The sequence below is a fragment of the Ochlerotatus camptorhynchus genome, unplaced genomic scaffold (assembly GCF_037179485.1).
Source record: "Ochlerotatus camptorhynchus isolate MF236.1 unplaced genomic scaffold, CSIRO-AGI_Acam_v1.1 ptg000158l, whole genome shotgun sequence".
Taxonomy (NCBI): Eukaryota; Metazoa; Arthropoda; class Insecta; order Diptera; family Culicidae; genus Ochlerotatus; species Ochlerotatus camptorhynchus.
Window position 1 is genome coordinate 14,150 of NW_027040648.1, and position 576,716 is coordinate 590,865.

Consider the following 576,716-nt stretch of genomic DNA (forward strand, 5'->3'; position numbering starts at 1 on the left):
TTCACTATTTCTAAAACAAATACTTAATCCTATCGACGTTATATCAACTCTGTAATTATACAATTATTACAGAAACAAATCTACAAAAAAATACACACACACATACAAAACACAAACTAAACAAAAGGTTAATCAAACTTACAATCTATGGTTAATATTCTTCAAGAAAACATATATGATTTGCATAAACTCCAGATCGCGTCTAGCCAAAATATCCCGAACTGGAACATTAGGTTGTCTACCTCGAGCCCGAAAGGAATCGTACAACTCGGATCTGACTCCACGGTGCTCAGCACATGACCAAATAATGTGATCTGCGTCCTGGTAACCTTGTCCACATTCACAGAGATTACTGTCCCCCAGCTCAACACGGAACAAGTGAGCGTTTAACGAGTAGTGATTGGACATGAGGCGAGACATCATACGAATGAAGTCTCGACCCACATCCAACCCCTTGAACCAAGGACACTTCGACACCTTGGGGATGATTGAATATAACCATCGTCCCAAACTCCCTTCACTCCATTTATTTTGCCAGCTGGCGAGTGACTGTTGACGATAAATGAAGAAAAATTCGTCGTAGGCGATTTGTCGATCGTAAATATCGCCTTCCATAGCGCCCACCTTTGCAAGTGAGTCAGCCATCTCATTGCCCGGAATCGAGCAATGAGATGGGACCCATGCAAAGGTGATGACAAAAGATCTTAAAGATAAAGCACTTAAAAGCTCTCGTATTTTCATGAGAAAATACGAGGAGTGCTTTACCGGCCTCATAGAGCGAATAGCCTCGACAGAACTGAGACTATCCGTAAAAATAAAATAATGATCTGGTGCAAGTGAGGCGATCGTTTCTAGCGTATAATGTATTGCCGCCAGTTCCGCAACATATACGGAACAAGGAGCATGAAGCATTCGAGAGGCGCTATGAAATTCGTTATAAATACCAAAACCTGCGGACGCCTCTATTAGTGATCCATCTGTGAAGAACGATCTTGCGGAATCAACTTGGCCAAACTTTGCAGCGAAAATTGACGGAGCAATCATGGAACGATGATGCTGTGGGATTCCGCAAATCTCTTGCGTCATGGATAAATCAAAATGAACAGAATTGTCGAAGTCGGAGAAGCAAACACGATAGGGATTATGCTGCGAAGGGCTGACATCCTGTGTTATGTACACGTAGTACAATGACATAAAACGAGTTTGAGGGTTTAGCTCAAGAAGCTTCTCAAAGTTTTCGATTACCAGTGGGTTCATAATTTCACAACGGGTGAGGAGCCTGAGGGATAATTCCGAAAACCGATCAGAGAGTGGCAACATGCCCGCTAACACTTCGAGACTCATCGTATGAGTCGAGTGCATGCATCCTAACGCGATACGAAGACAGCGATACTGGATCCGTTCCAGTTTGATGATGTGCGTTTTAGCCGCCGACTGGAAGCAAAAATTACCGTACTCTAAAACCGATAAAATCGTTGTCCAGTACAACGTTAGAAGATCTTGCGGATGGGCTCCCCACCACGTTCCGGTAATTGTTCGGAGAAAATTGATCCTTTTTTGGCATTTCCGCTTCAGATACTCAATGTGGGATCTCCAGGTGCATTTGGAATCGAACCAGACCCCAAGATATTTGAAAGACATGGAATGAGTGATCGGCTTACCCAAAAGTTGAAGCTTCGGTTGTGCTGGGCTATGATTCCTAGAAAAAACGACCAACTCAGTTTTCTCCGTGGAGAATTCGATACCTAGCTGGATAGCCCAAGTAGACAAATTGTCCAAGGTATCCTGTAAGGGTCCTTGCAGGTCGGCCTCTCTGGGTCCTGTCATAGACACTACTCCGTCATCTGCAAGTTGTCTCAACGTGCAGTTGTCCCTTAGACAATTGTCAATTTCTCTGACGTAGAAATTATACAGAAGGGGGCTTAAACATGAGCCCTGGGAGAGGCCCATGTAGCTAAATCGTGAAGCTGTAGAGTTTCCATGAGAAAAGCTCATATGTTTCTCTGACAGCAAATTGTACAAAAAGTTATTAATTAATGGAGAAAGGCCACAAGCGTGGAGTTTGTCTGAAAGGACTTCAACCGATACTGAATCAAAAGCCCCCTTAATATCCAAGAAGACAGAAGCAATTTGCTCTTTATTAGCAAAAGCCAACTGAATTTCAGTGGAAAGCAACGCGAGACAGTCGTTCGTTCCCTTGCCCCTACGGAAACCAAATTGAGTATCTGAGAGTAGGTGGCTAAACTCAACCCATTTGTCCAGGCGAAAAAGGATCATTTTCTCCAACAATTTTCGAATACACGATAACATCGCAATGGGACGATACGAGTTGTGATCTGACGCGGGTTTTCCAGGCTTTTTAATGGCTATAACTCTCACCCGCCTCCAATCATCCGGAACAATATTAAGCTCCAAGAACTGACCAAACAAGTTCAACATGCGCCTCTTAGCGACGTCTGGGAGGTTCTTCAACAAGTTGAACTTGATTCTATCAGCCCCCGGAGCCGAATTGCCACACGAAAGGAGCGCGAGTGAGAGCTCCAGCATTGAAAAAGGCTGGCTGATCTCGTCTACCGAATTCGTCGATTCGCGAGTAATCATCTGTGCAGGCACAGAATCAGGACATACTTTTCGCGCGAACTTGAGGATCCAACTATCGGAGTACTCCTCGCTCTCGTTGTTTGAAGACCGGTTACGCATCCTTCACGCCGCATTCCAAAGCGTATTCATCGACGTTTCGCGCGATAATCCGTCCACGAATTGCCGCCAGTATCCGCGTTTCTTGGCTTTGATGAGGCTCTTGAGTTCGCGTTCAAGAGCCGAGTACGCTTCGAAATGTACGGGTGTTCCACGTTTCCGGAAAAGCTTAAACGCGTCGGACTTTTTACGATAAACCTCAGTGCATTGCTGGTCCCACCAAGGGGAAGACGTTCCTAGAACCAACCGAGTTTGAGCTTGAAGCGCGCTGTCCAAGATCAGATTGGAGAGGAAGTTATATTCCTCCAACGGTGGAAGCCCTTCTACCGACGTTAGGGCATCTTCTATCACATTCTTGAACTTTGTCCAATCGATATTACGGGTAAGATCGTACGCGACGTTAACGGGTTCCGACGGATTGAACCCACTGGCAACTGAAACTTTGATCGGCAAGTGATCACTACCGTGGGGATCTTGGATCACATTCCACGTGCAATCCAACGATAATGAGTTAGAGCAAAGTGTGAGGTCTAATCTACTTCCATTCGAGGATGGGCCAGCCAAACGTGTTACTTCTCCATTGTTAAGAATTGTCATATTAAAGCTGTCGCAGAGGTCATATATCAAAGTAGAACGGTTGTCATCATACAGTTCCCCCCAGCCTGTACCGTGGGAATTAAAATCTCCCATAATCAACCGTGGAGCAGGAAGTACCGAACAGATATCTGAAAGTTGTTTTCGATTAACAATGGCTCTAGGAGGAATATAAACAGAAGCAATACAAAGGCTCTTACCTTTAATAATAGCCTGACATGCGACAACTTCAATACCTGGAAATTGTGGAAGATTCACTCTATAGAAGGAATGGCACTTTTTGATCCCCAAAAGTACCCCTCCTCCACGCGAATCCTCGCGATCCAGTCGAATAATGTTAAAATCATAAAAAGGAAGATCGATATCTGAAGAGAGCCAAGTTTCACACAGAGCAAATGCATCACAATCATTATTGTGAACCAAAAACTTAAACGATTCTATCTTAGGAATAAGACTTCGACAATTCCACTGTAGAATAGTGATCAAATCCCCGACCTCGTTTGGAAAATTATCCATCGAAGGAAATGATTGCTGAGGGGCCACTTTAATGTCAATTGCTTCAAGAGGGTCTTCACAGAAGGAAGCATTGCCAGAACAATGCTTTTGAGAGGATCAGAAATATTGAGGTACTTGAGAATATCGTCCACAATTTTATCAAATGAGAACAACCCGGATGAAGAAGGGGCTTCTGTTCTTAAAAATGGGCCATCAGGGGTTTTTGATGTCCCCGGGAGAGATGGAAAATTCTGGTTATAGTCAGTTCTGCGGAAACCAGGAGGAGTTGAAACTTCCTTTTTCCATCACTCCTTGATTTGGGCAAGCTGATTTGGGGTTCCTTATCTGCAACTTTCCGCGAACGGATGCGTTTTCGTTTCCGTGCAGAACCTTCCGGAAAACTGAAAGAAACTCCCTCCTCAGCCAAGTCAGAGTCAGACTCGTCATCAGACAAAACAGCAAAGGGATTTTTGTCGTTGGTTGATGGTGTGGCTGTTTTTAGCATTGCTGCAAAAGACTGCCTGGAACGCTCCTTAAGAGAGCGTTCTAGTTTCTCCCCGCGTTGTTTGTACGCCGGGCACGACGAGAGACCATGAGGAGTTCCCTTACAGTAGACGCATTTTGGTGCAGTGACTATGCAGGCGCCATCCTCGTGCTTCTCCCCGCATTTGGAACAGCGTGCCTTGCTGCCACAGTGAGAGGCCGTATGTCCCAACTGTTTGCAGTTTTGACAGTTCATGACCCGAGGAACAAACAAACGCACAGGTAGCCGAAGTTTTCCCAACTCGATGTAGTGAGGAAGGGCTGAACCAGAAAAGGTCACCCGAAACGAGTCTGTGGGGGTAAAGCTCTTTTTACCCTCGCTGAAAGATACTGAGTTCAGCTTCTGGACTTCCAGTATCTCAACCGTGGGAAGCAAGGGGTTCTTGAAACGGCCAACCGCTTGCTTCGCCAAGATCTCGGGGGTCAGACTCGCTTCGGTGACCACACCTTCGATCTCCACATTACGAGCTGGGATGTACACTCTATACTCGAGTGTAAAGAGCTGGGAGGCAGCAATCTCGTTAGCTTGTTTCAGGTTAGAGACGACAACGCGAAGTTTATTGTACCTCACCTTCGAGATTTCGGTCACGGCCGAGAACCGCTTCGTCAGATCATTAGTAATTTGCATTACATTCAAAGGTTTCTTTTTGGGCTGAAAGTAAACAACCCATGGGCCAGTCGAGTCTTCTGGGTAGGCTCGCGATCGGGGGCTTATCTGTCCCTGTCCATTACCAGACTGAGATGACGAAGCAGGGATGGCATCATCTGATTTCTGGGATGACAGACGTTTTCGACCCTTTTTGCTATCGCGTGGCAAAGTGGTGTCGTCTTCCGACAAAACGTCCATTTCGTCTTCCGACAAAATGTCCATTTTGCCGTACTAGTGGGAGCGAAAAACGCTCTACCACTGCAACGATAATGAAAATTACTCGGACACAATACACGAAGAAAAAAAAAATACTAACACAGAAACACAAACTTAAAATTCAATAGATGGGAGAAAAAAAGAAACAAGAACAAAAACTTATCTGATAATCCTATACTACTATCACCGAGCGTTTACACAGCAGCAGCGGAGCGACGCGCAGCTTTGATGATCTTCGATCCGCGTGTGCGGGCGGTCTTCGTTTATGTGTGCTTGTATGAAGCTCGGCACTCAGCTGCACACACGATGAAGGATGAGCGGTTTGAATGTGGAGGCAGATGCTGACACTCGATGACGATGATCCGTGTGCACAGGTATGCGTGACCACGCACCGATGGTGCGCAAAATGATTGGCGAATTGCCAATCGCAAAAACAATTTTCGATGATGCCGAAAACACACTTTCTTCTCAGAAAAAAACTCACTTTTTGATAAATTTATCGGGAATTATGCCAGGAATCACTAAGCGAGAAAAACTGATTATTTACGTCAGATAATAGCGAGAAAACTTCCAAATTAACGGAGCGCGTAACAAGTCGACCGTACTTCTTGCTAGGACGCAGTGGTGTCAGATTGATCAGTTGCAAACGACTTTCGTAGCTAGGCAATCGGAAGGGATCCGTCCACGGCAGTTTACCTAGCGCATATCTCAGGAACCGTCGCTGAACAGACTCAACTCTTACGACACCGTTGTTGTAGTGAGGAGTTCAGACAACCGAGCAGTATTCTAATATGGAGCGATACCAGTAGCAGTACAACAATTTAAGGCTTAGTATCCCTTGATATATCAAAGGCATTCAACAGGACGATGAGGCCTGGCGTCATCAGGCAGCTCATCGGCTGGGGCCTGAAAGGCCATATCACGCACTTTGTACGGAATTTCCTCCTAGATCATACCTTCCAGGTGACTGTCGGGAACACTCGATCGGATCCGTTCCCCGAGGAATCTGGAGTGCCCCAGGGATCCGTCATAGCGGTTACGCTATTCCTGCTGGCAATGAACGGGGTGTTCAGCCGACTGCCCAAGAACGTGCACGTAATCGTCTATGCCGATGACATACTCATCGTCGTAACGGGACGAACGACTAAACGGACCAGGAATATTGCCCAAGCAGCTGTCTCCGCCGTCAGCAGGTGGGCGCTTTCTGTTGGTTTCCAGCTCTCCGCTCCAAAGAGTGTACGGTGCCATATCTGCCACTCGGGCCATCTGATTCGGGAACCACCGATCACCATCCAGGACCATCCAATTCCGCTTAAGAAAACAGTACGTGTTCTGGGGGTAGTTCTGGATCGGACTCTAAGTTTCGACCAGCACTTCAGATCGGTGAAAGAAAACTGTCGTAGCCGCATCAACATCGTCAGGACAATCTCCCGCCCGCACCGCTCCAGTAACCGCGAGATCCGCCTTCGTGTCGCCCGGGCTGTTATCGACAGTCGACTTTTCTACGGCATTGAAATTACCTGCTTAGCCACCGAGAAGCTGAACCGCATCCTCGCTCCGGTATACAATACCTACGTACGCATCGTATCCGGCCTTCTACCTTCCACGCCTGCAGACGCTGCTTGTGCGGGAATCGGAGTCCTCCCTTTCCGCTATCGATCTGCTGCAGCTACTGCTACGAAAGCCGCTGCCCTCGCTGCTAAGACATCCGGGAATGATAGGGTCTTTCTCCTCAACGAGGGGAACAGAGCCCTCCGCACTGCAGCCAACCTTGACCTCCCCCCGGTGGCCAGGGTCCACTGGCATGGAGAGAAAAGTTGGCGATCTAACGTTATCAAAATAGATAAGCGGATTAAGAGAGGATTCCAAGCCGGAGATAACTCTGTAGCGTTGAGGCGTTCAGTTGCAGAACTTCTTGGGTCGGTCTATCCGGGGCACGTTCCTCGCTTTACGGACGGATCGCGATCACGGGCTGGAGTGGGACTCGGAGTGGCAGGACCAAACTCCGCAACAAGTCAAAGTCTACCGGAGGAGTGTTCCGTTTTTTTCCGCAGAAGCCGCTGCTATTCTTGATGCAGCCATCACTCCTGCAGATCAACCGATCCTTGTGCTAACGGACTCACACAGCGTCATCCAGGCGCTGGAAGCCGAAGCCCCGAGCCACCCCTGGATACAAGCCATTACACGATATGCCCCACCCTCAACCGTTTTTACGTGGATTCCCGGGCACTGCGGTGTTCCTGGAAATGAGGCCGCGTACAGGCTGGCGGGATCTTGTCCATCTGGTCCCCGCTTCACCAGGAACGTATCTCTCCTAGACGTCAAGCGTTGGTTCGCGAATATTATAATGGAAGCCTGGCAGGAGGAATGGTTTCAGTCGCGGACCACTTTCCTGAGAAAGATCAAAGAAACCGTACGACCCTGGCTAGACAGCCACAAGTACAAGGACCAACGGATCATTTCAAGACTCCGGACCGGCCATGCGAAGATTTCCCACAATTTTGGTGGGACACCCTTCCACAAGGTTTGTCCAATCTGCAGCATCCCTGCCTCGGTGGAACACGTGCTGTGTGTCTGCCCAGAGTTTCAAAGGCTACGCGAACAACACCGACTCCCCGAGAACATCAGGGAGCTACTTGGCAACGATGGAGGCGAACCAGCCCAAGGCTGAAAGTTAAATAATAATAATACTTGGCAACGACCCCTCGACGCTGGCTGCGCTGATTGCTTTCTTGAAGGACGCCCACCTGTACAACCAAATCTAGCACTCTCGTCGTTGGCTGCGCTGTCCGTGTTCTTCCACCTTCCTATTTTCCTGCCGTCGGGGTATCTCTGCCGGACTGGGGCACTGTCTCTTACGGTGGAGCTCTACCTTGTTCGCGCATCCATTCCTCACCACAGTCCCGATGTAACTCCCATTTTACATTAAGTTTTTATTTTCTAAATGTTGTTTCAGAGCCAGTTTTACGTTACGTTAATGTTAGACTGAAACGTTTCCTTAGAGTCAGGCCCTAAGCCTGACCTTCTACTATCAAATGTGATGAACTAGCCTACGGCTAAAAATCACAAAAATAAAAAAAAAATAAAAAAAAATATTTAAGGCAGTAGATATCCGTGAAGTCATTGGTAATCCTGAAGATAAACCCTAGACGGCATACGAGATGTGCTTGAGTTGTGTATCCAGAATCACACCTAGGTCCTTAATTTGGTTGACGCGCTCAATTTCAGTGCCTAACAAAACATATTTGAACATAATAGTCTCTTTCTTACGCAAAAAAGGTAACAAGGAGCATTTGGATGGGTTAATCTCCATACGATTTCAGAATACACCAATCAGCAAAACCATTCAGCTGAACTTGAAGGAAGCAACAATCTTCAATTCAGTGAATTCGAAGGAAGAGTTTAAGGTCATCTGCGTAAGTTAATCAAGGTGCCTCAATTACCAGATTCACGTCGTTGAAGTAAATCAGGAAAATTGGCGGTCCCAGTTGACTACCCAGTATTGATCTTCTTATGTTCTAACTAAAACCGCAAAATGGTGTCGAAGGGCATTCAGCCCTAAAACGTTGTCCTCCTTGACCCGAAGCCAGAGGAACGATAGTCCCTTACGTTAGGGTTAAGGTAACTAAAACAACACCTGAACCGTAGCGTGCAATGCCGCCAACCAGATAGCGATTTGATTGAAAGAAAAGGCCATGAATAGGCGGAATTGGTGATTTAAAATTCACTAGTTTTTAGATAATTGGATCATTTTTAGAAAACGTCAAATATCTTCACACGCGACTTTTTTTTATAAACAATCATCTTTTTACCTCTGTTGTTGGTTCTTTTGAACTAAAAAATCAAAACTGATGAATACAATTAAACACCTGAAACCTCTCAAAAACTGTCGACGATGCCATTTTCCCTAACCATCTCAGGTTAAGGCGAAGGAGGCGTTGGACATAGTCCGGGAAACCGTATTGATCGTGGGCCTTCGCAGCTATCTCTATCATGGAAAATTTTAACCATCTTTACTTTTGTTCAATTTCCCATTCCTTCTAAAGTGGCAAATATGGCACGATCATTAGGTGAATATGTTATTCGATTCACAGCTTTCAGTGCAAATGTAGCATCTGGGTTCTGCACGTAGATTATCTCATCGGTTCTTCTGTTTCACACCCAATCATAAGCGTTACGCCCCGTAGTCATGCAGCTCCGTTTAACCAGCAGCCAGCACCAATCTATTGCGAGATAAGATATCCATACTATGCTCCGGGGTAATTACTCGCACATAGATTTGTAGAAGCCGGCGCAAATGGCACAGTAGTTACTACAACGATTAGGTGTGGTACGCTTTTCTGTGATTGTCGGAGCAGCCAGCGCGGGAAACTATTCAATTCCGCACTCACGCACCCGGTCAAACAGAGCTCAACAGAAGAATCGAATTGGTGCCATGTGCGTGGGTAAATGGAGAATCATTGGGCAATTGTCGGGGGTGGATGGCAGTGCTGTGCGCCTCGATCAATTACCCATTAGCGCAATGCGATAATGATTCGCAAAAAAAAAAACGCTTGACCCCTCTCCCACGTTTCAAGAGCTGCATACCACGATCTTTCACCGCCACCGCCTAGCTCGAAACAATGGCAACAAATAGATTACGCGGTAGACGTCACGGCGTGCAGTTTTGTGGTAGTTGCAAATTTATGGGTGCGATTATTCGTTTCCCAGCTCTGCGCCCTGGCGTTATTTTTTCTTCAGCTGGTATCTTTCTCAAAGCGATTAAATTTTATTGAGTTTTCCGCGAATTTATCCGATAACAAGGTGAAAAATGTTACTGCTGGTAATCGTTTACGTTCGGTACGGGTTTAAATGTTTTGATATTTAAGACCCCGGCTGTAAAAGTGGCACTTGTTGGGCGGTGTTATTAAAGCGGTTAACAGTGATCTTGATGTGGTCTTTCAAGAAAGGAGGAGAATAGCAACAGTTAATCTCAGTGAAAATGCGAGAAAATGGCAATCACAAAGCGATTTTTGCCAATATCGTACACCAAATTTTCAATGTCAATGCACTCCTAAAATCATGATTTGAGCTTCATTTTCGAAGATAAACGCGTTCAAGGTTTTCAATCCTATGAAAAACCTCTCCATTCACAGTGTGCCAAAAACAGATTTGGGCACACCTGGGCACATTCATTCGCACTAGAATTGATATGATTTGAAAAGAAACTGGCAACACTGCATTATTTCTGCACCTGCTTCAAAATGTGATAGTTGTTCACACAGTTCAACTTTTGAAAACCTTTAATTTTTGCTAAGTCCCGCGATGGATTCTCCAAAAACCGAGTTAGATTTTCCGAAACACAGTCAGCGTACATTCTAACGCTAGTCCAAAGCAGAACATCATTCCACACGAGACAGATTTCGACCACCGAGTATACCGGAACCAGGGTAATCGCAGCTGCGCTGAAAATCAGTAGCATCGCATGCATAACAATCACAATCCCACTCTTGAAACAAAACCGTTGTTTATATGTAAACATTCCTCCTCTAAGAAAGATGATTGCACTAACCATCGGCACATATTCCACCGGATCGAATAATCCATCCACAGTTCCTCTAGTCTAGACTGTATCGATTGTTTCCCTGCAGAGAATAGCTGACTATGGACTAATGTGAGGGGGCGACTCTAAAAACGATGCAGAAAAAAAAATGTTTTGCTGTGGTAAGATGCGTGCACGATGAGTAGATAGAAAGAAGATAGATGACGATTCCGAAGATTTCCTGCAAAAAGATGCAAGTAGATGCGAAACATGAAAAAAGATTATTCGTAGATTGATTCGCTAGTGTGAGATTTTTTGAGCATCTAGAATTGAGGTTTAGATGTGTCTCTCCGTGAGACTAATGTCAAGTACCTACCAGAATTGCCATCCGACCGGAGCTTCTAGTCGTGATACTTAGCTGTTATTTTTCGCTCCACGACGGTTGCTGCTTCTAAGGCCCTGTCAATTCAGAATCGGTACGCTTCTTTTGACGTAGGACTACGTCTTTGATTTCTATATGGGGGTACACTTTGTGAAAACCGTAAATGGAACATGTAACAAATTAAGAAAGATTTTGAACGTTGATAACTCAGCTGCCCCTGGTCCAATTTCAATAATTTTATCACTAATCGATCAGAAATATGGCTACGCATCGATAACAATGCTTCAGAATGTTGATTTTTAACAAGAAACTAATAATCGCAACGTTCGTTGTTCGAGTCAGTCGGCAACCTTTTTCCTATTTTTTTTCGACGTAATTAATTTACCTCACTAATACACCCTACATTTTTCGGTCTCCAATTTTCTTGCATTGGACCGCAGCTAGGTATATCGCATCCTCGGTTCATGCGGCCTCCACTTACATCCTCTGATGATGAATCCCACATAATTGTAAGCGAATCTTACATCCACCGGTTGGGTGTACTAAATCACTTCAGATAGTACAGACATAATTGAGCATGAGAATGATTAACCGCTCGCGGTTGCTACTTCGTTTTTACCAGATTACCTCACAGAGAAGCAACAAACGGTGCGTTGGACTAGCATGCATCTGCAATGTGTAAAAACTGGTGATCTCATATTTTACGATAGGCAATAACAGCGCTGGCCACTTCGAAATGTAGGTCAATTAGACCGTCAACAACCGAGAGATCCTCCTCACTTCCACGAATTTTTCAATAGTTTTTCCACAGGATTCACTTAAGGGAGTATTGATTCTTATCGCAGAGCCACTCAATTGTGACACATCGAAAAAGGTCTCGATTTTGCCAACATAGATGAAGCACAGTCAACTCTCCACAACTCGATGTCCACTAACTCGATATCGAGTTATATAACCATAATAAAAATGAGTGTCCATGGCAACTGCGATAACGAATTTGTATGGGATTGTTATTCCATAACTCGATAATTCTATAACTCGAGTTGTAGAGAGTGCACTGTAGTTACGTTTCCAAAAACGAGATCTGTCTATACTGAAATTACATTACATTAGGAAAGTTTGGAATCACTTTGGAAAAGTTCAGAATCACTTCAGAAAGAACTGAATAACTTGAGAAAGCTTAGGATCACTTAGGAAAGTACTGGACCATTTCAGAAAAAAAAAATAGCACGCACAGAATAACTTCGAACAGTACTGAACTTAACAAAAGTTTTAAATCACTTCGGAAAAATCGAAATCACTGGATCCGTGTATTCTGCTCATAAACTATTTAATAAATTCAGAAAAGCTTGAGTTCAGTTGTGAAAATGTTGAATCACTCAAAGATAGACTCACGAAAGTGTTAAATTTTCTGGACTAATTTAACACTTTCGGCAGTGATGTAACGAGATCTAGAAAGCGTCTAAAACAAGGACCTGATATAAACGTAAAAACCTGGCACTGAAACAGTAAACGTATTGCCTATTAAGGTTTCCAAAGGAAATATCAATTGTTACAGCTCAAACATCTCTTGTTCTTATTTCAAAGATTTGCGTAGCGACGATTGTGTTATTGACACGCACACATGCTTGAGGAGTTTGGTATTCCACTTTTGCTAAAAGTAATTGGGGAAAAGGTTGGATTCACGAGCTTTCCTAGATAAAAGTTTCCTTTACGAAAGTCAGGTTTCTTGTACGAGGGCCAAATGGGATGTGTCATTTTGCATTATTCGACATATATGTTTATGGTTCCTGTTCTTTTATGCTGGAGATTGATTTATGCTATCTTAACATCAGTCATATCCACCACCTCTAGCATAAATTGAACAGCAACGTAGAAACCAAATTGGTAATTTCTATTTCTATCTAATTAACTATTTGAAACAACGTCATCAATGTCGGGGGTGGACCCATCGTTATTTAAGAAAGATTTATATTTTAAGGGCGCTGGTCAATATTAGGTGCGACTACTTATCTCAAAGTTTAGGAACACAGCACTGGGTTAAGCGGAAGGCACGGCAGTTCGGATTTGGCAAACCAAAAGAATAAACGAACATTGTTTCCTTTAAATAAATGAATTGAACTACCAAAATAAAAATCAGAAATTTTTGTGATATGAATTTTGACTGAAAGAAACGATTTTTTTGTCGACCAATTTTTGCGCGTTCCTGTCTTTAGAACGCTGGCGACGCATTTTTGACTGAGTCGATGGCTTTCGGGAGAAACTCCTCCCGGAAGCGTTCATCAGAATCTGAAACTCGCTTCGTCTACTTACCATCGTCACCTGTGGTTCATCTGAGTCCTCATCATCCTCCAATCCAGTAGAAGTTATTGTCCTGTCAGAAATTGGAAGTGCCTCCCCCCGGAGAACGTTCTCGCTCGAAGCTTCGATTCGGTGGCCGAGGTCGTTGCTCATTGGGTTCAGTGCAGTCCTTTTCGGAGAGAATCTGAGAGCAACGAACCGAGAGTCACGACAGTTAGGATCTGGCATAGGATTCCACTGCTTGTTGTTTTGTTTCTTCAAAAAAAAAAACATGTGAACTCTCGCGCAACACGAGAAAAGGGCCTATCATTGATGATCGATTTGTGGGCGGACCGAAGCGGACAGAGTTCTCACGGGGCGCAAGCGGGGACACACGTATTGGCATCGGAAGGATCGAAAATAAATACGCACGGCACTTCACGGAAGAACAGACTTAACTTTTACTATTGTTGTTGTCATGTACACATTAAACATATAGTATTGCCAGAAGGGCCGTCATGCACATATAAGTGCCATAAAAGTTTATGTATGGTGAGAGGTAACACAATGTAAATACCTTCACGATTCTCTTCATCGATTTTCTCTATCGCGAATAACCCGACTGCAAATGAATTTCTCAATGAGTGTGTTGTTTCAGGCGCAAGCTAACATCATCTTCTGTCGAACTGCCCTAATAAACAAATACCATAAACGAACTGTATCCCGGATGGGTAAACAATCCCCCAAATGGTTTGGATGATACCCCGCTTTAGCTCACTTTTATGGTTATTTTTATCAGGGTGTGCTGCGAGCTTAGCGAGAAATTCGTTTATGTTGCCGTGGTAAAACAAAGAGAAAGTCGATGAAAATAATCGATCAACGAGGATAGATCCTTTTCAAATGTTACGCGAGAACTGTCAAGTTAACCAGGTTGCCAAACATACCATTATACAAACAAAAAAATCAGTCTGGTGAAACTCTCGGCACACGTGAGGCACACTGAGAGAAAAGTTGGCGCAGAATAAGTGTGTAGAGTGACCACCCCTTGATTGCTTGGGAAGTAATTATTGTTATCGAAACTTGAGGAAACTTTCACAACACAGGTGAAGTCATCCAAAGTGTATACAAAAACAAACGTTGCAAAAATAAAAAAAAATGCCCATTGATCAACATCAGTGTTGCAAGCTTCATTTTGCGTAACTCTTGTAACGTGCCAGTGCTGTGCTACTCCCAGCACTGATGAGACCCCCGTCTCCATGCCTCAGGGTCGGCACACGCTCGTGACAATTCCGCGAATCAAGAAAACACTTAAAGTTCACTCAAGACAAACTCCTACTTTAATCGCTTTTATTAACAATCACTTCCTTCTCACTTCACGGACGGGCTAAATTCTGACGTCTCCCACTTCCTTAATCGATTACTCCTACCTTGTGCTAGCACTACTCTTCGTTTTTTTCTTCGGGGCCCCTTCACCTGCCACTGCCGTCGTCGTCGTTCCTCTCCTTCCTCTGGAACCGCGTTACATTCTTGGGCCAGGGGTTGACGCCTCTACCTGTCCCGTACGCCCCTCGAGTATATGGTGACGGACTCGAGGCTTCAACGAACTACAAGGGTAAGTTGGCTTGCCTGGATTGGTGGCGCACACTATAGCTGTGGGATCAGGTTAACGATCTACGATTTGGACACACTACCGGCGATTGGTGGGGTCGACTCCGGAAAAATACGTTAAACAAGTAAACGTTACGGTAAAACCGCGAAGTCTTGTGGGCGCGATGGAGAATTTGAAATGGCGGTTATCAATTCACATGATCTCACTAGACAACGGTTTGATCTGGTTCGGGGGTTTTTTGTGTGATGCTAATTACCTGGCTGTCCAATTGTCCGTGGCAACTTCATCTACAACTACTTTAAACTTTAAATTTAGCTCACTTTAGTTTTCACAATCAAATTATAGTTTTTAGCTCTGACTTTCGTTGTCCGTAGTCTTTAAAGATCACCAGGCTTATGACTGTGCCTCTTGGTGAACGATGACCCCGAACCGTGACCGTTGAACCGTCGTACGTGCTACGAATTCCCCACGCAATGGCCCCCATTACGCCACCCCCATGGACGTCCATTCATGACTGCACACAGCGTGCTCTGGTGGTGGCTAGTGGCATTGTTCTACAATTTATAGGGAAGTGTCTCCTACTGGCTGCGCTTTTTCTTGGAATTTAGTAACTAAATATACGAAAACTACACGCGATAAATCTCACCACTCTTGGACGCATCACTTACACTTGTTACACTCTTCTATTATCAACTCTGCTCAGCACTACCGGCACAACTGCGGCACATGAAAGGCACACTGAGAAAAAAGGTTGCGCAAAATAAGTGTGTGGTTACATCTCAAAATCAAACGCATCATTTTATTCTGCAAGCGCTGTAATCTCGATATTTGTGTTGCATTCACCAAACATAAAATGGAAGGACAAAAGTCCAGATGAGGAAAGATGATTGATTTGTATAGCTGTATTTTACTGGCAATAGTTAAATCGTTTTTCAATCGACATAGAATTCCCTACTTCTTGGCAATTTTTTTGATGACACTGTCAATGCGAGAGTTGACCATAAGTTTGTCATCAATAGTCACGCTAAGATATTCAATCTGCCGAACGCGATCAATAGCCTCATCATCAATTTCAACGGAGACGTACTCATTTACCCGATTCCGTGAAATTACTATGAATTTAGCTTTACTTATATTCAATCTCAATTGCAGATACTTAGATAATGTAAAACGGTATCATCTAAATAACACAGTATTATCTGCAGAAAGATTAATGTCGGGAAATCGTAAAACACGTCGCAAGTCATTAATATACATAATAAATAAAAAAAAGGACCCTAATACACTTCCCTGGGGCACTTCAAGGTTATTCCACACGGGACTGGAAATATAATCATTAAAAACAGTCCTTTGATTTCTGTCAGACAAATAGCTTTCAAACCATTTATAGGCAGTATTCGTTATTCCAAAGCGCTTGATTGATCTTAACAATAAGGGCCTAGAAATTGTTTCAAATGCACGTTTTAGATCCAAAACGAACTGCAACTATCGTATTTTTACGCTCCAAGTTATCTTTCCACTTTGCTAATACCAAATTCAACGCAGTTTCACAAGAATGACCTTCCCGATATCCTGATTGTTCTAGTATCAACAAATAGTTGCTATTCAAATACTCCCAAATACCGCAATGCTATACTATAGTTGATGAACTTGTTGGAGTACACATTATTTAACAATAGCCTATTTTAGAGCCATTCGAGTTCCTTGTGACGAGTGTCTAATTTCAACTGTAAACAAATCCGAAATAACACAATTACGAGTATTTGCTTCGCAATTTGCCCCATCCTATACCATGCACCATCGTTGGTGGAAGATTTCATCCCAAACCAGCAAGCGATCATGAAAAGCGAAAGTGACCTTTTTGCACTTTCGATGCAACACACACACACCCAACCGATCGATCCAACCTGCTGGTTAAAGTCACGAGCCGCAGCAAGACCAGTTGATGAGCCTCAAAATTTCGGTAAAGTACACATGCGTCGATGTCATGTGATGAAATTTTTCTTTTCGAAAAAAGATGAGAAAACACATAAAAGAAAAACAAGCGTGCGAGGAACGTCCGCGTAATAAAGGTGGAATGTGAAAACATCTTCGCCAAAAATATGTGAAAGAAATTGGAAAACGAACAAAACGAAGAGAAAAACGATGGTCATCATCACAAAGATGGAACCCTGCAGCATGCTCTCTTCTTCCGAACCTCGTTCACAGACTCACGTAACCGCCATTCGTGGTCATCGTTGAGTCGACACGTGACACTTGGATTCATTCACTCATTCCTTAATATGTAGCTGAGATGGAGCATTTTTTTTTTAAAGCTCTCAATGTAAAAAGGCACAAATTGTCGGAAAGCTAAGCCGAAATCAGACACCGTGGAGCAGAGAAAAGAAAGAGCCTGAACGAAAATCATTGAGATTAGAGGAGGGGCACGGAAGGAGGCGACGACAAATGTTTTTCTTCGATTCCACCAAAAGGTGTAAATTAAGCTGATGATCAGTCTGAGTAATTTAATTATTACGAGGCGGCGCTCGACGAATTAGATAGAATGGCCAGGCCAGTAGACAGTGCACTGGTTTCATTTTTTTTCGCGGCTACTTTGATTTCGATTTTTTGACAAAGTACGCACTTCATGTCCTCTCCTCGCTGACTCTCAGTAGGCTGCCATGGGCTGCGTGGTTGCGTTGGGTGACGACATCAAATTGACGATCGGTGGGGCCTTCGATCGTTATGGCCCCGGGCCAGACCCGGTCGTGAGAAACCAGAGGCAAAGCTGTCCACGGCTTCCAGTGCTGCTTTTCACAACTTTCCAATTGATAATAATTGCAATTTCTATTTACCGCAAACTAACTGAAACTTTCGGCGCATCCAATGATGTGAATTATGTGACTGTTGAACCATTGTCTAGGATAATTTTAAGTTGTCTTCCGTTAAAAAAAAAACTACGTAAGTTTTCCGTTTTTCTCTAAAAGAACTTTCTGAAACACCACTCAATCGGATCGATCGCTTGCAATGCCTTTTGCCCAACTGATGCAAATTCGCTTCATCGAGCCCACAAATGGTCGCAGAAATGGTCCCATCCAATGCTGAGTACTGTTGCCTTGAAGCAACTGGAAATCCAAAACGAAAACATCATCAATCAAAAGAATGCCGCGTAATTGATGGTAAATTGGAAAAACTTACCCGTTTGATGCACCTGATCAAATCGCGTCATCTCGTCACTTCGTATAGTGACGAGACTGCCCAAGCAATATGGAAAAATCAAAGTGCAGTTGCGCTCGTGCCAGTCGACCAGTCAGCCGGCGAGCAATGAATGTGGTGTACAATTCATGAACGGGCTTGACGCAGATTTCGATCGTTATTCAACGCGATTTGCAACTCTGCTGCTGTGATGCAAAGTTTCGGATCAGTTGCAGAAAAGAGTTTCGAGGTTCGCAGCATTGAAAATAGCGAATCGGTTGAAGAAATTAGAAAAAAAAAGATCCGAGAAGAGCCCAAATAATGGTGCTCTCGATATAAGTTTCGATGGTTGGTTTGTACAACCCAGTATATATTTGGGTGAATCAATCAAAGTAAAAAGTTAACGGTCAGCAAATCGGTGTCTATAGGACAAAAGTATTTATTTACGTTGTTTGATGCACGCAAGCTACCGACAAATTGTGGATAGGATCGAAGTTTAGACATATAGGACGATTATGCGATGATGTGTAATTTTTGCCGTCTCAGTGGCTTGGATTTGGGCTGTTTTTAGTGCGATTCAAATTTGAATTTTGGTGTTATGCTATAAGCAGCAATTTTAGTAAAAAGTGATCGGTGACCATCACCATAACACAGTCCTTTCATTGATATTTATTCTGTAACTCGTTAGCTCAGGGACAGAGATCTACAGGGTCGTGACCGGAAAAAAAATAACAAATAGAGTCATATCGAGTAGGAACAAATGAAAATGAATAACGTGCTCACAGGTGGCGTAGGATTCGTGGCAGGTGTATCATTCAGACGAACAACAAAGAGTACTCAAAAGATAAGTCGGAGCAACTTCCAATTAATCGTAAACCAACGAGGCTTGATGGTTCCGTGGTGAACCCGGAAAACATCGTAAGAACAAAAGCGGTGGAATTATTATAACCTTGGGCTGCAGTCTCTAAATAATTGGCGAACACTGAGACTAATACATTCTAACTACAATTTATTGGTGACATCACATTTAGGTTATGGGTACTTGCATGCATTTCCTTATCTTCGGATCCGGATCCTGGGTGTTGTGGTGATGGTGATGGTATCGTGACTGGTAGTGACGATACGGTTGTTGCTGATGGCGGTACCGTGGTAGGCAATGACGGTACCGATTCTGGTGTGACGGTGGTGCTATTGGTAACGGTTGGCAGTTGGGGTGCAGGTCGGTAGTCGGGGATGACGCAGCAGATGTGCTTGACAACTGTCAAGATGGCGATCGATGATGATTCGACGCCAGTGCTTGACCACGTAGCGATAGCGGACAATTCTGGTCACAGAATTGCAGTCGAATCTCCCTTTGATATCCATCCACGGTCTGGTTTCGTCGCGCACGTCCCGTATTCTTCCGGGAATGGAGCTTACAAACACCGTAGAGAAAGTTTTGTAAAGGAAAACAGAAAAAAAGCCAATTTCACGGACCTTTTTCTTGTGTTTTAACTTGTTTGTGTTTGTCTACTTGTACTACTTTTTTCGACGAGTTAATGTGGAAAGAAGCTTCCTACCGTATGCGTGATAATGTTTGCACCATTGAGAAATGTCAAAATTAAAAAAATTCTCAAAAATTTCGTTTTCGAGTTTTTTTTTTAATTTATTCAAAGGGGGGATGTTTCTCAGAGTCTTAAACTATGTTAATCATTGATCGAGTTTCCACTTGCTGCAATTGCGGCCTCCACACGCTTCCGGAATGCACGGCAGATTCTAATAATGTAGTCTGGATCCATTTCTCTCCAGGTACGGGTCAATGTTTGTCTGAGGCTTGCTGTACTCGGGTGGCGTTCAGAACAGGCCTTGGCCTTCATGGCGCGCCATATTGAGTAATCTAGCGGATTAGGATCGGGGCTGGATGGCGGCCACATATCCTTCGCCCAGAACGGAAGATGTTCCTGCAACCACTTCTGAGTGCGGTTCGAGGTGTGGCACGGAGCCCCATCTGGTTGAAATACAACATTCGGCTTCAGACCGTACAGTTCTTTGATCCACGGAAGAACATACTTACTTAAAATCCCGATGTAGACCTCCGTGTTGACCTTGTCGCCTTCTGGAATGAACACTGGGTCCATTTTTTTTTTCCATCGGAAGCCACCGTAAACATTCCGTATCAAATTCCAGAACCGATCGGTATATTAGTTCTCTTCCCGTAAAAGACGTGGCCGACGAGCACAAGAACGTATATCTGACCAAGCATCCTGCTAGCGTTATGGTGTTTGGATTAAACACCATAACGCTAGCAGGATGCTTGGTCAGATACACGTTCTTGTGCTCGTCGGCCACGTCTTTTACCGGAAGAGAAATAATATACCGATTGGTTCTGGAATTTGATACGGGATCGACGGTAAACATACTCTCGTCGGTGAACAGGATTTTTTCGCTTAAGGAAGTTCAAGATTTTCTTGCATCGTTCGACGCGTAGCTCCCGGATGCGGTTGGTAATCATGTGAGTCTTTTTTCCGTGTCCTCGGAGTCACTGAACTCGTGTTCCTTTGCCATTTTCCTTATTGAACGCACTGGATTCACCCGAATCTTTCTTTTGATAGCAGGGATAACCCTCGGAACCCGAGCTGACCTAGGACGATCTGTGGCCACCTTCGCGAATAGTTGTCCTTTCTTTTCTCGGTCTAAAACCCTTTTGACGGTCCACCGGGACACTCTCACGGCGATTGAAATGTCTTTTTGTGACATTTGCGCGTGGGACAAATCACGAATACGCTGCCACTTCGTCATGGTGCAACTGCCAAACTAAGTAAATCATTTTCTTTTATACACAGCCTACTACCATAGAGGTAACTAAAACAGCTAAAATAATGTTTTTTTTTAATTATGAAATCATACCATCTTTTGGTTTTATTATTCCGAAAAACATTATTTTAGCTGAAATGATTATTTGCAACCTTGGGTTGCTCATTTCAAGCAGTTTGAGCACCGTTGACAAAACAATCCCCGCCCTGATGTTGGAATCGTCACTCTTAGATGGAGTACCCGTATATTCACCATTGAAGACGAAACAAAAAAAAGCCTTTTTAATAGAAACTAAGCGATCGCTTCAACCTCTGGTGGTGAATAAAAGAACATCAAAAAGAGTGTTGTGAACAGAATTTTCACCGTGAGACATTGGAAGCGGAACACTTTTTTTTTTCTTTTCCTAATAAATTGATTCATCTGAGATGCTCGAAAACCTGATCTATAGTTGAAATTTTTTATTCTGTATCATTTTTGCAAGGATTCTGCTAGTGTTCAGGAATATTTTTGTTGAGACAAATGGAAAATTCCAATAGTACCTTTCGGATTTCTTGTGTGTGAATAGTTTAGGTGCAAATCAGTTCAGATGTGTGGATAATCGTAAAATAAGACAATTACTGATGGAAAGTGGCAAGATGTTCAATGAAAAATGCTTTAATTGGGTTGTGAAAAATCCTTCTTCTGATGTAAACAAACGGTTTGGTTGACGTTTCCTCTCGAACTCGCGTGGTGCTCTCTACGTTGGTGGTGCTTTAAAAAGGCCTATTGTGAAGTGGAACAGGCTCACAAACACGCAAGCCAACATGTGAGTGCCAGCTGTTCCAATGTTATTAGTATTAACTGTAGAAAAGGACGTATTAAAAGGTATTAAAGGAAGGTTTCTAGAATTTGTGGAGGAGCCAACCAGTATAAACTTGGAACCAACGGTTACAATTCGGTTCCTTATGACGGACTGTGGAGAGAGCGGACGACCAAGCAAAGGACCACCAGCAGAAGGGATAGCGGCACTAGCGGACCAACAGATGGAGCAGCAGATTCGTGGAACCGTGACTGAGGCTGGAACCCTTGGTCCGGTTACTACATCGGACCACCAGCTGAGCGGCAGATTCGTCGAACCGTGACCGAGGCTGGAAACCTCGGGCCAGTCACGACAATTCTTCCCCTCTCCTACTCTCCTTAATTGAGGATCGAGGGCAATTTATCAACCCTCTCGGGCATTGTATCAACCCTTTCGGAGGAATTTCTTCTACCTTCTCGGAGGAATTTCTTCTACCTTCTCGGAGGAATTTCTCCTACCTTCTCCGGAGAATTTCTTCTACCTTCTCAGGGGAATTTCTTCTACCCTCTCGGGGAAATCTCTTCTACCTTTTCGGGGAAATTTCTTCTACCTTCTCGGAGGAATTTCTCCTACCTTCTCAGGGGAATTTCTTCTACCCTTTCGGGGAAATCTCTTCTACATTTTCGGGGAAATTTCTTTTACCTTCTCGGAGAAATTTCTTCTACCTTCTCAGGGGAATTTCTTCTACCTTCTCGGAGGAATTTCTTCTACCTTATCCAAGGAATTTCTTCTACCCTTTCGGGGGAATTTCATCTACCCTTTCGGGGGAATTTCTTCTACCCTCTCAGGGAAATTTCAACTGCCCTCTCAGGGAGTGCCAGTAGCATCCTCGCAAGAAAGAGGATGGTGTGACTATGGCATGACCAGACACTCCCGGGTAACTAGCTCAGTAGCATGAGACCCCTGAACTTTTTTTTTTTTTTTTTTTTTTTTTTTTTTTTTTTTTTATTATAGTCACTTTAACACTCTTGGGTCATTCGTGACTTACCGCTGAACTGTGTCGCAGGGCCGGCATGTTACGGGGTATTCGGAGAAGCTCCGCGGACAAAGTATGAAACACAGGAATATTCACATTTTATAACACATTTATTTGCCCTATTCTGTGGCGTGTGGGTGTGGGTTTTCACATATATGTGGCGTGTATGCGAGGGTTTTAAAATTTGCACTGTACTCACTGCTGCAGCGAGATCTCCTACGGCGTCGCGACGCTGGCGTTGGCCCACACGGTTGCTCCTACACTACCGTGTGGCCGGAAACTTGCGGCGCTGGCTGCAAACAGTGTTGTTGCAGCTTTGGGAGAATGGCGGATCTGGTGGCGTTCATCAGCCACATACGGCTCAGCGGGCGTTGCTGGCTCGTTTGGCTGGCAGGCGTCTTCCGTCGTTGACAAAATCGGCTGACCGTGGCATGGCCACCTTGGTCGAGCCGAGACGGGACCCTCCTTGGCAATTAAGGCCACCGGCCTGAGGGAATCGTCCCTGACGGACGATCGAGGATCATTTACTATTAGGCTCGGAAGCCATCTTGACTTCCGAGCCGAGCCGTGTAAAACCGTTTTGTTTACGGTACGAGGTGTACAAAATGTACAAAAGCACAAGAAGTCCTGAACGGAGGTAGGCTTTCCAGCCCAAACCCCCACAAGGGGGGGGGGGTTGTATTATATATGCACTACACTTCACGATACCGGTCTACACGGACGCCTGATTACTTCTGCCAATTAGAAGGTTATTTCTTTTAGAACATGGCCACTCGCATGCCTTTTGCCGATCATTCTCCATTTTTAGCTTAAGACTACGATTGTCCTTCCTTTAGTATCGTTCGAGTGTTTTTGCAGCGGTACTAACCCTCTCGCTGCTGTGTGTTGCCTTCTGTCGTTGATATTAAAATACGTGAATGTTCCAAACAACAACAACTCATACAAACGAAAATCCACGGATTGTAACCAACTGGTTACAATGGTTCTCACTTACCGAGTTGCGCCATTGTCGTAACTGGACCGAGATTCCCAGCCTTTTTCACGGTTCCTCGAATCTGCTGCTCCCTCTGTTGATCCGCTAGTGGCACTTTCCCTTCTGCTGGTCGTCCGCTCTCTCCACAGTCAAAATCTGTATGAAAATTCCCGAACCAATCAGAACCCGTTTACATATGGTCTATCACGCTTCACGCTGATTCGATTCTACTTATTTCTATTCCACACTAACTCTATCTACTACAACTCACATTTGCGTAATGAATTTGTTATCTTCACTTAACCCGTAAAAGCCCGGGACGAACTTTTTTATTTTCAATAGTTTGTATCTCAGATATGCCATGGTCGAATAAATTTATTTTTTTTAACATAAATCCGGTGAGTGGTTCTTACATCTGTTGGGTGGTACTCTACCTCAGGCCCGTCCCTCTTTGTTATATATTCAAGGATGTGATGGTAAGGGGTTGTTTTTTGAGTCTTTATCATATATATATTATTAATTTTTCCGACAACATATTGATTTTTTTCTTGTATGTCGAGAAAATAATAAAGAACAACTACCTTGAAATCTATTCCGCATGTCCCGGATTACGGTTCCATATGGTCAAATTTATTATCTCTTATAACCATATCATGCGACATATCAAATCACATCTACTCGATGGCACTCAAAACAACAATCATAGAGCCATTGGACCACCGTAGAACGGGTTCTGGATATTACGGATTATGGTTCAACAGACAAACAGACGAGTTTCTCTCGGAAAACAAGCTTGCTCGCTAATTCGCAAAAAATATTGCATAAAACTTCTATAGAATGTATAGAAACGTCAAAGTGATCCGATTTCAGCGCTGCGGCGAGTAGTTCGAGGAACTGATAATATTTAAATCAACCGTTAAATGCGTGAACGAAGATACACAATGAAGTGTTACGTCTGTTTGTCTGTGATATTATCATTGGTGGTTCCCTGAAAGCCGTGAAGATAATCAAATCCTGTTTTGCTCGTGAGTTCGAGATGACGCATATCGGGGACATACGAAGTTTCTTGGGAATGCGGATTAATTACAACATGAGCGGTGAAGTTTTTCGGATTGGGCAACAGCGATATACTTCAAGGACGTTCTGAAGCGTTTCCAAACGACCGATTGTAAGCCTATTTCAATTCCATTAGAGAATCGGCTGGAGCTTTCGAAGGGTGTTGAGCAGGATAGAACAACGAAACCTTGATAGAACAACGATACTTCGATGACGACCAGGCCAGATTTGGGAGCAGCAGTGAACTTTCAGCAGTTGATGAATATTACATCCAAACAGCTGCATGGTCATTCCACTTGTTCTTATAATTATTAAAAATACTATTTTGATGACGTTTTATTTGTTGATAATTATTATAGCAACCTTGTAACAACGGAGATGAACTAGCCGTGGCTAAAAATCTCCTAAATATAGTATTAAAAAAAAACCTCTTGTAACATGTTATAACACTGAAGCCTAAATAAGACATTACCAGAGTCGATGTTATAATAAGAGTCCCGCCAAGAGAAAATGTTGCGAACAAGCAGCACTGTTTATGATTTATTTTTCGTTAGAGTAAACGGCAACCAGATTTTTTGCGTTAGCATCGGATGACTTTCATTCAGAAGTGAAACATTGCATGTCGATAAGAGAGCTTCTGGGAGACAAAAACAATTATAGAACCTGAAAAAAGTTCCTCGATTGAATGTTGCTCTAGCTCTGTGATGGCATGAACATTTTTCACGGATGCCAGTAAGATCACTTATTTTTCATTGTTGCCAAAACAACTTTTTGTGCCTCCGCTTATCTATGTAATCTATAGTATCTGTACTATGGATCCGTATTTCTGCAAAATTCAATCAATTCAATAGAACAACGTAAAACTTGGTAGAACCGACATCACTGACATGCAGGGTTGCTTTCACTCTCTTGCTATAAAAATTGTTTTTCGGAATTATGAAATCATTCGATGATATAATGATATGTTGCACCTGAAATTAGCAAGAAAAGGGTGTAACGTGTGTGTTTGACTTATAAAACCTGTCAATTTTGTTTTCACAGCGTCACAATCAGCGATCTTATGATTCGTGAGCGTTCACTCAGAGTGAGCGCTCACGAATCGTAATATCGCTGATTGTGATGCACTGAAAGCAATATTGGCCGATTGTATATGTCATACACATACCTCACGACTTCTTCTTGTAACTTCCAAGTACAGATTACCATTATGAGATCTAATGATTTCATAATTACGAAAAACAATATTGTATAGCAAGTGAGTGGAAGCAACCCTGCTGACTTGCATCTGTTTTGTTTTTGTTCAACACAGCCAACACAACAGCTGATGTTTTGACAGATCGAGGGAATAGCAACTGGTGAGAAAATTGCATGAACGAGGGATGCTCCGGTGGCTCAGCAATGCTTGGGAATTTGGATGATAGAGGGTGCTAGTGTGCATGCAAAATATTTTTTTTTCCTTTTGGTTTGTTTTTTCCGTCGATCTTGTTTTCCGTGCTGAGCATCAATGCTTCCGACGTGCCAGGAAGGCAGCTCCCACACCTGGACCCTACCTATCGACCCATCAACTCATGAACTGGGGACCAACGGCTTTACTTCCCATCCGAAGGAAGGCGTGATCAGAGATGTTATGCCTCAGAAAATCCCGGCGGCGCCGACTGGGATTGAACCCAGGCCTGCTGGGGTGAGAGGTAATCACGCTTACCACTACACCACCGGCGCCGTTACATGCAAAATATGCTTGACGATATTTTTTGAAGAAAATCTTTTAAGGGTTATGTCTGTTTGTCTGTGGTAGAGGGTTAAGCTCCCATACTCGTGGGAAGGAGGAAGTTCATTTAAGTATGGTCTTAACGATTAATGTCCGGATCCGGAATCTCACCAACACTTCCACACCTCTTTCCAGAAACCGGAATTCCATTCGTCGTCTCTGACACAGATTTTATCCGCACGCACAACTCGATAGGATTTGTAAGGTTTGAGTTGAGCAGGTTTTTACGACTTGGTGCGTTTTCTTCAAAATTGTATTACACCATGCCTATTTTGCGTATTTCTGTCGTTATAATATTTACATTATCATCGATTCGTGTCTGGTTGGACTGGCGGTAGAAAGTGACAGTGTGCAATGGTGAAGATGATTTCTGTTTACACTCCGGTTGATGATGCTGGTGTCTGGTCGGATGCCTGACGGTGGACATCATTTACACAATATTAGTCAAGTGAATCTTCAGCAGCAGCAGCGTAAAAAGTTGTCGGGATTTCACTTTTTCTCTTTGGCGGCAACTTGAGCTTTCTCACGGCTGCCCTTCCATAGTTGTCGCTGGAGTAGAATTAAGATGAAGGGGAAGGGGGGATTTCCAGCTGGATCACGGATGGTGTGGTGACAGACGAGCGAATCGAAGAAGAAATGATAATACCAACTCGAGACACAACTGCAAACGCAGTTGGCTGTAAAAGTTTGTCCGGCTGTCCCTGCTGCGCAAAGGCTGAACTTTGTCTGAGCCGTCCATGGGACGGGAAATGACCTCCGGCGGAGGTCTTTCGCCAAACATGCAGACGACCTACAGAGATTTGTTACGGTTCACGCCCAGGCAGGATGTCCATCATCATTTTCTCCGAATGCTGGAGCTACAGAAGACGAAGGTTCGGTCAATTGAAATCTCATTAGAGACCGTCGTAAACGGAAGCCACAACCTTACGTCACGGAAGATTACGCTCACACACACTTGGTACTACTGCTGCTAGTTGTTGTTCATGTCCAAACCCACCATGTGCTTCGCGATTGATGAAATGTTGCAGCACTGACAAAGGGAAAAAGATCAAATACCATCCGCGCGAGTGACTTGATGATTGCAACCAAATGGGCCTCAATTTTGGGATGATGATCAGAAGCTGCTTTGGAATCGTTTGAAGCCCCCAACGACATCCACTGCATACAGTAGAATGTTTCTCACATGTTGTAGAAATTACCGGATGATGTTATTTATCAAGATTAGAAGCGACATCATAGGCTAATGAAACACAAGACAATAATTTATTACCGCGCTAAAGAATCCGAGCTCAAAGGGCCCAAACAGGTTCTCCCGCAGTGCTTCTGAATGCAATCAAACGCCCTGTTTTTCGAGACTTGTGAGTCATTCATTAGCATACCTACAGATCGGAGATCGACAAGAGAAGTGGATTAGAAGATTGGATTTGGTCCATAATGAAACAAACCGAGCTGGACACCCTCCACCCGCATCCCCTCCTGAGTACCGTTAAATTTAAATTAAACACTTTGAAAGTCTATTGACTTTCGAGGAACGTGACTAGGACCGCTCGGCCAATTGGCGGTCGTCGTCGTCGTCGGTGGCGGCGAGAGAACTGAAATGCGATTAACGGGTGCATCTACTGTGGGATGATTAATGGCTCCGCTCGGCTACCTCGGCGGAGTTCATGGGATTATAAAACTGAAACAGGTGAGACGCTTCAGAGAGCAATAAATTCCTGCCGTTGGGATCGTGAGTCCCACACACTTAGATTTTTTCGCCGAGATGGGCACCACCGAGCAGCTCGGCATTTTCTTTTGCTGGATCTCAGTGAAAAAATTGCCGAGATTCAGCTAACAAACGGGAATTTTGCCGAGATCTCAGCTAACAAACATATTTTTTGCTGAATTTCCAGCAAAATAAAATGCCGAGCTGCTCGGTGGTGCCCATCTCGGCAAAAAAATCTAAGTGTGCAGCCTCCGATGATGGTCCGATGGAAAGGAGAGTTGAACCGCGTTTGCGCAATCTGAGTCAATAAAATGTTCCGACTGTCCATTGTCCATCATGGGCGGTTTGGCGGCTGTACGTTAATGTGCAATAAATATGTTCATTCCGTGTCACCGAACCGATTTACAATGATTCGTTGGACAGAAGAATTAAGGCAATGGGAAACTATTCTGTGAAACGCTTGAAATAGATGGTTATCGTTCATTGCTTCGGAACGATCATTAATCATATGAGCATGGCGGGGCTAACTGAACGCATTCTAGACACGCAGGTCGGCTAAGTACTTGCTGTGTTATCTAAGCTAGTCACGGAATTTTATCCATTCGAGCTGTGTTATAGACTTAGCATATATTTGAAGACATTTTTGACTTCGTATAAAAGCTATATGTAATACATGGCCGGTTACAACCTGTTACAACTTCTGAACACAAACACTCAAATTAATGCGTGTTCCCTGGGCCCATACATAAATTCAGCAATCGACTAAATTTTCAATAGCGACCAAAAATATCCATTAGTACCGTCCCAATGACGCGTTCATCTAGATAAAATTGATAAATAGCAGATTTTTAGCGATGGGCCCAAACTTAAAGCCATTTCCCCTATAAAGAATGCATGGGACATTCAGTAATTTCTATAGAAATGGGTAAAGTTTACTCAGTTGACAAATGTCATCATCTGAGTAACCGTTACCCAGATTCCCCTATAGATACCATAGATTCCATAGATAAGCGGAGGAAAAGTAGAATGTAGCCAAACGAGCATGACGTTATCATGGTGTTTTTTTTCGGGAGAAGTATTGTAATATTAAGAGCACAAAACGCTTTCCACACTTCACACTCTGATTTATTTCACGTAAAATGGATAAAAGGAATATAACGCAAACCACTCCTCGATTCATTGTTGCAAAGATTTGCTTTGCACTTAATTTTAAACTTTTGCGCCCGAAATAAAACAAACCTGCACAACGAAGGGCTCTGTGATGGCATGAACATTTTTCATGGATGCCAGTAAAATAATTTATTTTTCATAGTTCCCAAAACAACTTTTTGTGCCTCCACTTGTCTATGGAATCTATAGTATCTATAGTTTCCCCCATAGCCACGTTTATTCAAATTTGAGTAAAAGCTTGTTTACTCATTTTTGGGTAACTTCCACACCCTTGTGGCCGTGGTCACTTAGCCTCTTGTCCAGTTACTCCTATCCCTACATCCCCGCGGTGCCGGCTGGGGTACGAATAACCATAGGAAAGATCGGATAACCAACCCCGGTGGGACCTTGATCGTATGCTGACTGAAGGGGGGACTCCTCTCTCGGGAGAGTGCAGTCTTCAAGCGGCTGTTCACCATCTAGGTTCGGCTCAAAACGGCGTCTGTTCTCCATGTTAGGACTGGCTGATCAACGTCCTGGTGCCAGCGTGTGACTCTAAACAGTGCAGACTATAAACAGTATCGTGAAAAAACTTCACACTTTGTCCTCTTGTATACGTTTTTCAGCCATTTTTATTGATGTTTTCACTCACTCACGTCAAGCTCTGCCGAAATGATTGGAGACACAATAACGCATTTGCGCTGCCATCGTTCTCGGAAGTGAGTGTATAACCCGCATAAAAATTAACCATAATATGACCTTATCAAAAATGGTTTATCTTCCACGCCCTTAACGTTACCTGTAATAATTATGCAACTTTACACGAACGTTTGTGGGATAAAGTTTTAACTTTACTTTTTATGGTTTTTTAGAAATGGATGATAAAAACAATGGGTTGTTAAGAACCATTACCATTCAAAATTCTTGATTTTTTCATATAGTTTCAGAATGAAAACTACAATAAAACCTTATTATCTGTGGTTCAAATCTAAATGTTATTAGTTATAGTTTATGAATAATTTAATAAAGTTTTTTTTATTATTATATGTTGTAGAGTTTGAAAATGATTATAATTTAAACAAATAACCTTATTGGCTATCATTTGGATAAAGTTTTGATGCATAAATTCAACAATTATTTGTATGATTCATTAAAATTATGACCACAGAAAAAATGTTTCGAATTCGATAAATAAAAGATTTGTTTTAAACCAGAATTTTATTTTTATTCAGATTTATCAAAAATTGACCTGAAAAAAAAAATTAAAATTACTTTCTACTTTGAATTCATTCAAAATATATAAAACCACGTTTCACCGACTTTAAATTCTCGGGTTCTGTGAAGCACGTTTGACAGCAGCCTTGTTAAGATTGCTGATTTTAACTGCCAGCGCCTTACGTACACGTTTCTCATCAGCGAAGTACGTAATTTGGTTTACCTTCGACGGGCCAAGATGGATGGCAACACGTTCTGAGAGTTTTTCTGTAATAAGGACAAACAATGAGCTAAATTGACATTATATAAAAGCAGACGATCTTACCACATATGAATTTGTAGATCGACGGGTCAATTTTTTCACGGGCTGGATAAAACAAAGAGCCATCATCTTTAAGCACCCTTTTGAAACAGGGCGTTGGTTTCCCCGTAACGCTCATGTTCCTGAGACGGTCCGTTCCGAAAAAATGGATCGCCAAGTTGGCCACAAACATGCTATCGGATGTTGATTGACCATCGATTGCCTTTAGTTCTTCGAGCGTGATATCGATAGCACTATCATCCGTGAAGGAAACCTATAAAAAGAATATAAGAAAATAACATCCCTTATAGATATAACCTTGAATAAATTGTTAAGCACTTATGCCTTGCTCGCACTACAACCATTGTAAAATTTTATGATAATTATCATCAAGAAAAATGTCATAAAAATAGCCTTGCAATAGTAATAACATGTTATAAGACTATGTATGATGTGTTTTTTCGTATTAACAGTTATTATAAAATTCTGTAGCTCTGCAGTCTGAACATTACCCAACTTGCATCGAATATACGTTGCATCCATGGGATATATTTGTAATTAATTAGGTAATGCTATATTTATGCTACGGAGTATTGCTATGTTTAGACTACTGAGTTTAACATTGTTATAATGCTATCTTGATGACATTTTACTTGTTGATTATTTTTATAACATGCAATAACTCTATAGTCTGAACATAGTTTAAAACGTATTATAATTATGGACAAGAAAAATGTCTTCAAGATAGTCTTATGATATATTATAACTGCTCAATCTGAACGACACGGAACACAGTAGGAATTTATAATCTATCTATCTTCTATATATCTTCTATTTATATATATAAAAATGAATTTCTGTCTGTCTGTCTGTCTGACCCTTATAGACTCGGAAACTACTGAACAGATTGGCGTGAAAATTTGTATACAGGGGTTTTTGGGGCCGTTGAAGGTTCTTATGATGGTTCGAGACCCCTCCCCCTTCTGTAAGGGGGGGCTCCCATACAAATGAAACAGAAATTTCTGCATAACTCGAGAACTAATCAAGCAAATGGATCCAAATTGTGGGGGTGAGTGTGGGGGTATAAGGAGATAATCATAGGGGGTAGCCCCTTAGATAATAGGAGGGGGGGGGGGTGGCTACGTACAATATAGCATGCTTTTTTTAAATCGGCGCATAAACTCAAGCTAATATTGAATCCCGAGCAAGACCGGGCACACTCAGCTAGTATGTTATAAAGCTATCTAAATATTTTTTGTCTACAAAATTATTATAATAAATTAAAGCTGTTGTGCGAACACGGCATTATTATGGTTATTTTCCTATCTCACTAGAACAAACATTTAAAATCTATTATTCTGGATTTTCAATATTTCAGTTCTCACACTTTCTTCAAAATGGACTTTTTATGATATTAAAAAAAAAAATCGCTAATCTTACCGATGGTATTTTCCGGTTTTCCTTCAGATCTTGAAGTTCTCGGGACAGCCACGAAGTGTGATCGTCACGAGCCACCTTTTCTCTGTTAATATCTGCAATCACTTTTCGCAACCGTCTTATTTCCGCGTTTCGTCGTGCCAGTTCTCTCTTGAAAAACGTACACTTGTCACAATCCTCCTTAATGCTCTCTCTGATTCCTCTAGCGGCTTCTTTCGAGTGTTCACCAACTACATGTTGATCGTCACGTTGGTCAACAGTAACAGCTTCTTCAGGCTGGCTCATACTCGTGCTCGCAGCAGAACATTCATCCGAGCTTTCTTCTGCAGTAGAGGCGTCTGTATCCTCACGAATATCAAGAGGAGCTGCAGCTCTCTTGGGTGTTGGTTCGTTGATTTTTCACTCGAGCTTTCATCGGAGCTTGAATATTGGATTTGTTCTCCAAGAGGATCTTGAGAACATTGAGTCAAGTTCTCACTTGCAACTTGACTCATCGAAACGTAAGCAACACCAGATTGCGACAGCTGATATCCATGTTGCGTCAGTTGTGCTTGTAGCTGAAAAGATAGATAAGTTGACACTATAAAATGAGTTTCATTCATAAACGATATCAGCAAGGGTTCAATAGAGTGCTTAGATGTTTACAAATATGCTGATAGTACCTTCAGACTACAGAGTTATAAGTGTTACGGAGCCTGATAAGATCTTTGGTTGGGCTGTCAAGGTTCAGAGTATGACTCACCTGTCTGGATGCTGGTACGTGTTGCTCCCTGGCACGGGATATCGCCTCTTCGATGGTTTGCAGACACTGATCGACTTCTTCGAACGACTCCGGCAGGACGTCGTAATCGATTGCTGTGTCCACACAGCGCTGCTACTGCTGCCAGTTGACACGATGGTAATTTCGCCGGGAAACTTGAAACCTATTGACCGACGAAATTTTTGCCGCCGTCGTGTTAGCTTGATGGTGTCTCTTCGGAGGTCTGCGGCCGAGCCGTCCCTAATGTTGGTTTGCTTGGGGCAGTAGATCGCGATTATGGTGATTGGACCAAGCGATGTGCTCACCTCAACCAACAATCAATACGAAACTAACGATTTTAAATTGGCTCACTACTTGACTAGCCTATTGGTCCCAAGCAAACGATTAACGTACCCCATTCTAGTCGAAATTCTAGTACTACGAAATGTTTGTTTTGATTCGCTATGAAAGTTTGACAGATAAAATGAGGGGTAATGATTTTCTTCGGGACCCAGTGGTCTTAGAGTTACCTCTATGGTTATAACATGTTATAGTGCTATTTTATATTCCATTATAAACAAAATATCGATTTGTTTATTTTTGCGGATTACGTCCTTTTGAAAAGTTATGCTTGAATTGATTAATAAGATTGTCCATGGTTTCCAGGATTTCCCAGCATTAAAAAAATCACTTTTAAGTATTGGAAGATTGCCGCAAAAGCTCAACGCAGATGTCGCCACTGCATGATGATGATAATGTTGACAGACTGCATATAAAATTCGTGAAAATTAGCATTAAATCATAATTTTCATCAAGCCTGCGTAAAATCCTTCCAATGTAACATTCGAATTCAAGAAGAAAACGTTTTTACGATCAGACTGATGTGCATCTTTGACTTTTCCAGGTGAACTTTCATAAGATATTTTCATTTCATTTCACGGCTCCATCAATGCTGCATCGTAAATATGATGGTAAACAGAAGTAAATTGTTCAATTACTCAAAATAAAGTTGATTTGTCATCTTGTTATCACTTTGAAGACCATCTAGCACCATTTTATAGTATGGTGCGTGTTGAGTAAATCAAGTTCCGGTGCGTTTTCCGTCGAAAATTGTGAGTATCATTATGTTTGCTTAAAAAAGGCCAAAATGAACATTTATTGAATATTGGCGTCCTATACAACCAATTCTCTATTACCACCTGCATGATACAACCTTTCCTAAGTAAATTCACTTAATTTCCACTTTCATCTTAGTGAAAATCGTACATATTTACCATTTTCTGAATAGTAACAAATAAATAATAACAAATAGTTTTCAAACACGTTTTCTTACACGATTCAAGCAAAAGTTTCCACGAGAAATTATTAGTTTTTCTTTATGGACCGATTTGCCCCAAAAAGCGTCTGTTTTACTTGGAAAATTTGGAAACTATCCTCCTTCTAGTAGTTCTCACTTCGAAATGTAGGTGGCGAAAGCTTGGAAAAGTTTCACTGCAAGACGCCAATAGATTCTGATCAACAAACATGTAAAAAATGTATGTAAGGTAAAATCACAGACAATCAGACATAACACATTGAATTTTTCTCACAGCAAAACATCGTCGCTAAAACAATACCGCCATCTGTTGAGTACACTGTGGTGGGTAGTACGCTGTACAGATGGCGGTAGTGTGTAAACGTCAAACGCAAGGGAATTGACTATGCGCGCCACAGGTGGCAGTACTACCAACTAAAATACTTTTAAATTGACCATTAAATGCTTGTTCGATGAACAAATTGTGAGTGTTATGTCTGTTTGTCTGTGGTAAAATTCTCTGAAGTGTAACCATATCCCATAAGGTACGGATAATAACCCGAATGGGTTGCTATGCATTTATGCTTACATGGATATTTTCTATGTGGGAATGATGTAGAACCAAGCAATGTACTTACTGCTTCGTGAATACGTGCAGAATTTGCACTGGCAGCTGCTTCCGAGGCTGCTTCCACAACGGCGATATCGGTGGCGGAATGGGCTTGCGTTGAGGATGAAGTTTTTTTTGCGCCTGCTTGGATTACGGAAAAGTTAATTTATCATCTTACGTTTTATATACGTTTTATATATATACAATATTTAAATACGTACCTTTTTTAGCTTTTCCCGCAGCAGGAGCAGCAACACACTTCCTTTTACGAGGCATTTACTCGGAAACTTGGCCGAAAATCGTGAAAATCGCATTAAAAAAGGCCATCATGGCCGTCCGTTCAAGCGTCTGTTCGAGATCTTTCGAGATAGCTAGATCAACATTTGAAATAGGCGAAACAGGCAAACGTAAAGAATGGCCTTAAACGAAAATTTTTCGATAATCAAAACACATCCAGCAATCTAACACCAGCATCTCATAGAGCAAACTTACTTTATCGAATGACATTGTTAGTTTGCGTAGGTGTGTTTTAATTATCGAGAAATTATCAATTAAAGCCATTATTTACGTTTGGTTGTTCCACATATTTCAATTGTTGGTCTTATGGTAGCGCTATAACATGTTATAACTCTGTAGTCTGAACGTATTATTAGCCATTATTATCTATCATTATCGGAAGTTTGTCCCAAACCGAAAAACTTTTTAATTTTCATGTCGATATCAAAAAAACTATTACCACTTTCGGTTCGGATGGTAAACCGAATAGGTTATTTAGCATATATTTCTTAATTCTTATGGCGAAGTAACAAACATGGACGATATCACGTATTGTGTAACCACATCAGATAAGAGTCGGATGATAACCAGAACAGATTGTCAAATATTTCTTATGGTTATTTTGTATGCTCGTTCTCAGATGCTTGAGCAGTATTCTTATAAATTTAATGTATCCAGCTGTCACTAAAAACAGGTCTATAGCATAAATAAATCATAACTGAACTTACTCGAACGCTTTTTTTTTAACCATTATTTTTTACATTCAATTATATTGGGACCATTAAACAAAAACCATTTATGAATTATTATTGATGTAGTTATCATAATGAGTAAGGTTTGAATGTCGTTTGAACCATTTTCGTAACCATTATTTTTTTATTAGGGAAAGAGACAAGCAGTGAACTTTTAATTCTCTCACTCTCTCGTGCTGTGTCTAACAATCTCTTCAGTGGTGCCAGGAAAAATCTCCGAGGAGCAGAGATGCCGGATCTACGGAAATCTCCGTAGATCTACGGATTTTACAAATTTTTGCGGAAATACGGATCCGTAGACAAAATCTACGGAATTCGATACAGTTTCTACGGATTTTTTTCTTCAGTGTACGTCTCCCTTCAGAATCAAATTTTACAATCTAGAGTATAATCTGATTCTGAAGGGACAGAAGCAATATACCCCTGCAACTTGTCAACCGTTTTCTTGCTCACTTATCCGCTTTTTGATAGAATAATTTGGCGTTGACGGCGATGTTGTAGCTCTTCCCTCCTATGAAATATCCCGTAAGTAAACGTCATCCTGTACGTGAAACATGGCATCTCTTCACTCCGCCGAAAGTTCCCATAATATACTGTCAATCTTTGCTTGAAGAGAAATGTTTTCGACGGTGCCGTGTGAAGGCGAATAAAAGTCGTGTCGAGACCAGTCTTGTAAGCGGTCACCGCAGTTGACACATTTTCTATGATAATCGACTGCCTTTGCTTCCGACACTTGCAAAACAAGCTTTCAAATTACAGTACAAAACTAAAATGTCATACGACAGGCTCTGTGATACGACATTGTCGCCGAAGGCCGTCACGAATGTATATATTTTAGTTTTTCTCATAATAAGAGCTGCTAATGTTATGCTTGTGTGAATTCTGAAAATAGCAAGCAACGATGTCTTAGTTATTATGGTCAGATCAGAAATGGTTTAATTTACACCAAATTGAGGAATTAGAACGAAATCACATATGTCATATGATAGTTATTTGATAATTTTCTTTTTGCTCGAATGTTGTTCAACCGTTTGCGTTATGTAAGAGAGACGACGCTCTCTTCCCCGTCAACTCGATGATGATCAGGCCTTCAACGTGTTCATCAAAAAGCACGTAATCCATAAGTCTTCGTACTTGTCCAGCTTTATAAAGGAAACTACGGTTAAAGCGTGGCTTTCTTAATAGATTACGACACCACTGTACCACCGCCACGGGATCACAATTGATCAGATCGCCAAAGATGGAGGCAAGCAGAGATTCATCCCAGAGAATGATATCTCTCGCACCCGGGTGATTCTCCCCAGAGAACTTTCAACCCTGCTGCTAACATCTGCTTCGAAGAACAAGCTCAAAAGCTACTTAACTGATCGCCATCACACCAACGTAAAAAGCATTACCAGCAGATCATCCACACCGACCGTACCTGACACCGCTTCGGTTTACCTCGTACGCCTCCATCGTCACTGTCGAGTGCTGAATTCTAATGCATCGCACGTTACCCTTGCCCCCACCCATGATCTCACCTATTGAACCTACAAGCAGCAGCACCGGAACTACACCCGACAGCCAGCGGACGTCAGTGCACCATGCAGTAGTAGTAGTAGTAAAATTATGTTTATTTCTGTTGATTATGGTAGTACATTGATTTATCATTTTAATTGATTAGCCTAGTTGGCTCTTCATCTTTGTTTAATTTGATATTCTAATTTAATATTTGCGTTTTTCAACTAGTTTAAAGAATATCCCTTTGGGGATGTGTTTTATTTACATTGAAAAAAGTGATAACCTACTTAACTACGAGTATAACTTAACCTAACGTGCTAGATCACGTATGATCTGATGATTTGATCTCAGACAGGTGTCTCTGAACCTTTCCAGGATGAATACTCTCCGTTCTTCTAATGTTTGAATTCCAGCCAGGAAGTGGATCTCAGAATTTCTAGTCCGGGGGGACTGTTTAGGACCATCCTAAGGATCTTGTTCTGGATCCTTTGGAGTTTAAGGTGATGGCATTTTGCGCAACTCTCCCAGATTGGACCGTACTCGATTACAGGAAGGATGATTTGTTTGTAGACAGCAAGCTTAGTTTTCAGGGACAGGGTTGACTTCCTGTTGATAAGTGGATACAACGATCTTATCAAGATGTTACACTTGGTTTTTGTTTTGTCAACGTGCTTCCTGAAAAGAAGCTTGCTGTCTAGTGTTAGTCCGAGGTACACGACCTCTTTGGACCATTCCACCACTGTGCCGTTCAGGCAGATCTTGTTATTTTCCGACGGAACAAGTCTAGGAGATTTAGAGTGTGGAAAGATAATGACCTGGGTCTTTGCCGCGTTGATACGGATCTTCCAGCTGTTGAAATATTCAGACAGAACGTCCAGGCCTCTCTGAAGTTTGGCAGTCAGAGCTCCGATGACCCTACCCTTGTAGACGATGGATGTGTCATCTGCGAACAGAGACAACGATCCACCATCAGGGAGAGCCGGCATATCGGAGGTGAACAGGTTGAATAGGATGGGGCCAAGAATGCTTCCTTGTGGAACCCCGGCACCGAAGTTGAAAGCATCCGATGAGATGCCATTCAGAGAGACTCGGAACGTCCTGTCTGATAGATAGTTGTTTATGATCTTCACTAGGAAGATTGGAAGACCGTACTGCTGCAATTTGAACACTAGGCCATCATGCCAGACATTGTCGAATGCTTTTTCAACGTCCAACGTCCAACGTTCTGTTTTCGAAACAGACTTGTTCCGTCTGAGAATGTTTGTTACTCGAGTCAGCTGGTGGACGGTCGAACGACCTTTCCGAAAGCCAAACTGTTCCTCGAGTAACAAGTTGTTTTCCTCGGCAGATGTTAGGAGCCGGTGGTACAGTGCTCTTTCGAACAGTTTTGATAACCCTGAGAGAAGGCTGATTGGTCGATAACTTGAAGGAGAGGACGGATCCTTCCCAGGTTTCCGGATGGGTATGACTTTAGCTGACTTCCAACACGAGGGGAAGTAGCCAAGTCTGAGGCACTGATTAAAAATCACTGCCAGATGGTTGAAGAATCTGGAACTCAAGTGTTTGAGGCCTTCATGTTTTTAGATGATTTGATATAGGGCAACAGTTCGTCAGCCGTAATCTCGGATTCCTCTGGAAAAATGTTAGGAATCTGAAGAAGATTGGTTGCATTTTCAGCAACCTCAGATTCATGAGGGCTGACGATGTTTTGTCCGAGATTATGGGAGCTGACGAAGTGTTGACCTATCGCGGTAGCCTTATCTTCAGGAGTTATCAGATGAACCACTGGGTCGCCGGGACGATCCAGTGGGGTCAGTGGGGGAATGGGCCTAGGCTTGTTTTTAAGAATTTTTGTAAGTTTCCAGAAGGGCTTAGCACAATCTGGGAGAGAGTGGATCTTACTAGCAAAATCGTTATTTCTGAGATCCACCATCCTGGCCTGAATGATCTTTGTTAATCGATTACAATTGATCTTCAAGTTAGGCAGGCCAGTACGCTGGTACTGCCTACGAATGGTGTTACGGAGTCTAATGAGATCTTTGGTAGGGCTGTCAAGGTTCAGAGTGTTACTCACCTGTCTGGATACTGGCACGTGTTGTTCCCTGGCCCGGGAAATCGCCTCCTCGATGGTTTATAGACACCGGTCAACATCTTCCGACGTCCCCGGTTGAACATCCTAGTCGATGATTGTGTCGACGCAGTGTTGATATTGCGCCCAGTTAACTCGATGGTAGTTGCGCCGGGAAGCTTCGAATCGGTTTACCGAGGATCCAACTTCGGCCACCACAGGTTGCGAGACGTTGTGTCCCATGTTGCTTACGAAGATGTCGATGGTCGAATGGACCCCAGACCGACTCAACCGGGTGGGAGAGTCCGGGGCCAAGATGGTATAGTGGCCCTCTTGCAGGTCTTCATTGAGGATGATGCCGTTTCTATGGCTCCGACCGTTGCTCCAAGCTTGATGTTTTGCGTTCAGATCGCCAGCGATGATAAAGTTCCCGCTCCTCCGGGTGAGTTTGATGATGTCTTTGCGGAGGGCCACTGACGACCCGTCCCTGATGTTGGTTTGCTTGGGGCAGTAGGCCGCGATGATGGTGATTGGGCCAAGTGATGTGCTCACCTCCACTCCGATGGCTTCAATTGTTTTCAGCTGGAAGTTTGGTAGCAGTCGGCAACTGATGTTCCGTCTTGCAGCGATGGCCACTCCTCTACCTCCAGAGCAGGTGCGATCAAGTCTGACGAGCCGGAAGTCGGGAAGGAATACGTTCAGTTCGGGCTTCAGATGCGTCTCGGTGATGATAGCAATGTCGACCTCCTTGGTGTTGAGGAAATCGAGTAGCTCTCTATGCTTGTTCGTCAGTGAGCAAGCGTTCCAATTTGCAATTTTTATAGCTTCACGGTCCATACTTGGTGACGAGTGACAAGGCAGCATGAAGCTGTTCAGATCGAGTCTTGCAGGTACGCATGATGATGATGACCTCGGCCACGAGCGTCACAAGTTCCTCCGAGGTGAACGGAGAATCGTCGACAGATTCACCTGAGACAGCACCAGTGTATGATAAACCAGGGGCGGTGGATGAACCTGGAATTGGCTGGGCCGCAGCAACAGCGAGACGATGCTGAACTGTCCGACTGTTGGGAACCATTTGGATACTCGCAGGATTGGCTTGTTGGTTGTTGAGCGGAAGCGGGTTCGGAACATGTCGACGGGGCTGGAGAGCTGGGTACTGGACTTCCGTTAGTACAGGAGGCGAACGATGATTACGAAGGCGACCGAGCTGGTTGTTGATTGTGGCCTTCCGATGGATATTAATGAACTTGGGACATCCGCGATTGGAGGCTTGGTGGTTTCCACCGCAGTTGACACACGTTGGCTCGATGTCATCGACTTGCTCACAGGACGCAGTTGAGTGAGTTCCAGCACACTTGCCGCAGTTTGTCTTCTTGTGGCAGTTTTTGGTGCCATGGCCATATGAGAGGCAGTTCATACACTGCGCTACATCACGATGTTGGGGTTTGTAATGCTCCCAACTGATGATGACCTGAAACAGGTCCCGGATTTTGGATCCCAGAGCCGCAAGACTGGTGGATCCCTTCGTGGAATGCACCAGGAACAACTGATCACGGAAGCTGGTGTTTTGGTTGGGACGCCAGTTCATCTGGAACACGGCCGCAGGTTGGACCCCAAGCCGCTCCAGCTCGGACTTCACCGCAGCAGCCACGAACGACGGTAATCCACGCAAAACCACCTTCAGTGGCTTGCTCGATGGTAGATCATGCGTGAAGAAGTCCATGTTGTTGTTCTTCAGGAAGCTTCCTATTTGTTTGTAGTCCTCCAGGCTGAAGCACATGATTTTGGTACCGATGCTGCAAAGCTTGAAGCGAGGCAGCAGCTTGTGTTTTGCCAGTTCGGCACCCAGCTTGGCAACATCCTTCACCGGCGTGAAAAGCGGGGGAATCCTCTCTCGTCTTGCAATGGGAACAGCGTTACCATCGCCATTTTCTTCCGGGAGTACTGCATACTGGTTGGCTTGCAGTACTCGTTTTCCGGCGTCATCCTGCAACGCGCTGGGCTTGATTAGCACCTTCTTTGAAGGGCCCGCTGCTGGCTCATTGGCACGTTTACGCACCATATGTTTCGTGTTTGCAAGTTCAATTAAACTTGCCAGAACGTGAGAAGGTGGCGACACTTCCACGGCGCAACGCGACAGCACAAAACGAAACAAAATCGAATCGAGAACTCGAGCGAAAATACGGACTGAACAGCTCGACAGTCGAGCAAAGAATGACCGATGAGTGCACCATGCAGGCGGAATATTCGTATTTATACAATCGTGTGGATTGTCGATGATACCAGGAGGCAACCGATCCACTCACAAAAGGACTATGTTTCAGATAATATAGGTTAATATATTATGAGAGTCTATGAATTTCATTGATCAGTGGTGTTACGACCAACGATCGTGTACTTTGTAGCCGAGGCAGCTATGCACTGGACTTGCATCTTGCATCACAGTCCTACAGTACAGGCTACATCACAGTCCTACAGCAGCAGTAATGCCATTTATATTATATTTTGTGTCATACTTGTCATCGTGTGCCATGACGCGCCGATCAGTGTGCCACGATGTGTTTCGGCACAATGTGCAGAGTTGATTACCCCTTGATTCTACCCAAAGTTAAGTTTAATTCACGTAAATTTGAAAATGTGCAATTTACTCAAAAGTTAAGCCCAAGTACTGAACTTTATCGTTAGGTCGAATCTCTCGTTCCTTTTAACGAGTGCAAGTGAGATTTTTTCTCCGTGATATAGGAAAAACGTCACGAAAGGAAGGAGGCCCCCCCCTCCGGTTAATGTTTCCTCAATTTAGCGAGACATAATAAATGGATTGCCCCTAACAATCAATGTCGGTGTACCTCGGATGAACTTTATTTTTATTTTCTCAAAATGTCTTGACTTCTGTTCGCATCTGCAAATGCAAAAATTCCCAGGCTAAGCCTTCAATGTAACATACTAAGGCGCGGAAAATTTTTGATTCATAAATGTCACCGTACTTTGGCAACCAAATGTGCTGGTAGTTAGTCACAAATGCCACACAGGCTCTTACGCGTGTTCCATGTGACGTAATGCAACAGCCCACTAAAAGATGTCCCATCAAAACGCCTTAAATCTTTGATATGGGCTTCCTGTTGCGTCCCATGCCACACCACATGTATAGACATTGGGTAGGTTTTCATAAGTACCAGAGAAGCTCATCAAAGTGCGCCTTGAAATGCGCATCATAAGCACATACTAATCTTCATGGCCTACTCGCAAAGGGCATTTGACCTGTGAACCTCCCTCAACTGTCGTTGGTTGCGTCTCTGTGGTACCCGAGAGATGCGAGATCTTTAAAGCTGATGATGCGTTCATATGTGACGCGAGGACCGCCATCGCCTTGTGTGTAAATGGTGTTTTTGTTGCACCATGCGCCCATTTGCTGGGGCTGCGGTCGAATCATGAAATTAACCAGGCGCATAAATGTCACCTAGATGTTTGTACAGTCTTTCGTGAAGGATCATTACTTAAGGTTTGAGCAACTCAACGATATATTTGCGATTGAGGAGACAGATAATGGTTGTTTGGAGTGCCAAAATTTACACCCAATTAGCGAAGAGAACACTCAGTTCAACCATTAGGCTTATCAGCTCGTTGATCTTGATTGATGCTTCGTCGTCAATCGTAAATTGACCTCAAATCGAAGTGATTGGCCATCAATACTGCCATTCACACGTCCAAACCTGATGGTAACTTAAACCGTCATTATTATTCCCATTTCAATGCTTCTAATTGCGGAACACCCATCAAAAAAGTAGGCTTGACTGCATTTGCATGGTTGGTTGTTTACATCAGAGCCAAACAATCACACACACACACCTTCATCTTCTTCTTCTTTTTCTTCTTCATTTGCATGACCCCAACGTCACACCGTAGATCGACCTATGTCATTCATCGGAACTTGTATCGTAACCTTTTTCGCAGAAGGCACTTTAAGGTGTGGAGCTGCTTTCCCATTACGTAAGTAAACCCACATTTTAAATGCGTTTTACAACACTCATCTTCGCTGACTGCAATCCAATCGCAAATGAGGATCTAATGTCATCCGTTGTTGACGGCGTTGTGGTCATCGCGCTACACCCGACCCGGACCCGATCAGTGCAAATAATAATAACTTCATTAGACATCTTTTAATTTCCTTCTCTCGTAGGCATGTTGGTACTCCGGTTGCATAATGTGTGTTCACATTTTTTCGCTACACGATCCCGCATCACGGATCGGACAATAACAACAACAAAGTTATGCGCACGACGAAGAAGCGCGGCCCTAACTATGATCGGTTGCAGGAACATCATTGACCATCATCATCGTGAATGTTTAAAGAGCAGAAGAAGCAAAAACAAGCATAGGCATAATTTCCAACGCATTCCAAAAAAACATAACCAAAATCACGCGTCATCTTCGAAAATTTAAACTCCCATACGAAAGAGGTTAGAGAACTAAACCATACTAGGCTTGACAGTATCGTAGCAGACACGTTTTCTCGATGGTGGATGAATGGAATGACGGACGAAGATGGCCCTGCGATCGTCCACCCACTGATGCTACACACACATGTCTTGGCAACCAGTCAGGGATGAAACTAAACGTGAGTTCCGGTGAATTATTGAAGCTTTGTGCGTTTTGTTAGATTTCCAGCGAATAATGCAAAAGCTCGACAAATAACAACGAACTTCGCCAACATATGGGAAATGGCTCTAATGTTGGCCTTTGGATTATATCCATCGCTCAAAATCTGCTGTTTATCAATTTTATCTAGATGAACGCGTCATTTGGACGGTACTGTTGGATATTTTTGGTCGCTAGACCAGTTCGAACATCGCTAGATCTGCTACGTCCACCAACACAGTTCCACAAGATCAAGAATTCGAATCAAGAAGCACAATTCAAACGTAAGCATGGCACGAAATCGAGAATCTACATTCCTCAGGATCTCGTCTGGACCAAGGTGTTCCGAAATAACAAGTGGAGCTGGGATGCAGGAACAGTAGTGGAACGCCTAGGGAAAGTAATGTACAACATTTGGCTACCGACAAAGCAAATGCTCATAAGATCGCATTGCAACCAGATGAGAACTCGCTATCAATCCGATGAGCAACAACTGAAAACACAAACACCAGCAGAATCCCAACTTCCTCTGAGCGTCCTGTTGGACAGTTGCGGTCTATCTACGACATCGTCTCCGGAAGCAGAAAACCTTCCGGATTCGCCGGAACAACCTCAGCGGCCAACTCAACGTTGCAACCAACGCCGTCCCGTAAGCAACCAACAGCAACAACCGATTCCTACACGCCAGTCTACGAGGCTTTGTAGACCGCCCGTGAGGTATGAACCTTACCAACTCTTCTAAAAGGGGGGCGTTTTGTAATTGTTCTTTTACTACAATAAAGTTATTTTTAATTTGTTCGTGAATCTCGCGCGTACACTCAATACAAACCTATATTGCAACAATAAATATGAAACTTTGAATGAGTATATAATCAGAAATATCATTAGAAATAATTAGTAGACGTTGAATTTGTGATGGCTACACAGTTCGAAAAAGTAGTGTAAATTTCTGTTCAATATATATTGGAAATACATTCAATAAGTAATTGTTTGAGTGGCTCTTTAATCAGGCGAAAAACAAGAAAATTGTATTTTATTTCAGATATTTGGAAAATGTGTAAAACATAGTATATAACTCTAAACGATATCCAAGGTAATAGCCTAAGTGAAATAGTGCAGAGAGTAAATTTAATCACCAAAGTTACCCCGTCTTACGGTACATAATTTGATCGGACTATTAGAGCTCGTCCTTTTCAACTGATTCTTATGTCAAATGGGACGCTTGCATGTGTCGGTTTCATTTCCTGTTATACCAAGTGGTAGATTTTGGCTTCTTTTAAGAACGTTACTAGTGCTGCCGAGGCCGGAGTAACGAGCAGATCGCTGATGCTGGAAGTTAGGCAGAGTGACTCCGGAAGATTTTGGAACTCCGGGCAGTTGCACAGGATGTGTTCGACGGTGTAGGGTACCCCACAGATGATGCAGCTTCTGCGGAACGGCAGGCCACCATAGTTATAGTAGAGGTCGGTCCGAAGCCGCGAAATCACGCGTTGATCCTTCAGGTTGTCCAGTTTGCTCCATGGTTCAGTTGACCCTTTGACTTTGCGGATGAAGGCAGTTCTGTTGCGGAACCACTCGGCCTCCCATGCCGCTCAAATGGTCCGCATGATCCACCGTCTGACGTCCTGTAGGGGTACCTTGTTGGTGAATCTAAGACCCGATGTCCCGGCTCCGGCAAGGTGATCAGCAGACTCGTTACCTGGCACTCCGCAGTGTCCGGGAATCCATGTGTACACGGTGTTCGGTTGGGCGTACTTGATAATCGCCTGGATCCATGGGTGTTTTGGTGCTTCCGAGGTGTTCGCTTGAACGACGATGTATGAGTGGGTTAAGATAAGTATCGGTTTGCTGACTGGCGTCGTAGCGGCATGGAAGATCGCTGCAGCCTCGGCCGAGAAAACCGAGCACTGCGGAGGAAGACTGCTGCTTTCAGCAATACCGTCTCCGAAAATCCCGATACCTACTCCGTTTATCGATCGGGAGCCGTCGGTTCTTCGGCGACCGATCTGCGCAAAATCACGGATGCATCCCCTGCTTTGAAGCGGTTCTTGATCCAATTGTCCAATTGGAAATGTGAAGAGTGCCAACTTTTCTCTCCATGCCAATGGGCTTTGGCCACTTGGGGGAGGCAGGCTTGATGGAACCTCGCTCGCGAGTTTGAGATAAGCCGAGCGTAGCATTTTTCTGAGGAGTAGAATGCCCTACTGCCAAATCATTCCACTGAGCTTCAGAGCTTGTGAGCGAAGGGGGATAAAATGAGAGTGAGGTTTGCTGCCATTCATGTTCATGTTTTCTAACACACGCTCTTACTCTCACTCTGGATGAACTCTGAGCTTCTTGCGTCGTACAAAAAAGTCATCCGGAGTCTCGAAAAGCGCGTTAACTTCTTCCATATTCCTGCCGCCACTCACTCGAGTTGAGGTCTGGCGCAAAATAAGTGTGTACAGTGACCACCCCTTGTACTTGATGAATGCTGCAAAACATGCGTGAATCTCAAACTATTTAGTTCACTAAATATGAAACTTTTAATGAGTATATAATCAGAAATATCATAAGAAATAATGAGACAACGTTGAAGTTGTGATGGCTACATTGGAAATACATTTAATGAGTGATTGTTTGAGTGGCTCTTTAGTCAGGCGAAAAACAAGAAAATTGTATTTTATTTCTAATATTTGAAAAATATGTAAAACATGTGTTAAACAGGTGTGTTTTCATCGGCAACTCTGGGTTCAATCCCAGCCGAGGTCGGTGGGATTTTTCTGAGGCATAACAATCTCTGGTCACGTCTTCCTCAATGGATGGCAATCGATGTCCGTCAGTGATTGGCACTAGATTGCGAAACAGAGACCGACGTTAAATAAAGGAATGAAGAAGAAGAAGAAGAAGAAGTAGTGCGTGTGTTTCATTTCAAGAAAACCCAGCTAGATTGCTTTTTCTCAGTGGTATAAATATAATCAAATTGAAGCTGAAAGCTTAAAGAATCGTTTGAATGCATTCAGCGAAGTGTTTTCATAAGAAAATCCAGTGAAATTAACGTTTCAATTTGCGTTGCCGAAAATAGTCTGTCATGCCGAAGCCGTATTTCCCCTAGTTAACTTATAACCACCGACAAACCGACATGAAACATAAACTTAACTCTTGATCGAGAATCTATAACGGCCGATTCAAATGTGCAGCGATCCCATCTGTCAAAACCATAGATATGTTTTATCTTGATAAAAATAATTTGTCCGAAATAGATTAGACACGAACCAACTCATAAATTTTGTACGCGTGTTCGTGGCTAGGATAAATGTTTACCGCGAACACGGCGGCAAATGTCAGTTTTGTGCTTTGATCAGAAATTTCTTTGTAATTTGTGGGTTTGTCTATACGATATCCAAGGTAATACCACAGAGAACAGACATCCAAGTCAAATTCCTAAAGTGTGTAAGAAATTTAGACATTTGAAACTAGCAATATCGTGGTGGCGCTAGTGTCGCTGCCCATCGACGTCGATAACCGGCAGACGTCATCTTAACATGATGTCAAAATTGTTGTGAGCAAATCGTTGTTTGTTAAAAACCGACCAAAACATGGGCCACAAGTGCGAGTTTTATTGGTGCGCAAATAGACAAGGTGTTACAGGGTGTTACCAAGCGAAAATCTTTTCACAATTTTCATAAATTGCCCGAACTACAGGAGATTTTCTTCTTACGTGGACTCCAAGTGCTTGCAACGAGAAGGTTATGTTCCGACCATTTCCCCCCGGAGGCTTTTCGAATTCCTGGAATAACGGATGCAGGGCGAGCAGTGTTCAAATCTTACCACATTTTTCTGAATTTAAATGAGGGCTAATTGGAGTTCACACCTTCACTGAATCATTTGAAGATACGCCGCCAGTGAACTCAAGAAAAGTCAGTTTTGCTCCTGACTACTATGCCCAGTTAAAATTCGAACGAAAAACGGTTGTAGATCCACAGGAACTTAGCATAGGAAAGAGCTTGGTTCCGCAGAAACTCGATTTATTTCCGTTGTTTTGTCTTGTTTGTTTTGAACTGATTTGACAGTTCATTTCGATACACGGTCAATAAGATCAACCCAAATTTTAGTTCAGTTTACTCATTAATCACAAAAAGTGATAACTCGAGTCGCAACATTCCGTATGGCGGCGCTAGTTTTCTTTCCTTTATTTAACGTCGGATCTGTTCCGCAATCTAGTGCCAATCTCCGACGGACATCGATTGCCATCCATTGACGGCAATCGAATGTGCAGGAAGGCAGCTTCCACACCTGCGTAGGATATTGCACCCATTCAAACACACATGGGCCGGGACCAACGGCTATACTTCCCTTCCGAAGGAAGACGTGACCAGAGATTTTTATGCCTCAGAAAAATCCCACCGACCTCGGCTGGGATTGAACCCAGGCCCATTGGGGTGTTAGAAAGCAGTCACGCTTACCACTACACCACCGGCGCCGGCTCTTTGGCGGCGCTAGTGTTTCTAACGTATTTGAATTTGAATTCTTACACATAATTTTTCGAACAATTTGTTTAAGCTTGGATGTCTGTTCTCTGTGTACCCAAAGCAAAATAGTGCAAAGAGTAAATTTAATGATTATATTCTACTATCAAAGTTACCCCGTGTTATGGTACATAATTTGATCGGTGTATTAGAGCTTTTCTGTAGATCAGATAAACTATTCTTGAATGTAGGACAATCTGCAGTATCTGTAACCTGTAAGGATGGATTGATCTCCACAGATCGAGGCTTTTCTGTATGTTCCAGTATCGAAGCACCCCCCGACTTTGCGAGCGCCGTATTTTTACCTTCGGGTTGAACCAATTTTCTATTTTCCGAAAAAAAAGAATCTGAAATGTCAAGTGAGTTTTGTTTCATTCGTCCAGAATAATAAACGTGTTTTGAAATCGTAGTAAAAAAAATAAGTATACTTTCGATTTCCGAAAGGCAGTCCAAGCTTTAAATCCGCAAAAGTACAGTTCGCTAATACCCAAACATTGGTCCTTCTAACCGGATAATGTCGGACCTGCAAAAGCTGATTAGCCGGAGGAACGCCCTCATGGCTCAAATCAATGTAGAGCTTTCAGTCGCGGACAACATCAAAGAGCGGAATCCGTCCCAAAGTGAGGTTAGGGACCGACTGAATCAGCTAAACGAGCTTGCTGCTAGTTTTCGGGAAACGCAGAGCTCCATCGAGGAGAAACAGGAGGACCCAGTAGCCACCGCATCGGTGCATTCGGTCAGGGAGGAGTTTTTCGGAATGTTCTACAGAGTGAAGGATATTTTCGAAAGTCATCTGGATGAGGTTGGATCTTCCGTGAGTCAGCAAACTGTTGCCAATCCAGCTTTCCATGCTCGGTAATGGCGGCCTGTTTGTATGAATAAATGTATCCTTCACTGTGTTTTTTGACACTAACTGGAGGGCGTATGTTGTTCCATTTTCTACTGTTCCTGGGAGAGGGAAAAAGAAGGGGTTGAAATTCGAACATCCAGATAGTGTCAAAAAGCACAGTGAAGGATACATTTATTCATACAAACAGGCCGCCATTACCGAGCATGGAAAGCTGGATACGGCCGATTGGAAGGAGGCACTTCATCTGCTCATCGAGACGCAGAGGAAGCTATTGTTGGATCAAGCGATGACAGCAAAAACCGTCGAAAATCTGTCGAAGTTTCCGATTGCTGCAATCAAACTTCCCGACGGAGAACAGGTGTCGAATGGTACACCCCAGTTGAATGTTCGGTTGCCTGCCATCCAGATTCAGCCATTCAATGGTGAACGTAAACAGTGGATGACGTTTAAGGACCTCTACGTGTCAACAATCCACAATCGGGCTGACATTACAGATGCGCTGAAAATGCAATACCTCTTTTCCTATCTGGATGGAGACGCCAAACGCTTAGTCAACAAGTTCCCTATCTCGGGTGTGAATTACGATAAAGCGTGGGAGACACTGGTCAACCACTACGATAAAAAGCGTTTCACAGTGTTCTCGTTGGTTCACGAATTCATGGCCCAACCGGCCGTAACTCCAGCATCGCCGCAGTCGTTGAGCAGACTAGTTACAACATCGGACGAGATTGTGCAACAGCTGGATGCTTTGGGGCAGGAGTTCAAAAGCCGAGATCCGTGGCTAATCCATCTCATCCTGGAGAAGCTGGACAAGGACACACGAGCCAGTTGGTCTCAAGAAGTAGTGGAGATTGAGAACCCAACGTTCGAGGAACTGCTGGAGTTTCTCAAAAAGCGCTGTGAGGTGATCGAAACTTGTTCTGCGTTCGTGAAGAAACCAGTGAATGAACCGAAGAAGGAAGTACAAAGATCGGTGCCAATCTCGACGAAGCTGAAGACGCTGTATACGTCAACAACGGACAAAAAGTGCGCGAAGTGCTCCAGTGAGCACAATACGTATCAGTGTGAAGAATTCAAAAATATGAGTGTGAAAGACAGACGTGAACTAGTGCAAAAGGCCAAACTGTGTTTCAATTGCTTACGGCCATTCCATTCGGTGAAGTCGTGTACGTCGAAGTCTGTGTGCCACAACACTGACTGCAAGCAACGGCACCATACGCTGCTGTGTCCTGTGGTGAAGAAGGCTGAACAACCGGAAGCAGAACAACAAGAAGATTCGGCGGAGGCCCCTGCAAAGGAAGAAAGTGCCATTGTCTCACTGGCGGCGGAAGTTCCGGAGAACAAGCAAAAATCTATCCCGTTGCTGCCAACGGCTGTTGTCAAGGTGCAAAAGGTGGATGGCGATTTTATGACAGCGAGAGTTCTCATCGATTCCGGTTCTCAAGCGTCGTTGGTGACAGAATCCTGTGTCCGGAAATTGCAACTACCACGACGGAACGGCAAGCTAGTAGTCAACGGTCTGGGTCAACAAGAGGTCGGAACGACACGCGGTGTGGTGACATTGCGCCTTGCATCTCGGTCTTGAACATTGAGGCCTACGTTCTTGGCAAACTGACTACCACAATACCGTCTCAGCCGTTCGATGTGGATAACATGAAGCTTCTAAATCAACTGGACGGGTTGGCGGATCCGGAATTCAATCAACCAGGCGTCATAGACATCATTCTGGGAGCAGACGTTTTTCTTGCACTCTTGGAGGGAGATCAAGTCAAAAACGAGAGCGGCCAAACAGTGGCCCAACGGACGATTTTCGGATGGATCGTAGCAGGCCGCTACGACGCTGCAGCTGTCATTCAATGCAACCACGCAATTCTCAGTCTGCACGTCGAAATGGATTTGAACCGCACCTTGCAGCAATTTTGGGAACAGGAGGAAATGTTCAAGCCACCATCGCTTACTCCTTCTGAGCAACTGGTTACTGATTATTTCAGTTCAACCCTGACACGAGATGATACTGGACGCTTCATTGTCAGACTACCCTTTGATAATTCGAAGCCAGCGCTTGGCGATTCTCTCGCTGTGGCCACGAAACGACTCACATGTATCGAAAGACGATTTCATCTGGATGCGGAGTTCAAGAATCAATACACTAACTTCATGCGTGAATATTTGGAGCTCGGACATATGGAGGAGGTTCCGGTAGCCGAAGTTCAGAAGGTTAGCGGTGAGTGCTACTATTTGCCGCACTACGCCGTAATCAAGGAAGACAGCTCAACAACAAAACTGCGCGTTGTTTTTGACGCGTCTTGTGTGTCATCATCTGGAGTTTCGCTCAATGACAGATTGTTGGCCGGACCAAACAATAACGCTGATATCTTCACAGTTTCGTTGCGGTTCCGTTCACATCGTGTGGCTTTCCGTGCGGATGTTGCCAAATTTTACCGTCAAGTACTGGTACATCCAGCGGACCGTGACTATCTTCGTATCGTCTTCCGTGAAGAACCCGATCAGCCGTTGAAGCACTATCGCCTTTGTACAGTGACGTACGGAACGAAAACAGCCCCGTATTTGGCAATCGAGGCCATGAGAGAATCAGCTAAGCCGTACGAAACCGTTTATCCGGAAGCAGTGAAGCGGATCAAGCTTGACTTTTACGTCGACGACTTCCTATCCGGAGCAGACGACGAGGAACAAGCAATCCGCCTGAAGCAGCAGGTGGTCGAAATCTTATCTTCAGCCGGGTTTGAACTAAGGAAGTGGTCGTCTAATTGTGAGAATCTTTTATCCAACCACTCTTCGGACGAAGCACAACCCGTACATATGAAGCTTTCGGATTACAACGAGGCAGTGAAGGCACTGGGCATCCTGTGGTATCCGTCTCGAGATGAATATGGATTCAAGGTTAGTTTTTCCCCGCACAGTGTCAACACTAAGCGCCAGATGATATCAGATTCGTCCAGATTATTCGACCCGTTCGGATGGTTGGCTCCTGTAATAGTCAAAATCAAAATTCTCTATCAACACCTCTGGCTTTTTGACATCGCCTGGGACGACCCGTTGCCGTCAGCCGTCGAACAAGAATGGCAAGCAGTGAAGCAAAATCTTCATCTACTCGAGTCCATCCGAATTCCACGGTGTATTTTTCCAAGCCGGGACCGTGTGCAGTTTCATGGTTTTTCGGACGCCTCCGAACAGGCATACGCTGCGGTGGTGTACGCGAGAACAGTCGATGATCAAGGCAACGTTTCGGTGGTACTCATTGCGGCTAAATCTCGAGTGGCGCCAATCAAGCAAGTGTCACTACCTCGTCTAGAGTTGAACGGAGCGCTGCTACTCACGGAGTTGATGCGTCGGATTACTGAAGCCTGCCACACCAGCAGATCGAACACTGGGCATGGACAGATTCGAGCATCGTTCTGCAATGGCTGTCTTCGCATCCCCGAAGGTGGAAGACATTTGTAGGAAACCGGACATCTGCAATTTTGGATTACCTGCCACGAAGCTGCTGGAATCACGTTTCTAGCAAGGATAACCCTGCAGACGTTGCATCGCGTGGACTATCACCAGATGAACTTGTCAACAATCAGCTATGGTTTCAAGGAGCACCGTGGCTGAAAGAAGATGAATCGGGTTGGAAGCGAAGCCCAGCACCACAGGTTGTCGACGAAGATTCGTTGGAGGTCAAACCGATCAAATCGTTGTGTACACTGACGACGAAAATAATCAACTATGAGGTTGAAAAGCAGCTAATCGTTAATTGTTCCAGCTTTTCACTTTTGGTTCGTTCCTTGGCATGCGTGTACCGTGTGATCTACAACTTCAAATCCGTCGTACTCAAGCAAGGCACCAGCGAGCGACACATTGGAGAGCTGACTTTGGACGAGCTATATCAAGCTAAGATACATCTGTTGCAAGCTGTGCAGCACGAGGTATACGGCCAAGAGTTAGATTTGCTGCGGAAGGGTAAGTGTCTCCAACCTAAGCATATCCTTTCGGCATTGCATCCCTTTTTTGGTTCAGAGGGAACCTTGCGTGTGGGCGGCCGTCTACATAATTCGGCCCAGCCATACGAAGTAAAACATCCAATCATCCTTCCACAAAATCATCGAGTTACGGAGCTACTAGTGCACGATCTGCATTTGCGCAACCTTCACGCAGGATCGTCTCTTCTGACCGCAATTGCCCGTCAACAGTATTGGATAGTTGGTTGCCAGACGGTAGTTCGGAAAGTAGTGCAGGGATGTATGCGATGTGTGCGACTCAAAGGCAAGACTGCTGGTCAACTCATGGGAACCCTTCCACCGGCAAGAGTGCTAGCCACAAGAGCCTTTTCACATGTGGGCATAGACTATGCCGGTCCTTTGAAACTGAAGGCAACATGCATACGAGGAATTAATATCACCAAGGGGTACATTGTGGTGTTTGTGTGCCTCTCAACTCGAGCAGTTCATCTCGAGGTAGCCAACGATCTCTCGTCGAACACGTTCCTTGGGTCTCTGAAGAGATTCATATCTCGGCGTGGTTGCCCTATCGAAATTCGATCGGACAATGGCACCAATTTCATTGGCGCCGATCGTATACTGCAGCAATTCATCGAACAGATTATGTCAAACAGTAAGGATGCCAGCCGTTATCTTTCTAATTTGGGAATCAAGTGGGTCTTTAACCCCCCATCGGCGCCGCACATGGGCGGTATTTGGGAGGCTGCGGTACGCAGTGTCAAGAAGCATCTGGTGGCAGAGTTGGGAGAAGGAGCAATTACGTTTGAGGATGTGTCTACAGTGCTGTGCCAGATTGAATCATGCCTCAACTCGCGGCCTTTGTGCCCCTTGCCCAGTGACCCTGACTGCGCCGAGGCACTGACACCTCGTCATTTTTTGATCGGGCAGCCTATGAACCTGGTTCCAGAACCCAACATGAAGCATCCGTCTAACCGCCTAGATCGGTGGCAAGAAATGCAGAGGCATACCGTGAATATTTGGAACAGATGGAAGGACGAATACTTAGCAAGCTTGCAACTGCGTAGTAAGTGGCGTACTTCTCAACCAAATATCAACGTGGGTGAATTAGTGCTAGTCAAAAACGATAACGCACCACCAGCACAGTGGGAATTAGCCAGAGTGGAAATGATTCATCCAGACGCATCAGGAGTGGTTCGGGTGGTGACCTTGCGCCGTGGCTCAACTGTGTACCAACGACCGATGCATAAGTTATGTGTGCTGCCGTCTGATTGAAGCCACTTGTGGCTTCAAGGCGGGGAGGATGTTCCAGTATCGAAGCACCCCCCGACTTTGCGAGCGCCGTATTTTTACCTTCGGGTTGAACCAATTTTCTATTTTCCGGAAAAAAGAATTTGAAATGTCAAGTGAGTTTTGTTTCATTCGTCCAGAATAATAAACGTGTTTTGAAATCGTAGTAAAAAAAATAAGTATACTTTCGATTTCCGGAAGGCAGTTCAAGCTTTAAATCCGCAAAAGTACAGTTCGCTAATACCCAAACACTGTACCCCCCTCTGTGCTGTCTGACTACACAGAAAAAAAGTTGTTGAATATTACATCCAAACTGCTGCAACCAGGTCAATCCAACGGTTGTGTAATATAACGTTGTACGATGTACATCGATTTTGCGAACAAAATTACATCCATTGATGTTATATTGTATCTGCTTTTTGCTATTACATCATTATTTCATACATCAGCTTGAATTACATTGATCGATATTACATTTGTTTTGCTGTGTACGCAGAAAGTTAACTCCACTGTAGGAGTTGGCACGGAAACCAAGAAAGCAATAACATTTCTTTCCTGAAATTGACCGGGAATCGAACTCGTCGTCTCTAGCATGACGTGCTACTGCAGAAATTCACATGCATAGCTATCGAAATAACCCTGGAAAATCCATACAATATTATTGAAAATCACACATAGGTATTCATCATTTCTCCATTTGGTATTTGAATACATACCACGACTCAATCAACCGTTGATGCTAGGGATTCCAATTAATATCTCATATTCACTTATCACCTCCAATGATCGGTATTATGCGATAAATTAATGACTGTTTTATTTTATTTTTTGCATCACGCCCTGTCACCTTTTGCCGACAACCATTTGCCGCACTCTTCCAAGCTATGCGGATCTTGAAACGAACCCTCGAGGGCTCTTTTGCAGACACATCATCTTCTTTCTTCTGCGCGTCGGCACCTTATACCTACTAGCTGCACCAGCCGCCGTCGTCATCGTCGTCGTCGTCGTCGTCGTCGTCGCATGAAGGGGAACCATCCGTAATCAAGACGTGTGATTTCACGAATGCGCCATTGTCGGCAAATCATTTTTTTGTGTGTTGCTTACTTCTTAACTAATTTCACCGCATGCCTATCATTTTTACCTCGTACGACTTGGGTCATACCGGTCTGGCAAATCATCGAATTACGTGCCACGCTCTGAGTCTCTGGTATGTTACACAGCAAAAAAAATGTAATATCGGTCGACGTAATACAAGCTGATGTATTCTCGTCAATCTAAGCAGTGTCCTCGCTTCTATTGGGATTTTCTCAGCGCCACGCACACATATGACAGGTGTGATTGTTTTCATTCGATTACTGCTTGCTGCTTCATGCATTTCAATTGACTGAATTGTCCAAAACTATTTTAATACGTTTTTACAACGCTCCAAGTTTGACTGAGGCTGTGTTCCATTTGGAAATTTTTCACTTAAATTTGACACTTCAAAAATAAATTATGATGTTCGAAAATCCCTCTGTTGTTGAACGGTCGATTTTCGAGAAAGCATCTGTCAAAGTTGATTCCTTGTCTGTCAGAAATAAGTCTGGTGGAATAGAAAGTTTATTTGAAAATTTTCCATCTGTCAAATTTAAGTGAATAACGGCGCCGGTGGTGTAGTGGTAAGCGTGATTACCTCTCACCCCAGCAGGCCTGGGTTCAATTCCAGTCGGCGCCGCCGGGATGTTCTGAGGCATAACATCTCTGATCACGCCTTCCTTCGGATGGGAAGTAAAGCCGTTGGTCCCCGGTTCATGAGTTGATGGGTCGATAGGTAGGGTCCAGGTGTGGGAGCTGCCTTCCTGGCACGTCGGTAGCATTGGTGCTCAGCACGGAAAACAAGATCGACGGAAACAACAAACCAAAAGGAAAAAAAAAAAAAAAATTTAAGTGAAAATTCACCAAATGGAAAACAGCCTGAGTTTGACTATTTTCGGCAACCTGTTCATTTGAACTGCGTGTTAGTATAAGGCAGACTTGGACTGGCTGGTTTTGAGCCAAACGAACTGTCAAAGCCATTTCATTGGCAGTGTTGCTAGAAATCACCTAGGCATAGGTTGCCAAGGCACTTTGGTTTGAATCCGCTCCTCTCTTATACTTCACCCTCTCTAGTGTTAACCAGCCGTTCTATTATCGGCAACTCGAAATCAGCCACATTCTGTAGTGCGCATGTTTCATTTATAGAAAAACCTGGCGAAATGCGTTTGCTCAATCGTAAAAATTGAATCAGATTGAAGTCGAAAGACTACACGAAACGGAAATTAATTATTTTATTCATGTTTTTATCAAAGCATCAGCCTTATACATTCCATAAGACAAACCCCATAGGTTCTATAAGAATGCATAAACGGTATGTGTGACCAATTATACATTTCATTTGACACATGATCTTCAATAACTTTTCGCAAGGTGTCTGCTTATTAGTTGACTTATACATTTTATGAATAATCAGCAATAGAAGTTTAAATACATTCAGCGAAGTATTTTGGTGAGAAAATGCAGTCAAATTAACTAGGAAAATAACGTTTAAATTTTGGATGCCGCATACAGTCAATGGGTGTAAATTTGGTCGCAAAACCTTTGTACATCTGTGCAGCAGTTTCGATGTAATATTCAGCAACATTTTTTTGCTGTGTACGTGCATCCCTCTGTTTCTCTGTCTATCCCCAAAGTGGCAGCCGATATGCAATTATAAGTGGCCGCAAGGGAGTTGCGAAAAAAAGGACCCACTCTGCACGACGTCCACTCTTAACTGCCGCGATGTAATTGTTAATCGACCTCCGAATCAGACGACAAGCCACATTGGCCAATTGTTGCCCGAACAGCTGGAAGTGGCGTAATAGCTCCGCGGTGCGGCGTGGCTTTCAACCTAGTCACAGAGTGTTTTTCACATGTAGCGTGTTACGCAATGTTCCATCATCGGTGGCTTCTTACCTTAATCTCCGAAAAACCGGACGAAACCGTAGATTTGTCTAAATTTGAATCGCCTTGGAAGTTCGATCCGATCGTTTCACACCTGGCGATCTGACGGGTGTCCACTTGAGCGCCTACGATTCACTCCTCATCAAGTTCGATTCCTTGTGGTGCGGCTTTCTTCTGTCAGATCTACGACAGTAAGTTTTCCTTTCAATCACAGCGTGCGCATGGTTTCAAATCGGAATCTGCAAACAAATCGTTGATGATACTCGCGACGACTCGTTGCCGGTACCAAACATGGATGATGCAGCAAGTATTGGCTGATTGGTCGTTTTTTTTTCTTCTCTTGTTGCTGCTGTTTTTGCAGCCCTGCCTCTTTCGCACGTTTTCACGCATTACAGCATCTCTTGAACACGAACGAAGCCCCTAATGATGGAATGCCTGGAGGCTACTTGGCGGAACTTGCTTCGATGGAGGCTCCACTCTGCACATGAAGATAGGGACCAGTCGGCACATTCCATCGAAAGCGAAAATGCCACTTGAGCGCTTTTAATCAATCAATTTTACACCTTTTTGCCGTTAATTGCTAAATTGAAGGAGCCGTTCCGGTGTAGATAACATGCGGTTGTTAGGGTTTGAATAATCTTAGCTTTTCGATGGTCTACTGTAAAAACTGGTGCTGATTTCCATTTCGCGATTACTTTTTCGAAGGGACGTATCGGCTTTTGTAAACAATGCATTTGATCGTCGATTTAGCGTAACTGGTAACTCGCACACGCATACTGTGTCCCAATTGGTAAGTTAAATATTCAACTCGTGGTTAAAAGTGACAGATGGAAAGTTATCGAATAGCCCTGATATCCGAGCGTGGTTACAGTATAGAAGATAAATTTTGACAACCGTGGCTGAGTTCTGTTTGGAAATCGATCGATCGATAACACCGGGATTTTAGACCATTGAAAATAACTTTCGAAATGTCACTTTTAATCACGAGATAAAAAATTCCCCTATCTGATGGTAGTGTTAGCATGCTTGCCGGCGCCGGTGGTGTAGTAGTAAGCGTGAATGCGTTCTCACCCTAATGGGTCTGGGTTCAATCCCAGCCGAGGTCGGAGGGATTTTTCTGAGGCATAAAAATCTCTGGTTACGTCTTCCTTCGGAAGGGATGTAAAGCCGTTGGTCCCGGCCCATGTGTGTTTGAATGGGTGCGATATCCTACGCAGGTGTGGAAGCTGCCTTCCCGCACATTCGATTGCCGTCAATTGATGGTTAGTTGGTTGGTTGTCTTTATTAAGGAGACTTTCAACCAGACGCTGGTTCATCTCCGGAGGATGGCAATCGATGTCCGTCGGTGATTGGCACTAGATTGCGAAACAGAGATCGACGTTAAATAAAGGAATGAAGAAGAAAAAGTGTTAGCATGCGTGGGCGAGCTACCTGTTACGCCAAATTAGCGATCAAATGCATTGTTTACAAAAGCTGATACGTCCCTTCGAAAAAGTAATCGAGATTTGGGCTGTGTTCCATTTGGTGAATTTTCACTTAAATTTGACAGATGGAACATTTTTCAATAAACCTGTTATTGTACCAGACTTCAAGCTGAACATTTCATTAGGTCCTAAGTAACATTGACAGATTCTCTTCGTCGACTTTCTCTTTGCATCCCCACGGCCATGTAAAGACATTCCCAGGTATTTTCAGCACACAGATCGATGAAAGAAGCTTTTATCTAGCATCTAATACGACAAACATAGCAAGAAACAGTTCTGGGATCAAGTTTTTACCGAAAGAGGAAGTCGACAAGGAGAATCGATCAATGTTACTTAGGACCTAATGCAATGTTCAGCTTGACTTATCTCTACCCAGGTAGAACCTAATGCAATGTTCAGCTTGAACTGATTCCTGCACGCTTTTTCAAAACTACCCAAATTTGGGTAGAATCCACCCAGATCTGTCAAAACTGAACCTACTCAAAAATGGGTAAACTACACACTTATTCTAGCTCGGTAAAATCTCCAACAGCCGATTACCTCGGCATTTACTTTTGCTGATATCTCTGCAAAATATCTGTTTGTTAGCAGATATCTCAGTGCCGGCGCCGGTGGTGTAATGGTAAGCGTGACTGCTTTCTAACACCCCGATGGGTCTGGGTTCAGTCCCAGCCGAGGTCGGTGGGATTTTTCTGAGCCATAAAAATCTCTGGTCACGTCTTCCTTCGGAAGGGAAGTAAAGCCGTTGGTCCCGGCCCATGTGTGTTGAATGGGTGCGATATCCTACGCAGGTGTGGAAGCTGCCTTCCTGCACATTCGAATGCCGTCAATGGATGGCAATCGATGTCCGTCGGTGATTGGCACTAGATTGCAGAATAGAGACCGACGTTAAATAAAAGAATGAAGGAGAAGAACAATAAGAAGAAGACCGTTATAATTTATTTTTGAAATGTCAAATTTAAGTGAAACTTCACCAAATGGAACACAGCCTTGGAGAATTTTCACTTAAATTTGACAATTCAAAAATAAATTAAGAAGTTCGAGTCTGTTGTTGATCGGTCGATTTTTTAAAAGGCGTCTGTCAACATTTTATTCCTTGTCTGGTAGCATAGCAGGTTTATTCTAAAAAAAATCATCTGTAAAATTTGAATGAAAATTCATCAAATGCAACACAGCCTGAATCATCCTCATTTGACTATCCAGCTTTCCATGTTCTCGGTAATGGCGGCCTGTTTGTATGAACAAATCTAGATCTTCTAAATCTAGACTTCAATCGATGATTTCTAGAAACTCAAGGCTCGCCCACGCAAACCAACCAACTCATCGGGTAGGGAAAGACTTTCTCTATCCGATGGTTATGTTGGTATGCATGGGCGTGCCTTTAATTCCTAGAAATCATCGATAGAAGTCATTGTTTACAAAAGCTGTTACACCCTAATTCCAGCTTTATCTAGAAATGTATCCTTCACTGTGCTATTTAAAATGCTTTCAATATTGTTTTCAGCGTATGAATTACACAAGGGGTTGCTCACTCCGCACAGTGTGCCAAAAATACATTTGGGCACACCTGGGCTCTTTCATTGGCACTTTTTGGAACCCATGCTTAGATTGTTTATGATTTTTAAAGTAACTGGCAACACAGCATTATCTCTCGGCGCCTGTGCAGTGCGCATGTGTCAAAATGTGTTTGTTGTTAACACCTACGTCTGACGAAGACGTGATGATTTTTTAACCAATTTGAACTGTCAAAATCGTACCAGTTTTGACTGTTATTTTAAGAACGAAACAGATATGAGGTATTGAAATCTGAGTGAAAAGTCAACCTTTGTTTTTTTCTCAGAAATAGCTTCATGATTGTGAAAAAAAATACGTATTCCATTTTATTATTATTTCGTTCTTATGAATTATCTAATCAAAATAAGCTAAATTATCAACAATCTTACATCATCATAGATGTGCTATTGAATCGTCTTTTCTTAATTCAAGCTAAACATTGCAATAGGTCCTTTGATCGATTCTCTGCATCGACTTTCTCTTTCGTTTATAACTTGGGTATAGAACCATTTCTTGTCATGTTTGTCATATTAGAAGATAGATAATAGCTTCTTTCATCGTTTTTTTTTTTTTTTTGACTTTATTAGAGAGATTTTTAGCCGTTGGCTAGTTAATCTCTATAAAATATGAGGCTCCAGAGGGGGTTTCTGTCTGCAAATTTTGTTACGGAGTTGGCTTACAATTCACATGTACTTAAATAGAAGCAATTAAAACAGATTCCAGTAAAAAGACTAACAATACAGGCAACGAAAAAAAAGCAATCTGGTACATCAGAGTTATGTAGGCTTCATTCATCGATCTGTGAGCTGAAAATAGCTGGGAATTACTTAATATGGCCGTGAAGATGCAAAGAGAATGTTGACGAAGAGAATCTGTCAATGCCACTTAGTTTTGGCGGCCAGCGAACAGAGGAACAAACGTCGGGAATCGGATAAAAACGCGAAGAGAAAATCGTACCGGAGAAAATACTCGTTACAACGTGTTCGTTTTATATTGTTATTTATTTGGATGAACAAACGTGAATACAAAAGGAAAACTTATAACTATCACTCGCATGTTAATGATGTTGACAATGATGATGACGATCAACATACCAAAAGGGTGTATTCGCGCATAAAACACCGAACATAGCAGGGCTGCCAACACTCCTCCTCGTGAATTCAGCCTTTACCTTCTTCATCCAGTTTACCAACCAGACCCAGCTCCGTAGCGAATTTCTTGACCTTTGCAGCACCTAGTGATTTTGCCAAGATGTCCGCCACCATCATCTCCGACGGACAGTACCTTAACTCCATAGTTCCAGATGACAAAAGCTCACGAGTGTAGTGGTACCGCGTATCGATGTGTTTCGTTCTCTTCTTGTGTTAATCAAGAGCCACAAAGTCGAGGCAGCTCTTGTTGTCTTCAAACACTACGGTAGGTTTGACCTGTTCCTCGTGCAAATTCTTCAACAAATTCCGAAGCCTCACGACCTCATGCGCAGCCTCGGAGAGCGCGACGTACTCCGCCTCCATTGTGGACAGAGTCACGCAACCCTGCTTTCTACTGACCCAGTCCGGTCGACTGTTCGTTGCGAGATATAACAGTGAACCGATGAGACTATGGTACTCTTCATTGTCTTTAAGGTTCTTCTCGTCCTTGCTCAACTTGAAATAGCCCTGGTCCATCGGGTACTTGGACCCCTTTGCTTATTCCTTTCCGAAATACTTGAGTAGTTTCTTGATGAAACACTCCTGGCTGAGACTGTAGAAGCCGCTCTCGTCCTTCTGCACTCGAATCCCCAGAAAGCAAGTTATTTCACCAAGCTTCGTGATCTGAATCTTCTCCTGCAGCGCTCGTTCGATGCTTGCAATCTCCTCCTCCTGCGCACAAACCACCAAAATATCGTCTACGTATAACAGCAGATAGATCCATCCTCCACTGGCTAGACGCTTCCGGTACAGGCACGAGTCGCTCTCACACTGACTGAATCCAAGTTTCATCAGGATTTGGGTTATCGTTTGATGCCAAACCCTGGCCGCTTGCTTAAGGCCATATATACTCTTCCGCAATCTGCAGACTTGGTGCGTCTTCTTCTGAACTACAAAACCCGGCGGTTGTCGCATGTAGATTTCCTCACTTAACGATCCGTAAAGGTAGGCCGACTTGACATCCAAGTGCTTGACTGTCATTTTCTGCCTTCTGCCAACAACACACGAAGGGTCGACTGCATGGCAACCGGAGCGAAAATCTCCTTATAATCGGTACCGAAACACTGGGTAAACGCCTGCGCTACGAGTCGCGCTTAGAATCTTCAACTTCCCCTTCGGCATTCAGCTTCTTCCGGTATACCCACTTGCTGCCAATTATGTTGCGATTGGCCGGTAGGTCTACCAACTCCCACGTACCACTCGAGATCAAAGACTGGTATTCTTCTTTCATGGCTTTCAGCCACTCCTCCTTTTCGGGTCCACCAATGGCTTCCTTAAAGGTTGCGGGCTCGTTCTGCTCCATCGCTACGAGACCCAACTCGTAGTCCCTGAATCGAACAGGTAGCACATTTCGTGTTGACCTTGGATGCTCTTCCGGTCGCACACCTCTCTGTTCTTCACTACCGTGCACTAGTTCTTCTTCTTCTTCAGAATACTGTTCTTCGGCACTTTCATACTCGAGCATATCGTTTTCTTGAACAGGCGCTTCGTCGATCCTCACTAACGGTACTAGTTCCACAGTTGATTCAACTGGCTCAACGTTTTCGAAATTCTTCCACAAATTTCACATCACGACTTATTGTGATACGATCACTACCCGTATCAAGAAAACGATACGTATGCTGGTTTGAGTAACCAACAAACATCATTTTCTTCGACTTCACTTCCATCTTCTTTCTTCTCTCGGCTGGAATCTGTACCCATGCTTTGCAGCCGAAGATCCTGAAGTGCTCCAACGACGGCTTCTTGCTGTACCAGCGCTCGAACGGACTCATGCCGATGGACTTGGATGGCAAGCGGTTCTGGATGTAGGTCGCCGTTAAAACTGCTTCACCCCAGAATCACTGATCTAAACCTGCCTCCAGCAGCATACACATCGTCATCTCCTTCAGGTAGCGGTTTTTTCCTTTCCGCCACCCCGTTTTGTTGGGAGGAATACGGAGCCGTGACCTGACTCACGATTCCCTCGCCCTGGAGGAAAGACTGTAGCTCCTTCCCGGTGTATTCACCGCCCCCATCGGACTGCAAAATTCGCGCAAAAACTGCTTAATCTTCTCCGCGGCTTCGGATTTGCACCGCAGCAGATAGACGAATGTCATACGAGTGTGGTCACCGATCAATGAGAGAAAATACTTATTTCCGCTGGGCGTACTAGTCATCGGCCCACTCAGATCGGTATGCACTAGATCAAGCTTGTCTGTAGTGCCGCGATCAGCCTGCTTTGGGAACGGAACACGGGACATTTTTCCCTTCAAACAGCATTGGCAAACCGACTTATCACCACAATCAACCAACTTCATCCCCTTCGCATGAACGTTTGTCGGAATCGCCCGGACTACATCGAGATCCCGATGGCCTAGTCGGCGATGCCAGGTATGCTGGCAGTTCAGAGTGTGGGGTGATTGGACACTTAGCAAAGCTTGCTCTGGAGTGCACAATCTGTACAGCCTACCGTGGCGCAATGCCACCGACGTAACCCTTCCTTGCTGGTCTTGAACCTCGCAGCGATCACCATAAAATACCACCTTGAAACCCTTACTTGTAAGTGTACTTACCGAAATCAATCCGCTTGCCAATTTCGGAACGCAAAGCACATCATGCAGCACAATATCAACAGGTTCGTCATCGTTGTTCACACCAACGATCCTTCCTTGGCCGATTCCGGATGACACGGTCCATTCTCCATCTACCAACATCACGCTTATGCCCTTGGTTTCACTGAATGTCTGGAAGAACTTCCTGTCACCAGTCATGTGACGGGATGCTCCGCTGTCGACGAACCACCACGACGGCTCTCCGTGGCCGACCATCCAGGCAAGGGGTCCATCCGCAACACTCGCTTTCTTTGATTTTGCTTCATCGCCTTGCTTCGGCTGGCTCGATTAATCCTGCTTCTTGCCGGAATTCCCAGCAACCTCCTTCTTCCAAGCGTGACAGTTCCGCTTCAAGTGGCCACTCTTCCGTTACTTGCACCACCGCGCTGCTTTCGGAAATCCGTTCGTAAAGCCTTTTCACCACCTCCGCCACCAGCAGCAGATCCGCTTCTCTCTCGCCGCTTTTCAGCCTCGGCGAGCAGCTTTGACTTTACCAAGTCAAGAGTCAATTCGTCGGCTGGCCACTGCTCCAGCACCGTTGCCAGCGGGTCATAAGAGTCAGGAAGCGAACAAAGAAGCATCGCCACCTGCCATTTCTTCGGGATCTCTTCTCCGACATCCGCGATACGTTGGAGCAAATCCGTGAATTGCTGCAGATGTTGCTCCATATCGCCTTCTTCTCCGAGCTCCAATCGTGTGAGCTTCATCAGAAGGTAAACCTCCGAACCTTTATCGTGGTAGTCCTTTAGTGCCCGCCATACTTCCTTGGCACTGGCGCAGTTCCGGACGATGCTGGTTTGACTATCCTCGATGGACAAACAAATCGTGACTCGGGCTTTCATGTCGGCTTTGGTCCATTCCAACTGTCACGGGTTCCGGCTTTTCGTCCGTAATAATGTGCCATAGATCATCTCTAATGAGCATCATCTCGATCTTGAACTTCCAAGACTGATAGTTCTGGTTTTTCAGTCGAGGAAGCGAGAAACGTTGGTGCTCCACCATCTTGCGAAAAAAAAAACTCCTTCGCTCACGGGATCACACCGATCACGCACTTAAAATAAAAACGTAATTAACATTCCGGCACAACGAAAACTTTAAAACTTGTATCGCGGTTATCACTCTGGGCCCATAACCTTTTGGCGGCCAGCGGACAGAGGAACAAACGTCGGGAATCGGATAAAAACCGCGAAGAGAAAATCGTACCGGAGAAAATACTCGTTACAACGTGTTCGTTTTATTGATGAATCTACGCGAAACTGCACCAGTGCATGCGACACCTAGGTTTGAAATCCAAAACCACAAAAGTGACGATGTACTAAAAAATATTCCATACGATTTGACAGCTAGCAAAACGTCATTATCATTTTCACATCATTTCCATCTGCTGGCCGACCGTAACGTAAATTCATCAATAACTGTCACTCGCATGTTAATGATGTTGCCAATGATGATGACGACCAGCATACCAAAAGGGTGTATTCGCGCATAAAACACAAAACATAGCAGTGCTGCCAACACTTAGGACCTAATGCAATGTTCAACTTGAGTTATCAGCTTTTTCATGTTTTTCAAATGATATGAAATGAATGAATTGATCAGCTTAGATGAAATATCATGGCATTCAGACAAATCGATTGGAACTTCCAGTTTATAAAATTTTGTTTCACTTTCTGGCAGAACTGTAGCATAAATGTGGATCATTGCCCATAACAAACAATAATATAAAGTTTCATGTGAAGCGGAGAAAATTGCATCAGATCGATTCGTCAGTTGGCGTGGAACCACCGACAAACCGACATGAATGACCATAACAAAAACAATAAAATTTCGTTTGCGTTTGACGTTTACACACTACCGCCATCTGTTCTGCGTATTACCACAGACAAACAGACGTAACACTTCATTGTGTATCTTCGTTCATGCATTTAACGGTTGATTTGAATATTATCAAACTACTCGCCGCAGCGCTGGCATCGGATCACGTTGACGTTTCTATACATTCTATAGAACTTTTATGCAATATTGTTTGCGAGCTAGCGAGCAAGCTTGTTTTCCGCGAGAAGTCCGCGAGATGTCGTTACTGAGGTCATATGTTTTGAGATACTATGTTTTCAAGAAAAACTTTTTCAAAGAGTTACGTCTGTTTGTCTGTGGTATTACCCACCACAGTATACTCAACAGATGGCGGTAATGTTTTAGCGACGATGTTTTACAGTGAGAAATATTCAATGTGTTATGTCTGTTTGTCTGTGCCTAAACTGTACACCATCCAATTGAAGAATTGGATTTGGACCGCAAAATACCCAATAATGAATACAAAGTAAACATGTTGGAGGGAAACTGGGACTACCCATTAAATGAGTAAAATTTTACCCATATATGAGTAATTACAACTACAAAAACAAGTAGTAAGTATTCATTTTTGAATAAGAACACAGAGAACAGACATGGAGGCTCGAACAAAATTTCTCTGAAAACTTGTGGAAAGGTTCCTATTTGACTTAAGCACCACTAACGGCGACTTCCCCACTTAAAAACCCTCTTTGACAACATGATGGCGCTGGCGTTGCACAAATTACACTAGACACTAAGTGCTAGTAGCGCCAAGTGGCAATTTTCAACAGAAAATGTATCGATACTAGCGCCAAATTGGTCGAAAGTGGAAAATTTAGAGAGAAAATCAGGAGATGCTAACACCACGTAACGGCGACGTTCCCACTTATTTTACACAAGTTTCTGGCCGAGCTTCAACGTCTGTTCTCTGTGGAAATACTCATAAATGGGTAATATTTTTACTCATTTAATGGGTAGTCCCAGTCTCCTTCGAAAATGCTTACTTTGTAGTCATTATTGGGTATTTTGCGGTTACCGTGTACGCGAAACTGCACCAGTGCATGCGACACCTAGGTTTGAAATTCAAACCCACAAAAGTGATGATGTACTAAAAAATATTCCATACAATTTGACAGATAGCAAAAAGTCATTATCATTTTTACATCTTTTCCATCTGCTGGTCGACCGTCACGTAAATTCATCAATAGAGCACACGAAAATAGAGCTAATTGAATTTACATTCTCTCCGCTCATCTCTTCCTCTGAGGATTTCTAATGTATACCTGCCTTGAAGGAACAGTTGCTTTCAACTTTTCACACAAGCTTGTGTACAAACTTGTGCAGAAGTACACAGCCGTTGAAAACTACCCATTGGTGGTTGAAATTTAATATTTTCTGAATTTCAAACATTTAATTTATTGCATTGTTTTTCAAACAAGAGGCGGATTAAAAAGCAGTTTTTTTTTAATAATGAAAAACTTGTACCCCCAATAATAATTTATAACGACAAACTTTGCTTTTCGAAAATGGTAAAATTTCTACCATTAATGACAATTTTCATCAGTCGCGAAACGGCTTTGTACTAAAACTAAATCTGCCACAAGGTTCGTGTACGTGATAAATTAAACATTTCGTAAATACGCGCGCCAAATACGTTGCAAACCACGTGATTAAGGTAAACCGCTATCAAAGCTCAGCTAAAATCCAACCATCAGGTGAATGTTGTTTCAATCGTTTAAATGGTCTCTTTTAGTTGACGAGTACGGGACTATAAAGGCTTGCACGGTTGACATAACCTCACAAAATTTGACATCCGCTGCGGGCAATGTTTACGTTTCAGTGTTTGTTAAAATTGGCTTCCAGAGTGCAGTAAAAATTTGAATCGGACTACTCTTCATGATAAAATTTCTTTAAATTCACCATCAAAATGTAAGTAATCTAAGATACCAATAAAATAAAACAAGAATTAATCATTTCTTCACTCAGATGCTACGATTATCTGACCTCAAGCCGGTATCCAAGCTCTCGGAATACGCCAAGAATCTTCCTCGAAGGTACCCAGACGTTTTCCAACGCTACCTGGACAAAATTAAAGTGATCGGATTCCAAGATCCGTATACGATAAAATTTCGAACCAGCAAACTTCCAACAACTGTGCGGACGGGTAGCGTAATTGACTACCTGATTAATTTCCGATCACCTTACACAGGTGAATACATGAAAAACAGCCGCAATCTTGAAGGTTTTAAAAAATTTGAAGGAGGATTCATCCACTCGGTATGCGGGTTGGTTGTTGGAAATTTCCACGTCGTAGTGGGAAAGGTTATGATTGTGAAAGCTGTTTCACTGCAAACCATAATAACGTTTAATTTTTCAGGTATTCCATTCAATGCGACTCAACGATGCTATGTTAAGTCCTTGGGTCATCGTGGACAAAGACGGTAATGTTGTATCGGCGCACTGCACCTGCATCGCTGGGAATAGCGAAACTTGTTCCCATGTATGCGCACTGCTTTACTATTTAGCAAATCATCACGCGTTATCGAACAATCGCAAGGTATCTTGGTAGTAGTTTAGCAGTAATAGTAACATCGTTTAATTTTAAACTCAAAAACAGATTGACGATTAAGACTTTAAATACAGATGTAGAAGCATTAGCAGATGTTAATAAATATGCATTCACATTTATTTCTTTTCTAGATAACCGTTACAGATGAACCCGCTTACTGGAAACAGCCTCCTAAGAAAGTTCGCGAAGATTTGCTTAAATCAGTAAAAGAAACGGACTACGGAACATCAATCACTAGATTTTATGATATGCCCACCATAAGCAAAGCGAAGTTTCATGATTTTTTGGTAGAACTGAAAGAGGCAAATACTGAATCTGTAGTTTTGAACCGCATATGTGATGGTGTTAATATCACATGTAAACGTTGTGAGGAGAACGAAATTCCTCACCTTTTTTTCACCAACTCTTCTATTTTTCTACAAACCAACTTTGATGTACGCCATGAAAGAAGGACACTTGACGAACTACGACAAATTGGAAGGCAAATAGTTTTAAAACTATCGGAAAATGTTGTTAAGGACATAGAAATGCGCACTCGTCACCAGAGGGAGTCGGATCTACGGCGCTGGTTAAGAATTGGGAGAATTACTGCCTCAGTTCTGAAGGAAGCAGTCAATACTTCCAACGTTGCACCTCCCCCTAAAAAAACGTTGATCAAAAAGATATGTCACCCGTACCTATCAATGATTGACTCACCTGCTTTGGCTTATGGTCGACGCAATGAAGTGCATGCGAGGCGCAAGCTGGAAAAGTTACTGAAGGATCACCAAGGCCTTGTCATATCGGATTCAGGATTGTTTATTTCGTCTACAAAACCTTTCCTGGCAGCCTCACCAGATGTAAAAGGATCATGCAAATGCTGTGGAAAGTTTGTCGTGGAATTGAAGTGTCCATACCGATTGGACTCAAGAAGCCTTCTTGATGAACAGCTTTGCATAAAAGATCTGTGTAACAAACCAAACAGTTTCGTCAAGATCAATTCAGATGATTCAATTAGTATGGCTACGACACACCAGTACTATTATCAGCTTCAGGCACAGATTTTCTTTTCAAATTCAGATTTTGGATTGTTCATGATCTGGAGTAAGAAAGAAAGTGTTCTCATCAGGGTTGAAAGAGATTTGGAATTGTGGAAACATTGCGTAGATCGGAGTCAATTATTCTTCTACAATATTATTCTGCCTGAGTTGCTTCGAAATTATTTCGTAAAAGAGGAGCTGTTGGCAAAATTAACTGATACTAATGCCATACAAAAACGGAATACATGAATGATTCTTGGGAATATAATTAAAGCGTTACTCTACGATTAAGGTGAGATGATTATCGATTTGACTACAATAAATTTCGCAATATTTTTTATTTCAGTTTCAATCACTTACAATCGACTTGTTGAAAGATAATAAAATACACGCAAGGCGTGTAATCAGATCAACAGTGTTACCGTTATTTTCCGAACGTCTCAGAGAATTTACTTGAATTGTCCCATTTAGAAAAGTGTACTTTTCTTTGATTCGTCCAATCATTCTTTCCACGTGAACTCTTAATGATGTGATCTGTCTATCACGTTCAATGTTTAATGGGTTCATTTGAACGTTTTTCCGTAGAAAAGTGGGTATATTCAGCGTTGCTCCTCTTGATTCTATAAGATCGGCGATATCGAAACCTTTATCAGCTAATATAACATCATCCGGCTCGATAAGTTCTAAGAATCCTGACGATACAGTAATAAATCTGTCCGAGCAACGTCCCACGTATGCGTTGGAGACAAAAGCCACGCTACCATCTGCTGCCATTACTATCAAAAACTTTGTTGTAGACGACATCTTATACGCGCTATGGTGCGCGTTTGCTGCTTTTGGGATACCAGGTCGCTCGGTGCGAACTTCGAAGCAATCCATCACCAACACCCTCCTGTTCCCATAGTAACGCTTGAAGGCCTGCGGAGTATGCCGTATGATTATTTCCTTTGGCGGAGGTTCAAGAACGTATTGTAAACAATCATGCATAACTTTTACAGTTCGATGAAAATATTTAGATGCTGTGTTCACACATATAGCGTAATCATCAGCCAGATCAATGAATGGTGTGTTTCTCCGTAGCTTTCTTAATGTCATCACGAATATTTCTTCTTTAGTCAATTCGCAAGAGGCTTGGAATAAATAAGGCTTCACAAAGCCATATATTTTTTTCAGTACGGCATAGGAGCTTATTCCTGTATATCGGTTATATTTTTCGTCATCTTTCAGCCAGGCCAACCCTTTCTGGTACTTATTCAATTCCGCAGAGAGGTAATTGATGCGTTCATACTGTCGTTGGAGTTCTTGGCGGTAGTGCGGTATTAGCATACAATTTCCGCAGGCTTGCTTCTCGGGCACGATTGTGTTGGGATCTTGGTTTTCACCAGTTGCTGTAATACGAACAATTCACTGCAATTAAATATTTCAATTAATTTACAAATGACTGCTTACCATTTGAAGCTGTTATTTTTTCGTCGCTAATCCTCCTTTGTTTAGGGGAACTATGCACCGCTCTAATTTGATGCCCACACTCCATGAGATCTTCAGCAAACTCGTAATACTTCACAATATCGTCATCACCTAACGATGTTTGTGTAGATGACCAATTCGAAGATCATTCTATTTTTTTCTAGCAGCAGCATAAGGCCGTCACTATTAACATATACTGTTTAGGAGTATACAACAAAAGAAATTACAATTACAATAAATAAGGGAAAGGATTTACCATCTGCATGCGGTCGTTTAATGCCTCTTATATTGGAAACCTGACCGTTACGTCGATTCTCTTGGACAGGATGAACCATAGGACAATCAACAACGCTTGACACTGAGCCTACACGGCTACTGCCTTCTCCCGAACTCACTTTTGCAGCGCAATGCTTTTCTGATATCGTAGATGGACCAGATGGATCATCTGTATTGTAGAGTATCTCTTCCTTAACTCTTATTTTTGGGTCCTCCACTATGTCAACACTGTTGTTGGTGCTAGAGGCAGAAATCGCATCTAACCTAGTTCTGGAAGTAGAACTTTCTGATAAGATGGCCGCATCACAAACACTGGACTCTGAGGTGCTTTTATCCTTGGTCTGTTGAGTGGAGTTGTTGATGGCTTGTAAATTATGCAGAGGCAGGTTCAATGATGGTACCCAGTCCACATTGGAACTATCGGTGAGGTTTGCAGCAGCACCTAAGTTGAATCAAGGAATGATTAAAATTTCAGCGGCTGTTGTATTTTCTTCATTTATAGCATACCTGACACAAAATGCAAATTACAAATATATTTGTCTTTAGGGTTGAATAATTGTCGAAATTCCAGAACAGAAATCCAGCACCTCAAACGTTCTTCGATCAGAGCTTTTGGTAATCGGGGTTTCAAGCATGGAAATCGAAAAAAAACGCGAGTTCACAGTCCGCATCGTGCTCTCTTGCCGTGCGGATCTATTTGCTTTTTGCTTAAGGAAGTGTTACTACTACCTAAAGCTACAACAAATTTAAACAGCACTTTTCAGTGCTCAACCTGTAAAAATTTTCTACCTTGTTCAACTCCTCTTATTCCTCTTCGATCCTTGTTTGGACCCTACCCGAGGTAATCCTTCTTGGATATCGATTTGGAAAATTCCTCTTCGATCCTTCAGATTCTTATAGTAATCTGCTTGGAAGTCGATTTGGATAAAAAATTTGCTGCCGCCATGGCGCCTCAACGCAAAAGAAAGGGGCAAACTCTTGACCCCCCTTCTGAAGAAATTAATTTGAGTTATCAATTTGATTTGCTCACGGGTGATGAGAATGATCCATCATCCAAGAAAAATTCTAGTAAACTTTCCCGGCTTAATGCCAAGAAGGAAAAGATTCCCCATATTGTGCTAACTACTACCGATTTCCATGCTCTTCGCATGGAACTTTTGAATTTCGTGAAAGTTAAGTTTTCACTGCAAATTGGACGTCGGGGTGAATGCCGTGTATTGGCTGAAACCTTGGACGGATTTAAATGTCTTCTCAAGTATCTTACTGAGAAGAAGCACAAATTTTTTTACTTACGACACCAAAACTGAACGTGTGTTCAAGGTTGTCATGAAAGGACTGCCCAGTGGTGAATCCCTGGATCAGATCAAAGATGAACTGGCAAAATTACTTGGAATTACTTGAAAATGAAATCCCGTCCTGGCGATTCGCGCAACGGCATTTCTAATGATTTTTATTTAGTTCACTTCAAGTCTAGTGAACTAAACAACCTTAAGGCCTTAGAAAAAGCTAGCCTTATGCTCCATGTCCGAGTGAAGTGGGAACACTTCAGGAAGACTGGAGGAAATTTCCAAAACCTCACTCAGTGCCGTAAGTGCCAGGGATGGGGTCACGGAACTAAAAATTGCTACATGCCAGCTAAATGCATGAATTGTGGTGATTCCTCTCACGCAAAGGACGACTGTCCTGTGAAGGAAGATCCTAAGAAATTTAAATGTTCAAATTGTGGTGAAAACCACAAATCCAATTTTTGGGAATGTAAGACTCGCAAAGCGATCCTACAATCTCGTTCTAACCGACAGGTAGGAAACGCTCCACGTTTCCGACCAGGTACAAATTCCTCTGCTGTTAACAACGGTCAGCGAGGAACAAATTCTACATTCGTACCCGTAGGTACAAATATCACCCCTGCTTCAAATGTTTCATCTGTACCTACTCCCCTCGCTGCTAACAATGTTCAGCGAGTTAATGGAGCTACCTATTCTGCTATTGCAGCGGGTAGAAATCAAAATACTAACCAACGTTCTAACGGAAATTTTGACAATTTTGACTTAGGAAGCATTACTGCTCCTAAAATGGAATTTTTACAGAATTCATTAATTGACATGATTTCTGATATGCTTAAATCTAACTCCATGTTTGATGCTATTCAAACTGGAGTAAAATTTGCTAATAATATTGTCATGACTTTAAAATTCAGTAATGGATTTTAAAGCATTAAATATTGTAAATTGGAATGCTCGATCTCTTAAAGATAATGAAGATGAGCTATTTAACTTTTTGCGAGTTCATAACGTGCATATTGCCGTTATAACTGAAACGTTCCTTAAACCTGACCATAAGGTTAAGAAGGACGCAAATTACTTGATTTATAGAAATGATCGTCTTGATGGACCCTGTGGTGGCGTTGCCATCATTATTCATAGACGAATCAAGCATAAAATTCTATCTTCATTTGAAACCAAAGTTTTTGAAACTTTGGGAGTTTCTGTTGAAACAAAATTTGGACAACTTACGTTTATAGCTGCCTATTTGCCATTCCAATGCGTAGGCCAGAAAAAGAATTTTCTCAAGGGTGACCTCCAGAAACTTACCCGTCATAGGTCTAAATTCTTCATTATTGGTGATTTTAATGCAAAACACCGCTCATGGAATAATGCTCAAAGCAATTCCAATGGTAATATTCTGTTTGATGATTGTTCTGCAGGTTATTACACTATTCAATATCCAAACAGCCCAACATGCTTTTCTTCTGCAAGAAATCCCTCAACTATTGATTTGGTCTTAACTGATTCATGTCATCTTTGTAGCCAATTGGTTACCCATGCTGACTTCGGTTCTGATCACCTTCCAGTAACTTTTGAAATATCCCAAGAAATAATTTCTAATCCCAACAGCTTTACTTTCAATTACCATAGAGCTGATTGGGAGCTATATCGAACATTTATGGAATATAACTTCGATCCAAACATTCCTTTGCAAACCAAAGATGAAATTAATTATGCTCTTGAATCTCTGACTACTTCTATAGTTGAAGCAAGAGCTGCCTCAGTACCAAAATGCGAGGTTAAATTCGATTCAATTATAATAGACGATGATCTTCAGCTCTTGATCCGTCTTAAAAATGTCCGTAGGAGACAATTTCAAAGAACACGCGATCCTGCCATGAAAGTTATCTGGCGGGATTTGCAAAAACAAATTAAAAAGCGATTCTCTGCCCTGAGGAACAAAACTTTTGAAAATAATGTTTCTAAATTAGACCCGAGTTTCAAACCCTTTTGGAAACTCACAAAAATTTTGAAAAAGCCTCAAAAGCCTATTCCAGCGCTTAAAGAAGGTGGTAAAATTTTGATCACAAATTTGGAAAAAAGCTCAGAAACTTGCTAAGCAATTCGAGAGTTCCCATAATTTCAGTTTGGGTCTTACTAGTCCTATTGAGAATCAGGTTGCTCGGGATTTTCGGAATATTTTCTCTCGGGAAAATATTTTTGATGATTCCTGGGGGACTGATTTGGACGAAGTAAGGTCTATAACTAAAAAGTTTCAAAATATGAAAGCTCCAGGTGATGATGGAATTTTCTATATCCTCATCAAAAAACTCCCAGAGAGTACCTTGTCTTTCCTGGTAAAATTATTTAACAGATGTTTCCATTTGGCATACTTTCCTGATAAATGGAAAAATGCAAAAGTTGTTCCAATTTTGAAGCCGGATAAAAATCCAGCTGAAGCTTCTAGCTACCGTCCAATAAGTTTGCTTTCTTCAATAAGTAAACTTTTTGAAAAAATAATTTTGAATAGAATGATGCTTCACATCAATACGAACTCAATTTTTGCAGATGAGCAGTTTGGATTTCGCCATGGGCATTCAACTACTCATCAACTCTTGAGAGTTACCAATTTAATTCGTTCAAACAAATCTGAAGGCCACTCAACTGGAGTTGCTCTTCTAGACATAGAAAAAGCATTCGACAGTGTTTGGCATGAAGGTTTGATTGCTAAATTGAAAAAGTTTAATTTTCCACTTTACATTATGAAATTAGTTCAAAATTATTTAACTGACAGAACTCTGCAGGTAAATTATCAAAATTCCAAATCTAATCGACTACCTGTTAGAGCAGGAGTTCCTCAGGGTAGCATTCTTGGGCCTATATTGTATAACATTTTCACTTCGGAGCTCCCTGATGTGCCTGAGGGTTGCCACAAATCTTTGTTCGCTGATGACACAGGCATTTCCGCTAAAGGAAGAAGTCTTCGTGTTATTTGCAGCAGACTTCAGAAAAGTTTAGATATTTTCTCTTCTTATTTACAAAAATGGAAGATTTCTCCCAACGCTTCCAAAACTCAACTTATAATATTTCCACATAAGCCCAGGGCTTCCTTTTTGAAACCTAGTAGTAGTCACATAGTCACTATGAACGGAGTTCCAATTTCCTGGTCAAACCAAGTGAAATATCTTGGATTAGTTCTTGACCAAAAATTAACTTTTAAAGATCACATTGAGGGCATTCAAGCCAAATGTAACAAATATATAAAATGTTTGTATCCTCTTATAAACAGGAAATCCAAACTTTGCCTGACGAATAAACTTCTAATATTTAAACAAGTTTTTAGACCGGCCATGCTTTACGCTGTGCCAATATGGTCTAGTTGTTGCACTACCAGGAAAAAAGCACTTCAAAGGATTCAGAACAAAATTCTGAAGATGATTTTGAAGTTGCCTCCCTGGTACAGTACTACCGAAGTACATAGAATTTCGAATGTTGAGACTTTAGCACAAATGTCCAACAAAATAATTAATAATTTCCGGCAAAAATCGTTACAATCCTCAATTGCAACGATTAATTCCCTTTATACTTAGATAAGATTTAGTTTTAGTTTTTAGTTTTAAGATATCAATTGTTATACTGACATGCAGGTTTAAAAAACCTGTTTAAAATACTGAATTGCCAAGACAGGAACAATGTAAAAACACTTAGATATATATCATAACAATTAAGGCTGGTAAGTTACTGTAGTAACTGTAAGTTACTGTAGTAACTGGAGCACCTAGGTTAAAAATGAAATGTAGTTTATTTTGAACTTGGAACAAATAAAGAGTTAAAAAAAAAAAAAAAAAAAAAAAAAAAAAAAAAAAAAAAAAAAACGCGAGTTTATGGTTAAATGCGTGGATTTACAACCCGGCACTACGCACTTCTTTGTCATTTTTCTCGAAATACTTCGCAAAATCACTGGACAAATTAAAATCGACCGTACTTGTTTAGCCGGAGGCAAAGCGGTGAAAAAAATTTTGACATTCGCTGCGGTCAATGTTTGTAAACATTGCCCGCAAGTTTTTTTTATTTCTTCACGCGGTGACGTCACCGTGCAAGCCTTAATAGTCGCTATATTCATAGTCTGGCGGATAGAATTTCGATTTATCATAAAGCGGAACCAATTTAATATATTTTAGACCAACAATTGAAAAGGTACTATGAACGTTGATTATTCTTTCCACGCCAATCGAACGCAAATTACCGGCATCATCGGTTAGGGGAAACTTTCCTCAACCCAACGATGGTGTCAGTTTGCGTACACGGCGAATGAGAACGACTCATATTTGAGTTTAGTTTACTCATAATCGCCAAAAGTGCAGGAACTCAGCGATGAGTTAATTTGCCTCATGTTTTCCCAGGTTTGTCCAGGCTTTTCCTGGGAAAAATTCCCGAATTTGAGAAAAGTAAAGATTGGATTCACTCAGTCTATTGGTACTACTCCGTGGCTGAATAAAATTTTCGTCAATTTCCTCATTTTCCGGCTGATTTTTTAGGTTTTCCACAGGAAACCATGAGACAAATTTCACTCATCGCTGAGTTCCTGCACTTTTGGCGATTATGAGTGAACTAAACTCAAATTTGAGTCGTTCTCATTCGCCGTGTAGGCGAGCCTTGAGTAACGAGAAAAGGGTTGCCGAAGTTTTGTTCGCAATAGCTGATGTGCTCTTTTCTGTTGTTGGCCGTGATTTGCTCGATTGGTTCGGCTATTTGACAGCTCAATTGGTTCCCGAGATTGTGTATCCGCCAGACTATGAATATAGCGACTGTAGTACGGGACAGCCCAGTTGTGGTCCAGAAGGCTGTGATATGAAACACTTAACTCCTGTACAGTTTTACTATGTGTCCCCGTTTTTATTTAATGTACGATTTTGTATCTTTTCTCTTAAATACGTTATAATACGTAATACAATTCTTATTTACCTGCTCTACATTTAACCTTTTAACGATACACTAAACAAGCTCTACGTTTGCAACATTTGCTACGCGCATTTTCAATGTGTTCATGTCAATCGAGTAAACCCTTAACTTCTTAAGTATGGTTCTGGTTTAGGTATAAGGAAGCGTCGTTTAATGTAGAATTTCATACTCAATATGCCGATAGAATTATGATGGATTAATTTGAAACATGTTTTAGAGCTACGTTTCTAACGATGTTAACTTAACGTGGTTAAAATTTATTCAACATTTCCGTTCAACGTCTAACTTTTACCCTAATGGAGATTCTTAACAATACAAGAAAACACAAGCAAGTTGGAAGCGAACTATGGTAATTGCTCGAGCGATTCTTAGTCCTAACTGTCTAACGATTGATAATAAACTTTGCCCTTTTGGCATGGGCCTTCAATAACGGCATCAAACTTTTCAAAGCTAGTTGATCGAACTTTGCTATCGCTTGCCCCGGCGGCAAGCGGACAAACTCGATTCAATGCGTGCGTTTTGCTGGTAGGTAGGTACTTACAAGCGATTGCTGGCTGGCACGAATGCTGCTTTACCGTGGCGACGAGTAAAGCAGATTGTCCAGGTTAAGCTTGTTCTTGTTGGGCAAGGGTGCACCGTGGCCCGGCCGGCCCCAGAATGAGGTCCACGTGTCAAAGTGCTGTTGGCTGGTTTCGAATTCCGCCATTCGGCTGGTTTCCATCTGCCGTTGCTTCTGGTTCATCTGATGGCACAGGTCGTGCAAGTATTGATCACCCAAGTGTCGTGCAGCTGCGCTGAAAACAGTGGAAGAGATGGTCGCGCAGTTAGTTCCGAACAGTGTTCCCTTAACCGCTAAAACTTATGGCAGTACTAGATTGGGATTTGCTGATTTTTTTTTTACTAGATTGTATGTGTGTTGTGCCGTAGCTGACCGTGGTAGGGATGATAGTTTACCCATTGGAGCTGTACTTATCGATTTTGGTTACGTCGGTCGTCCCGAGGCTGATCGGTCTCGGTTGCGAACGGCGTTTGGCCAGCAAGGGAACCAACTCGACACCGCCCGTGATCATACAGTTCCGGGTCGGCGCAATTCTGCTACCACGTTTGACAACCGGGGCCCGCCCCGGAGTGGTTTGCTGATTCTGCTGGCACATCCGTGGTACACGGCGGTCGGTAATCTTGTCGGTGCTCGGATTCGGCTCGTACCGCATCTGTTGGCTGGGTGCCGTGGCTGGCGGCGATAGGAGCGCTTTCGGAGGGCTTACGATTGGACGGGACGCCGCTTGGGCACTTCCCGTGGAGACCGGTTCCAAACTGTTGCTGACGCACTGGCACACGCACCGGGAGCAACAGTTGGAGAACTTCTTCAGATATTTGTTCTCCTCTTCGAGCTGCCGTTGCATCCTGGTGACGATGTCGATGTCCAAATCCTGGAGCGTTTCCTTATTGGTCCAACCCTGTGGGAACATGGGAGGGGGAACCGAATTAGGAAAATTCTCATGAAATTTGCGTTTAAAGGCATTGTTTACGTTTGGTTGTTTCGCCTATTTCAATTGTTGATAGATTTAGAAAGTGAGGATAATTTTTGGCTGGAGCAACAGTGAGGACAACAAACTTCGAACTTTAAAATAGGATTACTCAACGTCCGATAGATCAATAAAACAATATTTATTTAAAATTAACAACTCACCATCGACTTCATGAAGTTGTACCCGACATTCTTCGGTGGTCGCCATGGCTTTCCTCCCGGTCCCGCTTTACCCCAAGGACCTCCATTCTAAAAACCAAAAATATTTATCATTTTCAAACGAAAATCAACATGTCCACCTCTCCAGCTCACCTTGGCCTCCGACTCGGAACTCCTGGTCTTCCGCAGTCGGTTTTCCTTCTCGGCCACAATCCGGTCCAGCTCCGCTTTGTACTGTTGCTTCTGCGCTGCCGACGTCTTGTAGCGCAGATCGTTGTCCACGTGGTACCGGTTGGCATCGTTGAAGCTGATAATCGGATCGTCCGTCAGACCTGTCACAATCTGCCCGGAGGCATTCCGCAGCGGTGCTCCTCCACCGCCGGCACTAACCCCCTTGGCCGCCGCCCTCGGCATCGTTGCCATCGGTTGGCGAAAGTCCTGCTGACAGGGTCGTGATGGTCGTGACCGTCGAACAGCAGGAGCAGTTACAGCAGCGTGCGAAACAGGAACAACGGTGGGAAGCTATAGATTTTAGCAAATCGATCGATTCACTTGAAAAAGGGGGTACATTTGGTGTGGGTTCCCTCGACTAGGGGGGCACTAAATACACTAACATTTAAAATGGCATCTAAGCTAGTAGATTGAACCTACATTTTTCGACTCCGGGTAGATTCCCTGCAGTTGGATGTTCCGTATGCGGACCGTGTCGTTTGGGGCGCCGCCCCCCTTCCGGCCCCACGGCGAGTAGCGCTCCATCACTTCTCGGTACTGGAAAAGGGGAAACTGGCATAAGACTGTCGGGTCAATTAAAGGCGGGCTGTCTTCCGTGACGATGCGCGATTCAATCGTGAGATAGTGCAGTGAGATGTACTGTGTATAGGATTCTAAATGCGATTTAATTCAATTGTCAGTAGGTGTTAATGGGTGGGCTAGGGGGCTAGGAAGATGGTGTGAATGATATGATCAAAACAAATCAATTTCTTCGGAAGGCTGGAAAAAAGGGCATTCCACGGCATACCTATACCTAGGTAGCTCATTTGAGAATAATCATCAACCGAAGTAGACCGATTTTTGACGTGACAGACGGTATTTGAATTCATCCGGGTTTTGGCACGTGGTGGCAAAACCGGAACTCAAGCAGCTCTAAAAATTGCATTTGATGTTGTAGATGATCCTGATAGCTTCGTATCCCGGCAGTAGTTCTCTGATTTCCCTGACAACGAACATCCAACACAAGCTTGAGCATCGGAGCCGGTTCCTTAGGGGCGTTTTCTTAAGGTTCCCGATGAGATCCTATAGGAGGTGAGAACAGCGGTGCCACCGATGCCACATTCGTGAGCAAGAGGCAACAGTCTGTAAGCTTTTTAAACCGGCAGATTTCATTGTTGTTGCATTTTCCATTGCATTTTATTTGGTTATCATGAACTGTATCTAATTTTTAGACCACAGATGTTAATTTTCATTAGAAAAGTTTGAAAATTAATGTATATTGACAAGACACAAAATTACAGGAACGGAGTAGCATTCCATGACTCTGTGTATCGAGCATTTTTAGGCAGAGAATAGACCATTTTAATGCACCACCCACGTAGAAGGCACCACGCGAGTTCGAGAGGAAACGTCAACCAAACCGTTTGTTTGCATCAGAAGAAGGATTTTTCACAACGTAAGTTAAAGCATTTTTCATTGAACATCTTGCCAATTTCCATCAGTAATTGATACAGAATTAAAATTTCCAACTATAGATCAAATTTTCGAGCATCTCAGATGAATCAAATTATCAGGAAAAGTGAGAAAGTGTTCCGCTTCCAATGTCTCACGAGAAATTTCTGTGACTCCTCAGATAAGGACCTAAGAGCTAAGGCTTCAGGGAACGGTAGTCCTACGGATTCCATCAGTCAGTAGTTAAATAGATCTCCCTCTTGAATTGTTACAATCTGCTCGTCTCATTCCTTCTCATTGCCAACCAATTGGCGTTGACGGCACCGTCGAAAAATTTGCACTTCCAGCAAATTTAGACAGTTTCTTAGTGGGAATTTTCGGTGGAGTGAAAGGATAGTACAAAGTCCGCCATGTTTCACGCACAGTCTGACGTTTGCTTATGGATTTTTCCATAGGAGTAAAGAGCTACAGAGTCGCCGTCAACGCCAATTCAAAAGGTGGTTTACCAGGGTTTCTCTAGCCGAATAACGGAAGGCAAGAATAGTGAGTCGTTCATAGATGGTTGTGCAAACGGCAAGGAGTGGTCACTTTACACACTTATTTAGCACCAATTTTTTTCTCACTGTGCTTCAGTGTGCCGCAACTGTGTCGGCAGTGCCGAAAAGTAATTGAACTGACTTTTGTTTGCTTGTGAATAATGCTGTGTTTGGCAACCCGGTATTTTTACAGCTCTTGTTGTTTGTCGAAGGAATAATTCAACAGTTCCAGCTGTCCAGATGTTGGATGTCACTCAAGACTCAAGAGAGTACAGTAGTTGATTGATGTAGGTATGGGTTACATTCGAGGAATTACCTGCCATTGAAATGGGTTTTCACATTTTCAGCTACAGAACATTAACGAGTTCTACAAACAACTGCACCAAACGGAGACGGCCTTTTCTGGGGCCTCCCGTCGAACGGTCGTGATCGCCATCAAGGACGGTCACTTTGAGTTTGAAACACAAAGCATCCGCAAGGAGCTGGGCATCGCCCAGGAGGGCATTGTTGATTTCCGATTTCTCAATTTGAACCTTCAAATACGGTAAGTAGACCATTTATGTCTGGGAAGATTGGATAATTTCACATGCACTTGGTGGCATTTTCGATCATCTATTCCGGATTGATGAACACCTCCGGTGGTATCCATTGGCTGTATTGGGAACAATTATGTCTTTTCAGCACCAATCTTTAGTGGACTGACAGACATCTCGACGTATCTGTTGACCAAACATTTGTGGTCAACCGGTGTCGGTCTGTTTGTCGCTAGCTTTATTTTCATCGTTTCCGAATAAAGACTGGACTCGGAAAAAAATGAGAGACACAAAAATGATCACCAAAAATTCATTTTAAATCGGATACTTCTCAAATTTTCAGGGATTAAATAACTATATATTAGCTATGTTTTGGCATAATTTATTTATTGCATTTCCTCCCCCAAGCTGAATGCTCGTACATTTCTCTTAACACTGCTCATGAGATCTTGGGCGAGGCTTTGCCCATCTTCCTTACACAATTTCTCCCAGTTTTTCTTCAAAGCTTCATCGGTTTTGAATGTTTTTCCGCTTTTCTTCAACTTCTTCTTCATTATCGCCCAAAACTTTTCGATCGGACGAAGTTCTGGTGTATTTGGCGGGTTCGCCTCCTTCGGGACCACATTAACGCCCTTCGCTTCGTACCAATCCATTACAGGCTTGGCGTAATGGCACGAAGCGAGATCCGGCCAGAACAGCGTGCGACCACGGTGAGAGCGGAGGAAGGGCAGCAAGCGCTTCTGCAAGCATTCCTCTCGATAAATCTGCCCGTTTATGGTGCCAGTTGTAACGAACGGCTTGCTGTACAGTCCGCACTCGCAGATCGCCCGCAACAACAGGTACTTCTTCGCGAATTTGTCCATCTTTCTATTCCGGAACTTTTCCGGAACCTCCATGCGGGACGTACCGACAAAAAACTCGGGGATTTGTTTGGTGTCCGCCTTGATGTATGTCTCATCGTCCATGACGAGACAGCCTGGCTTGACCAGCCACTCACGCTACAGCTTCCGCGCACGCAATTTGGCCACCGTGTTTTGCTTGTCAGTCCGGTTTGGCGCCTTCCTGACCTTAAAAACACGTAGCCCAGCCCGTTTCATGGTCTGCTGAACGAACCACTGCGACGAATTGAACTTTTTGGCCACGTCTCGGGTGGAAAGGTTCGGGTTATTCTTAAAGTACTGCCTTATCTTCCGCGCCTTCTCTGGGTATTCCGTTTTCGGGTTTCGGCCGCTTCCAGCGCACCGCTCGATGGTCTTCGTCTCCTGAAACATCTTCACAACGTGGGACATGGTGGAATGGTTGATTCCAAGCCTTTTGCCGATCCATCTGTGTGACTGACCAGGATTATCGATCACCGCGCCCAAGATTTACTGGCGTAGCTCTTCTTGTTTCGAATGCATCTTGAAAACTACTTGGCAGATCGCGATAAAATTTTGCACACATATACATAACACTCTAAACTAGTACTACCCAAAATTTCATTAATTTTTACCCACGTGATAAAAAGTTACACCCAAGTGTCGCATTTTTTCAGACCCATTGGGGTAAGAAAGCAGTCACGCTTACCACTACACCACCGGTTCCGGCAATCTCGTGTTTCAATTTCAGATACCGCTGGAAATGTGGTGGAAGGTGAATCTGTTTTCGTTCTGAAATGTTGACGCATGTACACTGCGCAAGCACAGAAAAAGTTCAGTGTTGCCAGTAACTTTAAAGATCAGAAAAATTATGACCATGGGTGCCAAACAGTGCCAATGACTGTGCCCAGGTGTGCCCAAGCTAGTTTTTGGCACACTGTGCGGAGTGACCAACCCCCTGGCACAGACAAACAGACATAACACATTGAATATTTCTCATTGTAAAACATCGTCGCTAAAACATTACCGCCATCTGTTGAGTACACTGTGGTGGGTAGTACGCTGAACAGATGCCGCTAGTGTGTAAACGTCAAACGCAAGGGAATTTACTATGCGCGCATCAGGTGGCAGTACTACCAACTGAGATAGTTTCAAATTGACCGTTAAATGCTTGTTCAATGAACAAATTATAAGGAATTATGTCAGTTTGTCGGTGCCCCTGGTAAACGATGCGTTACAGTTACGGGAGTTCCACGACTGTAAATTAATTCTATGCAATTTGGCTATTCGAGTTCGTTTCATTTAGCTAGTTTTTCGTATCAGCTCATTTGGTTTTGTTGTTTTACTAAATTCAAATTAATTTAATGTATAGGAGCAATTGTAGGAAAATTGGAACATCAAACAAATATTTAACAAAAACAAAAAGGGCTACTGTTACTGTTTTATGTCGATTAAAACGCGGTACGAACAGTTTACTTGACCTTTATTCAGGATAGATCCGAACACCTTCTCTTACTACTCAGTAATCAATAATGACAAAATGGTGGAGCCAAGAGGATTAAAAACTAGGGGTGTGCAAATACTATAACATCCTCCTCACTTTAAATTAGTTAATTAAATTCAACTTGGTAATCCTTCAAATTAGTTGGTAAGCGTGTTGCTCTTCTTGGTCGGGATCCACTCACGGTTGGCTTCAGAATCTGTTTCGGTGACTCACAAATAGGTGGCGCCACATCTGGTACTTGTGACACCTGCGACTGCACCAACCTTCTTGGCGGCGACTGATCAATTTCCGCATCAACAATTGGCGTCTTGCAGTGAAACTTTTCCAAGCTTTCGCCACCTACATTTCGAAGTGAGAACTACTAGAAGGAGGATAGTTTCCAAATGTTCCAAGTAAAACAGACGCTTTTTGGGGTAAATCGGTCCACTCAGTGCTAACATTTGAAAACGGCGCAAAAGCCATTTGTAAACAAATGGTTTGTGGGCCCTTTACTCGCTACCCGAAGAACGCCCACGCAAACCAACAGCATCGTCAGGAAGGGGAAAATTTCCCCTACCCGATGTTGCTGTTGTGTCGCGTGGGTGTACTTCAAGTAGTGAGTAAAGGGCCCACAAACCATTTGTTTACAAATGGCTTTTGTGCCGTTTTCAAATGTTAGCACTGCACTGATAATTTCCCGCTTGAATCGTGTAAGGCTGTGAACCATTTGCCGAGTTAAATTTAACTCGTGGTTAAAAGTGACATTTCGAAAGTTATTTTCTATGTTCGAAAATCCCCGTGCTGTCGATCGACCGGTTTTCGAGCCACGGTTGTCAAAATTTAACTTCTTGTCTGTCAGAAATAACCATGCTCGGATAGCAGGGTTAATCGATAACTTTTCATCTGTCAAATTTTAACCAAAAGTTAAAATAATCCACCAAATGGTTCAGAGCCTAAGAAAACGTGTTTGAAAACTATTTGTTATTATTTCGGTATGGATCGGAGATGCTTTCATGGCAAATTATGCATAACAAGTTTGCACCCACAGGGAGAGGTTACCTCCTGCGCAGCTGCATTTGTCAGAAAATGGTAAATATGTGCGATTTTCACTAAGATGAAAGTGGAAATTAAGTTAATTTACTAAGGAAAGGTTGTATCATGCTGGTGGTAATAGAGAATTGGTTGTATAGGACGCCAATATTCAATAAATGTTCATTTTGGCCGCTGCAAACATATTGATACTCACAATTTTCGACGGAAAACGCACCGGAACTTGATTTACTCAACACACACCATACTATAACATGGTGCTAGATGGTCTTCAAAGTGATAACAAAATGACAAATCATCTTTATTTTGAGTAATTGAGCAATTTACTTCTGTTTACCATCATATTTACGATGCAGCATTGATGGAGCCGTCAAATGAAATGAATATATCACAGACAAACAGACATAACACATTGTATATTTCTCACTGTAAAACATCGTCGTTAAAACATTACCGCCATCTGTTGAGTACACTGTGGTGGGTAGTACGCTGAACAGATGGCGGTAGTGTGTAAGCGTCAAACTCAAGGGAAATGACTTTGCGCGCCATAGGTGGTGGTACTACCAACTACGACACTTTTAAATTGACCGTTAAATGCTTGTTCGATGAACAACTTGCGAGTGTTATGTCTGTTTGTCTGTGAATATATCTTATGAAAGTTCACCTGGAAAAGTCAAAGATGCACATCAGCCTGATCGAAAAAAACGTTTTCTTCTTCAATTCGAATGTTATATTGGAAGGATTTCACGCAGGCTTGATGAAAATTAAGATTTAATGCTAATTTTCACGAATTTTATATGCAGTCTGTCAACATTATCATCATCATGCTGTGGCGACATCTACGTTGAGCTTTTGCGGCAATCTTCCAATCGAAGGAGGCAACGGTTCAACAATTTTATCCTGCTTACGAGTTTGAAAATCTACTTGCAATTTCGATCCGGTATTCGGAACTTCAGCTTCATGGTTGCGATTATCTTCCTTTTGCTGCAACGATTGCAACGGCTTCGGCGTAGAACGGTCAGGCGACGTAGAGGGTTCCTTACGCGGCTTCAGGTGTACCAAACTTCGAAGAATGTTCGACCTATTTGCATTAACCATGTAGGAGCGTTCGTTACCGGTGAACCAACTTGGAGAGCAGGTAAGTGTCGTGCCTTCTTATGATACTGCCATTTGATGTTCCTTCTATTTTCTTCTATTGCCTCAGGAACATTTTCCACCACTTTTGGGACCAGTTTTGCACCAGATGATGGAACACCGCACCGGGTAGCACGGGAAAACAAACGAGCTGGAACTGGAACCGATCTTGTTCGGGATGTTTCTCCAGTGGAGCAGCGCGTACCAAAAATCTGCATCTGTTTCCTCAGCCTTCTTCAGCAAACGTTTAGCGATTTTAACCGCGGCCTCGGATTTTCCGTTCGCCTGCTGGTGATGCGGTGCTGAAGTAGTATGTGCGATGTCCCAGTCGGAAGTAAATTTAGCCATCTTCTTGCTCACGAAATTGGTGCCATTGTCTGTGAGGATCAACTGCGGTTTCCCATGACGAGCAAAATTCCTGCTGCAAGCGGCGATAACTGATTCCGGGGTCAAGTCCTTCAGAATGTCTACCTCGAAGAAATCCGAGTAATGATCGACGGTTACTAAGAACTTCCTATCCCGGCCACGATATTTTCCGAAAAAGACGTCCATCGAAACCAGTTGAAACGGATAAACCGGAATACGATGACTCAACATAGGAGGATTTATTTGAGAAGAAGCGAAGTTTGCACACACGTCGCACTGCTTTACCACATCCTTAATTTGGCTGCTCATTCCTGGCCAGAACAAATTCGCTCTAGCTAGCTTTAGAGTTGCTTCGATTCCGTTATGACTGGTGTGACACTTGTCAATAAGCTGGCGTCGAATCTTGTGTGGGACCAAAATTCGGTCATCCCGGAACACGATACCGTCACCGTTCTGCATGGACAGTTAGCTGCTATAATTGAAATAGACTTTCACGCCATCAGACAGCTGATTCGAAGATTTTGGCCAACCATACTGAATGTAATCCATGATCAACTGTAGCGTAGAATCACGTTCGGTTTCCTCCATTATTTCGTCCAAACAGCTATCTGAAATGTGGAGATAACTGGATAGTTTCAGCTCCTCGATGTCATGGAAAACCTTGTATATATTTAGCTTCCTATATTCAGTCTTCAGTCCTTTATCATCAAACGGTGTTCGAGACAGTGCGTCGGCCACGACGTTATCCTTCCCGGTGACGAACTCGATGCACAGACTGTATCGTTGCAAATTTAGCAGCATGTGCTGCAACCGTCTAGGCGCAGACAACAAAGGTTTGCGGAATACGTTGATTAAAGGCTTGTGGTCCGTTTTAATCGTTACTTTCCGATTGCCTACCATCAGCTGGTCAAACCGAACGCACGCAAATAATATCGCCAGCAATTCCTTTTCAATTTGCGCGTAGTTGCGCTCCGTAGCAGTAAGCGTCCTAGAAGCATATCCAATCACCCCTTCATCCTGATACACAACAGCTCCAAGCCCAAAGCAGCTAGCATCGCATCGTCGATCGTCAGAGGATTCTTGGGATTGTAATATCGTAGTGTCCGAACATCAGCAACCAATAGCTTGACACGTTTGAACTCGTTGTCCTCCGCTTTCGTCCATCTCCAAGGAACCGACTTCGATATCAACTTCCGAAGGTTTGTCAAGTTGGCACTCAAGTTCGGTATGAATCTGCTCAGGTAATTGACCATTCCGATGAAGCGATGAATTTCTTTGCGGTTGACTGGAACGGGGAAGTTTCGAATTGTTGAGATCTTTGTTTCATCCGGTTGCAAACCTTCGTTTGTATGCACGTGTCCATAGAACTTTACGGATGTTTCACACAGTCTAAGTTTGGATTTGTTCAGCTTCACGTTGTGTTCGTTGAGTCGACGAAAGAGGTTCAACAAGCACCTGTTGTGATTGACGAGTGCTTCATCGAGGGTACCACCGACTCCAAATACAAGCAAGTCATCTGCCAAGCATTCGACTCCTTCAAGGCCCTGGATTACTTCCTGAAGTTTCATTTGAAAAATCTCGGGGGCCGATGAAATACCGAACGGCAAACGGGTCCATCGGTACCTTCCAAACGGTGTCCAAAACGTTGTGAGCTTGCTGCTAGGTTCATCCAACTCAACATGCCAAAATCCCTTTTTGGCATCAACTGTGGAAAAGATTCTAGCCTTTCCTAGTTCCGGGAGGATTTCATCTAGTGTGTTGAATTGGAGGTGAGGTCTTTTCAACGCTTTGTTGAGAGGTATTGGGTCGAGACAAATTCGAATGCTTCCAGATTCCGGGTCACCACGCTGAACAACGACAATGTTGCTTACCCATTCCGTATGCAGAACTTCTTTTACTATCAATCCATCCTTTTCCAGCGATTTTAGCTCCTTCTTCAGCTTCTCCCTCATGGCAATCGGCACGCGACGTGGTGGCTGAATCGAAGGTTAAATTGTTTCATTGACTTCCAACGATACTGCACCAGCAAATTTTCCGTATCCATGAAAGAGTTCACCATGTTCATCCACTATCTTCTGCGCTTTGATCCTGTACACTTTCAGTAGATCCTGTTCAGATTTGATTGATTCCGGCTTGCCGAATGTTACTGACTTGCAAAACTTTACGAATCCCAACTCACGTGACGCCTTCGCCGACAAGAGCGGACAATGGTTAACATCCACCACCTGCATAACCAGTCGGAATCGACGTCCTCTTCGACGACAAGGAATCTTCACTTGGCCTAGCACCCTGATTGGGTTTCCTCCAAAGCTTTGAAGTCGAAGTGTTGTTGGTAATATCTCCAGACCCTGGGTTTCACTTAGCTTGTTCAACCATTCACGACCAATCAAGCTCGTATTGGCTCCGGTATCCAATTAACATTCGACAGTCATCCACCTATCGCCGAACTTTAGATCCAGCTCCGCCAACACGCTGAGTTGAGAAAAGAGTTGTCTGGTGTTCCAGGAACTGCTTAAACTGATCCGGATCCATTTTAATGAGGTCTTCCGAACTCAGATTCTTCACTCACTCTCGGTCGAAAACAAAATGGCCGCCGGCTTTGCGCGACTCGCAAACGTACCGCCCGAAACGAACTTGCACTTGGAAATTCCGTGTTTTCACGAGGTTTTTCGCGGTATTCCGATCAATATCGCCGAAAACAACTTTTAAACGCACACGCGAACTTCTGACACCATGTTTTATGTCGATTAAAACGCGGTACGAACAGTTTACTTGACCTTTATTCAGGATAGATCCGAACACCTTCTCTTACTACTCAGTAATCAATAATGACAAAATGGTGGAGCCAAGAGAAGTGAAAACTAGGGGTGTGCAAATACTATAACAGTTACAATGTTACGAAACACAAGAGGAAGAATAAAGGTTGTGACAGGAAAGTGGATTTGAGTGGTAAAGTGCTTGTGGAGCTTTTTGTGGGTGTCACGTTGCAATCATTCCCTGCCCCACGTAATTGCAATCGGTAAGCGTGCCCATCCTGAGGCCATTGGAGTCAGGGAGTCTCAGAAGTGCTCCTAACTGAGGTGGTTGAGTCTTACAGGGGATACACCGAGCAATCGGTTTATTGAATAAATGTTCGTCGATGAATTTAGTCGGCTGACTTTGTCTGCTGTTGAATCGGCAGAGGACTTCAAAACTTAACATGTTTTTTGGGATTTACCAGTCTTGAAGTAGATTTTATTTAGGAACAATGCATAACATCATATTGTTATGCATTTTGTACCTGATTCATCCATTCTTACAAGAGATTTGCATGAAATTTAACAATTTTGCAAACAATCAATGCAGTTTTCAAGGGCTGTCACATGCTTATCACCGTCGGTTAATGCTTATTCCTGCCACAAGGAGAGCAGGAGTTTAAGTTGGATGTCTTAATAGAGAAAGAAGTGGAGCAGGAGATGCGTTGTTGAGAAGTATCATGTTTCATTTACTCACTCATTAAACAATTTCTCACTAACTCGTTCACATCTCATTCGATCACTTCTAACTCGTAGAAATTAGACCTCGATTTCAGCAAAGAATGTCATGTCATTTGTTATCAGTGACAGTGACATTGCAGTCAGTGACGTTCATGTGTGTTTTCATTTTGTGGGTTTGCAATTTCAGAGAAAAAAAAAATTCAACGCAACTGACAATCGCAGCATGGCAGCATGCTATTAAAGCCATTAATCTGATGTCAAATGTTGAGATTTGGACAGAAGTTAAATTAAGTTTTTTTTTTATCAAGCAGGCTTTCAGCCTGAGGCTGGTTCGCATTCATGGGTTTTGACAGAACTATGCTGTGGCGACCACAGTATTTAACATTTGATCATCCATATACCGTAGCACCAAAAGTATGCTGTGGTGGGTTCAAAACTTGACCATCTAAATTGATCAATTGGCAATAACATATATTCTAAAGGGGTGTCCCACATCAAATTGCTTCACGGAAAAAAAACGCTGAAGACAATTTCCTAGTTGTCCGATCCTTTTCAAACTTCCAGACAATAAAATATAACCCATTAGTAAGCTTTTGGCATATTTATTCCATTCAACTTCAATACCATAGCCGTACGCTTTAGTCCACTCATTAGGTTATGAACAACATCTGGCTGCAGCTTCTTCTGTACGTATGTCTTCATCAGATTTGACCTCCTTGGGATGCTTCCGGGGGGCCTCATAGCCTGGTCAGTAAAGGCACGGTATTACCAAGCCGGAGGCGGCCGGTTCGATTCCCAGTCCGGTTGAGGGAATCTTTCGGGTTGGAAATTTTCTCGACTTCCCTGGGCATAGAGTATCATTGTGCTTGCCACACAATATACAAATGCATGCATTGGTATTGGCATCGAAAGCTCTCAATTAATAACTGTGGAAGTGCATTTAAAACACTAAGTTGAAAGCACGCAATAAGCTTATATGCGCTAAGCAATAAGCTTGAAATGCGAATAAGAAGAAGAAGAAGAAGAAGTAGGGATGCTTCCGTAGAGCCTGCTTCATAAATAGCCCAGTATTTTTCGATAGGCCTTAGTTCCGGTGCGTTGGGGGGTTCATGTCCTTGGGTACGAAAGTGACCCCGTTGACTTCGTACCACTCCAGGACAACATTTGAATAGTGGAACGAAGCTAGATCCGTTAAGGAAGCAACCTCTATCAGTAAGCAGTCCTATTTTTATTTCACGCAGTGTGCTTGAGGTGTTCACTTTATTATTACCGTTACTATCATTAGTGTATAAAACTAACTCCTAATACAAAACACGTTGTTCTTTTGCTCTCTTTAAATAATTATTGTTTCGTGAGTTTTTGTGTCCATCCGAAAACCATTTCAGGTTTTGGACCCAGAACGTTTTCAGCATCATCGGAAAATATCGGTCGAAGTGGTTTGCGCGATGATGAAGCGTCGGGAGAAGATTCAGAGGACAAATTCAGCAGTCTAATCGAAGAAGGTGAAGAAGAGTTAGAAGCTGATGTTAATCCGTGTGATGACTTCCAGGACGATAAAAGGCCACAACGTGAGCGGAACGCTCCTCGGTGGCACAAAGACTACGATGTCGAATATGCTGCGTATGCTCTGAATGCTACAGAGTACGTCGACAACGTTCCGAACTCCTTGGCGGAGGCACGGAAGCGGCATGATTGGCCAAAGTGGGAAGAAGCTGTGATGAAGGAAATGGCTTCGTTGAATAAAAATGAAACTTGAACTTTAACGAAGTTGCCTGGAAACCAAATGCCCATCACCAGCAAGTGGGTATTTCGGATCAATCGTGGTTTTGACGGACAGCCCGAAAGGTATAAGACTCGCTTGGTAGCACGAGGTTTTAGCCAACGGCGGGACTTCGACTACAGTGAGACCTATTCACCTGTCGCTAAGTTGGATACCCTGCGTACCGTGTTGGCGATAGCCAATCGAGAAAATATGATCGTTCACCAGATGGACGTGAAGACGGCCTTCTTGAATGGAGAGCTTTCTGAGGAGATCTTCATGGTGCAGCCGGAAGGCTTCGAAACTGGAGATAACCTGGTATGCCGTCTGAAAAAGTGTTTGTATGGGTTGAAGCAGGCGTCGCGTGCGTGGAACGAGCGGTTCCATAGTTTTGTGAAGAACAGACTAAAGTTTGTGCGAAGCTTAAACGATCAGTGCTTATACATGTGGAAGTCCGATAAGGGAACAGTGATTATGGTGATTTACGTGGACGATATTGTAATCGCCGGTACGTCACTGTTACTGGTGAAGACGGTGAAAGATTGCCTGGCTCAAGGATTTGAAATGACTGACTGTGGGGAGATTAAGTGTTTCCTTGGAATGCGTATTGATCGCGACATGAAAAAAGGTGAAATACGAATTAGTCAGAGACAGTACCTCGAGGATATGTTGCGGCGGTTCAACATGGAAGACTGTAAGGCAGTTTCAACACCAATGGAAAATCGCTTGAAGCTTCCTCGTGGTGAAGACATGGATCGAACGACTCAACCTTTCAGAGAATTGATTGGGTGTTTGACCTATGCTACGTTGACAACCAGGCCGGACTTGGCAGCATCCGTTAACTTTTTCAGCCAATATCAGAGCTGCCCAACCAATGTCCACTGGGGGTATTTGAAACGAATTTTGCGCTACGTAAAGGGGTAACTGAATATAGGTCTAGTGTACAGGAGGAGTATTGAGGCAGCCACTATGGTAGTGTTTTCGGACGCAGACTGGGCCAATGACGTTTCGGATAGGCGTTCTGTTAGTGGTGCTGTATTCAAAGTGTTTGGTTGCACCGTATGCTGGATTACGCGGAAACAGCAAACTGTGTCTCTTTCTTCGACGGAGGCGGAACTGGCTGTGCTTTGCGTGGCAGCTTGCCATGAACAGTGGTTGGTACGGTTGTTACGAGATTTGGGGTACGATCCTGAAGAACCAATCGTATTCTACGAGGATAACCAATCTACGATGCGTATTGCGGAAGATTCGAAGGATTTCGGACGTATCAAACATGTAGATGTCAAGTTTCACTATGTACGAGACCTTGTGCGACAGATGAGAATCAAACTTCAGTACGTTCCTTCAGCAGATCAACAAGCCGACATAATGACCAAGAGTCTTCCCGTGGCGGCTTTTCGGAAGCATTGCGCTGGCATTGGGCTAGCTAATTCCAATGGTTGAGCAGGGGTGTTAAGGAAGCAACCTCTATCAGTAAGCAGCCCTATTTTTATTTCACGCAGTGTGCTTGAGGTGTTCACTTTATTATTACCGTTACTATCATTAGTGTATAAAACTAACTCCAAATACAAAACACGTTGTTCTTTTGCTCTCTTTAAATAATTATTGTTTCGTGAGTTTCTTGTGTCCATCCGAAAACCATTTCAGGCCCTCGTGTTGCTTCAACAGAGGAAGCAGACGCTTCTGTAGACACTCCTTGAGGTAGATCTCCCTGTTTACAGTCCCGGTAGTGACGAACGGCGCACTCCGTTTGCCACATGAGCAGATCACTTGCCAAATCATGTATTTCTTGGGAAACTTGGCAAGTTTCTGCTTCCTTACTTCATCCGGAACATCAAACTTGTGCTGGGCGGTGAAGAACAGTAGCCCAGGAAGCTGCCGGAAGTCCGCCTTGACGTAAGTCTCATCATCCATGATGAGACAATGAGGCATCGTCAGCATCTGGGTGTACAGTCTCCGGGCCCGTGACTTTCCCACCGTATTATGCCGTTCATCACGATTTGGAGCCTTCTGCACTTTGTACGTATGTAGTCCCTCCCGGTCCTTGGCTTTCTGAACGAAAGACTTGGACAGATCCTAATTGAATATCCATTCTGACCGCATTTCTCCTTCCGTTCGATGATCACAGTTTCATACAGCGAATTCGTTTATTATTCAGTTCCAACCTGGATCGGGTATCAAAATTGGGTCTGCTTGTTTTCTGACAAACGTCAGTTTGCTCGTTTGTTTTTAAAACCTAGCTCAGGTTGAGGTTCACACTGACAAAAAGTTCGGTTTCGCTTTGGGTTGGAACTGGTGTTAACCCCGATAATAAACGAATTCGCTAATAGTAACGTTTAATTACACGACTCACCGTTGACTGCACGATTCGGAGTTGTTTCCCGATGTCCCGATGAGAGAGTTGATGATTTTCCAGGTGCTTGCACAAAATCAATTCGCGACGTTGCTTTTCGGGTGAAAAAACTGACAGCGATAAAAATACAGTGTAAACAATACATTCTAAACTACTTCTACCCAAACTTTCAAGAGAAAATACCCAATGGGTAGTTTTCTACAGCATTTTTTCCGTGAAGCAATTCGATGTGGGACACCCTTTAATTGAACGGAACGAATTTAGCAAAAAAAAAACATGGAATCGCCAATAAGTTCACCAGGTTCATAACTATTTAAATAACGTTAATTTGAATAGGGGTGCATGGAACATCTAGTTTTATTTCAAGGTAAGCCCTTATGCTTCTGTCAATATTGCGTGAATCCTTTCAATTACCGTGACAGATTTCAACACTGGACTTCATTCTTACAAGATCCCTAAATCTCAGTCAAATGATCCTTACAAAAGGAAATCATTTGCAGTGGAATTCAATTGCCCATATGTTCAGTGATGCACTTATTGCAATCGTAAATCCCCCTCCTCGCTACAAATCCAACCTAACAACTCCCTGGCGAATCCCAACACCGAGTCAAGTAGATGCGGCCGGTCGCGTGTTTGAAGCCTGTTTATCCTTTCTTTGACCCTTTCACGGTAGCAGCACGGTGATGCCCTTTGGCTGCACTTGGTGGCACCCTTATCGTGCCTCATACGTGTTTACATGCGTGAACATACGTTTCCGTTTCCGGATAAGCCGCACCGTTAAGACGTCCGACTCGTTCTTAACCGAACATCGCTCAATTTAACTGCCTATACGTATAGAAGTAAAATTATTGCCTCACTGATTTATGAATAAACACGAATCCGTGTCAAGGAAGCGCACCCGAATCGAATCTATTTTCTATCGTAAAAGTTCGTTTTTATCAGCAGGAGCAGCAGCAGCGCTTCGGTATCGATCACGCCTCCATCTATCGTGATGGGTGTTTTATTTTTGTTGCCATCGATAGACCACGACAACGACCTTGAATTTCAACCTGATAGCTTCTGGCTGCGGCAACCAACCACGTGCTGCTAACCGATTGGGGGGAAAACTGATGCGATGGGAATTATTATATGATTTAAGATTGCCTGCCTGCCTATCCCAACAACTGTGGAATTAGGTTAGCAGTAAACAAACGCAAATCAAGCTCGGTGACATCCTTCCATTTGCCCGTCGTAAAACCTGAGCAAAATGTTGCATGTTAACGTGAACGAAACAACTTCGATAAAATAATGCCCCAGCAAGAACTGAGAATACCAGAACCACCTCCTGAAGGAAAGGAAGGACGGTCGACGGAATGAGGCCTTTGATTGCCATGGTTGTCCTCACGTAATAACGACTTTAGTACCTATGGCATGCGGTGTTCGGAAAGGATAGGATATAATATATAGAACGGCAATGTGTATTATAATAATAAATGTTTTATCATGTCAAACAAACATTTTCTTGCGTTTCGCGGGGCAGTAGCGAGAAAATTGCAAATCTAAACAACATGTCACATGTTCCCATCATTCCATGTTTCACCAGCGTATGATAATTCTGAGGTGAATCCTCGGGTGAATCTTTACAGAAACCTTTTTCTTATGGTTATAGTTTGGGAGTTTTACTAATTCAAGGCAGTGAATTTGCACATTTGATCGTAGATGAAACAAAATATACTAAATTCTGGTCCACTTAGAATCCGAACACATAAAACCAGCTGTTTCTCAGGATTGATTTGACGTAAGAAAAATGTAATTTAAGCGAAATGAAGGTATTTTATTGTACTTTCACAAACAAAAAATGCAAAATTACTCCGGTGGCGTTCGGATGAACTCGCGGATTTTCTTTTGAATTGGGTTCTTTAATTTTAAAAAATATATTGGTTCTTACATATCATCTGAAAGAGCTTTATTTTCTGAGCACGACGATATTTTTTTCGAACCTACACACTTTTATCTCGATTTTTAAATCAAGATTTAAAGCAAAATAATAACTTCACTGTTTGACCTCTCTGCGATTTCCAAGTACGAGGCGACCTTTCAACGGCTAGCAAACCCATCGACTTCGTCCGTAAGCAGTTTTCGAGTTTCTCCGGACACGAACAACCTGATGATCAACCACGATTTCACCTGGCAGGTGCTTCAGTTCGCGCTTAGTAGCAGCAACGGGAAATCAGCCGGCCCAGACGAGATCGGCTACCTGCTGCTCAAGAACCTGCCTATCCCGGGTAAAGTAAAAATGCTGGAACTTTTCAACCAGCTTTGGCAGACAGACTCGTATCCAGAGCATTGGAGGGAGAGCTTGGTTGTCCCCATCCCCAAGGCAAACGAGCCGACACGAGATGTGGCGAAGTTCCGACCCATTGCGCTCACCTGCTGCATGGCAAAGGTTTTCGAGCGGATGGTCAACCGACGACTGAAGCAGTTTCTCGAGTCTGGCGGCTTTCTAGACCATCGCCAGCACGCATTCCGGCAAGGCCACGGTACATCTACGTATTTTGCGACGCTAGGAGAGCTCCTCAAGGATGTCAAGGTTAATGGTCTCCATACGGAGTTGGTTTCCCTGGACATTGAGAAAGCCTTCAACCGTACATGGACGCCCGCGGTACTGAAGCAACTCGTCAGCTGGGGCCTTAGCGGCCATATCATCCATTTCGTCCTAAATTTCCTGACTGGCAGATCCTTCCGAGTCTCGGTAGATAATACCAAATCCCGCACTTTCTGCGAGGAATCCGGCGTTCGCCAAGGTTCTGTGATCGCTGTCACTTTGTTCCTGGTAGCCATGAACAGTGTCTTCGAGCGGTTATCAGCGAACATCTACATTTTCGTGTACGCAGACGACGTGCGAATCGTAGCCACAGGTCAAACTCCGGGACGAACGAGGATGGGCCGCTTCGAAAGGTTTTCAGCTGTCTGCTGGAAAGAGCGCTAGGTGCCACGTTTGCCAGTATCGACATCGGGTCTGCGGACCTCCCATAAATATCGGTAATCAAGCTATCCCATTGAAGAAAACGGTGAAACTGCTGGGGGTTGTCATTGACCGGTTGCTGAGTTTTGAGCAGCACCTTCAAGGAGTCAAGGCCAGCTGTCGCAGCAGGATCAACCTCATCCGCACAATCTCCCGTTCCCACCGGTCCAACAACAGAGAAGTACGTTTCCGTATTGCCCGGGCCATCGTAGACAGCCGGCTGATGTATGAACTGGAGTTGACCTGCATCGCTACCGAAAAGGCAATACAAATACTCGCTCCGGTGTACAATAGCTACACACGCATCATCTCCGGTCTCCTACCCTCGACGCCAGCCGATGCCAGCTGTGTCGAAGCTGGCACTCTCCCTTTCCGGTACCGCATCTACGCAGCCAACAAAGCCGCTGCATTTTCAGCAAATACCGCCGGAAACGACAGAATCTGCCTCCTCAGCGAGGGGGACAGAGTTCTCCGTACAATCGCCAACGCAGAGCTCCCCCCCAGTGGCCAAGATTCACTGGTACGGAGATAAGAGTTGGCAATCTCCCGCACCAAACATCGACAGCCGGATAAAGGAGAAGTTCAGAGCCCGGGACAATTCCGTAGCCCTTAGGAGTACGTAGCAGAGCTGACCGGATTGTACCCAAACTACATGCATCGTTACACGGACGAGATCTAGAGCTGGAGTTAGAATGGGAATCGCTGGTGACATTTCCCCAACGAGTAGAAGTCTGCCAAAACAATGTTTGGTGTTCTCGGCAGAAGCAGCGGCTATTCTTCATGCCGTCACGGTTCCTGCGGATCGCCCAATCCTGATCCTGTCGGACTCCCACAGTGTTATCCAGACCCTTTCGTCGGAGGTCCCGGTCCACCCCTGGATCCAGGGCATTTTGAAGGTTGCACCACCAAACACTACATACGCATGGATTCCCGGACACTGCGGGATCCCAGGGAACATCGAGGCGGACAACCTAGCCGGGTCAGGCCCATCGGGTCCTCGGTACTCGCACAAGGTACCGTTGCAGGACGTGAAGAGATGGATCACTTGCACAGTGCGGACAGCGTGGGCAACGGAATGGTCCAGTGCCACACTTCCGTTTATTAGAAAAAATAAAGGTGACATCGGAAAGTGGACGGACCTTGCAAACCTGCGAGATCAGAGGATTTTTTCCAGACTCCTGACAGGATACTCCCTAATCTCACAAGATTTTAGCGGAGGTCCCTTCAGGAAGACCTGTGAGTTCTGCCATATTCCTTCGACGGTGGAGCACGTGTTATGCGTTTGTCCACAATTCGAGCACCTTCGTTGCCTCCACGGTCTGTCTGCCAGCGTACGGGACACGCTAGCAGACGTGCCTTCAACTCAAGCAGCTGTACTGCGCTTTTTGAAGGCGGCTGTTTACTGTGTTATTGTACTAGCTGTTTAAATTTTTTAGCTAAGAAGATTATCAAAGGTTAAAGTAGCATGATACTCAAGCAATGTGGCTGGGGGACCTCTTTCTAAGGCTTCCCACCCTTTACGGAGATGAACTAGCCTACGGCTAAAAATCTCCTAAATAAAGGATGAAAAAAAAATGTTTGACACTGAACTAACAAATTGACAGCTCGCTCCCATATAGGTGATTTTTGCAAATGTAATCGTTCTTATTTAAAATAGTTCCAGTGTACCAAAATTGATGAAATTTTGGGTTTGGGTTCCATTTTTAATGCAGATTACGAATATGCATTTACCTCCATACCCTTAAAGAACCCAATTCCCACCTTTCCAATTTTTTTTTAAACTTCCGCTTGATAATTGCTCAATACTTTTCGATTGGGCGGAATTGCGGGCTGACGAAATCCACCTTATTGTCGCGGTACCATTGTAGCACTTCCCGACTGAAGTGACAGCTTGCCAAATCTGGCCAGAACTTCACTGGATTTTGTGAGAAGGGTTGCCACACATACAGATTATTCTGTATTTTACTGATTTTTGCATAACTTCATACAGTGGTTTAGCTAAAATACAGATTATACAGATTTTACTGGAATCAAAATAACGTTCAACCTTTCTGATTTCGGTAAGATTTACCGAACACGAAAACAAAATCTTAGTGTGTGTGTGTTGCAGTCAAATACTAACAATCGTAGCCTACACGGTAAGAAAAAAGTAGTACGGCCAGTTCACTTTTATCTACTTTTGACTAGTTTGTCTCCTTTTCTCCTTCTAATGCTGTCAAAAATGGAGGAGCAAAACCACCCAACAGGGGTAGTAAAGTGTGGGAACCCAACGTTGAGTATAATCATATTGACCTACCGTTGGGTACAACTAACTTACTTTTGGATTGGAAGCTAGTGGAAAATTCCATACGAATTGCACACAAGTAAATAGGAATTAACCACTTCATTCGAGCAGTTAAAATGACGTTCACTACCACTCGAACTTTGAAATAAAACATTATTTTGAGACTTTTTCTTCTAGAACCACGAGAAAAATAGCCAACATTTGTGCGTTTCTAAAAGAAATTAGTTGGTCCAGTTTTGTGTAATCGCTGGTAAAAAGTCGCGCCAAAACTGCATGACAAAGTGGTCAATTACTTTGACCCACTTTACCTACTTTTGGGTTCCTTCACTATAGTACCAATATGAGTGAAAAGAACATACTTTTGGGTATATTTTTCTAACCGTATACCCAGCCTACCACGTATCCAGCTTTTCATGCTCGGTAATGGCGGCCTGTTTGTATGAATAAATGTATCCTTCACTGTGCTTTTTGACACTAACTGGAGGGCGTATGTTGTTCCATTTTCTTCTGTTCCTGGGAGAGGGAAAGGGAAGGGGTTGAAATTCGAACATCCAGATAGTGTCAAAAAGCACAGTGAAGGATACATTTATTCATACAAACAGGCCGCCATTACCGAGTATGGAAAGCTGCATAGACCTTTTTGACGTTTTATCATTTTTCTCCTTAAGTTAGGCTGTGAACCATTTGGCGAGTTAAATTTAACTCGTGGTTAAAAGTGACATTTCGAAAGTTATTTTCTATGTTCGAAAATCCCCGTGCTGTCGATCGACCGGTTTTCGAGCCACGGTTGTCAAAATTTAACTTCTTGTCTGTCAGAAATAACCATGCTCGGATAGCAGGGTTCATCGATAACTTTCCTTCTGTCAAATTTGAACCAAAAGTTAAAATAATCCACCAAATGTTTCAGAGCCTTATGCTGGGTTTAGACTAGGCAAGTCAAATGATCAATTCAGTTGAATTCAATTGGCTCGAAAAGTTGAGCCTGGTTCACCTTTTTTCAATTCAAGTGAGTTGATAAAGTCAGTTGAATGGCATAGTTTACACGTTCAATTCGCGTTCAAGTCAGTTGAATTCAACTGACTTGATCAATTGACTTGCCCTATCTAAACCCAGCTTTAGTGTGAATACGTTAAAGTTAGCGTGAATACGAAACCTACATGGTTTGTTTAGGGCATCTTTAGCGGCGATACAATTGGTTGGTTTGGCCTAAAATTTAGGAACAGACCCAGACCGAACCCTTGCACTGGTGGTCTATATTTGGTTTTAGATTAGTTCCATAATGTAATTTTTTTAAACCAGTATAATTCTCGATCTATTTTGAACTGAATTTGGATCAAGGCAAGCACTGTTCCAAACTAGTTTGACAGCTGTCGCACTCGAGATTTTGATATGTTTTTTTTCGTTGTTGGGGTTTTTTCTGCAAAACAAACCGATTTAGTTCCTCGATTTTCTAAGAAACGTGGGCGGAACAATCGACTGCTGTTGACATTGGTGTAGTTCCAGCTCTATCGCACTATCGGTGCTGCTGTTGCTGCCGGCCCTGTCGTTGCAGCTGCGAAAGGATCACAAGGGAAACATCCGGACGCTTCTGTTCTGCAGGATTTTCCGGGCTTGTTCTGGAAACTCCCAGGGAAGTGGCCAGTTTCTGACTTGGTCCAAAACTCATCATGTGACACATCAAATCACATAAAATTTCAAAAGCAATATCAATTGTAGTCATATATAGTGCACAGAATCATGTTGACCCCTATCGGATATGTTCTGGGCACCTCCAAGGAAATGGCCAGTTTCTGATTTAATCCAAAACCCATCAAGCGTCACATAGCAAATCACATTAGATTTCAAAACCAAGATCAATGGAAGTCAAATAATGTGCCCAGGACCACCTTTCTTACTTCCAGGCATCTTTCAGGAACCCCTAGGGAAGTGAGTAGTTTTTGATATGGTTCAAACCCTGTGATTTGACAATACAATTTCACAGAAATTGATAAACGAGATCAGTTTAAGTCAAATATAGTGTCCAGATCCACATTGGCCACATTCTGGTATGTTCCGGGTACCCCCCAGGAAATTTTCCAGTTTCTGACTTGGGCAACACGCAACTTCTTCTACTTCTTCTTTTCCTTTATTTAACGTCGGTCTCTGTCCCGCAATCTAGTGCCAATCACCGACGGACATCGATTGCCATTCATTGACGGCAACCGAATGTGCAGGAAGGCAGCTTCCACACCTGCGTAGAATATCGCACCCATTCACAACACACACATGGGCTGGGACCAACGGCTTTACTTCCCTTCCGAAGGAAGACGTGACCAGAGATTTTTATGCCTCAGAAAAATCCCACCGACCTCGGCTGGGATTGAACCCAGACCCATTGGGGTGTTAGAAAGCAGTCCCGCTTACCACTACACCATCGGCGCCGGCTAATACACGCAACAACATGCCAGACAACTTTCAATAAATACAGGTTTTTATTATTATTTCAATGGGAACCACTACGAGCAGGATAACGAGCAGTTCAAGGCTTTTTGCACATCAATCCCGGAGACAGCCATCGCGAGGTATGATGCATCGGAGGTAAATTTCACGGTAATTTCCGGATAAAAAATGGCTGACCACGAAATCAGGGTGTGAGTTGGTGTTGACTCGGGTTTTGACGTTTGAAATAGAACGGCCAAAAATAGATCAACCGGTGCATACGCACACAGTTTGATCTATTTTGGCTTGATTTTTTTAATTTTAGCTGTTTCAAATGTGACATAAATTTGGATCTAGATCAGACCACCGCTTAAGATGCCCTTACGTTTGGAACCAGTTTCATATATTGAACGAAAACATCCGCAATTGGCAAATCAAAGTTGGCACGCGTGGAGAATAGAAGAACTATGAAAGTGATGATGGTTTCAAAATTTTCCACGGGGAAGTATACGAGTGCAATCTTAAAATGCTTTTATTTTGTGAATGGAGCATTTTATTTAAATCTGGTTAGTGCTACGTTAGTAGAAAACTTCAGGACTACTCAATAGACATATAAGACAGAAAACATAATTTCTTTTCAGATTTTTAGGTGTAAACATAGACTTCCGCTTTTCTACCACTGTAGCAGTAACCAGATTTAAATAAAATGCTCCATTTTCAAAATAAAAGCATTTTAAGATTGCACTCGTATACTTCCCCGTGGAAAATTTTGAAACCATCATCACTTTCATAGTTCTTCCATTCTCCACGAGTGCCAACTTTGATTTGCCAATACTTCGAATGATTATTGCATTGCTACAGTCCTTTAACAATATGCTTTCGAATTTCGGATAATTGCTTTACGGTTGAATTCGTCATCAGCTGATGAGCGTATAGGATGATATTTATTTGCAAATTGGCTGTAAAATATACAGCGCTTGGATGACAACAATTTAAGAATATTGGTATAGTTGGTTTCAAACCTAAGATTTTTATTTTTATGATTTGTTGTTGTGTCGGAAAATTCACGTTTTTTAAGAATAAAGTCAGTAGGCTAGGCACACACAGCAGCGAGAGGGTTAGAACCGCTACCAAAACACTCAAACTATACTGAAACGAGAAGTAATCAGGCGTCCGTGTGACCAAGACCAGGAGACCAATACAGGAACTTTGATGGACGGGACAAAAGGTATGAAAAAGCGGGCATCGAGCGGCTACTTTCTACCAGAGCTGTGGCGCCACCAACGAGCTGGGTACCGGCTTTGTAGTGCTGGGTAAGATGCGCCAACGCGTGATTGGTTGGCAGCCGATCAACGCGAGGATGTGCAAGTTGAGGATTAAGTGCCATTTCTTCAACTACAGCATCATCAACGTCAGTGTTCACTCGGCTGTCGACAAAAGCAGGCCACTCACGATGTGTGTTACGCGATCGTCTGTTTTCTCGGCAGCAACCATTGTGTCATTGTGTGGTCCTCCTCATTGTTCTTCATCAGCAGTTCTTTTGGTCGATGCGTCGTCGACTTTGGAAAGCAACCGTTTCGTGATGAGTGTGTGAGTGCTGACCACGTTTTGCGTCCATTGCTGCAATGGACGCGCTCTGACCCTCGTTGGCGTACAACAATTTGCCATACAATGAAACTATTGGAAGCGGCTCCAGTTCTGATGGAGGAGGCTTTTTGGATAGCGGAAGATAAAGTGTTTATTGTGTTGTACCTTTTGACTATAGCTTTAAGATGTATTGTATAGTGACCAAGAATCCTCGGCTCTGTAAAGTTAATTCGGTTGAGCCTTATCAAATAAATTAATAAACAACAAGAAAAAGCAATCTAGCAGGGTTTTCTTGAAATGAAACACACGCACTAAACAATGGTAGCTAATTTCGAGTTGCCGATAATAGAACAGCAGATTTACATGCAGTTCAAATGGAACGGTTGCCGAAGAAAAACTGGTTGCCGACAATACTCGCTCTCACTAGAGAAGATTGGAGCTTTGTAAAAGCGTTTCAAAACAGTTTTTGACAATTCTTTCGACTGAAATTTTTAGAGCAGCTGGCAGCAAAATATTGTAAACAAACCAATACTGCATATGTGTGCGTTCCATAGAGAAAAAGGCTATAGAAAGAAGGTCGCTGCTTAGGTTGCCGAGAATACGTAAATTACCCCATTTGAATTAAAGTTTCAGTCAGAGCTTCAGGTGAAAAATTAAACTTTAACTGTGTTAACACAAAAAACTTACGTTGGATAGTTCTGGAAGGCAGACGTGGAGGACTTTCTTTTGAGATTGTACGCTGGGACACTGGAGCGAAGTAAACACTTAGATTCGTATGCTCTTTGGTAACAGATTGTAGATAACTCCGCTCTTTATTACAATTGGTAGCCTATTTATAATGGTACATTTGTATGTATTTGAGTTGACTTAAAGCACTTTTAGATGAACAGGGGTTGTATAAAGCTTCAAAAGTGTGATGATACAATTATTAACCTCTATTCTTCTAATTTTGGTTCTGAGGTTGTTCACTAGAGATGTCTTGTTCACAAAAGTACAAAATATAATCGATATGATTCAAATTAGGGGAATTTGGCGTGAACATTTGATTGATTCTCTTCATAACAAAAAGATTTCGTGCTATTTTTGCCGCATAGGTTGATAAAGACGCTTTTTATCTAGGTGCCAAACAGGGATGCCAGATGATTTTTTCGAAAGTCTGTATGAGTGTCAAAAAACAGGTCTGTATTTGTCTGTATTCTAGAAAAATCACCGCATCGCAGATTTCGTATTTCCCACATGTATTTTGGCTATACAATTTTTCACCACACACTAAACTAAATAAATAAGCATTTTTGTATTTAACAAAAGTGCGTTTTTGTGTTTTTGAAATTCTTAGTGCAAAAAATACGATGTTAAACTTAAAAAGCCTTTTGCTGTTTAAAATCACGAGATTAAAAAATAAATAAAAATCCCGTTCAAGGTCCATGTACCAAACCATCGGAATTAAGTGACAACGTAAAAAAGGAACAAAGGCATGTGGGTTAGGCTAGAAAAAGGGAAAATCTATTATTTCAAATAAAAATAAATGAGAAATTATCAGAACTTACCGAACAGATGTTATTATTAAGTCTTATCATACATGTTGGTTGCAAATAGTCGAAAAGCTGTTTTATGATTTCAGTGATTCCTTTTTCATTTTGATGGCTTTTTCATATTCCTTGGACGCTAGGATTCCCTGCATCATAGCTGCATCCATCCTGTTACGCTGGTTAATTTTGTTAGGGTGAACGACGAAAAATCCTTTCAACTGCCACTGAGGAGTGTGGCAATGCAAGTAGGGTTGGCACAATTCATCTGAGATAGGAAAAGCGATTTCGCCATTCACCCATTTGGTGGCCACCAAAGTACCACTCCCCAAAATTCAACACCATCATCAAAATTAGTATCAATTGGCAAATCCATGTTTCTCACCTCGCGGAATTCGTCGTATACCATTTGCATTTCGAATTCGTTGATGACATTTGGGAACATCCGCAAAACTGGGTATGAGAGTATGAGGGGTTCGTTTTATTTTGAGATTTTTTGGGTCAATTATTGCCAGGTTTACGAGAATCATATCATCCATATTGATACGTTTCCCGATTTGATTTACAAACGTTATGTTGAAGTTCTTCGCCATTGTTCTGAAGTGATGAACATCCTCAAACTTGATGATATTGGATGACAAAACATCATCTAAATGTTTTTGTACGCCAGTACCCATATAAAACTTTTCCAACTGACAGTAGTTTCTGGGTTGCAAAATTATCGAACCCAGGTTTTCAAGCTTCGCAATGTAGTCTGGTCTCATGAAATTATCGAGGATTTCCTTGAGCAAACGAACTAGCTCAGAATTGAGTCGGAATATTTGAGGCGCTTCCGATTGCAACAAGCGCTTTAGCTTGTTAACTTATGGTAGAACAAATTCCAAAAACTTCAAGCAAAGCTCCGTCATGGGGTTCTCCAAGATACCGCTGATTTTTTTCATCTTCTCGGCATGCTTGATATCCACATTCGAATTAGTATAATTGAAGTATACTCGAAGAGCTGGAAGTCTTTCTAGCATTCGTTTCACCACCTCCTCCCACCAGCGTGTGGAGCATTTTCAATGGTTTCAAGTCCATAATTGCTTGAAGCTGTTCAAATTTCAAAAATATTTTTGTTTATTTTATGTTAAATTTCAGGAAACAATTGGTAAACATCTGTACAAAATCTGTATTAAGTTTCAAATATCTGTATAATGTCTGTAGTCTGTATTGGGTCTGTACGAAACTTCAAATATGTATCTGTATAAATACAGACATATCTGTATATCTGGCACCGCATACACAACAGGAAATGTGTTCGCAGCTGGGAGAAATTTGATGAAGAGAATCGATAGGACCTTTTGAAATGTTCATCTAAAACCATGGGTATGCATATTTTTTCAGATATTATATTCATCGTTTATGTGGTTCAGCATATGGTTGACCGTATTTCATTAAACGAATTATTGCTTCGAAAACATTCAACAATTCCAAAACGATAAAGCCTTTTAATATTTTAATTTTTTTTGTCAACGGAAGACGAAGAACGTGATCATAAAAGATGGCTGCAGTTCATATTTGAGGAGTTAGAAGGAAAGGGGTGTAAGTGACTTTGATCGATTCTCTTCATCGACTTTCGCTTTCGTTAATAATTCAGCTGCAAACACATTCCTTGATTCGTGAGCCATTTTGGATGCTAGATGATCAAACTATGTGCCAGAAATAGCGCGAAATCTGTTTATAGAGCTGTGGCTATCAAAAGAGAAATCCGATGAAGAGAATCGATCATAGTCACTTACACCCCCTCATTTAAAATAAAAGGTTTGAGATTTGTGAAGGTATGACAAAAGGATTTCAAGCAGTACGAGAAATTGAATGTGTTAAAACGAGGTATTCAAAATAATCATGAACTGCTGATAATATAAAAAAAAGAATTGCAATAGATACCTATATAAAAAAAAAAATATAAAATTGAAATCGACAGTGAGCATGCATAAGGGCCTATACGCGATGATCGATTCTCTTCGTCGATTTTCGCTTTTGTTAATAACTCGCTAGATTTAACGTTTCTCGGTGCGTTTGCTGTTGCTTTTGATAGCCAATACAACCTGTTACTACTCTACATTAAACAAATTCTAGAAAATGGTTTCGCTTAGCTGTAGCAATGCAAAGAGAAAATCGATTAAGAGAATCGATCATCGCGTATTCGCCCTTATGCATGCTCACTGTCGAAATGCTCATTAACACTAGTTTACAGCATATTTGAACTTTGTACGCTGGTGGTCATTTACAATTTAAAGTCGTGTGCTAAATCCAAAATTCTCAGTAGGACAGTTTTCTAGATGAAGCTAAAAAAATGAAATTTCTCTCAAAAAAAGTTTGTTTTCTAAAATACAAAGATCTCCGGCTGTAATGAAGTTATATCAATTATTTTAACGCCGGTAAGAACGGTAAGAAAATTTGCTTTCGATCAACTGAACATCATTTTTCAGTTAGATTAGTGATATTGTTGGGACAACCACTACAAAAAAATATTTACCTTGCTTAAAAACTTTTCTGAAATCCAATTGTTCTTGGAAATATGCAAAAAAAAAACAAAAAAAAAAATAAACTATTAATTTACAACAATACCACTAATCAAAGTGAAAAATGAGGTTTAATTGATCGTTAGAAAATTTTCTCACCTTTAATTTGGAGTTAAAATAATTGATATAGCTTTATTACAGCCGGAGATATTTGTATTTTAGAAAACAAACTTTTTTTTAAAGTGAAATATCGTTTTTAAGCTGCATTTTGAAAACTATCCTATTGAGAATTTTTTGACTACATTTTAGGATTCAGCACACGATTTTACATAAAGGATCATAGGTCAAACATTGAAGTTCGTTTTTGTTATTTTTATTTTTAAACTAGTGTAATCGTTGTGCTTTAGTGAATTCAGTTGATGGCTTCCGTCTGTCAAAGAACTGCTCATGTTTTAAAGAAAGAATCATCGCCACGAGAGAGAAATAGATTGTTCAATAGCATGTTTTTTTTAAAGAACGGCCACGTCGTAGTTACTACTACTTTACGGATTAGAACCAGTGAAATTGCTCAGAAAACCATATAGATGGAGCTAGGGATAAGATTTCCATCTTCAAAGTAAAAGGCGAATGAGAACGATCCAAATTTGAGTTTAGTTCACTCATAATCGCCAAAAGTGCAGGAACTCAGCGATGAGTAGATTTGCTTCATGTTTTCCTGTGGAAAACCTCAAAAATCTGCCGGAAAATGAGGAAAATTGACGAAAATTTTACTCAGTCTAGGAGTAATACCAATAGACTGGGTGAATCCAATTTTTAATTTTCTCATATTCGGGAAGTTTTTTTTCTGGACAAACATGGAAAAACATGAGGCACATTTACTCATCGCTGAGTTCCTGCACTTTATTTGATTTCTGAGTTAGCTAAACTCAAATTTGGGTCATTCTTATTCGACGTGTACAAGTTCACTGATTCATTCTACATATCGATCAGTATTTTGTTCAGAAATGTTTCGAAAAGTACTAAAACTAAATTGTCACATACATAGAAGGCCATATTAAAAAGATTTTTTTCTCAGCATGTTGTTTGAACGAATGGGACCAGCCAACATCTAAGCAGATATGTGGTAGACATTCCTAACGGAACCCGAAAACAAAGACAAAAATCCTAACAAAATAGCAAAATTCAAAATGAGATGATCTTACTTTCTCGGGATGGGCTATGAATCTTTACACAATGAATCCCCGCCGGATGTGCGATGCAATGAGTCCCCTTCTATCGGCAGCCGTTCGTTGAATCACGCTGCCAGAGGACCTGCGTTGCGTGTGAGTCTGTCGATGTGTCGATTTCGAATACGATTTCAATTTCCGCGGCGAGATTTAAATAACTCCGCACTGGATTTGGTCCCCTCCTTCGTTTAGGGGATGATGCTTACATGTGCTTGCTCTTTGGAACGTGCTTGTCGTTCGATCTGCCTCCGGAGCTGCCAATCTCGGTAACTGGCATCAGCAATCCGTTTCTCCTGGGCACGCTTCAGCTGCTGGCACCATAGCACCGGATGATCCGCGGGGTCGTTCGAGAAACCCATCTACCACCGGCCGTACGGGCAACAGCAGCTGTTACAGTCGTCAACCCGGTACCAGTCCGAGCTGGCCGCGGCGGTGATGAGTTCCAGTTGACCGATCTGCAGCAACAACGGATCCATTCCCAATTGACAAAAACACTATATCTGAATCGATTTTTTTATTTTTTCCACTGACGAGTATCACTTTTTAACCTAGATCCATCACCCTCGTTTCACGCCTGCAGGGAACAAAATAACGAAACACTTTCCCTTCCCGTCCGTGGCAGGCAGGAACAGGGGAATCCTTCACAGTTTGAGTTTTAATTTTCCCAAAAACAAAAACCAGTTCTTCACACAGACACTCTCTTGAACAGTGCGGGGTTGGCGCGAGCCAGAACACCTGCGGCGGCTTCAACGGTCCTGAGAAAACTGCCGTTCCTCGCTCGCCTGGGGGCCTGGGCCTAGCTGGGCACGGGAATCACAACCGAGCAATGATAGTTTTATGCTTTATGTATATATGGGGGAGGGTGAATGCAGAAAAGGGATACTTCGATCCAACAACAGTCGCGCATTCGATTCACGGAGTTGGTCGGATTTTTTCGCAAATGAACCTTGCAGGGCAAAAAGTTTTCCCGCGCGCGCTTTTGTTTTTTTTTTTGCCATTTGAGCATTGGGTGGCGCGGCGGAAGTATTCCACATTGACACGCGATTCTCACGGTCGACCTCGTCCTTCCCGCTACCGCTTGTCGCAATATACCTTTTGAGGAATGGTGTGGTTAGGGCACAGACAGGGAAGTGTTTTCCATGAAAAGTCCTGAAAAAGAGATTTCCAGAACATTAAATAACATCTCAAATACAATTGCTTTCCGTTGGCAGCGGTGCTAAGTCAAGAAATACATAATTTGAATTTGTATTGATACAATCAAATAAAGATGGACCACTTTTTCCGTGTACACATTTTTGGAGATCTGGCATTACATGTTCTTGTGTTGATAACCACGTCGCTAAGAAGTGAATGCACAAAAGTGTAAGACCTCTCAAGGTGAAAGGGGACGTTATTTATTTTCAAAAATTCAAAAATGTGTTCATTGATCTCACCCCAAAAGGACTGGATTCAATCCCAGTTGGCGCCGCTGGGATTTTCTGAAACATAACATCTTTGATCACGCCTTCTTTCGGAAGGGAAGTAAAGCCGTTGGTCCCCGGTCTATGTGTTGATGGGTCGATCGGTAGGGTTCAGGTGTGGGAGCTGACTCCCTGGCGTCGGTAGCATTGGTACTCAGTACGGAAAATAAGATCGACGGAAAACAAATCAATAGAAAAAAATGTGTTCGTTGCATTTTACTTGCCTACCAGAAAACTGTGAACCAGGGAGTAAGTTACTCTGCCACTTTGTGCCTGTACTGATTGTGTTTCTTGTGTGTTTTTGGGTGCCGGAAGGTGTTTCTGGGTGTCAAAACTGGCTGTCAAAACGGCAAACGAAAAATTATGCTAGCTGGCAACCATAACGTCCATCCATCCGCTAAAAATTACAGATTCTCTTCGCTCTTCGCTACAAATAAACAACAAACGCAACCGGCAGGATTATTATTCGGTACCTTTTCTACTGTGATCTGCGGCGTGCTCGGCGGGATCATCAACATCCAGTCCGGGTTTAAAGGTGAGTGTCGTGCAGACATCGAAGATCGAGATTTAAAACGCAAGTTATTTATTTTTATGCTTTCAGCGTTAAGTCAACCGCAGCAACAAACCCCCTTCAAGTACAAGAAGATAGGTGAGATCAAGCTCAAGGAGCTCAAGATTTGCTCCCAAATTGGGTGAAGAACGTATGGGAGTAAAAGCCAGCAAAAGATGGTCAGCACAACGGATACAGTTTTCGGGTAGCATACACTTCCGTTGTTCGAATCACAGATCTAACAGGTGATCGAGGACACCGGAACGAAGTACATCAGAGCGTTCAAATTAGAGAAAACCATTTCCTTCAAATGAATCTTTGACTATTTAAACCAAATTCAAAGACAATGACTCATATTATGGTTTTCTTTCGAAACATACAAACAAGCCAATCGTTCTCAATCTTTTCAAATTTTGACAGGTTGGATTGTTTACATAACGAGAGGTTCAGAACAATAAAATACATCACACTGTCAAATATGAATGATGAAATCAGATCATGGATTGGTCTATTATAAACAACAAATTACTTAACTCTCGCTCCGAAAACACAAAGGTTCGATAAATCCGGTGTCCTTCCCGTAAACTTCTCGATTGATTAGGTAGACCGCTGTCGACGCTGCCACTGCCCAAAAACACTTGCCAAGCCTGCCGTCGAACATCAGACATCTAGCTCGCAATTGCATCGTTAAATTCATGCGTTCAGCCAGTCCGTTTTGCTCCGGATTGTAAGACACGGTTGTCTAGTGACGAATGTCGTACGCCTCGAAATGCTTTCCAATATACGGCACTCCAACCTCTTTCCAGTCTAGGTTTCGGAATAGGCATTAAACTCCTTGGACGCACCAAACGCATGCGTCTTGGACTTCAGGAACATCATAAAGGGTGGAACGGTCAAAAATTGGTCGACTCAAATTGGAAATGTTGGAAATGAGAAACAGTTCTAAGCAAATTGACGTTCAGCATCAAATAATACCCCGTTCACATTACAGCCTATATCACGTAATATAGGCTGTCTTGCAATGAGCACTCATACATAGGATTTTCAGTGAAAACTAGATGTATGAGTGCTCATTGCAAGACAGCGTATATCACGTGATATACGCTGTAATGTGAACGGGGTATAAGGTTGATACAACCGTGGTACAAAATGGGATGGAAAGTGTGAAACGTAAAGCCCGACATTTGGAAAATCGGAAGCCTAACCAAATAATTTTCCTGTCTTTTGTAGTAATTGAACATCAAAAAGAAATAAACTTTGATCATTTATACAATAACATAATCAGGGTTATTCTGCGATGCGTATGAGGTGAGACGACAATTGTCACCTCGCAGTCACATGACTCTTCTCACTCTATTCCGAAAGTCGACTCGGGTGACCGGAAACCTATGTCTGACGCCTTTTTCAAATTCTATATGGCTTCCGGTTGGAGAAAAACTCGGAATTTTTGTAAAATATCCCACAATATTGGTATTTTTGGAGTCTTGATGACGTGTAGGAACCGGAAATCGATATACGAGGCCGTTTTGAAATTCAAGATGGCGGCTTCCGGCTAGAGAAAAACTTGAAAATTTTGTCAAATACCTCACAATATTGGTAGATTATTGGTTAGAGTCGGGGTGACGTGTAAGGACCGGACATCGATGTCTGAGGCCATTTTAAAATTCAATATGGCGGCTTCCGGTTAGAGAAAAACTTGGAAATTCTGTCAAATTCCTCTCAATATGGGTATTTTTGGAATCGTGGTAACGTGTAGGGACTTGAAACCCATGTCTGACACCATTTTGAAATTCAATATGCCAGCCTTCGGTTAAAGACAAACTTGGAAATACTGCAAAATTACCCACAAAATTGGTATTTTTGGAATCGGGGTGACGTGTAGGGACCGGATGTCGATGTCTGACGCCTTTTTAAAAATCAATATGGCGACTTCCGGTTAGAGAAAAACTGGGAAAAACTGCCAAATTACCCACAATATGGGTATTTTGGAATCTTGGTGACGTGTAAGAACCGGAAATAGATGTCTGAAGTCTTTTTGAAATTCAATATGGTGGCTTCCGGTTGGAGAAAAGCTTGGAAATTTTGTCAAATATACCACAATATTGGTACTTTTTAGTCGGGGTGACGTGTAAGGGCCGGAAATCGATGTCTGCGGCCATTTTTAAATTCAAGATGGTGGCTTCCGGTTGGAGAAAAACTAAAAAAATATGTCGAATACCTCTCAATATGGGTATTTTCGGAATCTTGGTAGTGAAGTGAAGTGACTGGAAACCCATGTATGACACCATTTTAAATTCAATATACCAGCTTTCGGTTAGAGAAAAGCTGGGAAGTACTGCCAAATTACTCACAATATGGGTATTTTTGAAGTCTTGATGACGTGTAGGGACTGGTAATATAATGACTTCAATATGGCGGCTTCCACAATATGGGTATTTTTGGAATCAAGGTGACGTGTAGGGACCGGAAACCCATGTCTGACGCCATATTAATTACATATGGCGGCTTGCGGTTAGAGAAAAACTTTGAAATTCTGCCAAATTCCCCTCAATATGGGTATTTTTGGAATCGTGGTGACGTGTAGCTCAAACTGTGCGGCAGTAATTCCCAATTTTACTACAACCAGAAGCAGCCACATTGAAGTCAAAATAGCGCCAGACATCGATTTCCAGTCCCTACACGTCACCCCAATTCTAAAAATACTCATATTGAGAGGTATTTGACAGAATTTTCAAGTTTTTCTCCAACCGGCTGCCACCATCTTGAATTTCAAATTGACCTCAGACATCAATTTCCGGTCCCTACACGTCACCCCGACTCCAAAAATACCAATATTGTGGGATATTTTACAAAAAATCCGAGTTTTCTCCAACCGGAAGCAGCCATATTGAAGTCAAAATAGCGTCAGACATCGATTTCCGGTCCCTTCACGTCACCCCAATTCTAAAAATACCCACATTGAGGGATATTTGACAGAATTTTCAAGTTTTTCTCCAACCGGAAGCCACCATCTTGAAATTCCGAATGGCCTCAATATCGATTTCTTGTCCCTACACGTCACCCCGACTCCAAAAATAAAGGGTGTCCACGATGAAATTGCCACACACAAAATTGATTCGCAAAATTCGAGTTTTCATCCGATTGCCATCAAATTTTCAGGGATTGAGAAATAACTATTAAACTTCATTTTACCATTTTACTCGTATTTTATTTACAGTCCATACGCAAATATCCGCACCTTGGACTTAACCCCGGCCATAAGATTCTGCACAACCTGTGAATCAACCGTTTTTTGCATGTAAACCCATACTTTCTTCAGTTCCTCGACTGTCTTCACTACCTTAGGTCGTTTAAGAAGGTGCTGCTTCATAATCGCCCAGTACTTCTCGATGGGGCGGAGCTCCGGAGTGTTGGGAGGGTTGAACATTTTCGGCACGAAATTGACCTTATTGTCCGCATACCACTTCAGCACGTCCTTGGAGTAGTGGCATGAGGCCAAATCCGGCCAGAAGATTGTTGGGACGTTGTGGGCCTTCAGGAGAGGAAGCAGCCGCTTCTGGAGGCACTCTTTTATGTACACCTGTCCGTTCATCGTGTCCTGGGTCACGAAAGGTGCACTCCGCTTCCCGCACGTGCAGATGGCTTGCCAAACCAGGAATTTCTTCGCAAATTTGGACATCTTCTGAGTGCGGACATGCTCCGCAACGCTGAACTTATCCTTGGCCGTGAAAAACAGGTTGCCGGGGATCTGTTTGAAGTCGGCCTTCACATATGTTTCGTCGTCCATGATGCAGCATTCAACTTTCGTCAGCATGTTGAGGTACAACTACCTGGCACGGGTTTTGGCGGACTTGTTCTGCTTCTCGTCGCGATTAGGGGCCTTTTGTACCTTGAACTTTCGAAGCCCAGCCTTAGTTTTGGCCTTCTGGACAAAACTTCGGCTTAGGTGCAGCTTCTTAGCCACATCCCTAACGGAGGCGTTCGGATTTCGGTTGAAGGCCCCAACTACGCGGTTGTGATTTTTGGAGGGCTATTCTGCGCGGCGTGTGAGGTGAAGTGACAGTGAAGTGATGGTGAAGTGACAATTGTCACCTCGGGTGAGGTGACTCTCCATTTGATTTGCACGGAGAGTCACCTCACCCGAGGTGACAATTGTCACTTCACAAGTGAGAGCGTGTCACCTCACCTCACACGCCGCGCAGAATAGGCCTGTTGGTGTTGTACGGAATACTTTTTCCTTCACTTCTGGGCTTCCGATCGGTGATCAACCGTTCCTCGAACCGCTTAATCACTCGCGACACCGTGGAATTCGCGATTCCCAACGTTTTAGCGATGGAACGATGCGAGAGATCCTTGTTCTCGTGATGAATGCGCAAGATTTTATCACGCACGAGCTGTTCTTTCGACTCCATTTCCGCGAGTTTTGATCACAGGACTTTAAAACTTGCAGGATGTAAATAATGCACTATGAACTAAATCCACCCAAATTTTCATTCAATTCTACCCAACGGTTAAAAAGTTAGAGCAATTTCATAGTGTGGCAATTTCATCGTGGACACCCTTTACCAGTTTTACGGGGTATTTGGCAAAATTTCTAAGTTTTTCACTAGCCGGAAGCCACCATCTTGAATTCAAAATAGCGTCAGACATGGGTTTCCGGTCACTACACGTCACCCCAATTCAAAAAACTACCCATATTGAGGGATATTTGACAGAATTTTCATGTTTTTCTCCAACCGGAAGCCACCATCTTGAATTTCAAAATGGCCTCAGACATTGATTTCTGAACCCTACACGTCACCAAGATTCCAAAAATACTCATACTGTGGGTAATTTGGCAATAATTTCCAGTTTTTCTCCCACCGGAAGCCGCCATCTTGAATTCAAAATGGCGTCAGACATCTATTTCCGGACCCTATACGTCACCCCAATTCTAAAAATACCCATATTGAGGGATATTTGACAAAATTTTCAAGTTTTTCTCCAACCGGAAGCCACCATCTTGAATTTCAAAACGGCCTCAGACATCGATTTCTGGACCCTACACGTTACCAAGACTCCAAAAAAACCATTATTATGGGTAATTTCACAGCATTTCCCAGTTTTTCTCTAACCGGAAGCCGCCATATTGAATTTCAGAGAGACGTCAGACAGGGGTTTTCGGTTCGTACACGTCAACACGACTCCAAAAATACCCATATTGAGGGATATTTGACAGGATTTCAAAGTTTTTCTTTAATCGGAAGCCGCCATCTTGAATTTTAAAAACGCTTCAGACATCGGTTTCCGATACAACACGTCGCCTTGATTCCAAAAATACTAATATTGTGGGTAATTTGGCAGTATTTTCCAGTTTTTCTCTAGCCAGAAGCCACCATATTGAATTTAAAATGGTGTCATACATGGGTTTCAGGGCCCTACATGTCATCCCGATTTTAAAAATACCCATATTGAGGGCTTTTTGGCAGAATTTCAAATTTTTCCTCTAACCCAAGGCAGCCATATTGAATTCAAAATGGCGTCAGACATGGTTTTCCGGTCCCTACGCGTCACCCCAATTCTAAAAATACCCGTATTGAGGGGTATTTGACAGAATTTTCAAGTTTTTCTCCAACCGGAAGCCACCCAGGCCTATTCTGCGCGGCGTGTGAGGTGAGGTGACACGCTCTCACTTGTGAAGTGACAATTGTCACCTCGGGTGAGGTGACTCTCCGTGCAAATCAAATGAAGAGTCTCCTCACCCTTGGTGACAATTGTCACTTCACCATCACTTCACTGTCACTTCACCTCACACGCCGCGCAGAATAGCCCTGACCATCTTGAATTTCAAATTGACCTCAGACATCGATCTCCGGTCCCTACACGTCATCCCAACTCCAAAAAATACCAGTTTTGTGGGGTATTTGGCAGAATTTTTCTCCAACCGGAAGCCGCCATGTTGAATTTCAAAATAGTCTCAGACATGGGTTTCCGATCCCTACACGTCACTCCGATTCCAAAAATACCCATATTGAGAAAGCCTAAGAAATTATCGTCACTTCAGTACGACTTTTGTCACCGAAAAACGACTGTGAGAATAAGGTGAGAGTTCATCGGGTTCATCCCAAGTGACTTTTCTCACCTCACTCGCCAGCTGGAATCGGGTGACACGAGTGACTCGAGTCACCTCACCTCATTCGCCACGCAGAATAACCCTGATTGGCTTCGTTACCTCCGATTTGGTTACCTTTACAATCGTGTTAGCAGCATCCTTCTTAATGTTGCTAATACGCTAATAAATCCACCAGCCTCCAGAGTCAATCGAATCTCCGAAATCGTTCAGTCCATAGAATTGGTGGATCATCAATCGTAGAGAGTGGTTCTCCGGGAGAAACTGCTACGGTAGCAGATGCATCTGCAGAATGGCAGCATCGTTCTGAGCCGGGTTCTTGTTGACAATTGGAACTGGATTATGCAAATCTCCTTACCTTTACAATTTGCTTTCGTTTCCGGATCGTATGGCCATCTGGGGATAATACGTAAGCAGGTCTATTCTGCGCGGCATGGTGACTCTGACTAATTTGTTTGTGTTTATCCCAAACAAGGGGTTGGTCACTCTACACAGTGTGCCAAAATCAAACAGGGGCACATCGGGGTGCAGTCATTGACGGTGTTTGGCACCCATGGTTACAATTTTTATGATCTTCAAAGTTACTGGCAACACTGAACTTTTTCTGCGCCTGCGCAGTGTGCATGTGTCAAAATTTGTTATTGACGTTGCCACTCCTAGTCAAATTATTTTCAAAACAACCGTGAATCTCCACCAAGTCTCGCCATGGATTCTCAAAATCGTTACACCCGTGACGGCAGTCGCATTCACATTCCCCCCTATTCTGCGAGTCACGTGATTTCGTGTGAGGTGACTCTCCATTTGATTTGCATGGAGAGTCACCTCACACGAGGTGACAATTGTCACCTCACCGGTGAGAGAGAGTCACGTGACTCGCAGAATAAGGGGGATTTCCTCCCAGACGAAGAACAGCTAACAGCGGTATCTTGACCTGACCGAGATTTCCGGCCATGGCTATATGAACTAGCGATGCAGCTCCCACGGCTGCAGCTGCTTCCAATGCTGCTGCTGGTTCGTCTTTTTTTATGAATTTTAGAGGAGACGGAACAGCAGCAACAGCATTGGAAGCAGCCGCAACAGTGGGAGCTGCATCGCTAATTCGTGTAGACGTGGCCGACGTTGGAAATCTTGGGCCGGTCACGACAAGCGGTGCTTGAGTTTTGATCGGAAAGTCAACAACCAAACAAAAACTATACCATTCGAACTGCTCGAATACATCCATGGCGGTGGCTGCTTCACCAACCATTCCATCGTCCTGCATATAATGTTGGAGGACCGTCTTGGCAAAATCTCAAAAAGTTCAACCAATTATTTTTACTCTCCTGCCTTTTTGCACTTCCAACTAACAGCTTCATAATGAACGGGAGTTTTGTGCATTTGTGATCGATCGCGCTGTGGTTGCACTTCATGATTCACCGCCAGGGCTACGCTCGGGAACTCGACCAATCCGGAGGAGGAACTTTCCGATTTCAACGTGAACATTCGCACTTGCGACGGGTGGCAGTCCTTGGTGGTGAATGCAGACAGCAGCAGATTCTCGGACGGCATACGGGTGAGGTATTGAAGTGCTGGTCTGGGAAGCGATTGTTCTTGGAGGCGCTGATCGAATTGTCTGGCAGGTTGTACGGGTTGGTGGACTCTGACAAGTAGTTCTGCTTGGAAAATTGGCTGGTCCGTTTCGGGTCAGCGGTGCGTCCTTCATCAGTCCGACGTGTGTTCCGGCCGGTGTTGGTTTCCAGTTTTCCGACGGATGATACTCGGGCGGTGAAAAATTAGGTGCAAATCCGTTTCCTCCGCCGGCTCCCAGAAGAGTTGGTTGACTAATGATTGACGTTCGTTGTGCGAAGTCGGCCTACCGCCGAAGATGGAAGGATCGTGTAGCAACGGAGCTCGTCCGTAAAATGTTTCGATCCATAGATGTCATCACTGCCTTGATTTTAGCTTTTAGCGACTTAAGTGTGGTGTGAGGGGTTCTATTGGTATCCCGTTGGACGACGCCCTATACAAAACAATCCAACGGATTGATATCGGGACTGCTTGGGGGCCAAATTTCTTCCTCCCAAATTTACGAAATATTTTCCGTAAGCTATTTCTGTGCTTTATTAGCAGTATAAGCAGGTGGTCTTATCACTTTCCCAAGCCTTCTTTAATATTATACACTGTTCTTTCAGACACATTTACCGACCGAATTATTTCTTTCATGCATACTCCGGCGCGCAACAAAGCGACAACGGCTGACAGATTGCTCTATTGTTTCGACATCTTTACGTTTACTCAACATTTTTTGTTAAAATCTTACACCTAACAGTATAAGCTATCCAGTGCTGCCAAATATATCTAAATCATGATGCACAAGCATGAGAAATTACTATTTGAAATTTACTGCAAAAATTCGTCACGCACCCTGTAGTAAACCTTAGCAACGCTTGGCAAAATTCCAACGCAAAGCAGTGATGCCGTTTTATATCATATTCTGTGTCATACTTGTCATCGTGTCAATTAGTGTGCTACGATGTGTTTCGTTTCGGCACAGTGTGCAGAGTTCATTACCCCTTGGTCTGACCAGGTTAAGGTACTAGCAACGAATGATATATTATTATACATATGTACAGCACTTAATATGCTGACAGTTTCATGTACCATCTACATTTCTCAACGGTAATGGATTAAAACAAAGTCCCCCTCCCCCTGCTGCTGATGGAAATTCGTGGTTGTTGTTGATGGTTGCGTTTAGAGGTCGTGACGCGAAAATTGCTTCTCATAAGAACTACTTAATTTCCTTTATACGCGGAACGGAAAAAGAACAAGTTTGTCACTTTTCAAAGCAAATCTTGTTGAATTTGTAACTTTGCAAAAAGTCGAAATGAATTGACAATTTCCCCGATTGCCTGATATTGACATATTAATGAATTTGTTAGAAGGTTCACGTATGAGATACTGCGCCGCAGGAAAATGGATCAAGCGATTGCTTGCGTTACAAAACAAAGCAATAAATTTCCCATTGTGGTGGTAGCAACAGCGGATGGAATTTTCGAAGCATTCAACCCCCTTCGTCCCGGACTGCTGATAGATGATTAGTCTCATTTATTTCTTTTCATTTTTACTCATTACATATCAAAAACATCCTTGTGTTGTAAAGATTGTGTAAAATATAGCAACGATAATATACATCTGTGTTTTGCCGTCGCCTTCCGCGTGCCCGGATTGGAAGCTTGTAGTTCCCGCCGCTTCAAAATACGCATCCCAGTACCCGGGGTCCAGAAGGCCGACGACATTTAACTATTTGCTCTTTTGCTTTCCTTTCGATAGAATTCTTCACCCCCATCGCTCACAATCAGTTTTTGCTTGGGCGTTTCTATTGTTTTGATTTTTTTTCTGAGTTTTTTAAACCTACAACCCCTGTTGAACACAAATTTCCTAACGCTGCCATTTTACTTATTTTTTCTTCTTCTGGTTCGAAATCATCTCAGCCATGCTTCCAAGCTTCGGTTTCTTGTCGCGTATTGTTCGTGTAATTTATTTTCCCACTTTAAAAAGCAGTCGAGTCTCATCTCTACTGGTTCGTCGCTGTACAGTGTGCTGGTGGCGGCGGTAGTGGTGGTGGTGCTGATGGTGTGGTCCTTGGTAACTTGGTAAGGTGACCAATTTTCATACTTTAAAACTCGATTTTTGGCGCTTTGCTCGACAGCTGCTTTTTTAGATTGTTAATTTATTGTTTTTTAGATACTTTGAAAACAAAACACAAAATAAGACGGGAATGGAGTAAAATTAGGAAATTAGGGTAAGGATAGCGAAGAACTCCAGCCACACAGGTTTGATTTGTCTTGCTTTTAGATGAGGTTAAGTTACCATTTCGTTTTTTTAAAAAGGAGAGATTAAAAAAAGAACAAAGATAAATGATAGAATAATCGCAAAAATAACAAGTGCATACAAGTGTGTGTGTGTGTGTTTGTGTAAAATAGTGTTTTAGTTATGCTAGACGTCCCTTCCACGACGTTCTCTTAAAAGTTAAATTAGACCTAACTATGTACAGAGTGGGGTGTGTTGCGTGTTACTTTCGTTTCTTTGATTTTATCAAATTAACTGACGTGGTTTAGTATCAAATAATAATAATTAAAAAAAAAAGAATTGGATCTGGTACTTGCGTTGTTTTAAACAATAATTGAGCAGCTAGTGGTCACTTATTGGCCTACTACAGTTGACACTTACGAGCTAACACACGCTAAACACATACACATTCGCATTATCTGCTGTTTTTTTTTTTTCGTTAACTTATCTACGCTTTTTCATTATTTATTTACATTTTCTTTTCATGTCTTGTAATCTACTAAGGCTCCTGTTGTAAATATAACAATTGTATTGTGTTGTTTCCCATCCATCTCACGCTATCTCTCTCTCTCGCTCGTCACGCAAACAATCAAAATAAATTTTTTTACCATCGAATAAAAAGAACTTTTGAAACACCGGATCTCGCACGCGCGCCCAAATTCCACGATCATTTTTTTCCCTATCTAAACATAGTTTAAAAAAAAAATGGCAGTGCTTACTACGATGACGATACCATGCATGTCTTTTCTGCGCAAATTTTCTCAACCATTCCGGCCACTCGAAGCGAAACAAAAACACCTGAAATCAGAGCTAGCTACGATTTGTGCTAACATTTGACGGCGCTGTCAATTGCTTACAAATCAACGTGGGATGACGGACACTAATGCTTGGTTTGTGTGTATGTTCTACACTGGAAATCTACGGTCACTATGTAAAAAATACGATGCTTAGGGAAATGGAAAACTGTAACTTTAGGAACCGGATGACAGAAATTGACTATATGGTTCACTGCAAACGACGCTGAAATCTTCTAACCCCCGGTACGGTATCACTCATTCACACAAACACAGCAAAAATCAAAAAAAAAAACTAAAAAAATAACTACATATATTATAGTACAGACATGAATCAAAAGGGTTTATCATTGCACTTCGTACACTTCCAGCTCAGCCAACCCGATAAAAGACTACAGATGGAGAGGATAGATTGTTACTCGTCACCCTGGAGCGGAACGAAGCTTGCCATGCCTTTCAACTGTCCCGAAATGGCCCCAATGTAAAGCTTCGTTCCAGCTTGGGTGAGCTTAAACTGAACATAACCTACAATCTACTAACTTTGATTAATAAACGGATTACTTCTCTTCTGCTAAATAAACTTAACTGACTTCCTACTACATATCTCGAGCTTTTTTTTTTTACAGAAAAAAAGTTTATAATTAGATTTCTAAAAAAACCCGCACTGGTTCCACGCGCGCATACGCTTGTTTTATTTTTTTTTTCCTTTCTTGTAACTAATATAGAATATTCCATTGTTCCCAAGCATTCGCAAAAACTAAAAATCGCACGCACCCAAAACACCCGATAGAAATCGAAAACAATTCAAATCAACTGTGTGTACTGCTTGAAAAATAGTTTTACTTTCTATTGGAAGTAAAGGTCGCTGCAAAGCGCGCTCACGCACACAATCCAATACATTCACACACACATTCGGACAAACGAAAACGCAAACATGTCCCCAAACTCTTTCTCTCTCTCTCTATCTGTCTGTCTCTCGTACTCTTGAACCCCCTTCCCCCGCGACCTAGAATAACGCCTACGCCTACTATTACACACTGTTCTTACGCTACTACTACAACTACTACTACTACTGCTGCACGCCTGCTATGCCGCGTTACTACTACTATTTCATTCGGTTCAGCACGAAGTCACCGACCACTATCAAACCCTTTTGATACGGCGATTCGCTGATTTGGGACGCTAGCCGGAGCGCCTCGATGCAGTGCTTGCGTGCGAGGAAGCGCGTTTGCTCCAGTCCCTGTGACTGATGAACCAGCTCGTATGCCCGCTCGACGTCGCCGGGCTCCCGGAAGCGGCGCAGGATCATCGGGTTCAGCTCGGGGAACTGCAGGTGGGAGAAAAGGGAGTACCAATTTTAGTAAATCGATGATCTTGGTATATAAGTATTACTATCATATAGGAGACATTTCTGTCTTGCAGAAATTCCGTTGAACATTTTGGTTCAGGAAGTACTAGATTAGTGGACCTAAGAAAGTTGATAGACATACAAAGCAGTACCAACCGGTGCAAACTAACGATTTCAAAATGGCTCACTACTTGACAAGCCTATTGGTCCCAAGCAAATCCATTAACGTACCCCATTCTAGTCGAAATTCTAGTACTACACTATGTTTGTTTAGATTCGCTATGAAAGTTTGACAGATAAAATTAGGAGTTCATCGATTTTCCTATGTTTCGAGGGGTGCATCGATCAGCTTGGGACCGAAGATAGTACCAGAGCTGAGCCAAAAAGTTGAGCACGTTTCTTCGAAATCTTCTGGTCTTAGAATTACCTCTATGATTGTACTCTTTAATCTAGTACCTCAAAAAGTACATTATTTTTCTACTAGCTTAAAGCAATACAATCAACAATCATTGCGAAACTAACGATTTTAAATTGACTCTTTACTCGACTAGCCCATTGGTCCCGAGTACATCTATAAGCGTATCCCATTCTAGTACTAAACTTTGTGTTTGTTTTGATTCGCCCTATAAATTTGGAGTTTAATGACGGGTTCGTGGATTTTCCTACGTTTCGAGTGATGCTTCAAACAGCTTGGGACCGAAGATCTGGTACTTCCTGAGTCAAAATATTGAGGCTGTTTCTTCGTGGCCCCCTGGCCTTAGTGTTAGCATAGAGGTAACTCTAGGACTAGTAGGTCCCGAAGAAACGGGCTCAACTTTTTGGCTCAGCTCTGGTACTATCTTCGGTCCCAAGCTGATCGATGCACCCCTCGAAACATAGGAAAATCCACTAACCCCTCATTTTATCTGTCAAACTTTCATAGCGAATCAAAACAAACATTGTTTAGTACTAGAATTTTGACTAGAATGGGGTACGAATCGATTTGCTTGGGACCAATAGGCTAGTCAAGTAATGAGCCAATTTAAAATCGTTAGTTTCCACCGGTTGGTGTTAGTCTATGATACAACGGTAGTTCCAACCGGTGGATACTAACGATTTTTAATTGGCTCACTACTTGACTAGCCTATTGGTTCCAATCGATCAACGTCCATTCTAGTCGAAATTCTAGTACTACACAATGTTTCTTTTGATTCGCTATGAAAGTTTGACAGATAAAATGAGGGGTTCATGGATTTTCCTAGGTTTCGAGGGGTGCATCGATTAGCTTGGAACCGAAGAGAGTACCAGAGCTGAGCCAAAAAGTTGAGCACGCTTCTTCGGGACCTTCTGGTCTTACGGCCAGTCAACAAGATGGATGAAATGTCATCACCTCCCAAGCAAGTTGATTGGGACCTAAAATAGTGATATAGAAGTTGGCTCAACCGATTTGTGGCAAGTGTGCTGCTAGGGCTGTAGTCACAATTAGTTTTCTAATTTTCTATCGGGGAAAGGGCAGGATTCTGCTCAATATTTTTTGATAATACTGAATTACACAACCGAAGAGACGTTACGGGAACGTCATCAGGGAACTTCATAGAAATTCGGAGAACTTCGTAACAGGTTAGAGAACGTTGAGAAACTTCAAGAAACATCGTAGATCTCCAAGAAACGTCGTAGATCTTTAAGAAACCTCATAAAAGTTCAGGAAATTTTCAAGAAGTTAAACCAGTTTTGAAGAAGTTCATCTAACTTTGTAAAAGCTTAACAAAAATCGTTGAACTTCAGCGAATTTTGTTAAAGACCAGTGCTGTAAATTCTCAAAATAAATTGAACATTTTTGATGGAAATGAGAAAAGTAGCTATCCGCTATCAAAGGGGACCTCCTTCGAAGGGGTGATATCAGTTGCTTAGTCATTTGACGAAGGCATGGATCATTCTCATTTAAGAAACGCTTGATATCATTCACTTGAGTGTAACCTACACATAAACGGAGCTCTGGTCGACATTCCGGCGAAAAAGCTAAGCCAACCCGACACCAACCTGACTTCTACCAAACCCCAACCCGACCCGACATAAACCCACAATTGAACCGACAACAACACGACATTGGGTCGACATCGACCTTAAATTTTCCTAACATTGATCCGACATCGGGTCGACATGTCTGTTCGGGACCATTTTGCTGGGTTTTTTTTCCATACTCCACTGTCGTATATCAAATGATAGTGAGTGACTCGATTGACAGTGATGATGCGGTTCGGATGAGAAGGGGCTCTTCAAATTGATTCAATGGTTGTATTGGTTCATCTTCAATCGAATGATATCAAAATTAACAGCACTGGTAAAGACTGACGAATTTTGATAAACTTCATCGAAGTTTAGCGATCTTCAGACAAGTTTGAAATTTGGCGATCTTTAGAGAAGTTTGGATAATTTTGTAGAAATTCAGAGAATTTCGATGTAGTTCAGAGATTTATCTCGTACTTTAGGGAACTTCGTAGAAATTCAGAAAGCTTTGTAGAAAATTAGGAATCTCCGTAGAAATTCTGAGAGCTTAGTAGACCTTCAGAATGTTTCGTAGAAATTCAGGTAACATTGAAAAAAATCAGAAGGCTGGGGTTTTTTTTTTTGTATTATAGAAAACCGATCGAGGACCTTCTCGTAATATCAGGGCACTTCTTACAAAAATGATGGATTTGAAATAGTTTAAGGGATTCCGTAAAAGTTCACGGAACTTTGTAAAAATTCAAAGAAAATCAACTGAAAAAAAACTTCATATAAATGAAGTTATTTTTGTAAAAATTTAATGCCATATAATCTTGGAAAACTTTGAAGAAGCCAAACAAAAAATCAAAGTTCAGAAACGTCCTGGTTCTGACGCGCGAGCATAAGCATGAGCATTGACGACTGGGGCTTGGCATTAGCAATCCATTCTCAATGTGCAAAATCCGGTGAATCCTTATTGTTGAGGTCAATAACGGCGTCGGCCACGTCCTTACGGTCATCGGGGAAGGAAAGGATTATTATATCGACACCCGTTGTTACTAGAAGGGTGAATTAGATCTGGATTGACATTGGAAAGTGATGCGATCATTTAAAGCCTGGTAAGCAAATGACGCGACCCTATCAACTAAGTAATGTAAAGGGGCTAGGGTTCTAACCCACGATCTTCTGCTCAGTAATCAAAAACGGTCGCTCTAAGGCCACCGTGGCCCATTACATCACAACAAATTAACAAAAGGCTATTGTGACGTCTCCGGCAGCAGTTAACAATGTTTTTCAAACTGGATCAAGCATACACACTTTCCGAAATTCCAAACTCAATATACGCACCTTATCGCAACAACCAAACTACACACTACGCGTAAAAATCATGATCAGTGATAACAAATTTATAAGCATGTCACCAAATCCAGCCATAATCGATGTCCAATGGGGGGCTTCATACATTTTTAATTGAAACTGCACAACCTCTGCACTCACTTGGTTCATAAATGACTGCAAACGACCCGGATCTCGTCCAGTTCGACGACGAAAAGATGCTACCACTTTTTCACCTGGAACATACGCCCCTTTCACACGTTGCGCTAGATTTGTAAACGTTCCAAAGTATTTACCCATTCACACAGTACTACCAAACAATCAATACGAAACTGACGATTTATGCTGAGAAGGGGAACAAAAGGTCGAATGGACAAAAGGTCGAATGATGGGAAGCGGTACAAAAGGTCGAATGATGAAAAGGGGAACAATAGGTCAAAAGGAAAAATCTAGATAGAGCTGGAATTTGGGCGTAACAGCTTTTGTAAACAATGACTTATTTCGATTATTTCTAAAAATTCATGGCTCGCCAACGCAAATCAACATCACTATCGGGTAGGAGAAGACTTCCCCTACCCGAAGATTATATTGGTCTAGAGAAGTCATTGTTTACAAAAGCTGTTACGGCCTAACTTCAGCTCTAGAAATGGCTAGATCTATGGCTAATGGCTAGCTCTATCTAGAAATGGTCAAAAGATTCAAAGAGGGACAAAATAAAAAGGTCGAATCGACGAAACGTCGAACGAAAAAAGGCCTAAGGTACGAAAGGTCGAATGGACAAAAAGTCAAACGATTCAAAGAGGAACAAAAGGTCGAATGGCAGTACTTTTAGTTGGGAAGTGGAAAGAACACTTGACAGACTTGAGACATCGTTACGTTAAATATTACATAACAATCATCAAAATCGATACATCTCTTGGTTATATGAAAGACCGATCAGTGATGAAAAGAAGGAAAAATATTATTAATGCAATCCTAGCTTTCACTGTCAGTGTAACTAGAACACTTCTATTTTCTTAAGATATCTGTGTGTATTATTATATTGCTTTCCCTCTTTGTACCCTTCGACTGTCCCTCTTTGGACCATTCGAATTTTGGTCCACCCTTCTAATTATTTGACCTTTTGTCCATTCGACCTTTTGTTAATTCGACCTTTTGTCACCATTTATCAATTAGTCTATTTGACTTTCTGCTCCTCTTCGCATCATTCGACCTTTTGTCCATTTCGACCATTTCTAGATAGAGCTGGAATTAGGGCGTAACAGCTTTTGTAACCAATAACTTCTTTCGAAGAATTCTAGAAAACCAAGGCTCGCCCACACAAATCAAGATCACCATCGGATAGGGGAAGGCTTCCTCTATCTAATGGTTACGTTGGTTTGCATGGGCGTACCTTGAATTCCTAGAAATCGTCGAGAGAAGTCATTGTTTACAAAAGCTGTTACTCCCTAATTCCAGCTCTATCTAGATTTGTCCAATTTTGCAACAAAAAAAAAACAATTGAAGTTTCAGAATTTATGTTGTTACCGAAGATAAATCCACTCCAAAATCATAATGTTCAAAGAGTAAAAGTGAATAACAAGGAAGATAAAATTGGTTGTACTTTAAAATCTTTGAAACTCTTTTTAGGTATTTCCAGCTTTTTCGCGGTGGTAGACACCCTGCATATGCACTTACTTTTTCGCACGCAAACAGCACCGGCGCGGTGGCCAGTCCCAGCTTCAGATCGGCTGCCGCCGGTTTACCCATGGCCTCTGAGCTGGACACGAAATCGAGCAGATCGTCCACGAACTGGAAGGCCAGACCCAGATTCCGACCGTACTGGAAGCTCAGCTCGACCATCTGTTCGTCCGCACCGGACAGGACTGCCACCTAAAACACCCAAGAAGAAGAAAATTAGCAAACATTCGAAGTTCAAGGTCAACACAAAAAAAATACCAACCGCTTTTAAACTATTCGCTATCAGGGACGCCGTTTTCCTGTACGTCTTGGTGAAGTAGTGAGCGAATCGTTCGTTTTCGGTTTCCTTGGAGCCTAGCTGCATGAATTCTCCCTGCACTAAATCTGTCAGTACCTGTGGTTCGGTGGGAAGAAAAGAAATCTCGTTTAGTACACATAACCTCTTCAGATCCTAGAACTAATAGAATTGAGCAGCGAGTCGAGTGCTGTGTGATCTCAATGTCAACAATCATAAGAGACCAGATACACGAGACTCTTGACGGACACTTGCGAGTCGATTAACATGTCATGGGGCTCGGTTTCATGCCTCCGGGGTCCCACTTGACATCCAGCATCACTGTCAAGTGGGCGGCACTCTAGTACTGCCGTAACAAGCACCTTTATCGAAAGTCAAGATTGCAAAATACGATTACACCTACCACTACTGTTTAGACAAACACACGCGGTAAGAATGTTTAAAAATAAACCATCGCAAAATCCAGCAATGCACCACACCCGGCCGCCATCTGCTGGTATGTGCGCACTTGTCATTTTTGCCGCGGCACCCGGCGATGATCGGCTCGTTCGATTGTAGATTACATATTTTTGCAAACGAAGATGACACAATCCTTTGGCCGCACCGGCTGGTGTGGCACGCTGCAGCAGCGATCGGAATGCGAAAGGAGCTTCTCTTTTGTTTGGCGAAGTAGGCGTGGAGCTAATAACCGCGGCAATTACCGCCGACTGCGCTTTCCGCGTGTTTGACATGACACTACAGAGACGGCAGTACTAGATTGGCAGCGGCTGTGTCATCGATCATTGGCGCGTCTACTCCAAATTATGATTTTGTTTGTGGACTCTCTCATTCGCCGGTGCCATTGCACTAATGCACGCTAATTGCAACGTTCGTGCAGCCTACGAAAATTACCAAGCTCAAAAAGCAATTGGCAGCTAATGTAAATAAATTAACCCAATGAAAGGAATAGCACTCTTCTGTCGAGAGCGCACCTACTACACTGCCACCAAGTGCCAATCAACAGCGGCAGCAACAACAACGAAATTTGTTGAAATATGCCCATTGAAGCGAATTGTTTCGAAAACAAATAGTTGGTTGGTGGAAAAACGGTATCAAAACAGGGGCACTTCTCGAACAGAAAAGTCTTCATTTAAGTCTGTTCCAATCGAACTGTCAAAATATACTGTTCTGCTCGATTGGAACAACGTTTCTCAGTTTTCTGGTTTCAGTTGTCCATGCGATCCCGAATTTCGATCCCGGATCGAAGCAGGCCCATTTAAAAATTTCGATCACCGTCACCAAGCAGCATTCTAGCCGCTCTCACGGGTCCAAGACCGCAGCACCTTGAAGTGCTTATTATTTATCACTTAATCCCATCACCGATCCATAACGAACGATTATTGCATTTGCGGAGTTTGCACCCTTGAATTTCCACTCGCTCGGTTTTCTGAAGCCGCCGCCGCCGCCGCAACGCTTGCTGCTGCTGGATGGGAAAGTCTCGTGCTGTAGGACTGTGTGTCAAAATCCATTCAGCGTCCCCCATCGGGTGTAACAGCAAAAACAACAACAACAGCAGCAGCAGCAAAAAGTCCCACGCGCCTTTGTGGAACAAGAACCTGTCGTCGGCAACCGAAGAGCGTCTTAGAAAATTGTTACATTCAAATGTTAAGTAACTCATCACGCGCGAGCGCCTCTCCACCAGAGTGCATATGACGGTGGTGACAGAAGGGGACTTGAGCGCAGCAAGCGACGAACCGATCGATGTGCACGCTCTTCCGAATCTACCCAGTGGCTGGGTAGATGGCACCCATTCTTGGTATCCAGTAAGGAGTTGTCAACATCTGGGTAAACTAGTTTTGTTCTGATGAGTAGAATCTACCCAGAATGGAAGGGAGATTTTTGCGCTGCCAGTGACAGTTTTCATGCTCAACAAATACAATTCTGATGCTAAACACTTTACAGCTACGGAACTGTTAGGATGACGAATGGTACCAGCAGCTGTAGTTAGTAAGCATACTGTTAGTCTCTGAATTTAGGCCGGCGCCTGTGGTGTAGTAAGCGTGACTGCTTTCTCATCCCCAATGGGTCTGGGTTCAATCCCAGCCGAGGTCGGTGGGATTTTTCTGAAGCATAAAAATCTCTGGTCACGTCTTCCTTCGGAAGGGAAGTAACGCCGTTGGTCCCGGCGTTGGTGTGGAAGCTGCCTTCCTGCACATTCGATTACCGTCGATTGTTCCCAATTTATAGAACTCATTTGAAATCAAATCTCAATAAATGACTAGCATTTGTGTTGATATCCTTTTTTGGGGATTGCAATGTCCCATTCCATAGTAATTCATATTCCGAATAATTACCTCATCAACAAGTTAGAGGTGCTAGTCGGGTGAGGTTATATTTGATAGAGCTACTGCAGCGGTCATATAAGCTAATTTCTATTAAAATGGGTACATTTTACCCAGTTATCAAATGTCAACATCTGAGTAACCACTGCTGAGATTTGCCATTGTCACTGACAGACTTTCGCGCAATATTGACAAAATTGTTTTTCACATAGTCACTGACAGACTTGATCCTCAAAAAAAAACCTTCATCAAAATCTCATTCATTTTTTCGTCAATGACAAAGATTCATTCTGTGTTAAATTATTGCTAACCAAGCAGTTCATTTTAACGGTTCCATGTAGTTGTTTTGCTCAGCTCATTAAATTTCGTTACAAATTTAGTTAATAAAACAAATCTACGTAACATGTCCGTCAGTGACAGCATTGTCACTGACAGCATTGTTACTTACAGCATTATTACTTACAGCATTGTTACTTGCAGCATTGTCACTTACAGCATTTTCACTGACAGTATTGTCACTAACAATTGACATGGTTTGCCTTGACGATGACTGTTAGCGCAAATGAGTGTTGATCAGTAGAATTGTGTATATCACAGTGTATTGACGAGGTTTTGCAGCACTGTGAGTAACCGTTATCCAATTTTTATCGCAAGCACGTTTACCCATTTTTGAGTAGGTTCAATTTTGACAGAACTGGGCAGACGCTACCCATTTCTGGGTAGTTTTCAAGACGCGTGCATGGCTGTGTGACGTGATGGATTGCAGGGTCGCTCCCACTTTGTTTACGGTTATTGAGAACCATCGGTGGTTTTATGTTGCTTCCCGGTGTGACATTTGCACACACTTTAAGCTAAATGTTTCGCTAGTAAGTCGGACAAGGTGGTGGTGCTCGGATGTGGTAATTAAGTAGATGCAAAGCAAAACGGTGTTTCATCATACAATCAAATTAATAATTTAAATGTTGCCAATGTTAGATGAAATTTGGATTGCTAGAATTTCATGGCCACGCATTCACACACCACGAATGACAAAACAGGTTCTATCACTCTCAAATGAAACTTCGATTCAGGGTTGCTGGTATCATTTGTCAATGACAGAGCACTCACGACATTGATTCTCTTGATTTTTTAAATCAAAATTTCGTCATTTCATCCGATGATAGAGCAACAGAGTCGTCCTAGTGCTTTTGATTGATGTTTTAGATGTTTGATATCTTAGGTATAGTAATTTTGCTCAAAAAGTCCCTTCCGTTGTAAAATTAGGGAGGTAATCTAATTTATTTACATTTAAAAACTAGAATTTTTATACAGTATCCCCCCGCTAATCCGAAAAATTTGTGGTCGGATCAGCGGGGTTGAGCCCATAATCCGACAGTACGAAGTCGGATTATCGAGTCGTCGGATTAATGAGAGCCGGATTAGCGGGGGATACTGTATTTGAAAATACAGTATGGGCCCGATTTTCGCTTGGTCTGATTTTATCACAGTCAGATTTTGGCATGTACACTTGACGGAATTCATCTTTGATGTAAAGGATGAGACGTAAACAAACATGTTATGTTTCGTCAGAGCTGTTATTAGGTGATTGGCAAGCTATCCCGATGATTCTGATTGGAGGCTGTATTTTGATGAGAAATCAAATGTCTAGCATGCTATTGTCAAAGGTTGGGAACGAGTGGGTATGGCTAAGTTCCAACATAGATTTGCCAATTGATTCGTTCGGCAAGAGAGTTGTCCTAGCCTGTTTTTCTGGTTTTAGACGCTTGATGTTTTGTACTTGAAAGTTCATGTGCTCATGATTTGCCTGAAGAATTTTTGAACTAGTTTGGAAATAACCCGGAAAAGTCTTGGAAACACCTTTGGTTCAACAGTAGTGCAGCAGAACAGTAAGTGTACAAAATTATAAAAACTGGCTGAGATCTTCCCTTTATTTTCATTTAGGGTAGAGAACTACTTCGGCCAAATCGCCCATTTCGGGCCTATCGAGCAGAGAACTTCAAATAAATCCATGATTTCAGAGTTAACATGTCAATTATGCGTTTGGTACGATACTTTAGTTAATAAGTCAATGAGAACGCGTGATATGAAGTTTTGCACCCATAATTCCCAAAAACAAAAGAAGCGCTCCGACCGAATCAATATTTATCTTTATCCGATAGGCCGAAGTGAATTCATTGGTGTTTCAATGGCGTTTCAATGCGTTAGACCGAGTTTAGAATCCGTAGGCCGAGTTTGGCGTCAAGAAGTAGTGTTAGACTTTTGACAATATCTCAACGATTGGTTTCTTTTTATCAAATCTTACGCTACGTACGGAAAGGTAAATAAATTTGGAAGCCATCAGTAATAATAACATTTCGTTTGGTGCTAAACTGCGCTAGATTAAGAAAGACTAAGTGTGGGTTGTGATTAATAGGCCGGAAATGGGGTAGTTAACCCTATATGTTCTTATATTTTTTAATATATTTTTATTCTGTTACCTTCTGCTGAAATCTAGTTCTCACCTGTTCGTGTTCAGCGTTGGAAAATGTTGCGAGGTTTTATGAAGCACACAAAAGGAAAAGTTGGCGAGTCATTGGCCTTTATTAACGATGTCACTTCGCGGTGAAGTGACAATTTGTCACTCACGATGAAGTGATTCGCATTTGATTTACACGGCAATCACTTCACTTCGTTTTCACCGTGAAATGACACCCGTAATAAGGGCCATTGTGAGTTTTAGCGATTTATCCTGTAGATTAATTAGAGAACCGCTTTTTCTCAAGGGAAGATAGAACTAGGATTTCTTCCTCCACTTCCTTTCTCCTACGGTATTTTATTCCATTTTTCTCTTTTCAAGTCCCAACCAGTCGAGGAAAATTGAGCATCACTTAACTTGTTTAGATTAGATGCTCCCAACAACCAATCATTTATAAATAACAATACAGCGAAACGTACGGTACGAGATGTCCACATTTCATATATTTATTGGATTCTGAAGCATCCCCAACAAACATTGCAAGCAACATTAGAGCTTATTCAGGCAAAAATATGCTTCTTCAGCTAAAAAATTGCTTATTCAGCGTTTAATCAGCACAAATTGTTTGTTGGGTCGTGTTTCAATCTTTGATTTTAAAAGGCCCGATGTATCTGAATCAGGGGACTGGCAACCCCATATCAATCTTATACGTTTGACAGTAGGCAAGATCACGGGCCTTATTTAAATACGGCCCGCCTAACGTATACATGAAGAAAAGGGACGCAAAATCGTGTTGTAAGCAGAAAGACAAGAGCACATGAAAGCATCAAAAACATGGCCGCCAGCCAGGCCCCTGTTCTGAATCATCTTGCCCCTTAAATGCTGCACAGTAGGCCTGGCCGTTTTGATATATTTTGTACATCTCTGATGTTCAAAATATACCGAATAGACAAGAAAAAGGATGGAGATATATCTATCATTTTCCAGGATGCTTTCATAAACTGGCTGTGTTGGTGTTAGATTAGATTAGATTAGATTAGATTAGATTAGATTAGATTAGAGACGTAACCGTGACCGGTGTACCAATTTCATTGGCGCACAGTGGCACGAATATGAATAAAGACGGTCAAAAATATTTTCTACCCTTTTTCGACGTTTTAGAGACTGGGTGTCTTGGGAGAAGTTGCTCAAAATTATAACTCGCATCTTTTGAAATACACACCTGAATAATCTTTAAGCTAGTATTACACATCCAAATTCTAACTTTATCCAGTTACGAGATAATGGTTCCATGTCTTGGACAAAGTTGCAGAGCAGTTGATTTCATGAACATTTGCTAAAGACACCAAATTTCTACATCATAAGTCTGTAGAGCTATAATAGATTTTCTTTTAAGACTACCTTAATATTCGTTTTTTAAGTTAATTAGTGCTTTTTTCAAATTTGATCAATTTATCATGTTCTAAGAAATTGTTGGCATCATTAAAATATACAACTTTGCTGAATACACCAATGCTCTTCATTGACATCAATGTGATATACAGCCCATCAAGCGTTTTTGTGACGTCATATTCAACGGCTCGAAAAGAGGGTGGGCGGGCCCTGGCGGGGTCTAAAACTGGTTGTATTTTGAAGATTACCTTATAAAATAGTACTTCTGAAAATTTCAGCGTTGGGTACTGAGGGGTACCTAGCCAAATCTCGATTCGAAAATGTCAATATTATATACAGCCCATCGGACGGTTTTGTGACGCCATATTGAACGGCCCGAAAATATGGGAGGCGGCCCCTGGCAGGGTTTAAAACCGATTGAATTTCGAAGATTACATTATAAAATAGTACTCCTGAAAAGTTCAGTGCTGGGTTTCCAGGGTCATCTAGTCAAATCTCGAGTCGAAATAGTCAATGTTATATGTACCCCATCATGCGTTTTTGTGACGTCATATTCAATGGCTCGAAAATAGGGTTGGCGGGCCCTGATGTAGTCGAAAACTGATTTTATTTGGAAGATCACCTTATAAAATAGTACTCCTGAAAATTTGAGCGTTGGGTACCGAGGGGTACCTAGTCAAATCTCGTTTATATATATTTAGTACAAGTTATAAACCAATGTGTGCTACGAGTGTGCTACTTACTCATGATAAAATTTACAACTATATAAAAAATGCATTATCTTGAAATATAATCAATGGGTTTGTTCATCAACTGTATATTCTGAACTTTGATATTTTGAGTATGCCAATATTGAAAAAAATATGTTTTAATTACTCCTTACCTGACTATCTTCGATAATATTTCCGTGAATCTTCTCCGCCCACACTTTGAACAATTCCATCCGACAAAGATTGAATGAATTAATTTTGAACCACAACTTCAATACAAGTTGTTCGTGAAAAAAATCACACCTAGATAATTAAATAAACCCTATCGCTCTTTGCTATCGCCAAAACGTCAAGCACAAAATAGTCATCTGCAGCAGCGTTCAGCGATGTGCACGCGGGAATTTCAAACATCTGTTGTGAAGTCACGTTCTATGTTCTGAAAAGAGGGTGGGGTGGGTAGGTCCAAAGTTGGAACCGTAGTCAGAATTTTATCATTTAATCTAGTTTTATTGAAAGTTATACCGATAGGTATTGCGAATATTTTAGTCCATATTGTATATAATAAAGGGCAAGGAATATACCAATATTATTAGCTTGCATTATAATATTTGCAACTATCAACATATGAGTATCAATATTGCAATGAATGTACATATCAATGTAGGTACACTGAATAACAAACAAATTAAGAACAAACCCATTAAATACATCTCCAGATTAAGCTTAATAATTTAAATAATTTGCAAGTTCAAACACGTGTAGGTTAAAATCATTGATTCATAACTCAATACCCAACGCTGAACTTTTCAGGAGCACTATTTTATAATGTTATCTTCGATATTCAATCGGTTTTAATCCCTGCCAGGGGCCGCCTCCCATCTTTTCGGGCCGTTCAATATGGCGTCACAAAACCGTCCGATGTGCTGTATATAATATTGACATTTTCGAATCGAAATTTGACTAGGTACCCCTCAGTACCCAACGCTGAAATTTTCAGAAGTACTATTTTATAAGGTAATCTTCAAAATACAACCAGTTTTAGACCCCGCCAGGGCCCGCCCACCCTCTTTTCGAGCCGTTGAATATGACGTCACAAAAACGCTTGATGGGCTGTATATCACATAGATGTCAATGAAAAGCATTGGTGTATTCAGCAAAGTTGTATATTTTAATGATGCCAACAATTTTTTAGAACACGATAAATTGATCAAATTTGAAAAAAGCACTAATTAACTCAAAAAACCAATATTAAGGTAGTCTTAAAAGAAAATCTATTATAGCTCTACAGACTTATGATGTAGAAATTTGGTGTCTTTAGCAAATGTTCATGAAATCAACTGCTCTGCAACTTTGTCCAAGACATGGAACCATTATCTCGTAACTGGAAAAAGTTAGAATTTGGATGTGTAATACTAGCTTAAAGATTATTCAGGTGTGTATTTCAAAAGATGCGAGATATAATTTTGAGCAACTTCTCCCAAGACAGCCAGTCTCTAAAACGTCGAAAAAGGGTAGAAAATATTTTTGACCGTCTTTATTCATATTCGTGCCACTGTGTGGCGCCAGCCGTGAACTCAAGAACCTGCAAGAAGCAGTCGACTACGAACAGGTTATGAAGGAATTCGTAACCACGGAGACGAGCTGGACCTTCAACCCACCTCTGGCTCCCCATATGGGTAGCAGTTGGGAGCGGCTAGTCCGGAGCCTGAAGAAAAATCTGATGGCCATCTGCTCTTCAAGGAAGCCATCCGAAGAAGTGCTGATGAGACCAATCACGCAAGTTGAGAGCACGCTGAACTCCCGACCACTCACTCACGTGCCTATCGATGACGAGTCGTCACACCGAACCACTTTCTTCTGGGGTCGTCCGATGGCTCGAAACCGTTTACCTCGCTGGATGACAGTGGCGCCCTTCTCAGACAAAACTGGCGTACGTCACAAGCGCTGGTCAATCAGTTTTGGAAGCGCTGGCTATCGGACTTTGTCCCGGACATTACAAGATGGACGAAATGGTTCGTCGACTCGAAGCCGATTGACCGAGGCGACGTGGTGATCATCGTGGACTCCAACCTGCCCCGGAATTCTTGGCCGAAAGGTAGAGTCATCGCAACGCAACCAGGCAAAAATGGTCGAATCAGGTCAGCTACAGTAAGGACATCGACTGGCATATACGATCGCCCTGTGACCAAACTGGCGGTCCTGGATGTTCGACGCGGAGAAGAGCAACCCGACCAGACGTCAGGCTTACCTGGGGGGAGTGTTGGCCATCCCTAGTTGGCTGCGCATCTCCACAATCCAGCAGGCCCCTCGTTTGATCGAGCGAAGGCAACCCTGAAATGCGATCGCATGTGACGGATAACTGACAATGAGATCGGGGTAAGTGTCAGATAACTAAAAACAAAGGCCATATAGCCAAGTAAATCTAAAAGGCCGTGCGTTATACGATTTGTGCTAAATACTAAATTATGTACAGTTTTCCATAAAAGGGATTAATATTAAATAATAGTTTACACTTACATTACTACCTAATCTAGTGAGTATAATTAAATTAAATTGAACCTATACTATCCTAAACCTGAATTAATAGCTTCTAGGGTACTACTGCTAAATAGAACTACTATCTAACTTAAAAACTAGGCTACAGTCCTACAGAATTGGAATCGCGGTAAGAAAATAAATAAAAGAGAATTTCTTCTATATCTAAACAATACAAACATTACAGCTTGTCGCATCCTACTCTCAAAAACAGCTAAAATCAAACAACTACAGAAAGGGTACTTAACGAGTGTAAAGTGAAACACTTATTACAACCCAAATTTATAGCTATAGCTTACACCGATAACGATCGCATACATGCAAATAAAATTATTATAGAAACACACTTATAGATATATACAAAACACATTAGAACTTAAAGTATGTAACCTATTTACAGGAAAATTATAATATCTCTACGAATTCCTATATTCCGTGCGACACAGCTCACTCGGGGCGATAGAACGAGCAAATTGTTGGCAAGCTGCTTCACGAAGTTAAGCCAAAGGTGATACACGTGTGTTAGTGAAATATTTTTTGTTATATCTTTTCTCGATTTAGATCAAGCTACATATGTCCTCATCCGTGAATATTGCAACAAAGCAGGCAAGCAATGTATCATTATCCTTTTACCACTCTGATCGAGCTATGTGACAGAGCGAGTTTGTCATTGTAGTCGTAGTAACCGTTTTGTCTGTATCGTTGGTTACTTTATGTGTTTGGATTTCTGGTTTTCTATGTAATTATAGCTGATATGGCAATAACGGAATTGCATCCTCGGGCGGTCAATAATTCTTAAGGGCCACCCACAATAGTCCGTCACCGTCACCGTCACCGTCACCGTCAGCGTCAACTGACAGCTTGGTTTGAGCCAACGCTATTCAGTTTAGCAACCCGCAAAGATGCGTTGCGCTCACTGCGCGCCAGTACTAAAACGCTGACGCTGTGCTAACTTTGAAAAATTTCAAAATTGACGCAGCGTCATGTTGCTGTTTTGTCACATCAGCGTAATCAGAAGCGTATTTTGGGCCGTGTTGCTTTGAACACATCATGGAAAACATTTTTTTTTTTTTGTTTATTAATTTATTTGATAAGGCTCAACCGAATTAACTTAACAGAGCCGAGGATTCTTGGTCACTATACAATACATCTTAAAGCTATAGTCAAAAGGTACAACACAATAAACACTTTATCTTCCGCTATCCAAAGAGCCTGCTCCATCAGAACTGGAGCCGCTTCCAGTAGTTTCATTGTATGGCAAATTGTTGTACGCCAACGAGGGTCAGAGCGCGTCCATTGCAGCAATGGACGCAAAATGTGGTCAGCACTCACACACTCATCACGAAACGGTTGCTTTCCAAAGTCGACGACGCATCGACCGAAAGAACTGCTGATGAAGAACAATGAGGAGGACCACACAATGGTTGCTGCCGAGTAAACAGACGATCGCGTTGCACACATCGAGAGTGGCCTGCTTTTGTCGACAGCCGAGTGAACACTGATCATGGAAAACATTGTTAGTAGGAATTTGCATTTGTAAGAAGGGCCAACCCCAATTTCCAAACAAATGTCAGTGATTTTTTTTTTTCAATAAAGGGTGTCCACGATGAAATTGCCACACACAAAATTGATTCGCAAAATTCGAGTTTTCATCCGATTGCCATCAAATTTTCAGGGATTGAGAAATAACTATTAAACTTCATTTTACCATTTTACTCGTATTTTATTTACAGTCCATACGCAAATGCCCGCACCTTGGCCTTAACCCCGGCCATAAGATTCTGCACAACCTGTGAATCAACCGTTTTTTGCATGTAAACCCATACTTTCTTCAGTTCCTCGACTGTCTTCACTACCTTAGGTCGTTTAAGAAGGTGCTGCTTCATAATCGCCCAGTACTTCTAGATGGGGCGGAGCTCCGGAGTGTTGGGAGGGTTGAACATTTTCGGCACGAAATTGACCTTATTGTCCGCATACCACTTCAGCACGTCCTTGGAGTAGTGGCATGAGGCCAAATCCGGCCAGAAGATTGTTGGGACGTTGTGGGCCTTCAGGAGAGGAAGCAGCCGCTTCTGGAGGCACTCTTTTATGTACACCTGTCCGTTCATCGTGTCCTGGGTCACGAAAGGTGCACTCCGCTTCCCGCACGTGCAGATGGCTTGCCAAACCAGGAATTTCTTCGCAAATTTTGACATCTTCTGAGTGCGGACATGCTCCGGAACGCTGAACTTATCCTTGGCCGTGAAAAACAGGTTGCCGGGGATCTGTTTGAAGTCGGCCTTCACATATGTTTCGTCGTCCATGATGCAGCATTCAACTTTCGTCAGCATGTTGAGGTACAACTTCCTGGCACGGGTTTTGGCGGACTTGTTCTGCTTCTCGTCGCGATTAGGGGCCTTTTGTACCTTGAACTTTCGAAGCCCAGCCTTAGTTTTGGCCTTCTGGACAAAACTTCGGCTTAGGTACAGCTTCTTAGCCACATCCCTAACGGAGGCGTTCGGATTTCGGTTGAAGGCCCCAACTACGCGGTTGTGATTTTTGGTGTTGTACGGAATACTTTTTCCTTCACTTCTGGGCTTCCGATCGGTGGTCAACCGTTCCTCGAACCGCTTAATCACTCGCGACACCGTGGAATTCGCGATTCCCAACGTTTTAGCGATGGAACGATGCGAGAGATCCTTGTTCTCGTGATGAATGCGCAAGATTTTATCACGCACGAGCTGTTCTTTCGACTCCATTTCCGCGAGTTTTGATCACAGGACTTTAAAACTCGCAGGATGTAAATAATGCACTATGAACTAAATCCACCCAAATTTTCATTAAATTCTACCCAACGGTTAAAAAGTTAGAGCAATTTCATAGTGTGGCAATTTCATCGTGGACACCCTTTAAAATACAACTAGTGAAATAGCTTTGTAGACAATTTAAACTATTGCAATGTTTTTTTTAATATTCTTTAACAATATTGTGTGAATACATGTTTGGTCAACACATTTCGGTTAACGTATGCAGATCGTGTCGCATTGTTGCCTCTCTGAAGGGCCGCATAGTTAATACATCTCAGAGGATCAACTAATGTACGCCATTCACCATGTTCACTGACGTTCCCATCACCATCCCTCCTGACTCTGGACAGCCGTTGATATAAGTTGTCTTGAATTGGAGGTAGGTCAACATCTGGATATGGCCGGAGCAAGTTATTCTTAAAAGGAAATGCAGCCCCCCCAACAATGAAATACGGCATCACTTCATTTGAGCCTGGCAACTTGCCCGGTGCTTGCAAATCCAACTCGCCATTCACCAATCGCCTCTTAAATTCAGAATGTTCGGACTTATTTTTTAAATATGAAATCTTCTACCAAAACAAATGATTAAAACGAGATTATGCTGCTGTCAAAACGCAATGCGTGACGCATGATTGTGCGCAAGCACTGCGTCAATGCGTCCGCCAGCCTTTTTAGTACATGACGGATGCGTTGACGCTAACGGTGACGGTAACGGTGACGGACTATTGTGGGTGGCCCTTTATGCTCATGCTAAAAATAAACAACTTTTCTGAAGATGTTAAAATTTCACAGTAGAGTTTCGAGTTTTCTGGAAACTGTAGTTGGAGATGATTAGCGTCAAATATCAGGCTTAAAGTGGTCATTTTCTACGATAGATAAGGAAATAAAGGTATAGAGCTGATAGTTCCGTTTACTATGTAAATCGTTCACTTCACGCATGGAGTAATACAAACATTGTTAGTTAAAGTACATAACTCTAGATGGGAGCTTACCATCAATCATACTGTCATTGGTCGAAAGGTACAGTAGCAGCACCTCCCCTACCCGTGTCTCCTCGAAATCATTACGTCGAGGATGGCAGAAGCACATACAACGGTAGAGCCGCAATTTCCAAACCTATCGACTGAATGCTTACGTCAGATGGCGACTTAAGTGTGAAACAATCGATAGAACTGTTTCCGCCCATCGAAGGTACTTGAGCAAAGCGGGGATCATCTTCATTGCCAGTGGTGGCGGGGGGAGATACCCCTCGCCATCCCTGCCCAACAGGGGAGTTTGGTAAAGGAGATGATCAACCCGATTCGTGCCTTTCTCAAAATTGACCTTTCTACATACAATTTTCACACTGCCGTGCTCTAACGGAACTAGGGTATATCTCCCTAACCTCGGTCTAATATGAAGGCTTCAATTAAATGGTATGCCATATGTAATAATTGAGCTGCAGTCGACATTTAACTGTCAACATGTAAGCTTAGATATTCTTATTATTTGTATATTGATTAGGCACGACTGAAAATTGATTAATCTCACCATTTTAACGTGAAAACATTCCATGTACGTGGATGTAATGTCGGTCTACTGTACTAAAATTGGGTCCATAAATTGATGCAACTTCGTCCCATCGAAGATGAACCTCGATCTACAAAGAATCGGCATGTGATATCGCGGTTCATTTTCACTCCTTCTCATTCAACCGTCACCACATTCTTGATGTCACTCTTCTCGCGTAAGAACCGATGAGGATGAAAGAGACAGAGTTTTCTTTCTGGTTGATCTGGTTGCTTAATCACGATGCTTTTCCAATAAAAATAAAAGCCAAATAGATCATCTCACGACCACACGTATAACGAACTGTCAAGTCAAGTAATAGCAGGCCGAAGAATGCATTAGATCCTAAGTAACATTGACAAATTCCAGGGAGGCAAGTGAATTTCCATTTTGTAATTCCTGGTTTTTTCCTAGTTTTCCTGGTCAATGATTTAAAAATTTCCAGGTTTTAAAAACCATGTATTTAAAAAACAATTTTTAATAAAAAAAATAAAGTGAATCCTTGTACCATCATTCTTCGCGCAAATGCGGAATTTTACAAACCAAAATAGGTATTAAGGTTCTTGTGAATGCCGGTGAATCTTTATCTGATTGTTTGCTGTAAAGAAGGCGCCTATTTCCGTTCTATGTGCTAAAACTATAATAGCAAATCGTTTTCACTCATGTTTTTGCAAAAACATCTTTGCTTACAAGATTAATTGCGATTGACACTGAAACATTTGCGATAACCCGTAAAATGAGCGATTTTGGGGGTGTATGATGAAGAAAAGCTGAGATACGACGGACCTGCGCGGAGCCCGTATCTAATGTCTGAAATTAAGAGATATATAAGCCAGTAAATCTTAAGATTTCTGTTTTTGAAACTTCGATTTTTTTTTAACTTTATTATTGAGATTTTTAGCCAACGGATTAGTTTATCTCAATGTGAAATTGCGAAGTGTGATATGAATGAGGACTCTTTAAACAAACCTTTGCTTCTAACAATTTTACGGATTTCCTGTTTTTTTAAGTTTTCAGCAAATTTTCAACGATTAAGGATCTTATTTAGCGGAATTGTGATTAGAACTTGATTTCAAAATCATATGATTAAAATATTTCATAAACAACGCTGGTTTAATAACTCTTATTATTAAAAAGACTGACTGCTGAAGTCCATAGAAACTCCCTAGAGTTCGTAGAACTTCCCTGAAGCATTAAGGTCTTTCCTGAAGGGTTCATTAAAGTTTGTATTGCCTGAATTTCATGGGACTTCCCAGAAGTTCGAAGGACTTTTTTTAAGATCTTAGGACTTCCCTGAAGTTCGGAGTTTTTTGAAATTCATAGGAACTTATTTAATATCGTAGAAGTACCACGAAGTTCGTAGAAATTCTCAGAAGTTCATAAGACTTCCTTCAAGTTCGAAGAACTTTCTCGAAGATCTGAGGACTTCCCTGAAGTTTGAATTGAAGGACTTAACTGAATATATGAGGACCCTAAATTTAGAAGAGCTTCCCTGAAGTTCATAAGGTTTTAAATATCGAAGCGTTTTGCAAAAGTTTGTGGGTCTTTCCTTAATTTCTTGGAAATTTCCTGAAGTTTGGAGAGCTCCCATGAATTCCGTAGGACTACCTGTAGTTCAATCGACTTCTCGGAAGTTCTAGGAACTTTTTTGAGTTTGGAGAACTATGTTAAGTTCAGAGGACTTCCCAAGAGTATTGAAGACTTCTCTGAAGCATGAGCATGAGCATGAGCATGAGCATGATTGACCGCCCACGGTTGCTACTCTGTTATTGCCAGACCAGCTGTAATTACACAGAGAACCAATAGACGATGCTTGGGACTAGCAATCATCCTCAATGTGTAAAAACTGGTGATCTCAAACTAGACAATACCAGCGCCGGCCGCGCCCAAACACAGGTCAAGAAGGGAAGAGGTAGGAATGTGTTGACATGACACTCGCTTTTATAGAAGCCGAGAACACCTCTGCACTTCCACGAGGAATCACTGGGATATTGGGTAATAGGGTTGGGTTTGCAGCAGGGTTCGTTTTGGTAAACGATAAGCTGAATTGATGTCCTAACGATCGTATAACGCGAAGGAGCTTGGGATTGAACCCACGGTCTTCTGCTCAGTAAGCAAAAACGTTTGCTACTAGGCAAACGAGCTCCTTTTTTATCATCGAGTTGCTGTTATTACCATGTAGTCATATTAACAAATAAAGCGATTGACGAATCTTGAATGTGGATGGGCTTGAGATTAGACTCAGGATGTTCTGCTCAGTAAGCAAAAACGGTTGCTCTAAGGCCACCGAGCCCCTCATATCACATCATATATTGAAGACTTCTATGAAGCTCGGAAAAAGTCCATAAGTGTCATAGCATTATTTTTAAGTTTTAAGCAATGCCTAAATGTCGTAGAAGTTACATTAAATCTGTAGAAAATTCTGTAAAATTCGTAGTTATTCCCCAAGATTAAAGGACTTCCCTGAAGTTCGTAAGACTTCTCTGAAATTTGTAGAACTTATCTGAAGGTTCGGAGAGATTTCCTGACCGTCGTAGGTCATCACAGTAGTTCACAGGATTTTCCTGAAACTTGTAAGGGGCTGTTCATAAACTACGTACACAGCTTAGGGGGGGGGGGGTAGGCAATTATCCAAGGCCCGTACAAATTTATTTATTTTTGTATGGACAATTGTCTACGCAGGGGGAGGGGGGGAGGTCAAGAATAAAAAAAAAACTGTCTACGTAGTTAATGAACAGCCCCTAAGACTTTCCCAAATTTTGTAGAACTTGCATGAAGTTCGAAGGCCTTATCTGAAGTTTTTAAAAATAGAACATTTTTATTGAACATGTTGAACAGGTATTTCAAAGTAGTTACGCGTCGGCACTGCTTAAGTCTGCTATCAATTAAGCACAAATCATACATGCAATTGATTCGAGAAAAAAAATTAAAAATAAATACAAAATATATTTACTAAATTCTCAGGGTAAATTTTGTTCATCAATGTTTAGTTGTGTGAAAGATTTAGCTTGAAAAAAATGGTTAGTTTTGACCTGATTATAAAAAGAAACTTTGATATAAATAAAATTTAAAACCTATTTAAATTATACAAACAAGATTATTTTCCTGGTGGACTTATGAAATTAAATGAAAATAAATTCCCGACTTTTTCCCGGTTTTCCTGGTTTTCCTGGTTCACTTGTCACCCTGAAATTCTCTTAGTAGATTTTCTCTTTGCATCCCCACGGCCATGCATAGACACTTTCAGCTATTTTCAACACATAGTTCGATCAAATCAGCTATTATCTAGCATCTAATACGGTAAACACGGCAAGAAATTCGCAAAATCGTAAGTCGCTCATAGAATGAGTAAATGTTTAATGAAATATGATTAAATGTCACTCAACAATTAGTGAGAGTTAATCATATTTGATAAAAAATTACTCATTCTAAATGTGATCTACGCTTTTGCAAATTTGAGTGAAAGGTAATCAAATATGAGTAAGTCTCATTTGCCGTGAAGTTTGTTTTGATGGAAGGATTGACTGCAGGCTATTTCTAAACAACTCAAATTTGGGCAGGATCTACTCATATCAGTCAAAAGTAGGGTTACCGAAAATTGATCAAACAAAGTTGCAACGTTCTGATTCAGGTCGATGTTTTCCATTCGTCATCTTGTTAGTCAAAACTTTGGTTACTCAATTTGGTGTACCCTAATTTGACGAGTAGATCCTTCTCAAATTTGGGATGTTTAGAAACAGCGTGTGTACCGTGTCGGCCCCTCCTTTCACAAAGATCAATATTTTGCCTACGGGATTTTTCAGTGGAGTGGATCCGCTATGTTTCACGAAATTGAAAATTTGCTTGTGGGGTTTTCCTATAGAAGTGAACAGTTACAAAGCCGTTGTTGTGGTTGGTTTCACCAATAACAAAACAAAGTTATCAAATAAAGTTCGTAGGTCATAATTAGGAACAAGCATCAAAATTACGTCCCTAATGTTCGGTCCATACTTATAAAGCGCTAAAAGCGTTAAATCTTTTAAATTTGAAGAAAGAGTGAAAAGTGTGATATTGATTTATTAGGCTAGCATGTTACAAAAAGGTAAGTCCTTTCAATTCATGAAATTATCAAATTTGATGACCACAGTACTGTAGATTTTCGTTAGTACAATAATACGGTAAGATCATGGCACCTGGAATTCGAAAATTAAGTAAATTTCATTAAACTTTTACTTTGAAAAAGAGCAATAAATGTTCAAGATTTGTCCCAAAAATAGGCAATTAATTTACGGATTACAATTTTACAGCAGATTTGGTTTTAGTTTTTTATTGCTATTGTGTATTATTGCTGAATACATCAGTTATTTGCTTGATAGCCCGAAGTGAGGGGCTAGGCTGAAATTCAATTTTGTTTTTGCTGCCTGGAAATGCTCCATAATTTGAAAACGATAAAAGTTATTAAACAACACCAATACCTTTTCCTAGCATCGCATGCAAAGATACCCATAAGAACGCCGTCATTCGCAGTCAGGTGACAAATGGAACAAACGAACGTAGAGTTCAAACAATCGAAGATGATTGTTTTCACCAGCAATCCATCCAGTCATGAGAGCGGGGATTTCCCACGCGTTCACAGCAATCCCGGATATAATGAACACTGGATTTTTCCGTTCTACTGTGGCTTCAATTTTAAATATTTAGCTCCGGATCTGGGGTCGACTAATTGGCTGTGGCATTTTTCACTATTCCGAAGGTACGACATTACAATGATTCCGAAACAATCATCGCGTTCCGGAAGGGTATCCATCCGCGCGCGATGGATGTTAAACGAGTAAATTTCAATTATCAACTCCTTCTTGGTCCATTCATGGCTCCTTCGGCCATTGATCGGATCAGCACACGGCATCAGAACGATGCACAATAATTGAAACCAACAAACAAAAACCCTCCTCCAGAATTTTTTGCTACTTCTCATCGCGCGGCTCGTGTGCGCAGAAATAATCAAGAATCGCAAGGTCCGCCATTCGAATCATCGGTTCACCAATTTCGTGGTTCTCAATTTCGAATCACCACCGTGTTGGGAAATTCCCTCAAGTGACGCGACCTTCCCGCGGCTGAACAACGAGTTCTCGGCTAGTGGAAGGCACTCCATTATTCGGTTGTTGATTCCAAAAGCTGGAGGCAGCAAAAATTGTCATAATTTGCGGCAGTGGTTTGCATTCTACAACAACAGCAGTGGATCTAGACCTTCAGCTGATTTGCGGATGGCAGCCATCCATCAAGCGCTGCAGCACGTGGAGTGAATCTAAAGACCTGCAATTTATTTCGGTACTACGGTTCTCGCCACGCGGCCGTCCGCAAAATGCATTCTCGGTATCCGGTCACGATGTTTTGTTGTAGCAGAAACCCTCGCAATTAATTGCCATTTTAAGGGATGGGGGGGGGGAGGGGGTTATAAAGTGAATGCCCACCCCGCGAATTAAAGCGCAGCAAGGTTAATTCAGGTAGCATCTGCTGCTGTTTCAATCCAATCCAATCCAATCTAATTGTCCAAGCCGGCGAAGTTGTTGTAACCAACCATCGGGCCAGAGTATTGTGTTACATACGCTCATATACGTTTATGGGCTGTTGTTGGTATTGTTGCAAAATGGCGCAAAAAATAACAGGCACGAGTTGTAATCGGTTCTGACTTGTCGCTTTTCGTTTTTGCTTTTATTTAAACTCATCATCACAATGAACCGGTGTTGTGGTGATGACTAACGAAGGACGGGGATCGCGGTTGGGGCAAGGTTCGGGCCGAGCTTTTTGTTCACGACACCTGTTTGCTGTGTGCCTTTTGGGCTACGAGGTCTGCTGAGCATCAACCTGAAAAGGCGGCGAAACTCGAGAACCTCTTGTTCCCAGTCCTTCTTGTGCAGCGGTTGATCCACAATGACGAGTCACTTTCGCTTTCATCTGGCAGCACTACGAGTACCGTTGCTGTTGTTCTACACGGTCGTGCAATCTTACCCAATGGTTGAGTACATTTGTAATTTTTTTCTCACGGAAATATTACTCAGTTTTCTTAAATCAGGGGTCAGCCGAAAGCTGGTTTGTTTCCGAAAATCTGGGGTTACTTAGAGCTATGAGTAACCCCAGTTTTTATGAAAATTGAGTAATATTTCTTTGAGAAAAAAAAATGAGAAAGCAAAACAAATTTACTCAGTCGCTGGGTAAGATTGAACGGCTGTGCGTAGAGTGAACAGAGGTGTGAGGACGATATTGATGGTTGACCCGTGTGGGCGTGTATTGCTGTGGATAACTGACTGCGGGTGTGGGTTACTGGAACAGGTGTTCTTTAGGTGAATGAAATCTAGTTAGTTGTTGGGTATTAGGTCTAATGTCAGTAGATCAAAACCGAGTAGTGATCATTAGGGTGCTTCATGGTAGAAAAATGTTTGGAAACATGGCAGTCACCCTTGTTTGCCAGAGAACTCAGCATCCAGGAAACATCAGAAGAACTAGTGACGGCCATCCTATAGAAGGCATTCGGCTCCGTAATGTTTTATTAATACAGTTCAACTTTTCCAAATAAACAAATTCTCGATGAACATTTCAAATGGTCCTATCTACTTTGATCGATTCTCTTCATCGACTTTCTCTTTTGATAACCACGCCTACGCAAATGCATTTGGTGCTATTTTGCCACACAGTTTGATAGCAGAAGTTCCTATCTTGTGCTTAGAACGTTGAATACAGCAGGGAATGCTTTTAAAGTTGAGTTATTAATGGAAGAGAAAGTCGATGAAGAGAATCGTTCATTGAAATGTTTATCTAAAATTGTTGTACATAACCCCAAAATTTGATCATGTTCAAAGCATGGTAAAGATGGTATGAATGAAAATTTTACATCCGAGTCATTTGCTATCCAGTTCGTTTATTTGGAAGGCTCAATCGCGTTACCTTTACGGTGCCGATAATTCATTGTTTCGTTATAAAATTTACTTAATTCTAGGTCTAGTAGGAGTTGACCTCCCGGTCCGGTCCAGGAATTTTTCGGTTTGGCAAATTTCTCGACTTCCCTAGGCATAGAGTATGATTGTACTTGCCACACAATTATACCAATGCAAAAATGGTACAGTCATCGGATGCTCTCAATTAATAACTGTGGAAGTGCATCTAGAACACTAAGTTGAGAGCACGCAATAAGCTAATATGCCATACGCAATAAGCTTGAAATGCGAGGAAGAAGAAGAAGAAGAACAAGGAGTTGAGCCGAATACTCGCAGCTTACCCGAGTTTAGAGGGGTACATTGTCGAAGGATAAGATCATTGGAGGAGTTTGGGGTGGGGTTTCGTCGTCTCATCAGAGCATTGTCGCCAGTATGAACGGTTGTGTGTGTGTGCGGTTCGAGATTCGTCTGGAGTTCGAGTTCCGGGTCATTTGACCGAATACTGATTAATTTCAACGGAACCTTTCATGAGTAAAACAATGGAAAATCAGCAATAAGATGTGATTAAAGCGGTGCCAAAACAAATCGAGATTAGTTAAACTCCAACGTAATGCTCATGTTCAAAAGAAGGAAAAATCTCCTATGAGAATTAAATTTTGAATTCTCACCAGATTTTTGAATCTCTATTCTAAAATATTTTCTAGCTCCATTCGCAACGTCAAAAAAACGTGGCTGATTCTGGGGAAGTTCTCGGAATATTTTAAAAGTTCACGGAATTTCCTAGATTCTGGGTGGTTCCAGAAACTTCTGGGAATAATTTCTGGAATGGTATATGAATTATTGTAAAGTTCTTTGGACTTCTTGGGATTTCTAGAAAAAAATGCAGATCTTCTGCGAAGTTGCCAAAAATCCTGGAAAGTTCTCTGAACTTCTGAGAATTTCATGAAATTTCTGTGAAATTAGCCGATCTTCTGGAAAGTTCTAGGAATGTTTGAAATTTTTTCAAAATTATGGGCTATTCAAGGATTCTTCACTGAGAAAAAGCCATTGATTATTTCCATAATCTAATTCTTCTTCTTCTTCGTATTTCAAGCTTATTGCTTATCGCATATGAATTTATTGCGTTCTCTCAACTTTGTGTTCAAGATGCACTTCAACAATTATTAATTGAGAGCTTTCGATGCCTGTACCATTTTTGCATTAGTATAATTGTGTGCACTTGCCACTCAATCATACTGTATGCCCAGGGAAGTCGACAAATTTTCCAGCCCATATAGTTTCTATAGGCCGGCCTCATAATTCTCATGCGCACATTTCACCTCTACATGCTATCGCACATACTGTTCAAATGACACATAATCTTTATGTGTTTTATTGCGTGGTTTCTACTTATGTGTTGCCAAATTATATAGTAATTTTCTATTAGATATGTGTGATATTTGCACTAGTGCAGTTCTTGGACAGAACTTCTGGGAAGCTCACCGACATTGTGGGAAGTTCTTGAATTTCTACGAAGTGCACGCATCTTGTAAGAAGCTGTCGGAAATTCTGGGAAGCCGTCCAAAATTCTGGTCTGTTGTTGAAATTTTTGGAAGTTCTCAGAATTTCTAATAAGTTCTCGAATCTTTGAGAAATTCAAAAAATATTCTGAGAGTTTCTCGGCATTTCTGGCAATCAATCGAAAATTCAAACAAGCTGTCGAAACTGATGGTAAGCTTCCGGAATTTTCGGGAAGTTCTCGCATCTTCTGGAGAAGTTCTCGGAAACTCTGCGAAGTGCTTGAATCTTCTGGAAAGCTTTTGGTTTTTTTTTTTTTGGACGTTTCCAGAATTTTTCGTTAATGCACGGACTTTATTTTGGGAAGCTCTCAGATCTTCTGAGAAATTCTCGGAACTTATGGGAAGCTCTCGAAAATTCCGGATAGCTCTCAGATTTTTTGGGAAGTACTCGGATCTTCCAGCAAGTTTTTGGGATTTCTGAGAAATTCTCAAATCTTCTGGGAAACTCTCAGACTTTTTGGAAAGTTTTAGGAATTGCTGGGAAGTTCTCGCATTTGCTAGTATCTTCTGGGAAACTTTTAGAACTTCTGAGACGTTCCGAGATACAGAAGTACTCGGAAATTGTGAGAAGTACACAGAACTTCTGGGAAGTTGTTGGAACTTCTGTGAAGTTCTAGAAATTTATGGGAAGTCTCCGGAACTTCTGTCAGCTCCAATATTTATGAATTTTTTCAGAAGTTAAAATTTCGGACCTTCTGGGAAGTTCTAGGATTTTTAAAGAAGTTCTCGCTAATTCTGGGACGTTTTCGGAAATTCTGGGAATTTCTCGGATTTTTCGGGAAATTTTCGGAATTTTCTGAAAGTTCTATGATCTTCCAGATAGTTCTCGGAATCTGTGAAAAATTCTCAGATTTTCAAAAACGATCTCGATATTTTTAGAAAATATCTCGGAATTTCGGAACTTCTAGAACATTCTGCGAAGCCCTCTTAATCCTGGGAATTACTTCCGAGAATTATTTAACTGTTCCTAGATTTTGAAGGAAGTTATTTTTTAATCCTTGATTTGATTTCTGACGATCTTGTTTACCGTGCTGAGTACCAATGCTACCGACGCCATGGAGGGAGCTCCAAAATTTGGATCCTACCTATCGATCCATGGACCGGGGTCCAACGGCTTTACTTTTGAGAGGTTCTTGGCATTTCTGGCAATCAATCGAAAATTCAAAAAAGCTGTCGGAACTGACGGTAAGTTTTCGGAATTTTCGGGAAGTTCTCGCATCTTCTGGAGAAGTTCTCGGAAACTCTGCGAAGTGCTTGGATCTTCTGAAAAGCTTTTGGTTTTTTTGGGACATTTCCAGAATTTTTTGTTAATGCACGGACTTTATTTTGGGAAGCTCTCAGATCTTCTGAGAAATTCTCGGAACTTATGGGACGCTCTCGAAAATTCCGGATAGCTCTCAGATTTTTTGGGAAGTACTCGGATCATCTAGCAAGTTTTTGGAATTTCTGAGAAATTCTTAAATCTTCTAGGAAATTCTCAGACTTTTTGGAAAGTTCTATGAATTTCTGGGAAGTTCTCGCATCTGCTGAGAAATTCGAGGGTCTTCTGGGAAACTTTCGGAACTTCTTGGACGTTCCGAGATAAAGAAGATCTAGATCAAGTAGTATTTGGAAATTGTGAGAAGTACACAAAACTTCTGGGAAGTTGTTGGAACTTCTGTGAAGTTCTAGGAATTTATGGGAAGTCTCCGGAACTTCTGTGCAGTTCGCAGAACTTCTATAATATTTATGAATTTTTTCAGAAGTTAAAATTTTGGACCTTCTGGGATTTTTAAAGAAGTTCTCGCTAATTCTGGGAATTTCCCGGATTTTTCGGGAAATTTTCAGAATTTTCTGAAAGTTCTATGATCTTCAAGATAGTTCACGGAATCTGTGAAAAAATCTCAGGTTTTCAAAAAACGATCTCGATATTTTTTTATAAAATATCTCGGAATTTCGAAACTTCTAGAACATTCTGCGAAGCCCTCTTAATCCTGGGAATTACTTCCGAGAATTATCTAACTGTTCCTAGATTTTTAGGGAAGTTATTGTTTAATCCTTGATTTGATTTCCGACGATCTTGTTTTCCGTACTGAGTACCAATGCTACCGACGCCATGGAGGGAGCTCCAAAATTTGGATCCTACCTATCGACCCATGGACCGGGGACCAACGGCTTTACTTCTGAGAGTTTCTCGGCATTTCTGGCAATCAATCGAAAATTCAAAAAAGCTGTCGGAACTGATGGTAAGCTCTCGGAATTTTCGGGAAGTTCTCGCATCTTCTGGAGAAGTTCTCGGAAACTCTGCGAAGTGCTTGAATCTTCTGGAAAGCTTTTGGTTTGTTTTGGACATTTCCAGAATTTTTTGTTAATGCACGGACTTTATTTTGGGAAGCTCTCAGATCGTCTGAGAAATTCTCGGGACTTATGGGAAGCTCTCGAAAATTCCGGATAGCTCTCAGATTTTTTGGGAAGTACTCGGATCATCTAGCAAATTTTTGGAATTTCTGAGAAATTCTGAGATCTTCTAGAAAATTCTCAGATTTTTTGGAAAGTTCTATGAATTTCTGGGAAGTTCTCGCATCTGCTGAGAAATTCGAGGGTCTTCTGGGAAACTTTCGGAACTTCTTGGACGTTCCGAGATAAAGAAGATCTAGATCCAGTAGTACTCGGAAATTGTGATAAGTACACAAAACTTCTGGGAAGTTGTTGGAACTTCTGTGAAGTTCTAGGAATTTAGGGGAAGTCTCCGGAACTTCTGTGCAGTTCGCAGAACTTCTATAATATTTATGATTTTTTTCAGAAGTTAAAATTTCGGACCTTTTGGGAAGTTCTAGGATTTTTAAAGAAGTTCTCGCTAATTCTGGGACGTTTTCGGAAATTCTGGGAATTTCTCGGAATTTTCGGGAATTTTTCGGAATTTTCTGGAAGTTCTATGATCTTCCAGATAGTTCTCGAAATCTGTGAAAAAATCTCAGATTTTCAAAAACGATCTCGATATTTTAAGAAAATATCTCGGAATTTCGAAACTTCTAGAACATTCTGCGAAGACCTCTTAATCCTGGGAATTACTTCCGAGAATTATTTAACTGTTGCTAGATTTTTAGAGAAGTTATTTTTTAATCCTTGATTTGATTTCCGACGATCTTGTTTTCCGTACTGAGTACCAATGCTACCGACGCCATGGAGGGAGCTCCAAAATTTGGATCCTACCTATCGACCCATGGACCGGGGACCAACGGCTTTACTTCCCCTCCTGAAGGAAGGCGTGATCAGAGAAATCTCTATACCTCAGATAATCTAGACGGCGCCGACTGGGATTGAACCCAGGCCCATTGTAATGAGTTTCAGGGAAGTTCCAAGAACTCCTAGGCTATTCTTCGATAACTCCTTTTTATTGCTAGAACTTTAGGAAAGAGTCGACAAAATTAGAAAAGTTCCGTGAGCTTCCGGGAAGTTCCGTATATTTGAAGAAAGTTATGGAAACTTGCGGTAAGTTACGGAGACTTCAGTGCAAATTTCCGACAACTTCAGGGGCGTTCAAGGTACCCTTAAAGTGTTCAAATGTGACCAAGATTTCAAAGAACTTAAAAGGAGTTTTTTACAGAGCTTCGAATACTTCTGCAGCTTAGGGAAGTTCCGAGAACTTTAAGTCAGTTCATAGAAGGAAATTGTATTTGGTAAAATGGTAACATGCAGTTTCGAATTTTTACTAAAGTTTTTTAAACTCCCCTAGAGCCTCGCCTTAAGCTCCCTGGAATTCTAGAACCTTTAAGTATTCTAAATTTCGATTAAGTTTTTGGAAATTCTTTGAAATTCTTTCAACTTCCCTATAGTTCTCAAGACTTCTCCGAAAATTTCAGAACAATCCAGGAGTTCTCGGGACTTCATTGAAGTTCTCGCTTTCCTGAAGTTCTCGGAGCTTCCCTGAATTTATGTAAGCATCTCTGGATATTTCGTATCGGAAAATTTTGCTAGAACCGGAAGTCCCAATATTGGATTTCAACATGGAGTCGTACAACAGATTCCGACCTGTACACGCTATCCTAGTTCCGAAAATACCCATATTGTAGGGTACTTAACAGTTTTTAGAGCAGGAAGTTGCCATTTTGGATTTTAAAATGGCGTCAAACATCGATTTTCGGCCTTTACTCGTCATTCGCGTTCCAATAATATTCATATTGTTGGGCTTACATAAAATCCATAATGTCACTTTTAAAAAAAAAACTGGAAGTCGCCAGCTTGGACTTCAAAAAACCGGAAGTCGCCATTTTGAAATAATACAAAATCATCTAACATAGATTATCATCCTTTGCACGTGTTGCCAATATTTATGGCCAAGTTAGCAGTTTGTTTACAACCGAAAGTCGTCATCTTGAATTTTTGAAAACTGGAAGTCACCATTTTGGATTCCAGATTGGCGCCAAACATCGATTTCTGGCCTGTATACTTCGTCCTTGTTCCAAAAACACCCATATTGTTGGGTGTTTGAGAGTTTTTCACAGTTCTTCAAGTTCTCGGCACCTCATTGAAGTTCGCGCTTTTCTGAAGTTCTCGGAGCTTCCGTGAATCTCCGTAAAATTTTCATTTCGTATTTGGAAGTTTTGCCAGGACCGGAAGTCGCCTTATTGGATTTCAAACTGGAGTTTTCCAACGATTTCCGACCGACAGCAACACATATGTTCTATAGCAGTTGTTATAACCTTTATATGACTGGTTTTGGTTGTAAACCACTTTATTCATCATAATTTTATGAATTTGTGCTACTTGGACGTGATCCTAGTTCCGAAAATACCCATATTGTAGGGTAGTTAACAGTTTTTTAGAACAGCAAGTTGCCTTTTTGGATTTCAAAATGGTTGCAAACGTCGATTTTCGGCCTTTAATCGTCGTTCCCGTTCCAATACTACCTATATTGGAGAATATTTGACAGTTTTACACAAACCGGAGGTCGCCATCTTGGATTGAGAATGGTTTCGAATTACAATTTCCGGCCTCTAAACGTCATCTCCGTTTCGAAAATACAAAAAAAAAGTGTACTAAAATTAAATATTCTACAATTTAGGCCAATTTAAAAGTCTCCATTGTATTCATTTAAAAAAAAGCATCTATCAAATAAGCAAAAGTTTAAATATCTTAGAAATTTACTACAATTTCTTATTGAAGTTTTTAACAGTTTTTTAAATTGTTGATAATTTGTGATTTTTTATCAGTGCGTATTTTTTTTTTCTAAAAGGCAATTCAGTTTCCTACAACTTTGATTCAGACGAATTTCGATTAGATGAACCGTTTTCGTGCTATGATTTATTGAAAAAAAAAACATCAAATACGCCATTTTGAAACATTAGGCGTGAGTCAAAAGGGGCGAATTTTAGCACAAACTTGTTTTATTGCCCTTAGTGAACAGATAGACGAAGTTTCATGGAATTCTGAGTGGTAAAATCTAAAATTGGTTTATTTCTTAGCTATTTGGTCTGGAACTGCTCAGTTTTCTAAAAAAAAAGAACGAGAATATGTGTACTAAAAAAATCGATTATCGTCACATGCATTTAATGTAAGGGGTTGAGCTCGAACCATATTTTCATTTTTTTTTTAAATGTCGAAGATTTCAGAAGGTTTCACGATGATTTTCTATTTTTTAGTACAAGCAAAATAACCATTTTTTTTTCAACAATTCTCTAACCAGCGAGTGCTAGCTTTAAAGTCAATTAACTAACTAGCAAGCTCAAATCAACATATCGTCAAATGCTTGAACTAAACACTGTTTCCCCTTCAGTTCCTTAAACATTGATCAGTTAGGCATGAAATTTAGATGGCAAATGATGCCTTTGAATATTGATTTTCCATACAAATAGGTACATCCTCAAAAGCATTCATCAAACGAAATTGGTTGTACTAAAACGATATTTTTTGATTTCATCAAGGTTAATGGCTCAAGCAAATATTTAAAAAAAATATATAAAATGCAACAATTTTTAGTACAGTAATTGTATACTACCAAAGCATTCGTATTCATACAAACTAAGATTTTGTTTTTGTTTTCAGTAAATTTTACCGAAACCAGAACAGCTGAACGTTCGGTAAAACTTTGACCTTCATTTTAAAGCCCATTGAACTGAAAAATATTTTTTTTTTAAATATGTTCAACCTTGTTTAAATGATCAAATCTTGTCATTTTAGTGAAGATTTTATTTCAAAGTAACTGAAAAGCAATTGATGTGAAATGCATAAATTTAACCGAACAGTTCAGCTGTTCATATTTCGGTAAAATAACCGAAGTCGGCGATAATTTCTAAGTGTGCATGAATGAATGAAATCCAGCTCGCCTAATTTGAAAAGATAACTTCCTGATTCATGGAATTCTGAGAGGTAAAATCTAAAATTGGTTTATTTTTTCTGGTTATTTGGTCTGGAACTGCTCAACTTTCTAAACAAAAAAGAACGAGAAGATGTGTACTAAAAAAATCGATTATCGTTACATGCATTTAATGTGTGGGTTTGAGCTCGAACCATATTCTCAATTCTTTTTTTTTATTTTAAGATGTCACAAGGTTTTACGATGTTTTTTTTAGTACAACCCCAATGCTGTTTCAGTTTCAACAATTCTTAAACCAGCAAGCGCTAACTTGAAAGTCAATTAACTAACTCGCAAGCTCAAATCAACATATCGTCAAATGCTGTTATCCCTTCGGATCCTTAAACATTGATCAGTTATGCATGAAATTTAGATGGCAAATGATGCCTTTGAATATTGATTTTCCATACAAATAGGTACATCCTCAAAAGCATTCATCAAACGAAATTGGTTGTACTAAAATGTTTTTTTTTTCCATCATGGTTCATGGCTCAGCAAATTTTTAGTACAATAATTGTATACTACCAAAGCATACACATTCACAACAACGAATGAAACCCAGCTCGCCTAATTTGAAAAGATAACTTCCTGATGTATTCTGAAAAGTTATTAACAAGATAGATGATCACCTTTTGGGAAAATTTTGCATCCGGAAATTCACAAGTCTGGTCCTCCGGAAGACCCGGAACATCCGTAAAAGTGGTCTATTCATGAAACTGATCCTAGAGCTCCGTGTTTTTTTTATTCGAAACCACTCTAGGCGTCTTATTACAATTAATTCGGAGTTATGACCGGAATTTGTACTCTGGGGACCACAGTATGGTCCACCGGAAGATCCGGAACATCGGTAAAAGTGGTCAATTTAGAAACTGATCCTAGAGCTCCGTGGATTTTTCGAAACCGTTTCATAGAAGTCTTATTAGAATCAATTCGGAGTTGTGAACGGAATATGAGCCAGAGGACCCCGTAACGGTCCTCCGGAAGATCCGGAACATCTGTAAAAGTGGTCAATTCACGATACTGATCCTAGAGCTCCGTGTTTTTTTTTCGAAACCACTCATAGACGTCTATGATTCTCGTCTTATGAGAATTAATATGGAGTTATGACCGGAACATGGATACTGGGAACCACAGGGTTGTCTACCGGAAGATCCGGAACATTGGTAAAAGTGGTCAATTAATGTAACTGATCCTAGACCTCTGTGGTTTTTTCGAAACCTCTCAAAGACGTCTTATCAGAATTAATATGGAGTTATGACCGGAACATGGATACTGGGAACATCAGGGTCGTCTACCGGAAGATCCGGAACATCGGTAAAAGTGTTCAATTCATGAAACTGATCCTAGAGCTCCGTGTTTTTTTTTCGAAACCACTCATAGACGTCTATGATTCTCGTCTTATGAGAATTAATATGGAGTTATGACCGGAACATGGATACTGGGAACCACAGGGTTGTCTACCGGAAGATCCGGAACATTGGTAAAAGTGGTCAATTAATGTAACTGATCCTAGACCTCTGTGGTTTTTTCGAAACCTCTCAAAGACGTCTTATCAGAATTAATATGGAGTTATGATCGGAACATGGATACTGGGAACAACGGGGTTGTCCACCGGAAAATCCGGAACATCGGTAAAAGTGGTCAATTTTGAAACTGATCCTAGAGCTCCGTGGATTTTTCGAAACCATTTCATAGAAGTCTTATTAGAATTAATTCGAAATTGTGAACGAAATATGAGCCAGAGGACCCCGTAACGGTCCTCCGGAAGATCCGGAACATCTGTAAAAGTGGTCAATTCACGAAACTGACCCTAGAGCTCCGTGTTTTTTTTTCGAAACCACTCATAGACGTCTATAATTATCGTCTTATGAGAATTAATATGGAGTTATGACCGGAACATGGATACTGGGAACCACAGGTTTGTGTACCGGAAGATCCGGAACATCGGTAAAAGTGGTCAATTAATGAAACTGATCCTAGAGCTCCTTCTTTTTTTTTGAAACCACTCATAGGCGTCTATGATTCTCGTCTTATGAGAATTAATATGGAGTTATGACCGGAACATGGATACTGGGAAAATCAGGGTTGTCAACCGGAAGATCCGGAACATCGGTAAAAGTGGTCAATTAATGAAACTGATCCTAGAGCTCCTTCTTTTTTTTTGAAACCACTCATAGGCGTCTATGATTCTCGTCTTATGAGAATTAATATGGAGTTATGACCGGAACATGGATACTGGGAAAATCAGGGTTGTCAACCGGAAGGTCCGGAACATCGGTAAAAGTGGTCAATTCATGAAACTGATCCTAGAGCTCCGTCTTTTTTTCGAAACCACTCATAGACGTCTATGATTCTCGTCTTATGAGAATTAATATGGAGTTATGACCGGAACATTGACTCTGGGGACCACAGGATGGTCCACCGGAACATCCAGAAAAGTGGTCAATTCATGAAACTGATCCAAGACCTCTGTGTTTTTTCGAAACCTTTCAAAGACGTCTTATCAGAATTAATATGGAGTTATGGCCGGAACATGGATACTGGGAAACACGGGGTTGTCCACCGGAAGATCCGGAACATCGGTAAAAGTGGTCAATTGATGAAACTGATTCTAGAGCTCCATGTTTTTTTCGAAACCACTCATAGACGTCTTATCAAAATGAATTCTAAGTCATGATCGAAATATGGGTCCTGGAGACCACGGAATGGTCCACCGGACGATCCGGATCATTTCAAAGATTTTTAGTATAGTAATTGTAGACCAGCAAAGCATACGTAACTGTAGATGGATCAATTGTCTTTCCTTTTTTATGAATGAATGAAACCCAGCTCGCTTCAACATTCAAGGGTGTGCGACGAAGACAACGACGACGACGACGAAGACGACTTAAATTATTGAGGTACATAGCCAAAATTACGGAAGCAATTTACTTTTGCCCCGACCGACCGGTGGTAAACAAAATCGAAATTAACGAGCTTAATTTGGGCTTGCATTGTGGCTGCAATTTCGGCAACGATTGATCCTTTTATCCGGATCGACTGTACATCTACTCTGCATCACCTTGTACCTTGTTTGCCTAAAGTGTGAACGTCCGCCGTGCAAATGTCACCATGGTCGATGGGAAGCACATCATAAAAGCTATGATTCTCAATAACCGATGTATTAAGAGGCAGCAACGCGAGCTGCTAGTCGCTGGTTTCGGTGGTCAAAGTGATCTATTGAGACCTAGATCGAAAGAAGATCTTTTATCGGTTTCAAGCGCCAAAATCAAACACCACAAGCAGCGACTTTCTCACCCCAGCTCTAGGAGCAATCAGGGACTGTAGACAGACAATATCCAATCAACGCCAGGGGTGCATCTTGTTAATTTTGAACTCCGATTAAATAAGATACAAATCAATTTACCAACCGACCGACCGACCGGATCGGGGCAAACAAAGGTTTCGCAAGACTCCGGGGCCATTTAACGATCTGCGCCGCTGGTTCGTTTTACGATTTGCCAAAACATGTGTAAATGTTCGATCCGAGTGCGATTTTTCGGAGCATGGTGCAATGTTTACGTGAGCCGGTGAGTGTGTCAGAGTGAGTACCGTTACCTTCGCTCCACCGTGGAACAGGTTTTTAGGACTTTCAGTCAATCTTTGCCGATGATGAAGTTCATGCACTCTTTACGTTTCGTTGCTAAAAAAAACACAAATTTTCACCGACGCGAGAGGTAGCTAGTTAGCTACCCGTAGTGATTAATTACGGAGAAATTTGCAACTAAACGTTTGCACGCGTGCAGATTTAGGAAGGACTCGACTCGCAGATGTTTTGGAAAGCTAGCAGGAAATCGATCGAGAGCGTTGACACCTACCTGACTGAGGATGTGTGTGACTTCGTCGTGTTTAAGGCGGGCCAATAGCATCGATGCAACAGCAAGAACATAGTCGCCAGCTTGCGTCACCTGAAAGTAAACGGATGATAAAGAAACGTTAAGAAGACAATTTCAAAAAAACAATTTCGTAACAATCATTAGGGGCCGCATTACGCGCCGCGTAGCACCGATAAGCCATCATTCGCTACCTAATTATCGCCGATCGAATCGATTCGCCTCGAACCGACAGTTTTCCTCTCTAATTGAAACATCAAGTTCCCCGTTTTCGGATGATCCAATTTCCGAAGTGCCAAAAATAGACCGACCGACTAATTTGTTGGCCATTTACATGCGCTGCCACACCTTGCGTCTACAGCAGTTTGCATTCGTTAAAAAAAAAGTGCGTTAGCCGCAATGCCTCGTCTGAATAGCCGCACGCACACTGATGGAGCACAAAAGGCATGCTTTGATCGCCACGGCGCTATATAGCAACGCACAACACAACGACGATTGGTACTAAAATGGTCACACAGAAGAAAGTGCAATTTTATGACCCATTCATTGAAGAGTCTGCCAGAAAACCCGGTTTAAATTGCAAGTGACAGGCGGCAGGGAGGCAAGGCTGGCCGACGGCTTCTGTGTTGTTTACCGACATTTCTGTTGTGCGCTGTGCGGAGGAGGATAATACGAACAATGTACCGTTTCGTCAGGTTTGTCATAAAAGTACACCTTCACACACCGCAGGAGAGTAAGAGTGTGACTTTCGGGCGGGGGAATTCCACACTACTCGAAAACAGGTCAAGGGCAACGGCTTAAGAAGTGTTCAAAACAACCGAAACAGGAGATTGGATTGGGTGAATGTTTTTTTTTGGAACGACAGAAGGGCTTCAACGGGTTAGGACCTGCTTAAAAAAAACAATGCAAAATGCACACAGTGTGCCGAATGTGCCGAAAACTTCAGGGAAGTCCAGACGTTCGGGGAAGTTCAAATCGTAAGTTTTGAAAACTTTAGCGTAGTTCGATAAACTTCAGCAAAATCTCTACGGAGAGCAGGCTCCAGGGCAGTTCCATTAACTTCATGACAATTGCACGAATTTTACAGATGTTTCAAGAACTTCATGGAAATTCAAAAAGCTTCAGGTATGTTTGAGCTTCCAACGGTGTTTTAAAAAAGCTACGTTAAAGGTGGATCGGGTTATATTAATCCGAATTTGACCCAACGATTTCGGAGGCATTTTCTATCCAAATTAAGAATTTATTTGCACCTAAACTAATCTTTAGGGCTTGAATGCTAAGCCTCTGGCCACAAATCTAAAATTGGCCCGAATTGACCACTCAGAATCAGTGTCGCAAAATGCATCTGCATTGCATATCAAAAGGCTGAATGTGTTGTAACTTTAAATCATGTACTGTCCAGCGAAACATAGGCTAACCGGTGACCACGGAACAGGGTCCGGTGGACCGGAAACAAGTTCCGGAAACCGGCGAGATTATAATTCCTTATTTTCGGATCCTTATTGCCGGGCTATCCGCGAATAAGGATACCCACAGCTTATGCGATTTTCACTAATGGGGCTGTGGTCGATTATCTCGTTTGTTTCAATACATAAAGCTATACTGTCTTCGGCAAAGTTGTTGTACTGCGGCAATTCGATTCAGGTTTAATTAGGAAATACGGCCCTAGAGGCGCTTCACTTTCAAATTACTTATGATGGGCGCTATATTATTTGGAATTTGGGTCCAAAATAGAATATCTCTTGGTCCTGGCCATGTAGAAAGTTGTTGTCTTCAGCAAAGATGTTCAGGTGACCACGGTTTTCTGGATGGTGTTCATATTAGTTCAGAACTCTCTCACTACTTATCGCATTTTAGCTTATTGCGTGCTCTCAACTTAGCGTTCTAGATGCACTTCCACAGTTATGAATTGAGATCTTTCGATGCCTGTACCATTTTGGTATTCGTATAATTGTGTGGCAAGTACAATCATACTCTATGCCCATGGAAGTTGAGAAATTTGCCAACCCGAAAAATTCCTAGACTGAACCGGGAATCGAACCCAGTCACCTCCAGCATGGTCTTGCTTTGTAGCTGCGCCTTTTCCGACTGAACTAAGGGAGGCTCCGATAGTGTTCATGTGGAATTCCTGAATATGCTATGTCTCGAAAGCCTGCCTATATAGGATGTTGCTGTGCATGGTGAGTATTTCCGAAACATGGAGCCGTGGATATCGATGCAAGACGCCATTTTGAAATCCAAGATGGCTGCCATCTGTTTTAGAAATACTGTCGAATTCTCTACAATAGGGTATTTTCAGAATGGGTACGACGAGTAGTGGTCAAAAATTCACGTTTGACGCCATTTTGGAATCGCCTTCTTCATCATCTTCTTATTTTTCGCATATCAAGCTTATTGCTTATCGCATATTAGCTTATTGTCTGCTCTCAACTTAGTGTTCTAAATGCACAGTTGGAGGCGAACCAGCCTCAGGCTGAAAGCCTCCTAAATAAAGATAAATCAATCAATCAATCTAAATGCACTTCCACAGTTATTAATTGAGAGCTTTCGATGCCAATACCAATTCAGGAATTTGTATATTGCGTGGCAAGCACAATAATACTCTATGCCCAGGGAAGTCGAGAAAATTTCCAACCCGAAAGATTCCCTCGACCGGACCAGGAATCGAACCCGCCACCTCCGGCTTGGTAATGCCGTGCCTTTATTGTCATTATTTTCCGAATGGGTACGACGAGTATTGGTCAAAAATTGACGTTTGACGCCATTTTGGAATCCAAGATGGCGACCATCGGTTTTACAAATTCTGTCAAATACCCAACAATATTGGGTATTTTCGGAACGAGAACAACGTGTAGATGTCAAAATTCGATGTCCGCCGGCATTTCGAAATCCAAGATGGCGGCCATCGCGTTTCTAAAAAAATAATACTCAACAATCTGGGTATATGGCAAATACTCCACAATATGGGTATTTTCGGAACGAAGACGACTTGTAGATATCAAAATTCGATGTCCACTGCCATTTTGGAATCTAAACCGATGTTGGACACAATTTTGAAATCTAAGATGGCTGCCTGCAGTTTTAAAAAACCGCCAAATACCCAACAATATGGGTATTATTGGAACGACGACGACATGTAGATGTCAAAATTAAATGTCCAAGAAAACGGACATCGGTTTTAAAAACAACGGTCAAATACGCTACAATATGGGTATTTCCCAAACGGGGACGACGTGTTGAGGTCGATAATCGATGTTGGACACCATTTTTGAAACCAAGATGGCGGCCATTAGTTTTAAAAATTCTGTCAAATACCCACCAATATGGGTATTTTCGGATTTTGTAATCCAATATGGCGGCCATCGGCATTTTGTAATCCAAGATGGCGGCCATCGGTTTTTGAAAAACAAGCTGTCAAATACGCTACAATATGGACATTGCCAAAACAAGTACGACGTGTACAGGTTGAAAATCGATGTTGGACACCACCGTCAAAAATTGACGTTTGACGCCATTTTGGAATTCAAGATGGCCACCATCGGTTTTAGAAATTCTGTCAAATACAATATTGGGTATTTTCGGAGCGAGAACGACATGTAGATGTCAAAATTCGATGTCCGCCGGCATTTCGAAATCCAAGATGGCGGCCATCGCGTTTCTATAAAACTGTAAAATACCCTACAATAAGGTATTTCCGGATCGGGGACGACGTGTAGAGGTCGAAAGTTGATGTCGGATGCCATTTTTAAATCCAAGATGGCAGCCATTGGTTTTAGAAAAACTGGCAAATACTCAACAATATGGGTATTTTCGGAACGAGGACGACTTGTAGATATCAAAATTCGATGTCCACTGCCATTTTGGAATCCAAGATGACGGCCATCGGTTTTTGAAAAAAAAACTGTCAAATACGCACAATATGGGTATTTTCCGAAACGGAGACTACGTATAGAGGTCGAAAATCGATGTTAGACACCATTTTGGAATCCAAGATGGCAGCCATTGGTTTTAAAAAATCTGTCAAATACCCAACAATATGGGTATTTTTAAAACGATGACGGCGTGTAGATGTCAAAATTCAATATCCAAGATGACGACCATCGGTTTAAAAAAACGGTCAATTGCGCTACAATATGGGTATTTCCCTAACGGGGACGACGTGTTGAGGTCAAAAATCGACGTTGGACACCATTTTTGAATCCAAGATGGTGGCCATTGGTTTTAAAAATTCTGCCAAATACCCACCAATATGGGTATTTTCGGAATGAGGACGACTTGTCGATATCAAAATTTGAAGTCCGCTGGCATTTTGAAATCCAAGATGGCACCCATCGGTTTTTTATTAAACTGTCAAATTCTCTACAATATGGGTATTTTCCAAACGGGAACGACGTGTAGAGGTCTAAAATCGATGTTGGACGTCATTTTTTAATCAAAGCTGACAGCCGTGGATTTTAAACACTCTGTCAAATACCCTACAATAAGGGTATGTCCAGAACAAGAACGACGTGTACATGTCCAAATTCGATGCCCGTCGTCATTTTTGAATCCAAGATGGCGGCGATCGGGTTTCTAAAAAAACTGTCAAATACACACAATATCGGTATTTCCGGAACGGAGACGACATGTAAGGATCGAAAACCGATGTTGGACGCTATTTTGAAATCCAAGATGGCGGCAGTCACCTTTAGAAAAATTGTCAAACACCCAACAATATGGGTAGTTTTGGAACGAGGACGACGTGTAGATGTTAAAACTCGTTGTTCGCCGCCATTTTTTGAATCCAAGATTGAGACTTCTCAACATGGCATTATGAGTAAATCTATATATATCTATATATATATAAATTAATTTCTGTCTGTCTGTCTGGCTGACCGATCAGCGTGAAAATTTGTATGCAGGGGTTTTTGGGGCAGGGAAAGATTCTTATAATGGTTCGAGAGCCCTCCCCCTATGTAAAGGGGGGCTCCCATACAAATTAAACAGAAATTTCTGCATAACTCTAGAACTAATCAAGCAAATGGAACCCGAATTTGGCATGTGGAGGTCATAGGGGGTAGCCCCTTAGATAAGAGGGGGGGGACTACGTACAATATAGCATGTTTTTTTTTAATTGGCGCATATACTCAAGCTAATATTGAATCCCGAGCAAGGTCGGGCACATTCAGCTAGTATCCAATAAATGTTATTCGAAATGACTGGAGATCTACAGAAAAATACCTTATTAGTCTGCAATAATTTCTTATTGCTAGGGATTATACAAAATATCTACAAGATGATATTTGGATTCCTTCATAATCCGAACTTCATAAAAAAAAACCTGGTGATCCTATCGAGCAGAAAAATTCAAATAAATCCATGATTTCAGGGTTAAGAAGCCAATTATGCGTTTGGTACGATACTATAGTTAATAAGCTACGGAACGATGTCCATGAGAACGCGTGATATGAAGGTTTGCACCCATTATTCTTAAAAACAAAAGAAGCGCTCCGACCGAATCAATTTTTATCTTCATCCGATAGGCCGAAGTGAATTCATTGGCGTTTCAATGGCGTTCCAATGCGTTAGGCCGAGTTTAGAATCCGTAGGCCGAGTTCAGAATCCGTAGACCGAGTTTAGAATCCATAGGCCGAGTTTGGCGTCAATAAGCAGTGTTAGACTTTTGACAATAACTCAACGATTGGTTTCTCTTTATGAAATCTTACGGTACGTACGGAAAGGTAAATAATTTTAGAAGCCATCAGTAATAATAACATTCCGTTTGGTACTAAACTGCGCTAGATTAAGAAAGACTAAGTGCGGATTTAGCTTAATAGGCCGGAAATGGGGTAGTTAACCCTATTCAGTTCCTAATTCGATATTGAAGGGATCGTTGAGTTAGGGAGGATATCGAGATAGGGAGATAAATTTGGAAAATTTGTATGAGGAGAATGGTCCAAGTAGCCTGGACTTCCATCGAATTAGAGGGAAATCGAGTAAAGGAGAGTGGTTTTTTACTGACTTGTGACTTTACTGATTTGGACAATTTATGATCTCCAGAAAAAAACCTGATATACCAGAAATCTTCAAAATATATAAAACTACAAGAGACAGCCCTATTGGGTTATACGCAATGGTGGCGTAGGACTACGTGGTCTTATATAATAAATTTTATTTGTTAACTGCAGCAGGAGCTTTTGTTTTGTGTAGGAATAGGAATTTGAGCAGGGTTCTCTCTGTTTATACTCTATAGTATGACGCACTTGACATAGATGACCCACAGCGACTCACGAAGAACTACTGATTCCGATCAATAGCGGTGTGGCTTCTTCCGCCTTCTATGGATGCTCATGTGGGCTGCAGCTCGCTGCTTGCAGGCATCCTTTCGTTGTGTACTGGAGAACAATATCAAACGCTCCGCGCCGAAAGCACTGCTGATCCCGACGACCAGACACCCCCACACACGGTGATTGAACTGAATCCGATCAGCGGTTGAGGGCAGCCTTGATTGCTAGCTGCTTGCGGGGAGTCTTTCGTTGTGTACTGGAGAACACCACCACTCACCACGCGGTGAGACCGGATGGAGTTTAACTTTGAAATCTGCGTTAGGGAAATCGCTTTTTGCAGGCAATCGGTGATAATTTTAACTATCATAACAACAGTTGCACATTCGTGCAATTTTCAATAGTGACATTTCGAAAAATGATAAAGTCTTAAATTAAACAGATGCGTAGGAATATTTCTGATCGATTGGTGATAAAATTATTGAAATTTGTCCAGGGGCAGCTGAGTTATTGACGTACAAAATCTTTCATAATTTTGTTACATGTTCCAATTTTGGTTTTCACAAAGTGTACCCCCATATAGAAATCACAGACGTAGTCCTACGTCAAAATAAATCCAGCGGGCATTACGAAGATTATTGATTACGTAGAAAATTTTTCTTCGCGGTGCTTCCGAATCACTGCGTGAATCACGAAGCTTTTTTTTATTATCTCACTTGGCACAGCACGCAGCAGCCATCAATCGCCTAGCTAGCTGGCGGCACACGCGTTCGCTGTTAAGGTGCAAATCAGCATTCGCCCTTGGAACATTATGCGCTAATTTTTATGCTCTCGTAACATCAGCATCATCATCATCATCATCATCATCATCATCATCATCATCATCATCGGCTCATTCGCTCGCTCGCGAGCTACCCGTTTTGCTGGTGCGCTGCAGTTGTTTGTTATGATATTGTTGATCAATCCCCATTGATTCGCCTCTAAATCGAAGAAGCTTCTTTCTGTCAAAGTTCAGTTCATAACAACCGAAGACGACGACGACCGGATTGCAATCCAGTTGGCCTTGAAACCATATTGGCGCATCGCGGAGTTGCCATTGAAGACTCTCGACTTGTGCAAAGATGGCTCAAATTGAATTAGTACATCAGCGAATTGAGAACTTTGCGACCGGAGGAAAAGGTCCACATGAGTCAGACACGAGCCAGACGCTAACCAGGATCTTCTACGTGCATTCCGTCGGTGACCCAAATGTTGCAACCTGTCGAATTAATCGCCTCCGGACGGTTTCTTGTTTTTTATTTTTTTGCTTTAAAATTGATCGGAAATTTTTAACCTTTGAATCATCGCGCGCGGTGTTGACTGACGGTGACGGTGACGGTGACGGTGGATCGATGCCGTTACGATGGTTATCAATGAAATTGCACACTCTCTTGAGTATTTACCTTTTCCAAAGCGATACGATCGGAGAGGGAAAGCGGAATGTATCGTTCAAGGGGTTGTGTCTCTCGAAGCATACATTATGATGAAGGTCATAACCTGAATTCGCTCGCAATATTGTTTGTTAAGACGCAGGCGATTCATAGAAGTTGAATCATTAAACTACCGAAAACGCATTGGCTTACCCCTCGGTTGTCAAAAGCGCCAGCTTCGCGGCGCATTTTTCAGCAGTCTCGGCATTCAACTACTTTCTCTTCGGGCTTTACGTGCGCGCCTTTTTCAACACTATCAAGAGGAATCCACAGCCCCCCTCCCACTCATCTCCTTCTTCTTGCCTTGACCCCTCTCCCCTCGTCCAGTTCCCCGTTGTGTGCAGTGTTTACGAACCATGCAAAGTGCCGTTTAACCATCATCACACTGACTGGTACTGAGTTCGTAGTAATGGTTGCGGAGTGGTAACAAACTATCGTTTCTTGATCTCTCACACTATCCGCCCGTCCGCCAATCCAGATCCCCCCCCCCCCCCTCCAGGCAACGTCAAGTAGTCGAGTTTGATTACGCATACTCAGTGGCTTATTACACCGATCGGCTTTCGCTTTCGATGGCGGTGAGGAACCTTCACGGAGGTAAATCAATACAACTCATTAACCCATATCGCGAATATTTGGGTGGAATTTTCCGGAGAACCTTGAAGTCACGTCCAAAAATCGGCTGATCTCCGGCGAGATCGATTTCTGATGTTCTCATCCCCAGGCTGGTGGTGACCACTGTTTGCTTGTCCGTCTGCTACGACAACTCGAACATACCACAGTCACGCGCATACTTTGCGCATACAAAGTGTCCCTTAATGAGCCTCTCCCCCCCCCCCCATTGGACGGACGATGGAGGAGGGAACATAGTCACGATCACGATTGTCTTTTTGTTTTCGCTTTCGCTCTCATCCTCATACCTGTGCCACTGCTACTTGTTTGCCAATTTTGATCACGCCACACGGTCCACCAGATCCGTGTGCGTTGAACAGTATCGAACCGATCCTCTCCTCAAAACTATTCAGCGACGATCAATGTGGAGGCGAACGGCACAGGGGGCGGAGGCTAGTGGGTGACAGACAACAGCTCGTTAGTTGGTCATTTGTATGTTTGGCGAAGATTTTCCTCATTCCTTGGGAGATTCTCGCCCGTTGATGGCATCGATTTTGCCGCATATGATCGGCCCCGGTAGCCTCGATCGCGCTCGTTCGTTTGCAGAAATGGCAATTTGGTCCGCAGTTCTTCTTCGGGGCACCGGTTAAGGTCTTTGATTTGGTATCCGCATTGTAGAGTGGAATGAATGTTGACCAAACTTGCCATGGAAGTAGTTAAAACTTCTAGCATATTTTCAAAGTTGCCTTAACTCCCTGAGATCCAGTCCGTTGATCAAACTTGCTTTTTCTATTGTTTCATTATTAAGGCTCAAATGTCTCAAAACTCTACGGAGCCAAGAAAAATCGAATGATTTTATTTATAAAAACTACAAGGAACAACCCTATGAGGTTAATTTTTTTTAACTGTAGCAGGAGCTTGCGTTTTGTGTAGGAATAGGAATTTGAGCGGGGTTGTCTCTGTTTATACTCTTTAGTATGACTATGATTGCCCTGAAAAGAACCTTTTGATATGAATTTTAGTTGGGACACGTTCAGAAATTGAACTCTTTTGGTAAATGGAGCAGCAAATCGGACAGGACAATCCCATATTCTTCGGTTCAATGATTGGGCACTCGCAAGAGTCTCGGCCCGTCTGCTGCTTGACAGGGGTTGAACTGGTGTCTGTGACAGGTTGGAAGGCCGCAGAATATTAGTGTCCACCCAACTAAAGCTCCCCCTTTTTTAATTTTCAACGTTAAACTCCTTCTCTCAACAAGTTGGTAAATCTTAACCTTTAGCAGAAAGACGCTTAACATTTTTTTCGGTGAATTTATGATCCTGTTTCACGTCATGGTTCTTCTCTATGTCCGTTCAGATAAATTAGCACTTTTATTTATTTTCTCTACTGCGCTAAATCAAACGAGTAGAAATAAGAAGGGACGTCGGTTACGCGCTCGAATAATTAAAAATTCGATAAATATTTAAATCGAATAGCTGGAAAAATCTTTAAGATTATTCGTTAATTGAATAATTGGACTTTTAGGTGGTGGACCTTGTCGAAAATGTCGAACAGCAGAATTGCAACCAACAAGTGTAAACCAAGAACCAAAAGCGGTGCAATGCTAGTTTTCATTGCTATGACAACGACTGAATTAAGGGGCTTAGAAGCAGAGAGGAGAAAGTCAATTCTCTTCATCGATTTTCTCTTCTGATGACCATGGCTTCACTAACCTATTTCGCACTATTTCTGCTATGCTCTTCTATCATCCAGAACAACAAACGCATCAATGAATGTGTTTTCCATCGAGTTATTATCGAAACAGATAGTCGATGAACAGAATCGATCAAAATCACTTGCACCCCTGCTTCCAAGTTTGGTTACAAGATTACAACTCTGTGTGAGCATCTTGTGTGGTCATTGGGGACGTGTGGTTCTGAATATGGGGATGAGTGTGCAAAATGTTTTGCAATTACATCCTCTCTATTCACACACGCTCGAAGATCGGAGGCGAATGCGACTTCGACTTGTTTCGTCTACTAACGACTCTTTGATGACTGTGTTGGGGAAGCAGCAATGCTACATCGACATGTTTCGTCTAGAAACGATTATCTGATGACAGTGTTGGGGAAGCAGCATTTGCATTAGTGGGTATGTTAGATATTCTAAGCTTTTGGACAATGCTTGACATTTACAACTTTTTCAATATTTTTTTTGTTAAAAATCAAAATTTGGAAGCATTGCTATCGATGCGTGGAAATATTTCTGATCGATTGGAGATAAAATGATTGAAATTGGTCCAGGGGCAGCTGAGTTATTAACGTTCAAAATCTTTCATAATTTCGTTACATGTTCCATTTTCGGTTTCCACAAAAAGTACCGCTATCCACTTTGCCTCCTCTTCGTCATTTACTATTTCATATAGTAAAACCTACCATTTTGGTACTCAAACATGCTTTTGCTTGCCCTCTTTAGAGTTCGCTCTCTGGTCAGGCCACCTCTTTCTCACACACTTAAAAATATTATTGAGATGAATTTTTAAGCCGAGCTTTGGGCAAGTTTAGCTGAATTGGTAAAATTCGGACATTTAAATTTATTAGTCATGAAACTACAAAACAACAAAGAGTCCACTACAATGGACAAAATTCGATTGTTTGAAAAAAGAAAAAAGAAATAGGTGAAATGGCTCTAATGTTGGCCTATGCATAGAAGATTGGGCCCATCGCTAAAAATCTGCTGTTTATCAATTTTATCTAGATGAACGCGTCATTGGGACGGTACTAATGGATATTTTTGGTCGATATTGAAAATTTAGTCGATTGCTGAATTTATGTATGGGCCCAAATTAGGGGCACTTAGGCCGACATTACAGCCATTTCCCTAGCTAAATTTGAAATGAAATTAAATGACTTGAGCAAAACCATTACCTGGAGCCGTTAGCATCTACGTTCTGAACTGCTTGGATAACAATAATTTGACTCAGAATGCACGAAATTACACTTTTTGTTACCAAGTGAATCTCCGTCATTGACGAAAAAATGAATGAGATTTTTTCTTGAGGCTCAAGTCTATCAGTGACTACGTGATGAACAATTTTGTCAATATCGCACGAAAATCTGTCAATGGCAATGACAAATCTCCGGACGACATAAATACAAAATTTCCTGCGTGACTGAAAACTAAGCTCAAGACACTGCGGAGTTGGGTGTCGACATGTACACAGATGTGCGAGGTGTTGAAATGGGTGTTAAAAAGGAGATTTCCTCCTCTCTCAATTTCCTCAATCGAAAGAGGAATATATTTTATGACAGGAACAAAAATAGAGCGGAAGTCGAGGATGCAGCCAGTACAACAACAACAACAAGCAGGAGGACATAAATGGGATCAACAAAAACAACAACTAGCAACTCTGATAGCAGTTCGTATAGCTAAACAATTTAGAAATTTAACGATCATCATAGGAATATTTCACAGACTAATCAGAAGAGCGGACGGATGGGATGAATCTATACTCTCTCGCACGGACATCACTTTCCAGCTCGTGCACAAATTTGCTAGCGCTTTCTGGCAAAAAAGTCGATCTGATCGGAGATCGCAGATCGGTAAAAACTAACTACGCAAGTATAGTGGAAGAGGAAGAGCAGCCGAAATTTTCGTCCACAAAAGGGTCTTCCAAGTCGCTTGCTGCCAGATAGTCGAGCTGGTCTGAGCTAGAAAATAACGTCAGAGTAGAGGGAAAGAAGGAGCAGTGGAAAAGGAATTGCGTTGGTAAGAAAGAGGCAACTATAGCTAGTTTACTCTTTCATACAAACGCAAATACCGTCCGACCCGGACACTGCACGGTGTAGTGAGAACAGCTCTTTGTCGTTACAACATCCTTCTGCCATATCGCATCTAGCAAGTCGGAGCTCGATGATAACAATCAACAGAGGGGAAGGAAGAGTAACGGAAATCTTCATCCATACACCACGTCTGTCAAATCGCTTCCACTTGTTCAGCCAGATAGTCGAGCTGGTCGAAGCTATGTGGCATCAGTCAGGGTGACCAGTGAATCGGGAATTCAAAGTCACCTATGAATATCGATGACAAATTGGGAAAGAATGTGCTTGGTCCTTTCCTCAATATAAATAAGATTTTTGTTCTTGAAAAAAATTCAATACCTTTGGTCTGGACTAGATTTTTCTGAAGTTCAAAGTAGATTTTAATGAAAACTCATAGGAATTTCTGAGGAGTAGGACTACTGTGAACTTCAGAAGGAAATTCCAAGGGCATTTTCATGGAGGATAAGTTCATGAAGTTTGTGGGAAAAAGCAAATCCGGAGCATAAGTCCATGGATTTTTTTGGAGAATTACAATTTAATCTCCAGGAAATCTTAAAAAGGATTTGGGAAAGAATTTCAGGAGAGTTTGCCAAACAAATTATGAGGAGAAATGCAAATGAATTCTTAGGAGACTTTCAAGGTGAGTAGAATGCCAAGGGCTGGAGTGAGATTAAATCGGAAATCTGAAATTAATTGAATTAAAATTCTGGAAATCTTTCCAAAGGGTTTTACTGAGAATAATTTCAAGAATTCCGAGAGAAATAAAAGAAAATTGAATTCGAAGGATAGTTTCAACGAAATGTTGAGGAATATTTCAATGAAATTGCGAGCAGTATTCAAAGTATATTTTGGTGACATTTTTTGAAGAATTCAGAAAAGCGTTCCAAGTGAATTTCTAGAACAATTCCATGACACCATCGAGAGAATACTCCAGGAGAACTCCAAGTGAATTTTCATGGGAAATCTCCGTTGAATATGGATTGGACTATTCTGAGGTCTTCAGAACTACTTTCATGTTCCCAAAACTATTCTGAAGTTAATGGAACTGCCATGAAGATCTTTTGTAGTTTGATAAACAATCTCGTAATACTTCTCATCATTTTTTTAAAACTTTCCCGAACTTTTTCAGACTTCCTAAAGTTTCCTCAATTTCCTTAATGAACATGGATCTTCTCTAGAGTTTTGAAAACTTGCTGAAGTTCTCGAAACGTCATTGACATTTATGTAATTTCTCTAATGTTAGCAGAACAGCTCTGAGGTTCTCTGTTCTTTGCTGAAGTTTTCAGGAAAAAATTCTGAATCCGAAAAAAAGGTCTATCAGTAGTTTCTTATAACTTGTCGCTGATATTTCGTCAGCAGCTTTATAAATGGTCATTGGTTTCTTATATGACGCGATGTTTTTCTAGTTATTAATAAACATGGAAGATTTTCTTAACAAAATATTACTTAAGTTCATCCGGGGCAATATGAGCACCACAAATATTTCAATAAAATTCTTCAATTTTGCATTATTACTTTCATAAATATGACTGTATCATATGAAATCACGTTTTGAAGCAGCTGCTTTGGTAAAAAATCAGTCATTCACAAGACTGAACAAATAGAAATAGGCAGTACTTCTTAAATTTAATTTATTCCACAGAAAATAATTAGGACTTCTTTTAAATCTTTTTTATGCTAAAACTGTTCATTGTTGACCATCCATAAAGCCTCAAGAGAGCAGAATATTCTTACCCGTTGTATACAAGGTCGCTCATACCACCCGGGCAGGGTGTTCATTTTACCCCAACGGTTTAATTTCGGTAATCTTCTGAGCATGAGTAGCAGCATGAGCATGATTGACCACCCACGGTTGCTACTCTGTCTTTGCCAGGTCAGCTGTAATTACACAGAGAACCAATAGACGATGCTTTTGTCTAGCAATCATCCTCAATGTGTAAAAATTGGTGATCTCAAACCAGGCTATGCCAGCGCCGGCCGCGCCCGAACACAGGTCAAGAAAGGAAAGGATAGGAATGTGTTGACGTGACACTCGCTTTGATGGAAACCGAGAACACCTCTGCACTTCCACGAGGAATCACTGGGATATTATGTAAGAGGGTTGTGATTGCAGCAGGGTTCATTTTGGTAAACGATAAGCTGAATTGATGTCCTAACGATCATATAACGCGAAGGAGCTTGGGATTGAACCCACGATCTTCTGTTCAGTAAGCAAAAAAGTTTGCCTCTAGGCAAACAAGCTCCTTTTCAATCATTGAGTTGCTGTTATTATCATGTAGCCATATTAACAAATAAAGCGATTGACAAATTTTGAATGTGGATGGGACTGAGATTAGACTCATGATGTTCTACTCAGCAAGCAAAAACGATCGCTCTAAGGCCACCGAGCCCTTCATATCACATCATATCTTTACTCGAGTTGTTGTAACCATTCAAACCCGGCACCGACGACGACAAGTTTCGCAAAATACACGATATCCAAGTGATTGGACCATCAATTACTTTAATATGAAAGAACCTGGGACCTCGTTTTCCTGCTCAGTAAGCAAACCACTGCAACCAACGATCTTTCAACTCTGAAAACTAAAAGCTTTGAATGTTTCGATTTGCTCTTTACGCAGAAAAAGCTTTGACCGATGTAACGATTGTTAAGGCCCAGATTAAAAAAGTTTTAAAAATGAGATTACGTTCTCGAGAGCAGTCAATAATGTATCCTAAAGTGGATCAAGTGTGCACTCTATTTTTCTAAATATTCCGAAGCGTTCCGCCCAAGATCTAACAGGTACAATTTTCTACAATAGTGGCCTGGTATAAATCGTAATGTATTTTCCCTACAAGACTCAACTATGTTCCTGCACTCGGATGCATATCTTACCGACAGAATCGCTTTTCTTATGTTCTATCTAAAATCGCAAAATAGATCACGTACGATCGAGGTCATCCCGCTAGGAAACGAACGAATTGTTTTTAATTGGAACAAGCTAATCACCATGGCAGCACCAACACAACCTTAAACAAATTTTGGAAAATTTTGAATTTTTTTAAATCTTCTTGCGTTAAATTCCAAAGTTTACTTTTAATATTCAATTTGCATTCATGATGTAAATAGGGCTTGAAACTATCCATTTGGATAAACATCATTCGATTCTTCCACTGAATTTTGTATGATTAGTCATGATTTTTTAAGGTGGCCAAACTGCCCCACTTTCCCCTTACTCTCAGTATCTTCTAACTTTCTCACTTCTGTAAACTTTTCGCAGCTGTCAAGAAGCTTGTTGTACTGCCCTGAATTTAATTGAACTGTCCTAAAAATCGGTAAGCTTATGTGAAGACCTAAGTAATTTTCATAATATCTCTGAAGTTCTCTGAAAATCTAGAAACTGATTTCCTGAAACTAATGGAGCTGAAATTTACCCTGGCTTCCAGCCTACTAAATGTATTTGAAATGTTCCCGAGTTTTTTTAATTTTTAAAATTATTATTTTTTAAATAGCTCATGAGAAAACTATGACACTGGAAAATTGACATAAATCGTAGAACAAGAACTTTTGCTCATTTTTTTTAACTTTTTGTTAGTACGGAAACAGGAATACAGGAAGCAGGAACCTATATTTGAACCATTTTCAACCGTTTCCTGTGAAAAAAAAAACAAAACTGCGAAAATTTTAAAAAATATATCCAAAAGTTCATGTTCTACTATTGTTTTCAATTTTCATGTGTTTAAAAGTTTGAATTTCACATGAGCTTTATTTAAAAAAAAACAACGCCATTATGATAAGAAGTGTTGTTTTCGTGCTACAATCTATTACAACATTTCAACGACGCCATTTTGAAAAAATTACAAGATCCAAAATGGCCGAATTTTAGCACAAATGTGAATGATTGCCCATAATAAACAATTATGCAAATCGGAGAAGATCGAGACGAAATTTTGTAGTTGTAACTATTTGGCCTGGAACTTCTCAAAGATGGATAAATTCATTTTAATAAATATTAATTAAAAATTAAAAACGGTTCCAGAAACCATAAGAATTGTTCAGTACAGGGCAGCAATTCAATTCGGCAGTCATATGCATGATGATAGTGCTCTACCACCCATAGTAGCACGGAAACTAAGTCCGATAGCAGTGGGCTCTCGTCTCTGTTTGTCTTGATCAAGCTTAATAACCTCTGATTATCCTCAACATGTCGCTGTATGAAGGGCCAAAAACGGATTGGGTAGGTCGATAGGCAAAGTCGCCTAAACGCATCGACCACAAACAGGAAGATGCCTCGACGAGCGGGGAGAAGAGCTCGCCCTTTATCCACAAAATGTTACCTTCAGGGAGTTGGCATTCCCACTCACCCCGTCCAAATCGCTTCAATCGGGTGCCAATGGATGGTTCCTCCCAATGCAATTCAATTCGGCAGTCATAGCACGAAAACAGCTCATCTTATTGAAATGACGTCTGATACAAAGTTTTAGGAAACTGGTTGTTTTTTTTTCATGAAAACAAATACACACTGGAAACAAAAGAATCACAAATTTTCGACAAATATTAAAAAAAAACTTGTTTAAAACTTCAATAACATAAAAACCTTGTTAAAAATTTTAACTTATCCAGTTTCATACAAGTTTGTCTCAGACGTCATTCCGATAAGATGATCCGTTTTCAAACTATGATTTATTTTTATTTATTTATTATTTATTTATGATTTATGCCCCCAGCCAAGGGGTAAGTCACTCAGCATATTGCGCCGAAAATAGATTCGGCGCAGCTTGGGCACATCCATCGGCACAATCTCGTAGGCATTGGATTGTTGTAAATAAAATGTGACCACTGCTAGACAACTGTCATTGAACTTGTTCACAACATTACGTGCTGTTTGACTGGAACAGAGTTAGAGAAACATCCTCTAATTGAATAATATATCAGAGGTACTCAGACCAGCGGTTCACTGCACGATTCACTCATAGATCTTAATACGAAATGTAGGTTCTAGAGTGTGCTCAAGAGAAAGAGGCAGTTATTCAGATCCCATTAGTACTCTTAATTAAAATAATGCTACAACTCACACAAAACAAACTACAGAAGTCATATTCATCATCCTCTATAGCCGCTGATAGACCGTGGCTTTTCACATCACGAAAGACTAGGTTTCTGGTCTGCCTTTGCGGGCATTATAAAATCCTAAAACACAGCACTTTTATTATCCTACGAACACAAAACACCGATATTTCTCACACCCGCCACTTCTCGCGTCATCCTCAATTCGATGAATCCTTGCGATTTCAAACCATAACATTGTAAGTGTTAGAAATACCGGGTTGCCAAACAATCGCAGCTTGCTCTATGACCGGCACAATCGGCAAAGATGACCCAAGATTGGTGTGTGGAGTGACCTACCCCTTGGCCCCAGCGAACAATAATGCAAAATTTCATGGAATTCTGAGTGGTAAAATAAGACATTTCGCTATTTGGCCTGGAACTGCTCAGTAGTTCAAAGAACTTTGAAGAAGTTTAGCGAATTAAGTACTTCGTAAACTTTTATTGAAGTGCAAGGAACTATGTGAAGTTTCAGGGAACTTCTTAGAAAAATCTCGTTGAAGTTTCAGGGAATTTTTAAGAAGCTACGGGAATATCTTAGAAGTTCAGTAAACTTCTTATTATTTAAGGGATCTTCGTATCTCATAAACAGGTTGTGAACTTCCCGGATGTTTTGGGAAGTTCGCTTAATTTCAGGCAACTGCCCATATGTTCAGAAATATTCAAAGAAAAGGTTCAGAATGTAATCAGAAGTTCATAGATGTTCTGAGATCTTGATAGAATTGAACCAATTCAGGGAACTTGGTAGAAATTCAGTGAACTTCCTAGAAGTTTTGGAAAGCTTGTATAAGCTATGGAAAAATCGAGAAATTCAGGGAACTTCTTAGAAGCTGACATTTAACTTAATATGGAAACGGTAACATTAATTTACATCATAAACCATCAAAATTGCTCAGTTTCAGGGCAATAATTCAATTCCGCAGTCGGTCAAATGATTTGATACCGTCCGGAAAAAAACAGTGAACCACTTAATATGAAAGAAAATTATGTTCATTACAAAGCTGGTAGCCATCACTGCTGTCAAAAATAGTGATTTTAGTGACCATGTTGAAGAAATAAGTCACTAAATAGTGACTGATAGTTGTAAAAATAGTGACTAAAAAGTGACCCTGAATTGAATTAAAAATAAATTTTATTGAAAACTCTTAGGAATTTCTGAGGAGCACAACTCCTGTGAACTTAAAAGGAAAATTCCAAGGGCATTCTGAGAATAATTTCATAAAGTGTGTGGGAGAAAACAAATTCGGAGCATAAGTCCTTGGATTTTTTTTTTTTGAAAATACTAAAAGAAGGATTACAATTAAATCTGAGAATAACTCCAGGACATCTTCAAAAGAATTCGGAAAATAAATTCAGGAGAGTTTTCCAAACAAATTATGAGAAGAAATCTAAGGAAATTGTGAGTAGAAATACCAATGAATTCTTAGGAGACTTTCAATGTGAGTAGAATTCCAAGGGAAGGAGTGAGATTCAAAAGGAAATCTAAAATGAATTCAATGAATATTCTGATAATCTTTCCAAAGGGTGTCTTATTGTGGAGAATTTCAAGGTAATTCCAATAAAAATTAAAAGAAAATTGAATTCGGAGGATAGCTTCATCGAAATTTCCGTTGCATATGAAATGGACTATTCTGAGAACTTCCCAAATTTTTCATATGAAGTTCTCGAAATGTTTCTGAATACCACTGTCCTTCTGTGAAGATTTCGAAGTTTTTCTAAATTTCTGGAACTTTTGTGCTCCCGCAATTTTCATGGAATTAGAATGAAATAATTAGTATAGTTTTATGATTTTTACTTAAGTTCTCATGATTTTTCTGAAGTTCATGAAACTTCCATTAAATTATCGACACTAATTTAAAACTTCTTCAATAGTCTAGACTTTCCGGGTGTTATTAAAACTGCCTAAACGAATTTCTTTAAAGTTCTCTAGGCTGCCCTGAATTCATCAGTATTTTTCAACAACCCGCAATTTTACTAAAATTAATTGATTTGCCTTGAAGTTTGGACAATTTTCCTTAAGTATTCTAACCATTAAAAACGCTCACTTATTTTCCCTGAACTATGATTACCTGAAGTTCTCTAAATTTGTTTGTCCGGCAAATTTTCTGATACATATTATATATTTAAAATTCCCAGACGTTTTTAGATCAATCATAGAATTCTTAGAATACCCCATAATTCCACGGAATTTTTGCTTAAGTTAATGGGATTATTCTGAAGCTATTTGATCGTCCTCGAAGTACTTGGAACTTCACTGAATATGATGAAACTATCTTAATTCTAAGTTCTCTGGAATTTCTTGAAGATATTTATCGCTGCTTGCTGAAAGTTCTCGCATTTTTTGTTTAACGAATGGAACTTCGTTGATTTTCTCTAATCAACTTGGCTGAACATTCGTATTTTTTAAAGTTCTTGATATTTCCACCCTTAAAATACTCTCACGTTTTCCGGATGTTCATATAATTTTTATCACGTTCCAGAAGTTCTATTGGAGCTTTGTTGAAGTTTCCGGAACTTCATTAAGGTTTCTACAATTTTCTTTAAATTATTTGAACTGCCCTTTGATTCTCTTATCTGTCTTGATGTTCTCGAAGCTTCCCCAAATCTCTCAAAATCTATTGAAGATAAATTTCCCTGAAATTCTTTGGACTTCTGTGAAGTTCCTGAAATAGTTATGAAGTTTTCATAAATTATCTGATGGTCTCTGTACTTCCCTGAAATTCTCGGAACATCTTAAGGGTTTTCCTAAATTTACGATTATAGATATTTAAACTGCTCTAAAAAGTCTGAACTAAAGTCATGGGAACTGCTCTTAAGATCTGAAATTCCCCAAAGATCTCTAGATCTAGCTTTTCTGAGGAGCTTAGATTTTTTTTTAATTTGCACAATACCCCTCAAGGTTTCTATAGTTCTCAAGTTTGCTTAACACCTGTGATGTGCTCTGAAATTCTAAGAACTTCATAATAGTTTCTGAAAATTTTGGAATGTTAAAAGAACCGATTTGAGGATCTTAAAGCTTCCAGTAAGTTCACCATAATTTCAGTTGTTGTTTGTTTGTTTGTTTATTAAGGACATTTTACATCTCCGCGATGCATTCATGTCCGTTCGATTTGATGTTTGGTGTATTGTGTATGGTGTGCAAGTGTGTTTGTTAGTGTAAGTGCTACAATGCAGTTGCTTCTCTCTTCTTTTCTTCTTTGCTTCAAAACAATTACTTTTCTCCTTCGCTTCACTTCATACTACTCTCCTACTTAGCTTTTCTTCACGAATTTCTTCATCTTTCTACCATCTTTACCTGTGTAATTTGTTATTCTACAGTTCTTTTAATTTGTTATTCTAGTCTTCTACTTCGTGTTGCTTAATATTTCTGTTACCTGTGCAATTTGTTATTCTAAAGATCTTGTAATTTGTTATTCTAGAGTTTTTTGTACAAATCCGTTTCATGTAGGAAATTAAGCATTCGTGTTGTTCTTTCTTCCGTGTTGTCCAGAGCTTCACGTAGACTGGTGCTGATGTCATTTTTCCTTCTCTCTTCGTCGTATTTCCTGCACTCAAGAATGATGTGCTTTACATCCAACACCGTGCCACAACATTCACACAACGGTGGGGCTTCCTTCTTCAGAAGAAACGTGTGGGTTAGTCGCGTATGGCCGATTCTCAGACGTGTAAGCATACGCTGGTCGGCTGAACTTCCTCGTTCTGTCCATCTGTGCGTGTCGAATTTCACCTCCCTCAGCTTCGATTCTGTTGTGCTAAACCACTGCCTATTCCACTGACCACGTATCGCATGTTTCACCGCTTTTATCGCATCCTCGCTTGGAATCGGTACGTCGATGGCTGGTTGTCTTCTAGCCTCATTGGCTAGTCGGTCTTCTTCAGAGTTTCCCCTGATGCCGGCGTGTCCAGGGATCCAGCAGAAACGGATGATTTTGCTTTACACGATTCTCTCTACTTCCTGCACCCAAGGGTGCCGGGAAGTTCCAGCCTCCAAAGCCAGTAGGAAGCTTGCAAAGTCCGTGAGAATAACCAACTCATTTTGAACATTAGGGATGGTGGCGGCCATTTTAATAGCGTAGGCCTCCGCAGAGAAAACACTACATTCGTTCGGAAGACTGTAGGTCCTAGATAGCCCTTCGTAGAAGAATGCAGCTCCTACCGTGTCTTCACACTTGGAGCCGTCCGTGTAGACGATGGTTGAACTATGGAAGCGAGTCTCCAGTAATTGTCGAAGAACTGGACGAACTTTCTCCGGTGGGTCTCCAGCGCGTATGCTTCTTTTCACATCCCACACTATCGTCGGTTTTTGTGCGTGCCACAAGCGATTGCTCTGCCTCACGAGTGAACCGACAGCAGGAAGCGTTGAACCGGTTAATTCTTGGAGGCGATTTGAAGCGCGTGTAATCAGAGGTAGGGTGCTGCTGTTTGGATTCTTTGTGAGCATTCGGATGGCAATGTGTACTGTGGTCTGTGCTGCTAGCAGTTCGAAGGGTAGAGTCCCAGCTTCGGCCATCACCGAGTTAATTTGTTATTAACTCATTTGATGTAGAGCAGCTTCGCAGTAACTATGGCTGACCCAACTTGCAGCAGAGAGGTCCGATTACCACGTGGAAGTTTTGCACCGATCATCTGTAAAATCCGTAACCGAGATTCGCATGCTTTCTTAACCATATTGCAGTGAGGTTTGAAGGATAACGTTCGGTCCATGGTTACACCTAAAATCCTCAGCCGGTTGGTCTTTGGCACGGGAGTTCCCTCGATAGAGATATCTCGCACGGGATCCCGTCGTGCGTTCGGACTGCAGTAGAAGACATGTGACTTTGTTGCCGACACAGTGAAACCAACGCTTTTCGTCCATTTGTTGATGGCTTTGACGGCAGCCTGTAATTTTCGGTGTAAGCCTTCAGTTTTAGCACCTCGCACTGCTAAGAGGATATCGTCCGCGTACAAAAGAATGAAGACTCCGTTGGGCACTACTCGGAAGATGGGCTGCATCGCGATGAGGAACAGCGTCACTGACAGGACAGAGCCCTGCGGAACTCCGTTTTCCAACGGATACTGGCGAGACATATGCCGCCCAACGGATACCTGGATCGTTCGCTCCGAGAGGAAACTTTTCATCATGTTCAGCATCCGACCGCGTAATCTCCATGACCTCAGAGTGCGGATTATGCCGCGCCGCCAGGTGGTGTCGTAAGCCTTCGACAGGTCCAGGGATGCTATCAGACAGTGCTCGTCTGTGCTTGGAAGCGTTCGCTCGAGCTCGGAAAAGTACGTGTCGGTGCCTCGCCCGGCACGGAAAGCGTGCTGTCGTTTGTCGAGTCGCCCGCTCGACTCTAGCTCGGTGATCAGTCGTCGATTTATGATGCGTTCAAGCAGCTTCGCCATGCAGCTGGTGAGCGAGATTGGACGGAACGCAGCGGGTCCGGTATCGAGGCAGTTTGGCTTCGGAATGGGCACCACGATTGCATTTCGCCAGCTGGTGGGAAACTCTCCATTACGCCAGATCCGGTTGAGCAGCTCTAGCAGTGTCATCTTCACGGACAAAGGTAGACGTCGAAGCATTGGGTACCCTATCAAGTCGGGTCCTGTCGAGGCAGCTCGCCCTTTCTCGAGAGCCCACAGAAGTTCGCTTAGGGTAATGTCGCTGTTGTACACGTCGTCCGTGTTTGGCGAAACATCTATGGACTCTCTTTCAGCTGCTGCCTTAGTCTTCTGAAAAGAAGTAGGGTAACTGGAGGTCGCAGATCTATCGTTGTAAAAACTGGCTAGCGCTTCCGCAGTTTCTTCGGGGTCATCGGTGAAGCCATCCGATCGCTTGAGTGCAGTTTGTTTATGGAGCTTTAATGAAATTCTAGAATTTCCTTTCATTCCTCAGAACTTCTTCAAAGTTCCTACAATTGCTGTGAAGTTAATGGGACTGCAATGAAGATCTCTAATATTTCATAAAGTTAATTACGAACTTGAAATAAATCATTTCATGTTTTCTTTAATTCAGGCACTTTGAATATTTTCAATATCATGAACTTGCACATGGAATACGAAGCTACAAGACATTGAATGGATTTAGATTTTGGACTTACTCAAATTAAGTACGTTTTTTTAAACTGTGAACAGTGAAAAATTAAGTTCAGCATTCATTGGATTTGATTAAAAACTTGTTTCTTTAAAAATTGGGTTAATTACTGTTGATCTTCCAGAAAAAGCATATTTTGAACGCATTTAAAACAAAAAGCTTTCTTATTATAAGCCTTGAATTTATTCGTTAAAGTTCTGGGAAAACCTGGAAAACTCAGGAAATTTTATTTAGAAAAATGAGTAGACAGCCTGTAGATAGAGAAAGACGATTAAACGTCACAAAGCAAATAATGATCAATATTGCAATAAATTCACGCAGAAAAAGTTGAAAATAGTGACTGATTACAAGAAAAAGTGACTTTAGTGACTTGACCTTAAAAAAGGAGACTTTTTAGTGACTGGCTTGAAAAAAAATACCAAGTCACTAAAAAGTGACTCACTACCAGCCCTGTGTCATTACATCAGAGAAATGTGACCGGAATGAACATAATGGCTACTCCGTATTTTTCGAAGTAGGGAGCCAGGTGTTCAATTTTCAATTCGAAAAAACGTGATCATGTGACTCATCAAATAACCGTAGCATGATATTATCAGGCCATTAAACAGACGTTTTAGAGTGATTTTTAGATCAGAATCAGTATCATGGGACATGTAGGAAAAATTGACTAATTTTTGAACTTCATTAAAAATATTAGTCTTGTAAATTTAACTAGGGTCTCTGAAAATATGGCTTTTACTGAGATCGCATAATTCGATAAAATTATCCAAGTTCAGAACGACGAAACACGGACACGTTGAAAGCGTTTACTTCAGGGAGCTTCACGATTTTTCAGCATTTCAGGACCAGTTATGGCATAATCATTAGCAAATTGATATTTTTTCGCTTCTCATACGCTCTCAATATCACGCTTGATATTGGAGCAAAATATCATGCTTGATATTGATTTTACAAGCTCATTTGATATTGCGAGACTATTCACAACGTGTGAAGTTGAAGCTGAGAGTTAAATCGACGCAAAAATGATTCCGTTGCACCAGAAAACTTACTTAGGAGGAGGAGAAGGTCTCTATTTTTTCTCTTCACCGATGGCAGACACGAAGCGACTGCTGCCAGCCGTGAATGGAAGTTTCGGTTGCGCTCGGGTGTAAAGACGAAATCATGAAACTCAATCTCACCACAGCTTGGTGAGATTTGCAGCTGGTGAGTTTTGTTAGCTTGATATTCTGAGCTGCGATATCACAGCTTGCAATATCAACTGCTGTTGTTTGCTTGTTGATTTTTGTCTACGAAAATCAAGCGTGATCTTGTTCTTTGGTGAGATTTGATTTTTTGATATTTTCCCAACACTGTTCAGGACAGCGATTCGGCAAAATGGCATTCGACCAAACCTTTCGGGAAACAAGTGGTCAATTTCATGTAAACGATGTCCAGAACGTTGAACAGAACATTGAAAATATCCAAAAGGATACTTGTATGGAAGCAGGTAGCACACCTTTACTCTATTTTCCAGAAGCTGGTGTCAGGTGACCAATTTCCATGCCGATTCAATTTTAACAGCAAATCGCACCACCTCAGCTGTAGAAAGCCGTCTCAAAGCAATTGCCAAGACCTCCGAAAAATTGCTCACATGATCCGAACCATTCAACAATCACAGTATGCACTTGCGGCTCGCAGCCGCACCAATCTGACCCCGAACCTTCATCATCGCCCCGCCGCTGACCACTTCTGCCCGGTAAGACACGAACAACAGCCGCCAAGCCGCACACAAGCTAGCTAATCTGGCTGTGTATAAAATAAGACATTGACTTTTGCCAAAGTGCATCTCATTAGAGCGGTCAGCGCGCGCGCTCGTGATGTTTTCTGCGGCTTGGACGGACAGCCATAAACGCCAGTTTAAGGCGAATTTTCCAAGCACTTTGCAGGTTTTGAAAGTAAATCTCGCGTCGAATCATCAGCGGTGAGCAGACGTCAAACGACCAATTAGGGAATCACTAAATTACCGCGTCTGTCGTCGATCCGAGGGGGTCAACACATTCAGGAAATCCCCGTCTGCGATGATGATGGATGAATTCAATGTTGCTGCCAAGCCGTTTAGCACACCCTCTCAATCAACTGACCTTGATTTTATCTGCGCCATGCAGATTTAGAGGTGGAAAAAATTTGCAACTCCCAGCGTCTACTTACGATTACATCAATCCCCGCTGCTCAAGTCAAGCACACACGTGTTGCCTCACGTACTCAACCGTCAAGAGCTCAGTTAAAACAAAGCATCTCCTTTACACTGCAACCTGCGACTTTGCCGCACGCACACGTAGGCATTGGAAAAAGAAATGCCAAACACTACCAACGGCAAACAGGGCTAGGATCGAAAATTGCGCCGCGATGAAATAAGAAGTTGTGTAACAAACCAGATTTTTTTTTGTTTTCGGAAAAAATGCGACAAAATCAGAGTGCTGCTTTCCTCGTCCCACTGCGGGGACAGTGGCAGAGAGAGAGACAGATACATACACACACACACACGGTATGACCCGAAAACCCTCCACGGCGCGGAGAGGACTTGACCGAAAGAAGTTTCATCCGAGAGCGTCGTCGTCGCAAATACCTGCATCAACTTTTCACCTGACAGTGAGTACGACTTGGTATGTAGCGGGCGTGACTAACATTTCTACACTTGGACTTTTGCTTTTGTCGCCACCCCACCAACCGACCGACGACGACACAAATGTGACACACGTACCTACTCCACTCCGAGAAACCGGATCTTCGATCAGGCTCTCACCACTCCTTCCCTGGTGGCCGTCGTAGTCGTCGTCGTCGTCATCGGTCGCTGGAATGCGATCGAAGAAACGTTCGTAGACCTTGACCAAAGTCCGGCGGTTACGAAAGCATCGAGGGCTGTGTGTTTAGTGAACTCTGGGCAGGTGGATCTATAGCGCGATCTAGAGCAGCACTTACCTTTTTATGATTCCATATGACGTTTACACTAGGTTTACCCCGTCGCGCAAAGGACTGATCGATGACATCGTCGTGGACCAGACTGGCGGTGTGAATCATCTCCGAAATCATGGCGATCTGTCGCTGTGCGTGCACTACATTGCTGTTTATTTTTTTTGAGAAAGAGGAAGAGAGAAGGAAAAAGGACATTTTTTAGAATGCATCGATACTGCTGTGGCTGTGGAACGTGATTCCGGATTACATTTAGACGATGTGTAGTTCAATCGAGTAGTGGTTCTCAAACGATTGATTGCGACCCTCATTAGGAAATCGCATGAACTCGCGACTCACCCAAATTGACGTCAAATATTGTCAGGCTAAAACTAGTCTTAACCCACATTCGCCCAGCGTCCTAAAACTAGGACAGTACTTCTACTGCTAATATTCCGCAATCAAATTGAAAAAAGTTAGAGTGAATTGGTAATTGGTTTCGTTATCCAAAAATATTATCCCCGTATGATTTTATTTCGCCGTTAGGGTGGCCCTTTCCGTGTTAGGGCTATCCAAGAAATCATCATTTTTCTTTAAAAAAATTAAATCATAACTTTTGAACCACTGGACCGATTTTTGGATCAATAGGTCAAATGAAATACTATTATTGAAGTCTGTATTTCTCGATAACCGGATCTGTTTTATGTTATAATTAGTTTATTGAACGTCTGGTAACCCGCATAAACGCGAACCATATCTTGACCTTACCGAAAATGGTTAAAAATTGTTTATAATCCCTGCTAAACTTTAACTGCAATGGTTATGGATCTTTACATGAACGTTTGTGTGAATCTTTTAACCTTATTTAACCTTTTGGAAAGAAAACTATATTAGAACCTTTTACTTATGGTTTCAGAATTTTAATGGTAATGGTTATGGTAATCAGTAAGGTCCATTGATGGTTTTGTATTGTCGGTCAACTTTACATTAATTTACAGGCAACCTATTCGCGATCTATTCCACATAAAGTTGATCGATGTTACAAAACCATCCATTGATCTTACTGACTACCATAACCATTACCATTAAAGTTCTCAAAACATAAATAAAAAGGTTTTAATTTAATTCCTTTTCTGAACATATATGGACAAAATAAGAATTTGGAATGGTAACAACCCATTATTTGTAAGGTTCAATTCCAAAAAACCCTAATACATAAGGTCAAAGCTTTATCACACAAACGTTCATGTAAAGTTCCATAACCATTTCAGTTAAAGTTTAGCAGGGATTATAAACAATTTTTTACCATTTTCGGTAAGGTCAAGTTATGGTTCGCGTTTATGCGGGAAGAATGGATGTTGAGTTAAGAATAACACAAAAATTAATATCTCCAGTACATTAGAAAAACTTTGGTTGCTGTGATGAACGGTCCTCGTTAAGCACCGATGACTTGATCGCTAATACCCCCTCTCAATCGGTGACTCCAACCTTGCTTCTGATGTATTGGAACCGTGAAACATCCAAAGTAGAGATTGGTTTTAATTTGAGGGTCCCAGCAGCCACATGATCCCTGATGTCGATTCAGCATTCTTGGCTAGTCCTATGCAGCCTCGGTTATCTTCGTACAGTGTGACAGGATCCGTTGATGTCTTGGCGTTGAGGTCTTCTAGAACTCCAGCTAACCAAACTGCTTCTGAAACAGCAGTATTCTGCTTCGCTTGAAGACGTAGAAAAAGTTGACTGTTTGCGGCTGGCCCAAGACACCGTTGTTCCATACACCTTAAACAGGAAACCCGTTACTAACTTGCGGTCTTCTATATCAGTTGCCCAGTCCACATCTACGAATCCGACAAGTGGTCTGCTATCTTCATTCCTCTTGAAGCGTAGACTCATGGTGCTTGTTCCCTTCAGGTATCTGCATATTCAGTGTTTGCCAGTGATTCTCCATTGGTGTTTACTGAAACCGTCCCGTATAGCTGACTCGGTAGCACGAGTCTGGTCGAACAACATAGCATTTGATACATCAAACTACCCAGTACCTCCCCATATGGCTTGGTTGTATGGTCTCCCTCACGGCTCAGCTGAAGTCCTTCCTCCATTGGGCTTTTGGTGGAATTGCAGTCCAACATTCCGAGCTTCTTCAGAATCTTGATGGCAATAACTTCTTGGGACAGCATCAGTACACCTTTCTCCGCCGTCGTAGTTGAGTCGAAAAACTTTGCTTCACCGCAATCGGTCATGCTGAACTCATCGGAAAGGCGGTGCTTCAGTGCTTCAATTGTTCTAAGGTTTCTTCCAACTATTAATAGATCATCCACGTAAAGCACCAGCTAGATTACATCATCTGAGAGGTAGAAGCTGTACTATGACGAGCACCTCAACGGTGAAGCAGCAGAAACAGACCTTGGAGCACGCGCAGAAGACGACAGGCTACCGGCCCCTGATCTTCAAGAAGTTGAGGAGGAGATCCGTCGGTTGAAGAACAACAAGGCAACTGGTGTAGATCAACTACCAAGTGAGCTATTAAAATACGGTGGTGAAGCACTGGCTAGAGCGCTGCACTGGGTAATTGCCAAGATTTGGGAGGAGGAGATATTACCGGAGGAGTGGATGGAAGGTGTCGTATGCCCAATCTACAAAAAGGGCGACAAGCTGGATTGCTGCAACTACCGCGCGATCACACTGCTGAGCGCCGCCTACAAGGTACTCTCCCAAATTCTATGCCGCCGTCTGTCACCATATGCAAGAGAGTTCGTGGGGTAATACCAGGCGGGATTCATGGGTGCCACGGACCAAATTTTCGCGATTCGGCAGGTTCTGCAGAAATGCCGCGAATACAACGTGCCCACACATCATTTGTTCATCGATTTCAAATCAGGATAAACTGATGCGATAGGTCAAGGCGACGATGGATCGAGTGATGTGCGTTGTTCGAGTATCGGGGACACTCTGGAGTCCCTTTGTATCTCCAAGGGGGTTACGGCAAGGTGATGGACTTTCGTGTCTGCTGTTCAACATCGCGTTAGAAGGTGTTATCAGAAGAGCTGGGATAGATACGAGTGGCACAATATTCAGGAAGTCCATCCAGCTCCTTGGCTTCGCCGATGACATTGACATTATGGCACGGAACTTTGGCGGAAACGTGCATCAGACTGAAGGCTGAAGCTAGGCGGATTGGACTTGCCATCAACGCATCAAAGATAAAATACATGAAAGAAAGAGAGAGGCTATAGGGAAGACAATGTTAGCCTCCCACCCTGAGTTCAGATTGAGGGTGACGAAATCGAGGTGGTCGATGAGTTCGTGTATTTGGGCTCACTGGTGACCGCCGAAAATGATACCAGCAGAGAAATTCAAAGACGCATTATGGCAGAGAGTCGTGCCTACTTTGGACCAAGGTTGCAAAGACTCATTTCAGCTAAAATAATGTTTTTCGGAATAATAAAACCAAAAGATTGTATGATGGCATGTTTTACTTGTAACTTATAAGAAGAGGTTACAAAGTATGCGTTGGAAACATAAAACCTGTAAATTTTGCTTTCTATGAGTTACAATCAGCGATTTGCTGATCGCTGAGTGAGTGAGTGAGTGAGTGAGTGAGTTTGTGAAAAATCGCTGATTGTGACTCTCATGAAGTGAAATAAACAGGTTTAATATGTCAAACACATTCTTTGCAACCTCTTCTTGTATCCTACCAATTCAAAATTTGATCATGGCATCTAATTATTTCATAATTTAGAAAAACATTGTTTTAGCTGAAATGAGTCTTTGCAACCTTGCTTTGGACTCCGGAGGACGCTCCGATCGAAAAAAAATTCGCCACCACTCGAAGTTGACTGTCTACAAGACGCTGATTAGACCGGTGGTCCTTTACGGCCACAAGACCTGGACTATGCTCGTGGAGGACTTGGTGTTTTCGAACGGAAGGTGTTGCGTACCATCTACGGTGGAGTGCAGATGGATGACGGTACGTGGAGGAGGCGAATGAACCACGAATTGCACCAGCTGCTGGGAGAACCAGCCATCGTCCACATTGCAAAAATTGGGCGACTACGATGGGCTGGGCACGTCGTAAGAATGCCGCACGACTACCCAGTGAAAATGGTTCTAGAAGGCGACCCAACAGGAACAAGAAGAGGCGCGCAGCGGGCAAGGTGGATCGACCAAGTAGAAGGTGACCTGCAGACTACGAGGCTGGCGAACTGTGGCCATGGATCGAATAGAGTGGAGACGACTTCTTTGGACAGCAGAGGACAACAAGGCCTTAGCCTGATTGGTAAGGTAAGGTAAGATTTCATCATCTTTACGTGAAGAGACATGTCTGAATCGATGAAAGCCCAGTTGAGTTGAAACGTTCGTTCCAGCACCGTGGGGCTTGTTTCAAACCGTACAGTGACCTTTGTAGTTTACATACGCTGCCAGATTTCGCTTTCACGCCTTCTGGTACCTTCATATCTGGATCTTCTTTTAGTTCTCCGTGTAGGAAAGCTGTCTTGATGTTCATGGACACGAAAACCACGATGGACAGCAACAGCGAGCACCACGCGAACTGTAGATAGTCTTGCCACTGATGCGAATGTATCTTCAAAGTCGATTCTAGTGCGTTGAAGGAAGCCCCAGTCGCACCTTGTATCAAACTTGTCGTCCAGTCTCGTCCTCCATGAGCCGGAACACCCCCTTCATTCATAGTGGCTTCACATACAGGGCACGTCATCAGCTTCCATACATTGTTAGTTGTCATGGACTTGAGCTCTTCGTTAACCGCCTGGTACCACAGGTCGCGGTCGTCACGAATGGCATTTTCAGAGTACGTTTGGGAACATCCGGAAATTTGCGCTCCCTCTCGCTATGCCTCTTGAACGGTTCGACAGGTAGGCCGGAATTTTAAAATTCAAACTAAAAAGTTATGGTAAAAAAGGTTTTTAAGGGGGTACTAGCGTTAGTACTCCATTTTCACCCTATAATTTCATCCGTCCACTTGAGAGATAGAAAATGGACGTCTTCGAAAAAGTTCCTTAAAATTACTTCATCTACAATGTTTCCATAGATGCTCATCAATTTCAACAAGACATAAAAAAAGTTATTTTTTTTCTTAGTGCATACCCCCCTTAATCAAAAATGTTCACTTCTCAATTAAAGTAATCAAAAAATGAAGTAACATTCTAAAAGACATCAAAATGCTACACTCAATAGTTTCGTCGCAAATAGCCATGTTCCACTATTTTTGATTTCGTCACAATGTGCGGCGCCGACTGGGATTGCCTTTTAGGGTGAGAGGCAATTACGCTTACCACTCAGACATTTTTGACGTTTGAAGAATTTCTCTGAAGATCATAAAACAACTCTGAAGTGCGCTGAAATTCTTTATAGTTTCCAATACTTCCTTGAAGATCGCAGAACTACTCCGAAGGAGCTTTGAAGAGTTCCTATGTAGTTTATGAATGATCTGATAACTTCAAGGGAAGTTCTCTGATCTTAAAAGAAGGTTCTCTGAACTTCAGGCAAAAGTCTCTGAATTTCAGGCGAAATTATTTGATCTTAAAGGGAAGTTCACAGAACATCCAACGAACAGTTCCCAGAACGCCTAATTTCCGAACAAATGCTTCCCACGAAAAGTTTACAGAACTGCCCTGACGTTCAGAGTTCTTAAAAAGCCCTAAGGTTCAACGAACTTCCCTGAAGTTCACAGCACTTCATCTAAGTTGCCTGAAGTTCGACGAAAAGTTCAGAGAACTTCCGACGAGCGGTTCAGAGAACTTCTGATGAGAAATTCAGAAATCTTCCGCTGAGAAGTTCAGGGAACTTCCGACGAGAAGTTCAGAGATTTTCTGAAGAGAAGCTCCAAGAAGCTCACAGAACTTTTTTTAAGTTCTCTGAAATTTCAATGCGAGGTTCTGGTGTTCAGAAGATGTTCATAGTACGTCCGACGAGAACAGGTTCAGAGAACTTCCGAGGAGAAGATCACAAAACTTCAGAGGGAAAGTTCACAGAACTTCCGACAAGAAGTCCAGAGGACATCAGAGGAGAAGTTCAGTGAGCTGTCAAGGGGAGGTTCAGAGAAATTCCGAGTAGTAGCTCAGAGTACCTCCGGCGAGAAGTTCAAAGGTCTTCCGAGGAGAAGTTCAAGGCTTCCGGAAAGAAATTCAGCGAACATACGCAGAGAAGCTCCAAGGAGAAGTTCTGAGAACATCTGAGGAACTTCGCAAAATCTCCGACGAACAATTCAGAGAGCATCAGATGAGAACTTCACAAAATTTCCGACGACAAATCCAGAGAGCTTCCGAGGAGAAGCACAGAGAACAACGAGGTCGTTCAGAACGACAAAAGTTCAACAATGGATAAACTGGTCAGGATAAAATTTCCATCTTTAAATCATGAGCTGTTTGAAAAATTATGATGACAAATAGTTACTGTGCATGTCACGGCAATTTAAGAGAGAAATAACTGTCTATCTCTAAAATATATTCTATCTTTAAATTATGGGCAGTTCTTGGGGAGAATTTTTAAAGAAATTAGTTAACCCACTCTAAAAACTCCCCATGAAGCATTTCGTCAAGAGGTGTGATTTATTACTTGGAGTTTCCCGAACTTGCAGAACCATCAAGCTTCCGGACATTTCAAGCCCGTGGACTTATAATTATGTTTTATTTAGGACCAATTTAGGTCTTCAAAAACTATTCCAAACAAAATAAATTTTCCTAATCAGATAGATCAACATCTGGATATGTTCGAAGAACTTATCTGATCTTTTAAACAGTAGTGTCGAGATCATCCGGACTTGCTACCAAGATGAGCTAGTTTCCCTTTGAAGTTCTGTAGCTTCCTAAGTCTTCTGGATTGATTCTTTTCAGTTGAGTGCTCTGGAAGTGCTTTCAAGGTCTAATGAATTTTTAATTTTCTACTGGGTTAACAGGGATTTGCAAAGAGTCCCAGAGATTGTCAACCTCTAGACTTGCTCTTTGAGCATTCCTTGGAGGCTTCCTCTGACTCTTCTGGATCCTTTTCCAACGGCTTGAAAGCCCCGAGGAGGCTTCAGAATTTAAGAACATTTCGAAGTCCACAGAACTTGCTTTTGGAGTCCTGTGGACAGTTCTCCGGAATAGTCAGTTGGTTCAGTGCTCTAGATCCGTTCTCTAGGTCATCGGGATTGTTGATTAGGAGATCATTCGGCTTGTCATGATTCCCTGAGATTGTCTATGAAGTTGACTGTTTTTCGACTTGAAATTCCTCTGGAGTTTCCAAGAAACTCATTTTTTTTAGATATACCAAAATGTCCTTTGAACCCTTATCCAACGACATGAAAGTTCCCATCATGAAACTTTAGAATTTCAAGTCTTGGATTGATCCTAATAGCCACTTGACTACGTTAGATTTATCGGTTCTTCTGGATCAACTGGATTTTTTCTACGGAATCCACAGCCGTAGGTCTCTAGACCTGCCTTCGACGAATTCATTGAGATTCCTCCAAAATAGCGATTTTCGTGGAACTTCCCCCCAAGTTCTACTGGATAAGCCTTAGAAGATTTTTTGAAATTTTCCTGGAGATTCTTTGGACTTTGGAAATTATCAGCTTATCACATACCTCTTTGCAAAGGCTTGAAGTTCCCGAGGAGACTTCCGAAATCAACATCATATCGACATCCGCAGACTTTTTAAGTCTTCTGGATTTATTTTCGATTATATAATTGAATAACTAGTCACAGGACTAGTTATGGGTTTAATAATCCGCTAAGTTCCTGCCTTAGAGCTTTTAATGCTGTTTGTGACGACTTCGATTTTAATATTACTAGGCCCTGTTTCAAAAATAGGTTGTGCGAAATCATCGAAGACTCAATAAATAAATAAATTACCTCGAGTCTGAGTTACGTAGTTTTCAAGACTTGTCTTCCAGCCATTCTTTGATGGTCCTTCGGAATATACAATGATTTTCATGAGTGACTTGTCTTGAAGGATTTTTTCGCTTGTTTCACAAACAAATCCTCCTACTTCTGGGTCGTTAAAAACCCTTTTATTTATCTAGTTCGTTTATTTGAAAAGTTCAATCGCGCTAGCTTTACGGAGCCATTAATTAATTGTTGCAACAAAATTCACTAAATTCTATGCCTAGTAGGAGTTGGGTCGAATACTAGTTACAAACCCCTATCAAACGAATCGAAAGTTTCTAGGTCGCTTCAGAATTCAAGAACTTTTCAACATCAGTAGAATTTACCTGCGTAAGATTCCGATCAATCCCAAGTAACAATTTTGGTTTTATGAGGGTTCTGTAGACCATGTTTTCGACTTGTAGAATGCTATAAAACCTCTATAAAGTTTGCAATGTTACTTGCGATGTCTGTTATTGATTCCGTTTAAACCGTCAGTAGCCTGTTAACTGGTCATCGGGATTTGCTGACCCACGCGTTCCACGAGTGACTACAACTGATTTGCATGTTGATCACAGTCACTCCTTTCTAATGCAAATCCCACTAATTCAAACCGTAAACAAAGAATGCGGAAAACAACAAGCATCCAGCGCAAGGTCATGTAGCGCAGACATTTAGTTTATATTTCCTCAAAACAAATTTTCAAAATCCAACCTACACGACTGACGCAACCCCAACTCGTCCACGTTTGACGTCAGTCGTATTAATCACAGCATCTCGAAAATGTCAAAAGCCATCTGCTAAATTTCCAATAATACCAACGAGTAAATCGTTTGCCCGAAACGTGTTCTTAAATCTTCTTAAACACTTCCTCTAATCGCAGTTCCCGAAATCGAACCCAGACGCAAATCAAGCAACCGGTTCGAACTGGCTTCGGTTGCCTTGGCATTGACGTCAACCCTCCATTTCCCGGCTTCCCGCCCTGCGAAGCAGGCCACTTTCCCGTCCCAAGCACAAAAGATGGCAAGCCCCTCTCCGTGCTCTCGGGTGTTGTGATCAGATGCACAGAAAAGAACAATCCTCCAGCTGACGTCAACGATCCTCGGTGTCCTTCAACCGGTACCAACGCAGGTGATCAGATGCGCAAGAAGCTCGGGTCACTCACTCGCATAATTGCAAACGACAGCCGATACAAGGAAAATTCCAACTAGTTTCAGAACTAGTTTCGAACCATGCAACTAGCGGACGGAACGCACGTCGGGTGGGAAATTCCCAGCATCATCAAGGGTTCAAGGTGAAATCACAATAGCCCCGTCCTTACAGGTAGTTTTCTTTGTCCTCATCCAGGGGATCGTCCCGTCCCGTGTGGGGTCGTAATCACCGTGATCAGAAAAGTGTTGATAACCGGTAATAAATTGTAGCTGCACAGTGACGTACACAGGAAAGGTACCGACATTTCGATTGCCTACCCACCGGGCGCAAATCACTTTAAAATCATAATCAATAAATCCTCAGAAGTCTAAATGATCGGACAAAAGTGCGTTTTTATCCTCAGAAAATAATCTACGCACACCTACGTTCCGTATAATTCTAGAGAAACAAAGGAATCGCACTTCACACACTGAAAAAAAAGAGAAAGGAAAATCCAAAACCAACCTGGTCTCGTTGTGCATGTGATAGTTTAGGGCCTTGGCCATCAGCATGGCTACCATCGGTCGGATCGCTTTTCCTTGCCCGTCGAAGTAGTATACGGCGATCTTTTTCAGCTCTTGGTGGTTGGTGGCACGGTTGATTTCCTGCAGAAAAAAATAGAACAAGACAGCATAATGTTAATCTCGGTTGCTGCGGTGGAGAACATTTATTGCTCAAACGAAACACATCTTCTTGACTTTTCGAACGCGGACGTGGATGACATTCTGGGAGACATTCAAATCGGACTAAACCGGTTTCGCTTGGAACACCTGGGATGGCTCTTCCGCGTGGTAAGTTGTGAATTTGTCACCAAATAGCATTCAATTTCGATGACGACACAAACAGGCATTGCTGGTGGTCGTCGTCAGCGCGTCGAATCGGATAGAGTGGTCAAATATTTACGTTTCCCTAACGTCGCTCAATTGCTGCTAAATCTGTGTGAATTGGATTTCCCTTTTCGATGGATTTGTTCTGACGCTTCTAGGCACACAAAAGCTGCCGCTTATAGAGTTTCTCAGGAAATCTGTAATTTGCGATAAATTTTACAACTTACTGTGTTGGCACTGCAGTGGGTACACTGGAATTAACACCTATTTGTGACACTAGTACGGGTTCAAGGTTAGGCGAAAAGATGAACTTCTTAAACAAACGACATAATGTCACAAAACGGAATTCGCTGACGGAACTAGTCGAATGTTAGGCATCCTCAAGTGGTCATAGATGGAAAGGACTTGCAAAGGAGAGGTTTTGCATACAGGCTTATCATGGTGGTTACTCGTGATTACTCCATGAGTAACCAGCTACGAAACTTGATTTTTTTAAAAATAAAATCTGCATAAGAGAATTTTCTAACGCTCTTCCATTACCATTGCATTGTAAACAAATAAATTCTATCTTCTTCCAGATCCAATGAGTGCTCTTAAGGTGAAATTTAAATACAGTCAACTCTCCATAGCTCGATATTGAAGGGACCATCGAGTTATAGAATTATCGACTTATAGAATAAACAAAATATTTTTTTTCTATGACCGTCTGTTATTTCAAGAATAATCCCGAAATCCTCCATTTACCGGAATATTTGGCCTTATTTATTCATATGAATTTGAAAAATGGTTCAAGGATCCATTTATGAACTTTATGAGTAGTTAATTTAAGCCAATATACACCAAACACGCAATAGGGCTGCCAGTTTATGAAATTTACTTCTTTCCTTTATTACGTCGGTCTCTGTTCAACAATCTAGTGCCAATCACCGACGGACATCGATTGCCATCCATGGACGAAAATCGAATGTGCAGGAAGGCAGCTTCCACACCTGCGTAGGATATCGCACCCATTCAAACACACATGGGCCGGGACCAACGGCTTTACTTCCCTTCCGAAGGAAGACGTGACCAAAGATTTTTATGCCTCAGAAAAATCCCACCGACCTCGGCTGGGATTGAACCCAGACCAATTGGGGTGAGAAATCAGTCACGCTTACCACTACACCACCGGCGCCAACTGTTCATGAAATTTAATTTATCAAGATATCAAAGGTTCTGTTCATTTCTGGATGTATCACTATGGCCCTGACGGTGTCCGAATACTTTAGCTGAGTCTTGAAGACTTTTCTTAATCCAGGACCATAAAATTCGCTAAACAAGAAATCTCAAAATTTGTTTTTAAACTCTGGATCTTAATTCTTTTTGTTTGTCCAATATCTTGAAAAAAAAAATTTATGTTGGAATCATCCTGATACCCTTGAAAATCTCTACAGGATTTCTTGTGTAAATGAATTTGCTTGAATCATCGCAGAATACCGTCAGAGTTCATCTTAGACCTCTTTCTAGAATTTTCTTATAATTTGCTCCATAATACTCTTGAAAATAATCTGCAGAATTCTTTGAATTCAATCTGCAATGCTCTTCAAATTATTAACAATGTATGCAGTATTGAATATGATTTTCCGGGAAATTTCTCCGGAAAATTCCCTTGGAGTTATCCACGGAATTCACTTTGTATTTTCCACAATTTCCTATAGAATTTTTCAAGAAATCTACTTGGAACTCTCCTTTGAATTATCTAAAAACTATATCACCGGAACATGATTGCAATTCGGGGCCTCCCTTAGCTCAGTCAGTAAAGGCGCAGCTACAAAGCAAGACCATGCTGGAGGTGGCTGGGTTCGATTCCCGGTCCGGTCTAGGAATTTTTCGGTTTGGAAAATTTCTCGACTTCCCTGGGCATAGAAGTATGATTGTACTTGCCACACAATTATACTAATGCAAAAATAGTGCAGGCATTGAAAGCTCTCAATTAATAACTGTGGAAGTGCATCTAGAACACTAAGTTGAGAGCACGCAATAAGCTAATATGCGACAAGCAATAAGCTTTAAATGCGAAGAAGAAGAAAGAAGTTGGTTGAAATTCGCTCGAATCATCCTCGCGATTCAATTTCCACGCAATTCTTCTCGAAATAACCTTGAAACGCTCCTCAGTAAGAAATTCTTTGGAATTTTTCTCAGAATTTTCAATGAATTCATTTAAGAATACTCTTTGAATTTTATTCCTTCCCTTGGAATTGCTCACTTTGAAAGTTTCCTAAGAATTCGCTTGCAGTGAAGTAACAAATTGCATAAATTTCTCATTTAATATTATATGGCATTCAAGTCAGAGCTCTCATGGAATTCATCTCAGAATCTCGACCAAAAATTGATCTATTTGGGGCACATTCTCCCGCCGAAAATTGTCTTCAAATTTTGCTCAGAATGATCTTGGTGTTCCCTCTAAATTCTTCGGGAAATTGCATGGATTTCCCATTGAAATCCTCTAGAAATTCCATTCAAAATGCGCTTGGAATTATGCTCGGAATTTCCCTTCGCAGAATTGTTTAGCAATTGTACCCTCAACATTCGCTTCCCTTGGTTTTTTTCACGAATACAGGAATCCTCTTCACTCTTGGGAGTTCCAGTAAAAACGCTCTTAGATATTTTCCTAAAGCTCCCCAGAACATATTCTCTGAAAAACCTTGGTGTTATCGCTAGAATTCATTCTAAAATATGCTCAAATTTGTTTTGGATCCAAGGTTCTTGCAATCTTATTGTATTTGAAGAGAGAACGAGGTATAGTTTTCCAGATTTTTTCCGGGTTTTTCCAGCATTTTTTCCGGTTCCCTGCATTTCACATATGAAACACTTGTTTTTAATCCCATCATATTTTTTTTTGCCTTGATTCATTTTCATTTTTCATTTTGCAACGCAGGGTGGGGCAGTAAGAGCGCAAGTCAATCCAAGGCCGACAGTAAAGGAGCGGTAATGGCTGACTCGCCACATGCAGGCTACATGATCGCCATGGGAAGGGATAATGATGAGAGTGAAGTGGGTGGTTGGAATTTTTTTGGATTGAGTTGACTACGATGCTAGAAAATTATATGGAATGTGTAAGCTGGAAATAATTTGAAATTTGAATGAGTTGTTTAATTATATATGAATTCATTATTGAAAGTTCTGCTCTGCTTTGAATCAAATTTTAGAATTATATAATGATGCTTTCATATCGTTAGCGTTGTTACGGTATGTTTCGTAGATTAGATTTAGTGTTGGTGCATTTCAAAGTTTATGGTATATTGAGAGGTAAGAAATAGTTCCAATGTGATAACGATTTAAACATTTCAACTTTTGGTTATTACGGCACTTTATGATCACGAAACCCAGCGATGGTGGTTTATTCTGTTGTGAGAGAGCTTGGGATTAAACCCATGATTTTCTGCTCAGTAAGCAAAAACTATTCCTCTGGGGTCATCGAGCATCTCAACACTCCACGACAAAATATGATCAAGTTTTTGTTTGGTATGTAATGAACAACAGAGATACGCGATAATTCATATAGTTTCTGCTGTTGATGGTTAATAAGCTAATACCAGTGAGAAGTTACAATATCCCCCTACCAGATACAGCCAATTGCATAAATATCCTTACTCCCACAGGGCTGGTAGCAATCACTGCTGTCAAAAATAGTGATTTTAGTGACCATGTTGAAGAAATAAGTGACCAAATAGTGACTTATAATTGTAAAAATAGTGACTAACAAGTGACCTAAGAGAAGAAAAGTAGTCGTAATTTTAATTTTTATTTAGAAAGTTTATGGTCAAACCCACGGTATTAGTCCGGGTGTCTACTATTACTGCAAAAACCTGGAAAATCGAGTATCCTTAGGAAATTTTATTTTTTTTTCTAAAAAATACCTGAAAGTCTCAGAGAATTGAACAATTTTCTTGTTAAGGATATTTAAAAAAAAAATAATGAATTTTAAAATACTAGCATTTAAATTTTCTCGATATTTTTATTAACACTTTGAACTTTGTAGACCTTGTATTAATCTTCAGTAACAATTAAATTTAAAAAAAAATCAGAGGCTTGCAATGTTACTTTTTTTTTTGGTTTTGGAACATGCATATTTTCTACAAATTTCAAATTAGAACTAGTTTTGGTCTTAAAAGCTATAATACTTCAAGAAATGTTCAAGAGTCTGGAGTCAAATTCCATGCACAGTTTTAGAGGCTCGTGGAATTTTGTTATAATTTCTAAGGACCTCATTCCAAGGGAGTTCTGGGAAAAATTCTTTCAGAAAAACATCAAATGCTATCTGCTTTCAAGGTAGTTCTGATGAATTTTCGATTTCCTGTGAAGCCTGATAGTTTTGAGTAGCATTTCAAGAAACTCTAAATTTAATTAAAAGTAAATTTTTATGAAAACCCTTAAGAATGTCTGAGGAGCACAACTCCTGTGAACTTCAGATGAAAATTCCAAGGGGATCCTGAAGATAATTTCATAAAGTTTGTTGGAGAAAACGAATCCGGAGCATAAGTACATGGATTTTTTTGAAAATGCTAAAACAAGGATTACAATTCAATCTAATAATAACAAAAAAAAAACATCCTCATAGGAATTTGGAAAATAAATTCAGGAGAGTTTGCAAATAAATTATGAGTAGAAATCTAAGGAATTTGTGATAAAAAATGCCAATGAATTCATAGGAGACTTTCAATGTGAGTAGAATTCCAAGGAAAGGAGTGAGATTCAAAAGGAAATCTGAAATTAATTCAAAGAATATTCGAAGAATCTTTCCAAAGGGTTTCGTATTGTGGAGAATTTCTAGGTAATTCCGAGGAAACCACAAGAAAATTTAATTCGGAGGATAGTTTCAATGAAAATCTCCGTTGAGTATGGAATGGACTATTCTGAGGTCTTCAGACTTGGTCTACTTAAAAGTTCCCAAATTTTTCCTGAATTTAATGAAACTGCCTGGAAATTCTTTTGTAGTTTGAGAAACTGACCTGGTGCTTACAATACTTCTCATCAAATGTTTTAAACTTCCCTGAACTTTATAGGGCTTCCTAAATTTTCCTGAATTTTTCTAACGACCATGGATCTCCTCTCAAGGTTTAACAATACGCTGAAGTTTTCGAAACTTCTTTAAAATTTATGTGACTTCTCTAATGTTAACGGAACTGCTCTGAGGTTTTCTTTTCTGAAATTCTCAAAACTTTCCTTAAGTTTTTTTTTTTTGCTGTTCTCATGGAGCTTGTTGAACTGTCCTGAAAATGTTTAAGCTTCCGTTAAATTCTGAAGTTATGCGAAGACTTCAATTAACTTTTTAACGTCTCTGAAGTTCGCTTGACACCTGTGAAGTTCTCTGTAATTCATAAAAGTTGCTGAAAATTTTCGGATGCTAAAAGATTCGATTTGAGGTTTTTAAAAATTCAAGTATGTTCCCCATATTTTCAGCGTTTTAACTTACCTTATGTACCTGCAGTTTGTAGGACGGAAGCATGGGAACTTAATTCTGGCACTTTGAAAATGGCAATATCTTGAACTTGTACATGGAATACGAAACTTCAAGATATTGAATATTTTTTAGATGTTGGACTTACTCAAAGTTTTTTTTTTTTACTGTATTAAAGTGAGAAATTATGTAAGTTTTAAACTTCAACATTCAATGGGTTTCATTGTTAAGCTGTTTCTTTAAAACTGATTGCAATGTCTTAAAAACGTTTGGGTTAATTGCTGTTGTTTTTAATCTACCAAAAAAGGCATATTTTTAAAGCATTTAAAAAATTGCTTTCTTATTATAAGCCTGGAATTTATCCGTTAAAGTTCTGGGAAAACCTGAAACACTCAGATAATTTTATTTATAAAAATAAGTAGACACCCTGTAGCAAAGACGATTAAACGTCACAAAACTTCTTCGAATTGTTCGAAAATTAGAACAAAATGTAGACATCGATTGGACTATCAGATCCTACACAGTGCAGTTCAAGAAGAATGATCAATCTTGAAATAAATTCAAGCTAAAAAAGTTGAAAATAGTGACTGATTACAAGAAAAAGTGACTTTAGTGATTTGATCTTAAAAAAAGAGACTTTTTAGTGACTGGCTTGAAAAAAGTGACCAAGTCACTGAAAAGTGACTCGCTACCAGCCCTGCTCCCACTATAAACAATCAACAAGTTCCTGGCCAGCCTCATCCTATCATTACTTATTGAATTATCTTTCTTCCCAAAAATTCACTTGTTAGCAAACATACGATCGAAGATTTGATTACTATTTGCATTGGTTGATAAATAAACAATATGGGAGATTTATTCTACATATTTAAGGCCTAGTTACCCCCCGCATCCTATTATTCCCACGAGATCAGCCTAAAAGTAATATTTCTCTCCATCTCCTTATTATGCTACCTTTCTCCATTGATCCAGGTTTACAAGGTTTACAATGAAGACCTAGAATTCTCAACAAAGTCACTCTAGGCTGTTAAGGCAATGCTTGTCTACGTATATATGAACCATTATTAAATCATAAAAGTGCTACTCCAAGCCATCAAAAAAATTTGTGAGGTTGTGTACAAGACACGACCGCATGGTTGACGTAGACTACGTTATGCTGTGTAGTGAAATTATCGTGCATTTTACTAGATATTGAATTAAAATACAGTAGAAGTAACCTATGATTTTGGTCCTATGTACATATTTTGGATTTCCTACTTAGTAAAACTTGTTTAAATTCAGGACCTCATAAAAATGCGAATACATAGTCTATTACATTTGGTTCCTAAATTACAATCAGATATGAGCATGGCTTTCATGATGGCTGATATTCCCTATCACTTCAAGATTTCTAGAACACAAATTTTGGACGGTTGTGACATCACTCATGAAATTGAAACTCCTTGTGTTCTGCACTGCAGCAAACGTGCAGTTCCAGTTTCTTTGTTATAAGTTTAGTGAGAGCTGATATTTGTGCTCTTGAAATTATTATGTGGTAATGAGATTGATCAGAAATAAGGTTTTCATAGCGATTCAACTTCAGTACACACACAAAAAAACGGAGTGCAGAATTTTGCACCAATGTTATGCAACATTTCGTAGTTGATCGGGAATATCTCGATTAGTTCCAATAAGTTCTCGGTGAGGTTCTCGGCACATCTTTTTTAAAGATTTTGTTTGCGTGTTGTAGACGCACATGCATCATTTGGCATAAGAACGCGGGGCGTTTCTGTGAAGGGGGAAAAAGTGATTTCCATATCTATCACAGATTACAAATTCAACAGTGAGCATGTATAAGGGCGTAACCACGATGATCGATTCTCTCTTTTGTTAATAACTCACTTGGATTAACATATCTCGGTGCGTTTGCTGTTAATTTTCATACCCAATACAACCTGTTACAGCACTACATTGAACAAATGTCAGATAATATTCAAACTGAACATTGCATTAGGTCCTAAGTATAACATTAATCGATTATCTTCGTCGACTTTCTCTTTCGTTGATAACTTGAGCTTCTTTTATCGAACTGTGTGCTGAAAATACGTGCGAATGTCTTTACATGGCCGAGGGGATACAAGGAGAAAGTCGATGCAGAGAATCGATCATTGCAAGTAGGCCTTTGGGCTACAAAATGGTAAGTTGACAACCTGAAAGGAGCGGAATACCTAGCCCTGGTCCTCACAAGTTCCTACTTCACGCCTTCCCGAGTCATATGATAACAAAAGACTACCAGCTGAAACATGGACGCAGCTGGGTGGCCATAGCCTGGGCAATGGTGCCAGTCCGGCAATAGCAAAATGAAGAGGTGCGACGCGAACACTGGTGCGGTAACCATAGTACGGTGATAGAGGAAATGCTTCACCAAACCTGGGGACAGCCGAGCACTCAGTCAGTAGCTCAGTCAACACGTTTATTCTGCCGTGATAGTACCCAATATTTGTTTTGAATGACTGAGTGTACATTTTCTATTGAAAAATGACTCAATAACATGTTGTGTGAGCGAAGGCAAGCGGTGTGCGTCGCCTGCTCGTGAGTGACTGAATGTTTTTGTTGGCTCTTTCATTGCCTCGTCCTTTACCGTTTGGTACAAACGGTCTGCACAGAGCAATGGATTGAATAGTGCAGTGCTTTCACACGCAGCCTACTGTGTTACCTGACTTATAACGAATATACGTTGTATACGAGTACCCCGAATACAACGTATGACTCGTCTAATTTTGCATAGCATTTACAATGTAAAATTAGACGAACTATACGTTGTATTCGGGGTACTCGTATACAACGTACATTCGTTATAAGTCAGGTAAAACAGTAGGCAGTCAATAATTTTACACTCTGATCGGAACAATCGGCACAGACCTACGCGACGAAATAAGGGCTACGATTGGAAACTCGGAACATGGAACTGCAAATTGTCGGTTTCCCGGGCTGCGATAGGTTAATCTATGGCGCACTTCAACCACGCAACTACATAGATTCGGACCACTACCTAGTTGCAGTATGCATGCGCTGAAAACTCTCGACGGTGCATAACACCCGTCGAAGTCGAACGCCGCGACCCAACATTGAGCAACTAAGAGACGCCGGAGTTGCCCAGAACTACGCCCACGAAAGAGCAGCTTGGCGCAGCTTCTCTTGAAGATGGCTGGAAGGACATCCGTTCCGCCATAGGTAGTACTGCTGCAGCGGCACTAGGTACTACCATCCCGGACCGAAGAAATGACTGGTTTGACGGCGAATGCAAACTGTTAGTAGAGGAGAAGAATGCAGCACGAGCGAGAATGCTGCAACACCGCACGAGATTGAATGTCGAGCGATACAGACAAGCGCGGAACAGACAAAACTCGGTTTTCCGAAGGAAGAAGCGTCAGCAGGAAGACCGAGATCGCGAGGCGATGGAAAATCTGTACCGCGTAAACGACACACGGAAGTTCTACGAGAAGCTAAATAGTTCGCGCAAAGGCTACGTGCCGCAAGCCGATATGTGCAAGGACTTGGACGGTAACCTTCTCACGAACGAGTGTGAGGTGGAAGCAGTACTATGACGAGCACCTCAACGTAGAAGTAGTAGAAAACGAAGGTGGCACGGGAACATACCTTGGAGCTCGCGCAGAAGACGACAGATTACCGGCCCCTGATCTTCAAGAAATTTTGAAATTGAGGAACAACAAAGCAACTGGTGTAGATCAACTACCAAGTGAGCGGTGGTGAAGCACTGGCTAGAGCGCTGCACTGGGTAATTGGCAGGAGGAGATATTACCGGAGGAGTGGATGGAAGGTGTCGTATGCCCAATCTACAAAAAGGGCGACAAGTTGGATTGCTGCAATTACCGCGCGAGCATACTGCTGAGCGCCGCCTACAAGGTACTCTCCCAAATTCTATGCCGCCCTCTGTCACCATTTGCAATAGAGTTGGTGGGGCAATACCAGGCGGGATTCATGGGATTCAGCCAAAGAATTATCTCTCGATTACTTTTTCAAATGGACGTATTAGCTTTTGTAAACAACGCATTTGATCGTCGATTTGGCGTAACTGGTAGCTCACCCACGCATGCTAACACTACCACAAGATAGGGGAAATTTTTCCCTACTTGATATACTGATGTAAGTATGCGTGGACGAGCTATCAGTTACGCCAAACCGACGATAAAATGCGTTGTTTACAAAAGCTGATATGTCCTTTCGAAAAAGTAATCGAGATTTTTAGGACGCGGGATTGTTATCACTCAGGCAAGGAGGTTGATCAACTTAGAAGCCAGCAGCCACAGTGATCTCGACAGGAACGATGCGCAAGGTTCGAGGTGCAAAAATCGAACGCAGCACGCTTCATACTGCTGCTGCTGCTGCCACCTGCTCAACCGCCGACCAAAGCGAAAATGAGTTGAGGCACAAAAGCAGCGCTGTTTTACAACTTTTCAGATTCAAGCAGCACGATGTGCAACCAAATGGTACTCGATTATGACGACTGGGTTTGAGGAGAACGTTTATTTCATGAAAACAGCGATAAAATTATCACTTTTAATTTGTACATTTTTCAACATTTTTTTAAGGAAAGTTGTAAAAGCATTTACTGTAGCAGATTTTGGGAGTTATTTCCTATCGATTGGTGTATTTGGATTTTAATTTCATCTATAAATGACAAAGTAATAAGCGTTCAAAACCTTACACCTTTTCGTGACGGTTGCAATTTGTCGATTTACCCCTAGTACCTTCCCGTAAGACGTATTCAACGTCAAAAATCAAGCAATTCGAGGAACATAAGCCAAGGGTAAAGTAAAAAAGCTAGCAGTCGCCTAGGATGGAAGTCTTTCACGTTGGTGAAGGTGCCCAGCATAATTAATTAAGTCAAAGTATCGAATTTGATAGTGAAAATTGTTGATCCAAAAACTGGTTTACATTTTAAAGGCATTTAATTCTGCAGTATTCTCGATACGCTCAGGGCTGGTAGCGATCAATGCTGTCAAAAATAGTGATTTTAGTGACCATGTTGAAGAAATAAGTGACCTAATAGTGACTTATAGTTGTAAAAAAGTGACTAAAAAGTGACATAAGGGAAGAAAATTAGTCGTTCTTTTGGCATAACAAATATATGTTTGATGTTTTAGACTTATTCAATTAGATTCTCATAAACGCTTATACATGTACGATAGGAACCTTTAAGAAAGATTTAATAGAAAGTTTATGATCAAACCTCCAAGCTTCTACTACCTGAAAAAACATGAAAAACCGGGATTTGGCAAGGACCTTTAATTTTTCCTACTTCTGGTACTTCTGAGGAATTTTAGACTTCATGTGAAGCCTAAGCTTAATATAGTAAACTCCATGCGAATTTTGATGAGAAATCTCCGTTGAATATGGAATGGACTAATCTGAGGTCTTCATAACTACTTGAAAGTTCCCAAAATATTCCTGAATTTTATTAAACTGCCTTGAAGTTCTTTTGTAGTTTGAGAAACTAACCTGATGCTCGAAATACTTCTCATCATTTCTTTTAACTTCTCTAAACTTTTTCGGACTTCCTAAAGTTTCCACTATTTTCCTAACGATCATGAATCTTCTCTTAAGTGTTAACAAATCACTGAATTCCTCGAAACTTTTTTTTTTTAATTTGTTATTTCCCTGCTCTGGAATATCTCTGCTCTGAGGATATCCGTTCTTTCTTGAAGTTTTTTAGAGTTAAAGTTCTCTGAAAATCTGGGAACTTCACGAAATTTTCCGCTTATTTAGTGAAACTAAGTGAACTGAACTCCCCTGAAATTCCCTTTGTTTTTGGAGCTTTACTAAACTTATTTGAGATGCTCCCGAAATGTCCATAAAAGTTCATGAAGTTCTCGGGTCTTCCCTTAAGTTCCATAGACTTTTATGAAATGGTTCTGAAGGTCTCTGTACTTCTGTGAAATTTTCGAAGTTATTCTGAAGTTTCGGAAAGTTTTTCAGGCTTCCACTCTGCAGCGAAATAATTATTAGAGTTCTCTGATTTTCACTGAAGTTATCAAGATTTGTCTGAAGTTTGAATTATCGATATTAATTCATAACTTCTTCAATATTCTAGAGTTTCCTGATGTTTTTAAAACTGCCCAAAAATATTTCTCAATTGCCTTAAAATTCTCTAGACTGCATTGCCTTAGTACTTTTTTAGAATCCACCATTTTACTGGAATTGATTTAATTGCCTTTAAGTTCTACAATTTTCCTTAAGTTTTATAAAGTTTGTAAACGCTCACGGAACTTTGCCTTTAATCACTTATTTTCCTCGTAAGAAGTTTTCTATGCTTACCTTAATTTCTCTAAATTGATAAAATGTTCCGGTAAATTTTCTGATATATATTTATAATTCCCTGAAGCTTCTACAGTTTTCGGAACAATCATAGAATTTTAGGAATATCCCATAATTCCCACAACTCCTTGTAAGTCGCTACAAATTTCCTTAAGTTGATGGGATTTTTCTGATGTTATCTAATCGTCCTCGAAGCAGTCGGAACTACACTGAATATAATGCAACAATCAAAAATATCTAAATTTCTTAGAACTTATCTGAAATTTCTTGAAAATATCGGTGCTTGCTAAAAGTTCTCGTCTTTTTTTTAATTAATGGAACTTCGTTGATGTTCTCTAATCAACTGAGCTAAATTTTCGAATGTTCTCTAGATCTTGAATTTCCATGATATAACACCCTTGAAATAATCTCACATTCTCTGGATGTTCATATAATTTTTATTGCGTTCCAGAAATTTTCTCTGAGCAAACAGAAGTTTCGGGAAATTCCGGTTTCTGCAATTTCCTTGAAATTTTTTGAACTGCCCTTTAATTCTCTGATCTGTCTTCATGTTCTCGGAGCTTCCCTAAAACTCTCAACTCTAATGAAGATCTCAGTTCTGATTTAAAATAAATGGAATTCTCGCAAACACCTTTAAACTTCCCTGGAATTCTGTGGATTTCTGTGAAGTTCCTGAAATATTTCTGAAGTTTTCATAAATTTTCTGAAGGTCTCTTTACTGAATCTCTCGGAACACCTTAAGGGTTCTCGATTTTATTTCAGCACTTCATGGACCTATCCTGAATTTATCTAAGCTCACGCTTATAGATTTTAAACCAATTCAATAAGTTGGACTAAAGTTTCGGGGACCTCCTCTTAAGACCTCTGGAATTTCCAAAGATCTCTCTTTTCTGAGATCAATAGAACTTCATTAAAGTTTCCACATTTTTGATAGTACGAAACGACAAGACATTAGAAATGTTGTGATCTTAGACCTACTAAAATAAAGTAAGTGTGGGGGAGGGACGTGGGGCTTTAGGTAGTGATGAAACGTCGCTAGACCTATTCCACAGCCGCAGTCAGTTATGAGCAGAAGGAGGACGCACATCTTTTGCCTGTAGACTTGAAGACATACTTCAAATCTCCGCGTACATCGTACGGGTTAGGCAAAAGATGTGCGTCTGACTTCAAAAACTGTCGCATTAATGGCCCTTCGCTCATTTTCAACTTCTATTCAATTTTCATACTGCCGTACCCTAACGGAACTATCCACCTACCCTCTTCTAAAGATCATTCTCTAGCTAATAAATTATCACACTAAAGCTTCATGTTTGCATTTCCAACCAACTCTGAAGACACTAACTTCGCGTATGAAGTAAAATAAAAACACTTTGAATAAAAAGTAAGTGTTCAACTTCAACATTTAATGGATTTGAGCTAAATCTGTGTCTTTAAAACTGATTGTCATGTCTTAAATACGTTTTCATATTTTTAACGCATTTCATAAATAGCATTCTTGTTATAAACCTGGACATTATCCGCCAAAGTTATGGAAAAACCTGGAAAACTCTTGGGAACTTTATTTAGCCAAATGAGTGGACACCCTGTAGATAGAGAAGTACGATTAAACGTAAAAAAAAAGCTCTATACCAGGGTCGTCAACACAAGGCCTATCCAGAAGAATGATCAATCTTGAAATAAATTCACGTTTAAAAAAGTTTGAAATAGTGACTTATTACAAGAAAACGTGACTTTAGTGAATTGGCCTTAATAAAAGAGACTTTTTAGTGACTGGCTTGAAAAAAGTTACCAAGTCACTAAAAAGTGACTCGCCACAAGCCTTGGTGTTACACTGTCTTCGATTTGGTAGCAAATCATTTGAAGTACAATATCCATGTATAACATCAAAAACACACCAGAACGGTAATGTGACATGTTTACGACATTAAACTGACCATAACATGATGGTTCCGAACTCATAAATCAACCCCTCTCAACGTCAAGCCTATGGTCCCATCTGCGATCAAGATATTTAATTACCATACACGCGTTAAATGCCCCCTACTCTACGGAGTTAGAAGTCAGAAAGATTACGATCCCGCTCGTAGGATGATCGTAAAGTTGGAAGGCAAAACAAATGCCAGGCCGGGTGCGTCCGAGCCGTTAAAAACCCGACACGCTTAAATCTAACCATTCTACTTACTTGTCTGATATCTTCGAAGATGTATTTGAGCTCGTCGTCCAGCAGGATGTACGGATCGATGTTGTACTCCCGAATCGGACCGGCCGGCTGCTGTGTGTGGACGGAGCTGTAGCCTCGCATGCAGGGGTGTGTAACTGCGGAAGGCGGAAGGAGCTGTGAACTGCATGGCTGTGAAATCGAAAGGAGAGACAAAGAAGAAGCGAGATTAGGTCGATTGTTATGTAAAAAGACAATACCGGCGATGTTTGATGATGATGATGATGATGATGTTGACACATTCTAACGGAGGCAAACACCAAATGGCTGTGTGCGCCGACACACACGCCAGAAGATAGGTGGCGTGGCAGTTAAATATTTATGATACACATAAAATGCAGACCCAGCGCGCTCGGTAGGTGTGAAGGAAAGTTGAATCCAATCAGCATGCAAATAATGCAGTTACAAATAGCACCGAAGGAAATCGAGTTTGAATTGTGCGGGCAGAGTTTCCCACGTTTGTGGGTTTAGTGCAGGTCGCGAGCTTCCTGAAACATTCAACCAGCACTGTCACAGCGCGGCATCGACACTGCGAAAACCAGCAGCAAAAGCGCAACCAATAGGCTAATGAAAAATCTCACGAACCGGTTCGGCACTAATTTGATTGATCTAGTCCAAATCGTTTATCTTGCCCCATTGGAGGACAACCGAGAGCAGCACGGTGCAAAATTGGTATCAAGTGCACATCGTAACTGTGTCATGCACCCCTCCGCCCCGTGTCGATCGGTCGGAGCAGTAGTTTCTCGTGAACTCGTGAGAGATTGACATATTCCACTGTGGTAGCCGGTACGACGACGACGACGACGACGGAGAGGTTGCATGCCGCTTAGAACACAACCTTCAAGTGCGTGCGAGTTGGAAGTTCATGGAAGCTGCGCGGCCCATCGGCAGGCACACCACTCGGTGCCGCTCAGTGGGTGATTGTGCAAATCAAACATAACCACCAGTGAAAATATGACGCTCGTTTCTTGTCGCGCTGGATGAAATCCATCAACGCCAATCGGTTAATCACCTCATCAACGGTAAACATTCGCTGGCAGTTGGAAACGGGCAGAGAAAAACAGGCACCCTAACCTATGCCGGCACCGTCAGTCATACTCTCAACGATGCACACCGAAGACTCACCGAAAGCAACGGAAAAACTGTCCTCCATCTCTCCTCCTACAACGACAACAGGTGGCTGGTCTACACGAGAGAAGCGGAGAAGGTTCGTTCACTTTCGCTGATTGAAGTCTATTTCATCCCGTTGTTGTTGTTGTTGTTGTTGTTGTTGTTGCAAGTGTTTAGATGACGCTTCCAAAAGACTTGAACGCCTGGTCAGGTGACGAACTCCCGAACGATTAGCTCATCAGGCGAGCTTTTTCGATTAGGTACTGCCCATCGCCGCTGCCTTTGTGGACTGGATTTCATTGGTCTGCTGCTGCTAATCACACGGTCCGCTTGTCTCAGATTGAGCAATGGAAGTTCTTGCAAGACTACGACTGTTGAACATAATATGACAGGTCATTTCATAATCGAGAGAAGCTGCTGGTGCTGCTACTGTTGTGATCGTTTTAATTGAACCAAGCCGTTAGTTTAGCGAGACATGTTTGTGAGCAGGCAGAAGAAGCAATCAATTACGGTTATGTTTCAATTTGTTATTAAACCTCAAAGCTCCGCCAACGGGGGCCAGTTGATGCAATTTATTACGAACTGATTGAAGCTAAACAAACAAGAATGGGTAGAAAAAGTGCTGGCTGGTGGGAATGACATAGCAGTTAAATATCGACAACCGTCGAGCATTGCTTGATTTGAAATAAATATGTGTTTGCTACTGCAGATAAGGCTAAATCGCTCCCTCGAAGCTTGATAGGGAATTTCTTCTGACGCAAGAGGGAAAGTGATTAGAACCTGGCGCCTATTTACATATGAAGCACTTGTTTTTAAAGCCGTCATAAAAGATGATTTCTTGTCGATTTAGGAAATTTCCAGTTGGAAAAAGGCAAACCAAATTCCACTTATGGTAATGAGCTCACCTGATGCAGTTCTCGAAAAGTGATTCATTGTGCACGTCTTTCCTTATTATATCGGCAAAAACCCACCTGCACTGTACTTCTGTAAACCTGTTTTTTGAATCGAATGATCAAGGTCTTTTTTCGTGGTAAATTTTGCTCGATTTCAGCCCTCATAGTGGACGAAGCTTAATCATGCAATCATGTACGGCGATATAAATTGGAGCCAGTAATATTGAACCTAGGTGCATTCTCCTATTGCTAAAAATTGAGATGAAGGTCTCATCCAGTGCAGATCTCTATAGAGCAGTTCCAGGCAAAATAGCGAAAAAATTTAAATCGAACTTCACCGATTTGTGTGGAACTTTTCGAAATTGTTTGTTATGGGAAATGACTCTCATTTTTGCTAGAATTCAGTGTCAAGATTCAAAAGGAAATCTGAATTCAATTAATATTCTGATAATCTTTCCAAAGGGTGTCTTATTGTGGAGAATTTCAAGGTAATTCCGAGGAAAACTAAAAGAAAATTGAATTCGGTGGACAGCTTCATCGAAATTTCATTTGAATATGGAATGGACTATTCTGAGAATTTCACAAATTATTCCTGAAGTTAATGAATCTGCCTTGAAGTTCTTTTGTAGTTTGAGAAACTAGTCTGACGCTTACAATACCACTCATCAAATTCTTAAACTTCCCTGAACCTTATAGGACTTCCTAAAGTTTCCGTAATTTTACTAACAATCATGAATTTTGGTTTAACAATTCGCTGAAATTCTCTAAACTTCTTTAAACTTTATGTGACTTCTCAAATGTTAACGGAACTGGGTTCTCTGTTCTTTTCTGAAATTCTCAAAACTTCTCTAAAGTTTTTGCAGTTCTCATGAAGCTTGTTGTACTGTGCTGAATTTAATTGCACCACCCTTAAAATGTTTAAGCTTCAGTGAACTTCTGAACTTATACGAAGAATTTTTAACGCCTCTGAAGTTATCTGAAAATCTAGGAACTGCTTTAAATTTCCCACTAATTTTATGAAACTGACGAGACTGACCTCTCCCTGAAATTTCTCCAATTTTCGGAGCTAACTAAACTTCTTTCAAATGCTCCCGCATTTTGCTAATGTTCATTAAAATTCCTGAAGTTCGCGGATCTCCCCTGAAACTCCATAGATTTCTATGAAGTTCTCGAAATGTTTCCAAAGACCACTGTACTTCTGTGAAGTTTTCGAAGTTTTTCTAAATTTCTGGAACTTTTGTGCTCCCGCAATTTTCATGGAATTAGAGCGAAATAATTATTATAGTTTTATGATTTTCACTGAAGTTCTCATGATTTTTCTGAAGTTCATGAAACTTCCATTAAATTATCGACACTAATTTAAAACTTCTGCAATCGTCTAGACTTTCCTGGTGTTATTAAAACTACCTAAACGATTATTGAATTTATTTAAAGTCCTCTAGACAGCCCTGAATTGATCAGCATATTTTAAGAACCCGCAATTTTATTGAAATTAATTGATTTACATTGAAGATTCCACAATCCCTTAACTATTAGAACCATTAAAAACGCTCACTTATTTTCCCTGAGCTTATCTTTGCTTACCTGAAGTTCTCTAAATTTGTTTAATAATCCGGCAAATTTTCTGATAAAGATATATTCAACATTCTCTCACGTTTTTGGATTAATCATAGAATTTTTCTAATCGTCCTCTAAGTACTCGGAACCTCACTGAATATCATGAAACTATCTTAATTATAAGTTCTCTGGAATTTTTTTAAGATATTTATCGCTGCTTACTAAAAGTTCTCGCATATTGTTTTTTTTTTAAATTAATCGAACTTCGTTGTTATTCTCTAATCAATTTAGCTGAATTTTCACAATTTTTAAGGTTCTTGAAATCTCCATGATACAACACCCTTAAAATATTCGCACGTTTCCCGGATGTTCAAATAATTTTTATCACGTTCCAGAAGTTCTATCGGAGCTTTTCTGAAGTTTCCGAAACTTCTTTAAGGTTTCTACAATTTTCTTGAAATTATTTGAACTGCCCTTTGATTCTCTGATCTGTCTTGATGTTCTCGAAGCTTCCCTAAAGCTCTCAATTCTATTGCAGATAAATTTCCCTGAAATTCTTTGGACTTCTGTGAAGTTCCTGAAATATTTCCAAAGTTTTCATAGATTCTTTGTACTTCCCTGAAATTCTCGGAACATCTTAAGGGTTCTCAGTTTTTCTAAATTTACGATTATAGATATTTAAACTGCTCCAAAAAGTCTGAACTAAAGTCATCGGAACCAGTGATGCAAAATATCATGACACTCACGTGACACTCGTCTTCGCATCAACCGACTATCGCTGACAGATCGTTTTGTCACGCAGTGAGAGTTAGAGCCATGGCAAACAACAATCACCAGGTCGCTGCTCACAAGCAAAACTTTACACTCGCTGCTGATGATAAAAAGCACAACGAAAACAGCGAAGACTTCTGCAGTACGATCATGAAAAAAAGCGAAACGACAGAAGAAAATGAAAACAATGCCTGCGCATTCCAAGTTCGTCTCGGCAGGCGCGACTGTGTGAGTTACAAACAAAGCAGGCAACATGAAACGGAAACTGTTGGGCTCACTCACCAACACACTCACATAAGCAAGCAAAGCAGCAACTGCTTCAAAACGAGCACAGATGAGTGTCGCGATTGTCGGGAATGACCAGATCGGTGATGGATCACAACAGAAGACGACATTCACCAGTTGCTTTTTACTTCTTCCGTCAACTTGATAGATGGTCATGGAGTGAGCTTCGACGAGCTCATTGATAAGAATGTACAAAGCCTTACTACCATCAGCTGTTTGGCGATCGTGATTGTGATAGGTCGCAACTCTGATCGGAACTGCTCTTAAGCTCTGGAATTCCCCAAAGATCTCTAGATCTAGCTTTTATGAGAGGTGCTTAGAACTTTTTGAAAAACTTGCACAATACCCTTCAAGGTTTCTTTTATAAAAGTTCCTGAAAATTTTCGGATGTTAAAAGAACCGATTCGAGGATCTTAAACCTTCCAGTAAGTTCCCCATAATTTCAGTATGTTAACTTCCCTTATGTTCCCGCAGTTTGTTTATGGAGCTTCACTGAAATTCTTAGCATTTCGTTTCATTCCTCAGAACTTCTTCAAAGTTCCTACAATTGTTGTAAAGTTAATGGGACTGCAATGAAGATCTCTTGATATAAAACATTCAATTTTTCCTTAATTCAAAACCAAACAGTCCGTACCAAAACCACTAACGGTAATGTTTTTCAAACCCGAAAAATCGTGACAGCTCCTTAAAATACAAACCGACCGCGGGCAGAGCCTACTCCCTACCCAAGTAACCATTTGGGTTTTATTAAAGTCTTGCAGACCATTGTTTAGACTAGAAGAACGCTTTAAAACTACGGTAAAACCTGCAATGATACTTAGGTAGTCTCAACCATTTCAAACTAGCGAACAACGAATAGAAGATTACGAATCACATAGAAGAGTAACCCTTTTTCCATGTTTCAAGATCATCTCCGATGGAAAATAAGCCGAGTCTTGTCCCGTAAAATTTATTAGGAAGGCCTCGCCATGTTTCGGCAATCATTCATACAAATTAAAAAAAAGAGGTTGTATCCAAGACACGACCGTTGATTTGACGTAGGATTACTGCTCGGTATCAATATTCGGCGACTGTGTTAGGGAAACCACTTTTTTTCCCATCACGGAAACGCCTCGTTTTCTGATGACAAAATTACGCATTTTCGTGAACAAAACACACGGAATGTTTGGTTTATTCAGTACATAATAATAAAAAAAAACCAAAAATTGATTGAAGGAATTACTTGCTAAAATTTACCAATCGCGAGATATTCGCGATCAATCATATGAATTCGACATTTTTTTCTTTTTTCTAGCGTCCTGGAGAAAACCTTACCTTAATTCGAAGGGTTTCTGGTTTATTGATAAAGGTCATGTTGTATCCGGTCATTGCAAGAATTTACTGTTACGCATTTGACCGCAAACGTTTGATTGCTGAGTACATTATTAAAGAGCTTTAGGGGTAATGTGGCTGGCAGCAAGGCGAGCGAACGTTCAATGAAAATTAACTCTTAAACAACAATAATTTATGGTGGTCCTGAAAAGAACCGTTTTGTCGTGATGGTTGAGTAGTGCTGAGTTATTGGGGTGTTCAACACAGATGAGGCTAGCGAGCTATATGTTGTTTGGAACGAGGATGACGCGATGGCCCACAGCTATTCACGAAAGGCTACTGAATCCGATCAGTAGCGGTGCGGCTTCTTCCTCCTTCTTCGGTGAATCGAGGGCTCTTGCGGACAGTTTTAATAGCTAGCTGCTTGCAGATTGCCTTTCGTTGTGTACTGGAGAAAAATGTACAACGCCACACGCCAAAAGCACTGTTGCTGTTGCTGCTGACGACGACCAGACACCACACGCAAAATTCGATTTTGGAATCTGTGTTAGGGAAAGCGCTTTTCACAGGCAATCGGTGATAGTTATACTCATCGTGCAATTTTCAATAGTGACCGTTTGAAAAATGATAAAGTCTTAATTTTGACAGATTCGTAGAAAAATGATCTATTCATTGGCCTATTAAGAATTAAAATCCATTATCTCCCACCACTTCCATGCCGCGACCGACTTTGGTTTTTGAAATTGCACCCCCCAAATGTTGCCTTAAAAATACATGGTTTGTTTGATTTAACTTATGAGAACTGACATCCGATTGATGAACTTGACTGATATCCAGAAAATAGAAAATAGAAATTGTCGTGATGGTTGAGTAATGCTGAGCTATTAGCAACCGGTGGAAACTAACGATTTTAAATTGGCTCACTACTTGACTAGCCTATTGGTCCCAAGCACATCGATTTACATTACCCCATTCAAGTCGAAATTCTAGTACTACACTATGTTTTTTTTTATTCGCTATGAAAGTTTGACAGATCAAATGAGGGGTTCGTGGATTTTTCCATGTTTCGAGGGATGCATCGATTAGCTTGGGACCGAAGAGAGTACCAGAGCTGAGCCGAAAAGTTGAGCACGTTTCTTCGGGACCTTCTCGTCTTAGAGTTACCCCTATGCTATTAGGGTGTTCAACACATATGAGACTAGCGAGCTTTACGGTGTTTGGAACGAGGATGACGCGCTTGGCATAGATGGCCCACAGCGACTCACGAAAAGCTACTGAATCTGATCAGTAGCGGTGAGGCTGCTTCCTCCTTCTTCGGTGAATTGACGCTCAATTGGGCAGGAGCTCGCCACGCGCCGAAAGCACTGCTGCTGCTGCTGGTAATGACAACCGACCCGACACCACCACACACGTTGATGGAATAAGCACCGTTCGGCGAGACCGGATGGAATTGGATTTTGAAATCTGTGTTAGGGAAAGCGCTTTTTGCAGACAATCGGTGATAATTTTGATCACCATTGCAACAGTTGGACATTTGTGTAATTTTCAATAGTGACCTATTGAAAATTGATAAAGTGTTCATTTTACCAGATTTGTAGAGAAATGTTCAATCGATTGGCTTGTTTAGAATTAAAATCCATCCGCTATTGACAGAGTTGTAAGTGGTCAAAGCCTGACCATTTTTCGTAACGCGGTCGATTTTCGTTTTTTCAAATTGCACCTCCAATATTTTACCGTCAAAATTAAGAAACGTTGACACTTTCTGTCGTCTTGATTTGGATCTAGAGATACGTTAATAAGAGGCCAAATGCATTACGAGCGTCACCAGAGTTTAACGGTGGTATCAGTCAAGGTCTCCTACTGGTTTGTAATGATTTGAGTGGTTCGGTGGCCTAATGGCGCATCCATTTGCATAGTTTCATGTCACCGGGCTGGAAAGTATTCGAAGAGATTTGCTGTGATGTAAGGTGCTCGGTGACCTAGTGACAACCGTTTTTGCTCTCACTCTTGCTTCTTTAGTTACTTTATTTTTGTTGGTCCAAAGCGTCCTTTAAAATTTGGCCTGATGTACAACTAACTCGGTTTCTTGACCGTCCTACTCTTCCACGATCTTGCTCCATTTGGTCTAACTACATATTCAATTTTTGTGGAATTAATCATTTTGTTCGACCATTTTCCACAGAGATGGCGCTGTTCCGCTGGTAGGAAGTGATAAAAATCCCCATATATAAATTGAGAGAAGTGAGAATAATTCGCTTTCGGTGTAAATTCAGGTCAAAAAAAGTGAACCACAACCTAAAGAAATAAGTCAGGCGCTTTGTCGTTCAGTTTTTTCCCGGAAATTAATGCTAAACCAGCTACAATTAAATAAAAATGATTTTTCCCCATACAATTTTACCTGCTTTACTGCCAGTCCCCAGCGAGCCAAAAAAAATTCAAATTTGAGAGAGAAATTCTCTCTCACGAGCTCAATCTCTCAACATGCCATGTATTTTGTTGACACTCGATTTGTGATTTCCCTTTCACAGATTACAAAATAGAGTACCTGACACTTCAAAACATGTCTGGTACCTCCATATATGCATTTGCTTTAACATTTGAAGTCCCTCCTTTTTTACATATTCTGCGCAAATGATACTTTATGCCCCGCCCCATACAAAAAATTCGGCGGGAGATTCTGTGAGGGGTGAGTTATTTTGTGTGCAGAATGTGTAAAAAAGGAGGGACTTCGAATAATAATCTAAATGCATATATAGAGGTACCAGACATGTTTTGCAATGCAGTGTCCTCTGTGAACAATTATAGGAAAACAGATTGTGTCTAGTTTCCGATAGATTTCACCGCAAACAACAGCTGTGACATCTGATGGAACATGAATGCAGAAGCTTGACAAAATGATCAATTGGTGTCCGGCATTGTTACAACGTATCCCTTCCACCTATAGCGATTTTCTAGGTACAAGATTCACCATAGAGTTGCGCCAGCTCGTGGTTCATTCTTCTCCTGCAAGCACTGTTTTCATCTACTTCGCAAAGATGGTCCGTCGTTCGAAGATAAAACCGTCAATTTTTGAGTAACTAGGATTTCTAGAAAGATCCAGAGACCTTTGAAAATCCTAGAAACTTTCGGAACCTATGGAGCCTTCAAGGCTAACAAAGCATTAAGATCAAAGATCAGGGTACTTTTGGAACACTCTGAAAGATTTCGGAAATTATTGTAGTTTTTAATGTCTGAAATTCTTGGAATCCCGACAGTTTCAGAAGTTGTGGCTATGGTAGACTGAGTGTAGGAAATCCTAGCTCAACTCTGTCTGCCACAGTGAGGTTTCTGGAGCTCTGGTGCAAAATTCTTTGGTTATTTTACACGCTATGAATAGCCCCAAGAGTGGCGAATATCCTAAAGTTTCTCGGGTGGAAAAACCGGGATTTTTCAAAGTTTTTGGAGCATTCGAAAAGTAAGATGGATGAATATTCACCTTTAACTATTCATGGAACTTAAAGTCCCATGATTTTTTCCTACAACCAATTCTCATTCAGTCATTCCATAGCAAAACGATATAGTGGTTCTCAGAATTTCGTAAAATTTTGTAGTTTTGTTCCTTATTGCAAGATATAAGCCCCGTATTTTTTTTAATGTTGTCATTAGAGTGACCATTTCCATGTTAGGGTGGTCCAAAACATCGATTTTTTTTCAAAAATGACTTTTTTTTTATAACTTTTAAAGCACTGGCCGATTTTAAAGATCGAAATATCCAATAAAAGTTAATTCAAAAAACTTTTTAGAAAAAATATTATTATATTAAAAAATTGGATTTTGTATTGTAAAACATTGATTGTGTTTTTTATGGTTTTCATGGTTTGGGGCTCTTCATAAACTACGTAGACAGTTTTTTGGGATTCTTGACCCTCCCTCTATCCCCCTGCGTAGACAATTGTCCATACAAAAATTTTAAAATTTGTATGAGCCGTGTCAACCCCCCACCCCCCCCCCCTAAACTGTCTACGTAGTTTATGAACAGCCCCTTTAAAGACAGAGAGCGCAATATGCTTTAATATTTTTCCAGGAAAATTTAGGCTTTTTTACACAATATATAAAAAAAAATGCGGTCTATATCTACAAACCATGAAAACCATAAAAACAATACAATGACTTCAATACATTATCCTAATTTTTAATGTTATTATACTTTTCCTAAAACGTATTTTTAATTACCTTTCATTTGACATTTAGATCTTTGCTTCAAATGTTAATTTATTTTTGAAAAAAGTCCTTTTTGAAAACCATAAAAAAAAACACTTTTTGGACCACCCTAATAGGAAATGGTCACCATAATAAAAAAAAACCCGGGTCAAATATTTTACTATAAGGAACCAAACTACAAATTTCTACCAAATTCTGAGAACCACCTTTTGCTATGGAATGACTGTATTTTAAAAATTTCAAGATCCGGATCTTAGAAAACTGTTCTAGATTATGCTAGATTCAAAATTCTGAGAGAAATATTTTAGATTGGACTTTGGATTTTGAATTAGTAAAAATATATGTCAAATTTCCAATCAAATTCCCGGTTGATTCCCGGTTCTTCCGGTTTTGCGATTTTGCCGGTTCAGTGGTCACCCTGTGAATAGTATGGTTTGTTAAATTACTCAATTTATTACCGCAGCGACCACGAATTTAGTTCGAAACACGGTAAAAACCTGAGCTAACCCACCTATGGGGAGAACTGACCCTTCTTATCAATAGAAATTCCGGCATATGATGTGTGGTAATAGGTAAATTGTCATTTGATTTGAGGTATCGCATGATGGATTTTGAGCCTATTCAAAAATTGATCACACCTCCGGAGGTTTCCGGAACATGACCGGATGTGGCAAATGTCGTCCTGGGCACCCAAAATAACTACCATTGAACTGGTTTTTACTTTCTCATGTCACTTTATGTGTCACATTATGGGTTTTATTAGTTTCAGGTTGGATGATAGTCTCTTGGCCCATACAAACCGGAACATGTTCCAGCCATATCGCCGGAACCAGTTGACCGATTCAAAAAAAAAAACAATCAAAAGCGTTCTATGAAGCCGTGGTACCTTTCATTTGCTGGTTATTGCGTCCAGTTCACTTCAGTGGTTGCCAAGAAACACGCCTTTAGAAAAAGCTTCTTTGTAAGAAGAGTCAAAATTATGAAACGGTAATATGAATCGGTAAACGGCTTAAAGCGATGATATGAATTTAATTACCGATTAGATCACTATAGATATTTCATAATCATGTAGAACAGAAAATGCATAAAGTAAATTAATCGGAAAAAATACGAACCGGTTCGCTAGACACTTCCAACCGGTAATGATGCATATGTATTTTTAAATAAGCTTCCAAACAGTACTGAATTCTAATTTTTATCACCACCCCCTATATTAAATATTGAACCGGTTCTAGGCAAAATTAGCCGACGAATCTCGAAGTGTCCGAAAACTGCCAGCCGCCACTGTCCATACAGACATGCTACTAGGCCAATAGGCCAGCGGTGGCGGCGCGCTTCGTCGTCGTCGTCGTCGTCGTTGTTGTCTAGAACACCGAAAAGCGCACACCAACAACGGTTATACGGCGAAGGCGGTGGTGTATTGCGCGGCACGGCGAACCAGTTTCGCCGCTAGGGGTATTTCTTTCGCGCATTTACTTTGTATATTCCCCGTTCGTCGGCACCGATAATTGGCCCACCCGAGGCAGGCAACTACTTTTTTCTGCTTCTCGTAAATATGTGTACGCACAGCGTATCTGCGCTTGTCTGTTTCACTCACTCGTTCGCCTTTATTAGATAAAGTTAGGTAAATCTATCGATGATTGATCAAATCTGGCTCCCTGACAGCTTCCACCCCAATAATGCAGCGTTTGATTGATCGTTTCTCTTTGTTTTTTTTTTATTTAGCTATTCGTTTGTTACTAGCCACAAGGTAGCTCCACCGGATCCCGAAGAAAAATGGTCTTGAATTTGCTGTAGCAATTTTCTATCGCGATCAGTCAAGCCGAACAATGGATTTGGTCCTAAGTATCTAATTTCGCTTTTATTATTAATTAGGCTTCAAAAACGTTTCTTGTCGTATTAGATGCTAGATTATGGCACAGATAAACAGAAGTAACTCTTTCTCCTCAATCGTCGTACACGCATTAAACGGTCATTTTAAAGCTTATTCCAATAATGAAAATAACTGGAAATGTCACTACATGGCTGCGGGGATAGACTTTGGACCTAATCCATGTTTCGGCTAAATATAGAATTTAAAGCTCAAAATTCCGACTAGATGCCAAACGAAGCTAATTGTAGATTTGTTTTATTCGGCTCACCACCTGCTGCAAGGCAATTCGCTTGCTAAACAAAGTGCAAAATTTGTTTATGCGAAACTGGATTCCACCGATTTGATTTAACACTTCCGCATGTGTGCCGACGATGATGTTGAAACAATGGAATCTGTCATTCTGCGACGATCATTAGTCATTATGTGAACGTGCCCCTCACACACACACACACGCACTCGACCAAGGTTTACACCATATACTTTCACGAATCCCTTTGACCCAATTCGGCGGAGCCGATCGCGGACGGACCAGATGTTGTAACTCGAGAGAAGCGAGAAACCAACGACCGCAACCAAGACACGAAGACGTGACATTCATTTTTACATCATAAAATTCGAGTTGCGCTAATTACTGCGCTGAACTGGACACGTTTGCGGTGGTCTCTGTCTGCGCAACAACAACAATAACAACAACCAAATCAACAATGGAATGGAATCCGTGGAAAATGAGAGCGAGAGTGAGTGCGCCGCTACGGCTGCTGCTCAAATCCAATTATCCGTGGTGGCCGTCCATTAATTAGCGCGGCGAGGTGTGGCCGGGGGTGGGTGGACGCTTCAGGCAGGCCTGGGAAAGATTCGTTCCGATCATCGATAAGTGCCCGACGGCCACACAAAGCCCTATTGTTGTCCGGTGGCAATGACAAACCATCCGTCAAGCGCGGCACCTTCAGAGCGGACAGGTGGCGGATTCGGTTTGATCGGTTCGGACCGATTTGCTGGATTCGCTGACCGCATAATCAGGGCAGCAGTGATTTGAATATGAATGGATGGAGTGTTCGGCACGTTCGCATGTGGTCTGCAGAGCAGGTTGTAGGAATGCTGGGAGAAGGCTGAGATTGAGGGTTATAAAAATCTCTCCTTGTTAAATTTATGGCAAAGCCGATTGGCGGCGGTGGTTGAACTCGTTGATTGGCTGAAACCGGTCGGAACGGGGGATTGGATTGGGAGATATTGTTCCGGGCAAAACAAACCCTCGTGGATGGGAGGATGCTCCATTAAAGGGGGAGAGCAATCCACCCTTAATCCACGAAATATTTGCAACAGGAAGCTGGACAAGCTCGAAGCAATGTAGTTTTTCTGACATGGAGAAACATGAGAAGCAAAAATCAACAAGCAAGCAACTGCGGATGATATTACAAGCTGTGATATCGTAGCTACGAATATCAAGCTAACAAAACTCACTAGCTACAATTCCAACCAAACCGTGTTGAGTTTGAGTTTCATGATTTTGGATTTACACACGAATGCGACCTGAAACTATCGTTACTGCCCGCAGCAGTAGCTTCGTGTTTGCCATCGGTGAAGAGTAAAGAGCGATAGCAAACTATATTTTCTCTTTCTAAGAAAACGATGTGCAACGGAATCATTTTTGTGTCGAGTCAACTCTCGGCTTCATTTTTACATGTTTTGAATAATCTCGCAATATCAAACGAGCTTGTAAATTCAATATGAAGCATGATATTTTGTTTCAATGGAACTTAATAAAAATATCATTTGATTGACGATTTTGCCAACACTGCTTCACGCATTCATTTTTGATTAACTTGTTCCCCATAGCAAGGTGCCGCCATGCCGTCAGTAGTTGCAACATCAAAACGGACAGACTTACGGTAATCCTTTGAAAAATTACCGACTTCTCAATAATGCAATATACTTTCAGACTAATGTTTCCCATCTTCTATGAGTCTTCTTCATTGCCCTCCCAAATTTCCTACAGCCACCCGCTCACCAAACAGCCATATTTGTTTACAATCAAAATTTGCACGTCAAGATTGCGAGCCACTTTGTCTTCCAGCAGTGATTCCAAGATGCAACGATAGCCATTAGACACAATTTGCCTCTTCTCGTGTAACCAACTCCAAACAAACAGCACTTTAGTGAGAGCGATTCGCCTAATCTCGGAAAAAGCGAACCTTTTGTCTGTCAAGCGGCGGTTAAATCGAGTGCAACATTGAGCCCCGACCGTGACGTTTCCCACTAAAATCTTTTTGGGTGTGATGACGCTTGTGTAACATATCGCCCAAACTCCCACGACGACGCCGGTGGCGAATGCGTCTGAGCAGCCACCATCACCCCATTAGCAAGCACTTGGCTTCGTCTCATTTCACTTTTTCTTCTTCATCTTCTTCTTCTGTTTTTTTTTTTTTTTGGTTATGTAAAGCGTGTCTCGGTGTCGTTTGTTTACGATTTCAAGTATCATCCTAACACAGATGACACACCACGAACAATGGCTGTTATTGTGCTTGCTTGTCTCCTTCTGTCTATGGGGTTGATAGGTGAGATTGGTGCTGCTACTACCGGGGTGAATGATTTCGAATTTATATGGTCGTTTTTTTTTCGCACGGTTTTGTTTGATGAACCGTTAATATTTCAGCCTGCATCGCAGGAGGATTCTAGTTTTTTTCTTTTGCGAATGACATATGACAGATTTATTGATCGTGGGATGTGGTTTTCATGGAGATTTATGCATATTTAAACGATCGTTGACCCTTAGGGGTCGAATGGAAGGTACTCTTGAAGTCTAGTAGGCAATTATTCAAATTGGACGCCTGGGCGTATTTGGCTATGTTTAAGGAGTCGAGTGGCATTCTCAATGTATTTTGAGGATAAGGAAATCTATCGGTGGATTTGAATGAAGTGGAAAACAATCAAATTCAGATAATTATTTGTTGGAATATAAATCGTAGGAACGAAACTTTGAAAACCAGTTCTGGGGACAAAACCGTTTTGCAAAGAAGACCTATCTGTCTACTAGGGTTAATTCATTCAAATTTGGCACAGTTGTTGAGGACCTCAATGCAGATCGGAAGAACCATTCGAACTTGACCTGCATTTGTTTAAATAAAATATATTGTTTGATTCAAATCTCAGTATCTTAAATATAGCTCATTATACCTATAAGATATTTTGAGGAATTAAAGTCTATTCGATGTAAATTTTTGAATAATCGATGGCATATGTGATTTTATTTTTTTAAATACATCCAGAAAATACGTTTTTTTCAAATTTAATTTGATACATATTTTTCGGTACTCTAAAAATAATAGCATTGATCTGGAAAAAATGGATTGATCAGTAAAGTTGTTTCTACAACTTTTACGAAGTCAGCCAACCTCAATCTTCTGAAATAAAAAAGTTTGTATCGCTGCGCCATCTTTGCGGCTAAAACTTAAACTAAATAAAAGTTTTAAATAATCCAAGAAACTTTACTGAAGACGTCATTTAAATAGCAGAGCGTAATTTTTATTTTCCTGCTAGATTTAACCTAGCCCACTGTTCATTGGAAAAGATTTTCTGGACTAAAACTTATGTTTTCTGCGTGAAAAATTATAAAAATAAATAGTGGAAAAAACTTCAAAATTTATACTAAAAGTTGATGTGCTACGATTTTGTTCAATTTTGAGGCCTCTGCTGTATACAATTCAGAAGAGTTAGCATGCTTAAACATCATTATAATTTCAAAAAATGTTCTTTTTTGTATTGAAATTTTTAACAGTTTGGCGAGAATATATTTCTTTCAGAAAAGGTAATCCATTTTCCTACAACTTTGTCTCAAACGTCATTTTGATTGGAAGTGACATTTTCGAGTTATAATTTGTAGAAAAATCTCGAATACACCATTTTGAAGTTTTTCGCGAGATTCAAAATGGCCGAATTCCAGCACAAACTTGGTTCATTGCCTTTAGCTAACAATCATGCAAAGTTTCATGGAATTCTGAGAGGTAAAATCTAAAATTTGTTTATTTTGTATTGACCAGAAATTAAGCTGGGTTTTCCAGATTTTCAAAATCATCCTCCAAAACCGGTTTCGGATGTTCCAAAATTGGTCAATGTTTTCCTAAAACGCAATAAATTGAGCTTGAGGCTCAAAGTATTTTTAAATCATAATAAATCCTCCAGAATGGGATCCGGATGTCAAAAAAGCGACCAGTATTGCCCAAAAACGCAAAAAATAAGTTGTCCTCGGTTTTATAAATCCGGATGAAAACTGAGTGAAATACTAATCTGACTACAATCTTCCAACATCGGTTCCGGATGTCCAGAATGTGGGCAATATTGCCCAGAAAAGCAAGAAACTAAGCAAGGTTATAGAAATCAGGATGAAAACGGAATGAAATAATGAATCTGACCCTATTTAGGGTCCTCCAACATCGGTTCCGGATGTCCAGAAAGTAGGCAATATTTCCCAGAAGAGCAAGAAACTAAGCTGAGCGTCCTAGATTTTCAAAATCATCCTCCAAAACCGATTTCAGATGTTCCAAAAAGGCCAATATTGTCCAAAAACGCGACAAATTGAGCTGGAAATTTCTTAAAATTATGATAAATCCTCCAGAATAGGATTCGGATGTTAAAAAAAATTACCAATAGAGAGCAAGGCATCCTAGGTTTTAGAAATAAGGATGAAAACTGAGTGAAACACAAATCTGTCTACAATCTTCCAACATCGGTTCCGGATGTCCAGGATGTGGGCAATTTTGCCCAGAAAAGCAAGAAACGTCCTAGGTTTTCAAAATCATCCTCCCAAACCAGTTTTGGCTGTTCCAAAAAAGGCCAATATTGTCCAAAAACGCGATAAATTGAGCTGGAAATTTCTTAAAATCATGATAAATCCTCCAGAATGGGAATTGGATGTCAGTAAAGTGACCAATATCGCTAAAAACTGCAATAAAATATTAGCAAGGCGTCCTAGGTTATAGAAATCAGGATGAAAACGGAATCAAATAATGATTCTGACCTTTTTGAGGGTCCTCCAACATCGGTTCCGGATGTCCAGAATGTGGGCAATATTGCCCAGAAAAGCAAGAAACTAAGCTGGGCGTCCTGGATTTAGAAATCATCCTCCAAAACCGGTTTCAGATATTCCAAAATTGGCCAATATTGTCCAAAAACGCGAAAATTGAGCTGGAAGTTTCTTAAAATTATGATAAATCCTTCAGAATGAGATTCGGATGTGTAAAAAAAAACACCAATAGCGCCCAAAAACGCAATAAAAAAAAGGACAAGGCATCCTAGGTTTTAGAAATCTGGATGAAAACTGAGTGAAATACAAATCTGACTACATTCTTCCAACATCGGTTCCGGATGTCCAGAATGTGGGCAATATTGCCCAGAAAAGGAAGAAACTAAGTTGGGAGTCCTAGATTTTCAAAATCATCCTCCAAAACCGGTTTCGGCTGCTCCAAAAAAAGGCCAATATTGTCCAAAAACGCGATAAATTGTGCTGTAAATTTCTTAAAATTATGATAAATCCTCCAGAATGGGAATTGGATGTCAGAAATGTGGCCAATATCGCCAAAAACGCAATAAAAAATAGAAAAGGCGTCCTACGCTATAGAAATCAGGATGAAAACGGAATGAAATAATGAATCTGACCCTATTCAGGGTCCTCCAACAACGGTTCCGGATGTCCAGAATGTGGGCAATATAGTCCAGAAAAGATAGAAACTAAGCTGAGCGTCCTAGATTTTCAAAATCATCCTCCAAAACCGGTTTCGGCTGCTCCAAAATTGGTCAATATTGTCCAAAAACGCGATAAATTGAGCTGGAAGTTTCTTAAAATTATGATAAATCCTCCAGAATGAGATTCAGATGTTAAAAACTTACTAATAGCGCCCAAAAACGCAATAAAAAAAGGACAAGGCATCCTAGGTTTTAGAAATCAGGATGAAAACTGAATGAAATACAAATCTGACTACATTCTTCCAACATCGGTTCCGGATGTCCAGAATGTGGGCAATAATGCCCAGAAAAGCAAGAAACTAAGTTGGGCGCCCTAGGTTTTCAAAATCATCCTCCAAAACCGGTTTCGGCTGTTCCAAAAAAGGCCAATATTGTCCAAAAACGCGATAAATTGAGCTGGAAATTTCTTAAAATCATGATAAATCCTCCAGAATGGGAATTGGATGTCAGAAAAGTGACCAATATCGCCCAAAAACGCAATAAAATATCAGCAAGGCGTCCTGGGTTATAGAAATCACGATGAAAATGGAATGAAATAATGAATCTGACCCAATTCAGGGTCCTCCAACATTGGTTCCGGATGTCCAGAAAAGCAAGAAACTAAGCTGAGTGTCCTAGATTTTCAAAATCATCTCCAAAACCAGTTTCAAATGTTCCAAAATTGGCCAATATTGCCCAAAAACGAGAAAATTTGGCTGGAAGTTTCTTAAGATCCTCCAAAATGAAATCCGGATGTAAACAAAATTTACAACTAGCGCCCAAAAACGCAATAAAAATAAGCAAGGCATCCTAGGTTCCAGAAATCAGGATGAAAACTGTTATATCCGTAACCAAGGCCAACAAGTAAACCTAGTTGTTGTTAGGAGCTACTGTTTATTGCATCTAACTTGGTTGTTGGTTGGAATACTAATGACAATCTGTCTGCTATCATTCAGACAGGGTCTTCTACATCTCCCCCTTAAGAATATATCATAGCAAGAGAGCCATCTTGGAATTCTTGATTCACGTACGCAGTGTTGGCAAAATCAGAAATCAATTGACATTTTTCCGCTCTCATGCGCTCGCAATATCACGCGTGATACTGGAACAAAATATCATGCTTGATATTGATTTCCCAAGCTCCTTTGATATTGCGAGACTATTCACAACGTGCAAAAATCAAGCTGAGAGTTGACTCGACACAAACATGATTCCGTTGCACATCGTTTTTTTTAAGAAAGAGAACGCATAGTTTGCTATCTCTTTTTACTCTTCACCGAAGGCAGACGTGAAGGGACTGCTGCAAGCCGTTATGGAAGTTTCGGTTGCATTCGGGTGTAAAGCAAAAATCATCAAACTCAATCTCACCACAGTTTGGTGAGATTTGCAGTTGGTGAGTTTTGTTAGCTTGATACTCCGAGCTGCGATATCACAGCTTGCAAAATCAACCGCAGTAAGTTGCTTGTTGATGTTTGTCTACGAAAATCAAGCGTGATCTTGAGCGTTGGTGAGATTTGATTTTTTGATATTTTACCAACACTGCACGTACGGAACGTCGTAGGAATTCTCCAACTGGTGCAGATAGCACGGGTATTTGTGCGGACTGCACATCTGCATTTTGAGCAGCAGCTTCATGAATGACCACCGGATTCGTGCCGGATGTACAGGATCATCAGCTTCGAGTGACATGGAACCAACAAGAATAGCGACATCGGGGTTGACAGGCACTAATCAAGCAGGATTTCCCATGGTGACTGCTGCGTCGATTGCTCTGGGACATCAAAATTGTGACGAGGCCGCATTTGGTTGACATGCAACCTCACCAGCTTCGGTCTTCCGTTTATCTCCAGGGAAACGATACAGTTGACAGAACCTTTCCATTCGACGACTCGACCAGGAATCCAGGACGGCGTTTCTGTGATGCTGCTCAACATAGACCAGGTCATCTTCTTCGAAGTCGCGCTTGACTGCTCCATGCTGACGATTGAACTGCTCGTTCTGCTCGTTCTTGGCACCTTGAGTAACAGGAACAGGTTTCTTCAACAGGTCCAGCGTGGGCGAGCCTTCCCCCTTGGTTAGCTTCTTGAGGCCACGCTTGAGTGAATCAACGAAACGCTCCGCTTGGCCATTGGACTGCGGGTGGTAGGGAGCAGTGCGGAGATGGATAATGCGCATGCAGTGCATTGATGGACAAACTGCGCCACATCGTCGCCAACATTAGGCCAGTAGATGTAACTGCAGGCCAAAGACTTCATCCGGTCCATTCCTGGGTGTCCACGATGCAACTGACGAACGATCCGCTTGCGAAACTATGTTGGTACGACGATTCGATCGCCGAACATAACACAGTTGTCGACGACTTGAGGTCCATCTCGTCTGGCGAAAAACTTCTTGACATCAGGATCAGAAATCTGCTTCGCATATGCTGGCCAACCTTTGTTCAGGAAATTCACCACTTGCTGAAGAACTGGATACTTTCACGTCCACAATCATCCGGTGCGTGACTGGAAGGTTGCTGACGGTGTCGTTGAGAATTACTTTGCTCCTCGTCGGGCCTATGATGCGATGACATTAGATGGATGTCGAAATCGTACAGCAGGAGTATCAAGGTCTATACAGCAAGAGTGTCTATAGGGTTTAGCCTTATCCAACTTCTCGATCACACAGACCTCTTCTCTCTCTCCCATCTAATCAGCCCTCTATAACCAAGGATCCGTATTAGCATGTATAGCGAGTTCAAGACTCTCACAAGATTAATGTATAAGGTGTGCTAGTTTAAAATGAATGTATTTCACCAAGAACCCTACACCCTACCCTTTATTTAAATATAATCGCATAAAATATCCTTATCAATAAGTTACATAGTCTTTTAAGAGCTTCGATTCTGTTCTAGCTCTCTTAGCTCTTGTAGGTCCTGCCGTTTCATCAGTACTTACATCTTCACAATGGGTTTCTTTCTCCTTAATAGGTACAGCTTCTTCAATCGATGGGACTGAATCTTCATCTGCATCAGAATGTAAAACAAGATAACTTGGAATGACTTTAAGATGCGCTGCGCTTCTTCTGATTTGTTTTCCAGTACTGAGTTTGTTTTCATGTCTAGCCTGCTTCACTAAAACCTGATCACCAACTTGAATTTCACTTGGTTTTGCTTTCCCTTCTCTTTCTCGACTCTGTCCCGATCCCTTATCACTCCATCTTCAATTTCCACCGATGGTACACTAGGAAGCTTGTTCGTAGGCGACGCCCAAACATCAACTCGGATGGTGGCTTCACGGTAGTCGTGTGGTTAGCGGCATGATACATAAGCAGGTACTGACGTAATTCTTTGCGCTATCTTCAGTCGTTTCAATATTGACCGGTTTTGTCGTTCAACTTCCCCGTTTATCTGAGGCCAATACGGGATTGTGTTCCAGCTGGATTGGTTGCTTTGGTTGAAATATCTGTCATCTCGACGACCTCCACGTATCTGCTGTAGTTGTCTACACAAACTGACCTTCCGGGAGACCGTGGCCGTGATGGAAGCTCCTTTCTAATCATTGGTTCTGGTGGATTCGGAGCCGCTACCAACGAGCACCCGTGAAAATGTCGTACAAATTTCTCCACATGGTGGTCGATCTTAGCCCACCATACGCATGATCTCAAATGTCCTTTCATTATCCTTACTCCTGGATGTCCTTCATGTGCGAATTCAAGAGATTTTGAGGCACAATAATGCGGTTAATTATCAAAAGAACATTATTCACCTGGCAGAGCTCATTGTGAATCATTCGGAATGATAACGGAGGTTCGTCAACTATTCCAGACTCCAGAAAGTCTGGATCCAGCCTACTAGCCTAGGATCCGTATTAGCAGGTATAGCGAGTTCAAGACTCTATTTCACCAAGAAAACAGAAAACCTTGAGCAACGGTTGATGATCGGTTTGCAGGAGGAAGTACCGTCCATACAGCATCTTGTGGAAACGGGTGACAGCGAATATCAGGGCCAATGCTATCTTCTCCACTTGTCCGTAGTTCATCTCTGCTGGGGTCAGTGAGCGAGAGGCATGAGCGATTGTCTTCACTTCACTTCGAAGGCGCCGGTTTGATGCTGGAACAGTACCCTTACTTGTGTCCTTTTTGCTTGCATGTTGGACAGGCGTGCGAAGCGAACGGACATTCACGAACATAGTCCTGCTTGAGATTGGTAACGCGATGGCATTCTTCCACGAAGCTCTCCAGGGTTACCTTGCTGGCGGCTTCTCAAAATTCGTTGACTGCGGTTTTGTCTAAAGCCCTACAGTAAAAGTATGGACGTCTGTCAAAATTTGTTCCAATTGAACCGTCAAAATGCACCGCTTTGCTCGATTGGAACAGCTTTTTTCAGTTTTGTGGTGACAGTCGTCCATACTTTAACTAGAGGGCTTTAGTTTTGTCGACTTCCAGCTTCGAAATCAATCTGGCTGGTATGTCCACATTCCGTGGCGATTGGAGTCCACGCAGCTTTGAATTGGTCCAGTTTGAGCTTGGACAGCTAAAACGCTTCACAGTGTTTGTTTCTTCAGTATTGCGACGGTCTCGTCCAGGGTGTGGTCCGGGGGGTACTTGGAAAGAATGGTATTGACATACTTCTCGAGTAAAGACGTGCTTAGCTTGCGAAAAAGCAATCTCACCAGCCATCAAAGAAAACTCCTCCATACGGATCGTACTGGAAATCCTGGATCCCGCTTGCCAAGGATTCAATAATCTTCTCACTGGCAGCAATCGGATTTCCCCGATTTTCCAGGTTTTAAATTTGCTGCTGCTGCCTCGTGATGAGATTCGTTAGCTGCAGGATGGCGTTCCGGAACTCCACGGCGGACATCTTTTTGCTTGAGGATTCGAGATCAAGTAGCATATCACGACCAACAACCGAAAAGAGCACATCAGCTTTTGCAAACACAACTTCAGAAACCCTTTTTCTCATGACTCAAGGCTTGCCCACGCAAACTAGAGATGGGCGATCCGCTCCCGAGCTGTTCTATAGACCAGATTCTCTAAAGTGAGCTGATGACCCGTGGTTCATTTTTTAGCTCACTGATATCACAAGTCTAAACCTTTCAATCCATCACTCAAATAGCATATCACGACCAACAACCGAAAAGAGCACATCAGCTTTTGCAAACACAACTTCAGAAACCCTTACAAGTCTAAACATTTCAATCCATCACTCAAATAGCATATCACGACCAACAACCGAAAAGAGCACATCAGCTTTTGCAAACACAACTTCAGAAACCCTTTTTCTCATGACTCAAGGCTTACCCACGCAAACTAGAGATGGGCGATCCGCTCCCGAGCTGTTCTATAGACCCGATTCTCTAAAGTGAGCTGATGACCCGTGGTTCATTTTTTAGCTCACTGATATCACAAGTGTAAACCTTTCAATCCATCACTCATAGCGGAAGTTTTCAAAAAAGGACTCATTACTCCACATTGAATAGTCACCGCGTAAACCGAGACGGGCGTGTAATAAATCATGTGCCCTCGAATCTCTGGGAGCTGTTTAGGATGATAACTCTCGGACCCGCGTCCAGCTATTCGGACCTTTTTTTTCTCTCTCGATTCTTCATGATTCAGCTCCGGATCCGGATCTGAGCTGATGAGCTGGAGCTGAAGTCGAGAATAATGAGAGAAATTCTGGTGGAGAATTAAAATCTGAATGTAGACTGGATTGCATAGCTTGTGAAAAGGCGTAACATCATTCTATAATTTCAATGTGAGCTGAAGAGCTGTTCAAAAGATTCGACTCCCTTCAGTGAGCTGGATGGGTTTGATCCACTCAGCCTGATGAGCTGTTTTGCCCACCTCACCAGGTTTGCGTCGCAAACCAGCACCACATAGGGTTGAGGAATGTTTTCCCTATCCGATATGGGAAGGTCCATTAACTATGTCACGCAAATTTGGCCTATTTTCAACCCCCCACGTGTCACATTTTTTGTATGGACCTTAATTTGTTTTGTATGGCTATGCTATTAATTGGCGTTCGGTTGGCGAGGGAAGAACTTTCAAAATTTGGTTTTTTTAAAGTTGATAGTACCTTTTCAATTGTTGGTCTACAATATTATTGAATTAGTTCCGCTTTTTGATGGATCAAAATTCTATCCACCAGACTATATATATAGCGACTATAGTCTAACTTGGTTGGTGGTTGGAATACTAATGACAATCTTTCTGCTATCATTCAGGCAGGGCTTATTACAAAAACGGAGTGTTATAATAAATCTGACCCCTTTCAGGGTCCTCCAAAATTGGTTCAGAGTGTCCAAAAGGTGGCCCATATTACCCTTAAATGCCCCAATTCAGCTAGGCGTCCTAGGTTTTTTAAAAATCATGAAGCTTTATGTTACCTGATGGAATTTAAGCAATGAATGCAAAATCTGACCGTGTTAAGATCACTCCATCAATTTTCAGTTAAATGACTCAACTAGCACCTTCAGGGACCGTATCCATCGAGCTAAACGTCCGTTCAGTCTAGTGAAGTTATTTCAGACTACTAATCCTGATCACAGTTGTCACCTACCAGAATAACCTTAGGATACACCTTGAACTCATTGAAACCGAATAAATGCACATTGATCGCAAGCCCGTGATTCAGACTTTCTTGTTTTGAAGTCCAACATTCGAACACTTCAACAGGAAATTAACCATGATTATTAATCACAACACCAAACAAACTCAATCCAATCGAACAAAAACAATGCATCCTTGATAACGCTGATCCAACACAGGGCGATTAGCACCCCGAAAAAAGTAATCCAACCGGGTCCGATCAAACATCAACCCCATGGATATCAATGACTAATTCATCAAATCACGCAGCAGATCAAGATCCGCGCTACAGGCAAAGAGACCTTCATGATCCGACCGAGTGCGAGTTGCTTCCCATGAATGATCAGATCAACCGAAAAAAAATACACAACCAACCAACTTTAAAGCGCTCAATCCGAAGAAACAAGTTCCGATGGTCCCTTGCCGCTGCTGCTGCTGCGAATTGAGATTTGATTTGAAAGCGGCTGTGGACTTCCTACACAGTTGCAGTCAGCAGCAACTTTGTATCCATCCACCACTCTATGTCGATTGAATGTGCGCGATGATGATGGCTTTTCGAGGTCAATGTCTATGACTTGTCGTTTTCAGTTTCTGCACTCGACCCTAGGTCCGAACGGCAGCAGCACCAGCAGCCAGCAATGGGTTTGTTAGGGTTTGCTAATTTTCCACGTGACCTTTTCGACTGAGGAATGCGTTGGGCCTGGTCAGGGAAAAAGGTCAACCAAGAAGTGATGTAAAGTTTTCACGACAATTTAGCAGCTTTTCGGTGAGCAGAGAGACACTGTCGAGCGCGAAAGGTCACCATCAAAGAAGGGGCCAGGCCACGGCCCGCAGAGGCCCTTTGCATAAATTATAGAAATTATGAACTGGAAATTGGCCATCAATCAATCAAAAGTCAAAAGACGACGACGACGACCGACGACCCGATGGTGAGGGAAATCAATTGGATTCCATTTTGACAGCCAGCTGCCCGTCAGGTGAATGAGAACGATGTTGTTCAAAGTGCCCGAAGGGCATACAGGTCGATCGCGTTTGGAAATGGCCCGAAGCATAAGTTGATTTTATTGGCTGTAATAAATTGGATTTATAATGATTAGAGGAAGGTTTGCTGATTGGGAAGCAATCGTCTTAGGAATTCTATGAGAGATATTTTTTGACTTGGGCTTCATTCTGGAATTCTTCTTTGAATCCTTCAAGAACAAATCACCATACCATTTGAATGGCTTTCTGTTGGGCTTGACCGATCGTCAATCACAGTGGTTTGTTGTTATGCAAGGGGCTCGGTGGCCTAAAGCGACCCTTTTTGCATTCATGGAACTTTGCATAGGGGAAATGACTCTAATGTTGGCCTATGGATTTAAGATTGGGCCCATCGCTAAAAATCTGCTATTTATCAATTTTATCTAGATGAACGCGTCATTGGGACGGTACTAATGGATATTTTTGGTCGCTATTGAAAATTTAGTCGGTTACTGAACTTATGTATGGGCCCAAAATAGGGGAATTCAGGCCGACATTACATCCATTTCCCCAATATTTTTTTGTTATGGGAAATAATTCACATTTTTGATAAAACTCGGCCATTTTGGATCTTGTAAAATTTTCAATTTCGCATACTATTAAAAAGTTTAAAAATTTCTCCGACTTTGGCCGTTTTAAAGTGAATGGTTTTGATTATCTCAAAAGATGGCATATGTATTAATTTTTTGCCAAGTTTTTTGACGTTGAACTACGTCTTTGTGGACTATACTGGGGTGCAAATAAAAAAAAACAAAAAGAGTGGCGAAATAGTGTTAGGTTTCTAGCGCTTGTAACTTTGTCAGTTATAGATGAAATTAAAATCCAAGTACATCAGGCGATCGGAAATAACTCTACGAATTTGCTGCAATAAATATTTCTCCAATTTCCAGGATGTCAGTCAAATTAAACATGAAAATGCCGAAATGGCCTCCAATCTAACCTAAAAATTCCAAATTAATTTGAAGCCGTCAGAATGATTTCAAAAATGGCCGTAAAAACGACAAACGGCCAAAATGACCTAGAATTACGTTAAAACGCCAAATGGTACTCAAATCACCAAAATGGAGCTCCAGAACACCAAGATAATACATCTTTTAATGAGCTTACTAAGCTTGTAAACACCAAAACGACCTGAAAACCTCCAAATCAATCTTGAAAACACCACTAAAATGAATTTGAAGACGTCCGAAAGCTCAGAAAAAATATTTTTTTTACGCCACAATGGCCCACAATTCCTGTATTGGTTTTAAACAGTCCAAATAAGCTTGTAAACGCAAAAATCATCTGAAAACCTTCTATTTTACATAGAAAACTCCATAATAAACTTAAAGCCGTTAGAATGGCCCTAAAAATGGTCTTGGAAACGTGAAAATGGTCCAGAAATCGCCAAAATGATCTAGAATATTTTGTCGGAGTTGAGCAGTTTTTCTCTACAAAATTAACGGCCTTACTTGTCAGGGCGATTTTAGGGATTACAACACTAATTTTTTTCGTTCAGAAATGACCAATCGACTTGCTTCTTTTCACGGCTTGGAAAATTTGTCGGAGTTAGAAGGCTTCTTTGTCAGCTAGCTTGATTACAAAGTCTCGCACTAAAATCATTGAATACCAAACAAGGTACAATGGGCACAACATTTCGACAAATAATTTTAAGATTCTCCAGGAAGAAGATTGACAAACTTCGAAAAAACATATTTAGAATAGCCAATCTTGAATACGCCAAAATGAAATTAAAACGCTAAAATGGCCTTCAAAGTGGCATTATAACGCTTAAATGGCCAGAGTTACCAGGATTTCTTTTAAGCTTGATTTTAGATCCTCAAACTCAATGGGTGCAATGGGCCTCAACGTTTCCACAAGGGATTACAGGAATCTTCCGGAAGAAGTTTTTTTTAACTCTGACAATTCAAATTAAGCTTGAAATTTAAGGCCTCAGAGCCATAAGAGTAGCCCTGAAAATCACCTTAAAAACTTAAGAATTTCGACAACGGTTTAGAAAACGGCAAAATGGCATTCAAATCGCCAAAATGGACACAGAACGCCGTGCTAAACTTAAATAAAACACAAGAAATACGCCGCATAAATGCCAAAACAGTTTCCATTCGCCAAAACAAAACTCTCAAATTCAGCGACGTTTTTGGAGCCGGATGATTCTCAAGTCTTCGGGACTAGATTTCTCGATCAGAAATGAGAATCGGGGTCTTAATATGCCTACACAATACTACTACAATTAGCTATCCCAAAGCGTTTGGGAGCTCCGACAAGTACCTTTGAAACTGTCAAGTTTGTACCGGAATACAGAGGATAGATTTCTGGATTTGCAAAGATCGTGAAAAAAATATCCAAGAAGATATGTCCGATCTCTTACTCCAGGAATTTTGTCGGAGTTGGTAGGCTTCTTTGTCAGTTAGCTTGATTACAAAGTCTCGAACTAAGATCATTTAATACCAAATGGAGTACAATGGGCACTACATTTCGACAATGAATTTTTAGATTCTCCCGGTAGAAGTTTGACAAACTCCGACAAACGTGTTTGAAATGGTGTAACGAATGTTGAATATGCCAAATTGACATTAAGAATCGTTAAAATGGCCATAAGCAACCTTCTAAGCGAAAATATAGTTTTAAATTGCCAAAATGGGCTGAATACTCCTCAAATAATCGACGTTATTAAAGTCGAAATTGGCGGCCTTAATCAGGACAAATTTTCCAGATTTGAAATGATAATTGGGGTATCAAAATTTTAGCATAAGGATTCAAGAAACTGTTCTAAAACATTTGGAAACTCCGACAAAAAAAAAATCAAGTTTGTCCCGGAATACAGACAATTGAGACAATTGGGTCTCGACTTGTAAATTCATAAGAAGTTTATTCAAACAGAATTTTTCAATCTCTTACTCCAATCTCAATCGGAGTTGACAGGCTTCATTGTTGCAAAATAACGATAAAGGGTTTTAAGCATCTTCCGGAAGAGTTAAATTAATTTCGAAAACACCATAATGACCGGAAAATGGTCAGAACGGCTATGAAAATGATTTCAAAATTTAATCATTTTCAGCACAACAAGTTGCTTTCCCGACAAATCTATTCAAGTTTCTGAATCCATCAGGAAAAATTCCGATCAATACATCGTTCTGGAGTAACTGGAATAACTCCGGAACCGTGTATTGATCCAAATTTTTCCAGACACATTCAAAAATTTTAATAGATTCCCGACAAAATTCAACTTGTTGTGCCGAAAAATATTGCGAAATGCTGCATTTAGAGCTAATTGAATTTTCACATCTATGCTGATTTAGGCGTTAATCACTCCAAGGTTAAAAACAACAAATTGGCATTCAAGTTGAAAAATTTACCACAGAACGACAAAATAATGCTCATTTTAAATCGATATCGAAATCGACAAATCCCCAAATTAATGTTTAAAACGAATGGAAAATTCCTAAAATAATCGAAGTTTTTCTAGGTAATTTTGGCGTTTGCCAACGTTAACATGTTGTAGGAGTTGGACGATTCATTTTTGGCGAAGTTATCCGGATGGTAAAAGAGCTTAGATTACTAATTAACTCGATAAACAATGATAATTGGGGTCTCAAAATTTTGACACTACATTCCACAGCGTTTGGGAACTCCGACAAGCAACTTTGAAACAGTAATGTTTTTTTTCCCGGAATACAGACTATAGATTTCTGGACTTTGAAATCATGAGAAAATTATCCAAAAACATATTTGAATTACCGTAATTGCTTGCCTTTTTACGAATATTCCAGCAGATGTGGGGAAACTCCGACAAACATTTTTATTTTTTTTTATTAATTTTGAAAACGTCAAAAAGGCATTCAAATCACCAAAATGGCTTTCAAATTGCCAAAATTAACTCGGAACGCCAAAAAAGTGCCAAAATTAAACGAAAACACACGCAAAGACGCCTAAATGACCCCAACAACGGCCTAAACAACGCCCAACGCATCTCAAACTCTTATCTTTCTATAGAGAATTGGTACAATGGGTCTCAACATTTCAACATAATGTTTTTCGAATCTTCCGGAAGAAGATTTGAAACTCCGACAAAAACACCAAAATGGCATTCAAATCGCCAAAATGCGCTCAGAACGCCAAAAAAAGCGCCTTGTTGATCAGTAACAGACAATGACCCTGAAAACGACAAAAATGGCATAACGAAAACGTCAAAAAACGCCAAACGCGTCTCAAACTCAAATCTTTCCTTTGATAATTGGTACAATTAGTCTCAACACTTCAATATAGGGGTTTACGAATCTTCCGAAAGAAGATTGGTAACTCCGACAAACATGTTTAAAACAGTGTAAATAATTAGGAAAATACCAAATTTCTGAAATGATTTCAGAACGCCAAAATGGTGTAAATGAAAACACAAGGACAAAGACGTCTAAGTGACCTTGAAAGCGACAAAAATGACATCAAAACGCCAAGCGCAACACGCGTATCAAACTCCAATCTTTCTGCAGAGAATCGGTACCATGGGTCTCAAAATGTCAACAGAGAGTTTTAAGAATCTTCCGGAAGTAGTTTAGAAACTCCGACAAACATATTTAGAATACTGTAGATAACCTTGAAAACACCAAAACGGCTTTCAAATCACCAAAATGGCTTTCAATTCGCCAAAATGATCTCAGAACGCCACAATAGCGCCAAATTTAAAATAAAACACAAACAATGGCGTCTACATGACCCGTAAAACAACGGAAAAATTGGTCTAAAAAACCCTGAAAATCGCCTAAAAATAAGCCAAAAAGCGCCAAAAAGCGCCAAACGCATCTCAAACTCAAATCTTTCTATAGAGAAATGGTACAATGGGTCTAAAAATTACGTCATATGGTTTTATGAATCTTCCGGAATAACATTGGGAACTCCGACAAACATGTTTAAAGCAGTGTAAATAATCTTGAAAATACAAAAATGGCATACACATTACCAAAATGGCTTTCAATTCGCAAGAATGCTCTCAGAACGCGAAAATAGCACCCTCTAAATGATCTTTGAAACGATAAAAATGGTCTAAAAAAACAGAAAAAAAACGCCAAACGCGCCTTAAACTCAAATCCTTTTCTTGAGAATTGGAACAACATTTCGACGTATGGTTTTAAGAATCTTCCGGAAAAAGAATGGGAACTCCGACAAACGTGTTTAAAACACTGTGTTAAGCTTGAAAACATCAAAATGGCATTTAGTGGCAATCGTTGAAATGTTCTCAGAACGCCACAATAGAGCCAAGTTTAAATTAAACACAAACAAAAACGTCTAAATTACCATTAAAACGGCAAAAAATGGTCTAAACAACGCCAGAAAACGTCAAACGTGTCTCATACTTTAATATTTCCATAGAGAATTGGTTCAATGGGTCTCACAGTTTCGAAAAAGGGTTTTAAGAATCTTGCGAAAGAAGTTTGAGAACTCCGACAAACATCATTAAAACAGTGTAAATAATCTTGAAAACACCACAATGGCCTCCAAATCGCCAACATGATCTCGAACGCCGAAGTTGCACTCATGTTCAATGAAAACACGGTCACAGGACCAAAATGACCTAAAACCGCCAAAAAGTTTCGACAACATATTTAAGGAATCTTCCAGAAGAAGTTTGGGAACTCCGACAAACATGTTTAAAACAGTATAATTAATCTTGAAAACACTAACATGGTTTACAAATCGCCAAAATGGCTTCCATGTCGCCAAAATGATTTCAGAGTACCGAAATAGCGCCAAATTTAAATGTAAACACACAAAGACGTCTAAATGACCCTGAAAATCGACCAAAAAGGCCACAAAAAAAACGCCAAACGCGTCTCAAACTCCAATCTGCTATAGAGAATTGCCACAATGGGTCTCACAAATTCTCAACGAGGTTTTAAGAATCTTCCGGAAAAAAAATTGGCAACTCCGACAAACATTTTTAAAACAGTGTAATTAATCTTGAAACATCAAAATGTCATTAAAATCGCCAAAGTAATGAATCCTAAAAACGACAAAAATAGCCTAAAAAGCTCATCTCAAGCTCAAATCATTCAGTGAAGAACTGGTATAATGGGTGTAAAAGATTCAGCAAAATATTTTAAAAACCTTCCGGATGAAGTTTGGGAACTCCGACAAACACGTTTAAAACAGTCTAATTAATCTTGAAAAGACCAACATGGACAATGGCCTCAGTAGGAGTTTGTATGGGAACGATCAGTCTATTTGTTAGTTTTGTGTTCAACAGTGAAGTTTAAATCAAGCTGAACATTTAATTAGGTCCTAAGTAACATTAACAGATTATCTTCATCGACTTTCTCTTTGTATCCCCACGGCCACGATAAGACATTCCCAGGTATTTTGAGCACACAAATCGATAAAAGAAGCTTTTATCTTGCATCTAATACGACAAACACAACAATAAACGGTTATGTGCTCAAGTTATTAACGAAAGAGAAAGTCGACGAAGAGAATCGATCAATGTTACTTAGGACCTAATGCAATGTTGAAGTCTATGGGATCGAAAAAAAAATATCGTTGTGCTCAGGAAACGAAGCCTGCTCAGATGATGTATAGTAACCGATATATTTTACATAATTAAAGAACCCAATTGCCAAAATGACTTTAAAATACCAAGGTGGATATTAAAAAGGCCAAAATAGGCCAGAAACGCTAGTGCCCAAATTAAATGATAAACAGACAAAACAATGGCATTAAGATTCCTATTTATGGTGAGCTCCTTTATGATGCCATTCAAATCCAATCACATCTTAAAACGGATGACAAAGTTGTCTAAATTCCAGCTACTTATCTAATGACAGCTGGCGATCTGTAGATTGATAATCACAGCGGATTAGAGGAAATAGAAAACATGATTATGGTTTCGACTGATTTCGGCTTCACTCTTGAAATTTTCTTAGTAAGGATTGAAAGTCTTATTTAACTAGTTTCGAATATGGGATTCCTAACTTTCCTAACTAACGATAGGATTCTATGGTGGATTGAAGAATTATCGATTCCTATGCAAACTCCGACACGATTGACATTCACCATTTGTGATGCGATATTACCGAATATTTTTTAAACGCCGTTCTCTTCATCTTCCAGAAACTTTCAGCTCTACAACTGCACACGGCAATATTCCGATTTCTGCCCGTTCTAAGCTAATTAAGAACAAGAAGAACCCGACCTGAGTGGGGACACCCCACCTAAAAATTAAAATTCATTCCACCATTTCACAGCCAAACACACACACACACATCTCCGGGTATCTCACTGTTTGCAAATAATCTCGTCTCATAATTCACCGATTTTAATGCAGCAAACAGCGCCGCCACTTTCCACTTGGCAACAAGCGCAATTTTTTGTGTTTTTCGGTTCCCGGAACGCTTGTCCCATTTTTTGGACACAATTTGCAAATCCAGCTCCGCGTCGGAACCGGTCGAACGGGTTGCTTTCTTCTTCTTCTTCTTCGATGACAACTTCGGCAACGCTTGAAGAAAGTTAGAATTGGCCACTTCTACATCGGCCGCTGTTGGGATGAGGGCCCTCGATTCGCCACCAGGTGCGGTCAAGTCAAACCGGTTTTCCGCGGCTCGAGACAGATCCTCTTCAGCATCCAGCCTCCTAGGTGTCGTCTCTGGTGGAGATTTGGCAAAATTTGGAAAATGTTCTTCTTCTTAGTTTTCCGCTTGATTGGAGACTTCGGTTAGCTTATGCTAATGAGGAACACCTGGCTGCTGGAGATCAACCCCCACTTTTGAAACCATTCAAGAGCAATAAATTTTAATTATCGATGTAGGCTTTTTCCGAAATTATGCCGATTGCTGATAACGCATCCCGAGGGTTTCAGTTCATGAGAATGGTCGTTAAAAGTTTCAGAAAAGGATCGATGATTAAACGACAGTTACCTGCAAATAGAAAAAATAGAGAAGGAACATTTATTAGAACAACGAATTCTCTTCTAGGCGTACAAAATAAACAAACAAACAACAACAGCGAATGACATTTGGAGGGGTTCGCTGAACGCGCCCTCCATTAGTCGATCAAAGTACGCAGCGGTAATTGCCGAAATAGCCGCCTACTTCACCTCTCAGATCAGAGAGACCCCGGAGACCCCTCGCTGTCGTGTTGCCAGGCAGCAAAAAATTACCACAAACTTCCTGATTTTCGAGGTCATCAGGTCAGAATGTGCTTGCTGATGCGAATTCAAACAAAACAACAACCAAATCCTCATGTCACTGTCGGACTGTGATCACATCGAAAAACCAAGCGCAAGTAGACACAAAGGTAAACAAAATTTGAACCGACCCCCGCGCACCGCACTTCAACAGATATAGTGTGTAAACAACAATCAAAATCCGATCCGATGCAGAAAACGTCACAACAGCACAACAATTCTTCTTCGTCGCGCTGCAGGTACACAAAACAACAACCGCACACAAAGTGTTCATTCCTTTATTTATAGACTTTCTCTTTTCAACATTTTTGCAGCACCGTGTTCGTTCGTTGGTTCCTCAATTTCTGACAATTGAGCAATGAGATAGGGGTATGTATATTTGTTAGCAAGGTGCGACAAGCGCCGAGGAGGAGCCGCCATTGTGCCAAACTTGTGTAAAAGTTTGCGAAAAAATGTCAATGAAGGGGGGCCTGCCTCTCTTTCCACTCACGCTCGTCGAACCTGCGGAACCTTGAAGCCTGACGGTGGTGGTGCATTTTGATTGACGTCGATCGGAATCCGGAAAGTGTGATATGAGGGATTTGAAGAAAACAATAAACTGCTTCGAGGTTATGTCTTATGGTTGCCAGTCAGTCAAGCAGATAGGGCGTTATGGTATCCAAGGAAGGCCCCGGCAGCGATGCGTAACTAGTGAGTTGATCGATTGGGTGAAGAGGAACAGTTTGCTTTGAGTGCAGCCTGAATCTAGCTTTGGTCACATATACAATAGTGATTTCATGCTGGTCAAAAGCACTATGTGATAATATCAGTGCTAACATTTGAAAACGGCACAAAAGCCATTTGTAAACAAATGGTTTGTGGGCCCTTTACTCACTACTTGAAGTACACCCACGCGACACAACAGCAACATCGGGTAGGGGAAATTTTCCCCTTCCTGACGATGCTGTTGGTTTGCGTGGGCGTTCTTCGGGTAGCGAGTAAAGGGCCCACAAACCATTTGTTTACAAATGGCTTTTGTGCCGTTTTCAAATGTTAGCACTGATATAGAGAAGAGCGAAGCATCTCACTACCACAAAAACAAATATTAACCATCAAAATGCTAACTAGCCCTTAACGTAGCGTTATATTCGACCTAATTGCCAGGGTTGCCAGTTATCCTGATAAAATGGTGAAGGCCTTTAATTTTTTCGTTTGATTTAAATACTTTCCTCACAACCGCCTGAGCCCTGAACACCATCCTGATTAATCCTGATTTTATTTTCGTAAGCGTCCTGATATTTGAAGAAAATATCTGGCAACTCTGCTTATGGCTAACATTAAGGTCCTGTATGCAATAACAATGTATATACTTGCGGTGCTAATACAAGGCTGATATAGTACTGACGATAATAGGTTAAGGTATTGCCGAAGCCAACATTTCCCCTATATATATTTACAGTGGTAGAAATAACAATATTTAGCTGCAATTTCCAAACCTACGACTAGACTATGATTAACTGCAATTTCCAAACCTACGACTAGATTGGCATCTTCAACTATACTTCTTCTTCCTCCTCGCATTTCAAGCTTATTACTTATCGTATATTAGCTTATTGCGTGCTCTCAACTTAGTGTTCTAGATGCACTTCCACAGTTATTAATTGAGAGCTTTCGATGCCTTTAACCATTTTTGCATTAGTATAATTGTGTGGCAAGTACAATGATACTCTATGCCCAGGGAATTAAAGAAATTTTCCAATCCGGAAAATTCCTCGACCAGACGGGGGATCGAACCCAGCCACCTCCAGTATGGTCTTGCTTAGTAGCTGTGCCTTTAACGACTAAGCTAAAGGACACCCCAATTAGTATCGACGATTTCATTGAATAGAGCTGTTCCAAGAAAAATAGCGACAAAAATTGAATTTTTGAATCGACCTTTTCCGATTTTCATGAAATTTTGCGAATTTTTTGCGTGATTTTCGCTACAATTCGGTCATAAAATGGCGTTCTTGAAATATAAAAAAAAAATTTGACACGGGAACGACATTTCTGATCAAAATGACGCCTTGGCCAAAGTTGTAGAAATGAATAATGCCTTCTGGGGAAAATAAACAAATATTTTTTTACTATTTATTTTAAGTTAAAATTTAAAATAAATTATTCAAAATCCATGTTTCTCAAAATGTCCTTGCCCGATTTTTGAAAATTAATTTTAAAAAATCATCCAGAAAATGAAACTTTTTAAATTTTCAAGAATCTGGAGTCAAATTCCTTGCACAGTTTTAAGGCTCATGGAACTCATTTCACGGGAGTTCTGGGGAAAAAAATTATGAGAAAAACATCAACTGAATCTGCTTTCATGGTACTTCTGAGGAATTTTAGACTTCATGTGGAGCCTAAGCTTATGATATTAAACTCCATGCGAATTTTCATGAGAAATCTCCGTTGAATATGGATTGGACAAATCTGAGCTCTTAATAACTACTTGAAAGTTTCCAAAATATTCCTGAATTTAATTAAACTGCCTTGAAGTTCTTTTGTAAGGCTTGTACTCGAAAAAATGCACCATTTTTATCAGTGTGTAACTATTTTATCCGTGGGTAAAAATTGATGAAAATCTGGGTATAACTAGTTTGGAGTGAATTGTTTACATGTGCAAAATGTCATAACAATCGGTTCAGTGGTTATTGAGATGTCATCGAAACAAGCAGAAAGTCGCCGGAGAATTTTGCGCGCCGTCATAGAAAATCCGACTGCGACCATGAGATGGATCGGAGGACAACTGGGAATCACCCATACAACTATGTCTCGGGTGGTAAAATCGTTTAAGGAGTCCCAGACGACCAAGCGGCGGGCTGGAAGTGGAAGAAAATCGAAGACAGCTGACCCTGTGAATCGTAATCCGAACCTTTCGATTCGCGACGCGGCTCTGAAGGCAAAGTGTTCCGCCTGGTTCGTTCAGCAAACCATGAAACGAGCTGGGCTTCGTGTATTCAAGGTCCGGAAGGCACCGAACCGGCGTGATCAACAAAACACGGCGGCCAAATCCCTCGCAAGGAAGCTGTATCGAGAGTGGTTAACGAAACCGATGTGTGTGGTCATGGATGACGAAACCTACATCAAAGCAGACGCAAAGCAGATACCGGGGCTGGAGTTCTACGTTGCCAAATCACGGTTTGATGTTCCGGAAGACATAAGGAAGAAGAAAGTGGACAAGTTCGCCAAAAAATACTTGCTCTGGCAGGCCATATGCCAATGCGATAAACTTAGTAAACCGTACATCACAATGGGTACCATCAACAGCGAAATTTACCGCAACGAGTGCCTCCAGAAGCGGTCCCACGGAGACGAGACATTATTTTGGCCGGACCTTGTATCATGCCATTACGCGCGATCGACTTTGGATTGGTACAGAGACAATAACGTTGTTTTTGTACCAAAAATCGCCAACCCCCCAAATTCACCAGAGATTCGGCCGGTGGAAAGATTTTGGGCCATAATGAAGGCCAAAGTTCGAAAATCGTCCAAGGTGTTTAAGAACGAGCTGGAGTTGAAGAAAGAATGGATGAAAGTGACCAAAAAGATCGGCTCCACCATTGACTTAATGTAATGACTTAAGGGGAAGGTGTGGGCCTTCAGCGATGGAAAGGAAATTGAATAAAGTAATTATTCCGCAACATAATCCATATGTATTGGTTCATTCCCTGAAAGTTTCAAGAAAATCCGACTTAAAATAAATTTTTGGTGAACACTTTTGTCTGGTGCATTTTTTTTTCGAGTACAGGCCTTAGTTTGAGAAACTAACCTGATGCTCGCAATATTTCTCATCATTTCTTTTAACTTCTCTAAACTTGTTCGGACTTCCTAAAGTTTCCGCAATTTTCCTAACGATCATGAATCTTTTCTCAAGTGTTAACAATTCACTATATTTCTCGAAACTTTTTTAAAATTTATGAAATTTCCCTGCTCTGGAATATCTCTACTCTGAGGATATCCGTTCTTTCTTGAAGTTTTTTGTTTGTTTAGAGCTTTATTAGCGAGATCCTTATAATTCTCGAAGTTCTCGAAACTTCTCTAAAGTGTTTGCAGTCCTCGAGAAGCTTGTTGTACTACCATGAATTTAATTGAACTGTTCTAAAAATGTTTAAGCTTGCGTAAACTTGTGAATTTACGTGAAAACCTCAATAATTTTCTTAACATCTCTAAAGTTCTCTGAAAATCTGGGAACTTCTTGAAATTTCCCGCTTATTAAGTGAAACTAATTGAATCCTTTTGTTTTAGGAGCTTTACTAAACTTATTTGAGATGCTCTCGAAATGTCCTTAAAAGTTCCTGAAGTTCTCGGAGCTTCCCTTAAGTTCCATAAACTTTTGAATGAAGTTTTCGAAATGTTTCTGAAGATATCTGTACTGCCGGTAATCGCAAGTCAGTCCCATCTGCATTTTAATGAATTTTGATTTAGCATCATTATTCAATTTATCTTTCTATGTTTTTTTAGATGTGCTATTGAAAAAAGGTGGTTTGTTCAAGAAAAATGAAAAACAATACCAAGTCAAATTGTCCCACACCGAAAAGTAACTGCAAGTCAGTCCCATTAGAAAAAAATATGTTAGAAATGTTAGACAACACATCGCATCATGAGATTTGTCTCAAGACAGATTTGTCCACTTCCCCTAGGGTATCTGGAACATGTCCTGATGTGGCCAATATAGTTCTTACGATACTCAGTTTGACCACCAATGGATGGCTTTGAATTCTCATTTGATTTGATGTATCGCTTAATGGATTTTGATTTAAAAAGGATTTACCACTTCCCCGGGGATACCCGGAACATGTACAGGTTTGGCCAACATGGTGCTGGTCACTGATCATGACTCTTATCGATCTTATTTTTGAATGCTCATGTGAATTATGTGAATAATCAATTGACGTTTCTGAAAAGCTGTGGTCTGATGAAGACCCAAACTCACCGGAATACGTTCCGGCCATAGCTCCGGAACCAGCCAAACAAATCCAGAAACATTCAATAACGTTCTATGGGGCCATGGTATCTTTCTACTGTTCAATACTGTGGTAAACTAATGCAGCATCGTCATGGAATTGTGACTGACTTGCGGTTATTTTTCTCATTGACATTTAAATGAAATCGCAAGTCAGTCCCATTCAGATGTTGGCCATAAAATAAAAATTACACGATATTTTTTTCAATATTTTATCGTAAACATAGATGCATTCTATCACATTGTACGTTTATTTTTAAATTTATCCCTCCAAAATAAGTGTCAAATCATAAAACTTGTAAAATCTTTGAACGCCGTTTTCTCATTTCCAGTTTTTTTACAGATGGGACTGACTTGCGATTATGGGCAGTGTACTGCTGTGAAATTTTCGAAGTTATTCTGAAATTTCAGAAACTTCTTTAGGCTTCCGCTCCGCAGCGAAATAATTAATATTGTTCTATGATTTTCACTGAAGTTCTCAAGATTTGTCTGAATCTTGAAAGTTATCGAAACTAATTCATAACTTCTTCAATAGTCTAGAGTTTCCTGATGTTTTTAAAACTGCCCAAAATATTTCTCAATTTCCTTAAAATTCTGTAGAGTGCCCTAACTTAGTGCTTTTTTTTAAGAAGAACCCACCATTTTACTGGAATTGATTTAATTGCCTTAAAGTTCTACAATGTTTCTTAAGTTTTATAACGTTTGCCTTAAATCACTAATTTTCCCCGCAAGAAGTTTTCTATGCTTAAATTAATTTCTCTAAATTGATAAAATGTTCCGGTAAATTTTCTGATATATACATATATTTCTAATTCCCTGAAGCTTTTCGAATCAATCATAGAATTCTCGAAATATCCTATAATTCCAAGGAACTCCTTGTAAGTCGCTGCAAATTTTTCTTGAGTTAATGGGATTTTTCTGATGTTATCTAATCGTCCTCGAAGCACTCGGAACTTCACTGAATATAATGAAAATTGAAAATATCGGTGTTTGCTAAAATTTATCGTCTTTTTTTTAATTAATGGTACTTCGTTGATGTTCTCTAATCAACTTAGCTAAATTTTCGAATTTTCTATAGATCTTGAAATTCCCATGATAACAACCTTGAAATACTCTCACATTTTCCGAATGTTCATATAATTTTTATTGCGTTCCAGGAATTTTCTCTGAGCAAACCGAAGTTTCCGGAAATTCCGGTTTCTGCCATTTCCTTGAAATTTCTTTAACTGCCCCTTAATGTTCTCGGAGCTTCCCTAAAACTCTCAACTCCAATGAAGATCTCAGTTCTGCTTTAAAATAAATGGAATTCTCGTCAATAATTTCCTTGGAATTCTCCGGATTTCTGTGATGTTTCGTGAAGTTTTCATAAATTTTTGTAAGGTCTCTATACTGAATCTCTCGGAACATCTTAAGGGGGGAGTACACTTTGATTTTTCAAAAAAAAAATACATTTTTTTTGGCTTAACATGTTACTTGGGATGTATACTTTAATTTAGAAAAGACTCCAAGTCCACCAGAATATTCCTTACCGCTTTACGAAACGATTTCCTAAAACATGTACCGGCACGCTGAGAGAGCATTTTATCTTTAAACGCGTTTATCTCGAAACGGGGTTTTTCAAACTGGCGTGGGAAATAACTCTAACCAGTTATCATCAAATTTGGATATCGCCTAGGTTTTCTTGTTCAGAATTAAATTCTGCTTAGAAATACGTATCCACATTTTCGATTTTGTCAAAAATGGATTTTTAATCCACGATTTTGTAATCATTTTTAGGGTGAAAAAATGGACTTTTTTTTCCTAAGGCCACAACTTTTGAAAAAATTAATTTAAAAAAAAATCGGAATACGTATTTCTAACCCAAATTTCATTACTAATCAGGAGTTTTGTTTGATTTATGTTCCAGGATCACATGGAAAGGAGTATTTTCCCACGCCGTTTTCCGACTTCCGCGCGAGGACGCCAGCGCGACCTGGTACACCAGCCACGAGGAGACGCTAATCGAGTTCAAAAAATACAAATTGTAGTTCGAAGGTTGACTGATAAATGGGTTATAACATATTTGCCCTCCCTGAGTGTTTTATTGCTTAAAAAATAAACGAAAATGCCTTACTTTTTGGACGTTCAAAGTGTACTACCCCCTTAAGGGTTCTCGATTTTATTTCAGCATCTCATGGAACAATCCTGAATTTGTCTAAACTCACGCTTATAGATGTTTAAACCAATTCAATAGTCTGGTCTTAAGTTTCGGGGACTTCCTCTTAAGACCTCTGATCTCTAGATCTAACTTTTCTGAGATCAATAGAGCTTCATTAAAGTTTCCACATTTTTCATAGTACGAAACGTCAAGACATTAAAAATGTTGTGATCTTAGACTTACTAAAAATGTCAAATACGCCATTTAGAAAAAAAAATCCGTTGTTAACATTTGATGGATAGAGCACCTAATCTGATCATCCCCCCTCACCCGCTTTCTTTTCAAGAACTCAATTCTTCTTACTGATCGGACGTTACTCTGCCGATGGATGCAAAAGGTCGTTAAAGCCTTCGAAGAAGTAGGATCAACGATCCTCGGGAGATCCCCAACGTGCAATGCCCTCACGGCTCGTCGCTCAGCCAACCCCCAACCACACGTGCGCGCCATTAACCGATCATTACCCCCCATTTTTTATCGCCCAACTTGCAACATCAAACAGCGACCGATCCGGAAAATTGCACACAAATGTGTAGAAACCGAAATTTGCAAGCACCAAGCACGTGCCTTGTGCAGAAAGACAAAAAATAAAACTTTTCGCGCACCATTTCTTCGAAGTGGCAAAATTTCCACCACGTGTTTTTCCCCATCAACGCTGACGACCGCTCAATTAGCGCACCAATTTCGCTTGATTAGACGCAATTGGTTGTTTGTGGTTTTTTGCGTTAAATGAATCGGGTGCAATTACCCCGTTTTCAGTTGAAAATAAAATAAAACAAACTCGGTGGTGTGACGAGCTGATTTCGCGCAAGAACCAAACAACGGTTTGGACAATGGAAATTACGTACAAACACACCAAAAAGCGACATGTCAACCATATGGGAGCGATCAAAGAGAGAAACTCGTTTCTACCGATAAATCTCAATGCAAAGCACGTATCGAAGCTAGTAACCGAAAGCAGAGCAGGCTGTGGAAATCAGTGTTGCCAGTGGCGTGCGGAAAATCTCCCAATTTTGGTTCTGCGGAAAGGGTAGACATCCTGTTCCTCTGAGGGAAGCGGATCGATCCCGGATGGAGGCAGCAGATTTTTTTTGTATCGCCAGAACGCACTTTTGAGCGGAAAAAAATCATGTCAATCGGCTCGTAGTTCCAGATGGGTAGTTGACTTTGTCGAACAATGCGTAAAACAAACCGTAAAACACCGACAAAAAGATGATTTCGTGACCGAGAGATGTTGTAACAGCGTGTGCATATGCGAGCAAACGTGTGTGTGTGCTTTGCTTGAAAATCGATTCGTGCTGATCGTTTGTCTCCGCTTCTTTCGCTTTTCTCCGTCAACGTTCGGTCGAGCGCTCATTATCATCGTCAATCCGGAGACAGGCTGGCGACTGCTAAGCAGGAGAAGCGGAGGGTGGTGCCACGGCGGGTGGTACAAAGAAGATATGGCACTTGATTTTTGCTGTGGTGGTATCGATATGGCCGAATGCAGCAATAGCTCCGAAGAGATTTTCAAACCTGTTTGGACAGCGCTGTGTAGGCAGACACTTTGCGTTTTGCGGTTGCACTGGTTTACTGGGTGTGCTGATATTTACTGATTGTCGCTTTCCTCTGCCAATAGAGGTTCTTTGCTAAACGAATCGAAATGGGTTATTTAAAAATAAAAATCAACTGAACACGATGAGATTTGTGAGTAAATAGTTACTCCAAACGGGTTTTAATTATATTTGAATGATCCTTGAGAGTAGTTCTTTCCAAAGCAAGGAATTGCATTAAAATTCTACAGGTTTGAAGGAAAGTCATACAAGTTTGGAGTTAATTCCTTTCGATTGGAATTAAAGTTAAATGTGGGAATTTAATCTTGATTTTATATCGAACTCCGCGATATTGAATAACCCTGCACTTTGGTCAGAGAGCGTATAGGGCGTCGTTGTGCCAATTTGTGAGAGTGATTGCAGTTAGATCAAAAGTGCCTGAGAAAAATTTCAAGTACTTTCGTGGATTATTCGAAGTTGCGATAGTGAAGATGTGATCACAAGCAGACACAACACTCTCAAAATTTTCATCGAAATCGCTTTTAACGGCACTTTTATAATCGATTCCCTTGTGTTTGACGTTTACAGACTACATAAATTGTTAAGTGTATTGCCCATCACAGTGTATACGACAGATGGCGGTAGTGTTTACAATTAGAAATGTTCAACGTGTTGTGTCTGTTTGCCTGTGTTATGATATTGAGGTAACGTTAGGATAAAATCAAAACATTGCGAAATATAACGCATCACTTTCAGAAATTCTTCACTTAGCAACCGATGAACCATTCTGACGGCCATATGAGTACCCAAGTAACCATATAGTCATAATGTAGCTTGTATATACTTGCTTGAGTATGGTTAGTTGGAGAATCCGATGAAACTGTCACTTTTTGAAACTAACCCCTTCCATATTTCTTTCATAGTGGCGTCACGTGAGAAAATTCACTAGTTGTGCACCTATTTTATTTATATTTTGTCTGTAACAGTAGAAGCCAATTTTGATGCATAATAAAAAAAAATGGGATACAAATCTTTCGATGGTGGTACCTGTATAAAAAATAAACGAAATTATGATGGGAAACAGTTCTGATACCAGTTTTGCTAACTCTTGCATAGAAACATTGATTTTCTTTTTAAGTCTCATGTTTATGATATTTGTCATCGTTACTCACCTTCTGGCAAACGGTCTTTTCAGGAGCTCATCAACAATATCCTGTTCCATGATTCCTATTTAATTTTGCACTATGCTATGAACAATATTCCATCAATGCTCTGAGGCTACTGAATGAAATGCAGACATGGTAGTGAGAAAATTTAAAAATTTAAAAATTGGATGTGTGCGTGTAGGTAGGCATACAACGAATGACGGCTCTCCAAGATTCAATCAATTCAGAGAGATCTCTAAGCGCAATCTCACGAACACTAAAATCCACCATCCATATATAAAAATGAATAAGAAGAAGATACAAAAAGGTATCGCGATATCACAACTACTTAAAAAGGTAGCGCGCGATCTCACGCACACTTTTGTGCATCTGGAGAACTCTATACGAGCCAATTTATTCTCTTCTCTTTAAACTGTGCAAAGATAGAAGTGCACAAAATAAACACTAACACAGCGGCAATTATGCTTACGGGACTTCAATACATATACAACTGATCTGGTTGTAAATACGAGCGTTTCTGGTGCACAAGCATAAGTGCTCAGACTGGGAGAACTTAGCATGTGGTGGCTTTGGTAGAACGAAGGCATAATTTTCATGCTTGTTTTGTGTCGCTCATTCGCCATAGAAGCCCAAAAAGAGTGTTGTCTGCACGTGGTAAAATCCCAGCGTGCCCGTACGTGAAAACAAGATCGCTATGCCTCGCTTCTGTTTTACGTACATTTATTTCAGTGGTGGGTAAAACGGAGGTTGAGCAGCGATGTGGTAAACAATTCAGCTACTATCCAGTGATGTGGTGGATAATTCAGTTACTATCCATATGAAACCAATAAATAGGGCGGACAAAAATGGTTTTAATTGAGTATTAAATTTTTGTCTCTTAATTTTTATGAAATATAAATTTTACTCTTTGAAAATTTGAGACTGTGCAGTGCACGAGGTGCACATATGGACGAGACGCCACATACTCTTTTCGCACTTTGCATATAACATCATCTCGTACTAATCCAATTCAATGATTGGAGTGTGTGTTGTGATTTTTTGTCGTGGAGTGTTGTGATTTTGAGATGATCGATTACCCTGGAGGGATCGCTTGAGTAGCAATGCGCAGAAACATATGGGTAGTATTATATTCTTATATTATACATATTTTCATATAAATATATAAATTCATTGCGTAGCGATTTTGATGGGGAGAGTGGAATTGCCAACTCCCTGCTGTTAACATTTCGTGAATTGAAGGTGGGCTCTTCTCCCCTCTCATTGAGACATTCCCTCGTATGATGGCTTGTTTTGAGAAAGGATGAAAATAAATCTCGATTACCCGAAGGGACGCATCCGCATCCGCAAACAATGCATCCGATTCCCGATCCGGCGCAACTGGTATTTAATCTGGTTTTGAAAGTTGGTGCACAGGTAAAAAGCGACGCAACTGGCACAAAAGCAATGCACATTGCTAAAACCTAACAATAGATCAGTGCGGTCGAGTCACACCGGCAACAAAGGGAAGCGAGAGCACACCAAGCACCTAAGTATTAGGAGTGGGGGGGGGGGGGATTAACATCAGCACAAACCTTTCCAGATAAAATTATCTTGCCCGAGACACAAAACTAATCAAGTGCTAGCACCGAAAAACTCCACGCCAGTACAAAGACAGTCCGAACTCATAAAGATGAATTCCATTCTGAGCGATATTTCACGCGCGGGCGAAATTTTGCGTTGGTACGAGAGAGAGAAAAGTACTAGTTCCCTCTCTCATGCCAACGCAAATTTTACTCCGCTAATGCAAACTCAGATCTGAATATACCATACCGCAGCGGAGCAAAAACACAACTTTTTTTCGAACGATTCTCAAAGCGAACTCCGCTAATATCACGCCTTATTCGTACAATACACGAACTAAATTTCGTACGGATCAGCAAACGCTGCTCTTTTTGCTGTTCCTGTTGCTGATGGCGGTGATGTGCTGATTTTTGTGCGTTGAAAAGCTGTTGCTGCTGCTGTCATGCTGCTCATATTTTTTGCGAGTGATGCTGATGTGAATGCTGGTGTCCATGAAGGTGGAATCGCCAAGTTGATGTTGGAGATGGGATTAAGGGACGGACTTTAACCTGGTGCGTTGGGGAATCCGATGTTTCTTTCTTCACAAAAGAAAATGGAGGCTGGTTGCCTCTTAAGTGAGCGATCGTACGAAATGCCTTCAACCAAGAAGACATTTATTTTTTTTAACTAAATATGAAATATTGGGAAATCAGCTAATTACAGATCATTCTAGTGAGATCCTTTCCAGACATTTGTTTAAATTTAATTCAATATTTACCAAATAATGTCCCAAAAACAAAATAATTGAGAAGCTTGACTGCTTTATGGCTGTCATTTTATGTTTAAGACGTGTTGATCGGAAATCCATATCAAATCCTTTTCAAGAGCACTCGTTGTCATCGTCTGTGCGGTCGTCGCTGATATAAGGAGCTCGGTGGCCTAGTGGTGATATCAAGATCTACACAGGTGACTTCAATGCGAAGATCGGCTCCGACAACTCGGACTATGAGCGCATTATGGGACGGCATGGTCTCGGAGATATGAGCGAGAACGGCGTTTTATGGCAACAACGACATCGTGATCGGGGGATCGCTATCGCCCAGTACATAAAGTCAAATGGGTCTCCCGTGATGGATATACAGAGAATCAAATCGACCACATCTGCATCAGCCGAAAATGGAGACGGAGCCTTCTTGATGTTCGGAATAAACGCAGCGCTGACATCGCGTCTGACCATCATCTCCTGGTCGTTGGGATCCACCTACGCATTGCGCGGGTTCAACGGCGGGACGGCGATTCAACACACGCTGACTGGAAGACCCAGCAGTGAAGAGATCGTTCGTCGAAGAACTCGAGGCTCGCGCAGCTAATATTCCGGAAGGTGGCAGCGTAGAAGAACAGTGGACGAGCATCAAGAATGCCATTATTGAAACAAGCGAGAACAACCTGGGTGAGCTGTGCACTCAGAGGAAGGAGTGGATCACCGATGAAACCTGGAGGAAGATCGAGGAGCGGAGAGAAGCAAGCGCTCCTGTATACTCCCTGGCTGATGAAGGGGAGAAAGCCGCAGCAACTGGCGATATCCGCCTCCTCTATGATGTTTCACGACGCCTGAGCGGGGCAAGGATGAACCCAAGGATGCCTGTGAAAGACGCGGCTGGACAGTTGCTCACCGACCCCACTGACCAGTTGAAACGTTGGTTTGAGCACTTTGAACAACTTCTCGAAGTTTCAACGGTCAACCAACCATCAACATCTCGGCATGATCCGCCAAGGGTGAGGCGCGTTACTCGCGTCAACACTGAAGCTCCATCATTGCAGGAGATACAAGAAGCAGCCATCCGAAGTATGAAGTCCAACAAAGCCCCGGGGGTCGATCGCATATCAGCAGAGATGCTCAAAGCTGACCCCATGCTATCCTCACAAATGTTGCATCAACTATCCGTCAATATCTGGGACACCGCGACTCTTCCAGCCGACTGGAAGCAGGGCGTCTTGGTAAATGCATCATTTTACTGTGTATTGTTCTCAAAGTTCTGTGTAAAGTTATCCTCAATCGGATACAGGAGAAGATCGACGCGACTCTCCGATGGCAGCAGGCAGGATTCCGTGCTGGAAGATCCTGTGTGGACCATATTGTCACGCTCCGCATCATCTTGGAGCAGGTCAATGAGTTCCAAGAGTCCCTGTACTTGGTATTCATTGACTACGAAAAAGCTTTCGACCGACTAAACCACGAAAACTTGAGGGGCGCTCTGAGACGCAAGGGAGTCCCTGATAAGATCGTCATCCTCATCGAAGCACAGTACGAGGCTTTCTCATGCAAAGTGTTGCACTACGGAGCTTTGTCTGACCCGATTCGGGTAATTGCGGGTGTGAGGCAAGGATGTATATTATCACCGCTACTGTTCCTCATCGTAATCGACGAGATCATGGTTGGAGCCGTTGACCGTGTACCGAACCGTGGGTTGCGTTGTCAACGACTTCGATTTGGCTGATGATGTAGCACAACGGCGCTCTGACATGCAGAGTAAGCTCGACGACCTTGTGGAACGCTCCTCTGAAGCAAGTCTAACCATCAACGTCAACAAGACCAAATCGTTGGATGTCAACACGGAGAACCGTTCCAATTTCACGGTAGCTGGGCAGGCAGTGGAGAAAGTCGAAAGCTTCCAATATCTTGGCAGCCAGATAGCGTCGGACGGCGACACCAAGAGCGACATAGGTGCACGGATTAAGAAGGCGAGGGCTGCTTTTGCCAGTTTGCAAAATCTATGGAGAGCGAATCAGATCAGTCGACGCACCAAAATCCGAATTTTTAACTCGAACGTGAAGTCTGTGCTGTTATACGCCAGTGAAAAATGGTGTGTATCAGTGGAGAACACTCAGAAGCTGCAGGTGTTTATCAACCGATGCCTGCGGTACATAATTCGTGCCTGGTGGCCCCACAATTGGATCTCAAATTCCGAGCTGGATCGTTTGTGCCATCAGAAGCCGATAGAGACAGAAATTCGTGAACGGAAGTGGAGGTGGGTCGGCCACACACTACGACGGAGCGGAAATTAAATCTGCAAACAAGCACTGGACTGGAATCCAGCAGGACATCGCAGCAGAAGCAGACCCAGAGGCTCGTGGCGGCGGAGCCTAAACAGTGAAATTAAGAACGTTGACCGAAATTTGACTTGGGCACAGGTCAAGGCCAAAGCTAGTAATCGCCCAGGATGGAAATCTTTCACAAAGGCCCTTTGCATCCCTGGAGGTGCGCAGGATCGTTAAGTAAGTAAGTAAGTAAGTAAGGTGGCCTAGTGGCGACCGATTTTGCTTACTTAGCGTTAGCGTTGTTATGATATACTTCGTAGATTGGATACTAACGACACCTAGTGGCCTAGTGGCAACCGATTTTGCTTACTGAGCAGAAAATCACGGGTTAAATCCCATGCTCCTTCACATTACAGAGTTATACTTTAAATCGGCTCTCTTTCATAATATGATGTAAAGCGGTAAGAAATTCGGTTGAAGGACCGGGTACGTAAAAGAAGTAATATTTGAGTTTTAGGAAAGACGTGTAGTTTGGAAATACAAATCAAACACTTCTCAATAGCAGTTGTTATCATGGTCGGTGAGGTCACCGCCGGGATAACAACAAGTTGAACGGAAGCTTGGTCGTAATTGTTGTGTGAAATAAGGAGCTCGGTGGCCTTGTGGTGACCGATTATGCTTACTGAGCAGAAAGCCGTGGGTTCAATCGCGCTTTTGAATTGTTAGGCCATCAATTCAACATATCGTTTACCAAAACGCATCCTACTGCAATCCCAACCCTTTTATCCAACATCCCATTGATATCTCGTGGAAGAGCAGAGGTGTTCTTGACTTTCATTAAAGCGAGTATTTCGTCAACATATTCCTACCCATTCCTTTCTTGTCCAGCATTCGGACGTGCCCAGCTCTAGTATTTCCTAGTTTTAGATCACCAGTATTTACACATTGAGGATGATTGCTAGTGGCAAGCATTGGTTCTCTGTGTAATTACAGCTGATCTGCTGAAATGTATCCAAAAGGAAAATAAAAAAAAAATAGCCTTGGCGCCTTTTGATTTTGAGAGTTTCTATTTAACCGTAGTTTAACAAAACGAAAAAATGACACATGGCCCCCTGCAGTCAAATTTTCTAGCTACGCCAATGTTTATTTGCCTTATAGATTCACTGATTCCCACTGTATCCTTGATCTAACCCCCAAGAACTAAGTTCCCCTGGAATCCCCTCGAGGTTTACTGCCCATGAAATATTATGTATTTACTTATGACATCTCCTATTCTTGTATTCACCAAGAGAAACCCCAATTCCAAACAAGCCTTCTTGTGTCTCCGCTTCGGGGAGACACTTTCCGACCTTCTGACCTGCAGCAACACGACACGTCTACGACCTGCGACAATACATGCCATGTTTTCGCTCGGCGTCGTATCAATGCTCCAATGCGCACACTAATGTCAATGACGGCGACGGTTGCCGGTCATCATTTTTAGAACATCAGATTTGATATGACATGACGGAAAGCAAAAGTCCGGATTCACGGCCCTAATCAGCGACAAAACGATCAACAGCAGTTTGACGGTCACCGTGCTCCAAATGGCCTCCATTCATAATCTCTCGGCGCACTCGACTGCCGTCGCCCCCATGGATGGAGAGCCACCGAGCGGGTTTGCATTATTTATTTTTACGAGTGCTACTTTACGGGAGTTGCGGCGGCGGTGGCTCGCAATCTTGGATCAAGGCAAGGAAGCAGCACAAAAACCGATTAACAAAACGATCGACGACCGGGCTCTGAAATTGGTTCCGTTTTTGTGCTATTCGAGACAGCAGCAGCAGCAGACCTGGGAGGGCGAGGGGACATTTGATACGGTCATTAGCGCCATAATTCAATTGTGTACCTGATGGGTTACGTAATTCTGCGCGGTTCAAAAAGCAACGATCCACGGCGATGAGTGTCAGCCGCGAATCGGACAATTAGTCCAACACAATTAACGGTTTTGATCGAAATCGGATCGATGGGGGTGTGTTTCTCGAATGATTAATTAGGTTTTGTGGACATGTGTGTCTGCTGGCTAAGTGACAATTACCGGGTGTTTTATGATCCATCACCGTTCGTTTCACGCTTGGCCTTGTCGCAGGATCGGCGGCGTTCTCCACAAGTACTGACCTAACTCTCGATTGCTATTGATCTAGTTTCGCTGCGCACTTGTCGCCTTCGAGATCCCGTTTCCAAGCGGCAACTTTCCACCGACTACTGGGAACCGGTTTCGATCGAGAAGACAGATCAGGATTAATTCCTCCCTCTCCGTGAGACGGTGCCGATCGATCGTGACTGCATACGTGGTGAGCGGTGTATGGCGCCGAATGACCTTCGCGGGAACGGTAAATTACAAATTGCATAACGGAGAGCATACCTGCGCGCACTGCACTTTACCCTCTCTGCTGCCATCGATGATTATGATGATGACGACGACCTGCCGTGTATTGAGGTCTCATTCAAAGTCCAAATGATTCAAGTTCGTCGCTTATTCACAGCCGTAGAGTTGCGGTCACTCTGCGTTATTGCTACAGCAAATGTGCTAATTTAATCCGCAATCTCCGCTCAACCACGAGCCGGTTCTTCAATTTATGAGAAAAACTTAAAACTTCCTAGGAATTTCACGTAAAAGATCGATCGGTCGTTGTCAGGGTGGTCATTGATCCTGCAGGTGTTCAAAACCCCCAATCCGGGTGGGTCATAAATTCCGCTGCTAGACAAGTGCGAACGCTTTCGCGAGATTGCCGTGCTCGTCCCGGGTATTTTTTCTTCGCACATATTTTGTGATGAATTTTAATGTTTTCTCCGCATTTGCAAGGAGCATGCCATAAACCGAGAGAAAGAGAGGAGGGCTTGATCAGACAAACAAGTCACACACGCGCTTCTGTGCTCAGCTCTTGATCTTGATGGTCCCGTTGGAATTCATAATGATTCAACAAATGAAAGGAATTATGGACATTGATAAACCCAGCGACTTGGCAGTGGAGACACGATCGCGGAAATCTGAAACGTCATCTCGGCGACAAACAAATCTTTTGCGGGGTTCCTAATAACGTCACCTAGCGGTAGGTTTTCGGTGAATCAGGGTGAATCCCAAGGTGAGAATGGCAGTGAGATCATATGGACCATTTTTTTTACACCGATCTTAATACTTCCTACTGACTCATGCTCGGTTATTTTCCTCTCACTGCTCAAAAACGCAATTGTTTTCTTCTATCCGTAAACCTATCCAGCGGGACAAACTTCGCGAATTTCGAAGTTGATACGTGTTTTAGGATGTACAAGGATTTTCCACGTACCTCGTTTCCCGGAAAACCCGTGTCCCGCTGATGATTTGATCAGCTTTTCTCCAACAAACCTTTGATTTAATTTAATTATTCTAAATAAAAACCAACATTTTCTCATAGAATTAATATTCCGAAACTGTTTTTGCTCGTTAAAGTTGCTAGAATGCACTTAACTATTATGTTCTTTTTATTAAATCGGGCTAAAATGTTCCGAGGAATCCAAATCCGACGTCAGATTTCACATATAAAGTTATTAAAAAAGTTTAGTATAAGAATTTTTGTGAAAATGAGGGGTTTGTTAAAACGTAAGCATAAATTCACTAAGTACGCATTTGTTACATTACATTTTCGTTTTAACACAAGCACAGCCTGCTCTCTACCATTCAGCGGGACACGGGTTTTCCAGGAAACTTTGAAGACTGATATTTGACGTTAAGCATTTCCAACTATATAAAAACATGTTCTTCTTCTTTTTCTTTTTTTTTTAATAAATGTATCCCTAATCTCGAGTAAGCCGCGAGTAATCAGCCCCTGTTCTACTAACATAAGTTGTAAGAAAATGATATTCACACACAATCATGTAAAAAATATTCGGCTCCGCAAAGCTAACGCACGACAAATAAATGGATTATAAAAAAAATGTTCTTCTTTTTCTTATTCTTCTTCCATTATTGAGGAGACTTTCAACCCCGAAAACCAAAAAAGCAAAGAGAGCATAGTAGGCGCTCAGAGTGCGTCAGAAGGACTCTGGAAACTTTACAGCAGTTCAGGGAATTTCAGAATAGTTCAAGCAACTTCAGATGAGCTCACAAGTCTTTATTGGAGTTCAGAGAGCTTCAGATCAGTTCAGAGAACTTCAGAGGTGTTCAGCGAATGCCGCAGGATTTGACGGAATTTTAAAGTAATTAAAGGAGTTCAGGGCACTTCAGACGATGGAACTCCTTAAAAGTTCGGGAACCTTCAAATGACTCAGGGAGCACCAGAAAGCTTCAGGATACGTCACATGAGTTCAAGAAATTCCCATTTCATTCAGATTACATCTGAAAATTTTTAAATAGCGGTGTTCAGGAAACTTCCCAGGGGTTCAGGGAATTTCAGAATAATTCATAGAAGCTTTAAAGAAGTTCACGGATCTTCGATGGAGTTCAGGGAATATTCGAAAGAAGAGTTCTTAAAAATTGAAGAGTAATTCAAGGAACTTAGGAGGAGTTCAGGAAAATGCAAAGAAGTTCATGGAGTTCTGGAAACTAAAAAAGCAGGTAGCAAATTCCACTTGACTTGAAGGAATTTTAAAGCAATTAAAGGAGCTCAGGGCACTTCGGACGAGGATGCAACTTCAAAAAAGTTCGGAGAGCTTCACAGGACTTCAGAGAGCCTCAGAAGAGTTCAACGAATTTTCATTTCATCCAGAATACATTTGAGATCTTTAAAATAGATTAGAATGTTCAAATGACTTCAGGCAACAGCAGACAACCTCAGAGAATTTCAAAGAAGCTTGAAGAATATTCAGCATGAATATTTAAGAGGAGTTCAGGGAGCTTCAATTGAGTTCAAGGCACTTCAACGAAGGTTCAGAAAATTTAAAGGGAGTCACAGAGAATTTCAGAGGAGTTCAGAAGCTTCAAAAAGGTTCAGGAAGCTTCATAGGAATTCAGGGAGATTCAGAGGTGTTCTGGAAACTTTAAAGAAGTAAAAAGTACTCCAGATGAGTTCAGTGAACTTACAGAAGTTAAGAAAAATTCAGAGAAGTTCAACAAATTTCGCAGGAGTCCAGGAAATTTTTAAGCAATTAAATAAACTTCAGGGACCATGGATCATCAGACGAGTTCAGTAAACTTTATAGAAATTCATGGTCATGACACTAAAGACAAGCTCATAGAATATCGGAGAATTTCATGGTACTTCCCTGAAGTTCAAGAAACATCCCACGACTTAACTTCAGGGAACATCAAAAAGTTCATGGAGCTTCAGAAAGAGTCCAAGGACCTTCAAACGAGTTAGAGAAACTTCCGAATAGTTAATATAAGTTCACAGATCTTCAAAGAAGTTCAGGAAACTTCAGAGGAGCTCATAGAACCTCGGACAATTTTCGAAGGAGTTCAAAGGACTGCAGAGGAGTTCATTTTAAAAACAAAAAAGGAATTCAAGAAAGTTATGAGGAGTTCAGGAAAATTTAAAGAAGTTCATGGAAGTTCAGATGAGTTCTGGAAACTAAAATAAAAATAGGTAGCTTCCTAAGAGTTTAGGGACGGTCAGAAGTATTCAACAAACTTCAAAGAAGTTTAAAGAACTTCAGATGAATTCAGGGAACTATACATAACCTCAGAAAACATCAGAGAAGTTCAACAAATTCCACAGGAGTTCAGGGAATTTTAAAACAATTAAAGAAACTTCAGAGCCCATGGAACATCAGAAGAGTTTAGGAAGCTTTAGTTCAAGTAACATTACAGGACTCAACTTCAGGGAGCTTCAGAAAAGTTCAGGAAACTCTAGTGGAGTTCATAAAGAGTCCAGGGACCTTCATTTTGAGTTATAAAAAACTTCACAGGAGTTCAGGAAACTTCACAGGAGTTCAGATAATTTCCAAACAGTTCATAGAAGCTTTAGAGAAGTTCACGGATCTTCAAAGGAGTTCAGGAAACTTCAGATGATCTCATGGAACTTCAGAGGCACTAATAGAACTTCAGAGAATTTTTGAACGAGTTAAGGGAACTGCAGAGAGGTTCAGCTTAAACATTGAAGAGCAAGTCAAGAAATTTAGGAGGAATTCAGGAAAATTCAAAGATGTGCATGGAAGTTCAAAGGAGTTCTGGAAACTTTAAAACAATCAGGTAGCTTAATAACATGTCAGAGAGTTCCAGGAGTGTTAAGCAAACTTAAAAGAAGTAAAACAGACTCCGGATGAGTTCAGTGAACTGTATCGAAGTTCAGAGAACTTCATACAAATTCAACAAATTCCGCAGGAGCTCAGGGAATTTTAAAACAATTAAAGAAACTTCAGAGACCAAGGAACATCAGAAAAGTTCAGGAAGCTTTATAGAAATTCATGACACTTGTGACAAGCTCCTAGAATATCAGAAAATTTCATGGAACTTCCCTGAAGTTCAAGAAACAACCCAGGACTCAACTTCAGGGAGCTTCAGTGGAGTTCAGAAAGAGTCCAAAGACCTTCACATGAGTTACGGTAACTTCAGCGGAGCTCAGGAAACTTTCCGGTAGTTTAGGGAATTTCAGAATAGTTCATAGAAGCTTTAGAGAAGTTCACGGATCTTCGTCGGAGTTCAGGAATCGTTAGAGGAGCTCATAGAACTTCAAAGAATATTCGAAGGAGGAGTTCAGCTTTAAAGTGGAAGAGTAATTCAAAGAACTTAGGAGGAGTTCAGGAACATAACATCTCTGAATCACGGAAGTAAAGCCGTTGGTCCCCGGTTCATGAATTGATGGGTCGATAGGTAGGGTCCAGGTGTGAGAGCTGCCTTCCTGGCGTCGGTAGCATTGGTGCTCAGCACGGAAAACAAGATCGACGGAAAACAAACCAAAGAAAAAAAAAAAAAGACAAGCTCATAGTATATCGAAGAATTTCATGAAACTTTCCTGAAGTTCAAGAAACATCACAGGACTTAACTTCAGGGAGTTTCAGTGGAGTTCAGAAAGAGTCCAAGGATCTTCACATGAGTTAGGGAAACTTCAGCGGAGTTCAGAGAATTTCAGAATAGTTCATATAAGCTTTAGAGAAGTTGACCGATCTTCGAAGCAGTTCAGGAATCGTCAGAGGAGCTCATAGAACTTCAGAGAATATTCGAAGGAGGAGTTCAGATTAAAAATTGAAGAGTAATTCAAGGAATTTAGGAGGAGTTCAGGAAAATGCAAAGAAGTTCATGGAAGTTCAGAGGAGTTCTGGAAACTAAAAAAAATCAGGTAGCTTCATAAAAGTTCAGGGAGATTTAGAAGTGTTCAGCAAACTTCAAAGAAGTTAAAAGAACTTCAGATTAGTTCAGGGAACTATACAGAAGATCAGAAGTTCAACAAATTCGACAGGACTTCAGGGAATTTTAAAACAATTAAAGAAACTTCAGAGACCAAGGAACATCAGAAGAGTTCAGGAAGCTTTATAAAAATTCATGACACTTGTGACAAGCTCATAGAATATCAGAGAATTTCATGGAACTTCCCTGAAGTTCAAGAAACAACCCAGGACTCAACTTCAGGGAGCTTCAGTGGAGTTCAGAAAGAGTCCAAGGACCTTCACATGAGTTACGGTAACTTCAGCGGGAGTTTAGGAAGCTTCCCAGAAGTTTAGGGAATTTCAGAATAGTTCATAGAGATAGTTCAGGAATCGTCAGAGGAGCTCATAGAACTTCAGAGGATATTCGAAAGAGGAGTTCAGCTTAAAAATTGAAGAGTAATTCAACGAACTTAGGAGGAGTTCAGGAAAATGTAAAGAAGTTCTGGAAACTAAAAAAGATAACTTCATAAGAGTTCAGGGAGATTCAGAAGTGTTCAGCAAACTTCAAAGAAGTTAAAAGAACTTCAGATGAGTTCAGGGAACTATACAGAAGATCAAAAGTTCAACAAATTCGACAGGACTTCAGGGAATTTTAAAACAATTAAAGAAACTTCTGAGACCATGGAACGTCAGAAGAGTTTAGGAAGCTTTGTATAAATTCATGACCCTTAAGACAAGTTCAAAGAATATCGGAGAATTTCATGGAGCTTTCAAGTAGTTCAAGAAACATCACAGGAATCAACTTCAGGGAGCTTCAGAAAAGTTCAGGAAACTCTAGTGGAGTTCAGAAAGAGTCCAAGGACCTTTACATCAGTTATAAAAACTTCACAGGAGTTCAGGAAACTTCACAGAAGTTCAGAGAATTTCAAAATAGTTCATTGAAGTTCACGAATCTTCCAAGGAGTTCAGGAAACTTTAGATGAGCTCATGGAAATTCAGAGAAAATTGAAGAGGAATTCAAGAAATTTAGGAGGAGTTCAGGAAAATTCAAAGATGTTCATGAAAGTTCAAAGGAGCTCTGGATACTTTAAATGAAATCAGGTAGATTCATAAAAGTTCAGGGAGTTCTAGAAGTGTTCAGCAAACTTCCAAGAAGTAAAAAGGACTTCAGATGAATTCAGGAAACTTTATTGAAGTTTTGAAAACTTTAGAGAAGTTCAATAAATTCCACAGGAGTTCAAGGAATTTTAAAACAATTAAATAAACTTCAGAAACCATGGAACATAAGAAGAGTTCATGACAATTAAGACAAGCTCATAGAATATTGAATATTTTCAAGAAACTTCCCTGGAGTTCAATAAAAATCACAGGGCTCAACTTCAGGGAACTTCAGAAAGAGTAGAAAGAGTTCAAAGACCTTCACAAACTTCACCGAAGTTCAGGAAACTTCACAGGAATTCAAGAAATTTCAGAATAGTTCATAGAAGCTTCAGAGAAATTCAAGGATCTTCAAAGGAGTTCAGGAAACTTCAGAGAAGTTCATCAAATTTCGGAGAATTTTCGAAGGAGTTCAAATAACTGCAGATGAGTTCAGCTTAAAAATTGAAGAGACATTCATGGAACTTAGGAGGAGTTGAAACACTGGAGTTCTGAAATATTCAAATAAGTTCATGGGAGTTCAGAGGAGATCTGGGAACTTTAAAAAAATCGAGTCGCTTTACAAGACCTCAAGGAGTTCCAGAAGTCTTTAGGAAAATTCAGAGAATTAAACAGAACTCCAGAGGAGCTCAGAGATCGTAATAGAAGTTCAGGAATCTTAAGAGCAATTCAAACTTTCATTGAAGTAGGGTAAAAATCACAGGTTAGGGAGTTTTCACAGAACAGATTCATGGGATGATATAAATGGGATCACAAAGGTGGGTTTTGAATACTGTTGAACTGGTTTGAGCCTTAAGGGCTTCGAGACTTCTTCGGTTCCGCCATGTTAGTCGTCTACACTTTCTGTGATCCTATGCATTTAAATTTTGGCCTACAAGAGTTTTTCCCAAAGTGTACTAGACTACTACGCTAATTTTAAGGGCCCCAGTCCCAGGGGTTCTCTGGATCAGTTCAGAATGTGAACTGGAGTTGTCATCAAATTTCAATGAATATTTTGATTACTTGAGGGTCCTTCGACATGACCATTGCTGTCTTAACGTCATAATTGATAATAAAGTTCGTTTGGACTTGCATCAAAGACAATATGGTGCAAAGATCATAGTATTTGTGAGAAAGATTCCAAGGACCTACACATGTGTTATAGAAACTTCAGAGGAGTTCAGGGAAGTTCACAGGAGGTCAAGAAATTTCATAATAGTTCATAGAAGCTTCCCAGACTTTAACGGCTTACTCTGCCTTGCCCGACTTGACCCTCAAGGTCTTGGATCAAAAATCAATTATCCCGATATTCGAAGGTGTTCCAGAGGAATATTTGATAACATTTAGAGACTGAGATGTTCCAAAATAAGGACATGTCTGGTTCATTTCAGAAATTCCCCGGTAAACTTCAAATGTAGCTTCACAAGGCAGATTAAAGAGCAGTTTAGGGAAAAATGACGGATTGCAAAGCAAGTTTCATAATTTTCATTATATTTTAGTGTGTACAGCTTCTAGGAGAATTCCGGTATACACTTGGAGGACTTCCCGGTGAGCTTGACAGTGGGCTGCGATGACTATAGAGTGAAAGCCTTCCAGAACAAGTCCATAGAAATATAACTTCAAACTTGAAGGTCTGATCAGATGGATTATGGATTGTCAGCAACAGATTAAAGGACTCCTTATAAAGGACTTGAGGAAATCAGCAATAAGTTCCGAAGGTATGTTCAAGGAACTTGAAAAGAAGTTTGAGGGACTTAAAATTGCTTTGGGATTTAATTTACAGGACTTCTTGGAGAAATTGAGTGAAGTTATAAGGAGAACTCCGAAATAATGCCTGGATGACTACGAAGCTCACTTTTAGAGAAACCACCGTGGACTTAATTCGGGGAATTCAAAATCCCTGGTAGGATAGGTTACCTGAATATACAAAGGATGTAAAGATTTAATCAGAAGATGATTAAAATCCTTCTAGATAAATCATACAGGTATTCCAGAGGCAACTCTTAGGAGTTTCGAGAGAAGTTAGAAGGCCAGAGTTCACAGGACCTACAAACAAAGTTTGAAAGACCTTTCCAGACGAGTTCAGAAGACATCTAGTGTTTTTTGAAGAACTTTATGGAAAACTACAATGGTGCAAACATCCAGAAACAAACTTAAGGGGAAGCTGACTTCCCGAAAAAAAATACACTTTTTGATGTTGCTAAAAACAAATTTAAAAAATATACCAAAAATCTAAGAAAATCAGTTTATTCCTTAGGTTCATTAAAAACATTTTGCCTATCTCATTATGAAAAAAAGTTGGACTCTTTACAAAACCGAAAGGTCAAGCTGTTGAGTCCAACTCTTTGCCATGATGACATAGAAAAAATGTTTCCAATATTTTCAGAAAAATCAAACCGTACCAAGGAATTCCAAGAAGAAGTTTGAAAGGCTTTCTTAAAGATTTTCAGGTTTGTTAAAATTCGTACAATTCAAACATGGAGAAATCGGAAGGTTGTGAATTAAAATGTCATCTCTCATCAAGACCACTTAGTCACCTTGTTATTGAAACAAAAATCAAAACAAAAACAAACTAATCGGGAATATATGTAAATCTAGGGAAATAACGAAACAAGAACTGATAACACGGAATTTCCTGAAAATTTGAATCCCATTCATTAGGCATGAGCCACCTACCGTATAGTTCGGGAATTTCCGCAGCATCTCTGACAAAAACATATTTTACATACCGAATCGATCATCTGAATGCATCGTCATCGTCATCGTCATCGAGCAGAGGCGAGGAAAAACCTCCTTGAATTAATGGAAATCAACGCGATAAACTATTCAAACTTCCACATTTTGAACTGCTTTCAATTCCCCAACCATATCGCGTCAGTTGAGATCCGATCTGATCGGGTGAAAACCACATCGTGTCTTCATTCCACCTTTCAAAGCACGGTCAACATCTGTATGAATTTTTGATTATCGATAAAAATTCAAGGCCAACCACCAGGCTTTAGACAAAACTTGGGCCTTTGTTGCGAACGCGTCTCCTCTCGCACTCGTGCCTTCTATCTCGCTCGTAGCTGTTCAACCTCCAAACGAAAAATAATATCGTCCAAGCAAACAAACTCGTCCTCACGACCGCCTGTTGCCAACGCCACAACCAAAAAAACGGCGACCGTGCGAAATTTGCCGCGTCGCATTCAGGTGCGATGCGCGTCCGCTTGTCTGTGATGGGGTTGCGAGTTGCGTAAATACATACCAACAACCCCACCGCCACCCCCTCTGCACAGGGACCGAGATAAAGCGATCAAGAGAGAAAAGTGAAAAACTGGTTGCCGCCAATTGTGGTGCAAAGGCATGTGCGTGTGGTGCGGTCTCTCTCTCTCTCTCTCTCTTTCTCACTCTCCTTCTCTGTGTCTCGCTAATGCCGCCACATGGAAGCACTTTTGCTTTTCTTTATGGCCCAACGGGGTTGTTGTTGTTGTTGTTGTTGGTTTGGTTGTATGCAAATGGATATCATCGGTATCACTTTCCCGAAGGTTGATCCAGTCTCAGGTGAATTCAATCTTGCACAAGAGCTCGACGTGTCCAATGGCGCCGTGTGTTATGGATTTTACTGCTAGCAAAATCAGAATCAATCGACATCGGATTGATGCGTCGGAAACGAGATGTCCAATTTGTGATATTCTACGCCTTGAAAATGAAGTTAAAAGTCGTGTTTCTTAAATTATGGCAACACTGGAAATTGCGCTGGTCAATCTTAAATAAACAAGAAGTTGATATTTTGAATTCCCTAACCATTGGGACCACCCTAATTCAATAAAAAAATATAAAAACTTTCCTGAAGACAACGGTTAAACTGACGGTTTAAGCACAAACGTTTTTGAATTCCGATATACGGCTTTGGGATGACCATTTGGGACAAGCACTGAAGCTTTCAAAGGGCAGCAATTCAAAGGTAAGTATAGAAGTTTCCAAAAGCCCTTGGATATCAAGGCCTAGACCAAGTCTTGCATGCAGAAGTTTCCATAGGCAAGACCAACTCATTCCAGAAAACAGTCGCCCGGTGAACTTCTACGGCAAGTCCTAAGCCCTTCAAGGGACAGTCCGGAGAAGCTCAAGGGTAAGTCTAGAGATCTTCGAAGCAAGTCCCCAGAATCCCATGAGTATCAGGAACTAGACAAGAGGACTTTAACATCACGTTCAACCAGACAAATTCAGTCGGATCAGTTCATTGGCATCTAGAGGACTTCGACAGAGAACAGTTCGCGAACAGATAGATTTCTCTGTTACAAGGACAAGTTAAAACACCAGTCCAACTGACCTCTAATGGCTCGTCTTTGAAAGCTAGGGCTAGTCAAGAAGCCTTCAAAAGCACTGCAACAGTCTTCAGTATTCCTGAAGGATTCATGGGTTTAGGCTCAGAAGATTTGGGATGACCATTGTGCATTGGACCACGCGCAGAAGCTTTCAATGGGCAGCCCTGAACAATTCAAAGGTAAGTCTCCAAATGCCCTTGGATATCAAGGCCTAAACCAGAGGTCCTTCAGTATCTTCAAGCACAAGTACGATGTTTTTCAAACCGCAGAATCCAAGCAAGTCCTAAGCCCTTCATGGGACAGTCTAGAGGTCTTCGAAGCAAGTCCCCAGAATCTCATAAGTATCAAGAACTAGACAAGAGGACAACCAGACAAATTCAGTCGAATCAGTTCAATTGTATCTAGAGGACTTCGGCAGGGATCAGTTCGCGGACAGATAGCTTTCACAGTTACAAGTACAATATAAAACACCATTCCAACTAGCAAGTGTGGAGACCTTTGAAGGCGAGTCCACAGTGAACTGCTAGGACTAATCAAGAGTCCTTCAAAACACAGCTAGAGGAGTTTATAGGTCACTTCAGACGAACTCTATGACTAGTCCAAAGCACTGCTTGAGTCTTCACTAGTCCTGAGGGATTCAAGGGATTAGGTTCAGAAGATTTGAAAGACAACTTAAGTGATCCTCAAGGGCAGAGGTCTTTAAAAAAGCACCTAAGACAGGCTTTGTAGAAATCATCAATGGCCATACCAACTCATTCCAAAGAACAGTCGCCCGGAGAACTTCTATGGGAAGTCCTAATCCCTTCAAGGGACAGTTCGGAGAAGCTCAAGGGTAAGTCTGAAGCAAGTCACCAGAATCCCATGAATATCAAGAACTAGACAAGAGGACTTCAAAATCAAGTTCGACCAGATAAATTCAGTTGAATTAGTTCAATGGCATCTAAAGGACTTCGACAGAGAACAATTCGCGAAAGCTAGGGCTAGTCAAGAAGCCTTCAAAAGACCACTTCAGACGAACCCTATGACCAGTTGAAAGCACTGCAGCAGTCTTCAATAGTCCTGGAAGGATTCAATGGTTTGGGTTCAGAAGATTTGGAAGAGGCAGAGGTCTTTAAAAAAAGCACCTAAGACAGGCTTTTCAGAAGCCTTCATAGGCAAGACCAACTCATTCCAGAAAACAGTCGCTCGGAAAACTGCTATAGAAAGTTATAAGCCCTTCAAGAGACAGTCCAGAGAAGCTCAAGGGTAAGTCTAGACGTCTTCGAAAGAAAGTCCCTAGCATCCCATGAATATCAAGAACTAGACAAGAGGACTTCAACAAAAAGTCTAGAGGTCTTCGAAGCAAGTCCCCAGAATCCTATAAATATCAAGAACTAGACAAGAGGACAACCAGACAAATTCAATCGAATCAGTTCAATTGCATCTGGAGGACTTCGACAGAGAGCAGTTCGCGGACAGATAGCTTTCACAGTTACAAGTACAAGTTAAAACACCATTCCAGCTGGTAAGTGTAGAGGTCTTTGAAGGCGAGTCCACAGTGAACTGCTAGGACTAATCAAGAATCCTTCAAAAGACAGCTAGAGGAGTTTATATACCACTTCAGACGAACTCTATGACAAGTCCAAAGCACTGCTTAAGTCTTCAATAGTCCTCAGAGATTCAAGGGATTAGGTTCAGAAGATTTGAAAGACAACTTTAGTGACCCTCAAGGGCAGAGGTCTTTAAAAAAGCACCTAAGACAGACTTTGCAGAAATCTTCAATGGCAATACCAACTCATTCCAAAGAACAGTCGTCCAGAGAACTTCTATGGCAAGTTCTAATCCCTTCAAAGGATAGTTCGGAGAAGCTCAAGGGTAAGTCTAGAGGTCGTTGAAGCAAGTTCCCAGAATTATATGAATATCAAGAACTAGACAAGAGGACTTCAACATCACGTTTGACCTGAAAATTCAGTCGAATCAGTTCAATTGCATCTAGAGGACTTCGACAGAGAACAGTTCGCGGACAGATACTTATCACTACTACAAGGACAAGGTAAAACACCAGTCCAACTGACTTCTAATGGCTCGTCTTTGAAAGCTAGGACTAGTCAAGAAGCCTTCAAAATACCACTTTAGACGAACCCTTTGACCAGTCGAAAGCACTGCAGCAGTCTTCAATAGTCCTGAAAGGATTCAATGGTTTAGGTTCGTAAGATTTGGAAGACAACTTTGGAGGTCTTCAAGGGCAGAGGTCTTTAAAAAAAAAGCACCTAAGACAGGCTTTGCAGAAGTCTTCATAGGCCATACCAACTCATTCCAGAGAACAGTCGCTCGGAAAACTTCTATAGCAAGTTATAAGCACTTCAAGAGACAGTCCAGAGAAGCTCAAGGGTAAGTCTAGACGTCAAGAGGACTTCGAAATCTCGAGAAATTCAGTCGAATAAGTGCAATTTAATCCAGAGGACTTCGACGGAGAAAAATTCGTATAGAGATTTTTCAGAATTGCAAGGACAAGTTCAGAAACCTATCCAACTGACTTCTAAGTGTAGAGGTCTTTGAAAGTGAGTCTACAGTAAACTGCTACTACAACTTCAAAAGACAGATAGAAGAATTCTTAGACTAATTCAGGCGATTTCAACTATGTCAAGTCTAAATCACTGCAAAAGTCATCAAGGGTTTACTGCCGTTATACGCATAAGAGTCCCACGGTGCATAAGGATTGCATAGAACATGGGACAGTTATGCGTATAACGACAGTTTAGATTTGAAAGACAACTTTAGAGGTCTTTAATCTAGCCATTAATTATATTCAGAAGGATTTATGTGCACACCCAAAGGTTAACTGCTGGACCTTTTAGCACTAATCCACTAATGAACATGTCATGAGATATTCAAGATCAGATCAGAGCAAGTTCAAGTCACCTTCCAAGATGTTTAAATGTCGTTTTCAAGAGCATTTCTTGTATAGGCTTGTCAATTAAGGTACATTAATTCCAATCCGGAGGTGGCGCGATCGATTCCATGTCCGGTATAGGAAAATTTTCGGGTTGTTTCCAAGCCATAGGACCCCCCATAGAACTAGTTCAGAGTACTTAAAAGGAATGTGTATCTTCAAGAGCCTGATAAAAGCCCTGCAAAAGGACTGCAGAGAGACGCCAACAGCGATCCGTTCTGGCAGAGAATTTTCCGAGCTTTTCAAGAGTACAGTTCTAAGGGCGAGTTCAGAAGCCACTCCAAGAGTCATCTAGGGTGAATATTCAGATCTTGGAAGTCCAGGGAACTTCGAAGAGTTAAGAAGCTTTCAAAGGATAGTTTGGAGGAGTTCGTTGACCAGGAGAGATGATTTTTCGGTCCAGTCCAAAGAACTTAAAAAGTCTTCCCGGTACGTCCTGACAATGAGGCTATGTCCCCAACAAACAATTTGATCTGATTAAAAGCTGAATAAGCTATTGTTTACCTGAAGAAGCATATTTTTTCCTGAATAAGCTCTTATTCAGCTTTCAATGTTTGTTGGGCCTCCACTTGAGCTCACAGACAAATCAAAAGAACGTCCACATACTTCAAGAAACCCCAAGCGATAATTGTTGCTCTTGGGGACCATGATTTGGACTTGAAGAAGGCTTCAAACCCTTGATAAAGCTTGTATTGTTCAGAGTTGGTTGGAAATGCTATCTAACATGAAGCTTTAGTGCGGTAATTTATTAGCTAGAGAATGGTCTTGGAAGAGGGTAGGTAGATAGTTCCGTTAGAGTACGGCAGTATGAAATTGAATAGAAGTTGAAAATGAGCGAAGGGTCATTAATGCGATAGTGCAAGCTGTTTGGGACTTCTAGATCAGTTCTAAAAGGTTTACCAGGAAAGAGCACCTCTAGAGCTAGTATACTTTAAGGATCAACCCAAACACCTTTTGGACGGCCATTATAAAGATCCACTTGCCCTAATGAACAAATCATTAGAATATCAAGACAAAAGCAGACGAGTTCATCGATAATTTCAAAAGTCTGATACCCAAAAATCGCGCTAATTTACCTTTCGATTGTTTAGACCTGATAAATGGCTGATATAGCGCTTATAGAGTGGCCAAATGGCACAAAGAGTGGGCTTGGGAAGGTCAAGGATCTGACCAAGGAGGTTTCTATGAAGGGTAAGAGGTTTTGAAAGGCAATCCCAGGATGAAATTTCAAGACCCAGTGCAGAAGACTTCAAGATCCAATGCTCTTCCAAACCTCGTAGATATCAATAAGTAGATCAAATGGCTAAAGAACAAGCTCAAATATCTTAACTCTTGTCAACGATTTGTAGGGTCGAACCAGAAGACTTCTAGAATAGGTACCATGGATGTAATTGACTACTTGAGTTACAATAGCTTCGAAGGCAAGACCAAGGAGAGGGCCAGCCGCTTAGATTTTAAAAACTAAACCAGAGAATCGCGGGCAAATTCAAATCTAAAGAGTCCTGAATATTCTAAAGATCACGTCAGAAGACTTTCGGACAAGAAGAGATCAGAAGAAATTTTCCCAGTCATAGGACCTCATGGATATTAAGTTAAGCGACCTTGAAAGAAACATTCAGATGTTTATAAAATAGCTTCTTAGACAAACGGAGACTAGCTCAGTGAGAGAGTCACTTTTACTCAGTTGTTTTGGTTTTCTACAAAATACTCATGCAACTGAGTAAAAGTGACTCTCTCACTGGGTTGGTCACAGTGGTCATGCAGGTGTTGTTGAAATTTTCAATATACCCGGGAATGTTTGGCACCAGTTCAGAGACCTTTAAGGGAAAGTCCAGAGGAAATTAAAGGTTAGATCAATAGTCGTTAAAAGGATGTCCGCAGAACCAATTTTCCCTCAAGAACTTGACCAGAAACTTCACGGAGAGGTTTAAAGTTATTAGGATAGTCTAATGCTAACAGGCCAAACAAAATCTGTCCTTTGGAAAAAAAAAAGAAACAAGGTCTTCTGCAAAAACGGTCACAACTGGGCCTCCGAGCCCCTTACATCACAACAAACCATTGGAAATGACAATCAGTGACATGCAGCTATTCAAATGGAATGATGTTCCCTGCAGGATTCAACTATGATTTCGAACCCGGATAAGTCATACGTTTGACACCAATATCCTCTCACACAGTTTCGAATGATTTCTATCAGTAGCGATGTTCTACGTTCTCGTCTACAAAAATAAAATCTATTATAGAAAAGGAGTCTAGGATTTAACCCACGATCTTCACCTCAATAAGCAAAACGGTCACCACTAGGCCACCGAGGCTCTCATATCACTACAATCAAACCACTACGGTAGCGGCCGTCACTTGATCGTGAGTTCATATAATTATTTGAATCCGTTGACGACCCAATGGCACCCAATTTCGCCCAATCAAAAAATATTAGGCAATTATCAAGCGGAAGTTGAAAAAGGCTGACCAGGTGACTCAGGATGCTGCAGAGATGACTAGAAGTTGGAACAAACCGGCCGCAGGGGATAACCAGCAGTGTTGCAACCGAAGTGGAAATTTCAAAGAAAGTTTCCGATTTTATCAGAATTTTTAAGATGATGAAGAATCCTTGATATGGCTAAACAATGACTTCAAAAACGTTAAATTTGCGAAGAATACCCGAAATGCCCTAAAATATGTTTAAAGTTAAAGTTCAAAGCAGAAAAATAGTTCTAGCATGGTCAAATTAAGAGATAGAAAAATGATGACTTGAAATAATTTTTCTACAACGTTGCTGAAGAATGTAACCACCAATAAATTAACACAAAATAGTTAGAATCCTGATTTAAGTAAAATGAGGGCCACCCAAATCATAATTTTTATGAAAAAGAAGGCAAATTTATTTATAAATTACTTCTACGAAGACACTAACCCCCTCAAATTAATAGAAACGGAGTAAATAATTTAATCCTGCTAAATTGCTGTTTCGGACACAGTGCATTGGGAAATCAAGAGGATTTTCGAGACCACTCAGCTGTAGCAATCCCAGGTAACAATGTGATGCTTAAGAAGTGTTGTTTAATCCATTTTAAATCAGCCTTAGATTGAATAATTGCTGTAGATGAACCACGTTAACCATTGTTCAGCTTTTAAACATCTAAATCTGGTGATTTTAATCAGCCAAAAGCTTACCAGTAATATACATTATAAGCTTTTTAAGGCATTAAATAACAGTCTTTTCCAACCCGTGTTCAGCCTTCTAGTTTTATTTCAAAAATAATAATGGAAGACCGCTTCATATCTTATGCATTTATGTGGAACTGCTTTTATCTTGTTGCTACAATATTGTTAATATTTGTCTAGAAATTACCTTAACCGGCATAAATTACCGAACCGGCAGTCGCAAGTGCAGTTAATACAATGTGGACACAACTGCGTGATTTATTTCGATGGTCATTTGGATGCTATTTTAGTGCCATAATTGAGTAATAATTTTGGAATCCGGTCTGAATCTTCAGTGCACGATAACAGGCAAAACACAGGAATACAAATGTTAATTCTTCCGACGCCATCGCAGCCCACATCTACCTGGACCTATTCCTAAAAATATCCTCTTCCTAGTCTCTACTGCTGCCACTGCTTGTAATTAGAAAGGTAGGCAGTGAATTTAGAAGAACTAAAATGCCGAAAAAGGTCATTGTCCGAGCCGTTATCACTTGAAGCTGATTGGAAAACTTCACGATGATGTATGTCGCTTATGTGGCAAAGAAAAGGAAGACTCGGAACATTTGCTATGCCACTGTCCGGCAATTTTCAATAAAAGGCGTTCTTCGACAAGGGGCTGATAGAACCCTTTGACATTTGGAGAACAACTCCCACTACGGCAGTGCACTTTATTCGAAGTTTAATGCCGTGTTGGGATAATGCTATTAGTCAAACGATGGCGATCACTCCTAATAATAGTGATACGACATCTTGATATAGTTAAAGAAAAAAAAAATGGGAATATATTACAATAGATCAGAAGAATGGTCGCAGTGATAAAAATAAACGACAAGGAAAAAAATGCATCGAGTGACACAGATACTGACGACATTTAACAAATCAAGCTATCAAAATATGTGTAACGCATTGCTGATTTGTAGAGCTGTGTTAAGCTTAAAGAAGGCTTGTTCAATCTTTAGATCAGCTTACTTATTGAGGTTGGATTATGGGGATACAATTCGCTTCATACACTACTAATCAACTATTTATTCAGCCTAATGTTAATCAGCTTTGTACACCTTAAATCAACCAATAATCAGCTTCTGTTCTTACTGTGCAGCTTGAATTGTTACTTGGGAAGTTCTCCAGATTTACCGACCGGAATTCTGCGGAGCTAAACAAAGGGATTCTATGAGGACAATTAGAATTCCAGATTCTCTTTAGTGTAGTTAACTTAAATCTCTAGGCATCTCTGCGAGTGGGCTCGATGAAGTTCTGAAAACCGAATTGAAGGGGTTCAGAAGATGAAATCTTAATGACTTACAAAAAAAATTGTTCAGAGAACACTCGTCAGTCCTGTAATGCTACTGAAAGCTTTAAAACTACACACGGGAAACCTTCCAAGAAACAATTTTGGTTTGGTGAGGGTTCTGTAGACCATGATTTGGACTTGTGGAATGCTATATAACCCTTGATAAAGCCTCTATAATGCTTACAATGTTACTTGGAATCGATAATCTAACGAGGTTCTGCAGTTCTAGGAAAGATTTCTCGGATGTAGAATTCCATCAGAGAGATTCCCTTAAAACAAAATATTAGATTTGTTGAGCAGGAGAAAATAATTTATGAATACCAAATGAATACCAAAATGACCGTTAAATGTTAGAGTGGTTCAAAAAATCGTTTTTTTTTTAATGAATGACTTTTTTCAAAAATTCATAACTTTTGAACCACTAAGTCAATTTCAAGGATCAAAATGTCAAATAAGAAGTGATTAAAAATACTTTTTAGGATTTTCGGATACTAAAAAATTGGGATTTTGTATTGCTTGACCTGATTTTGATAATGATAGGTTATTTTCTCCTGCTCGGGCTTCGAGATTTTCTGCCGTTTTACAAGCAGCTTCGTCCATGGCACCCTTAATTATGTTGCCAGATCCGAGTTATCCGCATCCCTCATGGCCCGAGGAAAACTCTCGATCTCGATTATTGCAATTAAATTTATGTGTTTTTAAATCGGATAGATCTGAGGATTTAGTAGTTGGTGTCATCTTGTGTTCTCCCAAGTTGTTAGCTTTCCATCGGTGTACTCCCATGTCTGTCTTTTTCATCAGTATGTCGCTTAGTTTGAGATCAAGAACACATTGCGCTTCAAACCTTGTGTTCTCAATCCCTACCCTGCCATCGATTTGTTACAATTTGTTACCCCTAATCTCGAGATAGCCACGAGTAATCGGCCCCGCTTTACTAACGTTAGTTCTAAGTAATTTTGTAATCTAAACAATGAATATCGGCTCCGCAAAGCTACGGAAAATGAGCCTGGAAAAATAAACGCATTATAAAAAAAAGCAACTTTGTGCAAGTTCAGCACTGTCAGAAGTACTTCAATGAAGATCCAGCTAGAAAATCCATCAAGGCCTCAACACATCAAGACATTCTACGCATTTCTCATCAAAGGTTCAGGGACCCTGGAAGCCGCCGAGATGATTGCCGGCAGGTGCCACACAATGTCAAATTGAGCTCATCAATCATTACACGAATCAAACAAAGCCCGACATCGTAGCGCCCATCATTCATCCTTTCATTACAGTTTCCAGAAAACAAAAACATCGAAACTACTGCTCAAACAACCGCAATAAACACACGACCAGCCACGCACAGCTCCACTACCACGCCACACCTGTGCTAATTGAAAGTGAACATGCATATTTATTACGGCTCCAATCGACAAAATAAAACAGTTTGTAGGAAGGGTGTAAAGCAAGTAGCCAACCTGCCAAACAACCAGTCAGCAGCGGTGGATTTCACAACTAGGAAGACGGAAGGTGAGCAAGATATCCAACTCAGCCGAACTCGGGCGCGATCGACGCAACGACGACGACGGCGACGACGTCAAAATTCGTGCCACGACTTTTAAACACCGTCCAAGCCTATGTTGTTTGATTGATTTTCGACTGTTGCATATTGGTACCAAAGGGGAGGCGGGCGGGGGCCGTAGAAACGTGAGCCAAATTCCATCGGATCCATGAATCGAAAGTTTTCAAGAAACATGCGGAACTCACTCCTGAACCGTGCTGCTGGTGACCTTGAGGGTCCCTTGGATCTGCGTCAGAACGTACCTGAAAGTAGAGAAGAGAATACCAATCATTATAGGCTGTTGTTAGGCTTGATTGCGGGAGGAATACAGATTGAGCTACGAAAACGAGGTAGGTAAACAAACATTCGGACATTTCCACGGCCTAGGTACGGTTGGATGCCTTCGGACGGAAGCGAAGCGTCATATTTGCTGCGTCGGTGTTGGTGTGGATTTCGGTGTTGATTCAACCAATTATTCACCTCGATTGTACTGGAAAGAGCTTCACTAGGCTCCACTTGGAATACACGTTCGTACATCGCAGCAACAACTTTCTTGTTGTCTGGCTGTAAATTCGATGCATGTTTCGAAGACCATGTTGAGGTCTTCCCAGAATCATTGCGTCAAATTTAGTTTTAAGGGTACTTGGAGTAATGTAACATCGTAATTTTCCCACCTTCTAATCCCCTTGTTTCACGCTTCACGGTCTCCTTCCAAACACTCAACGGCAAACGACACTTTTTTGCCCCTCAAGGCCATTTCGAATCGGCATAAAATCGAAAGTAAATCACATTATGTGGCCTGCGTTGTTCCCCAAAGCTTCTCACAAAATCAATTTTCACCGGCTCAAATTAGGTCACCGAAAATCTAAAACACTTAAATGCTAATACGTGAAACTATGCACGGGCTCATTAACTCGGAACTAATTGTCTCCCAAAAATGGATGAGCTGCACTCTCAGTCGGTCGTCGTCGTCGTCATCGTCGTCGTCGTTACCGGGTCAAGCCAAGCTGTGTGACCGCCAACGGCTTACGCCACCACCCCAGCTCACTCACACACGCCATTATATGATTGTATGCTCCGAGGGGGTGGGCATGGAGCGATTGGCCCTGAACACGAACTTCTCCACCATCACAGCGATCGACCGCACACGCATCCATCACGTGAAATCATGCTAATTTTTCGGATCATTTATGAATGAACACAGCAACTCTCTTGATTGTCGGTGCTGCTCTCCGTACTCGTCGCCGACCTTTGGGTCACTTCGTTGGAGGGCACATTTTGAGATTACCCGTTTGACGGCATTGAGATTACCCGCTTGCTCCCCTCGTATTTTTTGTAGCTTCAAAATCCGAAGGAGATCTACCACTTTATCAAGCGGTGCGTATCGCAATGCGGGCTCCAGAAACGTGCCGCCTCGTCGCATTAGTAATCAATCCAATGTCTGGTTCGGCTCGATCGAGTTTCCGAACCTGATACAGTCACCAACCACTCGCGATCGACCGAGCTAGGGCCGGGGGCATTTGTATTTTGTGTGTAAACCGAATGTCCCGATCGTACCAACACTTGCAAATGTCAAGTCGACCTCCACATGGCCCTCCACCATCCATCCATCTTTCGACAAACTAAATTATCAACTTTCACTGGCCGTTCGATCGGATCGGATCAGTCGGTCGGAGACGAACGTTCGACGCCATGCCATCTGTCATCGACGCGATCGACACCGCGGTAGCGGTGATGAGGTGTGGCGATTTACATTGTATGTAATGGGACTTGCCACAGGTCACTTTCAATCGAAAATCGTCAAACGACGACGAAGCTGTCAACCATCACTTTCAATTGAAAGTCATTCTGTCTTCTCTTCGAGCAGATCCCCTTCAACATCAACGGAACCACTTTCGATCAGTTCGTGTCAGTGGATGTCAAATTTATCATTCTCGGGTGGTTTGTTTTGGCCTCCATTCGTTTCCATCTATTGCCGTCACTTTTACTCCGGTGTGAAAAGAAAAGGACAGAAGGAGAACAAAACGTGAAGTTCGGGACTTCAAAATTAAAACAACATCACGCGTGTCACATTCCGATTTCAGAAAAAGTGGGAAATACTGACGCCGACCCATCAATATGTGTATTTTTGGAATCGGGATGACGTCTAGAGATCGAAAATTGATATTCGACGTCATTTTGAAATCCAAGCTGGCGGCTTCCGGTTTAAGGAAAAGTTGGAAGTACTGTCAAAGACACATCAATACTGGTATTTTTGGTATTCGACGCCATTTTAAAATCTAAGATGGCGGCTTCCAGTTTAAGAAAAAGTGGGAAATACTGTCAAATACCCATTCATATAGATATGTTTGGAATCGGGATGCCGTCTAGAGCCTAGAAATTGATGTCCGAAGCCATTTTCAAATCCAAGATAGCGGCTTTCGGTTTAAGAAAAAGTGGGAAATGCTGTAAAATACCCAGAAATAGGGTATTTCTTTAATCCGGGTGACGTCTAGAAACCCAAGATGGCGGCTTCTGATTTAAGAAAAATTGGGAAATACTGTCCAATACCTATCAATGTAGTTATTTTTGGAATCATGATGACGTCTAGAGTCCGGGAATCGATGTCCAAGGCCATTTTGAAACCCAAGATGGCGGCTTCCGACATCATAAAAATAGTGGAAATACTGATGCCGACCCATCAATATGTGTATTTTCGCAATCAGGATGACGTCTAGACATCGAAAATTGACATGCGACGCTATTTTTAAATCCAAGATACTGTCAAATGTTTAGAGAATGAAAATCAATATCCGGCGCCATTTTTAAATCCAAGATGGCGGTTTCCAATTTTAGAAACAGTGGGAAATACTGTCAAATACTCATCAATACGGGTATTTTTGAAATCGGGGTGACGTCTAGAGATTGGAAATAGATATGCGACGCCAGTCTAGAGATTGGAAATAGATATGCGACGCCATCTTAAAATCCAGTATGGTGGCTTCAGGTTTAAGAAAAAGTGGGAAACTGTACAATACCCAGCAATAGGATATTTTTAGAATCAGGGTGACGTCTAGAAATCCAAGATGGTGGCTTCCAATTTCAGAAAAAAGGGAATATACTGTCAAATGCACATCAATATTGAAATTTTTGGAATAGGGATGACGTCCGAAAATTGATGACCGACTTCATTTTGAAATCCAAGATGGCAACTTCCGATTTCAGAAAAAGTTGGTGAAATACCCATCAATATAGGTATTTTTAATTACGACTAGAGGCCGGAAATCTATATTCGAATCCATTTTAAATTCAAGACGGCGGCTTCCGGTTTGAGAAAAAAATGGGAAATACTGTCAAACACCCATCAATATGGGTATTTTTGGAATCGGGATGACGTCTAGAGAATGAAAATCGATATCCGATGCCACTTTCAAACCCAAGATGGCGGGTTCCAGTTTATTTAATAAGAAGTGGTAAATGCTGTCAATACGTTTTTTTATAGCCGGAAATCGATATCCGACGCCATTTTAAAATCCAAGGCGGCGGGTACCGATTTCAGAAAAAAAGAGTGAAATACCCTAAAATGTGAGTTTTTTTCGGAACGAGGATGGCACGTAGCTGCCGAAAATCAATGTCAGACGCCATCTTGAAAGACATACATTTGGTTTCAGAAAAAGTGGTAAATACTGTCAAATACCCATCATTATGGGAATTTTAGAAATCCCAGTACCGTCTATGGGCCAGAAACCGATGTCCGACGCCATTTTAAAATCGAAGATAGTGGTTTTGATTCGAAGAAAAGTGTGAAGTACATTCAAATACCGCTCAATGTGGGTATTTTTTGGAATCGAGGTGACATCTGGAGGTCGGAAATCGATGCCCGATTCCAACTTCAATTTCGATTTTCGGCATTCCCGTTCCGAAAATATCAACTTTTTTGTCACCCGGTTATTTTTAAAGCGGATTCGAACCGGTTTATTTTAACTCGATTATTATTCGTTTTAAAATTATTTAGAAAGGGATAGGGATAATATCCAATGATAGATTGGACATAATGGATAGAGATGCCTGGATAATGGATAGAGATGCCTGACGACGCGATACGTGACGCGTAAAGTGAAAGTGGAAAAGCCGAAGGAAGCAGTTTTCGAGTCATTCATTACGTCAATAGGAACAATTGAAATGAACCGATGAACTTGACGAATCAAGCAAGCGATAGCCAAGTCATGTTTGACAGGAGGAATGTTCATCGTGACTCGATAACAAGAAACACAATGACTGATACAAAAATTATATTGCTCGCAATGAAGCGATTCTGCGAATGCGGTCAAAAAGACAGTTCAACAAGAATTCACCATTTGTATTACATTTGGGGTCGCTAACCATAGCTGTTTCATCACATGAGGCTACTAAAATTATCGTTGATCAACTTCGATGCCTTCACGTAATCACACTAACGAGTCTATTATGTGAAGGAGCTTGGGATTAAACCCACTATATTCAGCTCAGTGAGCAAAAACGGCGCCCAGTAGGTCACCGAGCTCCTCCTATTACAAAATGCCACATATGATTGAGTTGAACATTCAAAGTGTTTTTTATGTTACTTCATACGCGAAGTTAACGATTTTCAGAGTTGGTTGGAAATGCTAACATGAAGCTTTAGTGTGATGATTTATTAGCTAGAGAATGATCTTTAGAAGAGGGTAGGTGAATAGTTCCGTTAGAGTACGGCAGTATGAAAATTGAATAGAAGTTGAAAATGAGCGAAGGGCCATTAAAGCGACAGTTTTTCAAGATAGACGCACATTTTTGCCTAGCCCGTACGATGTACGCGGGGACTTGAAGTATGTCTCCAAGTCCACAGGCAAAAATGTGCGTCCCTCTTGTTGCTCATAAACTGACTGCGGCTGTGGAATAGTTCTAGCGACGTTTTCATCACTACCTAAAGCCCCACGTTGCGAGAGCATTTCCAGTCGATGGTGTGTTATAGAAAAATGTGCGTCTATCTTGAAAAACTGTCGCTTTAATGGCCCTTCGCTCATTTTCAACTTCTATTCAATTTTCATACTGCCGTACTCTAACGGAACTATCCACCTACCCTCTTCTAAAGATCATTCTCTAGCTAATAAATCATCACACTAAAGCTTCATGTTAGCATTTCCAACCAACTCTGATTGAGTTGAAGTTAATACCATTCAAACCCGGCAACGGCAAATGTCAGCCAAAATACGACGAGCAAACGATGTTTCTCTGTTCACTTTTCCCATACTGATTTTCACATAAACTTCAAAGGACCAGTGCACTATTAGATCGCATAGCAACCCAATGAGCTCAAATTTTGGTAAAATTGTCAGGACTTGATTTAGAATCGATTGAGCTTGGTGGAGTAAAATTGATATTTTGAACCACCCTAATGCACATATTGTAACACCGTATGATCTTAAAATCTCAAAAATTGGTTTGAAATGCAAAAACTTCTTCAAACTACACGATTTAAACCTAAAAACAGAATGACTTTGACACTGCTTAAAAATGCCAAAATACTTACTAAATAGATAAACATTAATCAAAACGTTGAAATGGCAAAAATCGACTGAATTTTGAACGTCAAAATGGTCCAACAAACGTAAACAAATGGTCCAAAAATGTCAAAATGAACTAAACTTTCCAAATTGGCACAAAAACATTTCAAAATTATCTGAAAACGCCAAAAATAACCGAAAAATCAAGACAAAAATCGTCCAAAAATGTCAAAATGCCTTTAGGGAAAAAAAGGTGCACAAAAATGTCATAATGGTCACGCCACAAACTGTCCGAAACTGCCAAAATGGCGTAAACTTTGCAAATTTTTTTATCATCCATAAATGTACCAAAAGACGCCAAAAATTATGTAAGAAGCTCAAAACCATCCCAAAACAAGAATAATGGCGCGCCAAAAAAAATTTATGGTCCAAAACACGCTAAAAATATCAAAGTGGCCTACTGTTTCCAGACTAGCGTAAAAATTTGAAACCAAAACAAAATGGAAATAAGACCCAAAAACGGGAAATTGGAGCCAAAATGTCAAGATGACCTAGACTGTTCAAATTGGCTTTAATTTCTAAATGAATAGAACACGCTAAAAAAAAACGGAAAGAGTGAAAAATGTCAATTATGCCTTAAAAATGTCAAAATGACCCAAAAATGTAAAAGCGGTGTAGACTTTTCAAATTTACTTTAATTCCCATATGGCCAAAAGACGCCAAAAATGAAGCAAAAATGTCAAAATCAACAAGAAAAATGGCGTCCCTAAAAAATTATATGGCTTTTTCGCCAAAAATTTTAAAATTGCAAGCTTTAAAATTCCAAAATTACCTGAACACGCCAAAAATAACCCAAAAAAACTAACGGAAAACATTGTCCAGAAATGTCAATAAGACCCTTAGAACGATAAAATTGTGCCAAAAATAACAAAATGGCCCAAAACACGCCAAAAAATGGTACAACAATGTCAAAATGGCCTAGACTTTTCAAATTGGTTTTAATTGGAACACGCTAAAAAAAAACCAAAAAAAAACGGAAATAGTGAAAAATGTCAATTATGTAAACGAGAAAATCATGCTAAAAATGTCAAAATGTATGTGTATGTATGTAAACGATACCACTCATTGTTGCAAGGCACAGCCATTAGACAGTGGATCATCCTCCAGGTATGACTTGATCAAATACGATACCTGGTTGTATTCAATTTACCATTGTAAGAAGGGCAAAAAACGGAGGGGCGGACCCGTAAGCAGATACACTTACGCGCAATCCGCGGGATCAGGAGAATCGCCTTCCAATGATAAAATCCTACAACCCGATGTAGAACAAGCCATCATACGAGGGAACGTCCCAATGAGTGAGGAGAAGAGCCCGCCGTCAATTCACGAAATGTTAATGATAGGGAGTTGGCAATTCCACTCTCCCCATGCAAATCGCTTCAATCCGTTGCCCTGGTGGTCCCATCCCTCCCCTTTGCATTTAATGTGTGTATATATATATATAATTATATCGGCATTACCCGTTAGATTTTGTCAACACAATTTTGACTTCTTAGGTTTTCAAAATCTTTAATAAATGCAAATCATCTGACCTATTCCGCCTGTCGTGCGAATCTCCACCACCAATGAGTCAACAAAAGTCACGCACTAGTGGGGTGACTCTCCGTGCAATCAAATGAAGAGTCACCTCACACGAGGCGACCACCGTCACCCTATTAGCGACAGAGAGCCATACTACTCGCAGAACAGGCCTGCAGGTGACGTTTAAAGATCCACAATTTTACTGAAACTCTAAGAAAATTATTAAACAGAATTTAATAATATAAGTGCAGAGCACAAGCAGTTTAAATATACTGAGGACGTGTTGCCAAAATCGAACGGATACTTTATATGTTTATGCTCAAAATGTCAAAATGGCCCAAAACACACCAAAAATGTCTAAATGGCGTAAACTTTTCAAAATTACTTTGATTCTATATGGCCAGAATACACAAAAAAAAATTGCCAAAAGACGCCAAAAATGGAGCAAAAATGTCAAAACTCACCTTCAAAACAAGAAAAATGGCGCTCCAAAAAAATTATATGGCTAAAAAAACACTAAAAAATTTAAAATTGCCTACACATTCCAGGCAAGCATGAAAATTCCAAAATTACCTGATCACGCCAAAAATAACCCAAAAAATAACGGAAATCATTGTCCATTCATGTCAATAAGACCCTTAAAATGAGAAAATGGTGCCAAAAAAACAAAATGACCCAAAAACATGAACAAAATGACAAAACACCAAAAATATACAAAAAGACGCCAAAAATTGTGTAAAACTGTCAAAAACACCACAAAACAAGAAAAGATATAAGTCTAAAACTGTCTAAATGGCCTATATTTTCCAGACTAGCTTAAAAATCCCAAAACGCACCAAAAATGTCAAAATGGCGTAGACTTTTCAGCTTTTCTTTATTTCCGATATGGCCAGAAAACACAAAAAATGTGCCAAAAGACGCCAAAAATGAAGCAACATGCACAAAATTTTGAAATTGCTAGCTTAAAAATTCCAAAATTACCTGAACACGCCAAAAATAACCCAAAAAAAAACTAACGGAAAACATTGTCCAAAAATGTCAATAAGACCCTCAAAACGATAAAATGGTGCCAAAAATAACAAAACAAAACACGCCAAAACTGGTACAAAAATGTCAAAATGGCCTATATTTTCCAGACTAGCTAAAAAATTCCAAAAATTTCTGAACACGCTTAAAATACCCCACAAAAAACGGATTATTTAAATTCCCTGAAACGAGAAAATGGGACCAAAAATGTCAAATTGTCCTAAAACACGCCAAAAATTGTCTTAATGGCCTAGACTTTCAAAACTGTCTTTAGTTCAAAAATGACCAGAAAACACCAACAATGTTCTAGAAGACGCCAAAAATGGTGATATAATGTCAAAAGAACCAACCCAGGGCTGAAAGTCTCCTTAATAAAGATATAAAAAAATCACATCTAAACCAAAAAAAAATACCAGAAACACGCCAAAAATGTCTAAACGGCCTAGACTTTCCAAACTGTTTTTAGTTCAAAAATTACCAGAAAACATCAACAATGTACCAAAAGACGCCAAAAATGATGACGAATGATGAATCTATTGTAATGACGAGTAATAAGTTATGCAATTCATACCCGTTAATATCTGTATGAACCTAGAGCCAAATACAATTAATCTAGGATATTCCAAGGGGTACAACCTGTAAGCTAAATAGTGGATAAATCACGTTCGTGTTATACTCATTAACTAGACTGTGAATTCGAAATTAATCACTAGCGAACTAGAATTTACCGGACTTCAACTAGTAATTCAAATTATTTAATATTAAAAAAATATAGCAAGTGGAACTCACTTAACCCATTCCGGAGCTGTTGCAGTCGTTCGATGCCAACCTGGCGGTCGCTGTGGCAGTGTGGCATCACCCATTAATAATGGCATTGAACACCTTCAATGATTTGAAATGTCAATGCTTCTATCAATTTGGATAAAGATTTGTTTAAATTTTTGCATATATTTAATAATATGAAATTCAAACAGCTTTAGCTCTAGCAAAACAAAACAAATCATTAGTTTGTTATTGCAAATCAATAATCGCAACGTTATGAATTCAGCTAAATTTTGCACGAAATTTTAATAACATAAGTTTTCTGAATTTCTGCGACCCACCGAAGCAAAATGGCACCTAAAAAGTTATTATGTCCCGAGTTACGCCAAAAATTGTCCAAAAATATCGAAATGTTCTGCCTGAAAACGCCAAATCATCTTCTGTCGAACTATGCTGCGAGCTTAACGAGAAATCGAACAACGAGGATAGGCCCTTTGCAAATGTTACGCGAGAATTATCCCAATATAAAAATAAATCAAGATAAATTTTACAAGAAATTTTTAAAAATATTACCAATTTCTGAATTTCTGCGACTCAGGAGGAGAGCAGCCTGCAATCAACCGGTGGGTCACGACCCTTAGATTGAAAAACGCTGCTAATTCTTCCGGCTATAATAAAACCCACTATGTATAATATAACCAAAAATGTAACTTGAGTGATATCTTTCTTTTGAATTTATATTGGAGGCGAACCAGCCCAAGGCTGAAAGCCTCCCTAATAAAGTTAAATAATAATAATAATCTTTTGAATTTAGCCTAAACATTGCGACATTCTTGCAAACATATCCAACAAACCAAGGCTTTTGAAAATACCTACCACGAGTTCGATACCGGTATGCCTTATGCCTTACCGGAAACCCTTTGGCCTAGGCTTACTCAAATTTAATCCACCAACATAAAACGAACCATTTTCAGCTACTTCAAGCCAATAATCGTCGAATTGAACCTGAGGTCACCATCGTCGGCAGCATCAGCACGGCAAAAATCATTTGGTAAGCCTCCAAAACAGCTGTAGCTGTGAAGGTTCCGCTACTTCTACTTTGCTTCACCTGAGAAGACCCATCGAAAATCTTCCAACCAGATGCTCGGCTCGCAGACATCCGAGCAAAAAAAAAAAAAAACCAGCGTCCATCTTCCATCCGCAATCACTCGCGCACACTTCTATAGACTCCGCACCTAGCCTCCGGTTGACCTTGTTTCGTGTTTTGTTTCTCAAATATTGGAAAATAAGCAGCCACCACGGTAAAAAAGGCAAGAGTAGCAGAAGAAGACGCATCTCGAACGGAATCGATCGATCGGCGGAGGCCGTGATCGTCGTCGTCGTCGTCGTCGTCGTCGCTTGTTGCAGATAAAGTAGGACGAATTGACCGTCAGCTGGCCCTAATCATGCCTTGTAGCAGCGGCACACATTCACGAAATTGACGACTCATTGACTCGGTCGGTCGGACCGAAACGGGTTTTCAACGCCACCGTACGGGTCATCGTCGTCGTCGTTTGTGACTGCTGATCGACTAGTGGGCTCTGTTTCTAGACCAATATCGTTCTAACTCTAGGGTCTTGAAATGCACATTGAATTCAGATAATCCATCCGAGAGAAAAGCTCGCTGTTCGACGCACAGAGCAGCGAGCTTTTGCCACGGTAGGGCAACGTTGTTTAAGCCACGTACCGCAAATGTAGTGTTTTGATTACAAAACTGACCAAGACACGGCAACGTCACCAGATAAACAACCTGCTCGTCGATATGTATTATATTACCCATTAGTGGCACTTTTATTAACGAAAGCAGCAGTGCATTTGTACTGAAGGTGCAATTTTTGGCTTGCCCAGATGCCGCACTGCTGCTGCAACTGGTTCTGTTTACATTTTTTCCACCGACCGCCTCGCCGACGACGACGCTCACTAGGTTAGGGGTGCCTAGGCATGTAAGTCAAGCGCAGTGCAATCCGATGCCTCTGCTAGGTTAGCTCCACGGCATTAGGTATCTATTTATCAATCATCATCGTCTTTTAGGTAAGGCATCATCCACCCGCCCGCACCGTAGCAACCGACCAACGTAAGTGTGCTAAACGGCCGACAAATATCTCGTTTCGACGTTGTTCGTTTGTTTGTTCGTATGTTGCAGCAGGTTGCATACCGATCGGGTGTGTGTGATACCCGTTCTGTTGCTGGTGCTGCTAATTTTTATGCAATCGCTTTCAATGTTTAGGTAATACAGAAGCACCCCGGTATCTACCCTTTAGTTGCCTGCGTTGGCGCTTGTCGGCTTCGGATTTTATGTTTGAATTTGGCTGCTTTTGATTTGTTATCAAACATCAACATCAAACACGTGCAGTTGTGGTATTTTACAATTACGAAGGGGATTTTCGCCAGCCCTAATTCGAGTGTCACATTCCCAAATGGAATTATTGCCGTTCCCAAAGGGGATTGGCACGTTTTTAATCGGGATTGTTGTAAGGAATAAGATGTCAATAATCGTATTTGAAAGTTCATTGGCTCCGTTTAGCTCCAAGAGACATTGAGCCTACCAAAAAAAATTATGGAAGAAAAACGGATTTTCGCAATCCTAAACGAGATCTAAATTATCAAAATCCTAATAAGGATTGTGTCACATATCCTAGCGAGATTATTCCAAACAAAAACGGGATTGTCGCATTCTAAAAACAGGATTGTCACAATCCTAAATGAGATTGTAATCTTTACAACTGGTTTCTCTTGCCTCCTAAATCCATCTACTCGCATCTCTCTCCTCATTTTTGCAGGAAATCTTCAAAATCTTCATCAATCTGCTTTCTATCTACGAAGCGTACGAGCATCTCACAACAGCAAAGCAAAAATTTCCCAAACAAGATTTCTACAAAGTCAGATGGGATTGTTGTATTCCCGAACAAGATTAATGCATTCCCAAACGGGATTCATAGCAGGATTGTAAATAGGATTACCACAATCTCATATAAGATTTACCTCAAATGCAGGGCTGTTACAAGATTTTCAAAACTGATTACAATGCGGATCATGCATGACCATTTTCCAAGTATTCCAGATGATTTAGGATCTTCCAAATCGTCCAGGAGATCAGTTGATTTGTTCTACTAGATCAACCAAGACTTGAATAATGTTTGTAGTATCGAAATACTTCCAAACAGATTCACCGTATCTATTTGGATCATGCATGACCTATTTACATGTGTACCAGATGTTCTAGGTTCTCCAAATCGTCCTGAAGTTCAGTTGATATGTTCTACTAGTTCAATAAAAACTGGGATAATATTTGAAGCATCAAAGTAAATCAAAACAGATTCACAGTTTCTATGTGGATCATGCACGACCTATTTCGAAATATTCCAGATGTTCTAGGTTTTCCAAATCGTCCTGAAGTTCAGATAATTTGATCTACTAGATCAACCAAGACTGGGACAATGTCTGTAGAATCGAAATACTTCCAAACAGATTCACAGTGTCTATGTGGATCATGCATCCATGTAAACCAGATCTTCTAGGTTCTCCAAATCGTCATGGAGCTCAGTTGATATGTGCTACTAGATCAATAAAGACTGGGACAATATTTGTAGTAGCAAAGTATATCAAAACAGATTCACAATCTTATGTAGATCATGCACGACCTTTTTCCAAGTACTTCAGTTGTTCTAGGCTCTCCAAATTGTCCTGGAGTTCAGTTGATATGTTTTACTAGATCAATAAAGACGGGGATAATATCTGTAGCATCGAAATACTTCCAAACAGATTCACAGTGACTATGCTGATCATGCATGACCTATTTCCATGTATATCAGATGTTCTAGGTTCTCCAAATCGTCCAGGAGTTCAGATAAATAGATCTACTAGATCAACCAAGACTGGGACAATGTCTGTAGAATCGAAATACTTCCAAACAGATTCACAGTGACTATGTCGATCATGCATGACCTATTTCATCATGTACGACCTATATCCAAATATTTCAGATGTTCTAGGTTTTCCAAATCGTCCTGGAGTTCAGATAATTTGATCTACTAGATCAACCAAGACTGGGTCAATGTCTGTAGAATCGAAATACTTCCAAACAGATTCACAGTGACTATGCTGATCATGCATGACCTATTTCCATGTAAACCAGATGTTCTCGGTTCTCCAAATCGTCCTGGAGTTCAGTTGATATGTTCTACTAGATCAATAAAGACTGGGACAATATTTGTAGTATCAAAGTATACCAAAACAGATTCACAATGTGTAGATCATGTATGACCTATTTCCAAGTATTTCAGATGTTCTAGGTTCTCCAAATCATCCTGGAGATAAGATATTTTGATCTACTAGATCAACCAAGACTGGGACAATGTCTGTAGAATCGAAGTAATACCAAACAGATTCATAGTGATGAACTATGTGGATCATACATGACCTAGTGCCATGTATACCAGACGATCTAGGTTCTCCAAATCATCCTGGAGTTCAGTTGATTTGTTCTACTAGATCAACCTACATTGGGACCATGTTTGTAGTATCAAAGTATATCAAAAGTGATTCACAGTGTCTATGTGGATCATGTTGGTTCGACATGACCAACAAGTGTGACTCATGAAATTCTGATATTTTTTCGCAGGGTGTTTGGTTTGAATCGGCAAACAAAATTGATAAACCTAAAGCCCAATGAACAACAAAAAATATGACAGCAAAATAATCCGGGGCGCAAAGGTTAAAATTAGCACATCACCATCGCCATCAATTCGTTTTGTGAGCAATAGATATCTAAGAGGAAGCCAATTACTGTTGACCCAGACCCTCACCTTGATAAGCCAAACATCTAATCACTGATCCCATGCTTGCTTCTCTGTGTTCGTTCACAAATAAGCATTGAGAACCGATAATTAAGCCTCAGAAGCGTAAAAAGCTTAGGAGAAGAAGAAGAAGAAACGGTGATAACGAAACCGTTCGCAGCAGTACAGAGGATTAGGCAGTAGACGTCTTTAATTCAAGCGAGAATATTAATCTCCAACAGACACCAGTAGGGACAGCGTAACTTCCCAAGTAACAATTTTGGTTCCATACGGGTTCTAAAGACCGTGATTTAGGCTTGTACAATGCTTCAAAGGGGCCTCCCTTAGCTCAGTCGGTAAAGGCGCAGCTACAAAGCAAGACCATGCTTGGAGAGGTTGCTGGGGTCGATTCCCGGAGCGGACTAGGAATTTTTCTGGTTGGAACATTTCTCAACTTTCCTGGGCATAGAAGTATGATTGAACGCTCTCAATTGATAACTGTGGAAGTGCATCTAGAACACTAAGTTGAGAGCACGCAATAAGCTAATATGCGATAAGCAATAAGCTTCAAAAAAGAAGAATAATAAGAAATAGAAAAAGAAGAACACTTTAAAACCTCGATAAAACTTGCAATGTTACTTAGATTGAATTGTGACTGTTTTTGCTACAGTCAGATTTTAAAAGAAAGGCAAGGGCACTTTCTGCGATTTTCCAGTTATTCATAGACCAGCCCTGAATATCCCGGAATTTTCTAAACTTTCGTGAATTTCTCTGAACTTCCTCGAAGTTCTCTGTACTTCCCTGAAATTCTCTTCTCATAGTTTTCTCAATTCTCTGAAGCCCCCGAAATGTTTCTGGGATTCTTGGATGTTCCTGAAGCTTTAACAATTTCCCGGAATTTCTCGTAACTGCTCTAATGATCCAGATATTTATAAAACTTCCATTAAGTCCCTATAATTTTCCTAAAGCTTTCAGATCATTCCTGAAATTCTTGAAATATCTTGTTTTTCCTCGGAATTTGAAAATTCCCTAAATTTTTCTGAAGTTAATGGGACTGCACTTAAGTTCTCTGAACATCCATCGAATTACTCAAAAATTACCTGAATATAATGAAAATACCTTTAAATCTCTAATATTTATTAAAAGTTCTCTAAACTTTACGGAACTACCCTTAAAATGTTCTCACATTATCATGATGTCCACAGCACTTCCCAAAAGTTTCCGACATTTTTCTGAAACGCTCAAACTATGTGGAAGTTTTCTGAAATTCTGGAACTCATTCAAAGTTGCAGCAATTTCCTTGAAATTAATTGAACTGCCCTCAGGTTCTCTGATCAGCCCTGATGTCTTCGCTGAAGTTTTTCGTACGGTCCTGTAATAAAAGGAACGGTCCTGAAAACCTTTAAATTTCCCTAAAGTTCTCTGGAATTCTGTAAAGATTCCAAAATATTTCTGATGTTTTCTTAAGTTCACTGGAGTATTCTGGACATTCCTGAAATTCCCGGAACATTAAAAGGGTTTTCAAAAATGTTCCTGAAATTAATGGAATCTGTCTTGAATTAATTGGAGCTTACCCTTACTGATGTGAACTTTCATTAAGTATTTGGGACTTGTCTGAACTCATTGGAACCACCCTTAAGATCCCAGAAAATCCATAAAGAACTCTAAACCTAGGTTATCTGAACTAAAGGGTGTCCACGATGAAATTGCCACACACAAAATTGATTCGCAAAATTCGAGTTTTCATCCGATTGCCATCAAATTTTCAGGGATTGAGAAATAACTATTAAACTTCATTTTACCATTTTACTCGTATTTTATTTACAGTCCATACGCAAATGCCCGCACCTTGGCCTTAACCCCGGCCATAAGATTCTGCACAACCTGTGAATCAACCGTTTTTTGCATGTAAACCCATACTTTCTTCAGTTCCTCGACTGTCTTCACTACCTTAGGTCGTTTAAGAAGGTGCTGCTTCATAATCTCCCAGTACTTCTCGATGGGGCGGAGCTCCGGAGTGTTGGGAGGGTTGAACATTTTCGGCACGAAATTGACCTTATTGTCCGCATACCACTTCAGCACGCCCTTGGAGTAGTGGCATGAGGCCAAATCCGGCCAGAAGATTGTTGGGTCGTTGTGGGCCTTCAGGAGAGGAAGCAGCCGCTTCTGGAGGCACTCTTTTATGTACACTTGTCCGTTCATCGTGTCCTGGGTCACGAAAGGTGCACTCCGCTTCCCGCACGTGCAGATGGCTTGCCAAACCAGGAATTTCTTCGCAAATTTGGACATCTTTTGAGTGCGGACATGCTCCGGAACGCTGAACTTATCCTTGGCCGTGAAAAACAGGTTACCGGGGATCTGTTTGAAGTCGGCCTTCACATATGTTTCGTCGTCCATGATGCAGCATTCAACTTTCGTCAGCATGTTGAGGTACAACTTCCTGGCACGGGTTTTGGCGGACTTGTTCTGCTTCTCGTCGCGATTAGGGGCCTTTTGTACCTTGAACGTTCGAAACCCAGCCTTAGTTTTGGCCTTCTGGACAAAACTTCGGCTTAGGTGCAGCTTCTTAGCCACATCCCTAACGGAGGCGTTCGGATTTCGGTTGAAGGCCCCAACTACGCGGTTGTGATTTTTGGTGTTGTACGGAATACTTTTTCCTTCACTTCTGGGCTTCCGATCGGTGGTCAACCGTTCCTCGAACCGCTTAATCACTCGCGACACCGTGGAATTCGCGATTCTCAACGTTTTAGCGATGGAACGATGCGAGAGATCCTTGTTCTCGTGATGAATGCGCAAGATTTTATCACGCACAAGCTGTTCTTTCGACTCCATATCCGCGAGTTTTGATCACAGGACTTTAAAACTTGCAGGATGTAAATAATGCACTATGAACTAAATCCACCCAAATTTTCATTAAATTCTACCCAACGGTTAAAAAGTTAGAGCAATTTCATAGTGTGGCAATTTCATCGTGGACACCCTTTACTTGGAACTCCTTTAAAGATTCAACAATTTTCCTTAAGTTATCTATACTTCTTTGAAGTTCTCTTGACTTTCATAAAATACTGTGAATATCCCTGAAGTTCTTAAAACTCCATTAAAGTTCTTACAATTTTTGTGCAGTTAAAGGAATTACCCTAAGGATTTCTTATCATTTCTGATATTCACGAAACTTCTCTAAACTTTCCTGAAGTTCTCTGGACGTCCGAGAATTTCTTGGATCTTCAATGAAGTTTCCGATTTTTTTCTTAAGTCTACTAAACTTTCCTGGAGTTGTTTGGAAAATCCTTAAATTTTTTGAACTTTTTGAAGGTTTTCGCTATTTTCCTGAAATTAATTGAACTGTCCTAGAGATTTTTTTTCTTTCTATTTGTTTCCCGTCTATCTTGTTTTTCGTACTGAGTACCAATGCTACCGATGCCAGGGAGGCAGCTCCCACACCTGAATCCTACTTACCGACCCATCAACTCATGAACCGGGGACCAACGACCGAAGGAAGGCGTGAATAGTGATTTTATGCCTCAGAACAACCCAGGCTTGCAAGGTTGAGAGGCAATCACGTTTACCACTATACCACCGGCGCCACTAGCCCTAGAGATCTCTAAACTTTCCTGAAGTTCTCTGGATGTCCGAGAATTTCTTGGATCTTCTATGAAGAATCCGAATTTTATCTTAAGGTTACTAAACTTTTCTGAAGTTATTCCAAACAAATCCTCAAATTTTGGAACTGTTTGAAGGTTTTCGCTATTTTCCTGAAATTAATTGAACTGCCCTAGAGATCTCTAAACTTTCCTGAAGTTCTCTCTTCCGTGAGTTTCTTGTACCATCTATGAAGTTTCCGACATTTTTCTTAAGTTTCCTAAACTGTCCTGAAGTTTTTTGGAATATCCTAAATTTTTTGGAACTTTTTGGGAGGTTTTCGATATTTTCCTAAAATTACTGGAACTACCCTAGAGATCTCTAAACTTTCCTGAAATTCTCTGGACGTCCGAGAATTTCTTCGATCTTCTATGAAGAATCCGATTTTTTTTCTTAAGTTTACTATACTTTTCTGAAGTTGTTTGGAATATCTTTAAATTTTGGAATTGTTTGAAGGTTTTCACTATTTACCTGAAATTAATGGAACTGCCGTAGAGATCTCTAAATTTTCCTGAAGTTCTCTCTTCCGTGAGTTTCTTTGACTTCTATGAAGTTTCCGACATTTTTCTTAAGTTTCCTAAACTGTCCTGAAGTTTTTTGGAATATCCTAAATTTTTTTGAATTTTTTGGAGGTTTTCGATATTTTCCAAAATTTACCGGAACTACCCTAGAGATCTCTAAACTTTCCTGAAGTTCTCTGGACGTCCGAGAATTTCTTGGATCTTCTACGAAGAATTCGATTTTTTTTTCTTAAGTTTACTATACTTTTCTGAAGTTGTTTGGAATATCCTTAAATTTTGGAACTGTTGGAAGGTTTTCGCTATTTTCCTGAATTTAATGGAACTGCCGAAGAGATCTCTAAACTTTCCTGAAGTGCTCTGAACTTCCGTGAGTTTCTTGGACCTTCTATGAAGTTTCCGAAATTTTTCTTAAGTTTCCTAAACTTTTCTGAGGTTTTTTGGAATATCCTTAAATTTTTGGAGGTTTTCGATATTTTTCTAAAATTACCGGAACTGCCCTAGAGATCTCTAAACTTTCCTAAAGTTCTCTGGACGTTCGAGAATTTCTTGGATCTTCTATGAAGAATCCGAATTTTTTCTTAAGTTTACTGTATTTTTCTGAAGTTGTATGGAATATCCTTAAATTTTGGAACTGTTCGAAGGTTTTCGCTATTTTCCTGAAATTAATGGAAAGTTCACGAAATTTAACTTAAGTTCTTGGAACTTCCCTGAAGTTCCCCTCAATTTTCCTAATATTCATAGAACTGCCCGGAGGTTGTCAGAGCTGCCCCAAGATCTACTGAACAGTTTTTTCAGCTGTCCTGAAGTTAATGGAACTGCCCTGAAGCTCGGTGGTGTTCACTGAATTGAATTTTCCCGAAACCTATTATGCACATAAGGCGGCCCAAATAAAACCAAACTATTTAAGGCACATTTGTAAGCAGTTTTTTTTCAGAGGTTGGTTTTTAAGTTTGAAATATTTTCATTCCACATTTAAAGGTGCTAATCAAATCTGGATGAAGACAGAACATTCCTCAAGCTGTATGAGCACATGGTAACTTAGAAGGGCATCCAAACATTTCCTTATACATTTTGGTGCGTAGCTTTTATAAGAGGATCGCATGTAATAATAATCGATTTTCGGAGCTGGTTACTCTTGAAGCAACCATGAGTAATCACCAAGGTCACAATCCTAAACAGGATTGTAGCATTCCCAAACGAGATTTTCACAATCTCAGATGTGAATGTTCTAATGAGATTGTCAGAAACACAAACGGGATTATCGCATTCTCAAAACTAGATTATCACAATGCGCCAAACGGCATTGTAGCATTCCCAAATTGGATTGTTACAATCCTAAACGAGATTGTTGCAATTCTAAGCAGGATTTCCACAATATCCAAGGGAAGTCACACAATCTCAGGTAAGATTATGACAATCGCGATTGAAGTTGTGATTGTTGCATTCCCAATAAGGATTTCCTTAGCGAGATTGTTTCAATCCTAAGCCACAATGTCCAACGGAATTGATAGAATCTCAGATAGGATGATCACAACCTCAAACGGGATTGTCGCATTTGCATTGATTATTCGAAAATTGAAAAAGGATTGTCTCAATATCCAACGGGATTCACACAATCTCAAATACGATTGTCACTGCTTCAAATAGGATTATCACACTCCCAAACCAGATTTCCCCAATCTCAGATGGAATTGTTGCAATGCCAAACAAGATTGTTGTAATCTTAAAAACAGGATTGTTCCATTCCCGAACGGGATTGTCACAATCTCTATCAGGATTGTGACAATTTCAAACGAGATCACCGCAATCCAAACAAGATCAACGCAATCTAAAAGCAGGATTATTCAAAAAAATGAAGTAGGATTGTCTCAATATCCAACGAGATTCACACAATCTCAAATACGATTGTCACTACTTCGAATAGGATTATCGCCATCCTAAACAAGATTTCAACAATCTCAGATGGAATTGTTGCAATGCCAAACAAGATTGTTGTAATCTTAAAAACAGGATTGTTCCATTCCCAAACGGGATTGTCACAATCTCAATCAGGATTGTGACAATTTCAAACGAGATCGCCTCAAACTCAAACTAGATTGTCGCAATCTAAAAGCAGGATTATTCGAAAATTTAAGTAGGGTTGTCTCAATATCCAACGGGATTCACACAATCTCAAATACGATTGTCACTACTTCAAATAGGATTATCACAATCCTAAACTAAATATCCACAATCTGAGATGGGATTGTTGCAATGCCAAACAAGATTGTCGTAATCTTAAAAACAGGATTGTTGCCTTCCGGAACGGGATTGTCACAATCTCAATCAGGATTGTGACAATTTCAAACGGTATCGTCTCAAACTCAAACAAGATTAACGCAATCTAAAAGTGGGATTTTTAGGATGCAAAATGGCGTTGTAGCAATCCAAAATGGGATTGCTACAATCCTAAAAAAGATTGTTGCAATCCTACTCAGGATTGCCACAATGCCCAACGAGATTGATACAATCTTAAACGAGTTTATAGCTATCTAAAGCGGGATTAATCAGGGATGCCAGATTTGAATATATGACTTCATTATGAAATTCTTCAAAGACATTTTTCCTGCAGACATTTTGAAGACATTTCATGGTTTGTGAAGATTTTCGAAGACTTGTTGAAATTGAAAACGACTTCCGAAGGCTTTTTGAATTTCTAGATCTTGAATAATCTGCAGGTTTTTGGAATACTTCCCGATCTACCTACAATATTGTAAGAATATCTGAAAGACATAATGTGTAGTTGGCGATCTTCAGAATAATACTTGACCAATCTGAAGTCTTGAGACAAATATCCAGAGAACTCAACTGAAATCTTCTCCCGCTTTTTGATCATATTCAAGCCGAAAATTAAACACAATCACTTGCATTGAACATGACCGTTTGTGACAAACTCGCATGGCAGCAGCAGAGTCTCCGTTTCGGTATGAATGGCACGGGACTGGCTGGCTGCCAAACCGGGAGGAGATAATGACTCCATTGTCGCCTTTATTCGAGAATAGATAGATCTTGTCACCAATCGCCGTCGTAGTAGCAGGTGACATAACAACTCTGCTTCTTCGCTGTCCACCAATATGGTGGTCCGCAGCGTTCCGAAATGCATCGTATTCACCACCGCATTCATTACATGCAAATTGTCGGAAGTCGGCAACAAGGCGAGTAGTGGCGCGACGGGGCGGCGAGGCGAGAGTGACAATTGCGGTTTTCACTTTCCATCGCGTACACACACCGAAACCGGGTCCTATCATAAAAAAATAGTTTTGCGATAAATCGCTGCCTGCGAACAGTTGTGTGTATTGGCATTGTGATGAAAATTGGAAAATTATTAATCGACGCGCATACTCGGAAAGAGGAATGGAAGAAGGAGACCCGATCCATTGGGTGGATCTCCCCTTGCACCCTATGAGCTACGAAGGAGGAAGCAGCGAGAAATGCACGAACGTCAATGCGGAAGTGTGAGGCAGTGCCGAACAAGGGGAACAACCGCGGCGCACGCGCACTCAGCTGGCATATTGCACACTCACACTCACACTCACACACACACACACACACCGAGGGGTGAGTTGAAGTTATGGAAATGCAAAAACTTCGACTGGCTACCTTACATATGTTCGTAGACAGGGTACGCGATTTTAAAATTCCTTTTGTGCCGGTTCGGGCCGGACTGCGTGAGTTTGGGGCGTGTTCGGGGCGATCATCATTGCGGTCATAAACCGCAATACAATGTACGGGCGGTGCATATCGCATATGTCCATCGGACACCACCAGCCCAAAAATTGCGGATGTGACACGATGATGACACGGTGGCGACAACCGCAACCAAAGCGTGCCGGATTTGCGGGCTTCGAACATCTGGTCGCCCTGCTGTTTTTGGGAAGGTGCGGGGACGGATCCTTGAACGCAACAACAATTAAACAGCTTGTTTACAAACATATAAGCGTGAGTACAAACATCTCAACCTCCGAAAAAAAAAGTGCAGCTCGCTCAAGATTGAGCCGTCATCGACTTCGTTTGGAGGCCGATCGGTGGTGGTCGTAAATACCCTAAAGGGGTTAATTGACTATTGGGCAGCGGGCGTTCTGATGCCCGCCGGGCGTACGCCCTTTTGACCTATCGACTGTCGACGGACGCTTTCAATGTCACGCATTCAAACTGACAATCGACGATTCTTCTTCTCGAGAAGAAGACTCATTTATCTTCATTCGACGAGTTGATTCTCATTCAAATTAGTACGGGCGGCCAGAAGGGGAAAAACGCCCCTAAAATTAATGTCAGACGTCGGTGTTGTCGTGCAAATTTCTAAAAAAAAAACTCTAACCGAAGATTAGTGGAAACAGGTCGATCTGGCACACACACACACACACACACGGTTGCCATGCCGCGGCCAAAGAAGATGAAACCGATCTTCTTTGACTGGAGCCTGGGACCGGATTGAATAATGCATGAGGTTTTAATTTCATATTCGGCGGCTGCGTGGGGACATTTGAGAACATCTTCTGTCTAAATCCTCTAAGTTTAAAACGATTTATTTTCTATATTTATTCGAATGCGAGACGATACTTCCAGTTATGCAAATAATAAAGGGATCAGTTGATATAAGAATTTTTCTTTTGATTTCGTACAATTTGCTGGGTTATTATTACTCAACTGCTACAGTACGAAAATGCCAGAATGGTCTACAGCAAGACTTTCCAAACTGATTTTAAAATTCCAAAATGGTCCAAACATGTCAGAATGGCCTAGAATTTTCAAGCTGACGTCAAAATTAAAAATACCCAATGTCAAAATGGCCTAGCCCAAGACTTTGCAAGCTGACTTTAAAATTCATACCAAAAATTGTCCAAAAATGTCAAAATTGCCAAGACCTTGACTTTCCAAGCTGACTTGAGCATTCCAAAATGATCCAAAACACGCCAAAAATTGTCCAAAACACGCCAAAAATAGTCCAAAAATGTCAAAATGGCCTAACCCAAGACTTCTCAAGCTGACTTGAGAATTCCAAAATGGTCCAAAATACGCCTAAAATGGTCCAAAACACGCCAAAAATAGTCCAAAAATGTCAAAATGGCATAGCCCAAGACTTTTCAAGCTGACTTGAGAATTCCAAAATGGTCCAACACACGCCAAAACTGATCCAACACACGCCAAAAATAGTCCAAAAATTTCAAAATGGCCTAGCCTAAAACTTCTCAAGCTGACTTGAGAATTCCAAAAAAGTCCAAAACTCGCCAAAACTGATCCAACACACGCCAAAAATAGTCCAAAAATGGCAAAATGGCCTAGCCCAAGACTTTTCAAGCTGACTTGAGAATTCCAAAATGGTTCAAAACACGCCAAAAATAATCCAAAAATGTCAAAATGGCCTAGCCCAAGACTTCTCAAGCTAACTTGAGAATTCCAAAATGGTCCAAAACACGCCTAAAATAGTCCAAAAATGTCAAAATGACCAAGCCCAAGACTTCTCAAGCTGACTTGAGAATTTCAAAATGGTTCAAAACACGCAAAAAATGGTCCAAAACACACCTTAAAAAGTCCAAAAATGTCAAAATGACCTAGCCCAAGACTTCTCAAGCTGACTTGAGAATTCCAAAATGGTCCAAAATACACTTAAAAAAGGTCCAAAACACGCCAAAAATAGTCAAAAAATGTCAAAATGGCCTAGCCCAAAACTTCTCAAGCTGACTTGAGAATTCCAAAATAGTTCAAAACACGCCAAAAATAGTCCAAAAATGTCAAAATGGCCTAGCCCAAGACTTGAGAAATCCAAAATAGTTCAAAAAACGCCAAAAATAGTCCAAAAATGTCAAAATGGCCTAGCCCATGACTTCTCAAGCTGACTTGAGAATTCCAAAATAGTTCAAAACACGCCTAAAATAGTCCAAAAATGTCAAAATGGCCTAGCCCAAGACTTCTCAAGCTGACTTGAGAATTCCAAAATAGTTCAAAACACGCCTAAAATGGTCCAAAACACGCCAAAAATAGTCCAAAAATGTCAAAATGGCCTAGCCCAAAACTTCCCAAGCTGACTTAAGAATTTCAAAATGGTCCAAAACACACCTAAAATGGTCCAAAACACGCCAAAAATAGTCCAAAAATGTCACAATAGCCTAGCCCAAGCCTTCTCAAGCTGACTTGAGATTTCCAAAATGGTCTAAACACGCCAAGAATAGTCCAAAAATGTCAAAATGGTCTAACCCAAGACTTCTCAAGCTGACTTGAGAATTCCAAAATGGTCCAAAATACGCCTAAAATGGTCCAAAACACGCCAAAAATAGTCCAAAAATTTCAAAATGGCTTAGCCCAAAACTTCTCAAGCTGACTTGAGGATTCCAAAATGGTCCAAAACACGCCAAAAATAGTCCAAAATGTCAAAATGGCCTAGCCCAAAACTTCTCAAGCTGACTTGAGAATTCCAAAATGGTCCAAAACACGCCAAAAATAGTCCAAAAATGTCAAAGTGGCATAGCCCAAGACTTTTCAAGCTGACTTGAGAATTCTAAAATGGTTCAAAACACGCTAAAAATGGTCCAACGCACGCCAAAAAAAGACCAAAAATTTCAAAATGGCCTAGTCTAAAACTTCTCAAGCTGACTTGAGAATTTCAAAATAGTCCAAAAACGCCTAAAATGGTCCAAAAATGTCAAAATGGCCTAGCCCAAGGCTTCTCAAGCTGACTTGAGGATTCCAAAATGGTACAAAACACGCCCAAAATGGTCCAAAACACGCCAAAAATAGTCCAAAAATGTCAAAATGACCTATCCCAAGATTTCTCAAGCTGACTTGAGAATTCCAAAATGGTCCAAAACACGCCAAAAATAGTCCAAAAATGACAAAATGGCCTAGCCCAAGACTTCTCAAGCTGACTTGAGGAATCCAAAATAGTTCAAAACACGCCTAAAATGGTCCAAAACACGCCAAAAATAGTCCAATAATGTAAAAATGACTTAGCCCAAGACTTCTCAAACTGACTTGAGAATTCCAAAATGGTCCAAAACACGCCAAAAAAGTCCAAAAATATCAAAATGGCCTAGCCCAAGACTTCTCAAGCTGACCTGAGAATTCCAAAATGGTCCAAAACACGCCAACAATTATCCAAAACACGCAAAAAAAAGTCAAACATGTCAAAATGGCCTAGCTCAAAACTTCTCAAGCTGACTTTAAAATTCCAAAATGACCCAAAACACGCCAAAGAAGGTCCAAAAAATACCAAAATGGCCAAAAGACTTTCGAAGCTGACTTTCGATCAGAAGTGACGTTTTTTTATTAAAAAATTACAAAGAAACCATTTTGGAAAAAAATACAACATCCAAAATGGCCGAATTTTTGTAAAAATGTGAATGAATGAAATCGGAGAAGGTCGAGTTTTGTCATTTGGCGTGGAACTGCTCAGTTATGATTTGTTAAAAAATATCGAACGCACCATTTAGAAAGTTTGTGCAAAATTCAAAATGGCCGAATTTTAGCTCTAATGTGAATGATTGACCACAGCAAACAATTGTGCAAACTTTCATTCAAATTGGAGAAGGTCACTTTAGATCTATTCGTCATTTGGGGTGGAACTGCACCAATCGATTGTTCATGTTCATCGATTTTCAGTCTTAAAGTGAGTTTCCGTGCTGCACTCATCAATTCTGCTTTACCGGCAGTACACTGTAGTAAATAATCACTTGAATGTGCTACCTAAGGACCCACAAACAAAAAAAAAACATCCCAGACGAGTTCTCTAAATCCCTGAGCCACAGGTGGCGAATATCAAATTCGAAACCGAGCACCAAACTGCAATTAACGACCGATGTCATTCGCCCACACGGATCGATTCCTGTTTCAGCCCCGATGATAACCGATGGAGCATCGCATCCTGGTTCGAAACCAGTTTCTGCCACCTATAGCTGGAAAATTTAAATAATACGATTAGAAACACCCCGAATGGTGCTATTGTGCACTTCTCCAGAGCAAAATCGTGACCATCAGGCTAATGACCCGATTGGTTCCTGGATCAAAATCGTTCTACTACTAGTTCTATCTCAACACACCTTCTTTATACTCTCGAGTTTCGTTGCTAAACAGTCCTAGAGATCTTGACGCGCACCGATAAGCTACACTGCTGTTTATCGACGGACAATATTTGCTTTCGACTTTTTGGGGCTCGTTCATGGTCAAAAGTTGGCTTGGCTTGGCTCATGGTACATAACCCCCAAAACTAGCACCGCGCCTCGACATTTCTGCCAACTGGGATGAGAGATCCGGGCTCACGTGACATCATCCGTCCGTTCGGACGGTTGGAGTTGTTTGAATTCCCACCCATCGCCGTCGTCGTCGTGGCAAGTGGATCGTGCTAAAAATTTGTCAACGTATTCACCGTCGTCGTCGTCGTCGATTTCCCGTTTTCGATGGTGATGACGGAAGAACGGTCAATCGTGTATATTGGTTAGAATGTTTGGACGGCGAATTAGCATATTCCACGCAGCGATGCGTGGTGGTTGAGGAGATTTCACTTAATTCATGAATGATTGGAAGTTTGGCTGGATGTTGGAAAGCTTTGTGTTGAGTGATTTGCCGTGATAAATTGGATAATTTGCAAGTCAAAACTTTTGGCGAAACTACTTGGGAAAATCTTCGGCCAAGTCATTTAACCGATGTCGCAAACGCAACCTTGGTTGACATTTGAATCACGCCGGATGACGGCCGCAGACAAATCGACGGCAGGTGATTCATACGCATGCAAAGTTTTTAATTTGATCTTGCCAAATGTTCTCCGAAGATTTTTGGAAGAGTGAACTTTGCACGAACGGACAAACAAATGGAACTGTTTGTTAGTCGGCGAGGGGTTTGACCCACTCGTCTGCGATGCTGCAACGGCAATAAACCTGCGTCTGTTTGTAGTTTTAATTAGGCATGAAAAGCTTGCTTTATTTGTGCGAGGGTCTCGCTGGTTTTGAATTAGTCACAGACTTGGCTCCAAGTGGTGCAATTTGAATTAAAAACCTTGAACCGACCATGAAAACGAGAAAGCGAGATCTTTGACCGGACTTGCAGAGTTTTCAACCGGACTAAGCAGAATTCTAAGCTTGTTTCTAGGATCCCTATTTCAAACAAACGGTTCAGTGACTGAACTTTCCTTGCTCTTAACCGAAAGCTAAGAATTCCTGGCCGGACTGTCAAAAAGCAATTTTCTTAAACTTAGTTAGGGTTAGGGTACTTTGTAGTTTCCAAACTCGCTGGTTTTGGATTAGTCACAGACTTGGCGGAACTCACTGCAAGAGAGAGGGCTACAATGAGTGCAATTTGAATTAAACATCTTGTACCAACCATGAAAACTAGCAATCGAGATCTTGGACCGGACTCGCAGTGTTTTCAACCGGACTAAGCATAATTCTAAGTTTGTTTCTAGGATTCCTATTTCAAACAAATGGTTCAGTAACTGAAATTTTCTTGCTTTCAGCCGAAAGCTATGAATTCCTAACCGGGCTCTCAAAATCCTGTCAACACGCAATTTGATTAAACTTAGTCGGGATCAGGGAACTCTGTAGCTTCCGAGCTATCTAAATTGTTAGATTAGAGGCTTGTTTCTTTACAGGCTAGTTTCATAACACAGCGCTTGGAAGGACAATCAGAATCACAAGGACCTTAAAGTTCCAAGAGATTTCAACTTTGGTAATTTATCAACCGGACTCTCTGGATCGGATCAACATCATCAATCAGACTGTGACGATTCCTAGCATATTATTGTCTGATTTCAGATATAATTACTCACAGCCGGTTTCATTTGTCTGTTTCCTCCATTTACAGTTCAAAGTCCAACCGGACTCTCACGATGGTATAAAGAAGATTTTCGTTAACTTAGACACGGTATCCTGAATTTCCCAAACTTCTACAAAATTTAAATTTTGTTGCAGATGTCCTCAAGATTTTCATTTAGAGTCTCGAAATTGCTTCAAATTCTGATTCTGGTTCTTCGCAATGCTCAACCGGACTCTTCGAATCGAAGTTATCAACCGGACTACAGGAACTGTAAATTCTTATCATCCGAATTGGTATATCTACTCCATATAACTTCTAGCGATTCTGCACGATTTACAGGTCCTCCATTTACAGTTTAAAGTTCAACCGGACTCTCACGATGTTATAAAGATTTTCGTTAACTTAGACACGGTATCCTGAATTTTCCTAACTTCTAAAAAAAATTAAATTTTTATGCAGATGTCCTCAAGATTTTCATTTAGAGTCTCAAAATTGCTTCAAATTCCGAATTCTAAAATAGTCCAAAACACGCCAAAAATAGTCCAAAAATGTCAAAATGGCCTAGCCCAAGACTTTTCAAGCTGACTTTAGAATTCCAAAATGGTTCAAAACACGCAAAAAATGGTCCAAAACACGCCAAAAACAGTCCAAAAATGTCAAATTCCAAAAATGGCCTAGCCCAAGGCTTCTCAAGCTGACTTGAGAATTCCAAAATGGTCCAAAACACACCAAAATAGTCCAAAAATGTCAAAATGACCTAGCTCAAACTTCTTCTTCTAAAGATTTTCATTTAGAGTCTCAAAATTGCTTCAAATTCCGATTCTGGTTCTTCGCAATGCTCAACCGGACTCTTCGAGTTTACAGGAACTGTAAATTCTAATCATTCGAATCGGTATATCTACTCCATAGAACTTCTAGCGATTCTGCCGTATTTACAGGTCTACTCTACTAATTATAGATTCTACTACACAAGAATTGAATGTCAACTCGTCAAGGTTGAGGTTATTCTTTAGGACTAATTGGTTCACTATACCAAACTGACAGCACTTACGAGGTCACTCCGTTTAATGTGAAGATTTACTCGACTAGATTCTACTCCGTGATAGATGGTATGGTTTACAAACAATCAATTGATTTAGTTAAATTTTAAATCAAGATGAATTGTAGATCAAAGCAAATTTCTGATTGAAGCAGCTATTAAGTCTCAAACCCCGAACGCCAAAAAACTGTTCAGAAATGACGGAGTTATGGCAGTTTCAGCATTTTTCAGCAAACTGTTGATCAACGCAGCTATTTAATCATAGAGAATAGTTGGTTAAGGTGTTGATTAAAGCAAACTTATGATCATGGCAAATTGTTGATCATGGAACATTGTTGTTAAAGACAGATTGTTCATCGAGGTAACTTTTAAATAATTGTTGCCAAATTGTTGATCATACAACATGTTCGATAATGGCAGACCATTGCTAAAAGTAGACTGTTGCTCAAACCTAATTTTCATCATAGAAAAATTAGATCATGGAAAACTGTTGATCAAGACAGATTTTTGATCATAGAAAATAGTTGATTAAAGTAAATTTGTGATCATGGCAAATTGTTGATCATGACAGATTGTTGATCGAGGTAACTATTAATTAAGCCAAATTGTTGATCATAGAACATTTTTGTTCATGGCAGACCATTGCTAAAAGTAGACTGTTGCTCAAACCTAATTTTCATAATAGAAAAATTATATCATGGCAAACTGTTGATCAAGACAACGTTTTGATCATAGAAAATGGTTGTTTAAGGTGTTGATTAAAGTAAATTTATGATCATGGCAAATTGTTGATCATGGCAGATTGTTGATCGAGGTAACTTTTAATTAAGCCAAATTGTTGATCATAGAACATTTTTGTTCATGGCAGACCATTGCTAAAAGTAGACTATTGCTCAAACCTTATTTTCATCATAGAAAAATTAGGTCATGGAAAACTGTTGATCAAGACAGCTTTTTGATCATAGAAAATAGTTGATTAAAGTAAATTTGTGATCATGGCAAATTGTTGATCATGACAGATTGTTGATCGAGGTAACTATTAATTAAGCCAAATTGTTGATCATAGAACATTTTTGTTCATGGCAGACCATTGCTAAAAGTAGACTGTTGCTCAAACCTAATTTTCATAATAGAAAAATTATATCATGGCAAACTGTTGATCAAGACAACGTTTTGATCATAGAAATTGGTTGTTTAAGGTGTTGATTAAAGTAAATTTATGATCATGGCAAATTGTTGATCATGACAGATTGTTGATCGAGGTAACTTTTAATTAAGCCAAATTGTTGATCATAGAACATTTTTGTTCATGGCAGACCATTGCTAAAAGTAGACTATTGCTCAAACCTTATTTTCATCATAGAAAAATTATATCATGGAAAACTGTTGATCAATACCGCTTTTTGATCATAGAAAATGGTTGGTTAAGGTGTTGATTCAAGCTAATTTATGATCATGGCAAATTGTTGATCATGACAGATTTTTGATCGAGGTAACTATTAATTAAGCCAAATTGTTGTCAAACCTAATTTTCATCATAGAAAAATTAGATCATGGCAAACTGTTGATAAAGACAGCTTTTTGATCATAGAAAATTGTTGGTTAAGGTGTTGATTAAAGCAAATTTATGATCATGGCAAATTGTTGATCATGACAGATTGGTGATCGAGATAACTATTAATTAATCCAAATTGTTGATCATAGAACATTTTTGTTCATGGCAAATCATTGCTAAAAGTAGACTGTAGATCCAGCTTGAATGTCATCAAAGACAATTTAGATCTCATGGCAAACTGTCGATCAAGGCAGCTTTTTGATCATAGAAAATTGTTGGTTCAGCGGAATTGATGATGAAAGCAAATATATGATCATGGATGATTGTTGATCATAGAACATTATTGGTCAAGGCAGTTTTAGATCATAGCAAAATGGTTGATGAAAGTAAATATTTGATCGAGGTAGCTATTAAGCAAGGCAAATTGTTGATTATAGATCATTTTCATTAAGGAAAATTCAAATGAAAAGGCTTAATCAGCTTTTGTGAACAAAGCTTTTTCTCGTGAATCGGAACAGTTGATTTTGAACTGGTCCTAAAGGTGGACTGTAGATCAAACTAAATCTATACTATAAAAAAATCGATCATTTCAAACTGTTGATCGTGGCAGATTTTAATCATAGAAAATTAAAAATTGTTGGTAAAGTTGAAATTTATGATCAAGGAACATTTTTGATCAAGGCAAACTATCAACATTTTTGGTCAATGCAGATCTATCAGAGCAAAATTGTTACTGAAAGTAAATTGTTGATCGAGGTAAGTCTTAAAGAAGGCACACTTTTGATCTTATTTATTTTTTCGGTAGGTAAATTATTGATCATAAAACCTTTCTATACTGTAGATCAAGTTTAATTTTGATCATATTCGTTGATCAAAGCAGCCAACGTTAATTTATTATCAGGATGAATTGTTTATTGTAGAACATTTTTGATCATGGCAGAGCTAAAATATCAACCTTAATTTTCACCATAGAAAATTTACATCATGGAAAACTCTTGATCAAGGCAGCTTTTTGATCATAGAAAATTGTTGGTTAAGAGGAATCGATGATTAAAGCGAACTTATTATCATGGAAGATTTTCGAACATCGAGCATTGTTGGTTTGTTGATCAAAGCAAAATGGTTGATCACAGACCGTTTTCATTACGGTAAATTCAACGTCAATCATTGAAAAAACCTCATCAGCTTTTGTAAACAAAACTTCATGCAACCTTTTCTCGCGAATCAGATCAGTTGATATTAAACTGATACCAAAAGTAAACTGTAGATCAAGCTAATTTTATACTATTAAAATTTAACTCATTATAAACTTTTCATCATGACAGCTTATAGAAAATTAAAAGTTGTTGGTTAAGTTGAAATTTATGAACAAGACAGGTTGTTGATCATTGAACATTTTTGGTCAATGCAGATCGATCAGAGCAAAATTGTTGCAGAAAGTAAATTGTTGCTCGAGGTAATTATTAAAAGAAGCCACATTTTTGATCATATTTTTTTTCAGATCAATGCAAATTGTTGATCATAAAACATGTTTGATCATGGCAGATTGTTACTAAGACTATTTTCAAACCTTGGGCCTAGCCCAAGACTTTTCAAGCTGACTTTAGAATTCCAAAATGGTTCAAAACACGCAAAAAATGGTCCAAAACACGCCAAAAACAGTCCAAAAATGTCAAATTCCAAAAATGGCCTAGCCCAAGGCTTCTCAAGCTGACTTGAGAATTCCAAAATGGTCCAAAACACACCAAAATAGTCCAAAAATGTCAAAATGACCTAGCTCAAACTTCTTCTTCTAAAGATTTTCATTTAGAGTCTCAAAATTGCTTCAAATTCCGATTCTGGTTCTTCGCAATGCTCAACCGGACTCTTCGAGTTTACAGGAACTGTAAATTCTAATCATTCGAATCGGTATATCTACTCCATAGAACTTCTAGCGATTCTGCCGTATTTACAGGTCTACTCTACTAATTATAGATTCTACTACACAAGAATTGAATGTCAACTCGTCAAGGTTGAGGTTATTCTTTAGGACTAATTGGTTCACTATACCAAACTGACAGCACTTACGAGGTCACTCCGTTTAATGTGAAGATTTACTCGACTAGATTCTACTCCGTGATAGATGGTATGGTTTACAAACAATCAATTGATTTAGTTAAATTTTAAATCAAGATGAATTGTAGATCAAAGCAAATTTCTGATTGAAGCAGCTATTAAGTCTCAAACCCCGAACGCCAAAAAACTGTTCAGAAATGACGGAGTTATGGCAGTTTCAGCATTTTTCAGCAAACTGTTGATCAACGCAGCTATTTAATCATAGAGAATAGTTGGTTAAGGTGTTGATTAAAGCAAACTTATGATCATGGCAAATTGTTGATCATGGAACATTGTTGTTAAAGACAGATTGTTCATCGAGGTAACTTTTAAATAATTGTTGCCAAATTGTTGATCATACAACATGTTCGATAATGGCAGACCATTGCTAAAAGTAGACTGTTGCTCAAACCTAATTTTCATCATAGAAAAATTAGATCATGGAAAACTGTTGATCAAGACAGATTTTTGATCATAGAAAATAGTTGATTAAAGTAAATTTGTGATCATGGCAAATTGTTGATCATGACAGATTGTTGATCGAGGTAACTATTAATTAAGCCAAATTGTTGATCATAGAACATTTTTGTTCATGGCAGACCATTGCTAAAAGTAGACTGTTGCTCAAACCTAATTTTCATAATAGAAAAATTATATCATGGCAAACTGTTGATCAAGACAACGTTTTGATCATAGAAAATGGTTGTTTAAGGTGTTGATTAAAGTAAATTTATGATCATGGCAAATTGTTGATCATGGCAGATTGTTGATCGAGGTAACTTTTAATTAAGCCAAATTGTTGATCATAGAACATTTTTGTTCATGGCAGACCATTGCTAAAAGTAGACTATTGCTCAAACCTTATTTTCATCATAGAAAAATTAGGTCATGGAAAACTGTTGATCAAGACAGCTTTTTGATCATAGAAAATAGTTGATTAAAGTAAATTTGTGATCATGGCAAATTGTTGATCATGACAGATTGTTGATCGAGGTAACTATTAATTAAGCCAAATTGTTGATCATAGAACATTTTTGTTCATGGCAGACCATTGCTAAAAGTAGACTGTTGCTCAAACCTAATTTTCATAATAGAAAAATTATATCATGGCAAACTGTTGATCAAGACAACGTTTTGATCATAGAAATTGGTTGTTTAAGGTGTTGATTAAAGTAAATTTATGATCATGGCAAATTGTTGATCATGACAGATTGTTGATCGAGGTAACTTTTAATTAAGCCAAATTGTTGATCATAGAACATTTTTGTTCATGGCAGACCATTGCTAAAAGTAGACTATTGCTCAAACCTTATTTTCATCATAGAAAAATTATATCATGGAAAACTGTTGATCAATACCGCTTTTTGATCATAGAAAATGGTTGGTTAAGGTGTTGATTCAAGCTAATTTATGATCATGGCAAATTGTTGATCATGACAGATTTTTGATCGAGGTAACTATTAATTAAGCCAAATTGTTGTCAAACCTAATTTTCATCATAGAAAAATTAGATCATGGCAAACTGTTGATAAAGACAGCTTTTTGATCATAGAAAATTGTTGGTTAAGGTGTTGATTAAAGCAAATTTATGATCATGGCAAATTGTTGATCATGACAGATTGGTGATCGAGATAACTATTAATTAATCCAAATTGTTGATCATAGAACATTTTTGTTCATGGCAAATCATTGCTAAAAGTAGACTGTAGATCCAGCTTGAATGTCATCAAAGACAATTTAGATCTCATGGCAAACTGTCGATCAAGGCAGCTTTTTGATCATAGAAAATTGTTGGTTCAGCGGAATTGATGATGAAAGCAAATATATGATCATGGATGATTGTTGATCATAGAACATTATTGGTCAAGGCAGTTTTAGATCATAGCAAAATGGTTGATGAAAGTAAATATTTGATCGAGGTAGCTATTAAGCAAGGCAAATTGTTGATTATAGATCATTTTCATTAAGGAAAATTCAAATGAAAAGGCTTAATCAGCTTTTGTGAACAAAGCTTTTTCTCGTGAATCGGAACAGTTGATTTTGAACTGGTCCTAAAGGTGGACTGTAGATCAAACTAAATCTATACTATAAAAAAATCGATCATTTCAAACTGTTGATCGTGGCAGATTTTAATCATAGAAAATTAAAAATTGTTGGTAAAGTTGAAATTTATGATCAAGGAACATTTTTGATCAAGGCAAACTATCAACATTTTTGGTCAATGCAGATCTATCAGAGCAAAATTGTTACTGAAAGTAAATTGTTGATCGAGGTAAGTCTTAAAGAAGGCACACTTTTGATCTTATTTATTTTTTCGGTAGGTAAATTATTGATCATAAAACCTTTCTATACTGTAGATCAAGTTTAATTTTGATCATATTCGTTGATCAAAGCAGCCAACGTTAATTTATTATCAGGATGAATTGTTTATTGTAGAACATTTTTGATCATGGCAGAGCTAAAATATCAACCTTAATTTTCACCATAGAAAATTTACATCATGGAAAACTCTTGATCAAGGCAGCTTTTTGATCATAGAAAATTGTTGGTTAAGAGGAATCGATGATTAAAGCGAACTTATTATCATGGAAGATTTTCGAACATCGAGCATTGTTGGTTTGTTGATCAAAGCAAAATGGTTGATCACAGACCGTTTTCATTACGGTAAATTCAACGTCAATCATTGAAAAAACCTCATCAGCTTTTGTAAACAAAACTTCATGCAACCTTTTCTCGCGAATCAGATCAGTTGATATTAAACTGATACCAAAAGTAAACTGTAGATCAAGCTAATTTTATACTATTAAAATTTAACTCATTATAAACTTTTCATCATGACAGCTTATAGAAAATTAAAAGTTGTTGGTTAAGTTGAAATTTATGAACAAGACAGGTTGTTGATCATTGAACATTTTTGGTCAATGCAGATCGATCAGAGCAAAATTGTTGCAGAAAGTAAATTGTTGCTCGAGGTAATTATTAAAAGAAGCCACATTTTTGATCATATTTTTTTTCAGATCAATGCAAATTGTTGATCATAAAACATGTTTGATCATGGCAGATTGTTACTAAGAGTAAACTGTAGATCAAGCTTAATTTTGATGATTGAAAATTTTTATCACGGTAAAATATTGATCAAATCAGGTTTTTGATCATGGAATATTGTTGGTTAAGGTAATTTGTTGATCAAGGTAGTCAACTTAACTTTATGATCATGGCACTTTGATGATCATAGAAAAATTTTGATCACAGCAAAATGTTGACCATAGAACATTTTTGATCATTACAGATTGTTGCAAAAAGAAAACAGTGGATCAAGTTTAATTTTATCATAGAAAATTTTGATCATGGCAAACTGTTCATTAAGGCAGTTTTTTAATCATAGAAAATTGTTGGTTTAGGTGAATTGTTGATTAAGGTAGCCAACCTAAATTTATGATCAAGGCACTTTGATGATCATAGAAAAATTTTGACACAACTAAATGTTGACCATAGAACATTTTTGATCATGACAGATTGTTGCGGAAAGAAAACAGTAGATTAAGTTTAATTTTATCATAGAAATTGTTGATCAAGGTAGCCAACTTAAATTTATGATCAAAACACTTTGATGATCATAGAAAAAATAAATATCACAGCAAAATGTTGACTATAGAACATTTTTGATCATGACAGATTGTTGCGGAAAGAAAACAGTAGATCAAGTTTAATTTTATCATAGAAAATTTTGATCATGGCAAACTGTTAATTAAGGCAGTTTTTTGATCATAGGTTGATTTAGGTGAATTGTTGACCAAGGTAGCCAACTTAAATTTATGATCAAGGCCTTTTGATGATCATAGAAAAATTTTGATCACAACAAAATGTTGACCATAGAACATTTTTGATCATGACACATTGTTGCAAAAAGAAAACAGTAGATCTAGTTTAATTTTATCATAGAAATTGTTGATCAAGGTAGCCAACATATATTTATGATCAAAGCACTTTGATGATCATAGAAAAAATAAATAACACAGCAAAATGTTGACAATAGAACATTATTGATCATGACAGATTGTTGCAGTAGATCAAGCTTAATTTTATCATAAAAAATTTTGATCATGGCAAACTGTTCATTAAGGCAGTTTTTAGATCTTAGAAAATTGTTGGTTTAGTCGAATTGTTAATAAAGGTAGCCCACTTCAATTTATGATCAATGCACTTTGATGATCGTAGAAAAAGTTTGATCACAACAAAATGTTGACCATAGAACATTTTGATCATGACAGATTGTTGCGGAAAGAAAACAGTAAATCAAGTTTAATTTAATCATAGATAATTTTGATCATGGCAAACTGTTATTAAGGCAGTTTTTTGATTATAGAAAATGGTTGATTTAGGTGAATTGTTGATCAAGGTAGTCAACTTAAATTTATAATCAAGGCACTTTGATGATCATAGAATTTTTTTTAACACCACAAAATGTTGATCATAGAACATTTTTATCATGACAGATTGTAGCTAAAGTAGACTCAATAGATCAAGCTATATTTTGATCAAACAAATATTCAATCATGACATCATACCGATCTAGTTGCAAAATTGCATTCACTGTACACTCCCCTCATCGTACAGCAGAAACGAATTTCACATGCAAAGACCACATAATAGTATACCATCCCATGCAATCACTTTCGATCTTACAACTGAGAGTGTAACAATCACTAAACATTCAGGTTCAGTTTACTAGTGGAACGAAACCCGTTGTGCAGTACACAATATCTAAGTGTTGAATACCAGCGGTTAAAGCAACGAAGCGAAGTTTTATGTTCTCCATCGGACCGAAGCTATCCAATCAGCCTTTATAAAGGTTACAGAGTTACTTTGACTATCTTAAATCGACCAGTGACCGAACCGGATAGTTCTGCTCCAAGCGTGGGAGATTCGAAGAGAATTCCGTGGTTATGTTCATCAAGACGGATTTTTGATCATACGACAATTTTGGTTATGATGAATTGTTGATTGAAGCAAATTAATGATCAAGGAATATTGTTGATCATAGCAAATGTTTCATCAGGACCATTTGTAATTCAAGGCAGATTGTTGATGGAAGTAAATTGTTCATCAACGACGGACATTTTTTGATAATAGAATGTTTTTGATCCAGGTAAATTGTTGATCGAGGGCACATTTTTGATCATAGAATGTTAATTTTCTTTTCTTTTTTAATTCGATGAATGTTCCTTGAACAGGTATGAAGCCTCACGTTGGGCAGCGCTGCTGTAGATCAGGTTAAATTTGGATCATTAACAATTACGAACGTAGCTAGCTGTTGATCAAGGCAGCAGCTTTTCATCATTTAAAATGATTGCAGAAAAGTGCACATTTGAATCACCCCTTATTGATCAAGGCAGACTTTCGACAAAAGTAGACTGTAGATCAAGCTAAATTATTGATCATAATAAAAATCGTTCATGAAAAATTGTTGATCATAGCGAATTACTGATCGAGGTATCTATTGATCAACGTAAATTGTTGATCGTAGGCAGTTTTTGATCAAGGCAGATTGTTGACGAAAGCTCATTGATGAGCATAGAAAATTGCTGATCAAGGAAGATTGTTGGTCAAGATGCAAATTGTTGATCGAAGTAACATTTAATTACGGCAAAGCGTTGATCATAGAACATTTTTTTTTATCAAGGCAGATTGTTTCTCATAGTAGATTGTAGATAAAGCTTAATATTGATCATAGAAAAGTTTGATCAAGGCAGCTTTTTGATGCTAAAAAACTGCTGGTTAAGAAGCAAATTGGTCATCGAGGTAGCCAACTTAAATGTATGATCAATATAAATTGTTGATCATTGAACATGTTCTGGCCAAGCCAGTTTTTAGATCAACGCAAAATGTAGATAATATAACATTATCCATCAAGTTTGATGAAAGCAAATTTGTGATCGAGGTATTGTGAATATGCTGAATTTTTTATGAACGAAAATTTTAATGCAAGGATGGTTTATCATTTAGGGCTAATTTGTAGATCAAAGCCAATAATTGATCAATACATTTTTTTGATAAAAGCAGACTGTATATCATACTAAATTGCTGACAGTAGAATTATTTTTTTTGATCATGACAAATTGTTGACCAAGGCAGCCTATTGATCATAGAATGATAATTTACTGTCAAGGCAAATTGTTGATCTAGGTGAATTGCAAATCTAAACAAATTACGGATCGAGGTAGCTATTGATCAATGCAAATTGTTGACCGTAGTTGGTTTTCGATTAAGCTAGATTGTTGGTCAAGATAAAAATTAGATCAAAGCAAATTGTTGATCGAGATAAATGTTAATCAAGATAAATTGTGGATTTTTTAGAGTTGTGATCAAAGTAGTGATTGTAGATCAATGCAAATTGTTGATCCAACCAAATTGTCTACCAAGGTAACCACTCGAACCATGTCAAATAAAATTTTCAATCAGGGCAATAGTTGAGGTCCCGAGAACAAGAGTGAAGTTATCTGTCATTCATTTTCATACTTCATACTTTCATACTTTCATCCGATCTCAAACTCCCTCCGTATGCGCTGTACGCTCAATATCTCGAATTATCCCAATCGTTCCAAAGCATACTTCACGCCAATCAACCATTTGGTCAAGCTTCAGCATTCATTTTCAGATGTCACTACTGTTGTTTGCGGTGACATCTATAGGAAATTACGCATAATCTGTTTTACGTTAGTTGTTTACAGAGGACAGGGGATTTCTTAACGCAGGATTACGTCTTTCGACAACATATTGGGGGTGCACTTTAAAAAAAAAACCAAAATCGACCGCGTTACGAAAAGTGGTCAGGTTTTGACCAGTTATAACTCTATCAATAGCGGATGGATTTTAATTCTAAACAAGCCAATCGATTGGAAATTTTTCTACGAATCTGCTTAAATGAACACTTTATCAATTTTCAATAGCTCACTGTTGAAAATTACACAAATGTCCAACTGTTGCAATGGTGATCAAAATTATCACCGGTTGCCTGCAAAAAAAAGTGGATTCCCTAACACAGTCGCCGAATGTTGATACCGAGCACGTAATCCCACGTCAAATCTACGGTCGTGTCTTGGATACAACCTCTTACTTTTTATTATCGGACAGGTTTGGACCGAAGGGTCTCAGAATGCTATGAAATTTTGCCCACAGGTGGGTTATTTGGGTCCTACTCAACTCACACGGTATGAGTATTTGTTGAACTCTCATGCATTTCAGGACGTTCATCATGTCTGCAACTAGTTCAGCTATTTTTGGCTTACCTCACTCAGCTCACGACAAAGACAAGCATCGAAAGTAAGCTCGACGATCAACAGTTAAAATAGCACGATGAGAATCCGTTTCCTACAATATGGGTTACCGAATGCAATGTTGTTACCTCCCAAAATTCAGCTCTTGCAAATTGTAGAGTAGGTTTTGAGTTGGGAATATCGGTCCATACCTGTAAGAGAGAAAAATAAGATGTCGTTAGTATGATTGTTTCACAGTTGAGAATAGCTTCATATTAACTATGGATGATTGGCTACAAGCACACGCACACACACAAGGCTCCGTGAGTGACCGATGAAGGATCTTCTAGTCTTCTTATCTTAGGGGTTCTTCATCAATCACTTGAAGGCAGTCTTAAATTTTGATTTTTTTATTCTATTTGACCTGGAACTCTTGAAATAATTGAAACAAGATTACCAGGAAGGATTATTGAAATTCGGCCAAATGACCCATCACCTTTCGATACCATTCTAGTAAGTTTCCTTAAAAACTATTGCGAACATTCCAAATAAATCCTGGTAAGAGTTCAAGAGATTCAATTCTGAGCCTATCTCTGACCCGACGCAAAGTCCAGGGCATTCATCTCCCAGAATCAACTGTAGCATTGACCTGCATAGCTGCGGCAGTCAGTGTAGCCAGATTTGTGTATTCTGAAATGTTCCATCCATCCGGTCCGTGTCTCTTTTCTTCTCTCCCATCATCACCGGTTCGTCCGTCGGTCGGCCACGAATCCTCATCCATCCAGCTCCTTTCACTTTTTCGCCGTTTTCGTGATTGAAAACAAATTATAACAGCGTTCGAACGCAGTGCCCGTCCGCACGCATGTTTGGGAACGGCCGCCGATTTTCGGCACTTCGATCGAACTCGCGCGGATCGGATCGAACGATCGACCCGTCGCGATGAACCTTTTTTTTTCTTCGGGGGTGCTCCAAAGCTTCAACCTTCCTTCGGTTATTACATTCCGGCAATCTTGCAGTTGCAGGAGCTAGAGTATTTAATAAGATCGCCGCAAGCGATCGTAAAAATTCCGTACGATCGTCGTCGTCGTCATCGTGCGTAATAATGATCGCGCATCCCGCTCTCTTTCTCTGTCTTTCACCGCCGCGACGTTAAAAAGCATTCACTTCTGCTGGAGCTTCTCACGGTTCGGCACAGCGACCGACCACGAATGGAAACTCTCACTTTCGTGTCCACTCGCTCGTCGTTCGCTCGCTCGCTGGGACCCCCTCGGGCCAAATCCGATCTGCACGATTGTGTTGTGGGGCGAGGGAAAGCCGAGAAAAACAGCCGTTGTTATGAAATATGATGAAAATTCCGAATGATTATCAGACTGTATCGATTTATTTACGTTTATTGTTTGGGCGTAAGACTGATCGCACATTACGATCGTGCCCGAAGGCGGTGGGTGTGTATATTTGAACGTCATCGTTGAACTTTTGCAGAATGGTTACGCTTTTCGGTGCGGCAATCTCTAATTGCCGAAAATATGCGCGCCTCCTTGATCGAGTCCGCAATCACTTCAAATCGTAGATAACGTGCAATTATCGGGCCGAGCTCGACACAGTCATTATACGCATTACAAAACGCTGAAGTGCTCCTTGAAAAAAGAACCCACCATTTGTCGAATATTTGCGTGTCCATCTGGGCATTTCCTCGCCGACTCGTGTAGCTTCCGATTAGCCGAAACAATTTCCGCAATTTGGCCCTCTAGGAGAACCACGAACCAGCGAGCAACGCACACAAAACAAAACAATCACATCAAGTACCCGGTTGATGACTCCGCAATTACGCGCTTTTGGGTCTTTTCCTAACCTAACAAACAACGGTGCCGAAGAAGAATAAGAAGGCGACTGCATTCAGCCGCGGCGCACGCACTGGATTACCTTGATTGATGGCTTCTCATAATCCTCCATCATCATCATCTGCTTTATCGACTCCGACGGGCGACTGGCCTGCGCTTTGATGGGCTTAATTAGATTTAAACTTGAAAATTTGACGATCACTGCTTGAGCGAACCTCGCGCGACCTGTTTACCTTTTTTTTTTGCGACCAAATGATCAGCACTCATTGTCACGCGGTATATGATGAGTACCCGCGACCGGCGCAACTGATGGGCGCAATTGAGAGCTGCTTTGTTGTTGTTGCCAATTGTCATTCATGTGGATCGAAATTATTGGCTGTGGCTCGACTCGCAACGAGGAAGGGAAGCGCTCACAAAAACTTTAAACGCTGTCATTCGGACAAGGTCTTCCGTGCACCCAGAAGAAAAATTGCTTCATTTCGGTACACATGTTGTACTCTTCCGGTGGGGAAACAATTTCCATGGCGACGAAGAAATGCATCCGTTTTGTAATAGACAAATCACATTTTGGGTGTGCGCAATACAGACACACGCGCACACACGCACACTCGAACCCGTCCGAAATGGTCGCAATATGTTCGTCTATTTCGCGTGACCGAGAGGAACCCGTTCGCTCGCGATTAGTTACCACCTGACAACGGTTTTTGAAGATGACCACCTTGAGAGCAGCTAATAGATAGCTCGGAATCGAACCAAGAGGAAGAAGATGACAACGAACACTATGAAAGCTGCATGGGTTCCCACTTTGATTTGAATCGAGATTTCGCTTAGTTTTTCAAGTGCGTGCCGCGCTGCTGATCTGATGTCGCAGGAATGTTTATGTAAATGAAAGCGCCTTACCCTTGTGGACGAGAGCTGATTAAAACTTGTTATATCGACGGGAAACGGGATCAAGAGGCGAAACAGAAAAAAAACCGATACTCAAATGCAAATTAGGTGAGTTTTTCGAGAAATTTGGCACTTTGCATAGCGCAGCTGCAAAGCCTAAAACCGAAACCACAATGCGTATTCTATTTTGGGCTCAGCCGGGGCATAAACTGACAGTGGTTTCTATTTTGCGTGTCGTTATTGAATAATCAACGGCAAGTTTCAAATTTTAGCATGTGTCCTTAAGAATTTTCTTAAAATTGATTATTTAAAAGCAAAAAAGGTGTGGTCTATTTTCGTCAATGAAATTCTATTTTCATTGCATGTCTTCGTCGGCTCATTCAATATTCCTAACTGGCATCCAATGTGAAGCAGCCAGTCAGATTACTGAATTTCCGATGGTTTCTAATGGTTGAAATATTATCCGATTTGGCATACAAAAATTACAAACAAACAGCCAGCAAAACGATATAGTGGTTCTCAGAATTTCCTTAAAAATTGCTAGTTTTGTTCCTTATCGCTAAATATTACAACCGTCTTTTTTTTTGTCATTAGGGTGACCATTTCCATGTTAGGGTGGTACAAAAATCGATTTTTTTCAAAAATGACTTTTTCCCAAAAATCATAACTTTTGAACCACTGGGCCGATTTCAAAGATTAAAATATCAAATGAAAGGCAATCAACCCAAAACTTGATTACTTGAAAATAATATAACTCAAAAACAAATACAAAACACATCGCTAATTTTTTTAAATGTTGTACAAAAACATATTGCGCTCTCTGTCTACAAACCATAAAAAACCATAAAAAACAAATACAATCAATGATATTTTTAAAGATTATTTTTAATTACCTTTCATTCGATATTTTGTTCTTTGAAATCGGCCCAGTGGTTCAAATGTTATGAGTTTTTGAAAAAAGTCATTTTTGAAAAGAATCAATTTTTTTGACCACCCTGACATGGGAATGGTCACCTTAATAAAAAAATACCGGTCTAATTTTTTACGAAATTCTGAGAATCACTACATCGTTTTTCTATGGAATGACTGCAAAAGTATCTTATTTAGGTAGAATTTGTATCACAACATGATTTTATTATCAGATATATTTTTTTAAGATTTTAAAAACAACGCTCGTCTATTAAACTTGACAAACAACTACAAAATATTAAGCCCTTTAAAAAATTTGATGAATATGTTTAAATGAATTTATCCAAATTGCTGAGTAAGTTTTTAATAGTTCCTTAAATTCTAGTTCGGTTAAGCCAAAATACAAGTTTTAAAATACATATAAATTGAATTTGATAGAATGAGAAGGTTTACGACTTTCACGTTTACTTTAAATTTATATTTCTACTGTTGACAAATGACAAAACGGGAAAAACTCAAACTTCTCCGATTTGCATAACACTTTGCATAATTGTGTGTTATGGGCAATGATTTACATTTAAACAAAAAATCGGCCATTTTGGATGTTGTATTTTTTTTTCAAAATGGCGTCTTGTCATTTCTCAATAAATTGTAGCATGAAAACGTCTCTTCTGATCGAAATGACGGCTGAGGCAAGCTTGTTGAGAAAAGTAAAGTCATTCTGGTAAAAATGAAAACGGTATTTTTTTTTGTAATTTTGAGTAAAAATTCAAAAGTGTTAAATTTTAAATATCACAAACATCAATATCTTCAATTTTTATTTTTTTTAAATTAAAGAATCCCGCTCTGGGTGAAAATAGACCAATTTTTTGATCATATGAATACCTTCTGGTAATCAGTCTGTTTACTGTAGTTACTGTAACAAAAATAAAATATCAGTACACCTATAAAAAGCTGCATTAGAATACCTTCAAAATGGCGTACCATGATCAAAAGTAGGTTGCTTGTTTGTGGAGTATCCGAATAAACAATAACCATAAGAAGCACCTAACCACCAATTCGGAATATCATCCCAAATTCATGTGGTATGGTCGTACCATCTATGATATCGTTAGTGAATGGTACCCGTTTATTAGGGTAATCTCTTCTAAAAGATAAAATTTCAAGAGCAAATTTTCATTATGTCGTAAGTAACATTCGCACCAATCCGAGAAAAATAAAGTTTTGTTTTGATGACCGAAAAGTTATTCCTATTTCCAAGTAAACACATATAATCTCATAGTGATAGCAATGTTTAACATATTTAGCAGGGTTTTAATCATACAAATGCAAATCGTTAGCTTTCATGCTAAAAATACTGGTTTTTGAGTCAAAAGTTATTATACGTCGTTTGGTGGCCCCTATTGTTACTTAAGTCAAAGTGTATTTACCAGGATATTCGGGAGAATTATCAATTACGTCTCCTTACGTGCAGCCTATTCATCATTTTAGGACCACCGAACAAACAGTTCGATTTATTCACTTTAATAATGCGAAAGCGAAACGACGAACGTACACTTTTCACGGGTTTCTACGCGCTGTTACTTTTAAGTCAAACGGCATCTCCATAGAAATTGGGTGACTTAAGTAACATCGAAAACTATTTTGATCGGAAGGTGATTACGTCAAAAAGCAATTTGACTGGTAAATAAATTTAACAATGGGATTTGATCCTATATTCGGACAGTATATAGTGTAATAGCAGGAGAATCGATTGACACTGATAGCTCGACTTTGTTTACCTTTGTTACTTTCGACGTAATGAAAATTTGCTCTTGATTTCTACAAATCTCGAAAATCCAGGATTGTAGGCCAGACAGAGCAAAACCCAAAAAAGTCGTTTGTTCAGAATGCCAAAATAAGCGTTTTGGCAAAATTTGTTTCAAATCGGTGACATCGACCACAGGTGGTGTATACACTTGAGCTGGAATGGCACACATGTATACTAGCGCAGCATGGTGAGACAATTCTGAACTACTATCTACCAGCAAAAAAGTCATAATCCCCTGAACAAGTTTGCCGTTGACTTTCTAGCTGATCTAGATAGATCTAGAGATATATCACATGCGTGAATTTCACTTGTATACTAGCACCGCGTAGTGTGAAAAATCTGAACTGCTATCCACCAGCCAAAAAGTCTTGACCTCCTGAACAACTTTGTCGAAGACTGTAACTTTCTATCTAGTCAGAATCTCGAGATATTTTATATGTGGGAATTTCTCGTGTATACTAGCACCGCGTGGTGAGAAAATTCTGAACTAATGTGCACCAAGTAATAGGCTTTGACCTCTTGAAAAACTTTGTCGGAGACAGTAACTTTCTATCTAGTCTGGATCACGAGATATATCACATGCGAGAATTTCACATGAATGCTAGCGCTACGTAGTTAAAAAAATTCAAAACTACTCTCCACCAGCGAAAAGGTTATGATCTGTTGAACAACTTTGCCCAAGACAGTAACTTTCTATCTGGTCAGGGTCTTGATAGGGGAATTTACGTATTCTCGTCAATCTAAGCAGCGTCCGCACTTCTATTAGCATTTTCACAGCGTCACGCACATATATGACGTGTCTGTTTGTTTCAATTCATCTGCTGCTTGCTTCTCTATCCATTCCAATCGACAGAATTCTTCAAAACTGTTTGAAAGCGTTTTTACAACGCTCTAAACTTCTCAGGTGAGTGTGACTATTGTCGGCAGCCTCTTTTTCTTCGGCAACCTTCCCATTATAACTGCGTGTTAACCAGCTGTTCTATTATCGGCAACTCGAAATCAGCCCCATTTTGTAGTGCGTATACTTCATTTGAAGAAAAATCTGGCATAATAGGATTGCTCGGTCGTACAAATATAATCAGATTGAAGCTGAAAGACTAAAGAATCGTTTGAATACATTCAGGGAAGTGTGTTGATGGGAAAACATAGTGAAATTATCGTTTAAATTTTGGTTGCCGAAAACAGTCAATGGGTGCCGAAGCCGACATTTACCCTATATTCTATGTTATAACCAATCAAGTCAAAGTCAAATTTTTTGCAAAGTTTTTTGAGGAATACACGTTGATTTCAGATCGATTAGTAACTCAGGGCAAGGCAAGGGAAAACTCATATTCAAGAGCCACATATGAAAACGGTGTACAAGCTTTTTGTCAACAAACCTTTGTAGGTTCTTTTCTCGCCATCCAAGGGTCACCTGCGCAAACCAACCACATCATCGGGAAGGGGAAAGTCTCTCCTACCCGGTGATGTAGATGGTTTGCGTTGGTGTCATATGGGTGGCGAGAAAAGGGCATAAGAAGGTTTGTTTACACAAAGCTTGATGCCCTTTTCACATGTTGTTCTTATACACAGGAAACAATATTACTATATTCGGAATTCTTTCACTAGGTGGCACTAGTGTTCTTATAAACTTCGTGTACATTCAAGGTCGACATCTCGAGGTCCCTACTAGATACAAAGTTGCTGTTTTCTGCACTGTTGTTCAGGAGGCTAAGACCTTTTAAATTGAGGACAGCTCAGCTCGGAGTTCTCTCACTAGGTGGCACTAGTGTTCTTATAAACATCGTGTACATTCAGGGTCAACATCTCGAGATCCCTGCTAGATACAAAGTTGCTGTTTTCTGCATTGTTGTTCAGTAGACTAAGACCTTTTAAATTAAGAGACAACTCAGCTCGAAATTCTCTCACTAGGTGGCACTAGTGTTCTTATAACCTTCGTGTACATTCAGGGTCAACATCTCGAAGTCCCTGCTAGATACAAAGTTGCTGTTTTCTGCGTTGTTGTTCAGGAGACTGAGACCTTTTAAATTGAGGGCAGCTCAGTTCGGAGTTCTCTCACTAGGTGACACTAGTGTTCTTATAAACTTCGTGTACATTCAGGGTCAACATCTCGAGATCCCTGCTAGATACAAAGTTGCTATTTTCTGAACTGTTGTTCAGGAAGCTAAGACCTTTTAAATTGAGGACAGCTCAGCTCGGAGTTCTCCCACTAGGTGGCCCTAGTGTTCTTATAAGCTTCATGTACATTCAGAGTAAACATCTCGAGATCCCTGCTAGATACAAAGTTGCTGTTTTCAGAACTGTTATTCATGAGGCTAAGACCTTTTAAATTGAGGACAGTTCAGCTCGGAGTTCTCTCACTAGGTGGCACTAGTGTTCTTATAAACTTCATGTAAATTCAGGGTCAACCTCTCGAGATCCCTGCTAGATACAAAGTTGCTGTTTTCTGCACTGTTGTTCAGGAGGCTAAGACCTTTTAAATTGAGGACAGCTCAGCTCGGAGTTCTCTCATTAGATGGCACTAGTGTCCTTATAAATTTCGTGTACATTCAGGGTCAACATCTCGAGATCCCTGCTAGATACAAAGTTGATGTTTTCTGCACTGTTGTTCAGGAGGCTAAGACCTTTTGAATTGAGGACAGCTCAGCTCGGAGTTCTCTCACTAGGTGGCGCTAGGGTTCTTATGAATTTCGTCTAAATGCCTAAGGAATGAAAATGTCTAAGGAATTGATTAAGGTTAATTTTTAGAAAATTCAAAGGAGAGTTCCAAGGAATTTATGAGGAGCATTTCAAAGAAGTAATGGGAATTTTGAGCAGAAATAAAAAGGAATTCTAATGGTAATTCAACGGGAATTTCAGGAGAGTACTGAGTGCATACTGAGGAGAACTCCAAGTGTTTTTTTTTATGACCGGTTTGAATGTGTGAGTTTAAATTAGAAGAACATTTGTGATGTATGGGTGCCTAAAGCGTGCATTTCTCGCTGTGCACTTGGATATTTGATTGCAGGCAAAGAGAGTAATGGAGAAAGAGAGCACAAAAGCTCGCTGTTATTCTCTTGTCAGTTGTGAATCTCTCAATTACCGATAGTTGCACGGGTACGCCTGTAAAACTTACTAGCTTCCCTTGTTTCATTCTGATAGTGTTATTCTGATGAATAAAGAGTTGATTAATTCAAGTTTGCTACTCAGGGGACTTCATGAAATTTCTCTAGATTTTGACACTGTTTTGTATCAAAAAACGTTTTCGGAAGTGTTTGCGGGATATTCTTCATTACACTTCAGTCGAAAGAGTTGACCTTGTGATAAAAACGAGAATTAGTTAAGTTTTGCAATTCTTCCTATTTCGGCCCTTCAAATGTTACGTTACGTAATGATTAATATAATAATTGAGAATAGGTCCCTCGAATTCATGGAGCAATGAAAAATAAAACAAAAACTAATATGTGGTGGTAAGCTATAACGAACCAAGTTTGGTGCCCAGGTAAACAAATGAGGCACGCGACGCCTCTGGTTAAAAAAAAATTCAAATTGATTTTATACGAGTTTAAAAAATAACATGACTCTATTTTTTTTCATATTATTGTGAATAATATACTTCCTTTCAAATGCCGTAAAAAAACTTTTTTTTTGTGTTGGCCCCAACCAGAGATATTAACATTTGAAAAGGGCATATTTTGAGTATAAAACGTCAATAACTCTTGATCGGCAAAAGATATAGATGACAAGCTCTGTGCAGCAAAACTTTGCGCCTTTAAAAGATCTAAAAGTTATTTGAAGACATCTTTGCTGAGAAATTTGAAATAAGAAAACTAGACCAAAACAACTGTTTTTTTTTAGAGACACCCTAACTCAATTCAATAAAATAGCTCTAAATCGGTCAATTTAAGATATACATAAAAGTTTTTTTTTCTACAAAGTTGCTTGAAATTAGCTCAACTACAACTTTGACCAAGAATGTATACATTAATTTCTTCAAACAAAAAAGTTAGATTTTTTATTTCAATTATAATGAGAACCACCCTAGAATTCATTGTCATAAAAATGGGGCTTAACTATAAGGAAAAACTTGGTAGAATACACTTATCGTCCACAATTTCAATTTCAGGCTCATAACTTATCCTTCCACCTAAATCTGCATCTGCATTAGTAGTAAAAAAGTTACTTTAGTGACTAATTTTTAAATAATAGGTGACTCTATCTAAGATGCAGGAAATTTTTTGCTTTGCTGTTGTGAGATGCACTCGCGCTTAATAGATAGAAAGACGATTGATTATGATTTTGAAGATTTCCTGCAGAAAGGTGGAGAGCGATGCGAGTAGATAGGTTTAGATGCAAGAGATGAAAAAAGATTTTTCGTAGATTGATAAAAAATAGAGATTTAGATGTGTCGCACCCCTCGGAAAAAAGTGACTTTTTAGTTACTAACTCGAAAATATTGACCTGCTACCAGCCCTGTAAAGTTGTTGTGCGATTACAGCTTGCTTGTAAACATGGAAATCATCCGAAAAAGTTCTCGAAAAACTTTTTTTAACAAAATGAGTAGACACCCTGTATAATAATCAGCTAAACTGTTACTTCAATTTCATTAAATACATTCACAAGAGAAAATGACGAAGCCCCGATAATTTTAAATTATATTGGTACATAAACAACTGAGACACACTGAGGAAGATTCATAAGAAAACTTCAAGGGAATTGCGAAAAAAAAAATACCAATTGAGGTTGACTACAAAGAACTTTTTTAAATTCTGATGAATTTTTCAAGAAAATTCAGAAAAGATTTCCAAGGGACATCTAAGAAGAACTATGAACGATTTCGGGGAAACATTTCTAAAACTGATTCCAAAGAAATTCTTATTTAGGAAAGATTCAAGGAAATTCCAAGGAGAATTCCAAGCTAATTACGGTGAGAGTTTCCTGGTAAGTTTAAGAAACATTTCATAGTTATTCTCAGCAGAAATCAAAGGTAATTCTAGAATTAATACCTGGAGAATTCTGATAAAAATAAACTACAAGGGACAACCCTATGGGGTTGTACGCAATGGTGACGTAGGACAACTTGGTCTTATATGATAAATCTTATTTGTTAAGTGCAGCAGGAGCTTGTGTTTTGTGTAGGAATAGGAATTTGAGCGGTGCTTTCTCTGTTTATACTCTTAAGTATGACGCGCTTGACATAGATGGCCCACAGCGACTCACGAAGAGCTACTGATTCCGATCAATAGCGGTGCGGCTTCTTCCTCCTTCTATGGTTGCTCATGTGCGCTGCAGCTCGCTGCTTGCAGGCAGCCTTTCGTTGTGTACCGGAGAATACCACCACTCACCACGCGGTGATTGAATAAACACCGTTTGGTGAGACCGGATGGAATTCAACTTTGAAATCTGTGTTAGGGAAATCGCTTTTCGCAGGCAATCGGTGATAATTTTAATTATCATAGCAACAATTGCACATTCGTGCGATTTTCAAATGCGTAGAAATATTTCTGATCGATTGGTGATAAAAAATATTGAAATTGGTCCACGGAAAGCTGAGTTATTAACATTCAAAATCTTTCATAATTTTGTTACATGTTCCATTTTCGGTTTTCACAAAGTGTACATATAGGAATCACAGACGTAGTCCTACGTCAAAAATCATGGTAATTTAGATTTCAAACCTTAAAAGATTCCCATAGTATTTTTAATTATGTTTAAATATGCAGCAAAAAGAAGACTTGCTCGCTCTGTTTCACAAGCTGATTCAGAAAATCTGCCGTAAAAAATCACTGTATGCTAAGTTTAGTTGATTTTCCCGGGGATCACCCGGCTGATACGCAAGCCTAAATCAATAACCTCTGCTCACCGCTCTGGCGAGGTGAGCATGTTAAAAGACGAAGAGAAATCTCGGGCGGGTGACCTTGGGCTAGAACCCAAAATAGTCTCCCCCATCAAGTCAATTCCATTCCGGAACCGATCGATTCCCATTAGCATTGATTAGTTCAGTTCTTGGCGAAAAGCTGACGAGAAACGAGCGATTAGAGTTTTATCGCCCATTTTCAGCCAAGAACCTTGGAGCCCTCTCTTACGTCGATTTGGGACAAACTTAGTTTCTAAATTTCTCGTTTCCAATCTAGGCGCGAAATTGAATATTCATCGAACAGTTCGGCCGCCACGATAAGATCATTGAAGAACATCCACCTGCCTGCCATCGGTATTGTGTGTGCGTGTGTCCCTCGACCAAAAAAACCAAACTAGTCAAGAAAAAAGATCATCATTTTTTAGCACTCAAATTCGAACCAATGTCACACACATGGTCCGGGCACTCGTCGTGGTGACAAGCCAATGTTTATTTAATACGTTAGATTAAAAATTCGAGTTTTTTTTTTCGTTAGTTGCGGCGAGAGACGACGGATGGAAGTGAGCTGTCCTTGAGCATAATCGATGGACGAAAATCTGTGAGCCGAACTGAGGAGGCCGCGCAAACCCAACCTGGCCTGCCTCGGTCACTTTGTTGGAAAAGAAAAAAAAAAACTTATCGGGGAGGAGGTGCCAGATTCGACAGCCGAAAGAAATATTTCCATGGATACGGCGCACACACAGACGCGGGCAAGACTTGGTGCTTTTCATAACTAGGTTGCGGTCATCCGCCGAAAAAGAGCGCACCAATATCCCCCATTCAACAATATCTCCATCGGTCGGTCGGACCCGGGGAGAGCCGAAAGAGAAACTGGTTCCGTCCGTCCGTCCGTTTCTTTTTTCAGATGTTGGTTGTTGTTGTTGTTGTTGCTATTGATATTGATGTTGTGTTTGTCCGTATTTCTGCCATGTCCGCGACGTGTGTACTATGTACCTATATATTTCCCCCTGGGTTGTTGTATCTAGGCGCAATTCACAGATAAAGCAGCCGCTAGGGAGAGACAGACTCACTTTTTGGGGTTGGTCAAGCGCGAAATAGCGGATCGGATGCGGGATATGGCTGAGCTGAGAGGTGAGAAATCATTGGTCTTGGCGTACGTCGAGCACGAACCAGTGTGTGGCGGGAGGGGGGGTTTGGGGAGGCAGGGTTGGATGAAAAATCAAACTCCAAAAACTAGGTGGTATGACCTCAATAAGCAACTTTTTTTCCTGCTTCACACGGCGCGAAGAAACGCACTGAGGACTGACACACGATCATCGTCGGTGTGCGGAGTGCGGTGAATAACAACAAACTGCCTGCCAACAGGCTCTCAAGCGACTGACTGATGGACGGCCCGACGGAGACGGTGGCTATTTCTGGTTGTTCCTCCATGGTATGCGTGCGGTGTGTGGCCCACCTTTCGGGGGTCTTACTGCTCTCTGCCATGGCTGCCTTTATCTGGTTTTCTCCGTCGATGGGATGGGTGGGGAAAAGTGGGGAAGGCTTCGGGCCAATTGAGCTGATTGCCGATTTTGGTCGGTGTTTTTCATGCAGCAATCGACTCGGACAGGGCTGCCAGATCGTTCCGATTTTCCTGACAGGGTGGTCAGATATTTTTTCTTAAATAGCTTTGATAACAACATTTTGGCACTTGTGTTTTCCGGTAATTTTGAATTTGATGAGACATTTCCAAAGAAGCTGCTTTATGAATTCATTTTTACTCAAAAATTTAAAAAAATAAAAAAATACTACGTAGGGGAAATGGATGTAATGTCGGCCTAAGTGCCCCTAATTTGGGCCCATACATAAATTCAGCAATCGACTAAATTTTCAATAGCAACCAAAAATATCCATTAGTACCGTCCCAATGACGCGTTCATCTAGATAAAATTGATAAATAGCTGATTTTTAGAGATGGGCACAATCTTAGATCCATAGGCCAACATTAGAGCCACTTCCCCTGTATTCTTCCCAGAAAGACTTTACATTTTGAAAAAAAATACAATATTCAAAATGGCAAAAATGTGAATGTTTGCACATAACAAACAATTATGCATAGCATAATGCAAATCGGAGCAGGTGGAGTCGAACATTCAATTTTTGTTATGATACTCCTGGAATTACTCCTCAGTATTTACTAAGTATTCTTCTAAAATTCCAATGGGATTATCTTCGGAATCCCCTCTAAATTCCTCTCTTATCTCGCTTCTCAGAATTCTCTAGGAACTCTTCTTCGAGTTCTCTAAAAATTATAACAGAAATAGCCATCAAACTATTCCTTTGTAATTAACCTCTAAACTTCGTTGCAAATTTCCTTAGAATTCCGTTGGAATATTCCTTAGAATTTCAATTAAATTCGCTTCAGAACTCTGTTTGGATTCTCCTTATTCTCTAGGCTTTCTACTAACAAGTACTTGGAATTCATCTTATAAATTTCTTAGAATTCTCAGAAAATTGCCTGGAATTTTCTTTGGAATTACCTTGGAATTCTCCGAAGAATTCTGTTGGAAATTTCCTCAGAAGTCCTCTAGGATTCAACTCAGACATTGCCATCGAATTCTCCTTACGTTTCAACTGGAATCTGGAGTTCAACAGAACTAACTTGAAAGGAATCCACAGCTCAAGTTTTCCGAACAAATCTTCCGTTGGGATTTTTCTCAGAAGTTCAAGTTTTGCAGGGTCCTATTTTGACGTAGGACAACGTCTTCGATTTCTATTTGTGGGTACTAGCTGTGGCGTGGGTAGCTGCCCCTGGACCAATTTCAGTAATTTTATCACCAATCGATCAGACATATTTCTACGAATCTCTTAAGTTTAAGACTTTATCATTTTTCAAAATGTCACTGTTGATAATTGCACGAATGTTCAACTGTTGCTATGATAATTAAAATTATCACCGATTGCCTGCGAAAAGCGATTTGCCTAACACAGATTTCAAAGTTGAATTCCAACCGGTCTCAACAAACGGTGTTTATTCAATTACCGCGTGGTGAGTGGTGGTGTTCTCCAGTACACAACGAAATGCTGCCTTTAAGCAGCGAGCTGCAGCCCACATGAGCAACCATAGAAGAAGAAAAAAGCCGCACCGCTATTGATCGGAATCAGTAGCTCTTCGTGAGTCGCTTTAGGCCATCTATGTCAAGCGCGTCATACTAAAGAGTATCAACAGAGAGAACCCTGCTCAAATTCCTATTCCTACACAAAACACAAGCTCCTGCTGCAGTTAACAAATAAGATTTATTATATAAGACCACGAAGTCCTACGTCACCATTGCGTACAACCCCTTAGGGCTGTCCCTTGTAGTTTTTTTTTATAATCTGGGTTCTTGGAAAATATTCATTGTACAGCGTCTTTAATATTTATTTTCATTCCAGATTCTTGAAAATTTTTAATAGGTTTCAAACAAATTTAGAAGTTTAAAACCATGTTTCAGAATCCTAAAAACCAATTCAAGTTACAGAATGTATGTTGTTACTGATGATAAATCCACTCCAAATTTATTATGTTCAATGACTAAGTGAATGACGAGGAAGAAGTTGGTTGTATTATAAAATATTTTGAAAATCGTGATAAAGTTCCTCAACTTATTTGAATATGTCAGCCATTCCATACCCGAACAATATAATGGTTCTCAGAATTTCGTAAAAAATTGTAGTTTTGTTCCTTACCGCAAAATCTAGACCCGTATTTTTTTGTTTAATGTTGTCATAATGGTAACCATTTCCATGTTAGGGTGGCCCAAAAAATCTTTTTTTTTTTCAAAAATTTATAACTTTTGAACCACTGGACCGATTTTAAAGATCAAAACATCAAATGAAAGGCAAATAAAAATAATTTTACACATCGTTTAGTTGTTGATTTGTTGTGTAAAAAGTTTCAATTATCAATGAAAAATAAAAAAAAATATTGCGCTCTCTGTCCATGAAAACCATAAAAAAAAACAAATACAAACAATGGTTTTCAATACAAAATCCGAATTTTTATATCATTATATTTTTTCTAAGAAGTATTTTTAATTGCCTTTCATTTGATATTTTGATCTTTGAAGTCTACCTAGTGGTTCAAAAGTTTAAGTTTTTGCAAATAGGCATTTTTTTTTTTTTTTTATTAATTTATTTGATAAGGCTCAAACGAATTAACTTTACAGAGCCGAGGATTCTTGGTCAGTATACAATACACCTTAAAACTATAGTCAAAATGTACAACACAATAAACACTTTATCTTCCGCTATCCAAAAAGCCTCCTCCATCAGAACTGGAGCCGCTTCCAGTAGTGTCATTGTATGGCAGTTACGCCAACGAGGGTCAGAGCGCGTCCATTGCAGCAATGGACGCAACACGTGGTCAGCACTCACACACTCATCACGAAACGGTTGCTTTCCAAAGTCGACGAGGCATCGACCGAAAGAACTGCGGATGAAGAACAATGAGGAGGACAACACAATGGTTGCTGCCGAGAAAACAGACGATCGCGTGGCACACATCGAGAGTGGCCTGCTTTTGTCGACAGCCGAGTGAACACTGAAAATAGGCATTTTTGAAGAAACAAATTGTTCTTTTTGATGTAAATGGTCACCCTAATGACAACATAAAAAAAGTTCGTGTCTAATATTTTGCGATAAGGAACAAAACTGCCATTTTTTACGAAATTCTGAGAACCACTATATCGTTTTGCTATGGAATGGTTGTATATACAGCCTAAAACGATATAGTGGTTCTCAGAATTTCGTAAAAATTAGTAGTTTTGTTACTCATCGCAAAATTTTAGAACCGTATTTTATTTATTTTGTCATTAGGGTGACCATTTCCATGTTAAGTCCAAAAAATCGATTTTTTTCAAAAATAATTTTTTTTTCAAAAACATACTTTTTGAACCACTGGGCCGATTTCAAAGAAAAAAAATGGTAATTCAAAATAACTTTTAGAAAAAATATAGTGTAATTAAAAAAAAAAATTGATTTTGTATTGAAAAACATTGATTGTATTTTTTTTATGGTTTTCATGGTTTGTAGACAGAGGCGCTCTTGATATTTGTAGAGTGATAACGCAGGGTTTAACGAAGATAACAAGTATATTCCACTAGCTTGATGGAGAGTTTGAAGTGGAGTGAAAATTTAACATAGTTTGTTTATTTAGGAAAACTTCGGATGCTACGTTGGTCAGTCGCTTACTGGGATACCGATTATTCAAACATCCCCCCCCCCGAATCGGTTAGTCCTAGGAGGGTCTTTAATTCTCGGAGGCATAGTCTCTCAAAAAATGGTGTTTGACGTCGATGTGCTTCACACGTTTGTTTTCGGTATTGGTGGCCATCGCTATACAGCTACGATTGTCTTCAAATATCTTGAAGGCTTCATGAGGTTGGATTTGTTTCAGGTCATCGAGGATTCCTTTTAGCCATAAACCTTCGGAAGCAACCAAGCTTAAAGCAGCATACTCAGCCTCACACGATGAACGGTTTGTTGCTTTCGGCTCGCCCAGGACACGGTATTACCAAAAACCTTGAACACGAAGCCACTCACGGATTTTCGATCCTCAGCATCCGATGCCCAGTCGGCGTCAGCGTATCGGGTCGACCGCATTTTAATCATTTACGCTTGTAGTGAAGCTTCAGATTCTTCATACCCTTCAAATACCTGACTACTATCTTCAGTGATTGCCACTGAATTTCGCCAGGTTGACTTTGGAAACGCCCTAAGATCCAACAGCATAGCATGTATCAGGTCGAACAAACAGCATTGTGTACATAAGGCTTCCCAGCAATTCACGGTACGGACGGATAACAACACTCACAGCCATTTTCCATCGGTGTCTTGACGTGGTTGCAGTCCTGCATTCCGATCTTTTCCAAAACACGACTCACGGGAACTTCTTGATTGAGTGACATACTACCAGCGTTTTGATCACAGCATATCTTGACTCCTAGGAGGTGATTTACAGTACCGCAATTTCTTGGATAGAGAAAGTTTGATTTGCTGCACTAGTCCCAGCCGATCGCCAACGATGAGCAAGTCATCAACATAGATCGTCAATACTAGCGTACAGACAGTAGTCATGGCGTGAACGAGTGAAGCTGTAATTCAGGAGAAGATAATTCAGTTTGTTATTCCAACAACGGGAGGACGGGAGCTTTGCTTGAGTCCATATAGCGATTGCTTCAGCTTGCAAACACAATTTGATGATGCGATTACTACTTCAGGTATGGCCAAGGAAATGTCTTCGTCTAATTCACCATAGAGGAATGCGGTCTTCACATCTAGTTGGTGTACAAACATCTGTGGATGGACTGCTAGAGCTAGAACTGTCCGTATGGTTGCCAGCTTCGCAACCGGGGAATAGGTTTCACCGAACTCGACTCTGGCCTTCTGCAGGAAACCCTTGTCAACGAAACGAGCCTTGTATCGCACTGGTTTTCCATTTTCATCTTGCTTGATTCGGAACACTCATTTCGACTTTATAGGAACCACACTTACCAGTCGCCATACACGGTTGTCTGCTAGTGACTTCAGTACTTCTTCGATTGCCGGCTTCCAAAGGTCTTCATCAGTACGTCCAGCTATGTCCTTGCACGCTTCGGGAACATCAAAGATCAAACGCTCTTCCTCATCGCGTATCATCGGACCAGCGGAATTCGTAGAGCAATCATTATTTTTAACAGGTATCTGTAGATTTGGATCGCTGCGCCTCGGGGTTACTATTTCGAGGTTTGAACCACGGTCTATTTGCGAAGGGAGCGCTTCGGACTCAACAAACTCGTCGTTTTCATCATCGGTTATAATATCGTCTGCTTGCTCATGCATTGCTTCGTTCAGAGACAATTGTTCGGAAGTTCTCACTTCTCCATCTTCGTATTGAGCTTAGAAATCAAACGGAGTAACAAACGGAGGAGATTCGTCGCAAGCCATCTTTCTCTGTTCCTCCAACAATAAGCGTTCGGTGCATATCCAACCAAACACATGTAGTTTGCTCAAATCTGGTTTGTGACCACTCCTCATCTCGGCAGGTGTTTTACGGCAGGGTAAAGCATTGGTTGGACTTCTATTAGTCAAGTAAACCGCAGTTAGAACTGCTTCGTTCCAAAGAGTCTTCGGAGCTTGAAATTCGATAAGCATCGTTCGAACCTGCTCGACAATAAATTGTCCGATTGAACCGTTAGGACACCCCGTTTTGCTGTGGTGTGTACGCTGCAGTTGGCTCGATCTGGATTCCCTTGGAAACGTAGAATGCTCGCTGGTCTTTGGAGCAGTACTCCCGTGCATGGTCAACGGTCAACAGATGCCATCGCTCCGTATTCTCGAAATTTTTGTAATACCTCGGACTTCTTCTTGAGAGGATATCCCAAGCTACCGGTGTGATGGGACCACACACATCGAAGTGAATTCGGGACATCGGAATCGTGCAGTCAACGGCGAGTAGTGTGATTAAACGTTACTACGAACTCTGAGCATCGAACGGAAGTAGAAATGCGGTTAGAATGGATGTTCTATTAGTGATCAGGATCACAAGCGTGTCGTGAAAGCGTTTAAGCGGAATCCCAATGCTTCAGTCAGGGATGTGGCCAAAAAGTTGAATCCGTCCAAGTCGTTCAGAGAGCCTAGGACTGGGAGGGACAGAAGACTCCAAATCGTACGGCAACACCCAGATGCTGACGAAGCCTCATTGGTCTTTCTTACGGGTTTCACTTCACCCGTAATAAGGGCCAACATCTCCCCGGTGGGACAACAACCGATTAACACCCAATTCCTCATTGGCCCTTATTACGGGTGTCACTTCACGGTGAAAACGCAGTGAAGTGATAAGTTGTCATTCACGGTGAAGTCGTTCCCAATCAAATGGGAACCACTTCACCGTGAGTGAAAAGTTGTCATTTCACTTCGTATTCACCGTGAAGTGACACCCGTAATAAAGGCCGTTTTCTAAATCGGAAACTGCAGCGGCGGATTTTATTCGAGGGGCCACGGTTGGAATTTTGCTCAACACGCTATGTTTGATAAGCTGTGATGGAATCTTCATGCTGTAGCTAACTTGCATGGTGCTAACGAGAAGGGGATCGGAGTTAGTTATCACCATTTTCAATAGGACTGCTGTTACGACTACTGATGCTGATGGGATCGTTGCATTATAGGTGAAATTCTAGATGTTTGGAAGAATAGCTGTTTGGAGAGCTTGTTTGATCAGCGATGATCCTTTTGAAGTGACAACTGGGACTGGATGCTGAGGAGGAAGAACAACTGCTGAAGGCTTGCTGGAACTGTAAGGCACCGGCACAGGTTCTTCCATAATATTCAAGTTATTCGAAAGTCTCGGGATACACTTGGGCTTACTTTGTTTAAAAACAAAACTGACGTCTAATATGAGAAGCATATTTTTAAAGGGAGTAAACGGAGTAAGCAGAGAAGAAAATCGATGAACGTCGATTAAATATTGAGGTACATTGAGTTACTCGCGAGTTACTCGCTGCAAAAAAGCAACTGAGAGTAAATCTGTCTCACCCCTTGGGTAAGAACTGGTACTGCAAAACAGTCATGAAATCTTAAATCATTTAAGTTTCTGTTTATATATTTTTTCTTAGGCGAGAGGGTGAATCAATAGCAGATATTTTGAAAACAAGATGTCGGTTAATGCTGGGTAATGCGCAATACAGATCACTAGCCTCTTTCCAGCAACTCCTATCCCTACCTCCCCGTGGTACCGGCCGGGAACCTTAGGGAAGATCGGGTCACCAACCCCGGTGGGAACTTTGTTCATAGGCTGACAGCGAAGGGGGGGGGTTTGCTTTGGCAAGCCTGAGCGTCTGTTCTCCAGGAGGAGCTGCTCACAACAGCGTCTGTTCCCCGTGTTAGGGGCGGCTAATCTACGTCCGAGTGCCAGTGAAGGAATCTAAGCACAACTGTGCACCCTGGTCCTCCAGAAAGTTAGGGGGTTGGTGTCAGGCCCTGCGAACCAGCCGTAAAAAAGCATTGCAACGGGAAATCAGCAACAGAAGAATACGGACCGAGACCAACGGCAACGACCCCAGCGACGAAATAGGACTTGCGATTGGAAACTCGGCACGTGGAACTGTCGATCTCTCAATTTCATCGGGAGCACCCGAATACTCGCCAATCTTCACCGCGGATTCGGCATCGTAGCACTGCAGGAGGTGTGTTGGACAGGATCCATGGTGCGAACGTTTAGAGGTAATCATACCATCTACCAGAGTTGCGGCAACACACGCCAGCTGGGCACAGCTTTCATCGTGATGGGCGAAATGCAGAAGCGCGTGATCGGTTGGTGGCCGATCGACGAAAGAATGTGCAGGTTGCAGATCACGGGCCGATTCTTCAACTTTAGCATAATCAACGTGCACAGCCCTCACTCCGGAAGCACTGATGATGACAAGGACGCATTTTACGCGCAGCTCGACCGCGAGTGCGATCGCTGCCCAAGCCACGACGTCAACATCATCATAGGAGACCTAAACGTTCAGGTAGGCCAGGAGGAGGAATTCAGACCAACGATTGGAAAGTTCAGCGCCCACCAGCTGACGAACGGGAACGGCCTACGACTCATCGATTTCGCCGCCATACGTAGCACCTTCTGTCAACACAGCCTCCCCTACACCTGGAGATCACCACAGCAGACGGAATCGCAAATCCACCACGTTCTGATTGATGGACGGCACTTCTCCGACATTATCGAAGTCAGGACCTATCGTGGCGCTAAAATCGACTCTGACCACTACCTGGTGATGGTCAAACTGCGCCCAAAACGTTCCGTCATCAACAATGTACGGTACCGACGCCCGCCACGGTACAACCTAGAGCGACTGAAGCAACCGGATGTCGCCTTAGCATACGCACAAAATCTCGAGGCAGCGTTGCCAGAGGAGGGCGATGTGCCCCCTCTAGAAGACTGCTGGAGTACAGTAAAAGCAGCCATCACCGACGCAGCCGAGAGCACCATCGGGCGGTAATGCTGCAGCATGGAACCCGACAGAACGTGGAACGGTATAAACAGAAGCGGAAACAGCAGACCCGCATTTTCGGGAGAAAAAACGCCGCCTGGAAGAAGCGGAGTGCGAGGAAATGGAACTGCTGTGCCGTTCCCAAGAAATACGGAAGTTCTACCTCTTGACGGACGGACGTGAGGTGATTGAAAGGTGGAAGCAGCACTTCGATGCGCACCTGAATGGCGGGGAGAACGTAGGCACGGGAGATCAGCGCAATGGAGGAAACGACTACGTCAGTGCAGCACAGGACTGAACTGACCCACCTCCCACGCTGAGGGACGTTAAGGATGCCATTCAGCAGCTCAAAAACAACAAAGCAGCTGGTAAGGATGGTATAGCAGCCGAACTCATCAAGATGGGCCCAGAAAAGTTGGCCACCTGCCTGCACCGGATGATAGTCAGGATGTGGGAAACAGAACAGCTACCGGAGGAGTGGAAGGAGGGGGTAATCTGCCCCATTCACAAGAAAGGCGACCATTTGGAATGTGAGAACTTCAGATCGATCACCATTTTGAATGCCGCCTACAAAGTGCTATGCCAGATCAGCTTCCGTCGTCTATCACCTAAAATGACCGAGTTCGTGGGAAGTTATCAAGCCAGCTTCGTTGACGTGCCGTGAATACCAGGTCCCAACGCATCATTTGTTCATCGACTTTAAGGCGGCATACGACAGAGCTATGGAAAATCATGGACGAGAACGGCTTTCCTGAAAAGCTGACCAGACTGATCAAAGCAACGATGGACGGTGTGCAAAACTGCGGAAGGGTTTCGGGTGAACTATCCAGTTCATTCGAATCTCGCCGGGGACTGCGACAAGGTGACGGACTCTCATGCCTACTCTTCAACATCGCTCTAGAAGGTGTAATGCGACGAGCCGGGCTCAACAACCGGGGTACGATTTTCACGAAATCCGGTAAATTTGTGCTTTGCGGACGACATGGACATTATCGCAAGAACATTTGGAACGGTGACAGAACTATACACCCCCCTGAAACACGAAGCAGCAAAGGTCGGACTGGTGGTGAGTGCGTCAAAAACAAAGTACCTGCTAGTAGGCGGAACCGAACATGACAGGATTCGTCTAGGAAGTAATGTCACGATAGACGGGGATAATTTCGAGGTAGTGAAGGAATTCGTTTACCTTGGATCCTTAATGACGGCTGACAACAATGTGAGTCGTGAAATACGAAGGCGCATCATCAGTGGAAGTCGTGCCTACTACGGGCTCCAGAAGAAACTACGGTCAAAAAAGATTCACCTCCGCACCAAATGTACCATGTATAGAACGCTGATAAGACCGGTGGTCCTCTATGGACACGAGACATGGACTATGCTCGAGGAGGACCTGCAAGCACTCGGAGTTTTCGAGCGACGTGTGCTAAGGACGATCTTCGGCGGTGTGCAGGAGAACGGTGAGTGGCGGCGAAGAATAAACCACGAGCTCACTGCACTCTACGGCGAACCCAGCATCCAGAAGGTGGCCAAAGCCGGAAGGATGCGGTGGGCAGGGCATGTTGCAAGAATGCCGGACAACAACCCTGCAAAGTTGGTGTTCGCTACTGATCCGGTTGGCACAAGAAGGCGTGGAGCGCAGAGAGCACGATGGGCGGACCAGGTAGAGCGTGATCTAACGAACATTGGGCATGAACGAGGATGGAGAGCGGCAGCCGCAAACCGAGTATTGTGGCGTACTACTGTTGATTATGTCTTATCTTAAATGTGATGTTGTACAGTATGTATGTATGTTTGAAAAATCTTGGAATATCTGGAACATATTTAAAAAATCTGGAAATTGACGTGGTACTCTGCCTGTGTATATGACAAGATGACATAAAATCTGAAAAATCCAAATAAATCTTGAATACGCAACGTTCACAAACATTACACTTGATATTGACTCTTAAGATACATAATAGTTTAGTGATTAACAAATGAGTTTTCCTCCTGGTCATGTGAAATCTTACAACATAGGAAATTATTTAAATATTCATGCTATAGAAATTGCTTTCTTAACATAAACTTCTGGGAACAAGAATAGCACTTCTATAGAACGACTGTAAGTATGACCAAAGCACTGATAAATGTTGATTCCAAACATTTCACTAAGCACAACTTCAATGTAACAACTGCAAAAAAAAACTTGAATAGACTAGTCTAATTCTGAGCTGTTTTGTCTAACTGGTATTCGTGTCTAATTGGTTGCCAGATTAATCTGTGTTTCCACAGATTATTCAGAGTATTTAAAACCAACAATCTGTATTCACAGATCACAGATTTTTAGGTTTTAAAAAGATCAAATAGGTTTTTAAATTATGATCAAACACCGCAAACTTAAGTTATTTAAAAACCACAACAACCTACTCTAATTTCTACATATTTTTTATATAAAAAAAGTAGAATGAGAACTGTTAAAAGTATTCATTTTTGGCTACGTCAAAGGTAATTTATTATACATTCATTTGTATCACTGTTATGTCTCTTTCAGAAAAATCGCCTAATCACTTTGAAGAACATTTTTAATGGATTTAATTCATAAACTATCAACACTGATATCATCGCACATTTTCAGGACATAAAATAGGATGACAAGATTTTCCGGAACAAAAACACAGACCCTGTTCGTCTAAGATTGTACCGATGAATAACTACTAAAGCATAACTAGATCATCAAAATCTGATAGCGTTTGATTTGTTTTTGATTCAATTCCAACCTAAATCGGTTATCAACATAGGGTGTGTTTGTTGTGTAACAAACGTCAGTTGTTTTTGTTTTTTGTAACCTGGGTCGGGTTGAGGTTCGCATTGACAAAAAGATCGAATAGTAAACAAATTCACATCAATATTATCTGCACCAGCTGCGGAAGCAAAATTCTTCAAGCGCAACAAATTAACTATGCCTATCAATGAAAACATTCGTTTCTTAACCTTCCAGCAGTCGCATTTTTATCAAAAATTTCCTTGGATCCTCGAAAGCGGAAGAGTTGACCGTGAGTTACAATTAAAATTACGAATCAATAAGAGTGAAGTTTTGTTGTTTATTCGCTTGCAAAAATACCGCTCATTCTTCGGTGGTTTGACGCGACTACTTTTGGGTTAACCCCTATTCGCTTGCAATTCGATTTGAAACTCGATACACATTCCAATCCACGCGTCGCAGTTCTTTCTGAGAGCATTTTAATGATCCAATTTAGTCGACCTAACTGGCAACTTAACAGAACGTACCACCGCTCACAGACCACCAGAAGCTATGATTCGCGTACACCGAGATTAATTAGGATAATGAATACCAATCAAAGCCCCTTGGGAGCATAACTGCGTAGGTACATGGGCTTGCATATTCGCGGCATCTTCTTGCGATCACCATCGAATTTCAGCTGGTTGTTCCTTTGTTTTCAACGCAATTCCAACCATGCTCCAGCCCAGAACAAAGCGTGCTAATCCCTTGTCATTCTGGAATTCTTCTTCTACACCTCTCTCCTCTCAGCATCAGCACGTGGTGTTTGCACAGGACGGCAGCTTCAAAGAGCGTGAGGTCTCAAATTTTTTTTTGCAGTACCCAAGGAAACTGACAGCATAACAAACGTCTCGCAATTCTCCCACCCAGCTCCCTTCATTGGAACCCAGGGAGCGGGAGCGTACCGCGTGTGCATTTGGGAAATCCGGGAGAACGTTCTCACGAGAATAATGTTGTTGATTCCGCCGCTGTCAGGAACAACAAAAGGTAGCGGCATTCAAGTGAAAGGCACTCACGTGAGATTTGACAGTGTACTTCCCTCACGCGCTCTCTCTCAACAAATCAGCTGTTTGTCAAATTCAGCTGTTTACCCTGTTATGCCATCACCTCGGCCCATCAAGAACGCGGCGACGTTCTTCCAATCGTTGCAGTTTTTTTTTTTTGTTTTGCCAAGAAAACACGCATTCTGCTACATAGGCATTTATCCGAGCAGACTTTTGCGTAATGACACACATTATCACACACGGCGGACCATTGGGGTACGGTGGAAGGGGTCTGTCAAAAAAAAAATGTCTTCCACACAAGCAGGCTCTCGGGCGATCAACTCTCGCTTTTTTGGCCAACCGAAAACCTGACACCAGACGGGGGTCCACAGTCCGCAGTCCGGTTCGGTCCAGTGGCACCACACACGATCAGGTTGTTGTTGGGGCGCGCACAACTACACTCTCAACCCCTGGTCGGTAAGGTGCTCTCTTACACTACTCCGCGGGGTCCGGGGGGGCCTCCTAGCCAGGCCAAAAGGGGCGCGCGCACACACGAATGCATGTTTTCTGTTTTCTCGTTTGCCCATTTATTAATTTTCAATGAAAGTTGATTAAACAAGTTATTCGCTGCTGCTGCTGGTGCTGCAGAGCTGCAGAGCTGCTGAGCTGTGCTGTTGTGTCTTTCGTTTTCTTCGAGCTGCTTTTTCGCTGTGGCTCTTTTCGTTTCGCTCGTTTCTCTTTTTTCGAAGCAAATCACATATACACTTTTATTACGTCTCGACTTTCTAAGTTAGTTTTTTTACTACTTTTTTTTTCAGTTTTCGTAATGATTTTTCAATCATTCCCCGCGCGCACAACGGTATGCAGGCCATGCCAGGCGCGTGCGATTCACCTCTGCCGCGTTTTCTTCCCCGCATTGTTCGACCCCTCGTCGATGATCGAAAATGGGTTAACGGGACACAATTCCCAGTCGAAAAATCGACCAAAAAAAAAAAAACAAGCAGAGCTGCCAGAAAAATCCTTCCGTTTGCTTTGAGCTGGATTTCTCTTTCGAAAGGTCACACGCCAGCAATGCCCTCAGAGTTAACACCGACCACATCCTCGGGTTTGCTTTTGGTAAATCCTCATTCGCCAGCAATGTCATTCACTCTCTCCTCGCGACGTCGTCGTCGTCGTCGTCGTCGCTGATGTGCATCAGTAGGCAGTTACTGGCGGTCGTTGCGCGGTTTACTATCAGTTTCAGCAGAGGTAATTGCGCGAAAATGACGAATACAAAAAATACCTCAAAGTGAGAGCCAACCGAAATTATGTAATCTCTGCGCTCGAAAGTGAGCTTCACTATCTTTGGAAAATTTCTCTTTTACTGTTGCTTTTATGCTGCCTGCCTTCACACACATAGGCCACCACTCTCGCACACGCATTGCACATCAGTAGTCCTGGACATCTAAGTAGTGTTTTCTAGGGGTTGTCCCGCCCTCTAGGGGGATCGATCGCACTTACCTGATTCTTCTTGAAGAGATTGCGTACCAAAGACGAGCTGTAGAAATTGCGCACACCACCACCGTTGATCGAACCACCGAACATTCCAACACTTGGTCCATATTTCAGAGCTTCCACACTACCACCGAACGCCGAACTACCGGATTTCAACGTCGTAAACAACGGACCGCCACCACCACCACCGGACGAGAAAACGGTTCTCTTGGCATGATTCCCGACCGCGGCACTTCCAACAGCAGCAGCAGCAGTGACCTGGCCTGCACCACCAGAACTACCGGATCCAGTTCCGGTTCCGCCACCTGCAGCAGAGGCCACCACTAGATGTTGTTGCTGCTGTTGTTGCTGATGATGATAATTTTTGCCAACAACAAACTGACACAGTTTTTCCTGCACAACGCGGGCGCAGACCCGATTCGACGAACTTAAACACGCCATAGTCAAAAGAATTGTGAGCCGATCGGTCGGCAGCATTACGCTAGAAACCCCCCTTCGAGAGTCAGGCTTGAGCTCAGCAGCTCAGGTCTCAGTCGTCGCGGATCGGATCGGAGGAAAGCGCGTACGTATGGAGGATCTTGGAAGATTCGGAGTCGGAGACCTTAACCACCACCGCCGCGATTATCACACCGAAGACCGCGACCGCTCACAGCACACTTGATGCGGGAGAGAGAAAGAGAGAAAGAGAGCAAGGCTTCGCTCACAGTCTCAGGCAATTTTTTTTTTATCTACGGAGCGTGAGATACGACGAAGGCGCGAGAATGAGTGGCGATGCGCGCTGTGGGCGAGAAAGCACACCTGTGGGAATGAGAGAAGAAGAAAAAAGAGTTGATGTTAGTTGATAGGCTGTCTCTTTCCATATGCTGTTGAGTTCTTATCGCTATCGGGTAGTGCACTGGAACAAAACGTGTGAGGCTGTTGGGGATGTATTATTTTTAACCCTATGAAATTGATTTTCGATTTAGATCTTCAATTTAATTTGCTTGCTTGTTTTAAATCTTCAAATTTACAATGTGTTTTGGATGTTACTTTAGTTCCGTATCAATGTTGAATTCTAGCAAAACATCAAACTAATTGTAATATCAAGAATAATAGTTATTAATCAGTCGTGATTTAGTTGATATATTCAACGATCTAAGCTTCTGAATGATTTGGAGATCCTTTATGAGTTCATTCATACATATCTAGATAAACATTTCAAAAGGTCCTATCTGCATTGATCGAATCTCTTCATCGTCTTTCTCTTTCGTCAATAACTCAGCTGCAAAACCTTTCCCTGTTGTATTTGACGTTTTGGACGCTAGATAAGAACCTCCTTTATCAAGCTATGTGGTAGAAATAGCGCGAAATCTGTTTGCATAGCAGTGGTTATGAAAAGAGAAAGTCAATTAAGAGAATCGATCAAAGCATTTGAAATGTTCATCGAATATATTATATTCATTAAATTGTTATTGCATAGGCACCAAAATTCTGCTTGCATATGGTTCGGTGCTATGGACTTTATCTCAGCCGTGGTTAAATTAGTAGATCATATATTCTGAAGACGATGTTTGGAGGAGTTCCTAGAACATATTTTTTTTCCATTAATCCATAATCATCCATGAAATTTGATCTTAATCAATGTGCATAGTGACAGGATTGTACAGAAGCAATGAGTGAGGAACTCTTACCGAAGTACAACCTCACCATACTCCAGAACGGTGAACACACGAGGTTCGATGATTCTTCTGGTAAAACATCAGCAATTGATCTGACGCAATATCCAACGCGAAATCGTCTATGGGGAGTAAGCGAGGCTACATGCGGGAGCAATCATTTCCCTATCGGTCTGACTACCCTAACCCTTAAATGCGCACGATATTTAAAAAAAACATATTACAATAATTATCCTTCTACAACACGTTTTCTTCTCTAAAACTAACCAGTATGCATAAATAATAGAGAAAATGAGCGTTTTAATCTGAAGATATAGGTATGTTGTTTTAAAACAACATTGCGTCCTTATCGGATAATAAGCAGTAAGAGATTCAAATGTGTATTTTTAAAACAAATCACTTTTTATTGTCAGATTTGATCTTCATATACTTACAAATCGTGATGATATTTGCAGGGCTGTTACAATATTTTCTAAATTTGATCCGCGAAATCCGCGATTTCTCAAAAGAAATCCGCGACTTCAAATACTAATCCGCGACAAAAAAAAATGTTTTCATTACCTAAAAATACCATTTGTATACTACTACATGGCATTTCAAGCTTATTGCATATAGCATATTAGATTTTGCCTGCTCTGAACTTAGTGTTCTTTGAAGTACCTTCACATTGATTTGAGAGCTTTCTATGCCTGTACCATTCTATGCCCAAGGAAGTAGAGAAATTTGTCAAACCGAAAAATTAATAGACCGAACGGGAATCGAACTCAGTCGCCTCCAGCATGGCCTCGCTTTGTAGCTGCGCCTTTACCGCCTGAGCTAAAGGAGTATTGTTTGTATCCTTTGGAAAAAGAATTCAGTTGTTTATGAAGGTTTTTTTTTTAATTATTATGGTCACTTTAACACTCTTGAGTCATTCGTGACTTGTCCGGGGGTGAGATTTGAACTCGTGACTTTGGCGTGAGAGGTATGGATGTTAACCACTACGCCGGGGTCGCCCCCTAGTTTATGAATGTTTCTATTCAATAATACAGACCTAGACTTGATGAAGCATTATTTAAAAAAATGCATTTTCATTTGAAATGCAAATTTTCTTGAAAGTTAACCTTTGCGTCTCTGACGTATTTTGCTGTCCTAAATGTTGTAGTTAATTTGGCACTAGTTTTCTCAATTTTTGACCGATTCAAACCAAACACCCTGCACATAATCGAGAAATTACCAGAGTTTCATAAGTCACACTTGTTGGTCACGTCGCGGTTCTGTATTTACACAGATATTCCTTGGGGTCTGTCCAATGGTGAGACATTGTATTTTCGTTGGCAAATCATAACCGAATCATATATATGTGACTTTGTGGACCATGCACGACTTATTACTATGTGTACTGGAAATTATAGGTTTTACAAATATGATTTTTTCTACAAGATCAACCAAAACTGCAATAATGTCTGTAGTATCGAAAAATGTCCAAAATGTTTCAAAGTGTCTATGTGGATCATGCATGATCTATTTCCGAGTAATCCACATGTAAATTCTTCAAATCGTCCTGGAGTTCAGATAATTTGATCTACTAGATCAACCGAGATTGGGACAATGTCTTTAATATCGAAATATTTCCAGACAGATGCACAGTGTCTATGTGAATCATGCATAAACTATTGCCATGTATACCAGCTGTTTTGAGTTCTCCAAATCGTTCTGGAGTTCAGATGATTTATTCTACTAGATCAACCATGACTGGGATACAGTCTGTAGTATCGAATTATGTCCAAACAGATTCGTAGTGGCTATATGGATAATGTTTATTTATTTCCACGTATACCAGATGATCTATGATCTGTAGTATCGAAATATCGATATGGAAATCCTTAGGAAATATTTCTCATACACGAATATAGGTTGGCATGATCCACATAAACACTGCAAATTTATTTGGACATATTTTGATACTACAGATATTGAATTAGGCTTGGGTGATTTAGTAGAAACATAATCTGATCTTCAGAATGATTTCAGAACCTATAACACCTTGTATACGTAGCAATAGGTCGGGCACAATCCACATAGACACTTTGAATCTGTTTGGACATATTTCGATACTACAGACATTATTGCAGTCTTGGTTGATATAGTTGATCAAATCAACTAAACGACGATTTGGAGAACCTATAATATCCGGTATACATGGTAATTACCCGCATATATACGATTCGTTTATGATTTGACATCGAAAAATGCTGTGTTCATATTGGAAATAAATAAAAACATGAAAATGTCTCTCATTGGACAGACCTCACGGAATTTCCGTGTAAATCCGGTGTGACTTATGGAATTGAGATTATTTCTCGATTATTTGCAGGGTTTTTGGTTTGAACCGGTAAAAAATTGAGAGCCAAATGAACAACAAAATTGATGACAGCAAAATAATCTGGGACGGAAAGGTTACAATGAATTCCACAATTTTTGTGACAGCACATCAGTCCCTTCGCGATTTTCGCGACATCATTTAATGTTTCCGCGATTTTCGCGACTGAAAGTTCAAATCCGCGACAAATCCGCGAAAATCGCGAAATCCGCGAAATTTGCGAAATCCGCGCCTGTTGTAACAGCCCTGTATTTGTAGAAACAATTGCTATTTCTGGTATTGCACAAAGAAACTCCACACTTTTGACAGAAGTTATAGGTAAAACCTTTACAATTTGGATATTTGCATCGGCTCTGCTTATCTGACCACATCGTCTGACCACATCGATCCAGTCGAACATCTTTAGTTGGTACTGGCTGCGCAGGACCGTTGTGCTTCTTCTGCTGAAGTTTCTGTTCAATCCCTGAGCTATTCGGTCTACCACGTTTTGTAGATGGCAAACCAAGGTTGCAGAGAGTGTCTGCCAACTGTAGCCTGAATTTCCGGAGAGCCAAAATATCTGAATTATTTTCAAGTGAAACCTTCTTGTAGATTATCCACGCATTCACGATAGCCATATCTAGCAGGTGATAGAACAGACGAATGGTCCACTTGCGACTTTTTGCTGTTATTCGGTAACGACCAATGAAGCTATCCATAAGGTCCACTCCACCCATGTGCGCATTGTATTCCCTTACCGCTTTCGAACATTGTATGGATGTTCGTTGATATTGTGCTGACTGGTTCCGCTCCAACATATGTGGACAGTAAATTGACAGGTTTGTTGTCCTTCCAAACTATCGCACTAACTTGGACACCATCAACAGTTGTAATACATTCCTTGTAAAAACCTCTAGGATTATTCTTCTTCATAATTTCCTTCTTATCCGGCAGTTTCACATTTTTCAATCAGTTTACCCTTACTGTACCGAGGGAATGGATGCCTTATTTGGTAAGATGTGTTACCAGAGGAGGGGAGGTGTAGAAATTGTCAAAGTACAAAATATGGTTTACGTTGCGCGAAATGGATCGTATCAATCTTGTAACTAAATTTCCGGTTTCACACAAATTTGGCTCACCTGGTAACAGATTCATATGCTTGCTGCTACCAGAATAAACTTCGAAGTCATGAGCAAAGCCATTTATGCTACAAAGAAGAAACAACTTGAAGCGTCATTTGTGTGGTTTATTAGGTAAATACTGCTTCATATAGTGAGCCATTTTCGTAGCAAACATTTGCTCATCGACAGATAACTTCTGTATCATGGGTACTTTGCCGAAACTTGCTCTAAAGGATTCTATAACTGGTCGTATTTTATAGAGTCTATCGTGTTGAGGGTCTTCCTTAGGCAATATTCTTTCGTTATTGTTGAAATGAAGAATAGATTTTGAGGAATGAAGACTGAGACATAGTTGACCGAATAGGATCATAACCATATTGGCTACACCAATATGACTTCATATTCGGTAGCTTAGCTACCGAGCTGTATATCAATATACCCAGATATTTATTCATACCGGATTGGAGATATTCGTTTGAGCTGCATAAATATTGCTTTCGTCGACGATTTTGTCCCTCAGGTCCGTTGTGAAGAAATACGAGAAAAAACCGCATGGCGTATCGCATTCCAACAACTCATCGGGTAACCTGGCATCACCCTGGAAAATTATCTTATCTTGATCGAAGTCCATGTTTCCGTTCTGCCAGACAGGCTTAGCAATAGTCCTTTTCAAAGGTTTGCCAGAGGGTCCAGCTTGTTCATTCGATCTGAATTTCGCATCTGAAAGTTCTTCCGGGACAGGCTGTGCGTCGTCATCGTCAAATTCTGCGTCGGAGTCATCGAGATCTTGTATAAGTTTGTGTACCGATGTATAGTGCTCATGCTCATCCTCAAAATCTGAATCTAACTGGTTAAAACCATCCTCCGAATCATCGAGATTCTCCAAATATCGTCGAATCTGTTCATCAATAGAACATGCCATTTTTACCTAGAAGGAATTAAAAGATGCTGTAAAGGCGCAATGTTGTCTTAAAACAACATACAATGTTTGGACAAAAAAAAACGCATGTTTCATTGCTTATTCCGCAAAACTGTTATCACTCGCTTTAGATAACATAATTTACTATAGATTAGTAAATTTTTTAAACACTTACCTGTATTTATCGCACGAAATATTTGAGCTAAAATAACGTATGTCTAACTTATCGTGGGTATTCGCTTTCTCATGTTTTGACAGTAAAATCTGAACAACAAACTTTAACACAGTGCTTCCAGTTTACTTATTGTCTCATTTGAAGATTTAGGAACTACTAAAATGCAACTACACTTTTTGGCTCATCTCTGGTACTATCTTCAGTCCCAAACTAATCGATGCACCCCTCGAAACATTGGAAAATCCACGAACCCCTCATTTTATGTGTCAAACTTTCATAGCGAATCAAAACAAACATAGTGTAGTACTATAATTTCGACTAGAATGGGATACGTTAATCGATTTGCTTGGGAGTTTCGAATTGATTGTTGATAATAGCCGAAGGATAACCAAGTGGACGCCTCACTTCGTATGCAAGGATATTGATATATAGGTACGTGAGGAGTGGTATCGAACTAATGACATGTGCTATTTTTCAGTACTTAACTTACTTATGACAAGTAAGAAGAGTACGTTTCCATGTGTGTCCCATGTGGCTCTGAAACTTCTGTCAAATATTACAACCTCGGTCCCTTGGGAGCGTTTGTATTCGAAAACACGGCGAATTTCGAGGCGAACTGGGAGGCATTCAAGAAGATTATTACGGAAGCCATGTGGTGGAATAAAGATGTAGAAGTCGTCATCAAAACCCGTAGAAAATAATTACGAGCGTTGAAGCGCATTTCGGGAGATTATCCCAAGAAAATTGAAGCTGCAAAAGCATTTAGGTAAGCAAAATACACTCCCGTAAAAAAATTCAATGATTTTCATTGCAACCATGATATTCACTCTAAAAGCATTGGACATTTTTGTCGATTACCATTAAATCACAACGAAATTCATGGTTTACAACAATGCAAATCATGGTATTTGAGAAATTTACGTTAAAAAGCATCTTAACAATAAAAAAGCTGGTTTCTCGAACAAATTTGATCTCATAAAATGAATTTTCATTGTATCATTGTATCATTAAAAATCGAAATTTATTTTCTATCCAATAAAATATAATGTACTCGAAATTCAGCAGTCAAAATCATTGTAAGCTCTTGTCTAGAAAGCAAAAAACAAATCTTGGGCAAAAATTACTATCTAGCTTCAACTCTGATGTTCCCGTCTCATCTTTATGACGGAAAGTTAACTCCATTCGGGAACAACTGGATTAAAGCCACAAGACACGACAAACGAACGGAAAAACTGTGATCCTGAAGAAATGGTCGATTTTTTTGCTGAACGAGAATTCAACTACCGAAAACAACAGCCTTGCGTTCAGTTATAGCTGAAGTCGTCGTTGAGCAGGACGACGACGGTGTTATCAATAATTAGTTCCAAATTGACGAATTGATGTGGGCGGTTGGCAAAGGAATCGGAAAATCAGTTGGAGCGGATGGTATTGGCTATACCTCTTTTTAATAGAAACTAAGCGATCGATTGTGGTAAATTAGAGAACTTAAAAAAGAGTGTAGTGAGCACAATTTTTTTGCCTTGAGACATAGGAAGCTGAACAATTTTTCACGTTTCCTGATAAATTGATTCATCTGAGATGCTCAAAAACTTGATCTACAGTTGAAAAAAAATAATTTTATATAGTTTTTGCTGGTGTTCAGGAATATTTTTGTTGAGAAAAATGGAAATTTGAAAAGTTCCTTGGTGGTTATGATCTTCCAGATTTCTTGTGTGTGCATAGGAGTTGAAGTGCAAATCAGTTCAGATCTGTAGAAAGTCGTAAAATAAGACAATTACCGATGGAAATTGACAAGATGTTCAATGAAAAATAAACAAACGGTTTGGTTGACGATTCCTCTCGAACTCGCATGGCGCACTACATATTGGTGGTGTATTGAAAAAGCCTATCCTATACTAAAGCGGTTGCCTTTCTCTGCAAAATGCACTCTCCTCAAGGTGATTAACCAAATTTGGAAAGAAAGTACAAACCGTTTACGTCGAAACATAAAAAGAGGCGAATGATGCCCAACAAAAACTTCACGACTTGACATAACTTAGCAGTGTAGTCCGTCAACAGTGGACTTGTCACTAAAGGGTGAACGGAAGAAGAAGGTGAAGTATCCAGATCGGTGGAAGCTGGAGGGAGGAATTTGCTTACCAAAATATATAAAAATCAAAAAAAAAAGTCAGCAGCTACAGGCTAATATGTCTCCTTAGCTGTGTCTGAAAGCTAGTGTAACGTATAGTAAACCGGAGGCTTACCATAAGACTAAAAGCAGACCACCGTTTGGATCGACGTCAGTACGCTTTCAGATGCGGAAAAGGGATCTCGTCTCTGCAGTTGTTGGTTTTTCAAGACATACGACTCAACGCCCATTATCGCAAGGCTGGCTCCTGGGAATACAAGGTCGTACCATAGAGGTAACTCTTAAGACTAGTAGGTCCCGAAGAAACGTGCTCAACTTTTTGGCTCAGCTCTAGTACTATCTTTGGTCCCAAGTTAATCGATGCACCCCTCGAAACATAGGAAGAACCCCTCATTTTGTGCCAAAATTTCATAGCGAATCAAAACAAACATAGTGCAGTACTAGAACTTCGACTACAATGGGGTAAGTTAATCGATTTGCTTGGGACCAATAGGCTAGTCATGTAGTGAGCCAATTTAAAATCGTTAGTTTCCACCGGTTGGTCGTACCATGAAGTTCATTCAGAGATTTCTGTCGTACAGAAAGTTTAAAGTGGCGGTTGGCGGAGTTACTTCAGAGAGCTGAATTCAAGAAAACGGCGTTCCACAATGTTCCGTTTTATCCGTTGTTTCTTGTGAGGATCCAATAAGTTTTCGGTTATGTTTCAATATACTGCTTTTTGTCTAGCTGTTTCAGAAGTAGAAAATTGGTCGAGTAAAACTGGATTTACACTCTCGGCTGAAAAATCGGAGATGTAGCACATCTGCTAACAATCGAAACACCCAAAGCTACTCAGTGTTGAGATTAAAAGACAACCAATTGAAGCAGTATAATCCGAAGATTGTCTTTCAAGCAGCACGCTGAGGAGCTTCGGACAAGGAAGGCATCAATACAAGTGGTTCCAGAAGTACACAAATGCTTGTCCGTACCAAAAATAACACCCGGAATAGGAATGCTTAGCAGAGGAGGGGATAAAATTGTCAAGATACTAGAGCTTGCATACAGCACTGTCATCAGAAGCATCTCTGGAGCGTTCCGATCGAGTCCCATCGATTCCAAGATGGTATAATGTGGAGAATTGCCTTTCTGCTACCTATGGCGTAAAATCTTAGCAATCAAAACAAATTTGTGGCTGGAGAAAAATCAGGTATATTCAAGGGACATTCAAGAAGGTATTTATTTTCAGAAAAAGAGACAAACGCCGAAGTCTCTCAAAAATAATATAAAAACTTCAGAACTAACAATAAATAGTCCATTTTACGACATGGAATGATGCTATGTATTAATTTTACTTCTAACAGTGGTTAGGATACAGCCTCCTTTCAAATTTAATTTTGGAATTGAAAAATCAGTTGATCGGAAACGTCTTGATAAATGCTTCATCTCCTTCAGGCACATTTGAATCACAATACAAACACAATCTTCACTAACACGATTACATTAAACTACAACAGAACACAACAGATTGACGGATAAATTATTGAAATGACTTGTAGGCACAGTTATCGAACCTTAAAATCATCAATTTTGCCACATAGTTTTGTCCCAGTGCAATCTCTCTCTACCCATCTCTTTCTCACCTGCTGCGACTATACCCTCACATAGCTCGCGGTCCTCGCGGATCTCAGCGCTGCTCACGCCAAACAGTGAGAGTGAGATCCCTGTTTTTGATTACGCCGATGACAGATGATTTTCTCGCGGTCAGCAGAAAACCCAGAGTCTTCGGTTCAGGTTTTCTTCCACCCCACACTTCACGATGGTTATGCCGTCGAGCAAACGCAACGGAATGGTCAATCGGGGTTTTCGCGCTCGGAAACGCGAGAAATTCCACTGCACACACGATCACTGACAACTTTGCTCGCTCCCGACGGTAATTTTGTCCAGAAAACTCGACCGCAACTCCACCAAACACTCGCACGGACCCCGGACTCGAAAAATCACACACCGACCGACCGATTGCGAAACACTTCTCTCACTTTGACTTGGGCGGCCGACTGACGGAGATAGATGATTACGATTGATCTAGGGACGCGGTCTCTTTCCCGCTACCGTACCGCGGGGTTTGGCGGAGTTCCCGTTACGATGATTCTCTGGTGGTTCAATTGATATTTTGGAGCCCTTTCAGTAGCTCACGCTTGACACGCGCCGTCCGAAGTAAAAATAATAACAACGATGATGATGGCTCCCTCTCTTTCTCTCGCTTTGCCGTGCGCACGTGCACGTGATACTTTTTTGACGTTTCTTGGTGACCAAAACACGAAAACATCACCGCAAAAACGTCTGTAAAGTTAGGTTGGAAAGTTGTAACGATCTCTAAGAAGGTATGACCGACCATATGACGAAATTGATTGAACGACTTGTTGATGGATGAAATTTCGTTAGGGTGATAACCACAGACAAACAGCCACTAGAATGTTTTTCATCGAACACGCATTTAACGGTCAATTTAAATTTTTCTTCGCTGTTAGTACTGTAGAGGTGTAGTAGTGCTCCAAAAGAATCAGAAGAAATTGTCAAGGAAATACTAAGGACAGTTTCAAGACAATTTCTAACAGATTAAGGACATTTTGAAAAGAATTCTGAGGTGAAATCCAAGGAAATTGAGAATAACTAACAATGCGATGGTAAATTAAGCGTAAATTTCAAGTTTTCTGGAGGGAATTCATAGACTGTTATGGAGAATCATAAGACTAATGAAAAGCTGATAGCCTGGTCAACGACCAAATACAATCTTACCGCTTTGTGTGCTATGGCTTAGCAACTGACATTTCACCGGGCATTTCGAGAGAAGGAAAAGCCTCGGGAAAAGCAAACGTCTGAAAGGGCATTTCGGTTTTTTGTGATCGGAGGATCGACCGCAAAAGTGCATTTTGTTTTTGCTGAAGGATGTTGGTTGCTGCTTTCAATGCTATTGTTCGGTCAGACCGGCTATCGATGAAGCACAAAGAGTTCATCGACCTTTACGAGCTGATGACTTGCCAGTGGATGGATCAATGAAAATGCTGAGGTTTTGACAGAACTATGCTGTGGCTACTACAGTATTTTACATTTACATTTACAGAGGATTAGTCCAAGGAAGAGGCCTCGGCAAAAAAAAACCTTCTGTAAAGGTGCCGCCACACGGAGGCTATTTCTAGTATATAGCGAGCTATGTGATAGAAAACTATATTATAGCCCATAGGAACACCTAAACTATGACTTGATAGCTCATAGTTATGACTTGCAAGTTGTAGTTTAGAGCTATGACTTAGAGCGAAATTCATTGTCGTGTGTACACTCTAGCGATAGTTTCTATAATCATTATCTATTATCATAGTTGCAAGCTATAATCTATTCCATCAAGCCGGAATAGTTCATAGTTTATTGGTCATAGTTTTTTGACAGCAGTCTGTGCGCGGCGCTTTTGTTTTTGTTTTTTCGCGAGTTTGGATAGAGATTTGTATTTTGTGTGTGTATAAATGGACCGTGAAAAGAAATTTCGGCTCATCGAGTTGTGGGAGCAGCATCCGGTGCTGTGGGACCCCACAAATCCAGACCGGTTAAGGAAAGGAGCGCAGAAAAAAGCCCGTGAAGCTATAGCTGCCGTCGTCGGTCTGGACGAAGAGACCGTGAAGAAAACAATAAACGGGCTTAAAGCTCAGTTTATTGGTTCTCCTAAACCTTTGCCCTCCCATACGTCAGGCTTTTTTAAGCGGTTGAAGGAGGATTTGGCTTCCGACACCGATAACGAGGAATCAACTTGCATGATGATTGCTGCATAAGCCGGTGCCGGTGGTGTAGTGGTAAGCGTGACTGCTTTCTCACCCCAATGGGTCTGGGTTCAATCCCAGCCGAGGTCGGTGGGATTTTTCTGAGGCATAAAAATCTCTGGTCACGTATTCCTTTGGAAAGGAAGTTAAGCCGTTGGTCCCGACCCATGTGTGTTCGAATGGGTGCGATATCCTACGCAGGTGTGGAAGCTGTCTTCCTGCACATTCGATTGCCGTAAATGGATGGCAATCGATGTCCGTCGGTGATTGGCACTAGATTGCGGAACAGAGACCGACGTTAAATAAAGGAAAGGTGATTGCTGCAAGACGAAGAGGAGCACAGCGAGCAAGGTGGTTAGACCAAGTGGAGCAGGATCTTGGAAGTGTGGGACGGTCAAGAAATTGGAGACAAGCAGCTACGGCGTAACATTGTGATGCAACGAGCCGTGCTACATGGAAGCGTTGATTCAGTAAAGACGTACTACCAACCAGCTGCGACCGATCAGCAGCACAAAGTCCTTGTCTCCCTACAGTACGATCAGGTAAAGTTCTCCTTCGATTCCATTAAGCCGTACCGAGACCCGTACTTTCCCCAAAATGCTAAGTATTTTATCATAAATCACATACAGCTTCTTACTACTGTCCAGGTGGAGGTCCACTGAGGTCCACCGGGACAGTAGTAAGAAGCTGTATGTGATTGATGATAAAAGACTTAGCATTTTGGGGAAAGTACGGGTCTCAGTACGGCTTGATGGAATCGAAGGAGAACTTTATCTGGTCGTCCTGTAGGGAGACAAGGACTTTGTGCTGCTGATCGGTCGCAGCTGGTTGGATATTTTCTACAGCGGATGGAGAGACACCTTTTCCCGACCAATGGTGCCAGATCAACGTGTGAATGCCATGACAGATGATGACGCGAGAGAAGAAGCTGTTGGAGAAATAAAAAAAATCACTTAGCTCGTGGTTAAAAGTGACATTTCGAAAGTTATTCTGTATGTTCGAAAATCCCTGTGCTGTCGATCGACCGGTTTTCGAGAAGAACTCAGCCACGGTTGTCAAAATTTAACTTCTTGTCTGTCAGAAATAACCATGCTCGAATAGCAGGGTTCATCGATAACTTTCTATATGTCAAATCTTAACCAAAAGTTAAAAAAAATTCGCCAAATGGTTCAGAGCCTAAAGGTTTTTGCTCTCGTTATTATTGTCGTTTTGTTTTACATGGAGAGAGTTCGACACTGCATACAACAGAGCCAAGCACCAGTACTGGTTTTTCGCAACAAACGAAAAAGAGGCGAGGAAGACATGACATGTTTAGTACTAGGATTTCGACTAGAATGGGGTACGTTAATCAATTTGCTTGGGACCAATAGGCTAGTCAAGTAGTGAGCCAATTTTGAATCGTTAGTTTCCACCGGTTGGTTAGACCCTACCTGCTGGAAGGGTTCTCAAAGTGGAACTGAACCTGAACTTGAGTGGAGTAGGGCATGATTGTAAACTGAACAAATCGTGTTAATTAATCTCTGTGAAACAAAGTAGCCAAGGATACGCCGAAGCCAGGTCCGTTTGTTAGAAGGTTACCGCGGCAACGGATAAACAACCTAGGTAAATAACAAAAGGATACCATGACAGCAAATGTATAACTAAGGACTCCATAGTAACCAATAAACAACTATGAATTTTCACCTAATATTAGTAAATTCTAATCCAATCGTCGTACGAGCAAGAGAGGGAAGCTGCTGAGCCCGAAGACGAACCTGCCGATGAAGAATCAGATTTGAACAACGATGGACAACATCTCGAAGATCTAGACGACAACATATCAGATGAAACAACAGCCGCTGCGCTCCCTTCGCAAATAAATAGTGAGGAAACTCATGGAGAATCGTCAAGGCGTAGCGAACGGGAGCGCAAGTTTCCGGATGTTCCTGAAACCTACAAGCATGTGCTAGTTCGGGAAGACCGAGACAAGTGGCTGCAAGCCATTCAGGACGAGTTGCAGTCAATGGAGAAAAATCAGATGTGGAAGATGGTACCATGCCCCACTAACGTGAAGCCATTAAAAACCAAGTGGGTTTTCCGGATTAAGGAGGACGAGGCCGGACGGATAATACGATACAAGGCCAGACTTGTCGCGAAGGGTTTTCTGCAGAAACCAGGACTGGTGGCCAACCTTGCGTCGATTAGAATTATCCTTGCGATTGGTGTTCACGAAGGCTTCTTCTTTCGCCGGATGGATGTAAGGACGGCCTTTTTTCACGGCGAGCTAAAGTAATCAATCTTCATATCAATCCTCCAGATGGTACGAAGTCAGCACCAGGGATGGCGTGCAAGCTGCAAAAGTCGCTTTATGGACTTAAGCAATCACCACGGTGTTGGAATCACAAGTTCATCAGAAGCCAGATCGAGAAACTGGGCTTTGTACGATCAAAAAGAGACTACTGCTTGTACGTCAGGTACCAGGAGAGGGGCGAGCTTTATATCATCCTGTACGTCAATGATCTTCTGAACAAGCTAAAAAAGAAGCTCTCCACTGTTTTTGAGATGACCGACTGCGGAGAATTGTGACACTTTCTTGGTATACGGATCAATTACAACCGTAATGGTGTATCTTTGAGACTGTCACAGGAAACCAACGTTACGAAGGTATTGGATCGTTTTGGAAAGGGCGAATGCAATTTCAACTATCTCGGGCGGTTCCAGCAGGATTCATCAACCGTACATTGGAATGCATTGAAGCGAGTGGTTCGGTATCTTAGCGGGACAAAAAACCTGAATACCAGAGGAACAGCGAATCAGTACCGCTCATAGGCTATGCCGATGCCGATTGGGCGGCCGACTTCTATGACCGAAAATCCGGGAGCGGCTTAATTTTCATGGTCTATGGATGCACCGTATCCTGGAGTAGCAAGAAACAATCCGCCGCATCATTGTCGTCAAGCGAAGCTGAGTATGTTGCTCTTAGTGCAGCAGCAGCAGCAGAGGCCGTGTGGATCAGCGGCATTTTGAACGACCTGCGAGTGGCTGTGACACCATGACGAACGTCAGCGACATCGGTGAATTCGGCGTTACCGTCGAGCATGAAAATGTTGCCGTCCCGAGTGCGGCAAAAGCCAAGCTTCCTCCACTGGTGGTGATGAAAGTGCCACTCAACACGCTTATTGGCGATCTCACATCGCTGGGCGTTGCAGCTGAATTCAAGCTGAGCAGAATCGGCACCAAGGTGATGCTGCGTATCAAAGCGGAGTACGAAGCAACCGTGAAGTACCTGAAGGATTCCAGGGCGGAATACTTCACACATGACATCCCCGGTGAGAAGCCCTTCAAGGTAATCATCAGGGGCTTACCGAACTTCGACCCCAAGTCGATCGAAGAAGAACTTAAGGACCGTTACAAGCTAGCTCCAATCGCAGTCTTCCAGATGACAAGGAGAGACGAAAATGTGAAAACGTACCCGGATTGCCTTTTCCTGGTTCATTTCCAGAAGGGAACGGTGACGCTCAATGCGTTGAAGGCCATCCACTCCATCAACTTCATCATTGTTCAATGGGAGCCATACCGTGGCGGCGGTCACGACGTCACCCAGTGTCAGCGTTGCCTGAATTTCGGGCATGGCACCCGAAACTGCTACATCAATCCGCGCTGTGGCAAATGCACCCAAAATCATGTCTCCTCCGAGTGCGTTGTCGACGAGTCGGAAACGCGCAAATGCGCCAACTGTGGTGGAGCTCATCAAGGGTCCGACAAACAGTGTCCCAACGCGAGGATTTCAAGCGGATCCGAAAGCAAGCGTCCACAAGAAGCCAACCAGGACGGAAGAAGGAAAACACTCCGGCATTCAGGGTGGAGGACTTCCCGTTTCTTCGTGTTACGCAACACGGTCAAGCAAATCCACGGGTGCAATCCGGCCCCCGTCAAGAAACGTCTGGTGCCTCAGCTGGACAAAGCTCTCCATCCCCCCTGGATTCTGGAAACAGCCACCAGCACAAAACGCCAATCCCGATCTCTTCTCTGCGGATGAGCTGATGAAGATTTTCGTCGACTTGACCAGCGTTGTTCGTCAGTGCCGCAACAAGCCCGAACAGATCCAAGTGCTCGGTATGTTTATCATTCAGTATGGCGTCTAAACCGTTAACTATAGTCAAGTGGAACGCTTGCTCTGTACGAGCCAAAAAGCTGTAGCTTGCTGACTTCCTCCGCAAGCATAGTATCGACGTAGGCCTCCGTCGACAGCTTCTGGTTACCGGACCACAACATCATTCGGCTTGATCGTACCAGCTCCAGGGGGCGGGTGGTGTTGCGGTCGTCGTCAAGAAAGTAATAAAATACCACACTCTGTCCCATATCCGCACCTCTATCATCGAGACCCTTGGAGTGGAGGTGGAGTCGTCGACTGGATACGTCCAGTTCATCGCCGTCTACTGCCCTCGACAGTGTGCCGCCAACAGTGGGCTAGCGGCTAAATTCAAGAAGGACCTGTCCACCATCACCCGTAACGGTTCCCGCTTCGTAGTAGGATGAGATCTAAACACTCGCCATGAGGCCTGGCGGAACTACCAACCGAACCAGAACGGTCGTCTGCTGTTCGACCACTCACAGCATGGGCTGTACTCCGTTTGGTTTTCGGATGAGCCAACATTTATCTAACCGGCGGGCAACCCATCGACGCTAGACCTGTTCGTGACAAATATCGGCTTGTCCAAGCCGGTAGCCTTGAACGAATCTTAGCTCCGACCACCAACCGGTGGTGGCTGAACTGGGCTGCAACGTGGCTCCTGCTTCAAGCCTGCGCAAGGACTACCATCGCGAAAACTGGGCCCAGTTTGGACGCGTGGTAGACAGGCACATCATCGACAACCCACCGCTTGACTCCGTGGAGGACATCGACCGAGCGTTGGAAGTACTCCACCAAGCCATAACCGTGGCTGACGAGGAGTGCGTCCGACGAGTTCCTGTGAGGGGTAAGTTTATTGCCATTGATTCCCACACCCAACTATTGATTCGACTAAGAAATGTTCGTAGACGCCAGTTCCAAAGAACCTCAGATCTAGCGTGGAAACGTGAAATGGCCGATCTGAACAAGGAGATTACTTCCAGAATGGTCTCACTCCGGAACGAAAGTTTCGAGCGGCTCATCCAGAATCTGGACGACCGCTCCAGATCATTCTGGAAGGTTGCCAAGGTCCTAAAGACGCACCCTAAACCCATTCCTCCACTCAAAGATGAAAATGATGACGATCGGCTCATAATCACCCCTCAGGAGAAAGCAAATGCGATTGGTGAGCATATTGCCAAATCGCACTTGCTTGGCTTCAACATCCAAAGTCCGCTCGAAGTTCAGGTTGTGCCATCCCTCCGGAGGATAGAATCACAGTGGAACAGATTTGCTCAGCGCTGAAATGCACCAAAAACATGAAGGCCCCCGGGTTTGACGGAATATTCAACCTAGTGTTGAAAAATCTCAGCATAAAGGTTCACTCTCTGCTGGCTGCTGTCTTCAACAGATGCTTGGAACTGCACTACTTTCCAAGTATCTGGAAGACAGCGAAAATCATACCTATCCGCAAACCCGGGAAGGACCCAATGCTAGCTTCAAGCTACAGACCGATCAGCCTCCTTTCAGCGCTGAGCAAATTGTTCGAGAAACTTGTTCTCAATCGTTGCTAAAGTTTGTCGAGGAGCACAACATTCTCCTACCGGAACACTTCGGGTTCAGGAAGGGGCACTCCACAAATCATCAGCTAGTACGGGTGATGAATAACATCCGAAGTAACAACGCTGTATCCAAGTCTACAGCCATGGCATTGTTAGACGTTGAGAAAGCGTTTGATAATGTATGGCACAATGGGCTTGTATACAAGCTTTGTAACTTCAACTTTCCTTTGCATCTTGTTAAAATCGTTGAATGGTTGCAATTCAAGCACATTTTCCATCCCAGCAGGTGTTTCGCAAGGAAGTCTGTTGGGCCCTTTGCTATACAGCATCTACACTTCCGACATTCCTCCCTTGGGTAATGGTTGCGTGTTGTTTCTGTTCGCAGATGATACCGCTATAACCGTCAAGGGAAGGATGCCTCGTGAAATAACAAACAAGCTTCAACGATGCCTTGACGCCTTTGCAGATTATGCCACCACGTGGAAAATCAAAATCAATGCTTCCAAAACCCAAACAATAATGTTCCTCCATCGGCAATCTCCCAAACTAAAACCAGCTCCCTCTTGTACTGTAATCATGGATGGCACAAGGGTTGAGTGGTCCGCCGAAGTAACCAATCTCGGGATGTTGTTCGATGAAAAGCTCCTCTTCCGTTCGCATGTAGAGAAAACTGTAATCAAGTGTTCCGCCTTGGTTAGGTGTCTGTATCCGCTGATTTGCCGTAGATCCCGCCTCTCAAGGGTGAACAAACTGGCTGTCTACAAACAAATTATAGCACCTGCGATCTTCTACGCAGCTCCGGTGAGGGAATCATGTGCTCAGACTCACAGGAACAAAATCCAGGTTGCTCAGAACAGAGTGCTTAGGATGATCCTTGATCGTCCCTTTGACACAAGAATTTCAGACCTCCACCAAGAGGCGAACATTCCAAAATTAGATTACAAAATTGATGACATTAAGACTAGGTTTATACAGAAATACAATACATCAGAACATGCTTTGATAAGCAATTTGTATATAGTAGGTTAGGTGTATATAGTAGTTACAGGTTAATTGTAGTTGTAAATAGTAGTTATAAGTAGTATCCTTTTTAAAATTCAAAACAAACCAAGCCCACCAAGGTGGTCATACTCTAATAACAGGCCTGATAGGACTAGGAACTGTAAATAATAATTAAAATTTCAAATGTACTAACGTTGTAAAGACGCATCTGTGTCACTTGATAATCCATACATGTAAACCAAACAAATACAAGAAATAAAGATCATTTAAAGTCAAGTAATATTAGTTAGTTCCAATCCAACCGTCAAGCTGTGTTTACAATAATAAACTTAACCGTTTAAATCAATCCTGTCTTTCTCTGCTACGAGCAATACCTACAAGAATCTCTAATGAAATTATCTTTAAAACTATTCCCAACAAACATAAATTTTGATGTATGTCGGCAAGTTTTTCACTGAGCGAAAAATGTAGGTGTGGACACGTCCAAATGTTGAAAAAAATTAAATTGTTGTTGCTATGGCAATGATTAATAAGTATTTTGTTGTTACGATCAGTTTAAAGCATATCAAGAAATATATAAATGCGAACAAATGACTAAGGCTGTGAACCATTTGCCGAATTAAATTTAACTCATATTCATTTTCATTTTCATTTTCAAGCACAGAAGGGGGTCATAGGGCCAAGTCACCAGCGAAAAATCGCTGTCCATACTGCACCAGGGTAGAGGTATAGATTTGGCATCACAGAATAATAACCACAGGGGTCAAATGAATCCTGTTTACGATACCGGATAGTAAGGAAAGCTGTTGAACATAGGGGATAGTCAGAGTAACAGCAATAATAGTGAAAGTTAGGAAAATAAGCAGGTAGAGATGGTTGATTTGCAATGGCTATCGACTCTGTTATATGGCCTACCGTATCAGATTCAAATTTAATGTCGTTTAATATTGCGCTTATTACTTTTATCTTTATTCTAAGCAATCTCCTTTCATACTTGTTTGTTTTAAAGTAAACTGGATGAAATGATTGTTTTATCAAAATTATGTTAAAGTTAACTATGCTTTCAATTGTCAACAGTTTAGTTTCAACTGAATTAGTTGGCGACTCAATTTGATGTTATTTTCCATTTTTAATTAGTTGGAAGTATATTTACTTACGTAATCGATTCGTTGAGTGGTTGATGATTTACTTACATTTTATACGAATTATGTAGTTTTACGTTGTTCATTTCTAACTTAGACATTAACTTGTATTCTATGCAGTTTTTAACTATTCATCGATGACATTTTCAAATATCTAGTTATTTTCAAATCCGTGAAAAGACTCTTCTTCGTTGTCCGAGAACCCTTCGAAGTCTGATAGTCGTAGATCATTTTCAGTGTATTCTGAGCTTATGGCGTCCGCTGAATCCTCATATTCTGATTCGATCAATTCACTGAACAATCTCTTTGTTGCTGCTTTGTATTCGTGTCGGTTGTTGGCAATTTCCATCCAATACTCCACAGTGCTGTTGCTTCTCTCGATGTCCTGTTTGATGCTGGTTTTCCAGGTGAAGCAAGGTCGTCCATGTTTCTTTTTACCTGATACACGATAATTGAGAGCTTTCCCTAGTATTCCTTGTGATGTGTTTCTTACAGCATGTCCAAAGTAGTTCAGCCGTGCCACTCTTATTTTGTTGTTGATGGTGTAATTCCCTAGTTCCCTAACTGCAATATGCTGTGACTGCTGAGGTGACTGCATTCTTTCATTATGATCGTCAATTTGTGACACTGCTTCTGGGCTGCCAATGTATGGTACATCATTATTGCCAGGAACATCGTTATGCTGTTTTGCTTCGTAGCTTAGAACCTTAAGCGCTGTTAGCATGGTGGTTTCCATTCTGCGGAGCGAATTTCTATTGCTTTTGAGGACAGTCGCTACTTCCATCGAGTACGTTACTATTGGAGTGATTAGCGTATGGTACAGTTTTTTTTATTGTTGCCCATCGGATGCTGTGGTCTCTTAGGAACGAAGTCAGACTATAGAAAGCACTGTATGCTTTTCTTATTCTCTCTCTAGTAGTTTCTTTCCTAGTTAAACTGCTTATAATCACCCCTATTCTGTATTTCGTTTCGAACGAAATTCTCATACAAAAAAATATTTTTTTGTATGAGAATTTCGTTCGAAACGAAATACAGAATAGGGGTGAATGTAGGCTCCTAGATACCTTATTTTCGTCACTACCGGTAGTTTGTACTTACCAAACGTTTGTATTTCTTCAGGAGCAACATTTTTAGTGTTGAAGGGGTCTCTGAATAATACTTTAGATTTGTCAGTGTTGATTTCTAATCCTATAGACGCCAACAATGGTTCCAGGGTAGAAATGATGCGTTCCACATCCTCGCATTCTTGTGCACAAAAAAAGTAGGTCATCTGCATATGCTAGTACTAGGGGAAGGGCTATGCTAGCGAGTTGTTCGATGTTCAGTTCCGGAAGAAATTCGCGTAACGTAGTTAGTACACTATGCAGCATAATTATAAAGATGATAGGACTTAATGGACACCCTTGTTTTATGCCCTTTGTTTTGCGGATTGATTGCGTCCTTTGCCCAAACCATTGTACTGATGTTTCCCCCGTTAGACAAGCCTTGATTATCCTGTTTATTAATGCCTTCGAGACACCCATAGTCATCAGAATTGCAGCGGTCTTCGTAGTGTTGATTCTATCGAAAGCTTGCTTCAAGTCCAGCGATACAATTATTGTTGGGGCACCTTTCCGCCATCTTTCATCCAATACTCTTCGCAGTACAAAAATTTGATCTGCTGCACTCCTTTTTGCTTGGAATGCCATTTGATACGCTGGTAACGGCGGTAATTGTCTCTCCAATCTATCCAATAGTATTCTGGCGTATATTTTGTAGGCTGTTGAGCAAAGCGTTATTCTCCGGTAATCATTCGTTGACTGTGGACCTCTGGTTTTCGGAATCGGTATTTGGATGGTTGACAGCCATGATGAGGGTATTTCGTTGGTGTTGAACACTTCAACAATTAAGTCGGTTACAGCGTCGATTGCATCTTCGGTCCCATATTTTAGAAGCTCTGTGGCGATTCCGTCCAGTCCGGGCGCAGAGTTGTTCTTCATTGATCTGATTATCGTCTCTATTTCCAGTCTAGTTGGCGTGTCACCTAGGCTCAAACCATCATCTTCCGGAATCATTTGTAAAGTTTCTGTGGATGTTTGCTCTCGTAGGGCCTTTTCCCAATCCCTGATATGTATGAATTTTCCACGAATTTTCTCGTTCTTCCTATTCTTGATAAATCTAAAGGTTTTTACCATGGCATCCAAGGAGCCTGCTTTATCGGTCTCTTCTAGGAGCTTGGTCACCTTCTCTTCGAAATGTTGGTCAAAAGCCTCCTGTTTTTGCTTCCTAGCCGTATTGCTTGCCTTCTTCAATTCCGCGTTCGTCCGATCTTTCAACAGTTCCTGGTGTGCTTCTGTATATCTTTTACAAGCATTCTCTCTCCTCGGTGTCATTGGCGATGTCGGTGCTTGGAGTGTGATGACAGCAGCCTCATTAATTGCTTTGGTAAGGGAGGACCATTTCTGCTCAATTGATTGTAAACTCCTGTGCGGATGAGATGTGAGTTTCCGATCAAGTGTGGCTTGATATCTGTCCCGTATATCCTCGTCATTTTTTAATCCGTCTAAATCTAGTTTAATTCGTTTCGTCGGGTGGGGAGCTGTTGGGATTCTTGCATTTTGGTTTCCACCTTTTACTTTCATCTCACCTATCACCATTTTATGGGCACTGATATTATCCGGATGAAAGAATCCTTTAATGTGTGGAAATTGTAAGAATGTCATTACACTCATCAGTACTTGGTCGATCTGAGATTCGCTTCGCCTATTAAACCATGTTACTTTCACTGATGGAGACTTTGAGTATGTGAGGTAGTTTTTCAAGCGTAGACCGTGTATCATGTTCTTCAGTTCAAGGCCGTTAAGATTTGATTGATGGTGTAAGAGATTTGATCCAATATATTGTTTATCTTCTTCCGTCATGTCCTGGATGCCGATGTGTGTGTTGAAGTCTCCTAACATAACCTATAATTATTTAAATCTTAATTAAGCCGATTCGTATGATATACGTAGAAAATAATAATTATAATGATTAACCAATATTGATAGCAATTATAATGATTAACACTTAAAAACAATAATAAGATAAAAATATACGTTACAATTCTATTTTGTAAACTGTTTGGAAGTCCTGAGACGTAACGCGTTAGAATGCCAAATTCTCCATTGTCAGCTGATTGTACTGGTCTTACATAAGTTGCGATGAACATAACAGATTCGCCCAGATGATTACTGAGATATGAACAGGAATTTGCGCTGATCTTTTTAAATTTGTTGTCAACATGTATTGCTTTTGCTATTACTATCGCTGTGCCTCCTCCTTCTCGTGGTCTTGTCGTATTGTCGTCGTTTACATTATACCAGTAGAAGTTTTCCGTTTTTCCGGGAGACGTGATTCTTGAATTGCAGCTATTAAAATTCCTTGTTGAACCAACACTTCGTCTATCTTATTTCGTTTTATTTCAGATGCACATCCCCTTACATTCCAGCTTGCGAATTTCAACTGTTTTTTCTCTGTGATTTCAATTCCTTCAATATTTCCTGTATTTTCCGATCGATTGCTTATTTGAGATGCCATTATCCTTGGATTTCTGTGCCATGCTCTGATCTGTTCATTTGGTACTCCGTACTCTCGTTGATTTACATCAGTTTGATTAACTGTCTGCTCTCGTCGATTTGTTTGGAGAACTTGCACTACGCTGTCGTAATGATTCCGGTTTGCGTAATTTCTGGTCTGCGCAGATCCCACATTAAGTTGTAATGTTCTTCAGATTGGCGTTCGTGCCATAGAGTTGACTAACGATTGCTGAGAAGAGGCAATGTCCGTCCCTTTCCATTAGTCTTACTAATATTGCTCCATCATTATATCTCATCACTTCCATTTTGAATAATTTAGAGTCCTGATCTATTTACCTAATGATTTCTAAAGAAAATAATTTTAAAATGTTATACATTTCTTTGTTTATCTTCAGCGTTTTTGGGTTAGTTATTCGAATATTTAAAATATAATAAATAAATTTCTAGAATTTAGATGAATAGAGTATAAACATAGATAGACTAAAGATTGAGAGCGTTTGCGACAGCAATAGCATCAAAGTAGGAGTGAGATGTGTATGTATAGGAGGAGATAGAAGAAATCGGAAACTGGAAACTGCTGGACGTTAGCTTCAGGTTCTGTGTTAGTATTAGTATTGTTAGTGCAGAACCTTAGTGGACCCTCCCGGCGCCTCCAATCAGAGTTGGTGTTAGTATTTCAACTCTTTTTAGAGGTACGCTTTAATGACTGATATAGATTGCCTACTAAGGGACAAACCATGCAAAATTGACGCAGCACATTTTTGACTAGATTTAATCCCCCTCCCTTCTTTGTCCGTCACAAATTCTAAAAACTCCACCTCCCTTTCTTTAGAATGCTACGTCATTCATGCATGGTACCTAACTAGAAAATGGTTATTGATTATGTAATAGAAATGGTTAAATATGTAAGCTTGTAAATGTTCGTTATTATATGAAATCAATCAAAACATATTACCTTATTTTAATTATAATTAACTTATCCAAATAGAGATACCACTGATATATAACAAAACAAAGCAAAAAACAGGTAATAAATGAATAGCTAAATTAATAACTTAAGTGATTAAATCTTATTTATAAATTAGCAAGTAACATATTGGTTTACAAAGCAATAGTTAAAAGGCATCAATCATATCATTTAAGCGTCGTTGATCCCTCCAGCAAAGGGGAGGGCATTTGCCGAATTAAATTTAACTCGTGGTTAAAAGTGACGTTTCGAAAATTATTTTCTATGTTCGAAAATCCCCGTGCTGTTGATCGACCGGTTTTCAACACACGGTTGTCAAAATTTAAATTCTTGTTTGTCAGAAATAACCATGCTCGGATAGCAGGGTTCATCGATAACTTTCCATCTGTCAAATTTTAACCAAAAGCTAAAATAATCCACCAAATGGTTCAGAACCTAAATAGGGTAGATTGACAGATGAATATGTGCAAGGCAAAAACACCAATTTCTTCACAACAACAGGCTTGTTCATCGTTTGGACAACTAAAACCAAAGTTCGAGCAATGAAGTGAAAATCAATAATTTCTCATACTAATTTACCTCGTAACTCACCGAAATCTTCCTACAAACTTTAAATCATTTGCGCGTCTTCTAAACCTTCATCAATCTTTAACATTTTTTTTGCACAGGCTCATATTTTGGGGTTATGAATCGAACTGGAATGTGGCCTATTGATGAATTTACGTTACGGTCGACCAGCAGATGGATATGATGTGAAAATGATAACAACGTTTAGCTACCTGTCAAATCGGATGGAATTTTTTTTTGTACATCATCAGTTTTGTAATTTCAAATCTGAAAATTAGGTGTCGCATGGCCAGTTTTACCTTTGCGTAAATTCATCAATCAGAAATTCATACCTTCAAAATGAAGCACCCTGGAGTACACTCAACAAACATTGGAATAAACCCAATTGATGAATCTACGTTACGGTCGGCCAGCAGATGGAAATGATGTGAAAATAATAATGACGTTTTGCTACCTGTCAAATCGTATGGAATATTTTTTAGTACATCATCACTTTTGTGGGTTTGGATTTCAAACCTAGGTGCAGTTTCACGTAAATTCATCAATTCATCGGAGATTTGCACGCTTTGCTATCATTGGTTAGCCTTGTAATCCTTCCTGATTATGACGAAGTCTCTAAAGCGCCATCTGCATTGTTGATCTCGTCCGATACATCGAACCGAATTATGCTTCGACTAGCTTTCTTAAAAATGTTTAACAGAATTGTTTCTGTAGTTCGAGCTGTTAATCTGCGTCGCCATCTAAATACTAGTCTTATGATAACGATCACATTTGTCTTATATCTGCTTTCACGTAGAAGGTTGAGCTCCCTTTGACCCTTTGCTAGTACCTCTGCTGTAATGTTCCTAGTTGCGTGATGATCTAATGATCACTTTCATTAGAAAGCCGTTCCAAAAACGGGTTAATGCTGGATGCGTTTGGAAATTTCACCTATTTACCATTTTGCGGGTTTCGATAGAGACCCCAATCCATCTACAAATATATACACAAGTCAATCGAACGGATGCAAATTTTCATCCAACTGCAATTTCGAAATTGGCTTCCCAATGCGGAACCATCAACAGAATTGGTTTTATTGCCGTTAATTAACCCACCGCAATTCTCAAACCACGTACGCAGCTTCAAGAATGCCACCAGATCCTATTAACTAATTCCACAAACCGGACAACCGTCAGCCATTAGCATATGTATTTCGCAATTTAGATCTTCTCCAATAAGGAAGCAGAAGAACAACTCCACAATGGGAGAAATTCGCAACCTGTATAGCGTCTCAAGTCACATGAGAGGGCAGCTGCTATTCGCCACATTTTCATTAAATTTGCATGATAATGATGATGCCGCAGAGCGAGAGAAGACTGGCTCCGCGAGCCCACGGTAGAATGATGTGAAAACGGGTCTTTATCGGTTTGTTCACGGACGTCATCACTGGCCAAAAATTCGAAATCTTCCTTCGGAACCTTCTGCTTCTTTTTGACCATTTTATTCGCAGTGTGAAATGCTTATTATTTTTCTGATGATTTTTTTTTTTGGCATAATTCTCTTTTCTCGATCTCTTTCGCTCCAATACAACTATGCTCCGTCTTTCGAACGTTCTGCACAAGGCCACTTTGAGAAGTGTGAGTGTTATGTGCCATGTTCAAACTACAGAGTTGTAACGTGTTACAAGGGTGGTAACATGTTATAACTCCGCAGTGCGAACATAGCATTAAGTGTGATTAGTATGGTATAGGATTTTTTTGGTTTCAGATTAACGTAGCGTTATGGTACAATAGGGTAAAATTCTTCTTGTCAAGTTTCAAGAGACTAAGAGTGTGGGTGTGATTCCGATCGACAAAAATATCTCTAGTCTAGGTTCGACCGGAACGGGATCATCCGACGGGTGCGATTAAAAAACATTCAACAACGATATACTCTCTATTATACATATATGTGTGTAGGTGTGTGTGTGTGTATTTTAGTGATATAGAGTGTGTTTGTGTTCATTTCGAAACATCTATCAAGTGTGTGCCAAACGTTCCCAAATTTCGTTAATTTATTCTAAATTTGCCACATTTATGATTATTTTCTGTCACATTTCTACGGTTCGTTAGTGGGCGGTGAACAGCTTCATTCCGGTTTCATAAAGCTTTTCCAACATTATTTTTTAGTAACAAAGAACGAACTAGAATACTGAATCTGATGAATGTCGTAGAGTATAAAGTAACTCGATAAATAAGCACCTATTAATTTAATTTAAAATAACAAAAGAAAAATATTACCATCACATTGCGCATTCTGGTTTGAACAACCGAACCCAACTTAACCTAATTTCTTACCAAGGATGGGAAACGTAGATAGGACATAGAGTAGTAAAACAGAAGTTATAGCTTTCACTGAAAACGAAACGCTCCATTTAGCTGTTCAGCGACAGTAACTCCTATGTGTACGGCGTACGCTGGCTAACGCTGTTGATGCCGGAAGTGCTGCAAGACAAAAACGCGTTCGTTAAAATATTTCCCTCCCACCGGAATAGAGTTTATTGCCATCATTACTTCTTGCTACACTTGATGTGAATCACCAGCAGGACGATGCCCAACAGCAGACAGACGCTGCCGACGATGATGTAGGCAAAGCCAAGGAACGGATTCTTGCCACCCAGCAGCGAGGTCGTCGAGAGGATGATCTTCTTAGTGCCATCGAATTCGCTAACCGAATATGCTGAAAAATGGATAAACATTATGCTCATCATTGCCTATTAGTCTTCTACACTAGTGAACTTACAGTAGTTGATTTTCAGCGAGTAGTTTCCCTTGCCCAGACCGTCCTCGAAGTACTTCTTGTTGTGGTCAATGCGACGGTGCAGCTTGCGGAAGCTAGGCAAAGCGGCCGTGCGCATCCATACGATGAGGTCTTCGTTCTGAAAGCAGGGTGGGGAAATGGTCGCTTATTCAATTGAAGGTTTATAAGTGGGCAGCATTACGGTGCCGAGTGTTGTCAGTATTACATAGAATTTTAAAGAGTCTGTTTCATAGTCAATTCTTTAAGAAGATACCGGCAATTTTTCATCGACATAATTGCGACCTGGAATTTTCGAGAAATGTTCAAATTCTTCTATCAAACAAATTTCAAAGAATAGTATATATTCGAAGACAACATATCAAGAAGACTGGCAACTCTTCAATTCAAAGTGTTTTTTATGTTACTTCATACGCGAAGTTAACGATTTTCAGAGTTGGTTGGAAATGCTAACATGAAGCTTTAGTGTGATGATTTATTAGCTAGAGAATGATCTTTAGAAGAGGGTAGGTGGATAGTTCCGTTAGAGTACGGCAGTATGAAAATTGAATAGAAGTTGAAAATGAGCGAAGGGCCATTAATGCGTCAGTTTTTCAAGATAGACGCACATTTTTGCCTAACCCGTACGATGTACGCGGGGACTTGAAGTATGTCTCCAAGTCCACAGTACCTCCACCTTCGCTCGAGCGCAGCGCTACTGTATCTGTCACTTGGATCCTGGCAGAGTTACCAGTCTTCTTGATTTGATGTCTTCGATATATTGGAGTACACCAGAGAAACTTCTCAGGAATTTTAAAGCTTATTATAATAAAAGGCCAGCGTCTGTGTGTAACGTACCTAGGACCACCAAATCCAGAACCGACAGCCACAGACAACAGACCTCGAAGTTCTCCCTGGTTTTTGTTTGACGTAGGATTACGTCTTTAATTTCTATACGGGGGGTCACATTAAAAAAAAAATCAAAATTCAGACATTTAACGAAAAATCTCAAACACGGACGCAACGATAGCATAGAGGTAACTCTAAGACTAGTAGGTCCCGAAGAAACGTGCTCAACTTTTTGGCTCAGCTTTGGTACTATCTTCGGTCCCAAGCTAATCGATTCACCCCTCGGAACATAGGAAAATCCACAAACCCCTCATTTTATCTGTCAAAGTTTCATAGCGAATCAAAACAAACATTGTGTAGTACTAGAATTTTGACTAGAATAGGGTACGTTAATCGATTTGCTTGGGACCAATAGGATAGTCAAGTAGTGAGCCAATTTAAAATCGTTAGTTTCGTATTGATTATTGACGATAGAGCGCAATCGAACAAACGACACATTGATCATGCTCACAAGAGTGAGCTCAACGCTCGGTTGACCGCTCACCATTTTACCAATGAAAGGAAGGGAGGAGAAAAGCAGCGATAATAAAAACGCTTGCCAAATAGTTTTCTTTTCATGCCAATTCGTTTTCTTGCCTTGAAGGCAACCGTCTAACAAGCCAGAATGGTGAACCTCAGAAATGAGGACTTCAGTAACAAGATGAGCTCTCTCACAGATTGTGCTAAGCCCTTCTGGAAGCTGACAAAAAATCTCAAAAATAAGCCAACCTGAGTTCCAGATTTTTCAACCATCTGGCACTGATTTCTCAGACTTGACTACTTCCCCTTGTGCTGGAAGTCAGCTAAAGTCATCCCCATTTGGAAACCTGGGAAAGATCCATCCACTCCTTCAAGCTACCGACCCATCAGCCTTCCCTCGGGGTTATCCAAGCTGTTCGAAAGAGCAGTCTACCATCGACTCCTGGCATCTGCCGAGGAAAACAACTTATTGCTCGAGGAGCAGTTTGGCTTCCGTAAAGGTCGCTCGACGTTCACCAGCTGACTCGAGTAACAAACATTCTCAGACGGAACAAATCTGTATCTAAAACATCTGCCAAGGCATTGTTGGACGTTGAAAAAGCGTTCGGTCGTCTTCGCTTTTCTTCCGCTGCCAGCTCACCGCTGGGTCGTTTGGGTCTCCTTGAACGATTTTACCGACCGTTGGAAACTAACGATTTTAAACTGGCTCACGACTTGACTAGCCTATTGGTCCCAAGCAAATCGATTAACGTACCCCATTCTAGTCCAAATTCTAGTACTACACTATGTTTGTTTTGATTCGCTATGAAAGTTTGACCGATAAAATGAGGGGCTCGTGGATTTTCCTATGTTTCGAAGGGTGCATAGATTAGCTTGGGACCGAAGATAGTACCAGAGCTGAGCCAAAAAGTTGAGCACGTTTCAGGACCTTCTGGTCCTAGAATTACCTCAATGATTTTACCTCACCGGGACACAGTCGAATTGTCGATTCCGAACTGTTTCGCGATCCACCTGTGGGACTGGCCTGGATTTTCCACGACCGCTACCATATTTTTTTATCGAAGCACTTCTTGCTTGGAAGCCATCTCGAGAACCACTTGACAGATTGTGGACGAGATTTTGCACATGTAAACATTACATTCTTAACTAGTTTTACTCAAAATTTCCTCAATTTTTACCCATGCAAATAAAAGTTATGCAGTACAATCTTTATACACTCTAATCCGTGAATCCGGTACCTACTGGTATCGAACTTAAATCTAAAGTAAAATGTATATCGATGCACATTAGACTGATGCAAAATTTGAAATTTTCGCTCCACAGTGTTCAAACGGTTCCTATTTCCTCCCAAAATGTGAATTTATTTAGTTAGAAATTGACTTGACACAAACCATTTGAAGTTTATATAGAAATTACTAAGGGAAACCCAAATTTTGTGTTCATATCTATCTAATAATTTACCCTATTACCATAGAGGTAACTCTAAGACTAGTAGGTCCCGAATAAACGTGCTCAACTTTTTGGCTCAACTCTGGTACTTTCTTCGGTCCCAAGCTAATCGATTCACCCCTCGAAACATAGGAAAATCCAATAACCCCTCATTTTATCTGTCAAACTTTCATAGCTAATCAAAACAAACATTATGTAGTATTAGAATTTTGACTAGAATGGGGTACGTTAATCGATTTGCTTGTGACCAATAGGCTAGTCAAGTAGCGAGCCAATTTAAAATCATTAGTTTCGTATTGATTGTTGCTATTACTCTGCTCTGAAAATTGGTAACTGTACTTGTAGTAAATTTTCAAAACTTTGTTGAATACCATTTTTCGATAAAATGTAAGGATCAAATGTTATTGATGATTCAACGTCTCCATTGGTCTCGGTCCTGAGCCAATCGTTTCCAGTCGCCTTGGACGTTCAAGGACCTAATGTCCTCCTCAACTGCACAAAGCCAACGCGTGCGTGGTCTACCCCGAAGCCGACGTCCTCTTCCGGGTTCCCTGCTGAATATTGACTTCGCTTGACGCTCTTCCGGCATTCGTGCCACATGCCCAGCCCACTGTAGCCTGCCGTGTTTTATACGCTTTACAATATCCATGCCGTTATATACTTGGTACAACTCGTGATTCATGCGACGCCGCCAGATGCCATTTTCCAGTTTACCGCCGAGTATTGTTCGCAGCACTTTACGCTCGAAGACACCGAAAGCTCTCCGATCGGCCTCTTTCAATACCCACGATTCGTGGCCATAAAGGGCTACCGGCAGAATCAACGTCTTGTACAGCGCGAATTTCGTTTTCGTACGCAAGCTGCGGGACTTCAGCTGGCTACGCAACCCGTAGAAAGCCCGCCTGTTCGCGGCTGCAATACGCCTTTTCACCTCGCGGGTAACATCATTATCGCACGTCACTAAAGTACCAAGATAAACAAATTCGTCCACAACTTCAAATTTTTCAACATCTAGCACCACTTCACTACCAACACCACTATTGCTTCCACGGCGACCATGTACTTCGTTTTGGTAGAATTTATCGTGAGACCAATCCTCGCTGTCTCCCTCTTAAAAGACGCGAACGCCTCTTGCACTGCTCTACGGTCGATTCCGATGATGTCGATGTCGTCCGCAAAACCAAGCAGCATGTGCGACTTTGTGATGATGGTATCGTTCCTCTGCAAGCTAGCTCTCCTAATCGCTCCTTCGAGGGCGATGTTGAATAGCAAGTTCGAAAGAGCATCTTCCTGATCTAAGGTCACGAACGAGGCCAAAATCTGGTCTGCAACCCGTACACATGATTTCGAACCATCCAGCGTTGCACGAATCAGCCTAATTAATCATGTTTTGTTGTTTTTGACATCACCCACATCCAGAGGGCCAGTCACTTTGAATGTATGGGAATGGTAGGAAACCATTTGGAAATGCATGGAAATTTTCAGTTTTTATTCATTATCGTCTCTATGGGCAGTTTTAGATGCACAAAAATTGCACGAGTACATTAATATGGTGGTAAGGTAAACACTCGTTTATTTGTTTCCTTATGTGAAAGTATGTTTAGTCACAAATCGTGGATTTTCTGATAATCTCCATACTGCAAAAATGATTTTCCTACCACTGAAGGGGCGACATCTCTCGGATCTTCAGTATAGCTACTACTCAATCATATAATTAATTAGTTTCGTCGGAAAACCGTTCTTGTATTATCTGCCATAGCTCGTTTCTCTTTACTGAATCGTACGCTGCCTTGAAATCTATGAACAGATGATGAGTCTGCAAGTTGTATTCCCGGAACTTCTCAAGGGTTTGACGCAGGGTAAACATTTGATCCGTCGTTGATCGACCCTCACGAAAACCAGCCTGGTATTCGCCGACGAAGATTCCTCAAGCGGTCTCAATCTGTTGAACAGACTTACCTTACCAATCAGGCTAAGGCCTTGTTGTCCTCTGCTGTCCGAAGAAGTCGTCTCCACTCTACTCGATCCATGGCCACAGTTCGCCAGCCTCGTAGTCTGCGAAGGGTCCGCAGGTCACCTTCTACTTGGTCGATCCACCTTGCCCGTTGTGCGCCTCTTCTTCTTGTTCCTGTTGGGTCGCTTTCTAGAACCATTTTCACTGGGTCATCGTGCGGCATTCTTACGACGTGCCCAGCCCACCGTAGTCGTCCAATTTTTGCAATGTGGACGATGGATGGTTCTCCCAGCAGCTGGTGCAATTCGTGGTTCATTCGCCTCCTCCACGTTCCGTCATCCATCTGCACTCCACCGTAGATGGTACGCAACACCTTCCGTTCGAAAACACCAAGGGCGCGTTGGTCCTCCACGAGCATAGTCCAGGTCTCGTGGCCGTAAAGGACCACCGGTCTAATCAGCGTCTTGTAGACAGTCAACTTCGTGCGGCGGCGAATTTTATTCGACCGGAGCGTCCTCCGGAGTCCAAAGTAAGCACGATTCCCTGCCATAATGCGTCTTTGAATTTCTCTGCTGGTATCATTTTCGGCGGTCACCAGTGAGCCCAAATACACGAACTCATCGACCACCTCGATTTCGTCACCGTCAATCTGAACTCGGGGTGGGAGGCTAACATTGTCTTCCCTAGAACCTCTTGCTTTCATGTATTTTGTCTTTGATGCGTTGATGGCAAGTCCAGTCCGTCTAGCTTCAGCCTTCAGTCTGATGTACGTTTCCGCCATCATCTCAAAGTTCCGTGCCATAATGTCAATGTCATCGGCGAAACCAAGGAGCTGGATGGACTTCCTGTATCGCTCCACATTCAATCTCGTGCGGTGTTGCAGCATTCTCGCCCGTGCTGCATTCTTCTCCTCTACTAACAGTTTGCATTCGCCGTCAAACCAGTCATTTCTTCGGTCCGGGATTGCAGTACCTAGTTCCGCTGCAGCAGTACTACCTATGGCTGAACGGATGTCCCTCCAGCCATCTTCAAGAGAAGCTGCGCCAAGCTGCTCTTCCGTGGGTAGTGCAACTTCCAGCTGCTGCGCATAGTCCTGGGCAATTCCGGCGTCCCGTAGTTGCTCAATGTTGGGTCGCGGCGTTCGACTTCGACGTGTGTTATGCACCGTCGAGAGTTTTGAGCGCATGAATACTGCAACTAGGTAGTGGTCCGAATCTATGTTCGCACTGCGGTACGTGCGGACGTTGATAATGTCGGAGAAGAATTTCCCGTCGATTAGAACGTGATCGATTTGGTTTTCTGTGTGTTGGTCAGGTGATCTCCAGGTGGCTTTGTGGATATCCTTGCGGGGGAAAAAGGTACTTCGAACTACCATACCCCGGGAGGCTGCAAAGTTCACGCATCGTTGGCCGTTGTCGTTCGATACGGCATGCAGGCTGTTTGGCCCGATTGCCGGTCTATACATTGCCTCCCGTCCTACCTGAGCGTTCATGTCGCCGATGACGATTTTGACGTTCCGTTGCGAACAGCCGTCGTACACCTGCTCCAGCTGCGCATAGAACGCTTCTTTCTCGTCGTCGGGTCTCCCTTCGTGTGGGCAGTGCCCGTTGATGATGCTGTAGATGATGCACATCCTCGCGTTGATCGGCTGCCAACCAATCACGCGTTGGCGCATCTTACCCAGCACTACAAAGCCGGTTCCCAGCTCGTTGGTGGTGCCACAGCTCTGGTAGAAAGTAGCCGCTCGATGCCCACTTTTCCATATCTTTTGTCCCGTCCATCAAAGTTCCTGCAGTGCTACGACTTCGAAGTTGCGTGGTTGAAGTTCGTCATAGATTAACCTATCGCAACCCGGGAAGCCGAGCGATTTGCAGTTCCATGTTCCGAGTTTCCAATCGTAGTCCTTATTTCGTCGCGTAGGTCTGTGCCGATTGTTCCGATCCGTATTTCTTTCTTCGGTATTTGCAACTTTGTTTTTTTCCAGGGCGGCTTGTTGGGCCTGCCCCAACCCCCTGTCTCGCCGGGGGACCATCGTGCACAGCTCTGTTTAGAGTCCCACGCTGGCACTAGGACGGTGATCAGCCGCTCCTAACATGGAGAACAGACGCCGTTTTGAGCCGCACCTCCATGCTGAACAGACGCTTAGGTTTTGTGAAGCATTTCCTCTATCAACGTACTATGGTTACCGCGCCAGTGCTCGCGTCGCACCTCTTCACTTTGCTATTGCCGGACTGGCAACATTGCCCTGGCTACGCCATCCAGCTGTGTCCATGTTTCAGCTGGTAGTCTTTTGTTATCATATGACTCGAGGAGGCGTGAAATAGGAACTTGTGAGGACCAGGGCTAGGTATTCCGCTCCTTCCAGGTTGTCAACTCACCATTTTGTAGCCCAATCTGTTGAACAGAACACGTGATAATATTTTGTACGCCGAATTCAGAAGCGTGATTCCTCTGTAATTGGCGCACTCCAGTCTGTTTCCCTTTTTGTAGAGGGGACAAACGAGACCATCCAACCAACTAGCGGGCAATTCTTCCTCCTCCCATATCTTGAGCAGTATACGGTGGATCATCTGGTGTAGCTGCTCACTTCCGTGTCTTACTGTTTTTCAGCTCTCGTATCGCCTTTTTCACCTCTTCTAGCGTTGGTGGTTCCACAGCTTGACCATCGTCGTCGATGTGTGTTCTGTTTGTAGATGCTCTCTCGTTCTCTCCGTTCAGCAACGTCTCGAAGTACTCCTTCCACCTGGCAGCCACCATCATTTTATCTGTCAGCAGATTACCTTCACGGTCATAGCACATGGCGGGAGACGGCGCTGTCTTACTCCTCACGCCATTGACAGTTGCGTAAAACCTTCGCATATCATTCTGCTCCATACTTTCTTGCACCTCAGCAATAACGCGTTCCTCATACTGCCTTTTTTTTCCTGCGACGGGTACCAGACACCAACATCCGGCTTCTGGCGACGTTCTTCTCCTCTGTCACTCGCTGGCACTCCTCGTCAAACCACCCGTTCCGGGGGCGCCTCTGAGCTGTACCTATCACCTCTCCGTGGACAGCTTCCCACAGATTGTTGAGATTCTCGTTCACGTTGATTTCCGCTATCCGCTCATTCAGCTTCTGGTGGTACTCTGCAGCAACACCATCTACTGTCAAACGCTGGATGTTGAAACGCATCGATCTCCGGTTTCTCGAACTCGTAACGGTCGATAGACGCGCTCGAATTTTCGCGACAACGAGGTAGTGATCCGAGTCGATATTAGGACCCCTGAAGGTCCTGACATCTACGACATCCGAGAAATGCCGACCATCCACCAACACGTGGTCGATCTGGGAGCAAGTTTCGCCATTAGGGTGTCTCCAGGTGTGCTTTCGGATATCCTTGCGTGCATAGTGGGTGCTACTGATGGCCATATCACGAGCAGCAGCGAAGTTTATCAGCTTCAGGCCATTATCATTCGTTGCAGAGTGAAGGCTCTCTGTTCCAATGATTGGGCGAAAGAATTCCTCTCTTCCGACCTGCGCGTTTGCATCTCCGATGACAATCTTCACGTCGTGTTTAGGGCACTCATCATAGGTTTTATCCAGGCTTTCATAAAGCGCGTCCTTCACGTCATCGGATTTATCGTTAGTCGGTGCGTAGATGTTGATCAGGCTGTAATTGAAGAATTTGCCACGAATCCTCAAAACGCAGATGCGCTCGCTAACCGGTTTCCACCGCATAACCCGCTTCGTCTGTTTCCCAATCACTACGAAACCAACTCCGTGTTCTGCTCTATCGCCACCGCTGTAGTAGATATGGTATTTGAACGATGTGTAGGCGATAGGATCTACCGCTCTGAATTCACGTTCTCCAGAGCTAAGCCACCGTACTTCTTGAATAGCAGCCACACTCACATTCACCTTTTGCAGTTCACGGGCCAGAAGGCCCCCACTCGTCCAGGTTCATTTAACGTTCTGACATTCCAAGAACCGAGTTTCCATTAATTGTCCTTATTTCGTTGCCGTTGGGTCAGTTGCCGAAAATTCCGTTCGTTTTTTCTTCTTCTTACTTCATTTTTCTGAGTACTTTTATAATTCAGTATATATATATATATTTATATATATAGTTTCCCCATAGTAATTCCCATATAAACTTCAAATGGTTTGTGCCCAGTCAGTTTCTTACCAAATCAGTTCGAACCTTGGGAGGCTAATCTAGACCCGATTTGGAACCGCTTGAGCACTGTGGAGCGAAAATGTCAAATTTTGCATCAGTCTAATGCACATGATCTAACTTTAAATTTCCTAAACTAGGCCTTACAACTAAACACTTCGACGATATCACGCTAGAAAACTATAAAACGAAATTATACGAAAAGGAAACTAAACGTAAGTCACAAAATTATAATCTACACTTACAACTAGGACTAAAATTAGGTTGAGAACAAAATGACAAGCAATGTCATGTACACTCTATCTACATTTCAACCTTGAGCAATTCGTTCGCGAGAGTTGTTGCTATTGATGAACTTACGTTACGGTCGTCCAGCAGATGGAAATGATGTTAAAATTATAATGACGTTTTTCTACCTGTCAACTCGTATGAAATATTTTTTAGTACATCATCACTTTTGTGGTTTTGGATTTCAAACCTAGGTGTCGCATGCAATGGTGCAGTTTCGCGTAGATTCATCAATTCACATCGTCGTGATTTTGCGCTGCTAAATTTGTCGATTTTTTATCACACAGGCTATCGTTATTCGTTTTTTTCCGTTCGGTATACTTGTAATATTGTACTGGTTGCTAGTGGAAAGTGCAGTTCGTTGCGATAATCGTCTAATTAGAGCATATTTTGTGTTGTGAAAACAGTGAAAAAGTTATCCAATCGGACATATTGTAGTGTATACTGTTGTGTCATTATCGATATCAGACTAGCATTGGGCGATCTTGATAATCCAATTCCTCTTTGCGTATTAAAGCATCTCCACCTCTGTTTCTAAATCACTTTTGGAAACTGAGTCAGCATGACTTCCGCCTGTGACCAATGCGCTAAACCAGTTAAAGGCGATGAAGAATCCGTCTCCTGCATGGCTTTTTGCGACAGGATGATTCACCCAAAGTGCGGCGGCACAAAGCTGAATAAGGCTTTTCTAAATATTGTCCACACTAGCCCGAACCTGTTTTGGATGTGTAACGAGTGCGCGAAGCTGATGAAATGTGCTCGGTTCAAAACGAGGTTCAAAACTGCCGTCTCGTCGTTTGGCAGTGTGATTAATTCAAGAGCAAATTTTCATTACGTCGAATGTAACAAAGGTAAACAAAGTCGAGCTATCAGTGTCAATCGATTCTCCTGCTTTTACACTATATACTGTCCGAATATAGGATCACATCCCATTTTTAAATTTATTCACCAGTCAAATTGCTTTTTGACGTAATCACCTTCCGATCAAAATAGTTTTCGATGTTACTTAAGTCACCCAATTTCTATGGAGATGCCGTTTGACTTAAGTAACAGCACTGATAAACCCGTGAAAAGTGTACTTTCGTCGTTTCGCTTTCTCATTATTAAAGTGAATAAATCGAACTGTTTGTTGCTAAGATGATTTCGGTGGTCCTAAAATGATAAATGGGCTGCACGTAAGGAGACGTAATTGACAATTCTCCCGAATATCCTGGTAAATACACTTTGACTTAAGTAACATTAGGGGCCACCAAACGACGTATAATAACTTTTGACTCAAAAACCAGTATTTTTTAGCATGAAAGCTAGCGATTTGCATTTGTATGATTAAAACCCTGCTAAATATGTTAAACATTGCTATCACTATGAGATTATATGTGTTTACTTGGAAATAGGAATAACTTTTCGGACATCAAAACAAAACTTTATGGTGCGAATGTTACTTACGACATAATGAAAATTTGCTCTTGAATTCTATCACAGAGAGACAGGAAATCACACACGCTGAGCTTAGGAAGGAAATGGCTAAGCAAGAACAGCAGATCGCTCAGCTATCGAAACGAATCGCATTGACAACTCCAACAAACCAACAATCAATACGAAACTAACGATTTCAAATTGGCTCACTACTTGACTAGCCTATTGGTCCCAAGCAAACGATTAACGTACCCCATTCGAGTCGAAATTCTACTACTACACAATGTTTGTTTTGATTCGCTATGAAAGTTTGACAGATAAAATGAGGGGTTAGTGGATTTTCCTATGTTTCGAGGGGTGCATCGATTAGCTTGGGACCGAGCTGTTTTGGCTGTACCTTTCTCGTATTCATCCTAGCGTGAAATTGGAATCAATCGAGAAGCTGCTCAAAGGTTGTGTACAGTGCGAAGATCCGATTAAGGTTGTGCCGCTAGTCAAAAAAGGATCCGACATCAGCCGTATGAGCTTCATCTCGTACAAAGTCGGAATGGATCCCAAACTACGCGAAGCTGCTCTTAGATCGGACACATGGCCGAGAGGAATTTTGTTTTGCACGATCTCTCCTATCCCGGGACCTTCCGAGTTCTCAACTCCCATTTCCGGACTAGACCCAGTCTGCTGATTCAGAATTGGATTTTGCGTTGTGAATTGGAGCGCTGTAGACCAGAACGCACTGCCCGTCGAACCATTCGATCCAGTCGCGCTAGCAGTTTCCCGCCATCAAAGTAATTCTATTTCCTGCCATCAGAGTCGTTCTGGACCTGCGGTCGAGTTCGGTGGTGGGGTCTCCCAAGCACCGTCTTCAGGCAAGTATGCATACATTAGTTACAGTCATTTGCCTGATCAGTTTCCGTGTTCCAGTGCAACGCTTCAAGCACCTGCCGGCTGTTTACAATTGAGAAGCACTTATGACCGCCTTTTGGAAGCTCATGGTTCCTTCATCCCAGTCGTGCCGATTCCTGTCAGCACTCAGCATAGTCGTCCTGGTCCTGTGGCTGGATATGGATCAAGAGTCTTCCAGCTTGCTTCTACAGGCAAGCACAATCAATTATTGACAATTCACTGCCTGATGCCGATCAAATTTTCAGCAATTCGGACTATGTTAGTCATTGTGATGATGCCTCTGTAACACCCAAGCCTCTTGGAAGCCCATCAGCAGCCTTCGTTCGCCATAGTCGTTCCGGACCTGCTATCGGATGTGGAGAGGGGGTCTTCCAACTCACCCACTATGGCGAGTATTCAATCAGACTCGATGATGGTCAGTTATTGCCTGATGTATCTGTGATTTCCAGTAAATCTACTGGTGGAGGAGTCCTTGTGCTGTCCGTAGCGGGTTGGAGGCAATGGCCATCGAGAACGATTCATGGAACAATGTTTAGCAGGTACTCCCGAATCCTTCGAGGCTAAACGATGCGTCTTCGTTATCCCCGAATGGTTCATCTGCTCATCCGGAACACACCGTAGTCAACTGGAACAGCTGTGGATTGTCGTAGAACTTTCACAAAGCAAGCTTAGTGTAGGCGCAATCTACCTGCCTCCCGACCGCAAAAACGACTGCACGATCATCCGTGAGCATGTGGAATCGTTCGGCTCAATTTCGTCACAATTAAGTCCCTGCTCTCCCGCTTTCGTATTTGGTGACTACAATCAAGCTGGTCTGCAGTGGCGCTTTACAGACAGTGGCACACCATTAATTGATCCACTGCTTTCGCATATGCCGGTTGCTTGCTGTGCTCTTTTGGACGGTTTTAACTTTTACGGGTTCACACAAGTGAATACTTTTCCGAACCGAAATGGACGTTTGCTAGATCTTGTCCTGGCAAATGATTCCGCACTACCGGGCACTTCTGTTTCCTTGCCGGTCAAGCCACTGATTGATCTAGATGCCGATCATCCCACTCTCGTCGTGTCATTTAGTTTACCTACGCCGATTCTTTTTACGCCGTCATCTGAGTGCTACTCTTTGGACTTTCGCCGGGCCGATTATGTTGCATTGAACAATACGCTTGCGGAAATTGATTGGCAATTTATCGAAACAGCCGCTAGCGTGAATGATGCTGTGGATTATTTCTGCACTGGAAGATGCTATTTTCCGCATTGTCCCAGCTCGACGACCTCCGCTAAAGCCTGCATGGTCTAACCCACGCCTACGCGTGCTAAAACGTCAACGCTCTGCCGCCCTCCGAAAGTATTGTAACTCTCGCTCGCCGTACTACAAACGACTGTTCAATTTTGCGAGTCGTAGTTATCGAAATTACAATCGTTTTCTGTATAATCGACACGTGAGACGCACGGAAGCGAACCTTCGCACGAATCCGAAAAGTTTTTGGTCGTTTGTCAACTCCAAACGGAAGGAGTCCGGGTTGCCTTGTTCCATGTTTCTCGGGAATGACTCGGCTTATAGCGAAAGAGAAAAATGCGACTTGTATGCTCGTCATTTCAAGCAAGTGTTCCACGATTTCTCCGCTTCGCCAACACAAGTGCTGTACGCTACTGTTGGCATGCCACGTGATGTGTTTAGTTTCGTTATTCCGCAAACTGAAGCTCTCGTTCGACGCCGAACCTGACGGCATTCCGTCATCAGTTCTAAAACGTTGTGTAGCCAATCTCTGCCTTCCACTTGCGAGGCTATTCAATCTCTCGGCACAGCAATGTGAGTTCCCCTGCCGCTGGAAACTTTCTTATCTGGGTCGCCTTGTCGAACTGATCGCTGGATCGGGAATGGTGCCCGTTGATCGACATTAAGCCGTAGGTATACGAGATTGTCGTGTAGAAAGTGGGGTCCACGGTTCGCATCGTTTTGAACAAAAAATGCTGATCAACACGATCGAACGCATGATCAAGATCAAAAGAAATGAGCTTACCCTGCCTTCCGTTTGCTTTCAGCGGAGCGATTCTATCTTTTGATCCGAGTGTGGTTTGGAATATGTTGCGCCCGGCAATCGAGCACTTTTGTGATCCTGTCAATACGTAATGAGTACGGAGCACATTTTCAAGACGGTGTTTCAAAATGCGAGATAGGATTTTGTACTCATAGTTGATCAAGCTAATTGACCTATATGAACGCACCCTCGCACCGCGTTTTTACTCCAACACGATCACCCCACCGACGAACTGGGTTGAAATGTTTGATCTGATGGCTTCATTCCGGATTCGCGACCTGAATCGCGACGAATCACATCGAAAGCCCGTAGGCAAAACTCCTTCGGAAGACCGTCGGGACCTGGCGATAGTTGCGATGCGCTCGATCGGATGGCAGAAAAAATTTCTGTTGTCGTGATTTCGGCCTCTTCTGGGATGACTCTCCCACATTGTTTTCCACTGTTCGGGACCTAACACCACTGCGACCAGTAATTTGATCTATTGTAGTCAGTGGTGTCCGGTAACCTCACTTTTTACCTGTGCACCAACTTTCAAAACCCGATTTAATGCCATATTCATACTCGAATCGGTTGAAAAATACACTTAATCTTCTAGTTTACTCGATATCTATCCATTGCAAGCAATATTTTGATAATTGTTTATGTTTCGAGAGTTGGTGCGCAGGTAGATTGAGGTTAAGGAAACGCCACATCCCGTGTCCTTAGATGCTAGACCTCTTCAACAAGCTCTGGCTCACTAACGGGTACCCAGCAGTATGGAAGGAAAACTTGGTAGTTCCCATTCCGAAAGCCGGGGTAGCCACCCGTGAAGTCAGCAAGTTCCCTCCAATAGCGCTAACATGTTGTATGGCCAAAGTCCTAGAGCGTATGATCAATCGAAGACTGGAGCAACACCTCGAAGCTGGAAATTTCCTTGATCACCGACAGCACGCTTTCCGACAAGGTTTCGGAATGTCCACCTATTTCGCAACCCTAGGGGAAGTTCTCAAGAACGGCTACGACAGTGGTCTGCACACCGAGATAGTATCGCTCGACATATCGAAGGCCTTCAACAGACCGTGGACGCCCCTCGTCCTTAAGCAACTAATCGACTGGTGTCTTAACGGACCCATCGTTCACTTCATCCAGAACTTCTTGTCCAACCGCTCATTCGGAGTCGCAGTCGGCAACACCAAATCCCGGCTTTTCCCCGAGGAAACGGGTCCTGTCCATCGTGGCGATGAATGGAGTCTACAAGGATGAGAGCCCAAGCGGCAGTCTCCGCCGTCACCAGGTGGGCCCTCTCAGTAGGCTTTGAATTATCAGCCTCTAAAAGCATCAGGTGCCATGTCTGCCCTTCTCGACACAGAATTAGCGGACCACCGATCAAAATCGACGACCAGTCCATACCGTTGAAGAAGACCGTCCGAGTTCTGGGAGTTCTCGTTGACCGATTCCTCAACTTTGAACAGCATTTCAGTGCAGTCAAGAAAAATTGCCGCAGCCAAGTGAATCTCATCCGGACCATTTACCGACAGAATAGATCGAACAACCGCAGCATCCGTTTTCACGTGGCGAGTGCAATTGTCGACAGTCGACTTCTATACGGGTTGGAGATGACCTGTAGGATAAGCTACGTTAGCACCAATCTAAAACACCTACGTCCGGATTGTCTCTGGCCTGCTGCCATCCACGCCCGCTGACGCTGCATGCATCCTGCCTTTCCGCTTCCGTATAACCGCAGCTATCGCAACCAAAGCCGCTGCTTTCATCTCGAAGACATCCGGAAATCAAGGGATCTTCCTCCTTCGCACGGCTGCCAACGAAAATCTCTCCCCAGTGGCCAGGGTCCACTGGCATAGAGACAAATGCTGGCAAACACCATTACCGAAAATCGAAAGCCGGATTAAGAACATTTGAACCTGTCATGGCCGGAGACAATTCCGTGGCCATGAAAAGGACTGTAGCAGAAATGTTAGGGAAAAAATACCCACCCACACTCACCGATACGCGGGCGGATCTCGCTCTAGGGCCGGGGTCGGTATCGGTCTAGCCGGACACATCACACCAATCAGCTGCAGCTTACCGCCGGAATGTTCTGTCTTTTCTGCTGAAGCTGCCCGACCGATCCTGGTCCTCGCGGATTCGCACAGCGTCATACAATTCCTGACATCCAAGGCCCCGACTCATCGCCATCAAACACGGTATTCTGCTGGGTTCCGGGGCACTTCGGAATACCAGACAACTCTGAAGCTGACTTTCTAGCTGGGGCAGGACCATCTGCCCCTCGCTATACCAACGAAGTACCGTTACACGATGTCAAGCGCTGGATCGTGGGCAAAGTACGGGAAGCTTGGGACGCAGAGTGGGCCCAAAATCGCTCCCTCTTCATCAGACGGATCAAAGGGACGACGAGGAATTAGCAGAACAGTTGAACCAGCGGGATCAGAAGATAGCGTCGCGTTTGAGGACCGGTCACAGCAAGATCTCGCACAGCGTCATACTTGCGTCGGTTGTAGAACTCCAGCCTAAATCGAGCACATTCTATGCGTATGCCCTCAGTATCAGAACCTGCGGAAATTCCACGGGCTTCCAAATAGCATACGCGACATGCTGGGTGATGATCCCTCCACGCTGGCAGCAGTAAATCGCTTTTTTAAGTTTAGTCTTTTTTAATTCCTTCCGGCTGTTGGGACATCTCTGCCTGGTGGGGGCCCTCCCGGTTCCTCCGGTGGGGAGCTCTGTCTTATTCAGATTTTAATGTTGTGTAAATGTACGATCGAGCCAGGAATCAATTTTCGGTTGAAGTAAACACTTCTAAAAACTACTCTGTTGAGGATCCTCCTTCTGAGGCCCCACCTTTCATGGAGGAGATGAACTAGCCTAAGGCTAAAAATCTCAAAAATAAAGTTTTAAAAAAACCGTGTCCTTAGTTTAGTGCATGTCTTCTTCAGAACCTTCTGGTCTTAGAGTTACCTCTACGGATCTTCAGTGAAGTTCCATTATTTTCACAACAATTGTAGGCATTTTACAGAAGTTCTGAGGAGTGAAAAGAAATGCTGAGAATGTCAGTGAAGCTTCATAAAATATGGGGAACTTACTGAAAGCTTTAAGAACCTCAAAGTAATTCTCTTAGACACCCTGGCTAATACCGTGGGTTTGGTCAAAAACGTTCTATTGAATCTTCCACTTTAAATGTTCATATAATACATAAGTGTTTATGAGATACTAATCGAATAATCTAAAACATCAAACGTTTCCTTGCAGTAGCTCGGATTGGCTGAATGAACGCCAGAAACGAGCCCGCAAATTGTAGCGATCTTTTTCGAGCTTTCATTGAACAAAGCAAATGTCGACTTCATCAGTTGGGAGGCCGTTCTTCGGTCCTGTCCCAAAACCAGCTCAGATCTTTATCCAAAGTAAAGGATCTGTTTTGACGACGTCGAAAACAATTGCTTCGTATGTAAACTGAAACCGTCCAGGATAAATTCACTCTATAAGAGATAATCCACCAACCATGGTATCTAAATGACAGTAGCTCTCAGGTGGGATGTCTTACCTGAAATCCATTGTTATCCGAATTGTGCAGGTCCAGCTCCCACAGTTCGTTCTTCCAGTCCCTCGGTCGGGAAAATCCCTTCAGCGCCTCCCGCAGATCGCCCTCCGGATTGCGGAACTTAATCTTCCTATCCGATGGCCAGGCAATCTCCGTCCTCAGCAGCGGTACGGGACCGTACTTTTCCGATACCAGCTCGAACGTATCGCTGAACAACGAATTGGCAATCGCTCCACAGGGGGCCACCGGTTTGTCCTGGTTGTCATCGACGTACGCAAACGGGGCACAATCGCTCGATGGAGTCATCGACAAGCGACCCAGCAGTTGGTCATCGTCCCGGGATTTCACGTACCGCCGGTGGTTCTGGTAGTAGTTAGTCAACCCGTAGTACATGTACACCTTGCCGAGGAAATCCTTCTCCAGCGTAAAGTTTACCACACACGAACACTCGTCCGCCTCCTTGGAGCTGAGCACTTCGGAACAGGTGCGATTCATGCTGCCCGATTGGATGCAGTTGGTGTAATCGTACACGAACTCCGTGATCTGGAACCATAAATAAAAATTTAGACTGAAACTAAACCGATTTGTGTTGGCCAATCAACTCACGGCATTGGAGAAATACAGCAGTGCCACCCCGACGGGGATGAAAGCGATTCCAATGACGAAGAATGCAGGGAGGACGGTACCCGCCGTCAGCACGGGCTGCCACGCCGGAAGTCGCTGCTGCTTGAAGGCAGAGTCTGTGGAAGAAGAACCAAAGCCACTGTGTAAATATTGGGCAAGTTCAAGGCTATGACTCATACCAGTTCAAATCGATAAAACTAGATCATAAAGCTAACGATGGTTAACATTAAAAACTCAATATATTTTCAACGTAAAATAAAATCCCAATCCATAAAAATTTCCTAAAAATGGAAAACATACACAGCCCGTTTTGGGGGAAATTCCAGAAGTGAAAAATCAATAACTTCCTTGTTTTCCTTCCTCCGAACACCAACAATAGCATCTCATATAGCGCTCACCTGAAGGTCGTTTCGACTTGGGAATGTCCCCACCGTCCACCGTGTCTGCCATCGTGTGGACACTGCTGGGCGTGTCTTCCGGACGCTGCTGGGAATCGGAATTCAGGATTTTTCTACGGATAAATTTCACTGTTTTTCACCAGCACCACTTTGGTTCGTTTTGCTTTTGTGATATGGAGGAAAAGAGTGACGAAGTTCTTCTTTTCGCACTGGCGCTGTCGAAAATGTCGCAATGAATTTGACAGCAGAAAAAGGCCTTTTTAATGTCTGCCAGGGTTGAAGCCGAGCACGCTATGTATGTATATAAGATTTGTAGTAAAGGTGGGATGATCCGATGAACCAAAGTTGAATTCAAGGGATTTTTTTTGCTGATGTAAATTCCCATGTTTGAGACCTTTAATTTTAATCAGGGGGTAAATCACTTACCACTTAATGCTAACACCAACAGAAACACACTTCAAACACCCATAAACATCCATGATAAGCAAATGTATTAATCAATTCTGGCACCACTGCAAATAATGTTTACATTCGATTGTTATTTTGTTGTTTTGAAGACAAAAATCGAGAAAAAACTGTCGTACCGTCCTGCCGGTAAAGAGAAACATTCTGGATCTGGAAAACCTCCAATCCGAAGAAGAAGAAAAATACGAACCCGGTTAGGATCCACGAAAGCAGCAGCATCAGGAGAAACAGTTGCTAAAAAATATGAAGATGTCCTGCAAAAAAACCAAGACATATCAGGAGACATACGGAACGGAACAGTTTCAAATTGTCAATTCTATTTAGGTAACCGACTGGATTCTACCAACAATCAATACGAAACTAACGATTTTAAATTGGCTCACTACTTGACTAGCCTATTGATCCCAAGCAAACGATTAACGTACCCCATTCTAGTCAAAATTCTAGTACTACACAATGTTTGTTTTGATTCGCTATGAAAGTTTGACAGATAAAATGAGGGGTTAATGGATTTTCCTATGTTTCGAGAATGGGATACGTTAATCGTTTGCTTGGGACCAATAGGCTAGTCAAGTAGTGAGCCAATTTCAAATCGATAGTTTCGTATTGATTGTTGCTAGTAGGTCCCGAATAAACGTGCTCAACTTTTTGGCTCAGCTCTGGTACTATCTTCGGTCCCAAGCTAATCGATTCACCCCTCGAAACATAGCAAAAACCAATAACCCCTCATTTTATCTGTCAAACTTTCATAACGAATCAAAACAAACATTGCGTAGTACTAGAATTTCGACTAGAATAGGGTACGTTAATCGTTTTCTTGGGACCAATAGGCTAGTCAAGTGGTGAGCCAATTTAAAATCGTTACTTTCGTATTGATTGTTGATAATAGTCCTGTGCAAAACGTGGCTTGATTATCGAACGCTTTCCAGTCAAGTTGTCGGTCCTGACTACGAGGTCTTTCGTTGCGATCGGAATCCTAACAACAGCCGTAAATCTACTGGTGGAGGTGTCCTTGTAGCTGTCCGTGGTGGGTTGGAGGCAAAGGCCATCGATAACGATTCATGGAACTATGTGGAGCAGGTTTGGACAGCCTTCAATCTGGGTGATCGCACACTATTTCTATGCGCTCTGTACATTCCACCTGATCGAGTCCACGACAATGAACTCATCGATACTCACTGTCGGTCAGTTTTCACAGTTATCGAAAGTGCCACTCCAGTTGATGAGATATTCATTTTTGGTGACTTAAATCTGCCAGGCGTTTCGTGGAGTCCATCTCATAGCGGATTCCTGTGTCCAGATCATGAATAGCTCTACATTTCACGCAGGAGCTACTAGCCTTCTCGACAACTACAGCGCAGCGACGCTTTCTCAAATAAACCATGTAGTTAACGAAAATGATCGTAGTTTGGACCTCTGCTCCGTGAGCACACAGGAAAGGGCTCCATCAATTTCGACGACTATCCTGCTACGGTTTCTTATGACTTCCGTAAAGCTGGCCACCGTACCATCACAGATGTATTTTCTAGCATGGTATGGGAGAACATCCTTTATCCAGATGACGTTGAGGCTGCAGCGCAAACCTTTACACATGTCTTGGCATATGTCATTGACAGACACGTCCCGAAAAGAACTCACTACAAAGTGTCTCACCCTCCCTGGCAGACGAGAGAGCTACGTAGGTTGGGTTGAAGTCAATCAATAGAGCAGCCTTGAGAAGATTTACGAAGTATCGCACGCTTCCTCTGAAACTACATTATGTGAGGCTGAATCACATGTACCAGCGAGTCAGTCGTGAATGCTTTTCAAGTTTCCATCGAGGCATCCAGCGCAAACTTAAGCTACACCCGAAATCCTTTTTGAACTACGTGAACGAGCAACGCAGGGAATCCGGCCTCCCATCGTCTATGGAATTCAATGGAGAAGTTGCTGCCACCGTTCAGGATATATGCCACCTTTTTTCCGAAAAGTTTGCCAGTGTATTCACTAATAAGATACTAACTGACGACCATATTAACATAGAAGGTCCCGAAGAGACATGCTCAACTTTTTGGCTCAGCTCTGGTACTCTCTTCGGTCCCAAGCTAATCGATTCACCCCTCGAAACATAGGAAAAACCAATAACCCCTCATTTTATCTGTCAAACTTTCATAGCGAATCAAAACAAACATTGCATAGTACTAGAATTTCGACTAGAATGGGATACGTTAATCGTTTGCTTGGGACCAATAGACTAGTCAAGTAGTGAGCCAATTTAAAATCGTTAGTTTCGTATTGATTGTTGATATTAACCTGGCTGCCAGGAACGTTTCAGTAAATGATCAAACGCTGGGTGCAATTGATGTTAATGCAGAGATGATTTCTAAGGCCACAACTCTGCTCAAGTCATCCTTCAATCCTGGACCTGATGTATTTTTGAAGAGACATATTTCTAGCTTGTTAATTCTGCTTCTTCGCCTGTTCCGAATGTCTCTCTTCAGTGGCATACTTCCATCTTGCTGGAAATTTGCGCACATGTTTCGCGTCCACAAAAAAGGAAGCAAACGAGCTGTGGATAACTATGGAGGAATTACATCGCTAAGTGCCGTTTCGAAGCTATTCGAGCTAGTGATTATGGAACCGTTGCTGTCCCATTGCAAGCAGTATTTGAGCGCTGATCAACATGGGTTTACTATAGAGGTAACTCTAAGACCAGAAGGTCCCGAAGAAACGAGCTCAACTTTTTGGCTCAGCTCTGGTACTATCTTCGGTCCTAAGCTAATCGATTCACCCCTCGAAACTTAGGAGAATCCACTAACCCCTCATTTTATCTGTCAGACTTTCATAGCGAATCAAAACAAACATAGTGTAGTACAGTAGCCGTTCGCTAATTGGGGCACGACTGCACCCCGATTATCGAATGGCATTCGCTAATTGGGGGGTGTCGACAAGTGTCAAAGTTGACCGGGGGGCGCTTGACTCGTTTGTTTTGGTTTTCAGTCTTTCGTCTGCTTAACTGATGCTGTGAGAAGCTACTTAGTTTTTGTCTTGCGTGAGTGTAAATTGAGCGAGGGGCACGCAATAGCCTTTAACTCCTACGCAAGCCTTTTTTAAGTACAGTAATTACAGTTAACTACATGATTAATTACTTTAATTACGAGCGTCGGAATTTTTTTGATTTAATTACTTTTAAGTACAAATTTCAGCTTTAATTACAAGTCGCATAAATTAAGTACATTAACTCCATTAATTTCAGCGAGAAATGTACTTAAATTACCCCCAGCGTACCGTTAGACCCTTTCGTTAGTGGCCCGAGATACAAAAATTTCACAGGCCCTTTTGCTACGTTAAGGATAATGTCAGCTCTGATAGATTGTATCGCTACCGCTGTAGACTTCAGAATAGACCCTATAAACATACATCTCCCGGGACCTACGAGGAAATCTACGTTGGTGATTGGTGCCAAATCACATGCAACGATCGGTTCGTGATTGGAAATGTAGTCGCATTTCAATACTGCCGAGGTGTAGGTAGGGCAAAAACCTATACCCTGGATCACGCCCCTGTTATAGCGCCGAAGAATGCGACAATGAAAAGAATGTTTGTTTGTGCTAAATGGTTCAACCTACACAGCAAAAAAATAATTTTGATATCACATCAAAGTGGATGCACCACAATCATGTCGAAAATTTCATGTAATTTTTATGACCACATAAATAAACAAATGCAGTAAAAGCAGCGTAATGGCAGTTCATGCATTGTATTAATGATAATTTTGTCCATTTTAGCAAGTAATATTACACCATATTTTCGACATGATTGTAGTGCATCCACTTTGACGTGATATCAAAATTATTTTTTTGCTGTGTAAGAAATAACGGTTTAATTTGGTGGATGTGAACGAAAACAGAATTACAATAGAAAATTATGTTAAGCACGTTTTGCCTCTTTGTATTTAACCCCAAAATGTATGGTTAAGGGGAAGTTTACCGCCCTGAAAATATAGTTTTTTCGACACGGTTTTTTTAATAATGGGAAAAATTATCAAAAAATTCAAGATAATTAGTTTTTTCTTAAATTATTAACAAAATTTACATGTAAAAATATTATTTATTTCTCCACGCATACGAATTTTGTTCATTCAAATCAAAAATAAATCTGTTTGTACTCTAAACATATGAATGATTCACAGTAAATTGAAAACATGTTTAAAACTAAAATATGTATTTTGAATTAAATTCAAAAGCATGTTTTTTTAGCAATTTAGAAATCAATCGTATTTGAAAGCATCAGTCACCGATGTATCTTTGTTTGACTGAATTATTGACCCCCCTCCCCCTGCGTAGACAATTGTCCATACATTTTTTTTTTAAATTTGTATGGGCCGTGCATAATTGTCAACCCCCCCCCCCCCCTAAACTGTCTACGTAGTTTATGAACAACCCCTAAGAGAAAGAGCTGAACGGACACTGGAGCTGGTGAATACTTTGGACATTCACACGCTGCGCTACTTCCGGGAAAAAATCGCAGCTAGCATGCAATTGTCTTCCCGGCACGGATAGCTTGAGTGTGTCAAGTTGATCGTTAACGATCATTTCGTGTCCTGTGCAGATGGGACTCATCGTTTCCTATCGGTTTGGAGTTCTGCCCATAGTATTGTTTAGTTGACCCATGGAAAGACAAATAATGGGGAGGCGAATTTCATAAGTGCTATCGCGTCAATTCTGAATACGGATGTGATCATATGATGGCGATAATACAAATAAATGCACACAATTAGTTTGAATCATCTTAGTGTCTGCAACCAAAACCTGATTATATTTTTTTTGTTAATTAACTCTGCCTTAAATCTGTTTATTATTATTAGTATAAAAATATTAAGTTTGAAAGAAATATTGAAACATCAGAAAATTAATGCAAATGCAAATACATCTTCCATTGAATGTGTTAATTCAGGCACAAGCTAATATCATCATCTGTCGAACTGAGCTGCGAGCATGGCTTAAAATTCGAACATTTTTTAATCGGGAAGAAATTTGCTCGAGGCATTGCTTGAATTAAAGGAAATGTAAAATTTGAAGGCAACTCAGTGATTCCCATTTCATTTGTACGGCAATCACGGCCCTCATTATGCGTATCACTTCATTTTCACTGTATATTGTCGCTAGAGTTATAGACCGATATAACCTACTCGTGACAATCGATTTTATTCTAGTTCTGCATTAAAGCGCATTATTCAACGAATACAGTGCACTAGATACGACATTATGTTGAACATACAAAACGAGAATGAAATCGATTGTCGTGAGTGGATTATTTCAGTTTCCAAGAAATTTAGTATAATTATTCGCAGAATTGGTCATGTTTGTAGTCTAGTAAAACATTAATGGGCGTATTTCGGGGTGTAAGAAGTGTTCTTGAATAAATTGATTCATGCGAGTATGTATTAAGGGTTTTCTTCATTTTTTATAAATGGTTCAAGAATTAGGATTGGGGTACGTTTTTAATTACATTTGTGTAATTTTAATTACATTAATTACAGAAAATAAATTTATAATTACATTAATTACGTTATCAAATTGAAGTACGTGTTAATTACACTGACACTGCTTTGATTACGTGAAATTAAATTTAATTACATGAAATACTTAATTTTCATTTTTAATTACTTTATTACGTAGTTGAACACCTTGTACTTTAAATCCAACGCAGTCAAAAAGGCAATTGCGTGCCCCTCGAAATTGAGTGAATCGATTGAATATTTTGTTGAGTTATTTCCGGCGCTGGTAAATATTTGTGCATTCATACGTTGTTTGTAATGTTGTAGCAATTATCCTCCTGAAATTTGTTCAGCTTTCACAATGGAAGGAGTATCAGCTTCCAGTTCCGGAGTGGATAATAAGCAAGTCGTGAAACGGAAGCACACTACGCTTACCTTGGCTCAGAAGGTGAGAATAATCGAGGAATTTGAAGCAGGAAACGGTTCCCACGAAATATTAGGCAAAAGGTTTGGTGTCGGAGCATCCTCGGTCGGTCGATTTTTGAAAAATAAAGAGTCAATTCGGATGAAACTAGAAAAATTCAGAGAACATGGCGTGGAAAATCGAAAAACGATGAAGGAGCAGAATTTTCCCTTACTGGAGGAAGCGCTTTACCTATGGGTTTTGCAACAACGTGAGGCTAATATTATTGTCACATTGGATGTGATCAAGGCCAAAGCAGAACAACTGTTCCAATGCTTTCAAGATCTTGGTGTTTATCTGGATCTTACTTTTTTGATTTCGGATGGCTGGGTGCGCCGTTTTAAACAGCGTTTCGGATTACGTGTTTTGGTGGTGGCAGGAGAGAAAGCTTCCGCGGATAAAGAAGCGTACCTTAAATTCAAGGAAGTGCTCATGAAGAAAGTATTGGAAATGAATGTGACAAAAGCCCAAATTTTTAATGCAGATGAATCAGCACTTTTCACCAAGCTGATGGCATCACGCACTATCGCATTATGGGACGAGACAGTCGCTTCGGGACGAAAGCTCAACAAAACCCGATTCACATTCATGCCGTGCTCGAACATGGATGGTTCTCTCAAAATGAAACTGATGTTCATTGGGGTAGCCGAGAACCCCCGTGGATTTCCTCGCGGCTTTCAGCAATCATTACCGGTATCCTACTACAATTCCAAAAAAGCTTGGATGACACGTCAGTTGTTCCGTACCTGGTTTTATGACGAGTTCATTCCCGCTGTCCGGAAGTTCTCTGCTGAGCACGATTTGGAACCGTCAGCGCTTTTGGTTCTGGATAACTGTACTGCTCACTACGATGGATGCGATGATTTGAAGAGTGATGATGGATTAATTCAAGTGATGTACCTTCCACCAAATGTGACAGCAGAATGCCAGCCGATGGATCAGTCGGTGATCAACGCAATCAAAACCAGGTACAAACGGAAGCTGATGCTTAAGCTTGTTTTGGAAAACGAAGATTTGCCCTTGGAACAACGGCTGAAAAATGTGTCCTTACGGCAGAGTATTGATAGGATTGCTGAAGCTTGGGACGAAATCAGTCAGGTTACCATTGAAAATTCCTGGAAAAAGTTGTTCGATGAGTTTCCAGGTTGTGAATGGAGCATGTCTGAACAGGCGGAGGATCTTTTTGCTGATTTCAAGTCCCTTGTAGCATCAATTGATGGCATAGCCGGAACAAACACAACCGACGAGCAAATCCAGCTTTGGCTTGAGGATCGAGTAGTAGATTCCAATGGTACAACAGTTTCAATAACCAGCGAAGTGTTCAGAGACGAAGAAATAGTCAGCGCAGTTTTGAATAAAGCAGACGATTTAACTTTCACGGAGGAAGAATGGTTGGATACCACCCCGCAGGCTTTGAACGGAAGTGCCCTTGCTACTGAACACGAAGAACCCGAAGACATCGATTTTCCAACCGCGATGAAGTTGCTTGATAACGTGATCCAATTCGTACAGAACAATCCCGCTCAGACTTTGAAACTGAAAACCCTGCGAACTGAATTGCTGGAAGCAGAGTGGAAGAGACGCAATCTGTTTTTTTTTTTTTGTTTTAATTTGCTTGTTTTATGAATTAAATTGATTTTTTACAAAAAATATTTTGTTTTTCGTTATTTTTTATCAATCATTGAAAGACCCCCCAAAAAATATGACATCAAAACGTCAGCATGATTTTGACATCAGATTTTGACAGATGACTGCTTTTTAATTGGGTCGCGCCCCAATTAGCGAACCCCCAATTAAAAAGCGCCCCAACCAGAAAACCCCCAATTAGCGAACTTCCACTGTACTGGAATTTATACTAGAATGGGGTACGTTAGTCGATTTGCTTGGGACCAATAGGCTAGTCAAGTAGTGAGCCAATTTGAAATCGTTAGTTTCGTATTGATTGTTGGGTATACTGTCGGCCGCTCTACAACTACCAATCTGCTGTGTCTCACATCGTATATAACCGAAAGCATGTCGGATCGGGTTCAAACGGATGTTATTTATTCAGACCTATCCGCAGCATTCGACAAGTTGAACCATGCTATTGCGATTGCTAAACTCGGCAGGCTCGGTGTATGCGGTAATCTTCTGCGTTGGTTTCGATCATATCTTACCGGACGCCAACTAAAGGTTGCCATAGGAGATTTCAGATCAGCTAGCTTCTTCACCACATCAGGTTTACCTCAGGGAAGCCACATGGTTAAATTAATGATTACTAATTCGCGATCTATTCCTCATAAAGTTGACCGATTTAAAAAAAATCATCTATGGACTTTACTGTCTACCATAACCATTACCATTAAATTTCTTAAACCTTAAGTAAAAAGGATCTAATGCTTTTCCAAAAATGTAAGGAGAAAACAAGAATTTTTAATGGTAATTCTTCTCAACAACCTATTATTTTTGTGAGGTCCAGTTGCAATAAACCATAATAAATAAGGATAAAACTTTATCACACAAACGTTCATGTAAAGTTCCACAACCATTTCAGTTAAAGTAAGGTCAAGTAATGGTATGCGTTTATGAGGACCCATTTTCGTCTTCGGTTCCGCTGTTTAGTTGGTCACCGTGATTCAACCCACCCACCCTTCTATTAACCTTGGTTAGAATTAGAAGTACTAGAAGTAACCGGATGCCCCTCATTCTTCTATGAAAATGAAAGTTGAAAAAAGCTTAAAAAAGCCTTTTGTTTATCAAATGCTACCGAGCCGATAGACGGAAGAAACGTCAAGTGCTAGTTCGATTCGAATAATCGCGAGAAGTGATATCTACATCGGAGCGGCTGAAAATCCTAGAACGGAATAACGAAAAATGATCAGAAGTACCCTTCGCAGCGGTCCCCATCTGAGGGCTATGCTGCTTGGCACTACTAAAGTTATGTAAGTGGTCTGCGCGTGATTGGAATAAGCCTACAAATTTAAACAATTTCTCTCAATTCAGTTCAAATACCCCCCTGAGTACACTCTCAAAAACCGCATCCGCCAGAATTCTGACCCCGTCGTGCACCACAACCTTGAACCATACCCGCACGATGTTCATCCAAACGCAGGACACTCCGAACCCGGACAGCTTGAAGTTCCTTCCCGGTGTGGCCGTCCTGGAGAAGGGTCAAACGATGGATTTCCCCACCCAGGCATCGTCGATGTGCAGCCCGCTGGCCAAGCTCCTGTTCCGCATCGAGGGTGTCCGGTCGGTTTTCTTCGGGGCGGATTTCGTGACCATCTCCAAACAGGAGGAAGCCGAGTGGCGTATCATCAAGCCGGAAGTGTTTGCCGTGGTAATGGATTTCTTCGCCTCCGGACTGCCGGTGGTGACCGATGCTAAGCCGATGGGAGATACGCAGGTCAACGAGGACGACGACGAGGCGGTACAGATGATCAAGGAACTTTTGGATTCGAAGATTCGACCGACGGTGCAGGAGGATGGTGGGGATATCATTTTCATGGCATTTGAAGATGGGGTGGTCAAGCTGAAGATGCAGGGCAGCTGCTCGTCGTGCCCGAGCTCGATCGTGACCCTGAAGAATGGAGTGCAGAATATGCTGCAGTTCTACATACCGGAAGTGGTGTCCGTCGAGCAGGTCTTTGACAAGGTAGACGAGGTGACGGAGTCGGAGTTTGAGAAGCTGGAGAAGCAAATCAAACAGAAGGAAGATAAGTAAGCGAATGGCAGGTAGGATGGCTGGATTGGAGATGAAGTTTGTAAATAGAAATAGGAATTTTTAAGTAGAATCTGCTTGAGTACCTAATAAACGGTAAAACTGTGAAGGTAGTCGTTGTTCTTTGGATTTCGAAGAATACATAGAAAAGTCCTTTGTCCTTCATTATTATCAATCTACTATTTTCTTGCAAAATTAGACAAAGTTTTGAGACAAGCACTAGTAATAGTTAAGTGCATTATGAAGCGATGATAACCAACTGGTGACACGGGTGAAATGACTTAGTTTCAATAAAGGAGATTAGTTCTGGAATGCCAAGTATTTACAATTCGTCATCTAGTTCGTCCCTCTCCGGAGGGAAATCACCAATTTCTACCGCCTTGGCTGCAACGAAGCTACCATACTTGGGAGGACAGTCGAAATAGCGCTTTCCGTGAGTCGATCCATCATTCACTCCCAAAGGCTCGTCGAATTTTACTCCGATGAAAACGCCCGGCTTACCATCCAGTTCTCCCTTGTACATGACCGTTCCCAGCCGGGTGGGTTGTCCTTTGGTCATAACCTTACAACGAGCACCGATCGTGGCCTGTTCCAGCTTCTTGGCATCTTCTTCCTCCTGTTTCTTGCGTTCTTCCTCCAGCTTAGCCATCTCTTCCTCGTTGTACTTGCCCAGCTTGTTCTGCCTCAAGAAGTTCCTCAAGCTGTCCTGCTTTTTGTCGTACTCATCCTGACTCAGTTCGAACTTTTGCACATTCTCCTGCACGAAGGCAAAGTTGTCTATCACATGCACCCGCATTCCGTCCTCGATCGAGTAGAATCCCAGCATCTTATCGTCATCGTCCAATCGGTTCACCAGCCGATCTCCGCTGTACAGTTCCAGCTTCATGGTAGCCGCCGACCCACCGGTGATGGGCTCCAATTTACCCTAATTATCGACGATTACAATTATTTAATTGAAGTGAAAATCCCACCCACACCTACCTTGAATTCGGAAATCTTCAGTGATTTGCTGTACTTCCGCTCGAACGAGACGGCATCGTTGTGCGAGTTGGAAATGTTGATCTTCACGATGTCCGATCCGCTGATGACGGTCACTGCACTCATCCTGGCTCTTTCCGGTCAATCTAAATGCAAAGGAAATTCACAGATGCTCTTTTCCACTCTCGATTCCGATGTTCGTCGTCCGGTGATTTGGGATTTATTGGAATGATCGATGATGATGACTAAACATTTCAGTTTGTTCTGTTCTTTCTGCTTGACACACGCTATTTTAAAACTCCTCAAATTTTAGTAAGATCCACCCAGATCGGTGAAAAATGAACCTAGACTAAAATCGGTAAACTATGTTGGGAGTGACAAGTTGACACAAGAACAACATCGATCGGATTCAGGGGCAGTGTTGTCCATTTGTCAATTTGTCATTCCCAACTTAGTTTACCAATTTTTGGGTGGGTTCAGTTTTGACGAATCTGGGTGGATCATACACAAATTTGGGGAGTTTTGAAATAGCGTGTGTCGTTTTGGAAAAAAAAACAACACAAAGGAAAATCGCAGTCTGACAGTTGAGATTCCTATCCCCCAAACATTTTTTTTAGTACAAAAGCTTTTGGGTGCTTTGTGCACGTGCGTGCCGTTGCATGCACATTCTTGTTTATTTACAACCGCGGCTACGCGGCTTCAGGGAATCTGTAGCATTCTAGCCAAGCCAGATACAGTTTGCAATCGAAGAAAAAACATCGGATCAGAAGCCGTGTGAAAATTAAATTTGCTGCTTCAGAATGTTGTGTCCGGAAGTGTGGCGTTTTCCGGCACCGTCCCACGAAATCGTTCAGAAAACCGGCACCGTTGATTTGCTGAGGGAAAGGAAAGATCCGCTCCGGCAAGGGATTCGGTCGCATCATTTCAATCAATCGGTGAGTACCTACAAAAAAACCAGAACCAGGAGCCTCATTACGGAAATCGGACGAAGCGAATTTCACATGAAACGGATTCCCGACGAATGAAGCTAAAACAGTAGTTGAAATTTGTCTGATTTGTACACACGGTCGTTCAGATCGACTTCAAATCGAGTTGACTAAATTCCCATTTTGCTTGAAATTTAATCAATTTGACATTAAACTCAGTTTAATCATATCGAATGATTAAAAAATAAGCATCTGATATTAATCCCAGTTTAATCATGGTTGATTAGATTGTAGATTATCTTTTTTTGAATAAGTTTTAATCATTTTAGATTCTATTTTAATAATTTTTGATTGAATTTTAATCTCTTTTGATTATACATCAGTATTCAAAAATAATAAAATTTAATACTGGAAAGATTATTTCGATTTTAATCATGCATGACTATTGCCGAAGTAATCATGGCTTGGACTCAATAAGGTGAAGCGGGAAACTGCATACTTTTTAAGCTTTTATGATTTAATTTATCTTTGAGTGTAGGTTTACTCAAAAGTGAATTGAATTTTCAGGGCAAAAGCCGGGGAAAACTAGGAAAAACTTCTCGAATATGAGGAAACTCTACACGGCCAATCATACCAACTCAGCGACTGAGATTAATTGACTCAGAGAATTTTCTTTCCATACGAAATTTACTCAGATTTGGAAGAAACTGTAGTTACTCATAGTACCTAGCTTGTGAGTAACTGCAGTTTATTTCAAATCTGAGAAAATTTCGTATGGAAAGAAAATTCTCTGAGTCAATTAATCTCAGTCGCTGAGTTGGTATGATTTGCCGTGCAGGTTTGTCCAGGAAAAACTTCCTGAATATGAGAAAAGTAAAGATTGAATTCACTAAGCCTATTTGTACTACTCCAGGAATGAGTAAAGTTATCGTCAATTTTCCGGCAGCATTTTGAGGTTTTCCATAGGAATCAAGAGGCAAATTAACTCATCCCTGCATATCTGCACTTTTGGCGATTATGAGTGAACTAAACTCAAATTTGGGTCGTTCTCATTCGCCGTGCAGGAGTATACTATTGAAATTTCTCATATTCGAGCAGTTTTTTCCAGGAAAATTCAATTCGCTTTTTGGTAAATCCAAGCAGAGGTTTGAAAGAAATTAGGCAATAAATTTCAAATTTTTCTAACTTAGCATAAATAAGACACTATTTCCACGAGGCTCTAGAAGAAACATTTTCAAAAAACTGTTCCACGACATTGTTTGTGTGGTAGAAACTTCATTCGAGAAATTAAATTGACGTTACTATTACTCGAACCTCGAAACAGAACAATATTTTGAGATTTTTTTTTCTTCTGAAACCACGAGAAAAGTAGCCTAAATTTGTGTGTTTCATAAAAAATAGTAATTTGCTGGTCCAGTTTTGTGAAATCGACGCCAAAACTGCTTGACAAAGTGGTCCATTTTGAATACTTAAAACAGCATTTTCAAGATTGAGTAATCTTTTTAATGCTCCCCAAATATGGTTGAAGAATCCCTAACTACTCTGTGGTTGATTTGAATTTCTCCCAAATTACCCTAAGCTTCCCTGAAGTCATCTCCAAAGATCCTTTCTGAGATGTTCCCTGAGTCTCTCTGATATCCCTAAGGGGCTGTTCGTTAACTACGCAAACAGTTTTTTTGTGATTCTTGGGATATACGCACCGAGCAGTCCCAGTGGATCAAACAATCTCGCAATGAAGCAGAGCACTTGTCGCTTCGTTAGGATCTGGTCATCCGCTAGTGGTTGTATTGTGAACGAGAACTTTAAACAGTCCACGTTGGGAAGCCAGGTCAAACCCAATGTTTTCACCTCTGCATCCTGGTCCCAGTCGATCCCATTAGAATCCGGTAGCGCCAAATTCTCCTTCGGAATGTCTTCAAGAACAGTGGGACAGTTGGAGGCCCATTTTCGCAACTTGAATCCTCCACTGTTCATCATTGCGTCGATTTGTCGCCTCAATTCGACCGCAGATTCGACGTCATCCGCTCCAGAAATAACGTCGTACATATATACGTCCTCTTCTACTGCTGGTGCAGCCATCGTCACTTGCCAGCTGCTTCAACGTACGAGTCGCCAGATACGGTGCTGAGTTGGTGCCATATGTCACCGTCAGCAGTTCATACGCTACAACGCTTCCATCGGTTCCCAACCAAAGAACGCATTGTCCAAATCTGTCGGAACATCTTCTCAACGTCGGCTACAACCATCACCTGACGTGTACGACTGCGGAGAACGATTGACCGTAAGTCCTGTTGTACCACAGGTCCAGCATAGAGGGCATCGTTCAGCGAAATCCCAGAAGACGTCTTGCACGAAGCATCGAAGACCACCCTTACCTTGGTCGTGGTGCTTGACTCCCTGATTACAGAATGATGTGGCAGGAAACATCTTTTGACTGTCTCCTCCTCGTTATCGTCCACTGTTCTCATGTGACCGAGCTCGAAATATTCGGTCATGAAGTTGAAGTACTGCTTCTGAAGGTCTGGATCCTTTTCCAGTCGCCGTTCCACAGCTCGAAGACGTCGTAGCGCGATGTCTCTCGATTCGCCTAGTTCGGCTAAAACATTGTCGTTCTTAGGGAGAGTAACGGTGTATCGGTCATCCGAATTCCGTTCGACTGTGCGCTCGAATTGCTCTTCGCAGCGCGTCTCGTCCGGAGATAACTTGCTGACGGCTCCCACTTCCTCGCAGAACCAAAACCGTGCCATTAGCTCCTCCAGATTGCTCGATACCGACATGTTGCATAAATATCTCGCACCATGATTTGATGTAGGGACCTCACCTGTCACTATCCATCCGAAAACTGATTCGGTGAGTACTGGCAGACCGGTTCCCAGTGGAATCTCCCTTCCGGATGGGAAGAAGCTGAAGAAAGCTTGGATGCCCATAACCAAGTCGACCTTTCTCGAGCGGAAGAATTCTGAATCTGCCAGTTCGATGTCTGCCGGTATGTCCCATCCATTTGCCTGCACTGTAGAAGTAGGCAGACAAGCTGTGAGCTTCGACAAGACGAGAAAATCCATCGGTCCAGAGTACGACGAGACTCGAGACTTGACGACGGCTTGAATCTTTCGCTTGACCCTCGTTCCGGATTGTCCGATGCCCAATATTGAAATATCGACCTTCTGGCTAGCAACCTTCATCAACTGACTCAGACTTTCAGCAATGAAGTTGCATTCCGACCCGGAATCTAATAGCGCACGTGCCGGATAGCGAGAACCCTGGCTGTCCTCGATCACAACAACTGCTGTAGCCAGAAGTACCTGCGATGTCGTAAACTGCGCCGATGCTGTCTCGACCGATGCTGCATTCGCTGCCTTGGGATCAGAACTCGAGTCGTTCCGGTTGCCACTTTTACCCGAATTGGCCTTCTCGGGTGATCCATTCCTACTGCTTCTTCCTTCGCCCTTGAAGCACAGCGTTCTGTCGTGGTGTGGGTCGAGCCTTGCAGTTGCGACACAAGAACTTTGACGAGCAATCTCGAGCTAGATGTTCTCGCTTGAGACAGTTTCGGCAGAGTGACTGTGCTCGTAGAAACGACTCCCTGCTGGACAGCGACATTTTCAGGAAGGCTGGACACGTATGTAGTCCATGAACCTCCGTACACGATGGGCACTTAGCGGTATTCCATTGTACGGCGTTGTGGCTGACCTTCGGTGAAAACGACTTCCGTTTGGGTTGTTGCGGCTCGTTTTTGAGTTCTGCCTTCGCTGGTAGAGACTCGAGGATTTGAATTCTCCGTTGTAGGAACTCCTGCAAGTTCTGTAGAGTGTCTTGCTCCTTAGCGGACGCGTGTTCCTCCCAGCCACGTCGAGTGACTGGATCCAGACGAGAACTCAGCAGTTCTACCAGCAGCAAATCCTTATATTCGGCACGGTCGAATCCATCAGCCAATCTGTGGAGATCCGTGACCGACTCCTTGGTGAGTGAAGGTAGTTTGACCAGCGCTTGTACCTGTTTCCTCTTTAGTAGCTTACTGTTGTTGAAACGTTTTAGCAACGACTCCCTATTTTATAATTGACGTTAGTTACGGTTACGGAGCGACTAGCGCCTTAGCTTCGCCTGCTAAGCAACCTTTCAAATAGTGAAATTTCTCCACATCCGGAAATTCTGCTTTCTCATGGATCAAGGGCGTGTATAGATCCCTGAAACTCAGCCAGTCATCGATGTCTCCGTCGAAAGTCTGCAGCTTGATTTGCGGCAGACGTACACGGTCCATTGTACCACTCCGTGTTGACTGGTTTAGTGCTGATTCTTCCTGGAACTTCTTGGCCTTCTCCATCAAGAACGATTTCGCATCGTAGTAGCGATTCTCGAACTCCAGTTGCTCCTTTTCGACAACCTTCTTGCTCTTCGTAGTCCTCATGAGATTCGATCTCCCAAGAAGTCTCACTAATTTGCTCCCACAACAAATCTATACGTTCAAGGCGGACATTGACCTGACTAGCTGTTGTACCCTCTTTATAATACCTAACGAACTGACTAATGTTGTTTAACGACGCTCGAAGACCCTTGAGTTTTGACTTCAACATCTTCAAGGAGTCGGTTGACCTGGTAATCTTCGTTGACATGGTTGTTGTTGGAGAATCACGGTACAGAAACGAAGAACCAAGAGCCTGTCGTAAGTTGGTAGGTACTAGTGATGCGAAGCATGTTTGGCGAAACGTTGAAAGATCCGAGAATCGGAAGGAATCGGCGATGTAGTATGCAAATTGTCTGCTTCGGCTGGACATATAGTGTTCAACTCACCTGTGAGAAGAACCAGTGGTGCTACCGAAGCCAGATAGCAGTAAATTCCAAAACTGTACACCTCAAAACGTTTGATCGGGAATCTCGGATTCCAATTCGAGCCAGTGAAGAGCGTGCGAAGGAGTGGAAAAGCGAAAATTTGCTTCAAAATCACGATAACTTTCCTTTCGAACCACGAAGTTGTAAAGCCTTACGGTAACAAGTTGGTAGATCGTATCGAAATCCAGGGCAGCGAAGGAGAAATGTACCAATGTAGTATCACAAGAGAGCCTGCTTCGGCAGGACATATACTTATTCTCACCTGGAGAACTACAGATGGTGCTGAACGTCACGCAGGATGTAAAGTCCGAACACAACCTTCAGGGCTTGCGTTCGTGAATGAATTGACTTAAATAGTTCAAATAGCATCGAAAGGTTGAATATTTATTAGGTGTAGAATCAATAAATATTTATGTATTTACCTGGCCGAGATGACCGTTGCACGATGCCCGAGCCTGAAAGCGTGATGTGATGCCGTCCTTTGTCTGGTCATAAGGAAAGTAGCACCAGAATCGTCGTCTACCGTCCACAATCGCCATCGAATTCCTCCAATGGTGCCCGAAACCGAGTTCTTCGCGAACTGATTCACCACTTCGAAGTCCGTAAGCACTCGTCGATTCGGCAACAATAACACAAGTCGAAATGTGGGTGTTAGTTGGGAAATTTTGTCGCTTCGGCGGACATATACCAGTTCTTACATACCTGAGTGTTAGTAGAACAACGCTCTGGTTGTCCTACAATCCTGATGATCGTCGAAAGTGACCGAGTAGAGCCAATATCCACATATGGAAACTGGTTGCACTAGCTGGAGACGATTCTGTTGAAGGACGATGGCGACCTTCCTCTCTGTTCCACAGCTAGTCGATGATTTTCAGCGATGGTGGTTTTTCCGACGCAGGATAATCTGTCGGATTTTACTCGGCTACTGACCAACGCTTTTCTCCATACAAAGTCAAAGGCCCCGAATCCATGTGGGGTGAAGCGGTGTTTGCTGCAGTTTACTTAGTCAACAGGAGTCCAACCCGCGCAACCCGGACAAAGCCAATCTGGCAAAACTTAGAGTTTTCGGATGCAAGAACCTTGATACGACAACCATGAAGCACAGCGAACGGGAGCGCAGGATCCCCTGTAAGTTGAAGTTACATCATCAACAGATGTCATTCAAGCTTTCGATGAGCCAACCTGCGATCAATCAGTCAACGAACTGGAATGCTCGTGCACCGATACGAACCTACGACGTAATTTTTGGCCGTACCGATGAACGTAACTGGTTTCAAGCTGTGGAAGACGAGTTGAACTCCATGAACGAAAACGACCCCTCGAAACATAGGAAAATCCACGAACCCCTCATTTAATTTTATCTGTCAAATCTTCATAGCGAATCAAAACAAACATTGTTTGTACTAGAATTTTGACTAGAATATCGTTAATCGATTTGCTTGGGACCAATAGGCTAGTCAAGTAGTGAGCCAATTTTAAATCGTTAGTTTCCACCGGTTGATCCTACCATCTTCGGCAGAAGGCCCACCCCGTACAACGACCGTCAATAATTAGTCAACCATGGTCCTAAACCAGCCCTTCTGGGAGCCGGCGGAGGAAACGGATTTGCACCGAATTTTTCACCGCCCGAGTTTCATCCGTCGGAAAACTGAAAACCAACACCGGTCTGAACACACGTCGGACTGATGAAAGACACACCGCTGACCCCAAAACGCACCAGTCAACTTCATTCAGCCAGCACAGCAACAGGGTGAAGTCATGATGGTCTACGGACAGCCATCACCGATAAGCAGTTCAATCTGTTCTGCCTGTACGAAAATGTTGTCAGGATAAAGTTCCTCAAGACCACAGAGGGTACCGCCATGGTCCAGATGGGAAACACCATTGCAGTCGAACGCAGCATCCAGTACTTGAACAACATTCCAAGCGGAAATGATGGTATCAAAATTCAGATTGCATTTTCCAAGCAGAACTACTTGTCAGAGCCGGACAATTCGATCAGCTTCAAGGACTACAGCGCCTCCAAGAACAAATGCTTCCTTTCCCGAGCAAGACTCTCCACTTCTTCAATACCACACCCGCTATGTCCGAGGATCTGCTGCTGACTGCATTCACCACCAAGCACTGCCAGCCGTTGCAAGTGCGAATGTTCCCGCTGAAATCTTTACGTTCCTACTCCGGATTGGTCGAGTTCCCGAGCGTAGCCCTGGCGGTGAACACCTTCACGAAAAGCAAGCAACACCGCGATCGATCACAAACGCACAAAATTCTCGTTCATTATGAAGCTGTGCTTCTCCTCGTCCAAGACGATGAACGGTGTGTGGAGCAACGAGAACATGGAAAACATGGGTATGGGCATGGCATCGGCACCTGGCAATCCAACGTTGGCAGCGGCCGCGATAGCCTCCACCATGGCAGCAGCGTCCGGTGGTGGGATGCCCATTTCGATGACGAGCAGCTGTCTCAAACACGATGAACCAATGTAAGATGGAGTCCATGTCCTTAGAAGGAAAGCAACAGCAACGACGAGACCAGGGTTGTGTTTTGAAAAAAAAAACAAATTAATTATATTGTGGCAACATCAATAAAAAAAATTTAGCGGCGCCGGTGGTGTAGTGGTAAGTGTGATTACCTCTCACCCCAGCCGGCCTGGGTTCAATCCCAGTCGGCGCCGCCGGGATGTTCTGAGGCATAACATCTCTGATCACGTCTAAAGCCGTTGGTCCCCGGTTCATTAGTTGATGGATCGATAGGTAGGGTCCAGGTGTGGTAGCTGCCTCCCTGGCGTCGGTAGCATTGGTGCTCAGCACGGAAAACAAAATCGACGGAAAACAAATCAAGGAACAAAAAAATAAAATAAAAATTGACACATGCACACTACGCAGGCTAAAAAAAAAAAGTTCAGTGTTGCCAGTAACTTTAAAGATCAGGAAAATTGTAACCATGGGTGCCAAACAGTGCCAATGACTGTGCCCAAGCTTGTTTTTCACACACTGTGCGGAGTGACCAACTCCTTGGTATGATCCTAACGGCTACCGCTTATGGGATGCGGAAGCTAGGCAGCTATTTATCTCAAGAAGCAACCGGAAGTGCCGCTGACAGTTGTGTTGTACCTTACGATCTAGAAGTTGAATTCAACGATGAGCAACAAAACGAAGCAAGTTTGACGACACCACAAACCGAGAAAGAGACGAAAAATCTGAATTAGAGTGTCGGATCTGGTGACAACGATGATGATGTGCAGCTTTCGAGCCCAGAAGCGCTCCCTTCGCAACAAGAACTTGGTTGGAACCTTTGCACGGTAAGATGAAGATGGCAAACCTGCATGTTATACAGCGCGTCTAGCAGCCAAGGGCTTTCAACAGAGGCATGGATTGGACTACACTGAAACTTACACTCCAGTAGCAAAAATGGCTACGATTCGGAGAAATGAAGAAATCTTTATATGGATTGCAGCAAAGCCCACGCTGTTGGAACAACAAGTTGAACGAAGTACTCTTGAAGGAAGCATTTTCACGTTCCGAACACGATTACCATAGAGGTGATGATGATGATGATGGTCCCACCTCTTACCCCTACAAAGGTTTGAGCTGGATGATTTATCTTTAAGATAATTGAATATGACATTTTAACCAGGTTGGCAAACAAAATCGAACTGGTTTCAGTTACAGATATAGATTCCTTCTAAAGTTTACAGTTGCTTCACAGCGATATAAATGTGGAAAAGCTCAGGCGTCCACCTCTTAGTTCGCCTTTTTGTCCACCTAAAATATTCATAAGTATTACAAGCAATCAAGAGTTAATGAACAATCAACAAAGCATCCTATTACACTAGTAACCCCGCAATCTGATGCTATCATAATTTTCAGCAATGTCAGGAATGCTCACTAACCCCTAACATTTGCCAGAAAACTTACTACTAACTCAAGGTATCTTTCAAATAAGCTTCAAAATTGCATTTTTTTTATCAAATGTTAAATTCAGTCCTCTATATCCGTAATACGCGCGCGAGGCTCAAACCTTTGTAGACTACTTTTTGTTTTAATTAATCTACTATAAAATCAAATATTAAAAATCCATCATCACCCTCGTGGCGAACAGAAATAGTTTTTGCAGTGCTACAATAATTATTAAAAAGTCGTTATGACAGCTATCCATATAAAATAATCCGTTAGAGATAACTTCGTCAAGATACATAATTTGTCAATTCATAAAAAAATCACGGGATAACTGTTCAAAAGACAGTTTTAACGTGTGAAATGCAGTGTCTTTTAAATTCTGTAAGTGTTGCTAAACGTTTGATATGTCTAGGCATCGAATTGAAAACATTTATTCCTTTATAATATAATGAATTTTGTGAAGCACAAGTCAAGAAATGTGGTGTTCTTATTTCAACCGCGTTTCTAGTATTATATCTATGAAAGTCACTTCCTCTTTCAATTCGATCACACAAATATCGAGGCAGCAAACCGTTAACTACTTTAAAAATGAACACCATAGTCAAATATACAATTCTTTGCTTCACCGACAACCATTGTAAGGCGTCTAACATCAAAGTTGAGGAAGTGAATCTATTACATCTCAAAATCAAACGCATTATTTTATTCTGCAAGCGCTGTAATCTCGATATTTGTGTTGCATTGGCCAGAAATAAAATGGAAGGGCAAAAGTCAAGATGAGGAGAGATGATTGATTTGTATAGCTGTATTTTACTGGCAATAGTTAAATCGTTTTTCAGTCGACATAGAATTCCATACTTCTTGGCAATTTTCTTGATGACATTGTCAATGTGAGAGTTGAACTTAAGTGTGTCATCAATAATCACGCCAAGATATTTAATCTCCCGAACGCGATCAATAGTCTCATCATCAATTACAACAGAGACGTTCTCATTTACTCGATTCCGCGAAATTACCATAAATTTAGTTTTACTTGTATTCAATTTTAACTGCTTATACTTCAACCATCTACTTAGAGAACGCAAATCTTCATTCAAGTGTAAAACGGCATCATCTAAATCCTTAGCTGCAATGAATAACACAGTATCATCTGCAAAAAGATTAATGTCGCAAAATCGTAAAACACGTCGCAAGTCATTAATATACATAATAAATAACAGGGGCCCTAATACACTTCCCTGGGGCACTCCAAGATTATTCCCCACGGGACTGGAAACAGAATCATTAAAAACAGTCCGTTGAGTTCTGTCAGACAAATAGCTTTCAAACCATTTATATGCAGTACTCGTAATTCCAAAGCGCTTGATTGATCTTAACAATAAGGGCCTAGAAATTGTTTCAAAAGCGCGTTTAAGATCCAAAAAAACAGCAACAATCGTATCTTTACACTCCAAGTTATTTTTCCACTTCGCTAATACCAAATTCAACGCGGTTTCACAAGAATGACCTTCCCGATATCCCGATTGTTCTGGTATCAACAAACTATTACTATTTAAATACTCCAACAGCTGACCTTTAACAACAAGTTCTAAAATTTTCTCTAATGTGTGCAACATGTTGATGGGACGAAACTCTTCGGCTTTAATCGTTCCAGCAACTTTTTGAATAGGGACCACTAAGGATTCCTTCCAAATTTGTGGCACATGTCCAGTTTGTAATGATTCATTAATAAGGTCCAGCAAGATGTGGCCAATGACATGAAAGCAATCTTGAATAACTCTAGCATTAACATTTTCTACTCCAGCCGATTTTCCTAATGAAAAACAAATAACTCTAAGTTCATCTAATGTGATTGGGTGAAAAACTTCAAATCTACAACTACTATTAACTGGCTGTTTTATTTCGTCAGGTTCATCGACCAATTCAATAGATTGATTAATCAATGAAACGCTATCTACGAAATAATCATTAAACTTAGCTGCAATTACTTGTTCTGACTGTTCTAATGTGCCATTAAAAGTTATGGACCGCGGTTTGCAATTACTAGGTTTTAATAAAGATTTCAAAATTTTCCATAACTCTTTGCTGTTGTTTTGATGCTGATCAATCTTCCTTTGAACATATTCACAACGAGTTTTCTTTATCGATTGTGAATACTTATTACGCGCGATTGTGTACCTAGTCCAATGATTGTCATTATTAGATCTACAAAACTTTTTGTACAATTTGTCCCTTTTCCGTTTAAGACGCAAAAGATCCAAATTGTACCAGCTGTTCGAGTTTTTCAAAGAAACAAACTTTTGCTCAACTAGTTGATTGGTACACGTTTTCAAAGCGTTATTAAGAACAGCTGTAGATTCATCTAAGTTACCGGCCGCGAATGGAAAATCCAGGCTTCTCTCAACAAGATTCGAAACAGCTTGCTTCGAATATTTCCTCCAGCACTTCAATTTTACAAAATTATCGTTATCGTTAACATGGTCTAAGACATTAATCACTAAGGTCTCATGATCGGTTATTTTCAAATCAGTATCCGTAACTGAACAAATGGAATCAAAATTGGAATAAACGTGGTCAATTAAAGTTCTACTGTGCCTGGAAATACGCGTATACTCATTTACCGTTTGCTTTAAATTAAAAAACTCAGCTAAACGCTTCAAATGATTCGAATTATGGTTATCACGCCAATTAATATTAAAATCACCAGCCAATATATTTAATTTACTAGAATCAAGGAATGTCTCAAACCAGTTCTCTAAAACTTCAACAAAACGCTGGTCACTAGAACTGGGAGAATGATACAAAACACCATAATTACCCATCTTCATGCCACGTACAACTGTAATGCCCAAGAACCAGTTGCCATCAATAACTTCGTTGGTACGAAGGTTGAATTGAACTGATTCTTTGACATAAATAGCAACACCGCCAGTGTGTCTAGAATGTGATAAACAAGCAGCAACAATATATCCCGGAATACTATACTGATCAAAAGCTTCAGTTTCTACAATATGAGTTTCAGATAAGAAAACTAAAAGAGGACGTTTTTCCTCAACAATCTGACGTAATGCTACGTAGTTTGTTGACAACCCCGCAATATTCAAGTATAAAAAATCGAATTGATTCACATTCCTGGAACTTGGCTGCTATTTATTGAAACGCAAGCTGCTTTTCTTCTGATCAAAAAGTCTTTTATAAAGCAAACATTCCGAGCTAAATGCGGCATGGTTGACGTCCAAGTTCATTTTTCGTTCTTTATTCGTTTTCAAACAATTAATACATTTCAATACAGTTGACGTACACTCCGACGTTTTGTGTTGTTGGCTGCACCTAGAGCATCTATCACAATTTTTGCAATCCATGCTCTTGTGTCCAAATTCTCCACATTTGAAGCATCTCAACACATTAATCGCGGGAACTATCGAGCACCGATCAAACCCTACATTTACTTTTTTCGCACATAACAAACATTTATAAGTTTCGACATCGACTTCAATTACAACACTAAACTTGTTATAAGTGAAGCGTGGATTTTCAAACATGTTCACTACTTTAACATCATTTATAGCGATGTCTTCATTTTGACTTTTTAAGTAGTCAATGAAGACATCGGAGGAAAACTGATCGCTCATGCCCACTATTTTTAATCTTGGCACCGAAGTGGGAACAACAGCACTATATTGTTCACCCAGATTGCTTTCAATACCAGTTTTTACATCATTAAGATTAGCTCCTGTTGCACACTCAACAATAATAGAGCCATCTTTACCATTCCTAAAATTACTGATTTTGTGTGTTTTTGGATCCAACTGAGTTTTCAAAAACTTACGAGTATCTTCGCAAGCTTGTTTGGACTCTTTTGGTTTGATCACAATGACCGGACGAGTCTTACGATTACTCTGTTTGTTACTGTTACTGTTAATGTTACTGTTACTGTAACTCTAAGATCAGAAGGTCCCGAAGAAACGAGCTCAAATTTATGGCTCAGCTCTGGTACTATCTTCGGTCCCAAGCTAATCAATGCACCCCTCGAAACATAGGAAAATCTACGAACCCCTCATTTTATCTGTCAAACTTTCATAGCAAATCAAAACAAACATAGTGTAGTACTAGAATTTCGACTAGCATGGGGTACGTTAATCGATTTGCTTGGGACCAATAGTCTAGCCAAGTAGTGAGCCAATTTAAAATCGTTAGTTTCGAATTGATTGTTGCTACGAAGCAGCCATACCGAGAGTTACTGGGAAGTATCATGTTCACAATGCTGTGCTATCTTCCAGAAATCAGCTACTCTATAGGATACCTAGGTAGAAATAAGCAGAATCTAAAAGATTCCCATTAGCATACTTAGAAGTAAATCGCTCGCTATTTAAAAGGCAAAAAGGACATGAAGCTCCTATCCAGCTTTCCATGCTCGGTAATGGCGGTCTGTTTGTATGAATAAATGTATCCTTCACTGTGCTTTTTGACACTAACTGGAGGGCGTATGTTGTTCCATTTTCTTCTGTTCCTGGGAGAGGGAAAGGGAGGGGTCAAAATCGGAACATCCAGATAGTGTCAAAACGCACAGTGAAGGATACATTTATTCAAACCAACATGCCGCCATTACCGAGCATGGAAAGCTGGATATATCAAGAAGGGTAATTCAACTGCTCTGCTGGGATTTGCCAACGCGGATTGTGCTACAGATGCTCTAGACAAAAAATCGGTATCCGGATTCGTATTTCAAGTTTTTGACAGTACAGTTTCGTGGCACAACAAGAAACAATAGACGGTGGCCTTATCATCTACGGTGCGCTAAGCAATGGCTTCGCATATCGATTTTCGATCTCTAGCCGTCACCCCGATTCCAAAAATATCCATATTGATGGGTATTTGACAGTATTTACTACTTTCTCTGCAATTCTTGGATTCCAAAATGGCGATTTCCAGCCTCTAGACGTCATCCCAACTCCAAAAGTATATCAGGGTGTCTACTACCTGGAAAAAACATGAAAAACCGGGAATTTACAGGGAATTTCATTTTTTTCTGGAAAAACCTGGAATATTCAGGGAATTCTGGTTCCACTCAGGGAATTTTCCAATTATCACTTCATTCGTAATTCAAAAGAAGTTTTTCGTTCAGTTTCTCGAAACGTTTCTTAAGGACACTGAACTTGACAAGCATCTGACAGCTAAGACAACGTGTGCGAACGAGACAAGTTCATTCAGAGTGTCTTGTCACGCTCGCTCTTCGCTGATTTGTATGTGGAGGATCAAAATCGTCGTAAAAAGGAAACAGCCGAAAAAGAGAGACTGGCAACCGTCAAAAGGAAGCATACGAAGCAGTGTCTGTTTTTATCATTTAGCATCACATGCAAGGAGTATCGCTTCAACCCAGTGTCGATGAATTGCGTTTGTTTTGAACATCTTCGTAGTTACGAAACGAGCGAAATGAACAAATGAGTTTATTATACATCAACGAATACGCGTTTGTTGATATTCACCAGTGCTCGATTATCAAACCCAAAATTGTCAAAATCAGAAGTGATCCTCAAAAGCAAAATAATCAACGAAATTTTGGGCAAAATGATTATTTTGAATATTGTCGACCACACTGCCTAAATCATCGATATTATCATCAGTTCAGCTTGAGGCAATAATTTGCCGTCGACTTATGTCTAAAAACCACGTTCTTCAGCGCTATATTTGTTTAAAATGAAAATAATCATTTTGCATTTGATCCTCAATATCATCCCGACCAAGATGAAGACGAAAATCAATATTTACAACAATAGAGGCGATAATGAGAATCCAGCCACGAATGAAGAAAAACAAACGTTATTTTTGATACTCAGAGGTTGCCTAGATCAAGGGAATTTGTTTATATCAAAATTCAAATTCATGCAGGTAGTTGGTCTATCTGTAAAGGTTTTCTTCATTTTCAGCTAAATTGAGTGTAAAAGAAAGGATTTTTATCAGCACTGATACGAAGCATGTATTGTATAAGAATAAGCATGCCAGACAGCAGGTCTGAGACCCAACATAGAATTTGTTTTTGAGCTTCAGAGAGGGTCGGAGATCTACTGAGAAATTTGTTGAGCTTCAGGGTAGTTCGTAGATCTTGAGAACAGAACTACAAACAAATTAAAAGTTATTAACAGAAATTCATAAAAACAAAATCACAAGAGAGGTCGTAGATCTTCAGATAAATGTTCAAAGAAATTTTCAAAACTTCAAGCAAGCAACAATAATTTCAAATCAATTTGTAAAACTATAAGCGAAATTTTACAAATCTTCAGGGAAATTCGCATAACTTCAGACAAGTCAAAGAATCTACAGTGAAATATAAAGTATTTCACAGAAGTTTGGAGATCCTCGAAACATTATTCAACATCACAAAAGTTCGTAGATCTTCAGAACAAAGCTACAGAACTTTGAACTTCTGAAAAAATCACAAAAATCTCAGAAATGTTAATGGATCTTCAGTAAAAATTGCAGAACTTCAGGGATTTAAAAAAATAAATATTTACACGATTTCAGGAAAATTAGTAGATCTTGAGAGAGACATTTAAAACTTCAAAGAAGCTCAAATATTTTCTGATAAATTTTGACAACTTTAGGTAATCTTCATGGAAATTTTCAAATCTTCAGGGTAACCCTAGAGGAATTTACAAAACATCAGAGAAGTTTGCAGATCTAATGAGAAATTTATGGAGCCTCAAGTTTTTTTTGTAGATCTTGGGAATAGAGCTACGGAGCTTAAGACAACTTTACAGAACTTTAAAGATATTTGCAGGAATTTGACGGAAAGTTGCACAGTTTCACACAAATGTGAGATCTTCAGAAAAATTCGTTAAATGTCAGAAAAGCACCTCAATTCCAAAAACAAATCGCAGCGAAGTACAAAAGTACAATATTTTGCAGAACTCCATGGAAGTCGGAAATAGATAAATCTAAAGAACTTTAGAGAAGTCCGTAGACCTTAAGAGAAGTTTGTAGAACGTCAGAAAATTCGTACGTTTTTAGAAAAATCTGCAAAACTTCAGCAAAACTCGCAGATCTTCGGGAAAGTTTGCCGATCTTTAGATCAAGAATCCACAAGAAACCACAAAGATCTTTAGATCAAGAATCCACAAACTTTAGAAAAGTTCGGAGATCTACTGTGAAATTTATTGAACTTCATGGCAGTTCGTAGACCTTTAGAGCAGAAATACAGTACTTCAGAAAACTTTACAGAATTTGAAATAAATTTTAGGAACTTTAGAAAAGTTCAGAGGGTAGGTCGTAAATCTACTCAAAAATTAGCAGATGTTTAAATAAATTTTCAGAATTTTACTGCGGTTCTTGGATTTCGAAAGACATTCACAGAACTTCAGGTAAGTTCGCTGATCTTTAGAGATATTTGCACAGCTTCAGAAAAATTAGAAAAACTTCAGAATACTTGCTAAAACTTCCGGAAAGTTCAAAAATTTCTAGATAATCTTTTAATTCTTTAGAAAATTATATAGATGTTCAGAGATATTTGCAGATATTCATTGAATCATGAAAATCTGCAGAGAATATTACAGAACTTTCGAGAAGTTTGTAGATTATTAGAAATGTTGTGAACATCAGAGATAATTGTTGATCTTCAAGGATCTTAAATCTTCAGGGATTCAGGAACTTTGTAGATTTTTAGGAAAATTTGCTGAACTTCTGAAGAACACACAGAACTTCAAACAAATCTGTAGAACTACCAAAGATGAATACTAAGATGAAACTGTCGGAAGAAAAACTTTCTATTTTAGTGTCCTCTTTCACGGTCCCTTTCATCCAATGAATACCCCCCGTATTCAAGGTAATTTTGTGGTTTTGCTGCCCCCTCGGTAGAGATGAAATTTTGCGCTCATTTTTATCAAAACAAACACACCAAAATCAGAGGTGTCCCATATTTTAATTACTCGATTAACAACTAATCAATTATTTTTTGATCGCTGTGCTGCCATTTTTTCACCAATGAGAGTGCAGCACATGTTTGAAACGATTGGTGCTGATCCTCTGGAGAAGTTAATGCTTATATCGGCATGATATAACCGATTACAAATATTCTACTCTTCGGTTCGTTAATCGATTAATCGATAATTCGAATGAAAATCGGCCATCACTAGATGAATGTGAAACGTCATTTCAAATATAAGGACCGTACATAAATAATGATACAATTTGAAAGGGACCGGGGCTCATCACAAATTATGTCCAAACGGTAACTGAAATAAACACGAGTGTTCACCGGTTGGAACCAAGGTTGCAAAGACTCATTTCAGCTAAAATAATGTTTTTCGGAATAATAAAACCAAAAGATGGTATGATGACATGTTTTACTTGTAACTTACAAGAAGAGGTTACAAAGTATGCGTTGGAAACATAAAACCTGTAAATTTTGCTTTCTATGAGTCACAATCAGCGATTTGCTGATCGCTGAGTGAGTGAGTGAGTGAGTGAGTGAGTTTGTGAAAAATCGCTGATTGTGACTCTCATGAAGTGAAATAAACAGGTTTAATATGTCAAACACATTCTTTGCAACCTCTTCTTGTATCCTACCAATTCAAAATTTGATCATGGCATCTAATTATTTCATAATTTAGAAAAACATTGTTTTAGCTGAAATGAGTCTTTGCAACCTTGTCCAACTACCGAGACATTTGCAGATTGTCAGCAAAGATTGTTGATTTTTAAGGAAATTTTACCGGAGAACAGAAACAAAACTTCAGGGACGTCAGAAGGTTTGAAGACCTTGCAGAATTGAGTTGTTAACAGAAATTTTCAGAACTCAAGGAATCATGTATATCTAGTGAGAACTTTTCCCACTAGCTTGTCTAAAGTTGGTATCGACATCCTGGCGAAGTTTTGAAATTCATTTTCATCTTCATATCGCAGCTCTTCATGGACAAGATGAGCCAAATCCCTGCCGGTGTTCCTCCTGAGCAACCATTTCCTACTCCACAAAGTTCACCTTCTCTTTCTCATTTTATTTAAAATAATAAAAGCAAATACGTCTGCCGAAACTAGAGCAATTTTCCGGTAATTCATGATGGAAGTATTTACTTTTGATTCCTGATACAGTTTTGTTTTGAAATCTAAATTGGCAGTTCTTTCGACATGTGCAAGCAGTGTGAACACCAGGGTTCGATAAAATAATAATGTGTATAATTTGTATGCACCTGGAATTTTTTTCATCCGACCTGGAAAAACCTGGAAAAATCAGGGAATTTGATTCCTTGGATTGAGTAGACACCCTGTATCTCTATTGATGGGTATTTGATGTATTTCCCACTTTTTATGAAACCAGAAGCTGCTATCTTGGATTTCAAAATTGCGTCGGATATCAATTTCTGGCTTCTTGACATCACCTCGATTCCGAAAATACCCTATTGTATTTGCCACTTTTTTTTCTGAAATCTGGAGCCGCGATCTTGGATTTAAAAATGGCAACTGGTTAACAGGGTTGTTAATCGATAACTCGATAAAGTCTTTTCGTTAACGCCTGCTATGCGCATTTCCCATTGCAGACGTTATCGAGTTATCGATTAACAACCCTGCAACGGATATCGATTTTCAGCCTCTAGACATCATCCCGATTCCAAAAATATCTATATTGATGGATATTTGACAGTATTCCCCACTTTTCTGAAATCGGAAGAGGCCATCTTGGATTTCAAAATGGCGCTGGATTGCGATTTTCAGTCTCTGGCCTCTGACGTATTTCCCACTTTTTATGAAACCAAAAGCCGCCATATTGGATTTCAAAATGGCGTCGGATATCAATTTCTGGAATCTTGACATCATCCCGATTCCAAAAAAATACCCATATTAATGGGTATTTGACAGTATTTCCCACTTTTTCTAAAATCTGGAGGCGCTATTTTGAATTCTAAAATGGCTTCGAATATCGATTGTCGATCTGTAGACGTCGCCCCGATTCCAAAAATACATATTGATGTGGGTATTTGACAGTATTTCCCATTTTTTCTGAAATCGGCAGCGGCCATCTTGGATTTCAAAATGGCGTCGGATATCGACTGTCAGCCTCTGGTCATCATCCCGACTCCAAAAATACCTACCTACCTGTAATGTTCCGACGCTCATCAAATAGAGTATTGATCGCTTCGTTTTTCTTCTGAAATCGGTTGGACTAATGCCTTCTTCAGACTACACAGTTGGTTATAGCACAGACAAACAGACATAACACTCATAAGTTGTTCATCGAACAAGTATTTAGCGGTCAATTTGAAAGTATCTCAGTTGGTAGTACCATGTAGTACTGCCACCTGTGGCGCGCATAGTAAATTCCTTTGCGATTGACGTTTACACACTACCGCCATCTGTTCAGCGTACTACCCACCACAGTTTACTCAACAGAGGGCGGTAATGTTTTAGCGACGATGTTTTACAATGAGAAATATTCAATGTGTTATGTCTGTTTGTCTGTGATTATAGATTATAGTATCGTCAAGAAAAATGTCTTCACGATAGCGATGTTATAACTCTCCAGCGTCTTTCCAGCGCGTTTAAACTTCAGCTGCTCTCGGAAGCGTCAGACATAAGATACGACACTCGTTCTAACATTGAAAATCGACAATAGTGAACAAATCAAAACCGCTTTTCTAAAGTTCAAGTTTAAGAATCATTCCTCTAAAGGAGCAATAAGCACTGTATGTATCATGAGAGAGAGAGAAGGATTAGTATTTTCCATTTAATTCCACTACTATTTGCTTATCCTTGACAGATACGCGTATTTCGTCTACAATGTGCAGACTTCTTCAGTGTCTTGTACTAATACTCGACTGAAGAAAAACATCGCATTTACCGAATATATATTAACACAGGTACATTTTCACTTAGAAACTAGGTAAACTTAAATTTAATTTTCTATAGCAACAGGTACTCCGCTGCTTACTCGTTGATGTGTCCTAGGTAGTAACTTGAAAAGCCATGTGTGTCCGTTTCCTTGAATTTTGTTGACACGTTGTTTGTTGATCTCGAGGCTTTCTGCAACATCCAATTTCCATGGTGTAGATACGGTTAGTAAAATCGTGATGTCCTCCGTCGATAGTTGGTCTTAGTCTGTGAAGATGTGTTCTGCAACCTTTGATTTGAAATCATATGTTAGGCCTTTTTCCTCTTGCTTTTTGGCTTTATTGACCTCCGCTATATGTCCTTTAAATCTAGTTGCTAAAGTTCTCTTGGTTTGTCCTACATATACTTTGTTACAATGATTACAGCTTATTTTATATACACCTGCTTTACCTAAAACATTAACTGGGCCTTTAGTGGATCCTAACAATGATTTCAACTGGTTATGTCTACTGGTGAAAACTAAATCTAATCCGAATTGTTTTAACTGTGGGTTAGCTTACAAGTAATATCTTGATCAAATGGAACGGACACTCGTTTCAATGGTTCAGGTGCTGCGGTGAGGGTTGTAAATAATCTCCTTTGTAGAATTCTCGCTTTTTTATCGATGATTGCCTGGATTGTGGTCTCCTTGTATCCGTTGAGTCTTGCTGTTTCGAAGATGTACTGTAATTCCTTAACCTTTCCTGTATCGCTGAGTGGAAGAGTCTGCATTCGGTGAATCATGTGGTGAAAGGCGGCCATTTTCTGCTGGAACGAATGGGTGGGTATAGGGGATAACTCTTTTGGTGCTTGTTGGTTTCCTGTAAATTTCGTATTCAAGCGAGGAAGATGATGACGATTCCCTGATGACTAGAAGATCGAGAAATGCGAGTTTCCCGTCTTTTTCTATCTCGTGAGTGAATTTGATATCCTTATGAATTCTGTTGATCTCATCTAAAATTTGTGGAAGGGCTTCCCGTTTAACTACGCTGAAGATATCGTCAACAAACCTCCACCAACGGTTTGATAATAGTCCTTTCTCCTTCAGGATTGTCTCCAAGTTGGCCATGAAAAGTTCACACAAGAAGGGGGATAGGGGGTTTCCCATTGGGGCTCCTTTCGTCTGCTTGTAGAAGTTACCTCGGAAAGAGAAGTAGTTCTCTTCCATACAAAGGCGGGTCAGCTTAAGGTACGTCCGAACCTTGTTTCTCCATGCTGCATCCTCTCGTTGTGTTAATAGCCAGTCCTCCAAATGGTTGATCGCTTCCTTGACCGGTACGCTGGGAAAAAGAGCTGTGACGTCAAAAGATACCATAATCTCGTCCTCGTTGATGTCTCCTGAAGATTGTAGTTTCTGGGTGAACTCCTGGGTGTTACTAACTGCTTTACTCTGGAACTGATTCGGCATACTCTGGAACTCTTTGACTAGCCACTTCGCTAGTTTGTGGGTGGGGGAACCAACTGCAGACACGATCTCTCGCATTTCATTTCCTGGTTTGTGGACTTTGGGAAGACCTTTGATCCTGGGTAGAATGGGATTGGGTTCCCGTATACGACCTGCTCCATCTCCTAATATCGATTTGCACTCCTTCAGTGCTTTCTCCACGCGTTTCACTATGTTCTGTAAGGGGTCTACTCGAAGCTGTCTATACGGTCCGTTGTTAATCTTCGTTGTCATTTGATTATCGTAATCGTCCTTGTCCATGATAACGACCGCGTTTCCCTTGTCTGCCTTTACGTAGTATACTGCTTTACTTTTTAGCTCATTTACAATCCGAATTTCTTTTTCGTTGGCGCGTCCGTCCTGTCCGTCCTTGATTATGTTCGATGTGATAGTCCTAACCGTATTCTGTGATGTTGTTGGAAGCGTCTTGGTAATCGCTGTTTCTACGTCAATGATGATCTGCTCCACGTCTGGCTTGGTTGTAACCGCGTATCCTAGCCCCTTGTTGAGGTGTGTCAATTGTTCTTCCGTGAATGCGGTCGTCGATCGGTTGACAACCAACCCATCAATGGAGTGAACCCTCGGCGTCGTGGTGATGGTTGATGGGATCTGCTCACCCGTTCGGTGTGTCGTCCGTCTCCGTTGAGACTCCTGTCGTAGTTTGTTTAGCTTCCTATCCTGCAGCTTCCGTTTCCTATCCGATTCGCACTCCTCTGCTACCTTGGCCCTAGACAGAAACTCCTGGAATTTAATTGGATACTCCTTGGCCAATTTGAGACGTAGATAATAACATTCCAAAACCTTCATGTCCAGTTTGCTATATAGCCGTCTGATGCTATCCTTGATGAACTCTGCTTCCATCCTTTTTACTACGCTGGGTGGGGTGGGTGTCCGTACTTTAATCCTATGGCTTATAGGTATAACCTTATATTTTTGGCATTTCTTCAGAAATGCTACGTCCTTGTGAAGCGATGCGATGGTTTTCTTCAATCCGATGAATTTATTTGGCTCCGACGGCTTGGTTGCCATGATGAATCCTGATGAATGTGGGCGTCTTAGTGGAATACCTGTATAATGAGAGAGAGAAGGATTAGTATTTTCCATTTAATTCCACTACTTTATTTGCTTATCCTTGACAGAAATACGCGTATCTGTCAAGGATAAGCAAATAAAGTAGTGGAATTAAATGGAAAATACTAATCCTTCTCTCTCCCATTATACAGGTATTCCACTAAGACGCCCACATTCATCAGGACTGTATGTATCGCCGCTTTTCTTAAGATCTTATCAATTTTTTTCCTTGGACCGATTCCACAACAGTTATCGAAAGGCTTAAGGCTACCCCCACTACCTGAACTACGTATGTTGTCAACCGGTTTTCCAAGATCTAGCACATAACACAGTGATGTAGTTGAACAACAACAGTTTCTTCTCGCGCTGAGTTGATCGCTGTTGTCCTCAAGTTGCTATTTTTTCGTGTGAGACAGGGGTGAAAGTGAACATTTTGAGTCATGTCTATACCTTTATGAAATCGCACTTAATAACACATCTCGCCTTCATCGTTAGAATTCCTTACCGTTAACCATCGTCATAAAAGTTCTTACAGTTCTAAAAACTGAAGCTTCCACCCATCCTCATCCCAATGGGAAAAGCGACACATCTATTTTTATCTTCTTCAAATCAACTTTCCTATACCAACAACAACAACGCGAAGAGGAGAATGGGCATGACAATAAATCTCACTCCTCTCCGTTTACATGTATACGGCGTCGGCCCCAAGGAAAAGCCGATCATATGCGATCATTGCGCAATAGCCGCTCACCATCGCTCTCGTCAGATCCACTTCACAGAAGAGACTGACGATTTTCTTTCATTCGGAAAACCTTCCCCACAGATAACGGTTGTCCTACCGGATGTGAGCAGCATACCGACCGAACTGGAAAGCGCCCTTGCCGACAGCGATCACTATCTGGTGCGTAACATATCCCTGCAGGCCCTGATCAACCGGTCGTTCATCGAAGGATTCGTCAAAAGAGGTTGGTGCCAGAAAATGAAGGTGAAAATTTGGATTGAGATGGTCTCTTTTAGGAAGCTTCTACGCAGTATCTTTCCGCACCCGGCTGGACACGGACGACTGTGTCGCCGTGACGCCAATCGGAACTTTGGTGCTCCATCTGAACAAGGAAACCTACCAGACGCTCGGTCTCGACGGTCGAGTATCGGAGTTTGCCGGCAAGCGAAACAGCAAATACGGTAAGTTAAAGAATCATTTCGAGAAGCGATTGAGGAGGGGTTCAAAGAAGGAGGAGTGGATGATTTCACTCTCATTTTTTTCGGTTGTTTTGGGTCACGTTTACAAAATCACCTTTGCCGCGGGTGACGCAAAATATGATTTGAGAGGAACGCCATCTCCCTATACACAATTTCAAAACAGTACACACACGTAAAAATAGAACATATGATTGGAATTAAGATCTTCAAAAGCCTTCGGTTTGAACTCCTCGCAGTCGAATCGATTGTGTTGCAATTGGTATTGATGGCATTCCATACCCGCCCGTAGCTTGAACGATCGATCATGCCCAGACTGGGTCAACCGGTTCGGCTCGAGAAGCTTGCCCTCAAGGGCACCGCCGTATGGCTTTGTCATATTGCCGAACTCCTAATGCCGACGATGCTCGTTCTGAGCAAACAAGACAGCCACGAAGGGCAAAGCTTTCTGAAATCGATCGTTTTTGAGCTACGCGATGACTACGATCACTGTATCCCGGGGCATTTGTATGACGAGTTCGGGAAGGAGTTGATCGCTCAGATATCGTGTCTGATCGTACGGATCAAGAAGGCACTGGACATTCGGACGTCCATGACAAATTTCCTGTGCCAGATGAACGTGGCCAACTCGATGGCGGAGGTTTTGCTGTCGCGGAAGCTACAAGCCATGCAGATTGATGAGTTACCAAAGACGATGCGGCATATATTCTACTCAAAGATGAGCGATCTGAAGGGATTGCGATACTTAAGTCTGGGCTCCATGAGTGGAGGCTGGAAAACTGAGGACATGGCGCCTACCATTTTGAACGGGTTGAGCACTATGAAGAATTTGACTGGATTGACGCTGAACTACGACTGCACGGATATTATACTCCGGGCGATGATCAAGAACTGTCCCAACCTGGAGTACTTGGACATTTCAAACTCCAAGTATGTCACAAATGACAGCGTTGAGATTCTGGCCAAACTGAAAAAGCTGAAAGTAGTTATTCTTATGCGAACTGATGTGACCCTCTCCGGTATGATCGAGCTTCTTGTCAAGGCGAAGAATCTCACCGACATCGGTCGGTACGATCAACTGGGCCGTTGTCTGGAGTTTATCGAACAGAACTATCCGGAAATCAATCATTTGAAGTTGCAAAAGTTCGAGACCCGCTTTGCGACAACTCGCCACATTCAGCTTCTGGCAGAACTCTGCCCGGACATGCGCCACGTGTCCATCTTCCACAACATGCTTCTCATGGACCTGATGACGCTAATAGCCATCAACAACCTCGCCGAACTGTATCTTCTCTCGTGTGACTTCTTCGCCGATCAAGTTCGAGACGTGCTCCAAGTCAAAGGATGCAACCTGACCCACTTGCATCTGGAACACGTCGAACAGATGGACATGAACGCTCTGGTCTACATCAGCCAGTACTGTCCGGACCTGAAAACGCTTTCCCTGTACAACTGTGTCATGATCCCGTCTACGTCGGTGTTCCTTAGGCAATATGCTATCCCACCGTTTATGAACCTCGAACGGCTGGCCTTCATATGCGAGTGCCCTTTCCAACATCTCGAATTTATCCTCATGACTGCGTTGAAACTCAAATTCCTTCAAGTCGGAACGCTAGCCTACACTAGTGACGAGATGTTCGAGCGGATCTTCCTGCGCAATCCCCTGCAGTACTTGGAGGACGTTCGGATTATCCACTCGGACGAAATGACGATCGAGACGGCGTACCGATTCGTTGAAAACTGTCCCAACCTGTTGCTGTTGAACGAGCTCGAGTGCTGGAAGAAGGTCAAGGACTACGAACTGATGCAACTTCGGCAGATGATCAAGGAAAGGAACTATGCCGTCCATACGGCACCTCTCAGAAAATATGCTCAAGAGTGAATCTTACTTTTAGACTTAGTATGTTGTTGCACATTTGTATATGAGAAGCTATATGTTAAATAAAAATATATATTCTGTTTCTAATTCACCCTTTCTGGCTATCGACAGTGGTCCACATCGATCTACTCGCGCTCCAGCCGGAAACCAAACACTTCAACCGGGTTCGAGAATGTCTCGGTCGGGACTGTCTGGGTCGGTTCGATCTGCAAATCTCGTGGACCCCTCCGAAGGCGGCGGAGGTCTGCCCGTCATCGGTGGCCAAGTATTTTGCGGATTTGGCGTTGTCCGACAGGGAGATTAAGGTGGAAGTGATGCCGACCTTGATCAAGGCACACCAGGAATACGGGCTGAAGGTTCCGTTACTCAAGCTGACCGGGCAGGACGGCGATAAGGAGTACTGTAGTGGAGGTGAGTTGGTTGAGTATATGGGAATGCTGGCGCTGTCGTGCAATACGACCGAGGAGGAATATCTGAACTCGTACGATTTCTGTGGCGAACGGGTGGAGATCGGCAATGCCAAGGTGATGCATTGGAGTGGATTCTTTACGCCGGGCCAGGTCGAGGCCATGTACAATGCCATGCGGAGGGCTTTGGAGGTGGTTCAGAACGTCCCTTGGATGGGAATGTACGTGCAGGGATTTTCTCACAGTCCGGTTAGTTTCGGAATGCGGGAGAATTACTTCCACACGGACGGAGAGAATTGCTACACCATCGTCATGAATCCCAGTGGGGAGTACCTCTGGTATCAGGTGGTGCGGAACAATAAAATACCGAAATAAATACGGGTAGCGCACTGTATCAGATCTGCTTTATCGACGTAGAGAAGTCCCTGCCGGAGGAGAAGCTTTTTGTACTAAACCTTTGGGTTCAAGATGAGGGAAATAAACAACAGGTTGGATTGGTGAATGGTGAGTTTGTGTTTGTGTGAAACTTGGGAAGTTCGTAACTTGAATGATGAATCGAGTGGTAGCTTGCTCGCTATTCTTTAGACCTTGTACAGACATACAAAGTCAAGAGCAAATTTTCATTACGTCGAATGTAACAAAGGTAAACAAAGTCGAGCTATCAGTGTCAATCGATTCTCCTGCTATTACACTATATACTGTCCGAATATAGGATCAAATCCCATTTTTAAATTTATTCACCAGTCAAATTGCTTTTTGACGTAATCACCTTCCGATCAAAATAGTTTTCGATGTTACTTAAGTCACCCAATTTCTATGGAGATGCCGTTTGACTTAAGTAACAGCGCTGAGAAACCCGTGAAAAGTATACGTTCGTCGTTTCGCTTTCTCATTATTAAAGTGAATAAATCGAACTGTTTGTTGCTAAGATGATTTCGGTGGTCCTAAAATGATGAATGGGCTGCACGTAAGGAGACGTAATTGACAATTCTCCCGAATATCCTGGTAAATACACTTTGACTTAAGTAACAATAGGGGCCACCAAACGACGTATAATAACTTTTGACTAAAAAACCAGTATTTTTTAGTATGAAAGCTAGCGATTTGCATTTGTATGATTAAAACCCTGCTAAATATGTTAAACATTGCTATCACAATGAGATTATATGTGTTTACTTGGAAATAGGAATAACTTTTCGGTCATCAAAACAAAACTTTATTTTTCTCGGATTGGTGCGAATGTTACTTACGACATAATGAAAATTTGCTCTTGAAGTATACTATGTTGTACCATAGAGGTAACTCTAAAACCACAGACAAACAGACGTAACTCTTTGAAAAAGTTTTTCTTGAAAACATAGTCACCCCTATTCTGTATTTCGTTTCGAACGAAATTCTCATACAAAAAATATTTTTTTTGTATGAGAATTTCGTTCGAAACGAAATACAGAATAGGGGTGAGTATCTCAAAACATATGAGCTCAGTAACGACATCTCTCGGGTTTCTCGCGGAAAACAAGCTTGCTCGCTAGCTCGCAAACAATATTGCATAAAAGTTCCATAGAATGTATAGAAACGTCAAAGTGATCCGACGCCAGCGCTGCGGCGAGTAGTTCGCGGAACTGATAATATTCAAATCAACCGTTAAATGCATGAACGAAGATACACAATGAAGTGTTACGTCTGTTTGTCTGTGGTCTTAGAGTTACCTCTATGGTTATAACATGTTATAACGGTTGTCAACTAATTACAACACAGAAACCACCATCAAGATAGCGCTATAACATGTTATAACCATAGAGGTAACTCTAAGACCACTGGGTCCCGAAGAAAATCATTATTATTTTTGGCTCACTCAGTACCAGAACAACGGTCCCAAGCAGTCCCAAGCAATTTCACTCACCCCTGCATGTTCTGCATGAATCCACACACCCCTGATGTTATCTGTCAAACTTTCATAGCGAATCAAAACAAACATAGTGTAGTAATAGAATTTCAACTAGAATAGGGTACGTTAATCGTTTGCTTGGGACCAATAGGCTACTAAAGTGGTGAGCCATTTTAAAATCGTTAGTTTCGTATTGATTGTTGTTATAACTCTGTAGTCTGAACGTACTATAAGACTAGTAGGTCCCACAGAAAAGCGTCCAACTTTTTGGCTCAGCTCTGGTACTATCTTCGGTCCCAAGCTAATCGATGCACCCCTCGAAACATAGGAAAATCCACGAACCCCTCATTTTATCTGTCAAACTTTCATAGCGAATCAAAACAAACATTGTGTAGTACTAGAATTTCGACTAGAAAGGAGTACGTTAATCGATTTGCTTGGGACCAATAGGCTAGTCAAGTAGTGAGCCAATTTCAAATCGTTAGTTTCCATCGGTTGGTGGATTTTCCTTTGTTTCGAGGGGTGCATCGATCAGCTTGGGACCGAAGAGAGTACCAGAGCTGAGCCAAAAAGTTGAGCACGTTTCTTCGGGACCTTCTGGTCTTAGAGTTACCTCTATGGTTAGAACATCAATATCGTTCGCCTCAATGTCTGTGCGCAAATGACATTGACATCGTAAAGGGACCACTGATATTCAAATTTATACCGCAAATGTTTCTTATATACGCCAGCTGATCGAGTACAGATCTTTAGAAAACTCATCAGTAATTGATGAATCTACGCGAAACTGCACCAGTGCATGCGACACCTAGGTTTGAAATCCAAAACCACATAAGTGATATACTAAAAAATATTCCATACGATTTGACAGGTAGCAAAACGTCATTATCATTTTATCATTTCCATCTGCTGGTCGACCGTAACGTAAATTAATCAATATTAAAACAATGCAACGGATATACAAAAAAGTTGATTTATTGAGATAAACGTAAGATTTTCAGCTTTCCCCGAGTGATATTCACATGGATAGCAATATCAAAGCCGTACCGCCTGATATCAGTGAAATTCAGTGCTAGACCAATATCTTGCGTCAATTGGGTTCTTTAACACTCAGAAAAAACGCTCTGTAATGAATCAACAAAATATTTTGTTGTTTTTTAATACAATGCCTTGGTTTGTTTCTGTTCATAAAAAAGTTTTAAATTAATAGAGCGCTCCATTCACTTTAAATATATTAATTTGATTGAATTGCATCATTAATGCGATTGATTTAAATAAACGATATTTGATTTGTAACAATTATATATTTTTTCAATCGGAATTGTTACTTTGATTGTTTTAACTGAATATTTTTTAAGTGCACGTTTCAAACTGTCAGTCTGTATCGGCAAACGAAAAGAAGTTCCTCCTGCCTTTGCCTCCGTTATTATTGCTCTTAAAATGTAAGCCATAATTTTATTAAATTGTGTAGATTCTTTCAAATTATTATCAAATTAATTCATGTAATTACAATTTCAGCGGTGACGTGAAAAAAAAAACGCAGTAAAAACGCAATACCATAAAATTGTATTTGGTTCGTTAACGTTTTCATATTTGAATGATATGATTGAATTTGATTCCGACTCGAAGAATGCTTTTTATGCGAGCAAGCGTATTGTTCGCAATTTTCTAAAAACCTGAATTGTCATAGAATAAATAGGGGAAAACAATATTTATTGATTTACATAAATTTGATTTTGATACAATAAAAAAATATGAATCGCTACAACTAAAATTATTCGTTGCTCTAAAAAATGCTGCAGGTTGATTCAAGTAAACATTTTTTTGAATCAATAAAAATCGATGTTTAATTCAATAAAGCTGGTGGCATTATTTCAATTCAATATTTTTATTAGATTACTCTATGGATTTTATTGATCTATATTCTATTCAAAATTTTGTTTGAAATGAATCGTGCTTTATTTGAATGAACTATGTTTTTTTCTGCGTGAATTTTGAAAAATATATTCGTTTTTATACATCATCTTAAAGAGCTTCGTTTTCTGAGCACAGCGATATTTTTTTTCGAACCCACACACTTTCATCTTGATTTTTAAATCAAGATTTAAAGCAAAATAATAACTTCACTGTTGGACACAAGGGGTAAGTCACTCAGCACATTGTGCCGGAATTATATTCTACACAGCTTGGGCACATCCATCGGCACATTTTCGGCATACCTTCGGCATAATCTCGTAGGCATTAGATTGTTGTAAATAAAATGGGAGCACTTCTGGACAACTGTCATTAAAGTTGTTTAAAACATTACGTGCTGTTTGACTGCATGTTCAGGAACATCTTCTAATTGAATATACCAGAGCAACTCTGCTGGTCTGAGTTCACTTATAGCACAAACGAAGTGACAGACGGAGCGGCTCGAAAACTTTGGTGACTAACCTGCTATTGCAATTTTTCAGTGTACCACATGGCAACACCACTACCACTGGATTGTACCACATGGCAACACTACTACTGGATTGAACTAGCATTTTCACCAAATGTATTAAAATGTTTTGGTTCTATCTCTTTCACTCTACTCAAAACTGAAATGCATAAAAAAATGACAAAATGATACGCACTCTTTGCACACTGTCAAAGAATCATTGTACACAAAATCAACTTTGTTCAAATCAAAACAAAAAAACTAACCCATCTGGTGGATGATGGCACAAGCTTCCAAGAAAATTCTATTACAGTGAACCACATTATTTAAATGGATTTCTTCGCCAGTTAGTCGTCTGTAACTTCGTTTGTGCTTATAGATCTAAATACGAAATGTAGGTTCTAGAATGGACTCAAGAGGAAGAGGCAGTTAATCAGACCTCATTAATACCCTTAAAATGTTGCAAATCACACAATACAAACTAAAGAAGTCTATTCATAACTCTCTATAGTCGGTCTCTAACAATGCTCCCCACCGGTTCCAACTCTTTCCGGCGGAAAGACTAGATTTCTGGTCTGCCTTTGAGGGCATTATAAAACACTAAAACACAGGACTTTTACTACCCTATGGATCACAAAACACCGAAAGTTTACACACCCGCCACTTCCCGCGTCATCCTCAATCCGATTGATCCTTGCGATTTCAAACCAAAACATTCAAGGTGTCAGAAATACCGGGTTGCCGGGATGGGTATTTTACAAGCAATCGCAGCTTGCTCTATGACCGGCACAATCGGCATACTTGCGGCACACTGACAAAAAAGCTGACCCAAGATTGGTGTGCGGAGTGACCTACCCCTTGGTTGGACACTAAACTAACAAACTGACAGCTCGCTCCCATACAAAGTGACACCGAGGGGCGCTAATAAGGTGATTTTTGCAAATGTAATCGTTCCAGTGTACCAAAATTGATGAAATTTTGGGTTTGGGTTCCATTTTTAATGCAGATTACGAATATGCATTTACCTCAATACCCTTAAAGAACCCAATTAACATTGTTGACAGTACGCAGCACTGCAGTCACGACAACGATTAACAGAAACAAATCCAGTGACGTATTCAGTTTCTGCTTACCAACACATCCAAACGAGACATAAGTGCTACCCTGCTAAACAGCATTCACCCCCCGTCTGTCAAAACACCAAATATGATGGTGACGAAAAATCAAAACAAAATGTGATCGATCAGGTGACGACCCGAAAGGCATAGTTTTCCTTCGCCCGCGACTAAACTGGAGCCCCAAAATACCGAAATGACTCCAAATCCGAAGGAAAACAAGCTTAAACCGGGTCCTTCGGAGGAGTCCAACAGCAGCGGGGACGAGCGCCAGCAGGTAGCATCCGGAGAAGAGAACGAAGATGAGGAAATTGATGTTCCACTGGATGGTTTGCATGAATTTGGATCTCTTGTTTGTAAACTTTCATCATTGTGGTATAATTCTATTGTAGATTTCGACTCGGTCAATTCGTATCTCGATTCGCTGAATTCGGCCCTGGATGCGATCGAACAGCGCAACGACGATCTCAAAGATCAACTGCTGAATCTCCTGCAGTCGAACCGCGAAATCCGTCAATCAATGCAGGAGGAGAACGCTAAGCGCTCTGGTGGTGGTAGTGCTCCGGAACCGGAAACCACCTCCGGAGAATCCATGCAACATTGATTATACTCCTGCATTCCCCGTCTGCGTACTTGCAGAATAAAAGTATTGTTAATTAGCTGTTGTAAATAAATGCGTTTGTTTTGAAACCAAAAAACGAATATGTTTTATTCAACATTTCAAAGCTGATCTTCAACATCATGGTCAGCCGCGTACAACATCATGCGTTTGAAATAGTCCGTGTCGATCCTGTCGACGATCCTCGTATTTTCCTTGGTTCTCTTCCGGTGGTCCAGCACCGCCTGGCCTCTGGTCAACGCTCCCGTCAACTCGATATCCACGTGCCAATGTTCCGAGTGAACCACAATGTCTGGCTTGATGAAAACGGCTACAACGAACGCATCGCACGGCATCCAGTTCTGCCAGTCAGCGTAGCACTTGCATTCCACCTGGTTCAACATCAGCACGGCCTTATTCGCCGTCCTGCCCACAACATCCATCCTCCAGCTCATCTCCAGTCCCCGATGTTCGGAAACGCACGTTTCCCACGGAAGCAGCGTGATCGGACACATCAGGTTGTTGAATACGATGTGTGCCGCCTCTGGATCGGCCCAAAAATTGAACTCAGCGCTTTTGGTTGCATTGCCCACCCCGTGCCTGTTTCCGCCCATCACATAAAGGTCCTTGATCTTCTCGCGCACCTCCGGGTACAACTTCACGCACAGAGCCAGGTTCGTCAGCGGGCCTACAAAAATCAGCGATATGTTTCCGGGGTCAGCGCTCAATCTCCGATACAGTTCGTTGACGGCATGCTCCGGTTGGATCAACGCCTCGTCCGGAGCTTCAAAATTCAAATCCCCAAATCCGTCCACCCCGTGGAAGTGCCCCTCGCGGTCCGGTGGAGGCGTAATCAGCGGTTCCACAGCTCCCTTGTACACCGGAACATCCGTCCGGCCGATGGCCGTTAGGATGCGTAGTACGTTTCGGGTTGCATTGTGCACGTCCGTATTGCCGTGCGTACAAGTGATGGCCTCCACCTTGAAGTTGAACTTCTCTTCGCACTTCAACAGTAGCAACAAAGCCCAGGCATCGTCCGTACCGACGTCGACGTCGACGATCACTTTTCGGGTGGACATTTCTGCAACAGCAAACAATCAAACGCGTGAAGTACGTTAGTTTTGACGATTCTGTGAAAGCACGTGTTATTGAGTAAAGTGTTGGATTTGAACTGAAGAGCGAGGTGCTCTGCAGACGAAAAAGGATCGTCGCGTGAAAGGCGTGAATAAGTTGAGCTCACGTGCACTATTCTGCAATGCACGACGTGTACATTTTTACATCATTGATAAAATCTCAGGTAATCATGACATTTTGATTTTTGAAAACAACACGAATGAAAAAAAAAAAAGACCTACTGCGTCAAGATCTGTCATGATGACCTGAGTTTTGTAAAAAAAAAAAACGTAAATATTTACGCTGTGTGCAACGAAGAATAATCAAGCGGTTTAAAAATACTCAAACACGCATTTCGCGCTTTCTTTCCCGTTTTCATTCAGAATGTTTGTTTTGTTGGTCGTATTTTTTATCGCATTCAAGCAATACAATCAGTTGAGCGTGCAAGAAAAGTGCAAATCAAATCGGAAGCTTTATCGCCTCATCGTGGTGAATAGCTTATCAAAATGAACTTGAATTCGAGTTTACGATTTAGGAAAACGGTGTATTCGGACGGTTCACGTTTCATAGAGAGCTGTCCCGATTTTATCATGACAATATACTGCCGCTGGAAGCATAATTGTCCCATGTGTTATATGAAACTTCATAGCATATGGGACAATTATGCGTCCACCGGCAGTATACACGGTAAGAAAAAAGTACCCAACGGTCAGTTCACTTTGACCTACTTTTGACTAGTTTGTCTCCTTTTCTCCTTCTAATGTTGTCAAAAACGGAGGAGCAAAACCACCCAACAGGGGTAGTAAAGTGCGGGAACCCAACGTTGAGTATAATCATATTTACCTACTTTTGGGTACAACTAACTTACTTTTGGGTAGAAAGCTAGCGGATAATTCCATACGAACTGCACACAAGTAAATGAAAACTACTGTTACGTTTAGTATAGTTTATGTAAGAACTGATCATAGTTAATGTGGTGTTTACACTTAGGCAAGTTCACTAGCGCTAATGAGCTCGCTGCTAGCAAAAACGCTCACAAGCATAATGTAAACAGGGCATCAGCGTCTATCAACATGAAATTTCAGAAGGAACTGAAATTCGTGCTAGTTGGCGAGTACATTAGCGCGAATAAATTCGCACAGATGTAAACACCCCATTAGGATGGGTGCATTTCTTGACAACCACCGTACACCGCTAATTATTTTGCACACAAAAGCTGCAATATCATCCGTCACATCGGCAAAGCGAATAACAGGAGAAAGCAAGACACAAAACAGACTGGCAAAACGTTTGCTTGCCCCCGTGCGCGTGTGTTATCGTCTCGTGCTGGGAAAGAATCGGTCGGTCGGTCCAGAAGCGGACAAAGTTGAATCGGTCTGGTACCTTGACCTGCGAACGAAAGTGGCAAGTAAAAAAATGCAGTGGTAGTAACATAGAAGGTCCCGAAGAAATGTGCTCAACTTTTTGGCTCAGCTCTGGTACTCTCTTCAGTCCCAAGCTAATCAATGCACCCCTCGAAACAGAGGAAAATCCACGAACCCCTCATTTTATCTGTCAAACTTTCATAGCGAATCAAAACAAACATAGTGTAGTAGTCAATGTACATTGGTCTTTTTGAAACGTGATGCGAGACTTGTCATCAATCGGATGTCAGTTCCCATAAGTTTAAATTTAACGTACCATGTTTAAGGCAATTTCCAAAACCAGAGGCAGTCGCGGCATTGAAAATGGTCTGATTTTGATCCAGAGATGATGGATTTTAATTCTTAATTCGCCAATCGATAGGAAATTTTTCTAAAAATATCGGACCAGCCTAAGGCTGAAAGTCTCGTTAATAAAGGAAAAAAAAATTCTAAAAATATGTTAAAATTAAGAATTTATTGTTTTTCAAAAGTCACTATTGAAAATTCCACGAATCTGCAACTGTGGCTATGATAATTAAAATTATCACCGATTCCCTACGAGAAGCGCTTTCCCTAAAACAGATTTCAAAATTGAATTGCATCCGGTCTCACCGAACGGTGTTTATTCAATCGCCACGTGCGGTGAGTGGTGGTGTTCTCCAGCACACAACGAAAAGCTCCTCGCAAGCAGCGAAGAAGGAGGTAGAAGCCGCCACTACTGATCGGATTCAGTTGCTCAGATTCTGTGATCGATGTGTTTTCCCCAAACACAGATTTAATTTCCGAATACCAAAATTAATGGGCACTTTTGTAGAAGATCAGTAAGCTGCGTCTACATCAGTAGGCTAGTTATTACAGTAATTACAATTATTACAATAAATTTTCATTCTACTTCTAACCGTCAACCGAACCAGACGTTTTCATTACCTACTCCCAATAGGTTATGGGCCGTACGCGAACGTTCTGTTAGGAAGTTTCTAGAAGATCAAGAAAAAAATTTCACCGAAAAGTAGAGAAGATGTCTTCAAGCGGAAGCGGATCAAGCGGTAGTTACGTCCAGTCAATTTCAAGCTTACCCGGAATTGAACGCCTCATCGGTCGGGAGAATTGGACCACCTGGAAGTTTGCGGTTCAAACGTATCTGGATTTCGAAGACCTGTGGTGCGGTGAAGCCGAAGCGGAAAGCGGACGGTACCTACGAAGCGGTAGACACTGGGAAAGATCGGAAGGCGCGTGCGAAGGTCATCCTACTACTGAACCCGGTGAATTACGTCCACGTTCGGGAAGCAGAAACAGCGCAGCAAGTATAGTCCAAGCTGGAGACCGCCTTCGAGGTCTCGGGCCTAACCAGACGAGTCGGGCTTCTCCACAAGCTGATCAAGACGGAGCTGTCATCGTGTGATTCCATGGCCGACTACGTCAACCAAATCGTGTCGACAGCGCACCAGCTGGATGGCATTGGTTTTGCGATTTCTGCGGAGTGGGTTGGTATCGTCCCATGATTATGGCCTTATTAACGCCCATCACCGGAGATGCCATCAAAACGAAGCTTCTTCAAGACATCCAGGTTTCTTCTCTAGACTCGGCGTTGGCCACAAGCAAAGGAGCAAATCGCAGTGGAAGGCACGTGGGTAAGCATACGAAAAAACTCGACCCCCCGAAAGGACCAGTGTCGGAAAGCACAAAAAAGTAATGCATTTTGCACAGTTCTTTCAACGTTCAGTTCAGCTGACAAGGATGACTGGTTTTTTGATTCGGGTGCAAGCGTGCATATGACCCGGAATCAAAACCTGCTGGAGAACATGAAGCGTTCTGCCGGCACAGTGGTAGCTGCAATCGGCGGCAGCATGAAGGTGGTAGCAACGGGCTCAACGGTACTGAAGCCACAGTGCCAGCAAGAGGCCATCCCGGAGAAGGAAGTTCAGCTGCTACCGGAGCTCAGTGCAAACCAGCTGTCCGTGAGCCAAATTGTGAACAAGGGACACACCGTTATTTTCACCAACGACGGATGCAAAGTGGTCGATATGGACGGCGACGTGATTGCAACAGGTATCCATGACAACAATCTTTTCAAATTGCAACAGCATCGGAAAGACACGAAAAGCGTGCTAGCTTGTTCGTCTTCCGTGAGCTTAGAGGTTTGGCATCGAAGATTGGGCCACTTGAACGTCAAGAGCATTCGGCGGCTCGCCGATGGTTTGGTCGATGGCGTGAAAATCAACAGCGGTAACCATGGAAACTGCAAAGTTTGTGCCATGGGTAAGCAGTGTCGTCATCCGTTCAGCAAACAAGGCTCTCGTGCTCCCGAGAAGCTCGACGTCGTTCACTCCGACATATGCGGGCCAATGGAGGTGAGTTCCCTAGGAGCTAGTCGTTATTATATTGTATTCGTAGACGACAAATCCCGGCACATGTGGGTGTACTTCCTCAAGTCGAAGTCTGAAGCGGACGTTTTGAAGGCATTCAAGGAATTCCACGTGATGGCTGAGCGGCAATCTGCTAAAGATGTGACGAACCGACAACGGGAAGGAGTATGTGAACCGTGGCAGCACGGCATACGGCATCAGAAGACGAACGACTACACTCCGGAGCAGAACGGCATGGCAGAACGAGCGAACCGATCGATTGTGGAGCGTGCTGGTGCATGCTGTTCGAAGCAGGACTGTCGAAAGTTTTTTGGGCGGAAGCTGTCTCGACGGCCGTATATCTGTTAAATCGATCTCCAACGCATGGCCACGATGTCACTCCCGAAGAGGCTTGGACTGGGAAAAGGACGAACCTATCCCACGTTCGAGTATTTGGAACCAAAACGATGGCGTTCATTCCGAAGCCGAAGCGGAAGAAGTGGGATCCGAAATCCCGCGAGTGTATGGTTTCGACGAGGACACCAAAGGGTACAGGCAGTACGATCCAAAATCCAGGAACATTATCAAGAGCCGAGAAGTCACAATCATCGATGAAATCAATCGTGAAGGTAACGAAGCGAAGCAAGACGTCTCCCGACGTCCCACACTGGTACAGCTTGATATCGAGGATGTTGTTTCGCTGTCTCTAGACGAAGCCCTGTTGCAACCGCAGCCAGATGAGCCGAAGAAGAATTTTTCACCGATGAAGACAGCAGCAGTGAGAGCGACTTGTCCACAGATTCCGAGATCGTCGTGACTTCCGTGCTCCCACCGCGACAATTTTCAAATCCACCTCAGTCACAGGTGTTGAGGCGCAGCGGTCGGGAGCACAGGCTACCAGGTAAGCATGATGATTTTCAACTGTCACACAAAGTTCAGCGGCGCCGGTGGTGTAGTGGTAAGCGTGATTACCTCTCATCCCAGCAGGCCTGGGTTCAATCCCAGTCGGCGCCGCCGGGATGTTCTGAGGCATAACATCTCTGATCACGCCTTCCTTAGGAAGGGAAGTAAAGCCGTTGGTCCCCGGTACATGAGTTGATGGGTCGATAGGTAGGGTCCAGGTGTGGGAACTGCCTCCCTGGCGTCGGTAGCATTGGTGCTCAGCACGGAAAACAAGATCGACGGAAAACAAATCAAAGAAAAAAAAACTGTCACACAAAGGTCTGGCGCATATTATTCCCCCACAGAGCACCACCCGTAATACCAATCTCGACGGCGATGGGCCGTTAATGAGCACTGACATTTGACAACCAGGGTCAGTTCAGCGGAATGGCGGAATCTACAATTCAAGCCAACGCTAGGAGGATGGATGATGATCCGGTGACACACCAGGAGGCATTGTCCAGAAACGACTCCGTACGCTGGGAGACGGCGATGAAAGAGGAGTACGACGCGCTGATCAACAACAAAACCTGGACGTTGACGGAGCTACCGAAAGGCAGGACGGCCATCAAATGTAAATGGGTCTACAAGACGAAGCACGACGCTAGTGGTAATGTTGATCGCTACAAAGCTCGCTTGGTGATCAAGGGATACTCGCAGCGAAAGGGGGCGGACTACGACGAAACTTACTCTCTTGTCGTTCGTCACAGTTCACTGCGGTACCTGTTTGCATTGGCCGCAAAGTACGATCTGCAGGTGGATCAGATGGATGCCATCACCATCTGCAGGGAGATCTGGAAGAGGAGATTTTCATGGAACAACCGCCTTGTTTCATGAACTCATCCAATCGGAGTACGATCCGTGTCTGTACTATTGGATCGAAGATCGCGCTGAAGAATAGCCTGAAGGCCAAGCTAAGCAGTACATTCCGGATGAAGGATGTGGGACCTGCGACGAGCTGTTTGGGCATCCGTATCACCCGTACGGAAGGTTCAGTTTCGTTGGACCAGGAGGCATACATCGATTCCATCTTGCGTCGGTTCAGCATGCAGGATGCGAAGGCCGTAGCCACTCCAATGAACAGCGCTGAAAAGTTGTCAAAGGAGATGTCACCGAAGACCGTGGAAGAAGCCGAGCTGATGAAGAATGTTCTGTACCAGGAAGCCGTCGAATGCTTGATGTTCCTGGCACAGTGTACGTGTCCAGACATACTATTCGCCGTGAACTTCTTGAGTCGTTTCAACAACTGCCCCGGATCGAAGCACTGGGAGGCAGTGAAGCACCTTCTCAAAAATGAAGTTAATGTATTATGCGACCGGTGACTCCAAGCTCGTTAGTTATTCTGATGCGGACTGGGCGCCCGATCTTGACGACAGAAGGTCAACGAGTGGATACGTATTCCTGCTGCAAGGAGGAGCAGTATCCTGGTGCAGTAAGCGACAGACTACCGTATTTCTCTCAACGTGTGAGGCGGAGTACATGGCGTTGCTGCTACGGTACAAGAGGCGTCATGGTGGCGAGGACTGGTGTCGTAGTTTGGCGAACAAGATCCAATCGAGTTGTGCTGTGACAACCAAAGTACAATTTGTATCGCGCGGAACGGCGGATACACACCCCGGACAAAACACATAGATATCCGGCACCATTACATCCGTGATGCGTTGGACCGGAAAACTATCAAACTCAACTACGTCAAAACCGAAGACCAAGTTGCAGATGGTTTGACGAAGCCACTTCAGCGAGTCAAGCTTAAACGCAACCAAAGAGCAATGGGATCGCATATTTGAAGACGCCAGGAGTGTTGAAGATCAGTAAGCTGCGTCTACATCAGTAGGCTAGTTATTATATGCGACAATAAATTTTCATTCTACTTCTAACCGTCAACCGAACCAGGACGTTCTCATTGCCTACTCCCAATAACTTTAATCTCTTCAAATTTCTGCAATTGTAGGGCGAATTGATATTTGAGAAATTGTTTGCGAGTTTATTCATATAGCCATGTTGCAGCATTTGGCTACACAATACAAGCGCGTAAAGGAACTGCAAGCGGACAAAGATCCGAAGAAACAGCCGAAAACTGCTGCTGAAAGAAATCTATGTTACCGAGACAGAATCAGAACGACTAGAGACAACATTGCTTTATCTACTGGTTGGGATGCTGGAGAAGAGTCTTCAAGACAAGGTAGAACACTTGACTATCCCTTTGAAACAAACATGTATAGGGTAAACGCTCCTATAGTTGCGGTACGTTAGAAGCGTTAGGTTCCTATAGTTGTGTATTGAGTCTCCATGCACAACTATAGGAACCTAACGCTTCTAACGTACCGCAAGTATAGGAGCGTTTCCCCTAGTACATTGTTTGTAACGTATTAATTCGCCAATAACATCATCGCCCTTCACCAAAATGTTCACCAATCGGTCCATGTGCAACGCACCGCTATCATCTCCAAGAACATCGAGGAAATAAGTCCACAGCATTGTTCTTAACTGGCTTGCAAGTTTTCAACCCATTGGTCTTTTTCAGGACCACACATAAAACAGCGTCTGACTGGCATCCAGCGGCTGAATAAGAAATGATCTTCCCCGGAAGCTACACCTAAGATGGCAGCCCCATCACGGCGGATAGGAGACCTTAGGCCAACCACCTACTGTCTCTGAAACCTTTACAATTGTTACAGAAACCAACAGAGAAAGACATCGAACTGATTTAACGGCAATGACTTTTAGCGCAAAACAACGGACACGAATTAGATCATGGAATGTATTGACGTTAGCCCAGCAGGGTAAACTGGCACAACTCGCCAACGAGGCGCGACGCATGAAGCTAGAAATCCTGGGACTGAGTGAAGTTCGTTGGCCAAACTTTGGAGAACACAAACTGCCGTCGGGACAGGTACTACTATACTCTGGTATTCGAGGTGAAAACGCTCCCCGCCATCGTGGAGTTGGTCTCCTACTTAGCGTCCAGGCAAGTGCTGCGCTCATCAAGTGGGAGCCTGTTAATGAGAGGATAATCGTTGCCAGATTTAGAACACGGGTTCGTAACCTTACCATAATCCAATGTTATGCGCCAACCGATGCTGCCGAGCTACAGGACAAGGAGAATTTTTACAGTCAACTGAATGCCGTCGTGGATAAAGTTCCAAAGGGTGACATCAAGATCTACACTGGCGACTTCAATGCGAAGATCGGCTCCGACAACACGGACTATGAGCGTGTCATGGGACGCCATGGTCTCGGCGAAATGAGCGAGAACGGTGAGCTGTTTGCAGAATTTTGTGGCAATAACGACATGGTGATCGGGGGCTCGCTCTTCCCCCATCGACCAGTGCACAAAGTCACGTGGGTTTCCCGTGATGGACATACCGAGAATCAGATCGACCACATATGCATCAGCCGAAAATGGAGACGGAGCCTTCTTGATGTCCGGAATAAACGCAGCGCCGACATCGCGTCTGACCATCACCTTCTAATCGGTAAAATCCGCCTACGCATGGCGCGGATCCAGCGACGGGAGGAGAGACTCGGGCGGCGGTTCAACACACGCCGACTTGAAGATCCAGCGGTAAAAAGGTCTTTTGTTCATGAACTTGAGACTCGAGCTGCGGACGTTCCAGAGGAAAGAGTGGATCACAGATGAAACCTGGCGGAAGATTGAGGAGCGTAGAGAAGCAAAAGCCGCGATAGAGCGGGCGAGAACCAGAGGAGCCAAGAACGAAGCCCGTCAACGGTACTCGGCTCTAGAGAAGGAAGTCAAGCGCTCTTGCAGACGGGACAAGCGAGCGTGGGTGAACTCCCTGGCCGACGAAGGGGAGAAAGCCGCAAACACTGGCGATATACGCCTCCTCTACGATATCTCACGACGCCTGAGTGGAGCAAGGATGAAACCGAGGATGCCAGTGAAGGACACGACTGGACAATTGCTTACCGACCCCACTGACCAGCTGAAACGCTGGTTTGAGCACTTCGAACAACTTCTTCAAGTTTCGGCGGCCAACCAGCCATCAACATCTCGGCATGATCCGCCTAGGGTGCGGCGCATCACTCGTGTCAATTCCGAGGCCCCATCACTGCAGGAGATTGAAGCAGCTATCCGAAGCATGAAATCCAACAAGGCTCCAGGGGTATATCGCATATCAGCAGAGATGCTCAAAGCTGACCCCATGCTATCCGCACAAATGTTGCATCAACTATTCTGTAATATCTGGGACACCGCGACTTTTCCGGCCGACTGGATGCAGGGCATCTTAGTGAAGGTCCCAAAGAAGGGGAATCTGACTGTGTGCGACAATTGGCGAGGCATCATGTTACTGTGTATTGTTCTCAAAGTTCTGTGCAAAGTTACCCTGAATCGGATACAGGAGAAGATCGACGCGACTCTCCGACGGCAGCAGGCAGGATTCCGTGCCGGAAGATCTTGTGTGGACCATATTGTCACGCTCCGCATCATCCTGGAGCAGGTCAATGAATTCCAAGAGTCCCTTTATTTGGTATTCATTGACTACGAAACAGCTTTCGACCGTCTCAATCATGAGAATCTGTGGGGCGCCCTGAGACGCAAGGGAGTCCCGGATAAAATCGTCAACCTCATCGAAGCGCAGTCTGAGGCTTTCACGTGCAGAGTTCTGCATAACGGAACCTTGTCCGACCCTATCCGGATAGTCGCTGGTGTGAGACAAGGATGTATACTATCACCGCTACTGTTTCTCATCGTAATCGACTAGATCATGGTAGGTGCAATTGACCGTGTACCGAACCGTGGGCTGCTTTGGCAGCCTCCCTAATAAAAATTGTATGGTTAATTTGCTTAACGACGTGTTCTGGGTATCATCCAAACCATTTATGGAATAGTTCAATGATTTGGGTTATCATTCGTTTATGGTTATTTTTTATTAGGGCTATCACCATGGATCATCTCAACGACTTCGATTTGGCTGATGATGTTGCTCTACTAGCACAACGGCGCTCTGATATGCAGAGTAAGCTCAATGACCTAGCCGAACGCTCCTCTGCGGCGGGTCTCACCATCAACGTCAACAAGACCAAATCGTTGGATATCAACACGGGCAACCCTTCCAACTTTACGGTAGCGGGGCAAGCAGTGGAGAAGGTCGAAAGTTTCCAATATCCAATAATCAAGAAGGCTAGGGCTGCCTTTGCGAGTTTACGAACCAGATAAGTCAACGCACCAAAATCCGAATTTTCAACTCGAACGTGAAATCTGTGTTGTTATACGCCAGCGAGACGTGGTGTGTATCAGCGGGGAACACTCAAAAGCTGCAGGTCTTCATCAACCGATGCCTGCGGTATATAATTCGTGCCTGGTGGCCTCACAACTGGATCTCGAATGCCGAGCTCCATCGTCGATGTCATCAGAAGCCGATAGCAACAGAAATTCGAGAGCGAAAGTGGAGGTGGGTCGGCCACACACTTCGACGGGGCGGAAACGAAATCTGCAAGCAGGCGCTGGATTGGAATCCAGCAGGACATCGCAGCAGAGGCAGACCCAGGGGCTCATGGCGGCGGAGCCTCAATAAGGAAATTAAGCAAGTCGATAGAATCTAAGTCAAGGCAAAAGCGAGCAGCCGCCCAGGATGGAAGTCTTTCACATTGGCCCTTTGCACCGCTGGTGGTGCACAGGACCCTTAACATAACACATAAAAGAATTAAATTAAGAGTTCAAGTAAGAGCTTGTATCCAAGACAAATCGTCCAGGATTGGCTACATGGACACCAATAGAGCACCTCATAAACATAACTCTCAAATTGCTTCTGAATTTCAACCTATCGAACTTTTGCAGTGTTAACGATTTGACATCAAAACTATCTTTGGTAAATCTACAGTCGTGTCTTGGATACAACCTCTTATATTTTTACAACAAAATGTCAAATAATGTGTATTTTTGAAGCATGTTATGAACTTAGCTGTTAACGCAAACCCTAGCAATGAATTCTCCTTAGTATATAAGAACTATATTGATGTCACTCGATCACTTGCGATCAATAGCTAGCGTTCGGATAACGAGAGTAGAGAATTTTGAATAGGCTTTTTGCTCTCTTATCAATTAGAGGAGTGTGATATATACAAGTGAAGTTCAAGAAAGGGGCCTCTCTTTAAACGCTAATTCGGATTTGCGAGGTGTGTATTCCGAGCGTCTCGTAAGTGCCCGCGCCAATCCTAGTGTTGAAGAGAATTTCTGTTAAATGTGCCCCAAGCCGAAGAAATTTCAAACCAAACCCGGCAGAAGTGGCTTCATCGCGCAAGGATGTGATATTTCCTACATTCGAGAGATGCCCGCCGCAAGTTTTTAAAATTATTATATATACTCTATTTTTGTCGCATTTTTGGTTTTCCTTTGTCTTTGAATCCGTACATGTAGTTCTTAAACATATTATCCTAGGGTTAAAATTTGTTAATGATGCGGTTACAGAATATGCAACTAAAGCATTTGAGTTGAACCTTTATTTCAGAACGAAAAAGCGTATAACGTATCCGGATTACCTCAACTCATCAAGCCGAAAGGTAAACATAATCCAAAACAGAACCAACTCAGTGATGGCGAAAACAATAGGGATAACTTAAAAACAAAACAAAAACTGGAATCACTTTATCACAACTCAAAGAAGACTAGACGTAATATATTGTTTTACAGTTCGCACACTCTGTTTCTTCGTTCCCTAACATCCCTATACCTAGGGTGATCGATTGCACGATCACCGTCACGCGCCTATCTAAGTAAACTATGAAGGGTGGGGGAAAGTTAAACTACAGATTTTCGATTCGAATTGTTTGAGTATCAAAACTCCGTTTTTTTTCCACTATAAAGCAGCAATTGTCAAGCGTGATTTTGTGTTCAAATTGATGGGAAAAAGGATTGGGTGCGCAGTGCTATTGAGCTGAAACACACTAACTACTAGCATGCACCTAAGACGGGAGAGATCCAACGATGGAGATTTAGTTCAAAAAAATATTCGCGGAGGCCGGAGGACGAGGCTGAGCAAAAGAAGGGCAGCGCTGATGCTACTAATTCTAACACGGTCTAAGGCTGAGCTCTAGCTGATCTGGGTTTCATGACCTAGGAATCGGTTGTTTTGATCTGTGAGACTATATAAATACTTTCTGCTTTATACGTTTAAAAACTCTATGATGCATCGTCGTAGGAATCTAATAATACCAACATTGTAATAGCATATTTGTTATTTGTTCTTCGGCGCGAAGTAGCACATCCAATCTAATAGCAGCCTCGTTAGCTTTCAACATTCGCCTCCAGTGTGTTTCTTTTTTCTTTTTCCTTGTTGTATCGTTAGTTTGTAAGTTTGTCATGTTATGTACCGTTTGCTTCATTTGCTATATTGTAAGTAGTCAGTACGGTTCGATGGTGCAAGCCGGTCGCGGTCAGTGCTTTAAGTGACCACCTCGAAGTCCTCGAAGTCACGACTGTAGCTGGAATAAGGTGCAAAATTGAGACGATTTAGTTGGGTGTTTGAGGATTCGGGTTTCGTTCAGTGCAAGCAGAGATGGCAGGTGTATTTTGTAAAAATCTTCCCCGAGATTGACGAAATGTCTTCACATGTCTTCACCAGTACTATTCCAAAGAGTTGGGGAAGTTATTCAATATTTCAGATTTATAAAACTGAGTTTTTACAGACGTAGGGAGACTAGAAGCGTTTGATCATTTATTGGAACGTTCTCCGTTGAATTCCATAGACGATGGGAGGCCCGATTCCATACGTTGCTCGTTCACTTAGTTCCAAAAGGATTTCGGGTGTAGCTTAAGTTTGCGCTGGATGCCTCGTTGGAAACTTGAAAAGCATTCACGACTGACTCGCTGGTACATGTGATTCAGCCTCACATAATGTAGTTTCAGAGGAAGCGTGCAATACTTCGTAAATCTTCTCAATGCTGCTCTCTTGATTGACTTCAACCTACGTAGCTCTCGCGTCTGCCAGGGAGGGTGAGACACTTTGTAGTGAGTTCTTTTCGGGACGTGTCTGTCAATGACATATGCCAAGACATGTGGAAAGGTTTGCGCTGCAGCCTCAACGTCATCTGGATCAAGGATGTTCTCCCATACCATGCCAGACAATACATCTATGGTGGTCAGCTTTACGGAAGTCATAAGAAACCGTAGCAGGATAGTCGTCGAAATCACGCACGAGATTGTCCTCAACAGTGACAATTAGTGGAGGGTGATAGTTAGTGCACAAGGAGCCGAGGAAACTGATGGAGCCTTGTCCTGTGTGCTCACGAAGCAGAGGTCCAAACTACGATCATTTTCGTTAACTACATGGTTAATTTGAGACAGCGCCGCTGCGCTGTAGTTGTCGAGAAGGCTAACAGCTCCTGCGTGAAATGTAGAGCTATTCAGGATCTGGATACAGGAATCCGCTATGAGATGGACTCCACGAAACGCCTGGCAGATTGAAGTCACCAAAAATGAATATCTCATCAACTGGAGTGGCACTTTCGATAACTGTGAAAACTGACCGACATTGAGTATCGATGAGTTCATTGTCCCGGACTCGATCAGGTCCCATCGTTGTCGTACAGCACGTTTGACTTCTTCCCTTATCGCGTCCATGGCTGGTATTTGGATAGCATGTGGGACGTTGTTTCTAGCTTCATCAGCAAGACGGTCTGCTACAACATTTTCTTGGATGCCTGCATGGCCGGGGATCCAGCAGAGTTGAACGTTTTTGGATTGGATTGCCGCCTCGATACTGTGGATCTTCCCACCTCCAGCGCAGATAAACAACTGGCAGAGTCCTTTAGAATGGTTATTTGCGTCTTGCGTGAAGTGTTGAGTGCTAGTATACTTTTTGACGTCCCAGATGATCGTTGATTTTGGAACATGCCATTCGTGGTCTGTGTTCCTATGACGTTGGCAAATTTGGCGGAAAGTTGCATTGGTTTCTTCGGTGAAAAGCTCTTCTGTTCTTTGGACAACAAGGAGATCGGAAGCATCCAGAAGGCGAATCGTTAGTCGTGCTGTAGGACCAGAAAGTCGTACGGCAACGCCAGCCTCGGCCATGATACCAAGCGTGGGGCTAGTGACGAAGGCTCCGGATGCGAGTCTGACCATCCGGTAGTATGACTAGACCTGACTAGACCCATTCCATAGAGGAGGCGTGACGTGATGGTCGCAGATCCTACATGTAGCAGTGAACGTCGTGCTCCTCGAGGTAGCTTTGCTCCAACCGTTGTCAAGATTCGTAGTCGCGTGGTGCAGTTTTTAGCAGACAGGGTACAGTAAGCTTTGTAGTTGAAGGTCCGATCCAGTGTGACTCCTAAAATTTTAAGCAGCTTTGTTTTTGGAACTGGAATTCGGTCGATGATTATGTCCTTCTTAGGCTGCTGACGAGCCTTGGGGCTACCGTAGAAGATGTTTGATTTATTCGCCGATATACAAAATCCAATGCTTTTCGCCCATTTTACTACCGTGTTGACAGCCAATCTGTAGTTTCCGTCCTAAGAGCTGAGCAACCAATAAGATGTCGTCCGCATTTGATACCACACGAAACATAGGTTGCATTGCCACGAGGAACAATGTGACAGACAATACAGAACCTTGTGGGACTCCGTTCGCCAGTGGATATAGGCCTGAGTGATGTCCTCTTACAGCTACCTTGCTTCAGTGTCCAAGTGTCTCCAAGTGGTGTCGTAGGCTTTGGACAAGTCCAAAGACGCGATTATGCAATGTTCGTCCTTTGCATGTAGGTAGCTTTCAAGTTCGGCGAAATGCGTGTCGGTGCAGTGGCCGGATCGGAAAGCGTGTTGGCGTTTATCAAACCTTTCTTCTGATCCTAATTCCGTAATAAGTCATCTGCTAGCCATCCTTTCGAAGACTTTGGACATGTAATTTATAAGTGTAATCGGCCGAAAAGCAGCAGGTCCGGTCTCATTGTTCGGGAAGTCTCCAAATGCGATTCAGCAACTCTAGAAGCGCGGTTTTCACTGAGGTAGGAAGCCGTTGGAGCATGGGATACCCAATACAATCAGGACCCGCAGAAAAGCCCCGTTTTTTGTCGAGAGCCCGGAAGAGTTCACCTAGGGAATCATTAGTACATTGATCCGAGGGAAGTATTGAAATGTGTATGTAGTAATTAGCAGAAAGCATAATTTTTACAAAATTGAGCTCTTCAATTTCAAAATTAAGGAGAAGTGTTGGAAGTGTAATTCTCTTGGAACACAATGTGCCATCGAAAAAAAATTTATCACCACTTACCGACTCATCGGTCTGCTGTAGTTGGACATGGCAGAAGTGGACCGGTTGTTGCCCTCGCCATCGTCGTTCGACTCCCCGGACTGATACAGCATACACTGGTCCAGGTAGTCCGCCGTCAGATACGCCGGCAAATCCCCATCATCGTCGTCCATCGGGCCATAGTCCTGGACGTCGTCCGTTTCCTCCTGCGTTTCCACCATGCTCAACCATTGGGAGTTGTGGTTCCGGAATTTCTCCAACTGGCATGAAAAACAGTTCAAACTTAACAATCATCATCCGGTTACCAACAACCTACACCCGCCTCACCTTGATCCGCGAGGCCCACTCGTTGTCGGTGATGGCAATGATGTCCAGGCAGAAGTCGCACACCTTCCGGATCTCGGCGTTCTTGTCGTGCATCAGATCGATCAGATAGGCGGGCGATTCCGTTTCCTTGATCATGTACACCCGGGTGCTCTCGTTCCGCAGGACCTGCTGGAACACGAACACAATCTGCAGGACCATCTCGTCGTCCTCCTGCTTCGCCTTTAGCAGCTCGATCAACGACAGAATCACATCCGCTTTGCACAGCAGCATAGCGCAGGATTCATCGGACGCGCAAGTGCCGAGGAAGACGACCGTTTCCAGGACCAAATCGTCCTTGTATTTACCTGTTTGGATAATTAGAAGTTACCCTTTGAAAGGTACACAAAGTTCAACCCTTCCTACCTGGTACCAGCATGTTTCTGATCAGCGGAATAAGATTAAAGTTGTGAATGATTTGCGAGTAGTCCAGATCGGGCAGGGCCAGATTGCCCAGCATGCCCAAGCATTCGACGGTGAACTCCTCGTCATCGCATTCGGTAAGGATTTTCGCCAAATCTCCCACGAAGTCCTGAAATCAAACGACAATCGAAATCCCCGATCCAATTCGCCACAAAGAAAAAACTCACCACAAAATGCAGCCTCAGTGTTTCGTGCAGCGAGATGTTCCGGATCAGCTTCATCATCAGCGTGTCCTGGTACTTGAATGCCCGGGACATTAAATTGTGCAGCCGGTTGTTCTCGATCATCATCGCCGCATTGCGCTTGTTCAGTGCCAAGTTGATCCCCAGAGCAATCAGGTCCGGATCGGACTTCTGATTCAGGTTCAACAGCAACATGTCCGTCACGACCGGGACGCAATCCGTGTAGGTAAACATAGATTTGATCTTATCGTCCAGACTCATGTGGTAGAGGATCTTGGTCACTATCTCGTGATGTTTGTCATCGCTCAAGAACGTAACCAGCTTCGGTAGGAAGCCGACTCGTATCATCTTCGCCCGTAACCGAGCGTCGAAGGATAGATTGAACAGGAGTTTGAGCGTCACCTGCACTAGGTCTTTCTGCGACTGCAAAAGACGCGGGAGCTTCTCCACAATGTTCAGGTCGTACATTTCGTCCTTGTTGTCGCGAACGATCGAAAGCTTCTTCAGAAACGTCACGACCAGGACCAGCAGGTCAAAGTTCTGCCGCTCCAACGCCTTCAGCAGCATCTTAACGATATTCTTCTTGCGCATCTTTTCCTCTAGTTTGACATTTTCTGCAATGTTCAGTAGTAGGTAGAATGCTACCCTCAGGAGCTGTTCTTGCTTCTTGGCAAAGATCTTGAATTGTTTGTTGATTTTGTCATAGTCGTCTTTCTGCTTCTTTGGATCAGGCTTCTCGCTTTCCGGGGATTGGTTATCGAGGCTATCATTGGAAGCCGTGGTTTCCTTATTCAGCTGTTCGTGATAGCTATTGTTCATAGAATGTGCTTTGATCAGCGAGGAACTCATGCTTCCGTGATAGCTAGCCCAGTTGCCGGACTTGGGCCGTTGCTTCAGCTCCGGTATCCTTCTCCGCGGAGGTTCCATCTCCTTGGGCTTCTCCTGATCGATGATCGTGTCCAAGTACTCGGCACTCTTATTGACTTCCTTCTCTTTCTCCTTTGCCTTCTCACCACTGCCACCACCACCACCACCACCAGTACTCTTCCTGGCATCCAAGTCGGTCTTCATCTGATCGTACCGACGCAGCTCGTAGTCGATGACGTCCATGCACAGGGAACCGATCTAAAATTTGACGTTATCAGTGAAATTTTAGTTTCTAAAATACACCGAACCCAAACTCACCTTGTAGTTAACAATCACCGAGTGGAAATTAGTATACGTTGAAAAGCAGAAAAAGATGTAGATTATATTGGTGGAAAGGTCCAACGATCGGCGCCAGTCTTCGCGAAGCACCCGCGAAAGGGCACTCAGAACAGCCTCTGCAAAACACAAAGAAAAACGACACTCCTGCTAATTAAATCAGAAAAACAGAAAACAAGATCTCCAACGATCACGGCTCACTGGGTAACGAGGTCAAGATCAATCGATCGCGATTTTTCTCTTATTTATTGCATACCCAAACAAGCCCAACTCTAGTGATCGATTCATTGTCATTATTGGTGGGTTTGTTTTGTGGACATTCACCTCCTTCTTCAAATGCCATCGCTTTGTAGTTGCCACACACAGCGACGCACCACCTTCTTTTCGGGTGATCTTTTGACGAGCATCGCGATCATGTAACCGGCTCATCGCGGCACTGTTGTGTTTTTACTCTTTTACAGTACCTTTCTCTTTTCGTCCGAACTCTAACGTTAAACTACTTTTTAAAATCGCAATGATCAACGGCTCGCGATAAGCGCAGCAATGTAAAATGCTAATCGCTCGAACGCATTCAGCGTGCAAAGGCACGCATAAATTACGACGTTTCCTATAGCTTGTTGCCACTACTCACCATTCTTCTCCAGCTCGCCCAGATTGTCCGGATCCCGGGCTAGTTGCAGAATCAGCCTCGATCCCTTGATCTTCTCCGGCAGGTCCTCGTACAGCAGCTCAATGTACTCGTCTATGTTCCTGATGGTGGCTTTTTCCGCTTCGTGTACACTTGCCTTGCCGGGAGCGTTTCCACCTCCGATCCCAGTGGCACCACCGCCGGCACCGGACGTACGCGATGCCGATCGATGACCGGTAGCGGTGGCACCGGTTCCGGTTGCCGGACTTTCGACATTCTTACGGTTCTTCAAGTAGTAGATGATCTGTTCGATGTCGGACAGCTGGGACTTGTGAATGAGGTCGCACTTTTCCACCACTTCCCGCGCCAGGACGGCCGGGTCGGTTTTGGCGTTCAGCGATTTCAGCCGGATTATCCGCTGACAGTCCTGGAGGGAAGGATGAGGGAGAATGTTACGTATTATTTATGTGAGCAATGAAGAAAAGAGTTCGTTTGACGTAGGACTACGTCTGTGATTTCTATATGGGGGTACACTTTGTGAAAACCGAAAATGGAACATGTAACAAAATTATGAAAGATTTTGAACGATAGTAACTCAGCTGCCCTTGGACCAATTTCAATAATTTTATCACCAATCGATCAGATATATTTCTACGCATCTGTTAAAATTAAGACTTTATAATTTTTCAAGATTTCACTATTGAAAATTGCACTAATGTGCAACTGTTGCGTAAAACCCCATAGGGCTGTCCATTGTAGTTTTTTAATACATTGAATACTAACATTTTGTGGATAGACTATTAGCAGGAAGGAAGCTTATCTTTGATTCGAAAACAGAACAATTTCAAATGCATTTAATAGTGCCACCTAGCGGTGTCAAGAACGTTTTTTACACTGAAAATATTGGTGTCATTGATTGACTTTAGATTACAGTCAAATTTCGCTCGTTGGACTAGCATTAAGTGGGCTCCCGATAGTTGAACTGTAGCCCACCTAAATCTAAGTCAAACGTCATTTCTGACAGTGCTGATTCCTTTTTGAGGGGCTCATAGACGCTCACCCCAACAATCCTGGTTGCTTTCGACAGCATAGAGTTGAAATCGTTGGCTCTCAAACGCTACTTCTGGGAACACAAAGAGACAAAACCAAACTCTAAGACTAGTAGGTCCCGAAAAAACGTGCTCAACTATTTGGCTCAGCTCTGGTACTATCTTCGGTCTCAAGCTAATCGATTCACCCCTCGAAACATAGGAAAATCCACTAACTCCTCATTTTATCTGTCAAACTTTCATAGCGAATCAAAACAAACATTGTGTTGTACTAGAATTTTTACTAGAATGGGGTACGTTAATCGAATTGCTTGGGACCAATAGGCTAGTGAGCCAATTTAAAATCGTTAGTTTCGTATTGATTGTTAGCAAATCTGTGTAACCTCAAATCCGCTGCGTGACTATAATACCGTTCTACGGTTAACGAGATGTTGTCGATTCAAACTTACCACATTCGTAATCACGCACTACGACTAAAACAGGAAGGAACCGTCCAGTCTGTATTCGTACGAAACGACAAAGTCTCCATCAAGCTTCCTGGTCAGAAATGCAAATCTTCGGTGTTTTTTGTTGGAGACAACTACCTAGCGAAGCACCCCTACTACTTCGTACGCCGTTGGGCTCGTACGTGGCAGCTTTGACTGTCACGAATACTTCGGAATAATTTTAATGTGTTTTTCGTGCTAAAACCGTTTTTGCAAGTAGCCCACGCGGAAGTTGAACAATGGATTAGAATCAGAATGGCGCCGTCAGACATGAAATCGGAGGTCGCCACGAAAATCGAGGAGTAGGTATGTCGCGTTTGCGTCCGCTCCGATCAGGGCGGCGAGTATAGCGGGAAGCAGTTGCGTTCATTTTACAAGCGTGAAGGAATCACACCCCAACACACCGCCGGCTACAGCCCACAACAAAATGGGATCGCGGAACGGAAGAACCGTTCCCTCATCGAAATGGTACGGTGCATGTTGTTCGATGCACAGCTGGAACAGCGATATTGGACAGAGGCGCTAAACACGGCCGTATATCTCCAAAACGTTTCGCCAACAAAACCCCTCGACGCCACACCTTACGAGCTTTGGAACGGCGTGAAACCCAAGGTCGATCACCTGAAAATATTCGGCTGCGCTGCGTGGGTTCACATCCCGAAGGTGAAGAGGAAGAAGCTGGACGCAACAGCACAGAAGCTGACTTTCGTGGGCTATTCGTCGGAACACAAAGCTTATCGCTTCGTCGGCAAAGCCACGCGAAAGATCTACGTGAGCCGGGATGTCAAGTTCATCGAGAACGGCGCGGACACCAATTCAACGGAAGAGTCGAATGCAGGCAACGGTGAAGACGTGGAATTCGATCTGTTTTCACAACGAAACCCGAACGTACCCGAAGACCGACCAGAAACGGAAGAAGATTACGATTCGGCGGTCGAAGGGGACATTCAATCATGAGTTTCTCGATTTCAGCGATGAAGATCCTCTACTCGGAGAAGAAACTAACAAGGAAGCAAAGGCACCAAGGCGATCGACACGCGCGACGAAAGGCATTCCGCCTCAGCGTTTCGATAATATTACCAGCGTAACGAAGCATGCAAGCGAAGAACCCCAAAGCTACTCCGAAGCGATCGAAAGCACCGAAGCGGTCGCGTGGCAAGCTGCGATGCAGGAGGAGATTGAAGCACTTCAAGACAATGGCACTTGGGAGCTCGCTCCACTACCCCCGGGTCGCAAGGCGATGGGCTGCAAATGGACGTTCAAAAAGAAGGAGGATGAACACCGACGAGTGGTGCGACACAAAGCGAGATTAGTCGCACAAGGATTCGCACAGAAATTCGGCCAGGACTATAACGAGGTTTCCGCCCCCGTCGTTCGTCAGACTACCCTTCGAATGGTCCTCGTACTGGCCAGCAAGCAGAGGATGTTGGTTAAGCACCTCGACATAAAGAGTGCCTACCTGTACGCGGACACCTCCATGAAGCAACCGCCTGGCTTCGTTCAAGACAACGGTATGGTATGTCATCTCAAGCGCAGCATTTACGGGCTCAAGCAGTCCGCTCGAGCATGGAATAAGAAAATCTACGGAGTTTTCAAGTCCATGGCTTTCCGCCAGGCGGACGCCGATGCGTGCCTGAACATCCGGAACTGCAACGGGAAACAGACGTACATCCTGATATGCGTCGATGATATGGTCCTCGTCTGCAACTCCGAGGAAGAATTCGAGCAGATTCGCCGACAGCTGCAGAAACACTTCAAGCTTTCCTGCCTAGGCGAACACAAACACTTCCTGGGAATTCACGTGAAGATGAATGGCGATTATTACACTCTCGATCAAGCAAGCTACATCGACAAGCTGATTCGTCGATTCGGACACGACCAGGCGAAGCCATCGATTGTCCTCAAGCAAAAGGAGGAGCATGAATTGCCTACAAACACGTCATACCGCAGTTTGGTGGGCAGTTTGCTCTACGTCGCGGTCAACACTCGGCCAGACATCTGCGTGGCCGTTTCACTGCTGGGAAGGAATGTCACCAATCCTACCAACCGCGATTGGACCGAAACCAAGAGAGTCCTCCGATACCTGAGGGCTACGAACGACCACCGTTTGCACCTGGGTTCCAGATTTGGTATTGGAAACTGTTACGAGTCATACAAAAAAATTAAAGTCCATACAAAAAATGTGACAAAAGGGGGAGGGGGATTCAAAATGGGACAAATTTGCGTGACAAACATAATCAGTGCCAACATTTCAAAGGGGCGTAATTACATTTGTAAACAATGGCTTTAGCCATCGATTTCTCGCGAATAAAAGCTCACTCATAAAAATTTATGACATCAACAGGTAGATTAATGTTTCCTCTACTAGGTAGCATTGTTAACTTGGAGAAGCCATTGTTTATAAAAGCAATTACGCCCCTTTGAAATGTTGACACTGAAATGATGATGAGCTGTCAAGGACTCGCGCTTATTGCTGCTTACACCTAGGCTTACACTACACGGAACAAATCAGTTGGAGACAACTACCTAGAGAAGTACCCCTACTACTTCGTACGCCGCTGGGCTCGTACGTGGCAGCTTCGACTGTCACCCTGCGATGTCATCATGCGCATCGACACACACAAGCACAAAAATAGTTGGCGGACGTCGGCCACCCTGTAGAACTGCGGGAATACAAAAGTGGCGACTTCGGAATAATTTTAATGTGTTTTTCGTGCTAAAACCGTTTTTGCACGTAGCCCACGCGGAAGTTGAACAATGGATTCCTATCAGAATGGCGCCGTCGGACATGATCTCCAACAGTCGATGAATATGTCGCCGGGCCAGCAACAATATCAGCAGCAGCAGATTCCGTTCCTACGTACACCGCAAATTCACCAGCCTGCACTTCAGATCGATCCCGAGATGTACCGGTTCCAGCAGGAGAATTACATCACGGAAATGTTCCGCCAACAGCAAGAGGTTATGCAGAGACAGCAGGAAGCTATGCAACAGCAGCAGTTGGCCTTCATGAAGCAACAGGAGCAGCTCATGTGCAACATTATGACGTCGATCCAGGTGCAGGTGCCACCGAATCCGGAAGCGATATTGGAGTCGCTTGCGAATCACATCAAGGAGTTCCACTTCGATCCGGATGGCAGCGTGACGTTCGCTGCTTGGTACAAGCGGTACGAAGATTTGTTTGAGAAGGATGCCAGTCGTCTTGACAAGGAGACGAAAGTACGCTTGCTGATTCGTAAGCTAGGAATGTCCGAACACGAGAGGTATGTAAGCTTTATTTTACCTAAAACACCGAAAGATTTTTCATTTGAGGAGACGGTGTCGAAGCTAACCTCGTTGTTCGGGGCATCCGAGTCAGTCGTCAGCCGCAGGTATCGCTGCCTACAGATCTCGAAGCAGCCTGGAGAGGACTATGTCACGTACGCTTGCCGGATAAATAAGTCGTGCGTGGAGTTCGAACTTACGAAGCAGTCGGAAGAACAGTTTAAATGTCTGGTTTTCGTCTGCGGGCTTAAGTCGGAGCGGGATGCGGAACCAGGCTTTTGACGCGTATCGAAGAGAAGTGTGATGTGACGTTGGAGCAGTTGTCGGAGAGGCAGCAATGATCGAGTATCAGACTGGCTGTGTGAAAGCGCTGAAATCCAGACAGCATCCTGGAAGGTTCCCAGCACGTCAGCCGAAGCAGGGCTCGAAGTACGGCTTTGATTCCAGAAGCAACGCGAGTGGGCCCAAATCAGTTTGTTGGCTCTGTGGTGCTAATCACTATGCCAGGGATTGTTCGTTTAAGAACCACAAATGCAGTGATCGTGGTACGGTCGGACATAAGGAGGGATACTGCCACAGTGCTGGGAAAGCGAAGTTCAGGAGGTCCGATCGACGAAAAGGAAACGCCGCTGCGAAGGTGGTGACGGTGAACGCCTGTAGTGCAACGAAGTGCAGGAAGTATGTACCAGTGGACATGCAACTGCAACTAGACACAGGGTCTGACATTACCATCGTTTCAATGGGGGAACGTGGCGCAAAATCGAAAGCCCTTCGTTGTGTGCGCCAACGATCGTCGCAAAGACAGCTGCTGGAAAGATTTTGAACATAGAAGGCGAATTTTCTTGCGAGATGATGATCAACGGTATGAAATCGGAGGGTACAGTGCGAGTTTCTCGTGAGCAACTTCAACTCCTCGGGTCCGATATGATGGAAGTGTTTGGACTGTGGTCGGTACCCTTCAATGCGATTTGCTGCCAGGTCGGTAGTAAAACATCCTATGTGGAGACACTCAAGGCGGAGTTTCCAGCGGTTTTCTCCCACAAGTTGGGCATCTGTACGAAGATGAAGATCAAGTTGGAGCTGAAGTCAGGCAAATCTCCCGTGTTCCGGCCGAAACGCCCGGTCGCTTACGCGATGCAGCGGGCTGTGGATGATGAACTAGACCGACTGGAGCAGGAACAGATCATCACGCCAGTAGACTTCGCGGAGTGGGCCGCTCCAATTGTGGTGGTCCGCAAGTCAAGCGGGTCAATTCGGATATGTGGTGACTATTCAACGGGGTTAATTGACTCGTTACAGCCTCATCAGTACCCACTCCCGTTACCACAGGATATCTTTGCTAGTCTGGCTAACTGCACCGTTTTCAGCCAGATCGATTTGACTGATGCATTCCTGCAAATAGAAATGGATGAAGGCTCACGCGAGATGCTTACGATTAACACTCATCGAGGACTGTATAGGTATAATCGTCTTCCACCTGGAGTGAAGGCGGCGCCAGGAGCATTCCAGCAAGTGATCGATACGATGCTCGCTGGCCTTGTTCGTACCAGTGGGTATCTTGACGACGTAGTAGCTGGTGGTATCGATGCAGCAGACCATATGAGAAACCTTCGTGCCGTGCTTGATAGAATCAAGGAATATGGATTCACCATTCGTCTCAGCAAGTGCTCCTTTGGCAAAGAGCAAATTCGTTACCTAGGCCATCTGCTCGATCGCCATGGGTTGAGGCCTGATCCAGCGAAAGTTGAGGCTATCAAGCAGCTACCTGCACCTACGGATGTCAGCGGAGTGAGTTCGTTTTTGGGCGCTGTAAATTTCTACGGGAAGTTTGTGCCAAACATCCGGTCTCTACGTTTTCCGCTAGATGAGCTGCTTAAACAAGGAGTGAAACTTCGATGGACGGTGGAATGTCAGCGAGAATGAATGCAGACGCATTACGATCCAAGGCACGAGATAGTGGTTTCTGCGGACGCTTCATCGGTCGGTGTTGGCGCTACCATCAGCCACAGGTACCCAGATGGCTCGATGAAGGTAGTACAGCACGCCGCCCGCGCACTCACGAAGGCTGAACAGCGGTACAGTCAACCGGACCGTGAGGGATTGACTGTAGTATTCGCAGTGACGAAATTTCATAAGATGATCTTCGGGCGCAGATTCCGTCTTCAGACAGACCATGCGCCATTGGTACGGATTTTCGGCTCAAGCAAGGGAATTCCCTTATACACCGCTAATCGTTTACAACGTTGGGCGCTAATTCTTTTATTATACGATTTTACCATCGAATATGTGCCTACTGCTAAGTTCGGTAATGCTGACGTTTTGTCCACGGCTAATTGACAACCATGTCAAACCAGATGAAGATTATGTCATCGCGAGCATCATCTTGGAGGATGACATCAGGTCAGTGGTGAACGAAGTAGATAACGAGTTTCCTCTTAGTTTTAGCACAGTGGAGAAAGATACACAGGCTGACTTAGTGCTACGGAAGGTCTATCGCTTCCTTCGGGATGGTTGGCCCGAAAAGCTCGACAAGTCCGATGCCGAGCTTCAACGTTACTACGCCAGAAAGGATTCGCTGAGCACTACGGATGCGTGCATCATGTTCGGGGAACGGCTCGTCATACCTGAGCAACACCACAAGCGAAGTATGCAGCAACTTCACCAAGGCCATCCAGGGATCGTAAGAATGAAGGCCCTCGCTAGATGTTATATCTATTGGCCTTCCCTGGACCAGGACATCGCGTCGTTCGTGAAGGCATGCAAACAGTGTGCATTAGCAGCGAAATCTCCTCCACACGCAGCACCTGTTCAGTGGCCAACGCCTGGTGGACCGTGGCAGCGCGTCCATATTGATTTTGCCGGACCGATTGATGGAAACTATTTTTTACTGGTCATCGACGCCTACTCCAAATGGCCAGAGGTGATTATAACTCGTCGCATCAGTTCAGTGGCCACAATCGGTATTCTTCGCAACCTGTTTTCTCGCTTGGGGATTCCAGAGACGCTCGTCAGCGATAACGGCCCACAATTTACGAGCGCCGAGTTTCAACAGTTTTGTGCGACCAGCGGCATCCAGCATATAACTACCGCACCGTTCCACCCACAATCTAATGGGCAGGCAGAACGGTTTGTGGATACATTTAAGCGGGCGTTGCGGAAAATCCACGCGGGGAGGAAGACAATGGAAGAAGCGTTGGACATTTTTCTGCTGACGTATCGATCTACACCAAACCGCCAGGTCACGGACGGCCTGTCTCCAGCAGAAGCCATGTTTGGGCGTCGCATCCGTACAAGCCTTGATCTTATTCGCCCTTCAGTACACCCACTTCCAACGCAGCAAGCAGAGGGCACACCAAGAAGAAGCTTTGCACCTCACGACCTGGTCTATGCCAAAATTTACAGTTACAACAAGTGGAGTTGGGAACCAGGGGTCATCTGCAAAAAGATTGGTCGAGTGATGTACTCTGTATGAGTAAGCGACCGACGGCTGACAAGATCGCACGTGAATCAATTGCGTGATCGTGGGGTATCTGCAGGCAGTGAACCAGCTCACCAAAGAAAGCTACCGCTTGATGTCCTTCTAGACAGCTGGAATCTACCTAGGTCTACTGTCCAAGTTGGCTCACCGTCTCTCCCGGATGTACCGATGCCTCAATTGACACCTAGATCTAGTTCGTCGAGTTCAGCAGACTCTCTGGATTTAACGGCGACTAATATGCAGGCTAGTGCGTTGCAAACCAGTACGCCCGTACCATCAACCTCGTCGTCATCTACATCGTCGTCCGCTGCTTCTGGAGACTTCGCATCTGCCGGAAGTGAACCCAGTACTCCAGTGCCGGAGCAACCACGCCGATCTTCTAGGACCAGAAGACCGCCGCAGTGGTTCGACCCCTACCATCTGTATCGAAGAGGAGAGATGTTGGAGATAACTACCTAGCGAAGTACCCCTACTACTTCGTACGCCACTGGGCTCGTACGTGGCAGCTTCGACTGTCACCCTGCGATGCCATCATGCACATCGACACACACAAACACAAAAATAGTTGTCACGAGTAAATGAATAAAGTTGGACTGTTTACTTTTATTACGTTAACAACGCGTTTTAACATTCCGGTTCCAATATCACCGTTTTATTGTATCCAGCGATACTGTTCCGCTTAGGCGGACATCGGACATCCACCCTGTAGAAGTGCGGGAATACAAAAAAATCTGTTCTCAAGATAGAGATAGATATAGATTAAAGAGTAAGAAGCCAGTTGTCTCCTCTTCCTCTTAGATTTGGACTAGGCTTCGGTGGTAGATCTCAAAGCCAGTAACGCACCACGGAAAGGTAATCTACTGACTTACCTCCTGGTTAAAACTTTATCCCATAAACGTTCATGTAAAGTTCCATAACCATTTTTGGTAAGGTCTGTTATGTTTCGCATTTATGCGGGTCCCCTTACAGTTCCTGTAAACACTTTCACAAAATTTTAATCAAAACTCTCCTCAGGAATCGTTCTAAGCCTATTATTTTCAAAATTATCCCTAGAACACCCTTTAAATACTGTTTATAATTTTCTTTGAATTATGTTGGAATTATCCTTAACATTTATTTGCTATCCCTACTATTCCCATCAAGTTCTCCTCAGAATCACATAGGAATTCTCTTTTCAGTTCTTTGCACAACTCCCATGGAATTATTGTAACAACCGGATGGCTTTCGATACTCGGTAATCTTCTGTTCTGTTGCATCTTGACCGTCTCCACGCACTGTTGAATCTTTATTATTTTTAAAATAGAGTAGGTATAATCCCAAATCCATATCCCGAGCTTGTCTCCATGAGACCGAAAAAGTCTGTGTGGATCAGATCGAGAATCGGTGCCTACATCCCAACAAACAATTTAAGCTGCAGGATGTATAAGTTATGTTGGCATTGGGAAACGCTTTCAAATTTGCTTCCCACTGTGACGTACGGCAATACCATTCGCTAAATACGTATTGATTCTCTGTTGAATATCAGCTTCCTATCGGTGTCTTAAAACAAACCACCATGCTTAAAATCTTTCTTGCCGATAATTTGCCATCCATCCGTTTAAAAATAACAATTGTATCTTTTCCCATCAGCTTCTGTTTCGTAGTCTAATTTCCCACTTATCTTGACGGTTCGAGTTGATGAAAGCTTGCCAATCGTGTTCTTGTGTAAGTCACATAAAAGGCAACTTCAATCCTGCTACCTTCCCTGGCTATTTCGTAGATACCTTTAGTTCCTTAGAACAGGAAAAACCGTCGTGTTCATGCAGGACATTGGGAGGCCTCGCAACAGGAACGTCTCTGAAACATCTTCTCCCAGATTTGAACCAGCACATGGATGTCTTGCAAACAGCTCTTCCAATTCGAAGATATGTGCTGCAATGTTTCTTCAAGCTTCTCATCATAGACTATCAAGACTTCTGGCTGTTAAAACTCCAATTGAAGTTGAATAGACCAAACTCCAGCGCGACCAAACTTCTGAATGACTTTCAACTGTTGATTCTGACTGAAATGAGTGCCCTCAATGGCTGGAGCCTGGTTTTTCCACATCAAATGCATAATAGTTGGAAAATTTACGATTCATGAAATTTCAACATTCGAAAACTGAAACTTTTGATCAAATCTGGGTCACCGAAATTTTCTGCAACCGAGACCGAGAATCAGCATAAGGTCACAACGCCGTACCACTTTGCGCACCACCCGTTAATCTGTGTCTGCACTACTCTATTCAGCTCAACTTCCTTATTAGTAACTCGTCTGAACACATCTTGTTATGCCCTTGATACAGCACAGTCACACCGCCGTCGTCTTCATCGTCGTACTGCTGTTTGCAAAAAAAAAATCATCACAACGCACCTTCCTGCTCCATGGCACTATGCTATTACTTTCGTCTCTTCCCTCCAAGAATCCCCTCTCACTGCTTCCAAAATTTGCCCCATGACTCACCTTCCTATCCTCTAGCATGGGATCTCCGGGTTCCCCGAATACGGCCGCCTCCAGTTTGTAGTTGACGATGAGGGCCTTCTCCGTCGGATGTGGCTCGATGGTTCCACCCTTCCATCGTCTGGTTAAAAGGTGATGTTTTTCCCCCAATCGAAATAAAACGAAACAAGCACGGAAAAAATCAATAAACTGGAACTCTCTAGTTGCTACTGACTGGGGCCAAACCACCGAGCAGCAGAGGATATTTCATAATCGCTTCCAAAACGTCTACTTACTTTTTGATGTATTTTGCGTCCTCGGACTGCATCTGGTGGCCACCGCCGTAGCTGCTATTACTGCCGCAGGACGGGGATCGTAATGCCGTCACGATGTAGTACAGATAGTGGATCGTAAATAAAATCAGTGCCAAACCTGCGAGCCAGTGGAAAATACTAGCCAGCATACAACACTTGGGGCGTCGCAAATGGTGCTGCTGTGCTGCTTGCTAGCCATCAAAACCTTCTTCTTGCTGCTGCTCGGTCACTACTACTACTGTCTACGAGTATGCGTCGTCCGCCGTCGTCGCCACTGAACGAACGGTGGTCGAATTTTTTTCAGAACTCGCAAGCGTCGGGACGGCGACTGGAACTCACTTCACTGTCACTGGCAGCAGCAGCAGCGTTGTCAGGTGATTTGATATAGAGAACATTTTTTTCCAATAAAAATAAATTTTCAGTAGTGAAAGAAATTTGAAAAATCCCAGGTTCGCGTAAGTTTACCAGCACATACCAGGTTTAACTATATGGATTAAACTGGTTTGAGGTTTATGCGGAGGTGAAGAAATCGGCCCTTAATGAACAATATCAGTACACCTCTCTTGTATAATAGATAGGCTGGAAACCTCGGTCCGGTCACGACATCGAACCACGCACCAGCAGATTCGTGGAATCGTGACCGTGGCCGGAATTCCCCTGTCCAGTCAGGCCAATCACGCAACTCGGTAGAATGAGAACCAGATTAATGCTTTCTTGCGATGATGCTACTGGCGCTAGTCCGCTGAGAGTGTAAATAAATTCCCCCGAGAGGACAGATGAAATTCTCCCAAGAGGGTAAATAAGATTTCCCCGATTCTCAATTTAAATTTCAAATAAAAATCAAGTATCGTTTATTTTAAAAATATTCGTGTTTGATTTAACAGCTTGTGAACAATAATAAATGTTTATTTTAAACATGATTTTAACGTATGACAACGTATTTTAGAAAACATATTTTAAAATTATATTGAACGCATGAAAAGAGCGCGATTAAGTTGAATCACCTTGGACCTTCGATGCATTTAAATCCCGGATTTGAATGCATTGTCGACCAGTGCTGCAAAAACTCGAAATTACACGGCGATATTGAAAATTCTGCTTTGGTCACTCATTTGACCAACTATAGTGTGTAACGATCAAGAATTTTGGTATAAGTTTGTATATAATTTAATAGGTTTAAATTATGTAAATTGAATTCCTTAGGGGAGGAGGAGGAATACACAAGCATTTTTTTTTTGCTGAAATCTACGTTCAGAATACAGAGTAATAACATAGAGGTAACTCTAAGACTAGAAGGTCCCGAAATAAAGTGCTCAAATTTTTGGCTCAGCTCTGGTACTCTCTTCGGTCCCAAGCTAATCGATTCACCCCTCGAAACATAGGAAAAACGAATAACCCCTCATTTCATGTGTCAAACTTTCATAGCGAATCAAAACAAACATTGCGTAGTACTAGAATTTCGACTAGAATGGGATACGTTAATCGTTTGCTTGGGACCAATAGGCTAGTCAAGTAGTGAGCCAATTTAAAATCGTTTGTTTCGTATTGATTGTTGGTAGTATCGCCACCTGTGGCGAGCATAGTCAATTCCCTTGCGTTTGACGTTTACACACTACCACCATCTGTTCAGCGTAGTGCCCACCACAGTGTACTCAACAGATGGCGGTAATGTTTTAGCGACGATGTTTTACAGTGAGAAATATTCAATGTGTTATGTCTGTTTGTGTTATAGCGCTATCTTGATGGTGGTTTCTGTGTCGCAATTATTTGACAACAGGCTCGATAATTTCGTACGTGACTTTCCACCAATTTGGAAGTGTGTGCGTTTGCTCGTGTCCGTTAGTATAGCGAAAAGTATGCTAATATAAAGTGATGTCAATTATTCGATTTAATTAAAGTTTTGCTGTTAGTGCTAGAGTTTAGTTAGAAACTAAAGTGTGCGTGAATTAGTTGTGTGCGGTAGGAGAGAGTTGCTAAGGAAAAAGGTAATTTGGTGTGCTCGAAATGTGCTGTTTTGTCCGCGCTCGTGCTTGTGTTCAACTTTCTGTTGTAGTGTTGTACCTTCATTCCGCAGCAACCAATTGCGCACCCAAGCGCGATACTTCTCCCCGCCGGACAGAATTTCCCGGCAATTGCCAACCGGCTGGAAGCGGACAGATCCGTAACCACATCGGTCCGAGGAGGCTCGAGGGACCTCCACGTGGACAGGATCCACACGCCGGCTCGTCATCAAAACCGGCACGGCATAGTAACCGCCATCGTATCGGCGTGTGAAACGCCGAACCGCCATTTGCCACCGTCATCAAAGGGGTGACGCTTTCTACGCGGTCATCGAACGCGACACCGAGTGCGTCAAACCCGCCGACCGGTCATCGACTGTGACCGTTGGCAGAAACCCACATAAGCTACTACAAGCCATCATCAGGTGAGTCAACCAAGCCTTTATCTTTTTTTGTGGAGTGTGGCGTCCGGTGAGGGCGCCACGGAGTAGTTATTTGCCAGTCCTAAGGCTGATGTAATTTGAGTCGAGTTTTGTGACGACTTGCCGAAACTCGTGACTCGTCGATTCCGCTAAAAGCATGCGCGCGTAATTCGACGCTGCAAATAATTGTCACCAAGAGCACATGCCTTGGTAGAACTGAGCTACCGATTTGTGACGACAAACAACAACACATAACACCGAGCACATGAGCCCATGAGAGACAAAAACGAGAATGAGAGTACACAGCAAAAAAAGTTGTTGAATATAACATCGAAACTGCTGCAACCAGGTCAATCCATCGGTTGTGTAATATCACATTGTACGATGTACATCGATTTTGCGAACAAAATTACATCCATTGATGTAACATTGTATCTGCTTTTTGCTATTACATCATTATTTCATACATCAGCTTGAATTACGTTGATCGATATTACATTTTTTTTTGCTGTGCATGCTAGGGAAAGAGAAAAACCGCACACAGTAGGAGAGCCCCTATTCGTCAAACACACATAAACAGAAATAAAATGAATTTTGTACAAATGTAAATAAACAGTAAGAAGTACTCAATATATTGTCGTTCATGTTATAATTAAATCAAGCTGAACATTGCATAATGCAATGTTCAGCTTGAAATGTTGTTTTCCCGTTCCAAATCTCTCTAGCTTTAATTATTTGAATGTGTTTTTGCAACACTCCGCGTTCGTGTTAGTTTTCGTGGCCCGTCCCCTTGTTGAGGTTGAATGGTGGGAAGTACATTCCACTACCAGATTAGGGAGATGTCTAGCGGCAGGTGACGGGACTGGCCAATGATGAGAAGTTCTCTCTCGTAGAGTTTTGCGTGAGCTCTACCGTTTCTCTGAGTGACTTTCTTGAGTGTGAATTCATGGGAATAATAGGGAATTCCCGTTTGGTCGTTTAGTTGGAAGTTGTCTGAAACGATCCGTAAATCCTTTCTAGGAATTAATGGACTCGCCCTTAGGAGAGTCTCATCCGGGCAAATTAACCTTGGACGTGTGGCGCTTAAGCCTTGTGGAGTGGCGCATAAGCCACGCGTATTTAGCTGGGATCGTCCGGGCTAGCTACAAGTGTACTTAACGATGGCGGTAATGTTTTACCGACGATATTTTACAGTGAGAAATATTCAGTGAGTTATGTCTGTTTGTCTGTGATAAGACTGTTGTGTAGTAATCGAGTTTGAACATTAATGTTCAATTGTTGCAGAATTGCTTCGCAGTCGATTCTTCCTTGCAGAGTATTGGCGACGGTTAAGTCTCTGAAAACATCTCTTCTGATACGTAAGGGCTCGACATTGATCAATTGGCAGCGATTCTCGTAGCTTGGAAGACGAAGTGGGTATCTCCAAGGCAGCTTACGGAGCGCGAAGTGAAGAAAACGTCGTTGCACAGATTCAATTCGCCTTGACCAAAACAATTTCATGGAGCCGTTAAAGAGGACAAGCATCTACGTCCTGAGCTACTTGGATAACAATAATGTGATTCAGAATGCACGAAATTACACTTTTTGTTACCAGGCTTTGTCATTGACAAAAAATGAATGAGATTTTGATAAAATTGTTGAGGATCAAGTCTATCAGTGACTATGTAAAAAACAATTTTGTATATTTCGGCAAAAGTCTGCCAATGACACATCTCAGCACTGTTGAAGATACCAATATGATTCAAACTAATCGTACGCTTGTATTTGCATTATCACCATCACACGATCCGGATGCAATCATTGTCGATCCGTCTTGGCCGCTTCAGACAAAGCAGGCCCTTCCGACGAAGTTATTGTTCTTGGCGATTTTAACCTACCGGACATTGCATGGACTCCAACCCATAGTGGTTTCTTTTGTCCTGATCACGAGCGTTCATCTTTCCACGTAGGAACCATCCAGCTCCTGGACAGTTATAGTACCGCAATTCTGTCACAAATCAATGGCCTGTTGAATGAAAACAACCGCACCCTGGATCTCTGCTTTGTGAGTGCTCGTGATACAGCTCCTTTCCTCTCCACGGCACCCGAACCTTTAGTCAAGGTAGTGCATCATCACCCTGCTTTAGTTATCGTGATCGAAAATAATATTGTCCATGATTTCACCAGCACTCCAAACGCTGTGTCATATGACTTCCGTAGAGCTGACCATTGCAGTATCGTCCATGTGCTGTCTAATCTAGATTGGGAGCATATTCTAGATCCTGTAGACGTCAACATTGCTGCACAAACCTTTTCTCACGTCTTGGCATATGTCATTGACAGACACGTTTCCAAAAAGATCATCCATATTGACTCTCGCGTCCCGTGGATGACGAAAGATCTTCGCTCGTTGAAAAGAACTAAGAAGGCTGCTCTCAGAAGATTTACTAAACTCCGCACACTGCCACTGAAATGCTACTATGTCAGACTCAACCACGAGTATAAGCGGTTAAGTCGTCTCTGTTTTCAACGCTATCAAAGGAGGATTCAACGGCGGCTAAAATCACACCCGAAATCCTTCTGGAACTTCGTAAATGAGCAACGCAGGGAAGTCGGCTTACCCTCTTCCATGATTTTTAATGGTGAAACTGCTGGAAATCAACAAGACATTTGCAACCTGTTCTCAGCCAAATTTGCTAGTGTGTTTGTAGCCGAGCAACTCTCCGCTAATATCATTACTTCCGCGGCCAGTAATGTTCCTTTGATCAACCAAACGCTCAGCATGGTCGAAGCCACTACAGATACGATTTCTAGAGCAGCATCTAAACTTAAGACTTCAACTAAGGCTGGACCCGATGGTGTTCCGTCGATTATTCTTAAAAAGAACATCACTTGTCTTTTAGATCCACTGCGCCGCATATTCCAGCTCTCTCTTTCCAGCGGCATCTTTCCGTCTTGCTGGAAGACTGCGGAGATGTTTCCTGTTCATAAAAAGGGAAGCAAACGCGACGTAAACAACTACCGGGGAATCACATCGCTGAGTGCTGTATCAAAACTTTTTGAATTGGTTGTCATAGAGTCCCTAAATGCGCATTGCAGGCAATATCTAAGTACAGATCAACACGGATTCATAACTGGGCGTTCCACAACTACGAACCTGCTGTGCCTAACGTCTTACATCACAGACAGTTTGATTGCTCGGACCCAAACGGACGTTATCTACACAGATCTTACGGCAGCCTTCGATAAGCTGAACCACGAAATTGCGATCGCTAAGCTTGATAGGCTAGGGATCGGTGGAAATCTTTTGAGATGGTTTCGTTCATACCTCACGGAGCGCCAATTGACAGTAACTTTGGGTACTTGTCGCTCAGCAAGCTTCTGCGCAAAGTCCGGTATACCTCAGGGCAGCCATCTGGGACCATTGGTATTTCTCCTCTACTTCGACGACGTTCACCATGTTATCACAGAGCCACGATTATCGTTTGCAGACGATCTGAAAGTTTTTCTGCGCATCCGCTCACTCGCCGACTGCCGTTCTCTCCAAAATCAGATTGACATCTTTGCTGACTGGTGTAGTCTAAACCGACTGGTGGTCAACCCAGCTAAGTGTACAGTTATTACTTTTTCACGCAAGAAACAACCGATTATTTTCAACTACAAACTACTAGGCACGACTATCGAACGGGTGCACTGCGTGAAAGACTTAGGCGTTTTTCTAGACTCAAAGCTGACATACTCACACCATATATCGTATGTCGTCGACAAAGCGTCCAGAACGCTTGGCTTTGTCTTCAAGATTACTAAGAACTTCACGGACATTTACTGCTTGAAATCGCTCTATTGCTCTCTCGTACGATCTACGTTGGAATACTGCTCTGCTGTCTGGAGCCCGAACTACAATAATGGGGCCGAGCGAATTGAATCTGTTCAACGACGTTTTCTTCGCTTCGCGCTCCGTAAGCTGCCTTGGAGATACCCACTTCGTCTTCCAAGCTACGAGAATCGCTGCCAATTGATCAATATCGAGCCCTTACGTATCCGAAGAGATGTTTTCAGAGCCTTAACCGTCGCCGATACTCTGCAAGGAAGAATCGACTGCGAAGCAATTCTGCAACAAGTGAACATTAATGTTCAACCTCGATCACTACGCAACAGTCTTATGCTGAGACTTCCACTTCTTCGAACTAATTATAGCATAGGGAGCGCTATTTACGGCTTGCAGCTAGTGTTCAACCGAGTAGCGTCGATGTTCGATTTCCACTTGACACGGAATATGCTTCGCCGAAGATTCTCTGCCTTTTTTGCTGACCGAAGGCGCTTGATACCCAACAGCTAAGTGTAAAATTTAAGACTTATAAATTTTTAGTAACTTGACAATGCTTTCCAAGTTATTTTCGTTTGTAACTGTAGTAACTGTAGTATATGTATGTCGTCTGTATAATCTGTACTTTTTTACAACACATCATTGGGACTATTTCTAGTCTGTTGATGCAACCATAACAAATAAACAAATAAACAAATCACATCCGTATTCAGAAGCGACACATCCAATTCGCCTTCCCATTAGCCGTCTTTCCATGGGCAAAGTGAACCGCATTCTGTACCTTTTTCTTGCCGGAACCACCCCGGTAACAACGTCTGAATGCCTACTCAGAGTATTCATCAGCTCCAGTAATTGATCTCATCGGCCACTTCCAAAAACTTCAAACCCTGTGAAATGACCAGTGAAAGAAATGCCGTCCTCAGCGCCTTTGTTACCGCCAACCGTTCCCATTATGATTTGCCAGATGTTTCCTCAAAAGTACTGGCATCTCTTCCTGGAGGTGAGATCTATTGAATTGAGTGACGTTAAGCGACGCCTATTTTGCTATCATACTTCTGTGGGCGGATGACAGACGTCGGGAGCACAACATAGCACTCATTCATCGTGAGGGAATGAAAGGAGGCGGGAGCAGCATAAAAATGGGTGGTGAGTGTCAACCATGAAGCGGAAAATGAAAACAAAAACAAGTTCAGCATCAGGTCTGGTTGGACGTGGGACGGACGGAATGGGTCTTGGAAAGGCTAAATGGTGATGGTGTTCAACGCTTGGAGTGTTGTGTTGTTGATTTGATTTTCAAAATGATACAAAATTAAATCCAGCTTATGAATTTATTGCCTAAAGATTCTTAATCTGACAATAATTAAGTAAACCACACTACATTAACTTACATTTTCTTTTATTTAATTTGTGATCCTCATACTACTATTCTGTCCAATGAAACACCGAACCAAGTCTACGTCTGGCATCCAAACGCCCTTACTCCACCTTATCAAGATACTCGTCGAACAACTGCACGCCCAACGCCTTGGTATTGGCCTCGCGGATGATGTCGTTCAGATTGGTAATGTAGCCGGACAGTTTGCGAATCTGCCCGCTCTGGTACTCTATCAACTTCTCGTCCAGATAGTGAGCCACGTCCGGATCGTAGTGCTTGGTGCTGTCAGCATGGGAAATCTTCTTGTGGATACGGTGCGCTTCGGTGGCCAGGATTTTCTCATATTCCAGCGCTAGTTCCAGCGAGGAAGTCTCGTTACTCTGCACCAAGCTGGCCACGTCGTGGATGGTGTTAGGTCCTTCACCACCGCCCACCTGTACGCTGGCACCGCGGCGGCTTTGGTACTTGATCAGATCGATCGTATCCTCCCAGGCCTTGTCCGATGCCTTACGGTAGAGCTTTTCGAATCCCGGTCGGTCCATGCTGTACACGTCGAACACGGATGACAGCAGCAGGAAATCGAACGATTTGTCCAGCATCTGCTTGGTGTACTTGTTCAAGTCGGTCTGAATGTGCGGAAATCCGGAGAACAGAGACGTGCACGTTCCTGTCACCGGAGGGGGAGGGGTAATTAGAAATGCATTAATGTCAATCTACGGTTCATCTACCCTATCAGTGATAGCAAAGAGAAGGACTATAGAACAAAATGAGTGACCCAGAACAGCTGAGTTGAATCATTCTTTTGTCTCCTAATGACATGACTGGAATGGAAAATTTTGCATTTCATTTTCCAAACTAGGTTCTTACCTTTGTCGATGGAGCACGTTCCGACACCGCTGACGGCTCCGTTGGCCAGAGCGAGTCCCGCAACCAGCCCGGCGATGAGTAGGATGAATTTCATTGTGGAAACACTGCAATGGAGGGCAACTAGCGTCAAATACACCCCTATTTCACACTCTTTCAAACCTACCTTGGGTTTTGTGAATCTTCTCTATCCGACAAAATCCAAAAGTGCAAAAGGGAAATATTTGCAAATAATCGATAATCACCAACAACTATGCAGTAAGGGAGGATTTTCTACGACGGACGTCCACAAAGAACCACAACAAAATTGATTCTGTCTGGACTGACGGATTTGCGTCTTGGGGCTTTTGTTCGAGAAAATCAGGAAGAGCACCGGTCACTCATGAGTGGCCACAATCGAAACTTTTTTTTAGTACAAGTGCTTAGGGTGGTACCTCTACATCCATGCAAAATTCACACACACAAAAAAAAACAGATTATTAGTGATCTAAGTTGTACATTTATTTTCAACAGTTACATCTGATACAAGTACTTCCACGACCTCCTTATAATGGGTCCTGATGCCCCCTGCATTTTGTTTGTTTGTACCCAGCTTTTCGAAATATCAAACAGTTCTCCGATGCTTCAGCATCATCAAAATGGTTTATATTGGGTCAGTACGGACTACAGTTATGTGGGTTTTAAATTTTGCAACCAAGCTCCTAGTAGTGTCCTAAAACAGTAAGTACTATCCTGTGGTTCTTTCATTGCATAGTTCATCACCCAAACGAAAAGTGCTCGATCCCATTTCCAACGTAGTTTACGATTTTCGTTTATGCCCATTACTAAACGAAATTTAACGACATTTTGTAAATAGTATTAATTCATTATTAATTGTACTTCCTACTTTGAACGTAACGAATTCTTTTTTGATTAAGTATAATTTCACCACGTTTTGGTTGTTAGCTCGCAGAGTTGTTCTACAGAATCTCTATAGAAAATATAATTCTTTACTTCTCTCCTAAACTGCCGGTGGACGCATAACTGTCCCATGCATGTAGGGAATCCCGTAGAACACGGGACAGTTATGCGTCCACCGGCGGAAAACTACTATCTAGTAATTGAAGTATAGAAATGAGCTCCTACCACAAAAAAGAACCGTGCTTTTCTTTTCCTAAATATGGTGAGAATGCTTCTAAATGGAATGGTTTCTCCGCCGCCACCGTCTTACATATCCGTGGGTAAAATATCCGGAATCAAATACTTGCACAATTCATCCTCGCTGGACACGAAAACCACCTTACCGGAAGTGTTCTCATCCAGCCACCCCTTGATCACTGGCCAAACGGTGCTGAATACCATCGGTGCATTGAGGATCAGACACGCTCCCAGCCGTTCCGGAAAGTGCTTACTGAGCAGCCAAATCAGGTTCTTAATCAGCTGATAGTCCATGCAGGCCGTACTGAAGCCAGCCAAATCGAACACAATGCACAGATTATCGGTCACTTCCTCGAAACACCGCTTGCACGCTTCCTCCAAGCAGTGCACAATGAACTTGGTCAGCTCGTCAATGTCCCGCTCGGATGAGTGATTCTTGGCCGGAATGTAGATGACGGGGCGGCCGGTACAATCCCGGTGCTTCAGAACACGAGCCTTGTTGGCATTGGTAAGGATCGCAGGACTGTCCGCCAACGTCGCCACACCGTACTCCTCGCGCCATTTGTTTGTCTTCAGGATCGCCTAGGATAGAAGAAATATTCATAAATCCTATTAGCTTCCTGCTAATTAGAAGACACCTACCTGGAAGGCAGCATCGACCGTTTTGAACGCCCGTAGGTAGCGCTTGAGGGAAAACTCATTGTGATACTGTTTCGGGTCCGCTTCGGCGATAAGCTTCATTCGTTCCTTGAGCGATGCCAAGTCAGCAGAATTCACGGCAGCAGGTTCCATTGCCATATGGTTGCTGCAAAAACACTCCTATGAAATGAACTCCTTTCCTTTTGCTTTTGTAAGAAAGTGACACTTTCTCCCTCCGATCCGAACACTTGCGCTGAGCGGGTTAGCAATCGAATCAAAATAATCGATGAGTCATAAAAAAAACTTTCGATGAGCAGACTTTTATGCCAGATAAGAAGCAAATTGGACGATTGATGATACGGATGAATACCGAAGAAAACGGCGATGATCACGGTTGCCACTAGTCTTATCAGCAGCTGCTGAGTGTTGGACGCTCCTTGTTAAAAATGTATTTACTGATAACACAAGAAAAATAATATACGAGAGTGGAGCGGGACGGCAGAGCGGCGCTCGTTTCTCCCGTTTTTATGACGGATTTTGTGTCTGCGGTTTTGTTTTGACTCTTTTGACGCTTTTGACAGATCACATCAGAATCCATCTCTGCAGTGAAACTCGCGAGCAGCGGGTTCACGGTAATTGAAAACCTCTCATTAATGAGTAATTTCCTGATTCTACACTCTATTTCAAATCTACTCAATGACTGAGTATAATTTTATAGCCCTATCTTTTTCTCTCACGTGTGCGTGGGTCTTAATGCCATGATATTTGCTGTACACATAAGTTGTCTCCATCCCGCATAAACGCGAACCATAAATTGACCTTACCAAAAATGGTTATGGTAGAAAATTCGACAGTTTGGAATGCCACCGCAACAGCAGCAACCACTGATGGCGGAGAATAATTCACTGTTCTATTGGCGTTGACGGCACCGTCGAAAAATTTGCTCTTGCACAGGTTCTTCCAGCAAATTTAGACAGTTTCTTATGGGAATTTTCGGTGAAGTGAAAGGATAGTACAAAGTCCGCCATGTTTCACGCACAGTCTGACGTTTGCTTATGGATTTTCTCATAGGAGTAAAGAGCTACAGAGTCGCCGTGATCGACAATTGATCAACAAATCGACAGTGAGCATGCATAAGGGCGAATACGCGATGATCGATTCTCTTCATCGATTTTCTCTTTGCATTGCTACAGCTAAGTGAAACAATTTTCTAGAATTTGTTCAATGCAGAGTAGTAACAGGTTGTATTGGCTATCAAAAGCAACATCAAACGCACCGAGAAACGTTAAATCTAGCGAGTTATTAACAAAAGAGAAAATCGACGAAGAGAATCGATCATCGCGTATAGGCCCTTATGCATGCTCACTGTCGAAATGTAAAAATTAATGGCAGTGGTGCCAGAATTCATGAAAACATTAGCTTTTCATGCGACGGATGCGTGTTAGTGGGTGTTTGAAGTGTGTCGAAGTGTGTTTTTGTGGGTGTTAGCACAAGGTGGCAGAGTGACTTACCCCCTGCATTAGACTTTCGTAGTCTGTACTTTGGTATTATTCTCTGATATATCTTGGTGTTATTTCTAGAATCCTTTAAAATTCTCTCAAAATTTACTTGGGATTTTTTAAAGTTCTTAATCATCCTTGAAAGACTTTTGAAAATCTATAACAGATAAATACCTTTGGAAAGTTTCCAAGGTTTACAATTTATTTTCTGGGAAAGGAGGTATATTTTCCCCGATTTTTAATCGAAATTGAATTTTCTGGGAAAGGTGATATATTTTCCTCAATTTTTAATCGAAATTGAAGACATTTCCTAATAGTTTTCCTGGTGCTCTAAAGTTTTGCGGTTCACTGGTCACTAGAGTGATGCAAAATATGAAATTTTCGCTCCACAATACTTGAACGATTCCAAATCGGATCCTGACTAACCTCTCAAAATTTGAACCCGTTTGGTGAGAAACTGAGATGGCACAAGCCATTTGAAGTTTGTATGGGAATTACTATGGTAAAACCAAGATTTTTGTTTCACTAAAAAGTGACCTGCTACCAGCCCTGCACTAATGACATCTGGCTCCGAGTTCGCAGGAAATATTTAGCTAAGGCATGAACCCGCATGCAAAAGTTAAAAATTGGTTCGTGTCTGATCTAATCAGGACAAATTATTTTTATCTAGATCAATGATTTTGACAGTTCGGATCACTGAAAATCTAAATCGACCGTTTACGATTTTTGGGCATAAGTCAGAATTAAGTGTCATGTCGGTTTGTCGGTGGTTTTATTGCGGTTCAGGAAAACTTCAATAACTTTTCAGAAGTTATGGGTAAGCTTAAAGATTTGTAAGGGTAAGTTCTGTTAAAATTCGAGAACCCGGGAAACTTTAGGGAAATTTAATGGTTTTCATGACAGTTCCATTTGTTTCAGGGGCATTGAGAGAACTTTAGGGATGCTCTGCGAACATCAGAACAGATCAATTAATGTCAATGAAGTTTCTGAAGCTTTAAATGCGTTCCGGAAAACTTGGGGAATTTCCAAAAACTTCAGCAAAGTTCATGAGAGAGGTTCATACAAAATTTTAAAACGTATGGGATGTGGGATGTGATGTTCCATGAATTTTAAGAAAATTCTGAGAACACATAAAAAAATCCTGAAATCTTCAAGAAAGTCTAGAGACCTTAAAAGAAGATAAGAGATTTTCCGGTGGTTTCTCAGTACTTCAAGGATGACCAGAGAACTTCAAAACAGCCCCATTAACTTCAGGAAAATTGTAGGAACTTTCAAGGAATTATGGGATATTCCGAAGTGTGTTTCCGGAATGTTCCGAAAACTTCAAGGACATTGCGGGGTCTTCAGAGATGTTTTATGAATATTATTATAATTTATGGATAAGAACCCTCCCCATGGACATGGAGGTTGACGGTACTGAAGCAAAGGGTTATGTTTAATTTTTTTTTTATATTTGCAACGATGATGATTTCCTATAGTGACACATATCACTTTCTTAATGCTTCAGTATGCCTCAAACGATTAATTCTTGGTTGTTAATAGAACTTCCTTGATGCAATCGGCTGCTTCATGCAGACTGAGCAATTCTGATTATAGTATCAGATTTGTTCTGTATACAGAGAAACTGGGAGGGCTTATTAAAAACTTCTCACCAATAAAGTAATAATCTTCTTGTAAATTTTGCATAAAATTTTATTAATATTTTATTTTATTTAAGCATATTATTTTTGTTACAGTCAATTTGCATTAGCATATGATACAAGAGATTTAATATTACTTGCTCGTTTTTGCGTAAAGTAGCGTAAAATATTTATTTTACTTGTAATTACCTTTGAAAGTTTTTTTTTGTGATCTGAAAATTTACCCAGTTTGGTTAGAAGTTTCAAAGCTAACGCATGTCCATAGGTCTAATAGAAAGATAGGCAGAAAAAGTGTATCATGAAGAATGGTTGCATGCAGGGTTGCTTCCACTCACTTGCTATAGATGAGTGATTTTCGGAGTTTTTAATTCGTTAGAAGTTGTAATGGAGATTTGTGCTGTTGGATGCGGGAGGAGATTGGAGGGCGGGTGTTTGACGCATAGAGCTTGTCAATTTCGCTTTCAGAGTGTCGCAGTCAGCGGTTTTATGATTCGTGAGCGCTCGCGATTCGTAGAATCGTTGATTGTGACTGACGGGTTTTGTGTGTCGGACGTTTGCTTTTTGGCCTCTTCTTGTGTCTAACATGTGCAGAGTATCATTATAACGTCTAATGGTTTTGAGATTCCTGGTGGCGTGAAATATATTTGTGAGAATATCTTTTTGAGATTTTAGCAGTCACGTTTTGTTTGTAGTTTATATTTTATTTATTTCATGTAATTATCGTAAATAATAGTTATTCAAAGCGCTGTGGATTATAAGATGCTCGATGACCCTCGAGGGATCGATTTTGCTTACTGAGCAGAAAATAATGGATTTAACCCCAAGCTCTTCCACAGCACAATAAATCGCCACCATCATTTGTATATTTGATATTGAACATTAACCTCGGAAACTATTTGCATATCAAGCGAAAACGTAGTCCTGTATTGTCGCGAAGCGTTATGGTTCTGAGATGCTCGATGACCCTGGAGGGATCGTTTTTGCTTACTGAGCAGAAGATCATGGGTTTAATCCCAAGCTCTCCGTCATGACTCTTAAAATTCATGATCACTAAACGAAATGAATATGTTCTTTCGATAGCGGGCTATCGAGAGATTAAATAAACAACAAATAAACAATACATACTTTTGGTTGCATCGCCAACTTGAGGTGAATCCTAACGGAATACCCAACCCAACCATCCAACTCCGTAGCACTTATGAGGGTGTCGCTAAGTCGGTGGCCTCTCGTTAAGTAAGTACTACATCAACATTTCCTTCCCTTTCCCTAGTTATGGTAAAGATGGGCGTGGCCGGAAATAGCGACAGTCAACCAATGTTTACTCCTCAGCATTATTCCTGAAAGTAGTCTAACTGAGAATTTCAGAAGAGACGTGAGTGTCGCTAGTATCTAATCTACGAAGTATATCATAACAACGCTAACGCTAATTCAAACATTCCCCGGAAATTGTTTCCGACTTCTCCTGGAAAGCAATTTTTCCGTACTTAGGCCACAAGTTTTATATTTCGACTTCAAAAAAGGCAAAAATATAAATATAGCGCTATAACATGTTATAACTCTGTAGTCTGAACGTACTATAAAGCATGTTCTTTCTTCTAATTTATGCAAATTAACTACAAAAGTATCTACTTCTCCAGCATTTGGAATGATTCTCTGCTCATTTGATATTGTAGGATTCCGTCAATTTGATACACCGCGCGGCATTTCAATTTTTCTCAAACGCGCATTTGCACAAAATTCCCCGCGGCCTTCGGTTTGTGAAAGGAACGGCCGCGTCGAGTGAAACGAGATTATTCACTGACTTTAGTGTAAATAGTGTTGCCAAACGTATTGTTTCTAAACAGTTAACATAATAATCTGTCGAACTTCAGCTTCGATTTTCTCAAAATGGCGAATATGTCACATTGGTCTGTTTGAAAAGCGACGCGAGAATTCTGAGGTGAATGGCATGATTCTAAAGAGAATTCAAGCGAGTTTTAAATAGAATTATGGAAGGAAGCTTCAGTGAATTCTTGAACAAAACTTTAAAATTCGAAGAGAATCTAAGGATGAATTTCATGATTTTTGTGAAATCTTTTTGAGAATTTCTTGATTGTCTGAAGAATTTGGAAAAAAAACTCTGTAAAGCAAAATGATTCTCAAGGAAATGCTTGAGCACATTCCAATGGGGGTTATTCCGAGAGTCGAAGTGACTTTTGTCACTAGTGAAGTGAGAAAAGTCACGTCGTGACTTTTCTCACTTCACTAGTAACTACAGTCACTTCGACTCTCGGAATAACCCCCAATATGTACTACAATCCTGTTAAAAGTTTCGAGTGAATTTTCAAGGTATTTAAAACAGATCTTGCCGTTGAAATATTTTGAGTGGAAAAGGGAATCATTCACGGTGAAGTGATTCCCGGGCAAATCAAATGGGGATCACTTCACTTCGTATTCACCGTGAAGTGACACCCGTAATAAGGGCCGAGATTTCGGGTGAGATGCTGATGTAGGAAGTCCACGAATTAGTTTAAAGGGAGTTTTCTTTCATCATCAAATTAGAAAAAAATGTCTCACCTTTGAGGATCGCTCCCATTTTTTTTAGAGTAACGAATCTAGTTGCGGCTTTATTGGTTTACACATAAAACTTGTTTTTTTCCCTTTACACTACATGCAATTTGTTATTCCATTTACTATAAACTTACGGTCTGCAGCATAATGGGTTTCATACGAGGAATAATATATTGGGGACGATAATAGCTATAATAGTTCGACATTCTAACCATTGCAGCAGTGGAAATTTTTTATACAATTCATTTTATTTTATCGCAAACAGGACCAAAGTTAGAACTGCTATTTAAAATTTAATGTTAGGAATTTTTTTTTTTCATTTTCAATATTTTTTGCCGAAAGTCAGTTACAATTAACACTCACGTATCAGCCGTTAATAGCCGTTTTTCTTCGCTCGCTGTAAAGAGAGGATCTAATTCTACATCACGAAACCGATCAAGCGTACGTAAAGAAATATGCAAATTTTCGAATACCTACAATTCCTACTAAAATAAAAATGAAAATTCGATTATCTACCTAAATTCAAATCCCGAAAAAAAAAGTAAATCACACAGCTCTATTTACACAGTGCACCGCCCGCGCTTTCTTAGTTCAGAACGGCGGATCGCTTGTCCCGGTTCTTGCCACGGGTGATGGTACGTGCCTTGAATGCGGCCGCATTGATAAACTTCTTCTCCGCCTTGGCCACCTTTTGACTGCGCTCCAGTTCGTCCATCTTCGCGCCCAGCTCCAGCACATCCCGCAGGAATTCGTTCTCGGCCAGGTGTACGTTCATTCCGAATCCCAGCGCATTCCGCAGGCAGATGTACTGGTGATGGAGGGTCCAGGTGTCCAACAGCAAGGATTCCTTGCCAAATTTGATCGAGATTTCCGGCGAGATGTCCTCCTCCAGGTAACGGTGCACATCACGGAACGTCGCACGTTGTACCTTGCGGTCACGCTTGGCACGGTACTTGTGCGCGTCGGTGGCAAGCTTTTGGGTGGCTTCGATCAGATCGGACAATTCGTTCTCGAGGAAGTCTTCGTCGTGAGAGCGACCACATTCCAGAATCAGGGCAATCGTTTCCCCAGCGGTCATTCGCACATCCAGATGAGGACTTTGCAGCATTCCGGTTAGCTTCTTGATAGATGGAATCATTGGATTGTTACTGTTGACGAGGGATACCAAGTCACCCGCTGGGATCAAGGTCAGTAGCAGAGCCCAAGCGCTCAGAGCCGCACTGTGCATTGCAGCAGCGTCGGCGCTGGCACTGCTGGGACTGTTGTCTCCCTTGAGGAAGCTTCCCGAGAAGATACCCTCGAAACTCTTCATCAGTGGCAGTAGATCTCCGATGTCGTCCGTTCCGAGGAAGTTGAGCAACCCCAATGCCATGCAGCACTTGGCCCGTGCATCGAAGGCAGCCGCTCCATCTTGAGCCGTTGCCAGCAGCACCGGTTTCAGCACGTTGATCATCCCGTTGATCTCCTCGGTTCCCTCCAGCTGGATCACCAACAGTGGGATGATCCGAGCCGCACAGGCCTGCTCCCCTCCCTTGCCCTTCTTGATCGACTTCTCGATCACATCCATCAGGGTCATCTTGCGGTCGTCGATGAACTCCGGGATGTAGTGGTGCACCAGCGTTTCGTTGATCACCTGGAATGCGTTGATCCGGGTCTGGAGCGATTTGTCGGAAGCATTCTCGATCGCCTGCAGTAGGTTTTCCTCGTACTTTTCGAAGCCACTGCCGGCCTCGGTCTGACTGGCATCGCCGTCGGTGTTGTTGTTGTTGTTGTAGGCGTCGTTCAGCGTTTCCGACTGGCAGGACATCACGCTCGCATTGTCGTTCGATGTGTCCTCATCCGAGTCGTTGTGGTACGCGTTGCCATTGGCTGTGGAATGGGTGGGAGAGCAGAGATTTACGAAGATTAGTAAGTGCAAGTAGTCTTTTCATAAATGAAGGAGGTGTTCTGGAAAAAAAAAACACTTCATGATTCATATGCAAGTGCCAAAACGATAGCACTTGTAATGCAGATGTCTTCTGTTCGGTCCCTGCGTTTCAAGAAGCTCTCCAGCCATGGAGGATTGATGTAGGAAAAGTGAAAGGGAAGTTGGAGCCCGTCAAGTTGCCCTATTATGCACCGTTGGTGACTGCTTACGACGGCGTGATAAAGACCCGTAACCGTTCCGTTCAGTTGAAGAAGATTAACTTTAGCCGACAGTATTAACCGGGACACCCATCCGTGGGCGCAACCATTTTGTGTGGGAGAGGGGATCAATCGCGATAAGCCCTAAAGTACGCAACGGTTTCGAGGGGGAAGTCGAAACGAAGCGTTTTCCATCTTGGTTAGATAATGTGGCCCCAGCCTAGAAGGAAGTGGAACTCGTTGGCCCACGCGCCGGTGTAATGAGAAGCAGAAAAATGAAATAAGATAGCGGAGGAAGCAACGAAAGCCCGAGAGCGAAAAAGCCAAAACAGTGCGCGAAAACGACCAAGAGTCATTCACATTTTATGGTGCGGCCGGATGTTGGCGTGCGAGTGCGTTCGCTTGGACAAAAGTGTGTGAAATATGCTTCGTACAGAAGGTATCGGGGACTGTACCATCCAGTGAGTGAATGATCGCGGTGAAAACATTACGGTGACGTTGACTCGGTCGTCGTTTCCGCAGGTTGCTGTTCAGATGTCGAAGGAGGTGCTCGATCCATCAGTGTACTATCAGCGACGTTTGCGGTCCAATTACCTTGAACGACGATCATAGTAGGTATACTATGGTGTATTTTCTGCAGGAAAAATCAGAGGTTGAAGACAAGATTCGGGACTATGTCCAATTCACTCAGAACCAGCTAGGTACGAAGCTCAAGGCCATACGCTCAGACAGATGAGGTGAGTACACCAGCAAAAGTATTCGTAAATTTTATGCGGAGGGTGAAATCAAACCCGAGATCACCGCCCCAGTATTTTTGGGCAGAAGCTTACATAGAAAACTCCTTTTGAGCTTTGGTATGAAAGGATACGAGGATGTCTTTACAAAGGACGGCCAATCCCTGGGTGACGCCGATCGTGTGAGATTGCTTCTTCGCAAGTTAAGCACGCCTCTGCACGAGAAGTACGTCAACACCATTCTTCCCAAGCATCTCCGGGACTTCACCCTGGACGAAACCGTCACGAAGCTGAAGAAACTGTTCGGTCGACAGAAGTCGGTTTTTCATTCCCGTTACCAGTGCCTCCAGTATGCAAAAAGTGACGCGGATGACTTCACATCGCATGCTGCCATGGTGAACAAACACTGTGAAGCGTTTCAGCTGTCCAAGCTTACACCGGACCAATTCAAAGCTCTCCGTTTCGTCTGTAGACTCCAATCGCCACGGGATGCGGACATACGAGCTAGGTTGATCTCGAAATTGGAAGCCGACGAAACCGCAGTCAACGAATTGGGAGAAGCCACCAGCAAGGTAACCCTGGAGAACCTCGTGGAAGAATGCCATCGCGTGGCCAATCTCAAGCAGGACACATTGATGGTGGAGAACAAAGAAGCACGCAACGTCAACATTGTTTCTCGCAACCATAATAATCCTGCCTCATAAAAGAACCAAAAAGTGCCGAAAACGCCATGTTGGAAGTGTGGCGACCAGCACTATGTTCGTGTCGTGAGTGTCCGTTCGCTTCGCACACCTGTTCCAGATGCAAGCAACAAGGACACAAGAAAGGTTATTGCAACAGCAACAAGAATACGCCGTTGAAACGGTTCAAACAGGCCAAATCCAAAGAGAACGTGAAGACAAAAAGCATCTACACGGTTCGCAACATCGGAAGCAAGCGAAAGTTCATCCCGGTCGAGCTCAATGGTGTAGCAGTCAAACTTCAACACGACTCGGCGTCCGACATCACCATAATCTCAGAAGAAACATGGATCAGCATCGGACAGCCACCCACTCAACCGACGGAAGAATCTGCAGTTACAGCTTCTGGTGGCAATCTCAACCTTCTCGCTGAGTTCCAGACCGAGATCACCATCAAGAATGTTACCAAGACTGGTCGCATTTTCATCTCAAGCAGCGCTGAACTCAACGTTCTAGGAATCGAGACTATGGATCTGTTCGATTTGTGGTCTGTGCCGATAAGCAGCTTGGTCAACGTCGTACACCAACGTTCTGATCAGTTCACCAATCAACTCAAGCAACAGTTTCCGGAAGTTTTTCGAAGCACGCTGGGTAGATGCACAAAAGCGCAAGTGAAGTTGTACCTCAAGCCTGACGCACGTCCTGCATATTGCCCGAAACGACCAGTAGCGTACGCTGCACTCGCCAAGGTGGACGCAGAACTTGAGAGGCTCCAGCAAAACGGTATAATTTCTCCAGTTCAATTCTCGGACTGGGCAGCACCAATAGTCGTCGTACGCAAGTCGGACAATGTATCAGTCCGTGTATGTGGCGAATATTCGACGGGGCTGAACACCGCGCTAGAATGTGACCATGATCCACTGCCTCATCCTGACGACCTCTTTGCGGAACTAGCTGGAGCACGTTACTTCCCTCATCTCGATTTGTCTGACGCTTACCTACAGGTCGAGGTCGAGGAGGAATCGCGAAAGCTACTCACGGTCAACACGCATCGTGGACTGTTCCAGTATAACCGACTACCCCCCGGGAGTCAAGTCGGCACCCGGCGCTTTCCAGTGCATCATCGACAGCATGGTGGCCGGCATCCCTGGAGTCAAGCCGTATTTGGACGACATCCTCATCGCTGGTCGCACCAAGCAGGAACACGATCGCAGTCTCTACGCTGTTCTCGAGCAGATCCGTGAGTATGGCTTTCACCTACGCCTCGAAAAATGTCGTTTCGCACTCTCCCAGATCAAGTTTCTCGGACACATCGTGGATAAGGACGGTATTCGGTCTGACCCTTCAAAAACAGAAGCCATTTCCAAGATGCACTCTCCGAAGGATGTCCAGCAACTCCGTTCCTACCTCGGTGCTGTCAACTACTATGGTAGATTCGTTAAGCAGATGAAGCAACTCAGGGCTCCTCTGGACAGCCTCCTCAAGAAAGATGCACGCTGGAGCAGGACCAAGGATTGCCAGAAGTCTTTCGAGCAGCTCAAGGCCATTCTACTTTCCGACCTGCTGCTTACACACTACGACCCGTCCAAGGAAATCGTTGTTGCAGCAGATGCATCGAAGTACGGCCTTGGCGCTGTCATCATGCATCGATTCCCGACCGGTGAAGTGAAGCCAATTGCGCACGCCTCGCGCTCACTGACCCCAGCAGAGATGAACTACGGACAAGTGGAGAAGGAAGCATTGGCCCTGATATTCGCTGTCACCCGTTTCCACAAAATGCTGTATGGACGACACTTCCTCCTGCAAACCGATCATCAACCGCTACTCAAGGTTTTCGGCTCAAAGAAAGGTATTCCTGTTTACACAGCAAACCGTTTGCAGCGCTGGGGCCTTGACACTTCTGCTGTACGATTTCGACATCCAACACGTATCATCGACGAATTTTGGCTATGCAGATTTTCTATCCCGGCTAATGTCATCGCAGCATACCCAGATGAGGATTACGTCATAGCCGCCGTGTGCGTCGAATCTGAAGCAAAAGCAATTCTCGACGACACCATCAGCAACCTTCCAGTCACGCACCAGATGATTGTGGCTGAGACGAGAAAGGATCCAGTTCTTCAGCAAGTGGTGAATTTCCTTAACGAAGGTGGGCCAGCAAATGCGAAGCAAGTTGCTGATCCTGATGTCAAGAAGTTCTTCGCCAGACGAGATGGACTTCAAGTTGTCGACAACTGCGTTATGTTCGGCGATCGAATCGTCGTCCCATCAAAGTTTCGAAAGCGGATCGTTCGTCAACTGCATCGTGGACACCCAGGAATGGACCGAATGAAGTCTCTGGCCCGAAGTTACATCTACTGGCCTAACGTTGACGACGATGTGGAGCAATTTGTCCGTCAGTGCACTGCATGTGCTGAAGCAGCGAAGTCCCCGACAAAAGCAACCTTGGAGTCATGGCCTCTCCCGGACAAGCCATGGCAACGTGTGCATATCGATTTTGCTGGTCCGATCCATGGATACTACTATTTCGTCATGGTAGATGCTTTCTCTAAGTGGCCCGAAATTTTTCGCACTCAATCCATTATCACAACTGCAACTCTGAATATGCTGCGTGAAACGTTTTCTCGTTACGGCAACCCAGACACATTGGTCTCAGACAACGGAACGCAATTCACCAGCGAGCAGTTTCAACAGTATTGCCCTGCAAATGGTATCACCCATCTCCGCACTGCTCCCTACCACCCGCAGTCCAACGGCCAAGTGGAGCGATTCGTTGATTCACTCAAGCGTGGCCTCAAGAAGCTAGCCAAGGGGGAAGGATCACACACACTGGAGCACCTGCAGACATTCCTTTCGGTGTATCGTTCAATTCCAAACCGAAACACACCGCAGTCGACGTCTCCAGCAGAAGCATTCCTCGGAAGACCAGTGCGCACCACTTTGGACCTACTGAAGAAACCTGTTCCTGTAACTGAAGCTGTCAAGAACCACAAACAAAACGAACAGTTCAATTGGCGGCATGGAGCAGTCAAGCGCGAGTTTGAAGAAGATGACCTGGTCTACGTTGAACAGCATTGCAGAAACGCCAAGTCCTGGATTCCTGATCGAGTCATCGAACGGAAAGGTTCCGTCAACTATATCGTTGCACTGGACATGAACGGGAGACCGAAGCTGGTGAGGTCGCATGTAAACCAAATGCGCCCTCGTCACACTTCTGATGATCCAGAGCAAGCGACGCAGCAACTACCATGGGAAATCCTGCTTGATGAAATTCAAGATGAAGCTGTACCGTTGGATCCAGAAGTGCCATTCAATCACGATGTCCCTATTCCTGTTAGTTCCGTATCACTCGAAGCTGATGGTCAAGTGGCAAGTACGTCTGGCGAAAATCCTTTTTCGACAATCGATCATGAACCTGCTGCTCAAGATGGAGAACTTCAGTCCGCACAAAAGCCCGTGTCATCTGAAGCAGTTGGAGACTTTATTCGACGTTCTGTACGAGAATCAAGAATTCCAAGATGGCTCTCTTCCTATGACATTTTCTAAAAGGGGGAGATGTAGTAGGCCTTGCCTGACTGTCATAAGTTAGAGATTGATTCTTTATCCGACCACCAACCAAGATAGATGTAACAAATAGTAGCTCTTAACAACAGCTTGTTTTACTTGTTGGCCTTGGTTACGGATATAACACTTTCTAACACAAAGCATACAGGCTCCTGGATGTGCGTACTGGGAAGATCATGATTAGTCGAGATGTGCGTTTTGCGGGACTCGATAAAAGGACGACGCAAATCAAGAGCGATCCTACTTGTGTAGATTCCGATGACGTCGCGCAGGGTGTTGGTGATGAAGACTCTGATGAAGGTGTTCAAGACGTTGGCGAAGAGGTGATCGTACATTTGGGAAATCAATCCAAGGATCCTTTGTAAGTTCCACCGAAGGACGATTTTAACGATCAGGACGTCGATTTCGCTGATGAGAAGTTCGGATTCGATGACGCTTTGGGCTTTCTACTGTGTTACCTGACGAATATACGTTCTATATGAATACCCCGAATACAACGTATAGTTCGGCTAATTTTATGCTATGCAAAATTAGACGAGTCATACGTTGTATTCGGGGTACTCGTATAGAACGTATATTCGTTATAAGTCAGGTAACACAGTAGGATTTTAGAATGCATCGGTTCACGAAGAGCTGGAAGATGTTGCGGTAGAATTACGTCGATCTGCCAGGGCGAACATTGGAGTCGCACCGGAGAGGTTCAGAGAATCAAGTGAACCAAGCAGCTATGCAGAAGCCATGGCGACTATAGTCGCTATATTCATAGTCTCGGGATAGAATCTCGGGAACCAATTGAGCAGTCAAATAGCGAAATTAATCGAGCAAATCATCACCAACAAGAGAAAAGAGCACATCTAGATAGAGCTAGAATTAGGGCGTAAAAGCTTTTGTAAACAATGACTTCTCTCGACGATTTCTAGGAATTCAAGGTACGCCCACGCAAACCGCAAACGCTAATGGTTATGTACCTATCCGATGGTGATCTTGATTTGCAAGCCTTGACTTTCTAGAAATCATCGAGAGAAGTCTTTGTTTACAAAAGCTGTTACGCCCTAATTCCAACTCTATCTAGACATCAGCTATTGCGAATAAAACTTCGGAAACCCTTTTCTCGTGACTCAAGGCTCGCCTACGCAAACTGACAGCACATTTGGGTTGGGGAAAGTTTCCCCTACCGATGATGCCGGTAATTTGCGTTCGATTGGCGAGGAAAGAATAATCAATGTTTTGTTTATAAATTTGATAGTACCCTTTCAATTGTTGGTCTAAAATATATTGAATTGGTTCCGCTCGTTGATAGTTCGAAATTCTATCCGCCAGACTATGAATATAGCGACTGAGAGTGACAAGTGGAAAGCAGCAATGGCAGAGGCGATACATGGGATATAGTGAAGCTACCTATGGGTCGGAGAGTCATCGGTTCGAAATGGGTGTTCAAGCGCAAGGAAGATGTTACCGGGAACGTGGTACGCTTTAAGGCAAGGCTCGTCGCACAAGGATTTAATCAAAAGTTCGGGAGTGAGTACGATCAGGGTGTGGTGAGGCAAACCATTTTCCGAACGGTACTGACGCTGGCGAGTAACCGCAGAATTTTGGCAAGACACGTTAACATTAAGACGACGTACCTCTACGCTGCAGGAGGAGATTTTTATGAGACAGGATACGAGAGCGAGGCATACAACTGTTGTACACTGAGGCAAATCGGCTTAAGAATTTCATAAGACTCGACTTATGAACGACAAATATGAATTTCATAAGCGCGACTTATGAAAGATTTTCGTCTAACATAACGTAGCTTTTTAAAGCCTTTAGCCATTCAATTTTCTTAAGCGTTGAAAGACGAGTGGTCAGCAGATGAGCTCCGTAATCTCAACTTCCATGTTCCGGTTCCAGTCTGCTCCGTTGGATTATTTTTTTGTCGACATTATTTTTCATAAGGCAAATCTATGAAATTCATATCGATTTCATGTGGCTAAAATTCTTAGGTGGTTCTTATGGAATTCTTACGTTCTTTTGCCTCGGTGTATGCCTTCTCAAACGAAGCCTATACGGACAGAAACAGGCTGCCCGAGTCGGGAACCGGAAGATAGGAGCCGTTTTGAAGGGAGTTGGGTTTCAACAGTCAAAGGCGGACCCCTGTCTCTATTCTAAGCAGTCCAACGGTCGTTACGTATATCCAGAACAACATGTGAAAAGGGCATACAAGCTTTTTGTAAACAAACCTTCTTATACCCTTTTCTCGCCACCCATATGACACCAACGCAAACCTTTAACATCACCGGGTAGGGGACACTTTCCCCTTCCCGATGATATTGCTGGTTTGCGTGGGCGACCCTCGGTTGGTGAGAGAAGGGCCTACAAAGGTTTGTTTACAAAAAGCTTGTATGCCCTTTTCACATGTTGTTCTGGATATGTGTTGTTGTGTGTAGACGATCTCATCGTTGCTTGTACTACCGAGCAGGTCTCCCAGCTAGGTGATCTTGAAATGTTGCTCCAAAACTTGTGCTAGTGAAAGTTTTAAAGCAACATTTTAAGATCACCTAGCTGGGAGACTTTATGTGTCTCTTGGGGATTCAAGTGCGTAAGGCAAGTAGCGGCTATGTTCTCAACCAGAAATCGAAAAGGCTTCGCTATTTGAAGGAGACGATCGACCATGAGGGGCGTTTACGAAGACCAGAAACTAGAATGCTTTGTTGACGTTGTTTGGCTGGTGATGTTTCGGATCAGAAGTCCCCTTGGCAACACAGATGAGCTCGTTCAGTAAATAATAAGCATAAATTTGTACAATTAAGCATAAACACAAGCAAAATGGACATTTTGTCGCAAGACGAAATGGACGTGTTGTCGGAAGATGACAATACTTTGCCACGTGATGGCAAGAAGGGTCGAAAACGTCTCAGTCTGGCAAAGGTCAGGCTCAGAAAAACCCCCGATCGCGAGCCTATCCAGATGACTCGACTGGCCCATGGGTTGTCTACTTTCAGCCCAAAAACAAACCTTTGAACGTTGTTCAAATCTCAAATGATTTGACGAAGCGATTCTCGGCCGTGACCGAAATCACGAAGGTTAGGCACAATAAACTTCGTGTGTCCGTCTCTAACCTGAAGCAAGCTAATGAGATTGCTGTCTCCCAGCTCTTTACGCTCGAGTATAGAGTTTACATCCCATCTCGTGATGTGGAGATCGAAGGTGTGGTCACCGAAGCGAGTCTGACCCCCGAGATCTTGGAGAAGCAGGCGGTTGGCCGTTTCAAGCAAGAACCGTTTGCTTCCCCCGGTGAAGATACTGGATGTCCAAAAACTGGGCTCAGTATCTGTCAGCGAGGGTAAAAAGAGTTTTACCCCCACAGACTCGTTTCGTGTGACCTTTTCTGGTTCAGCCCTTCCTCACTACATCGAGCAGGGAAAACTTCAACTACCTGTGCGCTTGTTCGTTCCCCGGGTCATGAACTGCCAAAACTGTAAGCAGTTGGGACATACGACCTCTCACTGTGGCAGCAAGGCACGCTGTTCCAAATGCGGGGAGAAGCACGAGGATGGCGCCTGCACAGTCATTGCACCAAAATGCCTCTCGTCGTGCCCGGTGTACAAACAACGCGGGGAGAAATTACAACGCTCACTTAAGGAACGTTCCCGGAAGTCTTTTGCAGAAATGCTTAAGACGGCCACGCCATCGACCAACGACAAAAATCCCTTTTCTCTTTTGTCAGATGACGAGACTGACTCTGACTTGGCTGAGGAGGGGAACTTCTTTCTGTTTTTCTGCACGGAAACGAAAACGCATCCGTTCGCGGAAAGTTGACAATGAAGAACCCCAAATCAGTTTGCCCAAATCAAGGAGTGGTGGAAAAAAGGAGACTTCTACTCCTCCTGGATTCCGCAGAACTGACTATACCCAGGATTTTCCACCTCTCCCGGGGACATCCAAAACCCCTGATGTCCCATTTTTAAGAACAGAAGCCCCTTCTCCATCTGGGTTGTTCTCATTTGATAAAATTGTGGACGATATCCTAAAGTACCTCAATATTTCTGATCCTCTCAAAAGCATTGTTCTGGCAATGCTTCCTTCTGTGAAGACCCTCTTGAAGCAATTGACATTGAAGTGGCCCCTCATTGCAGCAATCATTTCCTTCGATGGATAATTTTCCAAACGAGGTCGGGGATTTGATCACTGTTCTACAGTGGAATTGTCGAAGTCTCATTCCTAAATTAGATTCTTTTAAGTTTTTAGTTCACAATAATGATTGTGATGTATTTGCTATTTGTGAAACTTGGCTCTCTTCAGATGTAGATCTTACTTTTTTATGATTTTAACATTAGTCGACTGGATCGTGAGGATTCGCGTGGAGGAGGGGTACTTTTGGGGATCAAAAAGTGCCATTCCTTCTATAGAGTGAATCTTCCACAATTTACAGGTATTGAAGTTGTCGCATGTCAGACTATTATTAAAGCATTACTTCTTGTTCATATTCCTCCTAGAGCCGTTGTTAATCGAAAACAACTTTCAGATATCTGTTCGGTACTTCCTGCTCCACGGTTGATTATGGGAGATTTTAATTCCCACAGTACAGGCTGGGGGGAACTGTATGATGACAACCGGTCTACTATGATATATGACCTCTGAGACAACTTCAATATGACAATTCTAAACAATGGAGAAGTAACACGTTTGGCTGGTCCATCCTCAAATGGAAGTAAATTAGACCTCACACTTTGCTCTAATTCATTATCGGTGGATTGCACGTGGAATGTGATCCAAGATCCTCACGGTAGTGATCACTTGCCGATCAAAATTTCAGTTGCCAGTGGGTTCAATCCGTCGGAATCCGTTAACGTCGCGTACGACCTCACCCGTAATATCGATTGGACAACGTTCAAGACCGCGATAGAGGAAGCCGTGTCGTCGGTAGAAGGGCTTCCACCGTTGGAGGAATATAACTTTCTCTCCAATCTGACCTTGGACAGTGCGCTTCAAGCTCAAACTCGGCCGTTTCCTTGAACGTCTTTCCGTAGGAAACCTCCTTCCCCCTTGGTGGGACCAGCAATGCACTGAGGTTTATCGTAAAAAGTCCGACGCGTTTAAGCTTTTCCGGAAACGTGGAACACCCGTGAATTTCGAAGCGTACTCTTCTCTTGAACGCGAACTCAAGAGCCTCATCAAAGCCAAGAAACGCGGATACTGGCGGCAATTCGGGGACGGATTATCGCGCGAAACGTCAATGAATACGCTTTGGAACGCGGCGCGAAGGATGCGTAAACGGTCTTCGAACAACGAGAGCGAGGAGTACTCAGATCGTTGGATTCTCAAGACGAATTCGGTAGACGAGATCCGCCAGCCTTTTTCAATGCTGGAACTCTCACTCGTGCTCCTTTCGTGTGTCAATTCGGCTCCGGGGGCTGATAGATTCAAGTTCCACTTGTTGAAGAACCTCCCAGACGTCGCTAAGAGGCGCATGTTGAGCTTGTTTTGTCAGTTCCTGGAGCTCAATATTGTTCCGGATGATTGGAGGCAAGTGAGAGTTATAGCCATTAAAAAGCCTGGAAAACCCGCGTCAGGTCATAACTCGTATCGTCCCATCGCGATGTTATCGTGCATTCGAAAATTGTTGGAGAAAATGATCCTTTTTCGCTTGGACAAATGGGTTGAGACGAACCACCTACTCTCAGATACTCAATTTGGATTCCGTAGGGGCAAGGGAACGAACGACTGTCTCGCGTTGCTTTCCACAGAAATTCAGTTGGCTTTTGCTAAAAAAGAGTAAATGGCTTCTGTATTCTTGGATATCAAGGGGGCTTTTGATTCAGTATCGGTTGAAGTCCTTTCAGACAAACTCCACGCTTGTGGCCTTTCTTTCGATTTAGTTACATGGGTCTCCCCCAGGGCTCATGTTTAAGCCCCCTTTTGTATAATTTCTACGTCAGAGAAATTGACAATTGTCTAAGTGACAACTGCACGTTGCGACAACTTGCAGATGACGGCGTAGTGTCTACTAGAAGGTTTTGCAATTGGAAAAGGACAGGAGGGAAAAGATGATGGAGGATCTGATGAAACTGGAGAAGGAGTTCCTGGAACGGAAATTCAAGTTGCTTCATGCGCGATTGGATGTGGATGCTAAGGCAAGTTCAAGAGCGAGTATGTGTAGCGGTGACAGTGCAGCCGAAAGCGTCGATAAAGTTCGATACTGGTTCGACAACCACCAAGTGATCCTGAGTGCCAAATCTGGAAAAGTTATTTCCACAAGCACAGCGCAAAACAGCTCGAATGTAGTTCCAGTCTCAGCAGTTACCAGCAACGAAGCGGGATTGAAACAGGTTATCACACAAGGAGGTGTGTTTTCGAAAAGTTTTGATGACGTCATCTCACCTTTTGCGACCGTACACCAGGGAGGTATCACTAGTTTCGCAGATCTAGCCCTATCACTTCCAACATTGCTTCAATCAACGCCCCGGACAGCACCTGTGTCGCTGACGAGTGTTCCAGCTGTGCAGCCGACAGTAACGTGGCAGGCGAATACCAATCTGATTCCACCTGCAGTCAACTAGCTGGTTCCGGATTTAGGAACAACAGTCGGTGGTAGTACGATGTTTCCTCAGATTCCTGTACCGGTATCATATGGCGGATACAATCAACCATGAGAGGACAGACGTTATTGAATTGATCCTAGAGTTGGTCAGTACAATCCATATGTAGTACCTACTTCGACCATGGTGAGTACTACCAGCTCAGAAGTTTTCGCAAGAAGAACTGTAGAACCAATCAATCAAAACTATGTCCAACCATCACATACTTTCCTGCCAACACTAGGGCAATTAGGGCACTCTGAAATACCTAGAAACGTATCACAGTTGTAGTATGAGGCGTTTCAGCCACGTTGTTCCCAAAGACCTTCCGTGTTTAACTGGGAATCCAACAGAGTGGCCTATGATACGTTCACGCAGATGTGTGGGTAAACGATTCGGAGAACACCGCGACCAGAAAAGGTGGGGACTATCATCAGTTTCGGCTTGGGTGTTCGCAATTTCTGTACGCATCTAGTTTCGACTGGACAACAGGTACATTTGGCTAACCCGATCTTGATCGATGAGCTAGTCGAAAAGCTTCCAGCCAAGATTAAGCTGGATTGGGCGATCCATAAGCAACGAGTGCAGAACGTGGACTTGAGGACGTTTTCGGATTACATGAACGTGATCGGCAGTTAGTAGTGTTACACCAGTCACCGCCAAATCCGAAAAGTCGAAAGGGAGAGCCGGGATACATCCGGAACGACAAGGCAACCAGATCCTTGCAACCAAACGGGGAGCTAGCGTCCTTGTGTGGTTTGTCAAAAAAAAAAAAAAAAAACGGACACAAACCAAAGGATTGCTGTAGCTTCAAGTCGAAGACGTTGGAAGACAAATGGAAGGTAACCCAAGAAGTGAGTCTCTGTCGACGCTGCTTGGATCCGCATGGTGAATGGCCGTGCAAAGCAACAAACTGCGGGGTCAATGGCTGCCAGCAACGGCATCACCGATTGCCCCATCCGGGTGATCCACGAGAACCCAAAGACCCCGGTTTCTGGCGTAATTTCCGTTCATCAACAACAGCACCAAGTTCTTTTTCGTATCATCCCGGTAGTCCTTCACGCCAACGGTCGATCGGTACGAATATTCGCTTTCTTGGATGGCCGTCGATGGACTAGAACTACCACGACAGTCCATGCACTTTGAAGAGCTGAGGGGAAAATATCTGTACGTGAGAGGTCTTCCGGTTCAAAGCTACAACGACGCCGTTCCAGGAATCCTGATTGGTTTAGACAACACAAGGTTGAAGACCACGCTGAAGTTGCGGGAAGGCCGCGAACACGAGCCAGTAGTCGTTAAAAACTAGGCTGGGCTGGGTTCTGTATGGTTGCTCAGGGAATGATATTGGGAATTCAGCACATTGAGTTCTTTATATTAGTACAAAATCACGTGAGGACGAATTGCACGAGCTGGTGGAGAGTTTTTTCTCTATGGAAAGTGTTGGTGTTTCGGTGACACAGGCTAAAGAATCAGCGGATGACAAGCGAGCTCAAGAAATTCTTCAACCACGATCAGAACCGGAACCGGCAGATTCGAAACCGGACTTTTGTGGAAGTTCGACAACGTCAAGTTTCCCAGCAGGCCCATGGCGGAGCGGAGACTGAAGTGTTTAGAACGACGTCTTCTTAAATCACCAGCATTATAAGCCAATGTTAGACAGCAAATTGTGGACTACGTATCCAAGGGGTACGCACACAAAGCAACTCCACGTGAACTAAAAGAGATGGATCCGAAGCGGACGTGGTTTTCACCCCTGGGTGTTGTAGTGAATCCCAAAAAAACCGGATAAAGTCAGGGTTGCCTGGGACGCCGCAGCATCAGTATAAGGTATTTCCTTGAACTCCGTTCTTCTAAAAGGACCGAACCTACTCACATCTCTGCAAGCAGTTTTGTGCGGGTATCGACAGAAGGAGATTGCCATCAGCGGAGATATAATGGAACAGTTCCATTGAGTACTCATCAGACTGCAAGATCGTACAGCTCAGTGGTTCTTCTGGCGGGACAATCCATCCGATCCGGTTCTGACTGACATTAGACGTCAAGGAAGTCCGCGAAAAGGCGGAGGTACTGCAGCGGATTGCAGAGCAGAACACGAATTCGGTGAAGAGCTTCACCATGGACAAGGGCAGCAGCCTAGAACGAGTTTTGGGGATGGTATGGCGCCAAAAGAGGACGTCTTTGTATTATCAATGACAATGACAATGAGATGATCTGCAACGTCTACTAGATGGATCCGTTAGGGATGGTCGTTCCTTTCGTGGTGCATGGCAATATGATAGTCCAGGATGTGTGGGGATCCGGAATTGGCTGGGACGAGCCACTACCTGTGGATATCATATCACGATGAGAGCAGTATGCCAAACTACTTGAAACATTGGATATGGTGAAGATACCCAGATGCTACTGTCCAGGATACAATCCTGGAGCCTACGATTCGCTTGAATTGCACGTTTTCGTGGATGCTAGCAGCACTGCATATGCTGCCGCAGCCTACTTTCGGATTGTGAATGCTGTAGTCTGGTGTGTGCAAGAACAAAGTGTAACAAGTGTAAGCGTTGCGTCCAAGATTGGTGAGATTAATCGCGTGTAGTTTTCGTATATTTAGTTATTAAATTCTAAGAAAATGTTTAAATGTTCGTAAAAGGTAAAACGTCCCAGAATCCTCACGAACGCAGCCAGTAGGAGACACTTCCCTATAAACTGTAGAACAATGCCACTAGCCACCACCAGAGCACGCTGTGTGTAGTCATGAATGGACGTCCATAGGGGTGGCGTAATCGGGCCTTTGCGTGGAGAATTCGTGGCACGTACGACGGTTCAACGGTCACGGTTCGGGGTCATCGTCCACCAAGAGGCACAGTCAGAAGCCTGGTGATCATTATAGACTACGGTCACATAGCGTTTGATAGCGTTAATAGTTTGAAGGTGAAAACTAAGTGCTAAAGTGAGCTAAGTTGGAAGTTGAAGTTGAAGAAGCTGTAGAGGAAGCTGCCACATACCATTGGACAGCCAGGTAATTACCATCGCCAAGAAAACCCCGAACCAATCCAACCGTTGTCAGGTCGATAACCGCCATTTCGAATTCTCCTTCGCGCCCACAGGACCTCGCGGTTTTACCGTAACGCCAGTGAACCCAACGAATTTTCCGGAGTCGACCACGCCAATCGCCGATAGTGTGTCCGAATCGCAGTTCCAGAATCTGATCCCTCAGCTACAGTGTGCGCAACCAATCCAGGCAAGTCAACTTACCCTTGTGGTTCGTTGAAACCTCGAGTCCGTCACCATACTCGAGGGGCGCACGGGACAGGTAGAGTCGTCCACCCCTGGCCCAAGAAGGTGATGCGGTACCAGAGGAAGGAGAGGAACGACGACGGCAGTGGCAGGTGAAGGGGCCCCGAAGACAAAGAAGAGTAGTGCTAGCACAAGGTAGGAGTAGAAACCTAAGGAAGTGGGAGACCGTCCGTGAAGTGAGTGTCGTCAAAACGAATAAAGTGGGAGTTTATCTTAAGTGAACTTTGAGTGTTTTCTTGGTTCGCGGAATAATCACGAGCGTGTGCCGACCCTGAGGCTTGGAGACGGGGGTCTCATCAGTGCTGGGAGTAACACCGCACTGGCACGTTACAAAAGGTAGCGCCGATCAAATTGCTGTCAGTACTACGGTTAGAGCTGCAAGCAGCTGTGATTGGAACACGACTCATGAAGGTCATTTAGAGTCACAGTTTGCAGGTCAAGCGCAAAGTATTGTGGAGTGATTCTTCAGTGGGTCTTAACTGGCTACGGTTAAGCGTTCCGGGTAACAGAGATCCTGGATGAAACGGAAGTCAGCGATTGGAGGAAGGTGCCAACCAGGATGAACGTTGCTGATGAAGCCACCAAATGGGGACATGGCCCATGCTTCGATGAACACAGCAGGTGGTTCAAGGGTCCAGAGTCCCTATATAGCTATCGACGCAGCCGGTCATCGGTTTCGAACGATTCTCGAAGTGGGAAAGATTAACCCGTCGTACAGTGGCATTCGTTCTACGATTTGGCTGCAAGCATATTTGTCGAGAAGAATCAAAACAGGACGGAGAAGTAACCCTGAGTAGTGTGACCAGCGAGGAGTGCAAACAAACGGAGTCAGCTGTGTTCCGGAGGAATGCAGCATTATTCACAGAAATCATGAAGTGCAGCCAGAAGAACATAGACGTACCAGAAGAGTAGTTGAGTCTTTAAATTATCCCCGTTTCTGGACTCATCTGGGGTCATGAGAATGGGATCCAGCATCGCTGCCGCGGAGTGCGCTTCGTACGACAGCAAGTTTCCCGTGATTTTGCCTAAGGAACGCTACGTCACTCAACTGGTGATCAACTGGTATCACCTGGGGGGGGGGACGTGCTGTCAAATCAGCCTACTGATCATTCTTGTATGAAACTAGTTCCAAACGTAAACGAACGCTGTGGTTTCTTATGGCTTGTTTACGTTTGGAACCAGTTATCCCAATTATGCGAGGTAGGCGACGATTGTTCTTATTTGACAGCCACCTCCCCCCCTTGGGTATCACAGGAAGTACGGACACGCCAACAATGAAACGGTGGTGAACGAGATTTGGCAGAAGTTTCACGATTCCGAACTGCGAACAGCCGTCAAGAAAGTGGCAAGTGGCTGTTACTGGTGTAGAGTATACAAATCCAAACCACAAGTACCACTAATGGCTCCTCTGCCTTCTGCTCGTCTCACGCCGTATGCCAGGGCCTTTACCTTTACGGGACTGGATTATTATGGGCCGATCACTGTTCGCTTTGGACGTGGTGGAGTCAAACGGTGGGTAGCGCTCTTTACCTGCTTAGGAACTCGAGCAGTCCACTTGGAAGTCGCCTACAGTCTGTCTTCTGAATCCTGCAAGATGGCAATACGTAGATTCATTGCCAGCCGAGGTGCGCCACAGGAAATTTACTCGGATCAAGGAACCAACCTCCAAGGGGCTAGCGCAGAGTTAAAGCAGCAGATCGACGCCATAAATCGGGATCTAGCAGCGACGTTCCCAAAAGCAGAAACCCAAATGCAAGCTAAACCCTCCGTACGCTCCCCATATGGGGGCCATATGGGAAAGGCTGGTGCTCTCGGTCAAGACAGGTCTAGCGCACATGGAGTTGCCGAGGAATCCGGATTAATCATTAATTTACAGGCAACCAATACGCGATATATTCCACATAAAGTTGATCGATGTTACAAAACCATTCATGGACCTTACTGACTACCATAACCATTACCATTAAAAAAATTATTGGGCATCAAGCTGGAGCTGCGTGACAGCTTAGTTTTTAAGACTTGACCCATTTGAATAAATTTTGCTTCTATCTTTGACAATACAGCAGAAGGACTAGCCTATGTTGGCCGTTTGAACACTTGATTCCGTGTGTATTGTTTCACAAGATAGTTATGGAAAAAAATGCTGTGACGTGTACGCGTAGATACATCTGCGTAGTAAACCGATTGAATAAGTAAATCCGTTTCGAACGAAATATCTTAATTATATAAGTTGCGAAAACCGTGCGTGACAACCGAAGCGAGAAAAAGGCTTATTATCATTTAAAGAGTGCCACCAAAATAAATGTGATAGCCTATGTTGGCAAGTTGATTAATTTTGGTTTCCTCCCTAGATATTCTACTTATTTACTACTGAGCTTTGTATCAAATTAGTTAATTTAAAGAACGTATCAATCATTTCAAAATTTCGCGACCGTACCGAACAAGTTCTATACTACATAAGCTCAAAAGCGTTTGACAAGCTCTACCGAATTGCGAATCACTTCTGCGTAAGCTCCGTAGACATAGGCGCGTTGAATCCGACAGCCGCGAAAAGGTAAACATGCATCAATACCACATAAGGAAAGATCGATTTTACAGTCACGTAGGGTTAAGTTCATAGAATAACATTGACTGCTGTTTACAAATGTTAGTACTTGAACAAAAAGAAATAAGTTAACTCAAATACTTTAACCGCATTAATCTGCTTAATGCTATTGGTCTGCTTGCGTATTCTTACTGAAGTTCAAGACTAAATAGTTTTTTTAAGGCTTTATTAAAGAGATTTTTAGCCTTAGGCTAGTTCATCTCTAGAAGACTAAATAGGAAGATTTATTCTACAACTTTAAAGGTTAGTTGCATCCCTGAGCGGACCCCCCCCACATCCTAATTCTTTTGTTAATCTACTTATTAGACTTTCTGAAGTTTCTCATTTAAGTTCGTTTGATGATTATGATATCTCATTAGTCTAATTTAATAAATAATTGAAATCTCTAATCTACCTCATCAATCATAACCCATGATTTATTAAGTACCTGCTCTTGTGCTTGTAATCTAAAATTAAACGTGTTTCGAGAGCTTTTGACTTTTTATGATAGTTCCACCAAGGTGACACCTTCAAGTGACTAAAATGCTTCACTTTGAAGTTAGTTTCCTAGCTGATTTTTAAATTATATAGGGTATATGCTCCAACTATGCTCACACGTTTCCACTATGTCGCACCACAAAAATACGTATGGCTATGTCACAATAGAGACACACCACAGTGGAAATCTCGAGCTATAGTTCAAACACTTATCCCAAATCAAAATGAAGCACATATAAGATTAGTTACAATACCATGCACAAAAATGCTGTTTATCATTGTTCCCTGAGTAATACTTCAATGAAAACAACAATGAAAGCTTGTCACGCAAATAGAAGGAGCACTGTTGGGCAACAGCTTTCTTATAAACATGGAAATTATCCGAAAAGTTCTGGAAACTGATTATCCTGCAAACACCTAACGGACTGTTCTCCTAACATCAATATTGTTATCATCTCAGCAACCCACATTTGCCAACGTTTAACGGATTACGATTTTGTTTTACATCTTTATAATATGTATAATATGGCATGAACCACTGTAACTATTTATTATTCAATTGCCAAGGGGGGCCTCACTGGATCTTTCAAACGCCCTCTCCATGTTACCATTAAACGGGAGATGAACCAGCCTGCGGCTGAAAATCTCGATAATAAAGAAATAAATAAAAAAAAATGTTCTGGAAAAACCTGGAAAACTCCTGAAATTTTATTTAGCAAAATGAGTGGACACCCTGCATAAGCACTAGCTAAAACTTAACTCCAATTTAATTTAATAAATTCACAAGAGAAGATGACGAAGGCTAAGAAGCCCCCATAATTTCAAATAATGTTGGTAGATTAAACAACAGAGATAACCGCAAGATTTGAGATTTTTGACTAAATTCCGGATCATAGCAGTTCCGGATGTAGCCTTCAGAACGCTGATAAACGTTGCAATATAGTAAATAGTTATCTACAAAGCACCTGACTTCGGTTATCACGACAGGCAACCTTACGTAGCTCCTTGCTGCTGTCCACCAACACAATCGAGCGTGTTGACGTCGTTGCTATAGGCAAGTACCTGCATTCTACATGTACATATACTCACTACTGCTGCCACAACAGCATTCAGGCAGTGCTGAATCACTCTAACCGACCGCCCACTCGCCACCACCACCCCATTCCCTTCGATTCCCGCAGCAATTCGTACCTATATGAATATTATTACACTAACAAACACAAGCCCACGCCTGACACGCGAACGAACACGTTGCCAGCAAACAACACTCAGCTGTTCCCGAAAAAAAAAGCTTTCGACGGATTTGGCAAGAGAAAGATCCTAATCTTATGCCTCCCATTCCCTCTGATCCTTTTTCCGAATGCTTCCTGATCACGACTTCTGATCGTGATCAGGAAGCTTTCTGGCCGTCAATAGCAATACAATGTGCAGTTCGATGCGAGGCAGAGCCTTTGTTTTGCGAGTACAGTAGTTTACTGCACATTCGCACATTCTAGATTCTTATTCATCCAACCATAGACAGTAAGTGACGATGGTTGGATGGCATCCAAGTTGAAGCAAAAATATTCCAATTAAAAAACCACTACTACAACAGGAGGAACACTCTTCCCCAACAACCACGGTCCGTCAAGGGCACGCATACATTTTTCATAAACCTTTATGACTGATAGACAGACACACGAGCGCGTGATTTACTTTCGCACCCAACATACGTAAGCACATACATTCAGAAATTCCACGCTGAGACCTTACTCGCGTAAATCACCTTGAACTAATTGAAATCCCGTGATCAAAACAAAGCTCCCCAAAACTCACCGGAATTCTTTTTTCGATTTCGAGGCATCTTGTTGGCTCCCGACTTCCTCCTACTTTTCCCTTCTGGACCTATGGTGACGGCTGGTTCTGCTTCTGCTACCAGCGAATTCAAACTGATTTCGAAATCAACCACAAATAAAAAACCACTCTTCGCTTTCTGTGCTCTGTTTCACACACTATCCTCCGATTTTGGTTGTTGTTGTTGTTGCTGCTGTATTTACTTGTTAGCTAAATATAAAATTTGCTTCTTGCACTTTTTATATGTTATTAACTGATTTTACTTTCAGACTCAGGTCGATCAGTTTCACGTAAGCACACTATCTTTGTTTTTTTTTCTAGGTCTCCCTCTGCTTCCTTTCACTTTAGGATTACGATGATCAGGATCTTCTCGTAAGGCTACCACAACAGTTCCCGAAGGTTTCGTCGGCGCTTATGAAAGTACCTTGGCTCGCGGCACCAGTTTTATACGAACAGCACTTGGCACTTTTCAGCAACAATTGATGATGGGCATCCGAAACGTCGCAAGCAATCTTGTGAAATGAAACACTTTGCATGGTGCGCTCCTCCTCCTCCTGCTGCTGCTCGTTACTGTACTGCTCCTCTGTTCGTGGGGCCAAATGCTGCTCCACTAGCGCTTCGGATTCTTGATTCACCTTCTATTTCACCACTAATTGCAAACCACACACCGATCTGTACGACGGCAATGCACTACTAGATTACGTCGCTATATTTCAATACACGTCGAATTAGGAACCGAACAACCGATGGTGACTAATAGTCAACCGCAGGTAACTTCCCAGATAAACCAGATGGAACAAGGAAAAATCGATTTTCTTCTAGCCGCGCGGACACTACTTCTGCTGCTGCTGCTGCTGCTTCTAAGGGAATGACACGGACGAATAAGGAAAATTTTACGCGTGTGCGGATGAGTTTCCACCTTTTTCCACCACTCGCGTTTTGCACAATCCACGGTCACAGGGGGAAAAAACGAAGCGAGAAAACGGAGAAAACCAGTTGACAGTTGAACGGATGACGGTACGCTGTCAAAATGCGCGCGCGTGTGTTGTTTGTGCGGTGAGCCCTTCGGAAACGGTCCGAAATTGTTCCAAGCATGTGCGCCAGAGGGGTGTGTTGTTCGAAGCAAGGTTTGTTTATATTGTATATCCTATTTCCAATAGAAATACTCAGAGGGAGAGATGATCGAAGAGAACCCGCATAAACGCGAACCATAAATTGACCTTACCTAAAATGGTTAAAAATTGTTTATGATCCCTGCTAAACTTTAACTGAAATGGTTATGGAACTTTACATGAACGTTTAATGATAAAGTTTCAACCTTATGTATTATGGTTTTTTAGAACTGGACCTTACAAATAATGGGTTGTTAAGAACCATTACCGTTCCAAATTCTTGTTTTCTCCATACATTTTCGGAAAGAGAACTATATTAGAACCTTTTAACTTATGGTTTGAGAACTTTAATGGTAATGGTTATGGTAGTCATTAAGGTCCACGAATGGTTTTGTAACATCGATCAACTTTATGTGGAATATATCGCGAATTGGTTGCCTGTAATTTACTGATCACCAATTCACGATATATTCCACGTAAAGTTGAGCGATAATACAAAACAATTAATGGACCTTACTGACTACCATAACCATTACCATTAATGTTCTCAAATCATAAGTAAAAACGTTCTTATATAGTTCTCTTTCTGAAAATGTATGGAGAAAACAAGAATTTGGAATGGTAATGGTTCTTAACAACCCATTATTTGTAAGGTCCAGTTCCAAAAAACCATAATACATAAGGTTGAAACTTTATCATTAAACGTTCATGTAAAGTTCCATAACCATTTCAGTTAAAGTTTAGCAGGGATTATAAACAATTTTTAACCATTTTAGGTAAGGTCAATTTATGGTTCCCGTTTATGCGGGAATGCACTGAAATTCAATCACCCTCATGTTTCGTGTGCTTCTCAAATTTAACTAGTTTTGACGTAGGACTACGTCGTTCATTCTATTCAATTAATCAATAGAGTTAGAATATTGTTTTTGATTCCAAAAAGCAGAAGGGTCTGTGCCTAAGGGCACGAACGGAAGCTTGACGTAGGACCGCTAGTGGACGGAACAAATGTGAAGTTCTTTTAATTGATAAATCATCAATTATCTTAACTCTTTCCGGATTTTATTTGTAAGCGTATAAAATTTGTAGTATTATTTTTTTTTCAAAGAGAATGTTGTTGAAGAGAATCACTTGCACCCCTGCTTCCCAGTTTGATTACAAGAATACAACTCTGGAGAGCATTTTGTGTGGTCGTTGGGGTCCTGTGGTTCTGAATATGGACAAACAGGCACAGATAAATTCTATTCCAACTCTTTACTGTTATAAGCTTGTTGGCCCTGAAAAGGGCCCTTTTATTGTAGACGATATCCATGGCCGCTCACGCTTGGCGTATTCAGAGTAGATGATAGCATCACGGATCACATTTTCCAGGAACACCTTCAGCACACCTTGTGTTGTGTTTTGTCGCAGATCAGACCGGAGATACGTTTGACACCACCACGGCGAGCCAGACGACGGATGGTGGTTTCGAAGAACTTTGCGATGACTTCTTGGATGTAGAAGAGTGGACTAGCCACCATGTTCCTACTGCTGCTATTGCTGCTATTGAAGCGAAAATGAGTTGATGCTAGACAGCAGCGCTGTTTTATCTTTTCAGGTTAAAGCAGAATGATGTGCAACCAAGTAGTATACAAGCTACAAAGACTCCTCCCATTATGAGTAGTTTCCCTAATAAAAAATAACCATAAACGAACGACAACCCAAATCATTGAACTATTCCACAAATGGTTTGGATGATACCCAGAACACGTCGTTAAGCAAATTAACCATACAATTTTTATTAGGGTTGCTATCAAGTAGCGACACTGGCTCCTTTCCTTTTGCGTAGTTTGCCAACCTTGAAAGTTAGCGGCGCCGGTGGTGTAGTGGTAAGCGTGATTACTTCTCACCCCAGTAGGCCTGGGTTCAATCCCAGTCGGCGCCGCCGGGATGTTCTGAGGCATAACATCTCTGATCACGCCTTCCTTCGGGAGGTAAAGCCGTTGGTCCCCGGTTGAGTTGATGGGTCGATAGGTAGGGTCCAGGTGTGGGAGGTGCCTCCCTGGCGTCGGTAGCATTGGTGCTCAGCACGGAAACAAATCTCGCGTCACTTTTCAATAGGTTCTATCTACATTGATCGATTATCTTCATCGACTTTCTCTTTCGTAAATAACTCGGCTTCAAAAATGGCCGTCTTCGTCGAATTAGATGCTAGATTGTTGCTTCTTCCATCGAAAGTATCCAGCCGTGGTGATTCAAAGAGAAAGTTGATGAAGAGAATCGATCAAAGTCATTTGTCCAAGTTTGGTCACATGAACATTTTGTGTGGTCGTTGGAGGCATGTGGTTCTGAATATGGACAAACAGGCAGATTAATTCTATTCCTACACTGATAAAATTTCAAAGATTGTGAATTTTTGCAATGTGATCAACAAATTATATTTATGTGTCGGACACATACTTAATATGTGTACACATAAAAGCCATGTGTAACCACACATACTATTAATTTCACTCATAAATTTCATGTGTGCTTCTGGGTGGAATCTTTTTATGTGTAGTCACATGAAAATCATATGGAATTAAACATGGAAATTCGTCAATAAAAATGTGTGGAATTTTATTAGTGTACTCTTTACTGTAATAAGCTTGGTGGCCTTGGCACGCACATCCGACAATAAACTACGAGAACTGACTATTCAACAAAAGGAAGTGTTACCAGATATGCAAAATTTTCGAGGGACTATCCATTCGTCCCACACGGCCTTTCCTGACATCACATCCGGCCCGGAGGTGACCACGGCTTCAAACAATCCCCGGCGGTTGATTTTTTCTTCGGACCATCCATCTCGTCGTCCAGTTTGCGAACTTCATATCGATCGTTGGATAAAACGCTGACTATCTCGTATGAACCGAAATAACGCTGCTTCACCTTTTGTCCAACTCGGAACTGAGTCTTCGGTATTGCTACGACGTCCCCTACCTTGTTGGCTTACGACGGGAGTTATAGAAACAATCAATACGAAACTAACGATTTTAAATTGGCTCACCACTTTAGTAGCCTATTGGTCACAAGCAAACGATTAACGTACCCTATTCTAGTTGAAATTCTATTACTACACTATGTTTGTTTTGATTCGCTATGAAAGTTTGACAAATAATATCAGGGGTGTGTGGATTCATGCAGAACATGCAGGGGTGAGTGAAATAGCTAGGGACTGCTTGGGACCGTTGTTCTGGTACTGAGTGTGTTCGGCACGGATGGCAGAGGAGTTAAAACAAGCTGTCCCGAGCTTGTTTAATCACGCGAAGGTTTACTTACCACGCCGAACGGTTTGGATGGTACACCGTTGCCCTTCCGGGACTACTGGAGCGAGTGCCTATTTTTTCTCGATTCTATCAAAGAACTGTTCAAGACGCTAAGACAGTTACTCTACTAAATTAAGAGACTGTTACAATAGCGTGGTTCAGATTTTGATAGAAAGAAAAGGAGTGCCTTTAGCATCAGGTGTTTGGACTTTGATTGTAACTGAGGACTGAACTTCTCACTAAATTAGAGATTCTGGTCTCATCAGTAATCTTAGTTTAAAACCTGATGAAGGTACTGGCTTTAAGGAATTCGGATCTTAACAGATCGACAGACGTTTTAAGACTAACGAAAACATTCAGTTTATTAAGTTGAAAATTCGCCTTATATAGGGGTTTAAGCCTAGAAAGATTTGTCTCCTGCTAAGATCTTCCTAACGTAATGTTGATAAGAATGAAAGAGACAAAAAGTATTCCTGATCTAAACTTATCCATCGTTCTCCTTCAAGATCATGTGATGCATTTTGGGACCAACGCAATCCTTCCAGAATAATCTCACATGTATGCATACGTTTAGGATGCACTTGACTCCTACGCAGCGCCTATACCAAAGCTAAACTGGTGAAAGCGTATAATTTCCCTATGCTGAGTTTATTGCCTGTTTTATGCTGCATGCACCCGTTGGGTACATCCTACTGAGCAAACGAGAGTGTACCGCATATGCGTTCTCTTATTACATAGAATTGACCTATAATATTGTGTCATTTTCGTTGCTCTCGTGTTCATTGAACCTGACTAAGCGAAGGGATGATGAAACAGAACAGCTGTTTATATTTGACTTTGAAATTTTACTTCTTTGCATCGTCTTGGGTGATTCGAGAACGTTCTTCAATTATTGCTAATTTATCGCATTCACGACAGAGTGAGCCAAAAATAATAATGATTTTCTTCGGGACCCAGTGGTCTTAGAGTTACCTCTATGGTTATAGTACTTCCGGTTCTCTTGCTGAATGCGTTGAATGCTTTCGCGCGCCATCTGCCGTAGTCCGTACCTTTCAAGCTTGAAATGCTCTTGATTTTCTCTTTCTAGTAGGTCATAAAGAATTTCGTCCTGTTTCGTCCGCATTTTCACACCGAGCAATAATTGGAATGGGATAGTCTGTATGGCTTGTTGCCAGCTATCATTCAAACACTTTTTGACAGGAACAACATGCTTGAACCATTCATCGGGCTTCGTCACGGAGAACTTCGTCCAAATCGGAATACCACAAACTAAGTGACAGACGGAGCGGCTCGAAAACATTGGTGACGCACCTGCTATTGCACTTTTTCAGTGTACCACATGGCAACACCACTACTACTGGCTTGTACCACATGACAACACTACTAATGGATTGTACCACATGGCAACACTAAATGAACTAGAATGTTTTGGTTCTATCTCTTTCACTCTACTCTAAACTGAAATGCATAAAACAAATGACAAAATGATACACTCTTTGCATACTGTCAAAGATCATATTGCACACATAATCAACTATGTTCAAATCAAAACAAAAATACTAGCCCATCTGGTGGCTGATGGCACAAGCTTCTAAGAAAATTCTATTACAGCGAACCTTATTATTTTAATTGATTTCTTCGCCAGTTAGTCGTCTGTCACTTCGTTTGTGATTACATATACGGTGTACTCTTTCCACTTGACCGTTGCCTCGAGGCACACCAGTAACGATCGTGTGTAGCTCAATACCTTCTTCATCGCAAAACTTATTGAAATATGCAGACGTGAAAGCCGCTCCACGGTCACAGATAATACGCCTTGGATTCCCAAAAGCATCGGTTATGATGCGAAGCTTCTTCACGACTTCATCGGCAGACGTAGATTTCGTGGTGAACAACCATACAAATTTTGTGAAGGCATCAATTACGGTTAATACGTAATTATACGACTTCCTCGTTGACGGCATTGGACCAGGGTGTAAGCGTGACATTTTGGACGACTGCCTTGATGACAGACCTTCAATATGCAGAGTTCCTGTTCTCGGAACTAAGATTGCAAATACTCATTTCAGCTAAAATAATAAAACCAAAAGATGGTATGATGACATGTTTTACTTGTAACTTACAAGAAGACGTTACAAAGTATGCGTTTGAAACATAAAACCTGTAAATTTTGTTTTCTACAAGGGGTGGTCACTCTACACACTTGTTTTGTGCCAACTTTTTTCTCAGTGTACCTCAGTGTGCCGCAGTTGTACCGGCAGTGTCAAGAAGTCATTGAACTGACTTTTGATTGCTTGTGAATAATGCCTTGTTTGGCAACCCGGTATTTTAACAGCTTTTATTTTTGTTTTGTTTTTCAATGTTTTCAAAAACGACACGGACTCCAGTTGGGACTACACACTGGATGCATCCGTCTCCAAGGATGCCTGCAACGGACGACGGAGGAGCACCGTTGCTACACGATCTTTTCATCTTCGGCGGAAGGCCGACCCCGCACAACGAACGTCAATCATTAGTCAACCAATCCTTCTGGGAGCCGGCGGAGGAAATGGATTTGCACCGAATTTTTCACCACCCGAGTATCATCCGTCGGAAAACTGGAAACCAACACCGGCCAGAACACACGTCAGACTGATGAAGGACGCACCGCTGACCCGAAACGGACCAGCCAATTTTCCAAGCTGAACTACTTGTCAGAGTCCACCAACCCGTACACCCTGCAGGACAATTCGATCAGCTTCAAGGTCTACAGCGCCTCCAAGAACAATCGCTTCCCAGGCCAGCAATAATCGCATTCTCCACTTCTTCAGTAACCCACCCGTATGCCGTCCGAGGATCTGCTGCTGACTGCATTCACCACCAAGTGCGGATGTTCCCGCTGAAATCGGGAAGTTCCTCCTCCGGATTGGTCGAGCTCCCGAGCGTAGCCCTGGCGGTGAACGTCATCATGAAGTGCAACCACAGCGCGATGATCACAAATGCACAAAACACCCGTTCATTATGAAGCTGTGCTTCTCCTCCTCCAAGAAGATGAACGGTGCGTGGAGCAACGAGAACACCGAAAACACGTTAGCTTTGAAAGAGCGGAAGCTTATTTTCTGAGAAAAGAAAGGATTTTCCTTTTTCTGGGTAGTTAATGTTATGATTCGTAATTATAATTTCTTATTGTGTTAGTGGGAAGTGCAAAAAGGAACGAGAGTAAAAATTTGTTGAACTATTTGAGATTTTGCCAAGACGGTCCTCCAACATTATATGTTGGACGATGGAATGGTTGATGTAGCAGCCACCGCCATGGATGTATTCGAGCAGTTTTGTTTGGTTGTTGACTTTCCGATTAAAACTCAAGCACCGCTTGTCGTGACCGGCCCAAGATTTCCAGCGTCGACCACGGCTACACAAATTAGCGATGCAGCTCCCACGGCTACGGCTGATTCCAATGCTGCTGCTGCTGTTCCTTCTGCTGGTCCATCTCCTCTAAAATTCGTCAAAAAAGACGGACCAGCAGCAGCATTGGAAGTAGCCGCGCCGTGGGAGCTGCATCGCTAGTTCGTGTAGCCATGGCCGGAAACCTCGGTTAGGTCAAGATACCGCTGTCAGCTGTTCTTCGTATGAGAGGAAATGTGGATGCGACTGCCGTCACGGGTGTAACGATTTTGAGAATCCATGGCGAGACTTGGTGGAGATTCACGGTTGTTTTGAAAATAATTTGACTAGGAGTGGCAACGTCAATAACAAATTTTGACACATGCACACTGGGCAGGCGCAGAAAAAGTTCAGTGTTGCCAGTAACTTTGAAGATCATAAATTGTAACCATGGGTGCCAAACAACGTCAATGACTGCACCCCGATGTGCCCCAGTTTGATTTTGGCACACTGTGTAGAGTGACCAACCCCTTGGTTTTCTATGAGTCACAATTAGCGATTTGCTGATCGCTGAGTAAGTGAGTGAGTGAGTGTGTGAAAAATCGCTAATTGTGACTCTGAAATAAACAGGTTTAATATGTCAAACACATTCTTTGCAACCCCTTCTTGTATCTTACCAATTCAAAATATAATCATGGCATGGGGATTTCATAATTTAAAAAAAAATTGTTTTACCTGAAATGAGTATTTGCAACCTTGCCCGGAATCACTATTTGAAGACAACCAAGGAGCTATTGCAATCGACATCGACGTGAAGTTCCACTTCATCCGTGATGCAGTTGCAGAAGGCAAGATCAAATTGATCTACGTTCCTACGCAGAAACAACAAGCAGAGACCCTCACGAAGTCTCATCCCGCTCCTATTTTTACTGCTTTAAGAATTGGAACTGGAAGGAAAAAAACCGACGAAATAACTGAGAGGGGTTGTTGGAAATCAAAGTAACCTACGTTTTTGCAGTTCATTTCCTATTTCCTTGATGCTATCAACAATATTGCGATAACTACATAGCAACGAGGCATTATATAAATCGAACACTGTCGCTCTTCGCATGTCGGTCCCATCGTCGTTTTTGGCAAAACTGAGTTTATCAGCTAACTACCTATATTTTCATTATACTGGATGAACTCATCAACTTTGTTCTGAAAAGTTTGGAAAGACAGTCACAGTGGTTGTCCCATGACATAATAAGCAATGGTACGAAACAAACTTAAAATGCGATTTTCTCGGCTTGCTGATTTTTACTATGGGACGGACATGCGAAGAGCGACAGAACAGATGTTGTATGATTATTCAGTAATAAACCACAATTTAACTGTTAACTCATTTTTCTCTTCAAATTCAAAGAGAGAGTCACATCTTTTCAGAGGTAGGATAATTTTTTAAAAACTGCAGGAACTCAGCGCTGAGTGCTGAGTAGTAGAATAGAGGTAACTCTACAGAAGGTCCCGAAGAAACGTGCTCAACTTTTTGGCTCAGCTCTAGCCTCTCTTCAGACCCAAGCTAATCGATGCACCCCTCGAAACATACACGCAGGCAAAAGAACGTAGGAATTCCATGAGAAACACTTATGAATTTTGGCCACTATAAATGAGCATGAATTTCATTGATTTGCCTTATGAAAAATCATGTTGTCAAAAAAATAATAAATCAGAGCAGACTGGGACCGAACCATGAACGTTGAGATTACGGAACTCGTGTGTTGACCACTCGTCTTTCAACGCTTAAGAAAATGGAATGGCTAAAGGCGTATAAGAGCTACACACACAAAATAATCACTACTAAAATTTAAAAAAAATCATTGGTAGAATTAAAAGTTTTCGTTGGTTCTTTTTGGTAGAAAGTCTGCCCGAAAAAAAAATTACAGTGAAATTTTCAGTGGAAACAATGCTCTAACATGAATATTTATTGTCGACAATAAAAATGATTGTTATAATGTTGTACTCTTCCGAAAACGGCAAAACTGCTACCTAGCTGTACAATGAATGTACATAATAAAATGTTGTTACAATGATTTTTATCGTATTTTTCATTTATTTTATTGTTAAAATGATTCGATCATGAACAATAATGAACAACTCTATTACAATAAAAATTGTTGTTACATTAAATATTGGTGTATTTTCATTGTGGGTTACTTCATGAACAATAAAAATAAATCTGATTGAACGATTGAAGCATGCAGACTATGAGAGGGTCAGCAACACTGCCAATGTAATTAAGATAGGCGCTGCTCGTATGGCTCTAGCTTTGACAGTTCGTTTGGCTCAAAACCAGGCAGTCCGCGTCCGCTCATATCTTATCCTAGACCCTCTCTAAAGCTTAATGGAGACCGAGATGGAGACCTTTTCCGTGCAGTCAATAATCATACAATAATAATAAAAAATTCCACCACTTGAAGATGTCAGGAAGGAACTCTCAGGTGGAAGCATATTTCATGGGCGATTCTCTCCAGTCGAATGCATTAACTTATCAACGACGCTCAACCACCAAGGAGACGTGACCTAGGGATATCGAGCGCAGGGGAGTTGGCCTGCATTTCTCACAAGTTCCGGATCGAATCTCGATCCATAACCAGTAAAAAAAAGGACCACCCGTAACAGACATACCACCCCCTTCCCTTCTCGGGGCAATGTTTTATTTTTTCGATTTATTTTTAAAGTCGATAAAGTAGATCTGTCAAGCCAACACATACACTCTAAAGTACAGTGTTATTTTTTTAAATCAATAAATTCGCCAACCAACAGTAAAATAACAATAATATATAATGTTATTGAAAAAAAATTATATGGGAAAATCACGAAAATTTCATTGTTAAGATACTTAACAACCCGCATAAACGCGAACCATAAATTGACCTTACCTAAAATGGTTAAAAATAGTTTATAATCCCTGCTAAACTTTAACTGAAATGGTTATGGAACTTTACATGAACGTTTAATGATAAAGTTTCAACCTTATGTATTATGGTTTTTCGGAACTGGACCTTACAAATAATGGGTTGTTAAGAACCATTACCGTTCCAAATTCTTGTTTTCTCCATACATTTTCGGAAAGAGAACTACATTAGAACCTTTTAACTTATGGTTTGAGAACTTTAATGGTAATGGTTATGGTAGTCAGTAAGGTCCACGAATGGTTTTGTAACATCGACCAACTTTATGTGGAATATATCGCGAATTGGTTGCCTGTAATTTACTGATTACCAATTCACAATATATTCCACGTAAAGTTGAGCGATAATACAAAACCATTAATGGACCTTACTGACTACCATAACCATTACCATTAATGTTCTCAAATCATAAGTAAAAACGTTCTTATATAGTTCTCTTTCTGAAAATGTATGGAGAAAACAAGAATTTGGAATGGTAATGGTTCTTAACAACCCATTATTTGTAAAGTCCATTTCCAAAAAACCATAATACATAAGGTTGAAACTTTATCATTAAACGTTCATGTAAAGTTCCATAACCATTTCAGTTTAAGTTTAGCAGGGATTATAAACAATTTTTAACCATTTTAGGTAAGGTCAATTTATGGTTCGCGTTTATGCGGGAACCCCCCTTTTTTATTGTAAATTTTCCATTTACCATGAAATTTATTGTTTTGTACAACATAAATCAAGGTAATTTTATTGTAGACGTAACAATATAAATCATTGTTAAGACAATAATTTTCGTCTTATTGTTACATTGTTTTTTAATGTATTTTTGTTGTTATTTTTTTTCGGGTGAAGCATTCAAAATAAATATAAATTTCACATACAGCTGAGTAGAAGTGACACTCTCTCTCTGCGTTATTCTCAGTGGCCGTGTTAAACTTCGATGAACCAAGTCGAAATCGCCCCATTCTTAAATAAAACGTCAATTGATGAACTCGAACGTCACTTGACAGATAAGTCGCACGGTCCAGTGCATCTGTTTGTTTACACGCGAATCAATTTTCGCTGTTTTTCACCAAGTTTTGATAAAATTGAATTCCAAAAAAACAGAAGGCAAATTTGTACAAATTTCAATACGATCTTCTGTCGGCAACGATGCTCGATGGTTGGTACTGTCGTTCGATGAACGAACAAGCACTTCAGCAACAGCAGCAGCAGCAACAACATCCACATCCGTCCCAGTCGCAAAGCCGAAACTCGCTGGATGGTGACGATTTGGGCGACCGGGAAGATCGGGACGGTGGCGACAGCTCCGGCCAGGAAGAGGACAGCGACGAGGATGTTCTGCCGAGAAGGCGCAACATTGACTACAAGGCACAGTACAACACTCTCAAGAAGAAGCTGAAGTATCTGCTCTATGTGAGTAGTGTGAGGAGCGGTGGATTATAGTCTTTGTATTTCTGGTGGAATGATTGTTTGGATGTATCTTTGTTTCTAGGAGAATGAATTCTTCCAAGAGAATTTACGCACCAGCCAGCGCCGGCTGTTGAAGGTCACCCGCGACAGATCATTCCTGCTGGACCGGCTGCTGCAGTACGAAAAAACTGATCTCACATCTTCGGAAAGCGAAGACACCGAATCGTCGGATGATTCGTCGAAAATGGAACCAGCTCCGACGGTAGGTCGGAAGCGCAAGAACGACGCGTCCGGTTCGAACAATGCTTCACTGATAAAGAATCCACCCAAGCGGAGGAAACCCGGTCCGAAGAAGCAAATTCCTCAGCAGGTAGTGCTCCAGCAGCAAGCCATTCTGCAGCAGCAACGACAGCTGCAAGCTCAACATCAGGCGCAGATTATGGCCCAGCTGCAGGCTCAGTCGCAGCAGTTCCACCAGCAGCATCAGATTGTCAACAATCACCATCAGCAGCAGCAACAGCAACAACAGCACCAGGAAGGCCATCTGACGACGGAGGAAGTCGAGCGACACCTGCAATCGCGGGCCCAATCCATGCTGGAGGTGGTTCCGGAGGGGGAGCTGCCGAACGAGATGTTCAGCCAGAATCCATCCAGCGAATCCAATGACCAGATGGTGGACACTTCACCGAGCAACATCGGCGAGGAGTGCCTGTCGGTCGATTTGAACATGATGCAACAGGAATGACCGCAGGACTGCAGTTTGTGTCTGTAGGTTTTGGTGTGTTAGCTTTTATGGAATAAATCGATGCGATTGAACGGAAGGATTTTGTGGGTGGTAGTTTCTTGAGAGAAAGCTTTTTTTTTGTTGGGAGGATGGGATAAGTTCCGCGCATGTGCATCTGTAGCTGGGTGCCGTCACAACAGTCGCAGTTAGTTGGAATGGCCATCAACGATCCGCACCAGTGTCGGCTGTGCCTGCGAGTTTGTGACGACACCTTCCTGGAGAGTATCTTCTCCGAGAAGGAGTACAGCATCGCGCATCAGATCTTCGAGTGCACTTCGATACGGGTCACCAAGCAGGACAACCTGACCAAAATCTGTCGGAACTGTGCGGCGCTGTTGTTCATTACGACCGAGTTCCGGAATGCGTGCTTCAAGACCAACCGACTGCTGATGGAGGACTTTGTGATCCTGGAGGTGGGCGAGTGGGTAGACGAGACGAATCGGAGTGCCCTGGCCAGCTGTTCGCAGCTGATTGTGAAGCACAAGCAGCAGGTGGACTACCTGTATGATAGTATAGTGCCCGATTCGGAGTCGTATCTGGCGGGATCGCTGGAAATCGAGCGGGAGTTGTTTAATTCGGCCACTAGTGGGGTCGAACCGAAGGATCAGAAGGAAAAGGACGGGGGAGAGGACTTGGGTGAAATGGAGGCGGAAGAACCGGATCCGGAGATTATTCAGGAGATTACGAAATTTCTAGAAGCGCAGCAGACGATCGGCGAGGGCGGAATGTGCCAGATTTGCTCGTTGGACGTGGGGACGAAGATTTCGGATAATTCGGCAGCTGAATTTGAGAAGTACTTCCAGGAAAAGCGAACAGCGTGGATCTGCGACATGTGCCAGCAGTGTTTGGAAATGGTCACTATGTGGCGTGGGTTGTTTCGGACCGGAAGCAGCAGAAGCAAGGGCATTACGAGTACGGTGCACAAACTGAGTAGTATCAAGGAAACTCAGCGTCATCTGTTGAAGCAATTTCACGATCTGAAACTGCAGCTGGAGAAGGCGGAGAGACCCAAGTCTAAGTCGGAGGGGGTGAAGGTGACCAAGCGTAAGACAATCGAATGCAGTCAATGTGGCAAGCGCTACGACAGCTGGAAGATGAAAGCCCATCTGAACGAGCATGAACGTAAGTCTGCATATTGGGAACTAGATACGGGTTTTAAAATGTTGTATTTGATGATGAATTCCAGAGAAGAAACCATTTAAGTGCGACCAACCGGGGTGCAGCAGTGCCTTCGCCGGAGTTGATCTGCTGAACCGCCACAAGAAGCTCTGGCACACGGATTACTTCTACAAGAGCTGTCCGACGTGTGGTAAAAAATGCAAAACTCAAGGAATCTACACGACGCACATTTCTTACCACGAGGAACCGCAGCTCCCTTGTGAAGTGTGCGGAAAACTGATGAGAAACAAGTAAGATTTCGGCTCAAACTTCAACATGGAAATTATCTATCTGTATTTTAACAATTGCAGACGAAGCATGTGGAAGCACATGAAGTCCCATCAGAAGCCGGAACACCGGGAGCACGTGTGTGAAGTATGCAACAAGCGCTTCGCAGTGGCTTACACCCTACGAGTTCATCGTCGCATTCACACAAATGAAAAACCCTTTCCTTGCAACCTCTGCGGGAAGCAATTTCAGTACAACTGCCTGCTGAAAAACCACGTGGACAGGTATCATAAAGCGCAATGAGATGGACTGATGTGATAACCAGAAAAGTACCCATTCATCGAATTAACATGCATCCTTTCATTGAACCGAATCGTACCTCATGCTACAATTCTGCTCCTGTTCAGCTGGATAGCTGTGTTTCTCCTCCTCTTCCTGTATCCGTTGCTGCTGCGCCGGGTAGGTACCATTTCGCATGTGTGTCTTGTAGTGAGCTCCCAGGTTGTGCTTCACCGTAAAGCGCTTACCACAAATCTCGCACGGGAAGAGTGCCACTCCTGTATGAACCACGGAATGCAACTTCAGCCCGAATCTGCAAGTACAGAATACCTTGAAACTGATCCAACCTCCTCCTCCAAACACGAAACCTACTTCCGGCGGAACTTCTTCCCGCAAACGTCGCACTCATGCTTGGGATCCTCCGTGTGCAGCTTCCGGTGTCGCATCCAGCAATTCGTTCCCTTGATCCGTTTGCCGCAGTCCTGACAATCGTAGAATCTCATTATACTCTTGTGCAAATGCCGATGCTGCTGTAGGCTATACTTCGAGTACAATCGCCTTCCGCAGCCTTCGATTTCGCACACAAACGGCTTCACGCCCAGGTGCCGATTCAGATGACCCTCCAGACAGACCTGCGAAATCAACTCCCCGCACGTGTCGCACATCACCTTTTCGTTTTTCATCTTCCGCTCCGAATAATTCTGCTTTCTCCTGCCACGTTTCCTCTTTGGCTTCTCTTCTTCCTCTTCCTCATCTACTTCTTCCTGATCCGAGTCCGCCACATCTCCTACCAAATCAACTTCATAGTTGTAATCCTGATTATCATCCTCGTCCTCTTCCTCCTTAATATCCAACTGTAGCACCGATTTTTGCTCGTCCGCATCTCCTTTCTCCTCCTCTTTGATCTCTTCCATAAACTCACATGGTCTCTCCTCCGGAACGGTAACTTTGAAAATTTCCTGCTCCGTTTCGATGATGGCAGTTTCGACCGGTTCATCAGCCTCCAGCACCGTTTCTCTGTGCCGATCCATCAGACTCCAGAGCGAATCGATCAACCCGGATGCCTGCTTCCAGCGGTCCGCGCTGAGAGTGTGTCCCTTAACCATCAGTCGTTCCGTCTGTTGGCAAATGTCCTGGAAGCACGCTATCAGATCGATCATCATCCGGCAGGTGGTGCAAATCCGAGTGGCGTAGTCATTTCGGTGCGGCTGTGGCAGAAAGGGAGCTTTTAAACTATTTCGATCCAGACAGGGACGTGTCCTTACCTTGATTCCGACGGCTCGGGTGATTCGCTTCTTCCAGTCCGAACCGCGGGTGAATATTTCGTGCAGGTCATCGTTGGGGTACTCGTGGAGACACAGACGGCACAGTAGCACGCGGCGGCCGTAGGTTCTCCTTGTTGACTCTTTCGCGATGGGTTCTTCCGACATCCGGAAGGTTTTCCACCGTTTTTTTTTTCTCGAGGATTTGCTAATGTTTGTTTCGTGATTCGATCGCCAGTTGTTTATGTTTTATGAGAGAAACTTCAAACGCTTCGTGAAAGTGTTGCCATCACGAAAGGGGATTTGTGAATGCACGGTTAATGAGAATCACTCAAAGAGAGAGAGTCACTTTTACTCAGAGGTGTGGAGAAATTTCTAAAAACTGCAGGAACTCATCAGCGCTGTGATCCTGATGCGGTTTTCAGAAATTTCTCACACAACTGAGACACAACTGGCCGCAGTTTGAAACCTCACTGCAGGAGGAAGACGAACGGCCACGAAATACGTGTATCTGTCAAGGATAAGCAGCTAAGACAGTGCACTTAATGTAGACTTTTGATATAAAGGAATTTTCCAATATGTCTTTATACGATATAAACAAGCCCGCTATAGATTTCCGATCCCATTTATAAACCATCGACACTGCCGGTGGCACCTTTCATCAGCTTAAGGTAGTTTCTCTTAAAAAAAAAACAAATTTCTCACGCAAGAAAACCCATCTATTTCACGATGATCCTTCGCCTCGTCTCCAGCCACTCCTGGTAGTGCATCTTTTTCCGGTGCGAGTGCATGTTCGCGTTGGAATTGAACGTCTTCGGGCAGTGCGGACAGGTGTACAGGACCTCCCCACTGTGCGAGGCGATGTGCTCCTTCAGCGTCAGGGCTCGCTTGAAAACCTTCCCGCAAAAGTTGCACGTGAACCGGGCATCCGAGTGGGCGAACCGCACGTGGCTCCTATGGGCCAGTATGTTGGGCGATTCCTTTCCGCAAGTCTCGCACCGATAGGTCGGCGAATTGTGCCGCAGAATGTGCTTGTTCAAACTTACCTTCAGCAGCCACTGGGAGCAGATTGGACACTGAGCCTTATCCTCCGGACCCTTGGGACCGTGATCCTTCAGATGACGCAGGAAAAGACCCTTCTGATTGAAACCTTTGGCGCAGTGATCGCATACGTACTCGAACGTCGAGGTGTGGCTATTCTTCACGTGCTGCTTCAAAAGAGCTGCATTTCCAAAGCTAACGAGAAATGAATGCTTCATGTATTTGATAATTTCGAAACATCAGAAAACAACCACTTACTACTTGTTACACTGCTCACAGGGGAATTCCTTCTGCTCAAGTGCTTGGTGATAGCGTTTGTGACTGTTCAGGACCGATTCTTGGGCGAATGCTTTCAAACATCTGTCGCATTTGAACGGTCGCTCTTCGATCGGCGTGTGGACTTTGAGCTTGTGCCGCTTCAGTCCTTCGCTATCGACGCAGTTCCGTTTGCAGATATCGCACTGGAACTGTTCCGGATTGGCGTGGCGCTGCACGTGTTCATATAGCCGAGTTCGCGTATTAAACCTCCGATCACAACAGAACACGTACGCCCGTCGCTGGTGTTCCGATGCAGAATGCGCCTGCAGTGCATTGAACGAATCGAACGTGAGCGTGCACTGATCGCAGTGCATATTGCAATAACTTGCAATTAGCGCATCGGCCTGAGCAATCCTATCTGCCAGTTTCAGTTTCTTACGGCTACGCTTCCTGATTTTGGTTGCCTTTCCTAACTTTTCCTCAGCCTCGTCCTCTTCTTCTTCTTCTTCTTCCTCATCCCAGTCTTCGGTATCATCTGCTTCCTCTTGCTCCTCAACGTCCTCATCGAATAGATGTTCCTCTTCCATGAAAACCGTCGCATCTTCCAACTTGCCGTCCACAGTGGTCTCACCTTCTTGCTTACTCTCTAGAAGCTCTTGGGAAAAGGAATACCCGTATCCCTCCTGCTCGTGCTGTTGCTCCTCCCCTTCCCCATCAACATCCGGCAGTTCCTCCTTTACCTCGGCAAACGGCAGACTGAGCTTGTGCTCGTGAGCCTCCTCAATGTCGCAGTAGAAGCGGTGGAATTCCTCGATCTTCGACCAGCAGCGAGCGCATAGGAATCCCTGGAAGAGGTCGTTTAGCTGGAATACGCAGAAAAGGATGGTGAGGTGAATTCGTCCATTATAGTTGAACTTAGCTAGGTACTTACATCGAACCAAAAATGCTTGGCCACCACTGTACTACGGAAGGAAGAAGTTTCGTTCGACGGCTTCGACTGGTGAAGCTTGACATCTTCCGCTTCGTCCATCATCGGGATGAAATCGTCCGTCTCCCGCAGGCAGGTGAAGCAGCTTCTTGAAAGTTTTTCTGCCATTGTTCAGAACACGGAGATAGTGGATTTAGGGTTTTTTTTGCCGAATTTTTGTAATTTATACGGAGAGCTTGGTAAATATTTACGTTTGAAAGCTTTTCTTACACGCTAAAATTGATTCAGCTATTTATTTTGGTTGATAAACGTCAAATAGCATTGGGCGATATATATTTGTAAATATATGTTTACTGCGTACGTTTCTGAATGGGCAGCAGTGGTTTCTAGATAAACATTTCAAATGGTCGTATCTGCATTAATCGATTCTGTTCATCGACTTTTTCTTTCGTTAATAACTCAGTTTCAAAACCTTTCCCTGTTGTATTTGACGGAACAACTTTTGACAGACGACCATACTTTTACTGTAGGGCTTTAGTGTGTAGTGGTGCCAATAAACCCGAGCGTCTGTTCACCATGGAGGTGCGGCTCAAACAGCGTCTGACTGGCATACAGCGGCTGAATAAGAAATGCTCTTCCCCGGAAGCTACACCTAAGATGGCAGCCCCATCACGGCGGATAGGAGACCTTAGGCCAACCACCTACTGTCTCTGAAACCTTTACAATTGTTACAGAAACCAACAGAGAAAGACATCGAACTGATTTAACGGCAATGACTTTTAGCGCAAAACAACGGACACGAATTGGATCATGGAATGTATTGACATTAGCCCAGCAGGGTAAACTGGCACAACTCGCCAACGAGGCGCGACGCATGAAGCTAGAAATCCTGGGACTGAGTGAAGTTCGTTGGCCAAACTTTGGAGAACACAAACTGCCGTCGGGACAGGTACTACCAACAATCAATACGAAACTAACGATTTTAAATTGGCTCACCATTTTAGTAGCCTATTGGTCCCAAGCAAACGATTAACGTACCCTATTCTAGTTGAAATTCTATTACTACACTATGCGAGGGGGACGACTCTATCTACGATGCAGAAAAGATTGTGTTTTGCTGTGGCTAGCTGCGCGCACGCTAAGTAGATAGAAAGAAGATTGATGACGATTCTGAGGTATTCCTGCAACAAGATGATGCACGATACAAGTAGATGCGAGAAATTAAATAAGATTTTTGGAAGATTGATTCGCTAGTGTGAAATTTGTTGAGCATCTAGACTTGAGATTTAGATGTGTCGTCCCCCTCGACACTATGTTTGTTTTGATTCGCTATGAAAGTTTGACAGATAACATCAGGGGTGTGTGGATTCATGCAGAACATGCAGGGGTGAGTGAAATAGCTTGGGACTGCTTGGGACCGTTGTTCTGGTACTGAGTGAGCCAGAAATAATAATGATTTTCTTCGGGACCCAGTGGTCTTAGAGTTACCTCTATGGTACTACTATACTCCGGTATTGGAGGTGAAAACGCTCCCCGCCATCGTGGAGTTGGTCTCCTACTTAGCGTCCAGGCAAGTGCTGCGCTCATCAAGTGGGAGCCTGTTAATGAGAGGATAATCGTTGCCAGATTTGGAACACGGGTTCGTAACCTTACCATAATCCAATGTTATGCGCCAACCTATGCTGCCGAGCTACAGGACAAGGAGAATTTTTACAGTCAACTGAATGCCGTCGTGGATAAGGTTCCAAAGGGTGACATCAAGATCTACACTGGCGACTTCAATGCGAAGATCGGCTCCAACAACACGGACTATGAGCGTGTCATGGGACGCCATGGTCTCGGCGAAATGAGAACGGTGAGCTGTTTGCAGAATTTTGGGACAATAACGACATGGTGATCGGGGGCTCGCTCTTCCCCCATTGGCCAGTGCACAAAGTCACGTGGGTTTCCCGTGATGGACATACCGAGAATCAGATCGACCACATCTGCATCAGCCGAAAATGGAGACGGAGCCTTCTTGATGTCCGGAATAAACGCAGCGCCGACATCGCGTCTGACCATCACCTTCTAATCGGTGAAATCCGCCTACGCATGGGGTGGATCCAGCGACGGGAGGAGAGACTCGGGCGGCGGTTCAACACACGCCGACTTGAAGATCCAGCGGTAAAAAGGTCTTTTGTTCATGAACTTGAGACTCGAGCTGTGGACGTTCCAGAAGGTGGCAGCGTAGAAGAACAATGGACGGCCATCAAGAATGCCTTTATAAAAACAAGCGAGAACAACTTGGGTGAGCTGCGCACCCAGAGGAAAGAGTGGATCACAGATGAAACCTGGCGGAAGATTGAGGAGCGTAGAGAAGCAAAAGCCGCGATAGAGCGGGCGAGAACAAGAGGAGCCAAGAACGAAGCCCGTCAACGGTACTCGGCTCTAGAGAAGGAAGTCAAGCGCTCTTGCAGACGGGACAAGCGAGCGTGGGTGAACTCCCTGGCCGACGAAGGGGAGAAAGCCGCAAACACTGGCGATATACGCCTCCTCTACGATATCTCACGACGCCTGAGTGGAGCAAGGATGAACCCGAGGATGCCAGTGAAGGACACGACTGGACAATTGCTTACCGACCCCACTGACCAGCTGAAACGCTGGTTTGAGCACTTCGAAAAACTTCTTCAAGTTTCGACGGCCAACCAGCCATCAAAATCTCGGCATGATCCGCCTAGGGTGCGGCGCATTACTCGCGTCAATTCCGAGGCCCCATCACTGCAGGAGATTGAAGCAGCTATCCGAAGCATGAAATCCAACAAGGCTCCAGGGGTCGATCGCATACACAGCAAAAAAAGTTGTTGAATATTACATCGAAACTGCTGCAACCAGGTCAATCCATCGGTTGTGTAATATCACATTGTACGATGTACATTGATTTTGCGAACAAAATTACATCCATTGATGTAATATTGTATCTGCTTTTTGCTATTACATCATTTTTTTATACATCAGCTTGAATTACGTTGATCGATATTACATTTTTTTTTGCTGTGTATCAGCAGAGATGCTCAAAGCTGACCCCATGCTATCCGCACAAATGTTGCATCAACTATTCTGTAATATCTGGGACACCGCGACTTTTCCGGCCGACTGGATGCAGGGCATCTTAGTGAAGGTCCCAAAGAAGGGGGATCTGACTGTGTGCGACAATTGGCGAGGCATCATGTTACTGTGTATTGTTCTTAAAGTTCTGTGCAAAGTTATCCTGAATCGGATACAGGAGAAGATCGACGCGACTCTCCGACGGCAGCAGGCAGGATTCCGTGCCGGAAGATCTTGTGTGGACCATATTGTCACGCTCTGCATCATCCTGGAGCAGGTCAATGAATTCCAAGAGTCCCTTTATTTGGTATTCATTGACTACGAAAAAGCTTTCGACCGTCTCAATAACGAGAATCTGTGGGGCGCTCTGAGACGCAAGGGAGTCCCGGATAAAATCGTCAACCTCATCTAAGCGCAGTATGAGGCTTTCACGTGCAGAGTTCTGCATAACGGAGCCTTGTCCGACCCTATCCAGGTAGTCTCTGGTGTGAGACAAGGATGTATACTATCACCGCTACTGTTTCTCATCGTAATCGACGAGATCATGGTAGGTGCAATTGACCGTGTACCGAACCGTGGGCTGCTTTGGCAACCTATCACCATGGAGCATCTCAACGACTTCGATTTGGGTGATGATGTTGCTCTACTAGCACAACGGCGCTCTGATATGCAGAGTAAGCTCAATGACCTAGCCGAACGCTCCTCTGCGGCGGGTCTCACCATCAACGTCAACAAGACCAAATCGTTGGATATCAACACGGGCAACCCTTCCAACTTTACGGTAGCGGGGCAAGCAGTGGAGAAGGTCGAAAGTTTCCAATATCTTGGCAGCCAAATAGCGTCGGACGGCGGGACCAAGAGCGACATAGGTGCACGAATCAAGAAGGCTAGGGCTGCCTTTGCGAGTTTACGAAACGTATGGAGATCCAACCAGATAAGTCAACGCACCAAAATCCGAATTTTCAACTCGAACGTGAAATCTGTGTTGTTATACGCCAGCGAGACGTGGTGTGTATCAGCGGAGAACACTCAAAAGCTGCAGGTCTTCATCAACCGATGCCTGCGGTATATAATTCGCGCCTGGTGGCCTCACAACTGGATCTCGAATGCCGAGCTCCATCGTCGATGTCATCAGAAGCCGATAGCAACAGAAATTCGAGAGCGAAAGTGGAGGTGGGTCGGCCACACACTTCGACGGGGTGGAAACGAAATCTGCAAGCAAGCGCTGGATTGGAATCCAGCAGGACATCGCAGCAGAGGCAGACCCAGGGGCTCATGGCGGCGGAGCCTCAATAAGGAAATTAAGCAAGTCGATAGATAGGTCAAGGCAAAAGCGAGCAGCCGCCCAGGATAGAAGTCTTTCACGTTGGCCCTTTGCACCGCTGGTGGTGCACAGGACCCTTAAGAAGGTGCCAATAAATCCATTATTAGAATAAGGGTACGGCCAGAGTAGACGCGACCAATTCAAAAGAATTTTATTATTTATTATTATTCCTTGCGTGAGTCACATCGCATCGTGTCGCGTGTCGCGTTTACCCTGGCCGCGGCCTAACGCTTCCCACATAAACGTGAACCATAACAATATGACCTTATCGAAAATGGTTGACATGCTAAGCTTTAACTAAAATGGTTATGGAACTTTACATGAACGTTTGAATGATTTTTTGGAAGGTGACCTTACAAATAATAGATTGTTAAGAACCAATACCGTTCAAAATAGTTGTTTTCTCCATCCAGCATTTAACGAGCGCTCATGGCCGCCACAATCTGGTTGAGTTTCTGGTAGGGAATATATGATTTGAAGTTTGGCTTGTGTCGTTTGACCTTTAAACGGTCAAATTTGATCGTTTATACGTCAAACGAACTAAGCCAAACATCAAATCTAATATTCCCTACCAGAAATTCAGCTAGATTGTGGTGGTCATCAGCGCTCGTAAAATGCTTGATACATTTTTTGAATGAGAACTATATTAGAACCTTTTTACTTATGGTTTGAGAAATTTAATGGCAATAATTTCTATTGGTAAATTGGGAGAGAGATTGAACTGGTTTGGTTGATGGTTGTAACGAGAATGAATAACAATTTATTGACAATGTCTTCTGCTTGATACGTCACACTGTAACACTCCTCCTTGATTTTATTCAGTAGTAGCCCTAACTGTTCAGCCAAAATTCTAATTTTCCAATAATGCAACGGTTTTGCGACGATTTCGGCAAGCATATTTTTAGTTGGACAGTAATTTTGTTTAAGGGCCCATGCATTAATTATGTCACGCTAAATTGAGCAAAAAATTACCCCCTCCCCCCTATCGTGGAGCCTATCGTTTTTCCTATACCTAATGCATTGCTTGTCATAAAATCTTAGACACCCCCATCCCCCCTTAGAGTGTGACATATGTGAATACAACGTGTTTGGGGTATCAATTGTGGAAAAGTTGAACTATTTGGGTAAACGTTGTTTGCTTATAAGGGTTGTCTTTGTAGCCGTTACTGGCTATGAGACATCCTCGCCGGAATCAGCTAACAACTTCTTCACCCAAGTGAGCTCTTGACATGCCTCTGCCAATGCCACGAACTCTGCCTCCGTATAGACGATAGGGCGACGCAGCTCTGCTTTCTAAATGCCCAGCTTATGATACCAAATTTGAAAAAAAATCAGGAAACCGGTGTTTGACTTTCGGTCGCGATCATTGCCTACCCACTCAGCATCCGCAAAAAGCTCCAAGTCTGTGTTTGTCGATCCCAAGTTCAATCTGTGGTCGCATGTAGTCTTCAGGTATCTGAGCACCTTTTTCGTTTCATGCCAATCCAGCTGCTTGAACAACTCGACTTCTGTGCCAGAATCGATGTGCTAACCGCTATGTCTGAACGCGAATGAACGGCCACGAACAGCAAACCGCATTTCAAACTGAGGTACTGTGCGTTGCTCGGTCAATCGATTCTCTTCCTCCTGCTGCTTGGATCCGGTCCAAAGGAATCTTGGACGGTTTAGCATCTTTTAACCGATGCTTCTGAACGAGCTACAAGATGTAGTTCCGTTGGTTCAGCTTGAATCCACTAGAATCCCGCTCGACATCGATCCCGAGAAAGTGTTTCACTTCCCCAAGGTTGGAAAATTCGAAGATCTTCTGTAGCTCACGTGCAGTAAATTCCTCGTCAGTTTGGGTGACAATTAGCATTGGATGTACAGACACGGATCTGCTGTCGAAGGCTTGAACCCCTTTGTTCGGAACACTTCGTCGATCCGCTGGTTCCGTACACGGGTGGATTGTTTTAGCCTGTATCTGTTCTTCCTCACCAAGCAGACTATGTCTGGGTTCCCCGTGGAGTATCGTTCAGGCTGCTTCATGTAGATGGGCTCTTCCAACATTATCATGATGATCATCTTGATGATTTGCTTTGCTTTCGGGTCCCATAAACGGTAGGCTTTTGTGGCGTCATCAAACCCTGTGAGAATGCATTCATGTGCCTTGGCATCCCACTTCTTACGTTTCTGCTTCGGTACGTGGGCCCTAGCGTGGGCCATCACTAATGACCCAAAAATACGGATATGGTCCAGGCTTGGCTTCTTGCCGCTCCAGACCTCCTCCGGAATTTTATCGTGCATCTTCGTCAGAGAACGATTTACCATATAAACCGTTGTTGCTGCCGCTTCTGCCCAAAAACGTGTTCGTAGTTTCGCGTCAAACAGCATGCACCACTAGGGTTCGGTTCACACGTTCTGCCAGTCCATTTTGCTCTAGTGTGTAGTCCACCAATGTCTGGTGGTGGATTCTTATACCTATACGCTTCAAATGGTCACCTAAGAGCTTGTTGGCAAACTCCTTTTCGTTATCGGTACGTAGCATTTTTGATCTCTTACCAGTCTGTCTTTCAGTCATGCACCGGAAATCTTCAAATGCCTTGAACACGCTTCCCGCCGAGACTTTTCCTATGATTTTGACAGATAATCGATAGTTCCAATTTTGACATGTCGTCTTTTTATAAATCCAGGCCTAGATCCAGGCTCTTTATTTGTAACGAGAATGAATAATAATTTATTGGCTGATATAATTGATGAACCTACGTTACGGTCGACCAGCAGATGGAAATTATGTGAAAATGATAATGACGTTTTGCTACCTGTCGAATAGTATGGAATATTATTTAGTACATCATAACTTTTGTGGTTTTGGATTTCAAACATAGGTGTCACATGCACTGGTGCAGTTTCGCGTAAATTCATCAATACGTACACTCATAGCCTACTACAAATTATATAATACATGAGGGTTCTGCTTGATAATAATTGTTCTAGTGCACTAGAACCCGAGCTAGAACCTATAGACTAGAACAATGATCCGGCTGAAAATCTCCTAAATAAAGAAAAACAAAAATAGATTTGATACGATCAATGAATAACACACGAAAATCAAACACTTTGCTGCAAAAACAGCTCGCAATTTTCAAAACGAAGGAAGCGTTTTGGTGCAACTTCGTTTGTTTTTGTTTTTCTGCTGCTCCGCTTCTCCACAAAATTAACGAAGATGTCTCCACTGTCCTGTATAACTCAACTGCAAAAATAGTCCCTGTTTTATTTGACGTTCCGGATGCTATAGATGAGATCCTCCTTTATCAAACTATGTGGCAAAAACAGCTAGCCACATAGATTGAAAAAGGAGGTTCTCATCCAACATCCAGAAAGTCAAACACCTCATCAGGGAATATTTTTGCCACTGAGTGATCAACGAAAGAAGAAGTAAATAAAAAGAATCGATCAAAGCAGATAGGACCTTTTGCAATGTTCGCCTAGAATTTATTATAAAATGATAATCGATTAATCGATTAGTCGAATAAAAATAGGACATCCCTATGTTGCATTCCACTTGGCGACCGAGACGCGGTAAACAGCACGCTCGATGTGAGAGCGATTGAAAGTTTTTGATTGAAATTTCGGAAATTGTAGCGGTGATTAAAGCAAATATTTTCAATTCCGCAACGTGCATAGCTCAAGAGGGTTCTCTTCCACTTCGTTCCGGTGGGAGTGAGTGTAATAGTTTACTGGAAACCGACATCCAAAAAAAAAGAACAATGGATACGAGTCAGATGGGAACCAGCGGCGTAAAGGATTTCCTGCGCGATTTGATCCTCCGAGCGGAGGATGTTCTGGGCAAGATGATCTACAAGGTATAATAGCATCTCGATTCGTTGGTTTCCTCTTCGTAACCACCTATCTGTTTTCCCAGCTGACGATAACGGACATCTCCATCGGCGAGATGGTGGCCATGATCAACTCGGTGTTCGCCTTGGTCAGTCAGTGGGAGGAAAACTTGAAGGATATCAGCATGGAAATGCTCAACATTCCGGCGACGGGTTCGAAGCCAGTAAAAACCACCTCCGCTATGGATGAGAGGAAAATTATGGAACAAGTCAGTCTGCTGGTACGCAAGGACGACGGCTGCACTCCGATCGAACCGACCATGGCAAACACTGAGGATGCTAAACCGGTATTTGTCTACTTGGAACAGTCGCTGAAACAATGTGAGTATTTTGCCGGCTTTGTTTGTTTAGTAATAAGTCTCATTGTCTCATTGTTCGTTTCGGTTGTTGTCATCTGCTTGTGTTGCTTCATAGTTTGTAAATGGCTTATAATTGCATGTGCTTGCGCTTACCAGGTACTTATGCTTTCGATTAACACAATATAAACACTAGCTTGGGTAGTTTTTACTAGTCAGAATGTCCTCTTTTAGACTCGCCGGGTCAAACCGGAACGGGCTACCTGACCTACGTGGTTCCAAAGACCACCACATTCTACATGATCGATCGTAGCCAAAGCAACGGCAAAATGGAGCAAACGTTATCTTCTCTGCAAAACGTTAGCACGCACTTGGAAGAGCTTCCGGACTCGGATGTGACCGTATTCGGAGTTGAACTGGAAGGTACCATCTTCCGTGCCATTCGGAGTCAATCGGTTTTGGCGTGGCCGTTTCTAAAACTGTTGGACGTGGGAGAAGTCGTCCCGTACTCAGAATCGATGATACTCTATGAGTTAACGAAATACTATCAACAGTTGGCGCCCTTAGCCGTCCGTTGTCAGTTGGTGGATGTGGTTGATGAGCCGTTCTGCGGTGACTTCAATCGATACCTCATGGATAATTTGTACAACATCAGAAGGTTCGAAATATGCGCACGTGAGGATGATATATTGCGGGTAAACTTGTCCACCGCCTTCAAAGTGAACCGGAATCCATTCCTTCCTTTGACGCAGAAGAAGCCCGTAGAACCAGCTCCCAAAGAGTACAAAATATCGGAAAAGACTCTTACGCAGGAACAGTTGAACTCCCTGTACGAGGAACCGCTGAATACGACCAACGTCATGAAGGCGACGCTGGGATATGTGCCGAAGGACGATGCTCGCATTTGTCCGTTCTACGATCCGAAGATTCAGGGCTGTTTCAAGGGAGCCAGTTGTCGGTTGGAGCACGTGGCCAAAGATCCGGACGGTTGGACCCGGGATCGAGCCCTGCATAAAGCTAAAATTCGGGCGCAGTTGATCGAGCCGAAAATCGGATCGATGGTGAAGCTGATTCCCACGACGATCATCAACGTCGAGGAGTTCTACGGGCAGCTCGATCGAAAGGAGTACATCGAGGGGTTGAGCGAGTTGCAGCGGTTTTTGAATGATCCCACCTACGTACGGGAGTTTCGAATGATGGATCATAAGCCATGTGAGTTTTTTTCTTGTGCTATTTTTATTTTATGCTGAAGGCCATTGAATTGTCCCATTTTAGACACCCGTGAACTGGTGTTTGCCTTCTACTCGGGCGACGGTCAGTGGTACCGGGCGGAGGTGTTGGAATACTTTCACGATGGGTTGATGGACGTGTTCTACCTGGACTATGGCAATCGGGAAAACGTCCGGCTGGAGGATTTGCGCATGTGGGACGATCGATTCGATTACCTGCCGTTTCAGGCGGTCCACTGTCGGTTGGCAAACGTAAGCCGACTTCGGGAGGATGACGCACGGGCGACGGCTGCCCTCCGGGAGGAGATTCTGGACCGACTGATGATGGTCAAAGTGCTGTGAGTGTTGCATGTAGCTTGTTTTTGAATGTCTTAAACCAAAATTGCCTTTTTGGAATTTGCCGTATTATAGAGACATCCGCTCCTACTGGGAAGTGTTGGTGTACGGTGCAGAGATGGTGGACATTGGGCAACTGATGGTCCGAAGGAATATGGCCCGGACGAGACAACCGATTGTGATGAGCGAAAAGGATGGCATGGTGCCGGCTTAGAATAGATTATTATTTGCTCTGTTCAAAAAGAGCTCGAAACAGCCTGCAAGCACTTTTGGAGCGACTTTTTTTGCTTTTGACGCTTGTCAAGTGTCATTAGAGACAAAAAAAAAAAACTAGAAATTGTTTATACATATTCAGTTTATGGTTCCAAAGGATATAGTTTTCTAAGTATTTTGTTAAAACCAAAAAATCGCGAAACAGTTCAAAACAAACAGATCATTGAGAAAAGCAGCTCGAATCAATTGATCACAATATTCGAGCAGTTTAAAACTCGAACTTTGACATGGAATAATATTTTGAGATATTTTTCTTCTAGGGTAGGTGTACCAGTTATGACTATACGTTCCTACTATGATGTGTTCCAATTATGGCATATGGAATTCCCATAGGCCATAATTGGAACACACATTGGATCTTCGAGTAAACAGGTTATAGGTTATAGCGAAACCGAACTTTTTGTCAGTGCGAATTTCAACCTGAGGTAGGTTTTAAAAACAAACGATCAAACTGACGTTTGTCAGAAAACAAGCAGACGCAATCTCTTGATACCCGATCCAGGTTGGAACTGAATAATAAACGAATTGACCACTTTGTCAAGCAGTTTTGGTGTGACTTTCTACCAGCGATTTCACAAAACTGGACCAATTTCTATTTTTTTATTGAACGCAGAAATGATGGCTACTTTCCTAGTGGTTCCAGAAGAAAAAATCTCAAAATAATGTTTTATTTCAAAGTTCAAGTGGTGGTAAACGTCATTTTAACTGCTCGAATGAAGTGGGTAATTAGCTATTAAAATCTCTAGTGGAATGTCGTTCCAAAACCGCTCGACAGTGTGAATAATTCAAAGTTCATTGCCAGTTAAGTCGAGCAGCACTTAGCGAGCTTGATGCCTTCTTCAGACTACAGAGTTATTAGTAATTATCGACAAGATTATTATAACATGGTATAACTCAGTAGTCTGAACAAGGCATATGCCTTAATGGTTTAATACTCATATGTAACGTTTATGTTCCGGCTATAGATTCTGATGAATAATTTTAGTATTTGACAATACGTATTACACACTCTGTTCCAACTGTAATTTTAAATCAATAAAATGTAATTAGGTACTTATTTAGACCGTGGGTCGAATTTTCTGTGTAATGGCTGGTGCAGACTACAGAGGTACAACAACTGATCAGCAATCGGTTTTTTTTCAGTTATCGTGGGGACGTCATTTATGATTAGCCCCGATCCCTTTCAAATTGTGTCGTTATTAGTGAACGGCCCTTATATTCGACATTAACGATTGATATCAAAATGACGTTTCCCATTCATCTACACCGTACCAATACATCATTCTCTGTTTGAATGAAACCGCAGACCATTCAAATCGAAACTCCGAAATCGTTTTTTTCGAATGATCGGATGATGGTTGTTTTGTAATCAGATGATGCTCCTCTCGAATACAGGTTTAACATTGATTGAAACACGTAATGCTCTCTGTAGGATGATTGCCATCCCAAATTGAAATGCATTTGGTACATTAATGCGTTGAAGGCCATCCGTTCCATCAATTCCATCATTGTCCGATGGGAGCCATACCGTGGCGGCCGTCAAGACGTCACCCAGTGTCAGCGTTGCCTGAATTTCGGGCACGGCACCCGAAACTGCTTTGTCAAGCCAATCGCGGTTTTATAGCATTCTACAAGTCTAAATCATGGTCTACAGTACCCTCATAAAACCAAAATTGTTACTTGGGATGTCTCCTCCGAGTGTGTTGTCGACGAGTCGGAAACGGCCAGATGCGCTAACTGTCATGGCGCCCATAAAGGTTCCAACAAACAGTGCCCCAAACGCGAAGATTTCAAGCGGATCCGAAAGCAGGCGTCCACAAGAGATCAACCAGGACGAAAGAAGGACAATACGCCGTTATTCAGAGTGGAGGATTTCCCACCTCTTCCTGCTACGCAGCACGGTCAAGTAAATCCGCGGGTGCAATCCAGCCCCCGTCAAGAAACGCAATCATCATCAAGTTCTACATGCTGCCGCATATCCGCACTTCTATCATCGAGGCCCTTAGTGTGGAGGTGGAATCACCAACCGGAAACGTCCGGTTCATCGCCGTATACTGCCCTCGTCAGTGTGCTGCCAACAACGGACTAAGGATGAAATTCAAGAACGACCTCACCGCTATCACTCGCACGAGCTCCCGATTCATTTTTGGGGGCGATCTGAATGCTCGTCACGAAGCATGGTGCAACTACCAACGGAACCAGAACGGTAGACTACTATTCGACCATGGGCTGTATACGGTGCAATTTCCGGATGAACCGACATTCATCTCTCCTGCGGGAAACCCTTCCACGCTGGACTTCTTCCTGACGAACTTCGGGCTATCCAAGCCGGTGGCAATCAACGATTTAAGCTCCGATCACCAACCGGTGGTGGCTGTGGTCGGCATCAACATAGCTCCTGCTCCAATCCTATGAAAAGACTATCACCACGTCTGGACGTGTGGTTGACCGGAACATTAACGAAAATCCGCCGCTTGACACCGTAGAGGACATCGACCGGGCTCTGGAAGGACTCCACCAGGCCATATCCGTGGCTGACGAGACGTGTGTTCGACAAGTTCCTGTGAGGGGTAAGTTTGTTGCCATTGATTCCCACACCCAGTTACTGATTCGCTTGAAAAATGTGCGTAGACGCCAGTTTCAAAGGACTTGAGATCTGAGCAAAAATCGTGAAATGGCCGATCTGAACAGGCAGATTGCTTCCAGAATGGACTCCCTCCGAAATGAAAGGTAACCAAGGTGCTGAAAACTCATCCCAAACCCGTTCCACCTCTTAGAGTCGAAAATGATAACAATCGGCTCATTACCCCACAAGAGAAAGCAAATGCGATTGGCATTCATATTGCTGCATCGCATTTGCTTGGCCTCCGCTTGTGTCGTCCCTCCGGCAGAAAATATTACAGTGGAGCCGATTTGCTCAGCGCTGAAAACACCATATATATTCAACTTGGTATTGAAGAAGCTGAGCACGAAAGTGTACTCGCTTTTGACTGCTATCCTCAACAGATGCTTGGAACTGCACTCTTTTCCAAGTATCTGGAAGGTAGCAAAAATCATGCCAATCCGCAAACCCGGTAAGGATCCATCACTACCTTCCAGCTACAGACCAATCAGCCTCCTTTCAGCGCTGAGCAAATTGTTCGAGAAACTAATTCTCAATCGTTTGCTTAAGTTTGTCGAGGAGATCAACATCCTCCTACCTGAACAGTTTGGGTTTAGGAAGGGGCATTCCACAAATCACCAGCTAGTTCGGGTGATGAATAACATTCTAAGTAACAAAGCTGTAATCAAGTCCTCAGCCATGGCATTGTTAGACGTTGAAAAAGCGTTTGGCAATGTTTGGCATGACGGACTTGTGTACAAGCTTTGTAACTTCAACTTTCCATTACATCTTGTGAAAATCACCCGAAACTACCTCCAGCAAAGGTCGTTCAAGGTATCGTTGAATGGCTGCAATTCAAACACCTTTTCCATCCCAGCAGGTGGTCCGCAAGGAAGTCTGTTGGGCCCTTTGCTATACAGCATCTACACTTCCGACATTCCTCCCTTGGGCAACGGTTGCGTGTTCTTCCTGTTTGCAGATGATACCGCAATAACCGTCAAGGGAAGGATGCCTCGTGAAATAACAAACAAACTTCAACGATGCCTTGACGCCTTTGCTGATTATGCCAACACGTGGAAAATCAAAATCAATGCCTCCAAAACCCAATCAGTAATGTTCCTCCATCGGCAATCTCCCAAACTAAAACCGGCTCCCTCTTGTACTGTAATAATGGATGGCACAAGGGTTGAGTGGTCCACCGAAGTAACATATCTTGGTATGTTATTTGACGAGAAGCTCCTTTTCCGCTCGCTCATATATAGGGCAGTAGTTAAGTGTTATAATCTAGTTAGGTTATTGTATCCGCTAATTTGCCGCAGATCTCGTCTCTCTAGGGTGAACAAACTGGCTGTCTACAAATAAATCATTGCGCCTGCGATCTTCAACGCAGCTCCGGTGTGGGAATCATGTGCACAAACTCACAGGAACAAAATACAGGTAGCGCAGAACAGGGTATTGAGGATGATCCTAGATCGTTCTTTCGATACCCGCATTTCCGACCTCCATCAAGAGGCTAACATTCTGAAAGTAGATTTTCAAATTAACGAAACTAGGAACAAATTTGTGTAGAAATGCAATACATCAGAACATGCTTTGATAAGCAATTTGTATATAGTAGGTTAGGTGTATATAGTAGTTGTAGTTGTAAATAGTAGTTTTAAGTAGTCTCGTTTTCTAATTAAAAAACCAATCCCACCATGACCAGAAGGTCCCGAAGAAACGTGCTCAACTTTTTGGCTCAGCTCTAGTACTCTCTTCGGTCCCAAGCTAATCGATGCACCCCTCGAAACATAGGAAAATCCACTAACCCCTGTCAAACTTTCATAGCGAATCAAAGCAAACATTGTGTAGTACTAGAATTTCGACTAGAATAGGATACGTTAATCGTTTGCTTGGGACCAATAGGCTAGTCAAGTAGTGAGCCAATTTAAAATCGTTAGTTTTGTATTGATTGTTGGTCATACTTTAACAGGCCTGATAGGACTAGGAACAGTAAATAATAATTAAAACTTCAAAATAACTAAAGTTTCTGTGTCACTTAAAAATTCATACATGTAAACCAAACAAATACAAGAAATAAAGATCATTCCAATTCAAAAAAATTGTCTTTATTGAGGTGGAGAAGTTTCCTTTAAAACAACCGATTTTGTATCCATGATGGATACAAAGATGGCGCTGTTCATGTTTTTTCAATATGGAAATGTAAACAATCGAGTTATAAATTTAATTTTAAGCATTTGCAAGTCATCCTATTCTTAAATTGTTGCCCTCTGAGCGCTGGATGTTTTAGTTAATAAAAAAAAATACCATCCTTTATTTGGATGACAGTCATATGGATGTAGTGTATATATCAAAGGGGGAATTGACTGTCAAATACGAACAATCGTCGCCTAGCTCGCATATCTAGTTCCAAATCATAAGCAATTATGATTTGTTGATGTTTGGAACCAGATTCACAAATGAAAAATCAATTAGTGTAAACAGGAGAGGCCCAGTGGGAGAACGAATGACACGACAAATTCATTGGTTTCTAGAGTAACATTTGAAATGAGCCTATGTCCAAAACGTAAACAAACCAGAAAATATATTTTAAATTTTTCCGCCACTATTCAATTCATATTTAAGAAAATTGAAGTATTTTAGGCATTTATATTTTTTTTAACTAGATCGTTTATTTACTAGGCTCAGTCGTGAGTGACACTTTGCGGAGCCAAAATCAGTAATGTTTGATTTACATTTTAAATAGCAGTATTTCTAGGTTAGTATTGGGTACCAATTATTCGTGGCGGGCTCGAGGTTATTGGGTAACAATTTCGATTGGAAGGATCTAGGTAGGAAACTGGTTTCTGAAGCCTCCTTCGGATACTACTCACGGACGGTTGACCAAATCCTGGCTGGGCAGAGGCAAAGGAGGATAATAAGACTGGGACACAATGGAGGGAAATTGTTTGGAAAAGAGAGGGGTAGTCACATCAAACTCTAACATCAGACAAACAAAGGAATTCGTAGATCGCTTGCATGTAGGGAAGATCACGTGTTCCCAATACATCTCTTACTTCACGGAAGGGTTGTCTGCCTCGGGCCGCTAGGGTATCCAATAGTCGTGCTCTGGAGGCGTCATTACCCGGGCAATACCAAACTGCGTGATCGATGTCATCATAACCGGTTCTGCACCTACATATATTGCTGTCAACGAGGTTTATTCTATAGAGATGTGCGTCTAGCGAGTAGTGGTTGGACATAAGTCTTGACATCACTCGAATGAATCCCCGACTTACATCCAGACCTTTGAACCACGCTCTCGAAGAAACATTTGGAATAATGGAATGTAACCACCGCCCAAGAGAATTATTTGTCCAATCGTTTTGCCAACTTAAAAGAGAACTCTGACGTACTAATGGGAAAAAATCATCATGTGAAATTCTTCTATCATAAATCTCGCCTTCCTGCGCGCCCACCTTTGCGAGAGAGTCCGCCTTCTCATTGCCTGGGATTGAGCAATGTGAGGGGACCCATACAAAGGTAATCATATATGATCTTTCGACCAGCAAACTCATCTGCTCCCTTACCTTTGAAACGAAATAAGATGAGTGCCTACCTTGTTTCATAGACCGAATAGCCTCAATCGAACTGAGACTATCCGATAAGATGAAGTAATGGTCTATGGGCACATCGGAAATCATCCCCAATGCGAAGGTGATTGCTGCCAGCTCAGCAACATAAACGGAACAAGGTTGAGTATTAATTGAAGACGCCGAAGCCAGTGGATCCATCAATGCGTGATCCATCAGTGAAAAATCTTCTATTGCAATTGACTTGTTGGTACTTTTCAGCAAAAATGCGGGGAATTGAGATAGGTCGAATTTGATCTGGAACTCCTTGAATAGCCTGTTTCATGGAGAGATCATAGTCAATGGGGGAACTGTAGTTAGTAAAGCATACACGAGAGGGGTTATATCAAGGAAGGCCAATATCCGATGACATATAATTAAGATAGATTCGCACGAATCTAGACTGGATGCTCAATTCGAGCATTTCTTCGAAGTTTTCAATCACAAGGTTGTTACTGACACTACATTTAATGCATATATGCATACAGCCAAGGGCAATACGTAAACAACGATATTGAATACGTTCCAATTTAATTAGGTGGATTTTTCTTGCCGAGAGGAAGCAAAAAGAGCCATACTCAAGAACTGAAAGAATAGTCGTTTTATATAGTTTAATGAGGTCTTCCGGGTGAGCACCCCACCATGTCCCGGAAATTGATCGTAGAAAGTTGATCCTTTGTTGACAGTTTTGTTTCAAATACGTAATGTGGGTACCCCAAGTGCATTTTGAATCAAACCAGACTCCAAGGTATTTGAAGGTTAACGATTGGGTAATGTCTCTGCCCAAAAGATTTAGACGCAGTTGGGCTGGAAACCGCTTCCTTGTAAACACTACCAATTCAGTTTTTTGCGGTGAAAACTCGATCCCTAAATTTCTTGCCCAGAGGGACAGATTATTTAGGGAATTTTGCAATGGTCTTTGCAAGATTTCTGTACGTGGACCTCTCATGGGCATCGTCTGCAAGCTGTCTAGGGGCTGTCCATAAACTACGTGGACAGTTTTTTTTGGGATTCTTGACCCCTCCCCTCCCACTGCGTAGACAATTTTTTTTAAATTTGTATGGGCCGTGGATAATTGTCAACCCCCCTAAACTGTCTACGTTGTTTATGAACAGCCCCCTAAGCGTGCATAGATTATCTAAGCAGTTATCAATATATTTGACATAGAAATTATAAAGTAAGGGACTTAAACATGAACCTTGGGATAAGCCCATGTAGCTAATTCTAGAAGTTGTCAGTTGACCTAGATTGAAGGTCATTTGTTTTTCTGACAGCAAATGATACAAGAAATTATTCAAAATACCGGGTAATCCACTACTGTGAAAATTGTCTGACAGTATGTCTATGGAAACCGAATCAAATGCGCCCTTAATATCCAAAAAGACTGAAGCCAATTGCTCCTTGTGCGCAAAGGCCAGTTGAATATCAGATGAAAGCATCGCTAGACAATCGTTTGTTCCTTTACTCTTTCGGAAACCAAATTGCGTATTTGAAAGTAGATTGTTTGATTCAACCCAATGGTCAAGTCTTAATAGGATAATTTTTTCTAATAATTTCCTCAGGCATGATAACATAGAGATCGGACGGCGACCTCGGCGTAGTGGTTAGAATCCATACCTCTCACGCCAAAGTCACGAGTTCAAACCTCACCCCCAGACAAGTCACGAATGACCCAAGAGCGTTAAAGCAACAATCAATACGAAACTAACGATTTTAAATTGGCTCACTACTTGACTAGCCTATTGGTCCCAAGCAAACGATTAACGTACCCCATTCTAGTCGAAATTCTAGTACTACGCAATGTTTGTTTTGATTCGCTATGAAATTTTGACAGATAAAATGAGGGGTTATTGGTTTTTCCTATGTTACGAGCGGTGAATCGATTAGCTTGGGACCGAAGTTACCAAAAAGTTGAGCTCGTTTCTTCGGGACCTTCTGGTCTTAGAGTTAACTCTATGGTTAAAGTGACTATAAAACAAAAAAAAAAAAAAAAAAAAAAAAATTGTGATCTGACGCTGGTTTCCCAGGCTTTTGAATAGCTATTACTTTAACCTGTCTCCATGCTGGTGGAGCTATATTGAATTCCATAAATGAATTATATAGTCCTTTAAATTTGTCGAACCTCTTAACGGAATCCCTTTATGAAGAGCTTTGAGTGGGTTGGTTTATTTCCTTTAAATTCCGTTATAATTGCTTATCTTTTGACAAGAGATAAGATAAGCAATTATAACGGAATTTAAAGGAAATAAACCAACCCACTCAAAGAATTATATAGATTAAGTAATCGTCTTTTAGCGATATCAGGGAGGTTTTTTAAAAGGTCGAATTTGATCATATCGCTTCCCGGAGCAGAGTTATTCGATGAAAGAAGTGCCATTGAAAATTCCAGTATTGTGAATGGTTCATCCAGAGAACCGTTACTTCGGGCTGTATCCCGTAAAGTTGGTTGTACTGGAACAGAATCTGGACAAACCTTTTTAGCGAAGTCGAATATCCATTGGGAGGAGTATTCTTCACTCTCATTGGAAGATGAGCGGTTTCGCATATAGCGAGCCTTTTTCCAAAGCGTTGTCATCGAGGTTTCTCTAGAAAGTCCCTCGATGAAAGTACGCCAGTAATTTCGTTTCTTTGCTTTTAGTAAGTTTTTAAGCTTTTTTTCAAGCTTTAGATACTTTTCAAAAAGCTCAGATCTTTCATGTCTACGATGATAATCTTTAAAGGCATCGGATTTCTCAAGATACAACTTTGTGCATTCGTCATCCCATCCAGGGGTGGCGGGTCTTCTTTTGAGGGATGCACTTGGAACACGTCGTTTCTGAGCTTCTAATGCGCTTTTGTAGATTAGCTCGGTAAAGAAACGATACTCTTCCAGTGGTGGTAGAGGATCGGTAGAATCAATACCAAGAGTAACCGCCGATACACACAACTGATCTGTTTTTAGACGACCAAATAATAATTGGCAAGTGATCACTACCATGGGGATCATTGATAACCTTCCACAGACAATCTAATGATAGTGAGTATGAGCACAAAGATATGTCAAGACGGCTCTCTCGAGCAGGAGGGTTTGCTATACGTGTTGCTTCACCAGTGTTCAAGCTAGTCAAGTTGAAATCGTCGCACAAATCATAGAAAATACCGCTCTATTGTCATCGTATGATTCGCCCCAACCAGTACCGTGTGAGTTCATATCGCAGGCATTTATATTGTTCACAATAACAATAGTAACTGTATCTCAGTATACAACATCCAAAATATGCGAAAAGATTTCAAAAATATATGAAAATCGATAACAATTTAATTTCATAAATTAATAAGCCTTTTTGTGAATCTTTTAATGGACAGGCCCTTTTTGTTAAGCCGTTGTGCTTGTCATCAAAAATGGTACGCCCTTTGCTAAGCTTTTTCGCAACGTCAAATAAATTCAAAACAAATCGGTAAAAAGGTAAACAATGACGATGTTCCTTAATAAGTAAAAAAAAAATCTCCTTAAAATAGATCGGGTTGCTCCTTAAATGAATGATCAAAATACGTTAAAAATCTTAAAATGCTCAGTAAATATTTAAAGTACGCTCCCTAAAATAGAGAAAACTGTACATTAAGCATTTGAAAATGCTCCTTAGTATGCACCGCTTTGCACCATTTTGAAGTGTAATTGTACCATATATCATCGGAAAAGATGCTGAGAACGGTTAATAAGTACCATGAAATCAGCTGAAATGTTCAGTAAAAATGCACAAATGCACACAATGATTTACTTTTTATTTCATGATTGATAATTCTTTGCTTTGTGGCGTTTAATCGTGTTTCTCTATCTACAGGGTGTCTACTCATTTTTCTAAATAAAATTACCTGAGTTTTCCAGATTTTTCCAGAACTTTAACGGATAAATTCCAGGTTAATAATAAAAAAGCTATTTTTTAAATGCGTTAAAAATATGCTTTTTTGTGGATCAAAAACAACAGCAATTTAACCAAATGTTTTTAAGACATGGCAATCAGTTAAAAAAAACAGATTTACAATCAAATCCATCGAATGTTAAAGTTTAACACTTACTTAATTTCTCACTTAATAAAGTTAAAAAAAAAACTTACTTAATTTGAGTAAGTCCATGCTGAAAATACGGGGAACTTACTGGAAGCTCAAAGCGGTTCTTTTAGCATCTGAAAATTTTCGGAAACTTTAATGAAGTTCCTGAAATATCAGAGAACTTCACAGGTGTCAAGCGAACTTGAGAAATATAGAAAACATGAGGGGTATTGTGCAAATTTTTAAGAAGTTCTAAGTACCTCAGAAAAGCTAGATCTAGAGATTTTTGAGGAATTTCAGATCTCAATAGCAGTTTCCGTAGCTTTAGTCCAAACTTTTGGAGCAGTTTATATAATCGGTAAATTTAGAAAAATACAGGATAGTTCCATGATATGCTGAAAAAAATTTATGAAAACTTAAGAAATATTTCAAAAACCTCACAGAAGTCCAGAGAATTTCAGCGAAATTTAAAGGTGTTTACCGGAATTCCATTAATTTCCAAGCAGCAGAACCGAGATCTTCAATAGAATTGAGAGTTTGAGAGAAGCTTCGAGAATCAAAGGGCAGTTCAAATAATTTCATGGAAATTGTAGAAACCTTAAAGAAGTTGCGAGAGACTCAGGGAATTTCCGGAAACTTCAGCAAAGCTCCGAGAGAATTTCTGGAACGTGATAAAAATTTATATGAACATTCGGAAAAAGTGAGAGTATTTTAGCGTGTTATATCATGGAGATTTCAAGAACTTTAAAACGCAAAAATTTAGCTAAATTGATCAGAGAAAATCAACGAATTTCCATTAATTAAAAAAAAAAATGCGCGAACTTTTAGCATGCAGTGATATCTTCAAGAAATTCCAGAGAACTTCTAAAAAATTTAGATACTTTTAGATAGTTTCATGATACTCAAGGACGATCAGATAGCTTCAGAATAATCCCATTAACTTAAACAAATTTGCAGAGACTTACAAGGAGTTCCGTGGAATGATGGGGTATTCCATGAATTCTAAAATTGATCCGAAAACGTCAGAAGCGTCAGGGAATTATGAATGGATATCAGAAAATTTTCCGGGTTATTAAGCAAATTTAGAGAACTTCAGGTAACCATATTTAAGTTCAGGGAAAATTAGTGTGCGTTTATAATGGTTATAATACTTACGGGAAATTGTCGAAACTTCAATCTTTCGCTTTAAAGGTTCATATCGTACATAAGTGTTTATGATATACTTTTTTTTCTTTATTTAGGAGATTTTCAGCCGTAGGCTGGTTCATCTCCGAATATTATGAGATACTTATTGAATAAGTTCAAAACATCAAACATTCATTTTCTCTTAGGTCACTTTCTAGTCACTATTTTCACAACTATAAGTCACTATTTGGTCACTTATTTGTTCATCATGGTCACTAAAATCACTATTTTTGACAGCAGTGATCGCTACCAGTCCTGAGAATGGTATCAAAACCCGATTTGTTTACGTTTTGGACATTGGCCCATTTCAAATGTTACTCGAGATTTGCTAGCACATCCCGCTTCTGGGATATTTGATGTCGTTTTCGTTTTTGCGGTGTAGCTACACCGTTGCTACACTGCCGTACACCGAAATAATTTAAGATGTAGATATAGGATGCACCTTTGTATACAAACAAATGATGTTGAGCTGTCAAAGACTCGCGCTTATTCCTGCTTACGCTACACCGGCAAGGCATTCCATGAGACAGCTGCGGTCAGCTGATTTTTTTGTTTACCGAAAAGTTTTGACAGTTCACAGTTGATTTAATTAAAGAGCCTGAATTTATAAAGAGGCGACATCTTATCCATTTAGAGATGAACTAGCCTAAGGCTAAAAATCTCTTAAATAAAGAATTAAAAAAAAATCTTATCCATTTGACAGGTCTTCTGCTCGATTGGAATTACTTTTACTATGACTTTGACAGACAATCGATTGTTCTAATTTTGACACTCAGGCTCTTTAGATTTAATCTTTCCCTAAGAAGAAGAGGAGGCAACTGGACTGGATTCTTTTGGCTGTGATATGTTCTTCTTCTCTCGCGGAAACGACTGTGCAAAAAGTACTGCATCACCGCCTGGTTCGCTAGTATTTTTGTTTTGAATTAACTCAAGTTGGTTTTGTGTGCAATGATCTGGCAACTCGAGTTCTCGCTCGCGTTGACGGGGTGCTGTTTTCTCACTCATCGATTTGATTAGATGGGAAAGTAAGGAACAGTCAACGCGGGAACCGTGTGCGTTACTATTAGCGAATAGTTCAGTGCACGAAGATTTGCCGCACTCTTCCCTCTCCCGTAAATTTTGACAGTTTTGGGTGGTTTGTTTTGGCTCCCATTCGTTGCCATCTCTTTTACTCACAGACAAAATGATAGGAAGCAAAAAGTGAGGTTAGGGACCGTGCACTGATCTATTCGTTTATTATTCAGTTCCAACCTGGATCGGGTATCAAGATTGGGTTTGCTTGTTTTCTGACAAACGTCAGTTTGCTCGTTTGTTTTTAAAACCTAGCTCAGGTTGAGGTTCGCACTGACAAAAAGTTCGGTTTCGCACATGTGCGGGAGAAGGAATGTAGTCGACTCTTTCGTTCTCACGGTGTTCTTACGCATGGTTCAACGTTACGTCACACTATTATGCATTAGAACGTCGTGATAATGAAAGAGCTGACTTGTTTCCTTCTGCCTCACCAATCACATTGAGAAACCGATCAACTTCAACTTGCTGAAACGACATGACATGTCGTTAGACATTGTCTGGAATTCAACCTAACGCATTGAAATTCAATGGCGCTGCACTTTGGCCTATGGCCGGCACCGCCGGGATTTTCTGAGGCATATAATCTCTGATCACGCCTTCCTTCGGAAGGGAAGTAAAGTCGTTGGTCCCCGGTCTTTGAGCTGTTAGGTCAATAGGTAGGGACCAGGTGTGGGAGCTGCCTTCCTGGCGTCCGTAGCGTTGGTACTCAGTACGGAAAACAAATAAAGAAAAATATATGCACGCACAATGTTCTTCAATTTGTTATTCTAAATCCGAAATTGCCCTTCCATCATTTCAGACAACCCCGGATGCACCGGCCGGTGCGTCATCTCGTCCGTCGGTCCAACGCCTCGCTTCTTCTGTATGGTGGACCTGGATCATTCGGACTGCAAAAAGCTGTTTGCCGCCATGCAGAATATGTACTGTGATCCGCTCAGCGAACTGCCTCCGGCCGGCGAAGTATTCGGAGTCTTTTTGGAAGGATCGGTGTACCGGGCGGTCCGGAACAAGCCCATCGATCACTCCCCACTGAAAAAGATCTACATTCGTTTGCTGGACACTGGAGAGATCCTCCCGTACGATGCCGCACTGCCTCTGTGCAGCCTGAGCGAATACTACCGCAAAATCCCGTCGCTCGCCATCCGCTGTATGCTGGTCGACGAGCTTGACGATCTGTTCGGTGATAATTCCGACCAGTATCTGAAGGCCACATTTCAGACCATTCAGTTCTACACAGTGGTTTCCGCCGAGAAAGCGATTCTCTTCGTCAAGCTCAGGAAACCTGTGGATCAGGAATCCGTGAAAGGGCGTCCTATTTCGAAATCCTCCCAAAAGAAGCCTCAATCAAACCAAAACCGAGATGTGTCATCTTCAAAACTGGCGCCAACGATACCGGAGAAGCCACTGTGCCCGTACAATGGATCCCCCGAATCAAGCTGCACCAAGGGGGCTCACAGCAAAAACGGAAGTCCACCGCAAAGTAGTGTCAAAGCGGATAATCTCATCGTTCCTCCGATCGGATCGAAGGTGATGCTGATTCCGAAGTTCATCCGAGATGTTCAGCATCTGTGGTGCCAATTAGTGTTGGCCAATGATGTCACTATCGAAGCAGATTTGAAGGAGATGGAATTACGGATGAATATACCGCAAAACTGCGTGCAGTTCAAGAAACTTACGCAACAACCGGGTAAGTTTGTATTTGCAGGATGTCGGACTATAGTGCTCTAAGTTTGTTTTCATTACAGAAATAGCCCAACAGGTTTTGGCAAAATACAAGGGCACACGTTGGTACCGGGCCGAAGTTGTCAGGTATTTTGACGAGCAGAAAGTGCTCGTGTTCTACGTGGACCACGGCCATGCAGATATGGTCGCTTTGGTGGACATCCGCCAGTGGGACGCACGCTACAGTTATCTACCGTATCAGACGGTTCTGTGCCGTTTGTCCAATGTGGAACCCATGAAGCGCTTCCACAAGCAGGCAGTGATCGAAATGAACCGGACACTGCTGAATAAACGCTTCTGGGCTACGATTGTGTAAGAATTAGCGAATAGAATCAAAGGTTTGATGAAATTGAGAAATTGCCAAGGGGCATTTATTTTACAGGGACAATGCTAACCCGTTGGAAATTATCATCTACGACCAGGATGGATTCGACATGTCGATCGGGTTGGTGATTGCCGGTATGGTGAAGAGAATTAAAGATGATATGGAACCGGATTCGTCGGGGAGCGCCGTCGGAGCGTAATTATGCACATTTTTTATTGGTTTGTTTGATTTTTCCCATTTCTTAACGAAGCCACGATTTAATTTTAATGACCGAATTAAACTTCCTTAAAACTAGTGTTAGTAAGGCGGACATTTCGAAGCCATGGCTTATTTCGACTTTCAGATTGAATTACTTGTTTTATCAAAAGTTTGACTAACTATTGAATTTGATTTAGGTTTAATTTCACTACCATAATCGAAACTTGTTGGAAGATTCAACGTTAATAAAAGGTTTAACTGCGACTTGTTAATTGGAGGCACTTTCTTCCATAATCGACCATTTGTTTCCATAGCGTTAGATATTGCTAAATTTGATGGTCATTTTACAAAACCAGTAATTCAAAAACAGTTAAAACTTTTAAAAGTTATGAGCGGGGGGTGAGAATTTTATGGTCGGTCCGTAGATCGATAGTAAATCTATAAATCGGTAAAACTGACCACACAGTTTATATGTAGGATTTAACCGGTATAAGTCTGTGCGTCTGCGCCGAAAAATCCCATAAGAAATTGCCAATCTTTGCGTAAAAAGACGTTAGCCTCGACGGTGCCGTCAATGCCAATCGTTAGACTCCTAACCTTACTCAAATCCAAAAAAACAAAAGCCATATAGTCCGTCCAACGTGTTCTTATCAGCTTCAAGCAATCGATATCACCATAAATCGCAGCGTAAAATACATCGCAACGGTCGACTGCACTCGTGCAAAAATGCACAAAGGTGTGTACACAATGTGGACTGGGAGAACGACGCTGTGCCAACCAACGCATTCATGTATACCTACCCTCAAACAAAGGCATCAAAACATCATCAACAAACCAACTGCCTCTATATATGGAGATCGCTTCCCGTCAGATTAGGGAAAAAATGAAAGTGCGAAACTTGATACTTTCCTTGTCCTTTGCTTCCATCGCCGATCATCAGGATATACATTGCACGCTCCAGAAGGCAAAGGAACGGATTCTGCATTCATCGGATGCCATTGACTCATCGGGCGAGTGCCGTACACGAGACGATGTCGACCGTGGTGGATCATGACAGGAGACTAATTACTCAAAACTACTTTGCTAAATGTTGCCTCAAATTAAGTGCAATATGTGCACAACAGACACTTCCAATTAAGGCCAGAATGCGCATTGTCGTAAATTTCCCCGTTTCCACACAAAAGAAGAAGAAAGATCACCATCAGCTTCTTGGAAGGAAGATCAAAGAGCAGTTCACGCGTTACGAGCGTAATTCCACGTGTTACCGCTTAAAACCCGCCGGAGCCATCTAATTTTAACGATTTCAATTCAATTATAATTTATTCCTCCTGACAGCGAGCATTTCCCTTGTCGTCGGTCGCCGGCAGTAGCTCTAGTGAACCGTTTAGAGCAGCAGTAGCAGCTACCGCTCAATTTGGGACTAATTTTAGTACCTTCTCTTTATAGTATATAGTGTAAGGAGCTCGCAGCGATTGAGATGAAACGGAAGAATAATTTACACCATGTCAGGCAGGGCCGTTGATGATTTTTGTTTGAGGTTATGCACACACTCCTGTATGTGACTAGAAGGGAAATCAGACAAATCAGATGCACATGTGGAAATAAAGGTGGCCATGGGTGTAAGAACGACATGTGCCTACTACGCTCGACGCTGGGTCTTAATCATTTCAATCTGTTTCTCACTCGTCACCTTTTTTTTCGGGAGCAATTGTGACTCTTTTGAAGGGGTTTGCTCAAGGGTTTGCTGTAATTCAATTCGAAGATGGAATTATTTCCTGATCGAGGATTGCCCCTGTGAAACAATTTGACCGCTCTTTAAAATATAAAGCATCTAGCCTAGGGGCATCCCACTCTAAACTATAGCTCTAGTATCAATTAAGTATCTCGAAGTATCTGATAAGTATTCTAAGTATTTTTAAGTATTTTAAGATTTGAATTTTTTAATCGTAGTGACCGGTTACTAATGTAGTTGTTTGTTGTTGTATATTTCGTCAATGTATTACTTTTAATCACGTATTAAAGCATATTTATACTAGTTTCAATATGTTTTAAATTAAATGGAGCAGTTAAATTCAATGTTTATAAGTAGGTTTTTTAATTCTAGTTATGTAAATAGTTCATCAAAAACATTTTACTTTCAGCGAACCAGTTGAAGCAGGGATAGCGAATTATTTATGATTTCGAACTGGCTGTTTAGTACGATATCAAACTTTTGAATTATATTGCTTAGCTGGAGGTTAATGGGCACGTTGTCGTCCGAACTCGTAACTAGATTTCAAACTGAACTGCCAAAATAAAAGCGTATGTTGAATGTCAATTCGGCTAAGAACTATCGCAAGCTGCATGATTATGAAATTCTTGACTTTAAGCAGGCCAAGGATGCTAGGACTACGCTGGTTATTTGCCAGAGGACAATGAAGCATAACTAAAGGGCGAACACGAAATTATTGTGACACCGGAAATGTCATGCCAATTTTCTTATAATGTTTAAAATCAAACCAAAATTTTAGGGTATATTTACTTCAAAAATCAAAAGAAAAGTTAATCGATGGAGCCTTGAGTGTAAAATTGAACGCATTTTCGCTTGATGCCCTCCATCAAATTCTTTACAGTGTCATCCGGTACCAGTTTCTCAGTTTTTTTTTTCCATTTTCTTAACATGTCCTTCTCGTCTTTGACTGTCTTCATGCTCTTCCGAAGTTCCCGCTTCATTATTGCCCAGTACTGCTCCACCGGGCGCAGCTCCGGACAGTTTGGCGGATTCATGTCCTTTGGAACAAAATGGACAGAATTGGCCTCATACCACTCCAGGACACTTTTAAAATAGTGGCATGATGCCAAATCTGGCCAAAATAGCAGAGCTTCGTCGTGCTGCTGCAAGAACGGCTAAAGGCGCTTCTCGAGGCACTCAGATTTGTAGATCTCGCCATTTACTGTGCCCTTTGTCACGAAAGGCTCACTCCTCAGTCCGCAAGAGCAGATGGCCTGCCAAATGAGGTATTTGGAGGCGAACTTCGACATTTTCTTCTTCTTAAATTTGTCGTCCACATCGAACTTGCTCTTGCCGGTGAAAAACTCCAACCCCGGAATTTGCTTAAAATCGGCTTTTATATACGTTTCGTCGTCCATCACACAGCAGCCATATTTTGTCAGCATCTTCTCGTAGAGCTTCCGTGCCCGAGTTTTAGCCGTCGATTGTTGCCGCTCATCGCGGTTTGGGAAGTTCTGTACCTTGTATGTATGTAGTCCAGCTCTCTTCTTTGCATTCTGGACGTAGCTCTCCGGTTCCGGTTTTCTTCCAGCTCCTTTGCCGTGGTCCAACGTCAACCGCTCCTGGAACCGCTTCAACACTCTGGAGACGGTTGAATGGTGAATGTTCAACATTTTTCCCAACTGCCGGTGCGACAGGTCAGGAAATTCCAGGTGTTTGGAAAGAATTTGTTCTCTCAACTCGCGTTGGTTCACCTCCATTTTCGTTGAATCGAAAAACACGACTTCGAGTTTGACAGCATGTACACAATACACATCAATGAGAAAGTGTGCAAAATTTGGTTGATTTTTACCCAATGGTAAAAAAGTTATGCCCTGTTGAATGTGTCGCAATAATTTCGTGTTCGCCCTTTACCAGCAAATCGTTGTGCTGGTGGGCTCGAAGTTAAACTAATTGCAATTGCCACTGGTAGTCGTATCGTACCGCGTTTAGATAAATTTACATCGGTAAAGATGACTTATGATGGACTGGTGAGGGAGTTGAGCGAGTATCCTGATAGCAACCGAAGGCTTTATGTGAAATCAACATGAATTTCTCACTTTAAGTACGGATAAGAAAAGTAAGGATAAGAAAAATATTTATCTTTTCTGAAATTATAATTTATAACAAACCATTGATATACCAAATAAAACGATTTAGTCCCAAAACATTACTTATTTGTACCAATTTCATGTAAAATAATCCTAAGTTAAAATGTATGAATTTATTTCAAATCATTCCCCAAACAGTCCAAATTAAAGTTTTAACACATAGCCGTTTCTGATGAATGATAGAATCAATCGAAACAATCGAAAGAAATCTGTCTAGCAAAAGAGGTAACAAACTAGCGCTAAATATTTCATAAGTATTTTTAAGTATTTGCAGGTATCTTAGATATCAGTAAGAACTTTCTGAGTATAATGCGAAAAATACAAAGTTTAGAGTGGGATGCCCCTAGCATCTAGCTAAAGATAAGACGCCACCGATTTATTCTTGGTTGTTATTTGAGTTAGGTATTGGCGATCCGCGTAGCGTGGTAAGGACACCTTTTAAAGGGCAAGATCTACTACCGAACCCTACAATAGATCAAATTGCTGGTTGCAGTGGATTTATCGGATTTATGTCCCGAACAGAGGAAAAACAGGCATTTTATTTGACGTTATTATGAGAAACTCGGGGTTGTTCAATTTTTTTATAATGCGTTTATTTTTCCAGGCTCATTTGCTGTAGGTTTGCGGAGCCGATATTCATTGTATAGATAACAAAATTACTTAAAACTAACGTTAGAAAAGCGGGGGCCGATTACTCGCGGCTATCTCGAGGTTAGGGGTAACAAATTGTAACAAATGGATGGATGGGTAGGGATTGAGAAGACAAGGTTTGGAGAGCAATGTGCTCTTGAACTCGAACTAAGCGACATACTGATGAAAAAGACATACATGGGGGTACACCGATGGGCAGCTAACAACTTGGGAGAACACAAGATGACACTAACTACTAATTCCTCAGATCTATCTGTTTTAAAAGCACATAAATTAAATTCAAATAGTCGAAATCTCGGCTAGCCAAGACATCTCTAACGGTTATCGCGAGTTGTTTTCCTGTGGATAACTCAGATCTGGGTACATGACCAAACAACATGCTTGATATCATGATAACCACTGCCACACGCACATAAATTGCTGCCTGAGAGCCCAATTCGATAGAAGTGCGAGTCTAACGAACAGTGATTGGACATAAGCCTTGACATAACGTGTATAAAGTCACGGCTCATGTCCAACCCTTTGAACCATGGTTTTTTCGACACCTGTGGGAGAATAGAATGTAACCATCTTCTCAAATCACCATCATTCCATTTTTGTTGCCAACTGATGAGGCCTTGCTGACGGGCAATGGGGAAAAATTCGTTGGAGGCAATTTGTCGCTCAAAAATATCGCCTTCCATAGCGCCCACCTTAGCCAACGAGTCCACTTTCTCATTACCCGGAATTGAGCAATGAGATGGGACCCAAGCTAAGGTGATAGTATAGGAGCAGTTAGATAAAGCACTCAGTTTAGATCGTATTTCAGGCAGGAGTGCTTTATCGGCCTCATTGAACGAATAGCCTCCAATGAGCTAAGACTATCCGTAAAAATGAAATAATGTTCAGAAGGTAGTGAGGCAATTCGAAGTCATGGGCACTAGAGTGGTTCAAAATATCGATTTTGCTCCACCAGGCTCAATTGATTTTAAATCAGTTCCTGATCATTTTCCTAAAATTTGAGTTTATTTGGATGCGAACTCACACTGTACTGACCCTTTGAAGTGCATTCGCATCCAAATGTGCTCAAATTTTGGGAGAATTACCAGGGACCTGATTTGAAATCGATTGAGATTGGTGGAGTAAAATCGATAATTTGAACCACCCTAATAGCTACTTTATCTGGATAAGGAGATAAGGCAAGTGGTAAGCATCGATGCAAATATGCTGAAACGGTATGCTGCTTTGATGCTGGAAGCGGTCAATTAAAGTTTATACGTAACAGCAGGCTCTGGAGTACATGGAATTGAAGCTGCTAATGATGTGGTTTACTACGGCAACAAGTATAAGACAACGACCGACAGAAGGTTTTGGAGATCTCTGATAACCTCTGATGATCTTAGAAATATTTTCTGAGACACCTAGTTTTATGAAAGAATTTCTAAAAGGCGTGATTTGAATTATTGGACTGTTTGAGATATTCAGAATGTTACCTTATCAACCTCGTGTATTGAAAAAATATTCTAAGGATTTCCTGCAGATGACTGATCACCTAATCATTGGTCTAATGCTTTTTTTAAATAATTTAAGATCATCCTGGTGTCATGGTTGAATATCTTAGAGATTGGAGATCTCTGATCACTTGAAGATCTTTAGATCAACCTGAAGTCTTGAAGAAGTACCCAGAGGACTTTATGGAAATCTTAAAACACATGAATCTCATTGGAATAATTCCTGAGCTGCCTGGTATCATAAGAGAGAATATCTGTGAGATGTAATTTGGATAGTTGGATAGTGGGATATTTTCAGAATGATACCTGATCAACCTGAAGTCTTGAAAAAGTCTGAGGGTATTATGGGGATCTCCAGCTGATGGTCTTCGGAATAATTTCTGAGCTGCCTGGTATCATGAGAGAACATCTACCGTATGCGTGATAATGTTTGCACCATCGTACGAATAAAGGCCCAAACGCAATGTGGACGGAAGCGGAACGGAAACGGAAAGTTTGACAGTTGTCACAAATGGCATCAAGAAGCCTAACCGATGTCGATTTGGTTCTAACTAGTTTTCAATCCGACAAGCAGGCTTACTCAGATCGGGCTTTTCCACTGCCGCTGCCGTTCCGCTTCCGCTGTCATTGCGCTTGGGCCTTAAGGTTTCCGTTTCACCTGTGCATACAATGCCTTGGTTTTCTTTGCATGCACGTAACCTATAGCTCATACCGTAGTAGGCTGATTTACTTAGTTTGACAGTTGCATCATGAAGAAGTGGCAGCGTATTCGTGATTTGTCCCACACGCAAATGTCGCAAAAAGACATTTCAATCGCCGTGGGAGTGTCCCGGTGGACCATCAAAAGGGTTTTAGACCGAGAAAAGAAAGAACAACTATCCGCGAAGGTGGCCACAGGTCGTCCGAGGTCAACTCGGGTTCCGAGGGTTATCGCTGCTATTAAAAGGAAGATTCGGGTGAATCCAGTGCGTTCAATAAGGAAAATGGCAAAGGAACACGGGATCAGTGACGGCACGGAAGATCGTAAAGGAAGATTGCGGGGCGAAGTCGAGGGCACGGAAAAAAACTCACATGATTACCAACCGCAACCGGGAGCTAGGGGTCGAACGATGCAAGAAAATATTGAACTTCCTTAAGCGAAAAAATCCAGTAATCCTGTTTACCGACGAAAGCATGTTTACCGTCGATCCCGTATCAAATTCCAGAACCGACTGGTATATTAGTTCTCTTCCGGTAAAAGACGTGGTCGACGAGCACAAGAACGTGTATCTGACCAAGCATCCTGCTAGCGTCTTTGGATTGGTGGCTTCCGATGGCAAAAAATGGACCCGGTGTTCATTCCAGAAGGCGACAAGGTCAACACGGAGGGCTAAATCGGGATTTTAAGTAAGTATGTTCTTCCGTGGATCAAAGAACAGTACGGTCCGAAGCCAAATGTTGTATTTCAACAAGATGGGGCTCCGTGCCACACCTCGAACCGCACTCATAAGTGGTTACAGGAACATCTTCCGTTCTGGGCGAAGGATATGTGGCTGCCATCCAGCCTCGATCTTAATCCGCTGGATTACTCAATATGGCGCGTCATGAAGGCCAAGGCCTGTTCTAAACGACACCCGAGTTCAGCAAGCCTCAGACAAACATTGACCCGTACCTGGAGAGAAATGGATTCAGACTACATTATTAGAACCGGAAGTGTGTGGAGGCCGTAATTGCAGCAAGTGGAAACTCAACATAGTCTAAGACTCTGAGAAACATCCCCGCTTTGAATAAATAAAAAAACTCGAAAACGAAATTTTTGAGATTTTTTTAAATTTTGACATTGCTCAATGGTGCAAGCATTATCACGCATTCGGTACTAGACGTGATTTGAATTGTTGGATAGTTGAAGATTTTTAGAATAATGCCTGATCAACCTGCACTCTTGAGAGGACTTCATGGAGATCTTTGAACACCTGAAGATTGTTGGAATAATTTCTGAGCAGCCTGGATTTTTTTTTCATTTCGTTTATTTGGCAGGCTCAAATGTTATAAAAATAACTTAGCGGAGCCGAGTAACATAGAATACCAGTTATGGTACTCAAAATACAAAAAAAAATATATGCAAATATATTTTATCATATGATTTTTCTGGGTGGCGATCGAAGCGGCGACAAAGCGATCTTCTCCCGTGCACGCAACTTCTTTCTTTCCCGAATTTGTTCCTCATTTTCATTGAACCCGAATCGTGATCGCTGCTGCTGTTTCTGAACATCGTTTCCCATTGCATGCTCTCCGCTACTCTCGTCGGTCGTCGGGGTAGTCACGTCCATTTCGTTATCTTCATTCAACATCTCCAACCCCGTGTCCGTTTCCTGATCGCTAATGACAAACGAGCCACCTTCCACCACTACACCAGCATACGTACTGCTGCTGTTTTGTTTTCTTTCACTTTGCTTTCCTTTTTCCTTCAGTTGCTTCTCCGGTTCCTTCCGAGCCTTCCGCTTGGGACAGGAAAGCTTCCGGTGTCCGTCCGCCTTGCACAGAAAACATTTATCTTTGTTGCCATCATAAAAAATATTTCCTTTGCGATTGAAGAAATGTAATGACGTGGGGATTTCCTTCTTCACATCCATATATACACCGCGTATCCCTGTATATACCTCAAAACACAGATCAGTTGGAAATTTCTCCCGGATGATGCGTTTAATTTTCCTATATTTCCCCAGCACTTTATCCAGCTCGTTGTCGGGTACCTCTGGTGGCAAGTCATACACACGCACATATTGAATGAATTCACCAGCATGCGACATGCGTACCTTTGCCGTCGTTCCATTCGCATAATGGAAGATTAAATCCTCCGAATTGAATGTCAGAGCATGGAGCATCGCTTCCTCTGATTTGAACTTCATGAAGACTCCCCTTTCCTCACCAATGCGATAAACAGCTTCCATTTCAGCCGGATCCGCGTCGAGTGCTTTGGCGAAATTTACTATCTCTCCGATGTTTGGTTTGGCATCACAATGGCTGAAGCTAAACTTGATGGTGTTTTTTACTTCACACATCTTGCACCGTAGCAACAAAAGGCACCGAACTGCTAGCAACGAACAAAGAGCAACTATATTATAGCGAGTCTCGAAAACAGGCTATCGTGTGGTTCACAACGAAATAAAAAATCGACTGCTGCTGTAGACAGCTGTGGGACAACTGAGCAGCCTGGTATAATATAAGATAATATTTGTGGGATGTAAAAGACACTTGCAGTTTCATGAAATTCTGTGAAGATCTATGCATTTACATGAAGTTCGAAAATCTACTAAAGACTGCACTCGAAAAAATGCAACAGGCAAAAATGATCACCAAAAATTCAATTTAATTCGGATATTTTTGAAACTCTCAGGGAATAAATAAAGACGCACCTTGGACTTAACGCCACCCATCAAATCCTGTGCAACACTTGCGCCATCTTTCTTTGACACTTTCATCCACTTTTTCATCAAATCCTTGTCGTTTTTGAAAACCTTCCCTGTTTTCCGGAGCTTGCCCTTCATAATCGCCCATAATTTTTCTATTGGGCGAAGTTCTGGCGAGTTTGGCGGATTTGCCTCTTTCGGCACAAAAACAACATCGTTGGCTTCGTACCACTTCATCACTGGTTTCGCGTAATGGCACGATGCCAGATCCGGCCAAAAAAGAGTGTCACCTTCGTGGGACCGGAGGAAGGACAGCAGGCACTTCTGGTGGCATTTTTCTTTATATATTTGGCCGTTGATGGTGCCGGTCGTTATGTACGGCTTGCTGAATTTGCCGCACCCACAGATCGCTTGCCACACTAAGTATTTCTTAGTAAATTTGTCAATATTCTTCTTCCGGAACTTCTCCGGAACATCCAGGCGAGACTTGCCGACGAAAAACCCCCAGGGCAGGGATCTGCTTGGCGTCCGCTTTAATGTACGTCTCGTCGTCCATTACGATGCATTTCGGCTGCACCAACCACTCGCGATACAGCTTCCTGGCACGGAATTTGGTCACCGTATTCTGTTTATCGATTCAGTTAAACGCCTACCTTACCTTGAAGACATGAAGTCCGACCCGCTTCATTGTCTGCTGGACAAATCAGATGGAAAAATAGACCTTTGGCACGTCTCGAATCGAAAGGTTTGGATTGCGCTTGAAGTAATCCCTCACCTTCCCTTGCGTTCATGGGGTCGGTCGTCTCCACTTTTCTTCCACTGTCAGCTCGCCGCTGGAGGTCTGGTCTGGTCGCCTCCGTACTAGTTTACCATGTGTAAGACGTTGATAAGACCGATGGGAGCGCCACATCTAAATCTCAATTCGAAAAAATCTTTATTCATTGCTAGCATCTACTTGTCGACATCAGTCAGAATCGACATCTTCAGAATCGGCATCAGTCTTCTTTCTATCTACTCAGCGTGCGCGCAACTAACCACAGCAAAACAAAATCTTTCCTTCATCGTAGATAGAGTCACCCCCCGCGGATAAGACCGGTAGTTCTGTACGGGCACGACACGTGGACAATGCTCGAGGAGAACGACCCGTGCTTAGGACCATCTTTGACGGAGTATATGAAAATGGCGTATGGAGGAGAAGAATAATTCACGAGCTGACGCAACTCTATGGCGACCCCCCCCCCGAAAGTCGCAAAAACTGGATGCGTACAATGAGCGGGACACGTTGAAAGAATGCCGGACAACAATTCCGCAAAAATGGTTTTTGTCTCGAATCCGGCCGGTACACGATGCAGAGCAGTACAGCCAGCTAGGAGATTAGACCTAGTGGAGCAAAATCTAGGAAGTGTGAGACGCTTAAGAAACTGGTTCGTCTCTAGTTGGTGCAACACTGTAGAGCAGGTTAACTAGTTGAAAAACTTTGGATCAGCAAAAGTAAAGTAAGTAAGTAGACACCCTATACAAATTCTCTAGTGTAATATTCAGCTCTGAATTCTGGGCAGAATTTTAAGGAATCCGCAGAATTCGATTTGCTTGGAATTATTATCAGTATTCCCTTGAAGCTCTCCTCAGAATTCCCTTGGATTTATTGATTGATTAACGTTTAGCGGCTAATTATAAAAGCCTCAGGGTGTATACTACCTTTAAGATGATTCCTTGTAGAGTCCACAAATGGCCGCCACGTAGGCTATAAATGCACTTTCACCTCGAATTTTCAATTACACAAATCTCTGAAATAAGAGTTCCATTTCACCTGAAATTGCTACTGCATGTATGCAGTTTCATTGTAGTACGTGTCATGGACGCTGATATTGGTGCAGTTAAAGTTTCGAAGTGGTAGCGAGAATAAGGATCGCACAGCGAACCACCTTAAAATCCAGGATGATCCTGAAAACTTTGGAGCATGGAAAATCTTTCTGTACTTTCTGATGATTTCATACTCGTCTTTCTCATGACACTGAGCTCAAGGATGTGCCCGGTAAAGACAACTTAATTCGATTAAACGAGGCAATGATTTATCGACATCGGAAATCCTACCCTTGGTTTTTGGCATTCCATTATTCCTGTACTCCCGGAAGTCGGCAAAACAGCAAGGCGCAAGAAAAGACACCTAATTCAATTATTTTTTAATTACATTCACTCTGCACCCCCGAAAAACTCATCCTCCACTCGAATCGAAACAATCCCGATGATATATGTAAAACAAATTCTATTATTTCGCCCTAATCCAACGCATTAAATCGCACCCCAACCTAGTTGTTGTCCTTTTAGGTCACGTTCGAGGGAGGGTGATCTGTTTTGACTAGTACCACTTCCCAGATTACGCACTCTTCCAGGATGATGATCCTGCACTGGTGAGATAAAACAGCAACCTCATCATCATCATTATACACATATACTTCCTCCCTTTTTGCGGAAGAGAAAGAGGAGGAATTCACGGTCCGGTGCCACTGTGATAGAGTAATGTACCGGATTCCCTGCTTGGCGAGCCGGAACGAAACAGAACAAGTGTCATGTTTTTGCTATGCCAGATGCCCTCGTAGGATGGTCGGAATTTCAAGCACTAGGACCGGATTATAAAATCAGATTTGATCTCCCTTCTGTATGTGGTAACTACTGCTGGGCGTACGGGGATGCGATGGAAGACGAATCGAGAAGTTGACAGATGTAGCAGGAAGATGAAATCATAAGCATAGTTTGATAGGCAGAAATGAAGATAAGACACGTCGTTATTAACACAAAGTTGGCGCTGGAAAATGATGGTATCGCGAATTTTGCAGATTTTATCACATGCATTTGTCACCTCGTTGTTGACTTGATCAACTTTTGTTAGATGGTTCGAGAATTCAGTGCCAACATTTCCAAGGGGCGTAATTGCATTTGTAAACAATGGCTCGCGAATAAAAGCTCATTTATGACAATTAATGTACAACAGGTAGAAGAAATTTTCCTCTTCGACCTAGCATTGTTAATTTGGAGGGGTGAGCTAGTTTTTGCGAGATTTTGACGGCTAATGTCTAGAAATTGTTCATAAAACTTAACAATCTTTCAACGTTGACGTTGTGACGTGGTATTGCAAAAAAGAACAGGTGTATTTTCAACAATTCCGTTGATACGCTGGGCACTACCGACTGAAAATATTTAGTTCATTTAATTGCTGCATGCAGCTTACTGAACACCTTATCTGCCTCATTATTCTTGACAATTGGTCAAAAAGCAAACTCTCATTAAAGCTGGGCTTAGACAGGGCAAGTCAATTGAACGTGTAAACCATGCCATTCAGCTGACTTGATCAACTCACTTGAATTGAAAAAAGTTGAACCAGGCTCAACTTTTCAAGTCAATTGAATTCAACTGAGTTGATCATTTGACTTGCCTAATCTAAACCCAGCTTAATAGTTACTCCTTTTCTATTACAAAACTCGACGCACTCCTGAACATCATTCAATTCTGGTTCCTTAGAAAGAGTCATCCATCGAAAAACTTTCAAATGTGAGAAGTGTCCAGTCCACTGATTCAGATAATCCATGCCATTCTTGTACATCTGAATAAAGGCTTCTTTCATCTTCTGCGTCTGTACGGGATCAAGGTTGTCTCGGAGGATTTTCTTGATTTGAAGAGGGAGAAATTCTTGATTGTAGCGTTCTGAAAGTTGCTTGCGAACATTTTCTAGAATGTATACGATTTTTATCAGGCTATGAATGGCGTAGACTTTGATGGAAATTCCTCCAAACACAAGTTGACTGCGGATTTCTGGATAAACTGACACGATTGGTCAAGGCGACGAGGACACTCTCGAGTCCCTCTGAATCTCAAAGGGGGTTACGACAAGGTGATGGACTTTCGTGTCTGCTATTTAACATCGCGTTAGAAGGTGTGGTCAGAAGAGTTGGGATAGACACGAATGGTACGATCTTCAGGAAGTCCATCCAGCTTCTTGGCTTGGCTGATGATATCGACATCATGGTACGGAACTTTGAGACGATGGCGGAAACGTACATTAGACTGAAGGCTGAAGCTAGGCGGATTGGACTTGCCATCAACGCATCAAAGACAAAATACATTAAAGGAAGAGGTTCTAGGGAAGACAATGTTAGCTTTCCACCCCGAGTTCAGATTGACGGAGAACCATTCATTGTCCACATTGCATAAAATTGGGCGACTACGGTTGGCTGGGCACGTCGTAAGAATGATGGCTCGAAAGCGACCCAACAGGAACAAGAAGAAGAGGCACGCAGCGGGCAAGGTGGATCGACCAAGTAGAAGGCAGCCTGCGGATCCTTCGCAGACTACGAGGCTGGCGAAGTGTGGCCATGGATCGGTAAGGTTAGTAACATGTAAGTAAGTAACATGTTGACTGAATGTGGTCCCAAAAGGTTCGTCCTCCTTTTTATATATTCTGCACACAATATACTTTCTATCCCACCCCATTCATAAAAAAACGGCGGGAAATCCTGTTAGGGGCGGGGCTTAGAACGTATTTTGTGTGCAGAATTTGTAAAAAAGGAGGGACTTTGGATGTTGATATAAATGCATGTATAGAGGTACCATACATATTTTGACCGCACTGCCCTGTGTTAACAATTAAAAGAACTAAGTGTATGCGTCATTTCTGATAGATGTCACCATTAACACTCCGAATACGGTGGGTAAAAAACTTTACGCCGACTACGAAGCCTCCGAAAAACGTGTAACGGCAAGTTTGCAATGTCATAACTTAGCCATTTCTTAATGAATTTCAAAAATTGTGATACCTTTAGAATTTCTAGGGTTTGTAGATGATTTTGATTGCAAAAAGATTGAAAATAGAGTCGTCTACTTTTTTAAAAAGCGAAAAGAGTTGTTACACGTTTTTTTGAAAAGTGTGTTTGTAGGGTTTTGCAAGTGGCGCAAGATCTGTAATTTAGATTAATGGGCACAAATGTTTACAATTAGTCAGAAAACAGTCATGGTTTCTATATATGGATCCTGGAGACAACGGAACGGTCCTCAAAAAATCCGGAACATCCGTAAAAGTGGTCAATCCATAAACCTGATCCTAGAGCCCTGCGGTTTTTTTGAAAACATTAGGAACTGTGATATAAAAAAATATGTGGGGTCGTAACATAAACATGTACCTGGATGGCCATGGGACCGTCCTCCAGAAGAACCGGAACATCCGTAAAAGTGGACAATCCATGAAACTGATCCTAGAGCTCCGCGTTTTTTTAACATTAGGATCTGTGATATAAGAATAAATTTGGGACATGGACCCAGATAGCCATCGGACCGTCCAACGGAAGATCCGGAACATCCGTAAAAGTAGTAAATCCACGATCCTGATCCTAGAGCTCTGCATTTTTTTTTAACATTAGGAACAGGGCTGGCAAATCTCATTTTCAATGAAAGATCTCACGCGATATTTACAGAGATACTTCTGTCACTATCACCGGATGAGAAAACGATGACAGAGATTTTCTTCAAAATCTCATCGATTTTTTTGTCATGACAGAACGTGACAGTGCTGTGATCATCGTGATTACTAGCTCATGTTATCGCAGTTCCACATGCTTTCGAAAAAACCGTAGAACTCTAGGATCAGTTTCATTGATTGACCATTTTAAAAGATGTTCTAGATCTTGCGGAGGACGGTCCCATGACCATCTAGGTACATGTTTATGTCACGACCGCAAATTAATGTATATATGACAGTTCCAAGTGTTTTTGAAAAAACCGTGGAGCTCTAGGATCAGTTCCATACATTGACCACTTTTACGGATTTTTGGATCTTCCGGAGGACGGTCCGATGGCCATCTGGATTTATGTTTATGTCATGATCCCAAATTCATTCTAATATCACAGTTCCTAAGAAAACCACGGAGCTCTAGGATCAGTTTCATGGATTGTCCACTTTTACGGATGTTCCGGATCTTCCGGAGGACGGTCTCATGGCCATCCAGGCACATGTTTATGTCACGACCCCAAATATTTTTTTTATATCACAGTTCCTAATGTTTTCAAAAAAACCGCAGAGCTCTAGGATCAGGTTTATGGATTGACCACTTTTGCGGATGTTCCGGATTTTTTAGGACCGTTCCGTTGTCTCCAGGATGCAGATATAGGAACCATGACTGTTTTCTGGCTTATTGTGAACATTTGTGCCCATTAATCTAAATATCTAAATTACAGATCTTGCGCCACTTGCAAAACACTACAAACACACTTTTCAAAAAAAAGTGTAACAACTCTTTTCGCTTTTTAAAAAAGTAGGGGACTCTATTTTCAATCTTTTTGCAATCAAAGTCATCTACAAACCCTAGGAATTCTAAAGGTATCACAATTTTTGAAATTCATTAAGAAAAGGCTAAGTTATGCCATCGCAAACTTGCCGTTACACGTTTTTCGGAGGCATCGTATTCGGAGTGTTAAGAACAGCAGTGACATCTGAAGGAAAATTAACGCAGAAACATGGTAACATGATTAATTAAGTTACACTGTACACGGAGATAAAAAACTACCCAAAATTAAGTACTTTTCCCTCAATTTCTGGGTTCAGCCCAATAACCTAAATTTGAGTAAATCGCTTATCCAGAATTTTACGAGCGTTTGTGGCTGCCACAATCTGGCTGAGTTTTTGGTAGGGAACATATGATTTGACGTTTGGGTTGTGTTGTTTGACGTGTAAATGTTCAAATTTGATCGTTTACACGTCAAACGACACTAGCCAAACTTCAAATCTTATGTTCCCTACCAGAAACTCAGCCAGATTGTCGAAAGAGAAAGTCGATGAAGAGAATCGATCAAAGCAGATAGGACCATTTGAAATGTTCATCGAGAAATGACATCAAGATGCCTAACCGAAGTCGATTTTGTTCTAACTAGTTTTCAATCCGACAACTAGGCTTACTCAGATCGGGCATTTCCGCTTCCGTTCCGCTTCCGTTCCGCTTCCGTTCCGCTTCCGCTGTCATTGCACTTGGCCCTTAATATTTCGATACACTCAAAACATGAATAGGTTAAATTTGATTATATTCTACCATAGTCATTCATTTAAAATAATAGCAAATAGTAATCGATTTGGTTTGTTTTTTTTTCGAATGAAAACAAATTTCAATAGACAATGAAGCTGGAGGTAGTCGGTCCAATACGGGAAAGTCATAAGTTTTCTGCTAAAAGAGTTCTTAAAAATCCATTTTACCGAAAGAAGAGTACTAGGTTTTTCAAAACAAAAAAGAGTACTTGTATTCTTAAAAGAGTACGTATGGTAATCCTACTGAAGTCATTGTTTACAAAAGCAATTACGCCCCTTTCAAATGTTTGCACTGAAGTGTTTGTATTGATGGCTGATCAGAGTGAGAAAATCAGTTGGTGTCCAAATGATAAGGATGATAATGGAATGCTCCTAATCTAATTAAATCTAATATAATACAAACGCAGCCAGTACGAGAAAGCATCCTGGAACATGAAAGGGTTAGATAACGGCTAATAATTTTTCTTGTCAACATTGATGTTTGCAGCATATCTGAGATATGACACAAACATCAAAACGGCCAGGCCTACTACCGGACTTCTGATAAATTGCTACAAAATATCACAAATGGAGTACTCCTTCGGTCTCTTCTTCTTGGTGTGGCTGTATCGGACGATTGGGCCTTTCGAGGTTCAATTGTGATTTGTGTTTTTTCGTAACTGCCACTTAATCGGGGATCCAACGTTTATGCTAGGGGAACAACTCAGTTGTTGCTGTAGACTGCTTGGTATTACGTGAAACCCCTAATGGGAATCTCTGATGTATGCGGAACGGAAACACCAGCACTTTAACCTATCGATTATAAAATCAAACGCGGAGCGATAATAATAATGGAATGCTCCGCATAGATACTGAAAGGATGCTTCCAGTAGGATATGAATTTTTACTAGAATAAAGTACGTAGGTAGGTACCGGCCCAGACAACCACAAGTCGCATAACAATGTACAGACAGTATCATAAATTGCTACAGTTTAAGTCAAAATCGCATATAAGAATGGCAAACCTCGCATCATTTTTAAGTTAAATCGTGTAGAATGCAAATTTTCGACTTATATGCGATGACTCATTTTTCCGTCGTACTGTATCACAAATTAAATCGGATTACATCGTAAGACTTTTCAAAATGAATTTGTTATTACAGATTAAATCGTATATGATGTTAAATCAACTCGTTTAAAATTAAATTAAAATACGCACGTAAATGGCCTCCACTTTTGTACGTATAAGCCATTTCTTTGCATTCTATACGAATTGTTTGTTTGTAGAAAAACACGAAAACAACTTTGAATATACGTGCATTCTGGTGGTCTGGGGGAACATCAGGTAGCCTAGTCAGTCAAGGAACGGTATTACCATAGAGGTAACTCTAAGACTAGACGGTACCCTGCAGCTTTTATCTTTGAAATTGTTCGTTCGAGGGAACGAAGTTTATGATGATGTAAAAGATTATAAATAGGCCTGACTTAATTGACGATTTATACTTTTCATACGCAATTTTATTTATAACTATTTAAATATCAAAAATTAAATTTCAAACTCTATCTCAATACTACACACGTCTTTTATTTAACATGCTAGTCTGACTATACACAAATTAATGCTTTCAAATGAATAACTGTGAAAGTGCATCAAGAACACTAAGTTGAGAGCCGGTAAAATGCTCGCTACAGAAGCGTAAAAAGCCCATGACAAGAAAATAGGCACCACAAACCAACTCTCTACTCATGAAATCATCTAGCAAAAAATCTTCACCCTACTTCGAACCGCTCAAGTGCATGATGATATGTAATTTGTAACTTAATGTAGCTCCCATTTACCGGACAGATCGAACAATACTATAAAGGGAAGAGCACAAGAGCCTAATCCTCCTCGCCTGAGTCGCCTCCTAATGGATGTTCTTTTTAGGAATCCGAATCCCACCTCGCCAATATGGATTCGAGGGCGAGAGTCGTTAACTCCCTGGGAGGGTTGTTGATGTAATTTAAGAATTTACATTGATGATGCTCGAGCTCGAGTTGTTTCTCCGAGGTAAAGGTACTTACTTTCGGAATCTCGCTCTTCGCACCCTAAACATCAGGACAACAATGCAGCCTATATTTCTTTGTTATCCACAGCAGTGCAGCATCCCTTCATTCGGAGTGTGTGAATGCTTGACTGCAAAAAGGGATACTGTTTTCTTCTGCTCAACTCTCACCCAATTTGTTGTGATTACTATATCCTAGGTGCGGGCAAAAGTATCGTGTTATGCGAGCATTATCAATATTTTGAAGATTAATCTGACAGGAAAATAATTGGGAAAAGTACCCTCGACTTTCGGTGGAATTTGCTTTCACAGCAGGCTGGTGGGCTTTTGCCGTGTTTATATTTTCCAGTTGACACGTTTGTTATGGTTTAAACAGGTCTAGACTATGGTGAATGGAAACTGCATGGGATGATAAGGCACGGTTTTTAGTTTGCCGCAAAATATACCGGATCGATGAAATTGTGTGTTCTGTACCTACAATCTGGTTGTGTTTGTTCGATGTTTCTTGGGTAAGTTTGTTCCATGAATCATTAAAAAAATTCCAAGGCGCATATTTCTTAACATTGTTTGCAAGCCGGCTGTGAAGTTTTGACATCTTGAAAAGAGTTGTCTATTTTTTTAAAAGATGAACCACTTTGCTGAAGCTTGAGCTATCTTTTTTTTCGCTATTTCAGTGCCAACATTTCAAAGGGGCCTAATTGCATTTGTAAACAATGGCTTTAGCCGTCGATTTCTCGCGAATAAAAGCTCACTTATGAAAAATAATGACACCAATAGGTAGAGGAATGTTTCCTCTACCATCTAGCATTGTTATTTTAAAGGAGTGAGCTTTGAGATGCGAGAAATCGACAGCTAAAGCCATTGTTTACAAAAGCAATTACGCCCCTTTGAAATGTTGGCACTGATTTGATGGTCCTCATTATAATATGAAAATTTGCTGAAGACATCAAGCCAAATGCCGGTTTGGATTTTTTAGTTATGTCCAGCTAGATTGCATTCATGGCCCACTGTACCGTGGTGTTTAGAAATTTCTCATAAATTTAATCAAAAAAATAGTGCCCATGAAGTGGACCCTACACGGTAGATTATCGTATTGTCAATACATTCTACATTGACTTCAATACATCGATATTGACAATATTTCTGTATTCACATCATCAATATTATTGTCAATAATTCCACTTCGCGTCAATCAATTGATATGTGTGGGGTTTGCTCAACATAAAAAAACGGATTAGTCCATTAACTGTCATTTTTACTCCGCACAGTGTGCCAAAAACAAGCTTGGTCATCTTTAAAGTTATTGGTAACACTGAAATTTTTCTGCGCCTGGGAAGTGTGCATGTGTCAAAATTTGTTATTGATGTTGCCACAATCCAATTTTTACAAACTACAACAGTAAATCTCCTCCAAAATCGAATTAGATTGCTAAAGAGCATAGTCAGCGCACATCCTAATGCATGTCCGAATCAGTTGGTACAACATTCCGACCACCCAAAATTAAACAATCAGGGCAATCGCTGGAGCAGCACTGAAAATGATGAACATCACTTGCATAGCAACACCCTTTCCTCAGCCTCAATTAATTCCAACATTATCGGTTGTACCGTAACCCTTGACAAAGTTCTCATGATATCCTTTAGCTCCGTCATCAGACTTCCGTGACGGGAGTTCCGTCCTCGACCCCGTCCACATTTTCTCCTATCTGGGCTCTATCCTTTCATCAGATGCAATGAACAGCAACAGTTTAAAGTTTAGTTAGAAAATCAATAATCAGCCAAAAATAATACCATTCGACATCGCCTTTATCTGGAACTGCCCGAAGACATGTTTTGCCTGATTGTGTACCTCCACGGCGGCGGCTGCTACTACTGTGCTGCTACACCAACCATTCCATCGTCTAGCAGTTGCAGGATCATCTTGGCAAAATCCACCCACAATGTCCGTATTTCGGAACGGAAATGTTGTACCTACGGTCCCGGATGGTCATCTCAGGTATCATAATTGTGTAGAGTTACCACCTCTTAATTATTTATTATATTCGACGCATGTTTCGTTCTTCGGTTTCTCGTTGGCAAAGTCTAAAGCGATGATCCCAACAATCAATACGAAACTAACGATTTTAATTTGGCTCACTACTTGACTAGCCTATTGGTCCCAAGCAAATCGATTACGTACCCCATTCTAGTCAAAATTATAGTACTACACTATGTTTGTTTTGATTCACTATGAAAGTTTGACAGATAAAATGAGGGGTTAGTGGATTTTCCTATGTTTCGAGGGGTGAATCGATTAGCTTGGGACCGAAGAGAGTACCAGAGCTGAGCCAAAAAGTTGAGCACGTTTCTTCGGGACCAGTCTTAGAGTTACCTCTATGATGATCCTGCCTTCAAGGATCGTACTTACCGGCTTCGGCAGTGGCGACTGCACTGGCGACCGGAGGTTAAGGTTGGTAGCGTTGCTTTCGGAGCTGGAATTAGGAATTGGATGTTAATCGTGTGGTCAGACTTAAAGAAGTTACAACACTTTCAGGAAATTCAAAAGAACTCAAGAGACGTTAAGACGTTACAGGAAAACTGCGCGAACTTCATAGAGTTCCAGAGAACGCAACGAAGGTCAGCAAACTTCAGCGAAATTCTGAGAACATTTCAACACATCTTAAAAGATGGTTCTAGTGTAGAAGGTTCGATCAAGACTCTCATATAACTAGCTTAGTAGCACGGGACCCCTGAACTGAGTCACAGGGCCAGCAGGCTACTGGGTAATTCGGAAGGGCATGCGGAACAAGTTGTATAGAAACTGTGAAATCTCTTAGATTTGGGATATTGAAGAATTTGGAAAGTGTTTGATGGGAAAGGAAATGTATTCAAAGTACTGTGTTGGTGCAAAGTGGATTTTGGTTGGACTATTGGTGTGGTGGAATGGTACGTACCGGGGTGTTGAACTACGGCCAGCGCTCACGGATGGTGATGAATGCAATGACGGTTCGGTGATATTGACAATGGCTATTTGATGGCTTGGTTTGACTTTTTGCAATGGCGGATTGCTGGTTGTTGGACTGGATGGTTGGGGATTGGAATGACGTTTCCACTGAGATTCAGCCACTAGCTGCCGTAATTTTGATTTTCTCTAAGCTTTGCATCCCATTTCGTGATGCACCTTGGTCGTAATACTTCCTTCAACGAACACAAATTTTCTTGCATTGCCATGATCATCTGGGAGGAGGTTCGCGTCTAGTGCTTTCCCCAGGAACAGTTCGTGGCCACCAACTGCCACCCGTCTAGTCTTGGGCGTATCCAGCGAGGCATCTTTCATATTGCTCGCAATCTTCGACACCGGCTAGAGACCAGCAGCCGAGCACTTTTGCAAGCGGAAAACTTGCTGATTCAACGACGGCCACCGAATCACCACCAAAACTCGCGACGGACACATTACCAACACGTTCCCGGGCTAATTCACCAACCGGACCGATCTCTCAATAGAACTACACGCCGAAAGTGTAGTATCCAAACTCCTAGAACCGGGAGGCCATGAAGATCGACACCGAACAATGGAACTGAATCTGCGTTGTATATTTTGGAGGTTAGATTCAAGGTCAACCGAGCCACTCAAGACAAACACAAGCAAAACACGATATGTCACAAAATTATAACTTTATGAACACTTGAAACTAAATTTCAGCACACAAATTAACAAATTTAAAGCCCAAATGTGTTTAATTCGCTAAAGAAAAATACGCAGCAAAAGAAAAATACGTCAGCTTTCAAGCGCGACCTACTGCGATCTCGAGTGTAAGTTGGAGCTTAACTCAAGTTTCGTTTACTTGAATAAAATGCGTTTTAGGTTGCATAGTTCAATGTAACAACTATACATTAGTCGGTATTATGCTTATTGTAAGACCGTTGACTGTTTGGCTGCCAAATTCCATTACCGCTTGAAATCCTTCAGGTCAATGCAGTTCCACTCTTTTTCTTCAGTATGTGCTTCACAATTGACCAGTATTCCTCAACTGGCCTTAGTTCCGGAGTATTGGCCGGATTCATCTCCTTGGGAACCACTGTGACGCCATTTTTGTCACCTTTTGGTGGAATTTGGCTAGTGGCAGCTTGCCAAATCCGACCAGAATAGGCAATCCACCTAACTCCTCCCGGTAAATTTGCTGGTTGTTAGTCCCAGGCAAGGAACTATTTGGGGAATTTCGACTTCTTTTTGATTTTACATTCCTCCGGGGCAGTCTTCCGGTCAACCGAGGTATAAAAATTCCTGCCCTATTTTTCAGTAATCAAAGGAACGCATCTTAGTCCTTGTTACTTCGTATACCTTGTTGATAGTGACAATACTCGGCTTTGTCCACCGAGGATGAACTTGAAACAAGGAAAAAAATGAGTTAGTTAGACTTCATCTACGTGATCCTAACCTTCTCTCCGTTGTTCCCTAGTATGAAGCGGTTAAGACTAGGATTCTGATGCATGGTCATTACCGGTACCATTGCTTAATTTTGTTGCTAAGGAATTCAGTTTTGACTGAAAAAGGGGCGCGCCTTTGGAGGGTGTTCTCACTCTTCGAAGGGTATAAATAGCGGGACCTTTCTATTAGAATCGATTCCTTGCGATGAAGGCAAGAATGACAACTGTATCAAAACCGCATATTTCATCATTTCTCAATAGTGATGGAGTAATACCAACAATCAATACGAAACTAACGATTTTAAATTGGCTCACCACTTTAGTAGCCTATTGGTCCCAAGCTAACGATTAACGTACCCTATGCTAGTTGAAATTCTATTACTACACGATGTTTGTTTTGATTCACTATGAAAGTTTGACAGATAACATCAGGGGTGTGTGGATTCATGCAGAACATGCAGGGGTGAGTGAAATAGCTTGGGACTGCTTGGGACCGTTGTTCTGGTACTGAATGAGCCAAAAATAATAATGATTTTCTTCGGGACCCAGTGGTCTTAGAGTTACCTCTATGGTAATACCATAGAGGTAACTCTAAGACCACTGGGTCCCGAAGAAAATCATTATTATTTTTGGCTCACTCAGTACCAGAACAACGGTCCCAAGCAGTCCCAAGCTATTTCACTCACCCCTGCATGTTCTGCATGAATCCACACACCCCTGATGTTATCTGTCAAACTTTCATAGCGAATCAAAATAAACATAGTGTAGTAATAGAATTTCAACTAGAATAGGGTACGTTAATCGTTTGCTTGGGACCAATAGGCTACTAAAGTGGTGAGCCAATTTAAAATCGTTAGTTTCGTATTGAATGTTGGTAATACCATAGAGGTAAATCTAAGACCAGAAGGTCCCGAAGAAACGTGCTCAACTTTTTGGCTCCAGTCTGGTATTTTCTTTGGTCCCAAGCTAATCGATGCACCCCTCGAAACATAGGAAAATCCACGAAACCCTCATTTTATCTGTCAAATTTTCAAAGCGGATCAAAACAAACATAGTGTAGTACTACAATTTCGACTAGAATGGGGTACGTTAATCGATTTGCTTGGGACCAATAGGCTAGTCAAGTAGCCTATTCGCTAGGATCGAATCGCTACGTGCTTGCTCCGGTGAAGCCACGATGTAAACAAATTAACTTATTCTGACAGCCAATGCCAGCAGTGATTCTATACATTCAGTGAAATTTTGAATAAAAACTACAAGGGGTTGTACGCAATGGTGATGCAGGGCTACGTGGTCTTATATAATAAATCTTATTTGTTAACTGCAGCAGGCGTGCTCCTGTTTTGGGTAGGAGTAGGAATTTGAGCGAGGTTCTCTCTGTTTATACTTTTTAGTATAACGCGCTTGACATAGATTGCTCACAGTGACTCACGAAGAGCTACTGATTCCGATAAATAGCGGTGTGGCTGCTTCCTCCTTCTATGGATGCTCATGTGGGCAGCAGCTCGCTGTTTGCAGGCAGACTTTCGTTGTGTACTGGAGAACACTACCACTCACCACGCGGTGATTGAATAAACGCCGTTTGGTGAGACCGGATGGAATTCAACTTTGAAATATGTGTCAACTTTTGTAAACCATGAATTCTCGCGATGATTTTTAGGAATTCAAGGCACGCCCACGCCAACCAACATTACCATCAGGTAGGGGAAGTCTTACCCTACATGATGGTGATGTTAATGTTATGTCCTAATTCCAGCTCTATCTTGATATGGGAACTGACATCCGATTGATGGCCTTGATAAATGTCCAAAAATACTCTTTTTCAAATTTATGGTGGCCCTGAAAAGGACCGTTTTGTCGTGATGGTTGAGTAATTCTGAGCTATTAGGGTGTTAAACACAGATGAGGCTGGTGAGCTGTATGTTGTTTGGAGGGTGACGCGCTTGGCATAGATGGCCCACAGCGACTCACGACGATCTACTGATTCCGATCAACAGCGGTGCGACTTCTTCCTCCTTCTATGGATGCTCATGTGGGTTGCAGCTCGCTGCTTGCGGGGAGCCTTTCGTTGTGTACTGGAGAACACCACCACTCACCACGCGATGATTGAATAAACATCGTTTGGTGAGACCAGTTCGAATTCAACTTTGAAATCTGAGTTAGGGAAATTTGTTTTTCGCAGGCAATCGGTTATAATTTTAATTATCATAGCAACAGTTGCATATTCGTGCAATGTTCAACAGTAACATTTTGAAAAATTATAAAGTCTTAAGTCAGTCCGCAGGATTTTGTTGTGCACCGCGAATGGAAGTTTTGTGTTCAACAGAGTGTCGGATCGCCATTGTGGGGAAGCTAACCGCAAAGGATTGAATAGCTTTTCCCGGTTAACCGTAAAAGATCCGATAGACACTCACCGTCCTGACTGCGGTGGCTCAGCCAATAGAGCCAGTCTCGCCACCGCAGTTAATCGTCAAGCAGGACGAAGTAGGAGTTACAGAAGGCTGTACCTCTGTTACCTCTATGGCTGTACCACCTAGGGTAAGGTCACTGCGGTGGTTCCCGGGATTGCCTACGGCGAGTGGGTAGTCCCGTGACCACTCACCACCGTCGCCGTACCGTCGTCGAAGGGCCCCACCGAATAGCAGCAGCAACAGCGAGGAGGAGAATATAAGTAGCTAATAGACGTCTAAAATTGTATTTTCTTTTTGTTGTTTCACCCAAATCCGAACGACTTTGGGGAAGTATCCTTGCTCTAGGCCGCAATAGGCTAGCAGGTAAGCCGTAACTTACATGTTAGCATTTTTAATGTGTCCGGATTTTTTCGTGTTCAACCTTTAGAAGTCCAAATTGGCACACTATTCTAGGCACTACAGTTGATTAATTTTCAATTTTATCATTCACTTGTGTTTCACACGAACGTCGTTTGTAAAGTGATCATGGCGATCTCCTTATAGCCTTTACTTCCCTCCTTTTCCAATATCCAATCCATTCCTAACTCCATTCTTCCTCGGTCTCAACTATCTCCACCCATCTGTTCTCGATATCCATCCTTCCATTTTCCTACAACAGTTGATTTTTTCCCCATTCAAATTTCACAATGATTACACCTATTTCTGGCAATCCCTACTTATTAACAACATATTAGGATGACCAAAATTTAATCCTACTGACAAGCACTTAAGCTAATACAGTGCTTTCCCGATTTTGTCTACCCCAGATTTTGTCAGAACTTTTTCCCGATTTTGTCAGCCTAAAGATTTTGCTGAACATTTTGGTTTTTAAGCATGAATTCTCAAGCATTTCGCTCCAAATGACATTGTGTTGTCTTGTCGAAAAAAAAAAAACAGAGGTAACTCAAATAAACCTCAATTATTGCGATACTGCACAGGTGTTGTGGCAGTCGACAACGGAAACAAAGTGCGACGTTGCAATCATTGCGGAACCGTATCGAGTCCCTCTCAATACCGGGAACTGGATGGCGGATAGAGCTGGCATGACTGCAGTACAAGCAACAATCAATACGAAACTAACGATTTTAAATTGGCTCACCACTTTAGTAGCCTATTGGTCCCAAGCAAACGATTAACGTACCCTATTCTAGTTGAAATTCTATTACTACACTATGTTTGTTTTGATTCGCTATGAAAGTTTGACAGATAACATCAGGGGTGTGTGGATTCATGCAGAACATGCAGGGGTGAGTGAAATAGCTTGGGACTGCTTGGGACCGTTGTTCTGGTACTGAGTGAGCCAAAAATAATAATGATTTTCTTCGGGACCCAGTGGTCTTAGAGTTACCTCTATGGTACAAGCTATGAGCACATACCCCATTCAAGAAGAAGGTTTCGTAATCGCCAAAATTAACGGAATATTCATATGCAGTTGATACGCACCCGATGGACGATGGAGCAGTTCCACGAGACGCTGGATGGACTTACCGAAGAGCTGATCGGATGACGACCGGTAGTCATCGGAGGAGACTTCAATGCTTAGGCAGTGGAGTGGGGAAACAGATGTACCAACGCAAGAGGGCACATTCTGCTGGAAGCTCTGGCGAAGCTGGAAATTAGGCTGTTCAATAAAGGCACCAGCAGCACTTTTCGCAGAGATGGCCGGGAATTCATTATCGACGTCATTTTACCGCGGACTGCAGTCCGTCGCTGGTGGACAACATGAATTGAGTGTGTGAAGGATATACCCATAGTGACCATCAGGCAATCCGATATGGCATCGGCCAACGGAATCCTGTGGCAGTACAGAGGACGAGAACTTGCGACCTGAAGTGGAAGTGGATTCTGGCATCTCAGAATCGTTAGGGAGAGCATGTGTGACGACCATGCCGAGAAAATTGGAGCTAAATAGCAGACGGCCTCCAGCTTACTGCTTCAACGAGGCAATTAGCACCCTCCGCGCTAGTTGTCTCAGAGCCAGAAGTCGTGTTCAGAGAGCAAGAACAGGAGAGCAAAAGTGGATGCAATTCGGACAGTTGTCGAGAAAGCCGAGAAGGCGTCGAAACAGAAGTGGAGAGGAGATCGATATTATCAACAATCAATACGAAACTAACGATTTTAAATTGGCTCACTACTTGACTAGCCTATTGGTCCCAAGCAAACGATTAACGTATCCCATTCTAGTCAAAATTCTAGTACTACGCAATGTTTGTTTTGATTCGCTATGAAAGTTTGACAGATAAAATGAGGGGTTATTGGTTTTTCCTATGTTTCGAGGGGTGAATCGATTAGCTTGGGACCGAAGAGAGTACCAGAGCTGAGCCAAAAAGTTGAGCACGTTATTTCGGGACCTTCTAGTCTTAGAGTTACCTCTATGATATTATCATAGAGGTAACTCTAAGACCACTGGGTCCCGAAGAAAATCATTATTATTTTTGGCTCACTCAGTACCAGAACAACGGTCCCAAGCAGTCCCAAGCTATTTCACTCACCCCTGCATGTTGTGCATGAATCCACACACCCCTGATGTTATCTGTCAAACTTTCATAGCGAATCAAAACAAACATAGTGTAGTAATAGAATTTCAACTAGAATAGGGTACGTTAATCGTTTGCTTGGGACCAATAGGCTACTAAAGTGGTGAGTCAATTTAAAATCGTTAGTTTCGTATTGATTGTTGATATTATGCCGTGATAACGATCGACGTCAAGAATGCGTTCAGCAGCTCCAGCTGGGCGGCCGACGCTACTTCCAGAACCGGGTTCTGATCTACGAGCCAAATATGGGACAGAGATCGATTAGGATCACGGTGGGAATTCCACAAGGCTCCATACTTGGTCCAACGCTCTGGAACGTGATTTAAAACGGCGGTCTAACCAACCGGTGGAAACTAACGATTTCAAATTGGCTCACTACTTGTCTAGCCTATTGGTCCCAAGCAAATCGATTAACGAACCCCATTGTAGTCAAAATTCTAGTACTACACTATGTTTGTTTTGATTCGCTACGACAGTTTGACAGATGAAGTGAGGGTTTCGTGGATTTTACTATGCTTCGAGGGGTGCATCGATTAGCGTGGGACCGAAGAGAGTACCAGAGCTGAGCCAAAAAGTTGAGCACGTTTCTTCGAGACCTTTTAGTCTTAGAGTTACCTCTATGGTCTAACCGATGCTAACCGATGCACCCCTCGAAACATAGCAAAATCCACGAACCCCTCATTTTATCTGTCAAACTTTCATAGCGAATTAAACATAGTGTAGTACTAGAATGTCGACTAGAATGGGGTACGTTAATCGATTTGCTTGGGACTTGTTACTGTTGAGATTATTTAACCTAGATTTTGTAACATATTAATTAAATGTTTGTTTGTTAGTAGGTTAGTAAAGGAAATAATTATAAATGTTAGTAAATGTTAATGCTAAAAATTGATAAATACTCCGGGGTAGCTTATAATAAGGACATAATTTGTTAACACACTTCACACCACAACACACACTACACAACAGTATGAAGTGAGCCAAAAAGGGAAAACAAGAGTTGCCACAGATACCGGGACTGGACACGTCAAAAAGGGAACATGAACAAAGGGTATGGAAAAAGGAGGGTCAAGCTACCGGTTAATAACTTGATAAGCGTCTTTCTTATCCAGAGCTTCGAAGCGTTAAGTTTGCTATCCTCCATAAAAATAAATCAGAGATAAAGAAGTTTATTTGAAATCACCGTTACCAAACTTGATTTGGAAGTGAAATAAGAATCAGGTATGGAGTAAAAGGACATAGTACAAAACAGAATAAAGTTAAAAAAAAAATACCCGGTGGCCCTCCTAATACCCACCCTGGGACGTTCTTTCCTTAGGACCCATTATTAACCGCCTGAATTGTCCAGCAAGTTATCCGCCATTCCGGCGTGCGATTGGACTTCCAGCGCCGACGTCTGAAGGAGTGTGATCCGCCAATCCGGCG

At 42.0% G+C, this 576,716-nt stretch overlaps 21 protein-coding genes across 23 annotated transcripts; 9 read left to right on the forward strand and 12 right to left on the reverse strand.

Moving 5' to 3' along the window:
* The first annotated feature begins 44,402 nt into the window (after positions 1-44,402).
* Positions 44,403-44,993, forward strand: LOC135701391 (uncharacterized). The gene has a single exon (XM_065222174.1). It carries the CDS (start codon positions 44,403-44,405, stop codon positions 44,991-44,993), a length of 591 nt encoding a protein of 196 aa, XP_065078246.1.
* Positions 44,994-49,273: 4,280 nt separating this feature from the next.
* On the forward strand, positions 49,274-51,194 carry LOC135701392 (uncharacterized). Its single transcript, XM_065222175.1, has 2 exons — positions 49,274-49,573; positions 49,797-51,194. The coding sequence occupies exons 1-2, from the start codon at positions 49,274-49,276 to the stop codon at positions 51,192-51,194; spliced, it is 1,698 nt and encodes a 565-aa protein (XP_065078247.1).
* Positions 51,195-52,429: 1,235 nt separating this feature from the next.
* LOC135701393 (uncharacterized) lies at positions 52,430-62,180 on the forward strand. Its single transcript, XM_065222176.1, has 4 exons — positions 52,430-52,510; positions 53,197-53,572; positions 53,630-54,634; positions 62,086-62,180. Exons 1-4 carry the CDS (start codon positions 52,430-52,432, stop codon positions 62,178-62,180), a joined length of 1,557 nt encoding a protein of 518 aa, XP_065078248.1.
* An 8,227-nt stretch (positions 62,181-70,407) lies between these two features.
* Positions 70,408-71,906, reverse strand: LOC135701394 (uncharacterized). Its single transcript, XM_065222178.1, has 2 exons — positions 71,859-71,906; positions 70,408-71,205 (listed from the first exon to the last, which is right to left on the reverse strand). Exons 1-2 carry the CDS (start codon positions 71,859-71,861, stop codon positions 70,408-70,410), a joined length of 801 nt encoding a protein of 266 aa, XP_065078250.1. The 5' UTR covers positions 71,862-71,906.
* Positions 71,907-78,026: 6,120 nt separating this feature from the next.
* LOC135701351 (uncharacterized) lies at positions 78,027-109,885 on the reverse strand. Its single transcript, XM_065222125.1, has 6 exons — positions 109,681-109,885; positions 80,368-80,484; positions 79,870-80,238; positions 79,720-79,806; positions 78,984-79,486; positions 78,027-78,823 (listed from the first exon to the last, which is right to left on the reverse strand). Exons 1-6 carry the CDS (start codon positions 109,831-109,833, stop codon positions 78,601-78,603), a joined length of 1,452 nt encoding a protein of 483 aa, XP_065078197.1. The 5' UTR covers positions 109,834-109,885; the 3' UTR covers positions 78,027-78,600.
* Positions 109,886-120,662: 10,777 nt separating this feature from the next.
* On the reverse strand, positions 120,663-357,386 carry qless (decaprenyl diphosphate synthase subunit 1 qless). The gene is made up of 9 exons (XM_065222150.1): positions 357,001-357,386; positions 347,049-347,840; positions 211,310-211,477; positions 197,008-197,147; positions 187,520-187,661; positions 161,247-161,336; positions 128,806-128,937; positions 128,541-128,735; positions 120,663-123,542 (listed from the first exon to the last, which is right to left on the reverse strand). Exons 2-9 carry the CDS (start codon positions 347,517-347,519, stop codon positions 123,321-123,323), a joined length of 1,560 nt encoding a protein of 519 aa, XP_065078222.1. The 5' UTR covers positions 347,520-347,840; positions 357,001-357,386; the 3' UTR covers positions 120,663-123,320.
* Positions 357,387-374,031: 16,645 nt separating this feature from the next.
* On the reverse strand, positions 374,032-393,127 carry CDC50 (cell cycle control protein 50A). Its single transcript, XM_065222152.1, has 6 exons — positions 392,936-393,127; positions 392,520-392,653; positions 391,917-392,456; positions 374,814-374,949; positions 374,585-374,750; positions 374,032-374,515 (listed from the first exon to the last, which is right to left on the reverse strand). The coding sequence occupies exons 1-6, from the start codon at positions 392,985-392,987 to the stop codon at positions 374,470-374,472; spliced, it is 1,074 nt and encodes a 357-aa protein (XP_065078224.1). The 5' UTR covers positions 392,988-393,127; the 3' UTR covers positions 374,032-374,469.
* Positions 393,128-402,142: 9,015 nt separating this feature from the next.
* On the forward strand, positions 402,143-403,098 carry LOC135701352 (NFU1 iron-sulfur cluster scaffold homolog, mitochondrial-like). The gene is made up of 2 exons (XM_065222126.1): positions 402,143-402,263; positions 402,325-403,098. The coding sequence occupies exons 1-2, from the start codon at positions 402,196-402,198 to the stop codon at positions 403,043-403,045; spliced, it is 789 nt and encodes a 262-aa protein (XP_065078198.1). The 5' UTR covers positions 402,143-402,195; the 3' UTR covers positions 403,046-403,098.
* A 196-nt stretch (positions 403,099-403,294) lies between these two features.
* On the reverse strand, positions 403,295-404,235 carry TBCB (tubulin-binding cofactor B). Its single transcript, XM_065222127.1, has 2 exons — positions 404,024-404,235; positions 403,295-403,967 (listed from the first exon to the last, which is right to left on the reverse strand). The coding sequence occupies exons 1-2, from the start codon at positions 404,144-404,146 to the stop codon at positions 403,365-403,367; spliced, it is 726 nt and encodes a 241-aa protein (XP_065078199.1). The 5' UTR covers positions 404,147-404,235; the 3' UTR covers positions 403,295-403,364.
* Positions 404,236-404,753: 518 nt separating this feature from the next.
* Positions 404,754-430,921, forward strand: LOC135701373 (ribonuclease P protein subunit p40-like). 2 transcript variants are annotated; one of them, XM_065222148.1, is made up of 4 exons: positions 404,754-404,955; positions 427,868-428,009; positions 428,062-428,226; positions 430,232-430,921. In XM_065222148.1, exons 1-4 carry the CDS (start codon positions 404,821-404,823, stop codon positions 430,900-430,902), a joined length of 1,113 nt encoding a protein of 370 aa, XP_065078220.1. In that variant the 5' UTR covers positions 404,754-404,820; the 3' UTR covers positions 430,903-430,921. The 2 variants fall into 2 exon arrangements, with proteins under 2 accessions (XP_065078220.1, XP_065078219.1); XM_065222147.1 differs by lacking the exons at positions 404,754-404,955; positions 427,868-428,009; positions 430,232-430,921 and adding an exon at positions 428,534-430,176 and having other exon boundaries at positions 428,138-428,226.
* Positions 430,922-436,055: 5,134 nt separating this feature from the next.
* LOC135701355 (UPF0184 protein AAEL002161) lies at positions 436,056-436,615 on the forward strand. Its single transcript, XM_065222128.1, has 2 exons — positions 436,056-436,281; positions 436,345-436,615. The coding sequence occupies exons 1-2, from the start codon at positions 436,149-436,151 to the stop codon at positions 436,554-436,556; spliced, it is 345 nt and encodes a 114-aa protein (XP_065078200.1). The 5' UTR covers positions 436,056-436,148; the 3' UTR covers positions 436,557-436,615.
* A 50-nt stretch (positions 436,616-436,665) lies between these two features.
* LOC135701356 (nucleoside hydrolase-like) lies at positions 436,666-437,832 on the reverse strand. The gene has a single exon (XM_065222129.1). The coding sequence runs from the start codon at positions 437,627-437,629 to the stop codon at positions 436,673-436,675; it is 957 nt and encodes a 318-aa protein (XP_065078201.1). The 5' UTR covers positions 437,630-437,832; the 3' UTR covers positions 436,666-436,672.
* Positions 437,833-448,657: 10,825 nt separating this feature from the next.
* Positions 448,658-466,645, reverse strand: Kap3 (kinesin associated protein 3). Its single transcript, XM_065222139.1, has 9 exons — positions 466,386-466,645; positions 466,114-466,231; positions 455,360-455,783; positions 454,711-454,847; positions 453,511-454,650; positions 453,287-453,452; positions 452,885-453,228; positions 452,579-452,817; positions 448,658-449,796 (listed from the first exon to the last, which is right to left on the reverse strand). Exons 1-9 carry the CDS (start codon positions 466,550-466,552, stop codon positions 449,757-449,759), a joined length of 2,775 nt encoding a protein of 924 aa, XP_065078211.1. The 5' UTR covers positions 466,553-466,645; the 3' UTR covers positions 448,658-449,756.
* Positions 466,646-474,069: 7,424 nt separating this feature from the next.
* On the reverse strand, positions 474,070-475,195 carry LOC135701357 (ferritin light chain-like). The gene is made up of 3 exons (XM_065222130.1): positions 475,036-475,195; positions 474,873-474,976; positions 474,070-474,672 (listed from the first exon to the last, which is right to left on the reverse strand). The coding sequence occupies exons 2-3, from the start codon at positions 474,964-474,966 to the stop codon at positions 474,107-474,109; spliced, it is 660 nt and encodes a 219-aa protein (XP_065078202.1). The 5' UTR covers positions 474,967-474,976; positions 475,036-475,195; the 3' UTR covers positions 474,070-474,106.
* Positions 475,196-475,709: 514 nt separating this feature from the next.
* On the reverse strand, positions 475,710-477,117 carry LOC135701358 (uncharacterized). The gene is made up of 2 exons (XM_065222132.1): positions 476,649-477,117; positions 475,710-476,588 (listed from the first exon to the last, which is right to left on the reverse strand). The coding sequence occupies exons 1-2, from the start codon at positions 476,802-476,804 to the stop codon at positions 476,076-476,078; spliced, it is 669 nt and encodes a 222-aa protein (XP_065078204.1). The 5' UTR covers positions 476,805-477,117; the 3' UTR covers positions 475,710-476,075.
* A 5,361-nt stretch (positions 477,118-482,478) lies between these two features.
* Ifrd1 (Interferon-related developmental regulator 1) lies at positions 482,479-505,137 on the reverse strand. Its single transcript, XM_065222140.1, has 2 exons — positions 504,185-505,137; positions 482,479-484,203 (listed from the first exon to the last, which is right to left on the reverse strand). Exons 1-2 carry the CDS (start codon positions 504,210-504,212, stop codon positions 482,921-482,923), a joined length of 1,311 nt encoding a protein of 436 aa, XP_065078212.1. The 5' UTR covers positions 504,213-505,137; the 3' UTR covers positions 482,479-482,920.
* Positions 505,138-515,959: 10,822 nt separating this feature from the next.
* LOC135701370 (uncharacterized) lies at positions 515,960-517,140 on the forward strand. The gene is made up of 2 exons (XM_065222144.1): positions 515,960-516,322; positions 516,402-517,140. Exons 1-2 carry the CDS (start codon positions 516,059-516,061, stop codon positions 517,062-517,064), a joined length of 927 nt encoding a protein of 308 aa, XP_065078216.1. The 5' UTR covers positions 515,960-516,058; the 3' UTR covers positions 517,065-517,140.
* A 116-nt stretch (positions 517,141-517,256) lies between these two features.
* On the forward strand, positions 517,257-518,834 carry LOC135701368 (GDNF-inducible zinc finger protein 1-like). Its single transcript, XM_065222142.1, has 3 exons — positions 517,257-518,225; positions 518,290-518,512; positions 518,573-518,834. The coding sequence occupies exons 1-3, from the start codon at positions 517,259-517,261 to the stop codon at positions 518,790-518,792; spliced, it is 1,410 nt and encodes a 469-aa protein (XP_065078214.1). The 5' UTR covers positions 517,257-517,258; the 3' UTR covers positions 518,793-518,834.
* On the reverse strand, positions 518,799-520,242 carry LOC135701369 (zinc finger protein 567-like). Its single transcript, XM_065222143.1, has 3 exons — positions 520,034-520,242; positions 519,141-519,976; positions 518,799-519,081 (listed from the first exon to the last, which is right to left on the reverse strand). Exons 1-3 carry the CDS (start codon positions 520,196-520,198, stop codon positions 518,850-518,852), a joined length of 1,233 nt encoding a protein of 410 aa, XP_065078215.1. The 5' UTR covers positions 520,199-520,242; the 3' UTR covers positions 518,799-518,849.
* A 485-nt stretch (positions 520,243-520,727) lies between these two features.
* LOC135701359 (transcription factor grauzone-like) lies at positions 520,728-522,481 on the reverse strand. The gene is made up of 3 exons (XM_065222133.1): positions 522,261-522,481; positions 521,330-522,192; positions 520,728-521,266 (listed from the first exon to the last, which is right to left on the reverse strand). Exons 1-3 carry the CDS (start codon positions 522,423-522,425, stop codon positions 520,750-520,752), a joined length of 1,545 nt encoding a protein of 514 aa, XP_065078205.1. The 5' UTR covers positions 522,426-522,481; the 3' UTR covers positions 520,728-520,749.
* Positions 522,482-530,230: 7,749 nt separating this feature from the next.
* Positions 530,231-547,635, forward strand: krimp (krimper). 2 transcript variants are annotated; one of them, XM_065222146.1, is made up of 5 exons: positions 530,231-530,507; positions 530,567-530,861; positions 545,972-546,859; positions 546,918-547,206; positions 547,277-547,635. In XM_065222146.1, exons 1-5 carry the CDS (start codon positions 530,412-530,414, stop codon positions 547,416-547,418), a joined length of 1,710 nt encoding a protein of 569 aa, XP_065078218.1. In that variant the 5' UTR covers positions 530,231-530,411; the 3' UTR covers positions 547,419-547,635. The 2 variants fall into 2 exon arrangements, with proteins under 2 accessions (XP_065078218.1, XP_065078217.1); XM_065222145.1 differs by lacking the exons at positions 545,972-546,859; positions 546,918-547,206; positions 547,277-547,635 and adding exons at positions 531,071-532,048; positions 532,112-532,403; positions 532,477-533,273.
* The last annotated feature ends 29,081 nt before the right edge of the window (positions 547,636-576,716 follow it).

What these genes read in the sequence shown, in the direction of transcription:
- Kap3 (XM_065222139.1), bottom strand. Translation starts at nt 466,552, where the DNA reads ATGCTGGCTAGTATTTTCCACTGGCTCGCAGGTTTGGCACTGATTTTA. An exon ending in GACGCAAAATACATCAAAAA is followed by an intron (nt 466,232 to 466,385) that starts GTAAGTAGACGT and finishes CCTTTTAACCAG; the next exon opens with ACGATGGAAGGGTGGAACCA. An exon ending in CACTGAGGCTGCATTTTGTG is followed by an intron (nt 453,453 to 453,510) that starts GTGAGTTTTTTC and finishes GTTTGATTTCAG; the next exon opens with GACTTCGTGGGAGATTTGGC.
- LOC135701356 (XM_065222129.1), bottom strand. Translation starts at nt 437,629, where the DNA reads ATGTCCACCCGAAAAGTGATCGTCGACGTCGACGTCGGTACGGACGAT.
- LOC135701359 (XM_065222133.1), bottom strand. Translation starts at nt 522,425, where the DNA reads ATGGCAGAAAAACTTTCAAGAAGCTGCTTCACCTGCCTGCGGGAGACG. An exon ending in CCAAGCATTTTTGGTTCGAT is followed by an intron (nt 522,193 to 522,260) that starts GTAAGTACCTAG and finishes TGCGTATTCCAG; the next exon opens with CTAAACGACCTCTTCCAGGG. An exon ending in TGTGAGCAGTGTAACAAGTA is followed by an intron (nt 521,267 to 521,329) that starts GTAAGTGGTTGT and finishes ATTTCTCGTTAG; the next exon opens with CTTTGGAAATGCAGCTCTTT.
- LOC135701352 (XM_065222126.1), top strand. Translation starts at nt 402,196, where the DNA reads ATGATCAGAAGTACCCTTCGCAGCGGTCCCCATCTGAGGGCTATGCTG. An exon ending in CTTGGCACTACTAAAGTTAT is followed by an intron (nt 402,264 to 402,324) that starts GTAAGTGGTCTG and finishes CTCTCAATTCAG; the next exon opens with TTCAAATACCCCCCTGAGTA.
- LOC135701368 (XM_065222142.1), top strand. Translation starts at nt 517,259, where the DNA reads ATGGCCATCAACGATCCGCACCAGTGTCGGCTGTGCCTGCGAGTTTGT. An exon ending in CCATCTGAACGAGCATGAAC is followed by an intron (nt 518,226 to 518,289) that starts GTAAGTCTGCAT and finishes GATGAATTCCAG; the next exon opens with AGAAGAAACCATTTAAGTGC. An exon ending in GGAAAACTGATGAGAAACAA is followed by an intron (nt 518,513 to 518,572) that starts GTAAGATTTCGG and finishes TAACAATTGCAG; the next exon opens with ACGAAGCATGTGGAAGCACA.
- LOC135701391 (XM_065222174.1), top strand. Translation starts at nt 44,403, where the DNA reads ATGAACGCGTCATTTGGACGGTACTGTTGGATATTTTTGGTCGCTAGA.
- LOC135701357 (XM_065222130.1), bottom strand. Translation starts at nt 474,966, where the DNA reads ATGAAATTCATCCTACTCATCGCCGGGCTGGTTGCGGGACTCGCTCTG. An exon ending in AACGTGCTCCATCGACAAAG is followed by an intron (nt 474,673 to 474,872) that starts GTAAGAACCTAG and finishes CTCCGGTGACAG; the next exon opens with GAACGTGCACGTCTCTGTTC.
- TBCB (XM_065222127.1), bottom strand. Translation starts at nt 404,146, where the DNA reads ATGAGTGCAGTGACCGTCATCAGCGGATCGGACATCGTGAAGATCAAC. An exon ending in TGAAGATTTCCGAATTCAAG is followed by an intron (nt 403,968 to 404,023) that starts GTAGGTGTGGGT and finishes GTCGATAATTAG; the next exon opens with GGTAAATTGGAGCCCATCAC.
- LOC135701351 (XM_065222125.1), bottom strand. Translation starts at nt 109,833, where the DNA reads ATGGGTTTCTCGAACGACCCCGCGGATCATCCGGTGCTATGGTGCCAG. An exon ending in GTTCCGAGTCGGAGGCCAAG is followed by an intron (nt 79,807 to 79,869) that starts GTGAGCTGGAGA and finishes TTTGGTTTTTAG; the next exon opens with AATGGAGGTCCTTGGGGTAA. An exon ending in GATAAGTACAGCTCCAATGG is followed by an intron (nt 78,824 to 78,983) that starts GTAAACTATCAT and finishes CACTGTTTTCAG; the next exon opens with CGCAGCTGCACGACACTTGG.
- LOC135701358 (XM_065222132.1), bottom strand. Translation starts at nt 476,804, where the DNA reads ATGGCAATGGAACCTGCTGCCGTGAATTCTGCTGACTTGGCATCGCTC. An exon ending in CGGTCGATGCTGCCTTCCAG is followed by an intron (nt 476,589 to 476,648) that starts GTAGGTGTCTTC and finishes CTTCTATCCTAG; the next exon opens with GCGATCCTGAAGACAAACAA.
- krimp (XM_065222145.1), top strand. Translation starts at nt 530,412, where the DNA reads ATGGATACGAGTCAGATGGGAACCAGCGGCGTAAAGGATTTCCTGCGC. An exon ending in AATGATGGATCATAAGCCAT is followed by an intron (nt 532,049 to 532,111) that starts GTGAGTTTTTTT and finishes GTCCCATTTTAG; the next exon opens with ACACCCGTGAACTGGTGTTT. An exon ending in CTGATGATGGTCAAAGTGCT is followed by an intron (nt 532,404 to 532,476) that starts GTGAGTGTTGCA and finishes GCCGTATTATAG; the next exon opens with AGACATCCGCTCCTACTGGG.
- qless (XM_065222150.1), bottom strand. Translation starts at nt 347,519, where the DNA reads ATGCTGCCGACCGATCGGCTCACAATTCTTTTGACTATGGCGTGTTTA. An exon ending in TCATATGGAATCATAAAAAG is followed by an intron (nt 161,337 to 187,519) that starts GTAAGTGCTGCT and finishes GTTTACTTTCAG; the next exon opens with GTGACGCAAGCTGGCGACTA. An exon ending in TGCTGTTTGCGTGCGAAAAA is followed by an intron (nt 123,543 to 128,540) that starts GTAAGTGCATAT and finishes TCCCACCTGCAG; the next exon opens with TTCCCCGAGCTGAACCCGAT.
- LOC135701392 (XM_065222175.1), top strand. Translation starts at nt 49,274, where the DNA reads ATGTCGGACCTGCAAAAGCTGATTAGCCGGAGGAACGCCCTCATGGCT. An exon ending in TGGATGAGGTTGGATCTTCC is followed by an intron (nt 49,574 to 49,796) that starts GTGAGTCAGCAA and finishes TCATACAAACAG; the next exon opens with GCCGCCATTACCGAGCATGG.
- LOC135701369 (XM_065222143.1), bottom strand. Translation starts at nt 520,198, where the DNA reads ATGTCGGAAGAACCCATCGCGAAAGAGTCAACAAGGAGAACCTACGGC. An exon ending in CCCGAGCCGTCGGAATCAAG is followed by an intron (nt 519,977 to 520,033) that starts GTAAGGACACGT and finishes TTTCTGCCACAG; the next exon opens with CCGCACCGAAATGACTACGC. An exon ending in GGGAAGAAGTTCCGCCGGAA is followed by an intron (nt 519,082 to 519,140) that starts GTAGGTTTCGTG and finishes CTGTACTTGCAG; the next exon opens with ATTCGGGCTGAAGTTGCATT.
- LOC135701355 (XM_065222128.1), top strand. Translation starts at nt 436,149, where the DNA reads ATGACTCCAAATCCGAAGGAAAACAAGCTTAAACCGGGTCCTTCGGAG. An exon ending in AATTGATGTTCCACTGGATG is followed by an intron (nt 436,282 to 436,344) that starts GTTTGCATGAAT and finishes ATTCTATTGTAG; the next exon opens with ATTTCGACTCGGTCAATTCG.
- Ifrd1 (XM_065222140.1), bottom strand. Translation starts at nt 504,212, where the DNA reads ATGCCTCGAAATCGAAAAAAGAATTCCG. An exon ending in AAATCGAAAAAAGAATTCCG is followed by an intron (nt 484,204 to 504,184) that starts GTGAGTTTTGGG and finishes CCCATTCCACAG; the next exon opens with CCAATGGCAACGCGTACCAC.
- LOC135701373 (XM_065222147.1), top strand. Translation starts at nt 428,549, where the DNA reads ATGCCCAGACTGGGTCAACCGGTTCGGCTCGAGAAGCTTGCCCTCAAG.
- LOC135701393 (XM_065222176.1), top strand. Translation starts at nt 52,430, where the DNA reads ATGAAGCTTTCGGATTACAACGAGGCAGTGAAGGCACTGGGCATCCTG. An exon ending in GAGATGAATATGGATTCAAG is followed by an intron (nt 52,511 to 53,196) that starts GTTAGTTTTTCC and finishes GTCAACAATCAG; the next exon opens with CTATGGTTTCAAGGAGCACC. An exon ending in AGCAAGCTTGCAACTGCGTA is followed by an intron (nt 54,635 to 62,085) that starts GTAAGTGGCGTA and finishes TGACCTTTGCAG; the next exon opens with CACCTAGTGATTTTGCCAAG.
- LOC135701370 (XM_065222144.1), top strand. Translation starts at nt 516,059, where the DNA reads ATGCTCGATGGTTGGTACTGTCGTTCGATGAACGAACAAGCACTTCAG. An exon ending in AGCTGAAGTATCTGCTCTAT is followed by an intron (nt 516,323 to 516,401) that starts GTGAGTAGTGTG and finishes CTTTGTTTCTAG; the next exon opens with GAGAATGAATTCTTCCAAGA.
- CDC50 (XM_065222152.1), bottom strand. Translation starts at nt 392,987, where the DNA reads ATGGCAGACACGGTGGACGGTGGGGACATTCCCAAGTCGAAACGACCT. An exon ending in CGGATAACAATGGATTTCAG is followed by an intron (nt 374,950 to 391,916) that starts GTAAGACATCCC and finishes CCCTGCTTTCAG; the next exon opens with AACGAAGACCTCATCGTATG. An exon ending in CTCGCTGAAAATCAACTACT is followed by an intron (nt 374,751 to 374,813) that starts GTAAGTTCACTA and finishes TCCATTTTTCAG; the next exon opens with CATATTCGGTTAGCGAATTC.